The sequence below is a fragment of the Syngnathus typhle genome, linkage group LG2, assembly GCF_033458585.1.
Source record: "Syngnathus typhle isolate RoL2023-S1 ecotype Sweden linkage group LG2, RoL_Styp_1.0, whole genome shotgun sequence".
Lineage (NCBI taxonomy): Eukaryota > Metazoa > Chordata > Actinopteri > Syngnathiformes > Syngnathidae > Syngnathus > Syngnathus typhle.
In genome coordinates, this window is record NC_083739.1 from 7,687,346 (window position 1) to 8,211,438 (window position 524,093).

The 524,093-nt window shown below is 41.5% G+C and overlaps 35 protein-coding genes and 4 long non-coding RNA genes across 86 annotated transcripts in view; 18 read left to right on the forward strand and 21 right to left on the reverse strand.

Moving 5' to 3' along the window:
* Positions 1-5,606: 5,606 nt before the first annotated feature.
* Positions 5,607-21,519, reverse strand: LOC133150233 (bile salt export pump-like). The gene is made up of 29 exons (XM_061272623.1): positions 21,294-21,519; positions 21,123-21,211; positions 21,029-21,047; positions 20,489-20,518; positions 20,358-20,409; positions 19,964-20,262; positions 19,799-19,886; positions 18,313-18,446; positions 18,057-18,228; positions 17,611-17,735; positions 16,728-16,902; positions 15,680-15,793; positions 15,494-15,604; positions 15,287-15,412; positions 14,909-15,112; positions 14,671-14,841; positions 13,773-13,974; positions 13,635-13,704; positions 12,669-12,789; positions 12,416-12,586; positions 11,979-12,083; positions 11,721-11,882; positions 10,919-11,122; positions 10,578-10,819; positions 10,079-10,235; positions 8,741-8,938; positions 7,732-7,938; positions 6,455-6,601; positions 5,607-6,180 (listed from the first exon to the last, which is right to left on the reverse strand). The coding sequence occupies exons 2-29, from the start codon at positions 21,199-21,201 to the stop codon at positions 5,980-5,982; spliced, it is 4,086 nt and encodes a 1,361-aa protein (XP_061128607.1). The 5' UTR covers positions 21,202-21,211; positions 21,294-21,519; the 3' UTR covers positions 5,607-5,979.
* A 5,296-nt stretch (positions 21,520-26,815) lies between these two features.
* LOC133168803 (retinol dehydrogenase 7-like) lies at positions 26,816-29,418 on the forward strand. The gene is made up of 5 exons (XM_061300439.1): positions 26,816-26,958; positions 27,451-27,768; positions 28,360-28,618; positions 28,695-28,858; positions 28,930-29,418. The coding sequence occupies exons 2-5, from the start codon at positions 27,453-27,455 to the stop codon at positions 29,151-29,153; spliced, it is 963 nt and encodes a 320-aa protein (XP_061156423.1). The 5' UTR covers positions 26,816-26,958; positions 27,451-27,452; the 3' UTR covers positions 29,154-29,418.
* A 389-nt stretch (positions 29,419-29,807) lies between these two features.
* atp5f1b (ATP synthase F1 subunit beta) lies at positions 29,808-33,028 on the reverse strand. Its single transcript, XM_061300426.1, has 10 exons — positions 32,869-33,028; positions 31,994-32,167; positions 31,740-31,914; positions 31,538-31,659; positions 31,271-31,455; positions 31,034-31,192; positions 30,839-30,961; positions 30,552-30,764; positions 30,264-30,465; positions 29,808-30,176 (listed from the first exon to the last, which is right to left on the reverse strand). The coding sequence occupies exons 1-10, from the start codon at positions 32,969-32,971 to the stop codon at positions 30,079-30,081; spliced, it is 1,554 nt and encodes a 517-aa protein (XP_061156410.1). The 5' UTR covers positions 32,972-33,028; the 3' UTR covers positions 29,808-30,078.
* Positions 33,029-36,919: 3,891 nt separating this feature from the next.
* Positions 36,920-51,754, forward strand: LOC133168784 (collagen alpha-1(XXVIII) chain-like). The gene is made up of 36 exons (XM_061300399.1): positions 36,920-37,127; positions 37,206-37,320; positions 37,687-38,261; positions 39,390-39,410; positions 39,502-39,558; positions 40,256-40,309; positions 40,399-40,443; positions 40,560-40,586; positions 40,793-40,837; positions 41,064-41,108; positions 41,742-41,795; positions 43,077-43,145; positions 43,479-43,547; positions 43,920-43,988; positions 44,637-44,705; positions 45,075-45,143; positions 45,241-45,309; positions 45,453-45,521; positions 45,589-45,660; positions 45,726-45,794; positions 45,876-45,947; positions 46,077-46,145; positions 46,237-46,305; positions 46,445-46,513; positions 46,825-46,893; positions 47,007-47,075; positions 47,510-47,578; positions 47,654-47,722; positions 47,804-47,884; positions 47,964-47,999; positions 48,087-48,123; positions 48,347-48,904; positions 49,564-49,766; positions 49,852-50,011; positions 50,999-51,193; positions 51,274-51,754. The coding sequence occupies exons 1-36, from the start codon at positions 37,125-37,127 to the stop codon at positions 51,279-51,281; spliced, it is 3,498 nt and encodes a 1,165-aa protein (XP_061156383.1). The 5' UTR covers positions 36,920-37,124; the 3' UTR covers positions 51,282-51,754.
* Positions 51,755-53,702: 1,948 nt separating this feature from the next.
* On the forward strand, positions 53,703-57,035 carry LOC133168789 (kelch-like protein 41b). The gene is made up of 6 exons (XM_061300413.1): positions 53,703-54,936; positions 55,414-55,571; positions 55,688-55,795; positions 56,216-56,401; positions 56,480-56,626; positions 56,705-57,035. The coding sequence occupies exons 1-6, from the start codon at positions 53,830-53,832 to the stop codon at positions 56,814-56,816; spliced, it is 1,818 nt and encodes a 605-aa protein (XP_061156397.1). The 5' UTR covers positions 53,703-53,829; the 3' UTR covers positions 56,817-57,035.
* Positions 57,036-57,952: 917 nt separating this feature from the next.
* Positions 57,953-66,363, reverse strand: LOC133168810 (heparan-sulfate 6-O-sulfotransferase 3-B-like). The gene is made up of 2 exons (XM_061300453.1): positions 65,819-66,363; positions 57,953-59,071 (listed from the first exon to the last, which is right to left on the reverse strand). Exons 1-2 carry the CDS (start codon positions 66,346-66,348, stop codon positions 58,345-58,347), a joined length of 1,257 nt encoding a protein of 418 aa, XP_061156437.1. The 5' UTR covers positions 66,349-66,363; the 3' UTR covers positions 57,953-58,344.
* A 6,302-nt stretch (positions 66,364-72,665) lies between these two features.
* dzip1 (DAZ interacting zinc finger protein 1) lies at positions 72,666-81,555 on the forward strand. Of its 2 annotated transcripts, none has more exons than XM_061271123.1 (18): positions 72,666-72,863; positions 72,990-73,583; positions 75,011-75,095; positions 75,182-75,297; positions 75,395-75,434; positions 75,536-75,645; positions 75,718-75,834; positions 75,918-75,980; positions 76,058-76,186; positions 76,872-76,920; positions 76,999-77,049; positions 77,811-77,974; positions 78,228-78,426; positions 78,612-78,786; positions 78,875-79,248; positions 79,386-79,507; positions 79,582-79,759; positions 79,919-81,555. In XM_061271123.1, the coding sequence occupies exons 1-18, from the start codon at positions 72,666-72,668 to the stop codon at positions 80,005-80,007; spliced, it is 2,853 nt and encodes a 950-aa protein (XP_061127107.1). In that variant the 3' UTR covers positions 80,008-81,555. The 2 variants fall into 2 exon arrangements, with proteins under 2 accessions (XP_061127107.1, XP_061127113.1); XM_061271129.1 differs by having other exon boundaries at positions 72,666-72,839.
* On the reverse strand, positions 80,923-84,587 carry LOC133147031 (claudin-10-like). Of its 4 annotated transcripts, none has more exons than XM_061271147.1 (5): positions 84,105-84,587; positions 82,315-82,476; positions 82,142-82,247; positions 81,962-82,069; positions 80,923-81,885 (listed from the first exon to the last, which is right to left on the reverse strand). In XM_061271147.1, exons 1-5 carry the CDS (start codon positions 84,364-84,366, stop codon positions 81,699-81,701), a joined length of 825 nt encoding a protein of 274 aa, XP_061127131.1. In that variant the 5' UTR covers positions 84,367-84,587; the 3' UTR covers positions 80,923-81,698. The 4 variants fall into 4 exon arrangements, with proteins under 4 accessions (XP_061127131.1, XP_061127149.1, XP_061127142.1 ...); XM_061271165.1 differs by having other exon boundaries at positions 84,135-84,577; XM_061271158.1 differs by having other exon boundaries at positions 82,142-82,223; positions 84,105-84,575.
* Positions 84,588-85,167: 580 nt separating this feature from the next.
* On the reverse strand, positions 85,168-87,508 carry cldn10e (claudin 10e). Its single transcript, XM_061271138.1, has 5 exons — positions 87,135-87,508; positions 86,895-87,056; positions 86,548-86,629; positions 86,369-86,482; positions 85,168-86,239 (listed from the first exon to the last, which is right to left on the reverse strand). Exons 1-5 carry the CDS (start codon positions 87,364-87,366, stop codon positions 85,864-85,866), a joined length of 966 nt encoding a protein of 321 aa, XP_061127122.1. The 5' UTR covers positions 87,367-87,508; the 3' UTR covers positions 85,168-85,863.
* Positions 87,509-88,227: 719 nt separating this feature from the next.
* On the reverse strand, positions 88,228-90,483 carry cldn10a (claudin 10a). 4 transcript variants are annotated; one of them, XM_061271801.1, is made up of 8 exons: positions 90,050-90,483; positions 89,939-89,983; positions 89,704-89,829; positions 89,537-89,618; positions 89,359-89,463; positions 88,851-89,053; positions 88,669-88,701; positions 88,228-88,593 (listed from the first exon to the last, which is right to left on the reverse strand). In XM_061271801.1, the coding sequence occupies exons 1-6, from the start codon at positions 90,156-90,158 to the stop codon at positions 88,924-88,926; spliced, it is 597 nt and encodes a 198-aa protein (XP_061127785.1). In that variant the 5' UTR covers positions 90,159-90,483; the 3' UTR covers positions 88,228-88,593; positions 88,669-88,701; positions 88,851-88,923. The 4 variants fall into 4 exon arrangements, with proteins under 4 accessions (XP_061127785.1, XP_061127784.1, XP_061127783.1 ...); XM_061271800.1 differs by having other exon boundaries at positions 89,704-89,865; XM_061271799.1 differs by having other exon boundaries at positions 89,939-90,483.
* A 2,818-nt stretch (positions 90,484-93,301) lies between these two features.
* On the forward strand, positions 93,302-116,373 carry abcc4 (ATP binding cassette subfamily C member 4 (PEL blood group)). Of its 7 annotated transcripts, XR_009712784.1 has the most exons (35): positions 93,302-93,544; positions 93,881-93,991; positions 97,561-97,681; positions 97,843-98,067; positions 98,451-98,540; positions 98,748-98,911; positions 99,685-99,810; positions 100,320-100,569; positions 100,804-100,911; positions 101,490-101,579; positions 101,656-101,847; positions 102,241-102,335; positions 102,408-102,494; positions 103,165-103,261; positions 103,359-103,568; positions 103,668-103,805; positions 105,481-105,518; positions 105,744-105,847; positions 105,923-106,069; positions 106,340-106,419; positions 106,508-106,658; positions 106,731-106,850; positions 106,917-107,027; positions 107,107-107,207; positions 107,302-107,493; positions 107,573-107,728; positions 108,369-108,458; positions 108,595-108,767; positions 108,847-108,952; positions 109,032-109,166; positions 109,285-109,618; positions 109,697-109,758; positions 112,637-112,844; positions 113,563-113,614; positions 115,984-116,373. XR_009712784.1 is itself a non-coding variant. In XM_061271655.1 (31 exons), the coding sequence occupies exons 1-31, from the start codon at positions 93,471-93,473 to the stop codon at positions 109,372-109,374; spliced, it is 3,972 nt and encodes a 1,323-aa protein (XP_061127639.1). In that variant the 5' UTR covers positions 93,302-93,470; the 3' UTR covers positions 109,375-109,945. The 7 variants fall into 7 exon arrangements, 1 of the variants encoding a protein (XP_061127639.1); XR_009712763.1 differs by having other exon boundaries at positions 109,285-109,758; XR_009712769.1 differs by having other exon boundaries at positions 109,285-109,758; positions 115,990-116,373.
* LOC133148830 (uncharacterized) lies at positions 106,527-108,599 on the reverse strand. The gene is made up of 3 exons (XR_009712875.1): positions 108,351-108,599; positions 107,858-107,996; positions 106,527-107,744 (listed from the first exon to the last, which is right to left on the reverse strand). It is a non-coding gene; the product is annotated as an uncharacterized LOC133148830 (long non-coding RNA).
* On the reverse strand, positions 110,107-113,056 carry LOC133148754 (nuclear factor 7, ovary-like). Its single transcript, XM_061271672.1, has 2 exons — positions 112,596-113,056; positions 110,107-112,102 (listed from the first exon to the last, which is right to left on the reverse strand). Exons 1-2 carry the CDS (start codon positions 112,854-112,856, stop codon positions 110,849-110,851), a joined length of 1,515 nt encoding a protein of 504 aa, XP_061127656.1. The 5' UTR covers positions 112,857-113,056; the 3' UTR covers positions 110,107-110,848.
* On the reverse strand, positions 113,633-117,594 carry uba3 (ubiquitin-like modifier activating enzyme 3). Of its 2 annotated transcripts, none has more exons than XM_061271695.1 (18): positions 117,511-117,594; positions 117,369-117,407; positions 116,748-116,859; positions 116,597-116,677; positions 116,447-116,529; positions 116,289-116,369; positions 116,147-116,190; positions 116,001-116,065; positions 115,762-115,917; positions 115,550-115,652; positions 115,375-115,485; positions 115,252-115,305; positions 114,970-115,006; positions 114,805-114,886; positions 114,606-114,706; positions 114,436-114,499; positions 114,285-114,339; positions 113,633-114,192 (listed from the first exon to the last, which is right to left on the reverse strand). In XM_061271695.1, the coding sequence occupies exons 1-18, from the start codon at positions 117,528-117,530 to the stop codon at positions 114,104-114,106; spliced, it is 1,377 nt and encodes a 458-aa protein (XP_061127679.1). In that variant the 5' UTR covers positions 117,531-117,594; the 3' UTR covers positions 113,633-114,103. The 2 variants fall into 2 exon arrangements, with proteins under 2 accessions (XP_061127679.1, XP_061127670.1); XM_061271686.1 differs by having other exon boundaries at positions 117,345-117,407; positions 117,511-117,586.
* A 280-nt stretch (positions 117,595-117,874) lies between these two features.
* LOC133148790 (PRA1 family protein 3-like) lies at positions 117,875-120,985 on the forward strand. Its single transcript, XM_061271714.1, has 3 exons — positions 117,875-118,114; positions 118,934-119,151; positions 119,988-120,985. Exons 1-3 carry the CDS (start codon positions 117,933-117,935, stop codon positions 120,161-120,163), a joined length of 576 nt encoding a protein of 191 aa, XP_061127698.1. The 5' UTR covers positions 117,875-117,932; the 3' UTR covers positions 120,164-120,985.
* A 247-nt stretch (positions 120,986-121,232) lies between these two features.
* Positions 121,233-124,983, reverse strand: lmod3 (leiomodin 3 (fetal)). Its single transcript, XM_061271663.1, has 3 exons — positions 124,564-124,983; positions 122,908-124,449; positions 121,233-122,248 (listed from the first exon to the last, which is right to left on the reverse strand). The coding sequence occupies exons 1-3, from the start codon at positions 124,846-124,848 to the stop codon at positions 122,201-122,203; spliced, it is 1,875 nt and encodes a 624-aa protein (XP_061127647.1). The 5' UTR covers positions 124,849-124,983; the 3' UTR covers positions 121,233-122,200.
* A 336-nt stretch (positions 124,984-125,319) lies between these two features.
* LOC133148719 (FERM domain-containing protein 4B-like) lies at positions 125,320-139,200 on the reverse strand. 2 transcript variants are annotated; one of them, XM_061271659.1, is made up of 23 exons: positions 139,041-139,198; positions 135,558-135,623; positions 135,123-135,217; positions 134,946-135,038; positions 133,796-133,880; positions 133,501-133,557; positions 133,383-133,405; positions 132,734-132,817; positions 132,563-132,628; positions 132,259-132,316; positions 132,106-132,192; positions 130,896-130,972; positions 130,632-130,770; positions 130,411-130,552; positions 130,170-130,303; positions 129,602-129,718; positions 128,941-129,169; positions 128,818-128,871; positions 128,605-128,743; positions 128,288-128,455; positions 127,403-128,178; positions 126,995-127,133; positions 125,320-125,976 (listed from the first exon to the last, which is right to left on the reverse strand). In XM_061271659.1, the coding sequence occupies exons 2-23, from the start codon at positions 135,621-135,623 to the stop codon at positions 125,940-125,942; spliced, it is 2,865 nt and encodes a 954-aa protein (XP_061127643.1). In that variant the 5' UTR covers positions 139,041-139,198; the 3' UTR covers positions 125,320-125,939. The 2 variants fall into 2 exon arrangements, with proteins under 2 accessions (XP_061127643.1, XP_061127642.1); XM_061271658.1 differs by lacking the exon at positions 125,320-125,976 and adding an exon at positions 125,983-126,760 and having other exon boundaries at positions 139,041-139,200.
* Positions 131,977-197,728, forward strand: oard1 (O-acyl-ADP-ribose deacylase 1). Of its 3 annotated transcripts, none has more exons than XM_061271715.1 (6): positions 131,977-132,009; positions 195,586-195,665; positions 195,766-195,931; positions 196,065-196,123; positions 196,200-196,312; positions 196,499-197,728. In XM_061271715.1, exons 1-6 carry the CDS (start codon positions 132,003-132,005, stop codon positions 196,644-196,646), a joined length of 573 nt encoding a protein of 190 aa, XP_061127699.1. In that variant the 5' UTR covers positions 131,977-132,002; the 3' UTR covers positions 196,647-197,728. The 3 variants fall into 3 exon arrangements, with proteins under 3 accessions (XP_061127699.1, XP_061127702.1, XP_061127706.1); XM_061271718.1 differs by having other exon boundaries at positions 196,200-196,275; XM_061271722.1 differs by lacking the exon at positions 131,977-132,009 and having other exon boundaries at positions 195,372-195,665; positions 195,728-195,931.
* Positions 142,843-170,544, forward strand: LOC133146509 (microphthalmia-associated transcription factor-like). 3 transcript variants are annotated; one of them, XM_061270325.1, is made up of 10 exons: positions 142,843-143,079; positions 155,254-155,485; positions 164,038-164,253; positions 164,341-164,436; positions 164,973-165,090; positions 165,287-165,379; positions 165,453-165,506; positions 165,587-165,662; positions 166,528-166,675; positions 166,935-170,544. In XM_061270325.1, exons 1-10 carry the CDS (start codon positions 142,976-142,978, stop codon positions 167,334-167,336), a joined length of 1,539 nt encoding a protein of 512 aa, XP_061126309.1. In that variant the 5' UTR covers positions 142,843-142,975; the 3' UTR covers positions 167,337-170,544. The 3 variants fall into 3 exon arrangements, with proteins under 3 accessions (XP_061126309.1, XP_061126318.1, XP_061126325.1); XM_061270334.1 differs by having other exon boundaries at positions 142,845-143,079; positions 165,456-165,506; XM_061270341.1 differs by lacking the exons at positions 142,843-143,079; positions 155,254-155,485 and adding an exon at positions 155,518-162,486.
* Positions 170,555-172,095, reverse strand: mdfic2 (MyoD family inhibitor domain containing 2). Its single transcript, XM_061270352.1, has 4 exons — positions 171,896-172,095; positions 171,313-171,391; positions 171,085-171,228; positions 170,555-171,005 (listed from the first exon to the last, which is right to left on the reverse strand). The coding sequence occupies exons 2-4, from the start codon at positions 171,386-171,388 to the stop codon at positions 170,743-170,745; spliced, it is 483 nt and encodes a 160-aa protein (XP_061126336.1). The 5' UTR covers positions 171,389-171,391; positions 171,896-172,095; the 3' UTR covers positions 170,555-170,742.
* On the reverse strand, positions 172,697-183,937 carry LOC133169281 (forkhead box protein P1-B-like). Of its 2 annotated transcripts, none has more exons than XM_061301357.1 (16): positions 183,794-183,937; positions 181,031-181,171; positions 176,975-177,130; positions 176,824-176,913; positions 176,242-176,353; positions 176,065-176,167; positions 175,847-175,954; positions 175,103-175,190; positions 174,781-174,858; positions 174,490-174,649; positions 174,304-174,380; positions 174,106-174,207; positions 173,913-174,040; positions 173,724-173,769; positions 173,486-173,649; positions 172,697-173,408 (listed from the first exon to the last, which is right to left on the reverse strand). In XM_061301357.1, exons 2-16 carry the CDS (start codon positions 181,154-181,156, stop codon positions 173,252-173,254), a joined length of 1,695 nt encoding a protein of 564 aa, XP_061157341.1. In that variant the 5' UTR covers positions 181,157-181,171; positions 183,794-183,937; the 3' UTR covers positions 172,697-173,251. The 2 variants fall into 2 exon arrangements, with proteins under 2 accessions (XP_061157341.1, XP_061157334.1); XM_061301350.1 differs by having other exon boundaries at positions 174,490-174,682.
* Positions 184,404-187,979, reverse strand: LOC133169309 (eukaryotic translation initiation factor 4E type 3-like). The gene is made up of 7 exons (XM_061301413.1): positions 187,813-187,979; positions 187,090-187,162; positions 186,744-186,838; positions 186,607-186,667; positions 186,461-186,527; positions 185,845-186,000; positions 184,404-185,750 (listed from the first exon to the last, which is right to left on the reverse strand). Exons 1-7 carry the CDS (start codon positions 187,977-187,979, stop codon positions 185,710-185,712), a joined length of 660 nt encoding a protein of 219 aa, XP_061157397.1. The 3' UTR covers positions 184,404-185,709.
* LOC133169294 (serine/threonine-protein phosphatase 4 regulatory subunit 2-B-like) lies at positions 188,060-192,897 on the forward strand. Of its 4 annotated transcripts, none has more exons than XM_061301399.1 (9): positions 188,060-188,190; positions 188,995-189,076; positions 189,182-189,352; positions 189,950-190,043; positions 190,123-190,160; positions 190,232-190,306; positions 190,399-190,536; positions 190,979-191,268; positions 191,871-192,897. In XM_061301399.1, coding segments are annotated over exons 2-9 (1,059 nt in total). In that variant the 5' UTR covers positions 188,060-188,190; positions 188,995-189,074; the 3' UTR covers positions 192,122-192,897. The 4 variants fall into 4 exon arrangements, with proteins under 4 accessions (XP_061157383.1, XP_061157373.1, XP_061157363.1 ...); XM_061301389.1 differs by having other exon boundaries at positions 188,126-188,251; XM_061301379.1 differs by lacking the exon at positions 188,060-188,190 and adding an exon at positions 188,290-188,475.
* Positions 193,043-195,118, forward strand: guca1b (guanylate cyclase activator 1B). Its single transcript, XM_061301423.1, has 4 exons — positions 193,043-194,190; positions 194,268-194,417; positions 194,509-194,623; positions 194,788-195,118. The coding sequence occupies exons 1-4, from the start codon at positions 193,987-193,989 to the stop codon at positions 194,910-194,912; spliced, it is 594 nt and encodes a 197-aa protein (XP_061157407.1). The 5' UTR covers positions 193,043-193,986; the 3' UTR covers positions 194,913-195,118.
* Positions 197,729-197,924: 196 nt separating the features above from the next.
* Positions 197,925-201,065, reverse strand: LOC133148770 (E3 ubiquitin-protein ligase NEURL3-like). 2 transcript variants are annotated; one of them, XM_061271711.1, is made up of 4 exons: positions 200,911-201,065; positions 199,162-199,662; positions 198,803-198,928; positions 197,925-198,729 (listed from the first exon to the last, which is right to left on the reverse strand). In XM_061271711.1, exons 1-4 carry the CDS (start codon positions 200,984-200,986, stop codon positions 198,521-198,523), a joined length of 912 nt encoding a protein of 303 aa, XP_061127695.1. In that variant the 5' UTR covers positions 200,987-201,065; the 3' UTR covers positions 197,925-198,520. The 2 variants fall into 2 exon arrangements, with proteins under 2 accessions (XP_061127695.1, XP_061127691.1); XM_061271707.1 differs by having other exon boundaries at positions 197,925-198,732.
* A 2,749-nt stretch (positions 201,066-203,814) lies between these two features.
* Positions 203,815-246,292, forward strand: LOC133150391 (synaptotagmin-2-like). Its single transcript, XM_061272888.1, has 9 exons — positions 203,815-204,055; positions 234,412-234,625; positions 234,950-235,110; positions 238,812-238,949; positions 239,267-239,434; positions 239,886-240,053; positions 240,238-240,355; positions 241,007-241,140; positions 241,601-246,292. The coding sequence occupies exons 2-9, from the start codon at positions 234,430-234,432 to the stop codon at positions 241,814-241,816; spliced, it is 1,299 nt and encodes a 432-aa protein (XP_061128872.1). The 5' UTR covers positions 203,815-204,055; positions 234,412-234,429; the 3' UTR covers positions 241,817-246,292.
* Positions 246,293-247,787: 1,495 nt separating this feature from the next.
* On the reverse strand, positions 247,788-265,100 carry LOC133150389 (protein phosphatase 1 regulatory subunit 12B-like). 8 transcript variants are annotated; one of them, XM_061272877.1, is made up of 12 exons: positions 264,940-265,100; positions 263,646-263,742; positions 263,442-263,564; positions 263,229-263,325; positions 263,026-263,147; positions 256,754-256,770; positions 256,321-256,447; positions 256,075-256,179; positions 251,686-251,736; positions 251,526-251,576; positions 248,785-249,017; positions 247,788-247,893 (listed from the first exon to the last, which is right to left on the reverse strand). In XM_061272877.1, the coding sequence occupies exons 1-11, from the start codon at positions 264,957-264,959 to the stop codon at positions 248,883-248,885; spliced, it is 945 nt and encodes a 314-aa protein (XP_061128861.1). In that variant the 5' UTR covers positions 264,960-265,100; the 3' UTR covers positions 247,788-247,893; positions 248,785-248,882. The 8 variants fall into 8 exon arrangements, with proteins under 8 accessions (XP_061128861.1, XP_061128862.1, XP_061128865.1 ...); XM_061272878.1 differs by having other exon boundaries at positions 248,781-249,017; XM_061272881.1 differs by lacking the exon at positions 248,785-249,017 and adding an exon at positions 250,555-250,611.
* On the forward strand, positions 257,416-260,268 carry LOC133150392 (uncharacterized). Its single transcript, XR_009713761.1, has 3 exons — positions 257,416-257,763; positions 257,971-258,071; positions 259,555-260,268. It is a non-coding gene; the product is annotated as an uncharacterized LOC133150392 (long non-coding RNA).
* A 37-nt stretch (positions 265,101-265,137) lies between the features above and the next one.
* zgc:66479 (uncharacterized protein LOC327541 homolog) lies at positions 265,138-270,865 on the reverse strand. The gene is made up of 4 exons (XM_061272876.1): positions 270,408-270,865; positions 269,170-269,621; positions 268,777-268,930; positions 265,138-266,624 (listed from the first exon to the last, which is right to left on the reverse strand). The coding sequence occupies exons 1-4, from the start codon at positions 270,684-270,686 to the stop codon at positions 266,250-266,252; spliced, it is 1,260 nt and encodes a 419-aa protein (XP_061128860.1). The 5' UTR covers positions 270,687-270,865; the 3' UTR covers positions 265,138-266,249.
* An 806-nt stretch (positions 270,866-271,671) lies between these two features.
* Positions 271,672-278,424, reverse strand: LOC133150390 (tumor protein p53-inducible nuclear protein 2). Of its 2 annotated transcripts, none has more exons than XM_061272886.1 (4): positions 278,143-278,424; positions 275,944-276,295; positions 274,834-275,383; positions 271,672-274,742 (listed from the first exon to the last, which is right to left on the reverse strand). In XM_061272886.1, exons 2-4 carry the CDS (start codon positions 276,065-276,067, stop codon positions 274,487-274,489), a joined length of 930 nt encoding a protein of 309 aa, XP_061128870.1. In that variant the 5' UTR covers positions 276,068-276,295; positions 278,143-278,424; the 3' UTR covers positions 271,672-274,486. The 2 variants fall into 2 exon arrangements, with proteins under 2 accessions (XP_061128870.1, XP_061128871.1); XM_061272887.1 differs by having other exon boundaries at positions 274,834-274,990; positions 278,143-278,421.
* A 4,760-nt stretch (positions 278,425-283,184) lies between these two features.
* Positions 283,185-291,313, forward strand: LOC133142991 (glutathione hydrolase 7). The gene is made up of 16 exons (XM_061264703.1): positions 283,185-283,719; positions 284,365-284,627; positions 284,757-284,983; positions 285,441-285,592; positions 285,663-285,780; positions 285,864-285,931; positions 286,126-286,199; positions 286,284-286,477; positions 287,321-287,408; positions 287,496-287,623; positions 288,010-288,098; positions 288,185-288,337; positions 288,415-288,529; positions 288,770-288,907; positions 289,065-289,164; positions 290,024-291,313. Exons 2-16 carry the CDS (start codon positions 284,411-284,413, stop codon positions 290,191-290,193), a joined length of 2,031 nt encoding a protein of 676 aa, XP_061120687.1. The 5' UTR covers positions 283,185-283,719; positions 284,365-284,410; the 3' UTR covers positions 290,194-291,313.
* Positions 291,314-291,429: 116 nt separating this feature from the next.
* ncoa6 (nuclear receptor coactivator 6) lies at positions 291,430-304,193 on the forward strand. 12 transcript variants are annotated; one of them, XM_061264631.1, is made up of 19 exons: positions 291,430-291,561; positions 292,726-293,048; positions 293,591-293,746; positions 293,843-293,965; positions 294,373-294,495; positions 294,561-295,370; positions 295,477-295,608; positions 295,790-296,760; positions 296,866-297,098; positions 297,197-297,315; positions 297,427-297,444; positions 297,944-298,473; positions 298,563-298,796; positions 298,962-301,887; positions 302,713-302,763; positions 302,856-302,886; positions 303,335-303,376; positions 303,601-303,740; positions 303,831-304,193. In XM_061264631.1, exons 2-19 carry the CDS (start codon positions 292,766-292,768, stop codon positions 303,875-303,877), a joined length of 6,969 nt encoding a protein of 2,322 aa, XP_061120615.1. In that variant the 5' UTR covers positions 291,430-291,561; positions 292,726-292,765; the 3' UTR covers positions 303,878-304,193. The 12 variants fall into 12 exon arrangements, 11 of the variants coding, with proteins under 11 accessions (XP_061120615.1, XP_061120541.1, XP_061120575.1 ...); XM_061264557.1 differs by having other exon boundaries at positions 295,790-297,098; XM_061264591.1 differs by having other exon boundaries at positions 295,790-297,098; positions 297,962-298,473.
* On the reverse strand, positions 303,896-307,311 carry LOC133143006 (uncharacterized). Its single transcript, XR_009710340.1, has 2 exons — positions 307,192-307,311; positions 303,896-305,428 (listed from the first exon to the last, which is right to left on the reverse strand). It is a non-coding gene; the product is annotated as an uncharacterized LOC133143006 (long non-coding RNA).
* plcg1 (phospholipase C, gamma 1) lies at positions 307,236-327,077 on the forward strand. 3 transcript variants are annotated; one of them, XM_061264649.1, is made up of 33 exons: positions 307,236-307,504; positions 308,331-308,645; positions 312,552-312,704; positions 312,780-312,873; positions 312,956-313,003; positions 313,470-313,554; positions 313,677-313,760; positions 314,124-314,146; positions 314,228-314,297; positions 314,383-314,484; positions 315,322-315,440; positions 315,860-315,945; positions 316,264-316,384; positions 316,601-316,769; positions 316,969-317,091; positions 317,351-317,452; positions 317,605-317,792; positions 318,416-318,616; positions 319,085-319,204; positions 319,321-319,501; positions 319,875-319,952; positions 320,031-320,134; positions 320,259-320,352; positions 320,430-320,502; positions 320,978-321,141; positions 321,305-321,401; positions 321,910-322,134; positions 322,207-322,355; positions 322,568-322,682; positions 324,222-324,383; positions 324,467-324,555; positions 324,724-324,989; positions 325,066-327,077. In XM_061264649.1, exons 2-33 carry the CDS (start codon positions 308,429-308,431, stop codon positions 325,106-325,108), a joined length of 3,945 nt encoding a protein of 1,314 aa, XP_061120633.1. In that variant the 5' UTR covers positions 307,236-307,504; positions 308,331-308,428; the 3' UTR covers positions 325,109-327,077. The 3 variants fall into 3 exon arrangements, with proteins under 3 accessions (XP_061120633.1, XP_061120641.1, XP_061120653.1); XM_061264657.1 differs by having other exon boundaries at positions 308,355-308,645; XM_061264669.1 differs by having other exon boundaries at positions 307,237-307,504; positions 320,433-320,502.
* Positions 327,078-327,258: 181 nt separating this feature from the next.
* On the reverse strand, positions 327,259-339,064 carry zhx3b (zinc fingers and homeoboxes 3b). Of its 3 annotated transcripts, XM_061264690.1 has the most exons (8): positions 338,472-339,063; positions 334,133-334,180; positions 332,139-333,020; positions 331,901-331,987; positions 330,384-331,811; positions 328,607-329,278; positions 327,661-327,907; positions 327,259-327,589 (listed from the first exon to the last, which is right to left on the reverse strand). In XM_061264690.1, exons 3-8 carry the CDS (start codon positions 332,874-332,876, stop codon positions 327,579-327,581), a joined length of 3,183 nt encoding a protein of 1,060 aa, XP_061120674.1. In that variant the 5' UTR covers positions 332,877-333,020; positions 334,133-334,180; positions 338,472-339,063; the 3' UTR covers positions 327,259-327,578. The 3 variants fall into 3 exon arrangements, with proteins under 3 accessions (XP_061120674.1, XP_061120679.1, XP_061120668.1); XM_061264695.1 differs by lacking the exon at positions 334,133-334,180 and having other exon boundaries at positions 331,901-331,972; positions 338,472-339,064; XM_061264684.1 differs by lacking the exon at positions 334,133-334,180.
* A 1,574-nt stretch (positions 339,065-340,638) lies between these two features.
* On the forward strand, positions 340,639-343,764 carry rab5if (RAB5 interacting factor). The gene is made up of 4 exons (XM_061264712.1): positions 340,639-340,939; positions 341,990-342,093; positions 342,182-342,311; positions 342,599-343,764. The coding sequence occupies exons 1-4, from the start codon at positions 340,832-340,834 to the stop codon at positions 342,638-342,640; spliced, it is 384 nt and encodes a 127-aa protein (XP_061120696.1). The 5' UTR covers positions 340,639-340,831; the 3' UTR covers positions 342,641-343,764.
* Positions 343,765-344,457: 693 nt separating this feature from the next.
* On the forward strand, positions 344,458-351,816 carry dhx35 (DEAH-box helicase 35). The gene is made up of 21 exons (XM_061272477.1): positions 344,458-344,555; positions 344,838-344,965; positions 345,042-345,134; positions 345,699-345,776; positions 345,906-346,010; positions 346,503-346,564; positions 346,645-346,714; positions 347,015-347,074; positions 347,323-347,435; positions 347,504-347,600; positions 347,802-347,960; positions 348,067-348,277; positions 348,364-348,488; positions 348,902-348,956; positions 349,060-349,250; positions 349,334-349,411; positions 349,493-349,622; positions 349,705-349,786; positions 350,010-350,081; positions 350,211-350,322; positions 350,660-351,816. Exons 1-21 carry the CDS (start codon positions 344,516-344,518, stop codon positions 350,696-350,698), a joined length of 2,100 nt encoding a protein of 699 aa, XP_061128461.1. The 5' UTR covers positions 344,458-344,515; the 3' UTR covers positions 350,699-351,816.
* Positions 351,817-516,828: 165,012 nt separating this feature from the next.
* mafba (MAF bZIP transcription factor Ba) lies at positions 516,829-520,429 on the reverse strand. Its single transcript, XM_061271557.1, has 2 exons — positions 520,195-520,429; positions 516,829-519,976 (listed from the first exon to the last, which is right to left on the reverse strand). Exon 2 carries the CDS (start codon positions 519,967-519,969, stop codon positions 518,689-518,691), a length of 1,281 nt encoding a protein of 426 aa, XP_061127541.1. The 5' UTR covers positions 519,970-519,976; positions 520,195-520,429; the 3' UTR covers positions 516,829-518,688.
* Positions 520,430-520,450: 21 nt separating this feature from the next.
* LOC133148520 (uncharacterized) overlaps positions 520,451-524,093 on the forward strand; it is a 7,661-nt gene continuing 4,018 nt past the window's right edge. The window contains exons 1-3 of the long non-coding RNA XR_009712653.1: positions 520,451-520,573; positions 523,773-523,856; positions 523,975-524,015. This is a non-coding gene — a long non-coding RNA (uncharacterized LOC133148520). The remainder of the gene's footprint in view (positions 520,574-523,772; positions 523,857-523,974; positions 524,016-524,093) is intronic.

A 524,093-nucleotide genomic window follows, 5' to 3' on the forward strand; every position in this document is an offset into this window, starting at 1 on the left:
GTCGGCGTTTGAGAAAATTTTAGGTTTCTAAGTGCGCCTTATAGTCCGGAAAATACGGTATGTCATTAATTATTTATGATTATTATTAATAATTGTTATTTGTAGGACCAACATACCACCGGTATCTTTCGCACATCACACGTAATTTTACCCACAGCAGCAGTGTTAATAAAGCTGTTGTGTCTTTGACCTTCTATAGTAAATTTTCTGTAAGTTTTTATGACATGCAAAAGCGTTCACATGTTCCTTACACTGGATGATAAATCCACCACAAATCGCAGTTTCCTGTGGAAGCTCTTTGGTGCAACATTACAACAGTCCTTCATCAAAGCACAGTTCTGATCCACTTAGTTTATGTGGAGAGCCGTTAAAATCCAGATTCTATTTGCAATGACTAACAATAATTCTATTCAGTATATGGTCTATTTGTTATTCGGGGAACTTGCTGGGAGGATTCTCAGAATGGCATCAATGAACTATGTCTTCCAGGGTTTATTTTTGCATTCCTCTGATCGATCACTCCTTTGTCTGATAAGCTGTTAGTGTATGCTGAGCAACAGAAAGACGGTGCTCAAAATACAGATTATTTAGAGATTTATTAGTCTCATAAAATAAAAAACAAGTAAATATTCATTGGCTTCTGTGGAAAAAAAATATAACAAGCAAAGCAGAGTGATAGACAACTGGGGCACTCCCTTTCTCAAACAAGGCCTTGGTTTTGAAGCATAGGAATGCTTACGGCACGGGTAGACCTTGTTTCGCATTGTACCCTAATTAGACTCTGCAAAGACTGCAGGGCATTTTTAATCCTGCATAATCTTCCTTCATCTCCTAAAAAGCACAATGTTCGAGCGCAGATTTTGATATTCTTTTATTCACATTCTTTCACCAGGTCTTTACGACCTTTTGTTTTTTGGGCACAAAAGGATTATACTTCTACAGTTTCAGGAACATTTGGAAGTGCTCGGAATTGCCAGATAATGCTGTCACACTATCTTCAGCCTTGAACAGCAGTCTCATGTTATATCCAAGAGTGATCACTGCTAGGTGAGAGAACTCCTCTGTTTTTTTTCTTTCCATCATGTGCGATCATATTCATGATTATCTCCAGGCCAAGAAGGAAGCCTTTCATCCATGCATAAGTGGTGAAGACACATATAAAACACACAGATTTGAGGCCACCTTTTTGGCATCCATTATTTTGTGCAAGTATGTGTAATGCCAGCACGGTTTTGCATGTGACTAGTGTGTCTGTCCCACAATCTGAGGTTCCAGGATCGAATCCTGTGCTTGTGAGGATAGTCTCCAGGTATTCACCTCGTCTCCCATTTCAAAAACATGCAGTTTAGGTTCACTGGAAATAATGACTTGTCCATGGACCTACATCTGAGAGTGAATCTCAATGATCGGAATCAGTTCCAGCTCACCAATGACTCTGAACAGGATAAATTGTATCGAAAATACTGGATAAGTTTTAAAATGTGCCAAATTTGAATCTTATACTATAAAGTCGTTTGAGAATATTATGAGTGATAGAAATGCACCAAAATCTGGACCCCAAAGAAGTCAGAACAAGGAAATGAGCCATCATTAAATCACGAACATATGGACACACAAAGAATAACACCGACCAATAACCAAAAGGGCAATGGCAGCAAAAACTCAACGACGTGACAACAAAAGACAGCAAAACAAAATGCAGCCTATTCAACATTGGAAACAACTGAAACAGAAAGGAAAGTAGCACCTAATACAGCGGAACTAATCTATATATACTAGCAACAAACAGCTAAAGGAGAAGAAACATTGACGGTAAGCAGGTCCAGAAGAATGGATTCAGCACCTTCCTCCGACTTCATCTGATGTTAGCTACTCAACCACACTAATGGTGAAGAAACGCACCAATGTACATCAACCCGATTAAAAACACAAGGTACAAACACAGAAACACAAAAGATCCTCATTTGTTTTGTGTATTAAGCAAGTGAGGTGTAGCAAGCAGTTCATTTTACTCTCATCTCTTTCATAAATGTATTTATGAGCCAATTTTAACTCTCTGTATTTCCTCCCCTCCGCTTTTATTCATACCACGGGGTCTAAGAAACCTTCAACCAGCGCGTCTGCAAAATCCTCAGCCGATGCTTCTGAGAGGCCGTCGGGCGCCACGCTGTCAACATAGAAAACTTTGATTGCAGAAACTATTTCAGGAAGAACTTCCTGTAATGTGAGATTTGACAGAGAGTGCCTATTTTGTTGTGTTTCTTTGACATTATTCTTTGCAAACGTGAACAAGAGCTGCTTTGTGAGAAGATCATGCGGGGAAGTTCAGTCGCTTGTGTCTCGCACAGTACGGGTTGAATCTTCTGAAAAAGGCACACTATCTGAACACTGTAACAAAATATACATGGAATACATAGTACGTAAATAGTGTGTTGGCTGTAGCACTCCGTTCTAGTCAAGTGTGTTGCTCAACCAGAGCCACATAAATTCCAGCCATGCACAGATTGACTGAATGTATTGGATCTCAGATGGTGTATTTAGAGAGGGGAAAATCTGAACCTTGCTTGGCCAAGAAGGAGTGCCTAAGTGAGAGGAGGGGTGTATTGGTCCCACCTGATATACGTATGCTTGGAACCCCCAGGTAATGATGGGCAAATGAAGCTTCAAGATGTTTCATGAACCCGTTGATGTGTTTACTTACATCTCTAGATGGCACTCTCTGTTCACCGAAGAGCTGAAAGTCCATTGACTTGCCATTTCTTAAAACCCTCACTTTAAACCAACATTGCAATCTAGAGAAGCCAAAGAATATAACAACTGGTTCATGAAGCTTCATTCTCCCATCACTACCCCCAGGTGCCAGGCCAGATAACGGATTTTGGGGTACTTGCAGCTTTTTCAAGGATTTTTTCCCCCACGTTTCTCCCCAATCTGTAGAGAACATATATTGGATGTTTATCAGCATTCTCCAAATTTTGGGAGGTATGTAAAAAACGTTTTCGTTTGTCTTGGAAGACCCCCTGAGATAGCTATTGCCTACTATTGCGAGGATGTTAAATGTTTCCAATTTAATGATAAATACTGAGAGAGTTCTTTGTCTTTATTTTTTTTAATAATGCCATCGTTAAGAAAAATCAGGAAGAATCACACCCTAAAGCTTCCTTCAGTCCCTTTTCCGCGGTGATGTGTACGATAAATGACAATCTTATTTAATGGAGGATGTGACAGTACTGAGCTGATGGAAGATAATCACAGGATGCCGTAAATGATGTCAGGGGACTCGTTTTAGGCTTCTTTATGGTCATAATAACCCTTATCTTGTCAGTTGCTACAACGTAAGTCAAAAATATCAGCACAAATATTTTGTCTGGACAAGGTGACTCACATGTACATTTGGAAATAGCGCAAGGCAAGTTTATTTGTATGAACAAGACAATTCAATGTGTGTTACATAAAACATGTCAAGCATTACAGAAAATGAAACAAAATATGAAGATAATTCAATCATTTAAAATAATAAGACTAACATGATTAATAACAAGCGTCAATCTATATAAGATATAAAATAGGGAAATAAAACATGGGGATTAAAATAAGGAGGATTAAAATGAAAATAAAGGATAGATTCATAAGAACGATGCAGTAAACAAGAGAATTTTCAAATGATCTGACGGTTTGAGGACAGCTCAGGTACAGCTACATAGATGTTTGTTTCCAAACAAGGTTTTATGGACTATTATCAGTCTTTGTGGCCCAAAAGCTGATCTCAGTTGATGAGAAGGTCCACTTTCATACCAGCTGAAAAGAATGCGAGCAAAGCCGGAGCTGAGCAGCTGGCATCTACACACAGCGCAGGAGATCTCACGTTCATCAGGTTGCACAAAGGTTGAATGATATAAGAGTCCAGTCCAAGTCTTCCTCGTGGATTAATACAGACACACGCACACTCAAGCATAATCGCGATAGAACATATTCTCTCGATCGATGATCTCACCTTGGGGATTTCTAACAGAAGAGTCAGCTGAGATGAGGAAAGAGTCTAGTGTTCCGCTTTTACTTTCCCCATGTGAAGCTTGCCTCATCTTATTATGCACTTTGAGCTTCATAGTGTGAAGACTGCAACTCAGCAAAATTCTCCAAGAAATGACTTTAATCTGGCTGGCTTTCAATTCACGTTATGGGTAGTGTGATAGATGTTATACCTAGGTGATAATTTGCTGGAGTCTCATTTCAAATTCATTTTGACTTTAGAACCTTAAACTTTACGCTATTTTTAAGACGTGTTAATTCCAATCTAAAATCACAGATTACATCTTCCTAATATTTAGTTGTCTGTCTAAATATTCAACTGGCACAAAAACTATTTTGTGTCATTACATTAGAAGACAGACTGTTTGACAATCATGCATAATATAATTGTGCACAAAGTGAATATATTGTGATTTCTTTCTTAGTTTTAGTGCACTTAATTTACTCTTGGTTCATCTCATGCGTAGATGAAAATATTTTCATTGAGTTTTTGGTAACAAAACACTAGTCTGCGTCCTCACTTCATTTCTGTGTTGGGCATTTGAGCAGGCACAGTGACAGTGGACAGTACTCACATGTGGTTTCTGACTCAATTGAAAATAGTGGTTTTCTTTATTTCTGTAAAATATGCTGAACCACCTCTCACTCTCACAACCATGAGCGATGTGTCACCCAGCCTCCGGCGTCACACGGCACAAAGTCAGAGTGTCCTATCGCTGAATCAATTTTGGAGGAGAAGTGGCAAGATGAGATTGCATCTGAAGAATGCTAATCCACCCCAGAGTCCACGGCTGCAGATGTCGACATTAAAGACTCAATTTCCCAGAGGTCAGTGTGGCTTGATCACATATTACCACTAACTGATAGAGTGTTTCTGACATCTGCACTCTGGAAAGCATCAACAAGCTAAGCGTGCAGTCGAGAATCGGGAGGTCACGTGTTCTCGACGGGGTTAAATATCTGACTTCTGAAGTGGGCCTGTTACTGCTCCAACTACGTATTCATGCTTTGGTTTAAATTTGTAAAGAGAATGTTTGAATCGTCTTTCATTTGAAATTCCTGCAATGTTACCTTGGACAGTTGCCATGGCTCACTGTATAACGTTAACACTTTATTTTGACTATTTATATATTTATTTGGATATAAAAAGTGATTCATTTAGTGATGCGTGTGCTATGAAAAGTAATACAACAGAAAACAACAGTTCTCACTTATAAATTTGTGTTTTTCAGAGAGATTTTCTCATTCACAATCACCATATATGATCTCACTGCAATGGACTCTATCTTCCCTGTGACCCTGAATGTGATCCCGTATTTTCCGCACTATAAGGTGCACCTAAAAACCTCCAATTTTCTCAAAAGCCGACAGTGCGCCTTATAATCAGGTGCGCCTTATATATGGACCAATATTGAGCCACTACAGCAGGTGTGTCCAAAATCTGGCCCATGGGCCAAATGTGTATATCTTATATATGGACAAAGTTTTAAAATGGCCCATTCATTGAAGGTGCGCCTTACAATCCGGTGCACATTATCTATGGACAAAGTTATAAAATAGACCATTCATTGAAGGTGCGCCTTATAGTGCGGAAAATACGGTACTTGCTTTAAGAAAGAAAAAAAAGAAAGAAAAGGTACGTTTTTCTGTCTTTCATTCACATTATAATCTAATCCTTTTGATTGCAGTGTGCTTGGATATTTCCCAAGTGACTAACTCACTTGTTACATTCCGATAATACCAAACAAAAACAAACATAAGATGACAGTAGTCTCAAAAGAGCTCAGCGAATCCTCAGTACAACAGGGTATTTCCACACAAATAAATACACTTTAATAGTGAACAGATTCAAGTTACTTTTTGATGTTCCATCAGCTTGTACGTGACCTCATCACCTCAGACAAACACTCTGCTCATCTCTGTTTCCAATTGTTTACACTCTTGGAGCCATTAGCTGATTGGTGCTCCAGTGGTGACCAGCTTGTAATAAGCACTCTTAAGGGCCATAAGATGGTCATGTGTTCCCTTCTCAATCACGTAGCCTCGGGACATGACAGCGATGATGTCGGAGTTCTGAATGGTGGATAGGCGATGGGCGATAACGATGCAGGTCCGCCCCTCTCGAGCTTTGTCCAGAGCGGCTTGCACCGTCTGTGGCGGTCAAGGCGAGTACACAAAATTACACGGGGAAGAGAAATCATTGACATGCAAGCGGCGTAATAATAGCGATTTGACAATCACGCCTTGATTACTGAGAGCCCGCAGTGGCAGATCCACAACATGTATAAATGTATACAAGATCGCTATCAGCCGAGAGGAAGAATAATGACATTAATGATGTCAATAATGAACAGCTCTTCTTGTTGCTTGCCACCAGAGAATATCAAGCAGCTGTGCAGAATGCAAATTCATTTGCGGGACTTGCCTTCTCACTCTCTGTGTCTAGAGCAGAGGTGGCTTCATCCAGAAGCAGGATCTTAGGATCACGTATGATTGCCCTAGCGATAGCAATTCGCTGCTTCTGGCCACGAGACAACTGAGAACCCTGGGCGCCCACGTTGGTGTCGTATTTCTGAGGAGGAAAATGAGATGTTGAGATCAATATCAATACCAAGCATGGTTTTTATTCTTCAGTTATAGATGTTCCATCAAGCAAGAGCAATTTTAGCTTCGCCAAGGGTTTGACCTCTATCACCTCTAAAGTCAGCAAGTCACCAAAATGAGGAGCAGTTTAAAAAGTACAGTATCTACAAAATGGAATCTGCTCTAATAAGATCATCATAAATTATAATGTCTGCACTATGAATCATTTGATCATTACTTAATCCTTAATATAAACATAATACAGACGTGATGAAACCAAGATGACTCAGTCTGCGAGCTCAGATTTCTCACTCTCCAGTCCCATGCGGTGAGTCTTTTATTCATTTTCCGTACCGCTTAGCCTCAGGTGGGTTGCGGGCAGACCAAAGTAAAATGTAACGGCTACATCCCACCGGGCTGGTGAACCGTCACATGCATCATGATCGATTACGATGAATCGGCTTCTGAAGAATGTGACCAAACCCGCGCCAAATGTGGCAGTTTGGGATCAAATTTGAAATGGCAATGTGATGTCTCACTTCAGACGACATTTTAGTTTTGTTACAAATTCTTATTGTTCCGCCCCCACCCTTTTTTTTTTTTCTTTTTTTAAATCTAAGAATCCTATGTTTTTCTATTTCACCTCTACTACTTACATTATTTCTTGTGAGAAAAGGATTTCCGGAATCAAAACAAATCAGGCGCCTGAATGTATTTTGTTAGATTTGAAAGACAATTTTGGGTCGATTTTCATTCATTACAAAACCTTGGAAAAATGTGTTACACTCAGACCCATTTCCTCAACAATGGTTCAGTGGTGATCCATTTTTAAACATTTTAATAATGTGTGAATGTTGTGAGAGAAAATAAAATGAAGGCAAAAACACTGATGGAATGAAAACAGAAATCTCTTTGTGTAGGTACGCAACTTACCGCGTAGGTCTTAGCGTTCCCTTTCTGTCATCGATTAATCGACCTTATTATGTCTGCCTGTTTTTCTGCCTTCTAGTTTGTCTTCCCTCACTAATTGACGCACTTTAACATTCAGACAAACTAATCCCTGTGTTTAGCCTCCATGTCGTTTTCTCCACATCTCTCCTTCTGCAAACATGAACCCACCTCAGGTAGAGACATGACAAAGTCATGGAGCTGTGATTTTTTGGCAGCTGAGATGACCTCGTCCATGCTGATGTTCCGTGAGTTGTCGCCGTATTTGATGTTTTCCAAGATGCTGGAGTCAAACAAGATTGGCTCCTGGGACACAATGCCAATCCTGGATCGCAGAAAAGGCACGTTGACGCGAGTCGAATCGCGACCATCAATCAGCTGCAAGAGGCAATTGATTTAACCATTAGTAGGAGGCAGTGTTATAATCAAAGAGTAGACACACAATTTACTTAATGAGCTTTAACGTAATGTCCCTTCTAACTGTGTGATTTCTCTTCTAAATCTCCCAGAATCAGGTTCAAGAGTTCCCAAGGCACTTCCAGCTCCATTAAGACCTTTAACATCCAGGCAGTGATTTTTCTCTGACAGTAGTCAACGTGCAATCAAGATAAGTGCTCACATGACAATCACAGCAAAACTGTCTACGCCAAATTCGGACATTTAAAAATACTAACGTCCGAGATGTTAAATGTCCAGCTGTCAGGTTTCGCAATGACGCTTTAAAATTTATTCCATTGCGACATGTTTGACATTTTCTAAAAGGTCATCATCATCTTCTTCGACTATTTCATGCTGACTGCCATAAATTCCAACCTCGGTTTTGTCGGGTTAACTACAGAGACATTAGCAGGCGCTTGTGCACACGAAAAAATGTTGACTGACAAAAAGTGAAAAAAAATACACAACAGATTTTTGATTGTTAAAATGTTTGCAGAACTTTGACATAGCTAGGTGTTGCTTGTCCAACAATATCGATTGGCATTTTGGTATAAGGTATTTTGTGTGTAAATACTGTATTGTATGTCTGACCTGTGAGCTAACTGTATCCATAAGTGGTAACACTTGGTATATATTGGATGATGCGTTTGTAGTTTTTGATGTCTCATTGTGAAAATTGAAAAAAAGTATTTCTTCGGTTTTGTTGAAAAGGATGAAGAAAAGCCGCGTCCACCTCACTCACCACTTTGCCTTTATCGGGGTCATAAAACCTTTCCAGAAGCTGCACACTTGTGCTCTTCCCACAGCCGCTGCTACCCACAAAGGCCAACGTCTGCCCGGGCTTCACTGCCACATTCAACCCATTGAGGACCTGGATGTCTGGTCGGGTCGGGTAAGTGAACTTGCAGTCAATGAACTCAATGTTGCCTTGGAAGTTATCCTGGTAGAGAAGGATAGGGGTGGTGCAAAGGTTTAGTTTTGTTTTGGGAACACAATCTTTGCTATACTTTTTGATTGACATTGTCTGCAAGAGGATCATTTCAGACTATTTTGAGTTTCACCTCTGCCTTGCGGTCAAATATGAAGTTGCGGGATTACTTTGGTCACAGTTTATTCGCAGCACTGCTTTAATAGTATAAACTTGGATGTATTTTGGCCTGCCACTGTGAATAAGAATTGTGCTGTAAATGATAATGACGGATTTGATCGTGCTCCTGGGAATCCTCAAACATTACTTTTTTTTTCTAGCCCAACTCTGACGTACTTCTTAACTTTGTCCCTGACTTGTTTGGAATGTTTGTTGGTTCTCAGTGGCTGTATTTGGTTGCTGCAACCTCTGGGGGAGATTTAAAAAAGGTGTGTATCTATGGAGAGAGTATATCACATTTAGTTTATTTCAATAATAATGTAACTTTTGAAATGGTGACATCACAATGTGAGGTATATGTACAGACCAATTTTCTTTTTCTTTTTTTATTTTGTATTTTACTGTATGTATTTCTGATTTCTCTTCAAAACTTTGTGTTTGGAGCTGTTTTTTTATATTAAAATCGTCCTAATCCTCTAATGTCAGCCTCTCAACGTGAATTATTTAATAATTTTCATAGTCATTAATAAAAACAAATTATTTTATCTCTATTTTTACTTCGGAAAACAAAAAAGAGTCATTGAATCACTTTGGTGGGAGCAAAAAGTAATTTCTCTTGTGAGATATTGTTTTATGGTTTCATGTTTTAATTACTAAACAATACATAATGAACAACGGTAAATGGGTAAAACTGCTGTGTGATATACTTTCATGCAAAATGAAAGGAAAATATGATTATTCGATAATCAATGGAACAATCGATAGAATAATTGATTCTAAAAAATATAAACAGTGATAGCCCTAGTGTCAATCAAAACTGAGAATTATGTTGGTCTGCTACACTCACTGTAGCTAACTAACTAACTTAATAAGCTTATTTTTTTGCAATTATCTTTCATAAAGATACAACTATAAATAAGGATCCCCCCCCCCACACACACACACACACAAGTAGCGTGCCGTCATAGCACATCATAATATGTGGCAACATACCCATTTATCTCCTTTGTCACTGTACACGCTAATCTTGGGCACTCGGTCCAGCAGCTGGAAAAAGCGTGCTGCTGAAATCTTGGCCTTGGCATAGTCAGGGGTGTAGGATGAGGCTCTACCCAGGGCTGTGCCGCTCGTCACGATGGCAGAAATGACCCTACACACATGATGAAACAATTGCTCATTTTCCGCAAAGGAAAGAAGGCTTTTCAGAGTGTGTAACCTTGAGCCCCTTGTCAGAGAACATAAAACAGCTGAGGCCTCCCTTGTCTCCTCTTATCGTGAGAAGTAAAAATCGATCAATTCAATGGGGCTGAAGTTAGCTTTGCAGGTTTAAAGAGATGAATGTGTTTCTGTATTTTTTTTCTTTTTTATCAAGCTGATGCACTTGCTCTGAAATTCTCTGCTGCTCCCCAATTGCGATGCAGCTCACACTTTGGAAACAACTGGGATGGTTTATCTGTCATTTTGTCAAAGGTGGCTGGTTTATGTCACGTACCTGAACACCAAGCTGAAATGGAGTCCCTCTTGGCGTACCAAGTATCCCCCAAACCGATAAGAGGCAGAGTTGGTTAGGAAGACAACACACTGGGCGAAACCATAACAAGCCCCGTAGACGTTAGCCTTCTTCAGGGCTGCCTGGTAAGGAGCATCCAGTTGCGCAATATACGTGTCCACAAAATTCCTCTCCTTTCCAAGACCAGCTATGGTGCGAATGTTATTGAGGGCTTCACCTGAAATCTGCAAAGTGCAGAAAAGGGAAGATAGGTTACAGCCAATTTATGACTTTTCAATTTGAGATCATTGACCATTTGTTATGTAATGTAACTGGATGGTGACCTGTCCAGCAGCCTCCATAGCTTCTTTGTCTTGCTTGGCAAATCCAGTGAGCATCTTGGCCTGGAAACCACCTGACAAAGCGATGAAGGGCAGGAAGCACAGGATGAGCAGCGTGAGCTTCCAGCTGAAGTAGAAGGACATGAGGATGGCCACACCAATGTTGGTCAGAGAGTTGACGATCATGCCGATCTGGGAGCCGGTGGCCTTTAAAAAGAAGTACGTATGTGCAGCTTCGTGAGTCATTTCTTATTGTATTGACTTTTTCTCTCCACATAACTTTGACTTGACTCCACTCCAAATATACTGCAACAGAGAACCTAATTCTAATTATTTGAATTTGATTTTTGAGGGTTGGCACCAACAGATTAATATGTCTTTACATCTGTATCTGACATCAGGTCATTCAAATGAGGGGAAGCTCAGCTCCTCCTCAAAAACTATCCAATTATCATGCAATTCTGACCAAACCATGAAGGTGTTCAAGTGCATATTTAGTCAATAAAATGTACACACAGCAGTACATATCTTCTATTAACTTATTTTTACACTCCTGAGTATTGATAATGAAGCTTTAAGATGTCAGTTTGACCACTTAATTTGCTTCAGTGAAAATTGTTTTGAAAGCTGTACAAACAGGAGGTCAACCAGTATTGGATTGTGCTCAACCTTAGTGGTTGAACACAAAACATTCAGCTTTTTGTAGCAGTAACATTGTATCCTTGACTCTTATCTCGAAATAATAATGGTAATTCATTAGGCTGAGATGTCTCTGTTTGCCGTTGTTATTTTGTTCATGCCTCACCCCTTGAACTTGCGAGGCATCTGTCGCCAGGCGTGTGGTCAGAGCTCCCGGGCTATTTTTGTGATCATCAAACCAGCCAATCTCCTGGCCAAGCATGGCATGAAAGCCCAAACGACGTAACCGTCGGGTGAGCAGTTCCCCAGACTTGGAGAAGGCATAGCCCTGGAATGTCAATCAATCAATCATGAGTGTTAGTTTTGGTCTTTTGTGACTTTTTCCAGTCTTGAAGTAGAATTGACCCCTAAAACGTTTCTTTACCTGCAGCATTTGAGTGAAGAAAGAGACAACGCCCACCATGACAAAGAACAGGCAGATACCATCAATCTCCTTCCTTTGAGCTATGGGATCGGTAAGTGAGAAAGTCTGCACACACACAAAAGACAAACAACTGACCACTTGCCCTTTTCTCCCCAAGAAATATTTCCATCATTCTAACAGTGCTGGAGAGCAGTGGTCCCCAACCCCAACCCACGGCACACCTCCTGTGTCTTCCTTTCCTTCCGCACCACAGTACCATTGTTTTTATACCGGTTCTTTCATTTTATTTTGTTTTTATTTATCCACCACAACTTAAAAGCCGGTTTGTGAAAATATTGTCTGGCAATAATCCGGTTTGTGTTGCTAAAACGGTTGAGGACCACTGCTGGAGAGGACCATTTTTATCTGAACCTATTTGAACCTAACTGTAACCTCACCGCCAATATTTGACTGAATAGAAGTGAGTAGACGGGGTTGACTCCTCCATTCACAGCTGCCCCCAAAGATCCAAAAAGCATGTAAGGCCACTCGGGCAAGTTGTACTTCAAGATTCTGGCAACTGGTGCTGGCTCCACTGGCTCCTCCTCTTCCTCCTCTTGAATTGCATTCTGAATAGTCAGCATCACCATGTGAGGAAAACGATGGTAGTTGTGAAGAAAAGCAAATGCATTAAATGGCCTTCACACCCACCTTGGATTTGTCTGCTTGAGATATAGCGAAGGCTGTTGTGCCCAGCTCTCCAGCAATGGAAACAGAGGAATCTGGAATTAAGTTGGAAAGCTGGGATCGGGATCTCTGGCGGATGGAAGCTCTGTCAAACAAGCGTGTAAAGGCAAAAAAGAATAAAACAGTAATGGGTACATTTTATTCAACCTCCTGTTTCATTTTGTGGTTTTTGCTTAAGATCTAAAAGGCTTTCTGTGACCTCAGCTGAACTTGAATTGTTAATATAAAGTTCAGATGTAAAGAGGTCCATTTGTCTTTGTGTGTGCCGTGCAGCAGTTCGTACAATCAGCAGCGTGCACTCCGATAGCAATGAGGTATAGTCGCCTCTTTATTTCGAATACACATAATTTTTTTCGTGTTGACAACCGCTTAACTCAAAAGTCAACAGCAAACCAAGTCAATAAAATGATCCTGAAAGAGCAGAGAAGGGAGGGACCTTAATTACCCAAATATTATCATGCCGCACCATATTTTGCTAATTATCAAGTTACTTTCTGTTTCGAGAATGATCCAAAATTCATGGAGGGTTGTTTTATCATTCTAGATCAGAAGCAAACAGTTCTCCTGGAATTGAATGGCTTCACGCATACACATGTGCCACCCTTCCACTGAGCTTCCTAGAACTCAGTCACAAAGTTTTTGCGTAATCCTACCACAATGACTTTCACACTGAGCGATAATGATCCAATTTAGATGTACCGTCAGAACTGTGCAGTTGGATACGATACGGCAGTTAATTAGGACTACTGCCCCGTAGAAGAATGGCTTTGAATGTGTGTTCAAATCGCTCATCTCGGGCGTGAATTGTGGCCTCTGTGTCTGTTGAGTGACCAAGGGCTGACCCCATGTTGCATCCAAAGTTGGTTCGGATCTAGTTCTTCTTTCCTGTGTACCTGAACAAGCTAGAAATTGGACAGGTGGTTGTGTTACCTCATACTGGCCCGGTAGCTTCCCGCTCTGGACAGGCTGAGCTTCTCTTGTGCGTCTTCATTTTCAGCCACTGAGAGCAATAAGTGTTGTAAGTGGACGTAAAACATCTTTGTGGGAATCAGTAAGTCTAGAACCCACTTTGGCGAGCTTTCTCGTTGAGAGCTTTGTCTCCTTGGCTCTGTAAGGTGACAAGAGTGAAGTAGACGCCTTTCCTGTCCAGCAGCTCGCTGTGCTTGCCCCTCTCAACAGCTTGGCCGTGCTCGAAACCCACAATCACGTCGGCGTTCTTTATAGTGGACAGCCGGTGGGCAATGGAGATGGTGGTCCGTCCCATCCGCACCTTCAGCAGCAACAATCAAGTGGTCAAGAAAGCAGCCTCAATTTTCAGAAGCACAAATTGCAATTATTACACTTTGGATTATTTGGATGATTTATCAATATTTGAATGACTGTGTGGCAGTTAGTAATGAGTTTCAATGTGTTGTATTTTTCCCCTTTTAATTATGTCTCCCAATCACACTCTACAGATTAAAAATGTAGAAGAGTCTACGTTTGCATATTTATTTTCTGAGCTAAACTGAACCATATCCCAACAACCAACAACCCTGTAATTTCTCAGTAGAGTGAGATTACAAATGAGTACCTTTGTTTTATTTTAATCACTATTGCTTTTACCCAAAAATTTCCGAGACATGTTGGGAAAAATTGGCGATCCATAAACTGATTCATTGACGAATGTTCTGGACTCCTGTTTTGATGCCAATTCTGTCATCTTGAGCAAAATAATGCTCTCAGAAGGAGTTGGGAGGAGATGTTTGCGTGGATGTAATTGCAATTCTTACAGCATGTTGTTGTTTTTTAGACCACAAACTAGTTGAGGTAGAATCTATGGTGCCACTAGTGGTTGAAGCCAAGTCGCCCGCTCCTTTTTGAACCAACTATTTACTTCCATACATCGTTGGTTCTTTTTGGTGTAAAACTATTGTTGTGAAGTGGCGCTACGTAAAGGCAAACGGTGAATTGAGTAGAGACGTACTTTATCTAAGGCCTCTTGTACCACAGCCTCACTCTCGTTGTCCAAGGCAGAGGTGGCCATGTCAAGCAGCAGGATGCGAGGGTTCCTGACCAGTGCCCGGGCGATTGCGATACGTTGCTTCTGACCGCCACTCATCTGACCACCACCCTCTCCTACTAGCGTGTCAAATTTCTGTCACATCATAAGAAGTAAGTTTTTAACATCATGCACGCTCTCCAAATGTTTATCAGCTCTCCACCTGTGGCAGGTCCATTATAAAGTTGTACGCGTTGGCTTCTTTGGCGGCAGCGATGATGTCCTCCATTGAGACGGCAGGTCGACCGTAGCGAATATTCTCAGCAATGGTGGTGGCGAACAGCACAGGCTCCTGCTCCACGATGCCAATGAGCGAACGCAGCCATTGGATGTTCAGCCCACGGATGTCATGACCGTCCAGGGTAACCTAGGATGCAGACAGCAGTTAGTCAAACTAAAATTGATTATGGTGCTAAAGTCCATTGCTGCTGTTATCTGCCCCAACCCCAGAGTTATTTTTCAAATGACAAGAACAAAGGTGAAGAGAAAAGCAATCTTCAGTCCCTGCATGCATCAATAGCAGAAGCAGAATTTATCCTACCATGCCCTCTTTGGGGTCATAGAAGCGCTGAATAAGTTGGACAGCTGTGCTTTTCCCGGCGCCGCTCGCTCCGACAAAAGCTGTGGTCTCGCCTGACTTCACTATGACACTGAGCCGGTCCAAGATCTGAACAAAAGATTGCACAGCAGCACAGTCAGCAGTATAAACTTCGCATTGTAATTACAAAAAAAAAAAAGAGTTAAATACCTTAACTTCTGGTCGGGAAGGGTAATGGAAGGTCACATTATGAAATTCAATGTCACCTTTGACTCTGTCAAGTTTATATCCTGCCTCAGATAAACAGTCGATCTCAGGCTTCTGAAGAAGTACAAAAATAAAAGACTTGTTAAAAGCAGAATAGATCAACTTTGATAGACCACAAAAATTTCTTACTCTTTCGATGGTTTCAAAGATGATGGTGGCAGCTCCACGGCCTGCGGCAAATGCTTCCAGACATGGCGATGCCTGTCCCAAATTCATAGCTGCTATCAGAACACCAAAGAATACCTGGCAAGGAAAAAAAGGCCGGACAAGACATTATAATACTCATTCTATCTATGCAAAGTGAAAATAATGATGAATTTCATTTTCTAAAGTGTGTGTCCTACACCGATTGCCTAAAACATTTGAGGAAGATAAAGACTCAGCTACAGTTTTGCCGAGAAAAGAGCAAACCTCATCATAGTAGTGTAGCAGATATTAAAATTTAATAAGACCTTAGGGGAAATGTAATGACCCATTACAGGAATGGGCAACTTTTCTGGCGTAATGTTTTATCCATTTCCCTCGAGGGCCAATAATGGGAAAGTGCCTTTTTTTTTTAATGAGCCACACAGGAGAAATATAGGTTGTACACTATTAATAATTATTACTTGAAATTAATTACAAGCATTCATGCATTACATGAATTTCATTTCCAAATGCAAATATGCATATTGCTTCGATTCATGAATTCACTTGAGTGACCACACTAAATGTTGTCTAATGAATTATTAATTCATTTTAAATTACTCATCATGTGCTTCAAATAAGGTTTAAACAGCTCTAGTCAATATAGGCAAGAGGATAGCTCATTATGTTTAGATTTTCTTGTTCCATCATTAATGTCTTTGCAAGCTGTTTCCTATTACAGTAGATCAATTTATCTTCCCGAGTGTTTGGTATTGTGGTGCGACTCATCTAAAAACATTACGGGTTAATTGCGACACAAGGCAACTTGACAGCAAGCAATCGTTTAATGCAGTCGTAAGGGATCGGTGCTATAGTGCAATTTTCCTTCGAACCTCACTGGAGCTGAATTCGTTACAGCAAAGAGTGACCAACTATCAGCAGTTATTAACATTTCTTTCTGTATGTTGGTGACGGCCAAGAACTTTAATGTATTTCAACTCGTAAAAATGTCCGTGAATATTTTCATATGTTGGCATGGGGGAGGTGTTACCTGCAAAAGGGTTCCTGCTGAGTATTCTTTTTTGTCCACGACAAGACTGGAACCATACCAAAAAGCCAGGCCGTAGCAAAGAAAGATAATCAGCCACATGTATCCAGTGAAAAAGCCCATGATCAAACCCTTTCTGATCCCCCAGCGTTGTGCTGACACAAGATTCTTGTCATACCTGGAGGAAACAAGAGCAATATACTAACAACTGAAAATAAAACATCCATCCATAAAGTTTGGATTGAGCTTGTCCTCCTTAGGGACCTGGATGAGATGGAAAACCTTCGTACAGCACCCTCTCGTTCCATTTGCGTATCAGTCACATTACTGCCATTTGCATAGCATCAACGGACTCCACTCCTCTCTCAACTCCACTGCATGTATGATCACAAAAAGTCATTTTCTCATCACTCCTACAGCAACTTCACTCACTCCAGGTCCAATTTTAAATTCAATTCAAGTGGGTTTTTTAACAGGCCATTCATAACCTTGCCCCTCCGTACCTGTCTGCCCTCCCCCGCATCACCACTCCATTGCGCACCCTCAGAACCTCCTACGTGCAATTCACTCTCTCTCACCACGACCAAATCCAAACTCAAAACCCTCCTCTTCAAAAGTTTCTAATCAATTAACCTGCCCCATATTTTTATTTGTTGTATTCATTCTGTATAATTCTTTTTCTACTGTTGTTTTATTGATCGACAGTTTCCTTGAGTTTCTCCAAGGGTGCTTACAAATAAAATGTATGATGATGATGATGATTATTGTTATTATTATAGATAGGATAGAAAGAAATTGAGATTGTATGCAAATGGTTCAGCTCATAAAAGATATGACCCCAGAAATGGTTGGGTTTACATTTTGGTTCATAATATATATTGCATACCGTTGCACTTCTTTATTCTCTCCGCCAAAAGCAGCCACCGTTCTGATTGAGGAGAGGACTTCGTCTGCGATGGCTCCAGCTTTAGCATAGGCCTGCAGCTCCATGCCTGTCAGTTTAGCCACAAACTGGACCCAATGTACAAGCAAAGAAGTCAGGTGATGTTGAGCCAAGCATTTCCACAAATCTCTGTGATACATTTCAGTTCAATACAGCACGGTTTGGAAAGGTGAACTTAGAGCTTTGTGATCCCATTGCAGAGTGTGCATGATGGTAACAGTCATCTATGATTCTCTGCCAAAGAATCTGTCTATTTCCAAATTCAAACATAAGAATGCCAAAAAGGGCTATGTTACTGTAACAAAATGTTACAGCTTTATATAATGAACATGCGAAACATCAATAACATTCATTTGAAACTGAAGTTAACGCAAGGCGGGGAATCTCACCAGTGCCATGAGACCAGCTCCAACGCCAATGAGTGGACTTGCTGCCACAATCACAAGCGTTAACTTCCATCCTTTCACAAAGCCGATGCAGAAGCCGCACACGAATGTGGTGAAACGCTGCATAAAAATGGCGACTTGGTCTGCAATGGCGTCATTGATCTTGTTGATGTCACTGGGTTGTCACAGTCATGATATGATACAGTCAGCCTTTTACTCCAGTAGTGAGATCACAACCCTGCAACTACGACCAACTTACTCAGACATGCGTGTATTCAGCTCCCCCACCGAGGTGCAGTCAAACCAGCCAATCTCCATCCTCATCACTTTGCTGAAGTAGATTTTCCGTATGAGCTGGATCTGCTTGGCAGCAGCAGTGACCCATAGAGAGATCTGTCCCACAAGGTTGTTGAAAATAAGACAGGAGAGAGTGCAAGGACAGAGTGCAAAAAAATACTACATCCATGACCAATGTTATTCAAGAAAGATGTCGCATTTATCGTTCACTGTTTTCTTTTGGGTTTGCAAAGCAATTTCTTGGTATTTCTGTTTTTTTCCCACACACAAAAATCAAAGTGTAGTTGTCACGACTCGTCCCCGGGTGCATTATTATGTCTATGTTGCCATGGTTTCTGTTTGCGTCGCCCCTCCCCTCCTGCGTCGCCTCAATATCAATGTAATCACAGTCACCTGCCTCTTGTTACCTGACATGTATATAAGTCCTGCCTGGGTGTCACTTCCTGTCGGGTCGTTGGTGTCTTCACGTTTGATGTTGGTCTTGTTTCTTGTGGTTCCTGTCTTTGCCAGTTCTGTTTTGGTTAGCCAGTCTGTTGGTCGGTCCGCTAAGTTATGTCAACTTGCCGGTTGTATTTAAGTCCTGTCTGGGTATCACTCCCTGTCGGATCTCATGTCTTCTTGTTTCTAGTCTCCAGTCTGTTCTGTTCTAGTCTTGTCCCTAGTCGAGCCTCTAGTATCTTTTGAGTTCTTCAATTAACCCTGGTCCAAGCTGCTTTTGGTCGCCCAGCTCCAATCTGTTCTAGTCTTGTACCTAGTCGAGCCTCTAGTATCTTTTGAGTTCTTCAATTAACCCTGGTCCAAGCTGCTTTTGGTCGCCCAGCTCCAATCACTTCATGACAGTAATATGTCCACCTAAACTTACTCAGACCATGTCTAAATACTGACGCAGCTGGTCTAATGCCATGTTGGTAAATTTGATCGGGTTACAAGCAGATACATTCTAATTATTTCAGTTTTTAAACTACGCTGCTGGCTGCCACAGCTATTCTGGGAGCTCAAGAGGGGCGGGGGGGTGTTCTCCAGCTGCCCTCATCATGGCACAGACATATTTGCTATCTCTTCCCAAGGCAGTTTTATATCTGCCCATTTAAGTCTGCTTACGGTTACATCTAAACTTTATGCACTTTGACCTCTCAGATGAAAAAATCAGTTTCTTGGGAACGATGCAGTTGCTCTGCTATTTTGAAACTGAGTGTATGACTGGTGCGCTGCATTTAAAAGGAATGAGAGGAGCTGTTTTGATTGCACATAATTAGTCTCCTGTGTACACGCCCACAACGGCGTAACCCTCCTTTTTTATGAAATTACAAATACCCTCTGTAACCCAACTCCGCACACATTTTCGCCACCCACCACATAAAATTTATGACAATGAAGTTTGCGTTTATTAAAATAGACCAAATTGTGCAAGTGTGAAAGCGCTACTGACATAAGGTTAAGTTACCAACCTGAAAGTATCCCAAAATGAAGACAGCTGCTCCAATTCCAACATAGTAGAAGGCAAATTTGGTCATTTCATACTCGATGTCAAGAATCCTGAAAAGTCATCAGCATGCAGGCAAGAGATGTATTGTGCGCAAGCATTTGACCAAAAGCTAACCTTGTCAACGTACCCGCATGACCTGCCCGTCGACGATGAGAAGTTTCCCCACTCTGAATAGTTGATAGCGCTCCAGTTTGACAAGAACACGCCTACTAATGTATCAGTGTAGTTCTTTGTAAATTGGATGGTATTGTTCACGCACTCCTTCCGGTCGTCTCTTAGCTCATTCAGCTCAATGTCGTACTCAATGAAGGTGTCAGTGAGCAGGCCGAACACAAGCAGCATAAGGGGCTGGGCCGAACCGTGCAGCACGGCGCATATGCTCCCTATCACCATCATCAGCACTTCCTTGCAAGTGGCAAAACGAAACTGGATAAATACAGCAAAGAGTTTGTTTGGATTAGCCACTGCTGCATGGACCAACTCTGATTATCTAAACTATGAATAACAACGTGTCTTTTTACCAGCTGAAAGAAGCCGACTCGAATTGCAGGTTGCTCCTTGCTCTCCTGCCCTCTGTTTGAAAGAAAATTCTACTATATCATTTGTAATTATCACTGTGATGAAATATCAGGGCCTCTACTAAACTACTCACTTCTCCTTCTCCTTAGAAGTTGACATGGTCCTGTGTGGAAGAAAAGACATGTAAAGCAAATAATCTGATCAAAAACAACTAATGTTCAATCCTTTGCATGAACCTTTATGAATCAATTAAAATGTACTGCTGCACTTTACTTTGTCATTGCCACACAGACACATCCATATCATATCATACATTCCTATTATGTCCTACCGAGTCATTAGGTACGCTTGCAGAACCAAGACAATCGCTGTATGTCCCAAAATGGGAGATTTACAAAGCGTGACACTATCCAAGAGATGTTCAATTAAAAATATGCTCAGTATTGTTTTTGTGTAATTGGAAGTACATCAGTAGTACATCATATTGAGTGGTCTATTAGTAGGTACGCGCAGCGAAATAATAGAAACTTGACACACCATCGGCTCACATTATTTGGTCCATAATAGTGTGGCTCGTAATTATTGTTCAAATAAAACAAAATTTAAAGCAGCAGAAAAACAAACACAATTACTAAGAAAAAAGGCACACTATAAAATCGATTATAATACGTACATGTAGGAGCCAGCTGGTTCTGTAAAACAGAAAATATGTTACGGTTTGATTGAGATTTGAGTGAAATCCTCTTTGATGACTGGATTTGATTTACCTTCGCCCGTAATGTCATAGCTGTGATTCTCCTGTCCAAGTTTTTTAATACTTTGCAATTTCACTGATCCGGATGGCATATTGGCTCATCTCAAGAAAGCAAAGCAAAAGAAAAAATTCCAACGATGAGACAATCATGACTCAAGAGTGCAAAAGAAGAAGAGACATTTACCAATATGTTTCCTTTCTCGTCCTTTTGAGAACTTGTCATGGGTCCGTAGAACTGGAGTCAGGTCAAAGGATCCTTCAGAAACTCTTTTGCGCTTAAGTCCTTCACCGTGTCATCCAACCTTAAAGTCCCACCAATACTATAGTGTCAGTCGTGGCCACATGCCACTTGTATATAGGAGGAGGACAACCTGCGTAGCTTGGAAAGGATTCACGTGCGGTTATTGAGGAGGGTTGGGCTTAGTTAGTACTCGGAGGGTCACGATGTTTTCTTTGAGGGTAAGTGTCCGATCGGTTTGTGTCCGCTGCTGTCGAGGTCAATGACCGCTCGTGTCACCATTCCACCTGGGGAGGCCGTTGCGCTTATCGTTATTGAATTCGCTTGTTTGTCTGTAGGCACATAAGTGAATATTTTTCGTACAATATAACATTTTTGCAAATGTTCATTCTTGTAGGCAGCACTTGAAAATGTGCCAACACATAGTCAAATCCTTTGTTTACTGAGGCCAAATAAATCAATACAAAAACTTGTAAGCTTTATGGAGGTAAGCTTTATCGAGGATTATGACTTTCCTTCCGAGAGGATAATGCCAGTACTCTTTGTAAGCGCCCGGAAGCACGAGTGTGGGGAGAGCTCCATAACATTTGGACAAAATATCATAACCAGGAAGTCAAATTTCTTCCTTCAGATACATTGCCAGACTTTCACTTAATGCTTGTTTGCTGACCTTCACTGTTGTGTTCAGTGAGTGAGAAGAAATGGGTAAGGCCAGTCCACTACTCTGTTGAAAAGTAATATAGCAGTGCCTTAAATTATTAGCTGAATTCTTGTCCATGCTACTAACTTAAAACATTCATGCTTTATTTCAAATTATTATTCCCCTCTGAAATTAATGGGAAAACTATTAATCTGTTCTCGTCTCCATAAAACATACACATCAAAAATTGCAATGATTTTAGTATTAAAAAAAAGTATTGTACAGTATGGTAATTTGTAAAAAGCATTATGTGATAACACACTTTATTGTAAAGAATTAAACGATTTGTGCATCGTGAATTCATGTAAATGAACATAGTGTGTCTCATGTGTGTTACTTAGCCACCAAGAAGCAATGTAATGTTACACATATGCAAATACTACACATATACAGTATACATATACAGTAATGATAAAACACAGAAGACAGTAAAATGCTGCAATAATATTTCTTGTTATTAGCTGAGAATAACAAACATGTTTTTGTTCCAATATAAGTTGTATATAAGATTATAACAATTACGATATCAATGCTAGTATACTAGTTAGGCTGTCAACGATGTTTCCCATTATGTGTTATACGCTAGCAGACGATTCATAACGCATAGTTTAGTTTAGTTTAGTTTAGTTGTTTAGTTTAGTTTAGTTTAGTTTAGTTTAGTTTAGTTTAGTTTAGTTTAGTTTAGTTTAGTTTAGTTTAGTTTAGTTTAGTTTAGTTTAGTTTAGTTTGACAGTAAAGTGTCAACAAACAGAGTGAAGCAAACTTTTTTTTTTGGAAGAATTGTCAAAATTGACAACATCTTAGCCAAGGGTGTCAAAGTCATTTTTGTTGTGGGCCACATCATAGTTATGGTTTCCTTGGGAACGCCGTTATGACTGTGAGCCCAAATAGATGCAGGTACCTTGATGTAATATCTCAACAATTTCCAGTTTTGGTATTTTAGCAAGAAACATGAAGGTGATGCCCAAAGTTTGCTTTTGTGGTTGACATGAAATGATGTGGCAAGTCAGATGTGGCCCCCAGGCCTTGAATTTGACATTGGCGATCTAATAGTTTGCATCTCAGTTTTGCTCGCAAATCAAAGCAAATAATTAGCAGAGCGACAACAAAAATGACATCGCTCGTTCGTTCGTTAATTGGTTTATGATTGAACATGTAAACAGAGATATGAGACAGAATTTGAAATGAAGAAAAACAGCCTGGTTTACATATTCACAGCAAATCTATTGATGTTAATTCAACATCAAGTGTGTTAATGTTAACACCCGCAAAATGTCTGTATGTGTTCAAACTTACCAGTGTTAAAAAAAACATTTACTCAAGTGTTACATGTTCATTGCCCATTAGTGTGTTACACCAAAAAAAAAGTGTTGACACGGCAGTAATATCGACACTAAGGAGTGTTTACATTAACACCAAGGCTATGCACAGTCGGGGGGGGAATAACAATACCTCAGTGCCTTAAATAAAACATAATTTCATTGCAAAATCATTTCTTTTTATTAAATCAATTTCATGTGACCCTTGCAAGCATAAGCGGTCCGGAATATAAATGAATGAATAAATCAATTTCTGAGTGTTTTTTTTTTTTAATGTATAGAATATGCAACATCTATAGAATGACGTGCAGGGGAAAAAGGTGAGGTTAAAAATCAGTGTAAAAATTTCATGAATACAAAAATACACATGAAGCCATCTCTGATTAAAATTGACAATTGAGTGGATTTGTTCCATGACCTTTAACAGAGACACATAATTGTGTTATGTTTATTCTTAGCCTTTATTATTTTTCTGTAACGAAACAACTCTCTGATTTTGAACAGCTTCTGCTGAGTACTGTTGAAAAGTTGCCTTTTCTATTCTTTGTACATTATTTCTGCAGTTTTGAATTTGAGGATGCCTAATTTGATAAATAATGGATTGGTTTGTTCAATATCATTTGATTTAATTTCCGACATGATAACCAACAATTTTGCATCAATTACAACACCAAGAATTTTAGTTATATTTATAATGATTTTGACGTCGTGTTTAATTTGTCTGTTGACAAAGGCGAGTTGATGTTGTTTTAATTCAAATGAAATTTCTTCGTGTCAAACTCTTTTTGTTCCCTGTGTAACATAGGTTGGAATATCGGTGTTAGTCAGTCAGTTTCCTGTAACTGAATGTTACCAATGGTTTGTTGATTTCCTTGGTCTTCACTAAAACAGTTGGCAGATGTCAAATCAATACCTATATGAACTCCAGACTTTTATCTGCTTCACCCTTCTGCTTGAAGTGGATCTATGCATCTAGCCAATTAGCCTCTTGTGCAGCAATTATTCACAGACTTTGGAGCCTCTTAAATCTTTAAGTTACTTCCTATAATATGGCTGAATCCCAATGATCTGCTAGAAATAATATTTAAAATTCACAGAAGGGAAGTGGTCAGCTCCCCCGCAGCACCCGTGAGCTTCATCACTGCAAAAACCATAACATTGTTTTGTTTTTTTTGTCACTACCAGGTAACACATTCATCCAAATAACCTAATCAGCAACATATTTAATCTATTCCAGTCCATATTTCTAGCAATGGCCTTTTCACTGAAGAGCTTTTTCCTCTGCTGGAGACAATGTTCTGGAGGTCAGTCACTTCATGTAGTCCGGCCGCCTTCACTAAAATACACGTGAGCTCCAAAAAGCCCTAAAACCAGAATCCGGAATTTACTTGCATGTTTATTAAATCTTAAATGTAACAATCGTGGTGAAAACTTATAATAAAAAGATAATTAGAAATAAATATACAAATAAATAAGATGACAGCATTTTGTGTGAATATAAAGATGCTCGTGGGGGGGGGGGGGTAATTTCCAGCAGAACAATAAGCACATTAGATCATATAAAATATTCCAGTTTTCGTAAATCCTATTGAAGTCTAATATTAGTTAAAGTCAAGGATATGTGAAGGCACCACAGGTCGAACTACATCCAGTGAAAGACAAATATTTAAAGTACACTGCTGCTATCTCGTGGGGGAAAATAGAATCGTGCGTGCGTGCGTGTCTTAAGTCCACCTCCTTAACTCAAGTATTTTTTCCAGCCATGTGAGGAAATGAAAAAGAGGCAACAGGCATGTCACGACTGAAGTATTCCTGACCAAAAGGTTCAGATATATTTTAGTTTACCACATGCCTGATATAGTATGTGCTGTGTTTTGTAAACAAACAAAATAATATCCCAGGAGTTCAGTCTTTCAATCAGGCCCACTGACCATTCACATTATCAATATTCCTGTTTTTTTTGTTTTTTTTGCATGACTGTAACTGTATATTCTTTTACAAATGGTAATATTCTTTTTGTATTCATTCATGTTCAATTATTTTATTATTATTATTACTTCATTAAATTATTTAGTTGATTATAAACAATTTAAGCATACAGAATAACACCAAACATGAAAATGGATTATGTTATCATTAATATTATGACTGACGTTGATTATGAATATATCAAGCATTCAAAATAACACCAAAGATGAAAATGATTCATATTTTGCCTGACATTATTTCACATATTTTACATGTATTTGAGTTTTTTAAGTACAAATGTTTTTGCACTAGGTTGCTAAGTATTGGACGTGGAGCAAGGAGATCAAGAAAGATGACAATCATTGACAACTGAAACATTTTGAGAGCCATTTTAGGAAACAGTTGACAAGTGACATCAGAAACTATTTCCAGGAGTTCAAAAGTTCGGGTCATGAAGATGAACAAGATGTACAGGTGCTACAAGAGATGAAAACACTACCAAGTAAAATGGGTGGGCCAGGTTAGAATTTGATGATAATTTACAGAGAAAAACCTGAAAAGTTCAGAGATGAAATAAAGATTAACCATTAATTGATGGAAACGAGAAAGCTTTGTGCAAGAATCAGTTCTGTTAAAGGATGGATTTTTTTTTTGGAGGGTGTAAGACATGATGACAGCAGCAAAATGGTCGCAAAAATCAACAGAATCATTTTTTTAAAGAAAGCTACAATGACGCTGAATTGGAGATTCTTTGTCAAGATAATAACCCCAAAATTGTCAAAACAGCAAGTGAGTTCAACTGGGGCAAGATGACAAACGAGTCAGGTCAATCGCTAAACTTCCTAGTGTAGACCGCAGATTAATTCGACCTGGTGATGGGAAGGGAATATCATCCCAAAGAAAACACAAATTTAAAGAGGCTGTGATGAAAGCTTTGCAAAGCATTACAAAAATGGAGGAGGGGGATAATGTCAGTAGACTTCAGGCTTCCTGCAGTTATTGCAAGCAGGTATTTGCAATAAATACAAAAAAATGACTCACTTCAGTCTATTTCAAATCCATCTGTGCCAGTATTTTTTGCTCGTCTTTAAAATTTAGTGAATCCTGCTTATAAATAGCAACAAATTAGATCTGATTTTTTTTTCTCTCGGTCTTCTATTCCTGTTTACAGTCCACGTGAAAAAAAAAAAAGAATTGGCTTTGCTGTTCCAATACTTTTGGAGAAGAGTGTCCACTGTGTGCTCGACTCAGGATGTAACAGCTGGACAGAGGAAATCCAAAAGTAAACACCTCCAAGCCAATTATTGAGGAAACTGCGTGCAACAATAGTTGATTGTCGAGCGCTTGTGGTCACACTTATGACTTTTAAATCAAATAATTTGTGTTACATTGTTGTATTGTTCATGCACAACGTGTCGATATATCTATAGAGATATATTTATGGTCCTTCTAACCAATTGCAGTGTGGCTATTTCGACAGGCTGGGGCGCCATTCTGCATGTGTGTTTGAAAAAAAAAAAAAGGGAGGTGTTTCAACTGTCATAAAGGATTATACATTAATAGGCCAGAGGACAACTCCACACTGAGGCTCATCGCACTGTTCTTCACCACCTTGCGTCGACAGGTAAGATATTGAACTTGTCTCTCTGCTTCTTGTCTACTTGCAAAGAAAGGAATCTTTCTAGGTCATAAAATGACGTTGTAAGTCACATATATCATATAGTCGATGGAAATTGGTTTGTTGCGCAATAGGAAATGACATATTATTGTGTTTATCTTGTGTAACCTCAAACCTAAATCCATGCAACGTTGTGCAAGCTGAATAACGGTTGATTTTTTTTATTTTTTAGTCAGATGCTGTTTAAGATTATGTGCACGCATTTGCGGGGGTTGAAGGTTACATTCTGCCACATGTTGGTCCTAATACATTCATTGCACAATGTGATGTTACCTAATAACACTGCTCACCTACTAAATCTCATGGACCATGTTTAGGGTCAAACCAAAAAATGAATGATGGAAACTTTGGAATGCACATGTGCAACTGTTCAAAGTTGAGTGCTTTTAGCATAACTTGTTGCCGTCTAGTAAGAAGCTGCACGCCTGCTTCCTGCAGATATGTATTTGTACTTCCTCGTGGGACTGGTAGTGTTCTACTACGTGCACCGCTGGTTCAGGGAGCAGCCCAGGATCCCTGACAAGAAGGACAAGTATGTGTACATCACCGGCTGCGACACAGGTTTTGGAAACCTCCTGGCCCGGCACTTGGACAAGCTGGGCTTCCAAGTCATTGCTGCCTGCTACACGGAGAAGGGCGAAGAGCAGCTGAGGAAGTGGTGCTCCGAAAACTTGACCACAATGCACCTAGACGTTCGATCAAATGAAAGTGTCGCCAAAGTTGCAGCTATGATCAAGGAAAAAGTGGGGCAGCGTGGTGAGTGTCTGTGCAGCACTGGTGGGAACAAAGCCAAGTCCAAATGTTTTTAATTTGTCACTCAGTGCATTTGTACTTGGAGTTTGTACTTTTACCCTAACTGCACTTTTGCCTCCATACTTACGTGTCATTTTTGACTGGGGTGCTCAAACTGGGTCCGCAAAATAATAATATAAAAATAAATTATTGTCGGATTGTCGTATCGCACGCACGCACACACAGACACACACACCACATAATGTTAAACCAATTATGCTTCCCTACCTCAGCTTTGGGCCATAATAAGAAATGTGATAATGACCTCCCTAAATGAATTATTTTCCTTTTAGTAGGACATTTTATTACAGAAATAGTCTCATTTTTTTCTGGGCCCAAAAGGAATATATCTAGTAGTAAAAGGCTACCAGCCATATATTTTTGCAGACTAAATCTGATGTCCCGCTTCTCAGTCCTTCCATTTTTAATAGTAATCGTCCTCATTAACGCCTCATGCAGCTAGCATCAGTCAAAGCTAACCATTATCACTTTTTAAAGGCAGCTAAAAGGTCAGCACATTCAATCTACAGTGACTTCTTCATGTGGTTCTCCCAGGGTTGTGGGCCGTAGTGAACAATGCAGGTGTGTCCGTCCCCACGGCCCCATGCGACTGGCTGACCATCGATGACTACAAATCCATGCTGGACGTCAACCTAAACGGGGTGATCGCTGTGACTCTAAGCGTCCTGCCACTCATCAAGCAGGCCAAAGGCAGGGTGGTCAATGTGGCCAGTGTGTTCGGGAGGATTAGTCCCACTGGAGGCCCGTACACAGTTTCCAAGTACGGCGTGGAAGCTTTCAACGACAGCCTCAGGTGATACTGCCTTCATCGTTGCACCACATTTTTGAGAGTTTCCAAACAAACACTGATAATGGCTTTCGCCATTTAGGCTTAATATGGCACCCTTTGGTGTCAAAGTCCTATGCATTGAACCGGGCTTCTTTAAAACAAATGTGACTGATGCTGCAATCCTGAGTAAGAATATCAAGTGGTTGTGGGAGAGGTTGCCTCAGGAGGTCAGGGACGACTACGGGGAGGAGTACCTTCAGAAATGTAAGTATGGCTTTTTTTTTTTTAATTGTTACAATTCAGCTACTTCACCTCTCTTCTTCCACCCTTCACAGCACTAGCGGTCTTAACAGATAAAGTGGCTAAGATAGCAGACTCTGATCTGATGAAGGTGGTCAACTGTATGGAGCACGCGGTGTCGGCCGTCCAACCTCGTACCCGCTACTCACCGGGATGGGATGCCAAGTTGTTCTGGCTGCCTCTGTCTTACATGCCAACCTGCATTTCCAGCTATATTCTGAGCAAAGAAGCCATTCCAATTGCTAAGTCGATGAAATAAGTGCACTTGATTGTAGTGAGCGTTTTTACACACCTATTCTTTCACTACTCGATTTAGCAGTTGGTATCAAAAAGAATTATTTTTCTCGTCAGATTACAAAACTTTTTTTCTTCTCTTTTTCTGTCTCTCCATTACTTATGCAGTGCCATATTGAAGACCTTATCTGTTCAGGCCAATGTGCATGTCCTCAGTGATAAACCTGTGTGAAAGGTTGTGTGTGAGTGTTCTGAGTTGGGGCCAATAAAACGCATTCCATGCAGCATGATCACTAGTTACAAAGTAAAGTTTTAACCTGCAAACTACTCTTACAAAAAATAATGAAAATCACCAGTTCGCCCGCGGCGATCACATCAGTCACCCGCAGCGACCACATCAGTCGGCCATAGGCCAGTTCTAAAAATAGTTTAGAGTACACTAGTGAAGAGCATGCAATGCCAGGCTTCCCACTAACATTGTCTTCACATAGAATATCATTAGTAAAAATATAAAATTAAAGGTATATTGTGTAACTTTGCTATTTCAAAAGTGTATTATCAAAGTGGTCGCCCTTTGCATTATTCGGTGCCCTTGAAGTAGCTCCCACCTTCAAAAAGGTTGGTGACCCCTGATCTAGCTGTTTAGCACTATTCTTAGACAAATACACAAAAGACACTATTTGTTTGTCATTTTATTTCTGCCACATTCCAAACGACTGCTTGACAATGCTCATGAGCACCATCTGGTGGTCACCATAGGTACAAGATTCGCTACCAGGAAATACAGTTGACAAATTGAGTGAAGTGTTTTAATTCCATCTTTTTTTGGGAAAATGGAGACATTAAATACAATTCTTAAAGATGACAAGACAGATACATTTGGATTTGGACATGTTTTACAAACCAAGAGCTATTTGTTTATCTTCTTGCTTCCACAATAGTTCAGGTGTTTAGGAGTGCTCCTCAGCCAGTTTCTCAGCCTTCTGGACCACTTCCTCGATAGGGCCGACCATGTAGAAGGCCTGCTCGGGCAGGGCATCGTACTCTCCTAAGAGGACAGTCAATTTAAAAATTACCTAAAGTAGGACTTCTACACATTATAAGGAACTCTGAATGCATATTCCTTCATCCTCACCTCCAAGAATGCTCTTAAAGCCTTTAATGGTCTCCTTTAGCGGCACCAGCTTGCCCATGTGGCCGGTGAAGACTTCAGCCACCTGGAAGGGCTGGGACAGGAATCGCTGGATTTTTCGCGCACGGGACACAGTTAGCTTGTCCTCTTCAGACAACTCATCCATACCCAAGATGGCGATGATATCCTGAAGGGATTTGTAGTCCTGTAGTACAAAATGAATTCCAAGAATTCAAATTCAGGGATTAATTAAACAATACATTTAGATAGTTCCAAATTAAAATGGCAGACCTGAAGGATTTTCTGCACACCACGGGCAACATCGTAGTGCTCAGCGCCGACAATGTTGGGGTCCATGATACGGGAGGTAGAGTCCAGGGGGTCTACAGCGGGGTAGATGCCCAGCTCAGCGATGGCACGAGACAACACAGTGGTGGCATCCAAGTGAGCAAAGGTGGTGGCGGGGGCGGGGTCAGTCAAATCATCGGCAGGCACATAGATGGCCTGAAGAAAGAGGAAGGATTTTTTTTATTAGCATGGATGAAATTTAATTTAAAAAAACTTGCTTGTTGACTTACCTGCACTGACGTGATAGAACCTTTCTTGGTGGTGGTGATCCTCTCCTGCATAGTACCCATGTCTGTGGCCAGAGTTGGCTGGTAACCCACAGCAGAAGGGATACGACCAAGCAGGGCAGACACCTGTCAAATCCAACAAAAGGTTAAACCAAATCCAACTTTACTACATGTCGCACTAGTTCAGGAAAAGCTGACCTCAGAGCCAGCCTGTGTGAAGCGGAAAATGTTGTCAATGAAGAGCAGCACATCCTGACCCTCCTGGTCACGGAAGTACTCGGCCACGGTCAGCCCGGTCAGAGCCACTCTGGCACGAGCGCCGGGGGGTTCGTTCATCTGTCCGTACACCAGTGCCACCTAACGGGGAAAGATGTGAATGGAAGGTTGTCAAAAAGAAGAAAAATGGCAAAGATGTGAAGGGTCACATCTGCTCACCTTGGAGGTGGTGTCCTTCAGGTTGATGACACCGGACTCAATCATTTCATGGTACAAGTCGTTCCCTTCACGGGTACGCTCGCCCACACCGGCAAACACAGAGTAACCACCATGGGCCTTGGCCACATTGTTGATCAACTCCATGATCAGCACGGTCTTGCCTACACCAGCTCCGCCAAACAACCCTGAAACAAACAAAACAAAGAAACTCAAGTTTGACAATCTGATTTCATTAAGCTAATTAAAATGTTTTTATCTTGTACATACCAATCTTTCCTCCCTTGGCATAGGGGGCAAGAAGGTCAACCACTTTAATGCCAGTAACAAGAATCTCCTGTTCCACACTCATGTCAGTGAATTCAGGTGCTTCAGCATGGATGGGGGCAGTCCTGCGAGGAGAATCAAAATAGCCAGATCGCAAACATTGAACATATGCATGTTAATTAAAGATCATCGAGGATGAACTTACTGCTTGGTGGAGATGGGGCCCCTTTCATCAATCGGCTCACCAATAACATTCATAATTCTACCCAGAGTCTCAGGGCCCACTGGGATCCTAATTGGGGCTCCGGTGTCCAGAACTTTCTGTCCACGGACCAGACCTTCAGTACCATCCATAGCAATGGTTCGCACAGTGTTCTCACCTACACAAAACATGGTACGAGTTAAATTCCAACCCTCGCACAACACATGGAAGAAGCGAGGCTCAGTCCAGCCACTCACCGAGATGCTGTGCCACCTCGAGAACGAGCCTGGACTCTCTGCCAGCGACCTCCAGGGCGTTGAGAATGGGTGGAAGGTCCTCTTCGAACTGGACGTCCACCACGGCACCAATGACGGCCACAATTTGTCCAGCGGCAACACCCGCGGCGGCGGCAGGGGCAACATAGTCTCTGCCTGTGAGAAACACACCAAAGACAATGAATTTACAGTTATAATCACATAGGCCACTTTGTACATTGTTAAAATAATATAAAAATCACGCAGCAAGATTAAAACCTTGAAGCTCAATGTCAAAATTAAGTTGCTGGCCTCGTATACAAACAGAAACGCCCGCATTAACATTCAAATCTTGAAATGCATTACACGACAAAATACCTTATTGAAAATGTCAGCTGAATGAAATCCAGTAGATGCTAACGTCGCTAGCATTTCAGCAACATAGTGAGTCAGCTGACAGCTGACTTTTTATCGAATCTTATCAAACACGTTTTGCTCGTTCTACCCAACATGTTAAATGATTTAGGAAATAAATGTTTGGGATGAAACTCCGGCAGAGATATTATGCTAGTTTAGCAGCCACCTCATGACATTAGGGAAAGGTCATTGGTGCTATCAAAGCCAAACTACAGTCGAAACAATGTCTGACGCGTGCAACCTGACAATAATAATAATAACAATACATATTTGCTTCTTTTATAACCATACCTCATCTTCAATTTTACAACTGAATGACTGGGCCTACCGAGGCATTCGAAAGGACAGGCATCGTGTAGCTAGCATAAGCTAAGGTTAGCATAGCTTCAGTAGTCCATTTGAAAGCTGCGTCTTCTGCTCGTGCGATTTCATTCAAAATCGCCAAACCTGAAAGGACTTACGTGAAAGGACAGCCGGTGATCCAACAAGGGCCTTCAGGGGACGGACCCCAGGCTTGAGAGCCTGCAGGGCTCCGGTGCAGCAGCGTCCCACAGCTCCCAACATGGTCAAAATGGCTGAAGGTGGAAAGAGTCGAGCGGAACTCGCGGCTTTATAAGTATGCACTAAAACAGACTGCGCCTGCGTGACACGTTAAGCGTGGCGTACGCAGAAATCGACCTTTGAGATAATGCGCATGCGCTTTGTTAAAAGGTATATAATATATACACAAATAAGATGAACACAAAAAGAATACATTTTTAAACTAAAAATGATAAATACATTTTTAAAATGCCAGGTATAAACAACAACAAAAAGAAACTTTAAACAAAAAATCTTATTTTTCTTTTGGCTTTATCCCTCAGGGGTCGCCACAGCGAACCATTTGTTTCCATCCCACCCTATCTTGTGCATCCTCTTCTCTCACCCCAACTAATTTCATATCCTCTTTCACCCCGTCCATAAAGTAAAACCATTAAATAAATTTAAAAAAATGTCAAGGGTCCTAAATAAAAAAATAATAAACATAAAAACATCAAATGGGGACATCCTGTCCTTCTTAAACTTCATGTCATGCGTTATTTCTTATTTACATTAAGTGTACATTATTACTTTTTGTCCATTTTTTCTGAAAGAAGTGTTTTGTGTTTTTCATTTTCCATTCCAAGTCTAGCACCCAAATGATTATCTGAAAAAGAATATAGGATCAGTTTAATTTCCCCATTTCAAAATCCAATCATAAGGATGCCGAAAACTGCTATGTTACTATAAAAAAGTAACATCTGTACCATTTTTTAAAGTTATATATACGTACTAATATATACTACATTTACACCAGGGGCGTGCAGAAGATGGACATGAATCAAGTTGTTCATGAAGTGAAGAGTATATGTTCGCCACTAGAGTGCGCCAATGTTCTAAAATGATGCAGAATAGTTATGACAGTACTGTCTGCATGCGCATTGTTGAAGTTTTTCGACCAAGTTTCATTTGAGAAGACCTAAATCATCAAGTATTTTTTCACGTGTTACACACTAACCACTACAAATATTTTATGCAGTTTGGAAGGATTCATTTATTTTGAAACTATCAGGAATATGGGTGGTTCCCAGGATGTATGGTCCAACTCTGACTCACTTCAAGAAAAGATATTTTCTTCCATCAACCTCAATCACTTCCTTTGATTGTAACTGTGAATGGTTGTTTGACTATTATGCGCCACAATTGTTCAGGGTGTAAGAAAATAAATTAAGTAATGAATATCTCTCACTAGTTACATTTCGTGCCTCTTAGATGCTGCATAAATAACGGCCATTGTTCACCATTCAGAATCAATTCCCAACATACAATTCAACAATTTAACCCGAATAGCATTGTATGAAGGTAGTGAAGCTGTTCAAAGGTAAAAATAATTGAAATTTGTATTTTAATTGGGTAACCATGCGGTACTTGTTGCTCAGGAACCAACAAGACAATGGAGCATACGACGACTGATACGTTAACTCACACTGAGTCATTTGGGACATGCTCCAGGCAGTTTTTCTCTCACAATGAACTGCTTAAATGGTGTTAAATTTGTTTGTATATAGATCAATACTGAAATGAAAAACTGAAGAAAATAAAGGAAAGTGAGGTGCAGGGATTATTTTTTCAAAAAGCCAGTTACTGGAGTCCCTCTGTAAGAAGATCAAAAACAGTTTGAGGTTACAGACTGAAAAAATGTTACAACGATGTAATTCTATCTCCAACATTATTCATTTTGCGGAATATTTGCATGCTGTATGGTGGTTTTCTATTATATGTTGTGATGTAATAATCAGCATTTAAGTCATATGTTGGCTCTGTAATAAGATCTCTCAGCAATTACACATAATCTGAAGGGGAATGGCAACATCAAGGTCCAACCACATTGTTCTATTTAAATGTAAACACTTGATCTAACCAGTGGAGTTCATTAGAGCCCAATTTGACTTCAAATGGGACAATTTGCGGTGGTTTTCATGGAAATATAACATGCAGACAGCATGCAGATGTTTTGGCTCTTATCCTAAAAGACTTGCAGAAGGCTCAGTAGACATAACAATTTCTTTCCATTTGTATTAAAACAGCTCTACTAGTGTGTATATTTGCCTGACAAAACACAAGACATACTTCATCTCTGAGTCTGAGTTGTGCAGACTGAAAAGTTGTGCTTTCAAGGTTACTGAGAGGACATATGGAACATCAAATACCTTCAACTGTGGATTCTGTGCACATCTGGGCTTTTAACTAGGGAGTGTTTGGCAAAGCTGGTGCTTTCTTTAATTTTGTGTTACCATAGTTACATCAACGGTGGAGGGGAATCGGTTCACTACAGGCCAGCTAATGCAAGACTCAACATGCTCCGTTCACCTAGTTGGATGCATGTCAATCCCAGTATCATTACAAAATCAAACAGATCACACTGACAGTATGATACAATATGTGTTAATTTGTGCTGGCAAAGCAGGGCAGGTCAGAGACTCTTCATTACTCTTTAGTATTGCGCTGATGTGCATCCCAGGTGAAGATGTCCAACAACATAAATGGTTCTGCCATTTAAATACTGCAGTATTTTTTTGTTCAAGAACTACACATTATCCTCCAAAATACTTGTTCAGCCAAATAATTATATCGTAAATATCCATAGGCCCACAGAACTATTCCTAACTACTCCCTTTGATGCAAGCAAAATTATGCACAAAAATCGTATTAGTTTCATGCTACACGTCATAGCACACACGTGCACACACGTACACACGCACACGCACTTAATGTTGCCATTGCAAAGGTATTAACATCGTAAATCCGACCTAGTACTTATTATACATGTACCCATAACATAACATCCCTCTTCTGACAGCATCATTGTGGTATAGTATTTAAAAAAAAAACTAATAACATTTTCCGTCCTTGTATTGCAATAGGAAATAAGGCAATTATTTCTTAGATTGCCATTCCACACATATCTGTATCATGTAATCATGTAATCACGTAATCATGTAATCATGCAATCATCCCTCACACAGAAGGCAAATTTAAGGACACGCATACTTGAGTGACAGCTCACCATTATGTGCTCTGAGTAAATTATAATACTTGGCACAGAGACAAAGCTATGTGATGCTTGCTGCAGTTTCGGAGGCCATCGTTTTGTTTTAGTTAACTGAGTCATGAAAACATTTGTATTACAATAAGAATTATGAAGTTTTAATTAACTCCCGGATGTCAAGGTTGTTATCAGTTAGGATGAAGCAAAGTTGTTTTGAAAAAATACAAATTTCTACATATACGTTATACATTATGCAGATACAACATACAGTATAATAAGTATTTGGGTCAGTTTTTGTGAGTTTTCTAAATAGATTAAAAAAAAAAACCTCATGATGACTTAAGCCATTATTTTAGGAAGATTCTATATCAAAAAAGGTTTTCAGTCTTGAATTGCCCTTGCCGCCTGGTAATAAGGACCTATTGGCCTGTGTCTTTCGGCTACTTTAGCTTTCTTCTGCATTCCAAAAACATTCATGTAAAACCCAAATGGTCCGTGGGAATGGTTGCTTGTCTTACGTAAACCGGATGTGCCCTGTGATCAATTGGCAAACAATTCAGGGTGTGTCCCGCTTCTCATTCAAATATCAGCTGCGATAGGCTCCAGCTCACCCATAACTCTAAAGAGGACAATTAAGTGGCATAGATATAGGTTACACTATTCCACATTTACAATTTCCTACTGTTTAGTTATGCACAGTCACAGTGTCATATCATTTTTGCTGTATGTGGCCAGTGACAATTCATTATTAAGATCCCCGGCAGTTTCCACTTTTGAGTGACGATATGAACGTACAAATAAAACAACGGCCAATGAATGTCATGTAAAAGGACCTATGCACTCCCTGCCTTTTTTTTAAAAGTGGTCCCCTCCCAGAAATGGGCGTGAGTAAGCTCAGAAACAGGGCTGGTCTTTTATTCAGTTTTTAGAAATGCTCAAAGGTGAGAACCACAACACATGCTTGGTTTGGTCAGCTGCTGAACACCAGCATTCATCTCTGGAATACCGTCAGTCTGTGGAAATGGGATCTAACAAACTGCGAATGTAGAACATCTCCTCTAACCTATTGGCACATTTTTCCCTCCCAAATGTCTTTTCTTTCAAGGGAGCATTAAATTGTTGATCACCTTGGAGACATAAAGTATCCACATGGTGAGTTGTGCTTGTTAAAGCTTGTTTTAGGACTCTTCAGTATAATTATACTGTCAATGTCATCACTTCACTTTCAAGGACACCATGCCGCTGATGCCCTCAGTGCACTGGCTTCTGCTCCTCTGGGGGCTGCAGGGTGTTTGGGCACAGGACTACAGAAGATATGAAAGGAAGGAGACCACCAAGAGGAAATGTAAGTCTGTCTCAATGAACTCTCTTTTAATTTGCATCATGTCATTGTTATTTTGTCAAATCAAGTTAGTGCCTTTTACACTGCAGGAATGTGTAAAATGACAGATTAATGAAGAGTGAAGTTTGATCATTTTAATAAAAAAATGGACTTTAGCGCTTTCTAAGAACAAAAGATACATTCATTCATTTAAATATAAATTGATGCCAAGTGGCAAATTAGAAAGCAGTACAACCATGTGATTAAAATTTCAATTTTATACAACATTGAAAAACTTTTTGGGATCACTATAAATATAATATCATTCTTTATTATGATACACCGTTCCCAATGTTCTAAAGTAAAAATTGTATCTTTGTATCTTCTCAGCACGTCCGGATGACGCCTGCAGTCTAGAATTAGCCTTTCTGATTGACAGCTCAGAGAGTGCCAAAGACAATCATGCCCAGGAGAAGCAATTTGTAACAGAAGTGACGGAGCGACTGCAGGACCTCCGCATGCAGAGCGGCCGCAGCCTCATCACCCGCTCCGCCCTCTTGCAGTACAGTAGCCATGTCATCATTGAGCAGACGTTTAACCAGTGGCAGGGTCCTGACAGTTTCAAGGCCCGCATAGCTCCCATGACATACATCGGCCATGGCACCTACACCACCTACGCCATCACAAACCTCACGCGCATCTACCTGGAAGAATCAGCTCCCGGCAGCATCAAGGTGGCCATTCTGCTCTTTGACGGTATCTCCCACCCGAGGAACCCAGACATATCGTCAGCCGTGGCTAACGCCCAGAACCAAGGCGTTCGCTTCTTCACCATCGGAATTACGCCTGAAGCCAAGGAATCTGCCAATATTGCCCAACTGAGGCTAATTGCAAGCTCACCAGCCTCACGGTACCTTCATAACCTGCAGGACAGGGGCATTGTGGAAAAAGTTGTCAGAGAGATTGTGAGTAAAAATACACTGAAATGTATGCATGCAGGAGATCAAATGATAGAACTATAAAATCATCAATGTTATGACTTCAGTGTTTCTGAAAGCATCTAGCAGGGGTGTCAAACTCATTTTCATCACGGGCTGCATCATAGTAATTGTTTCCTTTGGAGGGCCATTATGACTGTCAGCATCTTCTATACAGTTTCGGCTACACAACAAACTGATGAATAGCTAGTTTTGGAATCAGAGAGGAGTAAAAACTTTTCAAATATCTTAAAAAGATGAATGGCAATACAATTGGAGAAAAGACCATTTTTAATTTTAGTGAGCTGACATGTGCTCAATCTCCACTCACTCAATCCCCATTTCGAACTGCAATGTGACTGTCCAGCTACACTTCGAAGTGTGTTGTAGAAAATTGTGTTGATTGAATGATCACTGATGTTGTAATCGTTCGTTTTGCTGACTCCGATGGATTCAGCCGACCTATAGAAGGTGGAGTCTGGCAAAGTCAGGATTAGCTTCCCCTGACTGTGAATAGAAGAAGCGGTTCTAACGGATGGATGATGAATGAATAGACAGACGGACGGATGGATGATGGATAGATGAACATACGGATGGATGACGGAACTGCCGACGGAAAAAGGAATACATTTTGTCAAATGCCTCCAGCAGCATGTATATCACTCCCTCACTGTTAAGTGCATTTCTATTAGATCAAGCGCATTTTTGGCCAGGTGGGATCGTCCATCCATCCATCCATTTTCAATCACGCTTGTCTCCAAGGGGGTTGCGGGCGTGCAATGCAACATCTGGTAGATGCCAACACATGTGCCCTATTAAATATCTGTGCGAAAAATAGGTGCAACCGAGCAAGAATGAACATGCACACTAGATCCTTCAGATAACTCAGGAAAATAGTTGACAGTACACTAAAGGTTCCAGGTGATATGTAGGCGGCATCCTCGTAGACCCATCACGCTTTCATTTTTGCACTCAGCATTGTTGAAAAGCTTTCTCTGTTGCCCGGTAACAAATGACAGTATTGAAAGATAGTCTTTGTACTTAGCTACTTTCCTTTCATGATTAATCATGATGTGTTAGCGCCAATGTTAAAGTCTTTTTTTTTTCCCTCTGCAGACAACACTGGCAGAGGAAGGGGTAAGTGCTAACACTCATGACTTGATTTATGCTCTTAAATGCCCCCCCCCCCCACCCCCACTAACCGCCTCTGTTCTCACTTTCCTCTAAGTGTCTGGAGAGCCAGTGTCCATGTGAAAAGGGCGAGCAGGGGTCCAGCGGAGCCGCTGTAAGTATTGGCTTTACACATTGCAATATAAAACATCAACCAGTCTCCCTTTTGCCTCTTTTCTTTATCAAGGCATCACAAAGACACACGCTGATGCCAACAAGCAATATAATTACAAGATTTGGGTGTAAAATAGTTTTGAGAGAATTCCTGCAGCAGTGATGAAATACATTTTTGATTGACCTTATTGAGAACATGCCGAAACAGATATTTACATGGGAAGATCAGTAAAATCTTGTATTGGCCATTCAAACAGATGTTTGCTTGATGTATTCCTCAAGGCGTTGTTATTCTGTTTAAAAGAAATACTCATGGCGGCGGGCCTGCTCTGAGGAAATCCGAACATGTATGCAAGGATGGAGACTCGATCTCATTACAAGACTTAATCAGCACAAAAACACAATGTTCACATTGACTTCTGACCTTCTTGGACTTCAAAGCTTCAAGTTGTTAAATCATCAATTACACTATTTCCGCTTTGTGTCCAAACAACAAGGTCAGAAATCAGTTTGGTAATAAAAATGTTATCATCTTGAAGCTCTCAATAAGCCCTTGCCAAATCATTTGTCAATAACCTCTCATACACACTCCCCAAATAATTTGAGGTTTGGAAATATTACAACTCTCCTCCTCCTGTTTTTTTATAAATTTCCAAATCAACATTTGTTTACTAGTCTGTTGCTGACTTTCTGTTCAGGGCAAGAGAGGTCGTCCTGGAGAGGATGGCATCCCAGGACTAAAGGGTCACAAGGTGCTGCCAATCCTGTAACTTTGTAGTATGCAGATGATATGATCAGCCCTGATTCTTGACGATACTAATTCCAAATCTCTCTTTTTAAGGGAGACGCTGGGATCGCCGGCTTGCCGGGTCGAGATGGAACTGAAGTGAGCCTCCACCCCCCCCCCCCCCCACCCCCATTAAATTCAAATCAAGGTTGCAATGGAAGAAAAATCGAAGAAAACAAAGTGTTGTTTTGAACAAGTCTTTTTGATTTTCACAGGGCAGACAAGGATACAAAGGAGAGCAGGTATTGTACAAACAACTATGATGACATCTTTTCATTTTCTTATCAATTCAACTGCAGGTGTCTTTAGTTACTTTCCCTTTCTTGGATTTCAACCAACATGCTCATTGATTGCATTAACTTCTGGCTCTATTGTCCAAATAAATGGCTTATTTTGTTCGAATGCAATTTTATTTCATGTCGACACTTTTTTTTCTATTTTGTTTCAGGGAGAGAGAGGAGAATGTGGTACGCCTGGAATTAAGGGCGACAGGGTATGTTTTTTCCTCAATACATCCACCATGTCATTGCTTACTATTTATATAGTATTAAATAAATGATGTTTTAGTATGTTTAAAATTACACACCTTTATACCTTTACACATACCTTTATTTCCCTTCCTGCCACTTATTCTTCATGTTTTCAATCCCCTTCTAATGCTAAATGAACAATTATTGATCGGTCGGTATTAATAATAGACACCTTCCTCTGTTCAACAGGGTCCTGAAGGGTCCATTGGGCCAAGAGGAAATCGTGGACTTCAGGTAAACTCAATGTTGGACAAAACAAAAGCAGATTTTTATTTTATTGATTTACTGATTCATCCATCCATTCATTCATTCATTCATTCATCCATCCATTCATTCATTCATTCACTCAATAAATCTGTTTCCAGTTGGTACTCAAGAAAGTGTCACGCCCGTGACAGAGCACGCTCGGCCGTCAACCTCCCTCAGCCACACCCCTTCGTTATCGTCATGTCTGTCACATGTTCCCCTTGTTACCTGATGTATTTAAACCCTGTCCGTGTGTTCTTCCTTGTTGGTGTCTACTGTTCTGTTCCGTCCCTGTGCGTGCCCAGTGTTCCTGTCGTCTGGTTTTCCCCTGGTCTGTCCGGAGGCTCACGGTCAGAATTTTAACCTTGTCCAAGTGGACTTCTGTCTGTCGGTCTGTCTGTTTGCTGGCCGTGAGTCTCTATCTCGTCTGTGTCTGCGGTTCCCCACCTACCTCCCTTCCAACTCCCTTCAATAAATCCTGGTTCAAGCTGCGTTTGGTCACCCTGGCTCAACACATTCCTGACAGAAAGTCATAATTTTAGTCAAGTCCAAGCAATAAACTAACAAAAAAACATGTTTTTGTTTTGTTAATTTTTGACCACCAATTCCTTTTACATCCAGGGTTTGCCTGGTCCTCCTGGAGATATCGGACCTGAAGGTGTCACTGGTAAAAAAGTAAGTCATTTAATGATTTCCAGGCAAAGAACTAGGAATATGCAATACTGGAAACAGGCTGAAGATCAAAATGTGAGCACAGGGGTTGTTTACTCCTGAACCTCAACTCAACAACCAAAGTTTTCACGCGTCAGATAATTTTATTGGAGCTTGGTGGGTACTGTGAGTGGTAGAGAGCTACAAGAATCCAAGTCACCATCTGAGACTTCCATTGGTTGTATTTACCCATAAAAAATCACCTCGCGTCAAACTTAAAATTTCCCTTCTCAACTCCAAAAGGTCATAGGTGACCTTCAGTTGTATGCACAATGTTGTCACTGAGTCCGTTTTTGTGAACTCATTAGCTTAGACAAGCTTGAGTTTTTGACACTTTACCTAAAGGATTTCCCCAAACTTGTGGATAAGACTGATGCGATAAAAGTGAATTAGCTCATAAAGACTGCTAAAATGTCAAACTGGCATCAGAAAGTTTGGGATAAGCATCAACCCCGCCCGATTTTCCCCTTGCATGGCTGCAAATGTGTGCGAACTCTCCCAACGTTTTTCACAACATTGCCTTGGTAAAAAATTTTATCAAGTCAAGTCAAGTTTATTTGTATAGCCCTAAATCACAAGCAGTCTCAAAGGGCTTCACATAGACAGAAATTGACAATTATTCTCAAAGCATCCCCTGATCTTAAGCTCCCAAGTTATGCATATTCATCGTCATTATTACTAACAGGACAAAAACCAAAGTGTTGCAAATGGTTGCTATGCTACTTAATGAAAGTAAAGATGGAAGGAATTTTCCATGTAGCTCTCCAAAAACAAAACCCTCTGATTGATCATGTGATTACTATATTTTCCATAGCCATTAAACTCCTTTGAAGAATCACCTCAGTTTTTACATCTGCTATTTGTCCAGTGTCTACAGTCTGAGCCCCCAGCTGTGTTTTGAAGCTGCCAATTGTGCTACAAGCCGCTACTCCCAAGCCCTCCACTTTTCCTTAAATTATTTTTGAAAGAAGTTGATTGTCTGCCTGTCGTCCCATATCACCTGAGCAGCAGACTAATGTCAAGGTTTTCACCTTGTTCCAACTTGTCTGGAAGGACTGGGGAAAGAAAAAATGGTTGCAGTCAGAATTCATTTGCAAACATCATGTACCCTCTTGCTGAGAGACATGAAAATATGCTAAATATATGGTGCGTAAATAATGTCAATGTAGCATTCCAATCGTTTTTTTTTTTTGGTGTTCTTTCACAAATCCAATACACTTTCTTTTATTGGCTCGCTTTTCACAGGGGGAGCGGGGACTTCCCGGTCCACCTGGAATCCAAGGGGAAACAGGAATCGGTTTCCCAGGACAAAAGGTTCAACTTCCTATCGATAATATTTTAGATGTATCCCTCGTCTAACATACCTGATTCAAACGATCAGCTCATCAGCAAGCCTTATACAAGCATGATAACCATCGGGATCATTTCATTTATATTACCTATATCTACAATATAATATATCTATTTATATCACCATGCATTGTATTTCAAGACCAGCAGGGGGCAATCAATGCCAATTTAGACATGCATTTCTGAATTTTGAAAGTGTCCATAACTATCCTACGCAAACCCTGAAAAAACGTGTGGTACAAGGTTCATTAAAAATGAAATGTCTACTCTTTATTTGTTTGTATTCTCTCTCAACAGGGTAATGTTGGGCTCCAGGGGCAACCGGGACCAATAGGTCCAGTAGGAATCGGTGAACCTGGACCACCGGTGAGTGATCCAAACCACGCCGGACAATGATTGCAAATGCTGATGCCTCACAATTTTTGCCAGTCTTGGCAAAACTTGAAATCTCTAAAGTATTTTTTATTTTTTTTTAATGCCAGGCATGTTTTCGTGCGTGATTAAAGCCTCAAAATCAGTGTTGTTTACCTAAACAGAGAATCACTACACTAACAAAGTTTGTGCATTAACATCGTGCAGGTCTAAAAACTCTTTCAAGCAAATATGACTTCTATTTTGTTAACCTGCTAGGAGATAATCATCAATTTTTTTCTAAAATTTTCCTCTAAGTAGTAAGTGGTAGAGAAGAAAACTTTACCTCCTATATTTGTTTATATTGATTTTTCTTTTTGTGGTCAGGGGCCTCAAGGGCCACAGGGGACCCAAGGAGAAAGGGGACCTTTAGGAGAAGGTCTCCCTGGCCCAAAGGTATGCAATGATCTTGATTGTATCAACTTTTTTCCCTCGTTAATCCAACCAGAATCCAGCTCATGCATTCATTTCATCCACTATCTTGAGCCAAGACCCAGATTCCAAGGTGCTATGGTTGATGAGAAATAAGTAGTTCAATAAGTGTTAATTAATTATACAAAGACCTTCTGCTGATTTACGTAAAAAAAAAAAAAAAACATTCAGTCAATAAATGATCAGGGGCTGTGATCACTGGAGGGTGTGAGCGAGCCTGAACCACTTTTATTCCTACTTAAAAAAAATAAAGTTGCAGAAAGTCAAACTGTTTATAATCTCAGGCTTAGAAATTCAACCGAGATGTTCAGAACATCTTGACAGTTGTAAATTTTGTTGGGATTTATCCTTCACTGCAGACTCGCAGATGGTGTTTTCACTCTTAAGTGATCGTTACATGACGGAACAAGCTGCTCATTCACCGCATTACCTTTCTTCCCACACATTAGTGCCTCGGGTGGCAGGAAAATATAAGGGGGTCATCACAGCCGATGAAATCGACTTTAATATTACCTCCTTTACGAAGAGGAGACTTAGACTGTTATTTTTTTTACTCACATGTTCTTTGCATATATTCACTGTATCTAGTAACTTCTTTATCACTGCTCATAGGGAGAACGAGGCTTGGAGGGGCCACGGGGGCCCAGAGGACTATCGGGTGTAGGATTTAAAGGAGACAAGGTACATTAAAGAAGACAAGAAGCCATAAATAAGAAGTCTGGTTGTGTAGGTTTCCCAAAGGCATGAAGATAAAGTTGTAAAGACATTCAAGAGTTGGCATCCACCACTGAATGCATTTTCTAGGGGGGTTACATAATGTGGAACTATAGGACAGGACAGGGCAGGTGATGAATGGAACGTTCACTGTTTCAAACTGACGGGTGTGGGAATGTTGGATTCCTTAAGCATCTTCAACACTTTAAATTGACAGATTGCGTGTGTGTGCACGCGTGTGTGTGTGTTTTCATACGTATGTTTATATCGTCAGGCCCTAGACTCTTGGCGACCAGCAACCAACATGTCGGTGTAATCACTAACGTGTTCTTATAGGGGGAGTTTGGCCCTCCTGGTCCTGCAGGCCTCATCGGTCTACCAGGTCAGGGTATCCAGGGTGAAAAGGTAAGTACACAATAAGTCCTGTTTGAACGACGACACACTGACACATTTGCGAGTCTCAGATAATGTTAATAAATGATTGATGATTCATAAATGACAGGGAATTGAAGGTCCGAGAGGGCCACCGGGGCTACGAGGTCCTCAGGGGGAAGGTCTACCGGGACCCAAGGTTTGTACAACCAATCAGGAAATCATTTTTATTTCCAATCCTGTTGAAAAAGTATTTATCAATATTTTCATTGGATTCTGTAATCTGATTTATTTGCAGCTATAACTCAATTTGTACTTTATATGCTTTGCTGTCTGAATCAGGGAGACCAGGGGTTGCCGGGTGAGGTTGGTGCCCCAGGAGAGAGAGGAATTGGAGAACATGGAGATAAGGTGTGTATGATGGTCAAATTGCAGCTTTGAATACATTTCTAATGAGTAAAATGACATTTGTCCTCAGGGTGAGCAAGGATCACCAGGAACATCTGGTTTTCCGGGTTTGCCAGGGGAGGACGGAGCTCCAGGGCAAAAGGTAGCTTTTAGCACGTGATTGCTTTTGTGTCTAAGAAATCATGCACATGTGCTCTGTGACTTTAGGGCGAGCCAGGAGCTTCAGGCCTTAGGGGTGCAGAAGGGCCACCTGGGACTGGAACACAAGGTGAAAAGGTAAAAACATTTTCTTGCTTTGTTGTTGGACCTTGTTGTGCTACACATGACTAATGACTGTATTTTCCATTTCACCATTAGGGTGACCAAGGTCAAAGGGGAATAAGAGGCTTGACCGGGCCACCTGGCATTAGTGGTCCAATAGGCCCCAAGGTAAGGATTTCTTTAGCCGTCATCGGAATGCCCTTCCAGATGGACATCCTGAATGCTAATCACAGGAAAAGTGTTCATAATTGAAAAAGCGGATTGACACGCAACACACTGTCTTTGTTCATTTATTAGGGTGAACCAGGGTCACAAGGCAGATTGGGTTTACCCGGTCCACCAGGGCGTTTTGTAACGGGACCCAAGGTAAGTTCCATTTCAAAATGCAGAATGCTTGTTTAACTATTAAGACAGGCGAAGATGTTTCTGATGTCAAGTAAATCTCCCACTACTCTAGGGTGATGTTGGACCAAGCGGCCCTCCTGGTCTGATTGGGGAGACCGGCTATGGGCTTCCCGGTCCAAAGGTGTACCCCTACTTGCTTGCACTGTGAACTATGTCCTTTCTGAATGCCAAAAATCGCAGGACCATAAATCCTGTTGTGCTTTCTGTTTTCCCACCATCCATCTACCATACCTTTTTTGTACTTTATCCACGTGACATAGGGTGACCATGGAGATCCAGGCCCAGCAGGTCCATTTGGCCCAAAAGGCGAAGCCTATCCCGGTCCCATGGTGATTTACACACAAACCTCTCTGCGTGACCATAAACTTGTTCACTTCAACCATTCGTCTTTTTCCTAAATACTTAAAACTGCTGGATTAAAAACAACCCAATTTAGACTAAACCGAGCTTCAGCTAATCATGCCTAACATTTGGACTTTGAACTATGAAGCAAACCTAACTGATCAAGATCAAAGCTAAGTTACAAACGTCACTGGAGTTCAAATGCAGCAGTAACAGCAGGCGTTACAGGATGTGAGTTCAGTATTTATGTAGTATATATGTACTGCGTATATATACCTACATATTATATATTATTTAGGGCCCCCCTGGTCTACCTGGGCTTCCAGGAGAAATCGGACTTGACGGAATAGGCTTTCCCGGTCCAAAGGTGAGTGCTTCTATTTCATAAAATATAAAAGAAAAATACAACGAGAAAGTAAATCGATGCTTTATAAAAATCACAGGCTCTTTCTGCCAATCTGCTAAACTTTGCTGCTTTAGGGGGATATTGGTTTCCGAGGGCTGCCTGGTTTAACGGGACCTCCAGGTGAAGGACTACCAGGACCTCAGGTACGTTTCTGTCTTGAAACAACCATTTGGAAAGAATATGCACAGCCTGTTCTCAGTGTATTTAACCCCCATTAGCGAAAGGTTCAATTTACATATGTATTTAGGTTAATTAGTCAGGTTATTGAGGTTACCCATGTGATGCTTGGCTTAGGGAGCCTGACAAACACATACAGTTCATCCTTGAAATACCTCATCCAGAATTCTTCCTGGCTGTGGGCTTGCATTTTTGCAGATTGTATCAGCAACAGTACAATGTTATATAGAGTCGATAAATGGATTGATGAATATCCAAACAATATGTAGAAAAATGCATAATTGTACAATGAAGACATTGGTGTCTTTAGTGATTGAAAGATAATCAGTCAAAGTGAATAATGTACAGTACCAAATAAAAAGAATCAACATGTCATTACTCTGTATATTTTGTGCTGCAGGGTCATCCTGGGCGACCGGGGCCCCTGGGGCCAGGGGGACCACCAGGAATAGGAGTCCAAGGACCAAAGGTAGATTATTATGGCTTGTTAATGTCATATTCATTCAAGTTCCTGTAAAATAATAATAAAATCTCAATTTCCTAGGGTGAACAGGGGGTCCAGGGTGTGACAGGACCAAGGGGGCCCACTGGCGAAGGCTTTGCTGGGGCTAAGGTGCTTGCAATTTGGGACTTTTAGAAATTGATGTGTGTGAACGTGTTCCGTTGCTGAGGTTGTGGACTATGTGGCATGCAGGGTGATCGTGGTTCTATAGGGGAGAGGGGCCTGAAGGGCTTCAAAGGAGATATGGGTGACCCAGGGAATACGGGGCAACCTGTGAGTGTCATTTACTTGCAAATAGCTCATTATAAATGGGCCCGTCGATGTGTCAGTAATTATGTTTTCCCCCTGTAAGGGTCGGAATGGTATCAAAGGTGAAGCAGGACTCACAGTGAGTATCCTTTTTTCATCTTGTTTTTCTTTTCATGCGAATGCTAATCTCATTTCGGGTGCTGACTGAATTATGTATTCATTACAGAGGGAGGACGTCATTAGATTGATCAAAGAAATTTGTGGTAAAGTGTCTAAGTTGTTATTCTTTGATTTATGTAACTTTTGAACGCATGCCCAATTGTGTTTTAGTACTTTTTGCACGACTATCTGTTCTTTAACAAGAACTAAACCGCAAAATTCACAACAGAGGTTTGATCCATGCAAATTTACTCTTCTGCTATGTCAGTATGGATTTCCAAGGTTTACTGTAGTTAAACCTCCCAATAATCTCCTTTCTCATTCCAGGATGTGGAATCAAGTGTAAAGAGAGGCCTATGGAGTTGGTGTTTGTCATCGACAGCTCAGAGAGTGTGGGGCCAGAGAACTTTGAGATCATTAAAGATTTTGTCAACGCACTGGTTGACCGAGTTACGGTGGGCCGTAACTCCACCAGGATCGGCCTAGTGCTCTACAGCCTTGAGGTCAAGCTGGTGTTCAACTTGGCCCGCTACGTAACCAAACAGGATATCAAACAGGCCATTAGGAACATTCAATACATGGGAGAGGGCACTTACACTGGTACGGCCATCCGCAAAGCTACCCAGGAAGCCTTCTTTAGTTCCCGACTGGGAGTCAGCAAAGTTTCCATTGTTATCACTGATGGACAAGCAGACAAACGAGAGCCTGTGAAGCTCGATATTGCCGTACGAGAAGCTCACGCTGCCAATATCGAAATGTTTGCCCTCGGTATTGTCAACACCTCGGACCCAACACAAGCGGAGTTTATTCGGGAGCTCAATTTGATTGCATCTGACCCTGACACTGAGCATATGTTCCTTATTGATGACTTCAACACCTTGCCAGGTAAAAATGTAGCTTATGTAGCTTTTGTGGGTGTTCTCAGCTTTTTGGCAACATTTTTGTTGCATTCAATCTTAAGCAGTGGCTTGGTAGGAATGTTAGATTCTGATTTACGATAACCGGGCACATACGTATTCAATGCTGACCAGAGGTTCTCATTACCCATCCTCTTAATTTTAGGTCCCTGAAGCAGTTTTTCCATTTTTCTCATCCCTTAATCCTTCAACACACACACTCCCGATTGTTCTTAACTAATTGACAAATTGTCTCTAAGAGTGAAAATACAATCCAAACATTCACTTTATGAGACTTGGGGCTCAGCAAAGAGCCATTCCTTGGCACTGCTCTGAGTCAGCATGGTAACAAAAGCCAATAGTAAACTATGTCAGTGAGGGCCAGAGAAGTTTGAAACTATATTCTGATGGTGGTATTTTTAAAGTATGTTATTAGCGGCATCTGGATCTACAAAACGTTTCCTTTCCTTTGTGTTAGCATTACAAAGTGCCAGTGTATCATCTTAAATCTGAAATAATTGGATGGTTGCGGCCTGTCACAGTATCGTGCACGGTTGTAAATCCGTGTGATTGATTCGTCTTTGGAATGTGTGGCTGTTCAATCTGGGAGACAAAGCTCATAGAGTTTTTGTTGTGGCTCTGTTGCAGCTCTGGAATCCAAGTTGGTCAGCCAGTTCTGTGAGGACGAGAATGGAGACCTGATATATAACAAACTAACTAATGGAAACAATGGCCATAGCAACAGCAGGAATGGTAACAACGGCAAAAATGCTAAAGACATCAATGGGTTCCCGTTGTACGACTGGGCGTACAACAATCGGTATGGCCATAAAGGATCCAGCAAAGGACAAGTATGGACAACCATTGCAATGTAAATGTACATGGACAATTGCAGAAAAGACAAACTGCTGTGACTTTTTGTCATTTTGTGATTAGCAAGTGCACGCAGAGACGACTGAGCGCGGGGACACGTTTAACCGTGGCAACACAGCATTCCAACCTATTCCTTCTCCCGGAAAAGACTCCTCTTCTGTGAATGTATCATCAGGCGCATCTGTGAAATATGTCCCTATACCAAGACCAGTTCCTCCCAAAGGTAGACTCTACTAGTAAAGGTTCTGAGCAATACGTATCTCCATTTTTTTAAAAGTGAAAACAATATGCAATTTTAGTATTGACACTTGAACTTTGCACAATTTGTCTTCGTGAGCCACGTAAAATGATTTGGCGAGCCATATCTCGCCCCCGGGCCTTGAGTTTGACACCTATGCTGTCATGTAATCAGTTACTACTGTCATACACAAGAACTATGCAATATAATATAAATAATGATGAGTTGCTGTGGAACAACTTGTCAGTCCTGACTGCCATTCATTAAATAAAAGACCATCGGGAGGATTCAATGAAGTATAACAGAAACTGGGCTGTTAGCCTTAAAATATTCTTCTGGTTAAAAAAAAAGAATATAAAGATACAAACCGATACTTCTGGTACAACGTATCAATATGCTTGACCTTGATTTTCAGCGTTCAAATATGTGAAGCTGTCAATTGTCATGCAGTTGGCCATGCATGAACGTCTGTAGTCTAACTGTCCATTCATTCAGGCAGTAAGTAGTTTAAGGTCGTAGGGCCTGATTAAATTGCACCCTCTGCTGGTTGCTGCATAATGGTAAAATCGTATTGGACATTCGAATTTGATAATAAAACGACTTGTAATTTTGTTGTTGATACACACCTTTATCAACTTAATTCCATAAAAGGTTTTATGGTGCTGTTGTTGACTTAAATTCTCGAACAAACCTCTTGTCACCAAACAGCTGTCAGCCAATAGAAAAATACAAGTTGACGCCAATTGATTTGGGGCGTTTTGAGTTTTTCCTTGCCATCCTGGGGGGTTAAGATCAGGGCATTTCGTTAACATTTGTCAGCGGTGGTCATTGAAAGCCCTTTGAGATGTTTCCGGATTAAGGGCTTTATAAATACATTTGACTTGACCTCAGTTCAGATCTCTCTCAGGTGCACTTTGCTGGACAGGTCAATAACAGATAACTTTTTCCTGACTTCTCCAATCATGTTTTTAGAGACTGCACCCTCAGACCCTCGCTGTGCCTTGGCCCTGGATCCAGGCTCGTGCCGCGACTACATCATTCGCTGGTACTATGACAAGCAGGCCAACGCATGTGCTCAGTTTTGGTTCGGAGGCTGCAGCGGTAACAAGAACCGTTTTGACACAGAAGAGGAATGCAAGAGGACTTGCGTGCTAACCACACCTATTGGTACAGTCGAATAACAAAAGTAGTCCAGAAATTTTTGTGGGGGTCTATTGATTTTGCTTTTTGCTTATGTTTTCTTTTAGGAGGCTGAGTCACACTGGATAAATTTGGATTTTTCTTCAGATTCTACCATTCATTGCTCATACTCAGGAACAAGGGCCATGTATATTTCTTCTCCCCATGGGACCAGTTTTTTCATACAGTCTTTGCGTGAAGCTGCAAACGACAGTATTTGATGAAAACTTGAGCAAGCAATGCACTGTGGGGAAAAAAACCCTCATCGCTGTAATTTTAGCAAAATAGAAATTCATCATCTTGCTTATTAACTAGTTTCTGCATACAAATGCCTTAAACGGGGTGACCTAATGTTGACATTGTCCACTATCTTTGTAAAGGCAGGTTTTATTTTTACATCATTACAAACACACGCACATGCACACGCACGTTCACTCAGTCACAAACGTGCATTCACTGCCTCCTACTGGGCAATTTCCAACTGGGCATTGGGGCAACTTGTGTATGGTGGGGGAGAAATGTAATAAAACCTAGTTTAAGAAATTTTAAGTCTTGAGTTTGTCCTCGCTATGTCTGTGCGGACTGGTTTTCGGTGCAATATGTGCAACGTCTGGAGGAAAACACATGCTTGATCTGAAATCAACAAATATATATGCAAAACATGTTCAAGGACTGCATGACACAACAGTTTGTGTTGAATTGCAGTCTCTGAAAATCAGTCAACTTTTTGGAGAGAAAAATATTGGTCCTCTGCATATATCCTTTTTAACCCAAGCTTTGTTTTCCCCAATTTATTGCATAGCATCTGGCTGCACTAATTATCTGATTGAAATGGCATTTACTGCATTTTGCTTGCTACAATAAATGGATTGTTAATTGGTCATTAAGTAAAGAGGTTTTACGTCAAATGTTTTCTGGAAACCAATTAAAACACACTTAGTACTAGAGTGTTGGCTCCAGCTGACAAATCCATTTTTAAACATACAAATTCTATTCTGCCAAAATTATTTGATACATAGGCTTCTTAAAATCACTGCAGCTATGTCTGTGCGGCACAGCTTTCTTCAACGGACTCCACTCATTCTGTCTTCTTAAATTACATGTTGGACACACCCCAACAAGTGGCATCGTCTGATCTATCTTTAGGACTGACCACTGGAGAAATATTACCTAAGTCCACACACGTCTCACTTTCAGGCTAAAGGAAGTATGCAATTGGTTCGGTCAAATCAGCAGTCAGTTTCACTCAAAAGATATGTATTGCCTTAGTTAACCAACTGAACATTTTGTCAGATGTTGAATTTGTACCATAGTGAAAAGCGAAAAGATGGGAGTTGGGGTGTTTGAGGAAGGCAATGCTTCTTACATGAGTAGTGTTCACCTGTTAGTTCTCACAGCTGCCACACCCCAGTTGCACTGCTCCATTTTTGGAAAACATTTTGTCTCACCCAAATAACAGTTTAAATTTTTGCATGGACTTTGGTGGTCACATTGATGCATTGTGATGATCACTTAGAAGTGACAGAAAATGTAACTTGAAAAAAAAAACAGTAAGCATATTCTTTTGGCAGTTTCTTCTCACCAAATTTCAAATGAATTCAAATTAATAGCTAGCAATAAAAGCATTGACAGTGGTGTGGAGTGACACATTGGTTGCAGTGCATGTTGTTGATCAAAAAACGTGAACTACTTATAAATAGATCAATAGGTGGTGTCAAACCCAAGGCCCAGGTGCCAGATCTGGCCCGGCATGTCATTCTATATGGCCCACGAGATATAATCATGTCAACTTCCACAATTGTACGACTTTTTTTTTACCCTTTTTACAATAAATTGAACAATAATTGAAGAAAATATTAGTTCTGATTTCAAAACTAATATAAAATGATTTTGACGTCCCTGCAATAGATAATGGCCAAAATCTATTGATACTGTACCATCAGCTACAATTGAGTTTTGAAACAGCACCATGAAATATTAACTGTAAATTCATGCTATCTGATGAAGAATATGAAACCAAAAATAGTTGTTAACAGTGCATATCAAAGCAATGTCTCTTCTTGCAACTGAAATATAGTCAGTGGACATGTCACAGAGGGAGAAAAGCATGTTTTTTTGTCACCTTTTTTTCTGGTTACTTCTTAATCTCAATGCTGTCACCGTCAGAAAAATCGTGGAGTGACTTAACCTTTGCTTGCCGTCCCTATTTTGTACGTGACACTGTCAGCTGTAAATATAGCCTCAGTAATGCTGGAGTCAAGCTATTTCGGGGCTCTGACACTATTGTCTTCACTCTAATCTGGTTTTGCGACAGAGCTGAATCATGATGGCATACCCTCAGCAACCAGTTGCTTCTTTCCGTCCAGAACAGCAGCTGCCGGCCGGTACAAGGCTGGTACTGCGCAGTGATTTGGCGCAGGCAGATTCCTGGGGAGATGAGGTAGGCAGAGGCAGCTATATTTAGAGGGGGTGGCTGGATTCAATTGCAGGGGCTTCACACTGCGACCCTTTTCTCACTACTGCCCTTTCCAGCCAGGACTGACTGCCTAAAAGACCTGTGCTTGACGTCTCCTTCCTTCCTTCCTTCCTTCCTCGACAGACCCATCCAACGTTTCCCCACTGTCATGGACCCCAACGCCATCAAGGAGGAGCTGCGCCTGTTTCAGAGTACCCTACTCCAGGATGGTCTGAAAGAGCTGCTAAATGAGAATAAGTTTGTGGATTGCACCTTGAAGGTTGGCGAGCGCAGCCTGCCCTGCCATCGACTGATCATGGCCGCCTGCAGCCCTTACTTCAGGGAGATCTTCTTTACAGAAGATGGGAAGGAGGTGGAGAACACCAAAGAAGTGATCCTGGAGGATGTCAATGCCTCAGTCCTGGACATGATCATTCAGTACCTGTACTCTGCTGAGATTGACCTCACAGATGACAACGTTCAGGATATAATCGCCGTTGCAAACAAATTCCAGATCCCTTCCGTTTTCACTGTTTGCGTCAACTTCCTACAGAAGAAGATCTCGGCTGCCAACTGCATGGCAATCTTCAGGATGGGCCTTGTGCTCAGCTGTCCCCGGCTCGCCGTGGCCGCTCGCAACTTTATCGCCGACCACTTTGAGTTGCTACATAAAGATGAGGAGTTCCTCAGACTTGCAGCCCACGAGCTGTTTGCCATCATCGGTGGAGATTCACTGAATGTGGAGAAGGAAGAAGTGGTGTTTGAATCGGTCATGGCGTGGGTTCGCCACGATAAGGATAAGCGTGTCAAAGTCCTAAAAGATGCTTTCAACTGCATCCGCTTCCGCCTGCTACCTGAGAAGTACTTCAAAGAGAAAGTGGAGACCGATGACATCATCAAGGCAGACCCAGAACTCCAGAAGATAATTCAGGTTATCAGAGATGCCTTCAAGGGGAAGCTTCCAGAGAAGTCCAAGAAAAAGGAAGGGGCCACAAAGGAAGGAAGCGAGGAGGAGCAGGATAGCCCTTTCCCTGGCTTTTTGAACGACAATCGTAGACACGGAATGTACGCGCGGGACTTTATCCTGATGGTGAACGACTCGGCGGCGGTGGCTTACGACGTGAACGAGAACGAGTGCTTTCTGGCGGCCATGTCAGAGCAGGTCCCACGCAACCACGTCAGCATGACGTCACAGAAGAACCAGCTCTTTATCATCGGGGGTCTGTTTGTGGATGAAGAAAACAAGGATGTCCCTCTGCAATGTTATTTCTACTCGGTAGGCAGCTTTTTGAGTCAATATGATTTATTTTTATAGTTTAAATGCACATATTCCTTATAGATTATCCGATGTGTGTGGAATTAGCCAATGAAATGCAATTGTTTAAATGCAGAGAGATTCGCAGTAATTCAGTCATTTTATTTTTCTCAGTAGTCTGACAGAAATGTTTCGTACTGCATCTATATTCAGAACAGGTTAGATACAGGTTCCAAAATATGCTATCGACTCAGCATGAAATCATCTTGCTGTGACGTCAACACTTCATTGCCTTAAGGGACATAAAATATTTGTAAGGTGTCCTGTGATGACGATTAATGGCTGATTTTATCAGGAAGATGTCGAAAACGTGGTTTACAGAGTGGTCCTCGCACCATACACCAAGTCAAGGTTTACCTTTCACAACTTAATGGAGCACAAAGAGACTGTTTTAGAAAGTGTATGATTCACCGCAGGTACATATTACTTTCCTTCTAGTTGGATCCAGTTGCTTCTGACTGGGTCGCCCTGCCGCCCATGCCCTCTCCCAGATGCCTTTTCAGCATTGGCGAGAGCGAAAACTTGCTGTTTGCCGTGGCCGGAAAAGACCTGCAGACTAATGAGTCTCTCGATACTGTCATGTGCTATGACACTGAGTAAGTAGAATTGTTGTTTGCGCTCTTTTTGTCTCCACCATAGTCCTATTAAGGTATAGTGCGGATTTGATGGGAATAGACCGAGATCATTCAAATCAAAACTATTCCTCTTTCAGGAAGATGAAGTGGAATGAGACGAAGAAGCTTCCTCTCAAGATCCATGGACATGCTGTTGTGTCCCACAAGGGGATGGTCTACTGCATTGGGGGCAAGACAGATGACAAGTGAGTCAAGTTAGGGTGTGGGGGGGGGGGGGGGGGGGGGGTATAGAGCGAGCGAGAGAGAGAGAGAGAGAGACAGAGAGAGAGGCACTCACTGTCATGAGGTGCAGTTGTTCTGTATCATCCCAACAGACTGCTCATCATACCCAAATGTCTTTCTAAAGGACTAAATTCAGTTATAGTGCATCAGAGAAGAAGAGTCTTACAAAGTGTTTTTTTCCAGAAAAACTCTAGCCTTGAATGTTTTCTCTATCTGTAAATTCAAAGCAGCCACTTGAGCACAGCAAGTGATAAGCAGGGGTCCGTTCCCTTAGAAACCACTTCACACACACAGTGATATAAACATATATACATATATTACCCCAAAATAACCCAATTACCCCCAAAATATAATTACAACAATATTTCTTGTCTTCTCTGTAGCAAAGCTCTCAGCAAGATGTTTGTGTACAACCACAAGCAATCAGAGTGGAGGGAGTTGGCGTCAATGAAAACACCCAGAGCAATGTTTGGGACCGTCATCCATGATGGCAAGATTGTAGTGGCAGGTGGAGTCAATGAGGGAGGCCTCACCTCCTCCTGTGAGACCTACAACTTTGCAACAAACAAGTAAGTGCTAGATTTTATTGTGTGTGTGTGTGTAATTTATTTTCCGTTGAACCTAATCCTCTGGTTTCTTCTCACCAGATGGGAGCCTTTTGCAGAATTCCCTCAAGAGAGGAGTTCTGTCAACTTGGTGAGTACCGCTGGCTGCCTGTACGCTGTGGGCGGTTTCGCCATGATTGAAACGGAGAACAAGGAGGTGGTTCCCACGGAGGTCACCGACGTTTGGCAGTAAGTCTTCATTTCAGGCGGCGCATTACGCAAGTTGTGATCATATCAAGCCGTGATATCCTCTCGCTCCCGCTTTAGGTATGAGAACGACAAGAAGCAGTGGAGCGGGATGTTGAGGGAGATGCGCTACGCGGCTGGTGCTTCCTGCGTGTCTGTGCGCCTTAATGCAGCCAGGATGCCCAAATTGTAGGGAGGAGCTTTCTCCTTTCAGCATTCTTCTCATATTCACTTGACTCCTGCCACAGTTGGCTGACCCGAGATGCCAAATTCATTGTATGAAAATTTGAATGCGTACCATAAAAGTCCAGTCAACTCTTAAAAGACTCATCATCATCCACAGAGTTCCAAGGAAATAACTATTTCTAAAGCTCTATTTACAGCATTTTGTAAAATAAAGATTTTTACAGTTTGGGATTGTGCGAACTCGCAGATGACATTCTGACAATTCCAAAAAGGATCTTGAGAACCTTCACAAGCAAGGGGACAGGATGCATTTTGTACAAGGATGGAATTTTATTCCCCATCACTGACATCAACTGGAGATGCATTCTCTTGTCGTTTTGAAATGACTCACTTGAGGTAGTTCTAGAAAAAAAGCGTTGGGACATTTGTAAAATGGAAGGAAAATTTGGTGCCACTAATCTCAAGGCATATATCTGCCCCCCAACACACACCCACACACACATAAAAATGCATACAAAGAAACTTGTACAAATTGGAGTATAAACTATATAAAAACTAAAATGTGAATTTATTTTAAAAAGGATTTTGAGAAAAGAAACCTGTATACGTAGGAGATGATAATGCTTTACTTGGGTTACTCATCAACCAGAAATTTACTCCAGTGTCTTCAATGACCCTATTTTGCGAGATGAAGCCCGGAATGTGTGGATCTGAACCCACCAATTCTTTACTGTGAGGAAGATCTGCTAACCACCTCATCTCATGGGTCAATTTGCAGTAATGGGTACAGGTAGAGAGGTAAATATCCAATAAGGACAAAAAACGAGAACATCGGATGATGGGGGGTTCACAGCAACCTTGTTCAAGTATCATGATGATGACAGGGAATGAGTCTGCACCACAGCATAATTTGATTTGTATTGCCAATGTAGTGCGTTAGAGAGATCAATTGCAATGTTCTTGGAGCTATTTCCCCTGAATTTAGTGTTTCTATACGTGGAGAGCAGATAGCACATTGGAACAGTAGAAAGCTGATCAAGAACAAATTGACACCACAGAATGCTGAACATTTTTATTGACACAATTTCCGCTGCAGAAGAGCCTTGGTTGTGTCTCACTAGTGGAGCTCAATGAATAGGACAAAAGAAAAACAACAGCTAAGTTTGTGCTTGGATTTTTCGGACCGAGCCACAATAATTTAATGGCCAACACAGCGCTAGAACATCACATAGAAGATCCTTAAAGCCCATTTATTGTTCTACGAATTTTCCAAAATGGCCGCATTGTTTTTTTTTGCAGACATCAAATTTTCGCTTGATGTATAAAACATTCTTCTTCGCTCATGAAAGTTAAATAAAAAGCATTTCACAACTGCAGAGCCATAAGAAACACCACGTACAAAAGGTTACAAATACATCCATCGTAAATATTAAGACACCTTTCGGCCAGCCAACAAAAGATGGAGAGGATGACAGAATTTGGCAGACTGACAGCAAAAGCAGGAGGGTAGAAGTTTGGTCTTTGTTGTTTCCTCCTCACCATCGCACCACTTGACTGTTGTAGTCTTCCGTAGTGCCGAGCACCTTCATGTCCTCCTCTTCTTCGTCTCTTCCTAATCTCAGCAACTCCGCCAGGTAGGTCCTGTGCAGACGTTGCCTCTCCTGCCGTCGGCGGAGACGTTCCTCTCTGTGCTGCTTTTGCCGCTTGTACTGGTAGCGCTGCAGGAATAGCTCCTTGGCGTACTCGTAGAGCTCCACGTCGAGGGCGTTAAGTCCTTCGATGCGCCACTGGACCTTCTTGTTGATTCCCACGCTGGCAGCACGGGTGCTATTGATTTGCGTGAAGGGCCGGATGAAACGCAGGTCGAACGTCCGCTCGAATAAGTATTGCGTCTTTTGCTGATACTCGGTCAGACCGAAGAAGGCCATGTTACGGAGGTTAGCCTTGGCGCTGGCGAGGAGCAGGTGGCCTCGTTCCAGCTCGTTCATGGATGACATGTTGTAGCAGCCTACAAGGCTGAGGTCAGCCAGCATGCGCACCTGCCGGTTGTTGGCGAGGTTGGACGGACAGTTCATGAAGTCTGCCAGGGTCACACCGGTCCAGTCCTCGCCGCTGTAGCAGGCTGGAAGTTCATCCTGAGAAGGTGGGCGGCCATCACACAGGTGGAGGGCGGTTTTCCAGGTGGCGCCACGCTGTACGTGTTTCCACTCACTGAGGTAGCGCGACACGGGGTCTCGGAGCATGGTGATGTAGTGGAAATTCCTACAGGGGACACAAAGTAGACGAGATGAGATGCGTGGCTTTCAAGCGACCGTTCACCGTTTTTATTTGATGTCATTTCACCAATCACCACTAGATGGCGAAGGTGCATAAGCGTTACTGGTACTATTTGTGCTCTATTACTTCCTTGGGTGATTTTATTTTCAGTGCAGGTTTGAAAAAGTCTGTATGCCTGTCTCTCAGTGATGGCAGTGATATTCGAGAATATTTTGAAGTGAAGTGAAATTTATTTTTGAACATAAGATCGACCAAACACAGAATCATTTTTTCACATTTTCACAGAATTTCACGTTATGCGAATAAGGCACATAAATCAGCATGTTCAAAAAAGAAGGAAGAAGCTATTGCTTGTTTTTTCCTACCCCTTTTATACATCATAATTCTCAACATGGTTGCTAATTAGTTTTTTCAAAGTACAGAAACCTGATTTATCGGAGGAAGATAATTTAAGAAATGAAAAGCAGTTTATACAATGTATACTGCATTGAAGTTTTCAATAAAAAAAAATCATGCATCAAAACTTAAGAGGGATTCACACAAAACAGTTAGGACTGCTGACGCCATTCGGTTTCTGGAAAGGGAGGAAGAGGTGAGTGAGTGCTTTTGAGCTTACCCTTTTACACCGTAGCATAACTCCAGTGTTGCCGCTTTCAGGTTTTCCTGCAACATATTTTTCTCTGAAGATCTAAGTGGCCCTTGTATTCGATTTCTTTCTATTGAGCCAAGCTGAACAAGAGATATGACTTGTTTTCTGTGAAAATGTTATTTTACTTTTGGAGAGGCAAACACGAGCATGTCAAGCACTCTGGTCAAAGTATGCAAACGATGAGCAGAACAACATCTAGGTCAGCTGTGTTTTTCAGGTGGGCATTCATTTGGAGTTGATACAAAAAAATAGGTTTGACTTGTCACTGTCATACTTCATTGCAAACTAGGTTGAGTCATTTTCCATGTGTCCTATTCTATAAATTGATATTATTTAATGATATTGTTTAATAGCTAGCCCAGGGAGCAGCCTGCCCCTCCAACATGTCAAAACATTACTGAAGATGGAAACCATGCTTCAAATGTCCACAGTTACATAATGAGAGATGTTGAAGACGAATGCAATTTTCAGAAATTGTGTTTCTACAATGAAGTTGGATGGATAGCCGCTGCAGGTTGTCATTTCCTTCAGCTAATCACGCAACCTACCTCCTCCAGAGTTCATCTCTGTAAAAGATGAACTCTACAAGGCTATATTGTTTTTGGCGACATCATCACCAACTCCTCCATTTTTAGTGAATACAAGCCTATTGATTGGTAAGGCGGATGGATGGATAGTGTTTTTAGTTACTCTTCTACGGTTTGCACGGCCTGACACAATGAAGCAGGCGCTTTACTCGTTTGTGAAGGTTAGGTTCACAATGACACTGTCAAAGTGAAGCCTTGGACAGAAAATCGGATTCTTTGTCCCCATTTAAACTCACTTATGTGTACTATGATGAAGCCTGGGTGATTCATTGCAACGAAGCACTAGATTTTCTACTCGGGCTCCTCAAGCTTCTATGCAGAGAAGATTTGGGATCTTTGCAACTCAAGGATGTGGATTATATCTTTTATGGGGGAGACATGGATCAATCATTGTGTGCGCACAAATTGCCTCCATCCAGAGGAGCACTTTGCATATGGTTTACCTCTAATGTTCTCGGGCTTGGTTGCTCTTGGAATGTTGTAGTGTGAAAAAGTTGCATGTCATTGCTCCCTCTTTCCGTGCATTGGACCCAGTCTACCAGGAAGCAACGCTACAAGCATGAGTACTTCAAGTCTAAACTTATTGAAACATATAAGAATTGGAAATTTGATGGGAGCAGGAAAGACGAACTTGATTTGACGGCCAAAAGCTTTGAGTCTGACTGCCGAGAATCTTTTCGCAGTACCAACTCAACTAGTGGAGTGTTCATTTTTAAAATGTTGAAAAGCATTCCCATATACTTCCATCCCATTGAGATGCGGCTGAGCGAGCCTGTGCCACACCACAGCCGACAAGCCTAAACAACCTTGCAAACTAATTCTCTGCCATTCCAAATTCGGTTGCTTGCACATTTTGAAACATCTCTATCCCAAATCAGGAGATTTACATTTCAAAACTCTCAGCCTCCATCATTCAGCTGAGTTGAGTGATTACTAAAGCAGAGCTGAGGTGAAGCAATGACTTTACATTACTTGGATAACATTAAAGTAATTCCAATTTGAAAAATAATTTAGAGTACTTGAAAACTTTTTGGGATTCCTTATTGCATTTTTTGTTATACTTCATGAGCAGTTGGTGAAAGGGATACACGATGCATCGGCATTTCCCCCTGCCACAACGACTTCCTACTCACCATTTGGATTGCCTTTTAAAAAAGAAACAAAGGCAACAGACAGCAAGAGATCAATATTTGCCTTGTTAATTTAACTCACACTAAAAGCTTTGACCTGAACTCATTTAGCTTATCTCTACAAACGCCGATACGATGCTTCACGTGATTTGTGGCTGTACTCCGACTTGTAGTCCGGAGCAACTTGTAGACCGCAAAATATGGTACTTCAACAGAGAACTTAATAAGCCATTTTCTTTCTTTCTTTCTTTCTTTCTTTCTTTCTTTCTTTCTTTCTTTCTTTCTTTCTTTCTTTCTTTCTTTCTTTCTTTCTTTCTTTCTTTCTTTCTTTCTTTCTTTCTTTCTTTCTTTCTTTCTTTCTTTCTTTCTTTCTTTCTTTCTTTCTTTCTTTCTTTCTTTTCTGTTTTAGGTCGGGAAGGGAAGATGGCACCTAACCGAAGAAAACCGTGAGAAGAAAACTATTAGCAACAAAGGGAATTTGGTAAAGGATGCATTTGCATTCATTATATGCATCATCACTTGTTGACCATATAAGGGCAGCGTGTGTTGTACTATTTTTATTTTTTTTTACATTATCAGAGTTTAACTGAAGATGTGACATGCCACTGCGACGCAAATCACCATTGTGTTTTGTGTTATTCTACAAAAATATGGTCTTCAATGAAGCGATAGACAGTCTTTATTCTTGTCATACATTTTGGTGCTATTTTGGACCAGATGGAATACAAAAAGGAAAGGCTTCGAAAGAACAGCGGGGCTGTCTGGGCATGCTCATATAAGAGTGTGATGATTTTGCTGTGGTGAAAACTAGGTGACTCCATGAGGGACTGCAGTCAAGACAAATAAAACTGCTTCATTGGAAAGGTGGCAGAGAGTGTGTTTGGAAGAAAAAGGGAGACTCCCACATTGTCTGTTTTTAACACAGGAGATGCAAGGCATTCAGGAAAGCTATACTCGCATCACCCTGGCTTATGAAGCTTTAGAGTTTTTGCCTTAACCTTTGCTTCACATCTTAATCTTGCATCGCTTTGAGGTGTCTGCCTCGTTGTCCTCCACGTCCGTACAGTGTACACATAGAAAGCAGAAATGGGAGGCTGTAGTGAATAAAGGTTTGCCCTGCCTACGCAAATAGAGACATTTCTGAAAGCCTGCTGGAATGAGCTTCATTTTGTGCTGCATCTCTGAAGAAGTATTTTACTGTAGCGCGTAGATGTCTAAAATGTTCCTTCCTGAAGTTAGTAAAAATCATATTTGAAAAATGTACCGTAAACTTCAATCTATTCGACTGGATTTGTGGATTAATCTGCCCCTTCTTCCTCCCTCGTATAATAAAATCTGACTTTGAGTGCCCCTAATCCTTCTAAGGAGTGTGGAGATTACCAAGATCCTCTGAATATTTTACATTTCTCACAATAACATGGATCTGTGTTACAAGGTCTTTGTGTGAGCTTTAACTATAACAGTATTATTGCGAGAGTTACGTTCCCAAAAATACCAAAAAATAAAATCTCCAATGTAGAAGTAGATTTCTTTTTTTTATTTAAATGTGTTTTTTTGTTTATTGTACATGTTTTTTCAATGACTGTTTGTTCATCATAAATGCTACTCTGCACCTTTACAGCGCCCAGCATGCAGCACAGTTGCTTTGTATAGAGTTTGTAGCTACCTTGTGGCTACTTGCTCGGTCATGCGATACCCAGTTATAAAACAGGAGATTTGAATAATGTCCCAAATTTTAGAATGCAATAAAAAAATGCAGGCTGTGAGGCTACCATTTCAGGGTATCCTCCGCCTACTGCCACATGACTGCTGGGATATGCTCCAGCACACAGAAAATGGATGGATGGATGGATGGATGGATGGATGGATGGATGGATGGATGGATGGATGGATGGATGGATGGATGGATGGATGGATGGATGGATGGATGGATGGATGGATGGATGGATGGATGGATGGATGATAATAATAATGATAATAATAATAACAATAACAATAACAATGATAATGATGATAATAATAATAATAATAATAATAATAATAATAATAATAATAATAATAATAATAATAATAATAATAATAATAATAATAATAATATATTTCTACAGGTAAACTGCAAGGTCTTGCGGATGATGAAGTCAGCCATAGATGACATAGGTGCTATTATGGTGTGTCCGTTTTCACACCAAGTGCAGTCTACTTTGTGCGACCAAATTATCAGGTCTGTCGACAGTGAGGCATAGAATTGTCCGTAGAACGCCCATAGAAGCCCGACACGGCTCCAAACACAATACGCACAAAACTTGCAGTGACAACAAAATGTATCCATTGCACCAAGGTAATTGACGCAGGGCAGTAAAAATAGGGCCCATGATTCTGCTCAGTTTCTTTTTTTGTTACAGAACAACACAATAACCTTACACAAATCCTAGCAGAGCCCCAAGAAGTGCTTTTCATTCTGTGGTTTTTCATTTGCTCTTGCGTTTAATTTTGTTGTTGTGTGGCTTAGCTATTTTCTTTTGTGTTTTCTCATTTGCTATTGAGTCATTTGTTTTCATGGGGTTTTTTTCCATTTGATGTTGTGGGTTTTTGTTTGCTGTGTTTTGCACTTTTAGGCTACTGTGCGAAGCTAAAACACCATCACAAGTCCAGATGTGTCGAAAAAGATGAGTTGTTATTAATTTGAAGAGTCTGGTGCTCTAGCATTACAGCTCCAGGACTTTTCTAAAGTGCCTAAAATAAAACTGTAGCGTCAGGTCCTATACACCTATCTCCCCACAGAAGGTGACTAATCACAAGATATGCTGTAAACTCTCTCCGGAGCAGCGGTAACTAAGAATTGAACTCAAATGTCTGTTTGAAAAGGCAGAGCTACACGCTGTGCACATTTGTCTCATGACTCACTAAATAGGTCACTTGTATTGAAACAGACATAATGACGGAGCATTAGTTAGAAATTCGGCACAACATTTAAAAATTGTGTTCCTACCAAGAAAAATCTACCAAAGGGTGGTACGAAACCTTCGAATCATGTTATCTTTCAGGGGCAATTTTATGCTGGCCGTTTTTACAGATTCAGTGTGACTGTGCTCCTTTCTAGTGCACAAAAGCTTAATCTCTGTAAGTGTGGAAGCACTTAAGATACTTGACCTTAAGCTCATCAAAATCCTTTAGGATGAACTACAATAGAGGTTGTGAGATTGAGATGGATCAAATTAGTGTATATTAAGTACAGTACAACGTCAAATATACCCAATGTACAGTACATTTAATTTAATGAGATGACCAGTTGTTCCTCAAACACACATGTGCAGCAAAATATATTCGAGATGCAATGAGTGAATTGCAACACTGCAGGCAGTGTCATTGAAGTGAGGTAATAGTGATTTTTCCTTAACCAATTCCCAGCCCGGCCACTTAGTGAGGCAACTGCTATTTTAGAGAATACGCAGTGCCAGCGTCAACGAGTGCAGATTTTCTCCAGTCCATTATGTCAAATTGACATTATCGACTGATGGAGTGTTGATTCAAAGAGCATCAAATTCAATCTGATGGGTGTCTAAAGGTTGGTTAATGGCCACTGGAAAGGAAGTATTCTTGAAAGCACTGACCTCCTTTGGCGCCTCTCTTTAACACTCTTGAGAACATATGGAGATTTGCTTTCGGAACCTTTAACACGCAGACGGCACACCTCGAAGCACCCGGCCCTGCTTAAGTGATTTACTTTGCGGAGCTTAACTCTCCGGCTTCTGTAATTACAGTAAATTGAAACAGACCTGCTGGAGCTGGCTTTTCAAATCATTTACTTGAGGGCCAGTGGGTCATTGGGACAACAATATAAAATGTGGCAAGAATGTTAGCAGTGCTTCTTAAACTGCTCGGGATCGTGTTAGACGTGCCAGCATCGAGCATTTCCAGGTCATGTTAATTACACATATGCGTATATTTGAACAGTAAGCATAAACAGTATTGTGTCTGTTTTAGCTGCTCAGTTGTTCCTTTGAAAGTTAATTATTATAAATAATTTTAAATTTACTTGGATTATCACCTTTGAATTTCTTACACTCCTTAGAGATCACTGATATCGGCAACAAGATCTCCCCTTCCATTAGGATCACACAGTGACCCTTTGGGCTACAGGTTGACAGATAATAATAATAATAATAATAATAATAATAATAATAATAATAATAATAATAATAATAATAATAATAATAATAATAATAATAATAATAATAATAATTCAAGAGGAATTCACTCAATTAATAAAATTCGAAGTGTTTTTGAATAAAAATCATTGCTGATCTATAGATTCCGTTTGAAATGACGTGAAGGTAACAAAATGAGCGCGGCAGGTTCGTCTCACCATTTTCTCTTTTGGGAATTATTTTTGTTCCGCCTGTTCATCACCACTGGAACGCAGCTCGTTAACTCGGTCCAGTCGGCGTGTACACCGCAACTCCAGCCGGTGGAGAAGCGAGAAAAGAGCCACGACTCGCTTTTGCCGGGCCGGTAACACGTGCATTTCCTCTGTCCGGGCGTGCATTCGCAGGGCTGCTCCAGTTGCATATTTTTAACCAGGTGGAGCCCGAACGTGGTTCCTCCGGTCTTTTGAATGTGCAGGAACACCATCACGTCATCTCCTCGGATGTCAAAGTTCACGTGTTTGTCCAGTTCCAGCTCCGTGAAATTCAATGTGAACGCGGTCACGTCAGCGAGGTCCTCGTCCAGTTGCTGTTCCGTGCGCAGGGATGAATATTGCTCAAAAAGGCCGAACTCTTCTCGTCGGGAGTTGCAGGTGTTGCTCTCTGCTGGACACACGTACTGGTACCCGATCATGAAGCATAGCACGGCCGCGATGGGGATGAAGATGAGTCGCCGAAACCTTTCCTCCATGGTGGAACGCTCACAACGGACACAAGCGAGAAGTAATCCTCCTCCTGCGCGCCTTGCATGCTGTGGCTCCTCTCGGCGGGTTTGGGCAGGGCGCTCCCGGTAGCTGAAGTGACCGACAGCAGGTGAGCGATGCCGCCACGTCCTGTACGGGGACAGCTTCGGTAATTGCCAAACTTGACGCGCTGTGAGCAAAAGGCACGCAGCTCATACACATCGCGCTCTCTCTCTTGCACTCTCTTCTTAAGGCAATTTAAGTGCTCACCTGCGTGAGGGGCGTTACTGCGTGCGTTACTGCGTGTGTTACTGCGTGCGTGTGCGCTCGACAGACTTAAAGCGCGAGCCGGCAAAGCAAAAGTGGATCAGCACATGTTTCCGCTTAGAGAGAGAGATGCAAGCAGCATACATTTTGGACTCTTCTTTCCGCCCTCCCTCATCGAAATTTCAAATAATCAAAACCCCAAAACATCAATTTTAAGACTCAACAGTGCGCATGTGTGAAGAGTTGTTTGTCTGTATGTGCACTGTTACTGACTGAGGACAAATACTAAAATGGACAGACGGATTGCTTGGCAACACGCATCTCTTGGCATTCACATGCTATTGCTGATATACTTAACAATAGGGCTTTTCAAGATCAGGTCAATTCAGGGCTTTAAATCAGGATTAGCATTGAATGAAAATCAAATCTTCAAATCAGACTCAACAAGTGTACCAGAGAATGTGTGATTATGTCGTTAAAGTTTTTCTTCATGTAGTTTCTGCTTTTACTTCGAAGCTCAGCTACATTTAGATACCATTTTGTTCAAGCTGACTTGACTCTACATCTGTGGTGTCATCTGTCCTGACTGCCAAGCTGGTGATGCAATCCTATCTCTAATCACATGCACACACACGCACATTCAATTTGATTGGCCTGGACTGGCTCGAGACACATGATATTTTGTATAATGTGATATAATGTGAAATCACAAAATTAAACCAAAAGTCATAATGGCTTCAACTCCAAACTAAAGGATGTTATTATTTTGTTTTAGGCGGGTGTGAGAAAGTATTGCATTGCGAGTATTGCGCACGACGCAAATAGTGGTGTTGGCTGGATCAAAACTCTTTTGAGTTTTTTCCTCTACAATTCTATTATCGACTCAATGCATCACTCAGACCATAAGAAACATTTTCTCCGATAGGCTCAGCAGTTCAGCACCATGGACAGTTTCCATCTAATCGAGTCAATACTTTGAGCACGTGGGTTCTGAACAACAATGGATCGTGAACATGCGACTGACAAGCACTTATCTATGACATCAGTAATGGACCAATTTAAGCTTTTACTGATCAAAAGCTTTTGCTTTTCTCCCCAAGATCCCCCGGCGTTCTGTTATGCATCTTTTGAGTACTGAGAAGTACTCGATAATACACACATCAAATGTATTACCAGGGGGTTTAACCAGGGTGCACTTTGTATTCTGCTTTCAGCACTCATGCTCCCTGACATTGACTTAATCTGGATTGTGATGTCCACCATTCTTTGTGCCCGAGTAGAGCCCAAAATCTCATATAAGAGCAAGACTCAAGGTAAGGAACATGCCAAAAAAAAAAAACGTGTTATGAAATGTGACAAGATCAAACATTTGAGAAGGTCATACTCTAATGACGTGTTAGACATGAATTTATTTTGTCCTCAAAATCCCGACTCTGCATGTACTTTAAGTGCGGGTATCTGCCTTTCTGTTTTGCAGAAAAATAATTTTCCACAAATAGCCCATTCCCCAATGGGACATAATCTGCATTGTTTTGTGCTGCAAAATAGAAGTGGTAATGAGGCGCCTGTGACGTTTGTATATTTACAAGTTCTCTCATTGAGGTAGAAGTTGGTGTTGTCCCATATACAGATATTATTTATAAATTTGCACTGATTAGAATTAGCCAGCATCAAAGCATTTATTTTGCATCAGCCTTTTTGCTACCCTGATTCCAAAAGATGCTCAAGACTAACTAACATGTCCCAAATGTGCCGTACTCAAGTATTTTGGTGACATTCCACACATATATATATTTAGAAAAAGTAAGCCATGAATTAGATCTTGATTGTCACCTTGTACATGTCAATGATGACATGGCAATACCGGTTCCCTGTTATTCATCGTCCAGTACCTGTGAAGCAATCTTACTGTTGCCGTTGCAGATGTCTCAACTTGTAAGGTGACAATTCTAATTTCCCATCAGTCAATTTTCAATACTTCTTGTCACCATTGGGGGCTCGTGAGCTAGGAACGATCCTGACTGCAGCAATTGGCTACGTCAATATGCACGTGAGAATTTTAATTTTTTTCTCACTCTGGTCCCACAACACACACATGCACACACACGCGCACACCAGCTGCTGCAATGACGTTTTGCTTGCTTATGATAAACGCACTTGGGCAGGCTGTCAGATCAGAGGCAAGATAAAACAGGACAGAGCCAAAAAGTCCTAAAACATAGATGTGTGAATAAATGAAACGTCCAGACAAGTAAAAAAAAATGTTTGTGTAGGCATGCTATGTTTGTACTGTATTAAGGATTGTGTGTAAAAACAGATTACATATGTACATGTAGGGATTTTTTCCCCTTGCATGTCACTAAGCAATTTTGACTGTCATTTCCTCATGTTCAGTATTTATTAAGAAGCATATTCTCCCATTTGTGATTAAGTCAATTTGTTTCATGCAAAGTCCAATCAGCAAGTCAAAATGCTCCTTATAGGTGAAGAAAAGAAAAGTCCCTTGGCGCTGATACCTTTTTTCACCGTTTAATTAGATATGTGGCCTTTCGGCCATCATGTAGGTACACAGCCGTCGGGAAGTTGGTGAATAATTTGTGGAGTATGACTGGAGCAACAAAATCCATCTCAGTGACATCACAGTTGCTTGGAGCTGAGGTAAGAGTGAGTGGTACACGGGGGAAATTTGTGCACAAAAGACAAAAGTCAAAAGTATGCTAAACCTGATTGCATATTTAGTGTGCTCTCTGGTTATTAAGGTTTTTTTTTTTTCATTGACTGTGAGCTCCAATTAAGACCCTATTCAAAATACACGCTGTAAATGGGCTCCTGCCAAGCATAAGTGAAGCCCTAATGTACAATGTAAGAAGATTGCTCCTCTAAGCCTTCAAAGATCATTTCTGATCGAAAAGAGAGGAATCCATTTCAGATAGAGATTTAGCTTGAGCTCCAGTACTAGAGATGTGTAAGCCCAAATGCCAGGTTTTTATCTTTGTGGTTAAAGCTCACTGACAACAAGCAGCTCTCCTGGCATTTAGAACATGTCTGCCATTCCTCACTTTGCCTCTTTGGCCTGCAGAGATAACTAACATCTAAGTATCACTAAATGTCACGTTAAGTGCTTCTCTTGCCCCACACTAAAACGAGATGCTTTGTGAATATAAAAGCCCAGCTCAGAGAAAGCAATGCTTCCCTTTGAGCTCTGCTTTTCCTTCTGCCCTCCTACATGTCGGCAAGGCGGATGCACAGAAGATGGCAGACTCACATTAGGGACTCATATTAGAACATGATCTTCAGCCAAGAAGAGTGTAATAAAGTGTTGGATCAGCATCAACGTATTGTTGCGACTTTTGGCTCAACCCATCGTGGCTCATTTGAATTCATATTCATTAATTATCACCCATCGGATTGTTCCTCTAGACGAGCGGTGTCAGACTATGGTCCGCGGGCCAAATTTGGCCGGCAGTGTAATTACTATATTTGGGCCGCAAAGACAAATAATAGATCCACTTCTATATTTGCAATCTTCACTTTTAAAAAATAGAGCCATCGCTAGCATTTTTTATTACCATTTATCTTTTTAAAAATGTGAACAGTTTTTACTCATCTCTGATTTCAAAACAGTTTGTTGGGTAACCTATATTGTATATAATATGAGACGGTCAGACATTTATTTGGGTTGACAGCCGTAATGGCCCTCCAAAGGAAACTATGACTACGTTGCGGCCCACAACAAAAATGACACCCCTGCTCTAGACGTTCTCGACCAAGACGCTACATAGACCAAGACTGAACAGATCTAGCTGGCCTAACAGAATATCGACCACCTCACTAAGTGGGAGGATGCTTGAAAACCTCATCTTTTGCTTGACATATTTAATTTATTGGCCATTATTCATAGCAGAGAGTGAGAGTAAACTGTGGGATGGCACATTTCCTCTCCCTTCCTACCGCCACACTTTGCCATCGTTCCTGCCCACAAGTGTGATTCACCACTTGTGACCCCCATGACTGCCTTGTTGAAAATAGACAACAGAGATTCCGATGAAACCCTGCAGGTAAAGTTTGTGGAGGTGTGGGACAATCTGATACACAGCTTGTCTGGCATTAACAACATGACAGCCTGTTTGACCGATATTGATTTTAATTTTAGTCATTTGCCTGGTTACTGTATTGTTGTGGCTGTTAATGTGTTTTCCAGGTCTCTGTGATTATGCGTAGATACAGAGCAGAAGTCAGCTGTCTTCTTTTTCTGAGTGACTTACTCAGACTAAACATCAGCACTGGACCTAGAGGCTTCACAACCTCTAGCAGACAGGTGACTTTGAGACCTGTCACTGTGCATCGCCATCTTGTCCGGCAATTGAACTTCATGACCTTGTTTGGATGTCTCTGGGGATCGCGTTCATCCTTGGACTTGTCGACAAGAACGAATATGCTTCGTAATCAGCTCTCAGATGAAGCTGTCTGGGGACTTGGCTGGGAATATCATGGTAGTTCCAGCAGGGTACTCTGATGACGGGTTCAGCACAGTTAGGTGCAGATGTCATCTTGACATTATGATTTTTTTAAATAACTTCCGCAATGCTTTATACAATATGTTTTGTGCCTGTGAACCCAAATGTAATTCAAAGGAAATTGGAGCAATCTATGGTCAGCACCACTGCAGCGTTGAACAGAAGAAAAGCCTTAGTAAGTGCTGCCCTCTGCTGGTCATATCTAATTTGACATTCGAGGCCTAGAGATGTAATAACATGTAGTGACTACGCTCACACTCATTCGCACTTGCAAGTTGTAAATGAAAATGTTTGTTTGTCATGTATAAAGACGGGTACTCTTTACCAACGCAGGATATTACAAACGGCAAAAAGCCTGCACCATGAGATTTGAAACCAGCACCTCTCAATTCGGAGGCAGATCAGTATCTAAACTCTAAAGCAACCCTATGCATCTATTGATAACTCTAATAGTGTATTCCAAGAGTAAACTATTGTAAAAGCAATTAAAGCGAAATTTGGACACGTGGCGGAATGTAAAAAAAGCAAGGTTGACGATAAGGAGATGAACGTCATATAAACAACATGAGACGGAACAGTCTGAAAAACGTTTGAACTTCTCATCATCTTGTTTTATTTTGAAGGTACCGGAAATGCTTGGACAATTTAACCCCCCCCCCCCCCCAAAAAAATAATAATAATTAATAATAATTACCCTTGATTACTTTCTTGATATAAATGAGTCACCACGCACAGATTTACGACACTGGTTTTATTTATTATTATTTTTAACCTTTATTTACCCAGGCAAACAATTAAGAACAATTTCTTATTTACAATTGCGGCCTGACTTACTGTTCTTGAATTAATAAACCTTACACGATCTGTTTTAACCAGTCATACTTGTTATTAGTGTAATGATGTAACTATTAGTCATCTGTAAAACTCCAACTATACACACCGTCAATTATAAATGTAATTCTCAATTCATCTGATTTACTTTGAAGGTACCGGATGTTAGTCTGGGAGTCACCCCGAAATTCTTTGGGTCAACGTCGGGAGAAAACTTTCCCAAATATTTATAAACGTCGACTATCACGACTGTAAGTTTATTTGCCTTTTGCAGTGGCTCTGCGGTACATATTTAACCAAAGCTTTTCACGGTCGCTGCGGCAAAAGACATCTTTTAAAGTTTTTTACGGTGTATTTTTGTGGGCGCCAACCGATCAGATCTCCGTTAGAGAAAAAAAAATACATTCCCGTTGGAAGTTTGTGAGGGGGACAAAACTACACGCTTTGTGCTTCATAGACAATACTGGCGCTCCTCGGACAAGTTTAAACAAGCATGCTGTTGTTCATCTACAAGTCAAGCGAGCCCCAAATACATTATAGGATGTATTGTTCGTGGGATTAGTGGTTCGAGTTGAAGAAACCCGACGACCGTTTTCGATAACTGCAGGTAAGCTAGCTGTTGCTAATGGTGGAATTCATATTTTTGCTAAGCATTAATTATTTCCCACGGGACGTAATTCAACCACCGCTGCTGCTGGGGAAACATTAAGATGATTGCCTGCAGTGTTTTGGTAACACTTCTCTCCCCAAGGGAAGCTCGTTTCTGTTTCCACGGCAACGCGGCTTCGGCGTTTGTCCTCGTGTCTGTTCGAAGGCGGAACCACAGAGAAACCACGGCTCCTCGATTCGCGATCCCTGAGGGAGTCCTTCATGATTCGGAGATGGTAAGGAGAGCTCGACTGGATCAGGTAGATTCGGATTTCCTAGAGAACGCTACAATCGAAAATGAAGGTTACTTGGTGTTGTGTGATGATAATTGTTTCGCTTTGCATGTCGAGCCAGATGTAAATGGCGTGCTTTATTGTCTGTTTCAGCCATTTCAGGACGGCATATACTACCCTTATAGCAGTGACACCCAGGGGAATCATTCATCAGCAGGGATCCCATCTCTCCTGAATTCCCCACTCAGCCAGCCCTCCGTGAAGGTCCATTCTGCACTAGGCATGGCTCCCTCCAGTGCGCCACCCACCATTCTGCCTTTCAGGTTCCGCCAGCGTAGGGAGAGTGTAGACTGGCGGCGAATCCACGCTGTAGATATTGATCAGGTGATTAGCCAACTAGATGTGGATATCCTACAGGAGCACATAAGCACCGTGACCTTCTGCAGCTTGGATGGAGAGCGGTGTCAGCGCTGTCAGAGCCCTGTGGACCGAGCGCTCATCAAGATTCTCCAGTTGGCCCAACTCACTGTCGAATGGCTCCTCCACTGTCAGGAATGTCTCACGCTCAATCTGCAAGCAGCGGAGGAGAAGCTGGCGAGTGCCAACATGCAACAGGAGCAGCTACTGGCCCACTTGAAGAAGCAGGAGGAAAGCATGATGGAGATGACGGCCGAGCTCAAGAAACGGAATAAGATTATACGCAAACAGCAAACCCTGTTCGCTCCGCATATCACCAACAGTCAAAAGGTACAATTTCTGCTAACATACGAAATTATCTTTAATTTGGTGTTTTGGTGTGTTTGTATTACTAGTTGCATCATTCTCACCCAGTTTCTTATGGTCCCATCTTAGCTAGTGTCTCATAGGACAATAGAATGGAATTTAATTGGGCTGCACAATAAATATAAAAATATCAATATTGTGATTGCCCACATAATATGCATATTGCCAAGCCATGTAATAAATTTCTTATTGGATTGTATGTTTTGATCTGAATTTGACCATTATTACATAATTATAATTATGAAGCATTATTACATTAATAAGAATACATTGATTTTGCTTATTTTATGTCAGGAAAAAAATAATTATTTCATCAGATAATCCATACATCCATTTTCTGTACCACTTATAATAAACATTTTATTTCATTAGCCCGAAGATTAATAGAAATGAGAGCTGACACAATTTCTGTGATTGAATTGTAAAATGCTCCAGCGCCATCATGTTTAGGAACGTTTAATGGAAGCTTTGTTTTTGGACAGGAAGGGGTATCTTCCTGCTGGCAGGCAGATGGTGGGTTCAGTTGAGTTTTAATCCACTTAAAGGGGTGCTAAATGGCTCCCTGGCTTTATTTGTCCCTTGACATTTTGGTGTAATGTATTGAAGCTAATGCATGCTGTGGTGTGTAATCCATAGCAGAGTGCATTCATATTCCACCAGGACATTTATATCGTAAATGAAAAATGATCCTGTTTCTTAAGTACAGGGCTGCCTCTGACGGGGCCAAGCAGTTGCTAAGGCGACAGATAGTGTGTGTCCATGTGGCTGCCAGGTGTGCACAAGCAGCTCACTAACAGTCGCTGATGAATAATTAATAGAGTAGTGTTGCGCAACCTTTATTGACACATGGCATCCATTAAAAAAAAATCTACACACGCACTGCGCACCACCAAACAAAAATGTCACAGTTTATGAATAATGATCTCATCTCAAATAAATGTGCGCTTCATTGAGCACAGAGCTGATATATTTGCAGAATGCCATCATTCATTCTGTTGAATGAATTTCCACAGATTGATGCAAAGGGTAACTATATCATCCTGCCTGTCACTTTGTCTGATGTATTTGTAATAAAGAATTTTCAGATAAATTACATGAAATTGGAAGTTTGATGCCCAGCACTATGATATTATTTAAGTTGTATTGTTGTGACTGCAGATTCTTCATATCCTTGATGTTGTTGGTTGCTGTTGTACATTATTTGGTCACACAGGGTTGGACGCAGCCTTTTTCTTTATATAAATAAGCTCTCTGTTTGTGTTTTGAATTTTTGTATATAAAGACTTTTACTATGTCACTCCCTTCTCCTGTCTGCTTCTCGGTCCAAATCCTGCACCAATTGTGACCTCTGTTTTTGCTTTATTAACACATGTCCTTTTGTTGTGTTTTAGTGCGCGTTTTGTAAAAAGAAGTTCCTCTCTGCTTCATTTCTTCAAAGTCACATGCAGCGGCGCCATCCCGATGAGAGCGACATGCGTAAGTCACATCTAAATTACACAAGTACCTTTTTGCTTGTGAAATGACACTTAATTTGCGCTGTCTGTCATTACCGTTTTCATCAGAGTTACAATCGAGCAGTGAGGAGAAATCTCAAATCCAAGCCCTGAAATTGGAGATGAACAGTCTGAGGGAGCAAATTGGTCAACAGCAACAAATATTGGAAGCCAAAGCGGCCGAGGCAAGAGTGCACAAATTATTTCACTGAGCTTTATCTAAAAAAAAAAAATGTCAGGACTACATGATGACAAATTTCCCACAATAATTGTTCTCCACAGAATCAAAAGCTGCAGCGACACGTGGAGGAGAGCGAGCTACGTAAGTCACCTCGCAATCTAGTAGGCAATGGGTGATGATTGTATTTTGTGAAAAAATATTAATAATAGATATATTATCATTGAATACAAAATCTTTTTCAGAAATGCGAGAAAGCGAGAAGAAATCTCAGATCGAAAGCCTCAAACTGGAGATTACAAATCTGAAGGATCTTATTCAACACCAACACATCATACAAGCAAGACCAACAGAGGCAAGAAAAAAAGCAATTTGAATCTTCTCACCGTTCAGCCACATTTTTATTCCAGTTTTTGTGCAATTCTAGGATGAAAAGCAACAGTCCAAGGACAAAGACATGCTAAAGGAACTAGATCATTTTAAAGCGGTAGAGATGGTCCAGATACAAGCCATTCAAAAGCTGGAACATCAACAGAAACAGCAGGTAAATATGTGCAAAACATTTATTTTATATTCTGCAAGTTTATTTTCACTGCAAAGTAATATTTAAAAAATATCATCCTCCAGGACAAAAAATGGGAGGCCAGGCTGGTGAAAATCACAACACATTATGAGTCAGAAAAGAACGACGTACAGTATTTCTTTTTTTTAAGAGTTTAGTTCCACAACATTTTTAACAAGTCCTGAGAGAAACATTCTCCTTTCAGTTGCAGAAAGAGTTGAAAAGATTGCAGTCGGCCATATCGGAGAACCAGGAGCAGAGCAAGAGGCAGCTGCAGGAGATGCGGAGGAAGATGCAAGAGAAGGAGCAAACCATCCGGGATCAGAGGGAGCAGGTTAGTAATGCTTCACATTCATCAATGTTGTCCACTGTGAGTGTGTGCCAACGCGGAAGCAGAGTGGAAGCACAGCCCTTGTTGAGGATTTCCTGTATTTGCTGCATGAGCTGAGTGATACGATGATAACGTATGCTGGATAGGGTGCTTAATCTACGGGAAGCTGATACTTTTCCTGGAAGATTTCTGCTCAGAATAACGTGCACTTCACCGACTACAACATTCGGTGCACAAAACCGATGCGATCCAATTTAAATCATGTTTTCACAATGACTGTTTAGCAGTCATTTCGATGCACATTGTCAGAGAGGTGTTTATTGTTTATCGCTGCCAAGGCACATTTCTTCATACAGGTGAGCCCAAAAAGAAAAATAGGAAATCAAAGTGTATCATGAATGATGTGTGAGGCAAACTAAATTTGAAACCATGGAGGGACTCGACAAGCCGGTCCGCTTCATCCCGTTTTCCATTTCAAAATCGTGTGTTTGCAGTGCATGTAACGTAATTGCGATGAAGTATCACAATATATAAGCCGAAATAAACAAGCAAACAGCAATTGTATTTTTGGATCTGCGTGTGTACTTAGTGCTGTTATGTTGCACGGGATTGCTACTCAGTGTAATAATAGATCCAATCAGATGAAAAATGACAAGTCATATGATGTTTTGTTCTATTCGTCTTGCAGATACAAAATACATCTTCAAACTTACCCGCTAAGGCGCATAAAGTATCAGGTAGAGAATCTAACCCATTATTCCTCATCAGAAACCCACCCGTGTGATCCTAATGCATTCTCAATGTCTTTTTTCCAGTGGTAGGAAGTGCACCAGCTCCAGAGCCTAAACCAAAGAAAGTTGTACTTGGTGAGTTCTGAACCCGAACTGTGAAATAAACATCAATTCCCAGAGTGTCTGAGCATGGGATTTGTTTGCATGGGGAATTATTGAAGGAATACACCTACTCCCCTCCTGTCCCACCTCTCTTATAACCCCTATTTTATCTCCCTGACTTCTAATGACCCACAAACTTACTGTGCTATTAGAGGAGCTCATCTCTGTTCCTCAGCTGGATCCAATACAAGAGCTGTCAGAAGAGGAGGAAGGTAAAATAGAACCTGAAACTCGAGCAGAATTGGCCAACTGCATGTCGTTTGCATGGATCAGCATCAGCATCAGTCTGTTGAGCAGCCGTTTTCTCAGCTTTGTTGTGACTGAGACCATCGTTTTGTTTTGTTTTTCATTTATTATGTTTTCCCTGACCAATCAGAGACCTTGAAAGTTGTAACTTAAAAGCCACTGAGGGTTACATAAACAGGTCGAGTGTTTTTTTCCGCGCTTGGTCGGCCTTCCTCGTGTTACCACCGTTACTGCTCCTCTGAATGTAACGTGGCATTCCACACAGTCCAAATGTGTTCAATACGTGCAAATCACACAACATGGCGAAGTCACACGCCAAAAAATAATAAGCGCTTCTTCGGTCTGTGAATTAATGAGCACCTCCTACTTAAATTGGCATGTGACCAGGGACAAAGAGGACACCTATCTTTCACCTTGGTGACCTACATGCGAGTACACCAAATGACCTTTAAAACTGATAGTAAGCGGGCAATTCAATCTTTTGACAGACTTGACCACCATCCCTGAGAAGAGGCCAGTGGAGAAAAAGCCTGAACCCTTTCCGGAGAAGAAAGCCAGGGTTCCCGTCAGAAGGAACCCCAATAAGACGGAAATCAAGCAACATCTCGAGCAAGTTGTTTTGACGAAACTGGAGACGGTGGGAGTGAAGCCGGTGAGCTACTGCCCGCTTCGCACAATTGTGTACAACCTATTTGTGGTGTCCTTTGATGGTTGGACCCTTTAAATATCTATAATTTCTCAAGCTGCAGTGAACGCACCATAACAGCTACAAAAAGAATAAATGAATAGTAAGAGTCTATGATTTAAGGGGAAAATGTAAATGTATCTATAAATGTATAAATTTGCATGAGGTCAAATTAATTCGATTTTTCACCCTTTCACATTCTCCGTGCCCCTTTTGTCAGGATCAGAAAAAACTGAAGACCAAAGAGCTCAGGTCAATTCTTGCTAATATACACACAAAGCAACAGAGCCTTGCAAAGAAATTTCCCGACTATTGGCACCATCGTGCGGACATACTTAACACTTTGGAGCAGCAGCTGGCCTTAAAGAAGAAGGACAGCAATCTCCAGTCTTTGGACAAATCCAGACACTCTGCTCAGGGTATGATCAAGTCTTTGAGAAAGCTTCTTAGCAAATGACATCATCTGACTTAATTCAACAGTCACACTATTAGTCAGTCTGTGAAAGATTGTTTCTGCCACCCGGACAAAATTAATGCCCTGAGTTAGTGTCAGCGGCTAAGCTGCTTTTAGGGCGGACGTCATCTGTGTTCCTCTTCCGTGTAGTGTTGCAGACGCGCCCTCGATCCAGTAGTCTACCATCTAAAGCATCGCAGGGCATCTCTGAAGCCGTAGCCCAACAAGCCAAGACCCCACAACCCGCACCAAGAGCCAAGACCACCATCCAACCAAAGACGTCTACACCTAGCCATAAAACTGCTCAGAAAGAACACACTCCCAAGTAAATCAAATTCTTTGAAAAAGTTAGAATGGAAATCTAGAAATTATTATCATTGTGTAAGAAATTAACAATCTTGCTTATGCCTTAGAACACCGCCTTTCAGCTCCTTTGTGGATTCAGAAGACGAGGATACAGACATGGAGGACACCGAGTCTCCTCAACAACAATGGGGCAAACCTTCACACGTCACAACAAATAAGCAGGAAGCAGTTCAAATCACTGCAAGAAAATCCAATTTGATCCAGGCGATGCCAGCTCCAGCTGGTCTTTCATCCTTTAATAGCCAACGTTCTGGTGGTGTGAACAAGACAGCAGCTGTCATGAAGATAGGGAAGGACAACCATGATGAGATCTATGAGGATGACTTTTCAGATGTCAGTGAGCTGCAGGAGATTGACTCCAGGCAACTCCAGAGTTTCAAAGACCAGAATGGCAACGTAGAAAAGACATCCTTCGGTAAAGGTAAGATGGCCAAGTATTGTAGCTATTTAAATAAATAAATAAATAAACTCTTGTTACACTAAATAAATGCAACTGTAAAAATGTTAAATAAATACCGAGCTACTGTCTAATATCCATGTAAAAATTCTTTTTTTTAGAAAACAAAGTGAGTGAGTTGGCAAGGAAAATTGAGAGTAAGGTTGCAAATAAAGTGTCAAAGAGACCCGTAGGGGGCGTGAGCATCTTGCCAGAGCCCAATGATGAGGTTCACGAGTTCTTGGTGAGACTAACAATGAACATCAATAATGGAGATTTCACATTTGGCATGAGTTAATGTTGGCATATGTTGGACAGTCTTCAGATCTGGAGGAGAGCAGCGATGACGCCCATTCCTCTTTTGAAGACAGACAAGGAAAATCGAAACCCGCCCACAACTCCGGAACAACGGTGAGGAGCAATGACTCACCTAGCACCAGCGTGTGGGACTCCTCCACAGGAAAAGACACTTCCAGAGGAAAGGCTCCAAGATCAGGTCAGTGCTAAATCGTCTGTAGGCGAAATGTCACGTGACCAAACCCAGGAAACAGCTTTGCAGGCTTTTTGTGTGTGCCGCGATAACCAGTAAAACAACAAGCTGATGTCAAGATGGTTTAAAGCCAAAATTGCTAGTCTTTTGTTTTGTGCTCATTAGGTTTGACTGAAGCTGGAACGGGGAGCACCTTGAAGAGCAGTCTGTGTTACCTCAGTGACATCTGTGACTCGGAAGATTTTAATAATTAACACAAATGGCACTCCTGATCATCAGACAGTGGCGAAGCTTCTGGTAAATTGCAGAAGGAACCACAAACAAGACACGCTACGTTGTGTTGTCTACAATCACATCCACACCACCGGGCAAACAAAACCGAGAACCTCGATTCCATATATGGAAAACGGACTCAGCATAACAATATGTTAACATAGCTAAGCAATATGTTAGTATAGCTTAGCGTTTTCAATATTACCTCATCCCTGTGCCAATGTTTTTGCACTTGGTTTCCAATGTGCTTTTTTTTTTTCAGATTTCCTTATATTTAGTACACATTACAGTGCTGAACATAATTATTAGACCTGTCGAAAAAAAATACAGAAAACATTCAAAAACATGTTTATAGTAAAAACTAGTACGTATTTGTTTTACTGTTTTAAACAGGGCCGAGTGTGTGACGTTTAATTGATATAATTTGAGTTACAGAGCTGATTTATAGTTCTTAAACTATTACATAAATGTATTTAGGGCAGCCATCATATAAACCTCACATTGGGTGTTGGTCTAGTAAATTTGTTTAGCACTTTGTGTAATGACACTTGTTTATAATTCTTTGTTAAATTAAGTCTTTGAGAATTTTTCTATAGAGAAGTATTTTTACAAGCAATACAACATTTATTGATTAATTGAGGAATACATGTCTGTTAAGAAACCTAAAAAAGTTCTTCGAGAAAAAACATCACAAGGGTTTGCTGTTGTTTGTACGTGTATCTTCTACATGCCACGTTTTAGTGGTGGAAAGGCAGAGCGTGTTTGTTCCTCCTGTCTGTGCATCCGGCCATCCAATAGCTGACCAAACTGTAAACCTAAACATTGATAACAGAGTTCAATGTTGCTAAATAGATTGTTTTAGCAGATACTAATTCTTTCAGAAGTGATAGTCACAGTTTGAGAAAGAAATGTATCTTTATAGCACACTCATAAAACCAACCACAGCTGAAACAAAGTACTGTACAACGTCAACAATATAAACATTTAAACAAAAACAAAAAAACACAAGCAATAATGATTTTCATAACAATATTGTAATTTTTAAAGCATAATATTCTGCTGTCCTACGGAGCAGAAGGTCAGTAATTGCATGGCAGGATATAAATGGGGAAAAGCTGCGGGCTGCTGATTGTAACGTGCATTTACAGGTCGCGGCAAGAATCCACTAGCTTGTGCCGAAAAGAAACTGGGTATGTTACATAAAAATCTGAAAAGGGAATTTTCACAATTGAATGTGACAAACCGCAGGGTTTGACATCAGGGGACAGGAGAGACAAACCAGTCACAGCTCAGCTTCAGAAAACTGGTTGGTCGTGATTAGTTGTGCCGACGACCTGACAACTGTGATGTCATTTTTAGTCAACAGCAAGTGAGATGGATAAAAACAGGTGGATTTTGCAAGTTGAATTTCTATTCCACAAATGAAACATTAATCACAACACTGTTTAGACTATTTGGGTTACACAGTACATATTATTACAACAAACATTTTAATATGGTGTATTACAATAAAGCGCTGACTCATGTTAGAGGGAAATCTTTTTTGTCTTTCTATTTGGACACGGTGACTGAAATGAAATTTAGCTCGATATTTCTTTTGTTTATTAAAATGGCCAATCCTTCTGGTCTTTCCTCAATACAAGACCGCCATACGTATAGTAATACATTTTGCTCAGACAAAGTCATCCCTGCTGAAGGTGGCAGTTGTCTTTGTTACCGCTCTGCCTTGTCCACTCTTCCTACCCTCATAAAACAGCGGTGGCCCCAGAGTGACCCTGGAAGATGTAGGTGGGAGCATATATGTCTTTCGGGTGCGGGCGGTGGCATACGTGGCTGGTCTCCGTGGTCGGTTTGAGGAACTTAACATCGGAAACAAAACATGATTGCATCAAAAAGCCTTTTCAAATTGGAAATTTTATTGTGTGTTTGTTTTACCTTGATGGAAGACCTTCTTTTCCAGAGAAGTAAGTCAACACTGTACCACCGGAGAGCAAAAGGACGGAGCCCCCCCAGCCTATGAAAACTGCAGCTCCAAGCTCAAATCTGAATATTGATTTGATTACGTTAATGGTGATCTTTTGCATTTGTCTTTCTCGTCAGACATCCAGTACTTACTTCTGTGCCCTGAAATTTGGGTCGAGGAATTCTGTGATCACCCTGTTGGCCCACCAGGAGTAAGTGATCATACCACAGAAGCCTAGCACAAAAATAGCCCATTTCTCTGAAATCCAGTTTGTCAACGAGAAAAGTCAGTAATATTTTTACAGTTGTCTAATAATCAAATTTACCTGAGGCAAGATAGGTGATTCCACCTGCAAAGGTCACTCTTGAATTTGCAAGCTCTGATCCCCCTATTTTAGTGCACTTCATGCCAATGAGAGTGAGGACGCCACCAAAGAAGCCAGTGATGACCGCGGAGACTGCCAATGCCCTACATGCATGCAGGAACGCTGCAAAGACACATATGATGACTGCCAAGAACATGTCCTGTATGTATAAGACATTTATATTTCCCAGTTAACAGTGCAAGGAAATATTCTGAGATTTTCTTGTGATGATTACAAATTGAATTTATGCAACTTGGAGGTAGTAAAATGCTTAATTTGCATTTTTTTTTAAAGTAACGATATTCTTAAATCAGCATAAAAAGTAGGTTGAAGGACACATAATTTTGTCTCTAATTCAAATTTGTGTTGGTCAGTCTAGTGCAGGGGTGGGCAAACTACGGCCCGCGGGCCACATCCGGCCCACGGGACCGTTTAATCCGGCCCGCCAACCCTGAACAAATTGTATTATTAAACTTTTTTTTTTTGTCATTTTGCCTGCAATGACTGCGTTTTCCCAGTAGATGGCGAAGCGCTCGCCTGCGCATTTACTACCGGAAGCCGTGTCAGAAAGCTCGGTGCACACTCACAAGTGCGTGTACGTACTCAGTAGTACGGACTTGGCGCACTCTCGCTCTATTCGTATCAGTCCCGAATTTAGAGCGTGGTCTTTGACGACAGCATTCTTATAATTCGCGCGCTGAGCTTTCAGATGCAGTTTTGCGCTAAAGCCACCCACAAACCTTCCCCTGGAATCCTTCCATTAAAATGAGTGGCCCGAAAAAAAGGAGTGCCGAGTGTTTAAAAAAGAGTGGCCAATTTGGCTCGACGTACGCGACGTGACGTTCAGCCACATCAACATCAACCCGTCACAGATCAAGGTAAACGGACCAACACCTCGGATCTCGCCTAAGAATTGCCACAACAAATTTTACTCCAGACTATGACGCACTAGCAAAAAAGGGACACCAACAACACTGTTCCCACTGAAAATGAACGGGAGGCTCTCAAGTTTATTGTAAAAAAATGCATTTTGAATATGATTTGTACACATAGCAGGGATTGAAACTAGCGACCATTCTCATTTTCAAACAATGCAGGATGCTCAAGGACATTGATGCACCACCTATTTGCGACTAATCTTAACCTGTAAAGTTCTTAAGGCTTACTTTAAGCAAGTGTTTCCCGTTTCCTCACCTCTGTTACCAGGTGTTTGCGAGTTAAAACTCTGCTCTGATTTTCAGATACCTTCACCGTGTTGCTGTTTTGATTAGTTTATTTGGATGTATGCTTTCACCGATTCTTCAAGATGATATATTTGGTCAGAATGTTTGCCGTTTGATGTGATCTCATGAGATAAACATCTTTCATTAATCTGACCTGCAGGCATTGAAGTGATGGAGATTGTTATTCATAATAACAGTGTCGTATTTTATGAGAATCACTGATAGCAGTTTTTTAGTGAATTTTTTTTTTTTAATGCTGTTAATAAATGCATTTGTTTTCAAAAAACTTGTTTGGAATATCCATGCTTTACTACCTACTAAAGGCCAAGATCTTTTATGCAATGACCTTTACAGGTCGCTTATATGACTTCACACAACGCCTACGTCCATCTGCTCCTGGTCCGGCCCTCCGGTCCAAATTTAGAACCCAGTTCGGCCCGCGAGTCAAAAAGTTTGCCCACCCCTGGTCTAGTGTGTAAGCGTTATTTGAGTTGCAATTGGAGTGAAGCATTTGTTTAAGGTTCTCACCCGATATGTGATTTGTTGCCAGTATCTTACCAGGCAGGGCCAGCATGGAAGGGTAATCTTTGCAGTCGGACACCCCTGTGGTGTCTGAGATGCAGTCCCTCCACAGGTTGGAGTAGTAGTTGGAGGTGGTCAGGACAATGCTGCCCACCTCAGAGAAGGTCCAGTACTCTGTGGGAAGGGTAGAGCACACCAGGATCCAGCCGCAAAGGCAGGACACAAAGCAGCCAATTTCTGTGTACATCACCACTGTCCTGTACTTCATGGTGAGCGCCAACCATCAAAAAGAGGAGAAAAAAAAAGGAAGTTTTTCCTCTGTAGCTTCTGTGACACTGCAGAGTTAGAGCTTTGACTGCATTTTGTTTTCCATCTTATCTGTTTGGACAGTTTTGCCCAGTCAGCATCATTTGCTTTCCCAGAGCTCGGGTCCCTGAATGATGGCTACTTAAGTCATCTTTTGTTTGCCTGCATGTGGGACTTGTGAGACAAACTGGACTAACCAGACTAAAGTTGCTGCTGTCATGGTTTGTAAAGTTAAACACCCACTTCTGAGTTGCACATCCATTTTCTCAGGTGAGCTGTGGCCTACCCTAACTAACTAAATAATTTAAAAAGCAAGCCAAGTCATTTTTGTTTGTAATCATTTCTTGTATTCATCTCCACTACATGGTATTCAATCTAATATTGTGTTTTTCTACTGGGAGCAAAATAAAGTTTAGTGTCTTGCTCAACGACACTTTGGCATGATCACCGGGCTTGTGGATCGAACCCACAACCTTCAAGATTGGAGACTGATTTATTTAATTTATTTAATTTTTATTCGCCTAGTAACAAGAAACATTTACCATGGGCAGTTTGTTGAATTTATGTCGTCATTAAAGCATGACCTTTGATTTTTTTCTAAACTCACAAAAAAAAAAAAAAATTGCACATCTATTATAATTTGCTGCTTAAATTCAAAGCTATGAATTGTTATCAAGCTGTAAATTGTTAGAACTACATTTGGTTAAAAACACAATGTTTACATCAGTTGCCATACAACAACTTATCAAACTACTACAAAATATCGACATGTATTCAAACATATTTTATTTTAATCACAGGATATTCTCGCATCTCGGGTGAAGGAAAAATCCACTGCCAGTTCAGCAACTTTACCGGTAGGGGGCACTGCCGCAATTCATCACCGCAAATCTGCTCCGTTTTCTGGGCAACAAATAAAATGCTCGCTGGGTTAGAGCAGGTGTTGTCAACCGGTCCATGAATGCCTTGTATGATTTGTTTGTTGAAATAATGCATGCAGTGTACACAAGTAGGAGTCAAATTTTGTGAAACAGCCCGATAAGTACTTGGATATTATACGTGCTAACACTGACAATTGTTTTTTTTTTACTCCAGGCCACGAACCAAGAGAGATTCCTGCACTGAAGGCGCCGCCTAATATAATGTTTTTAGGTGGGGGGAGAAAAATCAAATGTTCTTTGACAAGTGGTGGATTTTCATCTCCTAAAATTGGTCTAATTTAGTTTGCTTGCATTCTATAAACTTTGTCATCCAAGTCTTAACCTGGTTTTAATTGCCTAGTCTTTGTCTTGACTGGGGGACTCAACTTGTCTTGGCGTCTTGGTCAAAGGGTCTTGACTGCAACATAGCTGGGTACATTTGCTCCATTAAAAAATAGAAACATGTCGTAAACAGCGTTCCAGCCTTAAGAACAGCGCCACACTGGTCTTCTGAAGTCATTAATGCAAGTCTGTGTCACTCAAATGTAGGAGTTCTTTAGGAAAGCCGCTGTCTGCCTCCTCGAGCCGCCGGACAATGATGTCATACGACTGCTGCGGATGCTACGTGACCCGGACAGTGCTGATGCACTGGATCTGGACAAGAGGCCAGACTCTGAAGCTGACACTGAGCCGGCAGAAGTGTTTGTTCGCATCGTGCTTGACCCTCGATCTGATTGGACTGAACTTCCAGATGTCAATCCCGAAGAGATGGCGGACACGTTGGAAGGCACGGATGACAGCTCGGATACAGAGGATGCTTTGGACTTGGAGGTGATTCCAGATACCGAGGACAGCTCTGTGGTGGACTTGGTTTTGGGGTCTTTTTCCACATCTGGTAATTTTCGGACAATCACCCTGCATAGAAAGAGAGGCACAGTTTCTCTGTCACTCTCAGTCTCTCCCTTTCTCTCTGGTAATAACTTCTTGACACGCAAATGAAAATGATGTGTTGTATTGGTATAGTGTTGTTGATTCTTGACTCACGTTTGTACTTGTCCAAATAGTGGCCTGCACACGGACCACAAATAGAAAACACCTCCAGCCATTTGAAAGGCGGAGCCAACCCAACCGAGGAACAGCGGGGTGCCGAGGTCAAACCTAAGCTCATTTAGGAATGGGATCAGTGTAAAGTCAGTCTGCTCAGTATTTAAGATTTGACTTACCTAAGTCCAATAAAGTTTGGGTTGAAATATTCTACTGAGACATATTGTGCATAAACAGCATATCCACTTGTGGACAGTGAACCTACAAAAAGACAAGAAAAATATTTATTCATGTTAAAATATTAGACATACCTATCACTTTTATCCCACAGTAAGCCACAATCATGATGTTAAACATTTTGTTTAATTAATACTTCTCACAACATGAATAAAAGCTCAATATGAAATATTTTGAAGCAAATTTCGAGAGTTATATTACTGGATCTTGATAGATATGCAGATATGTTTATTGTACTCCATTCGCAATCATCCAATCTAATCATGATAGTATTAAAATGAGACTATACCACTGATTATGTGGCACCAACCGCCAGTGTAGATCTTCTTGTATTTTGACTTGTCTTCCCCCCCTATGAAGGTACACTCCATGCCCAACAAGCTGAGCACAAAGCCCAACATGCCCAGGGACAGAGCAGCCATCAGCAGGCCTCGCACAATCTGAATGTGGCCTGGAATCACACAAATCACATTACTTAGTAGTCAGGTTCAGAGCGACTTTGAAGTTTCTGGGAAGGCCCGGTTCCCACCTTCCACGGACCAGAGCACGGGGAAGTCGTAGCAGTTACTAACAGCTGTTGAATCTGTAAAGCAAGATCTCCACAGACTGGACCAGTACCAGGCCACCTTCAAGATGGAGGAGCCTCCCATGCCCCCGACAGAGCTGATCTTCCAACCCTCCATGGCCATGGTGCAAGCCACAAAGATCCAACCCAGTACTGTCATCAGGAAGCCCCAGATCTGAACCACTCGAATCCGCATCCCTGGTTATTTCCTTTTCGCACTCACCTTTTTGGTCAGCGTTTATTTCCTACTGCAGATGATGAATGTTGAGCTTACATCCAAATACCAACAACTGCTCATTTTAGGAAATGGGCTAACTTGACTGGCTTGCAAATACAAGGCAGGGCTATGTTGTTGTTGTTCTGCAAGTTTTAACATGCGGGTGGGAGATAAGGGTACCTCGAGTTCCCATTGGTACGAATGACACTTGCCAGATTAGTACCTGGGCTCTGGGTGCTAGTCTAAGCATACATCTCTAATTACCAAAAACTGAAGAGCCAAGTCAGCAGATTTGGTAGATTGTAGATACCTTTTTTTATTATTGCTTATGGTTGATTATCCATATTCGGTCTGGTTTTACCAACAACTGCGCAAATGTCTGCCACAATGACCTTACCGTGTTCCAGCCGAGGCTGCTTATGGCATCAGTCACTGCAACCTCACCGTGCCTCCGCTTCCATAATTAAAACACATTCCCATAACGGCTTAATGCTGAGGTGATGTGGGCAGTAATTCATACTCTGTCATCAACAATGAATTGGCCAGAGTCACTATAATGGGCTTTAGAATAACAAAGTGAAGCTTTCCAAATTTTGGCTTCATTAAAGTCAATGGAAAAAGAAGTGTGTATAAAATGTTTTGATTTTTTTAGTGTTTAAATATTTTTAAAACCCGCTGCTAATCTCAATCATATGAAAGAAATACAAATACATAAATGTTTCTACTTTTGGGGGGAAGAAGGTGAAGTACTGTACCAAGCATGAGCCCACGTAAAAGCACAGGAAGAACAGTTGCGTTTAAATTGGTGCACTTTGTACATTTGGGTACTTTAAAAGAATATCAATCAATCAATTAAACTTTATTCATAGGGCACTTTTACAGCTCAAAGTCCTTTACAAGTTCAAATCAAAGAAATAATACAGACAAAATATGAAACACTTGAAAGTAAGAAGTCCAAAGTGTAGAAATCCCCACAATTTTCCCCTAAAATCATGTTTTCTTTTGTAAAATGCACACTGGTATTTAAAAACACAATGTCACCATTCTGCAATGCCACGGACACCCGATACTTGTTTATGAATTCAGTGGATCGTGTCGGGCACTGGCTAAGCTTCGTCTTGATGATTATTTAGAAGTGTAGATTGATGGTTAATTGGTGGGGAAACCTCCTGTCAAGTGCAGGTTGTCTGCGGCTTCAGATGTGACCTGGTGATTCGTGGAGGTCATATCAGTGAAGATGGAGACCATGAGAGGCCTTTGATAATATTATTAGAAGCTCACCTATCAAAATGAAGTCTTTTGTATTTGAAGCTGCTGTCGTTGGGATAGTGCAGATGAATGAGGAATAATAAGGAAGAATAAGTGAGGCAGGTAGTAAAGGTCAGAGGAGAGTTGGAGTTTGAATGCTGATTCGTACCAAATGAAATTAAAAAGTCATAAATCTATCACATTTAAAGAATTACCTGTATATGTCCTGCTACAATATTTCTCTTTCAAAGTTCACCCACATGCATAATCTCATGCTGACCAGCAATTTCACACATAGGCGTTTCTTCCAAATTTCCTGGATGGCTTCAGAAACTCTCTTTGCAGGCTGCTAGTGGCCTTGCCGCGCTCGCCGTGTGTGTGTGGAGACACAGCAGCACCCCTTGAGGAGTGATGAAGTCTGCAAACACCCAAAGAAATGAAGTGACATGAATTGCGATAGAGACAACAAACACCAAAATGTTTTGAACACTAACTAAAGATTGCTAATTAATCCCTCATTCACATCTTTGATGCTCTTTTGGTTCCATTCAGGGTTAACTGTAATTCCGATAATTACCTAACGTCCTGCTCAACCTCTAAAAGTCTAAGTATGTCCATTGGATTTCAAACAAAACAAAACATTGGCCACTCATCAGGTTAATGGGGTTAATGTGTTCCTGAGAACTGTTGCTGAATGAGGCCCATTGTTACCAGTCAACTTACCTGACGCTCGAGCCTGATGACAGGGAGAGACAGAAAATCAAACCTCCCAAAATGCATAACACAGATCCCGCCCAGCCGATAAAGAGCGCCGCTCCCAGTTCAAATCTGCCAATGACATCAATTAGATATTTAGAACAGGACTGGAATACAAGTCACCCCGGTTCTTGTATTTACCTACTTCTGGGCAACAAAGAGGGGGTCGAAAAAGTCGGTCGTGATCCTGTGAGCATATATGGAGCAGGCGGTCATGCAGCACAAGCCTGTAGAGGCAAATAAAATTGTAATTCTGTGACTTCAAATTAGGATTAGAGGTAAAGAGTAATTTTTTGGGGAAGTAAGTTTTACCGCTGAGGATGTACTGGAAACCTGCAAAGACTGCCAGGCGAGTTTTGATATTCTCGGAGCCTCCTACTTTTGTGCACTTCATTCCAAGCAGGGCAAGTACGGCACCAAAGAAACCCAGACACACCGCTGCAATCATCAGGCCCCGGCATACTTGGATGTAAACTTGAAAACATGGACAGAGGAGCAGGAAGAGGTATGACATCCATCACAAGTCAGGACCAGAATAGGAACTCACCATCCAGAGCCAGCATGGAGGGAAAGTCCTTGCAGTTGGACACACCTGTAGAGTCGGTCACACATGTTTTCCACAGGTTGGACCAGAAGGTCGCCGTAGTAATGACCGTACCGTCCACCGAGGAGACCTTCCAGTAGTCCGTAGGAAGTGTGGATGACACCAGGATCCATCCGGAGACACTCAGGAGAAATGCAACAATTTCTGTTGCCATGGTGCTCATTGTTCCTTGGCCTTTAGATCCACGGATCAAATCAGGCTCTGAACTTTTTTAAGGCTCCAGCTGGTGAGACGCCCTCCGCCCATCATTGACTGAGCAGTTCTGGGCGGGTAGGTCCACTACCTGTTCATCAAGGCAGATACTTGATTACTTGAGGTTCTCGTGTCGGTGGCTGATATTCAAAAAGTAGTCTTATGTCATTGGACTTCAGGCATGCCTAGAGCTCATCACTCCACACGGTGTTCATGGGGTCTACAGCAGGGTCGAAGGAAGTCATTAATTGACAGGATGTGAGGCGGTCCCTGACAGAGAAGAGACACATGATGGGGAAAATTATCATAGTGGCAGACTCGCTGCACTCAGTTTACAACACTAGAGCACCATCAAGTGGTAATCCACAGACATTTAATGGAGGCTACTAGACTGTGACTTTACCTTTGAGCCATCCATCCATTATCCGAACAACTTTATTGTCACGCAGGTGTGCTGGTGTCTATCTCAGTTGACTTTGTGCAGCAGGCAGAGTACACCCTCAAATGGTTGTAAGCCAATCGCAGTAGACAATCATCCAGACTCATAATTATACTACAGAACAATTTAGAGACAGTTAACCTATCATGTATGTTTCTAGAATATTGAAGAAAAGGCACAGGGAGAATTTGCAAATTTCACACAGGAAGGCCCAAGACATGGAATCGAACCAGGGACCACTGTTAGACGGACGTGCCAACCAGTCAATCACAGGGCCTACCTTTAATCCAAAACGCTAAATTTCAGTTGTAAATATATGCTAGTGGGAGTTTTTGTCATTTTTGTAATTTCTGATTCATGTAGGAAGACAGGAAGAAGTAGTGAAGAGAGGCTCTCAAGCTTCAAGACTGCCAACTCTCCTCTTAAAGTTCAAACTGATAAACATAGCACATTGTGCACCAAATTCAAAATGAGATAAAAAAAACAACTGTGTATCCAATTGAATATGGGTTGAAAAAGATGTGCAAATCATTGTATTCTGTTTTTATTTATTTACACAATGTTTGGGATTTGTACATACTATTAAAAATACTATGATCAAATCTGCTTTAAATAAAAGCATGAATGCATTTTTAAACCCCAAAAGTTCATCAGTCACTTAAATGTTGAGCTATCTCATGAGGTTTATGACGTGAGATGCCCTTGGCATCTGTTGTCTGGAAATTGCGTGCTGTGTTTTGTTTCAATTTCTAAACCTGTTACTGAGCCACTCTGACCTTATTTAACGAGGCCATAAAACTTTTCTAATCAGCATTCCAGGAAAGGAAATTCCAAGTGGGTTGCCGAAGGAATCTTCTGCAGAAAGGTTGGCTCATTTGGTGAAGCCGTGGTGCCAAAAATAAAGCAAGATGAAAGTCCCAGTCCAAACTTTTTATTCATTTATCCTCTTCGAGGTCGTGAGAGTGCGCCAGGTGACTTTTTGTTGAAAGGCAGACTACACCCTATACTGGATGTCTGCCAACCACAAGCCAGACATAGACCGCGACATTCACACTGCAATTAGGCAACTGAACTAAAAGTGAAAAAGAATGTGACAATTATTTATTGATAGATGCTCGATGTTGATTATCTTTGTCCATTGTATTTTACCCACACATAGATTTTACTAAGGGGCACAATACACGTCTGGTGGATTGACTTTCCGCTCAGCACTCGTTCATGCTGATCACTGAAATGTAATCCAGCACAAGCAAGGCTCCCCAAGACGTTTATTACACAGAGCATGTGAGCATTGTTGGCATTGCAATCAAAGATACACCTCCCCTTGAAGTCTCTCACGTGCTTTGTAATCTTTGAGCAAAACAGAAAAGGATTACTGGACTTTTTCTTCCTCCTTCTGCACGTCATATCTTATCATCTGTATCCTTTTGTACTGTGCAATTTAACCATGTTTGGAAAGAATGTAACAAACTACTTATGCTGTGTCCTTTGTTAAATAAAAACAGGATTGTGATCATAACAAGGAACGAAAAGAGAATCGACCCTACAGGGTTGTGGAGCGATGATTTTGACCTTTTTGTGTTAAACAAGTTTGAATAATCCCCACCTGACTTTTCCTCCCCGGTGCTTTTCTCAGAGTAACTTGCCTCAAGGTTGACGTGAGTTTTTTATTATGAGATTTGACACTGTTGGGATAATGGTTTACCACGGCTAAACGTCACATGACAGGAAATAAAAGTCAACGACATAAGGATAGGCATATGTCTAACTGTCAGCAAACTCACACAGTGTATTAGAATATACAGAGAATTGGTTTCAGACATTTTACTCTTTGTCAAAAATAATAACGGAAAAAAGCTTTTAGATGCTGCTAGGATTTCTCCTTCTGACTGACACATTTTTTGCTGAGTAATTCTGACACACATGCTGTAAAGTCAGTGGGAGTAGTTGTGAAAGTTCCTTGACTTATTTCTCCGGTCCCGCCTATCCAGACTGCCAGACTGTCAATCCTACAGTATACCACACAACATCAATTATTGTATAAGATACAAATTAGAATAAATAAGATGGAATAAAGAAAAGAATAGGTTTGCATTTTTTAATGTGTGTTTTAAATGCAGATTAGCAAGTCTAAAGTTCAGACTGGTGGAATTAAGCTGCTTTTTTTCCACTTTGAGGTCAAAGACTTGATGGCAGAAAGTACAGTCAGGATTGAGGGCTGTTCCAAAAGTGTGTTCGTCTCATTGGCAGTTTTGCACGTATCACTAGCGTTACAATCTTTTTGGGTCTCTCCGTAGGAAAATGAAACCTGTTGTGTCGTGACGGGAATTTGAATGTGTCTGAGTTTCGGATTGAGTGAATTCTTCATGTAAAAATGAAAGACATGACCTTGTTCGTGAGATAACATTTACACTAAAGTTGTTGACTGTATTTCTGTTATCAACAACAAACAACTTAAGCTACAAATGAGTTTGCAGAACATGTATTCATCGAAGGAATTTTGTAGCTAACACAGTTCTTTGCCAATGCAATTTGTAGCTCATCAGTTGATCTCTAATTCGAATTTAATTGTCTCATAAATGTATTTTGAAAAGGCAAGAAGAGGTTCAGACTGGGCCAATAGTTGGCCGTCACTTTCCACCAATCAGGTGGCGTGTAGGAGGAGCCAAGACGATTTTTTTCTTTTCTTTACGGTAATGATGCGGGAAAGTGCCCTGCAGCTGTGTTCTTTTCGTAACACGCGTTGCGATCCGTTAACCTAGCGTAATATGCGTCGACGTCGCCTTTTGCTGTATTTCTAAGGGCGAGGAAGTAGTCTTGGCAACTGTTTTGGGGCCCAGTACGATGGAAAATGTCAATAAAGCTGCCAAGACGAACCCAGCAGCGTCGGCGAATCTCCTCTCCAAGTTAATTTTCTGGTGAGACACCCCGGAACATAAATCGCAGCAGTCAGGATACACTTCATAGCAGTGTATTTTTTCTCCCATTTTTTTTCTACATTTACGTGTTAATTTACGTGAGCCTTTTGTGTAATCGACACTCGCACAGGTTGGTTACCCAAAACGTGACGTCACGTTGAATTGGCATCGGTTTGGTGCCCGATCAAATATGAAGTACAGTACTGGATTTATTGAAAGTAGTTCTGGTGTGTGATTTGACATGTTTTCTTACTTGGTACCTCTAACATTTATGAAATTGGCGTTTCATGCTGTAGTTACCGTGTCATGACTATTTCTGATATGTCTTGTTTTCAGGTGGCTCAATCCTCTCTTCCGCGCTGGATACAAACGCAAGCTTGAGGAAGATGACTTATACCCGGTGCTGGCGGAGGACAGCTCAGAGATCCTGGGGCAGCAGTTGCAAAGGTACAATCCCAAATTTCTCCGTCGTGGGATCAATAAAGTTCGGTCTTATTTTATCTTCCACCCAGTTGTGCTCACAGAACACTTATTCTGACTTAATACCTCTTGGAATATTATTTAGGTAATATTTAAATGGAAAATTTATCCCAAGTTGGGCAGTGCATTTGAAGTGTGATAACGTTGTCATTTCTTAATATTTTCTTTACTTTCAACCAGTCAAAATCTTCAGTGGCATTAGACAAACCATACATGTAAAGTTTTTCCAATTATTTATTTATTTTCAACAATAAAAATAACAATCGCATTATTATGACAATAACCAAACTATGCTATATTGAAACCAAAATCAAATTGGAAAAGAATATATGACATGATTAGGGGCAATTTGGGCGGCGCCTCCGAGGTGTGATAACTGAGTAAAAGGTTATACAAGGTAAATAGAACCTTTAGATCCAAAAGTCACAACAACTTAACTTTTTGTTCTTAACAATTCTTACAAGTTTGGGTTGCATGTTTCCAGCAGTGGAATTTTAGCACCATAGTTGCTTTTTAAAATGCTTCGATGGAATAGAGAAAAGTATCAAAAAAGCCATAAATGGCACCATGTCTTCTATGAGGGTCCTTTGATTTCATTTTCACATCACGTGGTTTTGATTTTATTGTCACATCATGTGGTGGGCCAGTTCCCCATACTACTGTGCTTGAATGATTGTTGTCATAAGATCTTGACCAGTGTTGAGCAACTTCTTGAATGAAATGCTTTCAATATTACAACTAGTCACTTGCATCTGAAAGCACTGTAATACATTTCTTTACGATATTCAATAAGTTACTTAAGTGCACTTCACTGGGTATATTCAGCTGTAAAAAGTCCAACATGTCATCTTTCCTTATTTTTCTTGACATTATTCACAAACAAAATGACTTTAACAAACAACTTTAACAGCTTGTCGTGACAGAATAATATGTATCTGGTAGACTGACAGCATGACCGTCGCGAACGACAAAAAAATTGTGTAGTTCGAGAAGACCGTGAAGCTACTCTGTTATTTCTCATCCCGAGTATGTAAACAAGTCTCAGTGTGTAGCTTCTTGTTCTGACAATCTGGCTGACTGTTGTCTGGTGGATTCCATAGCTCGACAAGGTCTCAGTGCTTTCAACCATGGGCTAGGTAATTCACAAACATGAACTCATCAAGGGACTCAAAACTTCTCTCGGTTAGACTAGCAAAGACTTGCCCTAGGTAGGTCGGTAGCGTTTACTGTCAATCAGCAAAATATGTAAAACAATTTAAAGGATTAAAATGTTGCTATCAAGTCCAAAATAATAACAGGATTGCAGCCATTAGGCCGCTCGGTGCCGCACTGGTTAGCAGGTCCGCCTCACAGTTAGGAGGATGCGGGTTCGATTCCACCTCCGGCCCTCCCGGTGTGGAGTTTGCATGTTCTCCCCGAGCCCCCGTGAGTTTTCTCCCGGCACTCCGGTTTCCTCCCACATCCCCAAAACATGCTTGGTAGGCAGATTGAGTACTCCAAATTGTCCTTGGGTGTGAGTGCGAATGGTTGTTCGTCTCTGTGTGCCCTGCAATTGGTTGGCAAGCAGTTCAGGGTGTCCCCCGCCTACTGCCCGATGACGGCTGGGATAGGCTCCAGCACGCCCGCGACCCCCGTGGGGGGCAAGCAGTATAGAAGATGGCTATTGCAGCCATTTCTAATTCCACATTGTTTTTTTCATTCATCTTCCAGTCTTTCACCAGTGAATAATATATATTGTCATGACGGTCAGCATGACAAACAGTATGAGCAGATGATGTAATGAAAAGTTTTACACAGTGCAATTCCATCTCATTTGTGATTACAATGTATTCCATGAAATGTGGCCACGGTGCAAATTAGAGAATAATGCTAACCAACAAAGGGGTTTAAAGATTCATGCATTTGTTCGTTTGTTCATTCATTTTCCAAAAAGCTTATCCTGACAAGGTTCGCAGGCGTGCTGGAACCTATCTCAGCGCTCGGTACAACTGGTCACCAGCTAGTCGCGTTGTGCATAATATTTCTCTGTTATGTCACGGTTGAAGCCAATGTTGCGTCACGTCTCTTGTGAAGTTGGTCAAAGATTTATAGATTGTGCAAGTACATAGTTCAAAATGTGATGTATAACGACAAGAGCAGTTCACAATTTAACGTGTGGTTAATTCTTTACGTATCGTAAGCACTGAAAAGCATTTTCAAAATGGTTTTTGAGCCATTAACATTGTATATTCTGGATACGAATTTAATGAAAATTCAAAGTAATTCTAACACCTTATATTGGTCAATAATTTGAAAGAAAAAAAAATACCAACGTGGTTACGGGCCTATAGTATAAATTTTGACATAGGAGGTTTCGGGCCAATGCAAGCAAAATGCATTCTAATGAATTACTGAAAGGATTTAGATGTTTTTTTCTTGTTTCATCCAAGTTGGTTTTTCAGTTACAGTGCAACCGTGGAATTCAATTTAAACTGGAACAATAAACCATGAAATGTGTTGGTGATAACTTCTCATTGCAGTCCTGTACCATAATAATTTTGATCCCAATTCCCCACCATGTGAGTAAAGACAGGGAGCTGCATCTGTTTTGGGGGCTGTGCAAAATGAGATTTCCCAGTCATTTCAAGGCAGTCAACTGCATTACCAATGTAGAATTAAGTGTGGCGTCTTGCCTGTGTAGCAGCTGATAGTGTGAATGATACACGCTTTTGCGCTCACTGTCTACAACTTGAGACATACTTGTATGAGGTGCCGTGCTGCAACAGTATGAAGGGAATTGACAACTATTCATTTAACTGAACGGGATGTAGAAAGCCATCAGAGGTGTAGAACAGAATGTGTGTGTTGTGTAAACTAATGATGGGCAAATGAAGCTTCAAGATGATTCATGAACCCATTGTTGTGTTTACTTAGACTAGAGGTCTAGAGGATGGCACTCTGTTCACCGAAGAGCTGAAAGCCCACGACTTGCCATTTCTGAAAACCCTCACTTTAAACCAACATTGCCATCTAGAGGAGCCAAAGAATACAACAACTGGTTCATGAAGCTTCATTTTCCCATCAAAACGTTACATAACGCATACACCTAAATGAAATATACCTCACCTCTACCATAACTATAAAGCTAATACTGTGTCTTTGTTTGTTTGCAAGTGACAAGCATATGGCAGCTAACCAATTAGCACAAGAAATTAAACTGCAACAATCACCGAGTAATGTGCTCTGTTTTATTATAGAACAGCAATGAAAGTAAATGGGGGCCAGTCGCATTACAGTAATCCTCCTTCCCATTGCGGGTGTTATGTTCCAGACCACCCCCACGGCAAATGAAATCTGCGAGAAATACTGCAGTTAAATACACCCCAGCCATGTTTTTATAGATTCACGGCGTTTATTTTTTTTTAAATTTCTATCTATTTTAATCCCATTCCTTGTGTTTGCTCTAGTAATAATCAGAGCTGTATGAGAACATGTGACTACTTTACCCTTGGCAAGCAGTTAAATCACCTGACAGACTGCTTCTATTTTCTTTACAGATACTGGGAACATGAAGTCCAGGAGGCCACAAAAGAATTGCGGAAGCCAAAACTCTCAAGAGTCATCATTAGGTGTTTTTGGAAGATATATTCAGTGCTGGGATTGTTTACCCTTGTTGAGGTTAGTTTGGGAATTTGTATTAAGCAACTAACACATTCCCAGGTCTAAACGTGTAGAAAGGTTATAACCACAGATTCAAATCAGAGGTTCATGTTACACATTAAAGGAAATGAGTCACTATTTCTTCAAGAAGGTTATCTTTATTTTATTTTCTATGTCAGGAGGTGATAAAGGTGATCCAGCCAGTCCTTCTAGGGTACATGATTCGCTACTTTGAGGATTATGACCCACTCAATAAAGCGGCCCTGTATGAGACCATTGGTTATGCAGCTGGGCTGACTATCTGCACCATGGGCCTGAATCTGCTGCACCACCTCTACTTCTTCCACGTCCAGCGAGTTGGCATGAAAATCAGAGTGGCCATGTGTGGCATGATCTACAAAAAGGTGGGTGTGTTAGTAAATTTTTACTGAGAGAAGAAAACCGAAGATTGGTCAGCCATCCATCCATGATGGTCATTGAAGTGGCAAATGAACTGTTGCCAAATTCTGTCGCAGATGTAAATATTATTGAAAGTTGTGACATTTTGCCACACTTTTGATGACATTCCACCACAATGTTGCAGTTCTAAAGGGTGGCCAACGAGAGAGAACAAACTATTTTGAATGGCCTCCTATTTTGTCCTTTGTTACAGAAAATATGCTGAAACGTTTGACTCTTAGTGTAGTTGACATCGATATTGCAAATAAAAGCTAAACTGAACTGTCCTACTTTGCTTACATTTGCGATATTACTTTCTTGCTGAACGGAATTTGTTTTGCAAAACTAGGCTTTGTGTCTCAGCTGTTCTGCAATGGGAAAGACCACCACAGGTCAGATTGTGAACCTGCTTTCCAATGATGTCAACAAGTTTGATGAAGTAAGTTACCCAGTAAACCAGCAACTAAGTGGAAGTCCAATGCTGCGTGATAGGAGTTATTGTACTCAAAAGTATTTGAAGTCATAATGTGATACTGTATATGTATACAATGTTTGTACGTTATAGTTAATTGAGTTGACTGAATGTTTTCAGCTAGTTTAAAATTGTGATGAGATCAGGATCTTAATCTGCCTTTCTCTGCACCAGGTAACAATCTTTCTGCACTTCCTGTGGGTGGGACCCCTCCAGGCAGCAGTTGTGGTGGGACTCTTGTGGCAGGAGATTGGGCCATCTTGCCTGGCAGGCATGGTGGTCCTCATGTTCCTAATGCCCACGCAGACCCTATTCGGGAGGCTGTTTTCGAAGTTCAGGTACCGTCGCAACAATTCGTGACTTTTGATTCCTGCAACCAAACCAAGGAAAATGTATTGGCCAACAACACAGTCAAGGGTAGTTTGAGTAAATCCTTTGGATGGGTGCAGAATCTGGATTCGTCCAGCAAAGAAACATAACAAAACAATAATCACAGCGTAACCTTATAAACTCTAAAGTATATTGCCTGTGAATCTATACAATTTATGACTCCACTCAACATCGGTGTCGAACTATGCCTGCTTTTTTTTAAGGATGATGTTAATAACTTGTTCAACTTTGTAACTTTTAACATTACCATAAAGCGCTTTTATGGTGGCATGCTTAAATCATACCTTAATTTTCATTATTTTAATCCAATTTTATGTTCTGCATTCCAAAATACGTAACGTGCAATAACCTTTTTAAAGCCTCACCGGGTTGTCGCAAGGCATTTCCATGGCGCGTCAACGAGTTGCACTCGAGTAAAAAAAAATATATATATACTGTCTGCATTCTTTCATGTGCTACGCTTATGCCATCACAAGAGACTCCAGACTGTAATTACTGCCAAATTTGCATAAACAAAGTATTGAACAAAGGCTGGGAATACTTATGTACATGTGATGTTTAAGTTATTTTGTATGTGTTTTTTACTGACATTTTTTCTCTCATATTGTCCTTGCACTGTCTTCAAACATAAGTCATTTAGATCTCACAAAATCTCTGGATTGACTTTTTATGGTCTTTAACTGGACCTCTTTTGAGTAACTTTAATTCCCCTCATCTGCAGGAGTAAGACGGCAATTCTTACTGACAGCAGGATCCGCATAATGAATGAAGTGGTGTCTGGAATGAGGATCATCAAGATGTATGCCTGGGAAAAACCATTTGCTGCTTTGGTGTCGGACGTCAGAAGGTGAAATTTATTTTTCGGTCACAACCAAGGTTGTTGAATAATTCAGAAATCATTCAGAAATGACTTTGTAAGATGTGTGCAAAATGCTTCATTGTAGAACTATGACGTCATCTTCATCTCAACAAAAGTTACATTGTTTTTTGTACACATCCATTTGTGTACTCAGCGACATCATTAGAAACACCTTGACATTGTGCCTTCAGGGTGTCTGGCTTTTTCGTTTTTTAAATCAGCTTAGCCTCGATCCTCATTAGGATAGATGGTAGAAAAGATGTGGATCAGATGGTTGGAATTTAATACCCCAAAAGCTTTAGACAGGCCATTCCACAGAGGTTGCTTGGACAAAAAAAATTGATTGTGCAGGTACACTTAATCAAATGCTCATCGTTAGTCTCATTTCTGTGTCTCCCCTATCGGTCATTTGGCTTTTAATTTCTGTGTTCCTCCTTCTGTGTTCGTCATCATCATCATCATCATCACCAGTATCATCTTCCTTCCATTCTCTGTAGGAAGGAGATCCATCAGATCATGATGAGTTCGTATTTGCGTGGCCTCAACATGGCCTCCTTCTTCTGTGCCAGCAAGATCATCGTCTTCATCACCTTCACCCTCTATGTCCTGTTGGGGAACAAAATCTCAGCCAGCCGAGTATTTGTGACTGTGTCACTGTACACAGCAGTACGCCTCACTGTCACGCTCTTCTTTCCCAGCGCCATAGAGAAACTCTATGAGAGCAGTGTCAGCATTCAGAGGATCCAGGTCCGTTGCTGTATAATCCTATGGCCGTTTGAATTATGGACCCACATTTATGGCATTTTATAGTATTTTTGTGACAGGACATGCTTTTATCCTTGAATTTCAGTTGATCATATGAGAACGTCTGAATTTTCTGTCACAGAACCGTAGACAACCATTTGGAAGCAGTTTTGTATTCTTAATGCATTAGGATTTATCATCGTAACTTTGCCCATGTTCTTGTCTATTTTGTTCAAGGAGTTCTTGTTGCTGGATGAGATGACAAAGACGAGTACATCTCTGCCGCTTGCCGAGAAGCAAGATTCTGCTGTTGAGATCCAGGACCTTATGTGCTACTGGGATAAGGTTTGTAAAGACCCACTACTTTACTGCCACTACACAACGTCCACCATCCAAAACAATCTAACGTGGTCAAAAATAAGAGCAGCATCAGCAATAAAGTTTGCCTTTTTGCATACATTTGAAGTACTATCGAAAACTTACAACATATCCATTGTTTTCTAGTACATACTAAATATGTAAAAAAAAAAAAGCTTCAGCCATAACAATAATGAAACAAAACATTTGAATCACTGCCTGAAATTTTGACAACTGCACCAAAAGAAATATGTATTTTATTTTCATTTCATTTCTACTCCCTCTACTATCATGAAAACATAATAGATGAATGGTTGTGGGTCGCAGGCGTGCGCAAGCCTATCTCAGCAGTCCTTGGGGACCTCAGAAGTGTGAGGCATGTTAACATGTTAACGAGTCACCCCGGCCCCCCATGCTGATCTTGACCAAATTTAACTTGTATGTTTGTTACTGCAGTTGTAGTTTGCATGTCCAATTGTTAACTTGGAAATCAGATCAAATAATGCTGACAAAATCTTATAATGTTTAAATGACTTAAGATCTTCAAATGTGTGCCACCTCCATAGAGTCTGGATGCACCATGTCTGCAGAATGTCACACTCAGTCTGACTGGAAAACAGCTGTTGGCTGTTATTGGACCAGTGGGTGCAGGGAAGGTAAAAAAAAAAATCCAGATTAGAAGAACATGTGACTTTACATGTGCGCTCATTTTTCTCCTCTTTCTCGATCCAGTCCTCGTTATTGAGCTCAATCTTGGGCGAGCTTCCTGCTGAAAAGGGGGCATTGAAGGTCAAAGGTCAGCTAACCTATGCATCACAACAGCCATGGGTGTATCCTGGCACTATCCGCAGCAACATCTTGTTTGGGAAGGACATGGATCTGCGCCTGTACGAAAAAGTACTCAAGGCTTGTGCTTTAAAGCGGGTGAGCAAGTCAGGTTATAGTCGTACTTGTTCTTAACATGCTAAGATAGGTGCACATGATCTTCGTAACTCTGACAACTATATAATTTTTGATCGTCCCCTTGAAAGGAGCCCTTTCATTCTAGAGAGGGTCCAACATACAAGGTCACACAACACCAAGACCACACATAAAACGTGTCTACCCAGTTACCCACCCTTCCTGAGACACCATCCATGTCTGTCTAAACAGAGCGCTGTGTGCTTACTTAAAAAATATGAATGAGTAAAGACATTGTGTACCCAAATTGTAATAACCCAGGCAAAATAGAACATTAGTAACTAATTACATCTCCGTGTACATATGCATAGGTAACATTCATAAGCAACAGTAAATGCCACTCTGACTGTTGTGCAGGACCTGGAGCTGCTCCCGGATGGAGACCTGACACTGATTGGGGACCGTGGCGCCACACTCAGTGGGGGGCAGAAGGCTCGTGTCAACCTGGCGAGGTAATGCACAGGCAATAAAAGTAATGCCACACCTCAGTGTTTAACTAGTCAGTGGATGTTTTGTGTCTCCAGAGCTGTTTATCAGGATGCTGATATTTACCTTTTGGATGATCCTCTCAGTGCTGTGGACGCTGAAGTTGGAAGGCACCTCTTTGAACAGTGAGAAAGAAAATAGCATTTCTTGATACTGCAAAAGAGAACCCAAGAAATTTTTAGCCACTTTGGAGTGGGCTATTTTTTTTGGTTTAACTTTTTTTTTTCACCCAAACAGGACTTTTAAAAATGTATTTTTCCAAGTCGGCACAGTGGGGAACTGGTTAGCACGGCCGCCTCACAGTTGGGAGGGTGCGGGTTCTATTCCACCTCCGGCCCTCCCTGTGTGGAGTTTGCATGTTCTCCCCGTGCCTGCCTCAAGCTAAAACGGTGTTAAGAGTACAGCCCCATTGGTTGCTTAGACAGCTTGTGAGTGGTTGCTTGGACAGTATTTTTTGTTGTTATTTTGTTCAGTGTGGACAAATTTGATTGACCCAATGTGGTGAAAAATGGTTTTCCAAGAAGTCTACAGGCACTGTATATCCTGTCAGCCTTTTGAGAAACAAGTTATTGTGTAGAACTGGACACAAATCTAAATGAAACCTTTTGGTATAGATGGAATAGGAATGTGTTTGAAGTAAGACAGGAAGAGGTGCGGTGCTGGTCCTGCCGTGCTGACAATGGCTCTTCCTGATGCACTCTTCCCCTTAAATAACCACTGTTGCATGACACAAGAATTCAGACTCAGGTCCAGTAAATATCTACACTATTTTATTATCGTTTATTTTCAACCCAGATGCATCTGTGGCCTGCTGAAGAACAAACCCCGCATCCTGGTCACTCACCAACTACAGTACCTGAAGGGAGCAGACCAGATTGTGGTTCTCAAAGAGGTTTGCTAAGTCATGTCACCATGCATGTGATGATGCTTCCAGGACTGGCATACATGTACAGCTACAAATGAATTGCATTGATTTATACTTCTCGTAGGGCCACATGGTGACCAAGGGGACATACACTGAGCTACAGCAATCCGGGCTGGATTTCACCTCACTGTTGAAGAAGAAGGAGGAGGAGGAGGAGGAGGAACTCCATCAGTCATCGTCAGACCTCACCTCCCGAAACCGGACTTTGTCACAGAACTCAGTGCGGTCTCAAACCTCCTCCGTGCACTCGGTCCAGGATGGAGAACATTTGGAAGTTTGTATAATGATTGTGCAAAAAACATCTCAAATGTTGAAAGCCCTCAGTTAAGCTAGGAGTTCCTTTAACATATAGTAACTCTTCTTCCATACCCAGGCTGAGGCAGTGCATACGGTGGCAGAAGAGAGTCGCGCACAGGGATCCATCGGATTCAGTATCTACATGAAGTACCTGCGGGCCGGTGCCAGCATTTTGTTTGTGGTCATTGTGATGCTCCTGAACATTTTGGCTCAGGTAAGCAAACCCACCACAGCTCACACTTGCAGGTCCAGGATTGGAAATATATTTTTTAGAAATATCGTGGAATTCATTTCTATCTCGGTACAGTGCTGCGAGTCACTTATGACTTCGACAATGTAGGTAAATATACAAAATATAAGCTACAATTATAGAAATAAAACTTCTCCAGAACGCCCTCCTACCTTATGCACGCGATGAAGCGTGCATGATTCAGTCCAGTGCCTCAGAGGATTTGTTAATGAGAATGGTTCCACGCTAACGGGCGTGGCTTGTCTTCCTTAAAGACAAACAACAGTTCATCCCTTGAGAACTCTACCTCATCTCCCACTTCTTGAACTCGTTAGAAATGCTCACCACACTATTTTCATGTCACCTGTGTGGTATTATTCCTCTCCAACTGTAAAGCACTCCTTGTCCCTAACACATTTTGTAAAAGTTGTGGAATAGTGTGGCAGTGTGCACCTTGGTTGCTGTTTCTTGTTGACCCCTTACTAAGTTTCACAATGCAGTATGACAAGCTAATCTAATTGATTATTACCAATCAAGTCACACGTAAAAGTAAAAGAAGCCTTTTTTTTTTTCTTTTTTTTAAAGTTGCAGCACTTGAGCATTAAACTAAGGTTTAAAGCAGCAACAATACACTGGGAAGGTTGGCTTCAATCAGCTAAAGCAGCAGAAGTGGAACGGGAAGTTAAAGCTGCAGCACTTGAACATGAAACTGGGCTGAAAGCAGCAACAGAAGGCTTCAAACAGCTAAAGCAGCAACAATAGAACAGGAACCTAAAGCAGCATCGTTGGAAAATAAAGCAGCAGCACTGTTTCAGGAAGCCAAAATCAACATTGAAGCGCTGGAACAGAAATGAAAGTTCAAAGTAGCTGCAATCAAAAGGCAAAAGCAATGGCACAGCACATTCAAGTAGCAACAAAGGACTAGAAAGCCAAGTTAAAACAGTTTTAAAAGTTAGGAGGCTAAGACTGGCACAGCAACAGCACCTCAGGAATCTACCAGACCAAAGATAATGTGAAGAACTGAGGCTCTTGGAGTAACTGTTTGCAAATATTTACTCTAAACTTGCTCTGTTTTTCAACACTACACCGTGACTATCCTAACTTGTCTTGTAAGTCGTAAAATGTTGCACTGTTGCAAACGTGACAGAAGTAACAATGAGAGCGCCACTGCCCCATGCTGTAGTAGATGCGCAATTACACTTTATTCTAGTACTGCCAAAAAAAAGCCTGTTCCCCAGGGTCACACGCGCCCCCCCAGGTATAGCACCACTATTTGAGAAGCACTGCACTACACTGATGCAGACGCATTTCGTTATGGCGTTAGTTTGTTGAGATCAATGACATTGTCAAGGAGAAATCCAAGCTGTCATGGCAAAACCAAAAAAATATATATATACTAAATTATATAATTCAATAACAATGTTGGAGCTGGTGCTAATGCTGAGCGACTGACTGTTAATTAAGAAACCACTTCCCACAGTGCCCGGTGAGCAAACAAGTTCATGTCAAGCCCTGTTTGTGACACTGAAAAGGTTAAGGAGTGCAGAAAATTATTATATAAACAGATCCTGGGATTTTGACGCTCAAAAAAAATAGTTCACTATGATCAGATATGTGACAGGTGTGACAAGCAGTGAAATACTAAGACTGGATTTTGCAGGTGGCGTACATTGTGCAGGACTGGTGGCTGGCTTACTGGTAAGTAGAAGGACCACACACTTCTAAGAAGTATTTTTTTATGTCAACATTGTGAAAGGTCAACTTTCAGCAATTAATAACACTAACTTTTTGTCATTCGCGTTCACATGTTCATTAGGTCAATGCATACTTGTATCTTGACCATCTTAGTCGATGTCAAGGCGAGAGTGAGCAAGTTCGCAAAGCAGCAGCCCTGGTTTGTTTACATGTGACTGATGTTATCAGGGCTGAGGAGCAAAGAAAACTGGACACCAACAGCACCATGGAGCACAATGTCACCAAAGTTAACAAAGAGCTGGACCTTGGATTCTACTTGGGCATTTATGGAGGTCACATTTACACTGAATCAGCTTTTTGCACATGTTCCAAAAGTGAAACTGCGCGCCTCTGCTGCTATTTCATAGGTTTAACAGCAGCTACCATCATTTTTGGCTTTGTGAGGACTTTGCTGATGTTCAACGTGCTGGTGAGATCTACACAGGCCCTGCATGACAAAATGTTTTCCGCCATCCTTCGCACTCCCGTGCGCTTCTTTGACATCAACCCCATTGGTAAGCAACTGCCTAGGAATAAAACAACATCTTGTTTGTGGGTGTATGAGACCTTTTGACTGAAGCACTCTTTGCTCCCAAACCTGATTTCTGAGGGATTTTATTTAAACATATCTCACATAAATGTTTTGCATCATTGAGCACATTTATATAACCCACAAAGAAAGTAGATTTAAATTTCCATGTATGTTTTTTGGGGGGTTAGGGAAATGCTGTGCAGTATTATGTATATATTGAACTCTACTGCCTTTTGTGTGTGTTTGACCTCAGGCCGAGTTTTAAACCGGTTTTCGAAAGATGTTGGCCAGCTGGATTCCACCATGCCATGGACCTTTGTTGACTTCATTCAGGTATGAAATCAGTCTGAATCTAAACTATGTGATGTCAACATCAACAGCATCATTTGCATTGATTCCAGCGCTATTTTTTCGTACTCAGGTTTTTTTGCAAATAGTCGGGGTGGTTGCAGTGGCGGTGGGTGTGATCCCTTGGATTCTTCTTCCTGTGGTCCCCCTACTCATTGTCTTCCTCTTCCTCCGGCGTTACTTCCTGGAGACCTCCAGAGACATCAAACGTCTCGAGTCCACAAGTGAGTGGTTTAAAACAGCGCACGCTCGTGTGTCTGAATAATTCTTATGAGCCCTCCCTTCCGGTCCCACAGCTCGGAGCCCAGTTTTCTCGCACCTGTCTTCCTCCCTGCATGGCCTGTGGACTATTCGGGCCTTCAGAGCAGAGGGCCGCTTCCAAAAGGCTTTTGATGCCCATCAGGACATGCACACAGGTTGTATCGAGGAAAGAGACAGTATTTGTTGATGAAACTAACAATGTTCATTCTAACCTGAAACAGCGGCGTGGTTCCTTTTCCTGACCACATCTCGCTGGTTTGCCATACGCCTCGATGCCATGTGCTCCATTTTTGTGACAGTCACCACATTTGGCTGCCTGCTGCTCCGAGACCGTAAGGAAGTCCTCTACCCTAATACTGAATAAGTATTGTATGAGACGAAAGGGTTTGTGAAATGTGTTTCTCCTGTCAGAACTGGACGCCGGCTCTGTGGGTTTGGCTTTGAGCTACTCGATCACCCTGATGGGTATGTTCCAGTGGGGGGTTCGTCAGAGCGCTGAGGTGGAGAACATGGTATGAGGCAAAATAAGACTTTTTCCAAGTGTTTGAGTAAATTATGGTTCAGTGAGCTGGTATAGAAATAAATATGTGGTGAACCAATTAACAGATGACATCAGTGGAGAGGGTGGTGGAATACACTGAACTGGAGAGCGAAGCTCCCTGGGAAACCAAAAAGCGACCTCCGCCTAATTGGCCCAGCAAGGGTCGGGTGACCTTTGACGGGGTCAACTTTTCCTACAGTGCTGATGGGCCCAAAGTTTTAGACAACTTGAAAGTGACGTTCCAACCCAAAGAGAAGGTCAGAAATGTTATTGTCAGAAGGGTTACAATATAATGTCATTGATGGCTGGAAAAGCTGATGTGATTGTCATGGTCAGGTGGGCATCGTGGGTCGGACAGGTGCTGGGAAAAGCTCTCTTGTGTCAGCCCTGTTTCGCCTGGCTGAACCCCAAGGAAACATCTTCGTCGACGGCATTTTGACTTCTGAGCTGGGCCTCCATGACTTGCGTCAGAGGATGTCCATCATTCCTCAGGTAGATGGCTGCTGACCTAAACACATCACATCTATTTCATTTTGAGTACTTTTGTTCAAATTTACTTTTGATGTCAGAGCTGGTTTGGTAGCTTTGTTTCAGTTTAGTTTTTATTAAATTTAGTATTACCATTTACCCCATTGCATAATCCGCATTTGTTTCCATCATTTCTTTCTGCTTTTGTCCCACATTCCAAAGACACGCATGGTTGGCCGATTGACTGCTCCAAATTTTCTGTAGGTGTGGGTGCGAATGGTTGTTTGTGCTCCTGCAATTGGCAATTGAAAACATGCACTTGCACACATGCAAACAAATGATGATAATGAATACCAGCAACTCTGGGTTCCGTATACGCAACTAGCTAAAGAGAAAAAAAAAAAAAAGACGACTTTTTAAGATTTGATCAGTTGGGATATTATTCACTTGTGCGGATTTTACTATAGTTTTCGTTTCCTTTTAAAATTTGTTGTAGTTCTTGTGTGCAAGATTAAAAAAATGTCCGAGTTTGAACCTTTGTGGTATCTCTCAGTGAAGTAACATGCCCATTTTGTATATTTTGTATTGCGTCAAGAACTTGTAGATTTTCAAAATGTAACATTTTTGTCTGTTTTCTTTTTCTTACTCTCGATTCCTCTTCCAGGACCCGGTGCTGTTCACGGGTACCATGAGAAAGAACCTGGACCCTTTCAACCAGCATTCAGATGAGGAACTGTGGAATGCACTGCAAGAGGTGGCATGCATTCAAGCAAACACAATCATGCAGCTAATCGTGTCCCATGAGCACATTTTGATAATAATCCCATTGGCATAAAACATATGGGCTCGTACATGTTAGGAATTCCACGTTGCCTCTGTGTGCTCTTCAGGTCCAGCTGAAGGGTGTGGTGGAAGAGCTTCCTGGGAAACTGGAAACTGTTCTGGCTGAGTCTGGCTCCAACTTCAGCGTGGGCCAGAGGCAGCTGGTGTGTCTAGCCAGAGCCATTCTGAGGAAGAACCGCATCCTCATTATTGATGAGGCCACTGCCAACGTGGACCCCAGGTAGTCCATTTTTAACAGTGATAAGACAGAGTGAAAATGTATTTCGCCTGCATCACGGCCTTTGCACACGTGTTTTCAGGACAGATGGACTGATCCAGAGAACTATCAGAGAGAAGTTCCAGGAATGCACCGTGCTCACCATCGCTCACCGCCTCAACACCATCATAGACAGCGATCGCATTCTGGTGCTTGCCTCTTTCAGTCAATGCATATTTCTCACATGAAGCCCCATTCGGCAAAACTTACTAATGTAGACGGCTCCAGGTTCTGGATGCAGGGAGAATCCACGCGTACGACGAGCCTTACACTCTTCTTCTAGACCCCTCTTCTATATTTGGTAAAATGGTGCAGCAGACCGGCAAGCAGGAGGCTGCGGCCCTGCTACAGGCAGCTAAAGAGGCAAGTCTGCGTAGAGTGTTGGCACATTTTTGGAAGCCCCACCAGCTTGGCTTCACTGGCTCCGAGCCACATGAAACAGAAGGAAAACTGCAACTAATGCGGCGTGCATATGTTTCAGGCTTATGATGGCAGAAGCCGACCCAACCTCAGCGACGGGGAGGTGCACATAGCAGATAAGAGTTTGGTCATCTTTGAGACAGCTCTGTGAGCCGCACCCTACGACATTGGAGAGTGTCCAGGACGAATGCCAAATGAACGCACATGATGCGAACCACTGCTGTACAAACTGTAGAGATTAATGTATTTATTTTGCATACTTGTTGGTTTTTTCACACGTAAAATCGCTGCCTTGTTTTCAATCTGCAGCAGTCACTTTATTTTAACGTTTGCTCTTATAAGCCAAGGAAAACACTTTGAACCAAACAACTGCCAAGTGTCTTCTTGTGAGCAAGGTGAGAGTGTTTCAAATTTTTGAAAAACAAATGAAAGCGATGTTTACTTGTTTTACTGTTATTGTGAGCCTGCCATAGACTGAGCAAGCCAAGGAAACACTTTGAACCAAACAAGTGCCAAGTGTCTTCTTGTGAGCAAGGTGAGAGTGTTTCAAGTTGTTGAAAGTGATTTTTACTTGTTTTATTGGCATTTTAAGCCTGCCACAGACTAAAACTATCAATCTGGCAACATGTTTGTGGTAGATCCAAGTTGCGGGATCATCATAGCAGGACGTTCAGGGTTTTTGTTGAGAAATTAAAAACATAAGTCAATTATATCGATTTAAATGTGTTATGTTTTTATTTGATTGTGAACTATGATCTGGGAAAAAATTATTTCATCTATTACCCCTCGATTTGTATAGTAATTACAGTCAATTGAGGTTACAGTTATTTTAACAAGTCCCAATTGGTTTGTAGCACTTAAAGGGAGGGTAAAACAAGGATGGTTCATTTTTCATTAACATTTATTAACAATCAATGGATAGAAAAGAAAATGAGGAAAACCTGATGAAAAAATACAAACTTTACAATTGAAGTTCTTATCTGTGTGAGTGACATTACATATACGCCGTGTCATGTCTCGACCGTGTGATTTATAATGGTGGAATTAGAGATTGTTTTCAAGCCGGAAATACAATCAGTTTAGTTTTTGTGTTCACTAAAATTATTAAAGGTACTTTGCGGTTGATAACATGTTATCTAGCTACAAATTTGTCAAATTAAAATAAAAACCATGGATTGATGCACATTCAAGGTCCCCAAATTAATAATTATAAGTAACATACATTATAAACGTTAAAAATATATAAAATATACAAAGCCAAAACAGACTGGCTTAAAAAAACAAAAACAAATGTTTGTTTACCAAAAGCAATCAAGTTTTTTTTTTATTAAATTAACATGTAATCCAACTTTTAAAGTTAAGTAATCAATCAGTGAAGTAAATTGAGTTACATTACCATGTAATCCAACTTTAACTTCATCCAAATTACTTTTAAAGTAATCAATCGGTTAAGTAAATTGAGTGAGTAACATAACAAACATGCACATGGCCAGGGCAGCCAACAGTACCACACCTGTCCAAAACATGAGATCATGCAGGTAGGTATGAGCACCTGTCTTGTGGTAACAGCCAGAATACCTTTTTAATTCTTCTGTTTCCTGGTGTTGTTTTTACCCAGGCGTGCTTCAATACCGGCACACAGTAAAAGGGATGATATTTGGCATGTCGTATTTTATTTTCAGGACTGCTGACACTGAGGTTGCTTGAGACTTTTTCATGCTGACTGTGCCAATGTGTGTCATGTTGGCTGCATTGTAGAAAGAGAGCTTCTGGGATGAGAGGTCGAGATAGATCCCAATCCTTTTTGGTATGCATTGGAGAGTTAGTGGAGTTACTCCCTCTGGACAATTGATGGAAAGCTTCCCACCATGATGTTTGATCATGTGATCTTGTATCCCCACTTCCCAAAAGGAAGTTTCACCAATATGGCCAACCTCTATTTCCCAGTAATGCTGCCCTGAAGTGAATATGTTCACACTTGTGGCCAATCCATGATACGAAGAAGTAGGGAAGACTCTGGAGGCAAGACTGGCATTTTCTGCCACGGATTTAATAGCCTTTGGACGCTTAACCCTATAAGAACGATCACCTAAGATGCCTTTTCGGATAGTTGGATGTTGAATTTGAATGTGGCTTTTTGGGACAACTGGATCTTGAGTTTCAATGGGGGAACTATGGAGCAGACTGCGTCTGTCAACAGACAGATTGGACTGGACCCCCTCCTCCCCTTTGAGGGTGACTTGTTCTTCTCGAGGCTTGATCACTTGAAGCATCTCTTTCCAAATAAAGAACTTCAGGTGACTCTCATAAGGTCCCAGGGATAGAGAGGTTTCCTCCACTGAGAAATCCTTTGCGCTCACTTGGTATGCATTTTGAAGCATAACGTTAACTTCGGCCCAGCCCTTTAAAAATTTACTATGGTCGGCCATTTCCAGAACTGAACCCACCTTAGCCTGCAACGTTTTACTCTGGGACAGCGCTGCGTTGATAGTGTTCAGCGCCTTGACGATTTGCTCCTTACCAGTGTTCTCTTGTCGTTTCACTTCTTTGCTCAGCTCATTTTCTCTCTTCCACAAAAACTGGTGCATCTCCTCAAACTGTGCACTGATTTGGCTCAGCAGTTGACAAGACCTGTTTTTGATTGCAACTAGTTTCTCTCCCTGAGTGTGGAACGCGCTCTCCAAAGTTTTGTCGGGTCCAGAAATCCTGTCCAATCCCTTCACCAGGTCGTTCTTCAGCAACGCCGCTGCTTCTTCGATGGGTTTGAATGTGTGTCCTTTATGCCATTCTCCATCTCGACATATGACGCAAATCAGCTGCCCGTCGGTCACACAGTACAGTTTCAGCTTCTCATCATGCTTCGGGCACATTTCAGCAACCTGTCAAAAAAATATGTTTGGGTTATTTGATTATTACAGCGATGAGAAACGTAGAACAATTCTATCCACGATGTGGCTGATGTTTTTTTGTTAGAATACATCCACTTGTCTGTTTAATATGTCAACGCTGTCACTGCTGTGTTTGTCTTCATTCCTTAAAAGGAAATGTTCATGGATGGAGAAAGAATAGATTGAAGGGACTAGTGATGGCAATCTATCGCATTTTCAGATACTAGATGACAACAGAACGTAACAAAATAAGACAACAAAACAAAACAATTCCAATGCTTGCCTCCCTCCCTCCCTCCTGTGACGTAGCCACGCGGAGATGGGGAAAAAAAGAAGCAAGCTCCGAAAGTGGCTAGGCCTGTTTGGCATAAATCTTATCACACAATAGTCCTCAATTAATTACAGATTAAAAAAAATTGTGGCGTATATTTGAGCTCTGACATATATTTTTATGACCACTAATAAGAGCCATGACGTAACTTACCTCATCTTTGGTGATATTGCATTTTTGTTTTGCCTTTTCAGCAAGGCTGAGCAAGACGAAGTTGCTACACAAGCCTGTCACCTCCTCCACAGATGAGACAGACCTCCGACATTGCGGACACAAGTGCTCCTCTTCGTTGTCCAAAACACCCGTGAGACATGTTCTGCAGAAAGAGTGGCCGCAGAGAAGCGTGACCGGATCGGTAAAAATGTCCAGACAAATTGAACAAGTCAACTCGCTTGCAAAAGGGTAAGAATTCATATCGCTGGCTTGCTGACGCCTAACCGGTAAATGACATTTAATCTATGTGGATTGCTGTACCAGTCTGTACAGATCCTCTTCCTTGTCTGTTTTGCCACAGTAACGCAGTGTGCAGTCCCCAATAAGTTGCTTAGCCAGTTTAATCACGTCATGGCGTCTCTTTTTTTTCTTCATTTGTTTAGGTTATTGGCTTTGTGCCTTGACATTACATAGTGGGGAAAATTTGTGGGGAGGCTATGTTGCACCACTCGAATTGCCCATCAGGTGTCGCTACACCGAACGGTGGGGAAAAAAGTGAAGCGATGGAATTAATTTCAGGGTGTACTTTACAGATTTTGAAGAAGTGGGCTGCGTCCTCGGTCTACTGGGTCTATTTAACATGTTTAGGAGTTATGGATTTTGCGGATCGAGCTAGTTGACGCAGCAGCCCGAGGCACGCAGTTGTCACGACTGCTTTTATAAGATTATTTTAAAAGATAAGAAAATAGTTTAGCCTAAAATTGCTTTCATACATATTGTTACTGTAATCAAGACTAATATTTCTTAGCGTAGCTTCGTCATAGTTTTGACCTATGTGCATAGTCGGGTTAATGAATAATAGAAATTGGAGGTTGTAGTTACTCAACATGAACACAAGATGGCAGCAAAAGCAATGATTTGAACATCTCCCAAGAGCTTTAACTATCCAGTTTTTATGTCACTGCAGGTCAAGCGTTATTCCAAAACAAAAGGTGAAATCTTCATATGACCTACTACTGGTAAGACAAAGTGCAACATTGTTTCCATTATTTCATGTTTAATTTAAGTCGATATCTCTGACAATACAGTGGTGTGGTATTGGAATTTTAAATTATAGTTGCTATGGAGTGTACAAATTGTAAACTATTGAGGGAAGCATGCGTCAAAAGTACTCTTTTTTTTTTTAAATGATTTTCAGCATCAATTCTACATAATTTTAGAAGGTAAAATATGAAGCTGACCTGATGCAATTTGAATAAATTGAATGAAACCTAAACCACAGATTATCAATTGAGTCAGAAATAAATCTGCATTACAATACATGGTCATTCTCATTAGATAGACAGGAGGAACTCTACAATGGGCACCCACGCACAAGTAAACAATATTATTAATGTTATCTGACTAATGAGAATTGACTTTTCCTATTTACACTTATAATCAGATGCGCTACAGTAACATTGTGATTGAAAAAGCCAAAGGTCAGTGCTTTGTGTTCCAAGCGGTTTTCAGGCAGTGAAATTGAGTTTGAAGAGGACCGTCTGAGGTGTGGTGACGTCCGCCACGGCTAATTCCTGTCCGTCCGACAAGCCCAGCTCTGCGTGACGAGACAAATTTAAAAATCAATACATAAACACATATTAAGGCACCCTGTGTATAGATGTCAACGGCATAAGGACGAAAGATTACCTTTCAAGGTTTTGCAGAGGTTTGGCCTTGTTCGTTCTTCAATTGATTTAACAGACTGCAATGAAAAGTAAATTAGTTCATTTTTTTTCAAGTTTTAAATGAAATACAAGTAGATGGGCAAGTAGCATGCTAAACTATGTGCTTCTATTACCTGCAGGTACAGAGTCTTATTTTTGCCTTCCAGAGTTGTAGTGATAGCTGGAGATTTCATTTGTCTGGAAAGTAACATTTTGTCATTTTCATTTGCCGTCCTTGCGGCGGGTATAAAATATACAAACTGCTATTTCTCATTTGATGGAAATGTGGTTGAATGTCACTCACAGGGAAGCATTCTCTGTCAGGTACTCCAAGACCTCCTGTAGTTTTGCAGAAGGCGGGAACTGGAGGTCTTGTGGCACCTGGCTGCAAGCTGAACAGTTGTCCTGTCCATCAAAAACAAACACACACACAGTACAAGACAGAGTTATAATTCGCCTGGGAAAAATTATTGGGGGGGGGGGTGAAGATCTGAGCAACAAACCTTTCGCTCAGCTTCAAAACTGTAAGTGTAGAGTCCGTCCACGTCGTTAAAGACCAGGTAATTACTTAAAGGAATATAAGCACTGCAACAAGGAAGGAATGTGATGTGCGTTTGACAAAGCCATACATTTAGCAGAATGATTATCGATGAGCTTGCGGTACCAACCTGGTGGCAATTTTGAAAACTTCACTTGCACAGGCGGCTGCAAAAACATAAGCACAAGAGGGACAGCATCATGAAGAATGACTTAATAACTCTTTGGACACTTGACAGTGTAACACCAACAATATTTGAAAGCTGTTATTTCAGTCAATTTATTGAAGCACAAGATAAATGTCAAATAAAATAGAGCAGGAACTGAATCGTATCTCTGCAAAACTGAGACCAACTGAGGAATAATAATATATTTTTCTCAAATCAAGGCAAAACGCCGAATACTTTCCATACCAGCGATAACGGCATTCGTCGACGCCACGGCAGGAATGATCCGCTTTACAACTCCTGCAAGACAGGATTCATTCATTATTAAAAACGCAAGTGCTGTCGTGCGAAAGCAAAACCGGATTTGACCTTGAGTGAGTCTGTACGTGACTCCGGTGATGTTGAACTGAGCGGCTCGCTCTAGCGCCCGCTCAAATATCCACTGGATGTGCTCGGGGTTATCGCCATCCAAACTTGTTTCTGGAAAACAAGAAGGTGACGCTGAATCTTCAACAACACGGAAAGGAACACATGACTTCCATACCTCCAAACGGCTTTTCTTTGGGCCACTGAAACATTCTGGGGTATTCAATGCAATGCTCGGGGAGCCTCGGCATGGACGCGATGGTGCACATGGGGAAGTGAACCTGAGCATTGTCAAGGTTGACAAGGTTAGAGTCAACTGGGATGCCATTGAACAAGTCTTGCTTGCGTGCATTTAAAAATGTAGAGACGAAAAAAAGAGCAACAGGTGACCTGGGGTGGGTAGAGCTCAAGAGTGCATTCGATGCAAGCCGTCATGCCGGGTAAAATGACACGAGCGTTTCCTTTGAAGCCTTCCGTGCCTCCGTCAATGAGGGGGATGATGGAGCTGGGATCCAGTATTCCATCTTCATAGCTCAGGAGGGATATCTAAATTTAGCAAAAGTGCCATTGAGAGCTCAATCTCCCTTTAGTCAACTTGAGCATCTGTTGAAGGGACAGCGGCTTCCCACCAGCATGCCGTTCATCCATCGCCTGGCGATGATGGAGTCCAGCCCACACACGATGATGTGGAACTCTGCAGGGAGACAAGTTCAAGTTTGGGAGAGGTGACTCACTCTGCTGAAGTTGACATCTGAAAGAGGAAAAACACACTTACGCCTGTAGAAGGAGTCGTCAAAGTCCTGGATTTTTTTGAAGTGTCTGAACGTGAATCTGATAAGGAATTAAAAGCATGTTCTTGCAAGTGTGATGAGGTCAAGGTTCATTGGAGACTCTTGAGACTGTTCCAGATAGGATACGGTACAACTTTACACCCAGGGATGCGACTGTTAATGAAGTCAGCGGCCACTTCTGCTTTTGGTCGGCCGACATCTTTAGGCCTGATGAAACAAGTTCGAACAAAATCGGCCGAGATTAACAGTGAGGGAGAAAAAAAAAAACAACAAAAGAAATTTACCTGAAAAGAAACTGCCGATTGAGGTTGGACAAGTCAATCGTGTCCATGTCAACCACATGAATGAGACGGAACCCAGATAGGGCCTGCAACAACACAAGCTTCTTAGAACAACGATAAGGCCGCTCTCATTGCTTTGACTCAATTTCCTACCAAATCTTTCAGCAGTTCGCAGCCAAGCCCACCGGCACCGATCACCAAAATCTTGCATGTCTCCAATAGAAACTGTAGAGACTGAGGTGACACGCACATCAAGGCAGGAACATTATGAGGTCATCGTGGTCATTCAAATGTCCTCGCTCACCTCTGTGCTTGGCTCAAAATCAGGATGTGTGAACGGACCGGGTCTCTCCAGGAACTTCCTAACGTGATTCCACCGGCCGTCCCAGTCGCAGGCACCACCATCTACAGCCATTCTAAAAAACACAGCAAACACTCAGTCGCACGAGTAGACAAAAACTCCATGACAACAGCCAGCGGCAATACAAAAGGCAACACTCTATTCATTTGAAAACCAACAGTCTTCATCTACATCATATCACAAAGATCTATCCACCAGTTTATTTAGCTTTGCTTTTAAAGCAACTGCCACAGTTTTTCCAGGAAGCCACAATCGTACCAAAACAAATTTGTCAATATTAGTGCGAGGTTTATGAATGAAAACATTAGTAAATTTGCTAATACCAAGCACATGATGCAAAGAAATGTGGGCAGAAGGTACAACACAGGTTTTGTTGCTGAATCGTTCATCAAAACAAAGACACGTTAAGAACACATTTCCATTTAGAGGAGTTCAACATTTACGGCCAGGCAGGTTTATTGAGTCAAGGTCTGACTAAAATATCTGAATTTTCACGTCTTCTGGCCTCGCAACCCTTTTGCCGGGCAGAAAGAGAGAGACCTTTCATTAGCATTCGTCACTAACTTGTCTGTCAGGTCTTCTATTCGCCTTCTTTTCTTCTCCCTGGAAGAAAAAAATGGGAATAGATGTGAATCATGCCGCGTTAGGGTCAAACTACTAGATGCTTAACGCCGATTAAATAGCTTTTTCATCCAATGAGACTTACGACTCCTCGGCATCCGCCATACTTTCACGGTCCCATGTCCTCGAATATGACGGGGGGCTTGGCGAGCGTCAAAGCTGCGCAACACTGCTCCGGATAAACGCAGGAAGAGAAACGCAGAATGATATTTTCTTTGTTTTTCTTTTTTTTTTTTTAAAAACGCCCTTATTCACTCTGAGCAAGAAACGGAGAACAATATGTAATTTGTGTTTAGTGTGGATTTTCGTATAGTTAGAAAAAAGAAAAAAAACATACATTTGTAGTTATTGCTTCCGGTAAACGTCTAACTATCGCGAGAGTTCGGCGTTACGGTTAAATATCGCGAGAATTCTACGTCACATCTGCTCGCTCTCGGCAGTGATCAGCTGACCTGTCACACACTAGCGACGTCGCAGGTTCCGTGATGTTTGTTGAGCGTTGACGTCATGGCAGCCAAAATGGAGCTTGCGCCTCTCAGACAGTGGGATGATTTCTATCCCGGAACGGAGCGCTTCGCCAAGCCGGATTTCACAAATCTGGCAAAATGGAACAACAGAGTTATCAGCAATTTAATATACTACCAGACGAACTACTTCGCCGCGGCCGTGGTCATTTTCCTCATTGTTGGGTTAGTACCAGCTAACACAGACAAGCTTGGGTGGCTGTTTTAATTACCATGCGTACTTTTTTCCATCATGACTTCGTTGGCTATTCTAAGTGTCATGCGCCAACAGACAACTCTTCGTACCTCATTTTATGCAACCGCTCGCATGTAGATGCTGAGTGTCGGACTGTCGCACGATTATTATAGCGAGTCAAAAATATGTAGTGTTGTATGCCAAGTACCAACCCTTAAAAGACTTGGTTCTCATTGTCCTGTAGGACCACTATGACATTTGCCTAGTTGACTAAAGTGTTCATCAAGAAAGTGGCTGAGATTTTATTCCAAAAAGTATATTTAATATTATTGAGTATATGCCCCGCATTTCTGCCTGTCATCTTTCCTCATAGCAAAATGACTCCTTTTGTCACTTCAAGACATCCAGAAAATGTGGGTGAACTACAGGAATTTCTATTTCCAAAAAAGTGACACGCATGTTGTGTGTAATTGGCTACAGTCAAAATCCATCTTTGGTGGCGGCCATTTTGCCTCTTGCTGCGACTGAAAATGACATCAGAGTTGCCGTCTCTGGTCACAACCAATCAGAGCTCACCTATTTTCTAAAGCTGAGCTGTGATTGGTTGTGAGCTGAGACGTGGGAACTGTGATGTCATTTAAAGTCGACAACAAATAGCAAAATGGCCGCCCCCTCAGATTGATAAAAACGGGTGGATTCCTGTTCTACAAACGCGATATTCAGAACGCTGTATTTTCAGAAATGTTTCTCCTGCACATTGTTTAAAAATACTAACCTAAATGGCTAAAATACCGTTGTTCATTTCACAGGTTCCTGAACCCACTCGGCATGTTTCTTGGAGGAACCGTCGTGACTTTGGTATTCATGGGTTGCGTGTGGGCCGGCGAGAATCAAGGCATCATCAAGAACTTCAAGAAAAAGAACCCCACCTTGTTTGTCATCTGCGTCATGGTCACCAGTTACTTCCTGCTGTCGCTGTGCGGTGGTGTCATGGTCTTCATCTTTGGCATCACCTTCCCTCTGCTGTGTAAGTCTTGATGTCGACATCATTTCATTTTCATTGTGAAGTTATTCAAGACACATGTAACATAGCGAACAATACTTTAGCGATGTGACGTAAACAAAAGATGGACAAACAAAGTATACTATGGTAAATAGGCAGTTGTCTATCTTACCTCGAAGGTTTAAGGGTTAAATGAAGTCACAACTCCACTTAGTGTAAGGACACAATTCCGTACCACTTGGACGCAACGCAGCATGTATGTACTGATTTTGGATGAAAAGAGACGAAAAAAAGAATCGGCCAAATTTGGGCCGATATTGATTATTTTGAAAAGAATTCTAATCAGCTGATTTAATCGGTAGAACGACTGGCCAGGCCTTAGTGTTTTTCAAATAATGGCTCTATGACTCACACAGCGACGCATAACTGAGGTTTTGCAGCGGCTGATCAAGATTCCAACCGCTTATTCTAACTCGCAGCTCAATTAAAAGACAACTGGCAAGTACAATCTTATGAAAGATGACAGAATTGAACCAGTTTTACTTTTTTTCTTCTCTCTGTTCTTTCACTACGTATAATCGTTCACCCGAACATTAGAGCTTTAACATGCCGGTAGAGGCAGTGTGGTCACGACCAAGGCAGGCAGCCTGCCCACCGCCCCATGTTTACAAATCACTATGGTTTCTTGATGTGGACACAACCGCTTTTACCAGCTGATCTCATGCCTTTGCGATCTGCCTCATAGACTAACACCTGCATCAGTTTGTCTCTTTCTCTCCGTCACTCTTCATCTAAAGCCAAGAATATCTAAGTATAGTTCTCTTTCTAAGTTTTGAAAATGTCCCATTGTTGCCGTTCAGTAATACTCATCCATGCCTCCTTGAGACTGCGGAACATGAAGAACAGGCTGGAGAATAAAGTGGAAGGTGTCGGGATGAAGAAGACTCCCATGGGCATCATCATGGATCTTTTGGATCAGCAGGAGGAGAAAGTTAACAAAATTCAGGATTATATCGAAAGCAAAATGAAACAGTGAGATTGTAGCAAAGGAAACTCTGCGCCATCACCCAACGTACCATAAGTAGAATGACATTTGTACTTTAGGCCCTCCGAGCTTCCCTTTGGCTTTTTCGTACAGTTACATGAGCACACTCCTCGCAATGTGTACAGAATCACAGTTGAAAGACAAATGGCAGCATTCCCATGTCTAAAGATTTAAAAATACACGCATCCCCCTGCTGATATTGGCCTTCTTCGGCACGCACCCCGGGTGGTTTTATGTTTGGCTTGATTGCGCTAACTTGCATTGCTAGTTTAGATTTCCTACTTTTAATAAGAAACCCAGTACAAGACGTGGATTTACTCATTAGATCTATCACTTGGGGATTCGTATGAATACCGACCCGAGGCCAATGCGTTTCTGGTGTACATGTGTTCTCACTCCTAATCTCGAGTATAAATAGAACAATGTTTTTTTCCGGCTGTGTGACCATGTGCTGAAAGCAAAGACCGGCCTGAACGTATCTCCTCTGATCTTTGCTGTGCAAGTGAAAAAAGGAATGGCTCTTCCAGCTTTATTCTACTACAGTGTGTATATTTTTGCTGTTAGCGTGTATTATTTCTGGTGTATTAGGAATGGTGGCGGCTGTAGGACGCGCACAATTATTAATTCAACTGAGAGGAAACACAATTTATCTTCCTTTTATACCGCAGGCAAATATTCCCTGAAGCTAACCTCTTGTGCACATTGACTGCACACTGCATGAACGCCACAGGATGGATATACATATGTTACATGTGATGACATGTGATGGTGTGATCCACATTACCAAATATTAAACATGGCTATATAAAACAATGGTGCTTTCTTTTATATTATTTTATGACTGCCGTGCAGTAGTCATGTTTGTGGGATTGTTTATAGATTGGCAAATTCAAACCACAACATGCCCTAGTAAGTAAAGCATAAAACACTTGAGCTCCCCTCTGAAACAACTTTGATGCATTTTGTTCTGAAACATACACTTTAAAGAAAGTAATGAAACATTTGCCTTTAAAAGAAACTCATTTAGGTCTTTAGCAAATAGAAATCATTTTGGTAATCATTGATCTTGATTAGATTTTATTTTACTAATGTCATACAGTGAGAAGATAAAGTTAGTGTCTTTTTACGCTGGTCAGAAATTATGGAATCATTGCTCCTGAACGATGATTCAAAAAAAGGAAAATTGCGTTCTACAGGTTCCACGAAACAATTTCTATAGATAATGGCCACCCTGCTGGCTTTAAAGGAGGAAAAAATAAAACAAGAATCGTTTTACTTAGACACATTTTTTCTAAAATTTAAAATTCAAAATTTTAAAATAATAATCACAAAAAAACTAACTGGCATGAACTTAATCAGTGGCACGGTATCATTCATCAATCTTGCTTTCTTTGCTTGTCCCAGGTCAACTTTGTTGGAGCCTTGTCATGCCAAATGTCTTTTTTTTAGAAATGATGTCATCGCCAAACAACCTTTTAATAGATGGAATTAGAAAGTGACCAATTGACCATCTCCGCTGTGGCTTCCTCTTTGTATAGACACATTCTAGGATGTTTTACCTTCTTCAGGTTTTATAATCTGCTCCTCTCGCAAATTTAATCCACTTTCATTCAACTGTTGACAAAACACCATATTCAATCTGAAGCAGTTTTAAAAATTGCAATCTATTTTCTCCCCATCGGAATTACATCCAAATTGTTCCTCTTGCTCTAAAAATTGTGATTAACTACAATTATCATTCTTGTTTTGTTTTCGATTTGTATTTTTGTAAAACCAGAAGGTTGACATTTCAAATCAAAGTTCTTTTGTGAAACAACAGTGATTTGTCCTAAATAATCATTAATCATCATCAAATGACTCCATAATTTTAATGTACTTCTAATTTCAACTGTACAGTCCCACATCTTTGCTTTTGTGACTCATGGTGAAACAGCAACCAGTCACTGTGAACAAATTGTTCTTTGTCACCGCACAGTTCATTTCCAAAATACAATCGGTGTCAAACACAGATTACGGTAAGGCACTGCCTCAGATGAGACTTGTTTCACTTGATTCCAAGGCTTTGGGGAGCGGCACCTGCAAGCAAAGGAAGTCATGAGTATTCAAGTTTGTGTGGGATTCAATGAATAAGCAATCATATACTTTACACAATGTACTAACATGAACTGAAAGAAGTGATGTCATAATAAGACTTGATCATTCCTCTAAATCAGATTTTTTGGGCGGGCTGCATCGTAGTCATAGCTTCTTTCGGAGGGCCATTATGACCCAAATAAATGTATGAGCACCTCATATTATATACAGTAAAAGCTACAAAACAAACTGACAAATAGTAACTTGTTTTCAAATCAGATGAGTAAAAACTGGTCAAATATTAAAATATATATATATATATTACAAGTGAAGACAATTTGCAATTCTAGTAATGACACAGGAAATTTGTCTTTGCGGGCCAAATAAAATGATGTGGCGAGCCGTATCTGACCCCTGGGCCTTGACTTTGACACCTGTACTCTAAATCAAAATGCTTGTCTCTGTTTGTGTCAGTCTCGTGAGTGGCAAGTGGCCAGTCCCACATGTGCCCCTCCCTCTCATCCTAAATAAGCTCCACTTTTTTTACGAGCCTGAACCGAATACGACGGCGGCTGTATTTACATCCTGAGAGGGGTCAGTGGGTGTAACCTTGCTAATTCCTAAATGTCTGAGGTGGCTTGTCAGCTAGCAGCAATACTCACAGCTTTAAGGTAGGCCACGTTACTCTTCTTGATCTCATTTAGGAGCTCGTCGCGGGGTGTGGGATCAACCTTGGGTGGCATTCGCCTGCGAGGGATCGGCTTCAAAGTCTTAATGACGTCCTTCAGGTTTGCTTTTTCTTCCACCGGCCCTTCTGTGACTGACTCCTTCACTTTGGGAGTCTTCCTCAGTTGGAAATTTGCTCTCTCTTGTCGACTGGCCTCTCTGCGATCCAACTCCTGAAAATGGTCACGTTTCTTTGGCGTTTTCTTCAGCCGGACTTCTCTCAATGAATTTTGGGTCTCAGCGCTTGGTTGCTTGGGAATTTTCTTGTGTTTTATCTGCTTTGGTGGCTCTGGTTCCTCTTTGATTTCCTTTGCTTCTGCTTTTGGCGGCACGTTATTCAGTTCTTTTGGAGCCGCAACAAGCCCGTGTTTCTGCAGGAGTTCGAGGGGCGGTATGTAGCCCAGCATCTCAAGTAAACCCGGAGGCAGGTTGAGACTGCTCTCGTACATCTGCATGACCTCCTTCTGCTCCTTCAGCTGCTGCTGCTTCTGCTCTTCCTTTCTCAGCTGCCTCTGGCGGTCCAGGTTCCGGGTTAAGAGATTAGTCACCACCATCCTCGGCCCCGGCTGTTCAAAATGGTAGCCCATCTTCAGCAAGGTGCTGTTGGCCTTGAGCAGCCGTGAAATCTCCATCTCGGCATGATGACCCAGCATGTGTCTTTGATTGTGAAAGCGCAGCTCGGTGAGGGTCTCGTTGAATTGCAGGCATCGAATGATGGCGACGATTCCCTTTCCGGTGATGAAGTTGGACTCGATGTTGAGCGTGGTGATGCTGCGATTCTCGCGTAACATGTTGGCCAGGTTGAAGGCGATGTTTTCATCCACGCCGGTGTTTGCGATGCTGAAGGTTTTCACGTGTTTGTTCTTCTTCAAGACGTTGACGTAGTCCAGGAGCATCTCTTTGGGAATGTTTTCGATGTTGTTGAGATTCACCTCGGTGACAGAAGAATTGTTGTTTCGGATCTTGTCCAGCGTCGACTCTAAGTTTGTCTCATTTCCCGATGGTCGAGATGTCATTTTGATGTTGTTCAGTGCCAGCTTGGGGATTTTTAATTTATTGATCTTTGGCTCCTCTTTTTGCTGGACTTTGTCGTTGGGCTCACTTGTCTTTGCATCCCCCAGTGAGTCCGGAGGAGGCAAAGCGTCTGTCGTTTTACTTTCCTCTTTAAATTGTGTCGTTCCGTTCTCATGGCTTACCGTTTCCTTTTCTGTGCCGTCAGATTTTGTCTCACTTTCTTCACACTGATTTGTATTCATCTCTTTCTCAGGGAGCGCTTTGTCCACTTCATTGCTCTCGTTCACGTTGTTGACAACTTCCTTAACGGTCTCCTCTATCTTTTCTTCAGATATTTTCCCGTCTCCAGTATCATCTTTAGCCTTTTTCTCAATGACTTCTTGTTTTCTTTCACAAATTTCATCGTGCCCATCTTCCACCGTGTCGACTTTTTCTTTCTCTTCAGCCTCCTTGCTCAGTGTTTTCTGATGAAGACAAGCAAGTGGACCGACATATTTACTAGTGTGTCTCCCCAGGTTCTATTATTATGTGTGTTGACAGCTTATTTTTAAATTTTTGGCAGTCTGTTGGCCTCTTACCTCACTGGGTAGCAGAGTAGCAGGCACTCTTTCTTCCTCAAGCATGCGTTTGGATTCCTTTTCCCAGTAGAGGTAGCCGACCAAGGATCTGTGGTCAAAGCTTCCAGTCGGTGACTTCTCTGTCTGGTCCTTCTGCCTCTGTCCAACTGGAACGCTATCATCTGGAGCAATTATAATATCCATTTCACTCTGGAGCTCCTTAAGCTCCTCAGGCGAAAGCGTAGCGAGGAGCTCATCCTCATCAATGTCCTCCTCATTCAGGTCTTCGGTATCTCTGTTCGACATCTCCGACGCTAAATGTTTGTCAGAATACTGACACAGAGCAAACTGGCAAGCTTCTGACTTCGGCTGGAGTTGCTCTGCTTATGCCTCATGTGGACTCTAAAATTAAACCTTGCGAAGTGCACGGGAGATATTTACGGCAAGACAAGTAGGGGGTGAAAGGCATGCTATCGGTCTTTTTTCAGCCGCTCCTCGCAGGGCTTTTGGGATGACAGTTGCTTCGGGCAAATGAAAAGGGCAAGACTGACAGCAGCAGGTGGACAATTTTCTCAAGCCTGATGGCGCTACAACAGTAGCATGGTGTTTATGATGTGACAAAACGATTCACTCCATCTTCCATCAGACCATAATTCAAAGTTGATTAATTTTCAGAAATACCAACATTTCCTTCTTTCATTGTGAATATCAATTTACGTAAGAAGCTCTCGTAAAAAAGGTGTTAAGCAACAGCGGTTCATAAAGTGACAGCAGCCATTTATGAGTCACACAAGTATTTATTAATCCTTCGCAGTGGAAAACATTTTATCATGACACCTCACAAGATACTTAGAACTACACACAGACTGTACAAATGTGTGAGAAAACAAAAGTGTTTTTTTTTATGGCAGTGGTCTGGTTCTTATCAAAGTTGTTATCAAAACGGATTTCTTCCACACGAATGTTAAATCACATCACGGCACTAACTGACAAATGACAAACTGTTAACACTGTTAACATACGTACATTCAGATTCCAGGTTCGAAGAACAGAAGGAAAGGAAATTCCTAATGAACGATCACATTAGGTATCACATTCACAATTTGGATCGTCCATTTAAGACTTTTTATGAAACGTCTTTTTTTTTTTCTCTCTTCCGCCATAAGACAGCAGCTAGTTTATGTTAGTTGTTTATACCTCAAGTACAAGTCGTTGGGGATGTGCAAGACTTTTGAAGATTTGAGACAGACTATTTTGCCCCTCTCTCTCTACAATTCACCCAATCAAAGGCACCCTGGGCTCAGAGGTTAGTCGTAGTTGGGAAAGCCTGTTCCAACTTCATCCCCTTCATGCAATGTTTTTTGTATATTACGTACAAAAATGTGGCTTTATTGTCCTCAGTGGATGCTTCTGTAGTTGCTGCCCAGGTAAAATCTGAAAGAACACACTGAAATCAATTCACAGATTCACCTAATAGAGACTGATCTTGACGTATGACCAAATGAATGAAAATAAAGAAGCTGATGATAAAAGCAGGGTACAATACTAGAGTGGTCATGTGACAACTCTGAATACAAAGCAACTCCGTGGTGACCCAAATAAAAATCCACTAAAAACGTTCCTGGCGGTAGCTGGAGAGCAATGAACAGAATCAATGGTGCAAGTCATGTGTATCATTGAAATTTTATGTTATATGAATGTGTTGTGTTATATGTCCTTATATTGCTCACAGTTTATTATTTAAATATCCTGTGGGCATTTCTGACATGGATTTTATTTCATTTGTTCATAAGCCTGGCAACAAATGGCACCTGATGAGGAAACCTGTTCTGTTCCATTACTTCAACTTGAATTGCTACTGGGAAGTTTAAATATTGACAATAAATATTTACACTTAAAAAAACAACAACACAGAATGGAAGCTTGAATGCAAAGATTGCGAAATACAAAAAAAAAAAAACACTGCTCTAAGGGTGTTAAAATCCAACCACAACACAAAAAGGAAGATGGTTTCCTAACATGAGCACGCTGATGAAGATGGGAAAATGGAGACGTGTGGCAACATGACATACAGCCACCTGCTTGGTCTCACCCTTAAGTGCTAGAGTGGTTGTCTGAAGCTTCATCCTTTTTAACGGCCTCAGTGTCAACCACCTCAACTGAATCACATTTATTAGGCTTTGTGTCAGAGCCCGATACTTTGTTTTCTGGAGAACATCTGCGCAAATGAGCATTAATAGTAAGTCAAAAACTGAAGGGGGGGGGCAACAGTGATTTCATTGTACTGTATATCAACTTTTCAATCGTTCAATTTTTCCTATAAGAGGTCGCCGGGATCGCCATTCACATACGCACAATTATTCACTTTGGATGAAACTTTTTGACTTCAATTCTTTTCTCTGATGTAGTTTCACTTCCTCAATGAAGTCAAAAGTGTAAGAAGAACACTCACCTGTTGCGTGAGGGGCTGCGATTATATGGTGACGCTGGAACTGCATGTTGAGAGTATTGAGGCGTGTTGGGTGTGTCGTAGTCACTCAGGCCGACTGCCAGCTGGTTGCGCCAGTTCCCTGCACTTTCCACTGATGACACTGCAAATGAGCCCAAATCAAGTTATGTAACTTGCTTTCATTTCTTTGCACAGATTTTTTTAACGACTATGATGGATGAAACAGTACTTGACATTAATCTTAAGAGCTTTCTTAAAACTGACATGTCTTAATTTTCGTGCCAGTACAAGCCCAGTTATAGAATTTAGCAAACAGTATTACGCCATGCTGGACGTTCAGGCAGATTGACTCTCCATGGCCGTGACACAGTTTTGGGAAAGGGGTTCACTCATGGAAACCAAAGATCTCACCAGATGAGAAAGACGTCGTTCTGCTGGAGTGGCTGAAGGCCGCCGGCATGGTCTGGTAGCCCAGGCTGAGCTGAGAGCCACAGTCAAAGTCGTATCCCGCCCTCTCTCCTTCCCTGGAGTTACGGTTCCGATGGTACCACCCTCTCAGATGTTCTGCTACCATCGCCTTCTGCATGTTCTTGGCCAAAAGTTCATTTCTGGGTCCCTCCCTGTTCCGCGGCGGCCTCACTGTCGCGTAGGGATTCTGGGATAGGGCGTCACTTCGGTCAGAGCCATAATGCCTAAATCTGTCATGTCCGTGATAGCCGTTCATTTGATACGAGGGGTTGACGTTGTAGTGGCCTTCGACGTCATCCTCGTACACGTAGGCACCGTTAGCGTAAGGCTCCATGTCTGGACACGGGCAGCCGGAGACGTAGTAGGCACTGGGTGGATAATGTGCTGAGGTCTCACCGGTGTAACTACAACCGGAATGGTGCTGCACCAGGTTGGGCATGCTCCCTGTATTGCCATACACTTCCACGTTGCGATGCAGACGATGCATGGTGGAGGTCCTGGAATCTAATGTACTGTAGTGGCAAGTGGCAGGCCCGCAGAAATCCAGACTGGACTGACTGGTGTAGGAAGAGCAATCCTCCAACACCTCTGTACTGTTGCTGCGATGAGCTGGTGACAAGGTGAAAACTGGCTTCTCTGCGTCTGCGTCTTTTCTTAGCTGGGGCTGTGATTCCAGACTTCCACTGCGAGCCCTGAAACCATGAGGGAAGCCCTCGCACCTGGAAAGAGGACACAGCTTGACGCGTTACACTCACGACTCACGTACATGCACCAAGGTTTTGGATGACAACTTAAAGCGATCACAGTGTTGGGAAGCTATGAGCACACCTGAGCTGACTGCTGCTGTAGGCATTGCGGGTCATTGCGGGTGTGGGGGGCATGCTGCGGGGGTCTCTGGGAGGTCTGGGGAGGGTTTTATAAGGGCTACTGTGGGTGGAGGAAGCCTCTCGTGGATTGTGGTAGTGGAGGGAAGCCTCTTGGCCTTCATAAGCTAATCTAAAGGGTTGTGACATTGAGGGTGATGGTTAAAAAAGAAAGGCAGGAATGATATGTGTGCAACAGAAGAAGGCCTCAAACACAACAAAGCAATACGTGTCAAAAGTGTGTGTTGCAAAAACGGCTCAGCAGGTGAGATTAAGCCTCACCTTTTGTTATGGTTAATTTCCCTTGGAGATGTTTGCTTCTCTACATCGTATTCTGCCCCCAGGGAGCGTAACGGACTGAACGGAGGTGAGCCTTGCACAGACTGCGATCGTGGTCGCTGATTGGCGCTATCCGAGTCTTCTGAATACAAAAATAGGACGGCTTGGAAATCATGATCTGCAGTATACTTCGTAAAGATGCCTTGCCAAGCTTACCATCCTCCAACGGGAGACTGGATAAGGAGCTACAGTCTGATCGCATGAGTTCATCTGGATGAGGAGAAGGCTTATTGTGATTATTGGGCGAAGTCGCGACAGTTCCTTCTGCTTAATACAAACCTGCAATGATTACTGAGGCTCGCTGGGTGGGTCTTTTCCCCTTCTTGATTCGATAATGGTTCATCTCATTCTCAATCTGCTGAAGTTTGTGCATGGCATCCAAACAGTTTCTCCTTCTTTTCTTCTTGACCGTCTTGCACAATTCCGCTTCATTGGCCAGCTTTTTAGCTGCCTCTACGATCTTCTGCTGGAGGGCAAATCTGCTCTCCAGATTTCTCAGGAAAGGATCCTGAAGCACAAGCAGCAAAACGTGTTAAAGGTTTTCCCCAGTCATTCCTGTCTTTTTCTGCTTTTCCAGGCTCTTTTCAACACATTGTGTGTTTTTGCTGAACTTCTGTTTAATTTTTATTGGGGTAAGCTACACACATTATTATACTTTGATTGGTCGACAGAGAATTGGGACATCTTCAGCATGTGACCGTGTTAGTGAGACCGAATAAGAAGAAAACAACTTTATAAATGCTTGCTGACCCTGTATTGTTTGTCGCAGACTTTGCTTTTATATTTAATCTCTTCAGTTACAAATGTAACTTTTTTTTTTTTTAAGAAAACTTTACAGTCTGCGATTGTCGTTTACACAAAATTACCACAGTAAAAATCAGATCAATTAGAAGACAAACATTAAAGATGTATAATTAAAGTGTACAAGTGAAACACAGACCTCATTGTATGGAAAAAGGTCATCCAACTTGAAAGCAGTGCCGACTCGCCGTCTAACCTGTGGTGGTCGTTCGTCTGATAACAAGGGGTACTCCTTTGGCAGCTTTCCAGTAAGCTCCTGAGAACAACAAATACTTCAAATGGAAACTGTAGCAGAAACAATCTATCACACAGCAGTTGAATTAAATACGGTGGGTGGCCTCCGGAGACAAAAAACACCCAGCAAAGGCCGTTCATTAAAAATTTGTGCATTCAATGGGATTTTCATGTGACAATAATGTTTTAGACACCTAAGCCATACATAGGGGGCATGTGAATGGAACCACAAAATCAACGAGTGAACAATAGGATCACTGCTGAAGCGTATTTTGACCTTCATTTTTTTTCCTTCAAAAGAATGATACACTAATTCATAATAGATAATAAAGTAGGGTTGCCATTGCTACAACATAACCCAACTTGCCTGGTGGTGGTAAATATTCTCTAATATAATAAGCATAATGCTGCTCATTGATACAAGAACAGAAGTTAAAATGAAAAAGTTGAGAAATAAGGCCAGAATAGCTCACCGCTTCCCGAAGACAAATTTTCTTGAGTTCCTTTGTTTTTTTGGTCAAGATATCTTGTATGTCCTGCTCTTTCTTTCTCAACTCAGAGAGTTTCTCTTTCTTCTGCTCCTCACTCATTTCGGAGTCTGCTGAACCTGTTCGAAATGACAATGAATTAAAATAGTTGCACCGTTTTATTACTCACGCTATCTGTTCATCTTTTAAAAGCACGACATTTGCTTGATCTGGAAGTGCAACCAACCTGTCGATACCAGGCTGCCATTGCTGGCGGTAATTAAGTTATTTTTCAGGACTGACTCTCCGAGTTTGTTCATCTTTGCCCCCGCATGCTCGGTGAGATCCATGGCGATTTCCTCCAAACTTTTGGAGGCTCCCACTTTTGCCTGACGGAATGAGGGTGTATCAAAAGTTATTGCGTGGGTCTCTTTTAATTTTGACACTGTGGACCGCGTTGCAACTCACTTTGCTCTGCTTTCTGTCCAAGTAGAATTGATGTTGGCTAATAGCCATGACCCAAATAGTTTTGATCAATGAGTGGCTCGCATACCAAGTGTGGATGAGGAGTCCAGTTTGTCCAAAGGTGCGCTTGGTTACTGCTCTCCTGAAACATTAAGTGGTGAACTGTGTGGCTTATTTCAGATCATTGATAGAGTTGGATAATCTCTTGAAAAAGAAATGATGCCTCCTCCCCCAAAACAAATTAAATAAATCACGACAGAGGCTCACCTGTGAGGATCATTAACCTCCACTGCAAATTTTTTCTCCCTGAAGTACAAATTTTCCAGTTGTTTCCACTGATAAAGCTGGCAGTCACAATGAAAAAAAAAAAAAATAGCAGAGAGAAAATAATCATCACTGACGCTGTGACCATTGGAGTCTGGTGTATCAGGACGGCAGCAATGCAGGTGTTCAGAAGGAACGAGACTCTCTCACATTACACAATCATACTCATCGCTACATGTTCCGTGTCTCATCAACCAGGTGCTCCGTGACACCGGCGTGATTTCAAGTCAATTGTGACTCTGCCCGTCTAGTCCACTGGTGAATGAGACACTAAAATGTTGACAGCAGGAGGTGTCGACAAATAATCGAATATAATATCTACTCATAGCTTCGTATTATATGAATACAAAAAGAATGGAAAGTTGACTTCTTACCACCACAAATGTTCTTTGACTTCAGATCCTATTTTGCAGTTATGAAATCCTCTCTGGCTTCAGTGTCAACACAAACGTGCCATGTCCGTGCCTGACTTGCCTCCTCAGGTATTCTCATGGATGTTACCGCCCAAAGCCATCCCTCTTTCTTTTCTGACATTGGCAACGCTCCCCGCCCTCCCCCCCCCCCCCCCCCCCCCACTAGACAGCCAGCAGACGCTTGCACAATACAGCTGTCAAAGTAGAACAACATCATCGTGTGCAATCCGGCTTGTCTTCATGTGACACATTTCACATCATATTCCCACTTCTTATTGGCCCTGGCTGCACATGCCAAACGTCTTATTCAGTCACAAGGATGTCTCTATCGCTTGGCAAGTTAAAATGGCTCACATCCGTGAGTTCCAATAAAGAAGCACTTTACATAAATGAATTTTCGCAATAAAATCGTCTTCCCCTCTAATTAATTGGAATAAAAAATGATAACTCAGCCTACTGCGTCTTGGGATGTCATGCCTGCAGGCGAGCCGATTTAAAGCCACGACGGTAAAATGATATTTACCTTTACTTCTCTGGTTCTTCTATATCAAACAAATTTGTTTTAGGTTCATTTACCTGACATGTTTCGGCGGAATCTTCCGCCTACTCTGATGAAGGCGGAAGATTCCGCCGAAACATGTCAGGTAAATGAACCTAAAACAAATTTGTTTGATATAGAAGAACCAGAGAAGTAATTGAAAAAGAAAAAACAAGATGAACCTAGTACAACTGATATTTACCTTTCTAGGTTTCAGCTTATCTTGTAGATCATACTGGCCAATGCCTTTATAGCTGATCCCAAGCCACCATGGCATCCCTTGTTTATCCTATAAGGATGAAAAATATGTGTTCAGTTCCCAAGGCGAAGACGGCAAACACAACTGAAAGCCTACCTTCACTTCGTAATAGTGGACACCATATGTGGGCAAGGATTCCACAAGCGTCAGATACCTACAATTAAAAGCGTTATTAAAACCAGAAGGTGCTTTAAAAATGCAAAAGAGGAATTCTAGGGCATTTGATGTGATGAGTCTGCACATATTGATTGATTTCCTCCAGCTGATGGGAGGGAAAGGGATTCCGGCAAGACAAAGTGAAAAGGAAGCATCGGCGGAGGAGAGCGATTAATGACCTGACATTAATTATCGTCGAAAGTGTCTCAACAAATCAATATTCTATTTTGACTTCAACACTTACTGTACAATGGCTTGCCCTCTGGAGATTCCTTTTAGCTGTTTATAATAGTCGATGACTCGTTCCTCACTGCATTTGCAAAAATTAAAGTGAGAGAAAATGTATCTCAGCTGGATTTGGAATACATAAAAAGGTGTGCTGTTAATCATAATCCAGACTGGCCTAGAAACATACCAGTATGCAAGCGATGGGTGCTCTTTGAGGACTTTAGTGGGAAGAGCGGGAAGTTTCTTTAAGTCGGCTCGAGTGGCTTCATCACTGGGGAAGAAAAGAGGTGGGAAATGAATCAGAATTCTCAAAACGACAGACAAGCAACAACATTTTTTTTTCAAAACTCCAACTTGCAGTACATGTATATAAAACAGTCAAAAGGACTTTTGGGTATTATTTTAAGTATGGTTTATTTGTAATATTTTTCATCACGCCTTTCAGTATGACATGCATTTCTACACAGCTATTGATTCACTCAACACATAATTATTATCCTTTTTTGTTGAGCCAGAATTTTTTGATACGCTTGGTTTGGATCTCGTCATATTGTGCAACTGTATCTAATTTCACACGCATTTAGTTGGTGGACTTTTGCTGTTCACTCCTCTCTCCTGGCATGTCAAGCTCTGTCAGCACCATGAGATTCATTAGTAGACGAGTGCTAGCTTCTCCGTGCACCACGGTAAGCCTCACATTACGTTGCTATTGACTGTTATTGTCCTCACTCTTGGGAAACAAGTGACCTATTGAATATTTTCTCCGAAAGATCACCAATAACTTATCCTACTGTCAATTAATACTTATCACCCATCTGACAATAACAAGCTCTCACCTTGTGTAGTCTCCTTTTGATTCCTGGGAAATAAATACCAAAAAAAAGAATATCCTATTAGGCTTTGGCTTTACTTTAAATAATTGCATTTTGGCTTAAGAGTAATAAAGTTACCAACCTGCAAAGCATTGGCTGCCAACTTAAAGACATTCTCACTCTCAACTTCTATAATCCCCTGTGAGACAAAGAAGGATTTTAGATCAACACATTGCACACAGTGTTCTACACATTTTTAGCATCGACACGAAGATCAGAATGTTCTCAGAATAAACCTCACATTCCTTCTAACTGAGTGCAAAGTGCGAAAAGGTGTGATCAGGGTTTACTGGCAAATGACTCATCAGGAGGCTTCAGCCAAGTCTTTATTTTTATTGCCTCCAACAAGAAAAAGAAAAGAATCCCAAAACACTTACGTTGTAGACAGCAGATTTTGCATTAAGGAAGAATAACTCCACTGTTATGATGTCCTTGAGCTGTGTTATGTTTTCCACATAGAATCTATCAAAGATAAACGCACAAGTACAGATTTTTTGACAGAACTTTCTTTCAAGTTAAAGGTATTTATTTATTTTAGGATATAAGATGGAGTTGTATGCATGTGATGTAGTCTGTCATGAGACTACAGTCACAATTAATGAGTAAACAACTGTTATTTAGGCACCAACTATTTGAAAACCTAACTATTTATTTTATAGTTTTTTCTTTTAACAAATACTGGTAATGAAAAATTTCAATTTGTCCATTAAACTAACAAATTAAATTATATTTCTTCTAGCATATATTTTGTTGTGTTTAGCACATATTTTTAGACATGAAAAACTCCTTCATACATATTTTAGAATAAATCCATAATAATAAAGTAATTTATTATAATTTTAATGTCACACAAACATTAATGGGGTCACGAGTCACTGGGTTGCAAATAATGGTAATGTTTTTTTGCTCCGTTATTATTCTAGTTCTTGTTAGCTGCTTACTGGTTAAGAGCATTGCTAAAAAGGTAACTGTACAATAAAGAAATTGTTATATTGGTATGTTCCCATTCATTAGGACGGAAAAAGTTTTTTTTTTTTTTCCCCCGTGGTCAGGGCAATTATCTTGATAATGCCTTTTTGCTGAGTTTATACAGCTCTTTTTGTTTATCTTTTTTATCCAATTGGCTAAAAAGGTTTCAGTAACTGTTGAGAGACACACAACCCGCAACAACAAAAACCTGACCAATCCTATTTGTTAAAATTGACCTGTATTGGTCAACAAGAGGAAGGGAAAATAGTAAAAGGGCATTTAACGAGCTATTTGGTATTTTTAATAATTTAGGACTCACTCTAGCTAAAATTGCATTTTGTCTCAGGACAACTATATTTTGCACGAAAAAATCCATCTTCCATTTTGTGTATGAAATAGTAGCATGATAAATTGTGCTGCGTCGCAAGAAGTTCTTAAAACACAAACCGGTTCATAAACTGAGACTAGCCTAAGGCAGGTGTATCTTTATTTTGTTCAGCATACAGGACTGCACCCTGCTGGAGAACTTGAGCCCTACACGTGAAAGGTTCTTATTACCTGACCAGAAAGTTGAGGGCAATGGAGCCGTGCCTCTTGGAAAAGTCATGATCAAGAACTCTGCGGTCCATCTGTAGCCACTTACACTGACCACTGGAAAAAGCAAGTGAGCGTGCCGCAGTCAACACATCTGCTGTCTCTTAAGAATCACCAGCAATAGATATTCAGTTTACATACTTGTCAGTGAGAAACGCGAGTCCGAAGAATTCCTTCTCTTTGAGATTGAAATGGGAGGAAACCAGGTCGACAAGTTCATAGGACAGCAGCTTTGGCTGTGGAAGGAGATTTTTCACATTCAGTGTCAGCTTCCAAAAGTGAAATCTGCTCGCCTCATTCCCTCATAAAGAAGACTGACTACCATAAACTGTCGCAGCAGCCGATGTGAATTATTCACTAACTCCTGCTGTGTTGTCCACTAAACATTTTCGACCGAGGCAGTTAAAATGATTTTAACTCAGTGAAATACAGCCCATGTGAGGTGCGCTGAGGGTTTGCGCACAGTCGGGTGTGAATTTCTCCACTCATGGTTGACCTGGAGCGGCTCCTCTCAGGTTGCACAGTGAGGCTTCTCAGTTATTATTCAAATATTGACCATCTCCACGTCATTGGTACCTGAACCAGCAGCTCCAGCTTCCTGTCATCCAGCAGCTGCACTTGACACAATCTGCCCTCGGTCATCTACAGGGACACAAACGAGGAAATTGTAGCAAGCTTTTCCACATCACAACCCCACGGGCATCATTTTTAATATAAGACGAGACGGAAATGCTCTATGTTGAAATCACAAAACAGACACGGGTGTGACTCAAGTATTTCACATCCGAGTTGCCATAGCAAACTAATACCCAGGCGGTAAATGCAGCGATCCTTCTTAAAGAAACACTAAGGTCATGAACGACAATGAAACCATTGTCCGAAAGATTTGTTGCCATAATAACCTGGAGTAGGATTTGGTTTACTTCACATTCGGGCATTTCACATCAGTCTTCTTAGCCGTTGATTGAATAAATATATTTAAACTAGTTTCTGCAAACTTTTCCAACCTCCACAGCCAACAATTTGTTTAATTGTGACTAAACTGCACATGTTCTAAATTCAAATAAATGGCATTTGCTATATTGGGATTATTTTCCTTGCAATGCCGTGTTACAATAAACAACACTGTGCTGTCAGTGCTGATTCACAGTTCAAATGATACTTTCACTAGGCCAACGTCCCAAATAGCTTTCGTAGATCTGATAGTCCCTTTATCTGACAGAATGAGGCTGATCACCTGATCATAGAAAAGCGAGCGACTCTCATACCTGGTAAAGGTCTCCAGGGAGAGCACAGGAGCGGATGCATTCCTGACTCATCACTTCATTGCGCTCTTCTAGTGGAACTCAGAATAAACGCCGCAAGCTCTGCGTGCAAGCTTCTGGCTTTGCAACGGCTTAGTGGCCACTTCACTTGAGTTCGGCAGCCGACTTAATGAGGCCTAGACAGGTCGGATCCTGACCACAGTTTCAATGTAGCTTCAGAATAATATAATCTGCAAAATTCTCTCTTTCCATTTCAATTAAAAGCCATGTGATGAATCAATAAATCAAACTAATTTGGACTATATCTGCAGGTTAATCACATTGAATTATTAAGTTGTGACAGTGGTGGGATTTAACATTTATCTCTGAATTTAACATGTAATACTACAGTCTGGACGCTAAATATTGCAGTCAATTGTTTTGTGCACGCACTGCTTATCTTGAGCAGTTGGAGAATCAAAAGCCATGTGTATAAAAAGAGAAGGAGTAGTACTTGAAAAGATTTGCACAGTTGGTTCATGAACATTTGCAGCGATGCTATTTATATCTGATGGCACGACCCAGACTCACCCTCAGTGTCAGCATCAAGGCAAGATTTCATATCAATCTGGTTCAGACACAAGTCTGGTGTCGGTTGGGATTTAAATCAATCATCAATACATAATGGTACCAACTGGGATTCGTAATTATCTTCATTTAGGACTTTTCCCCAATATCGATGGACGCACTGCAGACGACAACCTATTCAGCTTAAATAAAAGCCTTCAACCGATGGTCCGTGGCCTTCTAGCGGTCCGTGGCGGTATTGCAGGTGGTCCGCGAGATTGGAAATGGAAAATAATTGTAATTTTTTTTTCAATAAAATGGATTCATTATTTGGAATTGATTTATTTTCCAGCTAATGTTGTGAATCATTTACCCATCCAAATGATGTCAAATGTAGCTGAGATTCCCAAAATAGGCATACAGATGTGAATAAATAACCTGTATAGCTCTATCCTCCTTCGGCGCAAAATAAAATAATATCCCGCCAAAGCAGAGGTCCCTGAGTTGCTTCTTGGTTATAATGGTGGTCCCTTGGACAAAACCTGTTGAAAACTCTTGTCCAAGAGGATATGTTACCTGTAAAATTCACAGCTCAAAAAGATAACACTACATGAGGGCTAAAGATGAATAAAGTTTGAAAGTTAAATAAAGCAAACAGGGAAATTTAACCTGGCCTGTCCAGACAGCAGCCTGTCTCATCTCTGTTCCACTTTTCATACAATATTGATGAAGGCTGGGGTTGCACAAAAGAGTGTTTGTTTTCTTGACGACACTCAATCGGAGAACACGTGCTCCCAAAGTAATATGCTTGTTTTAAAATTACAGAGAAAATAAATCGAGGATTGACAGGCGAACAGTTCAGGGTGCACCCCGCCTCTTGTCCAAAGTCGCCTCGGATAGGCTCACGAGCACAATTGCTACAGAAAATGGACGCATGGAAGTTACTTGAGGCAGCTACGATGGCTCATGTAACGGACCTTTGACACCTGAAACGGACACACTCCTCTGCACAGTTAATTATGAATAAATCTGAACTATTTGTGTCATCTTTCCACGGGTCATATTGTCAGCAACATCAGCCATCACCTCAAGTTGCAAACCTGTGAGTTCCAGGAAAGTGATGTGACGCTCAAAATGATGTCATTGGAGAAAATGTGGGTCCATGATGCAATAATTGGGGGCGGAGTCACGGTTTCCATGAGGTCACCATGCTGTCTAACTTCTTCCTACCCTTAAAAGTACGTCCTCAGAGACAGAAGACGGCTGTATCTTCATTGTATCTGTATGCAGTATAGTGACTGTAACGGTCCAATCTGCTCCCGTTAGCAAAACTGTCACAATGAAGCGTGCCGATTTTACCCTGCGGCCAAATGAGTCAGTATTTCAAACAAGCCTAATAAAAACTGATGTCATATCCACCCTCAAGGTAATGTTGTACCTCTTGTTAACTTCGCATGGAGTCTAAATATTTGAAGACAAAGAGCCAGAGGCTTCATCTTTGCTCTGCTTCTTGCCCAACATGGATGATTCCAGCAAGGCGTGGGTCTAGGAGGGATGAATGGAATCTTGACATGTTGGACATGTCTGTCCAAGGGACAGAACCACCAAAGCAAGGCGTTCTGCTTCAGGTCCCTTTATATCCACGCAGACCGAGGTTTTCCACACCAGTGGGTCAATGCCTAACTTGCACGTGTCTACTTTTTAAACGTGCAAATAAAAATGCATGCGTCACATTAATACAGGACTTGTAAGTCATTATCATAAATAGCTGCGCAATTCTCTAAACTGCATCAGGCATAAAGTGTTCGGTATTTAAATAAGCGCTGCAAAGTATCTAAAATGATGATACAGCATCATCCACCATTTTTATTATTCGCCAAGTCACACTGTCGGTGTGACTGCATTAAATAACACTCAGTTGAGCTTTTTTTTTTTTCTTTACCATCCTAGAACGTGCTTTATCCACCTCCATCAGGATGCCAGTGTGGGGACTGGCCCACCTCAGGGCCATTGAGAGAACAATGCATGTGTGCGAAAGTCTATGGGTGGATTCCACTTGTGCTCCTTTCTCAAAAGATATCAAATAATCGCTTTCTTCCTTTTTTCGCCCCTGTCCGAGATACACGCATGTCTCAAGTGCGGTCTCGGTTCACGCACGTCCCTGGATCTACTTTTTTGTCTCCTCGAAGCCCGGTATAGAAGCCGCGTCTATCAGTTCCATGATCTCAACATGTAGCTTCTTTCTTACCTTTGCGTTTAAATATCCTTAAGATTTACGGTAGAACCTCCTCCGCATGCCGGTCGCTCCCGATTAGCGGTCTCGCCGGTTGCGCTCGCCGTGAAAGGGAGTCGCCCCACTGCCGCTGTCCATGCTCATCCACCGGTGTGTTGCTGTTGCTGCTGCCGCCGCCTGGTATCGAGACACACTCACCACGCCTTCAACCGCCGGCTATTATGTGAACAAGCACAGCATCCAGCACCCTCTATCTATCTCCCTCCCTCCCTCCTTCCCTCCCTCCCTCCATCCCTCGCCCCCTCCTCATCCAGCAGCAGCTGCCGGCCGGCCTGCTTCCCACTGAATGGCGAGGCGGCCAAGAGGATGCATGTGCCGCAGCATCCCTCATTATGAGCATTGACATCATTCAGGATTATACTGAAACAATCACACAGTACACTCTTTTCTTTTCTGAACAACCACGCCCCTATACATCATGCTTTTTTCCCCCCAGCCATCTTTTACACCTACTGGACACTTCATTATGTACTCACCGGAAACGGTGTCACCTTGTGTGAGATTGATTTTACCATTGGTAACTGTCCGTTGTGGTTTGGTGTATAGCCGCATAGAACTCTACTGCATCATAACCTACTGACAAATGTTTCTCATAGATAACCAAAGTATTGTAACTACGAACCAAATACATCTCTGACAATGTCTGCTCATTCCTGTATTATATATATTAAATTGCCAATTTTAATTGTACAGATTGTTTATCAACTATAGTGTACCTCATCTGACTATAATCGGCAGAGTGCAAACAATCAAGATGATAAATCGATAGTATTATCATTAGGTTTGTTTGATTGATTGATTGAATATTTATTGATCCCCAGGGGTGGGGAAATTAAGGGCCCAGCTAGTATCCATACCACAGAGTAGGTATACAAAAGACACACAGATAGCATGAGCGCAACTCAATAGGCTCTCATAAGGCTGCCACACAACGGCGCCACAAAGAAAGTCAGAAAGTACTCAAGATAAAAGCCATCAAAGCAAATCAAAGCTAAAAGACAAAGGAAAAAAAGGAACAGCGGCCAATCAACACCCCTCAATACAAGAGAACACCCCAAAACACGCAAAATAGCCACCACACAAAATAGCTTTAATTATTTGCTTTAATTATTTTAAAGCACACTTGGTATATTATCACTACAGCTCTCATGGCCACGCCAAAGCGTTTTCTGACATCAATTGATATTGTTGCCATGGCAATTTCTTGAGCAGCGATCCTGTGTCTTTATTCCATTGACGCAACTCGAACAGGTTGTCCTCAGTATGTTGTGCAGATGAACAAAGAGGACTAATGTGCTTGTGGCTCTGGCAAAATAGCAGTAAACATCCACCAAACAACAAAATAGTGCCGCTCAAGCTTGTTGGTGTACGTTTCACATTTGTTGCTCTCACAACAGGGTGCTGAGGCTGCTGAAATATTAATGACTCTCAATTACAACTACTCCACTAGTCACTTTTGTGGTAATGTCGCCTCAAGGAAAATCACAAAAATACAATTTGAGCTACTGTACCAGATAACTTCCATCTCATGCTAATGTACTGTATAATAACCTTTATGCTGACTGGGGCTTCTCCACGGGCCCAACCCCTCCTTACTGTTGGCATTGTGATTAAAACATGAATAATTATCTCGTTGAGATCCCCTCAGAACCATCTGTGCAGTCAGTCTCCTCCTAGAACACGTTCATAAACAAAAGACCCTCATTGCCCTCGTTACCCTCATTAGGAATGGAAGCTTTTGCCACAATCTGAAAAGACAACTGTCAGAACGCCATTTTGATAAATACATACTTCGAACTAGAAAGCAATTTCATTCTACTTTCATTCACATGCGTTTGACATGTCATCGTCATGAGGTAGAACTCCACAGTTGGGATTCCAGCAAGGAATTTGTGGGAGTCAGTAGACTCTGGACTGCCAGTACTTTTTTTTTTAAATGTGCTGGTTTTGTCCTTGTGTGCTAGCGCCAAAATGAAGCGTTGACTCACACACAGATCCCAGATGTTTGCTGCTATGACAGTCGACAAAATAGTCATGCTCTCCATTTGTCATTTCATAAACAAATGTGTCGAACAATGATAACGGTACTAAAGACCTTGATCCGGTCTTCTTTTGATTTTCAAATTAACACATGTTTAATACCAAGGAATTACTCCATGTAATTAGCGCTGGCTTTACTGCATGCATTTTAAGGATATTTTTTCCCTTTTCACACCTAAATACAAGCATCAGCCTGCGCTCCTGCACCACCAGACTCACCAGCAGCTTCATACTCCAGGCTGTTAGGATCCTGAACTCTCTCCCACTTTCTGCGTAGCGTCCTGTACTTTGCGCGATGCTTACTGTCTGCTGTATGCACACTGGCTCAGTTTTGCTCCTCCTATTTATTGTGTTATTTGTTTATTATTTATTCATCGCTCATATTATTTATTTACTATTTATTATTCATTGTTTGTGCCTTCGTGTTTTTATTTTGTGTCGTCTACTTGTATGTCTATCGTGTACTATGTCTCGTCACAGTGGGATAGAGGAAACGGAATTTCGGTTTCTTTGTGTGTCTTGACATATGAAGGGATTGACAATAAAGCAGACTTTGACTTTGATCTAACTTGTGTTGTTTAAGATTACAGCTCATTCATCAGTCATGTTTGCGCATTTTCCACTGCTCGTCAATATTGTGCAAATCGTGTTTCAATTTCATCACTGGGAACAGAAAAGCAAGACGTGAAATACGCAATTATGGGGTACAATAAGAGCAATGTGATCAATATGGCTGCCGAGATATTTTGATTTCAAGAATATTCTTGATAGATTTATTTCGAGACAGCCAGTAAACTATGAATGATTTATAATGTGTTTACACCCTTGAGCACATGATTATGGGCTTTGTCATCTAAAGGTCTGGGGGCCTCCCTCAACCGGGGGCTTTGGGTAATGAGCGCCTCTAGTCAACAACAATCAGAATGTGTCTTGTTTAATGCTGCCCGTCAGCTGGAAAACAACCTTAGCTACATTTCGTTTATGAGTAGTGGTTTTCTGTGGAGTTTATTTGAATCATATTTGCATGCATAATAAGCAGAGGTAAACCAGTTCTGCAGGATGAGTAAATGCAAATATTGATTTTCCATCCAGCAGAAGCAAACGTGGCCCTCAACATGGTTGTGTAATTGCTTTATACTGTCATCAAGTGTTCGGTAGATGTATAGGCACAAACCAAACTTTAGGAAAGGAAGATCGACGTCATACGTTCGTTTCTGTGTAGCACTTGGCTAATGTACTCAATAGTTGTACACTCACGCATTTGTTTAAATAGTAAAAGTTTAAAACGATGTCAAAAATGAAAAATGTGTACGTGAATTAGTGGTTATTGCACAAGAATATGTTGGGGATTTTTTTTTTTATTTCTTTAAATAGCAAAAGTTTAAGACGATGTCAAAAATGGAAGATGTGCACTAGTGGTTAGTCCCATTGCACAAGAATATGTTGGGGATTATTTTTGGGCTCTCGATTAGATTATTCCTTTTATTATAATTACCAGGCTAGCATTGTTGAACTCCAAACAAACATGCTAATAAACGTTTTTCACATGTAACACAAATAATGTAAAACAAATCGGCGGAGTTAAGTTTTTGTAATGGCAAAATGTTTGACATGGAAGTGCAGCCAATCGGGTGCACGATGACATTGACAGCCGCAGTGCATGATGGTCGCCGTAGTTCATGGACCCGCGACAGTGCCGGCAGTTGGTCGGTGGCTCCGTGTTGAGGACTACACAGCTCCGGGTGCCGGACAGATGCAGTTCGCAGTGTGTCATAGGGTCGAGGTACGGCGCCGCACAAAGCTGTTTTTATAAGTTCTCCGCCGCTAAAAGTTGACATCTTCAAGCAAGCATGCAGGCAGAATCGGGAATAGTTCCCGACTACGATGATGGAGAGGACTTGCAAGAAGAGCCCAAAACGTATTACGAGCTGAAGAGTCAGCCCTTAAAAAGCAGGTCAGTAGTTATTTGGCATGCTGAGGTGGTTTTGGTGTTTAGGTGATAATGATGCCGCAGATCTCTCGTAAAGTGCTGTTCGGGGCAAGTTGTGGGCTTTCTGCTGACCCAGTGCGCCGCTCATTGTTGATGTTTTTTCTTCTTCTTCTCCTGACCGCACGCTCTTATGCAACGTTTGGGTGTTGTCTTGTTAACATCCACTTCAAATATTACCTCGGGGAGGGCAGACAGGTCAGGGTGCATCGAGATGCTCCTCAGCCAAAATGGCATATGACATGTGTATTTGATCTAAGCTAATGTAATCTTAATATAATATAATTAATATAATATAACAATATATTCATTCATTTGCCCAACTGCTTAGCCTCATCCAGGGTTCAATAAAAGCAAGGTTACCTAAAACAATTAAATACTAGCCTTATAACCCAAACGGTTGAATGTTTTCATAAAAAAAAATTCAAAATATTTTGGAATTATGACAAAAAAATTGTGCACACAGTTCTGTTTCCTGTTCTGTGGATTGCGTTTTTTCTAGTCGTTTATACTATTATGATAATAATAATAACAATTATTATTATTAACATGAACTACATTCCTTTGGCAGTGTTTCTATTTATAAATGGACCAATTATGTCTCACAATTGTAGCTAATTACAAAAGCTACTGTTGTGACTCAACATGAAAAACATTTTCTATGCTGAGTGACTAGAAAGTATTTACCAACTCTTGCACGTTGAGGCTCTCTAATCATAAAGTGGTTTAGTAATATATGGCGTGATTGGATTGCACTAAACTAAGCACCTGCTGCAAGTAATAAGAATCTGTAAGTAATTCATAGCTACCTGAAAAGTGTGTGTGTGTGTGTCTGTGCATGTGTGTGTGGGTGTGCATGTGTGTGTGACAAAAAAAAGTTTCAATGCATTTTTTTCCTGTTAGAATAGGTGGAAGAGGTATTAAAAAGAAGTGGAAATAGAATATTTGGGGGGAATGAATTGAGGCTTTTTGATTGCATTTCATGGAGACATCACTGAAGATGACATCATGTCATTGCTGCGTGGAATAAGCAAACCATCTATCACTACAAATTTATAATTTTCAACTTTATTATTTATGTTTCAAGCAAGATTAAAGTAAAGTCAAAGTCAATACTGTAACTCAAAACTTTGCTGATTCATGGCCAATTAAAGCAGCCAATCCCTCTCTCAAATAGTCTTGTCTGCTACCTGCGCAACAACCCCCCGCAATTGAGCGTTTCAGACTGATTAAAAATCAGATACATCTTGCATATAGGTAAAAAAAATCTGAATTGAGCTGCAGTGTAAGCGTCGCCTTAATGAAGCGCCCCATCATACTTCAACAAAGATCCTTCTCCACTAGAGGGCACCAAAGTAAAAGATCTGTATTAGACATGGCTTTGTCTTTGATAAAAAACGGCAAACACTTGAGTTCAAGCAGAGGTTGGGAACACTCGGGAGAACATTTTATCCAGCCCATTAAACAAAACAAATAAAACCTCAGAAAAACATAAAATTGCCAGAAACCTAATGTGTGTAGTGTACATTACATGTTTCAATTTGTTCACTAAATTCAGTCTGAGAAATATTGGAAATAATATCTCCAAATTAAGTAATGAGTTTCTAAATAGTGATGTCTATGTTTTTGTCGACAACATGGCTTCCCTCAGTGGGTCCCAAAAGCTCTGTAAATGTGATGTAAGTGTAATTTTTTGCAAAACCTCCCGGCATGGCCATGTAACGTTGGCGATTATGTCGTGGAAGAACAGTGACGTCTTGCAGCAGAATGTTTTCTGCTTCCCCTATCCATGACCCCATTGTCACAGCCAGACGCAGTGAGGACAGAACCCCACTGTGTCCACACTGAGATCTTATTTTTTTACATTCATGCTCGCCTTACACACCTTAACATCACATTTTCCTGCAGATTTGAAATATTTCTCCCCTTTACATTTGTGCTCTCTTTGCATGTGGAAAAAAAAAAAAATCCACTTTCAATAAAAAGTCTGCTCAATCAGGGCAATTGTAAGCTCTTACCCGCATCGGCATTTTTACCTTGACCTTGTTTTATTCACATGAAAGTGAGTAGTGTTGGAAAACATGGCGGCATTGACTAGACCTAAAGCACAAGAGAATACGGGGCATTGACAAAAATGTTGTCTAATGTCATTTTATTTGCCTCATGTGAGCCTACTTCCTCCTCGGATCACATGACACTGACCCAGCATGTGAACAGTCTGATGACTGTTGGTTGGGTTGATACAATAAGTTAGAGTGTTTACCAACAATGTCAGCCCCAAATAAATAAATAAATAAATGAATGAATAAATAAATTACAAAAAATAAATTATATATATATACTGTAAATGTGTGTATATATATAGTTGAATTGAAAGTAGTTCCCAAGTATCCCAGGGATCAGAATTATAGAACACTTTCCACAGTGTTTTTCTTGTCTCGCTGAAATTAGCCTGTATTTAGGGTTTTATATCCTACTCTATAAACTGTTGGGCCTGTGGCAGTGATGACTTTTGTTACCATGACAACAAGGGAGGGAGTTTTGGCATTGCAACTCAAGTGGCACTTGGCTAGAGAAAAGCACAGATTGTGTAGCAAAAAAAAAAAAAGTGCATGAAGTCAAAAAAAAAAAGTGCATGAAGTCAAAAAAAAATATTTTAGTCATTGATGTATGTGCTTATCACTGTGCTGGATATATGTGACAGAGTGGACATCCTGCCGAACACAAATACACAATCTCCTCTCCGCCCTTTGGTAACATGTTATTCAGTATGTCCTAAGCAAACGTAATCAATTGTTATATGCCAGGTTAAACCTTTATTTTGAAATACGACTTGAATGGCCTTTGCATTATTTGCTTTTAGTCAGCGTAAGAAAATATTGTTTCTGTAACTTAGTAGGTTTTTTTCACTTGGAAAATAATCTACAATAATAAGAAATGCTGCTCATCATCCTCATTTCTGTAAAAAGGAAGGGCAAATGCAGATAACGTGCAATTTTCTTTGTCAATGCGTTACATCCTCATTCTAACTTGAAGCGTGTCCGTCCTTGGACGCTCCTCCAGTAAAAACGTAGAAAGAATTTGCAGGAAGCTGTGCTGTCCAACTCAAACAACTGATGGAAATTATGATGTGCACTCCGGGAACAAAATTCAAAGATTAGGATGTGGCAAGTTGGAACAGTGGAAATAGCCAAAGGTTCTTTGTCTCTGTGTGCCCTGCGATTGGCTGGCAACCAGTTCAGGGTGTTCCCCGCCTACTGCCCGAGACTGCTGGGATAGGCTCCAGCACGCCCGCGACCCCCGTGGGGACAAGCCGTACAGATAATGGATGGATGGACCTTGTTGTCTCTTTAAAATGATTTTAACATTTTAGCCTGTATGATCAATTTCTACAAAGAACTAGTGATCAATAATATTGCCATATTACTTAGCTTGGCAATTATTTATTGAATTTGCCGTGATAGTTCACTCAAGTCCTATGGCAAACACATACGTAGCTTTTCTCTACAGCTGTTTGTAAAATCCCGGCGAGGGTACGCGTTGATCTGACCCGTCCATGTTAACTGGGGAAGGGGCTAATGTTACCATTGCCTGATGGGAGCTCAGCATCAGCTGTCATGCGATGTTTGGATGCATTAAGGTAAGCAAGTTCTAACAGAGAAGAGTGCGCATGGGGAGTTTTTTTATTTATTTTTTTAAACACACATATAAGTGCTTATAAAAAGAAAGAAAGTGGCTCCAGACCATTTTAGCCAATTTGGTTTGCACTTTCAATCTCAAACTACTTATAGTATTCAGTAATAAATAATGACCTCAAATGTAATGTGCATGTTAACAAAAATGTCAAAACTGCATAAAAGATATATACATTTACAACGTCGCCCTACAGCGTCATTACCGACTTTTAATGCTTTGTGCCTACAGACATTAAAGATGATAATGAAACATAACGACCCCCATACTATAGCGCACATGCAGACGTGAGGAGCGTAGAATTCAAATAACCTCTCGATTTGATTCTATCAGTATGGTGAACAATTGAACTGCAAACGCATCCAAGATGAAAAACAATGTCACGAGTTTAGCAGAGTTAATGCTGATGTCTTTGAGTTCAACAAGTCTCTGGTCTATTCGCTTGAGCTGCTCCATTAAAACATATAGTGTACGTCTTTTCCTGTATCCCTAACGAGGGTTCCGTAGTGTAGTGGTTAGCGCGCATTATGCTCACCCCAGCACCCTGAGTTAAAAAAAAATATTTTATCATGGAAAGGTTTGCAACACAGGGTTGGGTCTAGGTTTAGCGCTAGGGTTGATGTTGGGGTTAGGGCTGGAGTTAAGTTTAGGGTGAGGGTTAGAGCCAAGGTTAGGCTTAGTGTCTGGGTTACGGTTAGAGCTAGCGTTAGGTTTGGGTTAGGGTTAGAGCTAGGGTTGGGGTTAGGGCTAGGGTGGGGTTAGGGCTAGGGTTAGGGCTGGAGTTAAGGTTAGGGTTAGAGCTAGGGTTAGAGCCAAGGTTAGGGTTAGGGTTGGGGTTGGGGTTAGGGTTAGAGCTAGGGTTAGGGTTGGGTTAGGGTTGGGGGTTGGGGTTGGGGTTAGGGTTAGAGCTAGGGTTGGGTTAGAGCTAGGGTTAGGGCTAGGGTTGGGTTTAGGGCTAGGGTTGGGGACTAATGGACTAATAAAAGTAACAGAAGTGTATATGATTTTAGTAAATTATTCTGGTGAGTATCACCTGTGCAGTGCAATACACTCAAGTAAAAGTTGAAGTGCAGGCCATATTCTATTCTATTTATAAAATTTCTTCCAGGCCAATTGAAAATGTTTGGCCATCCCTGGTCTACATCAAGAAGGCATGACAGGCAGACCTGTTTTTTTCTTTTTTTTAAGGTGGAACTTGCAACTCAATACCAAATGTCCCACAGACTTAGAGCAGTGTTTAATTTGCCTTATGTCCAAGCAAGAACCCTATTGTTTTACGGTTGTTTGAAACCAAGATGTTTGAGATAACTCCAGGTCAAATGCTGCACCAGGGTGGCTCTACTTGTCTCAATTTTTACTCAATTTTATTTATGTATTTATTTATTTTTTACTTGGGGTTGTATCATAAACAATGTTTTCACATTCATATTTCCTTCAGCGCCATTGTTGTAACAAGCAAAACTCTCATGAGATATTGTAATAATGAATCAACCTTAAACATTTGTTTCGATTTCAAGGATGACCCCCTGACAAAATCTCACGCAACAATCTCTCACCAGCAGGGGCTTATATCAGCAAGTGAAACCGAATCTGTATGTGTTTGGAATCCGTGCGGTGGTGGGCAGAGTGTCGGGTCAGCGCTCTTCCTCTCAGCTCGGGTGTGCTCAGACGGGGGCTGGTCCTCCGCCTCGGACTCTGCACGGCGATTGGAGCGTGCAGGCAGAGCCCAGGAGCCTCCCCCTTCTGACACACGTTCAGCGGCATGACTTTCACTAGACTCCAAGGGCGGGCGGTACACCTTCAGGAGTAAACAAACAAATATGGAGACCGTTGGAGTGCAGGTGTACAGACCCTGCTCATTTGACAGTTTGTGAGTATGGCGGCACAGAGGCTCGGATATTACAGGCATGTGTTAAAGCGAGGCATTTTGGAGTCATGTTGGAATATACGTACGTCAGTTGATCATGTGATGTCTGTGTTGACCCAGATCTGACCCTACAACCTCAAATCAGGATCAAGTTTTTAATGATGATAAATAGTCTCCATATACCCACTTTTAAGCACAGGAAAACCAATGAGACATCTTACAAGTACTTGGACGTTGCTTTTTTCATGAGGCTGTGGTACTATCAATGACCAGTAGGCAGCACCATTTATTGCTTTTAGGGGGACTTAAAGACTCAATTTTTCAATGTTGATTTATTTTAAAATTCCACTATTAATTTCATTGATGTATAAAAAGTATGTTACATCACATCAACATATGTTAAAAAAATGTAATCGTGGGTCTTGTAATTTAATCTAGTAACCTAATTAAATTAGCAACTCAATTTACAGGAGGATGCCATGTTTTGACACCATCTATCTCCACCCAAAGGAGACAAACTTGTGTTCCTCGACCCACATTGACTATAACATGTTTATTAGTGTTTATTCTTTTATTTTATATGTGCTTACTTAATCACTTTAGTAGTCAAAATTAATTAATTAATCATTTAATTAAGTGATTAATTAATAGTATATTTTTGTGCCTTTAACCAGCTAAACAATATCCTCTCAAAAATAAGAACTCACTTCAACTCAAAATTTGGTTCAATTAGAATCATTTGGGACCTTCTTGTACAAACTTAGAAATTGGAGAAAGCCTTCACTCCTTCCCTATCTGCGCCCAAAACTGGATTTAAACTTTGAGTGACTCATAATGCATCCTTTAAACTATGCATTTCATCCAATCCATTATTTGTCAGATCTCATTTCATCAATGCAACTGATTCAGCACATTTCACATTAGAGGTTCACAGATAAATTTCATCACTATGCTCGTAGAATGATAAAGAAGTGAGCGGGAATTTATATTTTATATAAAAAAATGCCTTTTGTAACCACTCGATGGCAGCAAAGGTGATCTTTAAACTCACTCCAGTTTGCTGCATGTAGTTCAGATTTCAGACTTAGTTTGTGAGTTGGGAGAGCAGCAATTCAAGGTGGTAAAATGTTCAATGGCTACTCTTGTCTTCCCCATGTTGAACCAACAATGAGACGTTTTTAAGAAAGTAATATTATTATTTTTGTTTATTTGTACCTCATGCAAGCCATCAGCTAGTGCTGCACTCTTTACACTCACTTGGCCACTGGTAGCACTGGTGCAACCATCTTCCTCTTGTGCAACATGTCTAATGTCGTATAATTGAGTCCCTTTTATAATGTAATAATGCGGCGCCAGAAAAAAATAATTTAGGCTTGTTTCCCTGTGTTCCCTAGTTCCCACAGCGTATCACTGACGGTCACCTAGTGTGATGTAGTGTACTGTATACTTCCATCCGAACGACTTGAGTAGGTTGAAGTAGAAGCTCACCGGATGCCCTGCAAAATAGGATATTATCATTTAAAAAAATAAAAATAAAAATTCCACAACTGACTAAGCTAAGCGTCAAACGTGGGATCCAGGTTTATGGGTAATGGCCCTGCATGTTAATTAACAAATTGATCATTAATAAATTGACTTGATTATTAAATAGATGAATGAATAAATAAATAATTCACAGTAATTGCATGCAGTATTTATTTAGTGTACCCTTGCGCAAGTCAGCAGGATTTGAAAGGTGCTCAGTTCAGCTGCAAGCATTACGTAGTATTCTGAAATGTCTACAACTCGTTCCGCAACAAATTCACCCCTTTTTTCAATTCCATCTCCGATGTGGCCATTTTGCCACTTAATGACAAATGAAAATGTCATTACAGTTGCCAGGACCATGTGACCATTCCTCGAGTGTTTCTTTCCCCTCATCAAACCATTCTCCTTGCGAGGATGCTTTGTTCTCTTCTATCACCAATCTTGTGAGTTGGTGACAAATGCTGTTGAATGCTCTTCTTGTTTGTCTCGCTTTTTGTTGTGGCAGAGGTGATAAAGTGTATTGAAGACACACACTAGAATGTCCAGACTTTACCTTTACAACTAGTTAAGGTTTCCTTTGTCGGCAGTAGGACTCAGCAATGATGCTGTACGTAGCTATCGGAGTTACACTGAAATGTCTCTTTAAAGGTCTACTGATGTTCAATTGTAGTGGCACAGTGGCTGACTGGTTACAACTGCAAGTTAGATTCAACAAAAAGAGAAATCTTTTGGCAGTGGGAGCAGAACGACTAAAATTAACAATATCCAGTGACTTGGATTTAAAATTCTGGGATGAAAGAAACACAACCACCCTTGCAGACAATGGAATTATGCGTTATGAGCTTTAAAGCAGCTTCTAGGTTTTGGATCTAGAACAAAGAAAAGAAAAAAGAAAAAAGAACTAAGCTAAAAACTAAAAGGCTCATTATGTTTTTTGTTTAGCTGCAGTTCAGTTAGCTGTTTTTAATCTACTAGACAATTAACCAATACAGTATATTCAATATTTGAATATCTTACTGCCTGTCTTACGATAATGTAATTGTGCTATGGTGTATACTGGGAAATGTAGATTGTCATTGAAAATGTCAGATTTTGAGAAAGAAAATTGAATCAGATGTGTCTGTAGAGAATTGCAGTGTTTAATATTCATTAGTATTCAGTATCTCACTGAGTCGCGAGTGTAGCAATTGTTGGAATTTCATCAGAGTTCTGAAAAGGTTGCAAACAGTTGCAGAGTTGTTCTTGTCGCAAAAAACAATTTCAGCCTGTGTTTCATGCGCAAAACTGTTGAAGACTATTGAAACTGTTGGCGAATGTCTGGCGTCCGTCTTTGCGACTGTTTGCGACATTGAACGAACCCTGACGGAAAATCAACATTCAGGCCGTGCACAAACTTGTGTGAACCTCTGCTGCTCAGTGAGATACAGGCTTAAGCATTAATTAAATATTGTTGACATTTTGCATCCAAGCGACGCATTTATTTCAAAAGAAGATGTTTATTTTTCTGACATCACATCCGCTCTTTGCTGATTAGTTCTTTTTGCTGTTCATTTGGTCAGGTGCCTACCGCTCTTCACCAAACATCTAAAACACTCTCTGACTCTGAGATTAGGAGATGATCAGTCTTATGCTTCCATTCTTTTGGCCAGTTTACTTTCAGACGTATTTTAGAAGATCAACCAGCAAGGAGTTTAATTTCACACTTCATGGGTGGGCAGGCACTAATTCGATAACTTAAGCGAGAGAAAGAATAAGCAACTGAGATAATGTGGTTGCACAAGCGTGCACGCCCTTTTTTTTTCAACTATGCTGTCTTCATAATTACTGGTAACAAATCCCATTTAAACTCATGTGAGGTCAGTATTCACCTGCCACCATTTAAATTAACCCCACATAAAGTTGAGACACTCTAGTAGGCTATTTTGGAGTCAGATCTTAGCAAGCCACGGTCGGCACAGAGTTGTCACAGGATCAGAAAGAGCTCATTGTCGCAGGGGAAGGGCCTTCCTGTGTCAAGTTTGGATGTTCTCCCTGTCCCTGAGTTTCCTCCGGGCCCTCCGGTTTCCTCTCACATTCTAAAAACCTGCGTGGTAGGCCGATTGAGCACTCCAAATTACCCAGATGTGTGAGTGCAGATAGTTGGCTGGCAACCAGTTCAGGTTCAGTCCAATGACTGCTGCGGTCATTGCTATCAGTCTCGTTTTTGTAAAATATCGCCACGTGCTTGCCACTTGTTTGTTGCACGAACCCACCACCTATTGACGTCAGTGACGCATCCATGTTGGTTGTCAATTGATGGACCCCAGGCTGTCACCGTCATCATGACGGTGCTTAGTACGAAAACAACGGTGTCCTTCATCAAAAGAACAACATAGCCACAGGGAAGCATGGGGGTGGCAGCATCATGCTTAACGTTTGGTTTTTCTTCAGCTGAATCTGGGATTTTATTCAAGTCGAAAGAAATTATGATAAATGGCAGCGTATCCAACTTTGAACAGAAAAGTAGCAGTCAATTTAATAAATTGAGAGGAAATTGTACACATCATAATGAATAACAGCTAAACAGGACTGTAAACCTATTATTATTATTATTATTATTAAACTGGAAATGAATTCGATTGTGTTGCGGCTTATGTCAACACGCAGTGGATAAACGATTCAAAATCTATCTAAGTAAGATTTTTAGGATCACTGCCTTTTCTTCTGAACGCTGCTCTAATCCCTGTCATAAAAAGATATACTGTAATTTTTGGACTATAAATCGCGTTTTTTTTCATAGTTTGGGTGGGGGGGGCGACTTATACTCAGGAGCGACTTATATACATATATATGTTTTTTTCACTTTTTTGGGCATTTTATGGCTGGTGCGACTTATACTCCGGTGCGATTTATAGTCCGAAAATTACGGTACACACTTGCACAAAATCACAGCTGAGAAGGTGTTTACTTTTAGGTTCCCTCCTCTCGCTCGAAAAAAAATGGATTTGTTCAATTTGTTCTAGGTCACATTTAAGTTTCGAAATGATATCGCTTTTTCCTATTTTTTCCATTTAAAAAATGCATTTTAACAGAAGCATATAGACTTTTAATTCCAATTATATTTGAATTAATAACCAGACGTGATCATTGACGACAGTGGCAGCAAGACTGATAAAAACGAAACTAAGTCTGGTCTAAAAAGATGGAGTATTTCCCAGTAAATAATTTATGCTTCATTTTCACCATTCACAACAAAGAAAATGTGGTTACTTTGCTCTCTAGTATTTTTTTCTCTTGTCCAAGCTTCACTGGGTGTGTCTTCAGACAATGAGATTATATTCATTGCTGGGAGAGAAGGAGGGGAATTATGCTAGGCTGAAGGCCCAACCAATGCACGGCAGACCGAAGCTGTGTTTGACTCTGCCGGCTAATTAGTCCGATTACTGCACAGCTGGATTGGCCAGACGTTTTGCCGAGTTGTATCAAAAGGATCACTCACTCCATGAAGGCTTCATCCCGACAACTTCTGCTTCAGCAGAGTCCCTCTATTTTAGGAGCGCCCGACCGACTCTGTCTGGGGAGTAACCGTCTCGGTTTGAAGAGAGTGGGAAAACTGAAACAGCCCCCCTTGTTCCTCTTTCTGTTATGTGAAACATTTTGAGCGTGCCGCTGAATTTAGCAACGTTTGGGCATTTCTACTTTTTTATTTGAGTCGTCCCTAACTATAAATATTGAGGTTTTTTTTTTTTTCCTTGATCCATATCATACCGCTCCACGAAAGTCAGTCGTTCTTAGGTAATCATACACACAAACAAATGGATTAAGACGAGACCATGAACGGTGCCCTAACCCTAACCCTAACCCTAACCCTAAAAGGGCGGGCGTGTTTGATGTTTATTTTCATCCTCTATTAAAAAACATCTCCAAAGCAAATGTATACATTTTTACTGCATGTGTGGATCTTAAAATGTTCAAAATAAAACCATATACACAACCATATTCAGTCACTTAAATGGAAAGAAAATTCTAGAATCGATTTCTCTTAGACAATGAAAATGATGTAAAAGTGGTCATGAGTTCAAATCAAAGTTGTTATATTTAGGTATGATCATGAATGTAATTATTATTAGTAGTAACTATTGTAAATTCTGTATACAATAATACAATTACGGGTGTTTCATTTATTTCAGTCAATAGGGTCAGATAATGGTCAAGTTGAGTTCTAAGTTTGTCAACATTTTAGAGGAAACATACTATGCAAATTATTCTCAGGGGTTGAAATAACATGTCTGTGACTTGCTTTCGTCAAAGGATTAAGACTTACGACACGGTCTCCGATCCGTTTCTTCAGCCTCACTGAAATCAACCTGTTTTGAGAGGTGATCAGGTTTCTATGATCCATCCATATAAACATCTAATTGTACAGCAGAGACAAATCAATGGCGCCACTGATTTAAGAAAAACAATTGAACAGAAAATGCCACGTTGTCATTGCTGCAAAAACGGACTGAGTAATGGTATTGTGGGCTTCTGTTTTCTGTGATGGCAATTTACTCCTATGAATCGGCCCACACGATCCACTCGTGATGACGTTCAACTTGACTTAGTCAGTGGCCGCCACTGCTGCTCAGTCTTTGCCTTTGCAAAGGCAAGCGTGGCGAGCGAATAGGACACGGCTTCACCGTGCAAGACAGGAGCAGTGAGCCGGAAAGCGCGACTGATATTTGGTGGGGAGTGGTTCTGTGCTGTCAATCCCCTACAGAATTGAAGCGTAAATGAGAGAACAGTCCAGGAAGACAAAGTAATCACAAGTGCTGCGCAATTGGAGAGTGGCCCCACACCGAGCAACTCAATCCCGCAGGCGTGTGTCGAGGGAGACGTGCTCGTGAATCAACACAGCTAATCTCTCACCATCATCTTGCGTGACCTCTCTCTCTCTCCACCTGACCTCTGTCTGCCCTCTCATTTTCACTTATGTTTATGCTCTTCATCTCACCTTCTCAACCCGCCCCACGCTCTCTTTTGCTCCGTCCATTCGCTTCAGTCACCTAGCATGGTTTTCCCCTTCACCGCAGCTCGTCGGAGCAGCGCGGCGCATCCAAGCCTCCTCTCAGCTCCTCGGCCACAACCTCGCGCATCCTGCTGCGTCAACAGCTGATGCGCGAGCAGCTTCAGGAGCAGGAGCGGCGGGAGCAGCGCAGGCAGCAAGACGCCCAGTACCCACAAACCACAGCTGCACAGACCCCTGCCATCAATGTCAGCGTCCCTGCACCGGCCACCACACAGGTGCCCATGGAAGTGCTGAAGGTAAGATTCGCTCCGATTCTGGTGCTTAATGCTGGAGCAGAAACAGAAGAATATGACGGCAAGTGTGATTATTCGGCTATTTTCATCTCTGGAATCAGCGTGTGTCATTGCTGCAGTCTGAGCAGTGTATTTATAGACTCTATTGACTGTGGTGTGTGGACAGTCAGGCAATCACGGAATTACTCGGAGGGTGTGTGTAAAAAAAAAAGAAAAAAAGGGGGGTGAGTGAAGTGTGTTAGAATGTGTGTATATGGGGATTATCTTTCCTGAGAGAATTCCTCTTTAATGCATGCTGTGCTTCCAGCCATTTGGATTTAGCCATCTTTAATCCTATTTGCTCAGCTACATTCACATCTTTTCATAGCTTTGATTCCCTGGCAGTGCGAGGGCCGGGAAACTCTTAAGGTTTTTGTCCGAGTTGAAGCCGTAGCGTTTGAGGGTGCATTCTTACGCCGCTCTTTGGTAAGTTTTCGTTTTGGCCAATTGTCCGGTAAATATAGCAATAGCTACTGTATGTGTGCTTTTCTCAACATTCTGTTGGTTTTATTTTCCAATATTGAAACTTTGCAGTTTATTTTCCTCACAAATGCTCTTAGAGTCGTTTTTTCATTTGTTTTTTCAAAAATAATTTTAAAATAGTTATGTCGGTTCTAAAATGTAATCTGGAATTTGTGAGGGTGGGAATGCATATTACGAGGGTTTACATGGATTCAGAATTTTGGAGCCGATCACCGATCAGCAAGCTAAAAATAAATTAACAATAATAATAATAACAATAATAATAATCAATACCATCACATCAATCTAGTCAATGTACAGTAGTCAACAACTTTTTCATTTACCATCCTGCCGACCCTAAAATATTCACAAAGTATTGGGACTGTCCTGGCCCACGAGAAGCAAACCTTTGCATATATATGATTGACGTTCATTGAAATACATTAGGGAAAAAAAAAAAAATTGTAAAAATTCTCTCGAAACGCTGGTGACTATTTCATACACGAAAAAAGGTCAACCCCCCCATAAAAATCTAATATTGGGAAAAATACATCAAAACAAAAATCTTTACTGTACATGCTAAGAAATCTTGGATTATTAAAATATAACAAAAATAAAATATCTACCTAATGGTGCATTTTCTGAACTTCTCATTTGAAAAGATTAATTAAAATTTTGTTGCCATTGTTGAGTATAATAGCTACAAATTTTAAAGAATAGAATTGCTACTAATTTCAAATGCCATCTCGATATATTGTGGCTGCATGAAGACTTCATAAGATGAAAACAGCATACGGGGAAAACCAGTTGAGAACCAGAGATCGATCTACAGAATATAAAGTTGTCGTGATTATAAAACAACACAAAGTTGTATAGTCTCACATGGAGTGTGTTGCAAAGGGCCCATGCTCTGGCAGCTATTGAGTAATCTTTGTTGAACTAAATCCATCCACAGCACATTGAGAGATTTCATGGTTGCTTGCTCAGCCACACTTTCATCACCCTTGGATGTGTGTGGCATGGGCCAGCCATGGCACTCCAGTACAGTATAAGGGCCACAAACAGTGGTCCTCTCACGCAGCATCAACCTAATCTGCAGCGCTTTGAGAGCTTTAGGGCGCCCCCTCCTCAAACCTTGTGTACAATATGCCGCGTTGGAGTTATTTTTCTAGTTTGGCAAGAGCTTACAGACATTCTTCTCTGACTGAAGTTGTCAAATGAAAAGGCCGTTGCAGCTTGGCGCTGTTGAGCTGGGTTAACCTACTCCCCCTGTCTGTGGTTAGATTAGTCGAGTGCGCGCAAAGATCAGGGGTACCAGGCAGAGCTGCTGGCCCTCAAAAAGTGCAAACATTAAGCTCAGATGAGTTTATCTAAAGACTGATTGGACCCTTAATTAAACAAGTGACCTATGACCTCATGGGGTATAAGCAAGGGATCAGTTTAGGGATCAAGACAAAGGAGAGCATAGCCTTGCCACACACCGAACACTAATTCAGTGAAGAATGCTCGTAATTAGCCCACGCCGCTTTCATTCCACTGCATATTTAAGAGAGGAAAAAAAAATACTTCTTTGAAATGTTTGTAGGATAACTTCCTAAAAGGGTTAAATATGATTCCTAGATTTTTTTTTTCCTAGGGATTTATGGTACCTCAAAAGTCGTGTACATTTTCTCTTGGATTATACAATCAGTAACTCGTGACCCATGTAGTATGCAAAAATTGCACATCAACACTGGCAATGGAACTGTACAGAGGTGTAAAGCAACAATAATAATTGAGGAGCCCGTGGCTTATTTTACCTCCAACCACTAGGGGGCGGTGATTTCATTGTTTACTTAACTGAGCTGTATGGGCGTAGTTGGGTTTCCTTGAGTGCACGTGTCACTGACTAGGAAGAAAACCATTTTTGACAAGCGTGTTTTGTACCTTGTATGTTTTTCATTGTTGATTTAGTTTATGGATAAATGTTGTGACTTTAAAAGAGATTAAATGTCGAACATTGTTTTTTGTTATTGTTTTTACGGAGTACAAAAACTCAAAATCGATAAAAATGATTTGCGTCAATTACTCCCCGAATAAGCGTGACTAATCTTTTTTCATGATCGAACAACCCTACAGCAACTAGTGACACAGTTAGGCTACGTCATGGCTAGTCATATTGCTTTTTGCGGTACGTCAAAGAAAGCTGGCATGGTGTAAGCAAACCTTCCAGCAGTATTTAAACAGGTTCCCCAAGAGCTCAAACAAATGCCATTGTTGTTTTAGTACATAATCATTATGACTGTTATGATTTGCTTTTGTTCATTTCCAAAGAAGGCAAAATATCGATGTTGGACTTTCGAAGAAAGAAAAGATCAGTGCTGTGGTATAACATTTTTCAAAGAGTTTTTTACCACGTGGTTAGTGTGTTTGTTCATCGCGTAAGGTCAAGAACCAGATGATAAACTGTGCTCGAAAAAGAAAGATTGTTGGCTCAATTTTTTTTTTCTACAACCCTGATTAGCTATTAGCAGCTATAGCGCAGGTGTCCAACTCAAGGCCGAGGTGCCAGATACCCGCCACATCATTTTATGTACCCTACGATACACATTTTTTGTTACCAACCCCCTTTTTAAAAAATATGTCGTAATATTTGGCCTCTGATTTCAAATCTAGTTATCCATGAATTGGCGGTGTTATTTCATGACGTGATTGTCATAACGACCCTCTGAAGGAAACTACAATATAGCCAGTGACAGACAGCAACATTGTTTCACTTAATGACCCAGAATAATTGACAGCCTTGCTTGTATTTTCTGAAACGGCAGCGACTTTGCCTAATATTAGCATCAGAGCGAGATGGCATGGTGCGAGTTAGTTGCCATCCTGGGAATCAAAGACAGAGTTGTCAACACTCAGGCACAGAGCGTGAGACTCACACATTTCTCTCCAATGTCACACTCACACAAAAAGAAGTCCCACTACTGGATGAAAAAGGTTTTGTCATTATTAAAAACCTCTTGTTTTGGCGCTCTGATTGGATGTTGCTACTGTCAATTCCGAGGTTAATAAATTCCCGATTGATTGCGTGCCAAAACCTACTTCCCTTTTGCACGCCGCCCGCCTCAGATACAAACAGGTGAATTTTGCTGCTTAACTCTTATTTCACAAATGGAATAGTAATCACAATGCCATGTTAGACACAATATTGTCAAGAAAATATTTGGGTTAACATTGGGTTTTATGTCCTAGAGAATTACCAAGTGCATGCACTGAAGAAAATTGAAAACCTCACTATGGTTTGTCTCCTAAAGATCACAATTTTTGGAGTGAGTCCCACAGAGCATGCAAGCATTTTTAGCGTCTCACAAAGCGGTCCATTCTTTTACTAACAGTTCCTTCTTGTTAAGCATTCTTCAGGAACACCACATAATGCCCAAAATCATCCAAGAGAAAAAAGATTTCCCTTCGGAAGTAGTACAACAACATGCCTTGTCCACGTCTCTGGCTCTAAATATCTTGTGTTGCTGATGCCTGCGGGGACTGCTTAAGGCTTCAGAATTATCTGGAAAAACAACTAGCTGTTTTGTTTGCTGTGGCGGCAGATGCAGTCTGTTAGTGGTGTGTGATTCACAGAATACACGAAACGACATTCAAACCTGCTCCTCCTTCAAGCTTTAACATCCTTTCATAGCGCTCAAGGCACGTGACATTTGTAAATTCTTTACAGCGGCTAAGCCAATTCAAAGTTACCTGAAAATAGCCTTTGCTCTTTCCTGAATGTTGACATTTAATTCTTATGTTTTTGCGTCAACCGACATAATTTCAACAAAAGCAACATTATATGTATTGACAAGACTGGAAGAGTGCACTCTCTGTCTGTCCCCAACAGGGGGCTCAAATAAATTCTGTGTATTGAGATAGCTTGAGGATGAACATAATCTTGGAAACCCCACTTTCTGATATTTCCACGTTATCCTCAATAGGGCAAAATGTTCTCCATATTATGTGATGAAGACTATTTGCTGAGTGTAGCAGTACAGCTAAGGGCTTACGTGAAAAATTAATTTGACTGGGAAACAAAGTATTACAAAACACCTATTACACAGTTTATTTCATTTCCTAATCTATGACTAATCTGAAAATCGACAAACTGACAACACCAGTTTGTAATTCAGTGGTGAGAATGATAATAACTGAAACTCTTGGTCATTTGTTGTGGACCTACAGCTAAGCATGTAGTCAACATCCACTGTTTGTATTTAAAAAAAAAAAAGATCTTCAAGGTTAGGATTGATTGAATCCATGTAAATGTGGTCCAATGTTCAAATAGTAGATTGACTAGAAAGCGGCGACATATATACCGTGTCTGAAGTACTTGACAGTTGATCTATCCCCCATCTCCTTAAAACCACAGAATGTACTATTCAGCATGACAGCATCAACTATTTTTAATGGTCCACAATTTTCCTCTTTTTTTTGTGGACCGTAGACATCAAAACAACAAAAAGAAAGATTGTTGTGAAGATGATATGTGAGGAGCACTTGGCTAGGAGAATTTCTGAATTTGCCTGTCAGTCAACAAGCGTATTGATTGGCACTGTGTATTTCCAATTATGAGTTTGGTGAATGCATATTTCAAAATGTTGTTACCTCTAATCTTGTACAGTACGCATACCGATTGTCTTCACGAGGATGTAACTGGAGCCTTTTGATGCTGATGTAAAATGAAAGACAGGGCACACCCGAGACTGGTCACCAATCAATTGTTTGGAGCAGAACCAACAAATTGTCCCTAGGTATGAGTGCGGATGGTTGTTTGTCTCTGTGTGCCCTGCGATTGGCTGGCAACCGGTTCAGGGTGTCCCCCGCCTACTGCCCGATGACGGCTGGGATAGGCTCCAGCGCGCCCGCGACCCCCGTGGGGACTAAGCGGTTCAGAAAATGGATGGATTTTTAAAGTATTTAATGAGGCTTTGTTATTCCTGCACTCTTGTTGACTTTTCTTTGTGGCCTAAATCCTGGCACATTGATAACTGATTTGTTGAGTTTGAACCAGAATGTAAAGGAAACAACATGCTGAGAATTGCAAGACAGCATTACTTGGCCCGCTGGATGGAAATTTGCTGGGTTTTTTGTTTTTTTTTTAAACTGCCTAAAAGAAGCGTGGCAAAGAGGATGGTTGGATGCAAATTATTTAACAAAGACTTATCACTGAAGCACATCAAGCCCAAGGCATCACTTTAATGCAAAACATGTTGCAGTGCGCATGGACATCAGAGCGTCAGCAGTTCTTGTACAAGCAAAGCTAGTTTCTTATTGTGTCAAATATTTTGATTGTGGGAAATTAAAATGCAATTGGACAGAAAAAGGAAGTCACGTGTAGCTTCCTCACATCGATCCCAAGCGTTTGGCTTTTCTTTAGTTTGACACTATTACTGATTATTACAGACGTACCAGTGAAGTGAATGAAGTCCTTATCAGTCGCTAGACAGCAAAATTCCATCTTGTTTGATTCACTGGCTAGTACATCCCTTTCTTTGCCTCGGGGTTATTGAAGTTCCTCTGATGAGCTGTAAATATCTCAAGCCCTCTCAGTGTTGTCCTTTTTACAACCCTGTAATGGCAAATTGCTGCCCAAGGTGAGACCAACCTGGAGGACGTGTTTTAATGCACCTCACATGGCCACCGGGACAATGATATTGTATCCCAGCATGAACAGCAGAGTGTTTGTGCTCTTGTGACATTTGTAGGAACACAAGAGTTGATTGTCTCACAGGTGGAAGGAAAGATAATAATAGAACAATATTTTTATTTTTTTGATCATCTTTCTGGGGTAACTGTCACAGCATTCTTGACTTTCCAAAATATCAAATTCATTTCTCTTGGGTCTGTCTGTTGGCTGAAAAGCGGCAGATGACTCAAAGACTTCAACCCCCTTATAGCAAGTATAGCCATGCCGAAAAGAAGAGGCAAAGTGTTATTGGTTGCTGACACTTTCTGACGTTACAGGCAAAAAGTTGGAAACAGGGGATTTGAGGATATGGAGAACAAAGTTGTAAGAGGCTTCATTATGTACACTGTGTTGACATGGCCTCATTTGCAGAGGATCCACAGGGTTAAACAACTGGATGGGGCCAAGTTAAAGCCCGAGGCAGGTTGGAGCTGAAGAGGTGGACCTTGGCAAACAAAGGCACTTACTGTTAGTGCAGCATCCTCGCATCAAGTGATACGCCATAAAGGCATAACTTCAGTTTTTACATGAAACAACCCAAATTTGAAAAGGCTCATTGTGTCTGCCGGCAACCTCTAACACCCGTAACTAATGAAGTATTTTTTTTCCCTTGCCATTTAAAGAAGAGCCGGCCGGCGTTGGCTTCTCTTGTAGCTATCTCAGTCTTGAGAAAAGAAGCAGTAATCTATCACAGTTTAGATCTTAGTTGAAGCAAGAGTCTGCTTTTTAGAGTGGACATTTTTAATCAGTGCGCATAATGCTTGAGATGCTTGGATATCACCCTTATGAGGTATGTTTCTTTATATTTTTCTTGACAGTATAACTTGGCATTCAACAATTTTGACATGGGCTTGACTTTTTTTTTGCCACATAAGGTTGATTAGAAATACCATTCTACACTGGCTTGTCAAAATGAGACTTGGGACCCTGGATCACAGACTATCGTGGTTTATGCCTCTTTTGTTGTGTCCATTAGCATTTGTGGTAACATTAGTGTCCTAATATGTGTGCAGTGCTTGTACAAACATTGCTTAACATTAAACTGATCAGAAACACAGTTATGTGCATGCTGTACAGTACTTGACGTCTTTAACTTTTGTCCTTGAATTCATCACATTCATTTCACTCAGGTTGAAATTACATATGGGATATTTAGCACAGGCTACTAAAAAAATTATGAATGACTAAAATCACAGTATGAGCAACTGGATCCTCAGTGGGGACTTACCCACTATCATCTCGCATTTATAGAAACAACTAATACTACACAAAAATGTAAGATAACAGTATGCGACGAATATCATCTGCAAAACTTTAATAACATTACAAAGTTATGACAAACGAATCAGAGGATGGAAAAGTACAGCTCGCCGGTTCTGACCGTGTAAGAACAAATTGGAAATCTGATTGCTAATATAGTTTAACTAACATTGGCCAGCACTACTGATTTCCATGATCCTTGGTGGATAACATTGATGTGGCAGAACGTAGAGGCTAAAATTTGATTGGCCCAAAAAAAAGCTCTAATATCCGCACACTGGAAGAGGTGCAGCCAAGAGGTGCAGCCAAGAGATACGCTACGGTATAACGAGTTGGGAATAATTGAATACAATTTGAAGAAACAAATATTAGGATGTAGGTTGTAACTATAGGTCACTGCGTTTGCGAGGGTATAGGAAAGGATCTTGCAGGCCCCGATGTCCCACAACTGATAACTATGCTATAAAGGTTTGTGTCATCTTATGTAAGTGAACTACAACCAAACAATCAGAATTCGTCCTCCCGACCTCTGTCACAGTGAAATTACATAAAATACATTTACATATGATTTCCTAAAAAAAGAAAAGAAAATCCCTAAATGTTCTGTCAAATGTGATGAACTAAAGGACTGCCTGTACTTAAACAAAAAATAGTGCTCTTTTTTTATGTTATTTGTCGACAGTCAAATGATCAAATCACCTTAATCACATTGAAAAATAGTCACAGGCTAATTATAGTTGTCAGACATGTTTTGTGTTTGTATTAGACTGGAACATGTTCACTCCTGACTGTGCAATCTTAATATTTCTTCGCTCCCAGCTGTGTTAAAACAAAACAAAACAAAACAAAACAAAACAAAACAAAACAAAACAAAACAAAACAAAACAAAACAAAACAAAACAAAACAAAACAAAACAAAACAAAACAAAACAAAACAAAACAAAACAAAACAAAACAAAACAAAACAAAACAAAACAAAACAAAACATTGAAACAGTGAGTGTGTCGACTTTGTTTTTTCTACTGTACTGTATTTCAGTTGCGTTTGGCGATGTTTTGAATGTTCTCTTGGGCCACAACAGGTGCAGACTCATCTGGAGAACCCGACCAAGTACCACATCCAGCGCTCCCAGCAGCAGCAGGTCAAGCAGTACCTGGGAAAGCTTGGCTCACAGGTACTGAGCTTGCCCTGTCCCAACCAGTCCTCTGACCACGGGGGCATGCCGCCAGGGCCGGGCAACAGCGCCCCCAACAGCCCTATGGCCTTACTGACCCTGAACTCGAACTGCGAGAAAGAGGTTACCTACCGCACTTGTTCTGGTTCATTGCAAACCAACGCTTATTTTTTATGAGCTTTCAAGTTGAATGACATCCTTTTGCTTTAGATGGATGATGTCATTGATGACATTATTAGTCTGGAGTCCAGTTACAGCGAGGATATCCTCGGCCTGATGGACCCAGGACTTCAAATGGCCAACACGGTACATCCTTAAAGTCACCCCGAACATTTTCTTTACAATAATATGTTGTATGTGTCCCCACTAGTCTAAACACAGCGTTCTGGTTAGTATTGCATCTGTGGAATATAAGTTATGCAGCAATGCAGATGTTTTGATTCATCTTATGGGGGTGGCCATTTTACTACTTGCTGTCGACTAATGACATCACAGTTGCCTGGTCACAACCAATCACGGCTCAGCTTCAGAAAATTGGTGGCAACTGTGATGTCATTTTAAGTCGACAGTAAGTGGCAAAATGGCCGCCACCTGAAATCAATACAAGCATGTGGATTTTGCCTATTCAATTCATATTTCCCAAACTAAACAAGAATCATGAAACAACACTGCGTTTCGACTAGTTGGACCGCACAGAACAGATTATTACATGTAAAGAAAATTTGGGTGTTGACTTTCCCTGTGATGAGACCATCACCACATTTGGGGATTTCATCTGAAACCAATCACCATCTTTCTCATCATCTGTGCAAGCAACCCCCTAACCGCTTTGTGTTCCACAGATCCCAGTGCCCACCACCATCATGGACATGTATGGAAATCAGGGCATGTCCCAGCAAGGATTGGCCGTCAGCAACTCTTGCCCTGCCAATCTGCCCAACATCAAAAGGGAATACGCGGGTAAGTGCTTCGAGAATACGGTTGATAATGAAAATTATGCATTGTTTCATCTTCAATGCAAAGTTCTACTCCTTTGTGCATCCAATAATATACCATCGTATTTACTGGGTTCAATGAGAAGACTCGTTTCTAATGGTTCTTTCTGTTTGTGTCTCTCGTGTACGTCACGGCGCTGAAAACAACATCTGCCACGCAGCGTCACAATCTCCGGCCGTAATGCACATGCTGGATAAGTCCGGATCATGTGGAAAATTTGACAACTATCAGAGGCCTGAAGGCTTTCCCGTTGGTATGTGTGACATTTGACTTTAAAATGTCGGCGCTATCTCGGTTTAGACGTGCACTGATGTGTTTCCCATCAGCAGAAGTAAGAGCTCTAGCAAAGGAAAGACAGAAGAAGGACAACCACAACTTGAGTGAGTGTTGCATTCGTTTGCACATTTTCTCAGCTATCACTTGAATGTTATGTTCAATAGCATCTACTTTTGTTCTGCAGTTGAGAGAAGACGACGGTTCAACATTAATGATCGGATCAAGGAACTGGGAACTTTAATTCCAAAGTCAAATGACCCGTAAGTTACTCCTTTTATCCATTTCGGTTACAAAATCCCTTGTTCTGTCAAATGATGGGAGCTCTAAACAATGATTGGTTTGATTTAATATAATAATTTTTTTTTTTTAATTACGATGACAATTACACTCCAGCCAGGACATTTGATGTGACTTATTTAATTAATTTTTTAATGTAATTTTAATTTTATTCTTTATGTAATTTTTAATTAATTTATTTTTCAATTCAAAACTTTGACTGCAAAATTCGATTTTTACTGTAGTCGTTTTTGCAATTGTAAAATGAATTTAACTTTTCAAAAATTCAAAAATGTGACCGCAAATATTCGACTTTCCCTGTCGTTTTTGCAGTCGTGAGTTAACTTGTTAAAATGTTGTGTCCGCCCTTATAATCATCCCTCTTCTGCAAGTTTCAAAGAAGCTTTCACTTTTGTAAAACAAAATTGTTTAAATAGCCTGTTGTTTTTAATTTTTTCAAACTGACCCGAAATGTTCTTTTTTCCACAAGGCTGGACTGTTTTTGTTTTTCGTCAGCACATAAAAGGAAAACCAGAATGTTAGATTGATACGCGACTAGCTGAGGTAGCAACAGTGTCAAATCGATGTCCGGGGGAAATGAAAGCGGGCGTCTCCTTTTAGACATTGAGCCTGTAATATTGTACGTCACAGCGGTTTAAAAAATGGCAGAAACATGGAAGCCTGGGGGGGTGGTTCCTCCTGACTCCTCAGCGTCAAACACGTGTGAGTTATGGTGACCTCAATTTATGACGTGCCACATAAGCAATATGGTCTCAGTAGCATTAGCTGTGTCTGATTTTTAAGAGTCTGACGAACATGGCTAACTTAAGACTGCTGCACGCTTCTCAGAGACATGCGCTGGAACAAAGGCACCATCCTCAAGGCTTCCGTGGACTACATCAGGAAGCTGCAGCGGGAGCAACAAAGGGCCAAAGAGCTGGAGAACTGTCAGAGGAAGCTTGAAAATGCCAATCGGCACCTTATGCTTAGGATACAGGTAGGGGAAGACGTCATCTTTTTCTTTTTTCATTCCAATTAGTTTTATGTTACAATTGGGTAGCCTCCAAAAGTGAGGCTTGGTTTTGTGGTTCTGACATGACATCAAACTGATTTAATGTATGTCATCTCCTCAAACATATTTACAGAAACAAAAACTAGCACAAAACTAAGTTTAACAGTGATCTCAGTACATTTGGAGATTGTTTGAGCGAGAACTATGTTATGGACCACTTTCCCACCACGCCTGCTGTGTGCAGGAGTTAGAGATGCAGGCTCGAGCTCACGGCCTGGCCATCACGTCCTCGGCATTGTGCTCCGCTGACCTCATGGGCCGGAGGATCAAGCAGGAGCCCGCCCTGGAGGACTGTCACCAGGAGCTGTACACACTGCACCCCCACACGCATCACCAGCACCACCCAGCCTGCACCCCCGAGGCCCCCGGCACCCTAGAGCGGAACGAGGGTCACACCGATTTTTCCGACGGGCAGTACGCCATTCACGGCAGGCCGGCCTCCAAACTCAACGACATCCTCATGGAAGACAACGTATCGCCCGTGCAAGGCGGGGACCCTTTGCTCTCTTCCGTCTCCCCGGATGCCTCCAAGGACAGCAGTCGCAAGAGCAGCGTGAGCATGGATGAGAATGAGCAGGTCTGTTAGCGCCCCCTTCTGGAAGAGCCCCCCCCATAAGGCTAGACTCTGGGCTGCTGGTGTTTTTTTTGATTTTTTTTTGTCTGTCTGCGTTTACATGTTTTTCAGTCTTTGGCTTTCTCTTTTTTATGATATTTGTGTCTTTGAAAGCCCTCAACCTTGATTTCAAGGATTGATTTTTAAAGTTGGTTTGCTTTAATCAAAACTTTGATGACAATGAGTTGAGAGATTTATATGTAAAATAGACCTATTTATCTTAGGGTACATGCTAAATGATGTCTATTTGTGGTGATTCCAAAGAATCTGCGGAAATTCTAATTGAAGGTAACATATAGTTTATGTTGTGGTGAGGAATAGCAATAATAGAAGAAATCTATTTATTACTGTAGTGCTTTACACTTCTCGTGTCTTAGAACTTGAACATGCCTTAATATGACATCAGAATCGCTATGCACATGCTATGCACATGCTATGCAAATGCTATGCACATGCTATGCACATGCTATGCACATGCTCTGCACATGCTATGGTTGTTAGCCTTCAGCCAATGAAAACCTTGACGGTTTAATTAGATGTAGATTGAAGCCAATTCATGTATCTAAATCATTTGTTCATACAACCACCCTCCGACGTAATTTATGGTCAGCCTAATTGCATTTTTTTTCCCCCGTGTCTGAATATTTTTGGGAAAATATGGAAAAGCACAACAAATTGAACAAACAAGAGGAGGTCAGCTGGCTTGATTAAATATTAGCACGACTTGAATGACACAAAATTTACAGACATAAAGAAAACACATTTTTAAACAAACTTATTGGTATTTTTAATTAATATTGTGACGGGATGTAAAAAATACTTATGTTATTTACAAATGTTATACAAAACAAAAAGAATTTGTGAGCATTTTTTTGTGAAGGACAACAAGGTGACTGCATATGGATTCTGAATGAAGCGCATGGAAAAAAAATCAAAACACTGGAATGACCTCCTTAAATCAACATTTTTTTTATTGTCTGTATTGAGTCATTGAGTCATATGATTGTTGTTTGCTTTTCCTACTTTTAAACAATATTGTGTAAGACTGATGATTTTTTTTTGCCACGTATGAACATTGTGTATTTTCCAGCAATTGTAGCATAATGCGCAATTTTGTCATCCACCCTGTTACAATTCAGTCTCCAGCTAGGCAACGATTGACCTTGTGCCTGTCCATTCACATAGTGACAATGTGATGATGTCATCTTTATAAATGATGTAAGTGCCTTGTGTAAGAGGAGCTACAGATACTGGCACTATCATTGGGTTTTAGATGTTTACTGGTGTTTAGGGAGAATGTCAAGCTGCTTTACAAACTTTTTGCAGTTTAAAAAAAATCCAAGAGCTTGTCAGATGACAAGTATCTCATGATAAAATAAATACAGCATTGAGCATAGTTGGAATGATTAATAATGGAATTAATTGATGTAGAAGAATGTTTTAGGACAGCGGTCCCCAACCTTTTTTGCGCCACAGAAATGTCAGAAAACAGTTTCACCGACCAGCCTTTATATAAATAAATAATACATTTATAATAAATATATAAACACGATGAAATTAAATGATATGACTGGCATAAAAAGAAATACAAAGCGCATAAAAATTAAACTCACCATAAAGTATCTGATCCGTAGCTTTGTTTTGGTCGCTGTAACCGCAGAAAATCCCGTTGGAAAGGGAAGCTGGGTTTTCAGTGCTTTTGTGGCGATCTGGGGATATTCTGCTTTTCTTTTTCTTGAAAGTTGTAGCCTCTTCTTCTGTCTCCACATTGGGCCTTTTCCTCTTTCCAATAATCTCTTTTTTGGTAGCTTCGGGACGGGAACGGGCCGAGCGTCTTGACCTGAATTCACCTGTGTCAAGAGGCACAGGTGAACTGACGGATGTCATTGGGAGAGAATCCCCCAAAATCTTTTATATTTTTCAAAATAAAAATCATTTTTGCTAACTTTGCGGGCTCGACTGGGGAAACGTCATGTGACCGGGACGAGCGCCTTGAGGTAAATTAATTGATCGTCGATAATATAATATATATATATGTATATATATATATTTTTTTTTCTGTGCGGCCCGGTACCATATGACCCACGGACCGGTCCGCGGCCCAGTGGTTGGGGACCACTGTTTTAGGAGAACGACCTTTAATTTTACTGTGATTAAACCTATCCCTATTAAATGTATATTTTTACACATTTTCTTTTTATTTTGGTAAATAATCTTTTTTAAAAAAGAAACTTTGTTCTAGTCTCACTTTTCCTGACAACAAACGTCATGTTAATCAAATGAATAAGCTTCTCTAACAAACACAGCCACATGTCATGAATATTGGGTAATATTCTTGTGCCAATTTATTATTCTGTTGTGGAAGAAGTGGCTTGTTTTGATATAGATTTTATATTCTTGGCAGTGATACTTTATTATATTTCCGACATATGTGTTATTTATTATGTGTTGAACACATTAAGGATTATAATCCCCCCAACTTGAATAGCACATTTCCCACTGTTATTTCTGTTTTCCTGAATGTAATTTAAATTGATGACAGACACAAATGTGCTGCCAGTGTGCCAAAGTTACTCAATGTACAGTTGCTATCCCACCTTATTCGGTCAGCTCCCCACCGTACAGTAGTTATAGTGCTAGTAATAATCATGTGTGGCTTTAAAATGAACGAGTTAAGGCTCGTTAACCTTTCTAGAAGTTTGACCGTCTTTATTACGTGGTGCGAGTAACACTTTGGTTGGATTCCACTTCAAGTCCAGGCAAAGCACAGACCTCCTGTTGGACAAATGACTACCTACCAGTAGGATTCCTCTTTTGATGCCAAACTTGAGATCCAGAAGAAATCTCTTAGGTGAACTCTTAAAACTTTGGAACACAATGTTGCCGACCTGCAACCAGGTCACAACCTTTACATACGAGCTGAACCTACAAATGTGAGTTTGTTTTCAGTGATGCTCCATTGAAGGCGCCTGCTGTGATTTGAGGTCACATTTTCATTTGAAACATCAAATTAGACAGATGTACTTGTTGTCATGACTGTGGTTCATCCTAATGTATTCTCTGCTTCTTGTTGCTCCGTTTTGTTGATGTGTAACTATACGTAGTTAATGTACCCACTCGACGACTCTGTGAACTCCAATTACATGCAGAAAAAACATTAAAAGGTTTATTTAAAAATGTGGAGGGTTTCTACTTAGTCTTCGTGCAAAAAATGAAAAGAATGTTGAATCGCAATGGATGTGAATGACCACATTGAAAAATATCACCCACCTCTTAATTTCCTGCACCGATTGATCACTCACAATACATTGGTTGAGCACCACTGCATTTTTCACTGCTACTTTTCTATTTAAGCTTCCAAAGCTGCCATGAGCTTTTCTCAGCGAAAGCATACTTCTGATATCTCCATGGCTAGCTCGAGAAGTTCTGCTGAGTCCTGGCAGGAGTTGCAGATATCCCAGTCCAGTCCCAGGTTGCAGGTCCAGCACTCCCATCCCTGATGGTCCCTCTCACTGGACTCTGTGACATGATTCCCTGAAGGAAAGTAATGGCTGACGGCCCTGCTGAATGTGTCCAGCAGCAGGTTTGTGAACTCATTGAAGCGACAATACAGACAAGCCAGCAAAAGTCCTGCACAGTCCTCTGAGGGTGGAAAAGAGAAACATCAGACTTTGGTTTCAACTGTGAATAGTGTTGCTGGTTATTGCAACATGTACACTACCGTTAGTGACAGGCCGATGTGAGTCATCATAGGAAAACACACTACTGCTGCTGCTCTTCAAACTGTCCGACCCTGTTTCCAAGATTCCAGATTCATTCCATCCGATGTGTGCTTCCCGCTCAGAGGAACTGGGGGGATTCTCAACTACACAATAAGTATTCATGGTTCTCGGTTAAATTATAAACACATTTAGTCTGTTAAATTATAAACAAGATGATGTAAACCTACCATCACTCTCAGTAGTTGCTTTTTCCCCAAGCTCCGTAAAATTCGGCTCAGAAGCAGTTGAGGGAGAAGTTGCCATCTCCTGCAGAGCAAAATAAATGTTACTTTGTAACGATTAAAGTTTGGCAAAATTTCTTTGCATGAAGCAACAATAACACTGTTCTACAGTTAATGTTATTCACAGATGATTTTATGTGAATGTAGTTTTGGCATATTTAGAAAAATGTCTTCACTTTTTCCCATTTCCCTATAATAATCTTGAGCAATACAGGTTTTACCATGCATTGTAATTTATAACTTTGACGTTTCAGAATTTTTATTAATCAAAAATATTATTATTAACTATTATTATTATTATTATTATTATTATTATTATTATTATTATTATTATTATTATTATTAAAACATGCTAAAGAAAAAACGAGGGCAGATTTGGAATCAGCTTTGCCCCCCAAATTTATTTTAATTAATTTCAAAATGTAAAACTGAAAACATCAATACCAGTGTAATGCTCATGTTTACTTATCATTTCAATGATTTCAAGAATAAATTTCATATATCGAAGAGAATTAAAATATCACATTACCTGTCTTTGTCGCTAATTACTCCAGTAGAGTGTGGATTCGGACCTCTGTGTGGTTGATCTGAGCATCCATCCATTGTGTCCCACTTCCACTGGTCTTTAACCATTGTTATTCGCCAATCGGGAGCCACCTAACCGTGTGATGTCATAGAATAATCGGTTCTTCAAATATTCAACAGCGCTCTCTGGCCCCATGTTGCACATCAAATTTGATGTTTCAAAACCCACCACGCCCGGGGAAAGACAACCAATCAGAGACACAAAGAATGTGTCAATCATTAGGCATGCATTCAAAGCCACACTCACAGCCTGCACATCACGCAGCCTTGTTGACCTGTTTTCTTTGCTGAAACTATGACAGAGAGGGGATCATCCAGAAGTAGTAATATTTCTTCTATAGTATTTAATAACTCTATAGGGAATAATCCATTGTGGCATTTGGAATGCTAATGCTATTCACTGAATAGTATTCAGCTTGTGCTGCAATTCTGATGAAGTTGAATATTCATTCTGTGACGATTTATAATAATAACAATTCATTAAATTTGTATAGCGCTTTTCAAAACCCCAAAGACGCTTACAGGGAACAAGGCAAAGACATACATGAGGGGAGGGGGACGGGGAAGAGACAATTTATCACGACTTTTGTAATCTCAAGACTCTTACAGCTATGTTTTGTCCAGAGATTTGGGGGGTAGAGAGTCGACATTCAAATCTTGTTCGCAATTGGAATAAACTCCCCCATTTAATTGGATACAAGAGAAACGCCCAATGGGAGCAATTTCACAAAACAAACTACACAGCTTTGACAGTTATCATGATGAATTTATTCTTCATAGAGTTGGTCTACAGTAAAAGGTAAATCTATAGCATCTACTCATACATGCTCAATTTGAGAAAATTCAGCAATGTTTGTGGTGGGGGTGAAAAATACCAACACGTATAAAGACATTCTGTTTTTTTAATCACCTGATGATATTGTTACAAATATATGCGATCACGGAGGCAGTGAACATATCAAGAATCATCTCTACAAATGCATATATAATATGACTAAAATAAAAATCAACTATTGTTTTTTCTGTTTATTTTTTTAATTGTGAAGTGCTCCCTATCCGTGTTCCCTTTCCTTTGGCTTCTCTGCTCCTCATGCTCGTGTTTAAAAAATATCAACCATGAAAAGACCGTTTTCACATGTGTGATCTCACTTGACTGTACAGAATTAAAAACTGGATTAAAAGAACCCCCCAAAATACTGATAAATAATAAAAGAACAACAAGAGTGTTTGGTTATGTCGATGAAGCAGTTGCTTTGGGACTCTTTTGGAATACGTGGTTTTGAAATCTTGGACCGCGTGGTCAGAGAGAGGGCACGCGGTCCAGACGAAGCCGCTCCGGGCTGCCGTTGTTGTCGTCGCGGTTCGTCTCCGGGCTGTGGCCGTGCTCATCTGTGCTCTCGGGAGATTCGTAAGGGTAATTTTCACAGATTTCCCCATCTTCTTGCTCCTCTTTGATACTGGTTCAATGAACAAAAGTGGCGTATTAAACGCATTTCATCAGCAATCATTCAGTACTGAGCGTGGGGGGGCATACAAAGCTTGCGGTGGCGATTGCGTGGCGCTGCCGTCGCTTTGGTAGCCGGACCCGTTGGCAAGGGCGCCGTTCATCTGCTCCTGGAGGACGTGGGGCAGGGAATGCAATGGGATGCTGCCCATCACACCCGAGTTGTAGAAGGCGTTGCAGTCTAAACTTCCAACCTGAGAAAGTCACAATTATCGTTTCGTGTGACGTCATCCACAAGGTACGACTTTTTCGCACACCACAGGCCTACCTGGGAAGCAGACCCAGCTAAGCTCTGTCGGTTTTTTAAGAGGGAGCTGTAATTGCAAAGAAAAGAAATAAAGCAAGTCAGGGCTCGGCGGGAAATGACTAAGTCTCAGACGCCAAACCTCCCAAAAACATTTGTGCGGAACGTTGGGTCTGAGATGGTGTGGCGTCAACAAGGCATTAGCCAACTCACCCATTACCGGCTGCCTTCTGGGGCCTTCGTCTGTGGAACTCGATCTCGTCCACCGTCCACACGGCTCCCTTCACGTTCTCCAGGCGTACAAAGCACTTATGGAGGCTCAGGTTGTGTCTGACAGCATTCTGGACATTTCCAGAAAATAATACATTACGATACGCAGACGATTGACACCGACTGGCGGCCGTACCTTCCACGTGGCCGCGTTGCGTCGGAAATAGGCAAAGTTTCTTGTGAACCAGTTGTAGATTTCATTTAAAGTCAACTGATTGCGCGGTGACTCGTATATTGCCTGAGGAAGATGAAGGAAATATTCCAAAAGTAAAGAGAACAATTGCAAATTCTTGCAAACACACCATTTTGCGTTTTCATCAAACATAGCCTTCACCTGTCGTATGAGCGACGCGTATGTAAATGGCGGTCTAACTTCTGTGCTCAGGTAGAACTCCTTATTATCAACGATATCTGTTCAAAAACAACAATCTTACTCTCAAATTGCAAATGAATATGCAAATTCAAAATGCTCTTTTTTTTCCCCGTCGTGGTCAGGTGCCTGTGGATGTTTGGCATTCACCTTGGCTGACAGAGCGGCTGTACCGTCTGCGTACAGGGGTTCCGTTGAAGCCACCGCTGGGAGTGAGGACCGAGGGGGATTCGGACAGGGGCGTCAGTGGCGTGGAAGGCGCCGTGGCGCTCTGGGACAAGCTCATATGGGGACCTTTGGGCGGCGTTGCCTGGGAGAAGGACACGTTAGGCACAAGGTTTGCCTGCAAAGGAAAAACAAATTAAGAGAAAAAACAAAACATTGGAATGATATCCCTTGAACCATGCAATCTACCATCAAAGCGTTAATCGGCAAACTTACGGGCTGAGCGGCAACTTTGGGCTCCGACGACTTCAGGTGAGCCATCATTGCTTGAAGTCGCTCTTTGTCTTTCTTTAGCTATGTTCAAAGCACATGAAATAGAGAGGTGCTAAGTTCACTGTCTGTGATGTGACAAGAACACACTGGCTTATTATCTGGCACGGATGGAGGTGTAAGCTTGTCAAAAAAGGCCATTTCTAGTTCCAGACGTGGTGTGAAACCAACATGGCACCATAGCTGGCAGACATTTTATATAAAGTCAGTGTGTAGATAACGCTACAAAGTTGACTTTCTTTGATGAAACAAACTACTTGAAACAAACCTGTAGTTCCAGCTGCTGAACCACTTGCATCTGCACGCGGCACTGTGCGGTGCTTTTGTCGTCAAGCGTGTGCTCACTGTTCAAATGCCTGCGGGGGGAAAAACACATTCAAGAGCAGATTTAAGAACAGCAAACATCGCGGCTGGAAATGAATGTGTTAAATGTGCCAGCGGTAGAAAATGCATAAATTATTCTTTTTTTTTTTTTTAAGATCCTGTTTTTTTTGTCTGGACTTGTCATGCACGCACTGGTTGTATAACTGTGATACACTAGCCAAAGTGTTTCAAAACTAAATTTGAGACTGAATAAAACATTTCAGGAAGTTTTGCTGATAGTCTAAACTAACTTGCCTATAAATACACACGGGTAGGATTTCTCTTTTTCTCAATTTGCCAGTATTGTTTTTGAGCCTTGTCCGCCCGGGCACGACTATCTCCAGGCGTCTGATTTGAGGCACAGGTTTGCAGTGCCACTTGGGTACCATTTTGTGGCTACTGTTCAATGTGTTCTAAGTGTAGCAAAACACGCAAATAATCCTTTTAATCAATATAGGATTCCTTCAAACACCTTCGGGGATCAGTCTCGGATCAATATCGGAAAGAGCACGCCTTAAAAAAAAATCAGATGGGATGGAAAGCCAAAAAAAGTCACTCATCAAAACATCTCACAAACAGTACCTGGACAGAAATAAATAGGCACCACCAAAGGGTCCAATCAGTGTTGCAGCAACAAGCCACTACTCACTTGAGAAATGCCAGAAAGTCTCCAAAGACTGTCTCACAGCCGGGCCATTTACACATGCCGTTCCCGTAGAGAGCGTGGCTACTGGGCACGTTTTCATCGAGCGAGGCGCTGGAACAAGTCAGAAAATACCACCGGTGTCTCTGGATGCGCAAGTAAACGAAAGTACTGGCCCACAATACTGCAGAACAGGATGTATGAAAGTTTTCACAGGAAAGCACCTTTCCTTCCTTTTCAGGAGAGCGGGGTGTCCGTTGGTCGCAGACTGGTGATTGGACGACTCTCTGGAGTCTCCGCCTGTGGATAACGTGCCATTTTCACAGCCTAGAAAACCCAACGGCGTGTTAGAGTCCGTCCATCTGCCTGTCCGAGCTTCACCTCTTGGATTGCCGACGTACCGGTAAGACTGGTGGGGAGCACGGAGAGCAGGCCTTGCCTCTGCAGGTTGAGCAGATGCTGCTGCTGCGCCTGAAGAAGTTGCTGCTGGATGGCAATCTGCTGTGCCGTAAGCTAGGACACAAAGGGAGTGATTTACGAATGGGCACAAACAACAACAAAACGGTTCAAATCTCTACAAATACTGCAAGCCCAAAGACAACAAAAAGTCAGTTAGCGGTTGACGAGCGGTGACAGCATTAATGGGAAGGGATGTTGGACTTACTGTTACAAGCTAATGCGATTATTTCACTTTAGTTCTACAGTACTCCCAAAGGATCGACTAATGTGGTCAGAAAGACTCCCTTTATTGTCTGCATACCTCTTGTGGAAGACAAGCACATTTAGAAAGAAAAAAAACATTTCCTGCATGCACACACCCACACCTGCTCTCAGCCAAGTGCCTCTTCATTCTGCTAATTTCATGTTGACGGATTTATGAGAAGATTCTTTTTCCCAAGTATGTTTATCACACTGGGCATCGGAATTTATATTCACAGATGTGCATCTGTGTGGAGGTAAGAGGTGCAAATATGTCCACTTACCTCCTGGCTAACAATCCCTGCATTCTTCTGTTGGAGCAGCTGCATATTTAGCTGCTCTTGCTGATTCTTGAAGACCTCTTGAATTTGTTGCTGCACATAAAACAAGAATCAGACCAAACTGACGGGTTGTACCCCTTTCCAGACGCAGTACCTGGTGCAGCATGAGGGCCGTCTGCTGCTGGAAGAGGGCTTGGATCTGCTGAGGGCTGAGAACCTGCTGCTGCGCCGCTTGCTGTTGTTGCTGCTGCGGCTGCTGCTGCGGCGGAGCCTCAGCTGGTGGGGTCATCATGGATGACGATGTTGGAACCTGTGACAACCAGGACATTGAGGATGAATCAACAGCCCAGCCAAGGCTTAATTCCTGACATCATCAAAGATCTAATTATAAGGGTTGCGTGTGAAACAATGGGCAAAATTTCAAGCAAGAGCATGCAAACAGATGTGGGAGCTTATCAACTAACAGAGGCTCAACCAAAAATCGTATCTGCCGAACAAGCCAACTTTGCTGCACAGTTGTGCAGTCCTAGAGCATGCAAAAAAATGCACGTCCAATGTGATTGATCAAAACCTGAGGAAAAAACTGAGATGATGTATTTTGTGTCTGCAAATAGGCAAGGGCTGATAAAACGACAGGTCCACTGTTTTTGGAGAAGTGGTAATTAATTGTTGTGTAATATCCACTAACTTGTCACAAATACAAGGCTGAGAATCAACAGAATTTGGTTGTCCAAAATTTTGAATGCCATATCACACAGAATAGGCATATGCAGTACATCCAGGGGCCACTGTATGCATCGAGTGCTCCATCCATCCTTTCATACATTACGACCGGCAACACAAGAGAGGAAATGGACCTTTTCACTACTGGCCAGTGGGTGTTTTTGTGAACTTTTAAACAGACTCACACACAAAGCACAAAGGGAAAAACTGGGTGTGGTGTCACTGACAGTGATGAAAACACTGGCAGAGAGAAAAACAAGATGAAACGCTCGAGTAAACATATTACGAATGCACTTGATAAGAATGCCCTTGTTGGTTGGGTGGTGACGCGTCACACGTGTTTGAACACGCTTTACAAACATGAAACAGAACCACAAATCAAACGCATACTAGGACACATTATTAAAGTTATTATTAAGAAGTCAATTGACCTTAAAACGGAGCTTCAAAAAGAAATGTTGGCTGTCGTATCTACTAAAAATCTCATTTTAGTGGTTCAACCTGCAATATCTTATTACAACGAATGTCAGCGCTAAGAATGCTATTGTTACAATCGTTGTCGACTAATTACAAAATGCTTCTTTTCTACAGAGAACCTTTTCAATGAAAGAGCAACTGATAAACAACGAAAACAATGAACAATGAGAGGGAAAATAGAAAACTCAAAAGTGCGCTGTGTCACTGGCGTTGGCAGTCTTTCCTGTAAATCAGTATGCAAACACATTGTGACTCACCTTCAGTAAATCACAAATGAGAACCGTTTGTTCTAAATTGTCTATGTGACATGAATTAAGCAACAAATTGTGACTTATGTTTTAAAAGGCCTGCTGTTGTCCCCTTTTCCATTGTCACAATGGTAAAAACAAATGAGCTGTCTGAAGACATTAGAAGGTCGTACTGTAATTTGCAAGCACAAGACCTCCAATTTGTATGTGAAGCCATCTCCAAAGACCTATGTATTCCTGTGTTTCAAAACGAAGGCTATGAAAGCCAAACTGGAAGCATTTGTGGAGGCAAGCATATAAAAAGGAAAAGCTACATTTTGTCAAGGAGTACCTGGACAAAACACAATCCTTCTGGAAAAATATTTTCTGGGCGGACGAAACAAAAATAGAGCTGTTTGGCAATGGACACCAACGGTTTGTTTACAACCGGTGCAATGAAGCTTTAAAAGAATGTATGCAAACGTGGATGCGCCAATACAGATGAGCAGGGACTGCATGTTCATCCATCCTGAACTCGCTCCCCCTTTCAGCGTAGCGTCCTGTACTTTGCGCCATGCTTACTGTCTGCTGTATGCACACTGGCTCAGTTTTGCTCCTCTTATTTATTGGGTTATTTGTTTATTATTTATTCATCACTCATATTATTTATTTATTATTTATTATTCATTGTTTGTGCCTTCTTGTTTTTATTATATGTCGTCTACTTGTATGTCTATCGTGTACTATGTCTTGTCACCGTGGGATAGAGGAAACGGAATTTCGGTTTCTTTGTGTGTCTTGACATATGAAGGGATTGACAATAAAGCAGACTTTGACTTCGACTTGACTTCAGCATCCCACATGGTCTTTCTCTGACAACAAATGCACATTAACAGCAGGCATTTCTTGCTTCTGCATTTGTTTGTACAAACGCCAATTGTATAAATTAAACATCGGCCGTGTTCAATAGCAGAGTTTTCATACCATTTCGTGTCCTTGACAGACCAGGGACTTTCACATCCGTCAATAGTTCATTTTGACATTTTAGGACTATCCTTATTTTCTCTCACTCTCGGTACTCAAAATTTTATATACCCCTAGGACTTTGTGTAAAATTACAAAATGTTGAAGGATATGTTTACGATCACTTGGGTTGGTAAAGTGGAATGTATTGTTTTCAAAGTTGCAGGCCACTTAAAAATGGGCCGGGGGTCTGACACACATGTATAAGTGTGACGCATGCCATACCATCAAAGAAACTTGTAACGTGAAACACCGTAACGTAACGTTTGTGCGTGATCATTTTCCCAACTCACCTTCGAGTGCAGAAAGTTCCGTCAATCCGTTTCAGATCAAAACGTACCAAACAACAGCAGATGACCGCGGGGGAATTAGACTGCCATCAAAACAACAACAACAACAACAACCAGTGCCACATAAACAACATCCTCTACGGTGCTTGCAGCAATCTACCAACCCCCACTCCGCTCCCTGTCGAGCGCCTCACTGCTCTGGCAATGTTTGTAGTAAACATAAACAAAGTCATCAAAATTGCAAAGAGACTAAATAATGAATAAAAAGCAGGCAGAGCCTGTTTACGAAAAACAGAATGCAGGATTCATATTTTAATTAAGGTCTGAACCACAAACAAACATCTCTCAGAGGCAGAGTCTGTTTAGAGTCGGGTAAACAAACTGACGGAGAATTTCACTGGGGCTGTGGGCTAACAATAACAGTCGACGGCCTCCTTGTTTGGCCTTTCTTATGGGATTCAATGCAGTCAAGGTGGCCACAAAAGCCATGAAAAAAAAAAAAACAGGTCTACCCCACAGACAGACAGGCAGAGCTGGTTGGCCCCTCTGTTTTTCTGTGGACACCATCAACACAACAACAGCCTTTGCCTAATCCCTGTTACCATGGCAGCCAGCAAGTCCAAACATCTTGTGTTGTTGTTATTGTTGAGAGTCATACCAGTGAGCAGTCCAGTGTAAACACAGATCTGTTCCTGCAAGACTGGTCTTGCGAACTCCGAGATGACTGACAGCCAAACGCACACATGGATGCGAAAAAAAAGCACTAAAATCTAATACTAACACGTATCCTGCAAAGCACAAGCAACTGCAAAAACACCCACAATATTATATTGCACGATCACAGACACGTGACTTTCCCTAGCAGACGCACAACCGGGCACAAAAAGTAGTTGATTGAAACCGTTTAACAGGCAAAAACTGTGTGTGGGGGGCTCAGGACAAGAGCTAAAAGAAAATCCCCCTCTCAACTCCCTCCCTTTCAAAATCCCTGCACCCCTCTCAGTGCTAACTTTCAACAATAATATAAAGACACAGTGAGGGGTTCAAGGCTACATTGCACTCACAAAACAAAAACCTCACATCTATCTATCTATCTATCTATCTATCTATCTATCTATCTATCTATCTATCTATCTATCTATCTATCTATCTATCTATCTATCTATCTATCTATCTATCTATCTATCTATCTATCTATCTATCTATCTATCTATCTATCTATCTATCTACAGAGTATCTATCCATCCATCCGTCCGTCCACCAGCCCGCCCGCCCATCAATCCATCCCTCTATCAATCTATCTGCCGTAATTCACACACTAATGTCACACGGTGCTCTTCAATGTGTGCATTGAGCAAAAGTGCTCCCAAAATGCGAGCAATGCTCCAATACTGGGGTGATATAACCAAAATGAGAGACTGAACAATCAGGTTTTGTGTAAGAAAGGGAAACCAACAGGAATAAACTGACCCTGGGTGACTCTGGGGGAGGAGTATGGCCGCTCCTTAGTCGACTGTCATTCTCAGCATTTTTCCCGTTCTGTGTTCTAACAGCTGGAATGGCGTGGCTAGTTGGTTCTGACCCAGACTCGTGCATCTGGACTTCACTGACCTGAGAAAAACAAACAAATGGTGTCAATGGGAACAGCTGGATGAAAACTGTGGCACAATGGTAGACAGAAAATACAAATCTCAATGGTGAGGTTATTTAAAAGTCAAGTCAAGGAGCATGATAAATTCCAACTACCGTTTATACCCACAGTAGGAACATCTTGGTGGCATAATGAACATGAGGGGATTGGCTCCATGGTTTTTAAATGATGTATTTTAAGTAAGCTACCAGTTACAAAGTAGCCATAGCAAAAATTAAGATCACTTAAAGGGGAAGTCAAACCCCAAATTTCGATTGTAATAATGTGTTCTGTACAGCTCAACTGGTCGAAACACCGTCTTCTGATTGGTGTTTTGTTTGTGGAATGTCAGTTAAGCGTTTTTCCGTTTTTATACATCTCAGGGGATGGCCATTTTGTCATTTGTTGTCGATTGAAAATGACATCACAGGTATCAAGTCACAACCAATCAAAGCTCAGCTCCAGAAAACTGGTGAGCCTGAGGATATAAATGGGAGAATTTTGCTGTTTAACTCATATTCCACAAACGCAATATTAATCAGAATGCCGTGTTGAGACTAGTTGGGGCAGTTACAACAGATTGTTAGTTGACTTGTTATAGAGCGTTTGGTTCTTCATGACCCCAAGCCACGGACAATGCTTCATATTGGCACTTGGCCTTTCAAACTATATTAGCATCTCAGCAAAGCATTGACAGATTCTGGAGCAAGCAAGCTAGGCAAAAAAGCGCATACAGAGGCGACAAGTGTAATAAGGATATGTTGTCTAAAGGCGTTACACGGCACTTAAAGATGGGCTTAGCGTAAATAAAAATTGTTTTCCATTTCAGAAATAAACATACGCTTGGAGATTTGTCCGAACGTGGTTTCCCCAACTATTTACGCCATTATGTGTCGGAAACTGAACAACACCGTTAAAAGCCTTGAGAGACACCCAAACACATCCAGCAAGGCAACAACTACTCTCCAAAAAGTTACCAAAGCAAACTCAATGGTAAAACACTATGCTTTTATTCACTATTATCTGAAATTCGGTTAGCAATCAACCCGGCTGCAACGTAAACGAAACAAACAAGCTACGTACGGTACACATTGCAAACAGTCTCCTCTGAAACTGTGAGAGGAACATGCTTGGTCTATTTGTTGAATAACTGAGTGCTGCCATGACTACTGTAAACACAGGGGCCCTGGGTCTGTGTTTATGTGCAAACATATCTTCCTTCTGGAACAATTTACCATTAACCAGGTGGTGCGATAAACGGCCGTGTCAGGTAGTACAATGCACAAGAAGGCTTTTATGTGTACAGCTTGGGAGTGCTTGAGTCAAAAGCTAAGCGGCATAAACAAAAGTAAATAAAGTAAGCAAACAGATAATGTGAACAGATGGAAAAGCTAAGATGAAACGGGCGGCATTGCCTCAAGGAGAACGTCATTAGGTTCAAAGCTCGCAAACTTGTAAGTCAACGGTTAAATATACAACAGTCATTTAGGCTCACGATTAAATTAACATCAAATTATTCGGATTGTTGGGACTGATGTCCATGTTTCAGATGAAATTTTATTTGGTCACTTGAGAACACACACACACACACACACACACAAAAAAAGAGTACTTCCTGCATGAAAAGTGTCAGCGAAGTATTATGTAATGAATGAGAGGGACATTGTAAAGATGGCAAAAAAAAGTGAAGTGATTCTGCAAACGAAAGTCAATCCAAACCATATCTACCATTTGCAGGCAAAGTTTCTCTTGTGTTTACTCAAGATCACGGTTACTACAAAAGACAAAAAGCTGAGTTTCGAAAACGTGAGTCCACTTTCTTGGAAGAACCGAGAATGACTATTTAACGATTGTGCATTCAAGAAAATAAGACATTATGAGCAAAACATTTGATTATAAAAACAGGAGTATGGCAAAAGTGTTTTTAAGAAGATACAACTAATAATAATGTGTGAGGTTTTGTGGTGTTACAGTTTGACTTCAACTTTCTCATGCAACCAAGGTGATCGTAATGCATTGTGTCAATGTGTTTGTCCCTTTCATTTTGGATGGGCGGTCGATACAATCGTTCTAATCAGTCTTGTTGTTTGTGAGTTCTCCAATCTGTTTTAGAGGAGAGTACCGGTAGTAGCATATTTACAAAGATGGGTTTACTTCACTTTAAGGATGGGTCGTGTCACCCAATATTCGACATTCAAACACTATCAATCTGAATAAGATTGAGCAGATGTCAAATAGGTGTTGCACAATATTAAGAAATGTGCTATATGCTCGGCACAAAAAAATGAATGAACTCGACATCCGCCGAAAGCAGCCATTGCTGTATGATATACCCCGACATTAAGCTAGTGGAACGAGGAACTGCGAGTAAGCATATTCGATGGGCGCATGTTATTCATAGGCTAAATTTCCTCTTCTCTCCTCCGGAGAATATGAACGTGTTTTCAAACCCAACCTAGGGCTTCGTAGCGATGCACAACAAAAGCTAGCCGCTAACCGAAATGAATCATCTCTCTCGTTTTGCCAACGTCGATATGGCAATACATATGGCATCCAGATTAATATTCGTTTATCTACGTGCGACTCCGTCCACTTTTACTCACCAGCTTGCGTACGCGTAGATAAAGTTGGACTCGGTGCGGTGTCGGGAGAATGAACCTCGGAGTGGCTTCGTTGGCGGCGGGGCTAGCCACAAGTTGCTAACAGAGGGCGTGGCTTCGATAAAAGTAAACAATGGTGACGTCATGTCCACACGCGGGACCGTCCGTTTCGGAACGAAAAGATCGCACGGATCACTGTGTAGATTTGTATACATTTGAATCGTCGTAAAGTTATACTTAGATAAACAACTGGTTCACAAAAGTTAAGCGACGAATGCATTCTCCGAGTTTCAAACAGTAATGAATTGGTTAATCAACTTTGTTTGAACCTGTCAGCAAGGGATTCATTCAGCAATGTGTTCTCAGTTTATTAAAAAAACAAAATAGGACCCTAGTGAGGATATTCAGTCCAGAAAATGGATGGATATCTAATTGCAAAATTATTTAACGTGCCTCAAAAATAATTGGCAATACTCAGACTTTCAGAATGCCTTTGAACGACTCCTAAATAGCCACAAGATGGCGACATTTTCCCTCTCTCCACGTTCAATGTAGTGTGTCAGCAGTCATCAATTTCTGTTGGCGAACCCACAAACGAATTTACGTAAATTCATTGACAATTTTTAGCAGGTTTATTTTAAACAAAGTCAAACAAACACACGCAAAACATATTGTTTGCTGGCAAACACAAGGCACTGTCCAAGATCAACAGTTACAAAGGTCAGAAGTCTTGAAGTGAAAGGTCGACTGCAGACGTGCAGGCGGGTTTTCCATGAACACGCTCTTTTAATTGAATTACTTCAGTGAAAACATAAGGGTAAGAAAATTTTAACCTAGCCTGGCAAAGTCTGTCATTAGTTTGGGGCTTAAAGAAAATTAAATAAACATATATCAACTGCCTTTAGTCTAGGGCTGTTATTCTAAACCAGGTCACCATGCGCGCAGTAAAATAGTGAAAGGCAGAACAATGAGATGTCTTTTACATCAGCTGGGAGAAGCTACAAAGCTACAATAAACTTGACCTGGATACAGTGTCTTAATGTGCTGCTGCTTGGGTCACATGACATAAATGGCAAATGCATTACTATCTTACCAATAGTAAGATGGAGAGTGGATGTCGGTAAGTCATTTGTTTGACTGCTTAGCAGTGGTACGCTACACTATACTATGATAGTCTCCATGTACCATACAGTGTAAATATGAATCCATTCAGTGTGTGTGTGTAACAGCGCAAGCCACTGTTTCTAGTCAGTCATTGAACCGCATTCAGTGTGCTTCAATTTCTCAATTATGACAAGCAGCTCTTCTGAGAGGTAAAGGACCCAACGTATTGGTCTCAAACGCAAAAAGGCTATTTGGAGTTGCTACAAACACAATTAAGTCATGGCTTCCGACATCAGTTTTGTGTTCAATTAACCAGCAACATTTCACACACAGTAAGATAAATTGAGACAAGAGCATCATTATTTCAATATTTTTGTTTGGTGGTGTGCCGTGAAATGTTTATGTAAAATAGGTGCATTGGCTCATTAAAGTTTGCAAAAGTGTGCTTTAGGGAACTTAATTTTGGCCGTTATGTACAAAGAGTAAAAAGACGTGTCATTCTAAAGATGAACTCAGTTAAAGACCATGTGTTTGTGTTCCGGGAACTGAAAAGAATACTATAATAGATCAAAATGACACATCTGTACATAACCTGTTATATTTTGTGTGCACAAGTTAGTAAGAATAAAAAACAAGCAAAACTGTTTCAAATACAGTAGAAGAATGACTAGTTCCGAAAAACAAAAGGAATTTCCTTGCCATAATATAACGGCTACATTTTGAGTCGAGTATGTTGAGATTAAACGTGAGCTCTTTCAAAATGTGCCTACATATTATGGTGCGAGCTGTGCTTTAAAGTGCAAAACGTGCTAACATCATGCTCGACCTCCTTCAAAAGCATGATGATCCTTATGAGCTGTAACAAAGCAAACATGAGTATTACTTAACATTTATGAGCTTCACAATCAATGAAACAATTGCAGAAACGCACAATGTGATGAAATACTCACGTTTGTAAAACACTGCTTTAAATGGCGTTTCCGGAAGGAGCTCATGGATCCTCCCGACAATTTTAGAATCATCAGCGCAGGATGCGTTTCCATTCCACACCTGAACAACATCTTCTCTGTCTCTTACACTGACGCTGACACCGACCACTTCATCTTCTGTGGGCAAAATGAGCCGCGGGTTAAATATTGACGATAGATCAGTGGTTCTTAACCTTGTTGGAGGTACCGAACCCCACCAGTTTCATATGCGCATTCACCGAACCCCTCTTAAGTGAAAAATAAAATACGATTTTCTTCAAATTCAACCCATAAATATGTTTTTTTACTGGTCACCTTGTTCAAAGGACAAACACAATGCATGAACTCACAACAAATTACATACATACCTGCAAATCAGTGTGACTTCTGCTGTTGTTTTTGCGAGACCGGTTCCGATATGCGTCATCACGAATTTACAAGATAAGTCATGTGTGTCTGGACCTCCGTGGCGGAGGCTCTGCCGAACCCCTGAGACCGACTCATCGAACCCCTAGGGTTCGATCGAACCCAGGTTAAGAACCACTACTATAGATCATATGTCGTTCAAGCGAGTTATTGAAACGATATCTTACTGTACCTGCGGCACAATAATCACTGAACTGCTCCCCGATGGTGGCCAGTAGCAATTCCTTCCACACAGCAGACTGTGAAGATAAAGACTTTATTAAATAGCTCATAAAGATTGTGAAAATCAGAGCTATTTCATTTCATCACATCACTCACTGTGCACTCTTTTGGTATTTTCAACCTCCAAACACCTCCTTTCGCATTACTTTCTTCCTCCCTGGTTGAAAACAATAACAAAATAGATAAGATTTTGTCGATGAGTAGATAGAGTATTTATCTTTCAAATAACTCACCAGAGTGGTTTTCTTTCACCTCTCATCAGATGATAGCTGCACCTCAGTGGCAAGATGGCCACATTGGGTATGTTGTTATAAACTCTCCAAAAGTTCTACAGGAGGCAAATGTTTTATTTGCATTTTTCTGGGAGATTGGGTAGATAGTTCCAGATTTTAATAGTTCCTTTAACTATATGGAAATTCCAGCCAGAGGGTTTTATTGTCATTTAACTACCACTGCTATTGTTAGGAATTCACAAATGGAGTAAGTTCTAAAATACTAAGTTCTAGTCTTGTTCTGGCAGAATTATGTTACAGACACTGTGTATGATGGGGCAAGATTATAAAAGACTGGAAATCTTGCCTGGACTGTCTCAACGGTGTAGATTTTCTTCAGGTTGGACTCACATTCAGCTGCTGTAGCACCTGGAAGAGATCTGACAAAGGAGATACTTATTTAGAAAAAAACACACATTAATTCGGCATGTTCCAAATAAAATTTCTGCCCAGTATGTGTCACGTTCCTGTGTCCTGCCAATCAAACAGAAAGCATGGAGGTGGGAATCACATGACGAATCAGCAAGTAAACAACTCTGACCTCATTAGAACACAGCAACCTTGGATGACGCTTGTGTAATTCATTCAACATGAAATTTGATCTGAAATGACACGTGGATGTCTAAGTGGGGCCTAGTCGGAGGACTAGCTACATGAGTGTTTATTGGCAACCCAGCCCTTGCTGAGTTTTGTACCATTAAAACTTGCAAAACTAACAAGTGAGAAGTTAATTTGAGTTTGTGTGAAATTACTTTCAGTATGAGTGATCATTTTTTTTTAAATTATGGGATACTCACAAGGTGTCATATAAATGAAGGTTAAAAAGGAAAATAGGTCAGAAAAGCTAGAAACTTTTGATCGACGTGACTTTTATTTGAATAGAATTTAGTCGAACGTGCCCAGCAACGACTGTTAGTGTTGATATCAATTTTTCAATACTTGCTACATACTGCATCCAATTTCTTTGTTCTCTTGAGATATAACAGCTGAATAATAACGTTATTGTTTCAAATGGAAAGCTGTGACGTACCTATCAAGCCAGAAGGTCCAGGCAGAATGTAAAGGCAGAATGTCACTTTCTCCATCGTAGCTTCCCAAATCGGTGTCTTGTTCTCGGATGTGAATACTGGGCTCCAGGAGAGCCAGCGGGCTGGATGGAGAATTCAAATGTAACGCGGCAGCCACCGGTAGTGCCATTGTTGTTGTTATTTTCCGCAGAACTCCGATGACACTGTCAAAAAACTGGCAGTCGTCTTTTGGCGCTGTTTCCACCGCAGCTTCTGAGTTACATATGCAGTGTTTCCTCGGTGAAAGTAAACCTGATGATCAGCTGATGACTCAGCCGCACCGCACAACAACAACTAAAAAAAGACGCTTCCTCTTTGGACATGCAAGTGGGGACAAAGCGGTACAGAAAATGGATGGGTGAATGGGTGCTTTCGACGTCTGACGTCCACAGAAAATCATACGTAGGATTCGATGTTGTCACAGTTCAGTTTGATAGTAATTGAACGTCCGTTTCATAATACAGACATTTTCCGTAAAGATATGACGTCACCACAGTCATGCGCAGTCTTCACCCGGACCAGCTTTGTTATGTTGTTGCTTGCTATTGCTAACTAGCAAATACAGTATTTCCTTCGGTTACCGGAGGCAGCGATGGACACCGAGGCGTTGTTGGAAGCGTTTCAAGGCAAAAATTACACTGAATAAAAAATAATAATAATTGCGCATTCGTGAGAGTTTTTGATATGTATATCGGTTCCACTCGAGGCAACCATCGAGCGGAACCGCTAATCGTTGGTAACTACGTGATCAACTTAGCTTACAACCTAGCAAGTTTAGTTTGCAAGCTGTGCAATTTCCATAACTCATTCATTGATTGGACAATCGTTATCAATTAGTTATGCAAATGCTAGCTAATAAACGGTGCTACTAAATTGCAACTTTCAAGAGAACCGCAATATAATGCAATTGTCATAATATATGATTTTACGCTGTGGTGTTAACACTACTTGTACGTACGTACTTGTGTTCTTTTTGCTCAGTCTGCGAGTCATCTTGACTTGTAACACCGAAACACTTCAAGTGGCTTAAAAAACAACAACAATATAATTAATTGTCTCATGTTATGTTTATGTAATTATTATGTAATTATGTGTTTTACTTTTGGTCAGAAACATTAAAAAGTTATCAATGTCATCATTTACAGATTTTGAGAATAAAGTGAAAAGGGATACAAGTCCAGTATTGGAGCAATTCCTGTGTCATGTTGCCAAGACAGGGGAAGCAATGTGAGTTCCACAAATTTGCACTCAATTACACAACCTACATTTTTTTGTCATTTTTTTGTGATAATTGTTTTGACTTCTTCTGACCAAATTTCTGATTTCTCCTAGGATTCCGTGGTCACAATTCAAATCCTACTTCATGTTTAAATTGGAGAACATCATAGATGATTTTCACTCATCGACACCTGAACAGAGAGGCACGCACAATCCCAATGTAGAACATGTTCCTTTCGAGGAGATGAAGAAGAGGATATTAAAAATAGTTGACAGCTATAATGGGTTAGTGTATAAAATGCTATCATATTCTCCCTCTTCCACAGTTTCCCATGATTTAACAGATATAAAACTTTTTTTTCTGTCAAACAGTAGGCACTACATTTCTATCTTTACCGCTTAACTGAAAAAACATTCCATTTCTTTATTAATCGCTTTGCATTAAAATTAACCACAGCGATTGCCGGAAGTCTGTTTTGGTGAAACAAGACAGTCAAAACACATAATTTATCATTATTTCAGAGATTTGTTTACAGTATTATTTTTTATGTCAAATAATTGTTATGATAAAAGTTATGTTTCGCTCTCACCTTATCAAAGTGATTGTTGAATTGATGTACAATGTCCTAACTGTGGCTAAGGGATGTATTGTTACAACAGGGCACCGACATTAGTGATTACTGTAGAACTGGAAGCAATTAAGCTGACAAGAAAAGAATCCATTTTTAATAAGATCATTAAAACCCGCGGCAGGCTGAGACACAAGTCCAGTGTGTTTAAGTTGGTATGTCTTTGTCAGCTTTGGCAACATTTCAAGTTCAGTGTTGATGCTGGCGGTTTCCCGTGAGTCCTTCTAAACATATCTCTTGGTAACTTTCCCAGAATCCCATTCACCATTCAGCGTCTGTGTGAGCTGCTCACTGACCCAAAGCGACATTATACAGGAACAGATAAGTTTCTCAGGGGTATAGAAAAGGTTGTCAGTTTTCAATATTAATAATGAGTGATGTTAGAAATGTATTAAATATTCATATTCCTCCTGTCTGTACTTACAGAATGTAATGGTGGTCAGCTGTGTGCACCCTACATCGGAGTAAGTCCCAAAAGTGTCATGCTTCACATTTTTGCTACACATTAATTTAGTTCCTTTCTGTTTTTCAACAGGAAAAATGGGACGTTGAGTTCAAACAGAATGAATGGAGTGATGTTTTCTGGCACCTCTTTGCTACACTCTGACAGGTGGGAGCCACTCTTGCCACACTGGGTTACTTTTAGGGGTGAATCCTTTTGGTTCTCCATGTGTAAGAAATCGGCATGGCATTATTTTGCAGTCGAAATGTTAACGGACCAGGCATGCCAAAAGGGCTGAATAGGCCGAAGCTGTCATCGTCGACTTCACTTTCCACCAATGGCCTCTCTGAGTGTGCAATCAGCAAGGAGCGAGAGCCCAATGCGGAGCCTTGCGTCAGGTAGAAGCCTTTTTTGGATGGTGGCCCAATGAGCCAAGTTGGGGCCCGATACATATTTCTTAATACCTTCAAGCTCAACTTGATCAACCATATTTTAACAACTAAACTATTTTAAATGACTTTTTTTGCAGAATTTACAAAGTCTCGATTAACATTTCATACTTTTTTTATTTTTTTTTATTGTATTTTGTTTATTTACTTTGCTTGTCACATACCTAGATTGCATTCGGTATTTTCTGAAATTACTTGACATCCGGTCTTGTAGTTTTAGTGGTTACGGCATATTTAACATTGTCTGATACTGTTAAATTTCATTCATGGCTATGATTCTACTCACCTCACTAAGATCAAGGGATTTCGATCGCACAGCTTACTGTTGATATGAACGCTTCAATGAAGAAATGAATCATACATTAATTAACGTACATTTTTGTTTATACAGCACTGACCTTTCACTCGTGGGAGGCAAAATCACACTGAGCCGGACAAAAAGTAAACACACTGATGAGGAGGAAGTGGAAGAAGGGGGTTCTGATGCTGACAAGCACAACAACAAGAGGCTAAGGGTCAGCGAGAATCTGGAAGACGACGACATAACAAGAGAAAACAAGGAATCCTCATGTAGAGAAATGGAGAGATCCTCAGCAAAGGGTGACTTCTTAGAAGACTCTAGCGATCGACAATTCCAAAGCGAACCATCTTGTCGAACACAATCCAATATAGATGATCCAGGTAGGTGTGCATGAACTCTGCCCACACTGAGTCATTCAAAGGTTTTCTGATGGACTTGTACTGTCCAAGGAAATGTTCAAATTTTGATGTCAGCTAGAAAAACTGTTTGCGACTATTCATACTTTGCGAATGTCTGGCGAACGTCTTTTTTACAACCTTGATCGAACCCGGACAAAAAAACAACAACATTCACTTTGCTGTTCAGTGAGATTCGGGCATAACACTTAACTCGTCGCACGCGAACAGTTTTGGTAAAATATTTCATCATCCAAACCTCCCACTGACTTACGCTAATGATGAATATGATGACTCAGGATGACTGATTGGTCCACTGTGATGTGTTTGATCATTTCGTTGGTCAGATGTGACGAGACTACTGCAAAGCTATTGGCGGCATGAAACGTATTAGTAAAAATCCATGAATCAACCGTACCGAAGGATCCAAAGCGTGGGAGAAAAATTAGCCGGCGTCTTAGAAATAACGGTAGTTATTTGTTGTGAGCATAGATTGCAAAGTAATTTACCTCAACTAAAAAGTAGTGGAGATCAATTTTACCGTCAAAATGTTTTACAACAGTTTTTCACCTCGTTTTTCTCCTCAGAGCCCAGAAGCCCACCGACACAAGCATGTGAAAAGAGGGAACTTGAGGAGAAGGCCCACTCTGACATCACTAGTCATCAATCGAAGGGACAACTGAAGGAGAATACGCTGATTGAGCACAACACTGGGGACAGCAGCGGCAGTGACGGAGGAGACTGCCTGCCCAGTGTCAAAGCGGTCCTCGCCTCTCCTGGTAATTCACCCAACCTGACAACAGGGGGCGGTGCAGACAACTCAAACTGCGCAAATTGAAATCAAGCCTGGGGATAGGAAAGGCAAGTGAATAAACGAGCCAGTTGACCTAACTGACTCTTGACACTCTGACAACACAGCAAGGGTATGCTGCATCACTGTGGAATTGTAGGCTGCAGGGTCAGGAGTGATAAGGATCTGGATGGTTCCTTTTGCAAGGAACTTATGTTTACTTCAATATGAGCTGGTTGGTCAAATATCAACTAGTCTGAAGGACTAAAAAGGACATCATGGAGATTTTCCCACTGTTGACTCGCTTTTTTCTACACCCCTATCCCCCATGCCATGTTAGACCATTTCATGTCCACAACATATGAGCTGAGTTCAATACCTTCATCATTGGCATGTATGTATTTCCAAAAGGTACTTTGGTAGCTTGAGTTGTTTTAGCCTAAGAATAGTTTTGATACAAAGAATGTCCCTCTCCAGATGAATCTGGCTCCCCTTAACATCCTTTTCTATGAGAAAATGTTAGAGAAAATAGAGAGAATATTTCATCTTATTTTATTTTATTTTTTTAACATTAACATTGCACTTACTAGCTCCTTGATGGTTAGTGACAATTAAGTTAAGACATTTATGCATAACATTGTCTTAAGAGTCCTTAACAATTCTTCCCTCTAATACCATAGTCGTAGCCATGCCTCGTTTTTTTTAATAACTTGAGATTTTTACAGTACTGTACATGCCTGTAAATCAGTTTTATGCACTTGTCATGTGTGCTCATGGGCACAAAGGAAAATAAATGCTTCTTTCATTGTATTTATACAAAGCAATAGATCTTGTCTTGGAAATAATGTGGTGGGTTTGGTTCCTATGCTGTGTATGCGGAACAATTTTACTTTTCAGCAAGGAAGGTAAATACGTCTATATAGATGTGATAATAACATTTGGGTCATATAACAGAAAATATTGGAATTAAAGTCACAATATATTTGTAGGCTGAATCTGCAGTTTATTGCTAAGACATGCAGTAGATACATAAATATGAAAATTAAGTAATAAAATGTCCTTAAAATCCAAAACTGGCCTTGTACAAAGGGATCACACGTGTAGATTGTGACCTGACCTCTCACTTGCATTGCAGTTTTCACATACAGTTCTACAAAGATGTTTGTCTGCAAAACACACAGGCAAAGGCCACTATGTTACAGGAACATGTCTCTCTAAAAACCTATTTGTAATCCCCACTATTTTGTTTTTAGTTTGTTTATATACCTGAGGGTATGCATAACACTGTCAAGTGAAATCCATGATGGCCTTGACATTTCTCAACTAAGATTAACACAATCGCTGTTGTCAGCAGGTAAGGAGGGATGGGATGGTATTGACCATGGCAAGCTTTCAACTCCATGTGATGGTTTATACATATTGCGTAAAACTCTGATATTTTAGTCACCCAAGCCCTTTGTAAGAATTATTTGCACGTTTACAAAAGGATTCCATTACTTTGCCCCGGCCGGGCCCAAGCTCTGTAAACTGACTGACTTCTCCCTCTGGTATAAAAGTTAAGTCTTCAATTAACATAATGAAAACGCATGGGAAGGAGCTAATATTGTATTTAGTATTGATAATGTGTGGCTATGTGGGCGGTGCTAAATGACAATCCTCTCATGATGTGTCTGTGGACCGATTGATTTGGACAAGTGAACCTTTGTAATCCCCTCATGAGAGCCATAACAACCTTTGTCTCATCCAGATAGGATTCTACCACAGGACAAAGTTTCAGCGACACAGCTGGCATGCCATTTCTTCACATTTTAATTGACTGCCTTACAAACATTTATGTATTAATAATCGGCTCAAAGCGTTTTATGTAATGTAATTCTTGCAGTTTTCTGGGTACTGCGATAAATCTTTCCGTAATGGGTCAGCGCCTAAGTGAGGACAGCGACCCAGACAAAGAAATAGATGTTGCTGAGTTGCAGGAATGGTACAAAAAGTTTGTGGTGGAATGCCCAAGTGGGACACTCTTTATGCACGAGTTCAAGAGTTTTTTTGGGGTCACCGATAACAAAGCCGCTTCCGATTACATTGAAAACATGTTTCGGGCTTTCGACAAGAACGGAGTAAGTACCGAGCTCTCTTGCATGTGTAAATTAGCGAGTTGGAAGTGTTTTTAACGCTTGGTTTCTCATGTACACAGGACAACACCATTGACTTTCTCGAGTACGTTGCAGCTTTGAACTTGGTGCTTCGGGGTAAATTGGAGCATAAATTGAAATGGACGTTCAAAATGTACGACAAAGATGGAAGTGGGTGCATTGATAAAACAGAGCTTCTTGAAATTGTGGAGGTAATCCAGCATTTCACATGAATTATCCACGTTTGTAGAGAATTTATTTAATTTGACACTTATCCAAACATTCTTTCTTACTCTTCCCAAGTCTATCTATCGACTGAAGAAAGCCTGTCATGGAGAGCTGGATAAAGAGTGCAATCTTCTGACCCCAGACCAAGTCGTGGATCGGATATTTGAGCTGGTTGATGAAAATGGAGATGGTGAGTGTTTGTAACATTTTTTTTGACAACTTAAAATGCTGTGTGGGCAATTTAAGAGCTTAGTGTTAGCTTTAATAGCTTTAAAGAGTATTAATAGAAAATCTCACTGCTCATCGTGTCCTGTGTGTACACTGGATGCTAATGTGGTTGTTGCACACACTTAGGTGAACTCTCCCTGGACGAGTTTATTGATGGCGCACGGAGGGACAAGTGGGTGATGAAGATGCTGCAGATGGATGTCAACCCTGGGGATTGGATCAATGAGCAAAGACGCAGTGTGGACTTGTAAAGTCTTATCATGTGCACAAAGCTTTTGTGTGACATGAACATCAATACTGCTTTTTCTCACAGATCCTGCATGAATGTAAATACGGTACAACATGCCATCTAGCATAAGTGTGCATAAAAATGTGTATTTGATGTGCTCATGTTATAAAGAAATATATACAAATGCATCATAAATTTGTAGTTGTTGATAGGTGCGAAAGGATGTTATTATACCTAATGTGTTTGAAAAAATGTTTGAAAAAAAAAATCTGTCTTGGTCTATTTGTGTTTGGGTCATTGCGACGCTGCAACGGACGTGCTGCAAACAGCGGAAGTGCATGCTTTTCAAAGTAAAGCACATTGAAAACAGAATAAATGTCGTCCATGATTTAGTTATTGATTACATCCTTTCTTGCTATTTCTTTTCTTTGCCTACTAATGGACCCTCAGTCCATTGCTGGTTCTAAGTCCGGTTTTCCTTAGCTGAGCCGCTATATAAAAAAATATCGATCTCGCGAGACAGAACGACATAAAACGAGACCTCGGTCAACGAATCAAAGCGTTGTTTATGTATTGTATTTTGAGGTGGCAAACTGCTAATTTGCAAGTTACAAATCCCTCGTAGTATAGCGAGTGTCACTCGGCTGAAGGACGACATTATTGTGCTTTTTTTGAGTGACTGAATCACAATTCAGTCACAGTTGGTCACACGGCGCCTCCGTGTCCTTCAACGTTTCACATGGCATCTCAACCAGGCATGTCCGACACATTGGAGGTAATACCTTACTCGTTTTTCCAAGTCACGCAGATAAGGACCTTTGTGTGTTTTTTTTTTAGACACGATTCTAAGTGAAATGTCACCCCCTTCTGGTTAGCTGGCGAGCGACAAATGGAGACTAAATCACGTCACGGGAGATCTGTTCTCGTGTCCCGTGGACGAGGCTGTAGCTCACTGCATTAGCGAGGACTGCCGCATGGGGGCAGGCATCGCAGTCATATTCAAGCGCAAGTTCGGAGGGGTCGAGGAGCTCAAGGCACAGAGTGAGTCAAGCCTGTATTTTTATGACAAATGATCTTACTCTTGAGGGGGATTCGGGAAGGATTTGACTCATAGCTTTTGTCCTATGTACTTAGATTTCCGCCCTGTAACAGTATCTTTATTTTATCCAATCAGAGAAGCTAATGGGACAGTGTGCTGTACTGAAGAGAGGGAAACGTTTTGTGTACTATCTGGTAATAGTTGAACGTGACCATGAACGTGTGTGCATTAGGAGATAAAAAAGACATTTTCCCCCCTGTGACCTCTTAGATCACCAAGAAGAAGGCGAGCCAAAAGCCAACCTATGACAATTTGAGACAGAGCTTGGAGGACATGAGAGCACACTGTATCCAACATGAAGTCACCAGAATTTCCATGCCTCGGTTTGAATTTATCTGTCACTACACCCCCCCCCCCCCCCCCCACACACACACAAACAAACAGACAGCCAGATAAGATAACCCCAATTCGTCCCACATTGGGGTTATTTGAAATATGTCTCACAATTTTCATCAAAGATGTTTTCTGAAATGTCTTTTGATCAACGATCATTTGTGGCTCCCTCGCAGTATTGGCTGTGGCCTGGATCGACTCAATTGGGAAAGAGTTTCAGCGATGCTGGAAGAGATCTTTGAACCTGCACATATTTCTCTTACAGTCTACAGCCTCCCTGTGAAAGAAGAGACCTTGGTGATGAAGGAGAACACAAATAGATAATGTTTTGCAGTTCCTGTGTTTAAGTTTTTATAATAGTTGACCCTGATATTAAAGGATAAATGGTGTTTTTTTTCTCTCTCTAAAATCAATTGAACATCTGTTTGTGAGGGATCTTACAGTGGATGAAAAAATGAATATGAACATGGAATCTCTTAAATGTTGGCATAAAATTGTCGTACTAAGTATACTCTGGTCATCTAAATCATAAGACTAAACAAACAGTCTGTTTTTAAACTGATACAGAATAATCAACAATCAAAACAGCTTATTTTCACTTTCTTACTTAGCGTAGTGTTTTCATGACTTGCTTATATGCTGATAAAGGTTTATGGCACCATGATAAATTTAGGTCGTGTGTTTTACACATCCACTTCAAACAAAACAAAGTGCAGACTTCCGACAAGACCAAACAGTTGTAATTTAAGCAATACAAAGTTCACACACTGATAACTGATTCTGTGCCTATATGTGTCATAAATGTGGAAAGCGGTGAATAGAACCCACATGTTCTATTTAAAACTATTGATTCAGCATTTAAACCCCTGCACTGACCCTTCCCCAAGGTTGCTTTGAGTCCCACTCTGCCCTTCTGTTCTATGGTGTTCCACAGGGATCTATATTGGGGCCCCTGCTGGTTTCATTGTATTTGCCACATACAAACACATGGCATTTCCTTCCACTGTTATGTGGGTGACCATCAGATCTATGTGTCGCTGAGTACTCCTTATAAGACCATTCATATCCTTCCTGGAAGCCTCACAGGGAATCAATCCTTTCCTGTTACCAGTCCTTCCCTCTGAAATAACATCCCCTTAATTGTTAGGCAAGTTCCCTCACTGTTCATTTTTAAATCAATTTTTATTATTTGGCTATTGACTGCTACTGTATATTCATTTCTTTCAATTGACTGTTTTAACTGTCTTTGTGGTTGTCCCATTGCTATACCCTTTGAATCCCTTTGTTATAGTTGTACAGTAAAATAATAAAGCTGTATTCAGGGCCACCGAAGGTCAGGACGGTAAGGACACCATCAGAATGAAACTGAAATGTCAACATTTAGTAATAAATGTGAAAACTTTGAACTGAAATAGAACTTGGTGTGACAGTAAGTCACAAGACAGTAAGTGATAGGCACCATCAAAATGAAACTAAAGAGTCCACTTTTAACTGGTTCTGTGACAGGATATTTGTAATATAGGTATGTGCGAACCAAAACAACATATGGTATGACAGTAAAGAATGTTGAGAAAATGTTGTGGAAATCTTACACCAACGTCATTCTGCATTTAGTGAGCGAATTTATTAACATAATAGTTTAACATTGTATGTCTATAAGAATGGTGAAGTCTTCCTTAAAACATCACCTATAAGTTTTTACAATGGGAGCACTAAAGTGCTATCAAAGATTTATCCAATGTTATTTCTATTTTTGTCAGTGGGACCATCTCTTTTTGAAATATGAATAAACTGCCCAATTTCGTTGTATCTCACCATACAATGCCGATAAATCTTATCTTAACTTGACATCCAGCAGTGTCACTGAATGGATTCTTTTGAACCATGAAGGTTATCTGGTGATATCAGCAGTGGCTTTCTATTGTGTTTCATGTTTGCATTTGTATAAATACATATATTTTTATTACATCATCAATACAAAAACTATTGAATAACAGTACAAACAAAGCTTCGCCTTTCCGAAGAACTTAAAGAACATGAAACAGATCATGCACAGTTTGTATTATTCATCCAAATAAAAGTTCATTTTGTCCACCTTCAAGAAACACAACATCAAATTATAAGTGCTGCAAGATGGAGAGTTACAGCACATGAAGGTACATTGATAAATTCTCATTGTCTTTCAGCAGCAAGCTCTCTTAGGATTCAGAAGGTAACTCCATCCTGCTAGTGGCAAGCTTTCTAAACATTGGCGGTGAGTCCATGCTCTGCCTGCACAGGGGGCACGTCCCAAAACTCTCAAAGACCCTGATTGCGCACGCGCGACACAAACAACAGTGGCCACAAGGGAGAGAGATGATGGGTTTCTCACCCAGGCATACCACACAGGTCGCTTCTTCTCCTCCCTCTTCTTCAAAGAGAAAGTACCATGAGTTTCATCACAATCATGTCAATTGTTTCCCTGAAGACAGACTTCCTACCTGTTGTCAAGAGCAACTGGTTGCGATGGGAGAAGTCATCAGATGTCATGGAGTTTGTATCAGAAACAGACGAGGGCAGACTCAGACGTGACCTCATGGTGAAACACATCAAGCGTTTCTCAGAGCCTGTCGCAAAACATACAAAAAGGTGTTCTTATCAATGAGGTGGCTATTCAAAGAACTACATAATTGGTGTTCATACTAAGGCCTGGGGACTATTTGTGGTTCAACAGAGTATCGTAAATTGAACAAATGTCATGGCACATGTCATTTGCCTGCATTGTAATGGCCTTTATTCTTAATTATGTGACCCTTAGAAGAAAAAATGTTTCAGGCTACATGGCCAACATGAGACTTACCCAAGAGAGTAATGGCGCATGTCTGTCCATATAGGTCAAACACGGCCCACACAGGCTGACTGAGCGTCACTTCATCTAATAGCTTGTGCTTCCGGACGCTCTGGTTGGAAACATACAAGCGGCCCGATCTTGACACCCAGAACTCAAACTCTGATCCTGCCTTGCAGAACTCTTCATGCATGGGAGCCACCCAGTGCCCGTGGGTGTCATTGAGGTCAGGGATGGCCATACTGGGCAGGGGCAGAGATCGGGAGTCTGGAGGAACGCTGGTTAAGCCCACTCTCATGGTTCCGTCCCATGAGGCAGAATTGGCCTCGATTCGCAGCCGAATCCGCTCCTGGACGCTCACGGGACGATTGCTGAACAAAAGGCCGTTTTTGAAGCTGTCGTTTGATCTCTTTGCATGGCGACACCCTTGACTCAGGTGGACCTTGTCTCCTACGGCCCGGTAATGGAACGTCAGAAGACTGAGTCTTGGGAGACGACTCTTAGACTTAACATCTGCAAAGGAAAAATATGATGCATTATGCAACAAATGATTGGATACAACTCCAAATGTCACTTTCAAAAAGAACCATTATAAAATCTACAAATCCAATATGAAAATTAAGAAAGTGGAGAAAAAAATGGTTCTTCAAAAACAGCATAGTGTACTGCTAGGTACTAAACCATAAAGTAGGGAAAATCCAACAACAGTCAAGGTCTCTGGCTAGAAGTCATTACGGAAGTCTTTTTTCCAGTTGGTGGACTTTGGACTTTCACTATCGACAAATAGTGCAGAATGTCAGAATAGGATTATCCCAACCCATAACTACCGAAAGAAAAATTATGACAATAATGATGAGAATATCATTCGTGGAAGTTCATACTGTCTTCATTTTTCGTTTACTTTTTTTTTCTTGTTTATTATTTTTAAGAATTCTTTCAGCCAGACAGAGAAATGTTTCATGTAAATGGTAAAATTTTTAGGAATCCTTAAAAATAGTAAATGATGGGAATAATTTGCACTAATTCCAGCAACTCAAATGACAAAAGTCTGTCATGGCTACTGATGATTTCAGGACCTCTTTTGTAGTGTCAAAAGACCTCATAGCTCTCTACTGCAAATTTTGAAAGCAGGAGGGTCAGTCTGGGGGGAATAATGGGAAAAGTTTCTGGGGACCCCAAACACATAGGGGGCCCCCGCAAAGCCCCCCACCCCACAATTTAAAAATTAAAGCAGCATCATATGATTTTCTTTTGACCCCCATAATGACTGTGTATAAAAGCTTCCTTTATTCAGTAATGTCCGTCTTGATCACGTTCTGTCTTTTCTTTGTGTTAATTGTACGGCACTATTTCTCCCCAGTGACCGTTTCACATATCCTCCGCCCAGCAAAGTGGTGCTGCACAACAGCGGTCCACAGCCTTTTTGCGATCAAGTCGTCACAAAAATCACGAAAAAATGCATAGATACGCCGCACTGGATTACAAGCCGCAGGGTTCAAAATTTGAGCAAAAAGTGGCGGCTCATAGTCCGGAAATTACGGTATTCATATTCAGAATATGCGTATTAATTCAACGGTCATGCATCATACTGGAAGTGTTTGTTTTGTTTACAATACTTGTCGCATGAGAGGAGCAAAAAACTAATGTGGAATGAATTGATTAAAGGTTTTATTTTGAAGATGATGAAGAAAGACAAAACAATAACATTAAAACAGTTAAAAAAATTACAACACAGTTTAGAGATGTAAATTCCAAACTCACCAGCTTTCTCAATCTCTGTCATGATGTAGTTGTAGTTTGTAGACGAGTTCATCTGCTTTGATGAAAGTGAAAGCATGCAAGTGCATTTATACCATGAGTACACGTGATTTCAAACAGTGACCCAAACATCTGAAAGGTTGAGAAATGGGAAGAGAGGGAGATGATCGTGTGTGTTTGCGTGTGTGTGCATGCCTGTGTGTGTGTGTTTACGTGCGTGTGTGCGTGCGCGTGGACTTATGAAGTTTATAAACAGTTTCACAGCTCCTGCTTGTCACGTGCTGAGGATGTGAGTCACATCACGTGAAGCATTTTCGAAAATGAAAGTGGGTTGAAATGTTGAAACGGTATCATCGGATTCAAAAAGTTACTCATTTACTATGTGTTATCAACATTAACTGTTTCTGGGAAGTACAGGGTGATTCCTCCAAGACAATGTATGCTACCTTATTTCTGCCCTCCACAGCTGCCGTTTGACAAAAACACACACACACACTCGAATACACTTTCAAATCATGCAAAAACTTCAGCACTGACTATAATACCATTACCTGGCCAAAAATATCTCTAAGGGAAAAATGAGAAACTGGGGGGGGATGATAAAGTTTTATAAATACAACTGTCCTATCATGTGTCAAAAATCTGGTTTAAAAAAAAAAAAATTCAAACTCCAGTACAACTTTACAGTAGACCTCAACATATTTCTACAAAGAAATCACTAAATAATGTATTTGTCCATAAAATCTTGCGGGTTTGAAGACTAAGCCCGGTTTTATCAAAATATTACTCAAGCCAATATTTTGCTGAACTACGTGAGTTATTCACAAATTTCACACAATTTCATCTTTAATGAAGACTGATCGACTCATACATAGCTTAGCTCATCATAGTTGATGATCATGCTTGCGCTTTGCTAAGAGTAACATACTAAACCTGCCCACAATGTCGGTACTCACCCAGAAAAGCAACATTTTTCTCCAACATAGTTCATATGGGCTCAAATTCCAAGATGACCCCTAATTTGTCTAACCGTGAACTGCTGAATGTCAAGACTTTTTAAAGACTTCTGTAACCATTTTTCCAGCTTCATGCAACTTCATGCAATGTTTGGCAGCAGAAGATGTAGCCAACCAGTTTCTTCACATTATATTTATAAAAAATAAAGAAAATATAAGACAATATATGTGGTGTTACTTTAAGCAGACACAGTTTGTTTATTGTTGTGATTAAGATTTTAAGACAATATTTTATGACCAATTTATGCATCCATTTAAAAAACTCCAAAGGGTTCCCCTACATGTTCCTCCCGATCTCGCCCTTTTCAGCTACAGTGCAAGTGCCACAAATAATACACATTATACCAAAGATATTGCCAAAACAAAACTGACAATTTTCTCTGCTGTAGGTGCTTTGTGTTTTGCCATCACATTGTTTTTTTCCCCCCAGAATCGCACTCTAGGCCCAAATATCAGGTTTCTCTTTATTTGCACATTGACTGACCAGGTTGTTCTCTTTGTTCATTGAACAAACATCACATTCACATGACTGTGTGGGCATCATTTAAGTGTTCATTGTCACTGCTGCAGATGGTTTGAGTATGCTTCATTATTGAGCTACCTGAGCATTGTACTTAAATGCATCTGGGACACAATGGCGGTACCGACAGATGTGAGTTAAGAAAAAGAGGCGAGGACTCGGGATTAGTGCGCCTAACCGCAAATTTCTATAGAAAAGGCTAGATGGTTTAAGGATCCACTAGTCAGCCATCTTACAACAGGGGACTGTTTTGTTGCGCTGAGCTGTGCTGAATTTTTGAAGCCGATAGTTGTTTGTGTCAATAACTACATCTCTGATGTTTACTTGACAACACAAACCGTTCGAACATCAGTTGTGTTGAGTATTCTACAGTTTAATTAAATATATATTGACTATAATATGTTTAATCGACCAGCTTTGTGTCAAAATGGCCACCCTGTAGCGACGCCACTTCAGATTGTCTCACAGCGTGCATAAACCATCTAGTCTTTATAGTATATATCTATCCTCGTAACATTTATTTTGCCCTGTTGTGCAAATGGGGGCAAACTGTGCATTTGGTATGATTACGAACATTTCTAGTAGGTCAAGTCAAGACTGTCCAATGAATAATTTGATATTTCTGTACATCTTAGATGGTATTTTGAAACCAGAGTGTGATTGTGAGGAACAATCTGGGTAATTTGCTGGCTGCGGCACGCCCACTCCGCTGTGGGGCACCTTCAATAATTCATTGGGAGAAGGCATTAACTGCTCTACACACTGGCTCCACTTCTCAACCCATCGTACACAGCCAGGCTCACTGGATGACTAGTTTGGCATTACTGCAACCGACCCCACACCCCCCTCCCTCTTTGCCTGGCAATCAGGCTGCACACTGCAGCAGAGTTTATAGCTGCAGTGAGCGCTGGGGAAATCTCCCTCTACATGCTGCAGCTGGTGCTGCTCGACATCCAACTCTGCCCTCGCTTTGTCCCCGCGCTGCATTTAGCCTGTCCCGCTGTAGCCCACTCGGTCAGTCTCCATCCCGCGCCACCCCGCCACTCCTGAAAGTCCCACCACTATGCCTCTCCCAGCCATCCAGCCCCCACCTCGCTTGTCCTCCATTGCTTTTTTCCTTTCCTTTATGCGCATAAAATTGCAGAGCTCAGCATTCTTCCCCACATGCTCTAAGGCAAAAAAAAAAAAAAAAGGGAGGGGGGGGTGATCTGGGCGGGAGGTGCCCCATTCCAACTAATGAACAGAGCTTATGTTATTGAAGAGCAGCTTGGCCAATCAGGAGGCAGTGCAGGCAAAGACAGCAGGGGAAAAAAGCAGCAGAGCGAGTGGGCAAGAGAAAGGGAAAAAAAACTGCAGTGTGTGAGTGTGTGTGTAGTTTGTATCCCTCCCCTGAGCAGATCTTTATCAATTTGGGTGCTCCGGTCTCGGGGTGCACTCTATGTGTGTGTGTAGTTAACAGCAGGGCAGAGCAAAGGTGTGTTTGTGAGGCTGTGTTAAGACTCTGTCAAAGTGGAAATAAGAGAAAGTAAGCGGACTGATTGTTTTTCTCTCTATCTCAAAGTGTCTGTGGAGAAGAGCTCTGTGTCAACTGGAAAGCAAGCAGCACTAAAAGGTAAGCGGCTCTTTTTCTTTTTCTTTATGACAGCATCATCGTTTACTTTTTCAACTTCTTTACTGTTTCAGTTTGTTGCTGTATGGATGGGTGTTTTAAAAACAACACTTGACATTTTCAGAATAAAGTCATTGTAGAGAAGCAGAGGGAAAGGCGGGCGAGAGGTTGGATAGATGGTGGTGGGGGTGGGGGGTTAGTGTGGGACTCCCTGATGCTGCGAGGCAAGTTTCTGTGCACACGGTTCTCTGTTGCTGCAGTATCTATCCACCTTACATCCTGATTCGAGCTGCCTCATCAGTGCCAGTTCGAGGCATAGGGGTTGAAACTAGCAATTGCTTTCGAAAATTATTATTTTTTCTCTGTTTGGGACTGCAGTTAAGTTCAACATGGTATTGGAGATAAAAGACAGGTTGCATGTTCTACTGATGAATAAGTGTGATGCTGTGCTGTGTGTGGCAGATATTTAATGATTTGGTTGGTGTATATGTGCCACCAAAACATCTGAACTGTCAACACAAGAGAGCACTGTTTTCTGCATACAGGGGATTACTTTTATAATTGTCTGGGGCCATTCTGGGTATTGTTATACCATCTTTGTGGGTTTCTGATTTCTGACCTTGATGGCTTGTCACGAACATGTCATCTTGAAGACTGGACACTGTCCAGCAGTGGGTACTGTGTGGTTTCTCCGACACAATCTCTACAGATGTCCTGCTGCAGAACTCGGGGGTGGGGGTGGATCGACTTTTTATATTTTATAGATTTAGGAATAAAGTGTACTGTGTTTACGTGATGATATTAGGATAACACATAGCAGAGTTGGATGTATCATAAAAACAGGATCTGAAGGCTGTTTGAATTGAATCATTTATCTGCGGGGAGGAGAGCGTATCCAGTTTCAGCACCATGGACAGGTCATAATGAGCACTATTGAAATCACAAGAGCTCATTTCCCTTTGCATTTTCTTACTGGTTTGAAATTGCAGTTGGTTTAGCACATCCATCTTTCACGCGGACAAAACATTTAATTATTCATGCACCTTTTTTTTTTTTCTCAAGCTCACACAGCATGAACCCGCATGCTCCAAGCTTGAGACCCCTGGACTGTTTTTGCTTGCCTTATTCATCACAGAATGTTCCAACACCTTTTCACACTCATCCTGTAATCATCTGAAATGTTCTGCCGCAGCAGAATTTAACTTCCACCTAGCAACTTGTGTATTGCGTGAGCTGTGTGTTTGAGCGCTAGCACGTGTGCGCAAACGTTTGAGAAAATATGCGAGACACTCGCTCACTGAATTGACACCGGCGGTGCCATCGTTCTTTTTTAATTCTAATGGTTGAGAAAATGCAGAGGCATTGCAATGATCATATTGGGATAGGGAGATGAGACCCCTCACTGATCTCTTGAATTAGCATGCTTTGTAAAAATCGGCGTGCCTCCAACAAGATGCTTTAAAAATTCGTGATTTACTGCAATTCAAGGCGGCTAAAGCATTTGGTTTTACAAAATTTTAGGCAAAAGTGAAGAGTAAGAACAGACCAAATATATGCTGAAACAACAGTAGCATGTAGCATTATATTGTTAGAGCAAAATGAAGAGTTATGCACATTAAAAAAAAAAAAAGAGTGTGTTTGAAATGTTCTGACAAAACTAGTTCATCCTGGAAAATGGTGGTGAGGTCAGCATGAAGTCAGCGAGATGCTCTCCAGTTGGAAACGTAAAAGCTTTTAAATGGGGGGAAAACATTGAAGGCAATGCCTACTCTGGTTGTGCACATTATTTTAAAAGACCTTGACGTGGAGGCAGGGATATGCTATTCATACACCCATAAACATAGTATTGTTAGGGTATTTGTGCACAGTAGTTGGGGATGCTTAAAAGCATTCAGGGTGTTGAGAAAATATGACCAAAAACAGCAAATAACGTCAGAGGGGTTAAAGCAGAAGCGAACGCAAATGTATGCGAGAGAGATGGAAGACATGTTCAAAGGCAGAGTAGAGAGTGGGTGTGCATAGCGGAGCTCGGAGCACTGCAGCACATTGCGGTGCCCAGCCCCCGCTGCCTTCTCTGCTCGCCATCCGGTTCCATGCGCTGAAGAGACCCCTGCAGCGGCAGAGATGCACAGCGTAGCAGGCTTCCCGCTGCAGGAATCTCACGAAGAGTCCATTTTACAATAGCCACCACTGTTCTTTTTTGCTTGTTTTAATTTTATTTTAAGAAAAGCCCGTTAGCGCTTTCTCATGTAGTAAACGGGAGTAGCGCCCCCCCCCCTCCACGATTATGTAAGCGTGTAACACTTTCACCCAATACCAGCTGAATGATCCCCACTTCCCCTGGACATGTTCTTCTCATTAGCAACATCTGCCTCACAGTTTGCTTTTGTTCCAGAGGTGACATCTTTGCAAACACGGACAGGCAATTTATTGAACGCGTTCCAAAATCCCTGCAAACAACAATAACCCTTTCAAAGTAGGCTACTAATTTGACATTTTGATAGGAAAACCCCGTGTAGCAAATTAGAAATAATGATCCACGGCGACCCTCATCACAGGAGGGCTTGTATGAAAAATAGCGGTTTATTTTATTTCAAGTCAGGCACTATTCCTGGATGGTTTACGCACAAATGCTTGAAGTCGTGTAGGATTAATTGTACGGTTTTTGGCATTGCAAGAACGCACCAATGGAGGCGCACAAAACACATGCATGACGTGAAATGAATCATAATCATGTCAAAGCTCGAGGAAACGGCTAAGATCTTGTTTCCGCTTCCTTAATCAGCTGCCACGTTTGCATCCAACTGGCTGCCCGGGGGCGGAACGACGGCCGTGCGCTGCGTGAGAGCTTCCCTCGTTATATCTCCTCTCTGCTTTTCCTTTATTTGCGCATGTGACTGGCTCACATCACGTCGTGTGGACTTTATCTGCTAAAAGTCCAGTCGCGTTTGCCGCTCTTAGAAGTTGCCAATTGACTTAAGTCGAATGCGCATCGCCGGAGAGATGTTGTTAAGGGACATTGAGTAGAATACATCACACTTTATTTGCTAATGATTTGCACTAAACAGCACCTGAAAGGGGGGGGGGGGGGGAGCAAAAATAGATGGAGCTAGTTAATCACAGCAGAAGGAGGATATGGTTTAATTTCCAGAAGGATTATCTAGGAAGAGGATGGAGTGAGAAGGGGCGGAGCATGGATTACCTAAAAGGCGAATTTGAAAAAAATATATACATATATAGATATATTATTATTATTTAAATACATAACTGTTTACATAATAAAATATTCGAATATTTAAATATTTGAATATTTAAATAAAAACAACAATAATAATATTTAAATATTTAGATATTTAAATCTTTAAATATTTAATTTGAATAATTAAATATTTACTTTAAATATTTAATCGTCACTTTCTGTGACAAAACATGGCTTATTTTACTCTGTATACGAATGTATAAATTGCACAAATGAAAGTTTCAATCAGGCATTGCGGCAATTCCAAAAGTATCAAATTTAATGTGTTCATAATGTATGGAGAGAGAGGGAGGAATCAGTTGAGGATAGTGTGCAGAAGAGCTGCAGGGTTTGGGAGTGCTGCATTGAGCTGCATAATTAATGTTTGGGGGCGGAGCTACAGGCAGTGATAACTTCCCATGAAGAGCAAGCAGCTGCAATACTGCTCGAGCAGAACCAGTTTGTTGTTTCCTATCGTAGCGGTGTGAGCACACACAGAGAAATATCGCTGCCAGACCGGGGCTGCACCAGCTTTCCTTTCTATCTCGTGTCTCCGTCCCATCTGGTCCCTTGGCCCTCCTAGCTAGTCACCCCAATGAGCCCGGTATCGGGGCCAAATTCTTCAATGCTCCTGCAACTCAGTTAATCATCTGATTTGTATCCAAACACCTTATAGCCTGACGCATCTGGTACAACTCACCCAAATGAGGTGGACCATCAGTGAGGAGAAGGTGTGGCTTGCCTCTGCAGCATAGTGTTATATTTAGTCGTTTTCTTTACAGAATCTAGGTTGTTCTGTGCTGTTTACAAGAGTGGCTGGTTATAAGAATACACGCAAGGAGCTCTTCAAACAATGTGCTCAGGTGCATGCATGTGGGAAGGAGAGGCCCTCACTCTTAAATCTGAATAAATAGATCTTATTGTGGCTGTATGAAATGTTTTCAGACTTTGATATGTATGAGTGTGTTACCTGTCAGTGCTGTCAGAGCTCAGAGATGGCTTCTTCCCCTCAGCTATATTACTTAGCAGGCACCCTTTACATTGTGATGCATTGCTTTCATCTCTGTCACCTAACCTCATCAGATCGAGGCACGACCTGTTCAGACATCTAGTCACCGAAGCCTTGCATAAATTGAAAGGGGCTGTTTCAATGTTTCGACCTAAGAATGTGCCGATTTTTATGTGAAAGAACGACACATTTTTATTGTCAAGCGTGCGGGTTTGGCCTAGTCCTGAGGAAGCTTCGCAAAGGCCTTTTACACACAGCAAGAAAAGCTTTCATTGGTATCTTTTCAATTTTGTCCACGATTAATGCTGGCTGAATAAATTCAATTCAAAAGCAGAATTCATGGAAGTTCCTTTGGCCTACCACTAGTGCACTGACAAGTTACCTGCCTGTTTTAAATTTCCCTTTATTCAATTGGAACTTAGTGATTGGTAAACGTCTCATTGAAACTATTCTACAAAAAAGATTATTTGTTTGCTGGGAACCCACGCGCATCTGTGAGCTACGACGCTTTTATTTGATCTGAAACCAAATGGCTGAATGGTCTCCTTTTTTCCATTAGCGAACCGCTGTGAATGGCGGTATAGGATTGGAAAAAGAAGAGATATTGAGAAAGTGCTCAGCATGAATGCCGCTTCTTTTCTTTTTGAATACGTAAAGGCCACAGTGCTGGTGAAGGACACATCGTACGCAAGGAAAAAAATTATAGGGGCTCTTACAGTCATTCACCTACATCTTTTGCGGTTGTGCTAAAAGATATGAAAGAACAGGAAAAAAGTGCAAATAAAAGAGAGATTTCTCTAGAGATTGAGATTCACACTGTTCCTTCCATCGATCATTATGAGGAACGAGAGGTCGCTGGCCAACAAAATAGACAAAGTCAATTTTATAAACCGGTATGCGCCAGACAATTATTACACTGCTCTGATCCCCAGAAGCAAGCAAAATACAAGACTGAACTGAGTTTTGTAAATATGACAAAAATCCTTCTTGCTGAATAAACACTATTTGCTGTGATAACGTTTGTGATTTTTTTTTATTTGAATATTTTACCCCAGTTCCAAAACACACAAAAAAGCAGTGTGGCAAATGTTCATGTTTGGCAGACTCAATATGTACTTTGAGCTAAGTCCCAGAAGGCTTTCCAGTCATAACATTGATTTGTTACATTTGTCAACTCAGGGTTCAAATCACCTACGTTTAATCACACATTGTGCTTTTGAAGATGTTTCTCTTCACTCATTATATCAGCAGCCTTGCAGTCTTTATTGTCCAATTGTCCTCTGCACGATCAAACAAAAAGAAAACAAACCCGGCACGTAATAAGCTTGCTTAATGATCACTGAGTGAAGGAGACAAGACGACTTAACTGAAGAATAAGAAGGTAACCACAAGTTCTTGTTTGTCTCAGTAGTACTTCTGTGCAACAGCAAACATCCAGATAGCTAATAATGACGGGATAGAAGCTATTATGTCTTTGTCAGACACAGATCATTAGTCAGGTTAGATCAAATCTTCTCTAAGGTACCATGGAGAGCGGACTTAACTGATGTTCTATTAAACAAGTGAAACACTGTGAAAGCTGAATCCTTGGCTCTGTCAACGATTAGTAGAACGTCAGCCAGCTCTTAGCCAAAGAAAGAAACTCTTGCATTATTAAATACAGAACATTTTTTCTCAAGAGAAGGTTCAGCTTTGAACACCAAATGAATACTAAGGACCAAAATACAGGAAATGGATAATCATGAGCACATGCGTGTGCTTCAATAATTACATTTTTTAATGCAAAACTGCAGCTCCCAATTAAATATTCCATTTCCTTTGGGGAAGGATGGATATAGGAACATCACACTGGCTACTACATTCTGGGAAATTACTTTGTCAAATATGACGCGTAATTATAATACCGTAAAGCCAGAGACCTCAAACGTTTAGCGTTTTTGTTCTGGCATGGCTTGGCCAGCTTCTGGAGGCACGTACGACAACGGCATCATTTTTTTTCACCAACATTTTATCTGCACTAGAGTTCTGATTCACATCGCGACTCAATTTAAGCTTAAAGATCAATGTTCCAATGTTCTGACAAGCAGCAGATGGTGCTCTGTTTGGTGATTTACCTCTGCATTGCTAGGGGTGATCTTCTCTCTGGCAACCCTTCTCCTCCTCAATATCTGCGAAATCTTCACTTGATTATTCAGGATTTCACATCATGTCGCCGCATGGTGCAAAAAGATTGATTTTTTTTGTCAAGGTTGTGTGCTTTTTGATTGTCAAGGCATTAGCTTTCATCCGCTTCGGCTTACTAAAGAAGTGATGATGAGTTGATGAAAGAAAAAGCTTACGGTGGCCGATAACCACCAGTGGTGCTATAAATGATGAGGAACATTTCTTTTTGACATGTTTCTTGGTTTGCTTTCGCAAAATAAAAAATGAAAGCTCTGTTGGATGAGCTACACAGTTGGGTAGCATAGTTGTTTTAGTCACTGTGATAGCAAGCCAATATTCTGCAAGAGAATGGCGCCGACAGTGTAAATTTGGAAACGAAATGGAGGTGCTGCGAGTGAGGCACACCTTAATGTTGTTTACTGCTTACGCACGCACGCACACACTAATTCATGTTGGACTCTGAGTTTGTGATGGCTTTTACAAAAATTCTTTCCTATTTCTCTATGGGTAGGACTTGTTTGGATGGATTGTTGGTACCTCTGGTTTGGTCTCACCCGTGATATCAAGAGTAATTACTATATATTAACATTTGTTAGTTGTATTGTGTCATGACTAAGCTTTGGGAATGGATGACAAATTCTCTAATTGCCTGTCAATTAAGGAGCCAGTATTTAATGGTTGAATACTCATTTGGGAGGGAAAACACTCATTTGGAAACTACTGACACTAATGAATGATTCTGAATAAAATAATACTAATTGTTATAATTAAAATGCCTCTTAAAGGAGACAGTTTTAGTTTGAATGGGTTTGGTGATGGATTGATGGTATTTTTTTGTATCCATGTAGTAAAACAATTCAGGACAACCTTAATACATTTTTGAATAGGTGGCTTTCATTGAAATGAGTTGTGTCAACCAACTAATTATAAAATACATAATGAACTTTCACAACACAGCAATTCAGAGCTCCTCTCCTATTTGATTTTAGTTGCAGGTTTTTTTTTTTTTTTTTATGACAAACAGGTCAACTAACTACTGTAAAGGATCTAGGTTGGTGTTGATTAAGCTGTCGCACGCAATAATCATCGTTTAACTTTCTTCTTAAATTGTTTGCTATACACTGAATGTAGCTTTTTATCACAAGGATAAGAGATCATATCATTCTAGGCCAGAAGATCATGATAACCAATTCTCACTTTTCAGCCTGGGACTAAGCAAGATTTAGTGCTTGTCATTAATAAAAGACAGCAGTATTTTTTTTGCGTAGTATTTTGTGCAGAAACACAGTTACGTTCCCAAAATCATTGATTGCTCTTGTCTTCTCTTCGCTTCGCTTCATTGATCCGTGATGCCGCGCTCAGATTCCGAGGCTACACGAGGGCAGGTGATAACGCACTCGGATGTGGGACCGGGGGTTGTGGCAGCATCCTTAAAGCGTAACCTCCCATTTATCACCAAAACATTGCCTCATTCCTTTTGCACTGCATTGATTCTGCAGCACTGGACATAAAGCACCCCAGAAAAATATATACTACAAAGTGTCATGTTTCAGCTGAGACAGTAAATGAAAGGAATGTGCTTAATGTGTTTGAATTTAAATCAGGGAGGCATGTGTGCATTAAATTGCAATACGTTAGCTTTCTACCCTCTTCCCTATGCTCGTATGCTTCAGAGGACATTGCCTACTTTAGGACTTAATGAGTGCTTAATTGAAAACGCATCTTTGTCTACTGTACAGCAGATACGAATTAAATATTGCAACGGTGTAGGTCAGCTCACGTAGAAGAACGCTCTTAATTCGTAAGGTTCAAAAGTAACCAGTCCTTTACAGAGTAACTACAGTTGTCATCTACAAAGCATGTGAGCAATCATGGTGGAAATTAAACAACCTATTAAAGCCACAAGTATTTGTAATTAAATCCAGCATGTTGTGGCTCATGCAGTGTGAGACACAGAAAGCCGTTAATGCACTGAGACCGACATAATTATGCAACAAGAGTCACTTTTTATGTGGCACAAGTGTAGCTCATCATGAGGAGTGAGCTGTCACCCTCAATTTGCGTTGGACCGGTGGCGCTGTGCTTTCCCATATTTGGGCCTCGTGATGGATTTCTCGGACAACGTGAAGGTTGAACGACCCCCACGAGGAGACGCTTGGCTCGTCACTTGCGGCTTGTCATTTGTCCTACAATATCTTTGACCAAATTATGCAGAGCCAAAAGAAAGTCCCTCTTGTGTCCCTTTCTGGCCTCATACTTAGGTGGAAGGCTGTTTGGAGGCTTGCTGATGTGTCACTTGCATGCTTGTTTGTCTCTATATGTGCTCAGAATATGATTGACCAGCAACCAGTCAAGGGTGTCATCTGACATTTGCCCAAAGTCAGCTGGAATAGACTCCAGTACTCCCCGTGACCCCAAACAGGATAAGTGGTGTTGGAAATGGATGGCTGGACAATCACAAAACAGTGGCAGGGATGATTATGCTATCCCAATACCTCTTTGTATTTTATTATACGAACATATATCATAATGTGCACCATTTAGTTTGTCTCATATGATACATAGATTCTGTTTTGAAATATTTTGGAGAAAAATCTTGGAGAAAAATGGTAGGGTCTTTTCTAACCACCACATGTACATGGTAGCCTATGCGATTGATTATGTCGCGTCAGACACTCTGAAGAAAAAGGGCATTACTGCAATCAATTTGACATTAGATTGTGTGTAATGTTAGACTCCTGGGTTGTTTATTGATTCCCTCCAACTCGTTTGCATTACAGGCAAGGAGATCTCTTATATGGGTTTTTGGGTTCTGGCTCATTTGTATTGGTCTTTGCCTAAATTTCAAAAACATGCTTCTTTTAGGATTATAAACTCTATGCAACTAGTTATCATACAAAGGATATATATGTATATATATACATACAACTCTGTATTGCTCCATGCATGTTATTTGAAGGTTTATAACTTACCATAACTTTGGTGCTAATTTTTATTAGCTTTCTACGGCATTTAACTAACGAATGTTTGTTGTTTAATGGATTGTTTTGCCAGTTTTGCATGGAACAACAGCTTGAAGGAACGGAGGGATGAATGAACATCTTTTAATGACTACATTATTTGTCTTACATGTGGTTGTCAAGTGCCCTAACAGATAGTCTTGAGTGTAACAATGAGAACATGTGAACAATTGTTTTTATGTCTTCAAAACGTTTTGATTTAGCTTCAATTTTATTTATTTCCTAAATATTTGTTTCCCCAATTTTAGTTTTAGTTAATCAATTAGCTTTTGTTAACTGCAATAACCTCGGTAGGCATGGGAATTGTTAAAAGGAAAAATTGAGTTTTAGATTCATTGAGCGGGGAATAAATATAAGCACTATATCTTGGAAATGATATTCATAATAATAGAATAAGAATACGCAGAAAAGCCTTCACTTCACAACTAACAACTAACTAGGCCAAAGTATACAGGTCTCAAGATAAGTCTGATAAAGACAATGACGTGTATCTCAAATACAACCAGCAAAGCCTTCTGGATCAATCATGCAGGCGTTATTCTCTTTTACTCATTCTCGGTTGTTTGGATGTTTTGGGGCTAAAACGGGGTCCAGTGATGAACTTGAGCCCCTGGCATGGGTGGCCCACCCCCACTTTTTGAGTTCTGAGTGCCGTCAATTCCAGTCCACAGCAGATGGCAGTACTGGACAAAATGGCAGCCATCTGAGATGGAGTTCTCTGCTTAATTCCTAATCCACAAACAAAATATGAATCCGAATACCGTGTTTAAACTAGTGGGATTAGGCAACATATAGAACATATGCAGTAAATGAAAATGTATTATTATTATCATCATTATTATTATTATCATCATCATCGTTATTGTCATTATCATTATAACCTCATCAGTAGTAAAAATATGTTGACCAGTGTAATTTTGGGGAGTGGTTCTACTGAATGAGTGAATACTACTAATACTAATACTACTAACTACTGAGGGATTGGTTGAAAACAAGGAAGCAAAATATGAGAACAAATTTCTTGTTCTCTTCTCCTTTGTTGCCGGCCAGTATAGAAAGTAATTACTTCATTACAATGCAGGCCCTTGTCAAATATTCATTTTAGTCAATGCTATGAGGCCGCTAAAAATTGGATTGCCATAGTTCGGACACCATTGCTTTAAAGTGCATAACCCTACCCCCTGAAATAATCAGACTTGAAAATTGTTTAGAACCAGAATCGAAATGAAGAAGTGGAACTAAGGTAGCTTGTCTAATGTGCGCCACAAAAACCAAATAGGTCTTGCGCACGGCATGGAGCTGCGTGTATTAACCTGACTTGGCAGCTGTGCTTTGGGGCTACAAATAAATTCTTATTCAGGGCCATCAAAATGCTTACATCGAGGGGTGTTGACATTGTGGTTCACATTTCTATACTTTATAAACTCTAATTATGCACCATGGCGAAAGAGAAAATGGACTTGGTAATGATGGAACATCAAGCATACAGGTGGAAGTAGGAGTGCTCAAGCAACATTCTGCATCCTTTTAGCTGCTTTGGAATGATTCTATGATAGGATTGCATTAAACACCATCATAAAAATGTATACAGAAGAAGTCACGTATGGGTTACTGCTCTTCCCGTAACCATAGCCACTATCATGATTGCAAAAGTCGGACAAGTGCTCTTTAAGACTTTATCTCTTGTGTCAGTACTGTGTGTATCAGCGTGTAAAAGAAGTGTCATCAATTGTTGGTTTGTGCTGACTGTAAAAGACTCCCACAGTCAACAATCTGTCATGTTGGCAACTACCATTATGCTCTTTAGCTCACGCACGACACTCTAGAAGGCTCTTCAGGCTAACAGTACAATTAGTTGTTTGTTTAACATTTCTAATATTTATGTATAGTATCTTGAATTGGCTCAATTAAGCTACACATCCCCAGCTTACCTTTAATACGCAGAACAAATGAGCTATTATTAGCCCACATACGTGTCCATATTTATCCGTGTGTAAAATTATGACAGGGCGTGCTTCTTAAATGTGTTCGGCTGGCTGCCTCCTGGCTCCATGTTAAACCCCTGCATTGCAGCACTGCCAGTGGGATTTCAGCAAGCACGCCACCCCCAACCCCCCCACACCCCCACCCCAACTCATCGTCGTCACAATAGACGGATTAAATTTGGGCCACATCCCTCCCATTTGGAAAACACCCACTCTCACACGTGCACATTTCCTCATGCTCATATTAACACTGCAGAGGATCCGTACGAGTCTCTTGTGGTCTACCCATTCTCCCAACACACACACACATGAATCCTTTTCCCTGCCAGAGCGGGGGAAACTGTCACGGAAAGCCACGTGTCGTGGAGTCAGATGCAGACAGAGCCAGAGAAACAGAAAAAGACAACACGGGGGTCCTGAGGGGCGAAAGAAATTCAAGTGCTGTCTGAGAAGCTGAACAGTAATCTTGGTTAAGAATTGAGAGGCCCTGTCATTTGAAGCATGGCACTTTAAGGTTTCATTTAAAAAGCAACACACATTCGCAGCATAAAAGTTAATGCAGGCAATCCAAATGTTTATTGTGTGGATAAAAGCACTGCCCAGAAAAACGCCTTTTGTATGCGCCTTCAAAAGGTCATGAATGATATACGTGCAAGGCATTCTGCAAAACTAAAATAGTCAAGTCTGCATATGATTCAATATTTAAATACGTACAAATATTTGACTAGATATGTTTTCAGCTGCCACCAGGATATGGCATGGGCAGTAATTGACCTGTAATGACTGGAGAAGAGTAAGACAAACATCTTTAGTACTAATAATACACATAGGGATCTTTGTACTACCTCAGAATGAACCAAGAAGTAAAATAATCAAATTCAATAGGAGTCATTCCCATGTGTCTGACTTATTGTTTTTGCTAGGGGAATATATACTTAACAATGGCAAGTGCATCAGGGAAATAGTGGGTAGAATAATTTTAAGCACTCTCCACTAACGTTAACTGTGACATTTGTGCTAACCCAACATGAAACAAGTTACAGCTGATCCATCAGTATTAAATATCAGGACAACAAATCCAACTCACCATTAGGCTGAACGTAGTGAGTCGTAATTAGAGCAGTGTGTTTATTTCTTTTCAACAAGCCAGTCTCATCTTGGGCTAATGAGAGACAATGACATCCAAAGTGTGTCACTCACTCTATGTCCAGTCGACTCTGTAATTTTGTTTAGGTTGCCGTCATTGGAGCAAATCCAGCTTCAGAAAACGGAAGTATGATATTAGTTTTGAAGGCTTCATTGTCTCATGTGTACATGAGACTGTCACCACATATTACACAGCATGCGCTTACTGCATGAGAAACATCTGTAGTGATAAACCTAGATTGTAAATTGGACTGCTGGTATTGTCTTTTAAAGGCAGACTTTAGTAATTACTTGGAAGCAGTAGGTTCTTCTTCTTCATTTGGTCTTTTCTGTCATATTTTTTTTGTATCATATCATTTTTCAAAATAGAATTGCCTTCAGACTGATGCGCACTCAAACATTTTTATTCAGACTCTTTGTGAGGCCCGTGACCAAATGGCCCGGTGGTTGTGGGCAGTTGATCTGGGATTGCACATAGGTGATAGAATTTCATTTATCATCATCTGACCTACAAACCACATAAATTTAAGAATCTGATGTTGTGGCGGATTATTAGAAAACGACATGATATCTCCTCGACCAGAGACACTTTAATTATTAATCCACAAGGGTTTGACACGTGAATGAATTGTTCTATGCATACTTTTCATGACCTTGTGCTTGAGTTCTGCAGTGTTCATTTTGAGTCGTTCACACAAGGGCTAGTAATGGATATGAAGCGCTTTCATTACATTTCATTCGGCTTCTCTAGTAAATTGATCAGTGTCTTTTAGCATCACAAATAGGAAGGGGAATGATCCAATTATGGTAACCAAGCAATTCCATTTTACCTGATTGTATCTGGGAATCAGCGAATCAGAGCCAGTCGCCCCTGTCATGAAGCCAATTTACAATTTTCCAAGCCGTGTTTTGGACTTTATATTTTTCCTCATCAGGTGAGACGAGATTTTTGAAGTAGCTTTAATAGCATACTCTACATGGCAAATATTATACCCTCTGTCGTGACTCTGATTTTTCTTCATGGCAGGCATTTATTTAAAAACAACATTGGTTGGAAATGTTTTCTGTTTGACCTTTTGATATAAAAAATAAATAAATGCAGCAGTCATTCTCATGAGAGTATTCCATTGTAAAGGAGCGTTAAAACTGCTGTCACAGCCGACGCTCAGCTGAATGCAGACGAATCCCGTTGACATTTTCCCAGCATTTCTCTGGAGGACTGCAGGTATGTCACGTGTCAGAGCCACACCTATCTTATGTCTATTTGGTAATATTATTCACCCAAAATCCACAGGAACCGTTTTGTATTTTTAACAATGCTGCTTTCAGTCTCAGCAAGATCCTCCGAGGATCATTACCTTTTGTTTCCACTGTCATTTTATGTAGTCGCAGACTATTACGAGTAATGTCCACTATCAGAGAAGATGCTGCAAAATCAAACAACAATGCCCCCGAGTGTTTCTCTCTGTCTCACTAATGCTCTATAAATAGACTGTAGTGTAGTTTTTCTTCCATAACCTCTGGTGATCACAGTGACGTTATCAATTCTTACAGAAGCTCATTTGCCTCCATCTTATGCTGTTCTATCTCGCTTACACAATACTTGTAATCCCATTTTGGACTGCTTGGTTGGCTATGTATTTAGTGTGAAATAATGCAATTTACCTGGTTTGTGAACCCTACCTTCTTTTGCTCTGGACAGTATATGCCCGAATCCTACTGTACTTGGTTTAAATACTTTACTAGGGTTGGTTAGCTTCTTCATTCTTTTTTAGACCACTGCATTTAAGGATGTCTGTGATGCTCGTAGGGATCCGTCAAGAAAAAAAAGAACACAACAGACCTAACAGATAAACCATCAAGCAATTGATACTTTTCAATAGTGCTAGCTGATTTTTTGTCTTGGCATGCACAAATTGAACTTACTTATCTACGCCCTTGGATGTATTTTAAGTGACAATCACAATGAAGCAATTAAGCCCAGCGAGTCATGAAATTAATGGTTTACCAACGTGGAGAGCCAAGATTCTGCACAGGAATAGTTGAATTGGGCTCATTATAAAATATGTCCTCTCGTGGCAGAAAACAGTTACAAGCAGTAGATAGCTTCTGGACACTTGTTGTTGGTGTCTTTAAACATGTGACCTAAAATATAGTGAACTATAGTTGAAGGAATACGAAAAAAACTCAGAAGACGTAGCAATGTAATGTTTTAAACTTATGGTATATGCTCCTCTGGTGTTGAAGTATCATTATGGTTCATACTTTCTTTGCAACATTTTGGGAATATTCTTCTTGGTAATCTTGACTGTTGAGAAGATATGATGATGATGATTATTATTATTATCGTTATTATTATCATCATTATTATCAAATTTCTGAAACTCAGGAGGTTCACAGGCATGCTGGAGCTTATCCCAGGTGATTTTGGGCAGTAAGTTGAACTGCTATATTATATTATATTATATTATATTATATTATATTATATTATATTATATTATATTATATTATATTATATTATATTATATTATATTATATTATATTATATTATATTATATTATATTATATTATATTATATTATATTATATTATATTATATTATATTATATTATATTATATTATATTATATCATATCATATCATATCATATCATATCATATCATATCATATCATATCATATCATATCATATCATATTATATTATATTATATTATATTATATTATATTATATTATATTATATTATATTATATTATATTATATTATATTATATTATATTATATTATATTATATTATATTATATTATATTATATTATATTATATTATATTATATTATGCTTAGGCGGCGCACTGGGTAGCACGTCCGCCTCACAGTTAGGGTTCAATTCCACCTCCGGCCCTCCCTGTGTGGAGTTTGCATGTTCTCCCCGGGCCCGCGTGGGTTTTCTCCGGGCACTCCGGTTTCCTCCCACATCCCAAAAACATGCTTGGTAGGCCGATTGGAGACTCCAAATTGTCCCTAGGTGTGAGTGCGAGTGCGGATGGTTGTTTGTCTCTGTGTACCCTGCGATCGGCTGGCAACCGGTTCAGGGTGTCCTCCGCCTACTGCCCGATGACAGCTGGGATAGGCTCCAGCACGCCCGCGACCCCCGTGGGGACTAAGCGGTTCAGAAAATGGATGGATGGATGGTTTATATTAGGCTTGATGTTTGTAACAAACCAATCCACAGTTTTAATGAGAGAAGCCACACAATTACTAGCTCTATAATCTTCTTCTTCGCCTTCTTCTTTTTTGCCATCTTGTATTTTGCAACACAAATGTTTGCAATAACCGACTCCGATTCTACCAGTGGCCACACGTAAGGAAAGGCATGTGGAAAAAAAAATAAACAAAAAAACAATAACCCTTAGGTAAGAAATAGCAGCAGCAATTTGACTGCTGATTAAATAAAGCTGCTCCTTTTAGTCCAACATGAACACTGTATTTCTTTTGCAGGATGTTGGACTGGCATCTTTTTCATTGTAAATACCTCCAGCCATTTCTCAATATTTAACATTTGGCCGTAAGTGTTCCACTAGCACAGATCTTGTGTGTGTGTGTGTGTGTGTGTGTGTGACCGTGTGGAACCTCTGTGTGGCACAACACTGTGCAGCATGCAAACTTAAAGGTCGTGAGAGAAGTAGGGTGGGGGGAGGAAGGGGATATTCTTCAGTTCATCATTTTAGTCCAGTGTCATTGTTGTGACCGTCCTCTTTATGAGGGCACACATCACTGCAGTGTCCATCCTCTGTGGAAGGAATAACATCCATCTTGCTCGCCTTTCTGGCCTTCCTGCGTGCTGACTAAAAGCCCCGGTCCCAATGGCCAATTCACCATCAGTATGTGCGTTTGTTTTTTGTTTTTGTTTTTGACAATCACGTGTCATTGAAACGCACTGAATGTGCCTTAATAAATAAAGATTCTGTGAATCTCCAAACATCCTGTTCTTGTGAAGTATCTATTTATACATTCAACAAATTCATTCGTGATGCCCTTGAGTGTACAGAGCTGACTCACAGACAGAAGTGAGCAGTGGTCTCCCATGATAGGATTTGACCCTCTTCCCAGATCCCTCGTTCTTATGCACGGATGCAATCTAGTTTCCTAATTTGCTGTGGTCATAAACGCCACAGGGAAACCGTACCCCCAACACAATTAGAATACTGTCTTACCACGTTAATTTACAATAGTTTTTTCTCATGAGTCATGACAATCCATTTTTACCCAATACACACTTAAATAGGGATAATTGGAAAATACATTTCATCATGCACCTAACATACATTACTCACAGTAGGCAGTTGGTAGTGACCATGGGAGACAAAGGTGTGTCTGCACCGGATAAGTGTACTACATAGTTTACTGTAAGATTGGGTTTTGTGTGTGTGTGTGTGTGTTACTTCATCACCAGCACACTCGAGCACTCAAATGATTTATCAAAGTCATTTCCATGAGTGATGGAACTGGGCAACGTCAAGCCAATAAACTCCTGTAGACAGCCACCGTGCAAAGAAGGATGGCCTCTGCTTTTATATTAGCAGAACTTCTATAATCATTCACCATGTTTCAGCCCATTGCGCCTTTTTCTTATTATGAACATTGATCATTCGTGGCTACTGTGTTCACATGCCTTAGGGTACTCTTGGTTACAATAATAAGCGCCATTAGAGATTTTGGACCTGTTTCTGTATGTGACCCTGTGAGTTCAAACACGATTCCTTTGAGAAGGCTATTTAACCTTTGGGTTACTGGGATTTCAAATGAATTTTCCTCTCGTTGTGTATATATATATTTTTTGTTGTTGTTGTTGTTGTTGTTGTTGTTGTTTTTAATTGTGTAGAGCCATCACAACTAAAGTAAGCATTGCATTGTTGCACTTTCTTACATTTCAACAACAGCCAGTCACATGCAGCGAACCACATCTAATCCACTATTGATATCTGGCTCACATACTGAAGTGTAGCATTCACAGATTTCCAGCTGCAACAATGCTCCACTGCTTCATATTTAGAGAATCAATCTTGAGGGTTGAGTCGATAACAGTAGATTCTCTCGTCTGCCTGGGCATGTCTGCTCTGTATATTTTATCACATCTTGAATTATCTATTTTTCCTGCCGTTCCTCCTCTTTTATTCCATTTTCTGTTTTGAGGGTTTATGTGACATAAGCACTCTATCAGGCTGTTAAAATACATCACACCAGAAGCATATGATATAGCATTTAATGTTTGGTACAACAACAAATCACAGCATTACAGTGGCTTTCATTTGATGTGTTCTACACTCCACAATTAGTTTTTACAACTCACATGCCTGACTATATAAAATGTATTCTCACTTGTTCTGAACCCACTTGCTATGGCCGGCTTAGTTCAACGCTTACACAATACAATTATGATTATAAGATTATTTGCTTCCCGTAACAGACAGTGGTGAAGATCTACTATAGTGGAAACCTTCATACTGGTCATGACATACAGTATCGCTATCAGTCTGGGAGTTAGGGTTATATCTCCTGGGAAATGTGTCACTGCTGAGCCGCTTGGGTTTACCCAGCATGCCCAGGATGTTGCATGGATCAATATAATCTTTCCTGGACAGACCGATCTGCTTGTCTTCACGCTACAAGAGAATAAGATATTTTTCTATGTACAGGGATGTGCACAATCTCATACAACTGATCAATTATTACTGTTAAAACATTGAACAAAACATTTTTGGTTTATGCTCACATTTTTCACAAGTTGAATTCAATCGTTTTTCGATGCACACAAAAAGTGTATGTCTCAAAAAATAAAATGACACTCTAAAATGTGTCCATCCATCCATTTTCTGAACCGCTTAGTCCCCACGGGGGTCGCGGGCGTGCTGGAGCCTATCCCAGCCGTCATCGGGCAGTAGGCGGGGGACACCCTGAACCGGTTGCCAGCCAGTCGCAAACTCTAAAATGTGTTTTTCGTATAAGAAATGTCTGGGAAGGTCAGAAAATAGTCAGCGTAAATTTATATACTGTAGGAAAATGTAATCTTCTCCCATATACACCAATCCAGAGCATGCCCGGTGCGTTTACTTGCCATGCAAGAACTGGGATGTTTTAAGCTTCCAGGAATTGTGTACATCTCATTGCAACATGGAGGTGTGCATGTCACAAACGATTGGCATAACTGTCAGGTATCTCTGTGCATTCAAAATGTCCTCCATAAAATGCAATGTTTGTTGGCCATAACATTACGCTGGGCCATAACCCCACCCACTGCCACCATGGGCCACTGGATCCAAAACTTTGACAGTAATTAGCAAACCGCTCACCCACACAACATCTTTCAGGCTGTCTGCCATCTGCCTGGTGCAGTGATAACCCAGATCCATTCGCGAAGAGAACACCACTCTCTCAAAGTGTCAGACGCCATCAAATATGAGCGTTTGCTGTTTTGATGATGAACTGCAGTGAGGTCAAGGGTTAGGATTAGGGTTAGGCAGTTAGTTGTAAAAGATGCTTAAGGGACAATGATTAAGTAAGATGAAAATCTGGAGGAAACGTGGAGGCTAAAGGCAACAGGGCACTGGGAGCAGTTACCCTCGAGATAGCTGGATGGCACCAGCAGATACCAGAGTAGAGTAATACTAGGAACACCTAATGTAGTGACTAACCCTGGATAGTTGCTTCCCGAGATTGATGAATGATTGTTATGACGTACGCCTTTGCACTTAGAATCCGAGTTCTGTTTGCTAATGGTACAAAAAAGATACTTGCAGGTTTATTTTTTTTTTCCTTGACATAGCAGGAAAAAGAAAGCTAATACAAAAATGAAATGTAACGTGGACTTCTCGTGGATGCACACACATGATAATCATTATTATTGTTGACATTATATCCTACTACAACGGCAATCAGAATGATCTCATTTGGGGTGAAGGCAGAGTTGAAAACCTTTATCAATCCTAAATATCTCATTCATACAACTCTGAGAAATGCAATATAGCCTTTGGTCATGATAGAAAGTAGATTCTTCTGTATGCAGTTAGATGTTAGGAAATGTTGCCTCACTATGTCTTACTGCTTTTTCATTGTTAGAGATTGCGATTTTATTGATTTTTTTTTGGTCCAAGTGCCCATTTCTAGCTAATAAGAAAGGTGATTCACTTAAGGGACAATGATCATTCTTGGTGACACACTGTTCCACCCGCAGGGTTCCAAAGTGTCTGGCTCAGCGTTGGTGTTAAGTTAATGAGTGTGTCACGTCTTGTCATTAAGCCAGCAGATTTATACATGCCCTGTCCACTGTAATAGGAAAAATAGGCAGTTGAAGGTGTTTGAGTGGCCTTTGGAGATTGTTCAGACTGAGCCTTAAGATTTTAGAGTTTTCAAGCTTTAAAGCTAGATTTATGTATTTTTCTTATGGCGCAAAAAGAAATATTGTAATGCGAGCTTGTCATTTGAATAACTCCATATAAAACTGTTTTTTTTTATGCATCATTTCCTCTGTTTATATTTGTGCCGTGCTTATGAATCCAAACTCTGAAACTCTGTTGACAGTGGGAGTGGTGCGTGCTCAATCACATAGCACTGATAAATGTATAAAGACAGCTTGCAGCCTACGGATACTGTGATAAGCAGCCAGCAAATGTCTTCTTCTCATCTTCATCCTATTATGCCCAGGTCTCATCTTTTTTTTTTGGTTTGAACTCCTTTGCAACCCCGCCCGTTTGTTTATGCTAATGCAACTCCATCACCTTTCAGAACAGCGATGTCGTTAAAAGCTAGAAACACTCATGTCCGTAGTGCATGAGGATGCATTTGGGTTGTCCGCGTGCACCGGGACGCAGAGTGCTGCATACAGCACCTTGTGAGCAGCATCGCAAATCAGCTGAGTACCGAGCACTAGAGTGGAGGGAGGGATGGAAAGAGAGTGTGGGGAAGGGATGGGAGAGGAGCGGTGAGGGTGAGGGATCCATGAAAGAGATAGAAAGAGGAGGAGGGGACTGAAAGAAACAAAGGTGGGGGTAGTCAGAAGACTGTGTGGGTGGGTGGGGGTGCTGGGGGGGGGTTAAGTAGTGGTGCAGTGGAAACGGTGTGGAGAGGACTGCAGTTGCTGGTACTGATGGGAGTGCGGTCTAGGGACATTCAAAAAACATTTCTTCATTAATCCTAAGTGCCTCTTTGGTGAATGGGATAGCCTGTTGTGGGGGACAGGATTACGGAATCACAGTATTGCTGGTAAGGGTGTGTTTTAACTCTCTTCTCAGCATATGCTTGGATACTTTCTTTCTGAAGAGTCAGGAATCGAGTGATGGGATTTGAATGGTTCTGCTTGCCGAGGGATGATGGTTGCATGTGCTACTTTATTCTGTACGTTTGTTGCCCATGCATGCGATGCAAACTTTACTCAAGAAAAGCGAAAGGGTCTCAATCTGGTTTACTTGACAGATGACACGCCTCTTTACCAAAGAGGGTCCACGAGCGTGTCTTGCTGAGAGATGCTTCGCTTGACACCGAGAATTACAGCAGCTCAAAAAATTGCCTTGATCAGTGAGAAATAACACCAAGTGGAGCTAAAAGAACTGACACTAAAATAATCCCTCCCCCACTGTATTTTGCCATTATGGAGCAAAACACACGGCAGGAAATGTGCTCTTATTTTTGTAAGCAGTCAGGAGGGTGACAGTTGTGCTGAAGAGGGGAGAACAAGAGGTGGGATTTTATAAAGTGCTGCAGGATGCTCTTTTTTTTTTTCTTCTTCTTCTTCTTTCCCCAACATCTCTCATGGGACATATAACACTGGCAGCACTGAGGTGACAGTACCAAGGACAAAGCCTATCTTGGGCTGCTTGTAATTCCACATTAGGCCTGTCATTAGAAGAGATTTTAGTGAATTAAATTCATTTCTACATTAATCTCGATTCCTATAAATAACTATGTAGTGTTACTGAGAGCCTGGAGGGTTGGAATATATGTGCTTGTGAAGCAAATATGGTTTCGTTTGCACAGTTTCTTCAAAGAGAATAGTGGCCGATATTTGGAGTGGTCACATGATCACTCAACTTTCTGAAGCAATGTAAACAATTGCACAGAAGATCCTATATTTGGTAGCTACAACATATGTTTACCTCTGCAGTAGCAAGAAGCAGAGGGTCGTTTGATGCTGAGCTCTCTGGCTGTAAAACATTCAGGCAGGCTCATTAAGTGTGAACCGCAGGCTGCCGCATCCTGTGGCTATCACACTGACAAATACTCTCAGAGTCTCTCATGCAAACCCAGAAAAATGAGGATGCTTTGAGGTTCACCAATCTTATTTCTGTCTTCAATTGACTCCCGCTGAGAAGACAGCAGGAGCCCAAAAGCTTGGTCTGCTCAATGAGTAAGAAAGAATAGAAGCACATTCCAAATTATTCTTTTGTAGTCTCTATTGTATCGTTGTTGGAGTCCTCGTGGAACCACTTATCCTGATGTCACATGCTGTTTTTCCCCAACCTGGTTTGTTGGTGACAATGGCAAAGTCAGATGTGTCACCAAATTGCTTCGTGAACCAGTTGTTTAATATTGGGCTGAATCTACACCGACTTTAAATTTCTTAAACAAATAAAATATCTTATTTAAACTAACAATGTCATCTAGAGGAGTAAAATAATACAACTGGTTCATGAAGCAGATTTGAACCTTCATTTTCCCATCACTAGCCACCAGGCTGATGGTGCAATGTCAGCAGTTTCATCTTCAAAACAAAAAAAACCCCTCAGAAATTAAAGCTTGTCTCTGATGTGACAATTCCTGAGATATTTTTCCATATTCATAACGAGGAGATAGTCAAGCAGAGCATTACACTAACCAGACAAGCCTGACAGCTTGTCTCATGAAAGACTTAGTTTGGGGGGGGGGGGGGGCAATTTGGCAAAGCGATGATAGAACCTACATGGGTTAAGGCAAACATTTCCAAATAATAATATACAGCGAATGAACATGAACGTGTAAAGCAGTATCAGGGCCACACTGCTGATTAAAGTGTGTTAATTTCTTGTGAATAACAATTTTTTTTTTTTAGTTTGCTTAAATAGTTTCATCACGTTGGTGTAGACTGGTTCCGTTCAATATGATAACTAATGGTGCAAAAATGGGTTAAAGTATTTCCAAAGCAAGTCTTTTTCTCTACATAGCCATTTTTACTATACAACACTTGCTCGACTTCAGAAACATTTGGTGTGTACTTATTGATATACGTACTATAAAATATTTGTGAACTCAAGCAAAGAGGGAACGACTTGAACGTAGTCATAAAGACTAGAGAGATTAGTTCGGAAATACGCTCCGAAGGCGCACCGCTTTACTCCAAACATTCGAAAACCCAGACTGTTATTCAAATCTGCCATTCAGTTAGTCAGAGAGCACCAAAAAAAAAAGGAGTGCCAGGGAGCGCGCTGTAGCCCCTGCAACTGGGGGCACGGAGCTGTGTTAGGAAATTAATGGGAGGGGAGCATGCTCTGCCTCTCCGAACACACACTCTGAATGGTGTTAAGATGTCAGAGTAAAATTCCGAATGCACCGTAACAGCTATTTGTCGGCCATGTTGAACAGGTTGATATTCCCAATGCATTTTAGTGGTAATTAATTCATTCCTCTAATCAGCACCTGCAAAATATAAATTTAGATATAATTCAACATTTGTTAAAAAGACTTCTTGGAATTCCGAGCAGCGTGGCAGAATATCACTCAATTGTATTGCAGTGTGCGGATTCTGCGATTAATTTTGTCTCAGTTCTTGAACTGCAGGTGAACATAAACATCATAGATTAAAAATGTCATCTTGTATCACATTTCAAACAAAAACTACGTTTCCAGGTAGAGATTTTGACTGCACACATAGGTGTGTAAACTTGTTTCACATTTTTATTCAATAAAAACTAAATAACAATAACAAAAGAACCTGGCTTACATTAAGTAGTGCCTCTTTCATCACGCTCTTTGGATTGTCTGTGCAAAAACTTTAAAAAACAATTTTTCTGTATCTCCTTTTCATCTCCACTGGTTGCCTAGCAACTGCTAAAGACCAAAAATAGTACCTCCCTGAAACTTTATACAGAATTAAGAAAAAATGAAATCATTTGTTAAATCCTGAGCTTGAGAAGTAGAATGTTTGAAGCCTGACACGGTTGTTGATGTTTTTATATTCATGTCTTAGTCACCAATTGCTTCAGTCTCTTTTTCATTTCGCTCCTCAACTCTCTCCATGTTATGGTTCTTCGTATCTGCAGTGCTCCTGCCCTTGCTTATATTTTCCCCACGCAGTTTTACATACAGATTGATTCACTCAATCAGTGACAGAATAATGAATCGACCTATCAGAGGATGGAAAAGAGGGGTTGCGCTGAGGGCCACGGGGGAGGATGTATGGCAACTAGCTGTAAATGTTCCCAACATCTCCTCATTCAGCATTCAAGCCCAGTTCAGGCACATCTCCTAGCCATTTTCAAGACCCCCTCCTGACAATAGCTGAGTCACGTCGAGCTGCAGGTGAGAGTAAGCGTTGTTTTATCTGCACTAGCACGTTTGTAAATAAGCCTCTCCGGACCACCCTTCGGGTCAGCACACAGCAAGATATACGAGACGAGGCCTTCCTCTAGCGCTCTCCAGTGAGGTGATATGCAAGACACCTTTGTGACATCCTTATCTCGGCTACTGCCCTCAGATCAGTGCTGGCACTGGCAGGATTTCCTGAACTAATTGCATTATGTTGACAGGCGCTGCCACACTGAATCATGCTCACGATCTTTTCTTGTGGATTGTTGCTCTTTTTTTGTTCTCTGTGCCTGCATCTTGAACGAGTATATTTGCAAGCCGGAGGGAATTATGGGGGCGTGATGCCCAAGTAGATTTCTGACCCCGAATGGTTGCATAAGCAAACACTGTGTTGCAGTGAACTGGAAACACATCCTATGTTGGAGTACAGAATCATTTTGTAGCTCTTCTTGGTTTCCAACATTTGTCTTGACAAACTCTTCTAATAACATTGGTCAAATTATATGTATTTATTCCAAAGAGCACAATCAAATATCAATCCTTGCATTTTCTGAACCGCTTCTTCCTCGCGAGGGCCACCAGAAAAAAAAGAGAAATTAGATTGCATTAGGTTCTTGAAAGGTTTCGATTCGTAAAAGCAACACACATAGCAAATTATTTTGACTTGAATACTTCCATGTTCTAACACAAGACGCTGCATTGTAGATATTAAATTAGTACTTTTACAGAATAACAAATTGCCGAGAGGATGAAGTGAGATGTAGATACAATACATCAAATAGAATAAGTTGTGTTGCAGACGCAGCTATACAGTGTGCCTTCGTTGAAAATGCAGTAATCAATTCTGCGATGCTTGTGGTCTTCCAAGTTAGTGTATTCTTTTTTTAAAATAAGTTTGCAGAATAAATAACTAAAGTTATTTTAGTTAATCCTTTACATGCAGTCCTTGAAATCATAACATTTGGTGACATCACACCGTTATGCATTTTGATTGATTTCATGGCTTAAATTGTTGCTTTGCAGTAATTAGCATAGTGTGACAGCATAAATTGTTTTGTTCTTCATGTTGTTCAGCTGGAGAACTTGAATCTGGCACGGGATTTGCATCATGTGCTTTTCAGAATTTGCAAGTTTTTGTGTGTACTTGTTTTACTTTAGTGAATCAGCAAAAGTGGGGCATAATAATAAAGGTTGATGATGAAAGTAGAAGAGTATTTTATCTTGAGAGATTGGACTATCTATCTTCCATTTGAATGCACTCTGCTTAGACCATGAGCCCCACATTATCTCAAACTTCGGTGTTAAATAACAGGCGATGCAGCCATCAGTTTCTCCCAGTAATCCTATTAGAAGTTACCAAAATGAAACCATTGCGACTTTGGGAGTTCCGAGTCCATTTCAGCAAGAGTGCATTACTGGAGAGTGAGTAGCAAGAGTCAGGAACATAGGTGCGAATTATCTGTAACTGAAACAAATTAACTCATCTCTGTGTTCTTGATTTGATCAACGCTCTCTGTGCTAGATATAAAGCAAAGTGTACACATCCCAATAATCAGACCGAATTTGAGCATTTCCTCCACGTCTGATCGTCAGCAAAGTAGTGTGATTCCCCACCTCCCTTTCCAATTTCTTAAATGTTTCTAATAATCCTTATATATGTGGTCAAGACAGAGTTGAGACAAGCAACGGACTTTGAGGTCCTTCATTTTGTCGACAGGAAAATTATTTCATTAACTAGAGTCGGTATGAACCGATTTGGGACGGCGCTACCATATATCAAAAGTTGCAGCTTTGTACCCAAAAGAGCCCAATAAGATTTGGATGAAAAAAAGTTCCTCAACATGAAAAGTCCTAGCACAAAATTAGAGCATCCACATGGACCTTCTGTGATAATTTCCCTATCATTTTGATTTTGCGAATTCACTGATATACTGTAGTTTCCAAGAACCAATGTACCATCGCAATCAAATTAGTGAGAGTTGGACGAAACGTAGGCGGACGGGCAGTTGAGGTGAATGTCACACACTATGTCATAGATGGCAGTAGCGTCAGCGTGGGCTGGATGATTTGAGCAGATCACATTTCACAGATCTTTATCTTTGATGGACCTGCTCGTCCGGTGACCTGTGTGAGCCGAGCAGCCATTGCTGTTGTCTCCCTTTGAATACGGCAACCTTTTCACACTGCCTAATATTCAATAGTTAATTTGCCGCCTCACTGGCTCCTGAATGTAGCCCTCAGCTCAGTCCTATGGCCAGTTTTGTTCTTGTTGACAGAAGCCAGGAGGAAAGTGAGGATTAAAGTGATTTGGGGTTTTATATGGATGGAAATTTAAGATAGTATTTCACATATAGACATGCACACTAATCTGCAAACACACATTGGCCACTTGCAGACAACTGTGTACAGCAGTGTCGAGGGAAGTTGTCAGGGTCGGGGAAACAAAGGACAAATAGTTAATTAATTGCTGTGCAGGGTACTTGTTGTTGTGTAATAGAACAGCTGCATGACTTCAGATCACCCTCCTTGGGTTGTTTTCACTTTGCGGTCCCAACCTGAACGCTAATAGGCTGTCTATAAAGTCTCTCTGTGACAATTAGAGCCACATTATCCTAATGAAGGTCTTTTATATTGGATTTATTATAGATACTGTATGCAGATGCTGCAATTTATATGAAAGGTTGACCTGGCTGCATTTCCTATCTGACCTATTGAATGTTTTGTCTATGTGATTATCCGTAGCAAATCTTGCAATAGCATTTGGATAATATAAAGCGGAGCCTCAAAGGGCACACTTTTTTTTTCTCCACAGGACATAAGGCAAATAGCCAAAATTGTCCATCATAAAACCTTTATTAACCACCTCAAAGCTTGCTGAGTCTGCCAGGAATGATTGCTGTCTCCTGAGTTAAACCTCAAATGAATCATTCATAACACATCACAACACGGGAAAGGCTGTGTAATCAATAGGCCTCTTGACAAAGATTTATTGCGCAAATGCAGGTTTGTTATTTTTTTTCTTCCTTTTTACACCGATAGAACAAATACTTGTCCGTCCTTATTGCCGCAGGCTCGATGAGAAAGAAGTGAGCCGGGGGTGAGCTCATATTGTTATGGTAGTTTTAACAATATAATCGGTTCCACATAAATGAGTTCTGTAATAGCGATGAAGCAAAAAGGCTGGTCGATTACTGCGTTTCTGTTTATCGAATGTTACGGTACCCAAGGTTAAGGCTGTCAGCTGTGAGGAATAATTTGCAATCATGTACACATAATAAATAAAGTAGCTGTAGGGGTTAGGACATGTTAACAAGAGCGCTGTCTTAAAACTGTTGGAATGCAATTACTCTGTTCAAATTTTATTTTCTATCGTAAATTTTAATTATTATGATTGTAATTGGTAAAAGTTGTTTGCACTACAGACGTACGAGTGGCAAAGCAAGATAATATTAAAAATGCTGAAAGATCCCAGTTTCCATGTTTTCTATAATATGCTTTCATAATTGAGTTTTCATGATAACATCTGATCTGAGCTCTATCAGAAGAGACCTAAGTAACGATTGGATTTTCTGCTCCATGGTCAAAATTCAAATTTCCCATCTGTACAACACCTTTAAATCAAAAGTTTGTAAATCCTTCTCTGACCTTCCTTTTCTTTTACCTATTCATATATGATTTAGCTCCAAGCAATGTCTCTCATTATCCATCTGCCTCTTCAGCAGACTGCAGTGTCTTTGATGGATTGCCGAGATTTTATACAAATGTTCAAGGAACCCAGAGGATCCATCATAATCACTCTGGAGATCCTCTGACATTTCCTGCAGCACCATTATTTGGTTCCCATTTTTGGTTTTCATAAAATGTCATATCTAATGGATGGACTGTTAAAAACCTTGTTTTCTCTTCTACCAAATTGTCATGAACATCCACTGATGATGTGCTATTTTTGGCTTCATAATTGAAGCGGTGAAATATTGGACCAAACTATTTGGAGAACCTTGGCAGTACTTGATATTGAGGTTTAATTATCCAATATTAACATGCAAACATCAACGCTTGATCCCCAGAACTGCATCTCCTAGCGTTGGAATTGGCTCGTGAAATTTGACAACTATAAATTGTGAATTTTGCTCGGACGGTTGCTAAAAGCTGTCTCTCGTGGCACTCATAAAACGTAAGTCTGTGTCCTCTCTGTCCGTCCTTGCTGTCACCCTCAGAGCAGTGGAGACAAATGGTTGAGACCATATCAGTAAATGTTAATACAAGTGGTCTGGTTTGACTACATTCTGAACCACCAGAAATACTTTGATGTGAACGGAATATAAATAGAATTTAATAAATAAATGTGTACTATATATATATCTCATTTCCCCCTCAGGTAGAATGTCAGCATGAGTAGTTTTAAAGTCATGTTGGGGTGACCGTGAGTGACATGAGCTCATCCTCATTTTTGGACTCAATCTGAATAATTCATATGTGGCAATAAATGGCGGCTGAAACTGCAGCAGTAACTTGAGGATTGGCACCTAAGAAATGGAAAAATTCAGCTTTTTCTCCCATATCCCCATGACGTTAATAACGTCAAGAGTCAACTCTTGTTATTCTTGTCATCTTTCTGGGCCCAATCAGTCATCAGTGTGTCGGCAGGTCGTTTCCAGCTGCATTTGTCGCTCTGTGATCTCTGGAACCGATAAGAGCTCTGATTGAACATTTGCTTGGCGCGGGGAAAACACGACGGCAGAATGGTGTGTGCATGTTTCTGTTGTTTCTCCTAAGACCTTTCATGGTCAGGCACAATTGGCTGAAGCATTAGGTGACAAGCAAACAAAGCAAAAGTGATGTCTGTTGATGGTTATTTCTCCTAAATATTGTTAGCAAGTCAGCTCAAACCATTGCACACTGACCTCACTGCCTTGTGAAATGTGTTGGAACCAGTACGGTGTCAGACCGCAGCGCAGGCTGTCATAGTCAATCGCTGTCCGGAGTATGACGCTTCTCTTGGTAAAAATGGATGCAATGGTGTCGGGTCGAAGGGTTCTGGGAATAGAAATGGCTTCATCATGCATTTGTAAAGCACCTCGATTTATCATTCTACTCATTAATACGCCAGCAATGACCTCGACCCTTTTACGCATTAATTAAGGCAGCCTCCATCAGGAAGGGTTTTTATTACTCTTCGGGTTGGCCGACTTGTGTTTGAGCATTACCTGATGAAATAGTTATTTTTACAAAACAGTGAACAAAGCTGTGAACTATAAAATACTTTGTTTTAATAATGATTAATTCGCATATTCTAACACGTTCTAATGCTGTTAAATGCATCTTAAATATGTTATCCAATATCCAACAGCTCTTTGACCTGTGACTAAATCTTTAAAACACTCCCAAAAATGTTGAGGGCAGAAAAGGAATATTTCTGTCCAATTGTTGTAATTGGTACATTCAATAAAATTGGTTGACAGTCCCAATGATTGATGATTGTAGATTAAAGTTGATTGATTGTTCTTTATTTTGAACGTGAGCAAAATTAATCCAAATGAAATTATAATAATAAATAAATATATTATGTACATATAAATGATCATTTTATAATCACATTTTAGATATACCCACACACAAAGACTTTTCAGCGATGACACACCTTGGTTGTTGATTGGTTACTTCATTTTTTTAACATCTCCCAGGCTTTAAGAAACAGAAATTCCTGGCTGACTAGTGGGTGGGAGTGTATGAGATGACACATCTCTAATCCATACTGTACGTACTCATGCTTCGAGAGATCAGCTTTTGAATAACTGTCCACTGTGGCTATGCATGAATGCTTTAAATTACACTCTCACGCTCACTTCTGCCTTGATGTGTGACATTGAGACTGACATTCCATTTTGAAACGTAACACAAGATTAAGGGGTAAAACAAGTGCCTATAGAACCGAGCACCCTTACAATTCATAGGGCTTCTGCATTGTATTCATTTGTGTGAAACCTTTCTTAGTACCAAACCCAGAATGTTTTTGATGGAGTCTCAGAGTTTCCACAAAGCTCAAATTACACAACCAATCAGGAATAATTGTTTTGGTTTTTTTTGGTCTCAGTAATCTCCCATTCAGCCATTTTGCTAATAATAAATGAACAGAACTACAAACATTTGTTTTGCCAGTAAGTGCAATGAAGTACCTGCGCATGGTTAACAGTAACAAAGCACCCGAGACAACAGGGGTAATGGCTACTTTCCTGATTAATTTTTTTCCAGGGACTGTGTGCAGCCTAAATGACTAAGTGGAATTTGTTCAAGCACCAGACAACGCCCATGGTCGCTGCCAAGCCAACAGGGGCCAGTGCCTTGACTGTGACTCCTGCCCCTGTCGCGCTGGTCTCTGCAGACAACTCCACCGAGCCGGTCAGCAAGAACGATGCCTTTGACGAGATCAAAAACAAGTTTCTGAATGAAATCGATAAGATCCCACGTGAGTACTGAACCAACTTCTAATCGACTTGTGATGACGAAGCAGTCGTTTTGGAATTGGATTTTCTGCTTTGGCTTCAGGCATTGGCGGTCTCATAACGACTTTATTCACTATTGATCAGTGGCTGCCCCCCCCTAATGGCGCAGAAATCTAATTTTCCCTCAATCTAATCACAAGCGTGGCACCTCTTACTAAATCTATTTGGCCCAGAGCATGACACGGACCTGACTAAACGAGCGGTCGATCAAATGTCAAAGTATTTGTTTCTTTCCTTTCGGACTAGGAATGTTTCATCTATAACGTGGACTTGTTTACCACCCACAGTGCCATCCTGGGCCATCATTGCCATTGCTGTGGTCGCTGCTTTACTTATCCTAACGTGCTGCTTCTGCATCGTCAAGAAATGTTGCTGCAAGAAGAAGAAGAACAAGAAGGGCAAGAAGGGAAAGGGTGACATGGGGATGAAGAACCTCAAAGGAGGAGAGGTATAAGACACTGTGGGAGAGTTTGGGGAATGTTTAAGTGGTTAATAAGTCTTTGACCCCAGCCAAGTTGATATAATATGGCCTTGTAATTGATAAATAATGCATACCGGGACACGGATAGTTTTTAGGCCAAACGGTTTTGATTTTCCAAATCATCAGGTGAGTTGCTAGTTCTCCAAGAGGACAGAATTTTGCCAGCTTTTTCTACCTTGGTTGACTAAGAGTAACATTTAGGTTTCAAGGCCTTTTGAATGATTTTTCCTTAAACTTGGATCCTGACTAATAGCATTTTCTTTTCATTGAATTCATTCTTCTCACCAAAGACTTGATTCTCTGAACCCTTATTGTTAAAGATATGTCCGAACTCAGCGGCATATCTTTAACAATATCCAGGAGAGTGCCAAGCATGGTTGATGATGTCATAATTGGGATTGTAATGTCCCTGAGTGCAGCCAGCCATAGCTCTGACTCAGGAGAAAATAAAAAAATGCTGTGAATTGGCCTCGTTTCATACCGCTAAAAACGATGCAGTAAGCTCTAATGCCTTTTGGACTACTGGCCACACAATTCTTACGACTTTTTACTTACTGCAGCATACGGTAGATGAAGAGCAAAGACTCTATTCATTGGCTTTGTAACCAGGTCAGTGAAAATAACACTGAGCAACCATGATTCAACAGTGATTATCTGTTTTATTTTTTTCTCTCTTCTTTTGTTATGTGCTGTGTTTGTGATAAATGTTATTGTTGCTCTCTTTCTCTTCTTCTCTCTCTTTCTCTCTCTCACACTCTCTCACTTGTGCTTTGGGATTTGAGTGGAAAATGACATGTCCCATGTATTCAGCTCAGCCCCGAGAAAACGCTGTTTTCACAACCTTTCAAGAGTGATTCTAAAAATAGCAGTTGCAACAATTGTTCTTGTGCAGGTCTTATTTGGGTTGAGTTGGGGTTTTTTTTTTTTTTTGCACGCCTCAGTGACGATTTGACGACTCATTCAGTTGGCTAACAATACATCTAAAAGTCCAGTTATTTTAAGGCACAATGGATCTGCTGCACAAGATATGATTGTGCTAATGAGGAGGTTGGCGTGTCTGTCATTTTCCTCACTCCCTACAGTTTAGCTGACTGCATTTGCTGTGATTACCCTTCTTTGGTGTCTGCTGTGAGTTCAATCTCTTCCTTTGTCTCTGCTCTCCTCCTTCCTGCTTTGTGTCTTATATGTGCTCCGTGTATCTTGACTGTGGTGGACTTCTCTGCCTACGGTAGGTCTAATAGCACGCGGCGCCCCTCTCTGGCCGCTCTGAGTAAGCGCAGACCAGTGCAGAGGGGGGAGCTGTGGGGGCGGGCTGGGCTTGAAGGGGATGGATTGCAGTGATGATGTCAATGAGTGCGATGGCTTTCCTAGCTCTTTGCAAGCTTAGGCGCTGCTGGTGCTTGAGGAATCTTTGGGAGCAATTAAGCTGCTTCGCACAATCCACTGAACTGACTGACTTGCCGCACCAATTGCTATGTCTTGATACAACGACGGTTCTCTTCGGATATGTGAAATCCAACAAAGACATGTTTTAATGCAAATGCTTTGAAATGAATATGAAACCCTTCCTTTGATTGAGCCTTTTGAATGACTAGTGCACTCGGCAATTCACTAGTGATCACTAACATGCATGTGCAAGGGCTAAGCTGGATAATGTCATACAAACGCAACCCACCAGTGAACTATGGGCTTGTTTGCACCATCATGGGTCGTTAAGGCGCGACGCAAATCAAAGAGGTTGTCAATGACTCACGACTAATTGCTCTTGAGGTCTGAAATTTACTCACTGGCTTCCCACTCGCGTGCAAACATGCTCAGAGTTCCACGACGGATCAGACTTGTTTGTTTTGTATTTCTTGACAAAGCCCAGCGTACGCCCTTGCAGTAGGTAACATTGAATGGCCACAACTTGACTTGAGAGTAACTTTCCTGGATGACCCATGCTGCTGACATATAAGGTGACAGATGCCAAAGAGATGGTGTGCCTGAATGTTTGCCCAAAATGTACCCTACTCACAATCTTGATTTCAAAGATGAGGCAAGACACCGCAGTGTTTCTCCAGGTGAAACCACTTCTTGATCCCATGGTGAGCAAAGGGCATGCATCCAGACATATCATGTCCCTATCTCAGAGCCCTCCCCAGGAGTTTGGGGAAAAGTGAATCTTCTCAAAGCACTATGATGAGTTCAGACATTTTTGGTCTTGACAAAAATGTGCCCTTTTCAAACTGCCCATGCTCAAGCTACAAGAAAATCCATTTACATCAGACCATCAGAAAGAAACATACCCTGCATTTTGCGGCCTGGCATGATTGAATGAAACGCATTGACCTCCACAGAAATAGAGAATGCCACAGATAAGTACAATCGTGTGAGTTTACAAGAGGGGGTGTGAGTTAACAAGTATGCACGATAGACTGCATGCAAGCAAGGCAAGTGTCTGCCTGCATTGGGACAAAAATGAGTGTAGTGAGAATGTGTGTTTTATATCTGTGTATGCGCCCTGTTCCAGCTCAACACTTTCAGCTGACCAGAGAGTAGCTGGACCGTCCGTTTTTTACGAAGACATCAGTGTTTACTCAAGATGACACCCATAGAAAAGTCAGCAATTCTCTACTTGAATCCAAACTGAAAGGACGAGTTAAGAGCAAACCAGCAAAACTCGAAGAATAGGAAGCATGACCAAAGGACTTTTAGCTTGGACAGTCGGACTATCAAACCGAAAGCAACAATTGATAAACTAGCTTGTCATTTTCTCAGCCGACCTGCTCCCAACCTGCAGGCGGAAGTAGTTTCGATTTCCCAAACCCACAAAACGTTTTTGCATCCTTGATCACTTCTGTCTCAGTACTCATGCTTGGACTCCTTTGAGCCAATCATATGGCGAATGCCATGTACCGTATTCATCATAATACCCAGGAAAGGTATTGACAATGGCAACGTAAACAAGAAAACGTGTGAGGATGTCTGAAGCTAAACTACAAGGAAAGATATATATTTCTTTAAGTCCAGATAGCCTTCCCTATCAGAAATCACTGCGTCCGTGATTTACTGTTACCCCATTGCTCTGTCCTTCAGTGCCTCTCAGCTTGGACCAAAAACTACATTTTATTTCAAATGGCATGAAACAGGAACATCGTCTTGATTTCCACGTCACATTTGACTTTCTATAATTTTTCTGGTAGACCATTTTCACGTGAATATTCAAAAAATCATTTTTATTATGGGATCTATTTTTTCAACATAATTGAAAGTTTGACTTTTATTGCATGCTTGGTTATTAGAGTGGATGCACACCTCAGAGCGTGTATAAACCCCAAAAGATTCTGATTTATAATCCCAACCCATGCATTAATTCAGTGTTTTCTCGGTCAGGACAACTTCATCGGCTCATTTTTAAATGCTAGACAGGGAATACCAATAAACAAAGTAACTAACTAAGAGCAAATGGTGTCACCCAAGAAATAGTGAAATCAAGTCAGGTTGCAACCGTGGTCATCGATGAACAGATCGCACTAGTAACACCTGTGTGTGCAGGGGTAAGTGACAGGTAGGTGCTGTGACTAACCCGACTGCTAATGGCCAAGGGTTGTTGATCAGCACGACCTGAGACTTTAAAGCATCTGCTCACTATTTCCTCTATTGCCTTCCGCCCCTCTGTTTCACAGAAACAACAGGACGATGACGACGAGGAAGACGATGTCGAACCAGGACTGACTGGAGATGAAAAAGAAGAGGAGGTGAAGGAGAAAGAGAAACTGGGAAAGCTGCAGTACTCCATTGATTATGACTTCCAGGAGAACAAGGCAAGAATATCAGTTTCCTTAACACTCACAAAAAGAGTGGAAGCAAGTAAGAATCGTGTGGATTGAAATGATTGGCGGTCATATCATTCCAGTTCTCCACCAATTTCCAATGTCAAAGCATAAAAACAATGTATTGGTTCGTGAAACTTTGCTTAAGGAGGCAACATTCAAAGTTCAGAACCACCCTCAGTTTTCAATATTTCGGACGATGTTTCAGCATCACATTCTTATCATAGTCTTTACGTAGCTCTTGACCTGATCAAATATCAGGATCCAGAGGATCATCTATGCTGACTCTTACTCAAATGTATTTCTAGCTGGCAGTGGGAATCCTGCAAGCTGCCGATCTCCTCTCCATGGACAGTGGTGGCACCTCTGACCCCTATGTCAAGGTCTTTGTCCTACCTGACAAGAAGAAGAAGTATGACACTAAGGTTCACAAGAAAACTCTCAACCCAGTCTTCAATGAGACTTTCGTCTTTAAGGTAAGCCTTGTAGTTCTCATTGTAGTCATTACTATTTAAAAGAATATGTCAGCTTGACCAGTCACGATCTGGCTTTGGATTGATTCATTTTCCTCTAAGAGTTTAATACCTGCTTAGCCCTCATTCTTTCATCCACTGGCAATAAAAGGTTGAAGACATTTTGAAGGTGGCCGACAAGGAGAATGTGGGTGAGAATTAAATTAAAGGAGAGGGCCGCCTTTGGCGCCTGCTGACACAGCTCAATGATTCAACACAAACAATTCAAAAAGCTTGTCAAAGTCAGACTAGCTTCATTGAACCTGTGTGTTAAGCCAACCGTTTGTAAGGTCCGAACTGAAGTCACAGCTAAGGTCATTCTGAACCGCAGTCAACAGTAATGATTTGTGGAAGAATGCGGTATATCCGGACGTTGCTATAAATGACTAAATTGTGACTGGTTTGTATTTTCCAGATTCCATTCCAAGAGATGGGAGGAAAGACTCTGGTCATGTCTGTCTATGACTTTGATCGCTTCTCGAAACATGACGTTATCGGCGAGATTAAAATACCCATGAACACCCTTGACTTGGCAAAGCCAATCGAGGAGTGGCGAGATTTAGACAGCGCGGACCAAGAAGAGGTAATAATCAAGATGGAACGAGCTTGATTCTTCTAAAAGTTCTAAAAATGGTTGTCTTGCTCAGTGGCCAAGCAGCCTGCACTTCTTTATGAAGTATTCCAAACACTACTTAAGGATGAATAATGATTTGTTTCTCATGCTCATGACAGCAGGATTTAACTTTCTCTTTTCATTCTTAAAACAGCCGGAGAAGCTGGGAGACATTTGCATCTCTCTTCGTTATGTACCCACTGCTGGTAAACTCACAATCTGCATTCTGGAAGCCAAGAACCTGAAGAAAATGGACGTGGGGGGGCTTTCAGGTTTGTAAAGCATGAGTCACTCCTTCTAAATTGTACAATATAAGTTCTTTGGCAACTTTATTGACATCAGAAGATTTTTTTTTTTGACACGCACACACACACACCGCCAAATGCGGGAATCGAACTCACGGTGTCGGTACACAAGACAGGCAAGTGTACCCATCAGTGACTCCCAACATCAGAAGATATCGGACTCAATTTTCACGTGTAGTAAGCTAGCTAGCAAAAATATCCTGAGAACACAGTGGGGAAAAAAACAGAAATTATGCACTGTAGTCATAATAAAACCATTAACTCACTAATGAACAATATTTACTTCCTTTTTTTCCCAAAAGCATTGCTTATACTGATGTAGGCCAAATGCTTAAAAGTCAACACCCTGTGGCATCATGGTAAAAATGCTGTTTGTAGCATTTAGCTTGCAACTACGTTTGCAAGTACATACGAACAAATACACGAGTTATTTTCTGTTAAGCATCGGTTCCAGGTACTTTATACAAGACTGCATCACGTGTAGACTCAGCAGTCCCGCCCATGCAGCACCTGGCACCTCCCCAAATTCATTTATGGCGCCATCTCTTGATCCATCACAACATTGCAGATCAAGCAGGCATTCCCTGTGTATGGCTCATTTCTTCATCCGTCTTTCAGATCCCTATGTGAAGATTAATCTGCTGCAAAATGGAAAGAGGCTGAAGAAGAAGAAGACAACAGTTAAGAAGAACACATTGAATCCTTACTACAACGAATCGTTCAGCTTTGAGATTCCTCTTGAGCAAATGCAGGTGAGAAAAGGAGACTATTGCTTAATAGCCTCTAAACTATAGACAATTGGCATGTTGTTTAATTAAAACTCACGTTTGCATTTTTATTGAGGTACACTGGTTAAGCAGTGAAGCTTGAAATTATTCATGCCCCTGAGGTTTGAATAATTTGGGGCCTAACTATCTACTCTATTTGCAACAGGTTTCACAAGGCAGTCCAGCCCAAAATTATTTACACCCCAGGGGTGTGAATATTTTGAGCAGAAGACTGCAAGTTCTGTGCTAACACTGACTGGTATTTTGAACGGCTTGTAATCACCGCTACCTTATCTCCAGTTCCAGCAAAAAAGAATCACCCCAAACCATAAAGCTGCCACTAAAATACTTTAAGATATTTATGGTGTTGTTTTAGTGTTGAGTCAGTCAGTGTTTTTTTCCCCCTTGATTGTGACATACTTTCTTGTATTCTTTTTGAAAACAGAAAATCCAAGCTGTGATCACAGTGCTGGATTACGACAAGATCGGTAAAAACGATGCCATCGGGAAGATATGGGTGGGTAGCAAGGGTACCGGGGCCGGGCTGAAACACTGGTCCGACATGTTGGCCAACCCCCGACGTCCCATCGCTCAGTGGCATCCACTGCAGCCAGAGGAGGAGGTGGATGCTGCCCTCGCAGCCCTGGCTGCCAAGAAGTAAACTCCCAACCCACTCCCACGGTGCCCCCGAACGACCCACATGTCCACAATGTATATTCTGGTCCCAAATGTACATCCTCCCCCGATTCCCTGCCTCGCCTACCTACCATCTTTCAAAAGATCCATAGATACAGTTCATCATGATGCCAAATAGCGCAACAAAAAAAAAGGGGAAAAAAAGTAATATGTATGAAATCATGTCATTGAAAAAAAAAAAGACGACAAGTTAGAGGATGGACAGATGCTGTGTTGATTTTCTTTAGATCTATTTTTGTATTGGGATTGTGGTTCCGTTACTTAAAGTACAGTGTCGACCATGAAGAACAGATAGAGCGCGAAATGGGAATCTGGCAAGCGGGGGGGATAAAACACCCATTCGTCATCTATAATCGTACCTTTCCCTTTAGTGACACAGTCGGCTTAGGATAGTGCTTAATAATAAAAATGCTTTATACTGCCATATGATAGAGGAATAACACAAGCAGGTCCATTCCTTGGGTGTATTATGCGCCACGCTCCACACCTGCCACTTATCTTACTCGACCATTCTGTTCAGTTAACGTACATTCCTAGAGTTGGGTAGCAAGTAGTGGAAGGCACATGAGCAGTTACCCACAGACACACTGCCTGTTTGATTAGTTCACCTTTCACCCATCGTCTCAGGAATACTGAGAGGAGACTCCACGCCTTTTTTTTTTACACGGTTTGTTAGAGGGGGAGAAACCACTTGAACGCTTTTCGGGAAGGCTGTTCTCCATGTGGATCAGGAGAAAGATCTTCAGTTTCCAAGATGAGAGAAAATGTGTGTTTTATGTGTCTTCGACTGTGCAAGATATCAATTCAAGGCACTGTCGGAGTGGTGACAACGACCGAGACTTGACCAATACCACCAATGACGACATTCACAAGGCGTGTGTTGTCACCGCCTCCTGTCCATCGCCCTCCCGTCCCAACGCTGTTGTATCTCACTCGTTCAGAGCTACTGCCATTAGTCATGGACTCCACGCAAGGGTTCCACCGCTGTACCGTCCGTCCTACAGTCATAAAGGAGACAAGCCTTCTAAGTATCAAAATAAGCAATTTTCAACTACCAGGGACGCCTTCCGCTTAGTGTTGTTGTTCTCTTTGTTTATCACTGTCTTTCTGTTTTTATTTATGCCCCACCTTAAGCACTTTAATGCAAAATGTTTCATCTAAACATTGTTCAAAACCAGAGCTTTAATTGTTAATTTTAGGAAGACTTATTCATGGGATAATTGGTCGAGTTGATTGTGTGTATTTTATGATTTGTGTCTCTTTCAATTATTTGGGTGTTACGTGTATCGGAATGTATGGAATGCGGCACTGATTCACGCGTGTTTTCGTACACTGCGTGCCAAACAGCGGAATTTAATTGCACTAACTGGGAATTTTTCTGTTAGGTACTACGCTGTTCTTTGGTATGATTCTATTTATTTTCTTCCTGGGGAATGAGATATTTTGGTTTCATTCATTCCCAGTTCTGTGTTTTGTTCACTGTATTTGGAAGTGAAAACACTTCAAATTATGACTAAAATATTGGATACCTGTGTAACTGCGCCAGTGCTAACAACAAAATCTACCAGTTGACTGTGCTTTGTCAATGTCAATCAAATGCATTTTGGTTTAGAAACGCTAATCGTTTTTCTTAATAACCACCAATGATTAAGACTTCATCTTTTTTTGTGTTAACAACACTAAAGAAAAGGCGACATGGAAGCAATCAAGCAACCCGTTGGTGTAATTCTGCCTATATAGTACATAGTTCATCCCACGTTGATACTGCATGTTTATACAAAATACTGTACATAAGAGCATGTTTTAGAGACGGAGCAAAAATATCTCGTGTACTTTAATGGGTGTCATTTGTCATTTTATTAACACAATGAAAGGGGTAAAAAAAAAAAGGATGCACTGTATATTTTCTAAATGAAACACATAGGTATTTATTTTCCATGAGGGTCATTGGAGAGAATGTCATCCAGATGTTAGAGTAAGACTACTACTAATTACTAGGACTCTTTCCACGCCTGAAATTCTTAAGCAAGTGTGTCGTCCAGTACTGTGCGTGCGTTCATGTAGGATGAAACTGTATAGCCGCATGCTTGCTATCTAACTATGTGGTCCAAGTATTATAATTTGCTTTTATTTAAGAAGACAACAAAAAGACATACTTACCATACATATTGTTTCAAAGTTGATCTGAAAGCTACTTTGGTCTTTATTTTGAAAATGATTAGGTTTTAGTTTTTATATATATGGAACATGGGTATCCAAGTCTCCAAGCCTATAAAATTTTCTAAATATAATTTCTGAACTGCTAAAAGCAAAAATAACAGCTGTATGAGAGTCTCTGTGCCAATATTGATTCAGAATAAAGGGTTATTTCTTCCAACAGGGCCAAAATAATGAACAATTCTATTCCACTGGATGCAATTGACTTGGAGTCCCCCGTCTTCTTATTTTTATTTATTTATTTTTTTATTTAAATGTCCTACATGGCTTTGTGTCTTTAACTGTGTATAATATACAATATATATGTATGTAGAGAAGTTAAATGATAAAACAAAAGCCATAATACTCAAGCACTAACTCTTTAGAGCTCAGCTGAGTAGATCGATTTATTCTATTTGAAAAAGAAAATGTCATTTTTCTTGGCCACAGTTTGTCCGGTCATTCTGTTCGTAGTCTTTGTTCATTCAGAGGGAGGGTGAGATATTACACAAATGCGAGCGTCCTCAACGCTTTCTTAGGGCAGATTTATGTGTTTTGATTTATTCATTTACAGAATCTTTAAACTACGGTGGGCGGACCACATTATTTATGTGTCAGGCCTCACTAGATTCTTAATCACTCTTCCAAAATGGTGTACAGAGATGGTTTTGCACTTGGGGTAAATATATCAACTAAACTGGCGTTGTCTGCTTTTTAGCTTAGTATAGTTTTGATGAATACTAAATACTACAAAATGGTTTCAACCCATTTTTACAAAACCAAGAACAAACTTGTTACAGCAGACATTATATTGCTGACTTGCTTATAAAAATGTAACGCTTTTAAAATCTAACAATGGGCTAAATGCTATTTCTAGCTGGACACAGTTAATTTAGCATAATTTCTATTTTAAAAACAAAAGGTGTTGTCATATTCACTTGCGAGAGAAGATAAAGCTTGACTAAGCATAGCTTTAATGACCATGGATCATGTCGAAAATACTAGTAAGAACCATAACCAGAGCCGTGGCTCCTTGTCTGAAGCATAGCTTAGCTACGGAATAATACACGAGCAGGAAAGCCTTCTCGCAGTTTTACCTCATGCTGCTATTATCCATACAAACACGAGCTTTTGCAAAAAAAAAAAAAGGTGTAAATGTTTCCATAATTACAAACACTAGCAAAAGATTTTTGCTTCCCTTGGCCTCGTATGCTGATGACCTGAGTAGAAGTATTTCATGTGTTTTGGAAAGACTGCCAGTCCCTTGCTATGACTGCCTGCATTCGTCACCTGGTTTTGCAGAGCCTTTGGGCAGCAAAATGTTAGATGACAAAACAAAAGTGACTGCAGAAACAAGCACATTGATGAGATTTTTACTGTCTGCTCTTTTAGGGTACAGAAAGAAGTGTGTGTTTGTTTGGACATAAAGTAACTAAAGTAACAACCTTCCTCAGCGGCTATGGTGCAACATCCGCGCCAAAACTTCAATATTCATTCCTAAATGTGCATTTTGATTCAAATGTTGCTCACTAGCTTTTGTTGTAACACACAACTGTTTTGCATATTTGAATTCTGGGATTTAAAAAGGGAAACCAATTTTAAACACACACATTCAACTCTCATCTCTCACTTTTTTTTTGTCGTACTATTCTAGAGCAAAATGTGAAATCATTCTCCTGATGTATTCTTCAGCTGTAGAATGTCTGTGTGCATTTGTCTGTCTGAATGTTGCCTTTATATTTGGGTCTTTGTCCTGTTCCTGTGTAAATCATCAGTCATTCTACTGAAAGTGGGCGCATGGAGTTCTTCCCCAAATTCTGCTTTTACTGTGCGTAAAGAATGCTGGCCTCCATGTTGACAACATGGACATAGTATATACTGCCAAATTCCTGTACCTGACCCCTTTTTTGAACGCTTTCACCTCTCATTCAAGATGTTTTCCTGTTTCTCTCTTTTCTTCATCCTCTTTGAAAGCAATGGATCAGAGGACGGTCAGGTTGTGTCCTCTAGCTGTGTTCCTTCGTGTCTTGTGTCGTGGTGCGTGTGTTCATGTCAGTACTTGTGCCTACTGTGGATCGCATGCTTTAGCCCTTGACTGGACACAAACGTTGCTCACAAACTCCTCTTGACCCTTATGTGGACAAATGTTGAGGATCCTTATAACATAATCAAGGGAGCCAAATAACTTATTACAAATTTATCATGTGTTACCAGTTCTGTAAAAAACAAAAACAAATAGGAAATAAAGAACTTTTAATTACAATGGTGCTTTGTGTCCATTATGTGGTGCGATTGTGTTAAACGAGAGACAATATCAGTCTTTTCAAAAAAAGAGCACACAGTTGAGGGGGAAACCATCGTGCCAATACTAACTTACTGTATTATACTCGGTGATCCTCACTGAAGACTACGCATAATGATAATCGTGAGCCCCTCTCCCTCAAACCAGATGTTTGTCACAGTACCAAGACTCACTTGTGAGAGTCAGCACAGATCACCAATACTGCCAGAAGAAGTGAGAAGCACAGGAAGAAATGCTTGCCTGCTACCAGTAACATTGCATATGCAACTTTTTTTATTTTGAATGACTTGGGGGGGCAAGATTTGCACACAAAACAACCAGTTGGAGCATCAAAAGAACTGTTCAACATTTTGGAATTGTTGGTTTTCTTAGTCCGATTGACGACTCAAATTGTCCATAGGTGAGAGCGTGAAATAGATTTTTGGATGGTTTTCTATCAAGATTTTGACTTATAAAAGGTGATACAATTTCTAATGATTTGAAGACTAATCAAATATCTAACAGTTGAAAGTTGATTTCAGCACACCGTATTGTGGTGCAATGCAAAACTTGCCGAGTTTATCGTAGCCCAGTATAAGAGAATTTTGCTCATGGTGGAAGGAAAAACAATCAGAACACTCATTAAGAGTTGTTTTTTGTTTTGTTTTTCTCAGAAAGTATAACAGGTGTATGCTTTTGAAGCAAAAGCTAAGGAATCAAAGGAAATACACAAATCCATATAAAACATCTTTCACCCCCGCTGTCTAGCAATTTGTCTCTGCTGAGGAAGGAATGAACTGACAAATGTGAAACACGACGATAGCTTTGAAAAGAGAATCCAGAAAACACGAGGCTAGTTTATCCCTCTAACTGTAGCTAAATCAATATGATGCATCATATTAAATGAAGGTGTTAGCACTCTCTCTGCAACAGCATGCCTTTTCTAAACGCATCAGTCTGGACAGGAAACACAAAGTAGATTATGCAAGTGGTTTTATAAAGCTTCTTGCGTCTCACTGGGTTTCAGTAGCAATTTCCTAGTGCAGCTTAACAATTTGAAAAAAATATATATATATAAAATAAACCTTTAGTCCGATTTCTTCGTAAGTCAGATAGGTTATTTCAATAACTTACTATTGTATTGGATTTATATTTCTAGGAATAAAGTGCTTTTTCCTGGGTGCCAATGTAATATGAGGTGCAATCTTAGAAATATATCTTCAAAAATGCCCTGGGTATTATATTCATCTTGCCATGGCCAGTATGTAAAAGCCTAGTAATTAGCACTACGGATTTTCATGTCATAAAGACATACACTATTTGTGTTGAGGTATCCATGCATTCATTCTTTTCAAATATCAACCTGCATGCATGGTCCTGAAAATGATATGATTGCTCATTATTATACAGTCAAACCTGAACTGTCCATAAATAGCTTGAACATCTGAAGACAAAGAGCTTTAAGTTGTGACATCCTTTTATTTTGAAAGTTTGCTGATAACCCGAATGAGAGCGCCGTTCTCATCCTTTAGCCTCTGGTTGTCCATCTTGAGTTCCGTCAAGACCTGAGGAAGTGGATGCAAGCAATGAGTTACATGGGGAACAAAAAACAGATCACACTGAAAGCGACTGACTGCAGTTACAGAGCTCGGCGACACCAAAACAACCTCATTCACCACACAAATAATTTTCAGTGACATGCTTCATGGGAAACGATCATGCACTGATGTGGAATTTGTAAGAAGGTCAAACAGAGAAACAAGACTTGAGAATCTAGGTCGTGTCCCTCACAAGGGGTAAGGACTAAAAATAAACTGCCTCTTTGTCAAAGTATTTCCTCTTTGCTGGAGATACACAATAACCTTCTGTTCTTCCGGAATACGTCACTGAACCTACAGTGTTCCCTTTCTATATTGAGATTCATCTTTTGTGGTCTTACTAGGTCATGGATTTTTTGGGGGGTGTCATTGTATCATATTTATTGATCTTTTTTTACATTTTAGTGCTTTACAAAGTCTCACATTCACCCATTTATGCCATCTTTAGCCAAAGGTACAATTCTAGAGGTTTGATGCGAGTCTTAATTGTTAAGTTTTTGTTATTTTTCAAAGTTGCCGCGACTACTTTGTCGATGCAACAGAAGAGAGAAGACGACAAGAGACTTTCACACAAGTTGTTATGAGGACATTGTAGACTGACCCAAAAACTTCCCAAGTTTGTCACAGAGACAGAAATCTGATTGATTCACAGTCACCCTACGCTGGACTCTCTTCACGATTGAGCAGGTCGATTCATGTCAACACCGTGTGATGCCTCAAGTGTAAATGTAACAAAATACTACCTGGAGATCAATTTATAAAACAGATTTGTGATATTAGAGTGGTGAAGAAAAGGGAAAATGAAAAGAGTGCACTGAAAGATGGGGGGGGGGGGTGCAAGGCATTGGCACAACCTGCCTGAGAGGAACACGGCAGAGGATGAGGGGGGGGTCTGCAGAGGCATCAGAAGGAGAGTTATGTTGTTCGGGAAGAGGGTGAGAAGAGAAGAGGTGAGTTCAGAGGTCCTCTGTCTCCGGTATGGAGGCCGTCTCAGAGAGGCGGGCGAGGGCTCGCAGCAAGGCTCTATTTTCAGCCAGGAGGCGCTCGTTGACGCTCCGCAAAGCCTGGGCCTGAGCAAGAGCAGGGAAAGCCTGCACAGAGGAGAAAGATACCCAGAAGGGAAGACAGAAAGCGTGCAAGGAAGAGGAAGGCTGTGCAATGAAATGCTCAAAGAACGACACAAAATTCAAACTTCAGAAGAAATAGGAAGAAAAAACAAACAAAATAAAGGGCGCTCAACAGAGTGGTGGGTTGCATGCTAAAGGTGATATTAAATGTTAATTTAAAATATTTCAAGCAATTTTATTCTAGAATTATTCATTTAACATTCAAATTGGTTCTTATTAAAGCCTCTCTTGGTATGATTAGTTCCAGATATGAGGCAATTGCTGACAGTATTTTACTCAGACAAGATTTTGCATGTACACAGTCACACTAAGCCATACACAAATGCGGTCGAGGATGAGGAACGAGGACAGCTGGCTGCTTTTTACAACGCTGAATTACAATTATATAAGCCAGTTGAGACAATGCTCTTGTTTCGCATTAAACAGGTCATGCATATACGTAAAGTTGACTATCTGAAGGAATGCGCTTAGACGAGTGGGGGAGGGGGGTAGTGACATTCTTGATGCTGTCATTATAACCTTAATATTGTGCAAACGTGATTTTGTGTCACAACAGTATGCGCCACTGAACGTTTTTCATGATTTTGATTTATAAACTTCACCATGATGGATTGAAATTATCAAAATGGGAGTCAAGTGTTGGCATTAAACTTTAATTCAAGATGTTTCATAATTTGAAGTCCAACCACATGGATCCTTTATTGCTGCCTTCTTCACTTGCTCCTAGTTGGTCGCTCTTCCTACCTTCAATTTTATTTTCACTTTGTAAAAAGCATACTCTACTGGTGTGAAATTTCACCACTGACTTGTTTAGCCACTGAAGAATATCTCTTTTCGCTTTTGAAAAAGGTTTGACTTGGTTTTCCGTAACTTGCAGTAACAACAAAAGTAAATGCTAGTAGGATTTCTTTTCCTTGGAGAACAAGAATGACTGCTACAAAACTCATAAGCTCAACAGTAAACGCAACTCAAGACTTTCTGAAGGCAACTATATTAAATATTTTTCATTGGCCCCAATTCAAGGCCAACGGCACATTCATGGTTTTCACTTACTGAGGACAAAAGCGGAGGGAGCAAAAAGCAGGGATTTATCAATATTAAAACTGATTGTTTTCGCCAAAAACTATTGAGCCCCTCAAAGTGGAGAACCTGTCCGTTATTGCTACAGTAAATAGAATGATCGTGCAACCCCTTCCATTTTAGCCAATACTTTAATCACACTGAATTATTTGACTACAAATCCATTGTGGTGGTGCATAAAAGAATCATCAAAACACGACCAGTGTCAAAATTCCGTGTTTCAAAATGGGATGCAAGCTTTTTGATGCTTCTGTTTTAAAAGGTCAACTGGGAGGGTTGAAGCTGTGAAAGAGTGCTGAGAATTGTGTTCATATTTTGAAACCGATTGAGTGTCAACACGTGAAAACATGCCCCAGTCTTTGACAATCAAAGTGACAGGCAGGTGTCGCTCTTCAACTCCAGCGTTATGGCGACCACTCACCATCCCCACCCCCTCCCCTCAGGGTTGGTACCCGCAACGGAACCGAGCTGGGGGGTCCTGCTGAGGGAACCGTGACAACATGGATGTCAAACATCTGACTCTAACCTTAATCTGTCAATATCAGATTCCCTTTCACCATTTTGTTTCCAAAATCAAGCACCGAGATTTTGCAATATAGCAGAATAGAGATTTGGATGTGACAGCTAAGACTAATTTTGTGTTTGACAACGCCGAACCAATGTTGCGCAATGTCCAAACGATTGAAGGCCCTGCCAATTGTTTTTGAGTTATGTTATGTTTGACCTTTGCATAGCATAAGAATGCAACAGTGTTATCTTGCAACATTTGCACCGGCTTTCCCAAGCGTACAATCTGCCGCACTGTCTCTCACTAAAGTAGAACACTCTGTGCAGAGCAGGAATGTCTCACAAAAGCAGGTCTTTCGCTATTGGACCGAGTTTGGTAATCAACTGGAACTAGGTCACAACACTCAACCCCATCAGTGGGATGAAGCATAGCCGAGCAGCCGCGGTGCAAACTCCTTCGCCTGACAGGAAGTGACCCAGCAGAGCAGTGTGGCTAATGAGCCTGAAGCTTTAACCTCCTCTCTCCTTGACTCCAAAGCCACCTGGCCTAATGTATGCATCTCATTTGACACTTAAAGTGTCTGACGTCGCTGGCACAAGATGGACTCGGCAAGCTGCACAATACGCTTGTGGGCTTTCCCCGTACTTTTATTTTTAAAAACATGCATGTTAGGTTAGTTCAAGACTCAAAATTTTCCATAAATGTGGCGGTTTGTCTGTTCGCAATTGATAGCTCTCAAGTCAGCTAAGCTCCAGCCACATGCTATCCTAAGGACAAGTGATAAGAAATCAAAAGGATGGAGAGTGTAAACCTTTAACATCTCTCAGTTGAGAAAACACCCCAACTTGTGATGCAAAATGCACGACAGATTTACATAAACTGACCTTAATTTCATCTTCCATGCCCGACACTCGTTTTTCAAGGGCCTGTTTTTCCTGCAAATAAAAAAGGCGATAAAATAGGTTGCATCAGTAGAGCACAAAGAAACACCTATCCTTCCTCATCCAAACATGGTGGGATTAAAATACACGTGACAAATTTTACCTTTTTCTCAGATTCAAGCAGAGTAGATTTCTCTGCTATTCTGTCTTGCCTCTGCAAATAAGATTGTTGCTTGATTATGACAAAACGGATGAAACACTTGCGCAATAACTGAAATAATCTGTGTGTATCACAGATCGGAATTGAGCAGGGTGACCAAATGCAGCTTGGACCAGGGTCTATTGAGGGATAAGGTAGTGGGAAGGGAGGATGAGGGGAACCAACCAACTTAACTTAACTCAACTCAACTCAACTCAACTCAACCTAACTTAACCTAACCTAACCTAACTTAACCTAACCTAACTTAACCTAACCTAACTTAACCTAACCTAACTTAACCTAACCTAACCTAACCTAACTTAACCTAACCTAACTTAACCTAACTTAACCTAACCTAACTTAACCTAACTGAAAACTTAACTTAACTTAACCAAACCTAACTTAACTTAACTTAACTTAACTTAACCTAACTTAACTTAACTTAACCTAACTTAACCTAACCTAACTTAACCTAACTTAACCAGATGGTGTTCCATTCCTTTCCACCCAGGGGCAATGTTAGCCCTGTAATATATTGTTCATAATGTTCTGGTTTACCTAACCTAACCTAACTTAACTTAACTTAACTTAACAACTTAACTTAACTTAACTTAACTTAACTTAACTTAACCTAACTTAACCTAACTTAACCTAACCTAACTTAACCTAACCTAACTTAACCTAACTTAACTTAACTTAACCTAACCTAACTTAACCTAACCTAACCTAACTTACCTTAACTTAACTTAACTTAACCTAACTTAACTTAACTTAATTTAACTTAATTTAACTTAACTTAACCTAATTTAATTTAACTTAACTTAACCTAACCAGATGGTGTTCCATTCCTTTCCACCCAGGGGCAATGTTAGCCCTGTAATATATTGTTCATAATGTTCTGGTTTACCTAACTTAACCTAACTTAACTTAACGTAACTTAACGTAACTTAATTTAACGTAACTTAATTTAACTTAACTTAACTTAACTTAACTTAGCTTAACTCAACTTAACTTAACCTAACTTAACCTAACCTAACTTAACCTAACTTAACCAGATGGTGTTCCATTCCTTTCCACCCAGGGGCAATGTTAGCCCTGTAATATATTGTTCATAATGTTCTGGTTTACCTAACTTAACCTAACTTAACGTAACTTAATTTAACTTAACTTAACTTAGCTTAACTTAACTTAACTCAACTTATCTTAACTTAACTTAACTTATCTTAACTTAACTTAGCTTAACTTAACTTAACTCAACTTATCTTAACTTAACTTAATTTAACCTAATTTAACTTAATTTAACTTAATTTAACTTAATCTAATTTAACTTAACTCAACTTATCTCAACTTAACCTAACCTAACCTAACTTAACCTAACCTAACTTAACCTAACCTAACTTAACCTAACCTAACCTAACCTAACCTAACTGAAAACTTAACTTAACTTAACTTAACTTAACTTAACTTAACCAAACCTAACTTAACTTAACTTAACTTAACTTAACTTAAACTAACCTAACTTAACTTAACTTAACTTAACTTAACCTAACTTAACCTAACCTAACTTAACTTAACTTAACTTAACTTAACAACTTAACAACTTAACCTAACTTAACCTAACTTAACTTAACTTAACTTAACCTAACTTAACCTAACTTAACCTAACCTAACTTAACCTAACCTAACTTAACCTAACTTAACTTAACTTAACCTAACCTAACCTAACTTACCTTAACTTAACCTAACTTAACTTAATTTAACTTAATTTAACTTAATTTAACTTAACTTAATTTAACCTAATTTAATTTAACTTAACTTAACCTAATTTAACCTAACTTAACCAGATGGTGTTCCATTCCTTTCCACCCAGGGGCAATGTTAGCCCTGTAATATATTGTTCATAATGTTCTGGTTTACCTAACTTAACCTAACTTAACGTAACTTAATTTAACTTAACTTAACTTAATTTAACTTAACTTAACTTAACTTAACTTAACTTAGCTTAGCTTAACTTAACTTAACTTAACCTAACTTAACCTAACCTAACTTAACCTAACTTAACCAGATGGTGTTCCATTCCTTTCCACCCAGGGGGCAATGTTAGCCCTGTAATATATTGTTCATAATGTTCTGGTTTACCTAACTTAACCTAACTTAACGTAACTTAATTTAACTTAACTTAACTTAACTTAGCTTAACTTAACTTAACTTAACTCAACTTAACTTAACTTAACTTATCTTAACTTATCTTAACTTAATTTAGCTTAGCTTAATTTAATTTAACTCAATCTATCTTAATTTAATTTAACTTAATTTAACCTAATTTAACTTAATTTAACTTAATTTAACTTAATCTAACTTAACTTAACTTAACTCAATTTATCTCAACTTAACTTAACTTAACTTATCTTAACTTAACTTAACTTAACTTAACCTAACCTAACTTAACCTAACTTAACCTGTAATATATTGTTCATAATGTTCTGGTTTACCTAACTTAACCTAACTTAACGTAACTTAATTTAACTTAACTTAACCTAGTTTAACTTAACTCAACTTATCTTAACTTAACTTAACTTAACTTAACTTAACTTAACTTATCTTAACTTAACTTAACTTAGCTTAACTTAACTTAACTCAACTTATCTTAACTTAACTTAACTTAACTTTACTTAACTTAACTTAACTTAACTTAACTTATCTTAACTTAACTTAACCTAACCTAACTTAACTTAACTTAACTTAACAAGGGGCAATGTTAGCCCTGTAATATATTGTTCATAATGTTCTGGTTTACCTAACTTAACCTAACTTAACTTAACGTAACTTAATTTAGCTTAGCTTAACTTAACTTAACTTAACTTAACTAACCTAACTTAACTTAACTTAGCTTAACTTAATTTAACTTAACTTAACAAAGTCATAACTGGACTGACCGGGATGTGAGACAAGACTACATCAAACGTCAAGACTTAACTTAACTTAACTTAACTTAACTTAACTTAACTTAACTTAACTTAACTTAACTTAACCTACCTAACCTAACTTAACTTAACTTAACTTAGCTTAACTTAATTTAACTTAACTTAACAAAGTCATAACTGGACTGACTGACCGGGATGTGAGACAAGACTACATCAAACGTCAAGACTTAACTTAACTTAACTTAACTTAACTCAATTTATCTTAACTTAACTTAACTTAACTTAGCTTAGCTTAACTTAACTTAACTTAACTTAACTTAACTTAACTTAACTTAACTTAACTTAACTTAACTTAACTTAACTTAACTTAACTTACCTAACCTAACCTAACCTAACTTAACTTAACTTAACTTAACTTAACAAAGTCATAACTGGACTGACTGACCGGGATGTGAGACAAGACTACATCAAACGTCAAGACATCAATGACCCGACCGGGACTGACATGCAAACAGGACTTATACAAGACAGATAACAAGAGGCAGGTGACTGTAGTTAGTACATGGATTGTGAGTTGACACAGGAAGGGAGGGACGAGTACACAGACACGGACAGAAACCATGACAATCTACACATTATAAAACAACCGGGGACGAGACGTGACAGTGTGTACATTAATGGCGAAAGCAGTGTGTCAAAACTATGGCTTGGGGGCCATTTGCAGTCCGCCATCTGATTTTTATTGGCCTGCGGCCTATTCTAAAATTAATAATTGACACAACTCTGTCATGTCTCGTCCCGAGTTTTGCTATGTGTCTGGTTTCTGTCCGTGTGCCTGTGTGCTTACCCCTCCCCTCCTGATTAGTGTGATCATTTTCGCCTGCCACTTATTACCTGTCGTGTATTTAAGTCCTAGGTGCCCCACCCTCACTCTCCGTGGGAGCATTGATGTTGTCACGGCTGTTGTTGGCATGGCTGTAGTCTTCTTGTCTCATGTCCCGGTCAGCCAAGTTATTGTTTGTTAAGTCATGTCAGTTTGCCTTTTGAGTTTGCTTCAATAAACCCTGAACCAAGCTGCATTTGGTCACCTTGCTCCATCCAATCTGTGACAAACTCATGTTGTTTACCTGCCTTGTCCTAATTATTTTCTGGCTGGCAAGGCAGGAGAAGGTTTGTTCTCATCCTGCACTTCTCATATTCCCAGAACGTGTGCATTCGTTTAAAAAGTGAGTATTGAAGAGTTTTATTGTGCGACAATTCTACTGCTACAATAGCAACTAATACTGATAATAATGATGATAATTTATTGTGCTTCTGCCTGCGGATTATCTAAGGTGAAGAGCGCCAAAGTAGCCGATTCATCTTTTTTCTGCATGTAACTTTTGAAACAAATTTGGATTATGACAAGACTATAAAGAAATTCACTTACTTGAGTCACTTTCTCCAGCTGGGAACGGATGCTAACAAGTTCTTGCTTGCTGTCCTGCAACCTGGACTTGAGACGGTCATTCTCATGTAGAGCGTCTGCGTACATCTAATAAAGTAACATCATAAAATATAAAACTGACTATGAGCAATTCCTTCTGGACCAGATGTTTAAATTAAAATTGTTCTGTTGTTTTCCTCGCACTGCAGTTAAAGATCTTTGAGAGAATGAAATATTCACAAGTTTCACCTTCTTATAGTCTTTGCTTGTGATGTCTTGCTCCGGCTTGTTCAGAGAAGCTAGCCTGGTCTCCCTGCGAATGTAGGAGCTGGTCCGTCCCAATCTATCAGGGATATTCTCCCCACTCGAGTCCAATCTGCAGCAGATCACATTCACGCTACTTCTGGTAGGCTTACTTTTTTTTGTCATGCAAGCAACTTTCTTCGTTAATTAAAAATATAGTATCTAAATCTATAAGGCAGTAGAACCAAGTGATTTCATGCCATCATTCAGCAGAAGTACAATTATTAAATATGCATCAGACTTAGTGTTAAATTTATATTTTATAAAATCACAAAGTTTGGACTACTAAAATAAATTTCAGGGGCTCAAAGTATTTTGATGCTATTAAGGGTTAACCGTCAGCCGTGGAATCGTAGGGTGGAAAAAGAGAAACACTTACCTTGACAATCTGTCATGCTGAAAAACAAAGAAACCATTCAATCGGGGATCATTCAAAACACTGGAAACAATTAAGTGTGCTTAGAGCCAGATGTATTATTCAGTCTGTGTTAGATAAAGCGGAACTATTTTCCATTCTCAGAATAACTTCCAGGTAGATAACATTGTGCAGCATCCTTGAGGGATTTCAACGTTGACTAAAATCAAACCTTGCTGGTGTAATCTCCCACTACTAATTGCATAAAGATAACGTCATCACATCAAAAGTAATTGCAAACTTGACCAAGAGCTTGAAGAATTATCCAGGAAGACCTTGTGCTGCAAAACATTCAGCCTAACGTGTTGAATTAATTCCCTTTTCAAAAGAATTTAAGGGCTGTCAACCCCTGTAGTTTTTTTCAGTAGTTTTCCATGACTGTTTTATGAAAGTTAACGTTTTCAAAAATGTGTCAAGAATAGTGATGTTATGACTGTCCACTGCCCAACAAAAAAAGGGCTTGTAAACCTGACACATATGTGGATGTTTACGACCATTTAATGGTTGGAGCGAGGCCCTATTGGTCTCTGATCCGTTTGCAAGGTCTGCCGCAGACTCACAAATTCTACACTGCCAATTCAAACATTTCTGTTCACAAGAAAAGCTAAGAACCACATGTAGCCCAATCAATATTTAATGCAAAATAGTCAATATTTATTCTCATGTTTAAAGAGTGCATTAAAGGAGCTATTCGTTAGTGTTTACACGACCAAGCCAGTGCTTCGTATCCTTATGTGGTCATGGGTTTGAAGAGAGCTGACCAAACACAGGCCTCCAACCCTCCAGAGAGAGCCCACACATAAAGCGAAATCTTGAAAAATATTGACTTGCCACAACATCCCCTTGACACACCAGTTTCAGCCGCATTGCGTTTTGTTTCTACAAGATAGAAGAGTGAAGGCTTCTTCAAACTATCCCAACGACCTTCTGGCACTTGTGTTTGCACTTAGCGGCAGTAGGAACTCCCGAAAAATGTATGTAGTCGCTTGGAATGATAATAAAAATGATCCATGTCTTATTTATGATATGTCCATATAAGGGACATGCTATAACAGTTAATGTAATGAGCAGTACATGGATCCATGAATAATAATTTGAATACAATAGTCATTTTGTATATTTGAGCCTGAATGCTTGTTAAATTATTGATATCGACTCTGCGGTTGGCCTTTTGCCCACAGTCAGCTAGGAGAAGACTCCAGCTCAGCCGTTACCCTGGGAAGGATAGAGAGATGATGGATGGTTGGCATTTCACTATGGAGTTACAGTTGTACACGAGAAGGTATGTGTTTAGCATACAAACAACACACACAATCTGTTTGAAGAGCAAAATTGCACATTTAAAAACATAATAATGATCAACTTTGATGACAATGTCAAGTATGTTTTTGACTGCAATAATCTCTATGCCTCTCTCACCTGATTTTTTTTTTTGTCTGAATTAACCAGAACTTTTTCCCAAGCCCATGATAATATGCACAGAATCTTGTCCACGAGTATGACAGTGTCGGCAGAAAATGACATCATTATTGAGGAATTCTACACATCCCCCCCCCCTATTTATCGCAAGATTGAGCCTTTGGAGTTCACAGTCGAATATGTTTGTGTTTGTTGCGCACAAACAATCCCCTACCTTTCTGGTTCAAATGGGCATCAATGTGAAAATGCCAATGAGACCCCATAGAAATATTGTTTTTTGAAGGCGCAAAAAATACTATGGTGCTTAATGCGCTTGAACAGCCCAGCAGATGAACTGACAGTAAACACACTAGTCCACTGAGAATAGCCCACTTGCAGCGAGAGAAAACATAACAGGAAATTGCAGAAGGCAAGTTCTCTTTTCCACAAACTGAGTTCAGCAGAGATGACTCTAATAGTAAACTAATTTGGTGCTTCATGAGGGGGCCATTGCTCATATAATAGCGCAATGTGAGAAAATCTGAAAATAAATGTACTGTGACAGCTCGATTTATATATATATAAAAAAAGAAAGAAAGTAACACTTGTAGCACTCCAGCTTTTACTTCTCTAAAGACACAAATCCTTGACAGATAATTTTGACTTTCAGGTGTTATGTAGATTTATCCTGAATCGTTTCTTCGAAATCCTCAGTCAAGTGTTTTAATCTATCGTTAACACTCGGAGGATAAACGACGCTTTGTTTGGCTTTATCAAGCGGACAGACAATGCGGTGTGACTGGATTTGAAGAGACAAATTGCAAACACCTCATGCAGGTTGATGAAGGTGATGGTGGGGATAGCATGGTCGGGGAAAGAAAATTCTCAGGAAGGAAAATTCTTACTCGGAAGCTTTTTTCTGTAGGGGATGGAGACGATGGCGGTGAGTCGGTGACTGACCTCCTGGTACGAGTCAGGTCTTTGGTGCGGGGGAAGTAGGAAGACATCCTCCCCCCTACAGCCTCCCTCGCCTCCAGATAACAGATGCAAAGATTGCCTCAAGCACCTGAGCCCATGCTGGTGCGTCGGGGAATCCTTCGGGAAGTCTGTAAAGCTGTGGCCCAGTTTGGAGAAACTTTGGTCTTCTTCCAAGCTTCAGTAGTCAGTTTAGATCAAAATTTAATTTTTAGCAAAGATTTAATTAATATAATCTCATTTTCTTCAACTTGTAAACAGAAGCCTGTGACCTAAAAAAAGGCCTGAAAGGAGCCAAAAGTTCTTCCTGTGCTGCCTCTTCCTGTGATCCCTCAAAGTTATACTCTCTCTTCATCAGCTGCTCTCTCTCTCTCTCCCCCCTCCTTTCACAGCTCACTCGCCCTCCCAGCCTTCCTCTCTGCTTTGCTTCTCCCCCAAGCTTTCGGTGGCATCTTGCCAGAGGCTCTGAACGAGGACGGGACGAGCCACTGAGGCCTAAAATTGTCCATTTATGCGCGGGACTGCACAGAGGAGGCGGAGCACCATCTGAGAGTCTGGTGTTTTCATCTTGGAAGACCATAAGGTAATCCGAGGAGATATTGGCGGCCGCCAGGTGGCAAGCCTCACCACTCTACCTGGCAGGTGACGTGAAGGACGGACAGAGTCCAGCTGTACTTTACTTACTTTGAATTTGTCACTTCTTGCGCAATCGGTTATCCAAGAAATAGTTTTTCCAAATATGGAAATCCAATGTCTGTATAAAAAAACTTTTGCAAAAATATGCGGCACATGTTTTGTTTACTGTAACTGTTAAAGGCCAGATGGTTTCATCAACTATGTCCTCGCACACTGCAACAATCTTTTTCGTGTTGCATAAATTATACAAAGTGGCGTAAAAATTTGCGAAACAAAATAATTTGTTTCCTCTTGGCAAAGACAAACCTTGCACAATAGATACATTTGCTAAGGAGAACCTGTGAAAGCGGCACAGAAATGACAAAATGACCTTCGCAATGATATTACTGTGTTTTGATTGACACTAACAGATTTATCAAGTGGTCGAGGAATAAGTTTTATTATTATTGTGGTGAATAACTTTACTGAATCACACTGATAGGTGTTTGGTCACCAGACTTAATAGTAAAACCAATTTTTTGTAATACAAAATGTTGACATCGACAGTATATATAAATGAAACGAGCCATTATTGGCTTTAAACTCGTTTTTGCTCGTATTGTAAAGTATATATTGTATAGTACGTGGCTGTAAAGAATGTCACATCATCAATTGAATCTATTCTATCACAAGGTAAAACGAGGTTAAGATAGACATTTAAGGTTTGTAAAACATAATGCTACTCTGTGTGAGACTGCAGTAACTGACCTTTTTTTTTTAGGTATGATGTTTATCCATCTTTGCAGTTTAGTAACAAACGCCAGAAGGGGCAAAGCCCTAAATGTCAAAGTATTCCATTTAACGCACGCACACAAGCACGGACGCGCACGCACACACAAGCTCGCCCCACACTTTGCAATAGCATGGACCATTGCTGTCTTCCATATATAGTGAGGTTTGCTTGCTGACGTCCTTTTTCACCAGTTAGGGCAAAAAGATTAGTTGGAAAGATAAGCAGGCTTGAGGAGTAATGGAATACATATTCAGGGTGCAGACAAATAAATTTAACTGTAATTTACAGAAAAGTATCAATTATAAAATGTGAATTATTTTGCAGGATTACATTTTTAATGCGGAGAAGAGAGCTGCCATAGTCGAGACCTGGCCCACTCTCAAACTGGTTCTCAAATTTAACATTAAAAGTTTTTTACTTACAACACAGATCACTTTATGTGGCATACAAAAGCAAGCCAAATGCATTAGTTTCCATGATTCTTGATAAAATATATATTTTAGCTAACATTTCAAAATGTCATATGCAATAAACAATTGCAATACTGCAAGCATTTTTTGTTGTTTGTAACAAATAAAAGCTTTTACGAACCTTTAACAAACACAACGAAGGCCAAAATTTACTATGTCTACTGAGGCACAAATGCTTGTAAGTGCGTGCGAACATCGCAAATTTGGGGGTTTTGTTTGGATTCAAAAAAGATTGTATAGATAAATGTCTTCCTCATAGTTCCATCCATTCCTCCATCCATCCATCCATCCATCTATCTATCCATCCTATCCCAGTAGCCTTTGGGCGCTAGACAAGCAACACCCTGAACTAGTCACCAGCCAATCGCAGTAGAGTAATCCAAAGTAATGAAGTTACATTACTTTAATATCATAGTACTCAGATTGTGTTACTAAGTACGTTTTTAAACAGCTAACAAGTATCTGAATCTATATGGTGAGAAGAATGCAGTGTTGTGATGGCCCAAGAAAAGGTCCTTTCACAACCATTCACAGCATTGCATAAAGTGTGTCCCTATATACTAAATTACATCTGAATTTCCAAATCTGAATAATAGCAATGGTATTTGTTGTGTTTACAGAGTGAGAAGTAGACAAGCAGTGGTGCATACTATTAAAGGTTGCAGCTGTATCATCCCTGGGCGGTCTCCATTCACAGCACGCGCACACAGAATCGCTCTCCCCGTTCTACATAGTTTGAAATTGCATTCGCATGTATTCCAAGATGTGGAGCCGCAGATGAGAGGATTTACAAGATCTCATAAGACCATCTGCAGTCTGATATACATGAGCTGGCCGAACGTTCGTCCAGCTCCAAGGTGACAAGATCACAGAGCTGAATCCATCTGCACCTGTCTTCCTCTTTGTTACTGACAAGCTATGTGGAAAATCTGTTGGGATCAGTCAAACAGCAGCGGGCACTAGTGACAGGCATCCGTCTATTCTACTGCTGAAGCCAGGCTGTGATTATCACAGCCAGATATAGTTCTCTTCGTAACGCTGAGAGACTCTCATGTTACCACCGCCTGATTTGTGTTTCTGATGCCACCGCCAAGAGCAGCTGATTCCCTGACCTGAGGTCAGCTCCTGAGGAGAAATTGCTTTCACTCTGTACTGCGAAGGGCATTGGTAATATGCTCTTTGACGCAGTGCCGCTCGATCCATCCCTCGCTGCAGCAAGTGGGCGGAATCAGCAGCGGCGTTCAAGGTCAAAGTTCACCCACATAGCGCAGTATCAGCTAAGAAGGTAAAAGCCAGCAGGCAATCCTTCTGATTCAAAGGCTCAGAGAGGGCCTGCGTTTTGCCCAATATGGTATGGAATGCTGAGACACTTCAGCCATGTGATGTGAAGAAGCAACGCCACTTGGAGGGAGGGGAGCTGGGTCCTTTGTGAGATGTTAAGCGGCACAACAAGTTGAAAGCACACTACCATTGCAGCGCAGTTTCATATGTTGCGTCAGAGATGGGAGCTTAGCCGCTTTGAAGCGCGGATGCCTTTCGGCTGACGGAGGAACCGGGATGAACATTTGGAACGATGGCCATAATGAAAACGGAGCCATCCCGAGGTGTGATAACGTATTTGGTGGAATCATATTGTTTCTGACTGACAAGTGGATATAGGTTTTACATCATCCATTAGAATTTAAGTATGCCATAAAACAATTTTTCTTGCCGAGGGGCCTTCAAACTGTCAGTTCGTACTTGATGAAATGTGTTTTTCCTTTTCAATTGGACCTGGTGGAAAAACACTCCTGTATCGCCCTCTAGTGCTAGCAGTATGAACAACACAAAAAGAGAACAAAACTCTTTCAGGGTTCTTTGTGAATTCAAATGGTAATCAATCATATGTCTTGCAATATTAAGTCTGTTTTTGGTGCTGATCAATGAGGGTTAGTTATTTTAATCGGCATTGCTTCTTTTTACCGATTTGCGAATGATCGTCATACCTCTGAAACGGTGACGTCCGATCCATCGCATCCATCCAATCGTCTGCTCCTGTGTTTTGCGAACTTAAGCTGCTCTTCTTCAAGGGGGTTCTGATTTTCATCTCTCCACCTTCTTCCATTCACTGCACAAATGAAGTTTCGTCTCCTGTAAATAAACTTCACCTCTTTTTGATCTTTTTGACCAATCAAATAAGAAACGTGACCTCTGATGGAGTTTAGGCCGGTAATAGTGGACGTAGGCTGGCAGCAAGCTTCTGTACACTCAGCAACACTTTGTAACTTGGGTTTTATGTTCCCCTGCTGTGCATTCACCAAATATTCATTTTGAATACATGTTGGTCATTGAAAACAAAGCTTGAATTTAGAAATGAATCTCGTGAAGCTAGCGGAACGACATCTTTTATTTTCTCACCAACCTCATCTGTGCTGCTCCATCTTGGAGTGATTTTTGCTCTGTCCTCCACTTTCCCATCAAGTACAAACTCTTCTGAGCCACTGTAGATCTTCTGAGCCGCTTTCAAGTCTGTTAGTGTTACACCCTGCGTAGCATTCAATTAGTTTCACAAACCAATGAATCAAATTGATGATCTTTTGGCTTCTGTTCCTCATTCAGAAATTACCTGCGTTGACCTGCGGGTCTGTCTGGCATGACGAGATTTTGCCCTCCTCTGAGACTCTGCCTCTTCATCCCTGACGGGGGTCAGATAAAGTCTGGAACTAAAACGGCCAGACAGATCGTTTTAAAACAACGTGAAAGTTCCCTGTTGTACAACAAAAACTTAGAATATAAAGACACAGTCAAGCCCGAATTTATTCATATCACTGGGATATGAATAGTTTGAAGAAGATATGGGATATGAATAGTAGATTAAGTTACACCCAAAATGATTCGTGGCCTATCCCTGATGCAAATAGACTAGATAGCGTTACACCCAAAATTATCCATACCCCTTGGGTACGGAAAATTGTGTGCTGCTTGACTGTTTATATTTATGTATTTACACACACACATATACATGGTATACTGAAATAATGATGGTTTTGTGTCACTCTCAATCTGAAACCTCTGTAAAATCTGGGTCTGTTTTCTCAACACATAGCTATTATTCTGTCAAAATAATTGTACTTGCTGCTATCAGTAGAAGATAATTTCTCCAGCCTCTCACAATATGTCATTGGTACAGATAAACAAATCATTTTTGGCTTAATCAAATGACCCTGGATAACTCCCTATAACACACTTGATGACTTCAATGACACATTGGATAGAATCAGTGATTGTGGCGCCACAAAGGAAAAGAGCTGAGTAATCAGCATCATTGGAGATGGTTTGTTTTCTCCATCCTCTTCTATCCTTGGCTTTAAGTGCCTGTCGTGGAGTCGCTTTGAATCCTGAGTATTGACAAGCTGGTCAGCAGCGCACTCTGCTGAATCAACAGTGCAAAGCTAGAGTGGATATGGACTGACATGACTGTGCACATTCATAGGAAGCAAGAAGCCTAAAATGTTGTCACGCAAGCGGCTTTCAGATCCATTAGCAGATGCAGTAAAGTCTTCACATTCACATCCGCATCACTGGAATTAAAACCCAAACTGGCACTTTATAGTAAAAGCCTCACTTGTGCTACAAGTCCAAATGTAGCCTTCGCCTATGGAAGCCGCTGGCATTAAGTAGCTCCCAATGGAGTGAAAAAAAAAAAGAGATAAGCTCTGACAGGTAATGTCATTTCACTTCCTGCAGTGATAGCCTCACATGGCATCTGTTTCAGCAGCTGCACATGCATACAAGAGGATTTGCAACATTGTTATTGAAAAACACACATAGAGAAAACACAACTTTTTATATTTAAAAAAAAATAAACAGATAAAATCAAATAAAAAAAATAAAGAAATAATCTCCCCCATGAAACGTACCTGGGCACCAAAGCATGCATGGTCCGAGTAGAAGGTCAGAAAGTGAAGCACTGCAGCAGCATTGAAAGGGAGAGGCAGAGAGAGAGAGAGAGAGAGAGACGGAAACAAGATACAAGAGTACGGAGGGGAAAGGAAGGGCATGGGGAGTGGCAACATACAGTAGAATCAATTAAATCAGATTTTCTTTTTACCCAAATCTGAGTCGGATTGAGTTTATTTTAAAGACCATTTGAAATTGAAGTTCATTTTAGTTCAATTGAATCCTTGGTAAAATGTACAGCAATGTTTAAAATGAATTATAACACACCCGTCTATGAAACATGAATACACAACATTGTCTCAGAATATTTAACCCCCCCCCCCCCCCCCCAAAAAAAATCACAGCTTGTCCTGCATTGCATAGTTTTTGTCAAATTGTTTGAGCTCCAATTGTTGCCTTCAGCAATTTTCTTTGTGTGTGTTCTAGGACTGCTCATCCCAAAGCTGAATATTGCTAAATCTCACATCAATTAATTGCGCTTCCAATGTTTTTTTTCAATTTCCTCAATACAATTATTGCAATTTGTTTGCGAATTTCTTGATCACAGAAGCTCAAAATTACAGTAGCTAAATACGACCGTAGCCGTGCCGTAACAACGTGCAGTGTCTTTCAGTTTGTTTGCAGATCAATATAAATCACATTTGCATATTAATTCCAGTACATTAAGCCACACACAGAGAACACGTTCCCTGAGAAGCCCATTGTTGCCAGCTTAATTTGTTAGGTCAGTGCACAAAAATATACTTTTTTTTGTTTGTTTTCATAAAAAAAAAAAAAAAAAGGTAATTAATCACAACCGTGCTGTAAATTGGTGGCAGTTTTGTCATTCTGCAAATATTGCAAACATCCTCCTAACAATTTTAAATACTTCCTACATAAATCGAATCATTGAAGACATTATTTCATTTAATTTCCAACCTCTACGGCTGGCTATTCTTCTTCCTTTGTTATTTTTCCCCTCACATACTCATAAAGCCTACATGGAAACAAGGAAACTCTACGGCTTAGAGTTAACAATTATTTACAGTAATTTTAAGGAAATCTATTTTGTTGTGTAGTGCACAACCTAGATTTTGAAGGAGATGAAACATACTCGGCTAAAAGACCAAGTGTTTAGACAATAAGGCTTTGGAGGCTTGTGAGGTTATTGACAGGTAAACGTGAAATCTTGTAATACGCCTTCTGGTCTGAATTCATCAACTGGAGAGGTCACTTGGTGTATGCCGCTTCTCCTTTTGCCTCACAAACCTTGCCTTCTGATGCATTCATCCTACACTTCAACTCCATTGCCGAATTCCTCTTCGTCCGATTCATCTTCTTCAGGATTGACGACGCTATCATCATTCTGATCAGAATCATCAATTTCCAGTTTGGCATCACCGTCGTCAAGCAGTAACTCATCTTCATCATTCAGAGTCCCCTCCAAACTTGGGTCCTCCTTTTCTGTCAGAGTTTCCGGGGAGGTAAGGGATTGTTCCATCTGCTCAGTATCAGCCTCGTCATCTGAAACTTCCTTTACCGGCTCATCAGAGTCGGACTCTGCTGCTTCCGCCTCTGAAACTGCATCTTCTTCCTCAATAATAGGAGCTGGAGTTCCCTCAGCTTGTTCCACATGCTGTGGCACAGTTTCAGCATGTCCTACCATCTTAAAGGAGACAACAAAGTGCTATCACATCCATATTCTCCAATGCATGCAACAGGGAAAACTACTTTGAAACACTAGTTGGAAACCCTAATCCTAGTTTTAAAACCTAGTTTGAAACCCTACCCTCAGTTTAAAACTCTAGTTGGAAACCCTAACCCTAGTTTGAGACCCTAGGTAGAAACCCTAATCTTATTTAGAAACCCTAAAACTAGTGGGAAACCTTAGTTGGAAACCCTAACCCTAGTTTTAAAACCTAGTTTGAAACCCTACCCCTAGTTTAAAACCCTAGTTGGAAACCCTAACCCTAGTTTGAAACCCTAGGTAGAAACCCTAACCCTAGTTTGAAACGCTTAGTAGAAACCCTAACCCTAGTTCAAAACCCTAGTTGGAAACCCTAACCGTAGTTTGAAACCCTAGTTGGAAACCCTAAAACTAGTTTGAAACCCTAGGTAGAAACCCTAACCCTAGTTTTAAAACCTAGTTTGAAACCCTACCCCTAGTTTAAAACCCTAGTTGGAAACCCTAACCCTAGTTTGAAACCCTAGGTAGAAACCCTAACCCTAGTTTGAAACGCTTAGTAGAAACCCTAACCCTAGTTCAAAACCCTAGTTGGAAACCCTAACCGTAGTTTGAAACCCTAGTTGGAAACCCTAAAACTAGTTTGAAACCCTAGGTAGAAACCCTAACCCTAGTTTTAAAACCTAGTTTGAAACCCTACCCCTAGTTTAAAACCCTAGTTGGAAACCCTAACCCTAGTTTGAAACCCTAGGTAGAAACCCTAACCCTAGTTTGAAACGCTTAGTAGAAACCCTAACCCTAGTTCAAAACCCTAGTTGGAAACCCTAACCGTAGTTTGAAACCCTAGTTGGAAACCCTAAAACTAGTTTGAAACCCTAGGTAGAAACCCTAACCCTAGTTTGCAACACTTGGTAGAAACCCTAACCCTAGTTCAAAAACCTAGTTGGAAACCCTAACCACCACTTAGGTGAGGCGTGTTAACCAGGCTGCTGCAATGGTGTACAATTGAGCTAAGCTAATGTGACACAAGAAGAGTTATATAAGGATGAATACTGCTTACATTCATACTTTATTTAATATCTGAAGCATTAGTTTCAGCATAAATATAGCAGTCGGGTTGGGGAAGCGTAAGAGTGTGCGTGTCTGAGAGGAAGGGGACATAATTGCGTAGTGGTCCATAACTTTTTTCCCTTCGCGGACAATTGGTTTAATTGTATGGCAACCATCCGTTACAATCCTGCCCTGATAACATATAATTGGGGTACGGAATTTGTGTGTGGGTTTTTTTGTTTTTTTTAATAATCTCTGCGACTCGGTACTAAGTGGTCCGTCCGTACACTGGCTGCAGAACACTGAAGAACACTGTTCCCCAGTCGAGCTTTATGCCTTGCAATGATGCATTAAGTCTGTAAATGCAAAAAATAAAAATGTACAACCACCTTTTAAGACAACACTAAAAATACAAGATGCTTAGACTCAAGCAGAACTGTGAATCCATTACCGAATCTATGTCAGGCAATTAGTTGCTTCATTTACAGAGCTAAAAAGTTAATGAGGATTCCCTCTGGGCATGTAAGGAACAGAGAAGCAAAAACGATGACATGAAAGGACATTCGGTCGCTCGATGGTGCGCCTAATTTGGGCAGGCCAAATTTTGTGACTGAAAAATATTACAGGTTGTACACACGCAACCAGCCAAAGTCTCTTTGTTTATTATAAATATTGAAACTTGAACTCCGGCAGCATTGCATTTGTTTGTTTCCTTTTCAAATAAGATTTTACTTTACTACCTAAACTAGAATCCCGCATTGCATTGTGGCCAAATATAGAATCTGGTCAGTTATTTCACCCTATACTGTTGAAATTAGAAAACGCTTATTGTGGCGGATGCTGCATGCTAGGACTGGAAGCAATTACGTCACACATTAGTTACCATGACGACAGTTCTTCATATTCTACTGCTTCCACTTACTTTTCTGTTTTCTTCTGGTAGTTGGTAAATACATTTGAAGCATTACTGATGGTGGCAATAATGCACATTATGAAAAAAAAAAAGCGGGACTTTATAGCCCGAAAAATACGGTACATCCAATGGTGTTGTTATAACCACCATTAATCATTTCTTTACCATTACCTGATTAACCTGCCATTGTAGGTTGTCCAGCTGAGCCTTGAGTTCTGCGTGACGGCTGTGGCTGGCTGAGTTCTGCTTCTGAATACTCATTCGAAGTGCACTGATCAGTTCCTCCACGTCGAGCTGCTCGGCGTGCTCATTCAACAGCAGCTCTCTGAGGACGAAGCGTGACAATGCTTTTTGTTGGTTTTACTCATGCATACTAAATCATGCTTATCAAATATTCAGCCTCTGTGTGTTCTTGCAATGTTGCAGTGGTCATAAGACCTACCAAAAGCAACTTAGAGCAACACAAAGCCGTGGCCGGCGGGGCTTTGACAAAAGCAAACATAATGTTATGGGTCAGAGGACAGGAGTTATTCCCACCCGGGACAAAAAGCTGCTTTCTCTAACCTGATAGTCGCCATCTCCGTCTGGTAGGACTTCAGCTGCAGCTCCAGTCCCGACAGCCGTGCAGTCTCCTGCTTCAGGTTATCCGTCAGAGTGACAACATGATCCAAAATGGCTTCCGCTTCTTCCAGGCGCCCCATCACGGCTTGGACTTCCTTAGATAAGTCGGCGCTCGACGTAGCGAGGCCCTCTACCTGAAGCCCAATCTGCTCCAATTCCTCAGGTTTCTGAAGCCTCGCCTGCAGCTGGCTCATTTGCTCCACAGAGACAGTGGTCCGCTGGATCTCTGCCAGGCGGGATTTCATCTCCGTGTGGAGCGATAGCACCTGAGCAGGGAGATCCGACGTTTTCAGCTGCTCTGCGGTAGCCAAGGCCTCGTCCACTTGTTTCTGAGCCAACGCGTACGACTCTTCCAGAGCATTAATGCGACCTTCTACATCATCTGAAACACGCACCTGCAACGACAAGTGCAACAGGGATGTTGAGCCACGAGATCACAACCAACAGTCGGCTTGAGCTTGTTAGCGCCTTCTCATTCCAAAACATTACAGGATCCAAAGTGGCTGAGGGAGCTTTCAAGGACATTCCTGTACAGTAGAAGTGCCCACTCCATATGGCTTGAGTTGTATATAATGCGACTTTTTGAATATGATTAAACAAATTTGTCACAATTTACCCAAGGCTAAGGATTTAAATCATGATCAACTAACGACAAGTACCCCTTTGATTAGGTGCAAATGGTGACATTAATGCGCACAACACAATCAACATTTTATTAATTACTATATTATTTCGTTGTACACTGACAATAAAGACTCAAAATCTAATTCCATTTTCAAAGTGGCCTTAAGAGACATACATCAAATAGAGCATTTGCTGAAAGTCCCCAAATGTCAGTCCAATTCTAGTGGGTTAACCTTTCAAAGGGAGCTAGTAAACAGTCTGCCCTTGTGTTACGGTATCATCTAAACCACACACTATATTTAGCCTTGGGGACTTTACGGATCCAGTTTGTGTATTATTAATAATATTATTTATATCAACTGCAGACTGTGGAGCCACATGTAAGATCAGACACTTTGCATAAGTGGAAGGTTATAAATGAATAGTAGCTACTGCTGGATCGTGGAGTTATGAAGGAGATCAAGTCAGTAGGTCATGACAAAGCTTGCAAGCTGCAGCGCGCACTGCAGCCTCAACGTGCGGAGGAGCTAGTTGGTATGATACTATTAAGTTCTTACCTTATCACTAGTCTGTCGCATGGTCTCCTGGGACGCCTGGAGCTTCGCCACTTTCATTTGCATGCCCGTTATGGTGTCTGTCAAGTGCGTCAAAGTTTGGTGCTGCTGGTAATAGAACCATGCTCCCGTTGCAACGCCGACTACAACGACGAGACATGCAAACAAAACAAGTGTGTAGCTATCCCCTCCGGTTCGAATTTCGGATTCCGGAATTTCACTTTTTCCATGGTCCTCTTCGTGTTTGTGGTTGCTTTTTCCCTTGCGATGCTTGGCGGTCATTGTGCCTGCACAAAGGACACGATGTTCCAGGAGAGAGGCGTGGTGCGGACTGGGTGAGCGCACGTTGATGAGGCTGCTCCAATCTCAGCAGTGTAGGTCCATTCAAGAAGCGTCGCCGTCCCACTACCAGCTTCTGGGCGCTATTTTTTACTGCGGATGACATCGGAGCGGTGTGTGTGCGCGCGCGCGCGTGGTCTTACAGCACGCCAACAGACACGGCGTTCTTGTCATGTTCCTGATATGCCCCTTTAACCCCCTTTCTTTACACGACAGCAATTTTCGTGCCTCTCACGTGTCCAATCGGCTCGGTACACAGACGTTAAATGACCTAAAAATGTTGGGCCACCGACCACATAGCGCGCACATCCAGCATTTTTACATTACACTCTATTATAATAGAAAGTATTGGGAAAATATCAGTATATAATATTTAACATCATAATGATTGTAACGAGTTGAGGAAGGAAAAGTCTAATAACAGTTCTAATATCAAAATTTCAGTTTTCATATCTGAAACAAAAACAGAATGTACAAAACAAGGCGGAAAATTGCGGAGACGTATATTTATTTGGGATTCCCGGAAGTTTTCACCGTCAGCATTTCTCATATTGACCAGGAGATGACGACAGCGTGACCTCTGACGATGATAGAGCCACTTTCTAATATATATATATATTATATATATAAAAACACAAATGTTTTTATTGTTAACTCATAGTTGATCACACTTTTTACTGAGGAAAAAAATCCCTTGTTTTTTTCTGTGCCATTATTTTAGCAGATTTTTATATCCTTAACATGAAAAAGAGGATTGATTTTCCTATGCACACATTTTTTTTATTAAATCTAGTTATTTAGTGTACGTAAATATTTGTAGTCTATATAATGTTGAAGCGAATAATAGGGCCATTCATTTTATTCCGCCTTACAACACTCATTGATCTGGCCTCTTCTCACATAAAAATAATGACACAGGATTCAGGGGTTAACCTGAGCATTTATTTTGTTGTTTCGAGACTGACTAGGTGGGTTGGTACCTGTGTTTTCTGAATGGATGCTGGGATACCCATCAGATCAACTTTGCATAGGTTTTGCCTGTCCCAGGACAACTTTCCATTTAAGTCAAGACAGGGGAAAATCACAAAAACCATGCAGAAAAAAGTGAAAGGCACAATACCATATTAGATACACCACATGTTATGTGTCTAAATATTCATTTCATGGGGAGGTGTGTACTACTTGAGATGTAACATGAGCTAAAGCCCATGTGTTGGTAAGCTGCCATCATTTCAGGGCACAAAATAAACATCAAACTCCCCAGACATTCATTGTTTTTCATTTAAAACACTCAAGCTCTAATTACTATACAGAAAAATACAAGCATATTCTGTCTTATGATACATATACATGATTTGATTTCTTGAAATATAAACAAACTCCTGCCTCATTGTTGTTTACCTGTCTATTTCTTCTCATCAAAGATGTTCAACACAGTATGACCACTCGCTCTCCACATTGTTGGATGACTTTTACTCTGAACACACTTTTCAATGCTTACACACAACACACGGAGCACGTCTTCTTCTTACATGACAACAGAGGTGAGGAAAACCAAAAAATAAACTTTTGCAGACACGTAGCTTGATCTTTGCATGCACATACATCCACACACAATCTCGCACACTGTGATCGCTCAAGAATTCGGTTGTGTGTCATTTCATGTCAATACCCTGCACAACATGAATATAGTAAACGGGTTAGGGGGCTCATACATCATAAATTAATAGAAATCTAAATAAACAAAGATTTTTACTAGATTATTTACTTGAACAAAACAAATGTGGTATGTAATTAAAAAAATAATGACTTGAATTAATGTTTTAAAAACACTTATTCCGTTCCCAAAGATTGTGAAAGCATCGCCGTTTGGCAACTACGTCAATGTCCTCTCAAAAGTCATTGTGCTCCTTCGTGAGATACAACTCATCCATTTTTATTAGGAGCATCAAAGCGATGCAGAGGATTCGTCTCAGTCCCTTTGAACTTAAAAGTGTGGACTCAGGCCAGAGATGGGAAAACCAGGTCCAGAAAGTAAAAGCCCTGCCATAGATGATTCTACTTAAATCGGTAGGCCAACGAGCTTGTCGAAGGACCTGTGACTAAACCTCAAATATGGCAGGCAGGGGTTTTACTTTCTGTACGTGGATTTTCCATCTGTAACTCAGGTCTTGAGAGGTTTTGACATCTAACAGAGCACTAGAAATGTTCTTTATATATTTACAAGTGTAATAAAGGACTACCATAATAAACTTTTTTTTGGGGGGGGGGGTCAAGAGAAATGGTCACAAATTAAAAACACAAGCGCACAGCACACCACTAAAACTTTTGACTCACAAAAATTAATGACAGTGCAAATGTACATCCATGTCTCCAATAATATACAAACATTAGTTTACACTTCAGCACCATTGTTTAATATTGTTGAATACATATCATTAAGCTGAACCTCTAAGTGAACAATGTTAGCGTTTGGTGTGCATATGATAAACAGCGGGATGTTGATGTTGAAAGTTTAAGACGAAGAAAAAAAATGCTTAATTAGGAGTCATTTTAAAAATTAAAAAAAATGTGGATAATGAATGCAACCGTCACACTTGTCATTTTTTGTTTCGTGAAAAGTGGAGAATCACGGCACACACTGTGGCTGGTGTATGCTGGGCGCATTGCTTCGGCTGGCACAATTGACAAAATTGAAAGGTCATTATCATGCTGTGTGCCTTCTGCATACAACTTTTAATGCAGACCTTGTCGTCGTGAACAGATTGATATTGGTGGAACCATGCAATGACTGGAAAACCAACAAAACAAATTAAAGAGCTATACCATCAGAACCGCTCTACTCAGTATATATCATGTGACCGAAGCAGAAGGCCTGTTTCTTGAATTTTGCATTCATGGACCTTCCAATACTTTTCCATTAAAAGGCTAACTTACTTATTCTGAATGCTCTTTAATTGATGCTGGGCAACGCAGGCCGCTGCCATGGGTCACTTTGCATTAAGCTGTTTTTCTTAATCACATTCATTGCATCTAAGTCACGCATCATTTCCTTTACTCTTTAGTCTGTTTTGTTCTCACTTTCCCACAATCGCCTACTTGCTCTCATTCTTCTCAGTGAGATGTGAGAATCACACAACGTTTAGCTCTTGTGTTGAAATTGTTTGCTCCGATGCAAATTTTTATTGTGCTTATCAACCCGCAATCATCACACTGTATATCCATCCTCTTTTTCTTTCAGGACAAAGGTTTCATGTGAATATATTAACTTCACATAAAGCTGCAAGGAAATGATGAGCTGCATTCTCTGCAAATGTAGTTTAGCCGTGTGGCAGTCATGGAAAGTTCCCACAATTTCTTTTTCTGTTCAGTCAGAAAAGATCGTGTAATAATGTTAAATGAGTCATGAAGTTCATCTCAAAGTTGTTTCTCAAACACACCTTAGGAAAATGTCCAAGACATTTAGCTAAAAAGAGAAAATAAATAGAACTATACTTATTTGAACTTTTAGGAATATTTTGTTGCTTCTTTTTTGGACATTGCAGCAGAGTTCTATTCAAATCCACTCTGAGGGCTTAACTGCAAAACAGGGGGAATCCAATTAGTTTAACCTGTAATACCAACTCAATTAGCCAGAATGTGCCGAAAAGAAATCAGATGCTTGAATGCACTGACTGCGTAAAAAGTTGACTATGCTCTTTTACTGCCCTCAGAGTAAATGATGCCACCGGTTTGTCGGTAGTCTAGTGGGAGAAGTTACGCTTGCTAGGCTGGTGCAGGAAGGCGTTTCGAACATGACTGGCGTGGCGGGGAATCTGCTCCCTGGTGCGGTTTTGGCGTTGAATGCGGTTACGGCTCAGGTGGCGCCTCTCCATGCGAGCTTTGCTACGCTGCACTCTGGCCACGTGGGCGACGTTAGGTTGGACATAAGGTCCGAAACTTCCCCTGAATGGCCCGGCGGTGTGGGTAGCTGGAGCAGCAGTCGGCTCAGCCACTCTGCTGCAGGAGCGGAGACAAAACAAACTGATTGTTACGCCGCTCGTGATGATGCCAAAGGGGAAAAAAATCAAGTGTTTTGTGAATTTCTCACCTGACGCTACTCGCCGTGCTCACAATGCTTTCCTCGCCCACCACGGAGAGGTTAGCATTGGAGACCATGGAGATGTTGCTCGGCAAGACATACACAGACATGCTGGGATGCTCAATGAGCAGGTCCTCCATGGGGCTCGCCTCTGCCGTGGCTCCTTCTGCAGTAAAACAGGGGGGAGGGGTGACAAACCAGCTCTCATCCATGCAGCCTCTCTCTGAGCCTGCCCTGCTGCTAGCCTCACTGGCCCCACAATCGCTCCCAGCGGGAGAAGTCGACTGAGAAGCAGAGGGGGCTGCGGGTCGTCTGGCCCGTCTTGACAATGTAGTGACACCCGTGCTTGATTGGTTCGAGTCTGCCGTTAATATTGCCCCATGCGCCCTGCCAGTACGTGGCCTTCGTCGATGGATCGGTGGGCGGGGAATAGAAGTTAAGCGTTCAGTCCGCGTTTGAGTGTCGTCAAGGTTTGATTGGTTGCTGTCTGGGATTGGCTGTGAAAAAGTACGTTGGGCCTGTGTCTCAACGTCAGTTTGCACCATGCTGCCCGACTCATCTATGGTACGAATGATATCAAGGATGCCAATAAGTCGGAAGGGGGAGGATATGATCCAAATGTTGTGGACGTTCCAAATGTCATGCAGGTAGAAGGGATCATTTTGTGGCCATCACATACGCACGCGCACGCATACCAGTGTGGAGGACGTGAAGGTGTATACAAAAAAATCGAAGGGGGAAGGGGGGAAGAAGAGGGGGCAAGGAGACACAAAACATAAAAGAGTCACATCATTAATTGTGTTGACCCTCTTGAGTTTTAAATGTTTCTCCTATTTTTCATTTTTGGATTGGCTTGCGAGTACACACTTTTTTTTTTTTAACAATCCATTTGGTCATGATTGTCATCATGAACAAGCAAGGTGAGATTTATGTTGTCTGGCTGAAAACATCTCAGGTAAGTCTGGACCTGCACCTTATCAATCCCTGACTACACGCTCGCAAGTGGGGACAGCACTTACACTCACTCTATAAATTTCATTTCCATAGTTTTCAAAGTCAATCGACATGATATTTAACTTTGGAAAACTATTATCCATTCAAACAACAGATGAGACTCACCAGGCAGGTTGACAAGCATCCATCCATCTTCGTCGGCCTCTGTCACACAGGGATTAGGTCCCTTGAGCTCAGCTGCCACTTCTTCTACCTCACCAAAAAGTAAGTTGCTCAGACGTTGAAACATGGCTGCTTGGCCTTAAGGTTTTGAAGACTTGATGCGCACACACACACACACACACAAAAAAAGCTGGAGCTGCCTGTGAATGGTATTTGTTTTCAGGTAAGCTGTGTATTATTATAATTATTTGACTTTGCTTTGACTCAGAGCCCTTTGCTGGATCTTGGTTTGGACAAGCGGAGGGTGGGCTTCAGTAGTGCAAATATAAGGTTTCACTTGGTTTGGAGCAAAGGCCTGAAAGAGAGCAAACAGATAATGATGTTAGAAAATTGTCTTCTTCACTGGTTGCACCACTACATGTATACTATATGCCCTTTAAAAGTACATTTCTTGTTAAGTAGAGCGTGACACCCAAGTCCCCTCAGCAGAATTGTCATATATTGGAATTTGGTGTAGCTTTTGTTTGCATGATCATCCTGGTTTACTTGAATACAATATGTACAAATGATGACATATGCATTACACCGCAAACACACAGAAAGTACACATGTACAGAACATTCAAAGGAAAGGAGACAATCACTGGAGAAAGTACTGAGGCAAGGGATAAGGCCTGGCCTAATGTGTAACAATGATGTAATAATGTTTAAGGTTAAAAGTCTGCTGACATGAGTGCAGGTGCATAAGATATGATGTTCTGTCCTTATGTGGAGAACATAATGGTAGAAATGAACTTTAGAGGAGTGTATACAAATCACAGAGCTTTTAAACCAGTGTTTTTAAAGGTGTACAATTTGGTAAATGTCATATTTTACAAATCTATACCTGTAGTTAATCCAAACATGAGGATGTTATTTTTAAAAACTTTTTTATTTTTATTGAACAATCCGAAGTGTCTAACACAATGGATCATTAGAACACTGGCAGGATGATTGATGGAAATGGGCTTTTATACACCTATGCAGATATAGCATTAAAATCCAGACATTTGCAGCTAGCGTAGTCATTTAGCACAGTGATTTTGTTTTAAAAATACAATTTAAAAATAAAGTGTGTTTTGTAAACATCACATGGGAGTGGCAATGAAATGCTAAAAGCCTCTTTTTTCAAAGATCTAGTCACTGCCAAGCTGTTAGTTCAATTTAGTTCACTACCACCATACAAGTTTTGCAATTATATTAATATTATGAATCTCTATAATTTTATTTATTTTACATCTAAGAATTACATGTGGGGCTTGAGCACAAACATTTGCCCACTGCTACTCTAGTTCTTGAAATTCAGTCTTTTTGTACTTCTATTTTACGACTGAAACAACACAATTTGCACATTGATTTTTCCCAACAGGATCCTTGTATAACAGATGGTGTCCCTTTTCCTTGTAAGGGGCGGGGCTTCTATTGTGGGCGTGATCAGAGAATGAAAACAAGATACTCTGACGTCACTGTAACGTCACGGAGCCGCAGAAACAAGTCTGAACGCAAACCAAGCGAAATTGTTGGCTATGTTCACAGTGACACCGCTCGAAATTAGTCCTTCGGCATTCATGATCGTGGTTATGTTCAAAATGCCGTCTACCATTTAAGATTAAATGTCCGAGAGTGTTTCGTAAAGCCATCGCCTCGGTTGTTGCCTAAAAGCAGTAAAACCCGACGGCATAATGCAGAGCCAGTCGGCTAGCGGAAGACTTTGTGTCGGTTATGGTATCCAGGTTACAGATGAATTATCCGTGTAAACCCTCCAGCTGCAGGGTCAAAGCAATGACAGTCGCGGCATATCAGCGACGCGGCTTTCGCAAGACGACGTCGACCGACCCTGACGATAGCGCAGACAGGAAAATAACAGCAACGTTGATTGAGAACCCTAATGTCCGCTTCTCGAAAAACATTAACATCCCCCATCGAGCATTTGGTGCAGTTTGCACAACAGCGGCTGCACAATGCAGATCGGTGTCATCTTCCGAGTAAAGGGCGTCGCAAATCACCCCAAAAAAGCTTTGAGTCACACACGACATTGAACATTTTAGACTGTGCAAGTAGAAGATGACGATACGCAATGGGATTTTTCCCAAATGACGGTTGACATTTCATCTTAATGGCTGTCATTTAATTAAGCTTAGTGTATGCAAGAAAAGCTGCTTACCTGCCTTTGCAATATTATTCAAGTTGTAAACGAGCTCACACACAGTAGGAACGACAATTCTTAAAGCATAGCTTTAGGTAGCCTTTAAGCGAGGTAGTTAAAACATCATATAACATATAAAAATAAAAGGCTTTCTTCTCAGAAGAAGGGCTTCGTGTAAAATATTACACCGATGTTTCAGATCATAACATCTGCAGCTTTTCAAGCCTCTGCTATCGTTTCTCCTTCTGTTTATTGCTGCCTCCAGCTGATCCTCAGATCAGTATGTAGAACGTACAAAACAGCTGATTGTGAGATCACAATACACAGAGACACGCCTTTGCTCCGCCTACTTAAAACCTGCGGGCCAATCAGAATCGGACACAAGCACAAGCTCAAACTGTGGGAAACGGGAAGGGTGGGGGCTGGGCCACTGAGACCAACCTGAAACCAGAGAGAAACGAAGGACACCGTAATGGCTGATCTCTGATCAGCGGTTGACATCCTGCGGCCTGTTTAGAATACCAAACTGGGGGATGGTAAACTGACTCTGAGTCTGTAGTTACACGCCGTCTGCTATGAGGGCCCGTGAGTGACATAATTCACGATGACCTCGCATACACATTATAGAAACGTTGCTTATGACATACACAAGTGAAACGCTATAACACACTACTGAAAGAGTCTTACGCAACAAATAATGTATCATATTCATTATGAATTTTATTTCACCCACATGCACAAGCTCATACAGTGGTAAAACGCTTTCATATACAGTAATCCCTCGTTTATCGCGGATAATTGGTTCCAAAAACCACCCGCGATAAGTGAAATCCGCGAAGTACGGTCACCAACAAGAAGTACTGGGCAGGCTAACGAGTTAGCGGAAAGATGCTAATTCGCGATCGTGCTAACACGCGAAAACGGACTTCTAAAGGAATGTAAATGAACATTTGGAGCAATACTACATTATCCTAAAAGTTAGACACGTTTCCTCAATTTAGTTTTATTTTGACTTTTAAATTTTTTTTTTTAATTTGAAAACAAAATCTGCGTTGTAGTGAAGCCGTGATAAATGAAACGCGAAGGACACAACTATTATTCCTTAGCTAACATACGTGAGGCAATGCCAAATTACTGTCTGCATTCCCTGGATGCACCTTGTAGTTGACGATAAAGACAAAGTTGTGTTTTATATCTTTAGGTATTATATGTAAGCCACCCAAAATAGAATAAACAAGATTAGCCCATCTATGCTGTTGTCACTCAAAAATCTGTTCGTAAACAAACCTTTTTCCCTCCGCCTTGACCTCCCTCTTGGTGAGGTGGACCTCCACGCGCCACTCAACATTCAACAGCCAATCAAAAGAGCTCTGTTTGAAAGCAGCATTGGTTTCGCAAAAGCTTTTTGACATTTGGCAGTCTGCTGCCTTTACAAAGCAATTAACTCATGAAATAATGTGTGGCATGACAATGCCTCTACACGTTTGAGATGGTTGAAGTTAAGGTTGGTAGCATAGTTAACTCGTGGGTTTGTTGTCATGTCTCCCAGCTTGCTTGTGATGACGCATGTCGTGAGGCATGTGCAGCACGGTCATGCATGCACCTGTGTTCTCACAGAGATTACGTTAAAGTGTGTAATTCCTTCAGAAAAGGAAAACATACAGCATCCCAATTTTCTCTTTCAAATGACTTGTGTCCAAAAGATCATGTAATACACTTTAAAGGGGAAGCCAGTCCAAAATTCCCCTTTGTAAAATGTTCCTTGCAGCCCAACTAGTCAAAACATACTGTTCTAATTAATGCAGGTAGTATGTTTGCTAAGAGATGATAGCTAAGGGCCCTGCATTGCTTGAGCTTTGTTAAAGCAAGATGATAAGGTTTCGGCCTATACAGTTACCAGGTGCTAGGCAACTCATGCAGACACTCAAACAAACCTCATAGAGATGATTATGTGAGTTACACAACAGAACAGTCTGTGCATGCGATCATGTTTTGGTTGTCAAATGAGTGGTGGAATCAACCTCCCAAATAAAGCCAAATCTTCTTGTAATCTATGTACGATACGGGTCTGCTTTCTGACTTCTTTTTTATAGTTTGCACAACACAAATCCAGCGCTTTGCCAGGATTCCCATAGTTTCCCCCAGCTGGCTGAAGAAATAGGTGAAAGTTCAGAGCCAGGCCTTGCCTTCCCTGAGAATGTTGATGTTCACCAATGTGACACGCGCCATGCCTGTTCTTGCCCTGGCTGACACCTAATTGCTTAAAAAGAACTAGAAGGCTTGGGTTTACCAATAGGTTGACTCATACTTCACATCTGTTGCCTCTAAATAGCAGTTCTTTGTTTGGTTTTGGTGCTGTCTCATTGCGCCCTTTAACCCCTTCCTGAACTATGACATGGTGACTGACGAGAAGGGTTTGTTGTTGTGTATTTATACAAGAGACAATTTGGAAACATGCCAATACAAAAAAACGCACTGCCCCTTTGACCATGTGACGTAACAAAAAAAAAACATAAGCAGAACAGCCCTGTGACCTTGTCCGAGGGGTTGATACACTGACTTTTGGAGTTTTTACTTTTGGTCCTTTTTGCTCTCCTTTCCTCTCTGGCCTGGAGCATTAGTGGCTGTTTGCATATGATAAGCATGGGCCAAGGGTGTCATGCCAGATGAGATGTGAAGTGCCATGTCAGACTGCTTGCACGTGACACAATTTTGGACGGCCAGAGGAAAAGCATTTGAATTCTGACGTCATACATAAACATACAATGGATATAAATTGTCTACACACCCCATTCAAATGCCAGGTTTTTGTGATCTAAAAAAAAAACAACGGTAAATCATTTCAACATTTTTCTGCAATTAATTCAACCAATTACTTCTATAATTCGATTTCATTTATATAAAAAAAAAAGAAAGTTAAAACAAACAACTGAATAAATGTGGTTGCACAAGAGTGCACACCCTCTGACAACTAAGATGTAGAAATGTTCAGAACGCTCCGGTTACCATTTTAAAGAGACAGTGTGCAATTTAGTGCTATCTAGTGGTGACCTAATAGAATGCAACGATTAAAGTGCGTGCATTTTTAAGTGTGCACACTAGGGGTGCCACAGGGCGAGCACATCATCACAAATGACTTCTAGTCTTCCCATCAGTGTATTATATTTCTAACACATGCTGCAGGCATTGATCCAGCAAATCGGTGGGTCATTGTCTCTCAGGTGTTCGTAGCAGAAAAATAGAGGTGAGACATGTCAGCATCCTGTACGGGGAAGTGCGACCCATTTAATATCATTTGCGATTACTAGACTTTATAGTCATTAAACTGTGTTGATGTGATACAATTGATATTTTTTGCATATTATTGAAATTAATAGTGGTGTTCAAAATGACTGAACATTGAAACAAAAATCTGAACATTCTTCACGCTGTCACTTTAAATACTTATTAACTTCAAACTAATTTGATGTTCTTGTAAGATTTTCTGACTTTTTAAATTTATTTTTGGCATTAGCCTAAAGGTATTTTTCTAATGCTGTTTGAAACTGTTCATAATTCCTCCCTGCATTTTGATGATGCTACAACGGCTACAGTTCTATTTTAATGATTGTGGTGTTGTTCTGGTGATTATGTGTTGTGTTTTCACCAAACATACCTTTTGGAATTAGGCCTCATTGAACTACATTTACCACCACATTTGGGGGGATTTTGTTATCGACTTTTAAAACCAAGTATGTACAGTTAAGTGTCGTAGTGTCGTGTCAGCGTTGGGCTCACACAAACCGGAACATTTTCAAGCTGTATTGCTTTTATAACTGGATTTTGCTTTAAGGTTACATTTAGCAAATCAATGCTGTGTATAGCTCTGGGCATCATGTTACATCCAGTTTGTTTGCAAAGGTTGTCCTCAACTGCACTGTGTGGTCCTAAGATAACCCCCTAAATACACTTAGCCAGCACAGACGCCACATGATAGCTTCCTGACCTCCATCCAAATTACACAACTGAGCTGATGTAAGGCAAATACGCTCCTCCTATATTCCAAGCGATTCCCCCGTTCAATTCATTTAGCAGACAGAAGGGGAGCAAAGGGAATGTGTCAGCTTCTCCCACCTTCTCTCATTTCTTTCTTCATATTGCCTCTGTGTTCTCGCAAAGCCCACGTGAATCCATTGGATGTGTCCCTACAAGGCACGAGCGGACAGGGGCTGGAGGTGTCCTTGGAAAGGGGCAGCTGATATACGATGCAAAAAGCAAGGACAGGCTGTCCAGGCTGGGAACGTAGCCCCTAATACATGCTCCCCGGGAGGATACAATGAAACCACAAGGGATCTATGACAAATTCCCCTAAGGATAGCAGCTTTGAGAACATAATATTTCAGATACCTGGGTCTATATCTGAGAAATATTTGTGCTTTTGTTGTACAAGCTGCAGATACATTTCATTTTTTTCTTTCAGGATTAAAAAGTGGTTGAGGAGTGCCTGCCCTCTGCTCAGATTTGTCCCTCAGTGATATGCTGTACTTACCAAAGTATGATCTAATTGCTAAAAATAGCAACAGGCAAGGAGAAGGTTAAAGTTAAAGCAAACTGAGACACATGGAAAACCACGTTTTTTTTCATGGAATTTATTAGCTTATATTGTATTGCATTATATTGTTCATTTTATTAACATCCTAAATTCTGAACATTAGTGTCATTAGTAGCTTTGAATTGAGGTTTTGGTTTTTATAGCCTTTACTCTAGGCTTTATTGTAATTACCTGCCTGTATTTAATGTGAATTGAAAAATAAAACCTGTTGCAATTCAAATATAAAAAGAATTTCTATTTAGGCAGGGAATGCACGATCAGCATGGTTTGTTGTGCCAAAACAGCTGAGATTTGAACAGCCTTATCAGTAGTTACTGGACAACCTGCTCGTCTTGCTCAATAAACTGACCCGCAGCGTCCCTAGCTAGGCAAGGGTGTTCCTGGGACCCTGGCAGGACCTGATGATAGCTGATGACCTCGTCTTACTGGTATTACCAGCTCCCAGCAGTGGAAAAGGTGTTCGTAACAGTGGCAACGTAAAATGGCTGCCCTATAGCCTCATCCGCAAGGGTTCTATTGGTAGTCCATGCATCCATTCAAATGCATCTCTGAGATGCCGTTGCGCGCACTTAGGCGCTCCAACTGTGGACACGGAGTGATGGCTTCGGAGATTAATGGGAACGGAATGAACTGCCTCTTTGAATCCACACTCTCAGCGGGCGTTCGAGTTTCCAAACGCGCCCAATATACGTGACGTCCATGGAAGGAGGAGGCGGAGGAGATTACAAGGATGACAACAACAACAGTCACTGTGGCACTTCTGTTTGTGGACACGCACGGGTTGTTATTTCCAGAAAATATCTCAGCGTGTCTCCTATGGTGATATGTTTTCCCGAACAAGTTGTGCAGGTTGGACACCCTCCCTAAACAGTGAAACACATTCCAGCGGGGGAAACGATCGTTTTGTTTTAGTATTCAAGAACGACATGACCGCGACACCTAAACACGAGTGATAATCCGTCAAAAGGAATATTTCCGATTTCCTCACTCACCCGGCCGGCGCGGTAAGTAAGGAGCTTGCGTGTCTTATTTTCGGGCCCGTAATTGATTAGAATTTGCCGTAGCTTGTTAGCTGGCTCGTGCAAAGAGCGCACGAAAATTCCTGACAGGTAATGTTAGTTCCTTTTTGTTGTTTGTAATTGAATATTGTGTTGACGCGGTGCTGTTAAGCAAAAGCACAGTATCGACAAGTCATCAATGTAAAGCAAGTCAACCATGGAATTGAAGATAAGATGATGTGCACGTGTCATGTTCTGCAGGTTCCTGCTCGCACGCTTGTCAAAATGCACCGTCATCGGAGCAACACACCACATTCTTAGCAAGGAGTGATAAACAAAAGATGAGACTGTGACCCAATTTGGCATAGAATTGATTCTAACCAAGAAGTGGGCCTGATAAGAAACCCTGACACTAATTACAAAGGGTCTCCAAATATAGCCTCTCTACTATTACCGTAAATTTCGGACTATAAACCGCTACTTTTTTCTCAGATTTTGAACCCTGCGGCTTATAGTCTGATACAGTTTATATAGTTTTTTTTCCTGTGATTTTTCTCATGACTAATACACTTATACACTCATAAAAAGGCTGTGGACCGCAGTTGTGCTGTTATGTTAATAAAAGTTATGCGTCAAATGTTATATTCAAAGGGAGGACAGGTGCAGTGAGTGACCAGCACAATCCAGAAGAACAGCCATGCAAAATTCATCCCCTGAAGTCGTGGTAGATTACCCTCAAGGATTTGTGGTGGCTAAAGATGCCACTCCAGAGACAACACTGGGCAGTGCCTACTCTCCGGTGGACTACATGAGCATCACAAGCTTCCCGAGGTTGCCAGAGGATGAAGTTATCCAGGGGGACAATGCCTTAAAATCTCGTAAAGACGATGATGTCTTAGCCGAGCAAGAGACAGGTGGGACAAACTGTGTCACCTGGTGTTTCCTAAAACTATAAGTTGTCCTCAAAAGTCACTTAGGATAGGGCATGGATGAGGAATTCAGAAAAGTGTTGTTAAAAACATCTGATATATTTTCCATTGTAGACCCCGATGTGTTCTTGAGTTCTGCTCGTCTCCAGCGTCTCCCTTCCTCGGCATCTGACCTGGCTTATTACGATGACGTGTCCTTGAGGGAGACCACTAGCAATCCTTTTTCGGAAGATTGTGCTTGCCAGAGGGATGGTCTGAACGTCATCATCACAGCCTGTCTCACATTTGCCACAGGGGTCACCGTTGCTCTCATCATGCAGATCTACTTTGGAGACCCCCAGGTGGGAGTGAGCATCAGCATGCAAAAATAGGGTTGATTTGATGAATAATTCTAGCCTTGCAAGAGAAGTCATACTAGGGCTGTTACTGTTGAATAATCGATTATTCTATTGATTATTCTAACGACTAATCGAATAACTGGGTACATTTTTTAACAATTGGTATTATTTAGTAATTCAAAAGCAATGGATTGAAGTTTTTTTACACAAGTCGGACTGATGGTCACTGTTTTCCAAAATAAAAGCAGATGTTTGCAAATGTCTTATTTTGATTAACACAAAACAAAATCTGTCTGCTTTCATGAAGGACTAGAGAAATCCGAGAATTCCCCAAATAATTAGAGAAACTCTCTACTTTATTGAATAACAAGACGATTAATTTGATGATCGAGTTGTTGTCGATTAATCGCTAAATTTTTACACCTAAGTCACACACCAATCGCCTTATTTTTCTTGCCAGGTCTTTCACCAAGGAGCGGTGGTGACAGATGTGGCTCGGTGCACATCCCTCGGGTTTGAGGTTTTGGGGAAGCAGGGGTCCAGTGTTGATGCTGCCATCACCGCTGCCCTCTGTTTGGGCATTGTACACCCCCACACCTCTGGTTTAGGAGGGTGAGTTGCGGAAAGAAAAATCACGTATGGCACGGGGGAAGAGTTTTTATTGTCTGTATGATGTCCTCAGGGGGGGAGTTATGTTGGTGCATGACATCCGTAAAAATGAGACAAGAGTCATTGACTTCCGAGAAACAGCGCCGGCTGCCATTCGGGAAGAGTTACTCCAAACGAACCTTGATCTCAACGTGAGGCATATTTCCTCTCATGTAGTTGCTAAGCTAGCCATACTTTTATGATTTTGTAACTGTGCAATTCATGTTGATTTCAGCCCGGTCTACTTGTTGGAGTACCAGGCATGCTAAGTGGAATGCATCAGGCACACCAACTTTATGGCAAGTACGTATGTAATGATACATTTTACCTAGCTGAGGCACAACTGATATTTACCTTTCATTGTTTATCTTTCACTGAAGCTGCTGTCCTATCCTAGCAGAAGCAGTACAGATGACAAACCAGTTATTTGTTTTGTATTTTAAAAGTTTTCAAACCTTTGTCAACTAAGCCATTATTCCATGTCGCAAATTTGCCAGAATACCGTGGAAGGACGTGGTTTCTTTGGCAGCAGATGTGGCAAGAAACGGATTTAATGTCACTCATGAATTGGGTAAGTCATAATAGTATTGTGGTGTGTAAGTAAGTCACTTTTAGGAAATTAAATTTGATGTCTGCCATCTCTTTGTATCCTTAGCTGAAGCTCTTGCTAACGTTAAGGACCAGAACATATCGGATGCATTTCGGGATCTGTTCCTACCTAATGGCCAGGCTCCGCTTTCTGGATTGTTGAGCAGACGACTGGATTTGGCCAGCGTCTTGGATGCAATCGCAGTTAAAGGGATAGCAGAGTTCTACAGTGGAAACCTGACGCAGGAAATTGTTTCTGCGGTAAAGATTTCACAAAAATCAACATCATCTTGACTCTTCGCACACTCAGATGCCCTGACATGATTAATTTAAGAAATGATAATTATTTTATCATCAAAAGCACTCAAACAAAGTACAGTGGGATATACAGGCAACGCTTAAACTATTTGTACGATATGTCAGATGAATTTCCCCATTTAAAATCAATGGCAATTGATCCATGAGTTAAAGCCTTTGGTAAAAACAACAATGTAATGTTCTGTAATTTTTAAAAAAGAAAATATCACTCTATTAGGGGTGTGCACAGCCATTGGGTGACAGTATAATACAGTCACACAAACAAATGAAGAGTTTTGTGCAACTACTTTGAATTTAATCTGCAGTAATATAAGTTGTTTAATGAGAATTGTTACTTTTGGTGCACAATTTGTGTTAAAAAAAATCATTCCTTAAAGCATTCCTTAAACCGCCACATAGTAGATGATATTCATTAGCCTGTCTATCCAGGTAAACATAGTTAGCATTCACCTTGTGTACTTAAAGGTAATTCATGGAAGGTGTTTTAAATAGACAATGGAGCATGTGACTCTCTTCTAAAATGTATTTATTTTGTCGTTAAACTTGAGTGTGACGTTAAACAGCTTGAAGCCTCATGAATTAGTCAGCACAACAACTGCTACTTGTGAAGTGAGTTTGGTTGAGTTAAATTTTTTGCTCGCAAGTCAAAGCCAACGATCAGGCAAACAGTGGTTCGTTACGCAAAAAAACTTTATCAGGTCAAGTCAGGTCACTTGTATCTGATTTCAGTCATCTGACTCAGAAACTGTCTTGACTATTGTGTTTCTCTGTTGTGGTCATTTCAAGGTGCAAGCAAGTGGTGGTGTGCTCATAGAAGATGACTTTGGGAACTACAGCACAGTCCTACAGCAGCCAGAACACATTAGCTATCAAGGCGAGTACCAGTTTCATTCTCCATTTTCCTTTTGTTTTGCAGCAATAACTACAACTGACATATTGTTCTTTGTGAATGTTTATGAAGGACACGATGTGATGGTGGCTCCGGCACCTCATGCGGGTATTGGCCTGATCGCAGCTCTCAACATCCTGGAAGGTTACAACATTACCAACCAGGTGCCCAGGAACCACACCTATCACTGGACTGCAGAGGTAATATTAACCATTTGTTCATTAAAACTTATTTCAAATACAGTACAGTGGAACCTCAATTTACCTGACGAATAGACAATTTACGAATAGGGCATGTTTTTTGATCAATAAGTAATGTAATGTTGCCACTGTACAAAGCGCCCAGGCATCCTTACAATAAAGCATAACTTCTTAAATAAAACATATTGCTAGTCAATCCTGGAAATAATAATGAACAATATATAATATAATTTTGTATTTATATATATATAATATATAAATAAATGAATAAAAAAGGGGCATTTGAGTCAACTAGACATTATTCTTGATCCGTCACAATCTATTAGTTCCAGATCCGCTACGACGAGGTTCCACTGTAGAGTGATTTATCCACTGATGTCTTCCAGTCGGTGAAAATAGCTTTGGCCATGGCAAGTGGCCTAGGGGACCCCATGTTTGACACTTCAGTCTCAGATATAGTCACGAGGATGTTGAGGTAATAAAACGTGCATTGCTCTGCTGCATTCAAATCTGTTTTCTGTCAGGCTCATTCATAGAGTCCTTCCATGTCCAATCTCTAAGCAAAGAACAGGCGTCCTTTCTCCGCCAAATGATCAGTGACTTTCAGACCTTTCCAGCCAGCCATTACACGCCTTCGTTTAGTTTGGAAGATGGCGTTGCAGCTGCCCAGGTCATGATCATGGGCCCAGATGACCACATAGTCTCAGTTGTAAGGTAAAACATCACATTGGCTTGTTTTCATTGTTAATATTAAAGAGAGAATAGTTACACACCATATTTTGATCTTCTAGTTCCTTAAATAAACCATTTGGCAGTCGGATAGTGACTCCTTCAGGAATCCTTTTGAACAGCCAAATCATGGCCTTCTCTTGGCCTAATAAAACCCAAAGCTCGTCACCGAACCCTGTAAGTAAACCTTATTTGTCGTGCATTTTTTTCGTGGCCTCATTCATAACTCAAATCATTTCTCACTGAAATGATTGAAAATGTGTTTCTTCTCTTTGAGTTCTCAAGTCAAAGCAAAAACATTGGCCGTGTTTCAAAACCTCCTATGTGGGGGCCGCTTGTATATCAATGCACCACTGTAATTTCTAATATTGGATGTTGATTTCTTATCGCGTTCTGAAACATGGTTCATGTATTTAGCATAACAGCGTCCTGCCTGGAAAGCGACCATTGTCCTTCCTGATGCCCACTGTGGTGAGGCCGTCCAACAGGATGTGCGGTACATACATTGCAGTTGGATCCTCCAATGGAGCAAAAGCTCTTAGTGGCATCACACAGGTGATCACATCTTACATGACACGACTGAATTTTGACAATCAACTGTGGTATTTTGAAGCCGAGGGCTAGCAGGATGTGAATAATTTATATTTTTTTCCACATTATCTTGGTTTTTTTTTTTTCATTTAATGGTGTGACGTTTTCTTATCTGTCACAGGTGCTGCTGAATGTTTTGTCATCACGTAAAAATATGACTGACAGTTTATCTTATGGTAGACTCCACCCAGAGCTGGCTACAGACACTCTACTCGTGGACTGTAAGTTTTTTCCAACTCCCTTAATTAGCGGATATTCTAGGCTCTCTTCAAAAATTGTGCAATGCATTTTGTGAATTTTTTAAAGGTATTTTTCAATCGCAGCTGCAGAAATATTAAACATTTTATGACATTTGCTTCTTCAAGGGGGAGTCAGCCCCAAAAGGGCTTTGTCATAATATGTTCTGTTTAGCACAACTTGTTGAAACACAGTGTTCATATCAATGTTTTGTTTGTGGAATATGAACTAAAGAGGGATAATCCACCATGTCAGATGTCAGGCCACACCCATTATGCCACTTGCTGTCAACTGAAAATGACATCACAGTTTCCCAAGGTCTCAACCAATCACGGCTCACCAGTTTTCTGAAGCGGAGCCGTGATTGGCTGTGATCTGAGCTGCCAATTTTGATGTCATCTTCAGTCGACTGGCAAACTGAAAACAGCAAGTGGCAAAATGGCCGCCCTCTGAGATGCATAAAAATTTATACATTTTGCTGCTTGACTCGTATTCCACAAATGGTGTTTAAACTAGTGGGGGCACATACAAAATCAAAGTCAAAAGTCAAAGTCAGCTTTATTGTCAATCTCTCCACATGTCACAACACACAAAGAGACCGAAATTACGTTTTCTCTATCCCACGGTGACGAGACATAGTACACGATAGACATACAAGTACGCGACACAATATAAAAACAAGAAGGCAAAAATTCAAACAATAACAATGTCATTGTCAAGATATATATTTGTTTTGGTTGACTTTCTCTTTAAACTTGTGTTTATTAAAGTAATTCCAGAACTAAATAACAAGTTATTGAAACTATATTGATGATTGCAACAATGCCCCATCTTCTCTTACAGCTGAATTTCTGGATGAAGACATTGAGCTCCTGCAGGGTCAAGGACACAAGGTTGAGAGGATAGATGTTTTGTCATTAGTAGAGGGTACTTGGAGAACTAATGACCTTATCACTGGCGTGACAGACCCCCGTAGTGCTGATGCCTTAGCCCTTGAACACTCCTGGACTTAGCTGTTGTCCAAAAACACTCCTGAAGCTGCTTCTTAATTTTGGACACTGAATAAATTGAATCACAATGGGCTGTTCCCGGTAAAACCAAATTTAAACAAACTGCTTATTTATTTTGGACACTGAACAAATCGAAGAACAATGGACTGTTCTGGTAAAACCAAATTACATAAATGTGGTTTGAAAATACTTTACAGCTGTTGCTTGAACATATTTTATGGTCCAAGAGACTATTTTTGGCCTGCCTACCACAGTTGAATATTATCTGTTCTTCCATCCTAAATGACATTCCTGAGGTGTGCTAAGCATACATAGAAAAATGTGTATCTGTTCCGTTTCAAGTTAATCTACAATTAATCTATGAAAATAAATGTGAAATTTACAGATGTAATGTTTTCCAGGCAGGCTTCTTTGAAACCGCATGAGCATCTGCAAACAATACAATATTGCTGCTGTACGGACACGAACAAGTTCTGTAGGTGTTGAGAGTCGTTAATCAATGTAACTGCGGTAAATCTGATTCAGTAACAAGTCTGCCAATGATGCAGCATTTTAAATTGGGCAGTAGTACAGTAATTTTGATGCAGCAACAATTGTGCAAATGGTGCGAGAACTTCTCGAGCAATTGTCCGGCGGCGTGATACTACTAATCAACAAGCCAAGCTCTTCATCTGAATTGTTGCACCAGAGACTGACCACAATGAAAAAAAAGTACAGTGGTTGTTACTTTGCTGTGTAACTTTGATTAGAAGCTTAGTTAGACGTTTGACCAACGAGTTACTAGAAAAATGTTATTCACAATTGTTACTGTATTTTGATGTGTACAGGTGTTTTTTTGTTGTGTTTTTTCAATGCATGCAACCACAGATTGTTTATTTATATTTCAAATGACTTTAGGTTGCGTACATAAAGGTTAGAATTGATAGCAGTTGTCAAGTTCTTAAAGTGGTTTTATTTTAGTGTACGCTGGTGGTTTAATTTAATCCTAAATAGTGCAATATGGCTTTCATGCTTGTTTGTTGTCTGTAGAGTGCCATGCACACATTTGCACATGATGGGAACGATTTTATGTGATTGTTTTTCATACATCCATCCTCATAATAAAATGGAACTGAAGACTCTATTGCATCTGTTCATCATTTGCACTTGTTCCACTGATTAAATTATTCCTTACTTTTGTTTTTAGCTTTTTTTCGTGGACATTATCAAACTTATGTATGGTCTACATTTGTACTTGTTGATTTACTTTGAAAAGCCTAAACGGAAACGCTAACTGTGCTTAATGTGCTTTTCTTTGCTACCCTGTTTTGTTAGCTAATTTGGCTAGCAGATATCGACAGGTCGAATTTATTTTCAGAGAAACTATGTGTGGTAAGACTTTTTCCTCATCGTTGAGTATTCTGCAATGAACAAGGCGTGGCTGATCCGTTTACCTCCAAAAGAATTCAGAAGTTATTTTGTGCATTTTCGAAGCATCCGTGGTGTATTACCTGGACGTCGCTGGCTATTGCTAGTTGATTGCTTGCTTGGATGCTCGAAGGATCAGCCTGGTCATAGACTTGATCAGTTTCGAATGTATAATATATTACACGATAAGCTAACTTGATCGTGAAGCAATGCAAAATACATTCATGCAGAATTTCTGATCGAGCCCCCCGCCCCCCATGGTACCAAGGCTTTGTGCCATGGCCCGCTACAACTGCAGGGCCGATCATTTTATTATTTTGTAGCTACTGCTTAAATTAGATAATGTGAGCATTTCGTGCGTTGACACATCACTTTAACGCTAAACATACACTGCAACAACACGTGTTTTACTGCCAGCAAGATGTTTGAATGAATGTCACTCGTGCAAGAAGAGCAGTTTTTTATTTTGTAATGCTGCTTAATTGCGACTGCCCGAATATTTTATCCCGAAGTATTTGGTGCATGAATGTGAATTTGACAGAACTGAAATATTAAATAAGAAGGTAGAATGGCTCTCATTGGTCATTTGTCGGAGTGAATAATTCTTGGCCTGCCGTGTTATGGTTGTACTGGTTTATACATTAAATGGCTCCCGATTCCAACTCTGGCCGTGAGGGATATGACAGTCCAGTAAGTTTTTTTTTTTTTCTTTTTTTTTTTAAACACTGATTTTATAGATTAAACTCTTGAACCTTTTGACATTTAAATTATTGTCATCCTACTTTTCCTTATCCCAACCATATCTTTTTTTGTTGGGCTCTAATTCTTTTTGCCCCACCAGCTACATCGAAATTGTTCAGCTGCGAAACTGTTCAATTCTTCAATAAATGTGTCAAATATGTTTCCAATTCCCAACAAGCTGCAGTAAATCATTGTAAACAGTGAAGAAAATACAATTGAATTGACTTGTGTTCTGGGGCTGTTTTGCTAAATCCAGCTCTACTGAACCTGTGCAGGCCACAATGAAATCTCAAAACCACCAGTTGCTGACTCTTCTAATCATTTGACATTATCAGTGGTAATCAGGAATAAATTTTAATCGCTTGTTTTTCTCATGTGCAATTTTAGCATAAAACGGCTTCAACGCCACTCCCAGACAAAGAGGAGAATGGCTCATCGAGGCACTCCAGCTCAGCTGTCCCAACGGTCCGAGGAGGACCTGGAGCGTGAGAGTGACTCAGATCGGGACTCTGGTGTCGGCGATGAGGTTGACAGTTGCCACAGAAGCCCTGAGACTGAAGAGGACAACCACAATGATGCCACAGAAGGCACAAGTGGGCCAGGAGCGCATTCTACTGTTTTTGTTGCTTTTCAAGGGAATATGGAAGACGAAGACTTCAAAATGAAACTTGACACTGTGCTCAGTGGTATACCCAATATGCTTGACATGGGTCAGTATGCTTTAGTTAAACCCATCTTTTCTTTCTGATCAAATACTTGTCATTAGCAGGGCCCGACCGTAATGGATTTTTATGAGGATGATGTCGATATTTGGCAGGGAAAAAAAAAATCAGATCATGTCTAATTGGCCAATTAGAAAAAATCTATCATGAATAAACTAAAGATGTCAATTACAGGCAGAACATATGTCTGAACTTTAAAATTAATACCCATTAATGTTAATTTGTGGAAAATTAAAAATGTCTTCTACCTCATTAGTTCCTTTGCCATGCAGCGATAATTTCAGAATTAAAAGGAGATGCCTTTCTCTATAATACTAGTTGATCAATAAGCTAATACATTGTGCTTATACACAATTCTATTCACATTAGCTGACTTGCTACATGTCTGTAGTGACTTTTGGCTTCATGATGGATATTTCTTATAGAGGTGGTGGTTTGCACATTGTTTTTCTTCTTTATGTTCAAATAAAAATAGGTTAACTCCATTTCCGATACACTGCAATTGGAAGTTGTGTTCTGCCCTCTTCTAGACTCAAAGACGCTTCAGCCACAGCATGTCGAGCCGTGGAACAGCGTGCGTGTTACCTTCAACATTCCACGGGATGCTGCTGAACGACTGAGACTGCTGGCTCAGAACCACCAGCAGCAGCTCCGAGAACTGGGAATTCTTTCAGTGCAAATCGAAGGTCAGATACGCAGATCTTGCTTCACAACCATTGAACACACCATTAGAGCGTCAAACTAAGTAATAATAACAAGTGTCAGTTTCTTCTGTTGTTTAGGAGAGGGGGCCATCAACGTTGCAGGGGGACCAAATCGAGGACAAGAAGTACGAGTTAATGGACCAATTGGAGCATCTGGCCAAATGAGAATGGATGTGGGGTTTCCAAGTCAGCCTGGTCAAGGTATTGCTGCTGATTTGTTGCTAAAATCTAGAATTGCAACAATTGTAGTTTGTTTTACCAGTACTGTAGAACTTAGTTATGGAATTTTCCATCTCGAGACCCACGAGATATTATGGTCTATATTTAATATACACCAAGTATAGACTCTCCTTTAACCAGAAAAAGAAAATGTTTGAATTTGCTTTTTCCATTCTTTTTATAATCAGCAGTAGAAAATAAGTAGGTTACACAAAACGCAGCCGTTTCCCTCCAGTCGACTCAAACTGTGCCCATTTTGCACCGACTGTAAAATGGGACGTTGATGTTGTGCATCAGTCATGTTTTGGCCATATCGCCCAACCTGCTCTTGGTTTCTCATATCACAAAAACCCTTGCATTTGAAGTTTAATATGCTACTTATCCACAAGCAGGAGTGAGGATGTCAAATCCTTCCATGGTCCCCCCAGGCTCAGCCATGACAGGTCAAGCTCTGGTGCCAGGTAATAGTGGACAGATGCATCCACGTGTCGCAAGACCAGCTTCACAGACAGGTTGGAGATATTTTCTAATGCACATTTGATCAAAAGTTCTAAAACGATACATTATGCTGTCACAGATGTCATGGATCCAATGATGCCAGGCATGTCAGTTCAGCAGCAGCAGCAGCTTCAGCATCAACAGCCTGGTCCCCATGGCCCCATTCCTCCCCAGGCTGCCCATCACATGCAGGCTTTGCAGGCTGGCAGACCAATCAACCCTGCTGCTTTACAGCAACTTCAACATCACCAACAGCAACAGGCCCAACAGCAAGCGCAGCTCTCTCAGCTTGGAGCCAGAACCCCATTCAACCCACAAGGCCAAATGGCTTTACCTCCTGGCTGGAACCCTTCTGGAGTCCTCCAGACATCAGCCGCCCAAGGAGGTCCTGCTTGGAGGAAGCCTCCACCTCAAGCTCAGATGGTTCAACGCCCTCCCTCTCTTACTACAGTTCAGACGCCCAGTCACCCGCCACCACCTTATCCATTTGGTAGCCAACAGGCAGGTCAGGTATTCAATGCTATGGGACAAGGACAGTTGCAGCAGCAACAACAAATGGCAATGGGCCAATTTGCTGCTCCTCAGCCTAAAGTTCCACAGGTTGGCCCTGGTGGTGTCGTAGGACCACCGAGACCTCCTCCACCCATTCCACCTACAAGTGGCCCCCAAGGGAATCTAACTGCCAAATCGCCGGGGTCTTCATCATCTCCTTTTCAACAGGGTTCACCTGGAACTCCCCCAATGATGGCTCAGAGGCCTACAACTCCGCAGGGTTTTCCACAGGGTGTTGGCTCACCAGGAAGAGCAGCCCTCAACCAACAAGGTAACATGCAACAAGGATTCATCGGAATGCCCCAACACGGACAACCAGGAGCACAAGTTCATCCAGGTTGGTCACTTTTAATTGTGATTATAAAAAAATCAACCGTTATATATATATATATACTACTGCTTGTCACAAGAATTCCATTGGCATTGACAAATTTTGCCCACAGGTATACCGAAACGGCCAATGGCCTATCCAACCCAAAACTTTGCTCAAGGGCAGGTGGGCACCGGCATGCCAGGAGCCCCCGGTGGAGGATCTAATCAGCAGCTACAGAGCAGCCAAACATTGACCCATACAGGTAAAATACCCTCAGTGGATCACTGTCATTAAACCATAGTTTTGAGGCTAAAGTGCATATTCTGAAAAAATATATTTGCATACTGCTTGTGCTTTGGATGTATCTTTTGTTACATTAAATAATGTTTGCAATACCTGTTTACGATAATGCTGCCAATGTTTTCCTTCACTCTTTGCATCAGGAGTCCAGCAGCCGTCCTCCACACCAAATTCAATCCATGCCCAACCCAACGTTATGGGTGTACAAAGTGGCCATCCAGGTCAGTCCCCAGGTACAGCTACTGGGCCTAGCATGACCCAGCAACAGCAGCCAGGCCTTCAGACCCCGATCTTAGGCCTCCAGCATCAGGCCCAACCCGTGTCCTCCTCCCCCAGCCAGATGGTTCAAGGCCAGGGTGGAGGTCAGACTGTCCTCTCACGGCCCCTCAGTCAAGGGCAGAGAGGAGGGATGACCCCACCCAAGCAAATGATGCCTCAACAAGGCCAGGGGGTGATTCATGGGCAGGGTCAGATGGTTGGAGGCCAAGGGCATCAGGCAATGCTCCTGCAACAACAACAACAGCAGCAGCAGCAGCAACAACAGAATTCCATGATGGAACAAATGGTTGTAAACCAAATGCAAGGCAACAAACAACCATTTGTAGGAAAAATACCTTCTGGGGTCATGCCTGGCCAGATGATGCGTGGCCCCTCACCAAACGTTCCAGGCAACATGGCTCAGTTCCAGGGCCAGGTTGGCCCACAGCAGATGACACCGCAACAGCAAATGGCCCATCTCCAACAACAACAGTTACAACAGCAGCATCAACTGCAACAGCAGCAGCAACAGCTTCAGCAACACCACCACCAGCAGATGAATCAGCAGCAGCCTCAACAGGTTCCACTTAGTGTCAATCCTAATCAAATGATGGGTATGCATGGGCAACAGTTGAGGCTTCCTGCTGGTCATCCTCTTATCCAACAACAGTTGCAACAGCAGCAGTTACAGCAGCAGCAGAAACAGCAGCAGCAAGTACTGTTGCAGCAGCAACAGCAGCAGCAGCAGCAACAACAACAACAACAACAGACAGCTCAGGCACACCCACATCAATTGGGAGATCCCAGTAGTGGGACAGGCGATTTGGGGGTCCAACAGATGGTCCCTGATATGCAGGTACAGCAGGCACAAGGCATGATGGGGGGCCCTCAGCACATGCAAGTGGGAAATGGACACTTTGCTGGTCATGGCATGAACTTTAACTCCCAATTCCCGGCTCAGGTTCCAATGGGGGGACCTTGTGCACAGGCAGGTGGTTTCCCTGTCAGTAAAGATGTAACATTGACAAGCCCCCTGCTGGTAAATCTGCTGCAGAGTGATATCTCAGCCAGCCAATTTGGACCAGGAGGAAAGCAAGCAGGCGGGAGCAATCAGGTCAAACCCAAAAAAAAGAAACCTGCACGAAAGAAGAAGCCAAAAGATGGAGAAGGGCCTCAGCAAATTGAGGGACCTGGGTAACCAGTTTTATTGGCAACAAAAAGACAAGTTTTCAAAGCATATTGTACATTACCATTAGGATTCAAGTTGACACATGTTTTTCTTATATTTTTAGTAGTATGGATGTGACTGGTACTATGGAGGATTCTGACCTGCAAAATTTTGGTGGGGAACCGAGTTTAGGCCTGGACAACTCTGGTACAAAGCTCGCTGACTTTCCCAACAGGCCGGCAGGTATTTAGGAATTGTTTTTTTCATTAGAATATTTTAAATTCACTGTATTAAATAGATATCAATTAGCCTCATAAACATACTGTATTTTTTTGATTATGCTATATTTTTTAGAGGCAAATTTGAACCAAGGTATGACACACAAATCCACTTGCCTGGGTGTCATTTTATTTGTAATGTCCAATGAGTTTTAGTGGCATGTTGAAGCAGTAGAATAGTACAATGGCATGATTTCAGGTGACATTGCTAAAACCAATTTTTTGCAGTGAGTGCATGTTGTGCTCAGTTAAGTACAGTTGCTTTTAAATAGGGTCAATCGCAGGGTTGTTGGTCTTCATATAGCCCAGGGCTAGCGAGACCCAGTCCTCAAGGGCCGCTGTCCTGCCTGTTTTCCACATCTCCCTTATCCAATACATCAAATTGAAATGATCAGCTGACAAGCTGATATTATTTCAATTAGGTGTGTTTAGCAAGGGAGGCTTAAACAGGCAGTACAGCGGACCTGGAGGACCAGAGCTGGATATGTGTGAGGCAACCAGAGATGTGAAGTTTTTATGTCCAAGTTGTAGGCTGTAGCTAGTTCTTTGTACCTTTGTTGACATGTTTCCATTTGGTATCTGTTTGCCCCAAGTATTCCCTGGTCAAACAGGTGATCAAAGGATACTGCAGCAGGTACCGATGCAATTCATGCAGCAACAGCAGCAGCAGCAACAGCAACCGCAACAGCAGCAACAAATCCAACACATGCAACAGCAAATTCAACAGCAACAACAGCAGCAAATTCAACAGCACCAACAGCAAATTCAACAACAACAGCAGCAGCAGCAAATTCAGCAGCAGCAGCAAATTCAACAGCAGCAGCAAATTCAACAGCAGCAGCAAATTCAACAGCAGCAGCAAATTCAACAACAGCAACAAATTCAACAACAGCAGCAAATTCAACAACAGCAACACATTCAACAACAACAGCAAATGCAGCAACAATTACAACAGCAGCAGATGCAGCAGCAGCAGCAGATGCAACAGTTGCAAATGCAAGGTCTCCAAAATCCTCAAGGGCAGCAAGGCATGACAGGACCACAGACCCCGGCTCAAAGCCAATCCCAGGTACACCATCAGCTGCAACAGCAGCAGGGTCAGCAGCAGCATCTACAACAACAGGTAATTTTATTAAACTGCAAGATCATTTTGCTACATGCAATAGATAACCCACTGATCTAATCCTGCTGGATTTAAACCTTGAACCGCAGCAACAGCAGCAGATGTTGATGATGCTCAAGATGCAGCAAGAGCAGAAGAATCGCATGGCCATCGTTCCAGGAGGTCAACTTCCTCCTCGTGTCGTTGGCAATCAACCTGAGGCACAAAGACTGCCGGTATCACAGCAAGGGAACATGCCTGTTATGATCAGCCTTCAAGGACATGCAGGGTTAGCGCAGTCACCTGACAAAACAAGAGGAATGCCCCTGATCATAAATCCCCAGGTGAGCGCAACTGGTGATTTCATTGCAACTCTTCTTCAAGAAAAGACTTAATTGTTAAGGAAAGCTACGTTTTGTAAAGTCAGGTTTTCTACATACAGTGTTGACGCAAAGTGATTGTCAGCGTGCAGTGTATTTGAGTCAACTCTACTGTCTTCTCCATTATAGCTTGCAGGTACTGCTCGACGAATGTCCCTTCCTGATCCCGGCCAGGGTCCCCAAAGCACTGGGTCTGATGAGACAACTTCTGGGATCCACCCCAAGCAGGATAGGCCAAGTGGTGCAGAAATGGCCCTGCAGTCTGGAAACGGCACCCAACAGATGATGGCCAACCAGGGCTCCACAACCCACGTGATGAAGCAAGCCCCTGTTCCGTCATCAGTGGCCCAGCACACTGGAGCCAGTCCTCAACAACAATTGCCCACACAACCTCAACAAGGAGCACCCATGTCCGGTATTCATTTCCCTAACGTTCCAACAACTTCCCAGAGTTCCAGACCAAAAACCCCCAACAGGGCCAGTCCCAGGCCATACCACCACCCCCTCACCCCAACTAATCGTCCACCGAGCACTGAGCCCTCAGAAATCAACCTTTCGCCAGAAAGGCTCAATGCTTCAATTGCTGGGCTATTTCCCCCTAAAATCAACATTCCTCTGCCACCCAGACAGGCAAACCTAAACCGCGGATTTGACCAACAGGGCCTTAATCCCACAACATTGAAAGCCATTGGACAGGCGCCTCCAAACTTGACTTTACCAGGCAACAATAGCAACAGTGGAAGTGGTGGAAATAACGCTAGCAACAGTCAACCACCTTTTTCTACTGGTACGGGTGGGGGAGGCACTAAACCAGACAAGCAGTCTGGAGGACCGAGTAAAAGGGCCAGTCCTAGCAACAGTCGAAGGTCAAGCCCAGCTTCAAGTCGTAAATCAACCACACCAAGTCCTGGAAGACAGAAAGGTCCGAAAGTGGCCATCACATGCCCTCCCCAACCTCAACAGCTGGTTAATGCTCAGGGGCAAACCATGATGCTAAGCCCCACATCAGTAACACCAAATCCAGTATCGCAATTAAGTGGCAGCATGGAGACGCAACAGACTCCGAGTCCCTTCCATGGTTTGCAAGGTAACCCTCCTGAGGGCAGCAGAGAAGGTCAGATAATGATTGCGTCCGAGCAACGTCAGGTATCTCAGCCTCAGCCACATCCTCAGCCTGTGCGGGAGTTATCGGCTCCACGGATGACAAGTCCTCGTCCTCCCGCTTCTCAACAGCCGAAATCCGATTTGGAGTTACAAGCAGTGGATAGGCAGTCAACGCACAAAGCGCCACTGCCAGAGTCTGGAGGAACAGTGGCCGTCAGGCCCGCTCCCACTTCACTCAACCAGCTTCTAGACGTCGCAAACAAACCTCTTCGGCCTGTGCATGGGAATATGGTTAGGGACGTCATGACAAAAGACAGCCCCAAGTCAGCCATGGATCCAGAGAGACAACTTCAGTTAGGTGCAGAAATGCCAGCCCCTGTTGCTACATCTGTCACTCTTACTGAATCAGACACTAAAGCCAAGCCTTCTTTGTCAACTGCATCTAGCAGCCACAGCATGCATCCTAACCATGTGACTTTCAATCCCACCCCCAGCAGTAACGACAACCCATTATCCTCTCCTGGTATCACTTCCACTTTAAGTACAACGACTAGCCTTTGTTCGACCTTCACTAACACAAATGTTGTCCAGAGCGTAAGCCCTAAACCAGCTACTTCCACTCAGGGCAGTCATTCGTTAGCCGTTAGCAGCGGTTCAAACACCAGCTGTAGTCCAAGCCAAGCCAGCGTGATGCTCAAATCTGGCGCGGGCTCGAAACCTATTCCAAGTGTTCACTCCGTCATACAGATTCCTGCTTCGTCCAGTTCCATTTCTCCTAACCAGATCACCGTATTTGTCACACCTAACCCAATGACTTCTGCCCCGACATCTCAAGTTCCTGCATCTATTGTCTCCACAATGGTGGCTCTACCGAACAAAAATATTCGGCCACAGGATATTCGGAATCAGACACCTGTAACTCGACCAGCACAGTTTATCACCACCACCCCTGTGTTGTTCAACCCCATTTTTCAAGTCCCGAGTACATCTGTCTCGCCCAATACCACAGTCGTTTCTCAGTCAGTCACTATGGTGGGACCTATCCAAGTGTCGACGACAAACATCCAACTTTCTACTGCCCCGAGTTGCACACAGTCGTCAGGGGCAAACATAAGTGCATCTCAACTCGCGAGAAGCACTGTTGGACACCTTCCGACTGTCACCAATGTGTCCTCAGCTACCCCAATTGGTGCGCATTCAACTCCTCAGCAAATCAACCACGGGGCCCCCAAAATAGAAAATGTAGTTGAAGCTCAAAAATCAAGTCCACCAGTCAGCCAACCATCTCTTCCAAGCCCTTCAACGTCCTCCTCCTTTCAAGCTCCCATTGCATCTCCACCTTGCTCAAGTCCTATCAGTATGAACACAGTAGGAAAGGGCCTTGTGTCTGCCGCACCCACTGCCCAAATAAAAAGTAAACCTTTGCAAGTGACCATAGCTCTCTCTGGAACAGCTGATTCCCAAATACCTGCTCAGGTATCCATTGTGGCTGCCCCCCCACAAGTCTTCCATCCTTCTCCTAGTCCTGTTGTTCCAACTGAGCCATCAGTGGCCCAAACCACCGCTGCTACTCCAAACCTTACGACACCGTCAATCTCCTCTTTTGTTTCGGTTCCTGCTCAGGTTCCTACCCAGGCTCCATTGCCTCCTACAACTGTACTGTCAAACTTCACCCTGGCTGCAACGTCTCCAAATCCCATCACCAGTGTAGTTGGTACCACCACTGTGGCCTCCTCTACGACCTTGCTCTCTACAGGCAGTCCAGTTCAAAATCCAGTATCATCTTTGGTACCAATTGTTGCCACGCCTGGACTGATTCATGAGATCCCACCTCCAAATTCCTCAGCTGCTACCGCCAGCAGAGTTCTTCTTTCTCAGACTGGACCTGGGTCTTTTGAACCCACTGTTACACAAGCAGTGGCTCCTGCTGAAACTATTCAGACCACACCAGGTAAATAGAGGTTTTAAATAAATTCTGCTGGATCCTAGGTGTATGTGCTCAATGTGTAGTTCTGCGCACATTAATTCTAACTAGAGATGTCCAGATCACATGATTGGAAATCGAGCCTGATCATCTCGTTTTCAACTAGTCGGAATCGGGGGAATATGTATACGTTTTATACTATGCATTATTACAACACAGCTGGAAAAAGCGGAAGTAAACACAGTGGTTTTCACGTTTTTAGACCCACAAATTATTTAATTTTCACGTTTATGATATTCACGTTTTTTTGGATTCACAAATGTAGGCGAAATTTTTAGTTTTTCACATTCCCAAATATATACGTGATTTACAGGTGGTTTTTATTGTGCGCGCGCATTTGTCACGGCTTACTATTTATAAATATTCGATTCTGAATGTGGATTGTCTAATGTGTTTGTGCCTCAGTGGACACTCATTTTGGACACAAACATCACTGTTTCAAGAAATCCACACGAGTCTCAGATATTCATGCGTTGAAATGTCATCCCTTCTCTGTCCGCAGGGAGGCAGTGTTGCTGTCTCCATTAAGCAGAACACGCCATGAGCTCATTTAAAAATTAAAAAAAACGGAAAAACAGCCACTGTATGATCTATTATATTTACATATGATTTTGGTTAAAAAGAGACAATTGGGATGCACTTATTTCCCCTCCTTAATACATTGCCAAGGTATCAGATCGGTATTGGCACATCCTCTGGGACTCGGACTTGGCTGCAAAAAAAACGTGATCAGCACATCCCTAATTCAAACTTGTAAATATGTTGTAACTCTATCTTTTCGGCATTTCTTAGAATCTGTTCAGCAAGATGTTTCACAAGAGCCAGTTGCTGTTGCGAAGACAAGTGAGTGTGTCACTTTATGCAGATCAATGAAAATTGATGTGATCTTATTTGTAATTTGGTTACATAGATGTTCATTTTTTCTGTTCTTTCAGGTGACGAGGTCTTACCAAGTCCTGATCCAGGGTAAGACTCCTCATAGCAAGAGTGCTGTTGTTACTGTAGAATAGATGTCTAGCTGAATACTTGAAGACTTGGGATTTACTTCGACATTTCTCATTAATAATCACCTCAGAAATGTTTAGAAGTTTCTAACTCCACTGAAACTCAGGGAGGTCATATGGTTTGCCAACGGGGTATATGGTGAGAATCAGTGAGAATCAGTGAGCCTCGTGGCCTCGGCGGCACATGGTATGTATGATGAGCATGTAACGATCTACTAATCCTTCGGTAATGCATGTCTCAGGTGAAACCCAATGACATTGCTTATGACCAACAATGCATATATACAACTCGGCTGACCTTCATGGCCTCATCTCTTCTCTGGAGACTTCATTCATATGGTTTGGAAGTGAAGCCATGTTTATTCAAGCACAGTTGATAGTTTACCGCTGTTTTTCCACTTCTATCACAGATGGGCAAAGAAAAGAAAGACGCCCATCAACTTAGTTCCAAGGTATGTATTTGAGCATGTTTGCGCAGCAAAGACACAAGCGGTGGTCATGTTGACGTAGTGGAGCTGTCTGGATGAAGATGGACAGTATCTGTGGTAGATGAGGAAAAACAGCAGAGTCCTGCGCGGTATTCTATCTTCCTGAGTAGTGCAGAGTTCAACTCACCCCCTCTTTAATAATGCCGTGTTGTATTTTCTTCTGTTTGTCGGTCTTCTGTTGTTCCCAGGGCTGCTGTGGAGAAACCCAAGGGGCCAAGTAGACGTAGCTCACGAGCTGAGAAGGAGGTGGAGGAAGAGCCGGTAACAGAAAGTGCTGTCAGGAAGAGATCGGCACGGCCTGGAACGACTGCTGCGACTGTTGTTAAAGGTAGCACAAGTGAATAGATGCTGTCAACTAACTAATCTGAATGTCAATTGCCATATTTCATCTAAACTTCATGGCGGGTATTTTCAACAGAAACTGGAGCCAGTCCCACCCAGGCCAAACGAAGGAAGTCAAAATAGAAGCAAACGTCTGCTTTGTTATGTTTCTGTTCTCTGCTGTGAATCACTTGATTTGAATTTCTGTCCCACCTCGTAATTTTATTTAATTTTTTTTTTTTTAACTCGGTGAAGAAATCATGTACAGATCGTTTTAAAAACAATAATGATGTATTGTCCGTCCTGTAATGTGAGATTGTAGTTAAAACGTGTGCATATGTTGTGCGTGTTTTGTTTTGGGGAGGGGGGGTTACATGCTAGAGTAATCATTTAGACTGATAATGGAGATTGTCTTGTTTGCAAATGATGTTAAAAGTGAATTAAATTTTCTACTGCTTTAGCCAATGTGTCAAATATGTATGTTTAAGAATGGCAAAGAAAATTATATTTTAGGATTTCTAGAGAATTTATTTGTAAACAATGGTGGAAAATAGGTACTATTTAGCTGGGCTGATTTGGGTGCTCCATGCAAGGTAACATCCCTGTTGGATTAAAATGATCATGAGAATGGTGAGCAAAAAAATCCCCAAATGACATTAGTGAATGACCTGCAGTGAGGTGGGACCAATTTAACAAAAGTTACCATCACGAGCACACTACGCTGACATGGGAATCAAATCCTGCAGTGTCAGATGTGTCCCTCTGCTTAAGCCAGTTCACGTTCAGGCCCATGTGAAGTTTTCAAGCTATCACTGAGAACATTAAAAAGGAAACGAGTGGATCTTCCAGTGTGACTATGAATCCAAACACAACGCCCTCAATAAAGGAGTGGCTCCAGATGACGCATTGCAAAGACCTAGAGTGGCCTAGCCCCAAGGAAGTCTCTGGACCGCAACCAAAGAGAAAATCTGTGGCGAAAATTGAAAGCCTGCACTGCCCAACAACAGCACCAAAACATTACTGCTCGACAAGAGATCCATGGAGGAATGGGCCAAAACACTAAATATAATGTGTGCAAATCTGGTGAAGGACTAACAGGTAACAGTTGACCTCTATTATCGCCTCAAAAATTCAGATTACAAAGGAATGAATTCAATGTCTGTTATTGACCAAATATTTGTTTCCACCATAATTTACGATAAATGATTTCACCTTCTTAAGACCCAGAAATATGCATGAGGACATTTGTTTTATATTTCAATAGAATAAATGAAGTCACAGTTGAGTAATGATGATGTGCAAAACTCTTAATTTTGTGGTAGCAGCATTTTCCCTGGATGCAAAAACAAAATGATAAGCAGCAATTGTGCCTATGAATAAACATGGCTCATTTGAAATTCTGCTAAGAGTTGCAAGAAAACATACAGTGTGTATTTAAAAGACTACATTTTGCATTGTCACTCTTTTTTTCAACATCTGAACACGTCATGAAATAAAAAACATTGAACGTACTCACCCAAACTTGCATGAACACACTGCACTCCGGTTTTCCCCGAGTCGTCTTTTGCTCCGCAGCACCCTGCATTCTTCGACTTTTCCACCTCTGCAAGATGTGTATTAGTCCTCCCGTGGTCCATGGAGCACTTGCATCAGCCTTTAACCCTTGGACCCTAACATCTGGGTCATCTTCCTGCTCTGAAAAATCGGATTAGTCCGTCATGGTGACCCAAGAAGGTCATGGGCACAAATTTGAGGAACTGCATGATGTTCTTCTTTGAAGTGCTAAATACACGGAAGCCTTGATGACTTTATGATGTATGTGCACGTCTAGGTAGTAGAGATATACTCATATAAAAAATTTTTCAGGGCCGATACCCGTTACTGTTTATTCGTGGAGGCCAATGACCGACATTTTAAGTGGATATTAATTTACAGTAAAAAGGAATATTGGTGCATAATTTTTTTAACTAATACAAACCCAACACTTACATTCATTTAAATGCCAAAAGGGCATATGTTTATTCAACATCCGCTTTTCAGATTTACAACTTCTTTCTTCATCTTTTTTCTTAAATAAAAAAACATGTTCATTTTAAAATTGGACTGAAATGTTCAAAAAGAAAAATTGCAGGGAGTTCCAAGGCTCAGCAGCACCTCTTATAAAGTACAATGAACATTTCAACAAATACATAGCTCACTGGAGTTTTATGAAGTAGATATAATTTAAATGTTAATCATTTACACAACCTCGCTTAAAGCTCGAAGAGTGCAGCATATCTCTTAAAAAGTTAATTGAAATTAGAAAGTAATGCATGTAAATGTTATATTCTAACAAAACATGTGACCACGAATACTGTTATTTCGTCACTATATTTATGCTTCTCTGTTTACGTTCAATCCACCGATTGAAAGGTTAACTGGCAGCAACATAGATGCAGCCGTGGAGCATCTTGGCTCATGTGGGAAGTCAGTTTGGAGCTGTTAGCTGTTTGGAGGGTCAGGCCGCACTGAAGAGGTGGTCCGCCCTCCCTCACCGATGGCCCACTGCTATTTATATTTAGCCTCCTCCTCTTGCACAATGGATAAAGGAATGTTCTGTGTTTTGCCCGGTCGTAAGGCTTTCACCTTTCAGGGTGGTGCATGGGAAACCGGCGTACAATGTAGCTGAACATGTGCGAAATCCAAATAAAAGAGGTCAATAAGACACTGACCTGACAGTGGCCAGGCTTTTGTGTTGAGATTCTCATGCAGTGGTTGTGAAGACATTGTCGGCCTTTGTGGAAGGAACCTTGTTATGGACTTTAAAGCAGAGTGTAGTGGCTGAGATGATCTACCGCAAGACCTTACCTTTTGAGATTGAATTTGTTGTGTCTAGTGTCATGACGGACGGGTGGGTTCATTTGATTATTTTCTCTTTGACAGGTCCAAGGAATGGGACGTTCCTATTGAGTTGGGTAATTGACATACCTGACCAGGAGTGGGAATTCAGAAAGTAACACAACAGGGTTCTACATTCAGGGCAACTATCACAGCTGTCAAACTCAAGGCCCGGGGGCCAAATACGGCCCGCCACATCATTTTATGTGTCCCGCGAAGACAAATTGTGCATCAAATTTGTGTGTCATTACTAGAATTGCAAATTGTCTTCACTTTTAATATCTTTTTTTTTTTTTTAAACATTTGACCAGGTTTTAACTCATTTGACTTGAAGACGAGTTATTTCTCAGTTTGTTCGCAAAATAAAGGAGTTTGACACCCCTGGTATATATGCTGGCTTGGTCCGATTTCTAACCCAAATTTTGCGTTTTTTTTTTTTTTCTACCCAGCCTTTTCAAATGTGCGTATAAATGTTGGGTTAAAAACAACCCAATTTTGGTTCTAAAAATTGGACCGGCTCAGGAAGTTGTCTCAATAATTGATCAACAGGCGTGTATTGCTTTTATTGTGAAAGTCATCACCGGAAATACTAGGTTTTCTTGACGCTACTCGTAGTCGCAGGGAGGAGAATCGGCTGGAGTGCCAGTTGGCGACTTGAGCAAAAAGCAGACTCGGGTACCGTTGCCACTGCTCATGCGGATTGCCTGTCCCTCTCTATGGATTGCCTGAGGGGAGGCGAGAAAATTGTGCGTTTTGTCGTCGGGAGCTGGTGAGTCCCCCGGAGGACTCGGCGGTGCTCAAATCCCGGAAAAGCGGGCAAAAAGCAGAAGGCAACAAACGGCAAAGGGGCGCAGGCAGCCGTTAGAGATGTGCGGTCAGGCCGAGATTGTGGTGGTAAGTCCAGCACAACACAGCATCTACTGCGACGTGTCCCCCATGACCCCCCCCCCCCAAATTCACTTTTTTTCCGACCAAGATATGAAAGCAGACACGTCAAGACAGGAGAGAGTAGCTCTTCTTACCTGAGCCCTGTGAGGGTCTGAAACGAAGCACAGCAGCATGTCAGCGGCCCAAAAACATGCTAGCTCACTCTCACCGGCCACGATTTTAGGCTGAGGAAATGGCCAGACGACGACGCTTGTTTCCCCACTCGGTTGTTTGCATCCCATGGCCACAGACGAGTGACCCCCCCCACGCGCGCCTCTTAACAATGTTGCATAAACGGATTGCGAGATATGAACGCTTGGATGTGGAACGTGTACAGTCCAATGTTAGGAAGAAAGTTACTGTGTTGGGATATTAGCTTCAAGACACAGTAGCTCCCCTGCAAGATATTCTTTTCTTTTTATTTATTTTTTGTCGTAATGGCAATTGATATTTCTATGCGTTCCATATTTAAAACTATGAATACACAAAAGTCAAAACTAACTTGCATCTGTCGTCTAGCGTAGTTACATTATGACTACATATACAATGGATCCTTGTGTCTTTCCCCCCTCAATCTATAAAGATGAGCTGAACTTTGATTATTAGTAACTACTGTTGACCAAAATACTTTTTAATCATAACCTTGAACACTGACTACCTGTTCTCCCTTGTTTGGCCAAATATAAATCGGAATGGTAAATATTCAGCCAATGCTGCCAAGCGTTCTTCCAGGCTGCGTCAAATGCTTGAAAATATGTACGAAGCTGACGCACTTGTAATCGTTGTTCCACAGGCCCCACTTCTTCGTCTGTTGTAGGTATGCCTGTCTACTAAGCCTGGGCTGAGCATATTGTTCTGAAAGGAAACGGATAACAAACAGGGGAAGTGAACATGGCTGGGACCGCAGGCTTCTTTTCCAACGGGCCCGTTGCGTGGATGGACAACGACGCAGAGATGAACAACCTCTACCGAGACCTGGAACTGGGCACAGTGCTGACGCTGTTTTATTCCAAAAAGTCTCAGAGGCCAGAGAGGAGGACTTTCCAGGTCAAGCTGGAGACAAGGACCATTATCTGGACCCGGGGGACAGACAAAATCGAGGGAGAAAGTGAGTACCCATCTTATACACAATACCCAAATTTCAACTTTTATTCGTGCCCTGCATAAACTACCTTGATACGGATTCTATCTATATCAAAAAGCGCTTACTTCATAGCTGCATGCATGTCTTGTTTTCATCTGCAAAAATCTGTTGTGGCAATTTTAATGTCTAAAGTTTTGGATGGATGGATGGATGAATGGATGGATGGATGGATGGGTGTGGATGGATTGGTTGTGCATACATGCTTGGTTTAAAATCTTTTGAGAATGTAATGTGTGTTATGTTCGGTACTGCTATTTAAAACTTGATTTGGTCAACTTTTGAAACAATATTTCCTATAATAATAAGTTTTAATGTTCTCAGGCAGTGTCTGCCTGCCTGACGGCCGTCCGTCTAATCTTTCTGCGGTATCTGTCGAGCGAGCCCGTCTAATCTACCAATCTTTCTTGACACCAGTGACGAACTAGGCACATCAAAGTTCTTTGTTTGCGAAAAGATCACAATACCGATTAAGTCTAATGCTGGATGCATTCAAGTTGCAGAGCCTCTCGACTGTGCCCAGTTTAGGCATTTAGGCATCCTAATTTTACAATGTAGTGACTGATAAAAATCTAGGTCATAGCATACATCTAATCAGGCGATAGAGGGTGTAAAAAAATCTACTTGACTCTAAAAAACACATATTTACATTTTCATATGTACTAATGGATGACGTATTGAAGCTTAGGAATGGTGTTGCAGTACATGTACTAATAATATACTGTCAATTTCAGTTGGCAAAAATGACTCAATACCTTAATTTCTGAATATCATTACTTAAAAATAAAAAAAATCAGTCAATGCCCTCCAACAAAAAACGGGTCTGCCACCGCATGAATGCTGAAGCGCCTCAGTAATGTGCCTCAGCCGGTTAAATCCTTCTCATGTAAATGAATAAATATCCACATTTATTGTGCGTGTAAAGAGTAAGTGGATCACTCAGATCACTCTTGTCATGTAACAGCTAAATGCTTGTACTTGAACATTTGTCTTACCGTTTGTCATTATCTCACTTTTGTGGTGAACAGAGAGTGTCATAAGTGGTGTAGAGACAAATAACCGTCCGCACTCATACCTACAGGCAATTTGGAGCGCTCAATCGACCTACCACGCGTGTTTTTGGAATGTGGGAAGAAAACGGAGTTCCCAGGGAAAACCCGCACGGGGAGAACATGTACAGTGTATATCAGTACACTGTAAGAAATGTTAATTTCTTCGTGATAAATTATTCTAAACTGTTTGTATGTATTTTTTGTGCTACCAAATAGATACAAATTACCATACTATCTTTATAGTATTATTTTAATTAATACAAATACAAGTAATTTTAAGTTGTCAGCTATATAATTGCATGGCTTTTTTTTTTTTTTTTTTTTAAGTTTTTGCCATGGTATCATTTCATATCGTTTCGTGACAACACAACTTGGAGTGAAACTTTTCCCGAGCTCGCACACTGCTGGCGCAGTCCCATTCACTTGTGTGAGACATCCAGCTTGCATCCCTAAATGTTCAGTCTATGATACACTGTGCTCCTATAAACAACAATAAAAATGAGTCTGAATCCCTGAGTCATGTACTTGGGTGCAAGTGCTGCACATATCTACGAACATGCAGTCTTCCACTGAGATGTGTAGTTTTAAGTCTACCTCTGGCCTAAGCAGGATGACTTGTGCACAGCTGCTCTGGATGCATCACACTCACAAAAAAAAAGAAGAGAATATTTCACTTTATACTTTTTTAGCAGTAATATTCCGTACATGCAAATCTCTCATACACACCAGTTCATGGCTGTAATTTGATACTTCTTGAGAGGTGAATTGATGCCACATTTGTGTTCAGGAATAGGTTGTGAATTTTTTTTTTTTTACCGCTGGGGGGGTCCTTATTGTATTAGAAGAAATTATCCTTTTTTATTTTATTTCGGCAAGAACAACAAACTCATTACAACTTCATTTCACATTTAGTTTTACATGACTCGTCGAAAAGGGAAGTGGTTTGAAGCAATTCTGCTTATCTGGTCCCGTCCCGATTACAATCGAGGGTTTCACTGCCAGACTCACAATCTACATTTGCTGGTCCAATTTCAAATCACTGTCCAATTTAACACCTACAGTAAATTTGAGACAGTTGATTTTCGATAAAACACCAGTGGAAGCCAATCAACTTGGGCTGCACTTTTTGAATGTTTAAAAAAAAAAAAAAAAAAACACTCACAGCTTGACTGTGTTTTTCCTGTTACATTCAAAATGCACAAAACGTAACTGTCTGCCTATGGAGAGTTTTGAATCTGTTCTATATTCTATATATATTCATGAGATCAAATGTTGTTCCCACAATATCTGTAATCGAGACCACAAAATATTTTGTGACTTGTAACTCAAAACCTGAGTGTGCACTCATAAGAACAAGCGGTGTTGAAAATGGCTGCTTTGTTGGGTTGTTCATAAATGCACATTTTGTTTGTGGACATTAGAAGTGTTTGTAGGAGGCAAGATGCAGAGCTGAAGGAAGTGTGGCAGTGTGGTGCACAGGCGACATGCGCTCATCTCCTTTAATAAGGTTATACCTCTGCCTACCTCCTTATTTCCGGCTTCTGCTCAAGTAGGCCCCCACAAAGTTTGACACAAAGGACTGAAACAAATCAACCTGTCCTGGTTTCCGCACATATGGTGAACTCAGTGACGTGTAGCTTGGGGTGGGGAAACTTATTCATTACAAAAACACTTGTAAAAATAAATGAATAATACAAAGCTAAAATATCAGTTTGAACAAAAAGAAGGTAAACACCGCCACCCCCCAAAACAACAACAAAAACAATGCACTTAAAACCACTTCCAGCCATCCTCAGTCCATCTGTTTTTTTTTAAATTCTCTTCCCTTGTCATTCATCCACGAAAAGGGCAAAATGCCCACCTCTTAACATTTTTCAGGCTCTAAACCTATCAAACCAAAGTTAAACGTTTGGACACTATTCGATTCATCACCGCATGTAATCTTTCACACAGCCACTGCAAACAGCAGTGTAATTCTGTCCATTTAGTCCAGGATTTTACTGCATTGCACGCTGGCACTCGTAGGAAATGTCGTTGACTTGGGGCAAAACACTACCGTTTTTGTACATATGGCGCTGCCATAATCAACAAGAACTGGAAAGTTCCCCAGTGGGGCTTCAAAGATGCAATACAGGTGAAACCTGTTAACGGTTTTCCACATTTTAGCATGGAGAAATTCATCGTGAGAAGACTCAGCTGTTTTTTTTGGGGGTGTTGGGTTAGGGGTGTTCCAGAAAAGAGCATTTACACCTTAACGCAAACAGATGTGGTGTGTAGGCGACAAAATCACAGGAAGTCTGGTGCAGGAGCAGGAAGAGTGTCAAGAGCTGAGAAAAACAACATGTGATTGTGTGTGTGTGTGTGCGTGTTTGCGTGCTTGTGTGAGTCCCCTCACTGCCAAGGTCTTAAAAGCAGCCCACATGCATACTTCTGTGTTCACTCATTAACAAGAGGCAGGTTCCTAAAATCAGCCATATGTGTCATTGAGTATAAAAGCTTGATTGAATTTGAACTTGGTAAGCAGCCACCTTTCTCATTTCTTTCCTCAAACTCATACTGCTAGCTTTTTGGGGAGGGAGGAGGAGGTATTTATTTTTTGTTGCAGCTTCAACGAACAAAACATTTCAATCTCTCTTCCTACTAATGTAGCGGGGTCAGAGGCTTTCAACAAGTATTCTAGGACACAGTACAGCTTCATTGCAGTTCCTATCCATACATTGATTTTCCGAACAACTTAGATCCACATTTAACCAAGCCATAGCTCAGCTGAATCTTCCCAGCACTTATGTCGTGTCATGTCATATGTGTGCCTTATCACCAGTTGACATCCGAGAAATCAAAGAGATCCGACCCGGGCAGAAGTCTCGTGACTTTGAGCGCTATATGGAGGACTCTGCAGCCAGGCTGGATCAAGCTCACTGCTTTGTCATTCTGTACGGGACAGAGTTCCGCCTTAAATCTCTCAGCCTAGCAGGTATGTTTGAAAAGGTGTTTGTATGTCTGGAAAAACATGTAGCGACTTTTTCAAAAGGATTGTCATTGCTTATAGCAACATCCGATGAAGAGATGACCTTGTGGGTGAAGGGATTAAATTGGCTTGTTGCTGACACGTTGCAGTCCACAACACCACTTCAAATAGAGAGGTAAGGCAGTACAAGGTGGACCACGTCTTGGCATTTGCTGTCATGTTTTTAATGCATCATATCCATCATTGTTTACATTTAGGTGGCTGCGGAAGCAATTCTATGCCGTTGACCGCAACAGAGAAGATAGGTAAGTTGCTTTCATTCGAAGTTTCACGTTGGCATTTGCGTAGGAGTTTTTTTCTGTTGTTTTGATTTTTTTGGGTGGGGCTGGGTTCTGTGTTTGACCACCACCACAACTGGTATCATTTATATTTAGCGTGTTTTTTGAAGCGGCGGTCGATTGTAATTAGAGAAAAGGGAGTAAGTTTATGAGCTACACCAGGCTTGCGTAATGTTAGGTGTAGGCAAGAAACTACATAACCTCCCAGCTACGGACAATCAGTTTTTCATGCTGCAGGAAGCAGCCCATGTAAGACTTATAGTAATAGACAGAAATGTTTGACTGTCGCATCCTGGACAAGAGAGCGAGTCCGCTTGAGACCCCCAGCCCCCCCCCCCCCCCCCTTTTTTTTTTCTGTCCAAAGCTTTCTGTTAATGGGACGTGCATCTACGTGCGTCTTCATATTTGTGTTTGAAATTTTGCTCTTGTCTAGGATATCCTGTAAGGATCTGAAGAACATGCTGAGCCAGGTCAACTACAGGGTGCCCAACATGAGGTTCCTCCGAGAGAAACTTCCGGTAACCTCACTTTAATTAACAATCTGGCTTGCGCTTCTGATACTTTTCCTGGTTGCTTTTGTATTTATCGCAATGCTTGAGGTCAAAGACGGAACCTTGTATTGTCCTCGTCTTTTTTTCAGGACTCTGAGTGGAGAAATGGAGAAGTGTCCTTCAGCCAGTTTTCACAACTTTATCGCAACCTCATGTTTGATGCTCAGAAGAATGTAAGTTTATATAACACATCTTGAATCTGTTCATAGACAAGTCTGTCCGAGGTTGTGCATCCCCCCCGGCCTCGACAATCCACCCCCACAGTCCGATGCCATTCCCCGGGCACGCTTCCTCCCCCATCTGTCTGTTCTCAAATGACTGCAAGATCAATACAGTCCAGTTCAAAACTCACAAGCCCTTCTGATGAAGGCCATTAGGACACACATTAGCACACTCCTACAGATGAAGAGGAGGCAGGCTGGGGCATATTTAAAAGAAATGAATGCCTGCTATGACTAACCACGCTCATACAACACCAGTTTGTGCCCATCCTCAGGCCTCCAATTAAGTGACATTTTTTCCCTCTTTCCTTTCAGCTCGAGGTCCCATTTTTGCAGAGGTAGGCCAAAACTAAACAAATAAGACAGTGCTCAGCCGCATCCCATATGTGTGCTTACTGAGGCATTACTCTCTCCGCCAGGTTCATTGACAGACCAGAGCAGAGGATCTCCCTTGAGGACTTTAAGAGCTTCCTGCTGGATTCTCAGATGGTAATAATCCCTCTGCTTTATTGCACATGGCTTCCCCTAATTCTTGAATAGGTTGGTGTTTTTATACACTTTGTGTTAAATGCAGGATATGTGGGCCACCGATAGCATCAAAGTTCAGGAGTTTATGTTCAGCTACCTGAAAGACCCTCTTCGCGAAGTGGAACAACCTTATTTCCTTCAAGATGAGGTACGCATGCGCTTACATTTTCTTTTTTACTTTTTCTTTTTTTTTTTTACTTTCCCAATATTATTTTTAACTGCAGAGGCTTTTTGCTGGCTACTGATAAAATGTGAAATGGTATTGTTTGTGTAGGTAGGTGGTGTTTAGTAATTGACAAAGGAAAGCCCAAAGATGGCCTTAAACACCTCCCACACAATGAGAAAAGGTTATCTGTGGTATTGTGTTGGTTGTATACAGAAAGTGACAGATGCTCTCTGTGGTTGCCATAAAGCAGTGATGGACTAGACAGCAGAGAACAGAGAGCCCTTATGCAAACCAGCCTGTAGGAGTTGGTGCCGTCTCTGTTTTCGTGGGGTCATATTATGGCACATAAAAGCGCTTCATGCTGGGAATCAAACACTGAAACATCTTGCGACATTCTCCACCAAGTCTAAAATCTCTTCAACTCTTCTGTTTTTTTTTTATAAATATTAGGAAAAGCCTCCAGTATATCACTGCCATCGGGCGGAACATTTGTACCTCCAAAAAAGAGAGCAAGCCATTTTCAACACTTTATATTGGTCAATAATTTGTAAAAAATAATATTAACCAATAGGATAGGTGAAAATGACCAAATTGTAAAATAGGAAGTTCCAGCCTGGTGCCAGTGATATGTGACATATCAAACAATATACTTACATCTTGTTTAATTCATAACTTTGTTCCCTGTAATTTGATTACTCAAGTTTCTATGAAAGAGTAGTTATGTATATGGGAATATTATTTATTCTACTTTATCGTCCTTTAACAAATTCATACTCGCTGAGTAAAATATTATTTTGTGCTTTGGTCTGGCCTGTCTAGTTCCTGACATACTTATTCTCCAAAGAGAACACCATCTGGGATTCCTCCTTGGACCAAGTATGTCCAGAAAATATGAACAACCCTTTGTCCCATTACTGGATCTCCTCTTCACACAACACGTAAGGGTCCAGCTAGTTTCTGTCTATACTTACTGTTGTGTTACGGAACACTTGAGTTGGCGTCTTAGCATGAAACTTCCACACCTTTGGACTGACGTCATCAATCAGATATCAGTGGATAGTTCAATAGGCAAACTGTCTATATTTTGTCCGGAAACTAAGTACATGTTCTTCTTCAGTTGAAAAGTGTGTGAAACATTGTTTGAATGTGCACCTTTCTATGTTAGGGGCCAAACTCAAAAGGGACAATGACAACAACATTGTTGATTTGATAGAGTTTGAAATGGGTGTTTGCACAGGGCAATAAAAAAAAAATTGCACCATGACGTAACGTACGTGTGTGTGTGCGGGATGCGGGTGTTGATGCTACAGAGTGAAAGAGGTGTGCATACTTTGACTCGTCACATGTTTATTTTTAGGTACCTGACAGGAGACCAATTTTCCAGTGAATCATCTCTGGAAGCGTATGCGCGCTGTTTAAGAATGGGTTGCCGCTGTATTGAATGTGAGTAAACACCGGTCGCTCAGTTAACCTGCCACTGTAGCTACCACACCCTCACAGCCGCACGCATGCATACACAAAACCGCCACATGTGCACACACAAAGCAGGTTCATAACTACTGTAAATGATCACATACGTGAACTAGTAAAGCTGGATTCTTTGACTTGCGCGAAAGAGTTGGCATGTCACCGAAAATGAATTACGCCTCAGACACTTGACTTCCGATACCAAGTTGAGGTTCACATCCAGATTGTAGCTCTGTTATACTGGTTTCCCTTCCTTTTGACTGTATTTTGCAATCATGTGTTTTGTTTCTGCAGTGGACTGCTGGGATGGTCCAGATGGAATGCCAGTCATCTACCACGGGCACACCCTTACAACAAAGATCAAGTTCTGTGATGTGCTGACCACCATCAAAGAGCACGCATTTGTTACGTCAGAGTGAGTTCCCAGAGACTGTCAGGCCCTCTTCAGTGTCGTGTTCCAGGCGTCCCTAGTGATGTATGACAAAGATAATTATGGTGCACAAATAATGTGTGGGGAAACAATGTGACCTGAGGAAATTGTACTGCGTGAGAAAATAAGATAAGAAACGGCACCTAAGTGCAGTGAAAAGGGGAAGTTGCAGTTTTTTTTAAGTCTGATCTCTCCCTACAGCTTTCCCATAATCCTGTCCATTGAGGACCACTGCAGTATTGTCCAGCAGAGGAACATGGCCACTCACTTTAAGAAACTGTTTGGAGACATGTTGCTAACCAAAGCAGTGGATATCGCAGCGGATGGCTTGCCCTCACCCAACCAGCTGAAGAAGAAGATCCTCATCAAGGTCAGGCTTCCTGTGTCATCTTTTTAAATCAACAATATACACTTAGCTCTTTTGTGGCAAATTGATTTCACTGTCTGCCGTATTCTCTCTTTGGCACACGTCATGTAATCATGTTTTCACAGTCACATTGCATCGTTTCTCATGTTGTCATATAGTTGCAAATTCATCTTTCATCTCACTGCTCTTTTCCATGTGGCAGCATAAGAAGCTTGCTGAGGGCAGCGCCTATGAGGAAGTGTCCACCTCCACTCCCTACTCGGAGAACGACATCAGCAACTCCATCAAAAACGGAATCCTATATTTGGAAGACCCGATCAATCATGTAAGTGCCTTCGGAACAGACTTAAACTTAACATGTATCTTCCGGGACACGTTTGTAATTTACGTTCACCCTTTGTCTATGTACATATTATTGGCCTTATATTAATATTGTGTAACTGTATCCTTCTTTGAGCCAAATATCTTAGAACTGCACTTCCCGGTTAGATGGTGGTCATATTTCTGTGCAACACATGGATGCTCTAAATAATTAATGTAGATCACACATTCTGCCTCCTCATATCCTGTCCCTCTCACTGCAGGAGTGGTATCCCCATTTCTTTGTCCTGACCAGCAGCAAGATCTACTACTCAGAGGAGACCTCAAGTAGTCAGGGTAACGACGAGGAGGAGGAGCACAGAGAGGTTCGTTGGCCTCACTTTACGTGACGCCACCCTGGGACCTCACAGTCCCCAGCCTTTGTAGATCATTGCAACACTTCAATTATGTGGCGTCAAGTATTTCTTGTTTGTGGTGGGTTTGAGCTCTTTTATCAGTCCCTCCTGCTAATCGACAGGTTTCCAATGGGATGGATCAGCATGTCACAGAAAAGTGGTTCCATGGAAAGTTGGGCGCGGGGCGGGACGGGCGACAGATTGCCGAACGGTTGTTGTCGGAGTACTGCCTCGAGACCGGAGCCCCGGATGGCTCCTTCCTGGTTCGAGAGAGTGAGACCTTTGTGGGGGATTACACACTGTCTTTCTGGTATGGTTTTTTTTTTTATGTACTTTCTGAAAATTGTGATAAAGTAATATGTACGTTGTCATCTAAAGTAAGATGGCTGAATTGTTTGGTTTCACAAATTCTAAATGAATATTTTGGAGACATTTTAATTGAACTGAATACTTTAGATTTTCATTTTACACCTAATTTGCATTGGGGAATGAAGGATTGCAGTGAAACACTGATTCAGCCTAGTGTGGGTCTGCATTTTATGGATTTAATATTGTCGTGTTTGGATAATTGACTTTGTCATTTCATTTACCCTGAATAAATGGAGTCACAAACAGACTAATCAATGAAAGTGATGGATTGAATGTATATGCTCAAACCTTTCCAGGACAGCATAATATTGAACAAAATGATTTCTGAAGGTCTGTTATAGAGCCTCGCAAGCATCCTGGAAAACCCCAAAACACATGAAAAGTTCAATCAAATACACTACTTCATAAACGCTGTGACGCTCCTGATAATCCATACTAGCTAGCTACGTATTCATTATTATTATTATTTTTAATTTGTGAAAATGGCCATTCTAATAGATTAAGTCACTGAGTGAAAACGAAGCGCATTTGTCACTTTTTTTCTCTCTCACCCATCTCTTCTAGGCGCTCGGGACGAGTGCAGCATTGTCGCATTCACTCCCGCCAGGAGGCCGGCAGCCCAAAATTCTACTTGACTGACAACCTGGTGTTTGACACGCTCTTTGCCCTCATTAACCACTACCAGCAGGTGGCCTTGCGCTGCAATGAATTTGAGATGAAACTGACTGAGCCTGTGCCGCAGACCAATGCCCATGAGAGCAAAGAGTGAGACTCAAAAACATATTAAGATTGAAAAAATAGTTTAGAGGTTGTTTTTTACAAGTTTACCATGCAATCAGCTACATGTCCTCTTATTTGACAGAATTATAATAAATCTTTTTTGGACAAAGATTATAACACACACTAGGGATTTGTCTCAGGTAGATAGAGTCTCAAAGTTTCAATGTTGATTCCTGGGTGGATTGTTTTGGATGTAATTACCCTTTTCTATTTTGAATTGAATGAGTCTTTTGCATAGCACTGAAGACAGACATTATCGTTGCTTGTACCCCCACTGGTAATCGCTGATTCAGGACATCAACACAAAAATATAGAGAAACATGTTTTCTTTCAATTAAAAAGTGTGTGGAATGCTGTGATTTGGTTCAATGCATTGATTAGAGTGCTCGGGTGATGATAAAATCTGAAAATGTACCTGTTCTAATCTGGTCTTTCCTCGGTTGTTTGTTCCAGGTGGTACCATGCCAACCTATCCAGGAGTCATGCTGAGAACATGTTGATGCGAGTTCCAAGAGATGGTGCTTTCCTTGTCCGGAAGAGGGCTGAATCCAACTCATTTGCCATTTCCTTCAGGCAAGTATAGCTCTGACTTAAATGTCACGTTCAGAGAGATTGTAAGGATAGATAGGCATCAATCATGTGATAGGCTGATAATCATTTGTTGTCTGCCTATGATTGTTGCCATGCAGGGCCGAGGGCAAGATTAAGCACTGTTGTGTACAGCAGGAGGGTCAGACTGTGGTGCTGGGCACTTCAGAGTTTGACAGCCTTGTGGATCTCATCAGCTACTATGAGAAGCACCCTCTATATCGCAAAATGAAGCTGCGATATCCCATCAATGAAGACACACTGGAAAAGATTGGCACTGCTGTGAGTACCACATTGGACTGACTAGAAACTTGTATTGAGGGGTGCTGGTTGGCCGCTGGTACTTTTTTTTTCCCTTTGTTTTTTAGCTTTGATTTGCTTTGATGGCTTTTATCTTGTGCACTTTCTGACTTTCTTTGTGGCGCCGTTGTGTGGCAGCCTTATGAGAGCCTATTGAGTTGCGCTCATGCCATCTGTGTGTCTTTTGTATACCCACTCTGTGGTATGGATACTGGCTGGGCCCTGAATTTCCCCACCCCTGGGGATAGATAAATATTCAATCAATCAAACTAATCATAAATCAACTAGTTTGATCTTTATGTGGTTCTGTAATCTTGAATGCAACAGTGACAGTCCGATTTGTCTCGTCTGATAGGAGCCCGACTACGGGTCACTTTATGAGGGCCGAAATCCTGGATTTTATGTGGAAGCCAATCAAATGCCTATCTTTAAGGTGAGTGTCAGCTGTGGAGACATTTCAGTTGAATTGCTACCTCTGACAATTTTTGAACTTTCTGTCTGCCTTTTTCAGTGCACAGTAAGAGCTATGTATGAGTACAAAGCCCAAAGAGATGACGAGCTCTCCTTCACTAAAAACGCAACCATCTCCAATGTGGACAAACAGGAAGGAGGATGGTGAGTTTGACATGCATCGTAGAAGGAGCTCTCATGCTTTAAAACATATCGGTGGTGATGAGTGCTGGTGGGAAGATTCCCGGAGTGGCTGTGGCTTTAGTTGATTGAAAAATTACACTTCTAGGTGGAAGGGCGACTGTGGAGGGAAGAAGCAGCTGTGGTTTCCTGCAAACTATGTCGAGGAGATCAGTCCGTCAGCCGCAGAGCCGGACAGAAATGTGAGGAGCAAATCCGGGAACCGCTCTGTGCTTCCTCGGCTTCACTCGATTCACCTATGCTCTTCCTTCATGCCCAGCAGGAGATGACAGAAAACAGCCCTCTGGGAGATCTGCTGAGAGGAACTGTGGACGTCTCCTCCTGTCAGATTGGTGAGCACCACCCTCTGCTACCCCCACTCCTCTTCCTGTTCGGTTCGATGGCAGCAGTAGGTGCCGGCACTCATTGTGCTAGGGCAGCCTTCTTCCAGGATTGCAATCTCAATTTCCAGCTAATTGTGCTGCATTTGATTTGTCCAGCTCTAGTATTACAATAGGCCATTTTTGGTTTAATTGCAATTCTTTTGTGTCTTTATTATCGGCAATCTAGGCCCTGCAGCGAGGCAGGGCACACCCATCTTGCATTCATATGCTCACAGTAGCGAGGCTCTAATAGTTGCTTCTCTGTCCTTAGCTGTGCTTTTGTCTCCCTCTGGCAGCAGTAATGAGTTTGACAAGTTGTGCATTTACTGACGTATGGGGAGGTGATGTGTTGAAATGTTAGATCCCCAACAAATGGATTAAATTGTGTAAGTTGTGCTAAGACTCTAGACTGTATTTTCGATTTCTACATCTGTTTCCGAAACAGGTGTGCGGCCGGATGGGAAAGGAAGCAGGCCACATGTCTTCTCCCTTGTGCCAACCACCGCCATGCGGTCTGGACAAGTGCTGGAAGTTGCTGCTAGCAGTCAGGAAGAATTAAAGGAATGGGTTCACAAGATTCGTGAGGTGGCGATGACCTCCGAGGCAAAAGTGTGTGCCCCCCCCCCCCCCCCCCCACACACACACACACAGACACTTTTATATGCTCCTTTGTTTTGTACTTTCTGCGGTTCCAAAGTGACACATAACCATCGGAGCTTTTGCTCCTTCATTGGCTTTGGTTTCCTCACGTCAGTTGCGTGTCTTTCCATAGCTGGAGGAGGGGAAGATGATGGAGAGGAGAAAGAAGATTGCACTGGAGTTGTCCGACCTGGTTGTCTACTGCAGACCTGTGCCATTTGATGAAGACAGTAAGTTGTACGCAACTTTAATGGTGATATTGCAGTGAACCACCATTTCATTGTGGGTGCGCGTGAATGTGTGAATTTTCCTCAACATTTCACTGGAAACCAGTCGCCTGCTGGTTTCACGTCTCCATGTTTTGAGACTCTTTTGTGGATAAAGGCGTCAAAGCCTTGGCTGATAGGGAAGCAGTAATTTCTGTCACAGTTGTATATAGAAGTGATGCAGAGGCTAAAATACAAATAATTTGGGGGAAGGGCTAAGTTCGACCTGGGTTGTTAGCAGAAGTTACTGAGAGTTCATCCCACACAAGGTAATAGACATATTTCCTAAGGGTAATGATGTAAGTGACATAGACATATCATTGAATTGTATTGGGAGCTACTAAAATAAGCTGTTATTAAAAATGGGGCATTAATTGCTCAATTTTTTTTGCCAGTCAGGGCTCACTCCCTCCCCTGTACAAACACTAATCCAGGTGAGTCAACACTGTCCTTGTTTCTCGACATCCTCTAGAGATTGGCACGGAGCGCGCCTGTTTCCGGGACATGTCTTCCTTTCCCGAGACCAAGGCGGAGAAATACGTCAACAAGATTAAAGGGAAGAAGTTCCTGCAATACAATCGACTGCAGCTGTCCAGGATCTACCCTCGAGGCCAGAGACTGGACTCGTCTAACTACGACCCTCTGCCCATGTGGCTCTGCGGCTCACAGCTTGTAGCCCTCAACTTCCAGACGGCGGGTATGCCCCATTTTCCACACTTTCCGAGTTTGAACGTGTGATTGTTTTACACTCCTTCTGTCGCCTGCTCAGATAAGCCCATGCAGATGAACCAGGCCTTGTTCATGTTGAATGGAAGGAGCGGCTACGTCCTCCAGCCCCCCATCATGAGGGACGACAACTTTGATCCTTTTGACAGACACACGGTGCGGGGCCTCGCGGAAGTCACTCTTCAGATCGAGGTATTTCTGTTCTTGTCATCTGTCCAATTTTGTTGGTATCGGCTAAATGAATGTGAGGTTATGTTTTTTCCTCAACATTGATCCAATAGTCATGGTGCATCACTAGATATGTTCATGTTGTTATCTGTTTGAACTGTTTAAGCACTCTGTAAGTTTGTTCCATGAAATGTGTGATGTAAACAGAAAGTATTTACTTACATCTATTTTTAAAGGTGTTGGGTGCAAGGCACCTACCCAAACACGGGCGTGGCATTGTTTGTCCTCTAATTGAGATTGAGGTGTGTGGGGCCGAGTATGACAGCGCCAAGCAAAAAACAGACTCAGAAGGTGAGTATTGAATGTCAAACCAAAAGAATTGTCTTGTCAAATATCGATTCTTAAAGGAAAGAACAAGCTGCGTTGCTCTGCATGTGACCCTAACCCTAACCCTTAACTGTGCTGTAGTTTTGATTGTAACCAAACTAGAATTACCTAAGGTCCATTTTAAATAAGCACAGATAGCAAGTACTGGCACTTGATAATGCCTTTCAGCCTTGCAATTGTGATGATTTTTTGTTTTCATTCAAATTTTGTTAAACAAATGCAAACGGGAGTGTTTTTTACTCAGTCATGGGTATTCCGTCCCTTGGACAGAACGGTAAACTCCATCTGTCCTGCATGGACACCGATTTTTGCGACCGGAAGACGAGCAGTTTTTTTTAATGTTTTTAAGGGGGGGGGGCGTCAGTTTTGTCTCTCCATTTAAATGTCTCCAACTGGGTCAAGTGCCGACTGACAGAAACACACCCAGCCTGTCTTGCCTCGTATCATGCGCCAATACAAACAATACGAAGAATGAACGACGCGCCGCTTGTCTCGAGCGAGTTCACTGTGTTTGCGAATTCTGGAGGTAATGTCGTCACTTTGCTCCAAGCAGACAAGAGGAGGAGCACTTCTACATCCATCCAAAAAAAACAAAAGTTTACATAACACCATTCAATATGGTGACAGACGGATGTTGTGTTGGCAGCTAAATGCTGTCCTGGTTGTCACGTAAACAGAAACAATGCAAACCACTCACAAGCTGGCTGTATGACTCACAGTCCACGGAATACCGATACCAGTATCGTACCTCGGTATTTCAGCATCAGAAACTGATACTACTACCATTCATTTTAAGTACTGTATTTAAAAAGAGAAATTAAAGCAGCTCACCAAGTCTTTCTTTAAGACAAGTATTCATACACACAAAGCCACCTGTCTGACAAGCTTATATTAAGCTGCTGTGCATTGTCTGCTGTAAGACAATTACAGATTTCATCTACCTATTGTCACTATGATATATAAATTTCCCTTTGGGTTTCAAGTGGAGGACTCCATTCTTGGTTTTCTTTTAATTCCTCCTTTAAAAAAAAGATTGAAGTTTTTCTTCGTTAGACGTGACCATGGAAAAACGCCAGTATTTTTAGTGTCATGGCTCGCTAAAACAAGTCGTTTATATTTGGAATGGAATAAGTCGACTGAACTTTCAGCTACTTTGCATAGAAAATTGGTTCGTTTTCTAGTCCTAACACTGGAGACAAGCATATGCTACTGGCGGAATCAAGCGGGTAGCCTCCAGGGCATGAAGCTAGACAAGGACCCGGTGTGTCAGCGTGCCGGACTGACGTGCCGCAGCGCGTCGCAGGCTCATCTTCCTCCACCAAGCTTTCATGACTGGAGGAATGCTGGCTCGGCACAGAGCGGGAGAGAAAACTTTGGGCGGTTTAACTCTTAACTAACTGCTATGCCGTATTTGAATTTATAGATTAGGCTTGTATGTGTGTTTTTTTTTTTTTTAACGCCAAAACTTCATTGGTCTGACTGATGTACTCTTTCCTTTTGCAGCTGATAATGGTCTGAACCCCACGTGGCCCAGAAAGCCGTTTCAGTTTGCAGTAAGCAACTCAGCCTTTGCCTTCTTGCGCTTCGTGGTCTACGAGATCGACATGTTCAGTGACCAGAACTTTCTGGCTCAGGCCACGTTCCCTATTCATAGCCTAAAGACAGGTACGCCGCTGGTGCATTCCCGTCACTTGCTAGCAACGCGGCGCCACCCTTGTGGTGACCTCTTGCCTTCTGCATTGTGCCAGGTTATCGCTCAGTCCCTCTGAAGAACAGCTTTAACGAGGATCTGGAGTTGGCCTCCTTGTTGGTCCACATGGACATTGTCAGAGGAAGAGTAAGCATTCATCTTATGTTCCTGAGAACACTGCCATCATGTGAATTGTGATACATTCCTACGTTTGAACAGTTTAGTCTTCAGTGACTCTAATATATTATTATATAAATATAATATATAACACATTATATAAATATATATATATATATAACGCATGTCCCTCTCCAGGATGAAAACGGAGAGATCATATGCCCGTTCCTTGCGACCTCGTCAAACACCGCATCGGCCCACGCCGCACGGGAACGTTTCGGGGAGCACGGTTCAGCGTCATCCGTATCCTCCATTGTGTCGCCCGTGCCGCAGTCGGCCAGTCAGGCCGCGGCATCGTATAGGGGCCGGGAAGGCTCCTTCGACTCTCGCTACCAGTCAGCGCTTGACGACTTCAGGGTATCGCAGGAGCCACTGCTCGACCACATGGACACGCAGAACAGAAGGTGTGTGCGGACTGGCGCAAGGGTTGATTAGAAGGTTCCAGACGTGACTCTTCTGTGGTCTTCGCCTCCCCCTCAGGATGCTACGCCGAACCCGAGTGGGCGGAGAAAACCGTGTCTGAAGCCGCCCCCTCCCCCATGACCATACAACCCCCCCCCCCCAACAACCCTCCACATGCCTCTGCCCGTACTGATGATGTCACTGACTGCTGTGAATACTGTTTCCATGGAAACGCCCACCACCGCTTTGGCCTACATTTCAGGCAGCTCACACGATCCACTCCGCACCTCACACCCCGTTCGCCCAGCCCACTCACCATCGTAGAGGGAGGGACTGCCACGCCAGAGAGAAAGCTGGTTGCTGCACACGGGAAGAAGACAAAAAGACGTTCCAGCTGCTCAGTGAAAAGTTTGAAAGGGTTTCCTGTTGCGGGCTGTCGACTCATCTCTGTGTGTGAAAATGTATTTATTCCTGCTGTGCTGTCGGACAGACGACAGCAGCACCCGACCTGCTCTCAAAGAGCTCCCCCGTCTCCCCTCATTTTGAATTATTCCCATTATTTAAACATTCATAATGTGATCTCTCCATTTCCTTTCTATGTGTAAAACATGAGGGCTCTGTGACTGATTCAGCATTTTTCTCTCTCTCTCTTGCTCTTTTTGTTCTATGGGGCGATGTAATGCACCTCCTTTTTACATATTTCACTTTTTTTTTGTGAAAGGCATCAGGAAGAAGTCATAGCTGGTGAGACAGCACATGTAGCCATTTTCTTTTTGTTACATTCCAAAAATCACAAACTTGCACATTTGCGTTTTCAGCTGCTCATTCATTTGTCCGGTTGATCTCACGATACAATTCGGTTGATCTCGACAAAGTATTTTAATTCTGAATCGGTGGAAAAGGTTACGGCGTCATGATAAGAAAGCTGTCCATTATGGTCATTTTGTTGTAGGAGTGGAAAAATATGCCATATATTTAAATAAGTTCCAATACTGCCATCACACGTTTCATAGGTTTCAAGTTGCACTGCCGATGCGCTTTTGTTGAAATGTCAACCATCGTCTTTGTTTACGCCTTCTGGCTTCTGCATGTTTGTAAACTCAAAGCAGGTGGGATGCCGCTGCTCTGCGGACGGACGTCAAGGTGCCTTCAGTGGGTTCACTCGAAGCTCGTGTGTAACTTTGCCCTTTTCTTTTCTCTCTGTCGTGATGTTAGGTCAGTATTGTAGCTCAGTGTTCCAACACTGAGATTCCCAAGCCATAAGGGTTCATGAAGAGCTGGAGGTTCAAGCAGGTATGTTCACAAACGCTTGTTCTACAGAAGGTTTTTAGAATTGTGAGTGTGTGTGTGAGAGAGAGAGAGAGAGAGGAGTGTGTGTGAAAGAGAGACTGGGTACCCCTGTATGACTTTTCCCCACCAGCTGTCAATGTTGCAGTACTGCAAATGTCTGTCTACACACCCCCAATCATTCACTTGCTGACACACACACACACACACACACACGTCTCGACTGACTTGGTCTAAGCAACACGGAAAGACAAAGCGCTGCCTGTTGCCCTTGTAATCATTTTTTTTGTTTTTGATGGGTTCATGCAGTTTAGTGAAAGAGGTCAAATGGATGAGAAAGTCAACACCGCGGATGTGTAGTGCAAAGCCCCAAAGTGTCTTTTTGTTTCCTCACTGACAGTCTCGCCTGTCCGTAATGTGCCTAAACTATGGAGAGGCAGTGTATTCATTTTAATTTTGCCTTTCATAAGAAACATATTAAAGCTTAAGAATAAAATACTTACTACTTAACACAATGTTGTCCTTGTTCCGCTATGTAAAGATGCCATTCAGTCTTGAGTTCAAAAGTAATAATCGTGTTAACAAGCTTCAAGTGCACACAATTTTGCATTTTGAGTAGTGAAATATGACATTTTATTCTACAAATACACTTGTAAAAATGATACATTTAACCTAAGTAGAGAACCTTGGAAAAGTTATGTTTTACAGTCAAATGTACATAATGCAAATGCTCCATAAAAATAAACGTTCGTATGTCGAGAACGTCAAGGAGCACTTGATGCTACGATACAAACAAAAGTCCACCACCTGTCAGTTATTGTGTTGTTGTCTTCTGAGAAGGAAGCATCCCATCCTTTATACATGTATATACAATGTACCAATGAATGGACAAAAATCAGGAAAATAACTTTAGTGCTTCATTTCTCATTCAGACATTATGAAGTGTCCATCTTGCACTTTGTCAATAGCCAGTTGAGTCTGGAGTAAGCTAGCGCAAGATGGCTTTTTTTTTTTTTTAAGGCTTCAGGAAATCCATCCATCAGCAAAGCAAATTATGGTGAAAGTTCTTCAGTATCTGTAGAACCCCACCACACTTCTTCTTTTAATTCTACCATCACTTTTTCTTCCACTACTACTTAAACAGCCAATAAGAGACATGATGCACAGCAAATCTTAAGAAGAAAACAAAAGGGTCAGGGTGGGCTGCAGGGCTATAAGTTTGTGTGTCCATCTTGCGTAGCGGCTGAGGTCACATCCACGTCATTTTCAAGGCCCATTTCCGTTCTGTTATCTTGCCACGTTTGTCAATCTGCTCCTGTAGTGAGTCAAACAGTAAAAAAATTACCATTAGAGTGTTCATCTTACATTCCAAGACACACAAACTACCTTTAGTAGTCTTGTGAGTGTTGCCCTCCCCTGCTTGACCGCAGAGCGATTGCTCAATTTTCTCGTTACTTCCTCTCGGGTGCGGCTCCAAAGGGGAGGGGCCTAGTGGCGGCGGCTCAGCTGCTGCTATGCCTGCTGCGGGTTTTGAAGTAGACACTCGTTCTGCTCGAGCTGCGGATTCCTTGGTGGCCAACCAGTGTCTCACCAGATCTGTTGTCAAACCGGTCACCTTTGCCAGTTCCTGCAACTGCAGCCGGAGACACCGGTGTTCAATGCTGCACATTTCACTCAACATTTGCACAATCAAAACACATGCAAATGAATCAATTCAATGCAACTTGGCACAGAAACAGACACACTTTCTCTCCTGAAGTACAGAAGTGTTGGGAGAGATTTACAATTACCTTTACCCTAGAATCTGAATTCATAGATTTGTTTCTAACTACATTTTATCATGCTAAATCAACTTTATGGAGGTTGAAGTTAAAATGCTGATTGTTTTCCTCTATTCACTCATCTTGGAGCATTCCTGCTCACTCCTCCTGTTGAAGCAGCAGCCCCGCCCAATCCAAGAATACCCCCACTGTACCATGTCATCATAATGTGAAGAGCCACCAGCGTAAACACGCACCCAGTTTCTCAGAGCAGCTGTCCCTGCAACTTGAGTTGATATGTGGTTGTTTCACATTTGATCATTTTGACAAATCCCCCGTAGTGTGCTCAACTATTACTCATTGTGTTTTGCTCATTGATTTTCTACGTGTATATACAGTTTTGAGATCTCCTAATGTGTGGGCGGTCACTAAACACATCTACTGACCAACCTGTGTGCGTACAGCAGAGGCAGGGTTTAAACAAACCAGGCATCTTAGTTCTGGATTAGATAACTAACTACCAAAATGACTCCTATTTCAGAAGAAACTTTGACCCACTCGCTAACTCATACCTGCGACTCTTCCTGGCCGCCGCAGCTGTCGAGGTGGGCCTGAAGGAAACGCTCATTATCCTGGTGGAGGTCCTCGTCCAGGGCCGTGTTCTGGTACGCCTCCAACCACTTGAGCTGGCTGTTCTTCTGCATGTAGCGACAGTCCCCGAACCAGCGCACCACATCGGGCCGGGGCAGCCCCGTGCCTGAGATGAGCTCGTCGTACTGAGCGGCGCTGGGCCACTGGGTTCGCGCGTACACTCGCTTAAGCAGGTGCAACTGCTCGGCCGTCTTCTTCCCTCGCAGAACGGCCCCTTTGACGGCGGGCGTTGGTGCCGGGTTCATAGACACGCTGGATTGAGTGCTCGCCCCGTGGCCGTCCGCCAGCTCGTCCTCGGGTTTGCCGTTGGCTTCGGTCACCTTAAGCATCTTTAGATTGATCTTAATCGGGTTGACTTTGAGTTCGCCTGAAATGTCGTCGTTTAGTCCCTCATCCCCGTTGGCTTCCGCCCCAGCGCCCGACGCTCGCGCCGTCTCCTCTTTCCGTCTTTCAGACGCCGCTGCTTTCTTCCTCCTCTCGGTGAACCAATTGTGTATCTCCCTTCTGGTCATCTTTGTCTCACTTCGCAATCGGTCCACTTCTTCTCCTGACGGTTCGGCAGCCTGAGCGAAGCTGGCCTCCAGCGCCTTGATCTGAACAAAAAACATCAGGCAAGAACAGTGACAACTCATTCAATGCCATTGATTAGCAGTTTTACCTAACGATTTTCTCTCTCTCTCTCTTATAGTTTAACCAACTGGGTTTTGTGTTTTATGATTGAATGCCATAGAGCAGGGGTCGACGATCAATTAATTCAGGTCAAGGCGCTCGTCCCGGTCACATGACATGTTTCCCCAGTTAGCAAAAATGATTTTTATTTTGAAAAGTATAAAAACATTTTGGGGATTCTCTCCCAATGACATCTGTCGGTGCATCTGTGCCTCTTGACACAGGTGAATTCTGGTCAAGACGCTCATCCCGGTCCCGTCCCGAAGCAAGCAAATAAGAGGTGTTTGGAAAGAGGAAAAGGCCCAATGTGGAGACAGAAGAAGAGGCTACAACTACCAAGGAAAAGAAAGCTGGATTAAAATCAAGGCAGAATATTCCAAGATCGCCACGAAAGCGCTGAAAACCCTTGCTTCCCTTTCCAACGGGATTTTCGGCGGTTACAGCGACCAAAACAAAGCTACGGACCAGATACTTCGTGGTGAGTTTTATTTTTATGCGCTTTGTATTTCTTTTTATGCCAGTCGTTTCATCTTATTTCATCGTATTTATATATTTATTATAAATGTATCATTTATTTATTTATTTATACAAAGGCCGGTCCGCAAAAATATTTCTGACATGTAACCGTGGCGCAAAAAAGGTTGGGGACCACTGCCGTAGAGGGCTTGTGGCAAATATGTCATGTCCCGTGAGTCTGAGTGTTCCTATTTAGTTTGTGAAGGCAGGTTTGCGAGTTGAGGAATGGAGAGAGACTGTGAGAGAGCATATGGAGGTGCTCTTCCTGTTTCAATGTAGTAATTGTCAACTGTTTTATGATTGTTAATACACTTGAGTTCACCAATATGTTTGTGTACGTTGGCCAACCCAACTAATTATTTCACTATACACTATTACTCAGATTTAGTCATGCTATTCTAACTGTCAGAATTTACAGATCCATAACGCTAAAACTGTACATCTAGAAATGTTCCTTTGTTGAGCAGTGTAATCTGTATCGGTACTTTCTTTGTTTTGAGGCCATGCGCTCACCTGGTGGGGTTCTCTCTCCTTGTAGCGGACAATGGTGAAATCAGGAGAGGGTGACCTGGGCAGTTTGCGCGAGGGCGTGGAAGGGGATGTGGGAGTGTGCGTTGACGTCGGGCTCAGAGGAGCAGAACTGTGCTGCGGCGTTTTAGCGCCGCCATTTTCAGACAGATCGATAGGCCCAGGGCTGCCCTCGTCACCGGCTGCTGCCCCGTTCCCTGACGACGACTTGTTTGGCCCACCCGGGCCGGAGCGCGGGCCCTTGAGGTTACGGAGATGGTAGCGTCTATCGCTGAACCACTTGCGGACTTCGCGCACCGTCAGTCCCGTCAGTGAGATGAGGCGGTCCACCTCCTCCTGGTCGGGATAGGCATTGTTCAGAAAACTGTCCTTAAGCGTGCCTAGCTGCTCCTGGGACTTCTTGCCCTTGCAAAAGCCAGGGTCCAGAAAGGTGTTGATACCGCGAGAGCCGCCTGCCACGGGAGACGGCGAAGAGGATTTGGAGGAGGGCGAGGAGGCGTCGTCCATTTTGAAGGAGTTGCTCGTGCTCGGATCCGCGTCATCCGCACCGGCGTCATTTTTGTTCCCGCCACTGCCTGTGTTTTTGCTCTTTTGCCCGTTGCTGTCGTTTGTGCTGCTGCTGCTGCCGTTCGCAGACTTGCCGTCCGCGCCGACTTTGGTGTGATATGCACTTTTACTGACATCGCTTTTGCTCTTGCCGTTGCTGTGGCATTTCACATTGCCACTGCTCACCTTTGCATTGCCATGATTATTACTACCTAGAGTGAGGTTAATGACACTAGCTTGAGTGGTGCTGCTAATGACGTTGCTCGCAGACGCTCCTCCACTCCTGCTGCTCTTACTGCTGCCAATGACGTTGGTTCCCGAACTACCGCTGGCCACCGAGCCCACCAAGATGCCGGCGCGCTTGTCGGCCACAGGGGCCGCAGCGGGCCGGGCTTGCATCGTAGGCCGGGCCGCTGCCTGAGGCTTGGGTGTGACAGCCAGCGCCACAGGGGTACCGTTGACCTGAATGCCGTTGGCCATCATGGGCTGCGTGACGATGACCCCGCCTTGGCTAATGAGAGACCCCTGCAGGATTTGAGGGATCCCAGTGGCCCCCAGGACCGTGATGGTGTGCGGAGCCTGACTCTGTGGCTGATTGTGTGCGCTAGTGGAAGCTGTTTGTATGACTGTGTTAAACATTTTCCTCCTGGCCTCCTCAATCTCCTCAGGAGACCAGCTGATGCCTTGTTTAAGTCGTTGCGCTGTGAACCAGATCTTGATCTGCTCCTCTGGGAACTTGGTGACCACAGTCAGGTAGCAGAGCTCCGCCTTTGTGGGATACGGGAATTTGCTGAAAGAGGTCTTCAAGAAGGAGGAGGAGTCCATGGAGGCATTGTAGGTGGGTATGCTGCTCAAAGGAATCATTACCTGGATGGGAACAGTCGAGAACGTGAACACAAGGCTTGCATGCAGACTGGCGTCCATGTTTAATGAACTAGAATTGAAACGGGCATTACTTTGGGGAGATTCTTAGACGATGAGGCATCAGTGGAAACTGCGGTTAAAGATGACTGGTGAAGGCCTTTGTTCTGAACAGAGAGCACCTATAAATACATTGGATTAGTGGTGCAACAAATAAACCACAGCAAGTCATCGTTTAGAACCCTTGTTTAACTTCACTTAAAAATTCACTTAAAAGTGTCCAAATCTTTGGAATTTCAGTGTTTAACCAGTAGCTATTCTGAGTGAACCAACCTGTGCGATGGGGGTCTTGAGCACCGGTAACGCTCCGGACCCATTGACGATCTGAATGGCTGAGGGGAGTGTGACCTTGGTTGCTCCATTGTTGTAGACAACTGTGGGCACGTGAGCGCCTTGGGCCACTGTGACAGTCTCCTTTTTCTCAGGCTCCTTGGAGCCAGATAAGGAGTGCGCATCCGACGAAGGCTGGGACATTACAATCCGTTTGAGCTCCGATTTGCCCTTCAGCATCTTCATGATTGGGGTTTTGGTAATGGAAATCTCATTATCTTTGCCTTCATCTGACTCGGTTGCTATTGTCTGCTCCACCACTGCCCTCCTATCCCTCCTTCTCAGCTGCAGAGGGCAGTTGAAGGTGCTGGGGTGAATCCTGGCATTATGAAGGGCAAGGCCTTCGAATTTAAGCGCCGAAAAACCGCAGTTCACGCAGAGGAAGCTCGGGTCTGAACGGAATTCCGGGTGCCCGGCGTACACGTGGTCTAAGAACAAATTAAGGTCATAGGTTTCAAAGTTGCAAGGCTTGCAGATGTATGTCCCCGCGTCGTCTACGACAGGGTCTGCTGTCTCTAGTTTGGGCGAGAGCGCCAGGTCCGGCGGGCTGCGCCTGCCGCTGCCTCCGGAAATCGTAGTTTGCCGCTGGAGAACCGGAATGTCCGCTTCGACGTCCTCAAAGTGCCGTATGATCTTGCTGGGGATCATACAAGGTATTGTGGACTTCCTTTTGCTGGCCATGGTGTGGCAACACGGCGGGGAGCGTCACTCAAATAACTGCCAGTGGGGGTGTGATTGGGAGGATGGGTCGGCCTATAGGCCGGGCGTGGAGGGAGGGACAGCGCGCAGCACGTCCGGACGTCTACTTGGAACTTTCATGGTAGCCTGGAGGGGAAATGTGGAGATCACAAAACATTCGGGTGGTTACATTGAACGAAAAACACAACTAGCATAGCAACTTGTTCAGGAGGGTTGCTCGCGTGCATTAAGTAGACAAGCTTAATCGTAGAAACAAGCGGAGGATACTAGCAATTAACGTGATGGCTTTCTTTACACTAAAAGCAATCAAACCTCCAAAGAGAAGCTCATTAAAGTGAATTTTTCCAACAACTCGACTTCTTCTTCACCAAAGCGGGATTGCTCCCGTTTGACCCACTCCTTCCCCTCCCCCGTGCCGCTATGTCTCACTTCCCCACGATCGTGACCCCACCATCCTTTCCACTCCCCCATTTAAAGAGAGAGAAAAAAAAACGAGCCCTTGCGCATCTTGACAAATATTGGGACAACCGCCACCTTACGGCTCTACTCGTCAACTGTCGTTTGGGAACATCCCTCAGCTTGCTGGTGGTTTTGTTGCTACAACTGAGTGAATATTTTCCTCCATATCCGAGGCTTCCTGGGAGGAGTTTCGCCATCCCTCCTTCGCTTGCTCCCCCCTTCCCTCCCCCAGGCGAGGCACTGGGCAGAGGTGACCCAAAATCCTTCTCAAGTAAGAATTATGTCACCTTAAAATAGTATGACTCCAATAAACGTAAAAAGTAGTCCCCGTAATTATTACTTGAGCAAGGGTTACTTTTACTAAACAAGAATTGTGTTAACTGGTGACTAACCTGATTAATTTTTAAATAGAGCACAAATGTCAAATAGGCAAGGTTATGCAAGAGTATACACAAATTGAAATATGTGCAGCGTTTTGACTCGGGGGTGACGTCCTGCGGCCGTGGGTTACGTTATGGCTCGAGATGGTGCAAATGCCCTCTGCCAAACCTCGAGTTTTTTTTTTAGGTCAGTTTGCTTTTTAACATGAGTGGTTTGTCATTTAAGTAAATGTAGCAGGTTACTACCCACCTCTGGCAAAGTACCAGAAGATGGTTCTGAGACAATGGCTCACCAATTTGAGTGGTAAATTCAAAAGCCTCTCCAAGTCCCGCCCCTTATTACACAAGGCACACTTGCCGATAGATATGACAAATCAAAACATTGGCCATGTCACAAACCTGTCCTTCTCCAAACACCGTCAAGGCCTTCCTTCTGTCGTTCTCTTGCTGCCACAAAGTAAACACGGCAAAAGTAATAGCAAGAGAAAGGTCATGGTAGGTTAATTTCAGACACGAATTAACGATCTCTCCGCAGGGACGCTACTCTTTAACACGCCAACATCAGTTCCCTTCATTGAAATGCTAAAACGTTGGTTCACACCACTTGAGAACAGAATTGGCTTCCATTTGATAAGAACCCGACAATTTCTTCCCCCATGACTTTAGCCATTAGCTGCCACATCGTGCGGAACTTGAGGGAGCCAACTGGCAACTGAGATTTGGTTGCGTCGAAGGAACGTGACCCCTTCGAGCATCCCCGGGGCAAAATCCCTACTCTTGTCTTGGACTGTTCCGCACCCCTCCTACTACCCTGCCATTCAATTCTGCATCAGGGGGCACCGCGCTGCCAAGGCGGACTGGTCACATGACCGTAACAAAGACTTCTGGGTGGACAGTCTCGGTCATCCATTACGCGACTGTGTTGGGTGGGACCAGCGCGAGCGAACCATGGGGGATGGGGAGCCGCTTTGGGGTGTTAACTGTCGTGGAGGAAGCGCCGAGGTGTTTCACAGAGGAATTTTGCCTACCCGATACCCCCCTCCAACCGCCGCACCCTGCCCACCCCCGCTCTTCGACGCCCCTTTCTTACTCCAAACTACAATCATGCAGGACTCCACCCAACTTCGCCACCTCACCCCTCCCCCCATTTCCCACCTCGCTGTTCTTGCTCAGACTGGTATATTCCAAGCCAAGAAGCTCCTCAGTCGGAGGACATAAACTAAAGTTTGTCTTCACACACATATTTTTAGATTAAGGAAATGTATTTGGGGGGGGGGGGTTTAACGTCGTATAAAATCCAGTGCAATAAGCAGAGCTACAAAATTGTGCCGCAAAGATTTGCTTTATTAGGGCTCGCGCTATAGGCCTCAGTCAGGTGAGGATACAAACAAAGCAATATGCAGGCTGCGCTATGAACAACCCCCCCCCCCCCCCCCCCCCCCCCCCTCAGCCGGCCTGTTGACTCATGGAGTATGAACCCAACGTCATCAAATTGGACGTCACAAGTGGCGATGGCGTCTTTGGGACTGAGTGGCAGCATTTGCATGTCTGGCTTTCCTGTGCGATTTTGAAAGAAGCCATAGGGAGGTGTGTGTGTGTTCGTCTGGGAGAGCAAGGCCGCATATGTGCTCACGTTCGTATGCGTGTAGGGTGCGGGGGTGGCTGCCTGCGTGCCAGTGAGTGCGTGTGAAGCTTGTTTACGAAGCTTGCGAGTCGGCTCGTTTTCCTGCGGGTGAGATTCGCAGTTCTGCCTGTGACACAAAGAAATCTTTTTCTCCTGCTGGTCATTCAACACCCATTTGGTGGTTCCGCACAACGTGACCTCTTTTCATCCCTCGGCCTGACTTTTGCGCAGGCTTCGGCCGGTCCGCAAAGTATAAGCCAATTATAGCACACGCTACTCGAAAGAAGGCGGCACGGAAGGGCCACGAAAATACCCGTCACTAAGCAGCGGACACACTCGTGCTGATGCCAACGCTGTGCTTACGAGATGTCCTATGTATGCTGTTTGCTTGTTTACTCGCTTTCAAGCTTCCTCGCTTGTCCTTTTACGTCACTCGGATACCCCCCACCCCATCCGCCTCCATTTCCCTTCTGGCCCTCCCTTCTTTCCCAGTGTTCCTCCCCCTCCTCCTTCTCGTAGCATGCTTGGCCGAAGGAGACAGGTCGGCAGCGCCACTGGTGTGTTACTGTCCCCATGGTAACCACCTCCTACCCCTTCACCCCAACCACTAGCACTACCCACTGGCAGTTCAGGCACACAAAATGGGTGTGTGTGAACCACGCACACAGGCAAATTCATTGTGGCTACCAAAGTTTGTTTTCTTTGAAGCCGCATTTAGAGCATCCTTGGATTGCTCTTATTTTAGTACTGTTTCCCAGATAGGTGTGGTCGCCAGGTTAAGTTTTTGCCCGGAGATGATACTGACTCTTCCTGATGACCACATGCCTTAGTGCCTTGCCTTGGTTACGTCTCACTCTCTTCCCGTGTGGAATGAATAAAGTTTTTATCTATCTTTGGCCTTGGTCTTCAGTGAACTAAGTTGCACTGAAGAAAAAAAAAAAAAAAAAAAAAGAGCAAAAGCCCACTTGATTTAATCTCCTTTGTTTATCAACTTAAGAGTTCTTTACAGTCTCTGAGAGATTTGCCTTATTCGCCCATGATTCCAGCTCAACATTGGCAACTGTGAAACACTCAGTTTCCTACTGGGCCAGTCTATCCTCTCTGAGCGACACTCAGGTCACAGAGCAGATGGCTGTGTGGGCTGCAAAGGGCTGCAGTGCTGTGGCCTCTGTCAGGGCGTGCAGAACTGGCCTGCTGAATAGAGAGTGACACAGAGTGAGCAAGGGAGAGAGAGGAAAAATGGCGTCGCATCGTGCTCTGCGCTGTCCAACCTAAAATGGCTGACATCGCACACGGGTTGCTAACCAGCCGAGCAGAACGCAGGCTGCCGCCACTGACCCAAACCTGCTTGCGTCGGATGTGGGAGTGAATCAGCACGGTCTTGGCAAGACTGTAAAAAAGCTCTTGACAAGCAGTTGATGCCGAGCTGGTTTTCAACTCGGTAGAGAAATATTCGAAAACATTGTCGGCATGACAGCGGGGAGGGAACGTGACGTCACTGAAAGAACGGCACCGTGAGCTCGACTTCCTCGTCGAAGCCTTGAGTGAAGACTGAGGGTACAATTCAAACAGACATATCTCTCATTCACTCATCCTCTGCAAGGTGAAATCCGAAGCCCACAAAGTGTGGAAAGAGTTGCAAGTATTTTATGGAGTTGCGGCAAAAGAAAACTCTGCAAGCTCGAGGTACATATGCTGGTTTGGGCCTTCACGGCACTACAATCTGATTGCAACATTGAGTCATAGGCACTAATGTCGCCGTGGGTGAACCTTTAAATTCCCCAGAGTCACACAGTCATGACAACATATGATTCATCAACGAGCCAGCATGCTAACTTATCGTTGACTACGGGGCATCACAATCACGCCGCTTGGACTTAAACATAAAACAAGAAGCAAAAGGTGATGATTGAAAAAAAAAAAAAAGGCAAAAGATAATAAGATTATTTGCAAAACATTTCAAAGGAGCCGCTGTTTGTTATTCTGATTAGAAGAATCGCAAAGGGTAATATTAATATTATAAACCATGTTAATAAAAAGTCAAGTTTGGAGATAAAAGGAGCACACGGTAAGACGGCAATTTACAAAACCTTTTAAAAAAGGCAATGGATGTCACTCCAATTGGAAAACTTAAATGATAGTGTGGTAGGAGTACTGTCGGCTTTCTCTAGCGGTGTGCAAAAGACTCATTTAAAACACAAAATATAATCAATGACAGTGGAACTTGAAGATATGAGATGTGTACAGAACATTTAAGCTTTTTTTTTAAAGTTAAGTTGTATTTAAAATAACTTTATGTGTAATACATTTTAACTGAATCGTTATGTCGTATTTGTTTCTTTTCCTGTTGATCGTATAACCAGCATTTGTTTGCTCGCCATTTTTGTGTTTGCGATCGGGAAGATTCTCTATTCAAACACTTATTAGGCAGCACAACAATGCAATTCAGTGAGTGATGTCACAAGAAAACTGGATCCATATTCAAGTGTTGGCTTATTTGTATACATCACAGTGGCTTACAGTAATAAATATACAAGTTCAATTTGTACAAATACAACTTCTGCCATTTTCACCGAGGAACACTGCGGTACTCAAGTATTTTTGGAGTTTTTTGGAACCTATTTACAAAAGTTTTAATGAGTGTCATTAAACTGGGGCAATTTTACTCATAGTATATTTTAGGTTAGAATAATTAAATCTGTTGGAAATTATACAGTGTTCCCAATTATCACCCTGCATAATAATAATAATAATAAATCTGAAATGGAATGGGAGCAGCCGAATGGGAACGTCATCGCCATCACACATTTCCCATTTCGATGCGTGTTCATCCTCCTTCCGCTCAACTTAGGCAGGCGGAGTGAGTCCCAACTTCGTGGACCCGACGATGATACGCGAACTGGAACCATCGTACTCGCAGCACAGAGTGGGGAGAAAAAATATAGAAAGACTAAAGTCCTCAGCTCTCGAACAACCCTCTCCACCCACCCCCCGTCGGCTGTCGCCATTTTAAGCAGGCGACGTACGGTGCAGCTGGCCGGAGAAGGTGGACGCGAAGTTGGGCGAAGGCTGAACCGGCAATAGAAGAAATGCAGATCGGGAAGCGGCACTCACCTCACGTTGTCGGCGCACGTCGTTGAGGCAAACAAAACACACACCCTAAAAAGTTTTCAATGGTAGCAGCTCAGCGGAACCAACACACCGACGGCAGGTCGGCGCCTCATTGATGGCAACTTGCAGGAGGAAGCTGCCCCGTCCATTGGCCGATCGTCAAGACGCGTGGAGCCCCGTCGCTCGCGCCCGCGACCCTGCTTCGTTCGGTTCGAGCTTGTTGTTTTATTTCGAGTGGTTCCAGTGTGTGAGCAGCCAATGGAGGGAAGGAAAATACGGCGGACGTCGAGAGGGAAGAGGCGAGCACGTGACACGCATACGTCACTGACGGTGGAGTTGGCGTGAGAGCGTGAAGAGGCGAAGAGCCCCAGTGAGAGGAAGCGGCGCCCCGCTGTCAATCGAACCCACCACATACATCGGACTCGTCGAGGCCCAACGTACCGGCACTGTTCAACTGCATGAAGTACGGCTAAAATTACCATGAACTCACCTGTCTCTCCAGGTGACCTCTCTTAAAGACACAGGCCCATACCAGTCGTACTTTCTTCATTCAGTTGGCAATCAAAAACGCAAAAGTCTATTTGCGTTTCAATCAAGCCAAAGAACCACTCATTAAACTTTCGCCTGCACCAGGGGTGTCAACATTTGCAGCCTGCCATCAAATTTGGCATGTCACACTTCAAGTTTTCCAATCTACCAAATTTGGGACAGTTGTTTTTTTATTTCGATTCTGCAGTGCTTCTGTAACATTTTCTGTCCCAATTATGTTTTTAAATATATTTGTATTGTTTAAAATTGTCTTCAAAGACCTTTACAAGTTATTGAAGTGCTTCGAATTCTATTTGGTGGAGTTTGAACGTTCTCCCTGAGACCGCATGGGTTTCCTCAGGGTTCTCCAGTTTCCTCCCACGTTCCAAAAACATGCATTGTAGGCCAATTGACCACTCCAATTTGTCCAATCCTACCAGACAAAGACTGCTGTAATAGGCAATGGAATACTCGCGGACGGATGGGTGGGTGGAGTGGATTAAGTAGGTAGGTTAGGGAAGTCATCATTGGGATGGACGAACGAATGGGATGAACGGATAATTGCACATCCACTACAGTAGGGGGCACTATTCATTGAGTCACATAATCTGTCTAAATTCAAAGGCTGAATTTGAAGTAACTTCTGCTGTGCCTTGGCTGCATGTTGGTGCTCAAATTCCCCCAGCCTATCAAATTGCTGCCATCTTGCAGCGGTATAAAAGACAGGCAAGAGAGAGTCGCTAGCCTTGTTCAAATTCACCACGGTTTAGGGTAAGGGTGCTCAAGTCTGGTCTTTGAGAGTCCCTATCCGCAAATCACACAGAGAGGAAAAATACTGGTCTGAGGAAAAATCACAAGAGTTTAGGCAAGAATGCAAAGTGGGAACAGGTTTTGGGTATTTGTCCGTGATGGTACGGTATTTAAATGGAGCGTAGAGAAAAAACGCTTGAGCACCAAATTAACTAGCCATTATGTTTCACAATGAGGCGTGTTTCCCTTCAAATTTGCTAGTTTACTTTGAATCTTGGTATGCTGAGGGATTATCATTTTTTTGTCGAGCTGTTATACTGGCGTTGGACAATAGTTCCGTGTTTGGCGTAACGGCGAAAAGGATCTTATGCAACTCATCGCCTATCCAAATAACCCATTTGCCAGTTTACCAGGTAAACACAGCCAAATGAAATTCTAATATTTACTTGAACTTCAGACTCACCAGCTACCTCTAAATTCAAAACATTGAAATGGGTAACGTGGTGAATAAAGTATCTGCAAGCAGTTGATGTGGCTCCAAATCCACCTGTCCAGAAAGTGCATGTCAGACTGACAAACTGATATCGGTGTTGTTGTATCGGAGTATTTGTTTGCACCAGGCTGAATACTAGGACAGAGGTACAGTACTTGCACTTGTTTTGTTTCATCCCTATATCTGCAAGGAGTTCTACCTGAGGATGCCAGTGTTTCTCTATAAATGAAACAGAATGCATTTCATTTATTTATGGGGATATATGAGTAACGTTTGTAGGGCCAGCATTGGTTTACATTTATTGACCACTTGGTGTCGCTGTATATTTTCTGAATCATTTTGGCAACAGAAACGTCCGGACGTCACACTAGCTGATTGGCCAACTCTGGCTGGGGTCAAAGTACATTGCGCATGCTCAGTCAGCCTTAGAAGGCTAGCGTCCGAAATCTGTCAGCTCAGCGTACTGTCTTAACTTAATAGCTTACTGACTTGCTTCCATTTACTCGGCGCCAGATACCTAAATCTACTATAAAGATCCTTTAGTTTGTAAGATTTGTTTTTCTACGCGTGTGGCGGAAAGAATCAGTAAAGAATGACGAGCAGCTCAAGGCGGAAAGAAGAAAATCATTTGCTGAATGGGGGTGTCAAACAGTCCACATGGAGCAAAGCGTTCAACAGTAATGCCATTTGGGAGGGGAAGGTCAGTCAGCAGCGCTTTTCAACTCTAACCTGTCGTGTGGTCGGATTTTGTTTTGCGCAAAACACCTGCATTATTGTCCATTGCATCAGGGGTGGATAACATTGTGTTACAGCTATGTTAAAACGATTCGTAATACGTATACTTAAATCAAGCTAGGATCACATTTTTAGTAACATGTTTTCATTTGCCAAATGCAGACTTGGTTTTGTATTCCCAAAGGAATCGCTTCAGATGTTCTTACTTTTTTACATCTTTATCAGCTTTTTTACTCAATGACAAAACGAAAGAAAGGGTCCACTAATCAGCAACTGTAAGTGAAGCCGTAAACATTGTAATGAAAATACAAAGTAAAAACTATTTCTGTGTGAGCTACTGGAACCGACCGTTATTTCCTGAGGGCGCAATCACAAGGGAGGAATAAAGTTAAGTCTAAGTATACTATTGTGTCGATACAATGTAACTCCATTCAGTTTTACTCATAGGAAGTGAAACGGGGAAAACAAATAAGGCATCCCAAAAAATTCTGTTTTACTCATAGAAAGTTAAACAGGAAAAACAAATAAGGCATCCCAAAAAATTCCGTTTTACTCATAGAAAGTTAAACAGGAAAAACAAATAAGGCACCCCCAAAAATGGCCCTGTGTCATGCTGTGTTGAAGGATAAGAATTAAAATATTTTTTAAGGTGTTTTCATTAATGTAGAGTGCATTGGTTGTGATTGTTCAACAGGTATACAGCAAAATTGGGAGTGCTGGTGTGAATTGCACAAGATTATATACATCTTTGAGGAGGTCTTTCTAAAGTTGGTTTCCTTCTGAGCTGAGGTAGACAATGGTGCCTCTATGATCAGCTGACCTGCAGCATTTCTCATCATGCAATACATGAATTTGATGCACGAGTATTAGAGAACTACCTCAATTTCAAGGAACAAAACATGTTACTTAACTGATTCAGCAAGAAAAAAGAAACCCTTGTGATGTGCTGTGGGGATTTAATTGAAAACGCACCATTACTGTTAATTAATTTTTTTTTTTTTATATATCTTTGCAGGATGAGTTTTTAGATGTGATTTACTGGCTCCGGCAAATCATTGCAGTGATCCTTGGTGTCATCTGGGGTGTCGCCCCGTTTAAAGGATTCCTTGGAATTGCCATGTAAGCATTCTTCAATCTGGAATTTCCTTCCTATTTTATCAGTTTGATGTGATGGGCTCATTTTCTTGTCACGCTTTTGCCTCGTTAGATTCTGCATCATCAACGCTGGCGTCCTCTATGTCTACTTCAGCAGCTTTCAGCAAATTGACGAGGAAGAGTACGGCGGAACGTGGGAGCTCACCAAAGAAGGCTTCATGACATCCTTTGCTCTTTTTCTGGTGGGAGAATATTTCATGATGGCGTGGAGAGACTTTCTGAAAAACATATTTTAGGCTAGTAATATATTGAGCTTGGTTTATGAAAGCAGGATTATTTATTCGGTTGAATAAAAAATGTATATTGGATAAGATGCGATTGAAGCCGTTGCAGTCCTACTGAAGATACGTTACATTCAGTATATTCTGGAACAAAATATATAATTATGGAGCAATGACAATTGTTCTTGTGTTAAGCTTGCCGTTGATGGACTCTGCTCTTAATGTCTCCCATTGTTTGTCCTTCTCAGGTGGTGTGGATAATCTTTTACACAGCCCTACACTTTGACTGAAAAGATTCCACTCAACACTTGATGCGAACAATAATGTGGACAAGCAGGGACTCTATGGCTGAAAGGGTGCCGGCGTACCCGCCAACAGTACGGCTCCTCAGTGTGCGATGCATAATGGAAATAGTTGGTTGAAGATCAACATGATAAAAATTAGTTTCTCTTGTTGCCGGGCTGCTTTTAACGAGTGACAACCATTCATTCTTACTCTCTTGTGTCGTTGTGACCATGTCCGACAGAACATGCAAAAAAAATAATAGTGGCTCTGGTTCTATTTCTGATGAATCAAAGTCTTGATAGAAAATGGAGTGTGGATGCTATCATGCCTGACCTATCTGCTGGAAAAACATTTGTATTGCCATTTGTTAGAATATTCATTTAATTGTACCCGTACGACTCAGTGCTGGTCCCTCAAGTTTTAAGATGCAGGTAACAAAGCTCATTTTCGTGACACTCATCCTGGAACCATACTGACACCCAATATTACTGCCTTTGCAATTTGATTGCTATTTTGTATTTGTTTTTCATCACTTGTCCTGTCCATTTGGAGCAACATTCTCAGTTGGACTGCAGCACGGTGACGTTTAGCATTTGTTCCAAGTGTGTTTGGTTTTTAAGAGTGGATGCATTTTAATATTGCTGTAGTTCATTTTACCAGCCTAGATCCAAACCTGTCATCACGATACAGTATTTGAATCATGATCTGTCCATCATGCAAGGAGGAAACTGTTTTCAAATGTAAGCTAAACTTGGCCTGAGCACACTAAGACAAACTGTTTGTGTATCGCATTGTCGGTTATTAATAAATAGAAAAGAGGGTAGAAATAATTTAACGTAGCTTCCAGATCAGTCTTACCTCTTGTTTTGATATTAATTTAAAGTGTTCTGTAAATTCTTCTCAACGAACCTGTTGTCAAATCCAAATCTCTGTACTTGCGTTACGTCTTGCGGGATGTAACGTTGCGAAGTATTTTCTAGTCGAGAACATTTGTTCTCGGTTCCTGCAAAGTTGTAATGAAACTGTTAGCCTAAATATGCAGATTGTGTGTTGAAACGATCGTGTTTTTCAGATCAAATCTTTTGGGAATCATTAAACATGGGCTTTATTTGGCCTCCATTTTCAATGAGATGGTCTGTTTTATTTTTAGCCTTTTTAAAACAAATAAATGACTGAAAACAAAGAGCTTCTATTTTTAAGAAAATGAAAACTGAAGTCACAATTTATGAGGTGAAATATAAGATTTAACAGCAGTTCAACAAGATTAGATAGACATACGGAGTATGTAAGAAGCACTGCTGATTCAACTTTTGAAGTAAAAACTCTGAAATGTACCAACTCATTCATTGCTGTGGAGGTTTATCTGCCAAATAGTATTAATCAACCGTTTACTGCCACTTCAATATTTGCCAAGTACGTTTTTCAAACTTGTAAGCGTGGTTTGCAAGATTCAGACTGGTAAATGCAATTGCTTACAGATCCCTGTAGATGGCAGTGTTGCATCGTGTCGAATCTGAATTGGAAACCCTAACCCTAGTTTACACCATGGTTTGAAACCCCCAACACTGGGGACTGGAAGCTGTGCGGAAAGAATGGTATTAAAAAAAGATGCCCCTCTCTATACACAATACGAGAGATAATATAACACAATTAACAACGAAAACAGAAACATTCCGGTTTAAGGCAACAATTATACTTCATGGCAAGAAATAAAAAAGAAAAGTAACAAAGACGGGCACATATTTGATTAATTTCCGTGAAATTTATTGTTAGAAAATTTATGAATGAATCTTCATCAATTGTAATGCAAATCCTCCAGGCAGTGCAAATTTTGGCAGCGCTGACGTCAACCACCAACACTTCGTGACGTCAAATCCAAGATGGCGGGCACCCGTTCCACGATGAAATTTTGGAAGCCGGGTAAGTTAGTCTACATGAGTGTTCGGCATCGTTTATTGTGTATACGACTCTATATTCACTCCCATATAAACATCTTTACAAGCCAGTCATCCTTGGCGAGACTTTAAGACCTCAATTCGGAATATGCGCGATATGTGCAGCCAGTCCTGCGGAAAGTCGCCTTTCAAATTAAAACATGGGGCGCAAAGTACAACGGGGAATTTATCCGTCGTTCTTCGGGTCATGTTTTGCATTGCATGCATTGAATATGGTCAATTCGTTGACCCGCGTCCGTGTGTTCAGGGTCCGAGGCGCCTGGGATCTCTGAAGAACGTGAACTGAACACTGAGACCAGCGGTTCCACCGTCGTCTACAATCCCTTCATTGCACTCTCCATCGAGAAGCAAAGACAGAAGCTTCCCGTTTTCAAGGTGTCCCTAACACTTTAGTCATGTCCCCCTCGGCCCCAAGCCACTGTGTCTCATCGTGGACCAAATGTATTTGCAGCACAGAAACAACATCCTGTACATGGTCGAGAGCTTCCAGACCGTCATCATAGTCGGGGAAACTGGATGCGGGAAGACGACACAGATCCCCCAGGTAAGTGCAGCATCTTGACAACTTTGCAGTGATGCAAAATAATGCCTTAGTTGACAGTACAACAATACTCACAGACATACTGTATATAATTTATCCTGCATGAAAATAATGACTAATACTACATCAACTTACTGAGTAGTAGGAGATGAAGTCTATTTTTGATTTGTGTCTGCATGATAGGTAACAGTATCACTATCAACTGTGCTGATGCACAAACTGTTTTAAGACCTTATCTTTTATTTAATGTTATCAATTTATGTTTATAAAATGGAATATTATCGTGTGCTGTTTTTCCTTATAACGACCCCCCCACATTTTTTTTGAGAAGGTGCTTGAACGGATTAATAGCATTTCACTTCATTTTAGTGGGGAAAGATAATTTGAGAAACAAATGTTTTGCATCACGTGCATTTTTTTCCTAATCAGCTGTGCTTAAGTGTGACTTATCGTCAACATGACCTCCGTGGTGTGGGCCGATTTGTCCTGTGTCAGCGCTCCTGCAACTTTGATGTCATTCTGCTCTGCTCATTCTGCAGCTATCTTTTTCAATTTGTCTCCCCTCAGTACCTGCTGGAGGCTGGCTGGGCGGCCGAGGGCAGGGTGATTGGTGTGACACAGCCTCGGCGTGTGGCTGCTATCTCTGTAAGAACTCTGCAGATTTCTTGTGATTTGCCCTTTCTTTGCCACAGTCTTTTCATTCAAGGAGGATTAGTTGAACGCTCAAGGACGCGGCAGCCGCTTTAAGCAGTTTTTGCATTTCCTTGATGCCAGGTGGCTGGCCGTGTTGCGGAAGAGAGAGCCGCCAGATTAGGACATGAGGTGGGCTACACCATTCGATTTGATGACCGCTCAGACCCTCAAGCAACAAGGATCAAGGTATTCCTGTTCATATGGTTAATTCATTTATACAGTAGCACCTCCAAACACGAGCGACTTTACTTTATGCTAACGCCAAATAGCATCTATGTTGCAATGGATTGAACACTAATGTAACAGCAGATGCTGACAGACAGTGCAATAGTAATCAGTCATATACTATTTAATGCCACTCTGATGAGCTGAAACATTAAACGTTCATTTCTTTTTGTCTTACACTGCCTCCAGGTAGCTAAGGCAGCCACACCAGAAGGAGCAGCACAATACCCAGCCAATAGATAGTGTGGCTTTAATGCTTTTGAATCTTATTTAATTATATCATTATATGCTGCTTGCCTCATTTTTTTTTCCGGGTTCTACAGGATGGAACAAATTAAGTGCATTATTGTTGACAATTTGCATTAGATTGTTTCGACAACTGCATGTCAAGCTACAACTGCATAATACAGACAGAAGCTCATATTTGTGTGTCACTGTGGCTGTGGGCTTCAGTTCCTTACAGATGGAATCTTAATCCGGGAGATGATGGCTGATCCTCTGCTTAAAAAATACAGGTAGTGTCATGAACTGCAAAGTTGACCTTGCTTAATAGCTCAGAGCAGCTGCAAAGTTTCTGCTTTGCTTTCTTTCTCAGTGTCCTGATGCTTGATGAAGCGCATGAGAGAACCTTGTACACAGACATAGCCATTGGCCTGCTAAAGAAGGTATTACACGTTAAAAAATGTAACCCAAGGAACTTAAACTTGTGTACATTTAATAAAAAAATGACAGAGCTGAGGCAGAGGTCCAAAAAAGTATATTCAATATATTGTAAATCATTGTTACATAATGCGCAGTGTGAAGCTGTTACTCTTCTTGTCTCTTATTATACATGTTTCATGTGACAACACTAATATTGGTCCAATCACGATTGCCCCTGCCTTTAATTATTATTTTATATCTAGTTTTGATACATTGTTGCAAGCCTTTCCAGCCCAGGGCTTCCAAATCTTTTTCTTTATCAGATCCAAAAGAAACGTCAAGACCTGCGTTTGATCGTGGCCTCCGCTACTCTGGATGCCAAGGTAATTAAGATGGACAGATTTGCTGCAGTGGTGAAAAAAGTGGAAGTCATTGCCAGGTCAGATTGTGGTACACTGATAAATGCCATACTGCGCAAATGTTAACGTCAACGGAAACGTCAGTCTCGTTATTCAAGTGCAAGTGACTCTGTTTAATTGGGACATAGGTTTCAGGTCATTATTTTCTTGCTCAGAGGTCGGACATGCATTTTGATTTGTCTTGCTAACCATACAATTGCTGCTTCCTGAAGAAATTCCACGAGTTCTTCAACCTGAACGAGTCTGGAGATCCCAGCAAGGACACGTGTGGCATCCTAACCGTGGAGGGCCGCACCTTCCCAGTGGATATTTTCTACACTATCAGGTAGTGACCACTATACAACCGTCAGACTTGAATCTTTCTACATGGAAGTCTCTCTGTTTGGTCCGCAGTCCTGTGCCAGACTATGTGAAAGCCACCGTGGAAACTGTGATGAAAATACACGAGGCAGAGGAGGCTGGAGATGTGCTGGCGTTCCTTACTGGGCAGGTTTGTGGCTTTGTTTCTTAATTCACATTACACATGTGCACCGACTCACTCTACTAGTACTGCAAAGAGTCACTGGCCAAGTCCAGTTCAGTTGTATTGAACTTTTAAATACAGTTTATATTTAGGCTTTCACGCCCTGTGCTCATTCTCTTTCTTTCCGTCACATTGTCATTGTCTTGCGCTTTGGCTATGTCCTCTCAGGAAGAAGTGGAGAAGGTGGTGTCCCTTCTCGTGGAGCAGGCCAGGTCTATGTCACGGCAAGGCATGAAGAAACACCTTCGAGTTTTGCCAATGTATTCCGGTTTACCTTACGCTGAGCAGATGAAGGTCTTTGAGCGGGTGCCTGCCACAGTTCGCAAAGTAAATCCACTGCCAATGGGCAGTTTTCTAGAATCGGTTTCATTTCATTTGATCCACTGTAGTTACGACTGCCTTTCACTTTTTCAAAATGTCTCGCTTCTTTCAGGTGGTGGTGGCCACTAACATAGCCGAGACATCCATCACCATCAACGGTATCGTTTTTGTCATCGACTGCGCTTTTGTAAAGCTACGTGCGTACAATCCCAACACTGCCATTGAGTCGCTGGTGGTGACGCCCATCTCCAAGGCTTCAGCCAGCCAGAGGGCAGGAAGAGCCGGCCGGAACCGACCTGGGAAATGCTTCAGACTCTACACGGGTGTGTTCTTTATAAGAAAACAAGAATAGCGGTTTTGTCTTCTGTGAGCGTACTCGTGCGCTGAAAACAATGATTCTTTTCATCAGAGGAGGACTTTGAGAAATTGCCTGCGTCGACTGTGCCAGAGATGCAGCGCACCAACTTGGCTCCCGTTATCTTGCAGCTCAAAGCTTTAGGCATTGACAATGTTCTGCGGTTCAGTTTCCTTTCGGTGAGTGGAAAGACAAAATAATCCAGTGATTTAAAGCATAAAGTATATAGTAACCTTTGAGGGGCATTTTTACAAATGATAGATTCCAAATACTGTTCAGAAGTTTCTCTCACTCTCTTTTAAATTCCATACAGATAAAGAACCCTTCATACTCAGATTGACACCTTTTTTGGCAACTTGGTATCAACCTTAACTGGGAGGAACCAAAAATTCACACAGAAACACCCAAGACAAGATTCAAATCCCTAAAGCTTTAACGTTGAATAACAATAATTATATTGGCAAGTAATCATGTAATGACAAATCAAGTTGTAAAATGCAAGAAAAGGTTACAAACTTTATCTTGAAAGTATGACATTTTTTCGCTCATACAATCTTTTCCTTTTTAATCCCCCCCCCCCCCCCCCCCACAGCCTCCGCCAGCTCAGAGTATGGTTCAGGCTTTAGAGCTTCTTTATGCTCTTGGAGGTATGAAACTCGCATGCACTGAGAAGCTGTATTCACCATATTCTGCATCTTTGGGGGGATTGTTGCAGTAATCATATAAAGATGGCTTCCTCTTTATTTGTAGGCCTGGACAATTACGGACGTCTGACCGATCCCATGGGCATGCGGATGGCGGAATTCCCTCTCAGCCCCATGTTTGCTAAGATGCTTCTGGATTCTGGAAATTTTGGCTGCTCCAAAGAAATTGTGACCATTGCAGCAATGATGCAGATTCAGAATATCTTTGTCGTACCGCCCAATCAGAAGAAAAACGCTGTGAGGAGACTAACAATAATAACAACAAATGTTGAAGCGGTTTCCGTATTTAACCATTTTCTGTCACCTCCCCCCCCCCGCAGGCCCGTCAGCACAGAAAATTTGCTGTTGCCGAAGGAGATCACCTCACCATGCTGAATGTGTATGAAGCTTATATGAAGGTACAGTGAGTGGATATTTCCCGTGCAGGTCAGGAAGTCTGCAAGGTCTGGCCTCTATTTCTCCCCATTTGAATTCTGCAGCACCAGAAGAACTCCAAGTGGTGTCAGGATCATTTTCTCAATTACAAAGGTCTGCAGCGTGCCGTGATGGTACGAGAGCAGCTGCGGCGCCTCATGACCAAGTTCAAGGTGGTGTGGACTTCTAGCGAAGGTACACTGGGTTTACTGTATCAAGTGTTTTGTAGGGCCCCGAGTCACTTCTAGTAACCGCTTGCCTGCTTGCTTCATTGCAGGTGATCCTGATGTGATCTTGAGGTGCATCGTGTCTGGGTTTTTTGCTAATGCAGCTCGCATACACCACTCTGGTTCCTATAGGTAAACACTCTTTTTTTCTAGAATGTATTTCTGACCATCCACCTTGGTGTTCTGCCTGAAGTGGTGTTTCGCAACACTCCCTTTTTTTATTTTTTTTTGACTAATGGCGTGAAATTGGACTATTGAAATCGAAACATTGAAAACTTGCTTGGCACATTAACACACAATGGTTGTGTTTCATGGACATTGTTTATGACCCCAATGATATTCGTTTCTCCCTCAGGACTTTACGAGACGATCGTGAGCTTCACATCCACCCCAACTCTGTACTCTATGGAGAGAAACCACCAAAATGGTTAGTACATTTTTGTCGATGTCACAAATGTGGTGTCAAATACCGTGTTTTTTTGTTTTCCTCAAATGTTCTTGAGAAAATACATACATGAAGTTATAATGTGTTTTTGGCAACACGGTTCTACCACAGGGTTGTCTTCAATGAAGTGTTGCAGACAAGCAAGTACTTCATGCGAGATGTGACAGCAGTGGAGTCGTCCTGGCTTGTTGAGTTGGCTCCCCACTTCTACAAGCAAGCTCAAGTAAGCTTAACTGGGCACATTTGCCTTGAATTATTTTTAAAAAATGCATAATTAAATTGTAATTTGTTGTTCAGTGTTTCCTCAAGATACATGTTCAATTTGTTCTGTGACAATGCTCATAACTCAAAGCATTTGTATCTCAAATTATTTTCAATACAACCTTGATGAATAGAATTTGACATATTTACATTCTGTCCATTCTCATCAGATCAGGTTGTAATTTGTTGTTCTTTTTGCAGATGAAACCGTGATGGCCGTGTGCTACTCAGTGTTGTTTTACCTGGTCTTGCATTTCTCACCTACTAACAGAATTACTTTTGTCTCCTTTCTCTTTCAGCATGGTTCCCTTGGCAGCAAGCGTTCCCGCATCCTCTAAAGTTGCTCATCTTCCATGTAAATAAAGATGTAACACTGTATTTATTGATCATGTCTACGCGCACAACTGTGACCATGCTTGATAGCTCTCGCTTTTTGATAGTTATCTCCTTTGTATTAGATCCGTGCGCACACTAATGAATGTGAGATGAGGTCATACTTTGTATATAGTCAGAGAAGGCTCAGGTCCGGGAATCCTTGCAGTCTTGGTCCTAGGCTTTGGTATTTTTCTTTTATTTTAGAAGTTGGATACTGGATGATAAATTATGGGGAACAAATGAAATGTTGTGACTGGTTCACATGTTGACACTGTTAATTCCGTTGCCCTCTCATAACCTAGGTGCCTTTAGGAATGTGACTGGTAACTTGACATTCAGTTTATTTTTAATTTCTCAAAATGGTCCCATGATGACACTGTGAGAAGACAGACTTAACCCTTTGTGTAAACATCCTACCTGAAGTCCAGACTGTGCAGCCTTTTCACCGTTGAGTGCCAATTTCCTTTCATTAATCTAGTTGTCATTTCATTCCTCTATGGATCGTGCAAAAACACATGAGCATCGTACGTGTAAAACTGTGAAAACCAAACAAAGTGCTATTTGTCAGTATGGCGAATTATAATGTAGTCAAATGCACTCAGATGTAGCCGAAAGCCTCAAAAGAACTATTAAGCATTTACAAAACCCTTTTATTGATGGTTAGCCACCAGAATGACCATTACCCTTAATTGTGTCATCTAGAAATGGCGTACTATATTTCAATAAACTGGCTTCTGTTTTGAATTAATAGTGCATGTACACTTAAAAAATGCTTTTGTTTTTAGGTTTTCCTCCATTTTCAGCTAAAACGACTCTAGTACAAGTTTGCTGTGATATTACTAGAGTTGCCTCTAATTCATGGCATTCAGAGACTTGCATGACTTGTACCACTGCTGTAGTTCCGTAAAAACAATCTCAGCCCAAAGAAGCACAACGTCCAGTAGCTAAGTGAACCAAACATTGCATGTTAAATGGCCTGATGCATATCCAAGTTGTCACCGGTATAAACTATTGTCACTTGCCGTTTCTTCTCTTAGATCCTAAAATAAAACCTGAGTAATGCATCATGCATGAAGTTTCAGTTCTGTTCTTTGACTTTTATTCACGTGTGCAGGTCAACCACTAGGTGTCACTGTTAGTCCACAAACGTGAAATATCCGCACAGAGCATACAGGCACCGGCATAAGTTTGTTTTAGCTGCTATTTATGACTCAAAATTGCATTGTTTTATTAAAAATGTTTTTATTTTCGCTCCCTCATATGACAGACGGTACTTGCATATATATAGTACTTGCGATACAGTACAGTACGTAAATACAAAATATGCCCCACTACATCTAATATACAATAAGTTACTTTGTTATTTCTTGTGTGTAGAATATTCTAGATGTAGAAATAATATCGTGTAGTCAGTGTAAATTGAAAATTAATTACAGAATATTTGCAATGTCAGTCTTTGAAATGTATAATATTAGTTTGCTTGTTACTATCGCACATTATTCCAATACGCTATGTGTAAAAAGTAGAAATTTCAATATAAATTAATGACTTTTGATAAGCATAATTTTAACCAAAGCACAAAACCAATACATTACATGGTTACTTAGATACCGCTGGTAATAATCTGGTTTGGTGACAAAATGCGAGTATAGAACACTTTTGGAACTCACAAATCCTATTCCATGGATAAATACTCAAAAGCGACAATTTCACACGCTCAATCAATACGGGAATTGTTATTATCTTTTTAATCGCCCATATTCACCAAGAAAGAAATACTCAATAGGTGCGTGAGAAGATGCGGTCCTATTTTCCGGTTCGTTCCAGGAATGGCCACTAGAGGGCAGGCAAAACATTTGATAATTTTACGTTTGCAACATTTAAGTAAGTGGTTCTTAACCTGGGTTCGATCGAACTCCTAGGGTTCGATCGAACTCCTAGGGTTCGATCGAACTCCTAGGGTTCGATCGAACTCCTAGGGTTCGATCGAACTCCTAGGGTTCGATCGAACCCCTAGGGTTCGATCGAACCCTAGGAGTTCGAAGAGTCGGTCTCAGGGGTTCGGCAGAGCCTCCACTGTGGAGGTCCGAAAACACCTGAGTTCGGTACCTCCAACAATGTTAAGAACCACTGATTTAAGCAACAAGAATTTAGAATCTGAGCAAACCTCCACTTGAGTTATCACTCAAGTGATTTGATTAACCCTCAGCTTGCTTGTAAAGTTAGCAAATATGGCAATGTGCAGTTGCTGTTTACGTTGAATCCGATTTTAACAAGGCTATAATTACAGCAAATTATAAAGTTAAGTTTTAGCAGTTTATTATATTTATTTATATTTTCTTAAGCAGTCCCATAGTTTCTTTCTTTACAGATACATTTGTGAGCATTGTGACAGTTTTCATTTCAGCTGGCTCACTATCCACCTAACTTAGCCAAACAAAGCACCAACAAATAATGGCACATTGTGTTTTTCTTAGGTTGACCTCTGGTGCCCATCCGTTTTGTGTAATCGCCAACATTTAATGACATCCGGAGGTATCAGCAGTGGCTTAATGTTGCCTGTCACATTTCACTTTTTCCCTACAAAACATAGTGACATGCTTCCGTCCACTTTAAAGAATGTTTAACTTGTTTTAAACTTGATGGGAAAACTAGTCATGTGTGTGCTGTACTTAGCCATGTTCAAAGTTTGTACATTTAAGAAAACAAAAAAAAAACAGCATGGTTAATATGTATTTCCTCATTCACTGAATTCAGTACTTTGAAGCACTCACATCTTTTGATGACTTGGTTGTGTCCAGGGGCTCTCATCGTTTTGCAGTTGATTATTGTAATATCAATAATAATGGACCATTCTATTAATATTATTTGTGATTATAATGTGTTTCTAGACATTGCATTAAATGTATGTTTTATATGCATTCAATTATAGTTTGTGTCGGCACTCCCAGTTCAGAGGTGGCCTTCCTGTGTGGAGTTTGCATGTTCTCCCTGTGCCTGTGTGGGTTTCCATGGGGTTCGGAAGATGAACGAAACCGCTTTATCCTCATGAGGGTCGTGGACGTGCCCAAGCAGTCTTTGGACGGTAAGTGGGGTACACCCTCTGGTCGCCCACCAATCACTTTTTCACTCTTCCCTGCCAAATATATCAGGTGATTAGAATGGAATGTCACATTATGGTCATATGTGGTGTTACTTTTCACACAGCTTTATTTTAATGTATTAAATATGTTAAAGTGGCCCTTGCAACCTTTGATTTTTCTGTATGACGAAAGATTTGGACATCCTCCTATATTTTGTAGAGTATGACTAAGGCAATTGATGATCATGCAAAGTGTTCAAGCCTGTTTTGGAAAACAGAATAATAATGCAGGAAATGTGCTGAAATTCTCCAAGTCTCTATGCATATTCTCAAACAATGGAATTCTTTTTATATTTGGAAGCAATGCAATCAGTAGCCCGGGACTCACACAGGCCTCCGCGGGTGACAAATTGGAAGTGTCTCGGTCTAGTTTATAGCCCTGATCAGGTCAAACGAAAAATATTGGAGGTCTGTGTGAGGAGACAGGCCCGCCTGGTGCAGATAAATGGACTGATCATTTCTTATTGAGAAACAATTCCTAAAAGGTAGTTTACTGTGTGACTGGGGAAGCGGCGAGCTGAGAGCAGAACCCGCACCCACTGCTCCCTCCCTGACCCTTCCTCCACTGCCGGAATTAAATGGATAGAGAGAACGCGTGTTTCTGATGGCACTCCTCTGCCGGAGAGACACTCCATTTGTTATGAAGTAGGGCTTCTGATGAAGTGTAGAGCGCTCCTCTTTCTTTTTTCTCCCCCCTTTCCCCCCCATCCTTCCTTTCTCAGGCACTACAAGGCCGGCCTTCAGTCTTCTTCGCGTGAAATGGATGGAAGGAGCCGATTGAATTTTACACTCCCCTGGTCATGATTAATGTGTTTGGTGTGGAGCGTCTTGGCAGTTAATCGCCACTACCGCTAGCTGGTGCTCAAAGCCCTCCGTTGTTTGCAGCAGAGGGACGAGTGGGTCGGGATGTTTGCTCCCGGCCCGCAACCCTTAGAACTTCTCTACTGGCGTAATAGAAAATATCTGCTCTTTCCCACTCACTACTTCATGGTCACTTTCTCTTCATGCGCTTTATCCAGTGTTACTTGTCAGGGTGGCCTAAATGTCAGATAATCACTTAAACCATTGTTAAAGAAAGAAGAAAGGGAATTTCATCACAAAAAAAGAAAAACAGGACACAGAGAAAACTCAGAATAATCAATTAAAAAAAGACAAAGATACATACAAGATACATACAAGACAAGATTGAAATAAAAACCCCAAAGTGTATCGTTGCCCTCAGTTCTTTACCCACAAACAATGTGCTCCCCCACTTCTGCACATTGTGTAACGGTGGCAAGGGCTTGCAGCTTTAAGAATGATGTTGTTATTACAATGTGTCCTCGAGGGAAATACTTCAAACAGGTGATAGTTGGCAAACAGGAGAACTAAGTCAGTATTACGATCCCGCCGCGCGACCAATCCAGACATCTTCAAAGTGTCTGGTGATAAGGTGACGCAAAATTAATGCCATTAATGGCCAGGAGGAAGAGACTGGATTTACACAAGTGCCTTAGATGAGAGATCAATAAAGAGGTAACTGAGTGGATGAGCCAGACTAAGCAGGAAAGGAGGAGGTTTAATTTTGCATAAATAATGTAGTTGAAGAAGAAGTGAGAGAAGATAAGGAGAATACTGTTTGGAACAAGTGTTTCTTTTTTTCTTTCTTTTTGTTTCGTGACTATTCAGTGGCACATTTTTTCCCCTTTTTTTTAAAAAAATATCTATTTTTGATAATGTACTGCCACTGAAACATTTGACAGCATATATACGTATATATGTTCCTTGAGTAAATTTCAATTTGATTCGATTTATTTCACTGTCATTGATTAGAATAGCAGGGACATCATCAAAGACCATATGCCCCCTGACAAGGGAAAAGGCTCATCATCCAAAGCGTCAGTCTTCCCAAATTCCGAAGGTCTGAGAACCACGATCATCTAATAGCAAAAACTAAGACTATTCTTGTGGTTCCCTGGATGTAAGTAACGCAAAAGATACAAATTGATGTTGAATAGCTCAGGCCTTGTGTGTCTGCGGTTGAACTACAGTAGATCAACTGTCTTAAACCTAACATGGGTGCATGGGGGTTGGCGTTTGGGGGCAAGATACTGAGAGAGGTAACCGGAGATAAAAACAATGGAAGAGTGACGGAGCAAGAGATGGTTGAATGAGAGAGAAATCGATATGAAATCAGTGTTTGGGGAGGAGCTGTCGTTTATCAGGTGACTCGGTTAAACAGTGTTAAAGCACTAAAATTGAGAAAAATATGGGCTCCACCCGCCCTGGTATTGATCAGAGAGAAATGGGGTGGCAGAAGGCCGAAGCCACTAATAAAATAAGACATATCTGAGTAGGAATCCGTCAGGGATCGATGAGCTCGTTGATCAAGGCAACATCTTCACTGGAATTTAAGTTTCTTCTGCTTCCTTGTAACCTCAAGAAAACTTGGTAAAAACAGGAGCTGATATGATACACACAGCTGGGATACTCAAACTTTAAACAGGGCTTACGTTTTTCATGTGGGTTTTAGTCAAACACTTTACAGCACAATCAATGGCGATGCTCATCCACAACCACATGAATCTACTCCGCTTCAAACGTGGAACTGGTGTTCTGTACGGACAAGTTTTCGTAGTAGAATTTACATATTGTTTGATAAATTATGAGCGATGTCTGACTACTACTGCGTACACCTTCGTGTCTGTCTGTCTGTCTGTCTCTGTCTCTGTCTCTGTCTCTGTCTCTCTCTCTCTCTCTCTCTCTCTCTCTCTCTCTGTCTCTCTCTCTCTCTCTCTCTCTCTCTCTCTCTCTCTCTCTCTCTCTCTCTCTCTCTCTCTCTCTCTCTCTCTCTCTCTCTCTCTCTCTCTCTCTCTCTCTCTCTCTCTCTCTCTCTCTCTCTCTCTCTATCTATCTATCTATCTATCTATCTATCTATCTATCTATCTATCTATCTATCTATCTATCTATCTATCTATCTATCTATCTATCTATCTATCTATCTATCTATCTATCTATCTATCTATCTATCTATCTATCTATCTATCTATCTATCTATCTATCTATCTATCTATCTATCTATCTATCTATCTATCTATCTATCTATCTATCTATCTATCTATCTATCTATCTATCTATCTATCTATCTATCTATCTATCTATCTATCTATCTATCTATCTATCTATCTATCTATCTATCTATCTATCTATCTATCTATCTATCTATCTATCTATCTATCTATCTATCTATCTATCTATCTATCTATCTATCTATCTATCTATCTATCTATCTATCTATCTATCTATCTATCTATCTATCTATCTATCTATCTATCTATCTATCTATCTATCTATCTATCTATCTATCTATCTATCTATCTACTTTTTGAAACTATATTTTCTCTCAGAATATGGCAAAAATTACATGTACAAGCAGTTTATTTTTCTTGGCTGTGGCAACATATGTTTTTTTGTCCTTTTTGTCAGCTTTCCCATTGAACCTTTTGGGAGAATAGAGCTTTCCTGTCCAGTACTATATACTAGATCAGTTTCCTAACTCTTTGCCAGGTCTTTCCTGTTCTCATTTGTTCATTTATCACATCATGTGGCACAACATAGATTCTCTAAAAACAATCTTTTTGCGGTATCAAAGCTCACATAAAAAAAATAAAAAAACTGCTGCTTTGTAATCAATATCTCTCTCACCATCTCCTGCATAATGCTACAAAAACAGGTAAATTGATCTTTTCCATTAGCCCGCTGCTGTAGTTCCTACATGGTTGTGGTCACTCCTGTGCTTTCAGTCTGTCAAAATTTTGATGTGTGAGCAGTTACATTATTCAGAGAGTTGAAAAGCACTTTCCTGTTTTAGGTTAAAATGCCCAAACTGGCAAGTGGTGTGCATGCACAGTGGTAGGAGGGAGAAAGACATTAAAAACATGGGCCAAGTAAAGCTTTTGGTCAGGACACGAATTGGACGACTTGCAAAAGGGAAAATCTAGAATCAAACACCAAACGACGGCAATCATCAGATACAGATGCATTTTTTCCCTCACCACCTTTTTATCTAACAAGTGAGAAGCGACTGAGGAGGGAGAAGTGTGAAAAGTACGCAGCGCGTCATGCAGAAAATGTGCAATGCTAAACATCACTTACTGCACATGGGAGAAAAACAGGATTGAGGATTACAAGTCACGGCTTCATTTTCACAGTTAAAAAAAAAAAAATGTTGAGCTGGCAGAAAATCTTGCCGGTTTTGAGTTTCTTTTTGATGTGTCCTGATGACCATTATGAAATCCAATAAAAACTAATTGGGAAATTAGCGGGCAGATCAATAAGATTTGCTCTGGTGGACATGCTATTTGAGCGTGTGTATATGTGTGTGGCGACTCATTTCTGCCCAGGGAGTGTTGCAGGTCTGACCTGGCCAAAGCAATTGTTATTGATACTCCTTTGTGGATTAAGTCTGCCCTACCCTCATATGGCTGTAATTTATATTTTGTTGACTGCAGATTTTATAGTTTGTGTGTAACATGACTCCGTTGGTTCACATTGTTTGCCAATTCCACCCTTCTACTGTTCCGACTAGTGTATCTCCTTACCGGTTTAATTTACTTATTTAGAGTTGGTGTGACCACCACAAAGTGACATAATGCTATTGCAATGGATGATTCACAATGAGCATTTAGATTCAATTCTGACATTTCACGATCACGGCAACTTTGGCAAATTAAAAAAAAGAAAGGCTTACAATAAATACCCGAATGTATCGAACAGATGTCTTTTCCAGAAAGTGGAAAACACTTCAAGACTTAAGGCTGTAATTTTGTGAAGAGAGTAAATCCTGCATTGTGCACGGCATAACTGTGCAAAGGCAATGTTGGTCAATTTGCAGACTGGCGGATCTGAGAGATGGAGGGCTGTGCCCCTGTAGGAGTGGTCACAGTTGACTTCTATCATAATCAAAAGCAGCTCCTCTCTAGAGTCTCCACATGGCCGCGCACACATCTGTGGGGATATCAACTCTCAAGCAAGCTTAATTTATATAGCATTTTTATAAAAGCAGCAGCTGTACCAAAGCGATATAATACAACCATCACCTTGCCAAAGTAAAATACGCCAAATCTCCTTTCAGATTGGCATTTTGCCTACAGGAAGGGACACAGGAGTTGGATTTAATCCCACTTGTGCTGTTGAAGATGCTATGGATAAGAAAAAAACAATGTTGAATCTCCCTTGAGCAGGAAGAGAGTGCAGGTATCAAAAATGTCCATGAGCTGCTTAGGTCCCTGGGTGTGGAGGTGAGGTGTTTCCTGGCCCTGGAGGAGGTACCTTTGAGAGCTTAAGCCTTCCGGCCTGCCTGGGAATGCTTTAGGATTCCGGAAGTCTGGGTTTTGCAATCCTGAGCAAACAGAAGAAATGTTAGATATGATTGAAAAATCTTCCATTTGTGCCATTTGTGCCATTTCCATGTAAAAGAGCCAAATAGAGATTCACTTAGAACAGGGTAGAAATCATTTTGAGCTTTTCTGCAAATAAAGCAGCAGAAATACAACAACCAGAACCAGCAAATAAAAAGAGAAAGTGCTCTAACTTGATGATAGAGAAAAGAAACAAAAACATCAGCCTAACATTCAACCAGTATGCAATGAAGTTGAGGGGTGCATGAGGTGGCATCAGAGCAATGGTTTAGGTCAGTATGATGGGTTGAGTGCTGGGCTCAAACCTTAGGTGTGATGGATAATAAATGAGTCACTGTTGCGGGGGGGCCAAGAGGATTGCAGGGCGTATTGGACAGTACCAATACACCTCACGCTACTCCGACCAACGCCTCCATCTTACGTGGCCCTTCTTACTGCCCAGTATGGAAACCGGGCCTTATTTAGCGTTTGGACCTGTCCTTGTTCATGGCTGGTGATTTGTCCTTGTCTAATTATGGCTGTTGGCCGCTGCCCGTGTACACATGACTAATGGAGGGGCTAGGGACAGGGAGGGGTGAGGTTGGGTGTTGGAAGGTGGGGGGTGAGGAGGAAGCAGTGGACGAGCAGGCTAGCCACTAGTGATTTGTAGAGCAGGCACTCTGTCATTGCTCTGGGCCCATTTGTCTTCAAGAGGAGATGGGTGGAAGAGGCGTGGAGATGGAGGGGACGGCGGTGGCGTTAGTGGTGGGGGCTCCGGGGCAGAAAATGGTTTACAATGACTCCTGTTTTCCAGCACTTTCATCTTTGACCACAGCACTGTGCATGGCGGCTGACATGATGTAGGACATGACAGTTTGCTGTGGCTATTTCTTTCTGGTTGTTGTCTTGCTTGAGAGCAAGCCTTATTTGTTTGCTCCTTGTCATGTGGCGACTGTCTGGACTCTCCAAATAATGCAACATAATCAGCTTTTGCCTCACTCAAATGAGGTATTACTAGTGGTGGGATGTACATTTGGCACCTGACTCAACTCACCACCATCATGTTGCAACTACAGATATAATGGAGAAACCGATAGCGGTGTCTATACTGTACGTCTGTACTCATACTTGTTGTAATAAAAATGCTCCGTGACAGTGATAACACTTCATCAGCCAGACTTGTAGCTTCTAGGGAGGTCGGGAAGGAGCCATGGCAGCCGTGGGGAGCTATGGCAGCTGTGGGGAGGTATTTTCAGGAAATAGTTTTGACCGTATCAGTCCTTGGTTCTCATATGTAAAGTACTCAGTCCTATGGATACTTTGTTCGAGGACGTCACAGGGAATCAGTTAAGAATTTGGGTTGAGACATTTCAGGAACTCGTCCCTTCCTCCTTTGCAACGGAAAATATCCGTGGACTAAAATCCATTTTCAAACCGAGAGTAGCGTATCTACTTTTTCCAGGTGCTGAACCTAAAACCACCTGAGTCTATTTACCAGTCGGGCTCCTTAGTGTTGTCAACCAGCGCTTAAAATTTGTCAGAAAAGGGCAACAGAAGTGCAAGAACTACAAAGTCTGTATTGATTTGCCATTTTCCAACCCCCCTGTGCAATTTCTACCGGTCTTTGTAAGTAAACAAACAGCAGATTTGTCATCTTTGTCCAGTGAGAGGAAGTGTTGACTGAAGTGATTGGAGGTGGGAAAAGGCCCAGCCTGAGTCTTGAGGTGGGTCAGCCATGATTCATTGTGCCATCTGATGGATAGAGGGATTTGGGTAGGATTGTTGAAAGGTGCCCGTGGAGCCTCTCCCTGACCTTCCTTGCTCCTGACCTTCCCTGTACGCTCTTTGGCAGCCATGCTCCTAAATCACTGCCTGTCATTGTGTTGGCAAAACAATGGTACAGGCTCTTCTGCGCCATCTCAGGCTCCAGCCGACCGGACACAGTTTCCTCCATCGTTAGTGTGCTCATTCCTCTCATGGTCTTTCCTGGCCCTCGAATCCCACAGGCCCCAAAGGATGCTCAGGGTTAGGATCAAGTCGATGGTCTGATGAGTTTCTCCAAAACTTCCATGCATGTGTTGCCATGCAGACATCTTATCCTATTAGATAGGCAAAATCATTTCATCAGAGTACAGTTGAACTGAAGTTTTTCCTTAATATGAAGTTGAGTTTGAACAATTATTTGATTAATTGATACCTATTGATTATCAAATTAATGGACAGCTATTCTTCATATCGATTACTACTAATTTTCAGAGACACTGTTCATTTTAAAATGATCAAAATTCAGCCTCTAATCAAAACAAGATATTTGCAAATATTTGCTTTTACTTTCCAAAACATTAATCTCCATTTTGGCGTATTTTCTAGTAACACATTACTGATCTAACCAGTAACTGAATTATCAGTCAATAAACAATCATTTGTTTCAGTCCTACTATGAAGAATCTGTAATGTTATTTCTCACATCTTTCAATTTGAAATACATTTCATATCAAATGACACGTGTTCATAAGTGTACATCCGTCACTGAAACCTTTGCCCTTTAGCTATTATTTTCTTTGACTCGCCAGTTTATTTTCCTCCTTTTCCTTCCTTTTAAAGTCAAGAGTCCGAGGTCAATCTATCAAATCACCTAACCGAGGGTCGATCAATATGTCAGCAGCCCAACACTCCCTCAGTAGTTATGATGATGTCCGGGGTGCCGGGCCACCCTCACTTGCAGTTACAGCCGCTACAGCGTGTTGAGCAGGGGATCGAACGCAGCCTGTCAGAAGGCCTGACGGACATCATGAATCACTTTTGCCCAAGTGCCGTTCTGCTCGTCAGACACGCGCTAACGCTGATGCGCCGTAAAGAGTATGCCAGACTCCATGCACACGGCCATAACAAATATAGTCTGGAGGGAATTTGCAAATACATGGGCCATACATACTGCGGCTATAAAAAGTCTACACACCCTCGTTCAAATGTCAGGGCTCTGTGATGGAAAAAACGAGACCAACATAAATTAGTTTTTCCTATCGCAGATATGACCTACAGTATAAACCATACGAGTAATTGCAATGACCACAATCTTTTGCAGTGGGGGTGATGGGGAAGGGTGGTGAAGTAAAAAATAAGCTTGTGAATATTTTCATTCAGCCAGATTATTTCATTCTCCAAGTAATGACTTAAGTGGATTGTTCCAATTGACTTAGGAGACATTTTACCTCTGAGCTAAGAAGACTTCATCAGTTCATGCAACAAGGCTTGGTTAGGACTTCATCAGCCGAATGTGTAAATTAGGTGGTTGCACAAGTGTGCACACCCTGTTATAATTCAGAGATGTCACACGCATGCACGCACGCACGCACACACACTTAAATGTGCACACTTCATCATGCAATGAAGTGAGAGGCGGTATTTGACCCATTAGCTCCTGGAATATGATCCAGACAGCACACATCCTTTGGACTTGTTAGCTATGCGTGAGCTCAGTTCAGTGAGCTGGCCAGGGCTCCAATTACCTCTAACCTGATTGGAGATCTTTAGTCACAGCTATCAGATGTCTGTCTGTCTGACAAACAATGTGCACACTAATAGCGCCGTAGCATGTGTCGTTGTTCTGTCAAGGTGTTGTAAACACAATGATGTGTTTAAAAAGCATGGTCTGAGTGTGTTTACCCGAATACCTTCTGTGTGCAGAAATAATTTTTGAGTTTACAGGATGCAATTTCTCCTTAATATGCCCATCCTAATGTAATTTGGCGTCTGTGTACTGGGCCTGACTGGTGTGTGTTTCTGCTGACTGGTCTTATTTTGTGTTGCCGTGCATGAGTGGCTCACTGGGAGAGCATTATGCATCCTTTTCAACATTTAAACGATTATGTGCATGGCGGCTGCGGAGGCATTAGACAAACGAGGAAATATGGCTTTGATTAAGATGTCTTTTATCTCTCGATTGATTAAAAGCCATAGTTTGCTAGTAGCGCCCCAGTCCCACCCCTTTGACAATTTTGGTTTCCTTGTGATTTCTTCTTTTTCCAGTTCTCACCATGAAAGAAAGCAGATCTCACATGATGTTTCAACCATGCAAGTAACTCCAAAGTACAATGGTGCCAGAATAGGAAAAATATTCTGTATAATAATACTAATAATAATAATAATAATAATAATAATAATAATAATAATAATAATAATAATAATAATAATAATAATAATAATAATAATAATAATAATAAAAAATTATGATACATTTACATGTTTTTCCAATTCAATGGTATCACCCATCCATCCATCCATTTTCTGAACAGCTTTAGTCCCCACGGGGGTCGCGGGCGTGCTGGAGCCTATCCCAGCCGTCATTGGTCAGTAGGCGGGGGACACCCTGAACCGGTTGCCAGCCGATCGCAGGGCACACAGAGACAAACAACCATTTGCACTTGCACTCACACCTAGGGACAATTTGGAGTCTTCAATCGGCCCCATTTATTTGATGGAAAAATAAAAACTGATTTACTAATGATGGCCACTAAATTGGAGTGTTCTGATGTTGCAAATATTTCTGAAGTTCAAATGTGACAACAAAGCCTGACCAATACTATTCTTGGACAGTGCTGAACTTGCATGGCAATGTCTTTATAGCCTCATCTGGTGACTTTTATGTCACGAGTCAGGTCGCAAAGGTAGACGGGTGAGAGAGAATCCAGATTATGGACCGGGCCTTGTTGTCTACATTAGTATGAACACCCTTGTGTGAAACTTTTCAGCCCTCTACTGCTGACAAAGAGCAACAAAGGAGGGAAGGGTAAGTGTGCTCCTGCGGGTTTGTGCGTCTTGTGTGCTTGATGGGGAGCGAGTGGGCTGAGACTGAATGAGAACAGATGGAGATGTGCTCTTTAATTAACCCTGAGAATCACAGGGCTGAAAACAGGCCTCAGTCCGTGAATAACATCCAGCACATTCAGGCTTTGTGCAAGGTGCTATGTCTGTGTGTGTGTGTGTGTGTGTGTGTGTGTGTGTGTGTGTATGCGTGGGTGTCTGTGTGTGTGTGTGTGTGTGCGTGCGCGTGCTGCGGACTAGCCGGAGCATCGACCCATTCCCCCACCCCTTCTTCCCCAGAGCGGAGCGTTTTATTTCTCATTAGCGGGCAGCAAACTGCTGGGGGATAAAATTTGCTAACAGGAATTAAAAGTGCATTAACACATCTGAGAGATTCATTTCTGATAATAGTTTTATTAGTGCTCTGACCTTTCAGTTCATTAGAGGAGTGCAGGAGTGGTGGAAAGGGTGCACAAGGGGGGCACGGGAGCTCACTGAACAAGACCTTTCGGAAGCAGCTCAACTTTCAAAACAACAAAGGTTGCAACTTTTTTTCTTAGGTTCTGTTTTTCTTGCCATGAGGCTAAAATAATCAACTTTGCCATTGTCCATAAAATACTTTTTCTAAGCCTTCATTCTGTGGACTGATGTGGATCTTTCTGTTTCTGTCTGTCCATCGGTCCGTCCGTCTTTCTAAGTCTCTCTCACTCTCTCTCTTACTCTCTTCCCCCCTTCCTCAATTACCAGGATTTATATCACAGTGTTTTTCAGGTCTGTTAGCGCTTGAGTGTATCACTTATCCAGGCGGTTAATTGTTTATGAACGCTGCCCTCCCCCTTCTCCAAAAACAAGGTGAAGGATCCAAGAAGAATCAAGTGTGACACATTTGGCACTTTCAAGGGGTGAGGGTTAGAAAAGTCAAAAGGTTTTTCATACAAGTGCAGCAGCTGCTCAGAGATAATGTTTGACTTTAGCCCGCAGTGAAAAAGGAATTAATGTTGTTTTCTTTGTGTTTTACTGGAAATCAAGTGAAGCAAGTTACAACACAATTTGCTCGCTCCTGTTCCCTATAATTAGCACCGTACAGAAATGAAATCACATTGACGAGAAGGTCGATAATCCTGATCTATAGTGAAATTAATCTCGCTATCGACACAACAAGCAAACAATACAATTAAGAGAGCAGAGGATGGAGATAGTAAAAGAGGAGGGGAAAAAAAGCAGACAGAATGAAAGGAGCAGAGGAAAAAGGATGTGTTTTATCTCTTGGGCTCAGTGTGCAGAAATCCTATGAAGGCTTCTAATGAATTCATCTATTGTTAATGAGGCCAAAGCGAGGAACCAGGGATTAAATGTGAGAGGAAGGAACACAATTAGTGATACCAGGCTAATGATTGTTTTTTTAACGTGCCATTGTTTCTGCCTTGTACTTGGCTTACTGGCGTATGTTTATTGGACATTTGAAACTTCTTAGTAGATTGCAGATCAACAACTATAGATAGTGTACAGTGGATATAGAAAGTCAACATATCCCTTTTCAAATGACAATAATGTGACTTATAACATGTACAATGGAAAGGCAGACTTTTCTTCATATAAATATTAAATATTGTCAAGTGCAAGTTGACATGGTTGCATGACTAACAATTTTATGTACTCGACGCTAAAAGGATCAAAGTTAAAGTTTGAAGCTTTACTTTTCATTATTTCTTCTCTGCTTAGTATATTACACATTTGTGAATTATTTTAATAAAAGTATTGCAGCGGTTAGGGTTTAAATTCAGGCTCCAGTTCTGTGGAGAATTTGGATGTTATGCCAGCTTCCGCCCAGATTCCCAAAACACACCTTTTAGGTTCATCTTCAAAATTGTGACTGAATTCATAAACACGTTACATTTGTACGATCATTTGGGCGTAGCTATTTGCAGGAATACCTTTTACGATCAAATCTTTCTGCTCTAAATTATCCACACGTGACTCCTAAGTCTTGTCGGCCCATTGCAGAGTATCTGATGCCAGTGAAGAAGGGTCCTGCTGCTGTTTCCAGTTGAGCGGCTTTAACTTGTGTTGGGACCGGCCTGGGGAGGCAGAGAGGAGCATAGGGCAAGCACGGTGGGCTGCATCCAAGCATCCCAGGGCAAAGAAGGATTGCCTTTCAAGAATTACGAGCCATTAAATCAGAGCTTGGAAATCTCAAGGTTCCCCAAGACTGCTGCACAAGGAATCTGTGCTGGAGAAATATTGTTTATGGTTTGAAAGGCTCGGCGATGGATTTATAAAAGAAACATTCATCATTGCAGGAAAACGGAACAAAACATTCTGGAAATAAATACTCACTCTATAGGTATACTTGTCACCCAGACAGCACAATAACAAGTGAATTGGGAGGGAGATCCTTCATCCGTTGGCAGCTGCAGCCCCAAACGTACTCCCACTACACGTGGGGGCCTCAAAATATTTTGATCTAAGACTTGAGGTAAACGTGGAGCACTGGTTAGCACGCCTCACGGTCAGGAGGGTGCGGGTTCGATTCCACCTCCAGCCCTTCCTGTGTGATGTTTGCATGTTCTCCCCGTGCCCGGGTGGGTTTTATCCAGGCACTCTGGTTTCCTCCCACAAGCGGTATAGAAAATAGATGGATGGACTTGAGGTAAACCTGCACATTTACAAACAACAACCCAGATTTGCATTTGTATAACTAGGATCTTGTGTTTATAACAATTAGTCAGAAAGTTTGCGTTGTATGAGACAAAAAAACAATCATTGGGATAGAGTCAGGGTCTCAGATTATTTTGGAGTGCTGCACTACCACGAGCCACAATATTCATGATATAATAGCCGTGTCATCTTTTTTTTTTTTGCATTTAAAAAATCAAAAATGTGCTGGTTTCATTATATTTACTGAAGCTCTTCCAGCCAAGTTGGGCCAACATATCGTGGCCCGACTGTTCTTCTGGCCCATGGGTATTGGGTCACCATTAATGTCGGACCCCTTTAAGTCCACCCAAAACCACCCTGGTAAAACACATATTATCCTTCTAATCTCTATTGAATCTTTTCCATGTGCAATGCTGGAGTCCTGAGCAAGCTTCACCCATTATTCTCCACTCACGCTTGTATTATGGGACAGCCCATCCAATAACATGTCTAACATCCAGTATGAGCTGAGTGCTTTCATTTTCACAAGTCATGATTGTGTTTCTACTAATAGGTTTCGACATTTCCAACTTTTCATTTCCCATCATTTCACATGTGAAGTATCTATGTGAGTGAGTTCTCCAGTAAACACAATTAAGAGTATTGATCATCCCGGGCTGTCCCATGAGTAGATGAATATGGCTTTAGTGATGTAGCTGTTTACAGGAAGGTGATTGCTTTCGGTCAGTGACCTTGAGACGGTGTGGAAAATCTATGCTGATGTCTCACCGCTGTCCACTCCAAGAACAAGTAAACCAACAAGGAACATACCGTTTTACCACATGAACTAATCAATGTTTTTTTGTTAGTTTGGTCCTCTCTTGCTATGAGATGTGATGTTTGTTTTAATCCAAACTTCTCACGCATGTATGTCTTGTTTGCTGGACTGTGCTTTATACAACATTAGTTATGAAATAATCTAAAATACATCGCCATGAAAGACATTCTCACTACTTGTGGAAGTTTTAAACTCACCAGGAAGGGACTCATTCACTCATTACCGTCAATCCAATAATTTTTGTATGTGAAGTATCACTCATAAGCCTTTAGAAAGAAGAGTCAAAGATGCTCATGAAGTCAACTTATTGATGCGCAAGCCCAAATTGCGAATTCGTTTTTCTCTTTTTGTTCTTCACAGTTCCCTCGAGGATTGTGAGCGGGAATTTGTAAGTATTGATGATTGAATCCATTAGATTGCACAGAATTGGCTGATATTGATGAGTCAGGGTTTTGTTCAGTGATGCGCTCTTATACGATTGGTCTCATGGGGAATGAGCGTGTTTGTATGTATGTTTGATCCACTCATACAATATGTGCTGCCAGTGTGAGACATCTCTGGTGGACATGAAAGCTGCTGCGTGTCTGCCAATGTCCAGTCGAGGCGCTGACTGTCAGCGAGCACAAGCCCGTCTGTATGTGAGCCCAAGTGCCTGTGTTTGCTTGATGGATGAGCTGGCAGGGCAAGGCCGTGGATAAAGTGCAAACAAACTGGGTAATAAATGAGTGTGACAGAGGAGCAGCGATGAAGCCCGCTCCCGAGCTCCTGATGCATGCCGACCAGCGCCCGACGGCCATTTGTACTCCAGAAATGAGGAGTCGGTTGTCGCCGGGATGGAGAGACAGTGTTGGTCCTTTTCCTCTTCCCATCTGTACTAGGATTTTAGAAGTTTGGGATTTTTCTTTTATAGTTAATTTTTACTTGACTTTAAGTTTGTTCAGTTTCTTTTCAATTTAGATTTGTAGTATTAGTTTTAACGTTCTTAAATATGCCGTATTTCTTGCGGGCACAGTGCAAAATAAGAAAAATAATCACGTTAAGTAATGTGAAGCAAAAACTCAACAAAAAATTAAATACAACAGGTTCTGTATAACTTTCTCCAGTTATAATTCTTTGAAGTAGGCTACAATACTCTTGGTATGTTTTTATATTTATTTGTGTGTAACATTTATTTCCAATGCATTTAGAATGAATGTCAATTATAAGCAGATTTATGGCCTAGTCCTTCTCCTCAATAATAGCGGGGGTCCATTGTAATGAGAAAATAAATAGCACTCTACAATATCATACTTTATCTAAACACAGTAATGACAGAATTAAATAGAATTTGTCACACTCCTTTGCTTTAACTAAACACACATTGTCCTGCTCCGTCTGGTGTGTGCCACCTTGGAGAAAGAGATGACATGACAACTCATATTAGTCACTCGTGGTAGAGGAAAAGGAACAGTTTGGTCACTCGTATCTCAAGGCATGTACCTCAAGGCATTATTTGGCACACCTTGTATATCCAAAGGAAAAAAAACCAGAGGTTGTGTTCAACTGCTCTAACATTTATCCAGTGCACTCTTAGAAGTGTCTAAAACGTGTACAACCGATTCAATTTACCTTAAACCTTGTGGTGCACATTAAAATAAATGAAAACATGTTGCACCGAGTTAACAAATTATCTTCATGGCCATGTTTTTCTACTCTCAATTCCAATTGTAGCAAGTGGAAAGCAGTCAGGCACAAAGAAAACTTTGCGAAGATTTGTCTATGCTTTTAGTAGTTTATTTGCATTTGTTCTAAATGAGGCAACGCAATCTTTCAGTGCTACGACGGCCGGCGTTCTCCGCGCCACCCAGTCACTCGCAGGTATCGGCTGGCGAGGCAACGGGGGCAGGCGCTATGTTCTTGTTTCATTTATTTATTTGCGTGTTTGCGTGTGGTGCGTATACAGGGGAGAAGCAATTTAGAGCTGCACCTGCGTGTGGATAATTAATGTGGACGGTGAGGTACCTAAATAAATCAGTGCCTCTTGCAGACTTTCCTGTTGAGGGTCAAAATCTCTCCTCAATGCACTGGATTAATCATGTCCCCAAGTAGAGGCAAGCTGTATTTCCGTATGTTTGGGAGTTCTGTGTACTTTTATACGCCCTCTCCCAGAGAAGCTGTGTTTTTTTTTCTTCTTCTTCGCACCCCATCCTTTGCATTCTAATCTCTTAGAGGACAAACAAAACAACATCATAATTTTCCTACTTGTATAATTATCTTCGCCTTCTTTGCTACAGTGATGAATAGGCGAACCTTTTGTTTGCATTTGTCATGCTGCGTTGGCATTGTCACACATGTGGGAAGGGGAGAAAACTCAGGTTAGGGGGGTCAGCGTAAACAGAGATGGGTGAGGCTGCAGGCTTGCGTTGACAATGATCAGCAGTCATTGTCATTCTTCTTCTCCTGTACTGTATGTTATACTTTTATTCAAATATCACGGGCAGAGATTATGTTGCATTTTGTTTTTCAGGGACAGTTAATCTTCCAGAATAATGACTATAGAATAATGACATCGTGGCTGTCAGGCTGAAAACCCCGTGCGTCTCAATCGGGCCAGTTTCACCTTTTCTCTACAAACTAATATTCACAGTCTGGGCCATGTGGTATGTTTATTGTTTTTTACTTGTTTGGTTTGATCGGTGACTATGCTCGGAACTCTTTTGAATTTGCAGACATCTGACTCAAATCATATTTCATGAGTGACATGCAATGATATTAAGATGATCCAGCAGCCCCAAAATGCCATTTTGTTTGTTTTTTAAATATGGACAATAGCCTTCTTTAGCATTGTACTAAAATCATGGGCGCATATATACATTTATTATTTAATGTTTTACCAGGTAAGACAATTGAGAACACTTTCTCATTTATAATGGCAATCTGGAGACAAGGTGTGTGAAGTGTCTTGCCCAAGGACACAACATGTGACTGAGCTGGGCTTGAACCACCAACCCTCCGGTTACTAAAGGACCCACTCTCCTGCCTGAGCCACAGCCGCCGTATGAAAAATGAATGCAAAGAATAAACAGTTTGTGCATTATGACTTATTGCTGTTAAATACACAACACCAGGTTGCGTCTAAAAAAAAACTCAGGCGCCATTGTATTAAACAATCCCAAGCATTGAGAATGAGAGCAGCATCGATTACATCTGTTAGACCAGTGGTGTCCAAACTACAGCCCGAGGGCCAATTGCAACCTGCGGACTATTTTTAATTGCCCCGCAAGAAATGTTAGGAATGGAATAGAATATGGCCCACTGTCACTCAACAGAAGCAGAGATCATTCAGTCAAAATATCCACGAGGCCTCCTCCAGACCCACAGGGGGCAGAGAAAAAACAGCCACAATTGACCAAACTTCCTGTCAGATGCAAGGGATGCCATATTGCCTACAGACCTGCATGTGAGCTGGGGGAATGAATAAATGAAAGCATGTCAATTAAAGAAAAAGACTCAACAGAGAAAGCAAAGGAAAAAAAACCCAAGGAGACTCCTCAGTTCCTGGTCACAAGCAACTGGTAGGAAATATCATTTGGTTAATGCTTAGTTTGTTTGAAATGTTTGGTTGGAGATACATGCTGTGTTTATCTGAACTTTGAGTGGCCCAATCAATTTGAAGTATTCACAAAGGCAAAGTGGATGTTTTAGTGGGTAAAACAAAAAATTTTTTTTTTCCGTCATTGTTTTTAGTAATTGTATCACTGGTGGCTTTACGACCGATGAAGAGTTAGGGACGATGATGTAAGCTGATGTTATGGCTTGAATAATTTTTTAATGAATCACAGACTTTCCATTAGAGCGCAACAGTATATAATGGCAAATTAAGGTACTCAAGAAAAATAACATTTTTTAATTTCCTGGAAATGCAAGGATTCTGCTTGAGTGATGTATTTTATAAGGCATGATTGTTTTTTTGATGACTTTTGATGCAAACAGGTATTCGAAAAAGGTATATTTTTGTGTTTCCAGCATGTTTATCCTGTCCATGAATTAGCTTTGAATCTGGTCAAAGTTCAAAAAGTCAAACATTTTCAAACCAATGAGTGGAAACGCATCCAACTTGAAAAAGCTGCACTCGTTTTTTTTGTTGTTTTTTTTAAATGGAATTTATATCCATGGCTTTGCTGGCTAATGTAAACCTTAGTGGCCAATTTATATAGCTGTGCTTATCTCCACAATTTGCTGCTATCTCTGACAGCAGGTCTGCACAGAACTCTTTCCTGCTCTTTCCACGCCTATCTGTCAAACCAATTGATCTCAACACCTCCTTCATCTATTATGAATGCTTTTTTTCATGTGCACGTTGCTGTACGCCGGCACCTCTGATTAGCTTGTAGGGACCAGGAGTTCTTTTTTTTTTTTCTTGCCATGATCAGGAAGTTCTCTGTTTTTTCTCTCTGCGAATAATAGACCCTTGAACGTGTTCTCTGATTGATCTCTTTAATGGAATGGAATGGCTTTGGAATTTCCGCCCCATGGGGCTATGCAGAAACGGGCACAGGGACGTAGAGATGTGTACTCACGGCTGTTTGGGGAGGAAATTAATGGTGCATTTTTGTTTTTATAATGTGATTTAATGATGCAATTCGTCTAATAATAAGAACATTTTTTAACATTTACACATTCATTGACACATTCCCTCCGTCACAGAAGGGAAACCCAGTGGGCCAACACAAACATCTCACTCCTCTCGTCTATTCCGAGCGCTGGAGGCCTTTTTATTGCGTTGTGATGGATGATTTCAGTTTGGCATTTTCCTCTGCTGCACATCTAAATACCCCCCCCCCCTCATTTGAGCAAATGTGAAGGCCATCCTATATTCACAAAGCTGACATGTAATGCATATTGAGTGTGTTTTGCAAAGGATCATTTGATGGTCTTGTAAATGAGTCTTTGCCCCTCAGCTGTTAATTTAGCCACATTCCATCTCATTAGTGAGAGGAACAAATGACAAAGGTTAGCTCTTGTGATTTTTTTTTTTTAATGTGATTTTCAAGAAGCCTTGCTTTGGTTTGATATGACATTGATGTTTAAAACAGGAGAATAAAAACCATAGGAAGCCCATGTAATGTACTTGCCTCAGAGTGGCTGTCTCGACCTTTACCTTTCTCTGTCTTTATTCCTCCCAACGGTCCCCCCCCCCCCACCTTCTCATCCTATCCCTCCATCTCTTTAGAGGATGTGCATGTGTATCTGGTTTCCTGAAGCATTTAGCACCTTGGCCACAAAACCCGGACAGGAAGCCCACTCTATTTGCAGTGTATCAATTGCTTCGAACAACACAGTGCTCACCTCCACCTCCTTGACTGTGCCGCTGGCTCAGCACACACTTTGTCACATGCCTTCACGCGTGCACACGCACGTACACACTCGCTCACAATCAAGTTTGCAAAGCAACATTAAGTAGCGCCGGCAGGCTCTATCAAAGCCTGCAGACCTCATCAGTATTAGCACCTCAACCCAAATGGACAAATGCATCCCCGTGTGATCACGTTTGCCTCTGGGGAGTCTGACCTTGGCACCGGTTTGCTGCAGGGTTCATCCATAGGCCAAGCTGGCACATCAAAAGGTGACCCTGTCAGAATAAAATAAATACAAGTTAGACATAGGTGAGGCCCGCCATACACAGATTGACGCAGCCCAGTTGGAGTGCGGGGTTTGGTAACCATTCAGCCAGACAAAGTATCCACATCATTTTTGTTCTCACTGGTTTCCTCTATTTGTGGCAACTTTGGGTTAAATTAATTCCCAGTTGTAAGATGTTGTTTTGTGATGGTCCACTTCAGTCACATTCGGCTGCTCCGTGTGCGGTGGGCCTTAGTCTTTGTATGTTTTTGCCAGTGTTCCGGCAGCTTCTTTTCAGATCGTCAGCACAAGAACATCCAAGTCTAACACATGTACATGCCGATGCGCTCTGCCGCATTGTACGCGTGTGCGAGAGCAGGAGTAAGGCGCCTGAGGTGATGCCTCTGAAAGGCACTTTAGAAATTAAGGCAGTGCCACTGTTCTGTAATGGGGCTTAAATGATCCAGAAAGCGCAAGATATATTGAGCATTTAATGAAATGTTGCGCAGTTAATTTTGCCCTCACCAAATTATCTGCCAAACCTCCTTGCCTGCATAACACAACAACCAGACACACACAGGTGATGGAGAGGAAAAAAAAAATCGGTATCTGAACAATTACAGGATTGTCCTGGAAATTCCAAGCAAGGCAATAAAAGCTGTGATTTTGAGCAATCTGTATTTTATTATTTACAACATCTGATTGGTATGTTCACGCGTGTCCTCGTGTGACCAGTCAGTCTGCACATGACATACTTGAATCCAAGCTTGCCAATGAGTTTCATTGTCGAGTCCCCGTCCTCCTCTTTGTCTGAGAGTGTCCTCTGTGGTTTGACAATCCATTAATAATGTAAAGGTAATGATCTCCAGACTAAAGGCCCTGTCTTGTCTTGCCCCTCCACCCACTCCATGTCTTTCACTTGTACCGACGAATGAATCATTGAAGGCTTGGTCAGAAATGAACGTGAAGTGATGTGTTTTTGAGTGCAAAAAAACAAAAAGACGCAAACAATGCTTTTTTTTTTTTTTTTTTTTTTGATGACTTGAGGAAATCAAATCAAACGCTCGCTCACCCTTCTCTGCCTTTCACCTCAGTCTTTCCTTTTGCCTTTCAAGTTTGGATGACAGAAGAGCAACTTGCGCTGTGGCCTTCGAGGTCCTGTCCTTTTCCTCTCTCCTCATCCTCTTCATCCCAGACCTGCTGGCTTTGTGTTCACCCGTGATGGATGGGGCGTTGGCAGTGTGTTGGGAGTAGCAGGCACCCACTAACATATCTTTATCTTTCTGCTTACACACAATCCAAATGTGAAAATGATCTCATCTTCCATTTTCTCACACAAATTTATTTTTTAAGCGCACAGCCAGTACTAAAGTTTTAAATTAGAATGAATAGAGAATTTGGGGAGAGATTTATGAAAATTCCAATTATTTACAATGGAGCAAACTTAAATTTTACAGCTGTAACTCACCCTTACTTTATAAATCAATTAATCTGGTAAAATACACTGAAATTCCCATCATTTTATTCAGAAACATGACATTGTTTCAAATCCTGAAAATGCACAAACATCAATAGATTATGATTAAGTTACTGATTTTGTCGCTAAAAGGGCCAAAATATTGTTTTTTGTTTTCTAAATTTCAAGCAAATGTCACATTTTGATTAAAGAACAAAATAGTTACTCTTTCACGGGGGACCACAAAAATCTTTTCTGTTGAGCGGAAAAAATTAATTCAATTTCAATCTAAATTCTAAATAAGTTAAAGTCTAAACTATTGATCACAACAGCTGACTAATTAAATTTGATAATCAATTAGCTGTTCATTATTGTTGCACCTCTCGTCAATTGAGCAAAATTCCCATTTTACCTCAATGACTGGCCAAAGAGCTCAAGCATACTGCAAGACAGCAGACAATGTTTATGTAAATTGCAACAATTTAAACATTGTTACTCACGTTTTCATTGTTTGAGAGGGTGGAAAGGAGAGGAACAAAAATGAGCGCTAGCCATCGGAAGATGAAGAAAGAGGGTGAATGTGTGTGTCTAGTGGGGGGGGGGGGGTTGCAGACGGGGGGAGGAGTATTCGAAAGCCACAAATAACTACCATCAATCATCAAGCAGTCAAGAATTTAACATGTTCGAATTGCTTGTTATTGGCGGAGGCCGGGGAGCCGCCCGTCTTGCCCAGCTTGGGCGTTTTCCCCCGCTTCTCGCCATCTTGTCGTGTTCTTAAAAAAGTGACGGCGCAAACAACAACAAGTCGAAAAATCCTCTTTGTCAGCACCAGCCTGGCAGGTGTGTTAACTCCCCCAGTGCCAAATTAGGATGTGCAAGATTGCAGAAATACCTCGGTTCTCGTGTCTTGCTTTTTAATCGGCAATATTAAAATGAGCCGAGACGCACACCGACGCAGAAGTTGGTCTCGGTTACCTCACGGGGACGGCCTCAGGTCACCTCGAAGCTACCAAAGAGAAAGGCCATTGGGCAGTCTCGGTCTGACATTTGCTACTTTTGTGTCGTTAGTTTCGGAACGCAGCAGCTCAGGTTCTGACCACAACAAAGCGATCCAAACATACAGTATTACTCTAGTCCAAAAGGCTTTATGCTTGCTCACAGTTAGCCATAGAACATTATTTTTCTGGTCTGTAAATCACTGGATTAGGCCTTGTATGGTAATGCTGATGAAATATAAACCCAGTACGGCTCTGACCTTTGTAGACTTGCGTCAATGGGTGGAGTTTAAAGCAGACATGGCTATTTATTAGCTGTTGTGATGCACGCAAATGGAATAGGATGCCAATTTCATAAAAGTCAGCCCAGTGCGAGCAATTTTAGATCTTGGTTAAAAATTATAACCCCTTCCCCATACCTATAATTAAGGCATTTTTAAAATAATATTTTTATAAGATCTTGTTCTTGCACTGTATGTAGTTTCATATGTTACTTTTTAGTTCTTTACTTTGCTTATAATATCTTTTGTTATTTTTTTGTACATGCTTTTAAATATTGTGGGTCTAATGTACAAAGAACATCCCAAACGTTACCATTGTACTTTATAGATCACACTTGGTTTAATTTATTTACATGATGAAATGGGCAAGTTATGCTGTATGGATTGATATTTTTTTCTGCAATTGGTATTCCTGTGTGTGAGTGTGTGTGTGTGTGTGTGTGTGTGTGTGTGTGTTAAAAAAGCTTTATGTAGATTTTGCTATTTAGTAGATTATTATTTAGAATTGACACTAGAGGGTGCTCTAGGTTTGTTCTTTTGACTCAATCATAGGCCTGTGTGCGTGTCTGTGTGTGCGCACGTGTGTACTTGTGTTGCCTGCATCCTGTGCACTTGCTGGACAATCAAATTTTAAAAGCCACAAGTCATCCTTCCTTTGGTCCCATAAAAATCTCCAAACATCCTGCCACAAGACTTCTTGATCATTAACTCTGTTTGTGTTTAAGGTCAGAGGTGATTTTAGTTCCAAAGTATTGGCTGATAAGAGAGTTAATAGATAAGGATTGTCAGGATTTGTCTCCTTGCACTGCAATGTTGCTGAATATGCACGAGTTCCTGACTAGACATAAGACAATTCACTAATTGGATGTTTGAGCGCTATGGTTTTTGCCTTGTTTTTGTTTGGTTCACATTTAGCTGGATGCTCTAATTCTGTCATCAGCGATGCAATTTTTTGCTCCTCACAAACAACACACAGCCCGTGTTTTTTTTAAAAGTCTTTTATTCTCCGGGTTGATTATCTTGTAGCAAGTTCCAGTCATTCAAAACACAAAACAACACATTTTGTCCTTTATTCAACAATAGAATGCTGTTGTTTGATCATGCAGAGAATACACACAAACAAAATGATTATGGCTCAGTTTCTTGTTTGGTCTGCAACATGTCAGAAAATTGGCAGAAATGTGGGCCACTGTTTTCCTAAGTAAAAGCAGATGTTTCCAAATGTCTTAGTTTGATTCAACACTAAGATGATCTTTCCACTTTCATGAAGAACAACAAGAATCTGCTGCCCAATGTATGGCAACAAAACTCTTTTGTGGATGTGTGTGTGTGTGTGTTCTGAAAGCAAGTCGGCCGTGTGTACTCTCACAATGGCGCAAATGCCAATTACAAACCATTTACAAAAATACCAAAAGAAAGAAAACTCCACCCTAGACTGCGCTTTACGCTTGACTTATGCTAGGAACGAAAATAGGGTTCTAAATCTTATTTGCATGAAGTTTTATTTTTTGCTGTGCTGTGCCGATCGTGCCTTCAAGTATATGACTGATTGACACTTCGTAAACCACAGTTCCTGTCTCTGATTGGTTGTTTTTTCTTCGGGCGCAGAGGTTACATCAAATTAGAGCAACAAGATTGGGCCGTCAGATTTTTTTTGCCATGTACTGCTGTCAGAATGACTAATTTAACAAAGGCGACATCTTTTTTAATTATAAATTCTCGCTTTAATATACAATTTTCTTTGATACTTAAAACTACGTGTTTGTGTATACTTTTTCAAATCCTTTTGCTGACCTTCCACGCTGGTTTTGTGGTCGTCACTTCCATGTCCCGGAGCGCAATTGGATAATTGTAAGATAGTGTTGAAATTGTCACGTGTCATATTGTGAAGTCATTTGGATGTTTTCATTGTTTGTGGTGCAGACAGTGTGACGAGAAGCAAAAACACAAACTGCATTACATCAGATGAGACAGTGGGACGCATTCCTCCCTACCAAATTATTTGTTTTCCACATTTGGTTTGGTTTTGTGGAGAAGCATTGGACACTGTCAAAAATCTAACATGCCAAATACTTTCCGCCTCTGTGTTTTATGATTCCAGAAATTATTTTGCATTTCATCTCTACAGATTAGAAAGACACATACAACTTCTATAACCATAACTGCTGCAGCTTGGGGACTCCCAAGGTCAGTTTAGGTACTGAATATGATGCCATCAGTGTCTTCTGGGCCAAATATTGAATCGTAACATGAAGGTCTGGCATTTTTGTAGCGCTTGATCATCTCCGCTCACCCTGAATTGAGAAGTTGTTAAATCATTGAGCTTGTTGCAGCCGTGAATGCCGCAGACGACAGATAGTAATCCCAGTCGTAGATGTGATGCAGAAGTGCACGCATCTGTTCCTTGTCAACCTGTGAGGAAGCTGACTGATGATGTGTGGATCTCCTCTCATCCCCGTCCGTCTCCGCCTCCTCCATTGTCACTTTCAGACCGCACACGCGCACACAACATATGACGGTGGCGGTGGGGGGAAATCATGGAAACACACGACCAGATTATTCACCACAAGCCGTTATTGAATATGTGACTAACACACTGAGAATTGCTCTGGGAAATCAGATTAAGAAATGAATTATTTATGAGGACATGGAATGCCGGTCCGACCGAGTTGAGAAGGTGGAAGAATACACCTCCAATATTCCCCAAACAACATTATAAGTTTGAACGTGACACTTCCCACAACAGTTATTCATTTCTGTAACACTGTTCCGCTTTCCTGATATTAAAATATGACTCATGGTAAATAACATGGTAAAGATGTTGATTATTTTTCTTCAATGATATTACTTATATTTTCTCACCTCACACGGTGTAAAACACAGTGAGATATATTATCGCGAAAGTCATAATACTTTGATATCAAATCACACTTATTGCTATTTCTGTTTCTGTCTCAAGCCCATTTGAGCAAAATGTGAGTGAGAAGCAATCTTTAAATCCCTTCGTGATACTCCACTGGTATTAAAATTGTATTCATCATTCAAATTTCTCCTTTATTAATGTAAGACAAAATGACATGCGCTCAGGTGAAAGCTATAAAAGTCGAGCACAGATGTTGTAAATAAAGACTTTTGTTAAAAATAAATGTTTTTTTGGGGGAATTCAATTACATAAGACTACAACACCCATTTTTTACTAATCAATCGGTTGATTTTTTTTTCCGATTATTTGATGAATCAGAAGAAAATATTTTATAGGACATTAGTTTCAATAGACAGGGCAGATAATGTACAAAGATAAACGGTTCAGTTATTAGTTTGGGGAGTGACGTCAGAAAAGAGGTAAAAATATTGATCCTTCTTTTCCAAAGTAAAACTAGATGCATATGCCTTATTTTTGATTCAACACAAAGAAGATCAGTCTGCTTTCCTGGAGGACTACACATATCAGAGAATTTCACAATACATTTCACGCAATACAAAAAATGACAATGCAGGATTTTGTCTCATCCAATTCACCAAACAGACTTGAATTCGTTTGCTGTTGATGGCATTCACCTTTCACGCCATCTGGGATACAAAGTGGAAAGGACAACATGAGCAAAGATTTTTCTTAACCTCTGCTGGCTGTTTTTACAGATGTAAATCCATCCGTGGGTTTGTCTGTTGCCGCCTTTGCTCGGCTCTCGCTTTCTCCTCTTTGACAGGCAGCCAGTATGCTGACTCGGAAAAGTGTGAGGGTGCACGGAAACGGGTCCCTACCTCACCATGCACTCTTATTCTAACTCATCTTATGCTCCAACATGTAGTCAGTATTTTTTTCTTTTGATTTTCCTCCTTCATTCTGTTTCTAGTCTACATTTTTTCAAGCCTCTGGAGGACAGGTGTACTGCTTAAGTCATGCAGGTCTTTGAAGGTGAAAGTGAGGAAAAAGAGGTTATGTCAATACCTTTCACCCCTCTCACCTCTCCCTCCTGAGCCAAACCGCACATTTGGCTGCAGCGAGGGGAATAACAGGGTGTTTCCACTAGGAAAATACCGAGGTGAAACCTAGAAAAAATAAAAAAACACTAACCCATGCTTCCTTGACACATTTTTCTCATTAGGTGCCCGCGTTCGCCTTATATGCTATATCAATGCAAATGCCCTTCCTTCATAGAATTTTCAAAGCTTTCGCACGCAGGTGCAAGTAGCTATACCTTTTGCACGCCTTTTGTCAAAGACCCTTCGGCATGATGATGGAGCCCACTCGCATCTAAGTTATGTCTATATCACAGCTCGCGGAGGGGGATGCATACCTACCAGCGAGTATGCGGGTGATGGGAGCGAAAGGCAAAGAAGAACGATATGGAGGAGTAGTCGCATCAGCAGAAAGTTGTTTTTCTACGGCCTGATGTTTCTATTTTAAGGAAGAGGGGGAGATGGAGAGGTGAAACCGGTGTGGTCCGTAGCCTGAAGAAACAGAGACAGAATATAGGAGGATGTGTGGCTGGTAGTGGTTTTGCCTGGTAAAGGTTAGCCAAATCAAACCAGGAGCACAGCCATGGTATATATCTGAGATTTGTTTACTTGAGCTATATTTGTATTACGGTGGTTAATTTCTGTTTCCATGTGTATGCACAGTAAAGTTAAGAAACAAGACAACCAATCAATTATCAAATGACTGATTAATTGTTTTAGATATGTTGATATGAGGTCTGTGGGTATATTTAAGCCTTTCCGGCACAGAGATCTGAGTGTGCCATTTTTAAAGGAAATGAGAGGAGATGATATGATTGGCACCGAATGGACTTGTTTGTGTTCACAGTCAGTATAGCGCAAACTACCCTTTTTTAAATGCACCAGCATGCACTCACCTGGAAATTAAACAACATCCAGTCCAACCTACCTCTCTGCAAATGTACGACACGCCTTTGCCAGAATTGCCCCACAAAAATCAAGCCCAATGGATTTTTCTAAATATGAGCCATCGTTGGGCTAATTTTTTTTTTTATCCTCTAAAATGATTAATAGTAGTGCTGTACTGATGAGCTAAGAGAACATCTGAAACGTCATTAGGAATCCCAATTACATTCGAGACAGTTCATGCCGATGCTACAAAAAGGCAAGAACCTTAGTTCTAGAACCCAAAAAGAATTCAACACAAAGAACAGTATAACGTTAAAAAAAATCTTGATTTTATTGAATGTTTTTATAAAGTAGCACATTGTTTCATCATTAAAATACACATAACTAAATCTTCCTTGCCAGAGGAACCCAGATACAGATCCAGGCCACAATCACATCCTCAGCAATCAGCAATAGGGTATTGGTAGTGTCTGTTGATGGAGAGGGAGGGAAGAAGGAGGGAGGGCGTCTCTTATGGAGGGCCAAGGGGGACAACACACAGCAAATTAGCTAATGATATTAGCTGGGAAGACACTGTGGTAAACCCAGTGGTCACAATTAGTACACTTTTGCAGAGGTTGCCCTGTGCTCCCAACACTCACTCACTCACTCACTCACTCACTCACTCACTCACTCACTCACTCACTCACTCACTCACTCACTCACTCACTCACTCACTCACTCACTCACTCACTCACTCACTCACTCACTCACTCACTCACTCACTCACTCACTCACTCACTCACTCACTCACTCACTCACTCACTCACTCTGGTTTTATTTACCACAAAACTTTTAGCTACCTGCGCCATGGTTTGACTCAACTGAAGACGATTTTAGGAGCAAGATAAGTGATAGTGATAAATTCCAGGTCGAGCGTAGTGATCAGTTGTAAGGAAATTTACTTCATTAGAGTTGACCTTTTCCTTCCCTACTTTCATTTCCAAGTTTAGAAAGTTAATTTAAACTTTAAAAATTACACATTTAGAGTAACATTCAATCAACAGTTTTTGTTTTAACATTTTTTCACATTCTTTTCATTATGTTTTAAAAAATGACTTAATGTGTTAACATGTTGACTGATGGCTCAACTCATTAAGGACAAACTCTCAACACATCTAATTAATTTACTCTTTAGTTTATTCAGTTTTCAGTACTAATACCTTATAGTGGAAAACTTGAACCAATTATAGAATCAAATAGTATTCTAGATCAGCTGAAATGGAAAAAAAAAAATGGATAATTATAACCCCCCCCCCATATCGCTCAGCCTCCTAAATCGCTTCCACAGTCACTCCTTCACCACGCCACCCATTAACACAGTTTCATGTACCTCCATTGCTGTTGGCCCACTGTGAGAACAGACGGGCCAGCATGTTTGCTCTGCTGGGGAACACCACCCAACACGCACACACACACACACACATACACACACATGCTCCATTCAGTAATATATACACATGCATAGGTACGCCTGAAATCTTTTCTTTCTGCAGGATGGCGTTGAGGCGGTAGCGGGTGTTATGAACGTCTGACCAAAGCTGAGTTGCTTTCAAGCATATTCACTAATGATGCAAAGCAGAGCACATGCTGACGCCGATGCCAGGGTCGCCCATCAATCATGTATCCATCTTTAAACCAACCGGCAAGAATGATTCATCTTAATCAGATTGAAATATGTAATTTTTCAGCCACTAATGAGGATAATTATTGCACATTAAAACCTTTTGTCGCTGCACATACATATCATGAAAAACTCCCTGGTCTGTTTTGACATTTAAAGAGTGCTTTCATTTCAGGTAGAAAGATTGATTGAACTTTTACAAAACCATATTACAACCTTCCCTCTCAGTTCTTAGAAGTGTAAAATGTTGACGCACACAGCCGTTATGAATTTGCGATCCCTGCTTAGGATTCTTCACAAACTGTCTGGCCTGTGACAAAGTGATAAATTATACAAGCTCCCCAAACATCCCTCAGACTCTTTTCTGTCTGTGGCTCCAACGAGTCTGTCTTTTTTTTTGTATTGAGGTCAATCATCTTCCTGTATCAACGTTATTCATGCTCGCCAAGTGTCCCACAATGAGGGGAAAAAAATCATTTCACATGAATCATAGCTTAATGGCCAATTTCTACAATATTTGTGTTTAAAAGTGGGAGCGAGAGGACGTCATTGCTTGAATAGGCAACTGGGGCGCTACTTATCCAAAAGGCCATCAAGGCTGGACTTTTAATTTAGGCGCTGCATCGGTGGAAACGATGGTTCCCTGTCCTCTTTCCGCTGTCCCTCCGTCTGTGGAAGATTAAACAGAGCCCGCCTCTAGTTTTTTTCCTTCTTCTGTCCATCAAAGTGAAAAATGACCGTTTAGTCTTCTTCCTTAATCACACTGGCCGTGGAGCAATCAGACAGGGAATAATGGCTCGGCATCTGGCTGTTCACGCCTAGAGACTGGATTGAGGTGAGAATAGAGGGAAAGCTCACAGAAAGAAAAACAGATTGTGTAGAAGTGTCGCGCTGTCAAATTGCTGCGGAGACACATTTGTAAATGTTCTGCTGCGTCTTGGGACACCCTCTCAAGTTGAGGTCTTCTACAGTAGTGCTTTTATTCTCGCTGATTTTGTTTCAGTTGAGAGAAAAAAAAAAACATCAGAAAAAAAAGTTACTGGCAAACTATTACATATTGACGCTGTCGGGCGGAAACCTCGAACTGTCACAATGACAACTTTACAGGAACTAAAAAAAAGAAAAAAACATGATCTTGTTTTGAGTTCCCAGCCACCACTTTGTTCAAGATGTATTCTAGCTCATATTGCTACTGTACATTCGCATCAACATTATACTGCCTAAAAAAATTAATACACTAAAAATAAGATGGCCATGGTGAAACACCATTCAAGCAGCCACTGTGCCAAACGCTTTTGAAAACGCCACAAAAGCAAACGACACAATCTTTAAGGTCTGGCAGTGTTTGGCAGTATTAATTTGTTTTCATGTCATTTAAATTGGCTAAAAATGTGTCAAAATTATAGATGAGGTGGAGATGAACCATTAGTATTGATTTGTGAAAAAAAAAAGAAAAGATTTGACCATATTTGGACCTAAGGCATCTCCGCCGGACAGTGACTACTATGTCCATGATGCCCTTTGACATTAAATCATATATGTTCTATATTCCAGTTTTGGTGAACACATTTTACAATAGCTACATACAAAGCAATGATCAAACAATATGAGAATACACCAAGCAGGTTTCATTTCATTACAGTTCATTCTCGACCCTCATCCATTTACATGTAGTCAGTATCCCTTATGTCAATGGACCCGAATACGATTACAAATAGTCAATATCCCTTTTTAAAACCCGAATATTGGCAATATAAACCCTTCAGACACTCAAATATGCCCTTTAAAATCCCGAAAGAGGCCCCCAGCTTTACCTCATATCTAACCCAATTATTTTGGTGTTGTTTACCTCCTAACACCGCATGCCCCTCCTCTATCCGCAAGGAATCTTGGTCTTTGTATTACAATACAGGAAGTACGTGTCATCCTCGCCGTAGCTAGCCTATTTAGAATACAATGATTTCGCCGCGGTGTTTCCGTATTATTTTCTGTCATTATTAAAATCATTCTATCATGACTGTACAGCAAAAATGATGCAGTGTTGTTTCCGAAACCCAAATTCTGACCTTCCTTAACCCGAATATTGACTACATGTAAACATAGTCATTGATGTCACGGGTGACAAATGATTAAACCCTAACGGCACTCTGACCCAGGTTTTGCTTCGTGCTTTTGAAATGAACGGGTCAAATGTTTGCAGAAAAACGTCTCGCATGCACTGCTCACTCTGCTCTTTGATTCAGTCTGAATGAATTGCTCCTCATATGGACCGAGGCATACGATTAGTCTCAATCGTGATAATGGCGTGAGGTTTGGCCACTGGGAATCCGCTGCCGCTTTGCTCATGGAGCAGCTGCCAAATGATTGGTGTTTACATACCACATCCCTCGAGGAAAGTTTTATTCCAACGGTATTTTGAACATCTTCATTACAAATCGGATCTGAAATGACGAAGAGATGTAGAACTATGTACATGCGCTGGCAAAAGTCAACTATAACTTTAAATGGACAATGACCTTCGAAGTAATATGGTAGGCAGTTGTACATTTATGCACCCCCACTCGTACCTGATCACTTTTTTGCCCATCCCAAACTATTTGCGTCCTCCCTTCATAATACCTCCCCCCCTCTCCCTCACACCATGGCTTCTTCTCTGCTACACCATTAATCACCTCTCGCTAATTAACAGGTCCACTGTTCCTACTCCTCCCTCAGCTCAAACACCACACCTGGTCCAGCAGCCAAGCAGTTCTGGCCAAAAGACATACGCACGCATACAATGTGCAGCTGGATCGCAGCTGCCAACTGACCAGTGCAAGAACACGCTTGTAGAAGCAAAATCAAACAAACAAGTTTTGTTTGTCTCATTGGATTGGAGAATGTTGGCGCATGAAGTTTCCTGCTTGGCCTGCCTGCTTCTTGCCGCACCTTTGCTGCAGGTCCTTTCATCATCAGCTCTTCCCTCTCCTTTACATTTTTCATTTTCAGAACTAACCTCACTAATCTTATTCTTCTACGTCCACGACTCCTCTCTCAGCTTTTCCCAATTCTCCTCCTGTTAGCCGGTCGGGGTGGCCCTACTACCGCAAGACCATCTGGCAGCGCAGCACGCTGAATGCCTCGTGACCACACACACTTGCCCGCAGACGCACACAAACACGCACAGCTTGGCAAGGACACTTTCCAGTGCAGGATATACGATATCCAAGCTTCCAAACGGTTGTGGTCCCAAGCGTCACACACCACTCATTCGCATACGAGCAGCCCTGTTGAGTCACCTGCTTCATTTGTCTCCCAGTAGGGGGAGCCGGGAGACAGTACCAGATCAAATGACTACAACTGTCCCATGCGGAACATTCGTAGACAAACTGGGAAGAGAGAGCCACATAGGGGGGTGTTCCATGCTGAATGCAAAGGAAATAAAATGTCTCTCCCCAAAAGAAGAACCAGCAATTACATGCAAATTCACATTTATGAGGGAACAATCGCAATGTTTTGGACACTCTTGAAACATTTCAATAGCATATGCTTTAAAATGTTTCTGACATGGTCATTCTTTTGGTTTGAAGAGAGATGAAGGGATGCATACATAGGAGAACAAAACTTTATATTTTATGTGAATAGAAGCAGACATGTCTTTTGCAAAAGATGGACTTACACAGTGAACTTCTTTTGATTGTGATCTGAATTCAGTGAGAACCATCTCATGCAAATTTATTTAAGGGCCTATCTCACTGGTTTTGACTCAAGTTGGGGACTTGGCTCAAGTCTCTAGTTGTGGACAAATCTTCTGATATCTCCTGAAGGCTAGATGTATTTCCAGAGAGTTTTTGAAAATTCAAACCTTTTCAGTTTTTCGGATAAATCTTGGAGACTCACTGGCTTTGACTCAAGTTGGGGACTTGGCTCAAGTCTCTAGTTGTGGACAAATCTTCTGATATCTCCTGAAGGCTAGATGTATTTCCAGAGAGTTTTTGAAAACTCAAACCTTTTCAGTTTTTCGGATAAATCTTGGAGACTTTTTCCAGTCTTCAACAGGTACCTATGAGATTCTGTCTGTGACCGGGAAGGTGTCTCTGAGGTCTTTGTGACATCTTTGAGACCTTCTGAAGAGCAATGAGACTGAGAATACATCACAGCAAAGTCTATGTGACAAGACTTGATCCGCATGATTTAAAAACCATTTGATTGAGAGACCGCGGGACTAAGCCCATGCTGGTTTGACTACAGCCGGTCTTTGAAACATCTTGGGCACGTTACAGTGACTTTGTCTGGATATTTGCAGGGAAATGGTCTCCACAAAATGTTGCACTAGTGAGCACAAGTAGAACTCGAGTCTCCTTAGTTACTGTGCCCGCTCCATCGGTAAGATAGGTCCTTTAAAAAGAAGTCCACCTTTGTAGTCATTGCAAAATAAAAAACAAAAAGAAAACATCTCAATCTGATTGTTACTGAAAAAGGCTGAAACAACTGCTGGCAAGTGCAGCAATTAGCAAATGAGCTTCGGAAAGTGATATTGTTGGAGGTCTGTTTGGGGGTGTGTCGGGTGCTTTAGGTGGTGATATGATGGTGTGGTGGGATTGTGTGTGTGCGTGTTTGTGTGTGTGTGAGAATGTGGTGTGCTGCCAGGTGCGAGTGGGGGTCTGTGGCAGTATATTTATTAGCGGCTGTCACGAAGGTGACAGTTTGATGAATGGTGCAGAGTAATCAGGGCTGGGCTGTGACAGGCTTGCACGCACAGCCTTCTACCTGCCAAACGGCCCAATCTCACGCACACGCATTTACGCACTTACGCATGCACTTACGCACACACGCACGACTGTACATGAAGTGTAGCGCACGTGAACAAACTTAGTCACCTGTAAATACCTCCCTTTTAGTAGATAAATTACATCATCAAAATGTCTTCATCCTCTCCTTTTATCTGCTTGTTAAATGACGCTATGCCTGGAGATGAATGAACATGATGCAGTCACCGGCGTTTGTCACAGTTTTTTAAACTTTTAACTCTTCACTAATTTATAATAATAATCATTTATATAAATAGCTATAATTCAGACAAAGAAAAGGGTCTTTCTGTCGGTACTGCCAGGCATTTGCATGAAAACAAACTGAAATCATGTAGTTGCAAAAGTGTGCATACCCACATAATATCTGGGATGCGACTCTTCAAAATTAACCAATCTCATTATATTGTACATCATTGAGCATGATTATTTTGTGAGTGGATGCCTTTGATCTGTTCATTTGGAACATAAGGGATTAACTGTAAACATGTGGATCAGTACACTGTTTGTATAATACCTTATACATTGCACTTGCTCTCTCTCAGTTTTGTTATAAAATATAATATGGTATATTTTAGTATAATTTAAATATATATCTAAAGACCGTCGAAGATAAGTGTCATGAATGTCTAGGGTGTATTTCAATAGGGTATTTCTATTGAGGTTTTCACATCTTGTGGCGGGTGGTCTGGTATATGCCCTCCGCAATAGAGGGGAGAATACTGTATATAATTTAAATTAATGGTGGAAAATGTTTCAAAATGATTTATCTTGGACTTCTTTTTATTCACATCACAAAAACTTGGCATTTCATCTAAGGTGTACAGATTTCTCACATCCACTGTATTACAATCTTACTATTCAAGTATGTCCTAACAACCAACCTGTTGTTCATAAAAGAAAATAGATCAACTCTTGCTCTTCTACTGAAACGTAAAATGGAAATCATTACTTCTCTGTGAGCTTCCAATGTCTCCAAACCAGAGTGTAATAGGAGAGTTGTAATAATTTGACTTGGTTTTCCAAAGTGCTTTCCACAGATTCTGATGACAGACCACAGTCTGGCCCTTGGGAGATGAGCCCAAGCGGAGACAAGAGCAGTGGGAAAATGTGAGCGAGAGAAAGGGAAAGAAAGTGATGGAAGACTGGAGAAGATTACCAATGTTTGTATACTGTTATTAGAGTATATTAACATGCTGCATGAGCCTTGGGACCTGCTTACACTCTAATAGATAGAGTAGATCTTGATAGCAAACTCCGTTCAAGATTACCATGAGATTAAAAAATATGACCAATTTCCTGATCAATTATCCTGATCAAATGCCCGAGGCACTTCAACTGATTGAAAGAAGTGTGGAATAAGGTCAGTCGGACTCAAAGTCCACCGTCTCCCCAGAGACGTGAGTGAAGTTCTGCCTGAGGTAGGGCTTGAACGTCCTTCTGAGCAAGGACCTGCATCTTCCCCTACAATCGGAGTCAACACACCAACAGGTTGTAATCAGTTGACAGCTCCTTCGCTCTCTTTGCCCGAGTGTCCAAGATATAGGTCCACAAGTTTGATGACAGGATCTCCAAAGTGGAGGGACTCGGGATCATTTCCCAATAGTTGTAATCAACTTTGGAGTCTTTTGAGCCGTGCTTTGTTTCTCACCTCATACCTGTTTGCAATAGATGGCCCTGCCAGGGTCATAAAGACCGAGACAACCTTGCTCCTACGATCAATGGGGCACACAAACACCTCTACCATGATAAGGGGACAACTCAGGGAGGGGAGGAATTAAATTAACATCCTTATTAATGATTGAATAAATGGACGATAAAATTTCATCTCTTTCTCCAGTGGACGATTCCCTGCGAGATTGAGTAAACCCTGACACAGTAACACTTATCATTCCTTCACACCAGCGGAAATCAATTGGGCCGTTACTGCAGTATTTGACCCATCTCCTGGCCCCACCACACCGTATCTTTCCTTCTTACTATAAATCCTCCACAGCCTGAACAAAAACGAATCACAACCAATCAAGTCATCTTTTACACACCCAAATCAAGAAGACAGGGCATTTAGCAGTGAGCTATCATCAAGACTTCCAACAGGATTGGTCAATGATTCCCAAGGTTTATAAACATCTGATCTTTGAAATCATCCCAGATCAGTGATCATCTGAAGGTAACATTCCGGTCACAAGTTACTGCTTCTTAACAAATTAATTAAAACGATTTACGGGCTCATTTCGTTCTTTAAGAGTTGACTATCAAGACCAGCAAGACAATAAAATTGTTTACTGAGGTAATAAATCAAGTGTTAAAGAATCGCACACCTTGCATTCAGACCATTTCTCGGTTGCTGGATGCCTCAAAGAATGCACGTTTAAAGTCCCTGTAAAAATATTTTCTAATCATTTATAAAATTATGTCTTCTAAATTTATATATTCGTATACATGACAAAGAAGAGTGTTTAGCAGATCTTTGAATGATTAAAAAATTGCCTAGTATTGTGAAATTCATGAAAACTCAAGTTATACAAAAAAATTTTTGAGCCACAAGAACGTCTCTATTTAAGATTCCGGTGACTGGATTATACCCCGACGGGTTGTAGTGGAAATTATCTAATCACATAATTCCCTTCGCAGGGACCATAACGATTCATGACTAAATTGTAAACGATTTACTTTTTCACTGTCATCTTTCTGTGATGGAAATCTAATCGGCATGTTAGGTCAACACGACATGACAGGGCTAAACATGTGGTGTGAGTGTACACGCTTGACCAACGTTAATCACTAACATGTTGTTTCTGGCGGTTTAACATTAGCCAGTAGATTGGGGTATGATTTGGTCGACTGAACATTTTAAAACCGGGGCAAAAAAATACTCGGTGACAACAGAAAACAATCAGTCAACTATTTTCGAATATTTTAAGCACGGGTTAATCTAATGAGGTCAGCCTTACACATATCTAAGAAATATGCTTTGAGACCATAGCTGATGTGCTCGATGTTAACCTAGCTTGGAGTTGATGAAGTTTGTCTTTGTTATACGGGGGTGGCTCCTCACTTTCTGATGTCACAAAGTGAGAACCCACTTGTTTGTTTGGACCGTTTAAGCAGCTTCAAGCGAGAACTCTGAAAAACTCACAAGTCGGGTCACTCCCAAGTGGATTTATTTATCTTGTCGGTGTTGGGTGTTGCTCTGCGAGCACCAGTTCATGTTAATCATAGCGGTATCCTGGCTGGTCAGATGGGTAATGAGAGACCCGTCCCCCTTGTCCCGCATGCACCATCCCACCAATATTACTCTCCCTACATCACTCCCACATGAAACTGACAGAAAGCCTCGTGGGGAATACGCAAACATACACGGCAATGTGCATGCACACATAGTTTCGCACAGAGGCGTTGATGCATGAGCAGGATGCCAATGATGAATGGAAGTATTCTTAAGATCGTTGTAATAAGTGTTCCGAACGTCCCCTGTGGAAGCAACGGGCAAAGGTCTGACTCACTGGGGCCTTAATTATCAGCACATTTGACCGCACTTATAGGGCAGAGACGAGAAAGCAGGGTTAAATACGGAGTAGCGGGTGAAAGAAATGGAAAAGTTTGTCAATCTTGTGTTAGATTTAGGCCTCTTGGGCTCATAATTAGATAGTTGACTTGAGCGAGGCTGTTATAGCATCTCTTGGCATGCATTGAACAGTTTAACTGGAAAAATAGTCTTCTGGTGGTTAATGTTAGTATAACGAGCAGCTTTTTTGGTTTTGAATTGCATTGAAGCACAGCAGCACGTCTGAGGGTAATAGTCATGCACAGTCCCATGTGACAGGTTCGATTGGACCTGTTGATTTTTAGCATGGGACTAGGCGACGTCAGAGGTGTGAACATTAGGATTCAACTTGACAATGTGTCAACACTATCAAGACAGAGGTGACATCTCCAACAACCTGCTAGTGTTGCCGTGCGCTGCCTTAACACATTCATGTCATTCAGTGTTACAGCCACTCACGTCATTTGCTACCACATCGATGGTGTTCCGTGTTCATTACAGATGCCAACTGGGATACAATCCATTTCGTCCGTCCCAGCCTGATAATAAAATGGAAGTTAAAATAACAGTGATCCATCCTTGGGATTGGACCACTGGATTGGAATGATACATTTTGCTGATGCATTTAATGCGGTTGTATTAACGGTCTGATATTACTCAGTTTTTCCTCACACAAGCAAATCGTGGAGTTTGGAGCTCCAGTCCAGACAGACAGTCATGAAATAAAATGTTACACGCTCCTTAAAGTACCGCTGTATGCAACTTACCTCATAAGCTCGTGTTGCTTTTCATAGCTCCAGTTAAGCCTGTTGCATAAAATGCCCAATCAAATAAGGTAACCCACAAAAAAAAACAGAATGTAGTGCAGCAGCTCACTTAGCTGACTTTTCTGTAGTAAGATAGGCCATCACCCCAAAAATGCGTCTTCCCTTCAGATCCGCTGAGGTGGCCACTTTAGAGTGCCTTGTTCCGTCCCTGCGATGACCCTGCGGGATATATTTCCATGGCCTCATTTTATACACCCTGTGATTTTTTTTAATCACTCAAATTTGGCAGAGGTTTTAACAGCAATCTTCTCTGTGCTGTGTTGAATTGGAAGACATTTTTATTTACAGGCCTGAGTACGATGGAGAGGTTTAGGTCAGGTTCAGCAATTGACAAATTCATATTTATCATGTAGTTGTTTTCCCAGGTCTTTGCTCATATCAAATGATTGAATTATGTTATGTCAGCATCACTTTCCTGTCAAGCAATTTGTATCTGACACTTGGATGCTTTCTCCTCCCCACTGGCTTCTCTTTTGAACATGCGTCCTCTTTTCTTAACCATCTATCATGCTGCCAGGCTCAGTGGGGCCTTTTAAACTGTGGGATTGACACTTTCTCAGTTGCTGAGCTGGAAAAAGGATGGCAAGCACACAAAGATAAGCAGTGGGCTGGCTGATTTCAGGCACGAGGAACAGTGTGCAAGCTCTGTTAGCATAAATTGATCATGTATTGGTCTCTTCCAAGGAGTATGTGTTTTTATCATTGGGCATTTTAGGAAGGGTGCTTCCTGAACCAACGAAGAACCTGTAAATCTGGATCTTCTGTTTCAAACAAGCAGTTCTTAGAGCGGAAATGTCAATGTGTTGATTTGACACTTCAAAGTAAAATTCAACTGAACTGTATTCACAGTGATTCTTTTGCCAAACTAAAAAGTTTCCTTGAGTTTAATTTTGATTAATTGGAGACGAGGCGTTTAATTGAGATGGGACCGTGAATTTGACTGTGTCGAATTTTAGGTTGTTTCTTGTTACGAGTTGACAAACTTTCTCTCACTTGCGAGTGATAGGTGCCTGTGAAGATTGGAACTGCTGACAACATCTGTGCGCACACACAAAAATGTGCATGGTGATATGTCACATTTGGCAAACATGAAGGAATAACAATGCATGCTGTCAGCAGGTCTTGTCCCTGCCAGTGGGTTGGAAGTGAACGTGAAGTGTGAATATCTCAGATGAGCAGAGAACCCGCGATGACACCCCATATCCACACATACGTGCACACACGTATCCAGAGCTTCGTATCGGATCTGTGCATTTGCCAATAACGTTCGGTATAAACCTGAACATGACAAAATTGAAGATAAGGGATTTAAATATCAAGCGATTCATCTGTTTTCTGTCTTTATCCTCACTTGGGGCCAATTCGATCGAACCTTTGGCGAAAGGCGGGGTACACCCTGAATTGGACAACAGCCAATCACAGGGCTCACGTCGGCAAACCTTTATCCACACTTGCATTCATATCTATGGAGAATCTGGAGTCTTCAATTAGCTCCATTTATGTGATTTTCTAGAGCTGTGCACGAACGGGTGGTAATTCCTTCATGAGTAATATTTATGTATATGTGTATTTCAGTATGGCGGAGACAACCTCATAAAGTATTAGTAGGTTTTAACAACTAAGAGCAGATTTCATGCAAGTACAGTTGAATTGCAGATGCTCAGTTTGAGAAGCTTAGGGAAAGAGTTTTTTTTTTATTAACAGTTTTTATCTATCTCAGATTTTGAATGTGGTGTTTTTGTAGGGAAAGGGACTTTTTTCATTTTTATTGAGATATGTTGGGAAATTTGTGTATGAGTGTGTGTGCATAATTTTTAAGATTTGGAGATGAGTCAAATTTAATTCGATATTCATATTTTGACCATCAATGAAACATTTAAAGACAAACATTTCACACTTGCAGAAGTTCAACTTCCAAAAAAATCTGTCAAAACGTCATGCTTTTTAATTGTATTATTTTGCATGGATGTCTGCATGATAACGATAAAGAAAATGTTTATGTTTATATTACTAATTAGTAACTTCCCATGGCACTACCAGAAACTTTGCAATCCTTTGGAAAAAAAAAACTATTCTCTGTGCGACACACACAAAAGAATTAAACAATGCATGCTCATTTGTAAGCCCACTCGCTATGAGGGCCTCCTCGTGCACCTGAGCGGCCATCCCTCCATCCTCACTGCTGGCCTGCTGCGGCCTTTGTCCTCCAATTACAATCAAAATAATGGCACTCAGTGAAACGTTACAGTGGCCTCATAAGTACTGTGCTATAATCATTTGTCTTTTGTCTATTAGCTAAACTCATCACACTTGACTATGTGTTTATATCATAATTAGAGCTAATAAACCTTCTGCCCTTATTCTTTTTCTCCAAGCAGCTTTATGGCTCTTTCCCCTCCAAATGATTTAATCAAATTAAATTAAGACCTTTCATGTGCGTTTTGTTCCAGTAAATAAACGTAGCTTTTTTTTGTCTGTCAGTAGAGGGCGCTCTACCCCAAGTGGTCCAATAAATCTGAGTGTGTGTGTTTTTAATTTCCCCAACACTACTGCTGTTTGTCAATGCACAAACTATCTGATATTCTGGCTTTGTAACACCTTTTATATAGGCCCAATGAGACACATGAAAAACAGCTTAGTTTTATTGAGAATAAATAATAGACAGAACCCCTAAGAAATCACTTTATTTAACATAAATTAACATTTTATTTATTAAATCCGGTAAAATGTTATTTTGTGAGCTTATCCTTCTTCTCATAAAGGGAGTGGCACTTCCACCGCCATCATCTGCTGTAGTTTTAGGCTAGACTAAACAGCTGTACAGGGATATGTAAGCAAAACATCTGGTAAAAAGAATGCTAACAGTTGTCAAATGGCACGCAATGTCTTTTTTACACAAAAGTTAAGTCTGGTTGTAATTGTTTCAATACATTTGCGTATGAATCCAATGCTTCCCCCTGCGTTTTGTTGTTTTTATTTGATACAATAATCAAGGTGTAAGATGGCTGGTGGAATTTTCTGAATTATTTTAAGTAAATTTAAGTGATGGAAACAACCTCATAAAGTACATTAATTTTAATATATATTTATAGCTGCAAAATAATATGTCTTCTTTAAAAATGTGAGAATTCATTTTTTGTACAAGTGCAATTTATGATTTTGGGTACTTTATTTGCTTCAAAGTAAAAGATTTGTGTCGCGTGCCACCCAGTATTCCATCACCAGTTGCATTTGTAGATTTGAACGAATATATGATCAAACGTAACGCTGTTAAGTCCTTGAACTTCAAGATTTGAAAAGCACTTTGCAATGCTTAAATATTTCAACATATATTCTTTTCAAGTGTTTTCATCAGACTGACTGTTATTGTCAAATTTTTGCTTTAAAAATATTCATGTTTGTGATTTTTAAAATAAATCAAAATGTTTTTTATGTCTTGTTCATCGGTAATTTTCCACAATCCTAATTTACTGGCACAGCGCCCGTTTGTGCCAAAGTGCTATTGTAGGTCGTGCCTTTTCAAAGAAGGGTTTAGGGAACTATGCGAGCATTGTCACGAGTTACTCTTTCCAAAACAGTTTTCTCGCTGCCCATAGTTTACTACAGTTTGCTTGCAGTAAGCATGACTCATGTATGGACAGCAAGTTTGTTCTACAGCTTGTCAGGTTGCAAAAACATTCACAGACAGAATTGTGAGCTCACCACACCCCTATTATGCCACTATGACAGTCTATTAACTAAGCCATGAGGGGTCCCATGCAGACACAGCTGTTTACAGTAAACTGCTTTATCTCCATAAGATGCAGGTCTCCAGCTGTAAAATAGCCTCCCGTTGCCATTATCTTTATTTGACAAACTAGAGCACTTTGTATTAATGTTAATGAAGAAAGAAATAGTAACAAACGATCAAGTGTGTGATTGTTTTTCATCGAGTACAGGGTTCTTGTGTGCGTGTTCATCCAGGTGTTGTGCTGTGTGCTCGGGATGAGGGCGAGCTGAGATAAGAGTGTCGAAGGCGTGTTAGGATTGCCTTCAATTAGCGTGCTCCCGGGGAGACAAGGGGAACAATGAGATATAGATTGGCACATAGAGATGGCACGAGATGGAGAATGTGCGCGAGGTTAATGGCAGCCTACTCGCAAGAACAGGTAGTCTTGCTCACCTTCTCTCTTTGGGTGTAATCAATTTCGTCTCTCATGTCCCACAAGCGTGGTAATGACTTGAACAATTAACTTGCTCTCTGCCACAGTCCTGCTGCTGCTTGGCTTGGCTTACACCATCTCCTGTTTCATTTCCAGCGAGGTGATTCTATCTACGTTGATTCTCCGGCAGTAAAAAGTCCAAAACTTTATTATAGTTTAAAAAGCAGAAGAATTTATCGTAATTCTCGGACTATAAGTCGCACCGGAGTATAAGTCGCACGAGCCATAAAATGCCCAAAAAAGTGAAAAAAAACCATATATATGTAAAAAAGTCGCTCCTGAGTATAAGTCAAACTATGAAAAAACCCGCGAAAATTACGGTACTCTTGATTAAAATTAAACATGAATTCTGTTGGCTGTCCAAAATTATTTTTAAAATCATAAAGGGGCATTTACTGTGCGATAATGATTTGGTCTGTTTCTGCGTCCACGGCTAAGCAGCCCTGTTAGGTTGAACCTCGATGCCGTCAATCACAGAAGGTGGTGGTGGGGGTCAGTATGCAGATACTACTAGCTGTCAACAGTCCCCGGGAAAATGGATGCCTGAGAAAGCCATAACTATGATAAATTTACTCAGAGTAGCCCCCTCCTCTCTCTTCCTTTGGCTCTTGCCCACACATTGGGATAGACATGCATACGGTTCACATACACACAATGTTACCCCCCCTCTCTCTCTCTTCATACCATTATACACTCTTACCCACCAGGAGCCTGCGAGTGTGTGACTAATGTATGCGGTAAAACATGCCGCTCACCAGCCCACCACCGTCCCATCCTTCCCTGCGTCCGCACCGGTAGACCGCATTAAAATAAATGTGCAGTGTACATTTCTGATATATGGTCGCTGAGTGAGTCAAAGGGTTGCTTAGGGACCGATCAAAAACAATCTGCTCAATTGCAAGAAGGACTGGATAAATATGAAAAAAAAAGGGGGGGGGGGGACTATGATGGGGGGTTATTTTCTGATGAAAACATGCGACTCTGCAGTAAAGACGATTACCAAGGTCCTGATACATTAAGAACAAGGAAAACAAATTTTCACTGACTTTTGTCTCTTATGAATCATTTCTCATCTGTTGAGTTGTTTCTATTCCAGCAGATGATAGATAACGTGTAGTGTGAACTGAAACTCATTGTTGAAATTCTTAACCCAATGACTCAAAACTGTTAGGAATTGCGAAGCTCATGGCATTTGTGTCTGCTTTCCCTCTGGTGAAAAGATATATTTTTAAATAAGATTTACAGTGCTCTACTGGTTTCAACTGTTATTAAACATCACTTCAGGGCATGTTCAACTGTTAACAGGACAAAAAAAGAACAGGAACTCGAGAGCAGAGAATATTGAAAAAAACAACAACGTTATCAGTGGGAACAGACAGTACCTTTTGAGTGAACCTTGAGCTTGTACAAATTAAAATTGTCGTCACTGGTGAGGTCCGACTCAAGACATCCTATTCTGAAGATGAATGTGACTCACACGAGCACTGGACAAGCAATATCTTGCGCAGCATGCTTATTTACTTCATCAAGTGAGTTGATATTTGTTTCTTTTCAGAAATAACTTAACGGTGCAATTTTCTCTGAGCAATATTATTGACAGTTCTTAGCGATTAGTGTGTTTCAGCATTGTGATAAGCTGTTCATTGTCAGCTGTTTTGTCATAATGACAAGAGGAGACAGAAGAGGCTGTCAACAATTGACTCATGGCTAAAGATGCATTCCTTCTTCCCCTGACCTTCCTTGTTTTTCCCCCCCCCCTCCTCTGTCCTGCCTCCATAATCTCCTGTATTTTCCCTCCCTCGAGCTCCTTGCTGTTTTCCATCCATCTGTCCCTCAGCCTATCAACGAGATGAGTCACAGGCCCGCCAACGTCACCCGATAATGTTTAGTCATTTGATTTTCTTAACCCCCCAAATCTATTGTGTATTTACAAAATAAAAAACAAAAAAATGGGCCAACTTGTTGGAAACTTTCCACCCTCATCCCAAGCGGTCCCCTCTTAGTCAGCGATAAAAACAGTGTGAACAAGAGGGGGGGAGATTCTTTTCTGCAGTTATCATGCCATCTTCTAGCCACAGAAATAAAAACAAACATTGCTTTTAAAAGAGAAAGTTTTGTGGCCCTTTGGATTAGCAACTCTAAATCCAAATGATTTATCTTTCTATTTTTCCCATTTCTGATCTTGGCATTTGTCAGTGGTGATAGCAGTAAACACTTTTCCCCAGCCATCACACATTTCAGCAGATACACACAAGATATTCCATGAAGCCATGTGACTCCAGAAAAAGGCTTGGCTCATTGCGCAAGGAGTTACTGTGACCTGCACATCACTATCTAGTCCAGCCCTGCCAGACGTTTGCATCTGCAGCATCCAGGCCATTTAACTTTGTGGAATATCGGAATGTATCCAAATGAAATCCCCTTCCAGATGAGACTTGGCTTAGTTATTGCAGCTCCATGAGTATATTTTGGATTCTTCGTGTCCGTAATTGTTATTCATGTCATTTTGATGTTTAAGGCTTGTAACTGTCAATATGATTCTTCTCACGTATTGATCATTTGCAGTATCTTTCGGCATTTGGGAATTTCGTTTCTTTAGCACGTAACGTGAAAATATAAAATACAATCAAAATAGACATTTGCCGGGAAAGAATACTATCAATACAATAACTAAACTAAAAGATTGACAGATCCACAGCATGAACAAAAACAGCAAAACAGAATAAAATCTACCCAACATTAGAAATTCGAAGAATTCACAAAAACAGTAAATGGAGTGGTGGGTTCATCTTAGCCAGTGTGGAAAAATGATCAAGGCAGAGATTTTGCCTTGAATGTTCAAATTCCCCAAATATTCGATTAAACGTTGAAATCCCGCTTGTGTACTTGATACTGTGACTTTTATTCGGCCGAGGTTATAAAGTTGCATTGTCAGCAAGATCCGATGAGAATCTTGGTTTATATTTGTCATCCATTTTAATCCTTTAGATCCTACAGAAAATGTGATTCTCATGGATCCAGATATAAATGTTTCCGGTCCACCTGAGAGACAGCGCATACACTCGCCGGTCATGGCCCGCCGTTATCTAGACAAGGACTCTGTCACAACCCGTCTCACTCTTTCTTTACACTCCTTTATTTATCCCCTCTTACCTTTTTATTTATCCATCTCTCTCTCGTCCCTCAGCTGACACATACGTAGGCATCCCAGAGTTTTCTCTAAATCACACAGTGACAGAGGGAAAGAAAGGGAGATGGAGAGAGATAAAGGGGTAGAGCTATGGAAAGGGGGGACGAGAGGGATGAGGGCTTGAGCATCCATGGAATGAACCTATCAATCCAGAGTGTCTATTATCCCGTGTGAAATGCCTCTCGCCAGAAGACGCCTAGTTAGTGCGCCTGTTCAAAATTAATAAAACGCCAGCTGAGTCTGGGCTGAGAGCGCGGCGGGCCCGGTTATTGATTAAGTCACGTCACAAGAATGGAAGGCTCTGCCATTAAAAGTACAAATTATGCAGCACGTTTAGACATGCCTCTTATTCATGTAATAGACGGAGTCAGTGGAAGAAGAATGGCCGCCTGCTCCATATTCTGGCTTTTAAATGGATCAACTGCAGGACTGCGAGTCTTTGTGGAAGGGTGGACTGTCGGCGTCTGAAAATGACTTGAGACAGGACGAGACAAAGACCAGCAAGACAAAGAGTGATGGGGACAAAGAAAATGCAGCGCCGGAGGGAAGCCTTGAACATAAACGATACACGTGGCCTGAAACTGCATTTGGAGAGGCAAAACCTCGCCAGTGAAAAGAAGCCATTTAATCACTTAACAATTTAAATGATATTATTTTGACACACGGCCAGATGGCGAGGGTCCTCTCCTCTCATCTTCGGTGTGGTGCTGTAAAAGTCTGGTCGAGATTCAACTTCAGCGAGCGATAAAATAAATTTGTCTTGAGTATGAATGTTGTGATTCCCAAAGCCAGAGTGGCCTCAAACGCGACTCTTAAAGGAAACACTTTTGAGTTTTCATTTGAAGTGATTGTACACTCTGAAGTGGGCGGATGAGGTGCATATAGAGGCAGAAGTAGTAGGTAACTGAGAAGATAGTCATTGAGTCTCAATAATTTATAGCTAGCGTGCGTCCCCGCGTCAAAAAGGTCTAAAAGCATCCCGCCATGGCATCCTCAGGCCACTGCTACGTTTGGAGCACAGGTTCTCGTTAGAGGAACAATACATGTGGCGTAGACACCCGTGCAGACAACCAAAAGCATTATGCAAACGAGCATTTCCCGCTTTCATTCGCTCACAATCAACAACTCGCATGCCACAAGACCAAAAAAACAGCTTGACTTCAGTCAACTGGCAGGTCATTAATTTCCGAAAGCGTTGGAGATGGAGACGGGGGAGAAGAAAAGGAATATCACGGTGCGCAACCGTGTGTGTCCTGATTCATCTAAGAGCGAGAACGCCACCATTGTGCATTCCGAAGTCTTTTTGTTGTTGCAGTTGTTATTGTTGTTGTTTTCTTGAAACCGTTGTGACGACCCTTCAGATAGCGGAGGAGAATTTCTTTTTGGGGGGAGTGGCAGCCATTTTGTTAAATTATTTATTACTCCAAAAGTACAGATCAAAACCCTGATCGCTTTTTATAGTGACTCAGATGGACGAATGCTCTAAATTCCCATCACTGGTTTGTCTGGTGATTTTGACAGACCTATATGTTGAGGCCTTTTACAGATGCTAAACGTCTCCAAGAATACTATTGATTCCTCCTGAGGGCAACAGGATCCAGATACATTTTCATACATAGTAAACTCAAGCTGACATTGAAATCGATGACTTAGAATCTTCAGAAGAAAGTGGATCAAGTTATTGGTGTGCTATACGAAGACCAAGCTCATCCTGGTCAAACTGTCATCATCATAAAACCTTTAACTTGACCTTCTTCACTCTGCCCGACCAGGAAATTGGGTCATCGGAGAGTTTTTTTGACATCACACACATTTAGATAATTACATAGTGGCAATGTTAGATCCAGATGTTAAACTTGACGTCACATCGCTGATACGACCTCGGAAGCTGAAAAATCATCAACCCCATTCCATCGTTTTTTTTTACACACAAGACAGCGAACATTTTTAGATCTGCCATATCAGGCAGCGTTTCATTCTGACTCCGGCCTTCCTGTGTGGAGTTTGCATGTTTCCCCCGTGCCTGCGTGTTTTTCCTCTGGGTACCCCGGTTTCCTCTCAATAAAGCGATAAAGCGGTTGAGAAAATGGATGGATGGATTTAATTGAGGCTGCTCCAAATAAGACCTACACTTGTCTGCCCTCTATAGAGAGCAGTTTCGCTTTATCCGCTCTGTGATTTTAGAGCGTGGCTTTTGTTGTCTTCTTGGCCAAATAGCCTGCCGTGGCTAATTGCTCCATCTATGGAAGGTTGACTATCCCCTGACATCGCCTGCTGGAGGCGCAAAGCACTAGAACTTGGTTGAACAGGCACTGCAGGGACCCATAGATGAAGTTTGAGCTTTGTGGATAACTCTGCGGTTAACTTACTGTGACTTAAGTGGCAAAAGTGTTGAGATAAAAATAGTAGAAAGCGCCAGCAATTTTGTTTCAAAATGCTGTCATACAGACAACTTTGCACATGCAAATAAACGTCAGGTGGTATGTCTTCATTGGAAGCAGGCGGCAATGGAGCAACAGAGGGGGAGAGGCGATGGGGTGGAGGGTGGCAGCGTGAGAGCTGAATCAGCGGGAAGCTTCGCTAATCGCCGTGGCTCATCTGTTAATGGAGTTAATGAAGAATGGGAGCAAACCAAATGCGCTGAGATGAGAGAAGTTCCGGCACACTGCTTAGGCCGCAGCTCGTTTTTCTGGCTGCTCCACTAAGTCACATGAGCCGGGTACGCACATTAGGACAATTGGGCTGTTTTTATCTTGGTTTTGCCACTTGCTGACCAAGTATGTCAAACATCTTATAGGATTTACTTCTACAATATTTCTTTTGACGAGGTATGTTAAGGGTGGATATTATATTAAATGTGTTCAGTATTTACGCCCCAAAATCTTGCGTGTCTGGAGAAGCTGACTATGTGGGTTCCCCAGATTGCAATTATGACTTACCAAAGCAAGTCTTTTCTTGACAACACCATTTTTCACAGCTTCTGGTCCTCTTCGGACGCACTCCGGTAACATCGTGGCATAGCTGTCTGTTCTTCATTTTTGTTAGACCACCGGTGATTACGCAAGATTTGTCTCTGCGGTGGGACAGAAGCATTCTGTGTTGAGATATTTTTTTCTGTCACAAACAAAAATACTTTTAAAAGAAATAGACATCATACGCACACTCTTTGTCTCTCAGATTTACCGTATATGCCACATCTTCACCACCGATTGACACAAAACACTTTTTTTGCACTCCCTCGCACCTTCATGTGCAGTCTGTTCATTTCACGCATGTCCCCTCCACACTAGCATTTTCACATTTTACACACACTCGCTCGTCGCCTGTCCTCTTCGCATATGTTTGTTTCTTTCACTTCATCAAGTGTGCAGCCCCCTCTTTAGCCCCTCTGCGTCCCCCACTGGGATTAGAAGCGCTGTGACTCGAGCATGTTTGCACAGGAGGTGAAGAGATATTCAGTGACGCCATGTAGACCTCTCACCCGCCTGATAAGCCTGATGGCTTGACAGGTCCCCGTGGAGTCACACTCACACGAGCTTCTGCTCACTTGTTACGGCCTCACATACGCTCATTAGCGAGCTTTCAAACGCGCCTCAATGACGAACCAGTTATCGCTCGATTGAAATAAAGCTTTGGAACCCACCAAACATTCAATGCTTAATGAAAATGTTTCTAAAGAGTCTTTAGAGCTGAATGTTTTATGCTGTAATGTGTTGGAAAATGAGTTTGAGGAAAAGGGGCTTTCTGTTGGGATTCTCTTTTGTGTTTCATTCTGTGCATTGTTTAATCATCTGTTCCGGTAAAATATACTTTCAGAGAGGCAAAAATGAGTAGGCTAGTCACAAATTGTACTCCGGCAAGAGTGCTTTTCCTGCAGAATTACTATTTGACTTGAGCAAAAGTAAAAAGTAGCCCGAATAAATCAGAACGCTTGCTTGGTTTGTTGAGTGAAACGGAATCACACATTATTTCACCAATCCAGTCTTATCAGTCTTTCTAATAAACCAAAACTAATAATTGGATACAAGCAATAATAGATAAGAATATAAATAGCAAGTTGAATGTAGCTCAATGTACCATACCATAGTTAAAATACAGATTGTTCTTGACAAAAATACTCATATAAATGTAAAAAGGTCAATTTAATCTACACCGACAAGTAGAATGTCTCAAAAAAATTTGTAATGTAATGTACGGGTAATGTAGCTTGTCACTACCCACCTCTGCTGAAGGCAATGATAAGTCAGGTCGATCCATTCCCCTGCTGGGTTGGGCTGTGTTCTTTGGCAAGCTGACCAATCACAATCCATTATAACAGTTGCTTTGTGAAAGTCTGCCAAATATAACTATTGCTAACATTCATTTCCTCGTGTAGTAATGTTTCCAGCCAGGTACTTAAGCAATTTATTGGTGGAGGGGAAAAAAAGTTCACTTCAGTAGACAGCGCCATCTTCGTCATTTACACTTTTTCTTATGTTAGCCAAGAAAAACAACATCAGGAATGTTAGACCATCACCACGCACGCACGCACGCACGCACGCACACCCAAACACACACAAACACACGCACACACACACGTGCTTACAGATGCTGGTTAATCAGCTGTGTAAAGTACCATGTCTATCTTTCAATTTCCTCCCATTAGGGCAGACGCTGGCTTGATTAGACCCTTAATCTCCTGCGATTGAGCCATTAAAGCATGAGAGAGATGTATTCACACGTGCATACACATGCGCACACCTAGCCAGCTAAATTGTATGAAGCACTGCATATTTTTATTATCCCGCGATGAGGAGTTTTAATTTGCATTATTGTCGTATCTTCCATCAAATTTGTTGCATCGTTGAGATTTTCTGTTAAACGCTGATAATGTTTACAATATGCTCCCATGCAAATTAAGGCCTAGTCCTGAGCCTCTCTTGTGTGATCTATTTATTCACTCATTCACCCAGCTGGCTGTTTGCCGGCTGCGCTTTTACCTGTTTTCCATTCAACCAGTGCACTCATCCACTGATTTGTTTTCTTGTATATCATTGTGAGATTTTCCTTTGACAAGTATTTTATTCCACTGTGGGCCATTTTTTTTTACCTAGAGGGATGACTATGAATGCATTACTGTTGGTTAATTAAAAAACAAAATGTTTGGACAGGGGAGCTTGGGGCAGGAAGTGCAGGTTAATCGAACAAAAGAAGGAAAAAAAAAAACGTCTTGAGTTCTGGCCCATTTCCTCCAAGGACAATAACCCCCATCTTGTTTAACAACTCACCCGTTAGGGACTATTACACTCATTTTAATTGGCTTCCACTTTAATTGCTCAGGTGGAAGGAGGGGGCCTCCTTATGCTCTTAAAGTTAGCCTTGCCAAAATCAGCTTTAGCCGCTTTATGTCTGTCTGCGTGTGTGCTATGATACGAAGCGGCGCTGTTTTGGAGTCGTTGTTGGAAAAACATAATTTTAGCAAGGCCGCATATAAAGTTCATTTAGTACTTTGTCAGACCGGTGCCTGTAAGCAGCGGGAGAAGCCGTGTTGTCCTGTTGGATGTTAAAGCAACTCACATTATGGCCTGAGACAATTAGCCTCCTGCTATTACTACATTGGTACCAATGGCCTACACACTGTCCTGAACATCTGGTGAAGACAAAGGAAGTGATATGGGGCAGTGACTTGGTTAATGGGAGGGAAGTGAGCGTTTGATGGCGACAACAAACCACTTAAAGAATCCTAGAGAGATTACTAACAGTGAGAAAAACAAATGCCAAAGGTGCTTGAATGTTTGACGCTGGGCTGTGGTGGGATGAGCTGACAGCGTTGTGGCCCATTGGATTCGGTCAAGAAAAAAGCTGACGTTGCGAAATCAGGTGTACATGCTGTAGTAATTTAGCCCATGAGAAGGAAGACTTTTCCAGGTCAGCAAATGTCACAAAAAAAGTCATTTTATAGTATCCAGTGTACACCTATTAGTTGTGGTTAGCGGGGCCTGACCCGCACTTGACCCGGATCGGAACGATTACAGGGATGGAAGAAATCCCGGACAGAACGTTCCGTACCTGAGACGAAATGCCCACCTCTACGCTGTTCTTGAACTCTACTCGTTGCTGATGTCGGTAGTTGAGTTGAGAAGAAGAAGAGTTTGCCGTAAAGGGAATATGCACATCACATAATAATCCACCATCTTAGTTATGTATATGCGATTACTAAAATAACATTTACTGTTTTATGAGAACGTAAGATTAAATCGGCCTTAAGTATTGGTGTTATTTTGAAAACATTTTAGAATCGGCAGATAAAATCCTCAGTTATGTTTAGCCATTTCCTTCACCAGACAGTATGATTTATTACTGTACATCTGTATATGTGGCACTGTTAGCTTTAAGGCAGTGCTTCTCAATTATTTTCTGTTACGCCCCCCCCCTAGCAAGAAGAAAACTATTCGCGCCCCCCCTCCCCACCGTGACTATCCTAACTTGTCTTGTAAGTCGTAAAATGTTGCACTGTCGCAAACGTGACAGAAGTAACAATGAGAGCGCCACTGCCCCCTGCTGTAGTAAACGCGCAATTACACTTTATTCTAGTACTGCCAAAAAAAAAGCCTGTTCCCCAGGGTCACACGCGCCCCCCCCAGGAATAGCACCGCGCCCCCCAAGGGGGGCGCGCCCCACTATTTGAGAAGCACTGCTTTAAGGCATGCCGGAGACAGGAAAGTGTGTCCTGTCCTTCACCTGCAGGCTCCTTTAGTTTTACAAATGTTGGCCGTGGTCAGAAAGGTTGACGACATCAGACATCATGGGAATACAGAGGGCCTTGTATTTGAATGTAGGGATTCCCCTAGCCTTTTACGGACAATAGGACAGGAAGGAAGGAGTGTGCCTGCCTCTTTATGCCTCGGGGCTTCTGCCAGCCCGTAAGGAGAGCGCGTACATAGGAAGCAAGCATGGCTTGATCCAGGAAGGTAGAGTATAAAAGGCATCTATAAGCGGTTTGTAAGATGAATGAATGAAATACAATGTGAGCACTGCACATAGCAGAAGAAGCCCTTACAGTTGTCCTTGATGGACATGAATGCACTGGAAATTAATCCCTTTTTATATTACCCCATGCCTAGAATATTGTTTTTTTAATTCAACACACATCCATTCAGGTTGTGACTAAACATATTTTTAAACAAGTACATTATTAAGAATTTTTCAAATCATAAACCTTTTAGTGAAATAAATGCTACAAAGATACATAGAAAATCAGGCTTTTATGTAACAGTCTGGATTATATTGTGTGGTGTCTGCTGTGATAATCTTAACACAGAGAACAGAGAATATCCACTTCCAGATATGCTTCGGAAAATACTTCGTTTAGGGAACCCATTTTTATTCAAACAATCATATGGCTTCAATATTTTAATACGATTTCAAATAATTGAATGTCTGGCTTTTAGATAAAGCGCTAAATTACTATTTGTGAAAATGGGACATAGGACGGACACATTTAGTTATTTTACTGCAGCTTCCTTGTCGGTCAGGGATCTTCTTGACTGGCTACATACGTACATTCTGATCATATCACAGCCCACAGAGATTTGCGAATAGTAATATTGAATGTTGATTTTGTCTGGTATGTGAGTTTACTTACATGATTACATGATGCCCTTCCCAAAAAAGTCAATTTCCAACTGTATAACTTGAGGTCTGTTCAAAGTTTTTGAGCTCCACTTCATGTGTGCATGCATACAGTTTTCTGTATTTACATTGCTTATAGATGGGGGCGTATGAAGAATGCACTTCTCAAATCTCCTCCGCTCGCTACTGTGTTGACCTCAAAAGAAGGTTAAGGTCATTCAAGTAGCACAAATAGTGTCTACTTTCTTGCAGTTAGTTTCTCTTTGTGTGCGAGGGTGTGATTGCCTGATATTCATCACTTTCTACATGACTCATAGGTGCGGTACAAGTGTTTTGACAGCCCTCTGTGGCCTTGAGGGATTTCTTGTCCTTAAAGGGAAAACAGCTGGGACTATTTTGAGATTTGCACCTGATGGAAAATATGCGGGACTATCATGTTTGTGGGATTTTCCCTAAATAGAAACAAAAGCTAATACCACTTTTCTCAGTGGATCGTGCCCATAAATCATGTAATAAATAATTTCAATTACCCAACCTCTTGAAAAAAAAAGCAAAGGGAGCCAAGAAAGGATGGAGAAGGCCACAGATAATGTTTCCCGTATCTAAATTGTCTTGGCCCTGACCCATAGCTTTCATGACTATAGGTAGTAAATCACTCCTGTGTCATGACCTATGACCTTGGTGGTATCTGAAAACGCTAGCTTCTGGCAGAAACTGCAAAGGGTAGAACGTGTATCACAGTCATTATCGTGATCATCTTCATTATTAGGCCTCTTTGGCACTTACTGAACACACTGACCTATATTGTACATTCTATCCAGCAGACAATCATCAACTCTCATGACAGCTGGTATGTTGCTGTGGTTTCAGACATGACGTTGTGCGTTTTTGTGCGTGTGTGTATGTGTGTGTGTGTATGCATGCGCGTGTGTTTATTCCAGAGCAAAAGCTCTTGAGAGGATGGGATGCAGCTGGATCCTGTCTACTTTGCCGAGGATTTCTCCCCTATTGACCTTTGACACATTCTGTTGTGCTGTCCAATGATTTCATAATGCATTTATCCTGGATTCTCCTTAGGCGATAAAAGCAAGCCATTGTTAAATTCTAAAGAAAAAAAAAAAACAGTTGGTTTTCAGACGAATTTCCTAGAATATAGATGTGATCTTTTTTTCATGTTTGATTCTCTTGTTTTATGCTTGGTGTGACAGTAATCATCCAATGGGAGGGCTATTAACAATTCTCCAATTCTCTGTGATGAGACGTTCCCTAGTTCCCAAACTGCTTCTTATTGTGAAATGAGGTGAACTGAGTTCACTGCCGTCATACATTAGTCCTATCTCAAGTACGCTTGCAAGTCAAAGCAAAAATATCAGTTGAATGACTGATGATATGAAAAAGTGACCTACACCAAGTCAAGACACAGAGATTTACCCTGATAACCCGGCCGTATCTCACAGTGAGGGAAGGCAAGCCTGGTGACAAAGATGTACAGTGCGCTGACACACAAACACACAAAAAAATTAAGGCAGACAATGTGACTTATGACCCGGTTCATTTCTTCTCCCCACGCTAGGAAGGCTTTTCTTTATGAAGACCTCAATTTCTTTTTCTTCTCTTTGCCATCTCTTATGGACTGCACAACTGCCCCCTAATTCACGTTGATGTCAACACCAACACAGGAAAAAAATAAAGCGCGCACACACACACGCACACACACACACTTCAAGCACCATCCCACTTCCTGTCACTTCCCCCAAAGTCTGGCGCCCCCACCCCACGTTGCCACCAATATTTCTCATGGTCTCTCGGCCACCAGCCCTTCATGAATTTTTATTAAACAAAACTCTAAACAGATTGATTTTGCACTGGCTGCTTTATTGCATTTTTATTTAATTCTTTCTCTTCCTCAGATGCGCACTTGCTCCTGTGTGCTCTTGCTTCCTTCTCAGCGCTTTCCCTTCCCTGTGTGCTCAGCCTACTTCCTTCTGTATTTGCCGCCCATTTTTCCCACTATATAATCTCTCCTTTTTTAAGGTGTCATTGCCACTTTGGCATTCCCGGTTACCTGTCTTTTATCCCCCACACTTCCTCGAGCTTTATTTGACTGCCAGGTCTGATTTATGTGTCTGGATTAGCATAGTGGTTGTTAACGGGCCGATGAGCTTTGTTTTGATTCTGTTTGGGTGTGTTAGCTTCTCCATGTGCTTGCGCTGTGTGTTCAAGGATGACCCTGGTAAAATACAAGATAACACTCATGGGACACTCATTACAATATGTAATACAATACAGAACATGAGCTGTGCATGGATAGTATTATTATTTTTCGCAGTTTGTGTCTACTCTGCATCATGTGAGGCAATGGCCTAAAATTCAGATAACGGTGCAAAGGGAATCCCTTCACAGTAACAGATAAAAACAAAACAAAATTGAGAAAAACATTGACAAAAAACTAAAATAATTTGTAATAAAAAATGTCTAAATTAGCATGCCCACCCCACCAAAAAAAAAAAAAATCCAGAATCACCACAAAATAATCTTCTCGATCGAGAGCAATAGAGAGCATCGCACATCCACGTGAATGCAACTGGTGGGTTAGTCTACGGTTGGGACATTGGGACTCTTCTGGGGGGTGTCCATGCCCATGTGAACATTTCACTTCAATCAAAGCAACAGAGAAAGCTGGTATGTGAGTAGCGTGTGTTTTTGAGTGTGTAGTAACCGGCAATTGCTCCCTTTGCAGGCTGAACTGATGAAGAAAAGTGCGCTTCCTGCTGGGCGTAATGAGCCCCCCTGTTGTTCCATACAGCCTGTGTGCAGTGCTGCACTTTAAGCTTCTCTTAATCTTTTTTTTTTTTTTTTTTTTTTCTTCTTCCTAATTTCTCTTTTTTATGAAAGTTAAAAAAAAAATCTCCCTTTCAATTTTCTCTGCGCCTTGTTTCCCTCCTCCGAATCACTCAAGTCTTAACCCTCACCCTCTCGATCCCCATCACTTCTCTCTCAGCTTGAGTTTTGTGTCATTAATTAGCCACTTAAGCCTCATGCACAGTGACTTCTGACTGATGCTGTTGACCTCTTCAACAAGAGTCAAATCAGGTCACGAGGAGCAAAGAGGACACGCAGATGCAGTTCTGTCATGTGTACGTTTCTATATGGATGACTTGAGCATAATAATTGCCATCATTAACGAGGGTGGTTTGAGTACACAAAAGCTCGATTAGTCAATCATAGAGTTGTCTAATCAGTCAGGATGTATTAATTCCCCACTGAATCTTCTTCAGTATCCCACATTGCACAAATCCATTAAGTCATACTAGCTGGGTAAAGGCAAAACCGATTGAACAGGTCAATTACAAAGAAAGTACAGTCGGCATTTCCTTGGTGCACGCCAAGCAATTGAGAACCACGCAAAGGCCATAATGGAAAAACTGTGACGCTGTATTGGGTTTTGAGCATCCATTCCAGATACGATATATTGTATTCTTTTTTTATTGAACCAAAAAACCATGGCATTCTTCTCAAGGAAAAAGTGGATCGGCATGAAAAAGAAAGCATTTGCGACATATTCACTGACTGCTCTTTCTGCGACAGACTCTTGCTCTCCCTCGCCCTCTATCAGTCGGTTTCTGCGTCCTCGCTTAAGTTTGGTGTGGAAAGAAAAAAGACTGGCTTGTGCAGAGTTGGGCGAATGGGGAAAAATTCCAATGAACGTACCTTCAAAAGTCTTCTGAGAAAAGTGGAAGAGATGCTTCAGTACCTTCGTGGTTGGGCTACAGGGTTTCATGTAGTTCCTTGTGCATGGCAGACTGACAGCTTTTCACTCCATACCCCACCCACCGACTCCACACTCCACGTGTGTGTTTGCTCTGTCCTGTCACTGCGCTCAGACGGCAAAGGTGTGTGCAGAAACGGCGCCAGTGTCAAGCGCGCTGTGAGCGAGTTGTTGAATGTCTAATGGATCAACGAGACAGCCCCGAGGTGACTGTGCGTCAAGCGACCTTATCTCTGTTGAGTCGGCAGCTTCTCTAAAAAATTGTTTCTCCTTAGACTCATGGCCTTCAACTTGTACAATGACGACAAAGCGGAGAACTGTGTTTTGGTTACTAGGGCCAAAGTTGAGGTCTATTGGCTTTGGGAATGGTAAAAACCCTTTTTTCTCATTGGAACTGTTCTCGCAAATGTCTCCAATCTGTCTCTTAAGACATTTTGCACAGCTCCAGTTGAAGCATCCTAGCTTGTTTCTACGACAGAGTCGATTTTATCGCTGCCCCAAGGCTGACAGAGCAAAGCTTAAGAAAACAGAATCCCTGTCTAGCATGAGATATGGAAATGAGCCCTCAACAATATCTAGTGCACACTAACTCGTGTATTTGGAGAGCAAGGAGAAGAGAGGAGACACTGGACCTCATTGTTCTCCCTGCCCAGTTTAGTGAGAAATTAATTAATTATGAATAAGTAAGTGAGTTAAGAAAAGGGGGTTTGGGGTTCTATTGGTGTTAACATAATTGCAATCCTCTCTTTTTCTTTAATGAATGGACTGGGGCCATTTCTCTCGCCTCTCAAATGGGTTTTTATCGTTTTCAATTTGGAAGGGAAAAGCTGATAAAAGCCTTTATAATGCTTTAATTTGGCATCGATTTGCATGAATCTCCCCCAGTAATTATCAGCGTACCCCCTCCCCTCATGGCCGACGGAAACGGTAGATTCTGATAAGAGAGACTGTGTGTCTGTCTGCGTATGTGAGCGTTTGTGTGTGCGTACGTGGGCTATCTTCTGGTCTCCATCTCCCATTTTTCTATTTCCATATCTCATCCCTCTGTCTTTCATTGGGAGAGGCGTAAAGCGAGTGATGGCGGTGGCAGAGGGAGAGGGAACAGCAAAATCCTAAATCAAAGCACTCAATTATAGAGCTGCAGTAATTATGGGAGCCCTTGAATTGAAGTGCTCTCGGAGGAGAGATGGATAGATATATGGATGATGCGGGGGAGGCGGGGCGGATAGGTAAATAAATGAATATGCCACACAGAAATACTATGTAGCCTCTGGGCCCAGGACCACATAAATACATGTATTAATCGATGGCTCGCAAACCATTCCAGTGCAATTAAAAGCGTATTGAGTGGAATGGGCCACTCTTGGGCTAGGGAGTGGGCTTTGGCTTGTTGTAATGGGTCAGTACACTGACCTTTAGTGGGAATGCCCCCCCTCCCGTGGAATATGCGTGTTGAAATGCAGCGGGTCAGTCTATAAAGGGACCGCGGTCTCTTTGGGGCTCTTTGCGGGTCAATAAGACAGAATGACGTCCATCAAGAAGCCCTGTCAGCCGCGTTGGGAACAGGACCACCACTTTGACTTCTCAGCTTTTTCTTGACGCGCAGAGCTGTGTATCAGGCAAAATTCTTCTCGTGTTCTTCATCTTTGTGTCTATGTTTTGCGAGAATAACTTGGGACATTTTCGCAAAAGGAATTGAACTCACCCCAATCAATTGAGTTTTTTCTTTGCTATTTAGTTTAAGCAACATTCTTGACTTTTCTATTAGGGTGTGCGCATGTGTATTGAGCTGCAAAAAATGCACCGGTGTGCCAACAATTTATTGGCTCTTAAGCCATCCTCATATTAGCACATACAGGAAGTTTGTCCAGGGCCCTCTGCTGTGCCAGAGCTCATTTATTTCAATGTGAAATGCAGCACAGATGTTCTTCTTCAATAACCAGGCTGAGCTGCCTTAGGCCACAAACAAAAGATGCAAACATGAAGGAACAAATGAATAAATAGCAGTTGTCGGTTTGCAAAAGAAGTTTTTTTAAGAAGACTCTGAGACTTTTTTTTGTGTAGGTACATTTCCCTGAACACATTCAAGCGTAGAAGTCAGTGCAAACAGATGGGAAACTGCAACACGTGCACCACAGTGTTGGGTCTCTGGCTTCGTGATGAATGTGTTCTTGTCCCAGCTGACTGTGTCAGAGCGGGGTGATGCCTTGGGACGAGTGCCGCTTCAGCCCGCTGATTTACTGGCTTCCATTTCCAACCGTGTAAAGTCAATCTCTGCGGAAGGTCAGCAGCCCCCGTGTTCACATTAGTGTCTTTTAATCCCCATTCGTCAGGGCAGACTAGCATCAACCATGAGGGCGTTGGAATACAGGTAGTTTTGTACTCTTCTGTTCTAATCAATCTTGTAAGATGATTTCGACGCATGTTGAAATACCGCTTTGCATATAATAGGTGCTAGATGCTGAAATTTAGTGATTGCCACTTTCCCATTATCTTTTTTTGGACGTTAACTAGGGCTTGAATTTTTTCCTGGACTTTTTCCGCTCCATTATTTGCCTTTTTTGATACGCTGAGGTTTTTTACCCGATCACTTGACTCCTGAGGTATGTTTGTATTGGATTCACTCTATGCAGTGGTGAATTATTTCACGTAGCATTTTGCACGTCACGTACAAACTATCTTTTGCATGGATTCTTATTTTCTTCAAGTGCAACTTAGCATCTAAAAGACCCTCGCTCCTTTCCTCACAGCCTGTTATTTTTTCCTCACCCTCCTCCCTTATTCCTCCCACCATTCTGCGCCTGGAGGTTAGCACTAAACGTGCATCATTCAGCAAAAAACAAAAGCAGTGAATTGATTGGGTTATCAGATGCTACTCTGCTGGACGCTTTGATCAGAGCTGAAAAGCAGCGCTACATGTCAGAATTCTGCATCAGCAGCTCTTTCTGAGTTTTACAATTACTACACACCATGGTCACGCCCCAAGTTTTCCTTCTATTCACCTGACAGTCTTACGGTGAGAGCCTGAGGCAATGAGCATTATTATGGCTCTCTTTGCTTCTCCCCACTGAGTATTATGATGGCAGCTGTGGCCATAAGTGCTACTTTTTGCTGTTACTGACTTACTTGGCTTTTGCTCGCATACTTGCATTGTTCTTTTCATAATTGGAGATATCTATTACCATTCGGAAAGCTCAGGCATGCCAAGATTGAGTAACCTTGAACCCGGATGAAGGAAGCGGTGAAACTTGCCAGTTCATTAATAACCAAAGACGAGGTCATCGTGTCAATGAGGAGGAACACGGTTTGTTTCGTTCTACTTTTCTCATGCTCTGACAACCTGCGAGGTCAACTGTAACAATAGAGAAGAAGAGTGAGAGCCTTTTGTCTTGATGATAGGCGGGAGTTCACAGCTCAGCCTGTGCTGCATCACTGTAAATCTACTTTTGAGGAAACTACTTTGCAAGAACAATGAAACAAAGCCAAACAAAAATTAGAGGAAGTTGACGCTTTCTCAAGATTACAAAAGATACACGGACACTCACAGAGAGGCACACGTGCGCTAAAACAATAGAGTGCTTGATTATTATTATTTTTTTGTTCCCGCTCTACAGAGTGCCTGAAGGTTTTCAGGCATCTAAACAGTCAGATCGCTTCCTCTGTAATTGGCAAGTTGGTACTTAAGGCCAGCAGCTTTTTATAAGCAATAGAGGCAGGTAGCCAAAGTGACAATAACTGCTGCCCTACATCAATTATTGGATACATATCCATCACTTGTTGACTTATATGTGACCCCGGGCACCTCCCAGCTGAGGTATTGACGGGGCCAGCTCTCCCCAGTGCAAGTGACAAGTTCCATTTGCAATCACATTTATTAAACGGCTGTTAGAATGAATGAAGGTCTGGGCCAGCCCTCATTGCTACACCACCTTCAACTCTTATTAATCTTAATGCCGCCGAAGAATGGATAAACGTGCGATGCGGCTAGATATGACTAACGATGTAATGGATGCCTGCCTCGGACTAAAACTTGAGGGCATTTTACCTAGTAGCAGAAAGTAGGCGATGGTGGTGGTGGGGGGATTAAATTGCTTTTGTTGTCATCACCTTCCTGTTCTGATAAGTTTGCTGTCAGAGCTTCTGTTTCCTCGCGTGAGCGCTAATGTATGAAAGAATAACTGACATCATTAGCAGTGCTGCGATTCCGAACAGAATTTGCCTTCACTGTCATTTAATTAAATGAAAGACCGATTGTGTTAATGCAAATAGACACAGGTTAAATAAAAAAAAAAAGGTATTTTTGAGTCAGTTTATTTATTATGTTGGACGTGCACGTACCATTATTATTATTATTATTATTATTATTATTATTATTATTATTATTATTATTATTATTATTATTATTATTATTATTATTATTATTATTATTATTATTATTATTATTACACAGACAAAAAGTATGAAATGAACGTGAGGAAAGAGTGTATAAGAGACAAAAGAAAACATAAACATAAAATATAAATAAATAACAAAACAAGGCAAATTGCACTCCAGGCTGCTATGCCTTGGATGGCAAAAGTGACCCGTTCTCTTTCAATTCATTGAAAAAAACATGAAAGGGTTATTTGGGTAGATGAATACATGAGAGGACTGAGCAGAAAAAGAAGGGTCTGCTAAAAAAAGCTGTGTTCTAACAGTTCCCTCCGTCTTCTCCCAGCACTCCTAGTCTCTTCAAGCTCTGCCCCATTGAATTATGCCTGCCCTAATTGGTTTCATTGGCACTTAAAGAAAACAGTTTAAATAAGTAAAAGGCACATGGATGAGGAAACAGGGCCTTGCAATTATTGGAACTACATCAGTCCGGGAGATTTGTTCTACCGCAGTTGATTTCCTCTCTTCTCTCACATTCCTCCCAGATGGGCTGGTGGAAGCATAACTAACAGAATATGTGTTCAAGTTGTACATGTGTTGCCAAAGTGGTGCAAAGCAGCCTTGTAGGTGAAGTGAAAGCAAGCCCACAGGTACAGGACCCATTATCTACTGTCGCTTAATCATGCCTTGCACTGACATGTTTATATGGCTGAACTTTGCAGCACTATTAGACGTGCAGACAAGAGGAGGGCCAGAGCTCCAGCCTCAAGGCCCCCAGGGCCCTTTCGCTTCTCTCCTGCATCTATTATATGCTAATTACAGCCATTCCTAAAGCATGCTTATAAGGAGTTAATTTAGTGGGCCATTACGTCAGTCTATATTTCAGGGCGCCGTGCAAGGGGGCTGTTGGAGGGCTTCTCAAAAGGTGAGGATGTGATGCTAGCAGAAGTGCAAGACGGACCTTTTATGGGGAGAGGGGCGACGGGGCTAAATTACCTTACAGGCACATTTTCAGCATCCATGATTCTTAACCATCGACTGCAAATTGCAATCGTGAGGAAGACATTGCAAACACGTATCTATGAAAATTATTTCTTACAAAGCCTGCAAGTAATCAAGACTTGGTTAACTGCTTGAAATTCTTGATGCAAAACACTGCCAAGCTCTGGCTGTACTCATTTAATTTCCTTTAGCTTTACCAGATTCTTCCTGCGGACAAAACAGTTACGAGTTAATTGCTGACGCTGGAGTAAATGATTGTCTCTGTTGGTCGATCTCCTTTTACGTGTCAGCCCTGCCATGTGCTCGTCACCCGTGTGGGATGTAACCGTCCTGTTGCTCAATATTGCTTGGGATTGGTTCAGAAGCAACCTTCACACAAGTGGCACAGTCGTGCAATGGTCAATGTGTATCCTGGATGATTGTATTAAAAAAAAAAAAATCATAAAACAAATTTTGGGCCATTTATTTTCTCTTTTGTGTTGGAGTGTTTTGATTTAGTGGTCAATCAAGACATTTGTTGACAGTTAATTAAAAACATATTTTCCCAGAGAAAAGACAATAAAATCAATCAAATACAGATGGCATATTTATTAATCATTTTATTTAGTGTCCAACATCACAGGAAGATGTTTAAGGTTAAAAAATGATAGTTGCAACCAAATTGAAGCAAAACTGCAGGTGCCAGTGGTGGTGAACTATATGGCAATTTTGCGTCACCCTGGCATCTGTCTAGAATACCCGAATCTCCCTAAAAACAACAGCTAATGTGAACGACTGCTCCCTGGCATGATATTTCTGACACAAAACTAATCCACTATTACAATATATTTTGATAGACAATAATATAATAAATAAAATAATTCGGCGGGAAAGAGGAAAAAAAAGTCTGTCACGATTCAGGGTATGCAGTTAAAAACTGGGGAGGTATGGAACACCAGGGACATAAAATCAAAAGAAGGAAGTGATAAGAAATCTAAGGGGACACAAGACCCTATGGAGTGATTGGGAGGGACAGCTGAAATGGAACAAGGTGGTGGTGGTGAGGGGGGGTGGTGTCGGGATGCCGAGGGAAGTCAGCTAAACGCGATAGCAGAGACAGAGTGGTGATGGAAAAGCAGGTTCATGCTCCGGGGGGTAATTAAAAGGTTTTCCTCTTATCTCAGCCAGTGGCACAGCATCCCATGTACAAAGGACACATGTTGACATCTTACACATTAAAAGCTTGTGGCGGTGTCTGTCTGTGGACATGAGAGGATTGCTCGCGTGTGTCTGCATGTGTGCGCTAGCTGTTTATCTGAGGCCATGGCTCTGCAATGACTCCACCTCCAGGAGGTTGTAACTCCATCACCTCCCTGCCTATCGACTCTTCTAAGGGGGGATCGATACTGGAATGATGGCCCGCCTATGTCTTGGCCATCCATCCGCTGGGCCATTGAGTGTATGTTAATGTTATGAATTATTGAGAGAACAGTTACTATTGATTGTCTGAGGATTATTGGTGGGTTTCATAGGGGAGGGGGTGAGGAAGGTTAGATCAGGCTGGGGAATGACGAGCTAGGAGGGAAGGACAGGACAAAATCCCGTTGGAAGGTTTAAATATCTACTAAGACTCCTGACCCCAGAAGAGCCTAAGGTCAAAGATGGCCAGGAGGGCATGCTGCTGGGTTTGATATTTCCAAACGCAACCAAAATTCAGCACTGAGCCTGCACTCATTAGTCTTTCCTCTTTTGCTCTCTCTGCTCAGCACTTGACTTTCATGGAGTCTACTGTGGCAGACTGTTTACAGTGGCATGCATTAGTTAGATAAGACAAACAGATGCCCGGGGCAGATTGTTTATGTTTAGGGCTGAGTTTGGAAACAGGTTGTCCTCTAATTTTCAGATGTTTATTTTTTCTGCTTTCTTTTTCTCCATGTCTGCTTCGATTCCATATGACTGATACATGAGTTGGAGAGAGAGCTGAGGAGAGGCAGATTAAAGCCTGTACACCTGATACTGTCCAAACATTGGCCTCCACCCCTTTGGAAGGCCTCAAAATATTCCTACATGCATTAATATATATATACGCACACACTCACATTACTGGGCGGTAACAGTCACACTCACAGTCTCCAGTTTGTATGGCTTGGAATGGCCCTGGGTTCACACAGAGCCCAGAGGAGGAGAAAACGTCTTTCGCAGGCAAATGCTAAACTTCAGCTCAGGGAATGCCAAAAGTGCCCGTCATACTGTATGTGAAGAGAGAAATGCCGTTTAATGACAATCACATGAGTTGTTAGCAGATGATGACATGTGGCAAGTAAGGGCTGACAATGTGGAATCAAAATTAAATAAATATAACCAGGCTCTAATTTCCTTTCTATGTATTGTGTTGACTTAGAACAAAACAAACAAACAAAAACAGGTGGCACATAGGCAAGTCACTTTACATATTGTCCTGTTAATGACATCGCACCAGATATGACATCAATTCCTGGGATTCCGATTCCCCACAACACCATTTACACCTTTATTTGTATTGTAATGGGTCTGAAACTAGTGAATCAATACTGTTCCTGTTATCACCATAATGAGACCATCTGGTGCAGTCTTCATTATTACAGTTGGCATCTGCTGTCATTACCTCATCTACATCAGTAATTACCATCACCACACCAAATACAGTTAGGATCAGGGATGGATTTAGCATTAGACAAGCACACTCGATTACCGGGGCCTACCAGATTAAACCCCTTAACTGATTGAGATAGTTTTCTTTGACTTAAAGCAACTTTTATTGGTTTATTCTTCATTCAAGTGCATAAAACAATAAAAAGAAAATCCATGATCATTTTGAGTGCACACCTCCTTGCAATCGATTCTGAATAACGTTCTTATCAATTACCGTAAAAAAGGTGTGAAGATGATTCACTTGTTAGAAAATCTTGTCAAGAATGATTTTACGGACCTTATCTAGTTCAGAAAATAGAACGTTCTTAAACAATACTCTTTGCATAAGACCGATGTGGAAGACTCCTGTCATTAGGTTTGCCTTCAATTGTCTAAGTACAGGTCTTCAATGGGCTGAAGATGATTCACCCGGTTGAAGGCCAGTCAAATTGGGGCGCATTGCATGGTTCTTCATACTTGATTTTCTTTCAACAGATTCCCTACGGTTCCATTTCGTCAGCAATGTGACATCCACATCAGTTTCGTGACCTCTAGAAGACAAAGGCAGTACACCTCCCCGGAAAAGATAAAGGTAACATTCATTTATTTATTCATATTGATAGTGGAAATTGTATATATTTTTTTTACAAGTAGAAACATGCTGAATCTTACGAATAAGCAATGAGATATGATGCAATATGAAAGGAAATTAAAATTTAAATGACCATTACACGGAAATGGGCAAGATGGAACTGGTTGGAGCGATTGAAAGTTACTTCAAGGCATTTATATTGAAAGCGTTTCCTACTTATATAGTGTCCTCCACTCTGAGCTTATGGACATTTTCCCGGCAATTGATCCTGTGTCTAAGTGTTAGTCATAAATTAACACTGCTCTGCTTTCCACCTACGCTTGACTGTATTCTCATCGAGTTCACCCAGTCGTGAGGCTACACCCTTATAAGACGGGTGCAGTTGTGTGTTGCTCGGGATCCAGAGTGGTCACCTTGTTTGAGGGTTATCAGTTTGACCCTCTGATATCCTTCCGTCAGTTGTGCTGTATGGCATCATGATTGTAAAGTATTTTCGCTTTACTTGATGGTAATCACAGGTGCAAAGGGCTTAGAAATAGCCGGTTGCTCGGTCCAAGATACTTCCAAAAAGGATGTAGTGAGGACATGCTGCCGGACCGTGATGAGTCACTTTCTCCTTCACCAGCAATTGCGTTCTGCATTACTTTGCAATACCTCCACGCAGTAGTGTTCGGATAGCACATTTTATCCATCTCTTCAAGGGTTGAAGAAATAGTATGTCTACTTTGTCTTGATCTTGTTTTTACTACCATTTTTTGTGGAAATGTATTTGAATGCGCATTCCACTTTCTACAATTGTTGCTGTTGAAATTTGCCATTCTTTCATTTTAATCACTTACTAAACTCTGATGAAATCCTTTAACTGTTGTAGATGTACACAAAATGAGTGGGCCAATCTAATTGCATATTTATACTGATAATGAATACAATTCTCACTGAAGCAAAAAAAAAAAAAAAGAGTGGCGCAGGGAACAGTGCATTTAACTGAGTGCTCCTAGATCCAAGTTGTGATACATAAGGGCTTATATCAGGATGAGGCTGTAAAGCTTGCCCTTTAGGGTAAAGCAGGGGTCCCCAAACTTTTTCCTGTGAGGGCCACATAACCTTTCCCTTCTCTGATGGGGGGCCGGTGTCAGTTTGTAACAGAAAAAGTGTGACGATCGTAGGGGAGCTTAAAAAATTTATTGTTTTCCAGAAAGCCACACATAACCAAATAACGGTTATTTAATAACCCTTTCCAGGTTCTTTACAGAAAAAAAGTCAGGAAACAAATAATAACACTATAAATGAAATAAATAATAACTAAATAACCCTCTCTGAGTTCTTCACAGAAAAAACAGGAAATAAATAATAACTAAATAACACTCTCTGGGTTCTTCATAGAAAAAAAAACATGGAACATTAATTTTCTGTTGTGCCATGCACAATCTTAACAGATAAAAGTTCAGCTCAGGTGTCAGAGCAGAATCTCTCTGACGTATATGAGCAGTCTCTTAAAGTTCTTGTGTTCCTTCCTTATAATCCTTTTGTAAATTCCAGTAGGCTTGTAGACACCGCTGTCTTTTTTGTTAAAGTTTGCTAGTGCGTCATAGTCTTGAGTAAAATTTGTTGTGGCAATTCTTAGGCGAGATCCGAGGTGTTGGTCCGTTTACCTCGATCTGTGACGGGTTGATGTTGACGTTCATGTGGCTGAACGTCACGTCGCGTACGTCGAGCCAAATTGGCCACTCTCTTTTAAACGCTCGCCACTGTGTCCACCTTGCTTTTCCTTGGGCGACTCATTTTAATGGAAGGATTCCAGGGGAAGGTTTGTGGGTGGCTTTAGCGCAAAACTGCATCTGAAAGCTCAGCGCGCGAATTACAAGAATGCTGTCGTCACAGCCCACGCTCTAAATTCGGGACTGATACAAATAGAGCGCGAGTGCGCCATGTCCATACACGCACTTGTGAGTGTGCACCGAGCTTTCTAACACGGCTTCCGGTAGTAAATGCGCAGGCGAGCGCTTCCCCATCTACTGGGGAAACGCAGTCATTGCAGGCAAAATGACCTAAAAAAAGTTTAATAATACAATTTGTTCAGGGTTGGCGGGCCGGATTAAACGGTCCCGTGGGCCGTATCCGGCCCGCGGGCCGTAGTTTGGTGACCCCTGGGGTAAAGAGTAGTGCGAGTAGTTGACTCCTGTCCTGCTGATGTGCAACCTTAAATCACTCAGTCCCCAGCCTTGCTACTCTCGCGCTCACACACGCACGCACACACATACACACATACATGTATACACACACACACACACACACACACACACACACACACACACACACACACACACACACACACACACACACACACACACACATGCACTCAGACCATCGTAAATGTCACCTGTTAATCTGGCCTCAAGTGCTGCTCAGTGCCATCGACAATTTGAGTTTCTACAGAGCAATGTTGCAAAGTATGATGTTTCGGCTCAGTTACTTGTGTAAGCATCGCTACCATGACAGACAGCGGATAAATAAGTTTATATATATATTAGTGCTTGACTCGCTCCTATAATCCCCAATCATGTCAGTCGTGGCAACATCAGAGAACGATTTCAGAGTGGATTTGTCATTTCCATGGCAGGGTGAGTGGGTGGGCTGGGGTACCAATTTTCCAGAGAAAATCCTGTATAGTAATCACAGAAGAAAATCCAGCCATTTGAAAACCTAATAAAGATGAAAAAGACAACGTGTTAGGCTTTCCTCTTTTACGACGAATGAAATTGTTTGCAGCCGGGCCAGTTGAGTCAAGCCAGTCAACAAAACAATGGCTGTTCATACGGGACTCTACACAAAACACCACAAGGCTCAACTTCAAAATGAGAGCAAACAATTTAGACTACCGTTTTTTTCCATGTATAGTGCGCCCCCATGTATAGTACGCACCCCTAACAATGGCATGCTGATGCTGGAAAAAAGCTTGTACCCATGTATAATACGCACCCAATTTTTATGAATTTTTTTTAATTTTTTTTTAATTTTTTATTTATTTTTTTTTTTTTTTTAAGTCCCAAAGATCGTCACACACGCAGGGAGGCAATGGGTCCCATTTTTAAAGTCTTTGGTATGGTCTTAACTAGGCTGGATGTCATTTTTTTTGTTGGCGTTGATTTCTCCGACTGCCCCTAAACGCACCACCGCGCTCCGTGCGCACACGGCGGCTCTGTATGGGAGAGACGTTGAAGAGGAATAAAAACACCCTTGGAAACCAAAACTTGCCCCTCGTCGTGACTCGGAGCCGCAACAAATGTTTCGGATTTGTGTAGGGTACATTGTGGCAGACGGCAAACTAGCAGGTGATCGAGCGAGCGTCTGATACAAGAGCATTGCGGTCGTATGGAGCGTGTTTGAAATGAACAGCAGAGACGAAAGGAACAAGGCAAAGTGTTGTGAAATAAAATATTACCTGTAATACGCATTTTGTTATTTGCTGATTGAAACTGCTAATTAAACTGTGAATTGAAACTAATAGGTGGAGAACTGAACTCTCGCTCTTTATATAGCTGACGTGTCTTGCGCAACCGTTCTGCGCATCTGTAATGGCGGCCTCCGTATGACGTCCGGTCCGCGATGGAGATTAAAAAACAAACAATATTTGACAATAACACACCATCGAGGATTGCACCATCGCATCAAACGATGTGTCGTCAATTATGAATTTTACTAAGTGTGTTGGGCAGGATGGCTGAATGCGATGCGCGATTGACAACAAACAAGAAGAAAGGTGAGTTTTATTTCGGGGGAGATTTGTCATGTCTCGTCCCCAGTTTTGCTATGTGTCTAGGTTGCCATAGTTTCTGTTCGTGTCACCCCGCTCTTCCTGTGTCACCTCAATCGATGTAACGTGTTTTGTATTTAAGTCCTGTCTGCCCCTCGCTCACCGTTGGATCATTGCATGTGTTACTGTCATTCTGTTCCTGTCTTTGGTAATGTCACCCTGTCTTTTTGTTCCACGACTTTGTCGGTCAGTCCTGTTGTTGGTTTTGTTGTACCATGACTTTATTTAAAAAAAAAAAAAAAAAAAAAAAATTAAAAAAAAAAAAATTTTTTTTTTTTTTCTTTGTACCCATGTATAATACGCACCCCAGATTTTAGGACAATAAATTAGTAAAATATTGCGCACTATACACGGAAAAAAACGGTATGTATATATTGATAGCAAAGTCTCAGTTAGCTTTAACTTTGAAGTAGGCCCTCGGAAACGATCGTTGTGGCGGCTGACTTGACTGTATTAAGGCTTCAGTGCATAGCCTGACCGCAGTAAAGCTGACTGGATGGGGGATTCCCCCATCTGCAGCCCCTTCACAAGGTTTCTCATTTTTTCCCCAAATGTTTTTTGTTTAGTTTTTCGCTTGCCCTCCTGGGGGTTAAGATCAGGGGATATCCAGAATATGTCAACCTTCGGTACGTGAAGCCCTTTGAGACTGTTATTGTGATTAAGGGCTATATAAATAAATTTGACCTGTCTTGTCTGATTGACTGAGATCCATTGTAGTGTGCAAAAGCACGGTGTCAGATTTGAACTGGGTCTTCAGTGGGTATCTAAGTGACCTAACCCACCTCTTAAGAACAAGCGCTTAAAAAACAATATTTAAAATAAACGTTGTATAATTTGTGACAAGATGAGACAGTGGAATTTCACTGATTTTATAATGAATATTAATATAACAAAAGCAAAAATCTAACTATTATAGCAGTTTAAAATAGAGAATAAACCAAAATCAACATTTATCAATATAAAAATGAAAACATTGAATAAAATAGAGTACAAATCAAAATCAATATTTATCAATATAAAAAAGATATGCCGCAAAAGCATTTGTCAATTGTTCTTTGTTAAATAACTCAGACTGAATAGTATGATACATAATAGTTTACAAGACACAAATTGCTGGAAATCATACATCAAGCATGCAAAATTAATTACAGCTTTTCCCTGTCAGGGGTCGCCGAGGCAAGTCACTCACATGACATATAGTAGTGAGGCGAATGTGCCTACAGACATCAAAGTCCTTGTACAGTATATGTATGTGTGTGCTTGTATTACCTGTGTGTAGCGAATTGGCTCCAGGACCTCTGAAGCAGCTCTTGTATCATTAGCATGTCAATTGTCCCGCTCTGCTTTGCACATGAAAGGACCGGGATGTGTAGGAGGACAGCAGAAAGAAAGAGACACGATGTACATGGCCCAACGTATTTACCTCTTGCGTATCATACAGTTCACTTATTAGGGATCACTGCTTTCTACAGACACACACATAAATATCCCACTGAGCAGCGAACAATTCCAAGTGTGTTGGAAGCTTGTCAAGATTCTTTCAAGGTTGCAAATGTTCGCAAATTGTTCGCCAACAGTTTTAGTGATTTTTCTTACTGTAAGAAAATGTTGGAAGATGTTCAAAATTCCCTTGCAACAAGAAAAGTACAAGCAAACATTTGCGACCTTGACCAAACCAGTCTATTGTCAGTCTATTCTTTCCCCTATATTGATTTTTGTTAATTACTTGTGTACCAATAATGACCACCATTATTGTATTATTGAGGTAATTTGATATTCTTTGGCTACATTTTTAAGGCAAATCCAGAGAATTTAGAAGAATTGTTCAGCACATCTCTGAAAGAAACTATGCTTTTACAATAAGCAATCTTTATTTTTCTGCCAAAAATCCCATTGTTCTCCTAGCAGCATTCAACCACAACACGAATTGCACATTGAACAATTGATAATGAAATATAAAACTATTATTCATACTTGAGTATATTTAGCAATATAATGAATCCAGGTCAGCAAGTATTGTCCCGGGGAGATTGTATCTTGAAGCCGTGGTAAATCGGACTTATGTGGTGCCACTCTCTGGAGAAACGACAAGATGTCTCATCTTGCCCATGTGGCTTGTGCAAATTCTACAGAGAGCTGCTACAATATGTGCTGAGGGGGACTGGGGCAAGCCAAAGGGAGAAACAAGTAATTAGACAAAAATACAGTGAGAAAGTTGTTGAATGTTGAAAAAAGAAAGAAAAGGGCAGGAGAGGTGCTTGTGACAAGATGCGCCTTAGAAATTGAGGTCAATGAAAAAGATTAAGATATTTTGCCCATAATTTGGCATGAGTTGACATTAGTGGTAGCCCTCTGTCGCTTGGTGTTCCGCAGGGTTCTATTTAAGGGCCCCTGTTGTTTCATTGAATTTGCAGCTCCTTGGTTTCATCCTACAAAAACATGATATTTCCTTAGACTTGACGCAACTGGAAGTGCCGAAGATTAATCGAAGCTTCAGAGGGGATAGAGCCTTTTCTGTTGCCGGTCCTTTCCTCTTAAATGTTAGGCAAACCCCCTGTCCGTTTTTAAAACGTTTTTGAAGACCTTTTTTTTTGGCTTTCAACCCAACATAAGACTGACATTTGTCTTCTTGGCATCTACTATATACTATGTGTTAGTGTCATTAAGTTGTGCTTACTTAGTGTTTTTGCTGCCTTCATAATTGTATCATTGTTATTATGTTACAGCTGCAGTTGTTGTGATATTTTTCTACATAAATAATATTGCTTCCTGTGCTCATTAGTCCATCCTCACAATGCAAAAGCTGTAATGAACATTTTGCCATGAAATTGATGTTGAGGCTCAGTTGGATTTGCAAAGTATTAGGTCAACATTCATTTTGTTACTGTGGTTGTGGTTGGTCGTGATTAAAATGCACTGCATTATAAGGCAGTAGTTTCTTATTAGTTTTGGTCATGTAGCTATACTAAATCAGGTAACAGGAATTTTAGAATTGCTTCACATTATGATGTAGCGCATTGCCTTTGTTTGTTATTGGTTGCTATGCATTCAGGTCTACTGGGATTAACTGTGAAGTCAAAATGATATTTGTTCGGAGATTTTTGACCATTTGAGATCAAATTATCCTAACTCAAGGCTGTCTAAGACTTTGTTTGAGTGTCAGGTAATTAATCAAGCATGTGTAGCCTTCAGAGTTGCTTGTGAGAGCCAACGTGATAATCATTGCTCACTGAATTGGATGTGTCATGAGGACATTCGCCAATTTATTATTTTTGTAAGTGCGTAGATTCTGGATTATTCTGACAGTCGTTATCCAAGTGTTACTGCACTGTTGACCCCAGTGTCTCGAGCCAATCTGCTTCCTGGACTGAGTTGTGTCAGTGCTTGGAATAGCGGTACGCCTCTGTTTCAACTGAAACTTTTGATTGGACAGCCGTTCTCATGCAAGCAGGCCTGAGTTGGCAGAAGGCACCACCTGGCGAGGCGTGTGTTGTTTTTCCTAATTTGTTTCAGTAAGGTGGATCTTATGACCACATCAGTCGTTCTTACTGGCCTTTTTGAGGAAATGAACACATAACTGACACAGCAGCTTCTAGTTCTGTGATCTCTACAAAAACATATGGATACTCACAGAGTAGTGTCCAGTCTTAGTCACACACAGATGGACACTTAACTCTGGCACGCTCAGTGTGTGCATGCTCTTGCTGAATACACACAACACACTGACACACTTAGCAATGTCATCATTTCCTGTTCTCTCTGTTACTTGTATTTCTCCATAACAATAAAAATCGGACATGTATTAATGCGAGAATGTTGCAGGTCAACCTATTGAAAAGTAATCACACACAGTTTATGCAGTAGCAAGTTCTGGTTGGATAAGGAAGCTCCATGTTATGCTCGGATTGGGTTTGGTGTGGAAGAAACATTGATTCTGACATAAGACCACGCAAAGATTGTTCTGGGAGAATAGACACCATAATGTTCTTCATTCTTTTCTTCCATTCGACTTCTTGTAGGCCATGGGTCCCAATACCTTTCGCCATATTGTGTAACTCTTAAACAGAATGACTAAGTCAGCAGTTGTTTGCACTTTTGCAGGTGTGGGTTCTGCTGACCCTACTGGTCCACCCGCTCCCATGGGAGCTGCATGACCTAATGGTCATTTGAGCTTTCTCATCATCAGCGCCACCGTCTTTCTTTTCTCACACGACTTCACTCACTTTTTATATTTGCATTTCACTGGCCGGCTGATTCACTCAGTTGCTCTTGAATTCTCATCATGAAAGTCATCAACGTGAGTCAACAAGTAGGTGCTACAGCGTCCAGCTGAGTCGGCGAACTCCTTTCATGGCAGGATGAGCTGCAGTGCCTTGTTGCCCTCGCCGATGCCATCATGTCGGCTTTCCAATGACTGTCGAGCTAAGTTATGATAACCGTTAGGAATAGTTTACGCATAGTACCAAGCATTTCAATTTTATGAGTGTACCCTGTGAGTAAGATATCTTTTTATTGGGTTAGCAAGAGTGACCGATAGGCCAGAAGTTCTGAAATGGGTTCAACTATACAGTAGTTTTTGGAATTTCCTTCATAGATCTGAGTTGAGCCTTGGGAGGGATTTAATAATACGTTTTGATGAGCTTTAGATTTTTCATTTAGAATTCAGACTTATTATAACATGTTTTAAGTCTTACCACGAAAACAAAGACTCTTTGCAGATCATCACTGCATTCTACCCCCACTCCAATACACATCAACGTACAACACGCACACACACACACACACACACACACACACACACACACACACACACACACACACACACACACACACACACACACACACGCACACAACCTTTCAACACAATAACCCCAGGGTACTGGTTATTAGAAAATCACCCAATCCTGTTGTCCCCTCAGTCTGGGAAGAAAAGGAAAGATTTTCCTGACTATATTACAGGAGAGAGGTAGCCTCTGTTGCCACTCGCCTTCATCTCTCTCCGTTTATTCTAATCACGGTGCAGCTGTCTCCTCTCCTGCCTTTATTTTGCACTATTTCTCCATCTCTTTGTTTTGTTTTTCGCTTGACAGTGACTGGGCCTTCAATGCCTCAGGGGAACAGAGTTATGAGCCTGATGTCCTTTCATAGTCAATGGTATAATATATGTGTGTATGTGCGTGTGGTTGTGCGTGTGAGTAAAACCGCAGCAACACCACATCGGACGTTTCCGTGCCAATGTGGGTACGTTTTGTTTACTGATCACGTCTCTCTCGGTGATGGTTTCGTCAGGTCTTTCCAGGATGATGCTATCATGCTGACCTCCTCTGTCCAGTCACACTTGACTGAAAGTGCCGGAACGATAGGAACCTCTCCGGTGTGACACCCGCAGCTCCGTGGACATGAACTTAATGTCCTACCAAAGGAACAGCGCATGTGTTTAGTTGGTGCGTACAAAATGCATTTATTAGGTGTTTGTCAGTTAGGGTTAGAGATAAGAGTGATGTGTCATTGATGCCTGGGGGCTGAATGTTCAGAATGTCTTCCTAAAACAAAGCCTCCCCTAGTTTGTATTGGGTTAGAAGCTGACTTGGTATCTTTCACCAGATTCTGGTCACTCTTTCTGAACGGGAAGTGTGTTGTTGTTGCCCCCTTCACCTGCTCCTGAGCGGGAACCCCATGGTCTGTGGGTTTTGTTTGGTCTTTGTGCTCTAAATTCGGACAACATAGATTTGCTTACATTATGGGGGCGGGACAATGAGATTTATTACCACCAGGATGAGGACAGCAAGTTAAAATGGGAAACGGTCAGGAATCGTTATGATGGTGTTTACATTGTGGCAACTTCAATTTAGTCACAGCTTCTTTTAGAAATAGGTACTTTCCCATGTAGCTGTTTTAGCAGCAGGTAATCTGGCTGACTGTAAACGTTCTGAAACATGTTTACTTGAGTAAATGTCAGTGTTCAAACTTATTAATACTTTGTCGTGACTGTTTTGAAAGAAATATTTGAAACAGAAGCAAGAAGCAATGACGTTTCAGGCATGTGGGTAATTTCAGGTCAAAGTGATAAAAGATCATCAAAATTGAGAACTACTGGTGCTGTATTTTACCGCTCATAACGATGATGTGATTTCCATCTGTCATTACTGCTGTAATTGATGACTTTTACACATTTTTTATTACTAAGACACCTCATGTTCTTTAATAAGGAAGTGTGGACTTATGATCTCACCTGTATTGCTGAGTCACATGAGCCACTTAAAGAGTTTTAATGCAGTTTCATTTCACAGAGCCAACGAGTACTTTTCGTCCACTTTTCCGCCGGACTTCATTTGATCACTTTTTTACTTTAAATAAACAACCTTTTACCTCTCGTTCTTTGAGTTAAACCATTTGATATTCTTCATTAACGTTCTCATATACAAACATGTTTCCATTCTGGCTGTGTGACTTCTACACCGGTTGCAGTAGCCTGATTGTGTCTTTCCCAACTGGGCAGAGCATTTCTGGAAAGTCCCTGGGCTGAGAACGGGGATTTAAATCCTGGAATGGCCTGTGTTTTCTCGAATCAGGAAGGAGGATGTGGTATATTGAAGACACTCCTCAGCTCACCTCTTAAAGAAAAAGAAGAAAAAATCTCCCCTAAACACCAAAGATACATTATCGCCCCCTCTTCTCCGAACCACTATTTAGGGAGGGAGAAATTGTCCTTCCAGTAAATGCTACTCTGTTTCAACAACAGATGAGCAAAAACAGGATTGGGAAGAGGAAAGAATATGGGAACTGGTTAAAAGGCACAGGGGGATATCTTTCCCTAAAATGATCTTCATTATTAACATTGAGCAGCCGTCTCAAACCTGCAGCCTGCGGGCCAATTGCGCCCCGCGGGACGATAGTTTGTGGCCCTTACCTTAATATGAAAGGTTAATGTTAGTGTGGTCCGTGATTTTGATACGGATGGTTGTGTGTAATGCTCATTCAGATTCTTTTTGGGGGCATATAGTACTTGTGCGAAAAGCTACCTAGAACTTCAATATGTTCAAGTACAGGACCAGACTTACTGATGAGCATCTTCAAGCTCAACTGCTTCCTATAGATAGATAGATGTTTATCTCAAGTTGGACCAATTACACAAAAGCCTATGAGCGGCTCACATCTCTTCTGCTTTGACTGCACAGCAGTCGTTTTGTATTGTTCTTCTTTTCCTCCCCGTTCATGCATTTCTTCTCTCTCTGCATGGCATCATATGAGCTCATTCCTTCTTCTACTGTATGGCCTGCTCATGTTTCACATTGGCACCAACGCTCTCACTCTTGCACCAGATTCCACAAACACTTCCTTGCCAACTTCTCCACTGCTGTCCACACCACCTGTAACATATGCTCTCTCCTAACGAGGCTGACTGTATTTTCCGAGACTACATGCTTCACAAACCATCACATATCTCCCTTCCTGCTGGTTCACAGATTTACAGACCATTCTATATCCATATTGTTTCAGAGTTTATGTGAGAGTCTAACCTTTTTCTGGAAAAGCGTGCAGTAAAAGTGTTTATTAACTATTATTGTGAAAGCAACAGTTGCTTGTAAATCATATTGAGATGCAGTAAAAACATAATTTTTAATGGTAATTATTCATTTACATTTGTCGCTGAAAACCCTGAAATAAATTTGTTTTTGTCTTCTCGGTGTTTGACCGGTCCAGCGAGTTGTTTGAAACCTAGAACACATCAAACATAGCAAAATAGAATTGTGCGTATCAAATTAACAGTGATTATTACGGGATATTTTCTGGTTTCATTGATATCTAATACAGCTCAATGTGGGAAGTGCATTTTTGATGTAAATAAAGAACAACAAAAAAGTAATTGAACACTTGGTTCTTCAAATACTATATTTAATATATATTTCAAACGGTTACATGCCTTATTGAAAATTATAATAATACTAAAACCTCCCCCAAATTTGATTGGGACCAACTTTACAGATCCCACTGTATAGGTTTCATATAATGTGGTTTTATACATTGTGGTCACATTATATGAGAGCAGTTAAGTAGAATGAAGAACGGCTGCAGGCAGATGGAGGCCCAGTGATGAAGGTGACGCTCCCTCCTCAAGAGTCTCCTCATGGGGCAACAACCTTGGCCCACTCTCCTGTCTGTCTCCCACTGATCTCGGCACACCCACAGGGAACTGTGGCTTCCAACAGGTCGGCAGCTGTTTTTGGGGAGCTGTCCCTTCTGTAACCCGGCTCCTCGTCACCTCACACTTGGGAGAGGGCCACAGGAGTGGAGTTCCTTCACTTGGCTCCAAGGATAACTCATTGTGAAAGACTTGGAGGATAAAAGATAGTTTGGCCTTTAGTTTGTGGGCACAATAATTTGTGTGTATATGTGCATACTAATCCAGTATCTGTCTGAGATGGGTCATTTAAATCATGACTTAAGTCAAACTTCCGTATCGTACTTGCGACATGCTGGACACTGGAAAGTTAATATTTGTCACTTGCATATACGTGACTTACTCAAATTCCTGGTATCTATGTGCCTGACAGAGAGCACAGGCATGCTAGGATCCATGTACTTGTTCCTGCCTGCCTCAGAATATGGTCAGTGGGAGGTCAGCCACTCTGGCCTCCCACCATGTAGCTCACAGCACACGGCACTCACAGAATAAATAACATTCACAACCAAGTGTAAGAAACCTGAGGCTTCACCCAAACTGTGGCCATGCATAAAAAGCTGGTGGAGGCCAAGGCATCATGGTGTGGGTTAGTGAGTGTTTACATGTGTGTGGTGGCAGCCTGTGTGTGCGTCTGTGGCTGGATCTTTGGACTGAGAACTGAAGAGGCTTCATGGCCCGGTGCTTTTTACTGTGTTTTATTATTGTGAAGTTGGCGGTGTGAAATCCCCTGACCCTAAGAGTTGTTTTTATTACTGTAGGTTGCCTCCTTGCCGGTACATTGACAACATTCCTCTGTTGCTCATGAACACACGATGAGCTTTTATTGACACCTTAATTTTGCTGTTTATTTCTCAAGTAAGGCAGATGGCTCACTCGGCCCGCTTCATCCTCTGGCCTGAATGTGATCTCCCCGGGGACAGCCTCAAAGGCTTATGGCTTCTTATTTATACCTTATATGATTATGCCACGGCAGATCTGCTGTTCGATGGTTTTGATATAATGAACGATGCTGTGTGATTATTCACGCTCGGCAGCTTATTGTGGACTTGGTTACAAGATAGAGTTTATTATGTCTCGCTACAAATCGATAGAAATTCATAAACACAGATTAACATACTGAATAACAATTAAGAGGGAGGCTAGATCGATGCCTTGCACGAAAATAAAATCTAATTCTATCAAAGCTTCCCAGGGAAGTGGCCTCTGTCTTATTCTTCATGACTGGGAGCACCAGACATGAGGTAAGGAGAGCAAGCAGAAGGCGAACTTTTGACACTTTTGACACCAAAAGTACATCAAAGAGAGGAAAAAGCGAGGACAATGAAATTAATTGAGTTGGAAGACATACAAATTCGAGAGTGAATAATTGAGAGAGAAAAAAAAGCTGGAATTAATAGATTTTGCAAGAGGAGATAGAATTAGGAAAAGATAAGGATGACAATATTTTAAAGAAAGGAGTACTACACAGGGCGGAGATGATGGAAAGGATTGGACAAGAGAAAGACAAGCAATCACACCGAGGGGGCTCATTGGGGTACTCATTCAGTCAATGGCAGCCAAGCCATTCTTATATTAACATAATTAACAGATGGCGTTAGTGATTAGGTTACAAGCGATTCGGGAAGCAGGGGGGCTGTTAGGCTGCGCATTCTGTCGGCCAGAAAAAATAGATGGCACAAGACGGATGTGAGGGGAGAGAATTAAATCAACAACACCAACGCATATCTAAACACAGTATGTTGTTCCCGCTGTGCTACCAACTAGGAGTGGGACGCATTATGGCTTTATTAATTTTGTCAGTGTTTTAAAAGAGATTCACATCAGATTAAAAAGCCATTCCTCATTTAGTGCTCAACTCCACCTAGCGGGTTGTTGGACATTGAAAATAGCAATACTTGATGTCAGTGCACAGTTAAAAATGCAACATGCTTAATATATTGCAGTATCAGTATTTTGTCCTCACACAAAACTGCTGACTTAATAGTTTGCGTAGTGTAGTATAATAAAGGGTCTAAATTGGGCACACAGTTTCAAAGCTTTGTCTGCTCGAAACAGCTTTGATTTGACAAAAGAACCACAATGATGAGAAGAGCCTTTGTGATTCAGTAAAATGTGGGACTCAAATCTACCAGTATTGTGTGGAAAAAATACTTGCTACCCATACTTACAGGTAATAATTGATTGGGCCACACTCGTCACCGAAATGAAGTGATTTGCTAGCATTTGCCATCAATAATAAGAATTTGGAAAAAAAGAGTGGACAAAATATTTTTACCTGTGAAAAGTTACTCGCAGTTCTCCTTGTAGTCATTTTACACAACCATATGCAGCACAATTTACAGGCATCCTTGTTCTTTTGGTTTTCTTGCCATTCCCACACATGAAAATGCACTGATGATTTTGACCATTGCTCTGTAAGCACACCTCAAAAGGAGAAATAAATTACTACAATTTTATCAATGTTTTAAATGTAGGTCATTGCTTCTAATAGTGTTTAGAAAAGACCTTGTTGGCTCCGACTGCACGCCACTTATCTTTTCTGGCACACTATCTGCACACGTGTGCGAGACGGTCAGATGTACCGTCTAGAGTTTTGGCGGCAAAAAAAGAACATTTAGACACAGTCAGACGCTGTCTGATTTATGTGTGTGTAGGACTTGGTTTGTATTTGTCTGCCCTTTTCAGACATAAATACTACATTGATCGACACAAGATTTTTCACCTGTTTAATATTACGTTGTATTAGTCACTTCATGATGAGAACGTGTGTCTGTGTTTGTGTCTGTCTGATACTTCCGCCAATGGGCTGTTTTTTTTTTTTTTATCATAACAGCCACGAGTTGTGTTGTCTGATAAGTCTGTGAGCCATGTGAATGAACAGTCAGACTATAACGCTGGAGACAAACAGTTTGCCTCCAAGCATTAGTTACGTGTCCACATGTGTGTGTCCGTGTGGAAGATCATGTGTGTGTCTTCAAAGAAGTCTGTTTCTAATAAGTGTGGGACAGTGTCCAGCATGTTTCAGACTGCCAGGAATGTGTTTGGGCCGTTTAGTGTGTTTGTGTTCATGTGTAGTTGCGATTTCTTTGTACGCGAGCATATGTGTGCGTTTGTGTGTGCGTGCGTTTGTGTGAGTGTGTGTTTGTAGGTGTCAGCTCGTCAGCTGATTGCCATCCAGCCAATTTGAGTGTGTCCTTGGTCCTGGTGTAATTGTAACAAGAGCTTTGATGGTTTGAAAATCAATCACAGGTTCTCAAGCACAGACCAAAAATGTTGACAGTGACTACCAGTTTCCTGGAACCATCTTCTGCCCTTAAAAAAAAAAAGAACTCACATGGTTCCAATGACTGCTGCTCTGTCATCAGGCGAGTTGGCGTGTGATGATATCGCCCACGGCTGCTTGGACAATATAAAATGGATTATTCAATCTTTGTGTCTATCCTTTTGGCTCTGAAGGTGTATTGATCATTCAATATTCACTGGTAGTTGAGAAGATTCATTTGTGGCTGATGTATAAATACTCAGTGTTCGGTTTGCTTAAACTAAAACTCAGCCTTGTTTTGCTCATTGTTCAACTGTCATTGTTCTTCTGTCAGAGAGAGTAACACTTTGGATTATTGCACAATACAATGGCCAAAATTTTTTGTTGTTGTTATTGTTGTCTTTTTAAGCAAAGTGACTTGTGTTGAGTATTGATGGAAATGTTAGGAAATTCTTTTAATTCGATGTCAATGAGCCTTTCACGAACTTTGTCAAGATCCCAAAGTGTTCGTAAAGTATATTAAGTGTATTTCACTATGTTTGAGGCACAAATGCGAGTTTTGATTCGCAAGCTGCGACGCAAAATGACTTACTTCGAGCCTGGCATTTTATTTTCAAGGGATGGAATTGGTATCAGGAGACAGCATTACTTTGGTGACATCAGCTCCAGTAGCCCAACTTAAATTCCCAGAAGTCCAGAGTGGAATCAATGCAGCTTTTAAGAGTGATGGCGACCGGTGTCGTGCTTGGGTCATTTTATGGCGTGGACATGGAAATAGAGAATCAATCAGAGCCATGATATCTCATTACTAACGTTAATTCACCCAGAGCGGTATGGATCCATGCATTAGGCCGGCCCAGACTTGATTTAGCGCAAAGTAGATCTGATTGCGGAGAGGACTATGTGTGAGGCTCTGATTACTTGCATTTTGTGTTTATGTGACGGTTGGTTTACTTCATTAGGCACATGCAAGTTATTACCAAACAAATACTTCCGTGTTTATTTCATCAAATGGATATTGTAGATTTGATGCTAAAATTAAACTCAAGGGATTCTTCAGAGTGCACCATATGTTGTCTGTCCATCTTCAACTGGGAACAGTTGAGACAAACCATTTCCAGACAATGTAACTACTTTCAAGTCTCCTGGATTTGGGCATGATTCATGAATGTCTATGGGGGAAAAAAAGAATAATATGGTGCAAGAGAGGAGCTCACTGGAATAGGGTTCTCCGAAAAGCATATTTTATTCATCTGGCCTGTCACTCAGGGTGACTTGTTTTGCCTTTGGTTTAATGTTTTCTTCGAAAGACTGCCGTGTGTGTGTGTATGTGTGTGTATCTGTGTGATGTGTTTGTGTGGAAGTTTAATTCCTGGAGCAGTGGCGACTTTCGCCATTACTTTTTGTGTGCCTTGTATTATTGCCAAAATAATCTCCCTCTCTACTGTTTGATGCACGGCGCCATGTTGGAACGGATGATGTCATGACATTGACAGGGCCGTTCCTTTCACCCACCACCTGCTATTGAGCATCCCTTGCCTTGTTTTCTTTTTTAATCACGAGGTGAACTTAAAAAGCCGCCATACGAGAAAAAAAGGCTCACTGTTAACCAGACAGGCTGTCGAGCAAGCTCATTGCTGCGGCTGCTGCTGACTTCTGCTTCCTAGTAAAACTTGAGATGTCCCCAAAATTCAGACGGCTTGGGCAGTAGACAACGTTATTCTCCCGATTGTGCGGCATCATTATTGACGAAATGTTTGTCAATTTGACATTACAAAGCCGCAAAAAAGAAAAGCCCACTGCCTGCATGATTCATAATAAATATCCAACAAATGAAGATCTTTATTATGACCTTTACAAATGGAATGTAGAGTTTACTGTTGAAGAAAAAAAAAAAAGAAGACAAGGTTGTGACCCATATACTTTGAAAACAGATTTAAAGTCCTGGAAACATTCCCTGGAATTTAAGCATAAAGAAAATAGTCCTCTTTGACTAGTTAATTTATTGCTAGTGTGTTTATAAAAAATAAGGCTAACAATATGACAAGAAACCCTTTGCCTTCATCGCACCACCCCGACTCCAAGCTTAAACGACTCAGACTTATAAAAAGTGATAGCTTTTGGATGTGAAACTAACAATTTAAAATCCATATCTGGAAATCATTTTGAATATATGAATCATAGCCTGTGTTCATAAACTCTGGAAAGCTTAGACAGACTGGTGCGTGAAAAGCCACTAATCCATACACTTTAGGGGCTCGCATTTCAACACCAACAGTGGCTACACAAAATATAAACTCACCCACTATTTTATGGTCACAAATAGTTATCAGATTATTGTTCATACCATAATTGGCACAACCAATTTAAGAGAGCTGTGGATTTCAGTGCAGGGCTTTTATATGATCAAAACCATCAGTGCAGTATCTTGCTTTGCCAGTGATGACACCAACGTGTGGTCCGTTCTGTACTGAAGAAGTACAAGCAAGTTTCTGTTGTGTTTGGTTTTGTCAAAATAGTGTGCACAACAAAAAAGGAAAGATATCGGGACACCAAAACAATTCCCATCTTAATTGGGTCCAAACACCACAGCAATAGATTTGAATTGAATTTGCAGTTAATTACAGCCTGAATTGTGGAACGACATCATCAGATGCCTGATGATGTCCGTTCTTTATTTTATATTTTTACCATATATACATTATTATTATCATTTTATTTATTCTGATGCTTTGCCAGGCTTCTGGTTGCTCTTTGGGCATTTTGTTTTTAACTAGTGAAATGCAGGCTTGTTGTGGATTTGGAGTCTCGTAAGTTGTCCAAACTTTGTGGATGACTCCTGGAAGATGACATTTGAGCAAGCCCGTCAGAGCAGCAAGACTCATGCAGACATGGCTGTATCCTCTTGTGTAATAAGAGAGGCCAATCAATACTGTCACGCAGAAACATTGGAGCAAAGAAAGTGACTAAAGTGAAATTGACAGACAGGTGGGAGAGTAACAGGTTTAAAGTTAATTTGCGCTCCCCCTTTCTCATATTGCTTTGAGAAGACTCATCTTGCTGAGCTCCGTACGTGCACACACACACACACACGCACGCACACACACTCCAGAGGTCATTTTAAAGGCATAGTTTGGGCCAATCAACCTGAAGTTGTATAGCCATAGTTGTGGCTGCTTGATTGAGAGTGACATTGATGCGATTACGACAGACAAACCAGATTAAGAACGACGTGCCACTCCCTCCCTTTCTGTCTGCCTATTTTGCTCTCCGAGTCTGTGACTGCGGAGCTACATGACACACACACACACACAACAGTGTGACACGCTTAACAGGTGGAAAAGCGCTATACAATTTTCTCATTCGCCGCCTTCTGCTTTGTCTTCTTCTTCGTCTTCTTTACAGCAGCCGCTAACATGTACAATAATAACCAATCTCGATTCTACCATCGGCCACACTGCAATGTGACATTCTACTTAAAATAAGCCGTCCGGAACATAAGACAACAGCAACCCTTAGTTGAAACATAACAGCAGCAATTTACCTGCTGATTATAACGATACGTTTTCAATATATTGACACATTTGTTTTAATACGTTTTGCCCAACGAATGGTATGGATAAAGTGCAACATAGGTCTTCTGTAATTACTATTTAGGGATTGATTTGACTTTATAATAAGCCTCTATACTATGCCAGGGTTGCCAAACGCCAACTGCTGGCTGGCAGGGTTTTGAAGAACCTAAATCAAAAACTCAATGAAGCTGAACTCAAGGCACCATTGTATCAAAAAATGATATCCAGTCCAAAGACTCCAGCAATAAAGAAAAACAATATTTTTATGACTTTACGTTCAAACCATCAAGTCATCAGCACATAGGAAGTTTGCCAACCTGTTTTCCTCCTTGGTCACGTGACAATTCACACAACCTTCATTCAATTTCCTCCTATTGCGCCCATAAGATGCTTTCTGGGAGTCTGACACAGGATGTGGCAACATTTGCGCTCCTCAAGTTATGCCGTTCTGGCACCAGTAGTGCAACTTCGCATCCTTCTGCTATAACTGCTATGAGTATGAAACATTTTTGGAATCAAACATTTTTGCTTCACACACGCTTGCTATGCCCTGTCTCCACAGGCCGTGTAGACAGATGGTGAAAGACTGCAAATACCACCTGTTGATGCCTCACCCGAGGGAAGGAACGCGAGTTAAGACGAGATTGTTTGTTTATAGAGTAGTTTGATTTCTCCGTGGTTGTTGGTGTCCTACAAAAATGTGTGGTTACAGTTAATTAGGGCAAATTGGCCTGTTGTTGTATCTTGTTGTTTTATTGCAGTTTAGCAGCGTTGGTAGTTTTCTTTTCTTATCATTCCAATTACACACACTGGATTTCTTCATAATAAGTGCATTTCAAAGCCTTAGATAAATATTATGTTCATAGTGGCTATAGTGACAGTGACTGTGCGATAGGTCTGATATGTGTGTGTGTGAGTTTTAAGGAAAGACTGGCTATGATCTAATAAGTGTTAATTTAATTTCAGAGCTTTCTCTTCACCACCTCCCCTAAATTCAGTTTGTATAGGTGGCTAGATTAGCTTAATGAAGTCCACACCTTTCCAGCCAGCCCTGCACAGTCCTTCACACGCATCCAATTGCACTGAAGAAGAGAGAAGGAGGTCAACATTCTCTTTTGGGCTTGCACAAGTTTTCATGTTCATGATCAGAAGTCAATATAAGCCAAACGATATGTATTTGGAAGGTAACACAGCCCTTTTCGAGTGACATTGATCCCATGGTGATTGACCTCTGATCCCTGACTCTTTTAGCTGGCCCTCAGGGATGAAACCACTATGCGCCATCAAGCCAGTCCAATCTAATTGCTGTTGCACAAAATACCACTAAGTGCTATTAACTTGCCATCAGCGTATAGACTAGTTTGCGTCAACACACATTCAAAATATTGTAGCTTACCGACATAACGTAACTGAGGTAAATACCAACATATTATCAAGGCTGCACTTGGCCAGATATTTGTTTTGATTTTGGTTAGCGAAAAGCACAGAGGGCAAAGTAGATAAATGTCGACACCCTACCAATTATACAGGTACACTTTCCTCGAGGTTAAACATCTCAGTCATACATCACAACCTCTCAGCACAACATAACTCCGAAAGAGCTTTCATTGATTTGTCATAAGGTAAGACCGAACCGGGTGTTGGCATCCGCCGGGGTGATTTCTGTACTCTCTCTAAACATCTAATGTGTGTTTTTATAGCCAAATTCCAAGACAGTAATCCCCCCCCCAATGTTCTCAAGTGTCTCTATTAGAGCTCGCGTCAATGGAGTGGTTTTAGTTCCCCTTGAGGGACGGACATTTTTGTATCTTTCTCAGTGATCCATCTGCAACTGGTCAATACGGAATGATTGACCATGAACGTATGCTGTGTTGTTCTGGGTTTATTTCGTGCAAAGCACACACAGAGACAAACACGCACACACATACACACATACAAACAGACGTGATACTGCTGCGGAGGGTGTTCAGAGAATTATAAATGTGTGTATGTACTGAAGGTCCGTGCATGTGAGCTCTCTTTCATCCTGGCCTATCCACAGGGACAGACGTCATAGTGGGCATGCACCCGGTCCAGACCTTCTTTGATAGTTTTTCCTAATTGGTCTGAGTCACTGTCTCATGAGAAAACTAATTAAAACAAGGTGTTGAAGGAGGAAATAACCAAATAATCTTGATGGTGTGTTTGTGTGGTCGGCTGTTTGAGGTTCCTTGTCGTATTCGCGTGAGAGCAGAATTCACAGAAGCTCTATTTGTTCTGCAAAACGTGACTCGGTCTTCCTATGGAATACATCCAATGTCCTCTATATGTGTTGTTTATTTTTGTTTGTTTTGATTTTGTACATAGCCGTAGCCGCTTCTTGCTCTGTTTCTCTTTAAAAATATAGTACTCTAACACCAGAACAGGAATATCTGAGGATTTTTTAATTGACGTAGTTTAAAAACAGAAACAATATTGGATGTGAGGGATTAGGATCACCCGGGTGAGGAGTGTTGGTGCTGCACCTTTTTGTCATGACATCCTGTTCAATTTGTTCTCTTCTTCTTCTACAACTTCCCCTTCCTCATTTCCCTTTTCCATCACTGGCCATCTCCATTTACTTATTGAGCATTGATCCGTCCATCGACTGGCCCTCTGATCCATCCTCCATCTGTCTACCTCTGACAGACTTTTAATTGATGAGGGAGCAGGTCAAATTAAGCAATTAGGCCAAGTGGCGGAAAAAGAGACAGAGCGGCATGTCTTTTTCCAGGTAGACGGGGCATGCAGCGGAGGAAGAGGAGGAGGGGGACGGAGAAAGAGGGAAGGAGCGAGGATGCTGTGAAGGATAATGAATGCGGGAGGCATAGGCAGATGCGGAGTGTTTACGCTTTTTCATTTTGGAATTTGAATGAATTTTTCATAGCTATTCATAAAAAAATCCATCAATATTTCACCTGGGGAGAGTGAAGAAGAAAGAGAGGGAGAGGTGGAACCTTACGGAATGAATTGTCATGAAAGTCCATTGAAGCAAACCAAGTCGCTGAAGAAGAAGAAGGAGAAAGAGGCAGGAGGGATGTTTATGCTGAGGAGACAAACCCCTAACAGTAAATCAGGGTATAGCAGTGCAGGAAAGAGAGTGGGGCGGAGGTGGCGTGAACAGCCTAAATGTATGGGTGAGAATAAGAGCGACGACTGGTGTGGTATCAGTCGGAAGGTGTGGGTTTGTGGATGTAACATCGTTTTCAGCCAGCGTCGTCTACCACCTCCCCCCGACACTAACAGGAGCGGGCTTGTGTTAATTTTCACTTTGTCAAACTCCCTTATGTGGAAAAAACAAAAATAACAGTCTGATCCTTGCCGTGAACAAAAATCACACCCTGATACTCATGATTCCATTTCTGGAGTTGGAAATGTTTCTTCCGCAAGAGCTGAACCGGTAGAAAACACGCAAAGGTCCTGATGGAAACATCCCACACAGTCACCAATTAAATATGATTAACCTTTGATATTAGCCTATTCCTGCTTTAAGATGAGAGCTCACCAGTGATCAGTGACTGGGCTTGACCTCTGTCCTTTCCAGACTGCACTAGTAAATCTACCTCAGGGAAGTAATGTGTGGTGTCATTTGCATGAATTTATGCTAGCAAGCGGGTCACTCATCTGTCTACAGGTAGTCAATTAAATATCTAATTAAGTGGGGAGGAGTTTGAATAATGTAAAAGTATTGACTGTTCGGGGCGACTGGGCGGGAGGGCTGCGTCTAAATCAGCGCTGCGGCACTTGGAGGGGCTGAGAGGAATATTTGCCCTACTGAGCAAACACAGAGCCTACAAGGTTACACAGTACATTAAATGACAGAGATCTGAACCAACTCTTCTAGATATTCCTTCCTGTGTGACAGCTGGCTTGCTCTGTGAGTATGGTGTAATTCCTTTAATGTTTTTGTCATGATATCAGATAAATATTGGTCCAGTGTCGTGTAGCGATTTGGGATTGTTTGAAAGGAGTGCAAAATGTGTTTTTCATCCTCAAATGCCTTAATTGTGTGGAATTGTGATTTGATAGTGGCGGTATTAAGAGGTGGATTAGGTCACTTACATTCACACTGAAGGTCCAGGTCCCAAATGCATCGGACACCACTGGTATAGATTATGTAAATCTCTCAGACATCCAATCCCAGCCTTTTCACCATTTCTTTCCCCAGAGAGAGCCCAAAGCATTCCCAGATCAATTGGTGAATAGTCGTAATCTCTCCAGAATGTCCAGGCCTCTTTTTGGTGGCTCATTTATAAATAAAGATATTTGTTTTGCAATCTTTCAGAAGGGGAAATGTACTACAAGGGGCTGGAAAGTTGTTAAAAGAACAATGTTATGATAATAATGTGTTGAGCTAATATGAAGGAAGCAAGGTGAGAGTTATTGTTAGCTGTCTTATGGTGCTAAAATGCGTGAGTTTATTTCTGCGTATGAAAACAAAAACAGCTGGGTTACAGCTGTACTGCTATTATGAAATTTCCATAAAACTTTCATAACTCTTCCGAGCCTTATTAATTCCAAACAATGCCAAAGCATTGTGACACTTTATGCAAACCTTTTCACCAAATCACCGACTTCCTGCGCTTAATTACAGTACGTGTAAAACAACAATAGCAGACACAACAATAAACTGTGAGCATTTTGTCGACAACAGGTGCTAGAAAACATGTTTGCTTTGTGTTTAGAAGCAAGTTGGCAACTGATTCGTTTTTAGTGCCAGTGCCAATTCGTAACTCGGTTTCAAAGTACCCGTAACCGCAGATTTGTTCCAGTTTATTTGGCCTCACGGTGGTTTGAGCATCGATATGCTGTTTTGACGGCAGTGAAACCGCAGATAGATGAGAAAAGATGAGAGCAGTTGATTGCCCACTTGTAACAACACAGAACATCAACAGAATTCCTTGTAGGTCTTAATTCGTCATGGGGTTTCTGTGAGTAGATGTTTTTTTTTGTGGCGCTATGGGAAAAGAGAGAAAAAAATCAACCGAGAACAGCACATACTGTTGGAAGCACTCATGAAAACCCGTAACACAAATCAGGAAACAACAAGGTCAAGATAATAGTTGAATTTTTTCTACACAGGCAGATGTAAATTAAACTATGAAAGCAATAGCTTCTGCAAGATGGGCCCTCAATGACATCAGTGTTCTTCTGTCCTCTTGTTGCTCAAAGCAAAACTTGAGAGGAACTTTACGAGGAAAATACATCTGCAGCGATCTATACAACATAATGCATTTCATAATCAGCATCTCATTTTTTTCCCATTTTTTCTTTGTCATGTTATGGGATAGATACAGATTCTGAACTTCCCCAGATACTGTTATAGTGTATTTGATGGTTTCTATAATTATGACATTGTATCAGTAATATTAGATGGTGGATTAAGTTGAGATCCAGGTACCAGATGCACTGCCTGCCACTGCTTATCACTGACATCAAGCCAGCATCCTCCTCAAAAATCAGACATGTCAGCACTCACTAGTGATTTGTGCTAGCTGTAAAAACAAATTATGTACAAAAGTGCAAGTTTAAAAAAAGAATCTTGTAAAAATTCTCATTAAAGGGAGGGTTGACAACATGAGTTTGCCAGCACATCATGTTGGTCTCCAAGATAATTTACTTCTTTTTTACAGTAAATGGAAGTATAAATATATGTACACAGTGCATATACAATGAATATTTATAATGACACATAACGTAAAATATATCATTAATTACTTAATCAGTAGATAAAGTTGACATACTTGTATCTCACATGAGATGACCAATGCACCCAATCCATGAAATCTGGTTCATTCACAGCTGCACACTATGTGGAAGGAAATAAGTGTTTGAAGTGTTTTGTTAATGTGCCTTGTGTTTTGAGGCAGAAAATGTGAATGATGGGCATATGGCAAACATGGTGCTGTGACACAACTGACTGCCTCTAACATGACACACAAGACTTGGCCTGGGGCACACAAGTGGAGAGTCCCTCATTCCTTCCAGTAAGCGTGCGTGTTTGTTGCTTTGTTTGTCTCGTTCCTTTTCTATAAATGCAGATTAGGCCGCATGAATCAGGATTAGTCGGACTTCCACACTCCTCTGCGTCCCCTCAAATATTCAATCCCTCCAAAGCCTTACCTCTCCCATCCCACCGGTTCTCTCCAGATGTGTTAATCAGTCCTCCCTGTTAACACATGATTCACCCCATATGTCTTCTGCGGCACACGGCCTCCGCTTGGGATCTCAGTTTGAGCGTGCACGTGGGTTTATTCACATGAGCAAGTGCAACTTAGATGTCGTTTCTTGTATTCCCTCTATTCTTATGGTGCACACGCACGTACGTGTGTACGAGTGTGTGTAGTATGTGCTTGAAAATCCACCAGGCCTCCTCGGGCTTTCTCCAAAGGCGGCTGCTGTCTGCTCAGATCAACCTCCTCTCCCCATGAGTGAGCACACTAATCCATTTGAGTATCTGAGCACACGAGTGTGTGTGTGTGGTGTGTGTGCATGTGAACGTAAGGATGCTAATCCGGGGGGGGACCCAGCCTAACACTGCATGAAAACACTCCATTCAACAGCAATTACAGGCAGGGGCCCTGGGCCCTGCACTACACTTCCACTGGGAGAGAGAAAGACAAAAGGGGGAGGGGGGGGGGGGGGGTAAGGAAGATATGAGGTTTCCAAAGGGATGAGGGGCGGGACTCTTCTGTAAGGGGGACAACTGTGCTCTTCAGACTGTGCAAAATGCCCATTCAAACTTTTGTGGGATGATTCATAGTGCATGGTTGTTTTATTTTGGTCCATTAATGCAGAATCCATCATTGAAACCAAATGGTGACTCTCTTCAAAGGGAGATATTATCGCAGAATCAGTGGGATATAGTCGTGGTTGGGACTTAGCAGCCTCGAGAGGGTCTCTCTGGAACTGAACATCTTTCTTCCATTAGCGTACGCAGACAGACGGGATTCGTTCCTGCCTCATTGCCTCTCACTTTTTTTTCTTCTGTATTTTGTACAAACATGGTGTATTATGTTTGCTTGTCCGTGTAATCCACAGTAAGCATCCTTGTAACACACTTCACATACAAGAAGAACAAACAGAAATGATTCTTTCACGGTCTTTTGGTTTGCCTCTTTTGTTTATGCTTTGTTTTTTTCCAAGTACAGATGAAAAGAAGTCAAATACATCGTGGAGGTTTATTGACCAATAACCACTTGGGTGTTTTGAATAGATATTACCTCGAACAAAAATATTTAACTTTCATAAATAAGATAAAGTGCGGGGGGGGGGAATTATTTCGTTCACCTATTCGCAGGATATTGGGCCGCGCCACTAATGTTAAAAATCTACTTTTATTTGATACCCAATGAAATACATTGTGGGAAAAAAACTCAAACACTGCCATATTCTTCCAAAAACAAAGTCAACACAAGTTTTCTTCACAATAAAGCAGGGGAGAAGTGGAGAAAAAAATGTTGACCCCACCCCCCAATATCTTACAAAATATTTTAAATAAATTTATTTGATTATGTGGAGGTCGAATGTATTTCCCCCCCGAAAACACGGCACATGGACCATAATACAAAAGTAGCAAAATCCGTAAAAATCCAGGTTCAAAGAAATTCATAGAATGAAATCAAAATTGACTGATTTACTGCGACTAACAACAACATGACAGCAACACCGACAACGAACTAACAAAGACTGACAGAAACAATGGAACTAAATACAAGCAAACTGATCGGACGGCAAAGCGCGCACGGACAAGCCACAAGTGGCTGGAGGGAAACGAAAGATTGGACACAGGGAAAACTTGACAACATCAAACAAACTAATCGAAACAAAGTCCGTAAGAAAACACTGATCGTGACATCATTTTAATGTCACAACTTGAGTTATTAATCATGGAATCTTAATCTCACCTCATTAATAAATTATGGTGACCCTCTTGGTGTCAGACTCAACGCTTATGTATGTATGCCGACAAACCGATTGTGGGAAATCATCTGTGTTGACAGCCGTTAACCAAAACCATATGGACACCGAGAACGGGGTCGAAAGATAATCATCAGACTCTTTTACTGTCTTCCAACGCTCAAGCATTTGGCTTCATCTTATATGTTCTTAATTGTCCATTATTTGGCAACAAGAGGATGTTTGAGCTATGCAAAGAAAGAGAGCTTGTCTGGATCTTGAAAACAAAGGAACACCTATTGAAGGTCACGTGCTATTAAAGAAGCTCAAACACAAAAAGCATGTGCTCTATATGAAGTGCTAATCCATGAAACAATGCTTTCTGCCAAAGACTCGAGTGGTGCTGCACGAATACACACAATCAACTGTTTTCATTAATGTGTGGCGGACAGACACGCAAGTCTCCATGCATAACCAATAGTGCAGCCAAGCAGTGGCGCCTTCAAATCATTGCCATGGGCCATAACCTTGAAAACTCCAGTTGAAAACATTTCCCCCACTTCTTTATTGCTATTTATGTTGACAGCACCTTGGCTGCTCAATGCACTCCATCTATCAAAGCCTTGCCGCCTGTTTCAAAACTGCCTCTGTGGCTCTTAGAGAAACCAAAAAGAGCCTTTAAACATGAATGAAACGCCTTCGTCGCTTTTGAACTCTTAGCTCCCTTGCACTACCTCCCTTCCCTGCACGCTGTCACTTCTCCTCCCTTTTCTTGCCACCTTTAATTTTTAATGTTGGATCCTGAATAGGTTTGTAATAAAGAAGAGGTACAGTAAGTAGCATAAAATATTGATTTTGTACATTTCCCTATGACCTTTTTTTTCTTTGGAATGATTAAATGTTTTATATTTTCCGCACATGGGGGAGATTATCAGATGTTTGCGTGTGAGCTCACAACTGGCGTTCCCAATTTGGGAGAATGAATAATGCAGCGGATGTCCCGGCCGCCAGTGCCAATGTGTGTATCCACCTTCCTCAGCTCGTTACAACACAAGTGTCTCTTTTAGCCGCCAGACAGCATCAAGATGAGGTTTGTTGACAGCCAAAGAGGATATGGAGAATGCGCATGAAGGGAGAGCGTATACATTGATGCTTTGCAAGTCTGCGCTCGGGGCAAGCTGTGATGCCATAATTAACACAATGCTACGATTAGCCATGCAGACCGGTGGCCACGGGCTCCCTTAAGACAAACAGGCAGTTTGATGAGACCATCATTTCAATGATAAAACACATTTTTCTCTCCTTTTATTGAGTGTGCTGTTTTGGTTAGAAGGAGTCTCAGTGCAGTCTTTAGTTCATTTTCAAGCACCATCTTACATCTGTCTCACATCCCTTTTAGCCCCGCCAGGAGACACATTGTTCCCCCACTGGCAGTTTTTGTCACACTGAGCCAAATTGTGCAGCACAGATTTGGGGTTTGTATTACCAGCTTAAACACACTGAGCTTTTTAGTGTGTCACGCTTGTGATGGACTGTCTGCCGCGGTGTGAACTGAACCACGCTTGCTTGGAAGTGGACAGTAGGAGCAATTTTAATAAATAATTACGGATAAATAATTCCGCATTGTTTTTGTGACGCTCTCGGCCGCAAATCTCGCTGCCTTAGATCATCGATGTCTGGAGATGCGTCGTGATGGAAAAAGTCAAATCCTGTCTAGATGGGGTCGATCTGTGAGCCAAACCGAGATGAAGTAGACAGCATCTTGGTTTGGAAAAACATAGTTGGTGTCATAACCGCAAATACAAACACAATTTGTGTGTCACTTAATATGCGACACACACATAATCACATGGAAATCAGGTTGTGGTAGAAAGTGAGGCAGATATGTTGAAGCAAAGCTGTTGAATAAAACATACATCTATGGAATACCACAAATAGAAATATATATAAATAGTGTCAAGCAAGCTTTTTCATTGGACATTTTTTTATAGAATAGCAACGTGAGAGGAATTCCCAAAAATGACAAGATTTTGAGTCTCCCTAGAATGTCTTCTTCAACCCGAGTACAGCCCACAAAGAATTCTGAAAATTGTTTGAAATTGAATTTGTTGTGTTTCATTTGCTACGCGTGGAACATCTTCTCCGATTATCTGACAAGTTTCTGTTAAAAATATAAAAATATATACAAAACGGCATCATCGGAACTACACAGTCTTTCAAAGCAATGGTTGAGGTATTTATTTTTTCTGGTTGCACTAATAATACAAGCACTAATAATAGAAGCTTGTGTTAAGCAAATAACCGATTCCATTTAAAAAAAATAAAATTGCGGTCGCTTCCTGTTACCATTAATTTCCGCTTTTGTATAAAAAAAATATCACTCTAGAATACATTATTTTGTACTGTATAGACATATAATGACTCGTCATAGGCACAAACCTGCATTTATTCTCAACAATAATTACTCCCTCTCCTGTGATATTGCAAAATTATAAGAATTAGTACCCAAAAAAGAAATTCAAGCCCCATTTTATGACTGCTAGCAGTTAAATATGTCAATATCAAAAACCTTAAATGTAGATGCCGTCTTGTATTGTTGCACAATGGTAAAAATCACATCTTGATGAAACTCGATGCTAGGGTGGAAGCGCATGGTGTGGTGAACGTGTAAAAATGAATCGGAAGTTTGAACGGGATTGATGCATGTTTGGGAAAGCCTGTGGTGATCAATGGGAATGGATTCAGAGTGAGTGCAGGAGCGTCACAACATTGTGGTGACTGGAGCTGCTGAAAAGGACTTCATGAATATTAAAGAGCAGGAGGTCGATAGTGGGACAAGGTTGCACACAAATGCATTCAATAGTGCTCATGTTCTTTTTTTTGTTTAATCTTAGCATAACCAAATTCTTAAAATTCCAACAACTCTGATGAGGAGTATATTTTTCTAAATAGTCATTTATTACTTTATCACTTTGAGTGCATCTAAACTGGGCAACGGACGGACTGCCAACACCCAGGCCACCAACGTCCCTTCAGCCTCTTATTGCTGACAAGCTGAGTAGTGTGACGAGAGTGTAGTAAATAAATGAATAAGCAGACAAAGCGTGTTTACGGTGCAATGTGACCTATCTCCTAATATCACCTGGGCAGTCTGCACCCCCTACAGATGAACTTGAGGCCTACTCAAGGGTATACTCGTATAATGACAAGTAAGGCGTTCACGTGTGGGTGCCAAAGTACACTATGGAATAACTGACTGAATGAATAATATCCCAGCTATTAAGGAAGAAGATGGCATTAATGTTCACCGTTTGAAAATAAAACAAACCTTTCAAACCTTACCTCTAATTATCTCGTGTCAGTATAGTCGTTTAGGTCAGTAATGATAGAAAATTACCACGCCATTCCTAAACTGTGCTCTCTTGTCCAAGGTGCTAATCAGAAATTAAGATTTACGAAGGACTGCAAACTACAACCACATCGGAAAAATATCATAATACAGTTTATTTTTTGTCACCAACAGAAAGTTGTGAAATTGCATTTTTTCGGGATAAATAAATGTATAAACGGCATATTGTATAATTGCTTGGTTAATTGATTTTACCCTAGTTATGAATTGAAGTCAATGGATTTCAAAGTGGCCCTAACATCCTTTAATTTTCTTTCGAGATAGAAAAAAGTTTAGATGGCCCTGTTGCAAGGCATCGAATTATTTATCCACTTGTCAGATTTAACAATTCCATTTTGGGGGGGATTTTACAAACAAAGATTTTGTCCAAGCTCCATCGTTAAAGTTCTCTGTATAGACCTTTGGACCTTTAGTCCCAAAGCTTGGCGTGTAGGGGGCTGACACCCAAGTGTCCTTCCTGTAATAGCCCCTGAAACTGTTACATAACATTCAACAGGGTTACCAGACAACTCATCTGATACAATGCTGTGCTTTCATTTGAAAAAAAAAAAAAAAAAAAGTATGCTGACTGATGCTTACAGATGCTTACCTCATACACCCCTTTGTTTGCAATTGGAGTGGTACAGCTGTTTTTCTTTAGCTGTGTTTTTGTGATTTTTCTCCATCGATGCTGTTTTCATGCACTGTGAGTTTTCCCATCATCATCACGGATGCTTTCTGTTGTCAGCAGTTGCACATGCAAGCCTCCCCAAAAAACCTTTCACCAAAAATGGCAAACACGGATAGCAATACAAACACATGGACATGACACTGATTACATGTAGCTGCACTTCAACCAGATCTTAGCACTCCCCCGGCAGCAGAAGGGAGGACTCAAGGAGTTAAGAAAAGTAAACAAGGGGGTGAGAGGAGTCCGGGAAGTGAATCATCGGAGTTTGGCAGCTGCATGAAGATAAATCTTCTGCATTTGTTTCATGTTTAAGATTAGAATCCTTCATATTGACCTGTACAGACACACATGAAATATGGCCTCTTCATTTAACCCATACTAAAAAACATTACAGAGTTACTCCATAGATAACGGTAGGGAAGTGTGTACGATAGATACTGCTCATATCTCAATGCATGTTTTGGGAATCAGTCAACAAAAATGAACCCTCCACCCCCAAAAAATAAGAATTAAACAAATGTACCAGGAAATTACAGGCAGATCAATAGGTTAGTCATCTTTTTGTGAATTATTAACTTATTATGTGAGTGTTTAACGGGCCTTGTACAAGACAAGCGTTTAACAATTAAAAAAAAAAAAATGTTGATTGAATAATTCCCCACGACCCTGAACAGGATAAGCGGTGTTGAAAATGGAAGGATAGATGAATTGACTAATTGATAGATTGATTGGATATACTAAATGGTATTTTTTGTCTTTCTTGCTATTGTACCTAAACATCCTAGTTAAGGAATCAAAACGTGTGCGGTTTATGTCATCTGTTGTTTGTGTGTATCTGAGAGGTTCAAGGGCGACTGTGTGTGAGATGGACAGTCCTGTCAGAGTCAAAAGAGATGTTAAATCTTTTGGAAAAAATGTATTTTGTTTGTGATTTATCATATTCTGTCATATTCTGCCTGTTTCCCAACTGCTGTTGTACAATGGACATTCTACACAACCTGCAAAAAAATGGAAATAATTTGTTGATATTCTCATTTATAGATGCACCGTATTTCACGGCCTATAAGTCGCGCACACGCACGCACACATGCGTACACACACATGCGTACACATAGACACACGCACACACTCTGGTTGGTGGCACAATGCAGGGCAAGCGCAGGTTTTCATTGGGTACAGTGGTCCCAGTGAGAAGTCGACCACAGCAATTAACAGAGAGATGAAAGACACCAGGATGCCTGCTGAATAATTAAGAGAGCTTTGACGAGCAGGGAGGGGCTCACGGGGAGGCTAGCTGGCTTTTACTCTTTAACACTCGAGTGTGTCCCGTCAGAAAACTGACGTGGAACTCCATTTTGTCGGTGTGTTATCATATAAAACAAAACCTTTTAATTTGGATGGAATGATGTTGGAGAAAAAAATATGGATTTGCTTATTGTCCCCAGGGATGATATTTGTAGATGACAGAGTGGACTATCATTAAGCATACAAGTTTCTGCTGAGGTGGAGCATACTGTAAAGCAGAGAACAAAGTGTTTGTGCAAGTTTGATGGGCGCTTTTGAAAGGGGGGGGGGGGGGGCTCAAACCGTGAGAATAAAGCAAGTGAGAGATTGAGGCAGACGCAACACTCCCAGGAGAGTTTCGTCTCCATGTATTTAAATATATTCTGCTAATTACAAAACTCTAAACACACACACACATTGGTGTAAACGATCCCTGGCACTTTGTATGAGGTAATTAGATGCACTTCTCTGCGTGTATGTGTGTGCGGAAGAGAGAGTTCTCCATAAGTGCATTTGTGGAGATGTTGCAAGGGAGAGAGGAGGAGATTAAAACCGACTTACATGTGGGGGAACAAGATAAGGGGGGCTTTTTGCACAAAGATGAAGTAGTATGGATGAAAGCGGCGCATGCAGACACTTGGCTGTGCCGGCACAGAGGTGAAGATGAATCTTTGTTATCTCAAACAAAAACATTTACTGTAGTCATTCACATCAAAACAACTCAAGTGTCTGCGGGAATGTGTTCGCTCATGACTAGCGTTAAAAAAAAAAAAAAAAAAACTAAACCAACACTTGAGAACATTCTCTGGTGGATTCCTGTTTAGTGTGAAGGACAAACTGTTGCTTTAGTGTTATGAGATGCATGTTCTGTCATTTGAAGCTCTCAATAGTTATCGTCTAACCACGTCCTCATTGATTTATTGACCACAGTCTGTCTGAGAATTGGCTGGGCAGCGATTGCCTTTCCTCTTTCTCCGCAGTTTTCCTTTATCCATGCACCGAGAAGTAAGATGCGAGGATATCTGCGTGAGCCGCATTCCCATTTGCACTCGTATTCACTATATGAAGAGAAGATGCCACTTTGTCCAATTAAATACTGATGAAATAAGCCGGAGAAGTGAATCTTATCTGTCTGGCAGCTTAATACGCTGGCCATTTCTTTCTTTTAGATGATCATCAATAACTGCTTTTCTATATTGATCTCTCACGACAGACTCTCTGATTCCCATTTATTTGCCTTATTGCATATTTACTGTCTTTGCTTTGGAGAACCTGCTTTCCTGACCTTGTTTGAACCAGCATGCAGCCAAAGTGCCTGTATAAATTTATGTACAAACTAACCACATTACAAGAGCATGTTTCAATGATTTTGTCCATTAGGAGGTGGTGTAATGTGAACCATGTGCAGGAGACGATTTTCCGTGTGAGAAGAGAGATGAGGCGAAGAGAAAGAAAGACATGTCTCTAGGGATGCATTTTAATTCACCCAATTTCCCTATATTCCCTTGCAGTTTTTGTTTTGATGATAGTGACGCTTTGCATATCTTCACCCTCCAACCATAAAGGATGTGCACAGGAGGGGAACCTGTGTGTGTGTGTGCGAGAGAGAGAGAGAGCCAGAGAGAGAGAGAGAGCGAGAGCATTGTAATGTGTGACAATGCATGGGCACTGTAACGTTGGGATTGGCATAATATTAATTAAAGCCTGAAAAACTGAACAGAGAGCAATTCCTTATTAATGATTTAGATTGAATGCATGATCTGGATTGCATTGAGAAACATTCCTTTTTGTTTTTTCAATGTCAGGTATTTCATCTGTAAGTGGTTGGTAGTCATTTTCATTGCAAGTTGTTTGTATTCATTTGGAGTAGAACTTCAAGTTCTTCTGTGTAAAATGTGTAATATTTTTTTCAGTGTGCATGAGGTGAGGGTGGAAGTCGTAATGATATCCGACACCTTTGCTGAGGAAATTAACACAGCAAGAACATCTTGATACATGCAATCTGTTGCATGCTCTGTTTTCTAGCTTTACTTTATTGAAAAAAAATCCATCCATCCATCCATCCATCCATCCATCCATCCATCCATCCATCCATCCATCCATCCATCCATCCATCCATCCATCCATCCATCCATCCATCCATCCATACCTGGGCTAAAGTCTACTTTCTGCTACCAAATAGTTTGCGGGGGCATGCAGTAGCAAGCAATCCAAACGGTTTGCTTTCTGTTCGTAGTATAAGCAGTGGAAAGAGGCTTCAAAAATAGTGAAAAACACTAAATGTGTGACTGTGCCAACAAGAGTCTATTTCATCCAAATCAAAACACACATTGTGGCTTAATATATTGGGTTTTTCACACTGACATTATCAATTACAGAAGCTGTCTCTGTGTGGTACATACGCAAAGACATCGGTTAGACAGTTGGAACAGAATCAACCCCACGAGTATCATATTGCTTATTTAGTGCCACGGTGTGGTTTTAACCACGTGTATCCATACTTGATGTGACTCATTTAGAACATTTAGCTGAGCAAGAGAATTACAATAACGTATCGATAATTTCATTTCGACACCAGTCAAGGGAAGAACCTTCTTTCGCTTCAAGACCATGTCACTTGGTTGAGAAAAAAAACACAGAAGTTGTAGGTGCCACTGTCAAACAAAAACTCTGAAATACGTCATTTTAGTTTTGGCTTTTCCTGTGTTTAGGCTACAACACAAGCGGAGCTCCTTACTGTTTGTAAGAGAGGTGAGAAACGGTTAACTTGGATTAAATTGCCTGAAATGTGTGTATATGTGTGTATTGTGTGGTGAGATTTATTTGAGTTAGTTTTATAGCCACAGTGAAACTCCAGGCCCTTTCTGGCTGCTTGCCCACCCACCTTTATTCCAGATGTTACCATGGTGAAAGTTATGGGTGGTATCCCAGCAACCAGACAGCGGTTTAGGGACTGGAGACAACTGTTGTGTGCAAGTGATAGATAGATTACAAGAGAGAGACTGAAGATTGAATAGTCTCTGTATTGTTCTTCCATCTCAAGAGGCTAGCGTCTGCTGTTGATTTAAGCTCGGTCTTAATGTGATTATCACCCGAACGATAAGGGCTCTGCTCATTCCCCCTGCTTCATTGATTTCCATTTAAAACTGTAATTGAGAGGAACAAACATTGGCATTAGCCATCCTCTCTCTCTCTCTCTCCCTCTCTCTCTGCTCACTTGTTAGTTTTCTCAAAGCTAAGGCAGTTAAGTGTGGAGGGAGTCTGGGACAAAACTGTTCCAGGTAGAGAAAGTGGGCCAAAACTCCCAACTCACCATCTGATGACACAACTATAATCGCAATGACTTGGCCTGTAAAAATCTACATTAAAAATAGGGAGCTGTGGGTTGGCCTGCATCCAACACGCATCCAATGAGACTTCTTTGGAGGTCTTGAGGCCCAATAAACTGTTTACATTAGGTGAAAAGTGATAATTGCAGCTCAGAAAAAAACATATGTTGTGAATTTTTTGAGCTAGAAAATAAAACAAATAAACGGATATTTGAAAATCACACTATCGTCACAGTCATTTGAGTGTGGTTTGTGATACGGAAAAGTGATAATTGCAGCTCGGAAAGAAAATACATGTTGTGACTTTTTGTAGCCAGAAAATAAAAAATAAATGTAAATAATGTAAATACTTGTAATACTTGATCCTTGTAAATCACACTATTGTCACAGTCGTTTGAGTGTGGTTTGTGATACGGAAATGTCAGACATTTTTTAAAAGGGGGAACTAAACGCCCACATTTTTAAAACAAGAACACACTGTACTATGTTTGAGCACTAGTACGGATGCGGAACTCTGATCAATATTGCGTAATCGGAGAGATCGTTGACAGTAATGGATTTGATCATTCATTCTGTCTATACCATGGCTGGCATGGAAAATATCCAGCCACCATTAGGGAATGCCTTGTCGTACATCAACTTCTCGATGTACAATGCAGAAGACTAGATCTGCTAACAACTTGCCAAGTACATGCAGATGATAACGTTATAATCATTGTTTATTCTGTAGCTTCTGTATATGTTTTGGAATAAAAAAAAAAATTCCTCGCAGTAGCTGAATATATACTGTATGGCTTTCATACTTCAACCTCTCTGGCCGGACCTTGTACCTTTAATTGTTTGTAGAACTCAATAATTGTTTGTAGAACTCACAGACAACATTGTATGATACAAGCATCCTTATCAACAGGTAAATACAAACTGACTATAAACAGAACTCTGAGTTCAGTATTTGTTGGAAAATGGACAATTATGCAAAAGGGTTGAAGAAGAGAATAAGTGGGGCCAAGTGTTGCTTGCAAATTGGTCGTCGTCATTACCTTGCAGCCGCCGTGGCACAAAAAGCATGCATTGACTTTCTTTAAGTCTTCTCACAGTGCACCTCAGTGTGTGCACTTATGGAGGAGGATTCAAGGGCAGAGCTAAGTGATATTCTATGAAGGAGTGAATGTGTGATGGCGCTTGGGTGGGAGGGGGCACAAAGGAAGAGGGTGAAGAGGAGGGCGAAGCGACAGCGGCGCTAGATTCAGTGACGATAGCTGCATTGTCGGGAACCTTTTTTGTTGTGGCGCTTTTGTTCCTCTCATCATTCCCCATCTACAGCGAGTACAAAAGAAGACGAGAGTTGACATTCAGCACTGGTGTGGGGAAGCCAGTAAAATGACACAACACAGCGTCCCCAACCAATGTTTTTTAAGTGCGCGTAGGCTTGGGTACCTGCTAGAAAGTCCACATATTTAATGCCCAAGGGCAAACTGACTGAAGATTTTTACACTGACTTTCAGGGGCCATTTTGAGAAACTCATCATTCATGTATACTATACATTGTTTTGTAGATTGATCAGCAGCCTGTTCCGATCACCAGTCAATCATGGGCCTAACGAAGAGACAGACGTTGGAACCCAGAATCAACAATTCGGCTCCTCTTCTTTTATCCAGAATGTACAAAATACTTCCAAATTTTTCAAGAAAACAATATGGCATCAGGGACGTTTTGCATTTAGTGCCAAAAGCCCCATTGAGAGGGCAGATGAGTGCAAAACGAGACAAACCAGGCTGATCAATCGGGAATCTCCTCATTCATTATTCACAGCGAGGCCGTCCAAACGCTCAGAGCCCAGGGCCACCGCACACCGTCATCAATGAGGCCATTGATTAGCAGCCCTCATCAGCGTTTGTTTGCCTTGTCAAATCAATGCCCCTTTTACCGGCGTGTCGTCCCTTCAGGAGTCGGATGAATATTTCATATCCTCTCTAATCCAATCATAATCCAAAGCATACAGCATATCCACTTCTTCTATTGTTGTGTAAACAACTTCAATTGTTTATTTTTATTTCATCCTCAATTTTCTCATTTTTGGAATGCCTCCTGGAGCCGGACAGCCATGTTTATTGAAGTGCATTGTTTGTTGAGAGAGAGAACTTGAGTGGAGTGAGTACGTATCCTTGGGGGGCTCCGCTGGACAATGTGGCTTTTATTACCAGTGAATTTATTTCCTGTATTTTATTGAACCTGATGAGAGAAGACAAATTATATTTACAGTGGAAGATAATTGTGTATGTTGTTGCACCCATGAGAAGTTGGTTTCAGTACATTGCTGAAAAAAAAAAAAACTGCCATCTCTCCAGTTCTTTATACACAGAGCTGTTACCAAACATTTGGGGCAAACATAAGCAATGTGACTTACATAGTTCCTGTCGAATTCCATGCATGTTTCATTTAATTTCACATCATGTACAGAACTGTCAGGGTATGAAGCGCAAGAGTCCTCTTGATTTAGATTTGTTTTTCACAGGATTGGAATAAGTGTTTCCTCTGCCTGCTTGGATTTATGGCGCATGATAACTTGTGCAAATTATGTGAAGGTCTGCGATTAATCAAGAAGTTGGCGACTGAGGTGAGGTCTTGGCCTTCCCTTGATGAGGAGCGGAATGAATGCCGGCTTTTGTTGCACCAGCATCCTCCCGGCTTCCTCGACACCGTGCCTATTTTGAGGTTAAATACTCCTTCATACTTCTTTTGACTTGCGCTTCACCCCAGAGGCACCTGTTTGTGCAGTGGTTAAGATGGGTCAGTGTCGAAAAAGTGGTGCTGACAGGCAGGGCTTTGCTGGGAAACGGGGAAAGGGCCACCCCCTCCGCACCGCATGTGTGTATTTGGTGGTGCATGAATCCTCATGACAGGAAGTCAGCAGGAAATGGAGGGACTTCCACACCACTATTTACTTTTGCATTTAAACTCCAAAATATGTGGCTTTATCATAAATAGATACACGACTCTCAAAGAAAGGAGCAAACTCATATGGTACTGAAAAGGGAATTACTGGCTCGCTATCCAAGGCCAATGTGATATTATAAAAATATGATGATAATGTACCGTATTTTACGCACTATAAGGCGCACCTAAAAACCTCCAATTTTCTCAAGAGCCGATATTGCGCCTTATAATCAGGTGCGTCTTATATATGGACTAATATTGAGCCACTACAGCAGGCGTGTCCAAAGTCCGGCCCGCGGGCCAAATGTATATATATATCTTATATATGGACAAAGTTTTAAAATGGGCCATTCATTGAAGGTGCACCTTATAATCGGGTGCGCCTTATATATGGACAAAGTTTTAAAATGGGCCATTCATTGAAGGTGCGCCTTATAATCCGGTGCGCCTTATAGTGCTGAAAATACGGTAAAGTTTTAGCAGTTTGGACACTTGGTGTGTGTGTTTGCGCATGTTTCTCATTGTTCAAAAGTCCTCCACAGTCCTCGCATCAATAAATTGTTCTTTGTTTACTTACCAAGTGACTGCAGCCTTGTTTTCGAAATAGAAATTAGCTCCATCAATGGAGAACACTTCAGAGAGGCTCTTTCTCACCCACCTGGATTATCTCACACTAACAATACTTCCAGATGAAGTTTGTTTGATGTTTAAAAGAAAGCCCCACAAATACACTCACGCTTGCGTCGAGATGTGAACGATCCCTGGCGAGCAGCTGCTGTAATCGTGAAAAACTGGAAAAACACCCATCATCGCTTTAACATCATTAACTGCCCCTTTCTGTCATTCACCTCTTTTCATCTCTCTATCTCTAAACATGCTCACTCTTCCTTGTTTGTTTGATGGGAGTTGAGGAGATAGGGGGGTTGCTAAGGACTCTTGTTTACTGTAAAGCATGTTCGTGACACATCTTCCCCATTTTTGGCTGTGTGAGAAACAGAAAAACACCCCTCCTACCCCTCCCGAGCTTAAATGTGCCTTTGCTGCCTTGTTACATTGCCATCCCTCATCCAAGGCTGCTTTCTCACAAGCCCCCATACCCCCATGGAGACTTTCCCTTGTTTCTCAAAGGCATCTGAGAATTACCTGGAGGCATATCTTTTGTTCCTTCACTCTGTGTGCCTCATGTTAACACCCTGAACACCGGCTGTGCCCTCAGGCCAGGAAACAGAGACTAGCCCAAAGTTCTGTTTGGGGCAAATGCAGCAGGTTGGGTGCAGGTACATTGGATAACAGAATGTAAACATGCCTTTAATAATCGGACTTTTTGTCTGTGTCTCAATTGGAGTGTATGCACTTGACTGGACCCCGAGGTCATGAATCAATGAGAGCTGTAAAGTGTTTGACCTCTGAGTTTGGCTCTTGTGTTGTCAGCAGGTATTGTCACTCAAATTATCGCCACGAGGGAATTGGCACGCATGCGAGAGCGCACACATTTATTTTACTGTCCTTAAAATCTTTTCAATCCAATCAGGAATGAGGCTGATTAGGTCATTATTGGCTGATTGGTACTGAATATTTTTTTCATTGCTCAGTTTTTAAAGGTCATAAAACCACAAAATAATTCTGACGTACAAAAATATTGCCAAATGAAACAGAAAAGCTTTTATTTATAAGTTTATCTAATTACCGTATATAAAAATTAAAACAGTTGAGACAAGTGTGTTCTCTTTTATTCTTATTAATGCATCGTCTTTGGACTCTGTATTAAAAAAAACATCACAAAAATCAAATCACTTCTTACATTTGGACTTTGGTAATAGTGACGGCCATCGTTAATAACCAAGACGTACAATTCTTCTTTATTTGACACACTTTTAACTGTAGAAGTTTATAAAAGCAGCAAATGAATGACTGAATGAATGGATGAATCGATTATTGCTTATTCCACTCCACAAGTCAAAAACAATAAGCATAACCTCTTTATGCATTATAAGGATGGAAGCTGTGTAAGGGTTTGCATTTGTGACATCATTGCCATACCGTATTTATGCTTTCCAGGATCTCTCAGTTGCAGAATAACAGATCGGTTTGGACTACCCACAATGATAATATACAAGGGCATCCTAAGATAGGAGCGACCCAATTTATGAGATTTTTCACTTTTGCAAGCAAAATTTTAAGATACGACATTGTATGGTGCCGGTAAACTCAACTCACATCGTATGGTGCCGGTAAACTCAACTCACATCAAGCGCCGATTTTGCAAATAGGGAACATTTTGTAAGAAAAAAAAGATGCATCATGCTGTTTAATACAACTGCCACTTGAAGTTTACTGTCAAACTAAACAAAGACACATGTTGTGTATAAAATCACTTAAGTTTGAGTCAAAGACTGCTTTGTTCTGTACGACTGACTTGCATCAGAAAAGGCAGATAGCCACAAGTGCCACTTTTTGCCCTTCGCATATCCCAGCTGACTTATTTCATGACCCCGTCTCAAATTAAATGAGCAGTTATCTGCAACTACGATGATGTCTGTTGCTGCAGTTTCAGTTGAGAATTCTCCAGTGGGAAAAGCTCCAGTCCTGTGTGACAGTTACAGTATATGCGTCTGTGAGGCCTAACACAAACATTGCCTCAGGCTGTTTGTGGCTACCCTGCTCATATCTTGTATTCTCCACTTGATGTCATCTCCCACAGCAAGGCAGAGACTTTAGTAACTAGAGTAATCAAAAGGCAACATTCAGATTATGTCCACCTAATTACCCTTAAAGCTCAGAAATTTATTACATTTGTATCTACGCCCCTGAGATACAGGATTAATTAGTGCTGTAACCACGCTTGTAATTGAGATGTTTCTAAAATCATTGTCATTGAAATGAAAGGAAATGCCATTAATTAATTGCAGATGAACCTCCCTCCCTCCCACACACAACAAAGAATTTTGTTGCATGTGTTGAAGGAAAAAAAGAAACTGTCCTTGACCTTTATGAACATTAAGTAATATCAATGGAATAGAAATTTAAAAAATAAATTGTGTATCCATATCTAAAAAAATAAATTTTGCATGTATATCTATACTTCTCTGAGTAAGATGCTGTAATTTATGAAGTAAATGAATGGAAGTACACTGAAAAAAAACTTGACATTTTCTAACTTTAATATGTACATCACTTGCACATGATTGAAATGTGTTAAAATTATATATATATCATTTTATTGTTATATAGTACAAAGAGGGGACATTTATATCGATTTAGCACATTCTAAAATATCCAAATGATGATCAAATTGAGTACTTTTTTTCAAACAGTATATTACCTGTCTATATGTGTTGCACCACCATTTGTGCTCAAATATCCGTTGCTTCTAAAACTCTGGCTGTTGAGTCTAATCATTAGCATGTCATTTGCATTTTGCATTGATTGTTAGCATTTAAAAAGCAGACAGTTCACTAGCAACTATACCACGCTTGTATCTTAAGTTTGTGCTTGCACGTCAAGGCACAAACTTGTCCGAATGCCGGCTCGTATCTCAAGGTACCGCTGTAGCTAAAAATAGAAAGACTGTAGACACATACATACAGTCTAGCATGTGGTGGCGGACCCTTGAAGAGGGCATCCCAGTACGCGGCACAATGACATTGAAGAGAACTGCACAGCATTGCTAATATACAATGAGAGAGGAGCAAAAAGGCTGCACCCTCATTCAATTAGTGGCGCTCGCCTGGAGTAATTACTTCTCCTCGCCCTAATTCGAATGTAAATTTGCGACGAGCACTGCACTATTTTTAATAGAATTTAGCACCACTTTGACGGCATGCCAGTGGTGTGTGTACGTAAGACGAGCTTTGTGCATCTGTGTGTGCGAGCATAATGAAGAGTTGTGTTAGGGGTGTAATTGTAGGTGAAAGACACATCCTTTGTGTGATTTGGCCACGAAAGCAGGCTGCGTGAATCAGGAGAATAACCGGCAAGGACACCAGTAATAGTTGACAAGATCTCCAGATAAGATCTGCAGTGGGACCCGACTGCCTCAGTGTGTCCTGTGGGAAACACGTTTTGATTCTTTCCGACGACATTCTCCCTGCGTTCTCTCTCTCGCTTGGGCTAATTTTCTTAAATTAATTCTCCATCCAGCATATTGCAACCACATTTCTGCCCTTGTCATCTTTGCAGGTGCCACAATCACCTTTTTGTACGGTTTGTAACTGTTCTTTTTTCAAGACAACAAAATACTATCAGAGAGGTCAAATTCAGTCCTACCAATAATTCAGGTTTGAAGACACCATTTTGTCACTCTTTTTCACCAAACAAAAATTACAATTCGGTTGCTTCCAAATAAAGAGAACATGCAATGATTCTAATAAATCAATTGTCCAAGTGGGTATACTCGTTAGCATTTATTTATTTGACTTTCCAGGCCAGATGATTGTTCCCTATTTATCCCGTTACCCAAATGTTTAATCCAGGCAAACAGGTAGATGTGATAAAAAAACAGTCCCAATCGCTGCTGCTATGTGCCAGCTCCCTTACATTGATTTCCTCATTCTAATAGATTGTCTACTTAGATAATTGTCTAATTAGTCTGCTAATTATCCCGTATAATTAGCCATTTTAGGATATTGTTCAGGATAAAGAATATCGGTCCCTGTCAAATACCCCCAATAGCCATTTCCGTGCTGTAGATCGCTCTGCTTGCTGTGGACACTTAAATCGATGCTTTGTCTTGGTGTAACTATTTGCCTACAGGGGACTGAATGGTCAGAAGGAATTTTAAAATGAGCATGCACGGATGGACAACAGTTTTACAAATAATCTTACTGACAGATAAAGGTGATATGTTCAAATAATACTTATAGTCATTGTGAACAGTCTGGGGCCATTTAGCCATGTAGGAGACACATACAATTTTTTCCATGATATGTTGACAGCTGGAACCCAACATTTGCATTGCTCTCTGTCTCTCTCGCTCTCACTGTGTGAATGTGTGTGTGTGTTGTATACACAGAATAATTAAAAAAGTGGCCCCCTTTCACCTGCCCTTCTAAAACTCTTTGCACACACTGACCTGTGTAAAAAAAAAAAAGCCAAATAAGTTCCTGAAAGGATTCTCTGAGTGCTCAAACCATCTCACTGTGCCGTCATGATGAGTCATTGCAAACAAAAACTGACCTCACCATAACACCTGAGTATTTGTGCAAAGGGACTTTCCCCATGTAAATCAACTGTCCTTGACATGATGGCTCTAAAAGCACCCACAAAGCTGCGCTTACATCTCGACATGTCCCTAGAAAGGAAGCATGTTTGGAACCTAAGCACGAACATGGAAAGAGTGGGCCAAATTGTGTTTGATGCTAAGCTCGGGTGGTGTTTATTGATTTGTGTATGGTTTCTGTGAACTTTATTTGCGGTGAAAACAGGCCATGCGTGGCACTCTCCTCTTTGTGTATGGGTAAGCAGTGCGAAGGCCGATCCCATCGGAGGGGGACTTCTGCATTGTGTGCTTGCACGCCCGTGTGTGTGTTAATCACATTTTCAGATGTGTGTCAGCTGTTGAGGTTGTGGTCTTTCATGACCTCTGACTTCTCACCTCCAAACTTTGTGTCCTATACATCAAGTATTTGAGGCTGTTCTACCTGTGCTGTAGTCTACTGAAAGTTTTACTGCAGCTAGTGCAGCTGTGCACTGCAAGTGGATGCCACCTGTTTTTGCCTGACTGGAAATCCCCAGCTCCTCAGGCCCTACTGGGCAACACAGTGACTAACTGATCATTTTAAATGAGGGATCTTGTGTGCATGCACGCACCTGTGGGTGTGAACACCGTGCAGTTTGGTAGAGTGTGGATCGGCTATTCAGAAAATTACAAGCAGTTCTGATTTGAACCCTCAATTTCTGAATTGTAAAGTCAATGTCCTAAACACTCATTCACCATACCACAAACATGCTTTCGAAGCCACAAAAAGTCAAAGCTGACTTTCAATTCTATTCATGTCCATTAAAGAAAGACAAAGCCACAGGTTACAGAAATAACTTCAAAGCAACCATACTGGAATTTCCCCATCTTGCTTACTGGCAAGCAATAAACATGTGCTCCAATGCCCTTGTCCAGTTGAGAGAATACTGGAACTTTTTTTGCAGGTCACCCAAAAATGAGCCAAACACAGATAAGAACACTGCACTGTGCCTACGATGAAACACGTGCAATCGTCAGTCTTGCTGTGGGGCTGCTCAAGTCATCAAAGTAATCAGGAGGAAAATATGCCGACCAGTGACAGAGCTTGGACTCAAAAGGCTGAAAACAAAGGTTTCAATTAAGCGTATATAATCATTTATTCTAGTCCAGTTTCATTATCTGGCTTTTTGAAATAATTCTCCTCGATCATCTCCTTAGTTATTTTTCAGTTATCTCGTATTTGTTGTTATTATTTTCGCTGTCTAATTTCAAGGAACGTTTTGTTTCCCTTTATTGGAAGGATACAAATATGTTTGCCTGCATTTGTCTGATGATCTATAATATTTACAAGATGTTCCCCTTTGACCTTCCTAACGTCATCTTGCTCTCCCAGGATGTAAAATACTTTTTCCCCCTCTGCTTTGCATTCACCACTGCAGCTTGTCCCTGGACGGATCGACATTTCCTTTGAGTTGTCAAAGCATTCAAATCAATTTCTGCTTTGGCATGAAACAACATTTTGTGTCCTTGCTCTGTAATTTAAAAACACCAACGTAGCCGTTGCTCCTCTGCCTTTGGGATCCTTCCATCATTGTCCCTCCGGCATTCGTGTTGCACCTTTTCTCTCTGCGTCACAGTCTTTTTTTTTTTTTTAAGCAGCACTTGGCCTGTCCACTATTTCTCTAAGTCTGAGTCATTTTTACCTTTTCAGCTGAATTGGCTCAGTCCGGTCGATTAATAACAGATGGAATCAAATTAAGGATAGGTGGAACACCCCTGGTGTTAGTGTGTTACTGCACAAAGATAGGTGATAAGGCCAAGGACACACACTCAGTATGTCTTTCACACCAGTTTTGACAAAACAGTAGTGCGTACCCTCCCAACACTTTTGTTAGGCTACGCTGGGTTTGGATTGTCAGTAAACAGTCAAACGTCTGGCTAGATTTACAGAAACATATGTTTAAGCTATTGACACTGGCATGCACAAGTTCACTTTCCTGTCACGCACGCACACACACGCTCACGCGCACCCACATGCATACACACACATGTACACACACACACACTACGGATGATATACACAAGTTACTGGCTCTTTGATATGTGCTGCTCGATTGATCCAAACTCTTTTATCTGCTAAATAACTTACCATCGATTGAGCGGGGTAAGGCAAAGAAATATGAGCAGGGTTGCGGGGGGCAATGTGTGTGTGTGTGTGGTTGGAGGGGGTGGAGTTATCCCTACAGTAGATGTGCAGAGAGTATTAACACTCACCGATATCCAGGAGCTGTCCTCGCTGCCTAAACAAGTCCGGTTGTCGTCTACAGCAGAGAAAGAAAACCTGCACGGGTCACCAAATTTCATATGTATTTCTCCAGCAAATTATCATCAGCATATAGATATTTTCTTTGACACTCCTTCCCAAAGTTGGTATGAACCCCCAGCTTGAACAGGTATTATCTTTTTTTCTGCAGGAAAAAAAAAAAAGCCTTATAGTGGCCTTCTCTTCAGCCTCAAGGGAGCGCACTTTAAACCCATAGAGGGTTCAGAGGCTAATTGGATATATCACTGTGAAAAACATTTAAAATCCCAAATCAATACCTGCCTCTTTAATGCTTTTTCCCGAAGAAGTGCTCCTCTCTATTCCTGATGACCCCCCCCCCCCTCTCTTCCCACTCAGCCATCGTGCTGTACAATCCTTTACTGCCTATGGGGGCTGAGGGATACGCATTGGGGTCAACGAGCTAAGGGCGTGTGCAGGCCAAAACACAGTGAGGCCCACGGGGGTCTTACAATTGAATGGTGCTAGGTGATGTACATGTGAAATAACATTTAAGTGAACATTTCTTGCAAGACAAGAGCGGGTCGGTGCAACAGGACATAAAGGACGTAGCGGCGGGAACTACGTAAATAGCTACATGCCAAAGTGTGTGTTTGTTAGCTAAAAATCTCACACAAATGCTTTGGTAAGCGTTGATGTGCTTGTATATGTTGATTGGTCAGGGCAGAAGTTGTGTTTGTGCAGAGTACAACGCTGTGGAACACATTGCATGGATCGTGAGTAATGTTTACGGTTAGGCTCAGCAGCATGGATCATGAGTAATATTTTCAGTTAGGCTCTGTAACGTTATAAGATTCATGGGAAGATGAATTTAGTTAGCCTTGTTGACAAACTTCAATGACCATTTTTTGTCTTATAAGATTGTCCTATAAAATTATTTTTTGATCTGACAATCATAAATATTATTTTTTTTCTGTGTTTACGACCAAAAAGCTTTGTGTGTGGAGTTACAAATCCATGAGCTGTGATGTGCAATGGATGACAGCCAATCAAAGAACTATAAGGAAGCAAGTACCGTAATTTTCGGACTATAAGTCGCACCGGAGTATAAGTCGCACCAGCCATAAAATGCCCCAAAAAAGTGAAAAAAAAACATATATATGAGTATAAGTCGCCCCCCCACCCAAACTATGAAAAAAACGCGACTTATAGTCCGAAAATTACGGTAAATACGTTTCTAAGGTTGGAAGTGTTTTTTTATTTATTTATTTTTTATTTGAATTGATTTGTTTCAAAATTGGTGCTGTAACAGAATCTGTAAGAGTGTTGTTGAGGTTATCAAAGCACACAACAAACAGTACAACCAAAATTGTTAAATGGCTTTTTTTTTTTTTTTTTTATCTTATCTTCATGCGTGAGGTCACAGGTAAACAATCTCTAAAAATGTGTGCTTTGTTGTAAAGAAGACAATAATTCTTCCGATTTTTCTTGTAATCTAATGTCATATGAAATACAGGACAACTGCATGTTGTGTGTAGGTCTTTGATTTGAATGTATTGTGAGCACGCGTTTCAGTCCTGCTTCCACTTTGTGTAGTGCCAGCCTTATAGCCTTTGACATAGTTTCATTTGCAGAAAAACAGGAAGCAGGGATGGTTGTCTTGCACTTCTGTCCCAGCAGCTGAAGTTAATGTGACCCTGGATGTGCATTGATGTACTGTACATGTGTGTTTGTCCATGTTTGTGCGTTGCTGCATGTCACAAGGTCAGTGTTCTTGGTGTGAGCTCTCCTTCTTGCTGATGTTGCTGCTCTTCGTCATGTTCCATACATCCCTTTTTCTTGCCTTTGTAAAATGGTTTTAGAGTGCATGAACCAGAAGATCGGGGTACTCTTGGTCAACGAGTGGAAGAAGATGATAGAAAGCGCTTCCCACTTTTCCGCAAACATGTCGCAACTGACGTTGTGTTTTTATTGGAGAGCGTCCGAACTCTTCTCGGCGTTTCACCTCCTCGTCGCTTCTCCCGTTACCTTTCCTCTCCTGTCAACTTCCCCCCCTCCACTTTCTCCCTCCCCCATCCCACGCTTTCCTTCCTCTGTTTGCTTTTGCTCCCTTGATTCACTTTCATTGCCAACTTTTGGACTTTTTTTTTTTTGTCAGTTACCGTGACTGCCGGTCAGCAGGAGAGGCTTAGAGTGAAAACTCATTTGGAATGATGAGCTAGCTGTAGTATTTTCCACTCACTCTACTTTGGTCAACTCCCCTCTACGCTACTACTTCCATTCCTCTGATCCATCTGTACGATCTGGAATTCAACTAAAATCTTCAGGAAATTATGAATACAAGTTTTAGTTGCAGCTCTGATTGTTATTGTGTGAAATCACAAGACGTCACAATATCTTACAAGACTCCTGATTCTTTGGAGGTGCTATAACCGGGGTCTTCAATCCTGGTCCTCGGGGTCCATTGTTTTCGATGTCTCCCTGCTGCAACACACCTGATTCAAGATAATCAGCAAAGTCTTCAGAAGCAGAACAACATTGACCGAAGCGACCATTTTTCTAGTCATGTTATTTTTGGTAGGTTTTTGATCAGATTATAGATACACGCATATATATAATTGAACACAAATATAATTAATTATCAGCCCTGTAGCTGTGTGAGTAAACAAGAGACAGAAGGTTTGGACAGAGTGCGGACCATATGTCTTTAATTTATCCAGCTTAGTGTCGACACAAAGGCAACAAAAGAGAGCAGAAAAGATTATACATTACAATATGAGTCCATTAAATACTAGTCACTAGAAAATGTACCAAAATTGATTTTCTTTGAGAGAAACCAATAAAATATAGTGTATGTCCCATTTTACTTCCTCAAGTCCTTTTGCTTGATCTATTTTTTTTTTTACTCTTGTGAAACAGAAAGTCACATGAAAATAAAGGTCAGAAAGTCAGCGTTCATCATGATATTAATAGCTGCTCCCGTTTCCTTAATGCATTTGGCTAAGATTGCATATTTGAAGTCAACCACCAATCCTCCATCATCAAATAAACAGGGTCCTACAGAACATCTCAGCGTTCCATGGCACTCACACACACACACATACTAAATAAACCCTGCCCGCATGACACACATGTCCGTATTTTGCCCAAGCCCTCCTGCATTTCAACTCCTGTGCCAGATGCCCCCACTCCAACTGCTGCTAATCACATTACGTGGAATCTGTTGCACTTAAATCCATAAATGCTGTGTGTATTAATGGCGGGGAATCTCATTATCATGTCTATATTAATTAAAGCCATCTGCCGGGGCGGAGTGAGAAGGAGGTTGGCGTGTCAAGCTGTTTGGGTTTGAAGGTATTTGAGCTGAAGTTTAGGGAACATGACAGTTCAACCAGTTCAGCTAATTTTCTTCTCATTTGAAAGGTAAAACTTTCTCGCTCACTGATGATGTCTGACAATGGAGCCGAGGCTGAAAGAGATCTACATTGGATTCAAGGCCGACAGTCGTAACGTAGTTTGACAAGCACTTCCTGGTTCGGTGTCACAGCAATCCTCTTTAGCTGGTGATCATATCTGTCTCTGCTGTCAGGATACATTATTCAGTCATGGCGGGAACACATGCACATGTAGGCTTTAACGTTCTGTCTGTAGTCCTGCGAAAGCGAGCGCAATGAGACGTTTAAAGACGAACCGCGGCAACCAAGGGAAGGAAGGCGAGCGAGCGGCAGTCTTGGGCTCAATCGCAAATTCCCGGTTCTCACCACACACGAGGCTGTTTGACTGCCCGTAAGTGATGGCGCTAAAGCTTTTCGTCTCTCATCATGAAGGAGTTGCCCCCCAGCAGAGAGGAGGCAAGCGCTGAGCTGAAGTTCAAAACAAAATAATATTGAACTCAGCATTATTCAGAAAAGGAAACGGCGCTCAGTTTTTTTGCCTTTTTCTGCACGAAGGTATGGCTCCCAGGCAGGCAGAGAGTCAAAGATGGAGGTGGAGTTACGGCAGCTTGATAAAAGATGCGCAAGGCGTGCTCACTGGAAGAATAAAGGAACCATGCGCGGCACTGTATATAGCCTCGCACATCCATCCATCGCATTGTGCCAGCCCGCACCTTCATCTCTCAAACTTCAAGGCGGCGAGGAGGGAAAACATGTCAGAGACTGGGGGTATCATCCTGGGCGGCCGGCGTTTCCGTCTCCGACATGCACAACAAATAGACGCAATCACGAGGCCGCGCCTGAATGACAGATGATCGGGATTGCCTGCCAGCGCCCACCACTTCGCCTACTCTGCGCCAGCTTCTCATCTCAGCGCTGATCTGATTTGAGCCATTAGCATTCTTTTCTCTGTGTTGTTCATACGACTGTCAGGCTCGGCGGCATAACCTCAGTCTGACGCGGTTGAACTGTCGCCTGGGGGGCGGGGGCCTCACCTGAGAAGGCTGACAGCTGCCTGCATAATCAGCCCCTCTGCTTGGATGCTGCTGATAGGGCCGAACCAGAGTGCAGGTGAGGGCATGAGAAGGGGTTAGATCGAGAACGGGTTTGTCAAGACCTTGTTCTCGTCACCAATTTCTAGAATAGCCAACAATACTTGTTAGTACTTCTATGAGACAATTTTACCTTTAGTTAAAAAAAAAATGCACGTTGAAAGTATCAAAACACTGAATTAGCAAAGTACTAAGCAAGCTGGGGAGCCATCGAGGCACACCTGGAAACGACATGAACGGATGGAGGGACCCGATTGGTTGACGCAAGCAACAGGAGGACGAGACAACAAGCAAATGTCCATACAAGGCATGAACGTAGATAGAATACAGGAAAAGAAGACATTACGCTGAGCACGGGGGCCCCCCAAGGCTGCGTGCTCAGTCCGCTGCTCTTCACCCTCCTAACGCATGACTGCACTGCAACCTACAGCGACAACCGTATCGTGAAGTTTGCTGACGACACGACTCTGGTGGGTCTCATCACCAAGGGAGACGAGACTCACTACAGGCTGGAGGTTGACCTTCTGACCACGTGGTGCAGGGTCAACAACCTCCTGCTGAACGTCGACAAGACCAAGGAGATTGTTGTGGACTTCCGGAAGGGTCACACCCAACACCTGCCGCTGACCATCGACGGTGCTGTGGTGGAGAGAGTGAGCAGCGCCAAGTTCCTGGGGGTGCACATCAGTGAGGATCTCTCCTGGTCCACCAACACCGCATCACTGGCAAAGAAAGCCCAGCGCCGCCTGTACTTCCTGCGGAAACTCAGGCGAGCGAGCGCTCCTCCGGCCGTCATGACTGCATTTTACCGCGGCACCATTGAGAGCGTCCTCTCCAGCTGTATTGCTGTTTGGGGTGGCGGCTGCACTGACTACAACTTGAAGGCCCTGCAGCGCATAGTGAACACGGCTGGTAAGATTGCTGGTGCTTCGCTCCCCTCCTTGAAGGACATTTACACCTCCCATCTTACCCGCAAGGCGACCACGATTGTGAGTGATGTGAGTCACCCCGCTCACTCTTTGTTCGAGCTTCTGCCCTCTGGGAAGAGGTACAGAAGCCTGCGCTCCCGCACCACCAGACTCTCAAACAGCTTCGTACTCCAGGCTGTTAGGATCCTGAACTCGCTCCCCCGTTCTGCGTAGCGTCTTGTACTTTTACTGTCTGTACTGTCTGTATGCACACTGGCTCTTATTTGTTGTGTTATCTGTTTATTTATTATTTATTTTTACTCTTATTATTTATTGTTTGTGCCTTTTTGTTTATGATGTTTTTTACTTTTGCGCTATGCTTGCTGGCTCCGTTTTGCTCCTCTTATTTATTGTGTTATCTGTTTATTTATTATTTATTCATCACTCTTACTATTGATTGTTTAAATTTTTGCCTTCTTGTTTTTATATGGTGTCGCGTACTTGTATGTCTATCGTGTTATGTGTCTCGTCACCGTGGGATAGAGAAAAACGTAATTTCGGTCTCTTTGTGTGTTGTGACGTGGAGAGATTGACAATAAAGCTGACTTTGACTTTGACTTTACGTCAAAGAAAATGAAATCTAATCAAAGCAATACAAAAGTCCACACAAACACGGCTTGAGGATGACATCTTGACAAAAGCACAGCTGTCATCATTGCAAAATTAAGTATTAGAAAATAAACACTCAGCTATGACTTCCCTCTTACTACTTTAAACAAAGGACGGAGGAGTGGAAGGGTGCGTGTGTTTATTTAAAAAGAATCAGAAGTGTGTACCTAAAAAAGACACGATCATTTTCAATCCACAAAGCTCTCCCTTTTACTTCTTTTTCCCTTTCATAGCTTCTTGGGGTTGGACCTGTAAAGAAAAAAACGGATTACTTCATTCCATTACAGTAAAATCAATCTCAAAATGTGCTTGGGATCCTCCAGCCCTGCCCTTGACCCTTTGACCCTGACACCACATTTTGAATGGGCGGCTCAACCCTAAAATAGATCTGTCACATTTCACATGTCGGTGTTGCTGTCCCCTTCGCCGACCCACCCTGACCCAGACAGCGGCCTCTTTGTTCGCTTCTGTTTGCTCTGGAGTCAACATTGCACGTCAGGCAGGGCCCAAGCAAAACCTCTCCAGTTTTTTGAAGCCGTGCCTCTGTCCACCCTCAAACCTCATCCCATGTTCCTTTTCCCTTCTCCCAGTTTTTTTCTCATTCCTCTTCATTTTCATTCCTTGCCTTCCATTTTTATTCCAAACGTACTCTCTCTCCCGTGAGATCAATTTACCTGAGTATGTGGTCGAACCTTTTCTGCCTGACGCGGGACTCATCTGGATGACACTTTTATGGAACGGTCTCTGCTGTCATTCACCAGTTCTTCATCTGTGGCGTCAAGCCTTGCAGAAACTTTCTGGCTCCTGACTTATTTTGAATTCAATTAAACCTCCAGAGATTCAACTAACTTTCAAAAAGATAGGGAGAATAACTCTCTGTCGCTTTCATTTGTCAGAACTGCATCTGTTCCACCTACTCATTTTCCTCTTTTCATCAATTCTTATATCCTCTATCTTTTTCTCTCGCTTCCTCACTGCCAACTTAATTTCATTTGGTCCAATTTTTTTTGTGCCTGAGCTGTCATTCCCAGTCCTCCTCCGAGGTTCTTCTCCACAGGCAATGTAACCTGTGCATGTTACCGTGGAGGGCTAAAGCAACGCTGTTGGAAATGGACTAAAAGCTTCACAAGCTATTGGGAATGGTTACTTGAAATCATCAAATCCTTCTCAAACCAGACATACTCCATCAATAACACGGATCATGTCAGAGAATATCCTAGGATACAAATCATAAGTCATCTCCGGGATCTGTCTGTGGATCCAGGACAAATACAGGTGATTGAATTTGAAGCCTGTGCGTGTTTTATGGTATCCAAACCATGACAGGTGGCTGGCTCTTCTTTTGTATTTATTTTTGCTTGACTGGGTGAAACTTGTGCAATGTAGCATTCTAGAACTTGAATGTCATGAACACGCGTTTCATTTTCTTTCAATACAAGCCTGCAGTAGTTTTGGTAAGTCTTTGGCCTTTTGTAAGTGCATGTTTGGCGATCTTTTTTGCAAAATGGATTGTTTTGTGGCTGCAGGCCATTCAACCTGCACAAAGAGTGCAGTGGACCTTTCTCGGGTTCACTGTCAATTGTACGGTATATTGATGAATTAGACGATGGAAGTCGCTACAGCTTCTTTGTCTTCTACTACTATTTCCTGTAAATTCCATCAATCTGCACATGTCAGAATGATTTGTTCTGCCTGAAAGCCCGAATCGGATCAATATTTTTATCCATTCATTTTCAACACCGCTTATCCCATGCGGGGGATGCTGGAGCCTATCTCTACTGACATTGGGCAAAAGGCAGACTACATCCTAAACTGGTCTCCAGCTATTTGCAGGGCAAAAGAATTAAGAAATATATGTGACAATAATCAATTTAAATAGTGTGTTTGTTAAATTCTGACTCAGTGGTTAGGATTGTGTGAGCACATCTGTCCATACATTATAGAATGACACGCGTGTCCGTGCCATGGTGAGACTGTTTAGGTCGTGCCCCAGCTTGCATCGCCGCACAGTAAATCACAGCTTGAGTTTTTAACGTCTTCTCCAGCGTACCTGGGAGAGTCATTAACACACACTAGAATTATAGAACACCCTTCAGCAACTGTACTTACAATGAGTGTGCACGTTGTCTCGTGTGAGTATATGCTGTTTTTTTTCCAAACCCATTGGTGCTGGGTTTCCTTTGTTTGCAACCTTTATAATTGAAATACCCCAAAGTCTTGCTTTCACTTCCTCTGTGTTAGTGCGTATACAACCCATGGATTTAGTGATTAACATACATTTGACTGCCATTTAATTTTGTGCTGCACTATCATTTCCATAGAATCACATTCATATCCTATTATTAGGACGGACCCTCTCGGGATGGTTTTAAAGGGTTATGCTCTGGTAAAGGTGGGAGGGCAATAGCCCTGCCTCCGAGTTGACATGGTTATTGAGGCAGCTATAGTGCCTTGGGGATCTATTTTGCAGGGAACAGAGAGCAGGTCCATCATCTTTCACAGTCAAATTCTGCAGATGATGCCGATAAGGTCAAAGCATCCGTCACGGTCCCCATCACACTTAACACACTTTACATCAGCTCTCGGTGGCCTTACATTCCTTAAACGTCCATGCTGTCTGCGAGGTGGTCCAAAGTGCTTTCTGGTCATTATCTGCTGCTGCCTGGTGTGCTTTGCAATATGTCAGGCTACGTCAGACTGTCTGATGTCAGATTTCAAGCATGTCTGCAGACAGTAGGTTCACATTGTATATCGTCGCTGTATTTTTCAAGTACTTTCTTTTCCCCCACATATTAGTTTTTTAGGCAGTATAATGTTGATGCGAGTTTGCAATAGCAAAATAAGGTGATACAACTTGAATAAAGTGGTGCCTGGGAACTCAAAAGAAGCTGGGATTTTTTTTTAGTTCTTGTAATGTTGACATTTTGACAGTTTGAGGTTTGCGAGAGTGTATATATGTACATAGTATATATATATATATATACACACACACATATATATACAGACCATATATATATTATAGATTATTTTACTTTATATATGTAATTCAATCAAATATATCAAATACATATATAAATATTTCAATTTCAAATTCAATTTCAAAGATCATAAACATTATAGAATATTTCTCTATTGTTGATCAGCTCTCTTAGTGCTCCGAAACAGTTAACTGCTAGAGTTGGGCAGAGCGTTAAAGGAAAAGCTCAGTTTTAAACTTTGGCTGTTGAGGCTTTCATGGAAAGAATGTTTGTTGGTGTGGACTTGTTGATATTAGGTGAAAAGACTCTTTTTGGCGTTTGGCCACAAAGGCCTAGTTTTCATATATTTAGCCGATGCTCCTGTTTGGCATTCATATGGCGCTCTGCGAGCTCCTGAAGGGTTAAGTGACTCTGTGCTGGGGCCGTGCAGCCCCAAGGCTCTGGGATTTAAGCCAGATCTACTCATAAACATGGAGCGCTTTAAGTGTGTGTGCGTGTGCGTTTTTGTGTGTGTGCGTGCGTGTGTGAGTGAGTCTGTGCCAGGGACAGCCCAGTGACTTACTGAGTATAACCCTGCCCCCATGGTGAAAGGAGAGCAACATTTTAAAGAGACACAAGCTATTGAAGTTGTGAATAAGTACGTGTGCACGTGTGTGTGTGTGTGTGTGTGTGTAGAATACGTGCATTTGCGAGCAATGCTGACTGAAGTACGAAAGGAGGCGCTGTAGAGTTTCACTCACTCGCGCAAGCAGTGATGGATGATCACACAGGTCTCACATCCTGTGGAAAGATGTCAGTCCTCTGCCATAAGGACTGCTGGGAAACTAAGGGGCCAGTGTGTGTGTGTGTGTGTGTGTGTGTGTGTCGCATTAACACTCATGCACACATACACACACTTGAATATCCTCATTTTCGAGCAGATTAACCTGAGCAACCATGCGAATGTAATCAGTGAGTACGTCATTTTAAATATGACACCCAAAAAAGGCTGACTTAAGGCTCACTGTGACCTACCCAGCATGAAAATAAAATCAAACAGCATTTGGTGTTTTTCGTCAACTCTACCCCTTTGTCTTCTTCATCACACGTGTACACACACACACACACACACACACACACGCACTCACTTACGGCAAGAGGCAGTGGGCCAGCTGAGTCACGTCTAAGTGGAGTGGATTGTGACTGCAACTCACACTTACATAACCTCTGTCTCCACATCACTGTCATTAGGGAGGTGTGTGTGCAACAATCGCTTCGAGTACTCAGAAGGTAAAGGAGGCCAAGGAACCTTCTCAATTCTCAAAGTTTGTTTGAGGTTCAAAACACACGCACGTGACTTATTTTTTCATCTGTGTGCTGATTTCTTGTAACTGTGTTCTTTTTATCAGCATATTATGAGCTCTGCTTATCTCAGGAGGTGATGAGGGAGTTAAGTTTCTCAGCTCCTCTGACTGGGGGAGTCGACATTCTGGCAACCTTTGTGTGTGTGTGTGTGTGTGTGTGCGCGCATGGATCCTACAATTTGGCAGTCTCCAGTTTATACAGATGGAGCTGCTCTCGTTGGATAAACCACAGAAATTCCTCCCACTGTCCAAGTTAGCACTTCTTAGGGAAAGAGCCCGTGTATGCCCTCCACCCGCATGCCATGTCGTTCCCGCATTACTCACCTTGCCTCTCCTCCCTCGTGCTCCCCGTACGGCCTCATGTCTATCTCTCTTCCTAGAATAAATTCTTTGCAAGTGCTCGAAGAACCTCGCGTTGTCTTCAGCCATGTTTCTGTCACTCGGTGCTGTTGGGTTCCGCTCCTCGTGTTATGGCTCTCAGATTTACATAGAGTGACATCATCACAGTGTAACACCGAAAATGATTTCAGCATAGTATTTGGTTGGAGGCGCCCCAGTGTGTTTTTGCGTGTGTATGAAATGGACTTGACCAAAATGAAAATAGAATATGCTTTCAGCGCTTAACATTAAATACATTTTAAAGGCTTGACTTGGGTTTTTTGCTTTTTGTGTACGTAATACCCTGTGTGAGTTTCCTCCCACAATCCAAAAATGTGCATGCTTGGTGAACTGAGTTGGCCCACTTTTGTATTTGAGAGTGAGTGGCTGCCTGTGGCCTGCAATTGCCTGGCAATCAATTTGGGGTGTCCTGCCCAAAATCAGCTGGAGAACGCTCCAGCTTCCTCATGACCCTGAAGGGGATAAGTGAAAGAAAACAAATGGATGAATAGACATCCAAAAACAAGAAACAAAATTGGCTTCGAACCTTTCTCCGCAAACCACAATAACTATTCGTAATAATACATTGTGTATTATCTCTTTATATCAGTCCCATCGACACACAAAAGTTGTAATGCTTTCTCGATCCATCTTTTAGTTACTGGACCGCTATTTATTTATGTCACTGCTGTATGTTTTTTTTATCAAGAATGACTCAGAGGGCTATTTTTTCCTCATCGAAACACACAGTGAAGCAATGCAGAACACAGCATGAGTGTCCTCTGCCCTCCCGCCTTGACCTGGCTCTCATCCGCCAAACCCTCGCTGCAAATCTGCACAAATGATCACGCCAGTACTTGATCTTCACGACAGAGTGAGCGAAATAGTGACAAATGTTTTTCTTTCTTTCTGAATAATGACACAGCCACTGCTTTTGTCATCAACCTCGCTACCGCCAAACCCGGCCAACTTATTAGCTCATGCAACTGTTTTCAAGGCTCATTCGCTGCGTATGAATGTTGCTGTGAAATGTAATATGATGATTTCATTGATAGCTTTATATTGGATTGGGCTCCACACCTGCAGCATGAGTCACAAGGGATCTCGGTGTTAAAAGTATTTCTTTTTTGCTCTTCTATTAGGTTATGTGCTATGAGTTACTTGTAAAACGGATGTTTCCCTGCAATAAACCAAAGCAGAGTTTGATTTAGATGTCTAAGCTAACAATGCTATTGAGGTAAACGAAACATCAAGCTGAACAAATGTCTCTCCGGGGACTCTTTCGTCTTAGCACGGGCCAAAATGATTGTGAGCTTTTCCAGCTTTCATGCTTATCACAAATGACCTAATTCCTTCCCAGCAGTGTTTTCGATGTACTTCAGCATGTGTTTACCAGTGGCACATTGCCTCCCCATTAAAGCCGCCCCCCCTCCAGCGCCTAAGGCTGCAGCTCGCTTTAAGACACAGGATATGGACTCTGAACATGGCGTCCAATCTCTGCTTGTAGCCACATGGTTCCTACCTGTAAACGCTGCGGTATCCGCCCCTTTTTATCCGTTTAAGTGCTTGCATGCCGCCGCTTCCTCTCTTTTCCTGTGCATGCATGGCTGTCAATTTTGGTGAGCACAAAAGTTGCAATGCTGGACCATTTCACTTTTTTTAGAATAAGGTTTAATTGCTGTTCTTCACAAGGTTTGTGAAGAGGGTCATGGGCAAAGTGGCATGTCTTTTTTGGAGATCCAGTTTCTGAAAGGTAAATGGTCTCGCTTTTCCATGAGTGATGGCCCTCAAAGTGCTTCACACTGACTTTCTCATTTACCTACTATATAATGACGGAGCAACCGGGGGGGTCAGTATCTTACTCAAGGATACTTGGGAGTGGGGATTGAACCCAAACCTTTGCGTTGGGAGATTATTTATTAATTTGTATTCATTCATTTATTTATTTATTTGAATTACATACTGTGTCTGCTCACGTGTTTGTGTCCGCTGTATATTTACAGGTTGTGTGTTTCTCTCTGGGTACTCTGGCAACCTCCCACTTTTGAAAAACATACATGTCGGTTGGTTTGGTTACAGACAAAATGGTCTGCCACTGTCAAAAGTTGTGAAGGGTAGCAAAACAAGATGAATTGCACTGTTTGGCTTTTCAGCGCCCTTTTTTGGGGTATGTGTATGCATGTTAGCACCGGATGGAGTTAAAACATACTGCTCTGTAATGATTGGTCGACAGGGAAGTCTTACGTCAATGTTAAGTTTAATTATACAGTCCCTATGAAAGATAAAATACAAGTATGTCTTCTAAATATGACACGCCACACAGAGTTGGTCACAGCACTGCAAAATATGAATGATTTTTTTTAAAAAAGCTGGGTGCTGTATAAAAAAAAAAAAAATGAGGCTTGAAAATATAAAATCAAGCAATTCTTTGCTCTCCCAGACACTTTGGGTGTGTCTGCCTACTGTGCTGCAACTACACCCTGCTCAACTGTTAAGTGTCAGTCAAATATCACTACTTGTCCTGGAAAAAATGGACACTACTTTGTCTAGCATTTTCTTCTTACCTACACATAAGAACATGCATCCACTTGATGGCTGGAATGTATCTCACCATGTTGACCAAATGCACAGTCGGTAGTGGAAGGCGATCACCAAGTTCCCACTTTGCATTGGTCATCAAATGAAGTCATATAGACAAAGAACTGCAACCTTAAAACTTAATTTCCACAATAAAGTACTACACAGGGTAGATCTGTATTTAGAACCAAATCTCAGAATACACTTTGCAGGATCTTTATTAGAAAGAACACATATTGATGACTGTATTCGCTTATTAATAAATGTTGCTCTGATGCTACACAATATTCAGAGTTTGATGTAGCGGTCGTCATTCGGCTTACACAGTGGAAACGCACGCTGGGCTAAATATTTCCGAACCATTTCATGGCCAAGCAAACTTGATGGAATTGCGGCTTAAGTGTTTTGCCCTTAATTTGCAACACGTTTCCTTTATTGAGTCTCGGTGGAGGTCTTTGCTCCACTGAGTTCCATTCCAGTTACCAGGGCCACAAGGAAGTGGAAAATTGCGTTTTCTGATAAAGGACCAAGGGGACAAAGCATTCAACACGCTGCTAGCCAGAAAGTGTATTATGTGGCCAATACGACTCTGAAGAAGTGTAATGCACCATTAATGAATGCAGTTAAAGAAATCCCCCACCCTTCCGGGATGCTTTTTCTAGCTCCCCCACCCGTCACCCTCCTACCCCGAGGCCAGCGCTTCGCAGCTCCCCAGAATGGGGTCATTAGCTGGGTGCTAATGGTTTCAGATTTTCTAATTGAATGGGAGCCCATTGATCTGTCGGTAGAGAGAAATGGTTCTTTTCATTGCCTTCAGTACGGGCCAGAACAGCATTTGTCTCCATTCAGCATGAAAGGCCGACGGAGAGGTAAAGTAGATGCAGGTGAGGTGGGCACACACACACGTGGTGACCGCCAAAAGAAAGTGAGAACGCCTGTGTTTTCTACAAACACACTCATGCACGGTTGTCTGCCCTGCGAAGCCCCCGGGCTTCCATTCTGACACAAACGCACTTTAATCTGTGTTCTCCCTCCGAGTTATCCCAGCGAGCGGATTTGCTCCTCATGTCTTTTTAAACATTACAAAAACAAGGGGGCGCCTCAGGCATCAAGGGTCAGCGTGGCTTAGTAAAGATGTCAGCTGTCAAGCAGCCTGTCAGTTGAGGTGTGCATGGCAGAAACCTAACGTCTGTGACGGTAAATTCGAGATCGGCGACGGTGAAGTCACACTTGTGACTTTTATCTAGCTGCTGTTGATTTCTGTTGGCTAACTTGGCTCCTTTGTGTGACTCAGATAAATGTAATGGAGGGAGGAAACGGTCAGAAGGACAATGTGCAGAAATAAACACTTAATCATCGCTTTCAAAAGAATTTATCTGCTTTTTATGTACATGCACTAAACGGAAATGTCAGTTTAAGCACTTCTAATTTATCAATGCCTGAATTCAATTTCCCCCCCAAAAAACGAATTGTCAAGCAGATGATTACAAACAGTCACGCAAAATGGATATTCAGCATATAGTCAGTTTGTGTCTGAGAGAAAAGGCCACCTGCTTCGGTTTATCAAGTTGGAATTCACTGTAAAAAATGACAACTTTTTTCCTTGCCTCACTCCTCAACGCCAAATACACACACACACACACAGACACACACACACACACTCACACAAAACCCATAATTATCCAGAGCGCCAGCTTGAGGAGGCTTACTATAGCTACTTGTTGAGTGTATTTTACAGCAGTGTGAGTCTTTGTTCTAAATGAGGCTCACTGTTCCCTGGCGTCAGTTGATGCTCGAACCAAAGTCTAGCATGTACATTTATCGAGGAAAGCACACTCTAGATTAGGGATGGGCAACTTGATGATGGCGGGAGCCGCAATGTTTTTATCAGTGCGATTCGAGGCTACATAAGATCACATACTTTTTTGTATGACGAAAATGACATTTTAAATATGGATAAAATACAAAAAATGTCTGGGGGGGTGTCAATTAAGAAGAGTATGGTTGACCAGTTGCCCATCCCAGCTCAATGTACATCCCGTTTAAAACCATCCTTTGTGTGCTTGGTGACATCATGTCTAGGAGGGATTCTTTAATAACATATCTGGCTCTGCAGATGATCTTTAGATAAGTAGTGTGTGAGAGCACATGTGCAGGCAATTGTGTGTGTATAATATCCCTTCCGTCACTGCACGCATTTGTGTGCGTAAGTCTTTGCATGCCTCACTGACTTTACTGTATATTTATACGTTTGAAGGACGACTGGTCAGGAGAACCACTAAAGGTCTTGACTAGACTCTTAATGAAACTGCTTTGAGATACAGGGAGGCACATTGTAAGTGTTAATTGGATTGTTCCCACAAATTCCAACAACCATTCAGATTTAATGGGCCAACATTTGCCAGAAAATTTTAATCTTGTTTTAAATGTAGTTTTTTGCCATCTGCAGTGCCGAAGGCTCCAGAAAAGTGGATCACAAGCAGAGAAATCACTCAGCTTTTTTTTTTTTTTTCCCAGTATATGTGCGTGTGAATTCATTCCTACCGCTAATGTTCACTCTGTGTAGCCACCCTCGATCTTTGTCAATACACCACCATGATATTCATGATTGAATACATCGGTAGATTTGGAAAACATGTATGCACCCCTAGCAAATAAATAACAGATGTATTGGTGTCTCTTCCAGCATCCTAATGTGAACATGTTCTCTATTATACCTTGAAAGCAGTAGCATCAAACCAACATGGTGAGTGAACACGAGCCAAGCTGTTCACAGGCCGATTCATTCAAGGGACTAACGACAAACATTAAAGTACGTTAGAGTCTTACAGCAAAGATGATTTGTTGCATAATGACATTAAGAAGAAACAAAACTGAGGTTATGCCTCCAGGATGGTTTAAACATCATTTGATTATATGGAGTGGCACAAAATAGACTCTTTCAAAGAATAACCACAGTATCGGCTTGGCCGGTACAGGGCATTCTTTTGAGTGCAGCAACTCTCCAAGATGAGAACACGGAGGTGAAAAAAGTAGCAGGAAGAATGGAAAAGGATAAAAACGTGAGTCTGAGAAGGGATTAAGCGTGAGAGAACAGAATTAGAACACACCAAATAAAGAAAATGTAGATAAAGAGCGGGTGAAGGTGAACTTCCGCACTCGGTTGGCATCGGGTCTCGCTTCTTCTCTGGAGTCTCTCTCCTATCCGCAGTGACATGTGGTTTCACGGCCATTACCACATCACATTATAGTGAGATGTGCCATAATGTGAAATGTCCATATGCACTCTTCTGTCTGCTGGCTCCATAAACCACGCAAGCCCAACTGTTTTTGCTGGTGTCAGTGTACACAATTGAATCAAATGAATCTCACCACCCCCCACCTCATTTTACTGAGTGTATATCGAAAGAAACATCAAGTTCGAAAAGGCATAAAACCTGCAGATGTTAACACTTGCGCATTGTGACAAACTACTTTAATCTAGTTTTTATTTTTTTGGAATCATTCATGATATTTCATGTGATTTCAAAGTGGCTGTACTGAATTTACCATCTGCACAATATGAACTCAACCAAATTGGAATATGTATTAAACTTAAAAGAAGCGGCAAACTGCTTTTGATTGCCTTTCCATAGTGTGTGTTGTGTGCGCGTTCACGTGTGTGTCCTGGGTTGCGGAACAGAAGGTCTCCACAGGTCTAGCCTGTGTGGGTGGATTCTGGGATTCTCTGTGAAATAAATAGATAAACAAAAAATCCATTTACTTACTAGGCATACAGAGCAAGTCTCTGGTCATGTGATCACAATTATTCTTTATTTGAAACTGTATAATATGTAAAAGGTGTGCAGACACCTCTGCGTAGACCTGTTAAGTTTGACTCATCTGGCCTAGGTTCAGATGATTATTTTGTCTGTGTGGAGTGGTTGACAACACAAAGAGCAAGATTGTGTCCTTCGGTTCCAAAAGTTGGATAGTCTTTGCTGAAATCAAATTCCGCAAGCTGAGCTGCAGCCAGATAAGTGGAAGACAAAGCCAGCATTATATTGTAAGACACGGTGGCCCTGAGACATTACAAGTGGACGCAATGTCATTCTGCTGCAACAGTTAATGAAAGCAATTTATGAGTGATACAATTGTATGCTTGGTTGGCATGTTTTTAAGACGCAGTTTGAGGTGAAAGATTATTGCTCTGCAGTGAATTATCCAATTACATTTGGCTGAAAATTATTATATATAAATAACAAATACGTCTTTGTTCATCTATTATACCACCAACATGCAGTTTCTTTTTGTAAATCCGAGAGAAAGCTTTTTTTTTCTGAAACGTCATAGTTATAAATTTAAAATAATCCATAGTGCTCTCAACATTCTATAGAGCAAAAACAAAAACCGATACTCATACATGTTATTTATGATTTTTTTTTTTATTATAATAAAGAACAATAATAAAACTTTACAATATTTGTTAACTAGCATTAAACCTATAACAAAAAATGCTCTACTGTGACTTTGGTATCAAATATACGCGCAAGGATCTTAAGTGTCAAATGCATGATAACCTCCGAGGTTTGGTGTAGTTTGGAAGCGTATTGTTCAGGAATATTTGCTCAACTCCGTATTGAACTGAAGAGTTGATACTTTTCAGATCCATCCAGGCTGGTCTGTGACTGGTTTGGACATCACTCTAATTTGAGCAAGTTGAACTGTCATCTTTTAGATAGCAACATTGGCTTTTTTAGAGAGTGCTTATGTCCACCAGATTGCTGGTGAAAGCTATTTGAGTGTTTCCGTGACAACCCCTCAAACAATGGCCACTTTTCTGCTAGATCTACATGAGGTGAGGGATTTCATAATACAATAATGCAAAGGTGTCATGCTGAGAATTGCCTTCCAAAGCAGATAAACATTAAACTGCAAGTGCTTATAGAGATGTGTAATTTTTTAAATGTTGGAACAAAGAGATGAAAGTTTAAATGCGGCTGTCTAAGAATAGACTGTATCTCCGTTCTTCAAATGTGCACCTCCTTCCCTCCCTCTGGACATGAGCTGATGAAGGGAAATAGAGGGATAATGCCGGTCGTGATCAGGAGTTGGTAGAGTGGCCCGTGATGGGGAGCTATAAATAGAACTCTCATCTTGGCTCGTGCCGCATCTCCTTGCACCTCCCGCTGCTCTGCCGTCCCGCACTTCCATGCCCCCCTACCTCCACCCTCAGCCTGTCCTTCCCCGATTCCACCCTCTGCCCGTATGTCTCGGTCCAGCCCTCGTTCCCATACAGCACCTGCTCTGACACCTCCTCTGCCAACTGGCTGATGTCATGCTTTGGTAACCGGACAATCCTCCTCACGCTGTCCCGCTAAATGGCAGCCAATGCGGGGACATCCGTGCCTACCCCCGCAAGCAGCTCCACTCCCACCGCCTCCCTTCTCAGGATGTGAACATATCACAACACTCAAGTTCTCTCTCTGTTTTAGAAATATACTCGGATGTTCCTACGCTCCAATTGTCTAAAATTATGTTTAATGCCCAGCCCTGAATAATTTTTAACTTTTGGTCGGACCGAATATGTTTACCCAATCGCTCAAGATGCGTGTTAATGAGCATCAGCCCTCTGCTTCTTTATCTCAGACTTCCTGCTTGACCTCTCATTGGCTGTGTCACTGACCTGTGACTTTGTTATTGCCACACAGGGGTCTGGCTCCTCTAAACACACTTTGCGTGCCCCCCTGTCTGTCTGTGTGTGTTTCCTGTCTGCATCATCTCTGCTTCCTGTGCTCTTATTCGCTTTCATTGGGGAACTCAGCACGTGAAAGTCCTCCACTCCACATCCACTTCAACCACTCAGGGATTAGCGTGGAGACGGCAAGGCTGGATTCCCATCGGTACACAAAGACCCACACAGTCACATTCTGCCTCGATGTGGCTCTTGTTTTACATATTACATACTATTTATTGCATGAAATAATGTAGGGCAGAGATATGTCTCTATCTCACTTAGTATCTCAGCATTCCTCATCTTGTCCCATCGTCCTTTCACTCTCTTGTCTTATGCTCTCACCTCAATGACATTTCATGTACCTGTGTGACTCTCACCTTGTGTCAATGTTTGCTTATGCTCAGCTCCACGCAAACTAGGCTCAGGTCCAGCGAAGATGATCTAACACGTGATAGAATGATGGCCTATATTTTTAGTATTATTCAAATTAATCTGCCATATTTATGAGAAAACAAGGACCATTGTAGTGTCTTTATTTTATGCACAAAAAAAACCTGTTTTATATTAAATTATTTTATTGGCTGAACAATAAATATTTTATTGTTTCTCCCGTGTCTTTTACAAACAGCGGTCCCAGGCCACCGCTGCTGGTCCTGGGACATTTTGTGCCGAGCCACACAGAGCGACTGAAATAAATATGATTGATAATTGAGTGTGGAAGTAAGCCCACAAATTCTAAAAATGAGAAGAAAAAACAAGAGGAACAAGCCCTTTCTTCGTAAAGGGGAAAGGCCAAATGTCAAGAGAAGAGTCTACGTCCAAGAAACAGAAACCTGCATTTAAAAGCAGCCCTCTTTCTAGAGGATGTAAAGTTAAAATGTACTTTACAAGAATATGTTCTAGCCATTCTCAGTGGTCTAAACGCGAGATTATTATTATTGTGTGCGTGGAATATGAATTAAGGAACAAAATTCCCTCATTTTTATCCATCTCAAGGGGGCAGCCATTTTGCCACTTGCTGTCGACGGAAAATGACATCACGCTACTTAATGGTTCAGGTTACGCTTTGGGTTTCATTGTCTCTCACTAACCCAAGATTGGATTGTCTCGTTCAGGTGAACCAGTCCGTGTCTGCTTTACTACAGTGAAGGGCAATGAAGTGTTGTGATTACTGCATCTCCTAGTTACGCCAACATATGCAAGCTCCCATCCAGTACAAACACACCCTCATCTACAGCCACATCTGTGCAAGTAGTTTAGTTTTATCGATATGTGAACTGGAGTCAGTCGGGTTGAAGGCAAAATATATTTCTCTAAAATGTCAGTTCGCATGGCGTCATCACAGAGGTGGAAATCATCTTGGCCCTATACTGGGACATGGCTGATGGACCTTTTGCAAATAGCTGTCCAAATACTACGCTTTAATTTCACAGTTGTTGTAAATGGTCTAAAACCCCGGCCTACTGATTGTATTCCCACGGGAATCTAGTGGAAAATAGCATGGAAATTTAGCACTATATTCATTACAAACAAAAGTATTTGCCAACAACGGATGCCGTACAGTGCAGCCAAAAGATGAGGTCACAAACATGGCATCATTTCAAAGTGAAAGTTACAGCATACTGGATCATCTCAAAGATGTATTTTTAGGTAAACCTAAAATACACTAGTGAGTAACCAACAGTACACGAGAAACTGTCACTCAGCTGATGTTTTGCATTGACCTGTGAGCACAGACTTGAGATTTGAGGCCTGCAAGCAGACACGCACGGTATCGTTGCCTTGATAAAATCTGATTAGCTTAATACTAACAAAAAAAAAATGATGGTTGTGGTTTTTAGAAGAAACTGATATTTGAATACAAAATGGTGGAGGAACATAAGACATCATATAATAATACTCACAGTGAAATCTTTCTGAATAGTAGTAGCAGTAGTAGTAGTAGTAGTAGCAGTAGTGGTTTTGGTGTAGTTTTTTAGTATGGAACGAATTAATGGGATTTCCATTCATTTCTATGGGGAAGATGATTTGATGTAAGAATGTTTACAGTTACGTAAACGGGCACAGAATGTATTCAACCTTATCTCGAGGCACCACTGTATATATTTCCAATGTATGATATTCAATTCTGTAAACTCTGAATATGTAACGCCGTCCAACGCTTCATCATTGTAGCATCTTGATTTTTTTTTCTTCTCTGTGTTCTCTAGGCCTCGCCTGAGAAGATGACACCAGCTCTGCTTACAGGTTTGTTTTATGATATTGTTGGGGGAGTCTCTTTGTTATTAGTAATTTTCCAGCTGCATCGCCTCGTAGGCCAGATTATTTTGACATCCAAATGAAACGAGTGTTTTCACAAGTCAGGAGTAGAGGAGCCAAATGAATGTGGAGCCACTGAAGCGTTTGTGCCTGGAGCCTCGGAGTCATTATGGCCCATTTAGAGGATCAGAGCTCTCTAAAACAACTTGTCTACATTTCTTGACTTTACCGTGGAGTCATGAGGTCACTGGCCTGAGTCAACTAGGTCTGTCTGGTTGAATCTGGAGTTAGTTCCGTTCCCTGTCATCCTCATACGGCTGTGACGGGCAAGAGCTTGCAACATCATCTGCGGCCGACTGCATTGGCTATAAGAGGAGGAACCGTGAATCACAAACCATCATACTGTGGCCGTCTCACGCGTTGCCTGCTGGAGATGTTCAAATATGTGCATGAAAACTTCGACAGGCACAAACTGAAATTCCTTTGAAAACCGCAGTCCTCACCATTTACTCGCCCCACCCTGATAGACCCTTGCAAACTGCCTTATCCTCACGAACACATTGTTAAGACGGTATTTATTTGAAGGAACTGAAATAAGGCCTTCCTCTTCTGCCTTTTTGTGCATTAGAAGTACGGCAATCAAACTGAAATGCAAGTGAGCTTGTATGCGTGGCGTATTCATGCATTTCTTGATAGTGTTGATTTCGCAGTGTTGATTTTTTTTTTTTTTTGACTGCAACTGTCTTCAGTTTCTGCTTATTCTATGGATATTTTTTACAGAAATTGTTTTTAGCAAGTGAAATGCATTCTCAATTGAATTCAGGTCTAGGAAATAACTTGGCTATTGCAAAACATTCCACTTCTTTATTTTCAAAAACTGTTGGGCTGCTTTCACAGTAGCTAGAGGTATTGTCCTTGATCAGCACAGTCTGTCCAATGAATTCTGACGCATGATGATCTCATTGCTCAAATCAGAATTTCTCCTGCTGATTTTGTCAGTAGGCAGTAGTGTGATTGATTCATGCCCAGCTGAGCAGAAAGTGTCCCATTACTTTTGTACCCTTAAAATGGGAGGAACACACAAACTATTGCAAGTCCCATTCTGTTCACCTGAATTAGTTGTAAATCCTCTCAAATAAAAGCAGAAATTCTGCAGTTAAAGCACATCTTCCTTTCATTTAAAATCCAATTCCCAGTGTACAGACCACCACTGTAGCAGTGCATGGCGCAGGAGGGGCCGATAATATAATATGTGTGGGAGTATAATATTGGCTCATTTGTTGGCGCTGTTTTAGCTTTTCTAGATTATTTCATCTGCACATATTCCCATTGCTTTATTTTTGAACATTGCATCAGCAGATTGTATTGGTAATGATTTGCTGCAAGGTGTATACATTGTCTGCAAGTGGGCACATTCATGCAAAAATCAAAGTATCTTAAGGATCTCTCCAACTTGTTGTAGCCATATTGCTCCAAGATCCCCTGTTGTGTATTTTTAATTGTTTTTAACCTTTCCCTGAGCTTGCCTCTCCTTTGCTCATCATAACCTTTGTCATTGTTTCCATTAGTTCACACACTTCTTTTCCTGTTCTGGTTCCGACAATGTGACTCCTCTTAGAGTCCGTCTGGTGAGAGCCGGTTGCAACAAAAGTGCTGAGTGAAATGTTCCACTGAAAGTGTGATGTGACAGCCATCAGTATATAGTTTCGATGGCGTAAGATTCGTAAACCGACCGTCTCTAAGTGACTCAGGCTTGGAATGAGGAAGAGGTCAGTTGGAGGCATGAAAAGGAAGATGAAGAGAGGCAGATGACTGAGTGTGTCTTTTCTCAGTTCCGATAAAAAGCGTTGAATGGGTGTCTTTATAGAGTCACGGCACATTTGGTTTCAAGTCACTTTTGCAGACCATAATTCAGAAAGTAATGATTGTAAATCTTTCACATGTTTGAAATGCGCTTCCTGTAATGAAGAAAAATAACATACATGTTGACAATGTATGCCGTTCAGGTCAGACTTTGTGTCTCTAGTCACATCTGTTTTCAGAAGCGGTTCCATCTTTTCCTATCTGCGTGACTAGGAATGTCTTTAAATGCCTTTAATCTTATCATCTGAAGTTATACACTGCCAAAACTCCACACCATTTACAACAACAAAAGCTGAGCAAATGTTGGATCATAATTTGGTATAAATGTTTAGAAACAAAAGGAGAGAATCAATTGAAAGTAAAAATGAGCCTTTTCAACACACCTTTTAAAAAGTTAACATTCACTTTTTTTAAATGTGATGAATCAAGTCAAATTTAATTGGTACGCAGCAAAATTCTCACTAATATCGTAATTAGTCAGCTAGCGAGCTACGACTACACCATGAAATAACACTTTCCTTGAAGGCCACACCATTCAAGATAGCTCAGTGCCAAATTCACTAAAGGATTGTCTGACTTTTGCGTGCTGCTAACTGGTAAAAACCAGATAGCAACTTATTCACAAAGCATGCACAGATGGTGAAAAGTGTCACAAAGTAGGATGCCAAGCAGAATACGTCTCGGTGTGTCAGTGGTATTTGCGTGTATTTAACTGAAGTAGTTGGGACTAGTACGTGGAAGCCCCTTTTAGCAAGGGGATGCAATGTCAGAGCATGTTGCCCGGAAGACGCCCCCCACCCCTGTCGACCTAATAATGTTATGCCATGAAAGATGCACTTGAGATGGATCAGATGAAAGTTAGACCCCAAATTTTGAGTCTGATCATTTCATCTTTCAAACTTTGGGTGTAAATGATCTTCAGGCTTTCAGTGTTATTTAAAATGAGGAGTTGATGTGAAAAAAGAACCCTTGAAACTTGAAACCCTGAATCTTGAAGTGAGTTTGAGAGCTATCTGGTTGCATGTCAACATATAATCAGGGATATAAAAGCATGAGAAATTAGCATGCATTTTCCAGTGAGGCGTGCTTTCCTGCCCACAGCATTTGAGAGGTGCTTAATTTTGCATGATTTTTGAAGCCCGATTTTATATACGTGGCAATTTCTTTCATTACTAAATTTGGCAGGGTTGCCAACCACTTGTCCATGGACATATATTTTCACTTTATAGGACTTTTAGATAAATGAATAAAATTGTAGCGAAATAAAATGAACAATAATGCAAAAATTAATATTTTTAGAAACAAATAAATGTGGCACTGTTAAACAGCAACACAACACGTCTCATTTGTTACAAGTGTATTTTATTTTGCTCAACCTGACAAAGAATCACCGTGACCAGAGAGTTAAATAAATAAAACATTTGAACCATTGACCATTATTGGCCCTCACTGAAAGAACTGTTCCATTTGTTCATTACAATATTGTGTAATGGTGCATAGAATGCATTAGTATTCTCATACTATTGTTTTTCTTCACTGGTTCTGTTGCTAAATTAAGTTCTTTGCCCAAACACCTTTTCAAAAGTTCTGCATGAGGAGGTCAGCGAACACAAGCACTGCATTGTGCCGATCCCCGGCACAGCAGCCTCCTGGATTTTAGCTTAGTCACGATCCGAGAAAGCGCACGTGTACAGTAGCCTTTCAACTCTGCAACAATTCAGATGTGCTGAATCCATCCCATGTCAAGAGTTGCACTTCCAGCCTTTCCCTTTTTTTTTTTTTTACAGGTTAACTCAGCTCAAGTCAAAGTCACGTTGTTTGAGTTGACTCGTCAACAGGATGCAGCCGATGCAGAAGTCAAAAAGGATCAGTGTTTCGCAACTCTCCAGATTGCTGGAGCGCTGGGCAACTTCCCATTTGAGTGGAAGACAAATGTTCAGATAGTCTTTCAAATCCAGTGCTGTGGTGGCTTGGCAAACGCTGAATGCAGATTTGTTCAGTACATTCTCCTCCCATTGCTCTCTCTGAGCATAGGAGAGGGCGGGTCTTGTTCACACATGACGCAAACGCTCGTTGATTTTAATCATTATCGTCCCAGCAACCGCCTCGACTTGCATTTTATCTGTCTGTCAAAGCCAACTTGTCAGTGAAATGGCTGCTGCTTTGGCTGCATCAGTGTCCACACACTAATGCAAATTGGCTGCATAACAGGCAGATAACTGTTTGCACAATCTTGTCATAAAAGTAACTAAATGCAGAACAATGATGGCAACAAACAGACGGTGCTACTCTCAATTTTTTTCTATTGCCCGCCATGTGTGGGTGTTTAGCTCCGTGGTGGAATGACAGCACCACAAATTGCCTGGTGATGATGATTTGTTCTTCAACCAAAGCCTTGAAATTTATTTCAAAATTTCTGCTCCTTTGTCCGTCCAGTGCTTTGGAGCCCGAAAATGCATTGTGCTATAGATACCAGGGACTTGTGTGGGAGTTGTGAATAAGGATGACTGAGACTTTGTTAAAACTAAATAAAACTATTACCGTGTTGGCCCGAATATAAGACAAGGTTTTTTTCATTGAAATAAAACTGAAATAGGGGGGGTCGTCTGACATTTGGGGTCTAGACAAAGGCTTTTTTCAAACTTGAGTCTTGAAAAAGAGGGGGTCGTCTTATAATCGGGGTCGTCTTATATTCGGGCCAATACGATATTTCAATACAGTATAAACACATTAGGAGGCGGCTCGGTGGCGCACTTGGGTAGCACGTCCGCCTCACAGTTCGGAGGGTGCGGGTTCAATTCCACCTCCGGCCCTCCCTGTGTGGAGTTTGCATGTTCTCCCCGGGCCCGCGTGGGTTTTCTCCGGGCACTCCGGTTTCCTCCCACATCCCAAAAACATGCTTGGTAGGCCGATTGAACACTCCAGATTGTCCCTAGGTGTGAGTGCGAGTGCAAATGGTTGTTTGTCTCTGTGTGCCCTGCAATTGGCTGGCAACCGGTTCAGAGTGTCCCCCGCCTACTGCCCGATGATGGCTGGGATAGGCTCCAGCACGCCCGCGACCCCCGTGGGGACTAAGCGGTACAGAAAATGGATGGATGGATGGATGGATAAACACATTAGGGGTGCGACCAGAGGCGTAGCCAGGAATTTTTCCAGTAGGGGCGCACGCCCACAGGAAAAAAAATCGAACATTACCCACGCCGTTCGCTGATTGCTAAAACAACATCCGGGTCCGGGAGGCAAACGGTGAATGGATAACATCGTGCACATAGAATAGCGCAAGCACATTCGCGCAAGACCGAAAGAAAAAAACGGCATGAAAATGAAGAATCAAAAAAGCTCGATTTTTTTCAACCGGGGCGCAGGGAGTCCTAACGGGTGCGACGGCAAAAATCGCCACATACATTACTTGGTTTTAAGGTCACTGTTGAGTCCATGTTTGATACATTGAATACACTATCCAGACGTTGAGCTGCACTACTTTTATTTTTACAGCAGCCTCTGCTTATAGCAGGAGGCAGTTCTACTATCACGTCCTTATCTCACTGAAGTGCACAGGTGGCAAATGTTTTTACGTCAGAGATCGTTCAAGGTCGCACCGATCACATTCAGAGGAGCCAAATGAGGTGGCCTGGGCATCTGATTAGGATGTCTTCTGGAAGTCTTCCGAATGAGGCATTCATTCCACCAGAAGAGCTGGAAGAAGTGAAAGTCAGGTTCTCTGCATAAACTGGTGCCCCCGCCACCCGACCTTGGAAAAAGCAAGTAAATAGATGGATGGTCTCTGACTCGTCTTGAGTAATTATTTTAGTGGAAGCATGTTTGTTGTTGGGTCCCAAGTAGATGCACAGCACGCTCTGAGTCGGGTACAGCCTCAGTAATTACTTTGTGCTTGAGACCTAAAATAACGCAGCTGGCCCAATTACAGTCTGAGCTTCATTATATAGCCTCGCAAGACTGAAATAAAACGGCAGAGAGAAGTAAGGACATCGGCTTTCTTGCACATTTTTAGGAGGGTACTCAAGAACACCTTGTAAATCCAATCTCAGCTCCATCTTGAATTTGTATTGGAACACAGAGAGAGAAGATTTTACATGTAGTCGGATTTGATGTTTTTTCTCCATAGCCTTCTTGACGCCATGCCTGTCTTTCATAATCGGACCACTGCGGTTCCATAAATACTTAGAAAATAGTGAAATTGATCTTCTCCAGGCGGGAATTCAGCGCCTTTAAAACTTTGAGGAGTTCTTCAGTTCGCGGAAGTTGACTTAACTCTTTTAGCAAAGGAAGCATCCATATATTCCCTTCCATTTCCCTCTCTTTCTTTCTCTGCCACCCAATATTTATCCTACAGACGAGCACAAACGTCACCATCCTCTTTCCCTCTCAATTCAAGGCCTCTGGTGTGGTCAGGCCCGGGTCAAGTTGGGTCTATGCCACAGAGGCTTGTTTAGGTAAGCCTCTTCAAAGTGAGTTAGTGAAAGAGCGTACTGTACAAGGGAAGGGATGTGTAAATACCAGACGGGTGTTAGCATAACACATGCTCAAACCACACATCAGTTACATGCGGCTTGCATAAAACCTTACAAATATACATGTAGCTCTCACACATCTTAACATAGAGGCCGACAAAACAAAGATCTATGTCGTTTGTTGTTCCACGGCCGCTCTCAAAGACGCAGTCATGAACGCTGAAATTCTTGGAGTGTTTCGCCGTCGATGTGATGCTGTTTGACTTGCATCCCAAATTAGATTGACCCTCCTTTTTCTTGCATACTGACCACACAGCTTCACAGGAAAAAACTTGCCAGTGCATTCTGTGCATATTTATTTTAACATGGATGCAATGGCATCCATGCTGGTTTAATTGTGTGTATGGGTCTTTACAGACAGTACAAGCTTGAATTGTATTACTGGATACAACTTGAATCTTACCAAAACAAGACTGGGTTTAACTGGAGTACAAATGACTCAAACGAGCTAAAGGAAAGGTATTGTGAAAAGTGTTGTAGAGGGAAAGGCTTGATGGCAGAGGGGTATTTGAAATGAAAAAGGGAAACAGGGGAGCGCTGTGGGCCTGGCACAGCTCAGCCTGCTTGGCCTGCAGGCTTCTCCCTGAGAGCTAAGTCTTCTCCCCCGAGCGCCTGCCAAGTCCCTGCGGTGGTGCAGCTACATGTTCAATTATGCTCTGGAGCCTGCCTGTCGTTCCCTTTGCCTCCTAGCTTGTATTTGTGTCAGTGTGCTGAAAGTGGCAGCAGGGACCATTTGATCAGGTTTAGCACTCAATTCAAATTACAATGGAAACACTATGAATGGTTTGTGTGGCTTAGTTTTGATTCAACAGTTGTTTTCTATAACCAGCACCATTGCTTTCTTTGGGGGAGGTGGTGGCAGTGCCGAATTCTGGAGAGGTACTTATTTTAAATGAAGTAAAAAACATGCAGTAAAACAAAGTAGTGGTGTTGCAAGCAGATTTAACTTTTTAAAGCAAAATTTTACTTTCCCAAATTAGCGTTGTAGATAACATCTTTCTAACTACCGCTACTAAAGAGCTTTATGCAGCTATTGAAATGCTCATCAGTCAGGACATGTAAAGCAAAGAATTTGCAGCAAATGTAAAAGTGGCATTCCAGTTCAGTGGGTTGCGATCGAAAATATACTCTGACGTGACCTTGTGAGCGTGTGGTTCAGAAGGCAGACCATACTCCCCTCCCATTATGTTATTAAACGAACAGCAGTTTCTAGTGTGTCTAGTCAGAGTGCCCGGGAGTGCACTACAGCAGAGTCGCAGTGAAGCAGAGCATGCTCACAAGTTCGCAGCATCTTTACAAATGTACCTTTGGATCACGAAAAGTGACAAATTGTTCACGAAAAGTGACAAATTGTTCACCAAAACTGGCCACATATAAAGAGTGACACAGCAAAAACTCATTGGGAAATTTGTCTTGTGTTGGAAGTAACTCAAACAGCAACAACCAGAGAGGCTGAGAACGTTTATGTTGAAGGAGTTGTGCGACTGTTCCTTTCTAACACTGAAGAAAAGGGCTTTGGTGAATATAGTGCACAAGAGCAGGCAGATAAAGACAACAATCAATGACTAGCCAGTGTTTTTTTTTTAACTTGTTTTACATCTTTCTTTGCAAATATGCAATGTTGTGCAACCCACGTCGCAAAAGTGAAGCAGCAGATATTTATTATTTTACATTTACATTTTACATTGTCTAAATGTAGCTGTTGTGGCTTTAATTCAGGTGTGCTTATATTATCATTTGTGTTCAAATATCTTTTACACCAATTAAAATTCAGTGCATGCCATTGGCATTTTGCATAGTTTGCTGACTTCCCTAAGGCAAAGCTGAGGTTGCTTTCAATACACAAGGTTTTCTCCTTGTTTTATGGTTTGATAGTGTACGGTTTGAAACATCTTTTTCCTGATTCAAAATGTTAGTCAATGTAAAACATGTCTCACAGTTTAACACATCTCCAAAAGTGCACATGTAGACATGTTCTTTTAATTGGGATCTGTGTTAGAGTGTGTGTGTGTGTGTGTGTGTGTGTGTGTGTGTGTGTGTGTGTGTGTGTGTGTGTGTGCGCGCTTTCTTGTGGGTCTTGTAAGTACGTGCATGTGTATGCACCTCTATGCGTTCCTGGAGCTTTCTTAACAGGAGGTAGCGTATTAACACTGCCAATAAAACAACAAGAACGGTTGTTCATGGCCTCACCTTATTGTGCCACACCCGTCAATAAATCGCATTTTCACCAACATCACTAACACAAAATGTGCTGTTTTGTGTTGTGCTATGCTGTATAAGCAGTCTCTGCAAGAAGCAACGTGTAAAGGATGGCCTGCTGCATCAACAAATACCTGGCAATCTGCAATTGTCAATTTTTAACAGTGCAGGAAAAAAAAAATCATAAATATTAGCAAAGAATTGCCACACTGCTAGATATATTATGGATGTTAAATTATTACGACAATTATGAAAACCTGATTTACTACAGAAAAAAATAGCGCTTGTCGTCAATAGGATCATGATTAAACTGGAGCCTTTCCTAGCTAAATTTGGATGAGAGAAGGTCAGGTCGCCAGCCATTCACAGTGCACATATGAGGTGTGTCAGTAAAGTTCCAGGATTAGCGTCACAAAAAGATATAAAGTGGTGCCTTGAGAGTCGATCTTGCCTTGCTTCAGGTGGGATAGTGTCCAGCTCACAGTCCTGCTTGAAATCTTACATGCAAACGTAGAAAGAACATACACTTAAGGGAAATTAATATTCACACACTCCAATTGAGTTGCATAAAGTTCTGGTGAGGCAAATTGAAGCTCATTTGTTTTCTATCTTTTTTTTTTCCACCGTTCTCTTACTACCACACAGGCATTTTAAAATGGATCTGCAGATTTATTTGTAGAATATCCCCACGGACGACTGTTTATTAGGCCAGCTAGCCGTGCCACTGGGGAGCAACATTTGTAAACATCATGCCCGGAGAGGCGTGCGTCGTGTGTGCGTGTGTATTTTTCTTTACACATTTGAACACGAAATCTCAAGAGGAGTCTTTCCCTCGGTTTGTTTTTCTGTGTAACAACATCATGTACAAGTAATGCATGTGCATGTTGTGTGTATTGTCACTTCCCTCAAGCAAAATCTTAAGAAATACAGAAACTTTGGTGAAATGTATCAAATAGTAACAAGAAAACATTATTAATCCTCCCAATTAATAAGACTTAAAGGGTTCATTCATAAATATTACGTTCCCACTGCCCCCGTTTTTGGGTTTTATGACTTTGGGTGCTCAAAGTGTGGAACGGCATTTCCGTCGGTTTGTTTGGAGCCGCCCAATCAGGCGGATGTGATATGGACCCAAATGGACATCAAACACATGACACTACCACCATTCAGTCATGGCCTACTTAACCCTCTTGTCCCGTCCCCCACTTTCTCTTTCACACTCAGTCTCAAGCACATCATTCAATCTCAGGCAAGAAAAGCTTCCTGAAATATTTGCGATTCCTGATCCTGTATGTTGCAGAAAGAGATATTGTCCTATAGAGACAATATTTTCTTTTACTAAAATTCATTGTACCAGTGGGGTGGTGTATCACAATCGTGTTATTTGAGCAACATTATTTTAATGATTAGCTACAGACAAAAGTGCGAAAATTCAATGTATTTTGGAATTCGTTGTATTAATTGGATTACAGTCAATGAAATCATGTCAGTACAATAGCAGGGAAATTCACTGATCCATGTTTGCAGTATCTATAAAACTCTTGGCAAACCGCACCAAAACTTTGCTCCCTGCTCACCGTGCATACCACCACTCCCAGTTTCTGTTCCTGCAGTATTATTAACCGTTTCATTCCCAAAGTCGTCACTATTTTTAGTTAGGTTTCTGCCCAATGACTGGAAAACTCACCAACAAATATAAAACAAATCCTTATCTCAGTCATTTCAATATCATATGTCATTAAAAGGTTTATGAGGGAAACTGTAGACAACTGGTGCACAATGGATGGGCTGGTGAATACAGCGTCCTGATTGGTGGAGAAACAGGAATGCAAATTGGGATTGGTTACCAGCAGCCACTTGTATTAGATTATATGAGGATGACAACCAAACCAAAAATATCGAACATATTCTCAAGAACAAATCAAAATAGCAAAGGCAGGCCTTGTTAACGTCTTGAATACGGTTTTTTTGTCTTTGCTTTTCTTTAGCATTTTTTTACCCAGCAGTCTGCAGCGATGTCAGTATTGCAAATGAGAATTTGTTCTCCATTGCCTAAAAATATTGACAAGGAAAGGAACATATGACAGAAGACCTTTGATTTGCATTCATCCATGCTTCTATTTGACACAGAACCTGGGCAAGAAACAGTTAACGACTTCCCTGGACTGTCTGACCCTCTCCACTGCTGCCTGTCTCTCTGTCAGACTGCGTCCATCACACAACTTGCGGGCCATGACACCGTGACCAATATTTGTGCAGAGGTGTGCCGAGCAACACAGACGCAGTCCCATACCCCTCTGACTGTTCCCACAGCATGCTTGACATCTGGCTGTTTATTTAAACGTTAGCCCCAGGGAGAGCCACAAGCTGGGGACCTATAGATTTGAGTAACACGCACATACACACACACACACACACACACTGAATAGGAGAAATTAAAAAATAATCATAGATTACTTGTGTCCCTAAATGTACTTTTGATATTTATTTAAAGAAATAGCATGACTATTTTTAGCTTTAAGCTTTGAGTGATATCGTAATTTGTTTTGTTTTACATTTGACCTATAAAAGCTTGCTTGACACAGATTTTACCATGTGCTCTAATTTATAGCTTTGACTTTTTTTAATAAAAAAAATCTACCTGTTGCTGAAACAAAATCTTCATTCAGAAATATTACTAAATACAACATATTACATATATTTGTAAGTACATAAGACCCCAATGCAGCCTTCACTATTTCTTCAGTTATTTTGAGGGTTACATCAATTTCTATTTCTTCCACACTGGACAAAGGCTGGATTTCTACAAAATAATAAACCAGAGATTTCCTAGGGATGCCTTAAAACCGAGCTGTTGAAAAAGTATATCTTTTTTTTAATTGAAAACAAGTGTTAGGGTTAGGGTATTGAACAATAAGATTTAGTATCAGATCCCCTTTTTTCAAAAGTGCATATCAAACTGGTAGTCCTTGACATGACCCCACATCAGTTTCAAAAAGTCAGTGAGTCCTGCTGTAGCGCCAGTATATGTTGGTGCAGAAATCGATGTTTGGGAAGCATTGGGGCTGATTCAGGTGGGCTGGGTAATACAGTAGGATCATTATGCTATTCCATCATTTCAGCTCATCATGCACAGATAAATTTAGTATCCAGTGTGGATTCAATGTAATGCTCGCTCTCCCATTATCCACAGCCCCAAAACCACAAAAGAATTCCAAACTTAGTGAGTTCCTCCGCCCTGTCAGCCAAACCAAGTTTGAGTACAAATAAAGTATTCTCGCCGAGCATGTTCTCAGAATTCTGTAGGATACCAAAAGTATGAAAATGCTATGTTGAAATTGGACACATGGCTCATTATTTTCATGAATGTTATAATACAGGATACATTTTTCTATAAAGAAAGTTCGACTCTACTCTTTGCAGCAGTTACTTTTTGAACAGATTCCAGCAAAAATTTGTTTTCAGACAAACAGACGCTTCTTATATACCCCAGGGCTCCTCGCTCTCCTCTAGTGGCGTTTTTTTTCTTTTATCTCAGTCAGATAAATTGTGGTTAATATATTAGATCGGTTAACCAACATTCCAAAACATTTGAGTTGGGTAGTTAAGGTTTAGTATAACCATCTGAAAATACTGTAAAGAATACACGGAGTATTCCTCCAGGTGGATTGTTTCTAACAAGACAAGACTGACTTTGCTCTGCCTTTTTTTTTTACGTGAGAGGAAAATGAGAATATGAGAGGAGTGTACGGTAGTGTGTGTACTCTTACGTGTGACTGACAAGTCAAAGCCTTGGGCCAATGCGTACAAACACAGCTGCTTTCCTGCAGCTAATCTACCCGACGAGTCGCTCTCTGCCCTTCTCATCATACCACGCGTACAAGCACACACACAAATGAAACTCAATGCCAATGGGCTGTCTCAGGTTTGATAATAACACTTGGCCTGTTAAAGCAGAGAAGAAGCTCTCCAAAAAGCTGTCAGCATCCCACTTACACGACTGCACTTACGGGATCTTTGCCGGCAGTTTTCTGGATACGCTGACGATGTTTTTCGTCCATTGATATTATTTCAACTGGCCGTAACTGCAATTGGTGTTGTGTCAAGGCATTTTTAATTTAAATCAGTGGTAAAGAGGAAAGTAAATGGATAGATGGTTTTCCCATGGAGCTAATTTAGATTTACCAATTCTCATGAGATGAGTTTCATTTGAGAGTACAGTAAAGCAAAAACTAAACTTGCACGGTGAAGGGTGCACTTGAAGGAAATTGTTACTATGAACGTTGACACTTTTTGATCAGATTTTTAATTTTGGGGCTCACTTTTGATCATGTTAAAGGACTTTAGATTGCTGAGGAGAAAAAGCTACTTCGGACCCTGGGGACGGATATTTACAAGAATCTAGCTATTCTGATACCAGTATCGATAATGCTCATACATGTATCCACGAAGGAATTAAATTATAAAAATAATACATGATAGCATTGATGTTATTATCAATCATTCCAAATATGTTTCTGCATACTGGAAGCATGGTCCGGGGTCCATGAGTGTTGTACTTTTTATCAGAGAAGTATCAGAGAAGTATTTGTTATTATTATTATTATTTATTTATTTATTTATTTATTTATTTATTTATTTATTTATTTATTTATTTATTTATTTATTTATTTATTTATTTATTTATTTATTTATTTATTTATTATTTAATCTGTCACTGTATGAAATATTCAATTACGGTCCAACTTGATACCACGTTTTGTCACTTTTGTTTTATAGAATCGTTTAAGAGTGATTAATGCGTCCTTCAACTGAGTTGTTGCTGAAGTAAGTAACCGGTGCTTGTGTTTGGTTAAACAATGTTGTTTTTGGCAGCCATTTAGTTTTGCCATTTAGATTGGGTTGAACTTGTCCAAATTTTATTGTTTTGGACAAAAATGCTTATTCAGTCACAGTTCAATCATTTCTTTATGTGATAGTTTTAGTTGAGGGAAACTCCAAAACGTTTTAGTCTAGCTTTGGTCACATATTTTTTGACAAAATACTGCCTTGAATGCCCTTTACTATCAAAGAAGCAAAACCAATACAGATAGCTCACTAACCACATGACGGGTAACCACTCTGCACTCAAGCTGTCTATCTTTCTTTCTGAGAAATGCCCAAAATCCTGGGTTTATTTGTATGCTAACGTTCAAAGCCAAGTGCGTTCTTCTTTTAGACACATTCGGAACAGCAAAAGCACACAACATCTGCTCCTCACTGCCTCATCACAGACTAGCGCGGCGTGTGAACTTGCAACTGCTCGATAACTTGGTCGCTCATGCGACTCTTCCCACTTTTTTATATTGTGTGCATATGATTTATTATCCCAACATTATATCTTCCCCTAGCCTCCCCCTCCTTCTTGTCCTGACTTTTCTTTCTCCGCCAGCCTCCGTCTGACCACAGGCAGTCCCAAATGAAAATATGAACTCAGAGAAAGAAGTTAATCTCCCGTTCAAAGGCGGAGCAGAGGCAGTAACTCAATCCAGCCCACTTTGTGGGACGCCACCTTTTCTTCATCTCCCCAAATTAAAGTAAGTGATGAGCATTGGGATTAAAAACTCTTTTGCTCTCAGTGTAAGCAACTGAATTAACACAAAGGCGCGGGTTTTTTTTCAAGAGAAAGTGCAACTGTGTTTGTTTGAGCGTGCGGGGTGGTGGGCTCACCGCTTGAGATTCCCGAGCGGCCCTTATTGGAGATGATTGCTCTCATAAAGCCTCGACTCTCCAAATTACCACCCCCTCCTTTTGCCTCCTCTGCTACCTTCCATTTGCAGTCTAAACACATTTAATCAAGGAAAGGTGTTCCTTGATGAATTTACAGATCGACACCCTTGGAGCATTTAGCAAAACGCAAGGAGGCGAGATGGAAGGAAGGAGCCTTTTGCCCTTTGCCTTTCACTTTTTTTTTTGACTTGACTGACGTTGGTTTCATTTCTCTTTCTGCGCCCGAGTACCGTGTTTGAAATTCACATATGGTGACATGATGTTGAAATAGTGGTTGTGTGTTTGTTTTTCAATCTAGACAACTGTATTATATCACTGGATTTTACATTTCTCATCTTGTTTTCTATGTTTGTGAAGAATCAGTTGATAGAAGACAGCCCTCTGTTTGCTCCATTTCGAAGGCTGAAGATGAATTCAGTCGTATGACTCAATCATTGCGTGTTTCTCGTTGAACAAAGCAGTGAATCAGTTTTCATCTGATTGATTCTTCATTGACAAAGAAGTTGTTTCAGAAAAGCCAAGGTCTCCTCTCCTTTTTCCGTTTCTCTCATCTGTGTGTTTTCGAGCTCACCTCTGGATTGCCCATCGTTGGTCATCTCTGAGTTAATCTTGTAACTGGGATAATAATCTTCTCCTGCTTTGCTCGGTGATAGATGGGCAAGTGCGTGGCAGAATAAGCGGCAGCCGTGCGAGCCGGTGTGTGCGGTCCGCAAGTGAGAATGCGGAGGGGCCCGTGGTATCTGTCAGAGGAGAACAATGGCTTTTAAATGAACCTAGGAGCTCGTAAATCACACATAGAGAGCGCCCAAACATGACGCTGATTGCCCGGACGTCAGAGTCGGCGGACGACAGGAAGGCGAGAATGAACGAGAGCCCCGGCGAGACACCTTGTTAGCGTCAGAACAAAACGTCTCCATTAGGGACCAATGGCCTACTTATGCAAATGAGTCCACTTGAGCACACGTTCTCTTGAAAACGTTATGTCCTTGAGAGGGCTGCACAATAGTGAGACAGTGGGTACAAATGTAAATAAATTGAAGCGATAAAAACTTGCCGTGTAGATCTTATAGTTGTTGGTTGACTACAGATTTTTTATACTTGTCCATAATGTGATGATGGCTGAATATCTACTTGTACTGCGCCTTTGTGTGACCTAGTACCGCTAAGTACATTCTCAACACCAAGTGGCTGTCGCCAACGACTCCGACGGACTGGGCCGACCTTAAATAATGACAAAATGACAGACAGACTGATGGACTGGGTATGAATTAATACTAACTTGACCCAAACGAGGCTCTTTTGAATGTATTTGTAAATAAAGCTGCTTAATAAGCTGGAATTGACAAATAGTCCACATTTTGACAAGTTTTTACTCTCACAAGAGTGAAAAGCTATTAAAAATGGTGGCCCTCATAAACCAGCAGATGTGATGTTTGAAACAATTTAATACAACTTTGAATAGATACAGTGCAGATTTGCATAATTGGCAGCTGATTAAGGCTGTTTCTGTGATTAAGCTCTGTATAATTAAAGGTGACTTGACTTTAAAGAAGAAATGGGCATTTATACTACAACAAAGTCGGGACATTTCGATCTTCAATCCCCTTGAAAGTACTGAAAACTTCCTCTTTCTTCCATCTATCCATTTTCTATCGTGCATGTCCTCATTAGGGTCACAGGTGGACAAGGCCCCTGACTTTGAATGAGCGACAACTATTCGTTTGGATCGGCTCGATTATACTTTACTATCAAAATAATAGTGTCATTGTGGCCATTGCAGTTTCTGCTAATGCTGAGCAGTTGTAAGTCATTAAACTTCATTATGGTTAGCATGACTGTTGCCACAGAGGGCAAATCATGTGGTAGGCATTGTGTAATTGCAGGTATGTGCAGCAAAAACATACAATTATAAATTTACAGGGGATATCTTTCCGCTTCGAATTAACAGAAAGGCCCTCTCAGCTTTTCTCTTTTCATGGGCCTGTCATGTGGCTAAACAGCAGCAACTGGCAGTGACCCCAGGGTCACTGTGAGGGTTGAGGTCAGGTCAACCCAGTTGGCCACCCAGAGCAACCCTGAGAATGATGCAAGGTCAAGGGTCATGACGACATCTCTCACCTGTCTATACTACTGAACAGCACAAATGCAGAAAAAAGGGAGGATGTGTGAGAAAGTGAAGACACAAAAGTAAACACATATGTTGAGTCTGTCCCATCTTGAACTTTCTCTTATGGGTCGGAACCACAAAAGTTGTATAATGCTTTAGTTGATTAGGCGGCGAGGTTCAGAGCTGCCACCCAGACACTGAGGTTAGCTGGTTTGGTTTTTGTGGCCAGATTCTTTGGCTAGAAGTCCCACTCTGTTAGTTAAATGCAGACCTCAAGTCACATTCCCACACATGCTCACTGTTTGGACACACACCTGCTTTAAATATGAAGCAGCACAGTCACACCAAAACACGCACCTCTGTTGTCTGAAGTCCCCTTTCCAGACAAACCAGCTCAATATTTGGGTGGGAGGGTTCAAAGGAAAAGGGCACAACAGAAAGTAATTAAGGGGGTCTGTTCTAAAGACAAATAACACAGAGGCACATGGCAGCTGGTGCTTTCTCTCTACGAGTGGAGAAAAAGAAGAGAACCCGGTTGTAAATCAGAGTGATTGGGACCACCAAGAAGCCTAAAAAGACAAGCGAGCATTTGCAGTTAGTCTTCATCATTAGCCACTTACACAGATTCTAAAAAAGTAGTCAAACAAAAAAAATATTTTAAACAAAAGTGTCCTATTAATTATGTACAATTTAATCTCATCCTGGGTTTGCATGTAATGTTGCGCCAGAAGATGCAGGATTGAAATTCAGGGAAGCGGATGTGTATATGAATCTTAAAACAACAAAAACAAATATTAAAACAATGTTCAGTTAAAAAATAAAACAGCAGGCAAGGCACCAGGAAGATCCGAAATAAAGAATGAACAAAATCCAAAATGAATACAGGGAATAGGCTCACCACAACACGGAGAGAGAGAAAAAACATGACAGGACTAAGCTCCACAGCAACAATGACATGACCAAGAGTGAAAGAAAGCATTGAACAAAATACAATCAAAATGATGAGAAAACAAGGCAGACCAAGACAACTAAACACGTGTAGCTGGAGGGAAACTAGAAAGCATGACATAATATGTAAGAAAAACTAAACAACAAAAACATATATGATGATGGCCCCTTCAATCCCCCCCAAAAATAATTAATCATAAAGCCTTTAAATTACTATACGCTGCTCTTGAGGAAATAGTGGAAGACCAAAAAAGTCTAAAACGAGTGGATGACAGCAAGATATTACGAAACCATCTGAGAACCTGCTTTTTCACTCTTCACCCGAGGATGTAAGGAGTAATTAGCAGTTTTAAATCAATATTTAATGATTCAACCTTGCTCATTTTGAGCACAAAGGCCAGACAGTTGTAATCCTGTCCATGGCCAAGGGGCACAATGTTGACCACAGCCTCACCTTACATTCCCACAACGCAGCAAAACTCTTTCAGAACACACACAAAGTAAACTATTTCCCCGTGATATCCAACAAACGGCAGTTGAGAGCGCCAAATCTACACGTAGCTTTTACTGGAGTCACATTAGGATGTTTTTACCCAATTTTCGTCCCAAATTGTGAGGACCCTTTGGACATATGTCTTTACCGTCAGTTTTATCATTTATGACTGAGGTTTTGGTTACTTATTTTCATCTGTCTTTCCCTTTTTTTGGAGTGGGGGGGTCCATTTCCTGTGATTCCCAGGAAAGACCCTCAGACAGACGGCCCTGGTCCATGCCTCCAATACTTTTACTTCATCTCGGTTCAGCAGGCTATGTAAACACGCTAGGTAGACTACAGCTGGTAAAGAGGGAGAATGGTGGGACATAACGTGTGTGTAGGTGTGTGTGCATATTTATGTGAGCGTGCAGGCACATGCAGGAGTGATGAGACGTACGTATATCAAGTGAGGGGACAGAGGGATTATGTACTTGCAGCGGGGGTCGGGGGACATCGGAGCTCGTGGCGTATTGAATGGCTCATTAAGTTTGGCCGCGCTGGTGCGTGCACGCGCGCAGCTGTGCACGGCGACCGCAGTCTCACGACTGCACGGGGATGAGGGAGTCAACCTGAGACCTATCCAATCAAAGTATGCGTTAAATCAAAGTTGCAGCTGTTGTGTGTTGGGGGCTCTGCATGTGTGAGTGTTGGCACGCCACTCTCCAAAGTGCCGCAAATTTTGTGTTTGCAGAAGGAAATACCTTGACAGGTTTTTGGAACACCCGCCTGGGTACCCCCCTCTCCATCTCCCGCTTTCTTCCCACTCTTTTTCTCCATCTCCCCTCTTCCTTTGGTGTAGTTTTTTGGTATTATTTTACACTCACACGCCCTTCCTTTAGCTTGAAGCAACAGCGGTCTTCCCAGTATGAGTCTTGTATAACTGCCGTTTTGGACATCCCAAAGTCTTTTGGCTTCAATTAACGACCAGGGTTATCATTTTTACGACAGCAATGATCATTTTACGTCCGAAAATAAATGGCGACTAAACGATGATACAATTTGCTTCGCTATGACAATAAACATGTGCTCACTAGTTATTCTTTCTACCCGCAAGCTTTATGGTCATATCTAATCTCTGGCCTCTTTTTCCAACACCGTGTAGACAGACGAGGGACAATGCTGCCTGCTTTCGAGTGTGTTTGTGTCCCACACAACTTATAGGCCTGTTTTTATGAACAGTCTGTTGCAGGGGGGCGGTTTTGGGGCGTCCACCTCATGGAACATATGTGTTTAATCCATGTCAAGACTCTAGAGTGGGAATATCACACTGCATTTGAATGGAATTAAATGAGATACTCTGATTGGCTATGATTGAATTAGATTGTGACCACTCCCACAGTGACGCAACCGTCCCTTTTAAAGATATGCCGATCTATGCTTGTCATGCAAAATTACCAACTCTCCTCATTCAGCGTGTATGGCAATCAAACACAAAGCTAAAAATTCATTGTAAGTACCTTGTGGCTGTATGTTTACATTGCTACTTATTTGTCCTGAAAAATAAATTTTAGATTTTTTTAATCCATATCTTTTTGCTAGCTGAACTGATGAGGTGACTACTTTAGATATCAGTGTTTTGGGGGGGAAAACTTCACCAGATGAGGTCCCTTAACCAAATGCTCGCATACAAGAATACAATACTAACAAATAATAAAACAATGATTATTGTGGCTAGGGAGACAGTAATATAGGAGGGGTTACAACTACTTGTCTGTAGTTATTAAAATGTGATCACAGCTTCCATGGAGATAGATTTGACTTTAACATTGGAAGTACATGGTAATGCAAACTGGGTGTGTTGACAAGCAGCAGAACAGACGAAGAGGGAAAGTGACGCCTTAACTAGTTTAGTGTTGAAAGGTCAATGTCGGGCCTTGGATTTGAAATTGAAATGAAGTGTTGGTTTGGCACAGTTCCCATTTAATAGCTCCAGAGAGCATCGGTATGTTTTTGGTGTGTTTAATATGCTGCACTGTACAGTGCACATTTGAGTAGTCTGGACTACATACAAACTCTAAACACAACTGTTCAAATGGCAGATTTTTGGGATGTAAAAAAAAAAGGAATAAATACCTTTTCCCCCACCTTTAATGCGTTAATCCTGTGCAACTTAATTGAAACAAAAAATTAATCTTTCATTAAGTGATTGCAGTCACATCTTCTGTTTGGTTTGTTGGTATTTCCATTCATTTCTACTACATGGTCACGGAATTATTCAATTTATTCAATCTTTAATTTAACTGCACCACTGTAGTTATCTACACAACTACCTTGGCTCACCTCAGTTTAACCATTACAGCTCACTAGCTGTCATCAAATGTAGTCCTGTAATTTTGGGGCGTGTGGTGGTCACCAAAAGTGGGCCGGTGTTGTTTTGAAGGACGGCACACACTGAAACAGGATGGAGTGGCTTTCTGCCCATGGCTAGCTGCAGGTGCAAGATATCAAGTCGAAAGGTGTCCTTCCTCAGCTTCCCCATAGAGGTCACAACCCTAACAACATCTACAGTTCCTCCAAACAGCCCACAGCATACTTTTCTAACTCTTTCACCCCAGTTGCTTCTCTCAAGCACCTTTGTAATTCATCTCATCATGTCAAATAAACAGTATATACACTGTTCAACATATCGTACACATACTGTACATTCTCCTTGAAAAAAATCGCTCGGTCGCTGTGTAAGTTGGATGAAGCCAGAGTTTCATAGCCAGAGTGTGTTGTGACAGTGTGAAAGGCACAGGAAGGAAAGGCTACGCTTCCTCTGATGCTCCTGCTGCTGCTGTGGACCCGGGGAGATAAGAACACACACATGCATGCATGGATGCACATACAACCACAAAATGTACAATCACAGCACAGAGACACACTGTAGGCACTAAAACTCCCACATCCCTTAACACCCCCCCACCCTCCACTACCACAGATCAGATTCCTGTGGCTTTAATAATCCCCCGCCTCACACAATTTGGATTCCTTCATCTCTCAACAATTGACACTAGCGAGTCCAATGCAAAGTATCTGAACTGGCAGTTTGAGACAAATACTAGAGGCTGTTAGGGCTAAGTAGGCAAATAATCACTGCCCAAATTAACACCTAACTGTTCGGGTTAGCGATACAAAGCAATCACCCAGACTGCTCTGGAAAAAAAATACATTTCAACTGTAATGAAAAACACATGGACCAAAGTACGCGGACAACTTCCTAGAGAGCGTCTAATCTATGCTTACCCGGACAACAACGTTACTGGGCATCTCGGAGACTCTTAATTTAGTGTGTGTGCATGCGTGTGTGCGTGTGTGCGTGTGTGTGTGTGCGTGTGTGCGTGTGTGCGTGTGTGTGTGTGTGTGTGACGCTGCTGTAAACCCCTCTATCTGATGATGCCCTTCTAATCCTCAAAGTGATGTGTCATGAATATGGAGTTTAGGACACAAATCCCCAGGGCTACACAGGCTATAGATAGCTTGAACGCTCATCTTCGCAGTAGTGACCGTTGTGACGTTGCAGGACTGGAACACAGGAGGTGATTAAGATGAAGGTTCCAGTGGAAGAAAGATACATTGTTGATAAAGTAAATTGTGTTGATGTGCAAGAGAGATCGCAGATGATTGGAATTTGAATGTGATAATATTGATGTAGCCACCACTCTCATGTAGTCATCTAAAAGTTCAGCGGTGTCTGGAGAAACGAGTGACTTGACCCTGAAATGATCAAAATATGATCAGAAACAGAATTGTGAAACAGTTATTCTTTACTACTACATTAGATATAGATAGTTGTATTTTTATAACGTACATGGAGTACTTTTATAGAGGGCTACGTAGTACTCAAAAGCAACAAGAATAAACAGATATTCCCATTAATAATAATACTAATAATATTCTCAAAGTTAAAAGAATTGTTGAAAATTTTGAGTAGACGATCTGCATTATCCTAGGGCCAAGTTCATTATAGAAATACAAACACAGAGCTTCCTTGAGTTATGAAAGATGCTGAAGTTTTTGGTGATATGAGGTACAAGCACTTAATGGTGGTAGTGAACTCAACCTAACACATTATACAGTAGGCAGCTCTTAGGATAATTGTGACCAATGATCCCAAAGGAGGCCTTTATGCTGTTAAATGCCATTTCTACAGATTAAACTGATATCTCATGGCAGCAATTTATAGAATATTGTGACTCTCTTAGAGTTTCTTGTTTAGATGTTTTTGTTAACCTGACCAAAATATAAAATACGTCAATAAACCTGAATTTCCCTTCAGCACCAAAACCATTTTTGCCTCATACATCATGTGATTGCAATTAAGTTGTGCTGTGTCACATAAGATAAATTACCATCTTGTGTAAATTTGCTTGTGTGTAAACGTGCGGCAGGTTTTGGCAAGAAGACCCGGTGGTTCTGGAAGCTCTTTAGTTTTAATTGAAAGCAGTAAGCTGGAAGTGTGTGTTCCTCTGGTTATTATGGTTGGGAACACACACGTACAGTAGAGGTGATAAAAGTCGTAATATAAGTGAGATTGCAAAGTCTGCCTTAGTTTAACATAAGCCTGTATGCACACACACACATACACATGCGGGCATGCGCAAAGGGGTGCCAGCCCCATGTGGCCCGAGGAGAGTAAAGCGAACAGCCAGCAACACGTCTCCTGTGCTCGAGAGCCAGGCGAGCCAAAGGAATGCACATCCCTCTGGATCACTTCTCTCTTTATCTGCCTTTTTCTCTTTTTTGTCTCTTCTGTGTCTGTTTGTCATTCGCTGTCTTCTGCTGCTGAGGCCCTGCAAGTGAAAGGCCCTCTGTTGAATAAAGCGGTTGTGCTGGCATCCCAGTGTCTACGTATTTGTGTGTTCCCGGTGTGCCAAAGGAACCAGTTTGATGAGTTTGCCCTTGGGACCGAGACGGGAAGTGTAGGCAAGGCAGAGGGGAAGTGGCCTGCAATGAGGGAGGAGGTATAAGGGATGAAAAAAAAAAGGCTTATGAAAAGCAAAGGGATGAAGGCAGAGACAATGCTTTGCATTTAATCACCGTACTGTACATGGCCGTGCGTGCGTTTCCCTTTGTCCTCCGCCTTTGCGGGCCACCTGCGTTCTCCCCGGGGTACAACGGGGCGCTCTGCGACGGTGTTTCACCCGGGCCTGGATTTGCAGCATGGCTGCTCTCAGGTTGAACGGGATCCAGCACCCCGAGGGCTGATGCGCAGGGAGTGGAGGTGGCAGAGGGGAACAATCGAACAGGCAGAGCGACACAATTCTGGATCACCTTCAAAGGGCTCTGGTCCCAATGGAGAGACTGGATTCCTCTGTGGAGGGAGTGAGAGAAAAGGGGGAGGGTGTGACAGAGAGACTCGGAAGACGAGAGACGAGGGGAGAATCTGTGGAAAAAGATTCAGGTTGTAACTTCTCGCCCACTCCTTTCCACCCTCCCTCGGATTCCCTCTCTGTGGCATGCATGCACTTGCCCTCCATGCAGCAGACTGCACAGAGATGATCTACCCGCGAGGAGACACGAGGAAATGTGGCCTGCACAAAGGCATCGTTGTGCTACGTCTTATGAGCCAGTCTGTGACTGCGTGTGCGTGCGTGCGTGTGAAAGAGAGAGAGAGATGAGTAGGACTTCACCTTCTCGGGCCCTCCCTCACCTTCCACTGTCTCCTCACGCATGCATGGGCGCTCTCCAAAATGCCTCTCAGCGTTCCAAGGGACAATTGCAAAGTATACACTCCCGGCCCGTCACATCTTAACGTGAGCTTGAAAGCTAAAACCCAAAAATAAATGACATCTCATAAGCTTGCAGCGAATGAAGTTTCCAGTGAGTTTGAGGGCAGATAGTAAACTTTTGTAGCTTGTGTCACTGCGTGTGCATCAGGGACAGACTTTCATCCTGAGTGTAGGTCAGCAGTTTGTTTAGCATCAATTAGAGGCTCTGTGTTCCTCAACGCAAGCGTGAAGGGAGAATTAACGTGCAGTGGCACATTCCCACCAGCATAGGACACGCTGCACTTGAGCTAGGACCTTCCTGCCTATGTGCCTGTTCAAATGTGGATAAAATATGGATATAAGCTCATCATTTAAATTCAAGAAGGTTTTCTTTTTCAGCCCTCCTCTGTCTACTCTTTGCTTTCCTCCCTCCTCTGTCAAGGACTACGGTCTGACCACAACCATTTCCCTTTGCCGCGCAACACACAGCGCATAGTTTCCATAAAGCATGCATTTAAAGGGAGAGACGATACATAGTAGATTCTGGACAAAGTAAAGACAACACAGACTCAAGGTTTCCTGTTCTGCTCTCAAAGTCTGAAAAGCACATGTTCACTGGCTCTCGAAACGGTCTCCTTGAAGACTGTTTGAATACTGGGCTTTATTTATAAGCACGTCTTGGTAACACTTTTGACATATTGTAGGCAACGTCACATAAGAGAGACTGATTTATATTGTGTGGTGTCCTGGATGCTTCATGACAAAAGTTGTATTTGTAGCTTGGTGGCTTTTATTCAAATAGCTTTCAATCAATTAAAAATCAACTAAGGATAAAGCTAATCAAGATGACGTCGGGTGAAGCCGCAGCTTCTTATGTATGCCTGCACCCTTCTTCTTTTCATACTTCAGAAGTGTAAATCGTTCCATTAAACAATCATATGACATGAGGAAATAACTTCATGATTAGACTGTATGAATATTACTATGATTGAGAACATGTCAAATGTCTCAAACCAAAGGAAGAACCAGCTTCTAATTGTTTGAAGGCGTCATCCGGGCTTGTCAGTACAGCACTTTTTTTTTTTCTTATACGTTTGAATAAAAATCCAAGAAAGTTGTATCTTGTTCATGCTCAACATTATTGAGTTACAAGTGATTAGAACATGCCTAACCCTCTTAAGGATTACTGGATTGAATCCATAGTCAGGAAATGCACCACATACAGGTACCACTTGACCATAATCCCACTGTTTGGCACTTTTATATATCTTTTTGCTTTTCTTCTCTCGCTGCAAATCTGTCAAAGTTCTTTTGCTTCTTGCGCACTTTCTGACTTTTGATGGGAGAGCGCTTAGTTGGCTTTGCCAAGGTAGGCCCCACTTCCCCACTCTCATTTGGAGCCAGGCTCTGCGTTCTCTTGTAAATGGTGAGATAAGTGTGGTTTACCCGTGGCTGGGGTGTAAGGTGCACTCAGCATTGCCCTGACATGTCTGTGCCAAAGCCCAACAGGGGTGTAATTACCTGAGACTGGGTCAGCACTTTATACCGGGTAAAAATACCTTCCTTCTTATAGAAGACAGGGCCGTGCCTGGCAAAGGGAATCCTGTGGCACATTTAGTCCTCAAGTGCTGATCTTTGTGGGTAAACGCGGTGTCATTTATCTAAGATGAAGCATCACGCCGCAATCGGTCACCTTCTTGAGTCGCAGACAAAACACTTCCATCTTCAACTTGTTCTCCACGCAAGGGCCTGACCTAGAAAAGTCGAGACGGCCAGCGTTCCGCTCTCTACCTTGAAGAGCGTTCCCCTCTGGGTCCAGTACCTTTCCACGCTCCCTTTCCACCCTTTCACACCACATCTGTCTTTCTGCCCTCGGAGCTAAGGACAGCGAGGACCGAGCAGACACGCAGAGGACAGCTCTGCACCAATCAGGACACGGAGACAGCTTGTCTCAATTAAATGGTATGTGCTTATGCCGCAAATCACAGACACATGTTTCTCCTCTCCCCTCCCGCCCTGTGGCTGTTGCCTCGCTTCTCCACTACCTAATGCAGCGTAATCACCCTCATTACCTAATGAGACCCTACTGTGCACACACATCCCCTGACTCTCCCCTTCGCCATTTCACTGACTTTACTAACACAGTAAATGGCAGCCACATGCCCTCAAATAAATGGTCAAGTTAGATGAAACTTTGCACGTCGCAAACTATCAGCAGTGGAGCTCGCTGCAAAAAAAAAAAAAAAAAAAACACTGTAAAGGCCACAATAATAGCATTGTGGTGTGTATTATCAACAGGACAGTGAGCAATGCATTAAGCCGGCATGCAGCTGGGGAGGGGTGAACCCCCTCATTAGCTCCCTTCAATGTATCTACTTCCTCTAATCTCTTACAATAACATAATCTCTTTAAAAGTGCTGCAGCTCAAGTCCAATCTGCCTAAAACCTGACACGTGATTAAGGTCAATCCCCAGTAAACCTTAAACTGCGCGGTCCCAACATGCCCCCCCCCCCATCCCCCCGACGGTGTGAAGTTTAGTCTACTGTGGCTTGTACATTTTTGTTACAAACTACACAGATTAGCCCGCCTCAAGAGTAAATGATAACAGTTTTTTTTTTTTCTTCTTGATACTGACATGTATCTCCTTGCAAATAACAAGGATAATTGCCAACTTTTTAAATTTGAGCCTGGCCTGGCTCCTGAGCGGGCCTCTGATCCCAGAGCAGTTTGTAGCCCTTTCACAGCCGCCATTCCTTTAGCAGCGCAGTAGTAGAGCACAGTGCTGGTCTTTTTTTTTTTTTTGATGTTTTTCCATCGTGTCTCTTGCCTCCAAACCACTTACAGATGTTGGCTGCAGGGAGCGTTGTGGCAACTCCAAACGAGGAAATCTAAATAGAGATCAGGCTGTAAAATATAGAAGAAGGCCCACAGAAAGAAAAAACAAGAGGAGCAGATTTGAAAGAGAGAAGAAGAAAGCTGAGCATTAATAGAGAATCGATAGAGAAAACGGATGGGCGTGCAGGCCAACATGTTTTCTTTCATGTAGCTATTGAACAAATCCCAAATCGAAAATGAGCCTCTTTACAAAACTTCTGAAGCCTTAAAAATGCTCAAAATTAATAATCTTAAAATTCAACATTCTTTACAACCACATTCCTTTTCTCTTTTCCGCTCAGTGGACCCTTGGTAAATTTTTCAATGAAAATAACAGGCAATGTGACGTAAAAAAAATAATCACCAACAGGACTTTACTAATGCCTACACTGTAAAACTGCCCGATACCTCCCTCCACTACCCTAACAGGAAGTCGCCTTGTCCTGATGGATGAGGGTTGTGTTGAAGTGGCACGTCCTGCCCAAGATCCGCTGCAGCACATGCCTGAGTGAGAGTGAGCAAAGAGAGAGTGGAAGCGTGTTTGCCACCGTGCCACTCATCGCTTGGTGATTGTAAAGACGACTCACCCCTCTACCGCCATCCCCCCCCCCCCCCCCCCTGCACTTTATTTATTAATGGATCCATTCAATTATTTACCTCCCATCCGAGGGACAGACGACAAGCCAGAAGTTGGCACACATGCAGGCAGAACACACCTTGTTCACGTGAGCCGTGTATTTTGTGTTTGGAACACATAAGGAATCTATCAGAAAGGTGTTATAAAAGAAATTGTCTTGTTCAGATTATTTTTTATTTTAAATACCTCTTGTGCAAGGCACGCAAATCCTAAACACTGCAATTTAACATTAACACAAAAGATATTCAAATAGACGTTTTATCGTCATTTTCAATTTCGACAGGCAATTGCTGGCAAGAGGATAACGTTAAACTGTAGCATGGAATTAGCTTGCGTCATGAATTGATGCACTAACCATGTCTTCCATTTAAAGCAAAGTGTCTTTTCTGTCCAAGCATATCATTGACCACTCAGAGTCTTCTCTTATCTTCCACTGCTGGCCTCAGCCAAGCGGCGGCCAGATGAGGATCAATCCCACCCGGAATTGAGTTTCACATCCCGGAAGCAGAGGTGTACGCACGGGTCACTTTCATCGACTTGCTGTGGCCATTTGTGTGTGTCGTAGCTACCATGGTGTAGTTTTGACCAAGAAGGCACAAATGCATCACAAGAGATTTGCTAGAGTAGGTCGAATGGGGAGACAAAGAAATATTTTGACAGCATGTATCAAGTCAAATATGAGCATAAAACGTTTGTGTTGTTATGGGAAGACTATGTTTAATATGACATTTTTGGAGTGCATCTGTGAGACGATGTGGTTTAGTGTCAACTCGACCACGCGTGTTGCACTAGAACATCTGTCTTCTCCGCGCTGGTGTTTAGATGTGGTCGAAGCAGGCGGAAGCTTTAGATTGACTTTCTTCCGCCATATTGTTACTCCTCTAGGTGCATTTCCATGACTCTCACTTCTACTGCGCCGGTCCACCGAGCGTGACAGAGCCCGGTCTGCCAAATAAGCAAACGCATGCAGCAAGCACTGCACTGATACAATAATTTGGATGTGCCAGCATATGCACAACGCAGGTGCCACTGCCTACGCCAAGAGAGCCCCTAAGCACATCTTCAATAAATACACATGATCTTGGAATGTGGGCGGGAAAGGCAATGATGCAAACGCCCCACAGAAGCAGGGGGAAGAACCTGGATACACCAAACCTACTCAAGCACAATTTTTGACTACCCAATTCTGTTCATTTCCAAGAACATCATGTGGAGCTGCAAGTAGAAAAAAATAGGTCCTTTGTTCAGTGGACCCCCCCTTTTTGTTTTCAGAAAGAATTAGAACCAATAATTAAACTAACCACACATGGACTCTTGGAATGCATATTGTACATTGAGCATATTGCTAATTATGCAAGAGCCAAAAACTCGTGATGTTTGGAGACAGGGGTCAAACAGGGTGAAAGAAGCAAACAGCCCTGGTAGCACATACAGCCAAGACTTGGGAAATACGTAGATGACCTCACGTTTTGACAACTGGTCTGGAGAGTCTTAGCTGCTGTTAGTGGTGCTGTTGCTGCTGCTGAGAAGAGAATAAGGACGCTGAATGCAGATAGGATCTCTGCAGGGGGGGGCGTGAATGTGTGATCGGAGACTAAAATCATTACAGAACGCCTGGTCACTGTGTCCTTGGCTCTTCCGCTGAGCTGAGCCTTGTGCTCTCGTCTACTCTCCCGTGTCGCCTTCATTCCTATTTGCTCTTCTGCAGTTTCTCAATGTGGAGTTACACTGTACTGCCGAGGGCCATGCACAAATGTTGTTCTTATGACGTACATTGAAAAACCAGGTCCTGCGTCTAGGATATTGTTACCAACTTGTGTTTTTGCTGTCATTGTGGTGCACATTCTGTGTACTGTAATTTAACGAGTCTGTGGTGATGTCATCAGTGATAATGCAATAATTAAGGTGTGTGTGCGCGTGTGCACGCGCGTGTGTGTGTGCGTGTGTGTGTGCATGTGTGTGTTTGTGTGCGTGTGTGTGTGTATGTGTGTGTGTGTCTGTTATAATTCTACGGTCATAGCATACTCTTTCTCCATTTGTCTTTATAGGCCTATATATTTTAGGGTATAGGCCAGTGGTTCTTAACCTGGGTTCGATCGAACCCTAGGGGTTCGGTGAGTCGGTCTCGGGGGTTCGACAGAGACTCCACCGAGGAGGTCCAAACAAACCTGATTTATTGTGTAAATTCTGATTTGCCAGTATGTAATTTGTTGTGAGTTCATGCATTGTGTTGGTTCTGTTCGTTGAACAAGGTGATATTCATGCACGGGTCATTTTGTACACTGGTAAAAAACATCTATGTCTTGAATTAAAAAATGAATAATAATTCACTAACGAGGGGTTTGGTGAATGTGCATATAAAACTGGTGGGGTTCGGTACCTCCAACAAGGTTAAGAACCACTGGTATAGGCAATGTGTGTGTGCGTGTGCGCGCGCGTGCGTGCGTGCGTGTGTGCGTGTGTGTGTGCGTATAAACCTCAAATAGTCACAATTTGGTAATATTTTTCAATTTTTTCCCAAAAATTTTTTTTTTCAAATATCTGTACTATTTTTCAGTCAACACGTGTGGGTAAAAATTGTTTTACACATTATCGACCATTCAAAAGTATTAAAGAAGGCTACCTTTGATAATGCAATGTAATGCAAATTGACTAATTTGCAGGTACTGTAAAATTTATTGTCCCGACGCCAGCGACTTTCAGAAATCATCCCGATGCAAAAAAAACAAACCTTCCACTTTTTTGTTCAGTCTTGATGACTCAACCATACGTGTAAGTGGAGACCCGCTTGTCCCCGTTCAGCCCGCGCAACTGCAATCCCCCCAGACTGCAGAAGCAGAGCCGGGCGGGAGAGTTCAAACTCAATCTGCTCTATTCCACTTCTCGTTTTTTTGTCCTTGAGAATGTGCAGACACGGGCCAGATAATGGTGTGACACCAGAAACGCAAGTAAAAACGTGCTCCGATATTCTTTGCTGCTTCTACTGACGCTCTATTAACAATACGTGTGCTGGATCGTGATCATTTCATTCAGCTGAATCACACATTCGCCACTTTGAAAAAAAAATATGCACATATGCGTGAACAGTCATAGATTAGAATTAACTAATAAATATATGAAATACACGTAATCGCGTTCGTATCATCTCAGCAGACAATCGGACAGGACCTTTTTTTTTTTTTTTTTTTTTTTCTTCTCCAACTCGCCAGGATGAGCCTCTAAGTGTATTCAAAGCCATGTACGACCCCCAAAATGATTCTTCAATGTTAATCCAAGGGTTTGATTTAAAAAAAAATCTGTCTTGCAAGGTCAAGATCTCACTTTACCCAGCGCGCAAGTTTGTGCACAAGTCAGCAGAGGCCAGCAACATGCGCCAATAATGCCCCCCCCCCCACACACACACACACACATCATTCAGACACATCAAGTGCACGAATGTTGAGAATATTTGTTGTGCGTCCTCGTGAATCGTCTTCGCCCTAACTGCAGTTTATTGAAATACGAATGCCTGATATTAAAATGCCTCACTGATGTCTATGTCAAATGAGATAAAATAAAACAAATGAGGTGCAATAGTAAAAATTGTGAGATTGAATTGTTGCCATTTCAATGACTTTAATAAGCAAAATAGGAAACAATTTCTTCCGAACACAATCCCCAAAATAAGACAAAACAGAAACCAGTCTGAATGGAACAGTTCAATTTTAAGTGTTATTCATATAAACAGGATTGAAAACTGATCCCCAACATGACAACGTACATGGAAATGCTGAAAACAAAACAACAACCCGCTGCTGCAGTTTCAGTTCGATTTCAACACAGTTGAATCAAGAAAACCAAAGATTGATAAATGCATGACTTTTCAACAACACTTTCAAATGCAAGCACCATGCTTATTCGATATGATCTGACAGTCTGTTAATTTAAATCATTAAAATAAAAACTTTATGTAACTATGCATCTGGCCAGCAGAACCAGAATCATCAAATAATAAGACAACAAAATCAGCACATATAAAATATTTTCATTTTGAGCATTTGCACCACCTGTTTCCCCTTTTTTCACTGTCCTGCAGAAAAAAAAAATCAGGAAAACACTGCACTAAATGCCAAACTCCATCACAACAAATTGCTTATATGTAAAATATAAATCTTTAGTGCACTAATGATGCTACAGGTGGCTGTCAATCAGAAATGATTGTTTTGTTTCATTCCGTTTTGTAATTTAAAAACAGTTTTTATTTTGGGGAAAGGGGTTAAAATATTACCTGGAATTTTAAATCAAGCCTGTTCAAATTTTTCACCCAGAGTGTTTGTTATTGAGTGAATAGATAATTGCGTAATCTCCGTCAGCCCCATCCCCCGCCCCCATAAAAACTCATCTTAACCTCCCGTTAATATTTATTTTTGCACTTCACTCCTGAAGCATCATAATGTTTTCCTGGAAGGGGGTATGTGCAAATGTCAAAATGAAAACTTGCAACATGAACAACATCAACAAAAAAAGATAATCATCCAAAAGCGCACTTGCCATAAAGTTTGCTGTTGTTTTGTTTTTTTCAATTCAACAGACAAACATGGAACAAAAGTGCACTCCTCTCTCAGTCAGTCCCGCAAATGAGAAACGATAACAAAATATATAAATGAGAAACGTAACACAAAGAAAGAAAGAAGTTCAAACCAGCCTCCTCGATCTTGTGCAGTTTTGCGGTTGCGTAATATTTACAAGCCCAAATAACGTCCCACCCCCACCCCGCCGCCCCAGCCGCGAGCATATGACGCTATATGATACTGCACAGGCAGTCCTGCTGTTCTGTCCCCGCTCCATTTCTCGAACCGTCCCCAAAACCCATATGGAGAAGCGCAGATCAACAACATGCTCTTATTAATATACACGAGATGATGAAAGTACAAAATAGAAATTATTACCATACATGTCCAGCATGCAGGATTAATATTTAATGTATGTTTTTGTTTGTTTCTCTATATATTGGAATATAATAACCAAGCAGGCAAGAAATCAATGAGATGTTGCATAAAATGTCCTCCCGGGTGACGGGTTAGTCGACAGATTTGCATAAAGGAGTCTTGCTTGTGTTTGATTTTTTTTTTCCCCTTCCATTTTGGAGAAGATTCTAGACGCCAGGCCTCTTTGCAGAGTCTGCTCCGCTATTTAGTAGCAAGATTATGTGGTAAAAGCCCCAAGGTGGGCTAAAGTTCATCAGGCGACGTTTTTCTCAGAGGAGGGAATTGAAAAGTGTTTTCAACGCGCAAGTCATCTAGTGTACAAATAGACCCCGCCGCGACACTTAATTGGACGCTTGGATGGCCACGTGATTACATGTGGATCTTCTATCGTGGAAATAATTGTCGCCCAGAGTCCTAAACAGTTTCTTGTGGGTTGCCATCAGTCAATTTGTGTTCAAGGTGGATGCTGTCTCTAAAAAAAAAAAAACTCACATGAAGAACTCTGGCGAGGAGGGGTTGTCGCTTGTCGAGCCCGCCTCGCGGAATCCGCCGCTGGGTCCCGAGCCCGACCCGGCGAGTTTTTCGCACTTTAGTTTGTAGGCGTCCCTCTCCCTGGCCAAGCGGCTGATTTCCGCCTTGAGCTGCTCCACTTGGTTCATCAGCTGCGTCTTCTCGTTCTCCAGCACGTGCTTCTGCTGCACCCGCTTGAACCTGCACGACTGCGCGTAGCCGCGATTCTTCAGGGTCCTGCGCTTCTGCTTGAGACGGATGACTTCGTCCTTGGTGAAGCCACGCAGGTGTCTGTTGAGCTCCCGCACCGACATGGACACCAGCTGGTCGTCCGAGAAGCGCTCCTCCACGCTCAGCCCGCCGCCCCCACCCGCGGAGCCGTGGTGCGCCGCCGACTGGCCCAAGTGGCCGTGCGGGTGGTGGTGATGGTGGTGATGGTGGCGGTGGTGGTGGAGCGTCGGGTGGGCCTCTGGGGACACCGGGGACGGGCTGTCGGGATCCTGGATGTTGTTGCTGTGATGGTGATGCTGGCCGTGCGGGTGGCCGTGCGCTCCCGGGTGAGCGGAGAGCTCATCGGCGTGGTGGCCCATGCCCCCCGCGTACGGGTGGTGGTGTTGTTGGCCGTGCCCATGCCCGTGGCCGTGGTGGCTGTGGTGGTGATGTGGACCCCTGTAGCCTTCGAAAGCGCCTTGCTGCTGCTGCTGTTGCTGCTGCAGCTGCTGCTGGACGTGCGGAGGCGGAGGGTGGCCGTGGTTCGTGGCTCCGATCAGGGCCTCCACTGCGTCCTCGGGGGTCAGGCTGAGGGTCTGCGGGTCCATCTGCTGGTGGTAGCCCCCGCTGGGCAGCCAGTACAACTCCTCCAGGTGGTTCTTTTGCTCCGTGGGGCTGAAGCTGGGCGACGACGGCACCGAGCTGCAGGGCGTGCTGATTGGCGTGGACGACACAGAGCCTTGCGGTTGGAGGCGGTTGCACTGACGCACTCCCCCGCGTTCCAGCCCAGCCAAACCCTCCTTCTTGACGTCAAACTTCATCAGGTCAAAATCGTTGACATATTCCAGAGCCAGAGGGCTGCTGGGTAGCTCCGGGCCAATGCTCAGCTCTGCGCTCATGCTGCCGTCGCGACTCTTTTGCAGGTACGCAAAGGAGCTTGCGAGCGTCGCCAAAACGGACTTGTGAATCAGCGTCTCTTCTCTCCTTTCTTGTTTCATGCAATAGTTCTTTTGGTTCATCCAGCGCTGCGCACTGACTTGCTGTAGCATGAAACACCTTGAGGAAAAAAAGTGCAGGAGGGGAAGGGGAAGAAAAAAAAAACTTTCAGACTAAGCTTTGCTCACTGTTTGCATCATGTAGTTTTCTGATCAGTCACTGACAGCCAGGCAGGAGGTAGAACGACAGCAAGGTGGCCTCAGTGCACAAGCAGTCCTTTCAGTAGATGTGCATTCACAACAACTTTCAAAACATCAATAAGAACAGGAAAGAAATACCAAGTTTGCTCGCAGAGATGGGCACCAGTCCTTGTTGCAACTTCTTGATAAGTCCTCTTTTTCTCCAGGAAAAAATGAAAACAGCAAGTGAGCAGATTAAATAGGGAGTCTGATTTTCGCTTAGAAGCAGATTTTCCAGCTCTGCACCGCAGAGATTCACGCGCCTCTTTCGCTCTTTCCCTCTCTTCTATTCTAGTATCCAGCAGACTGCGCTCGCAGCCCAGCCAGCGCTTTATGCTTATAGCGCTCGGTGACGCACAACCAGAGGCGGGATCCGTGGCACGCCACCCTCCAATGGGAGGCGAACCCTCACTTGAAATAAAGGGAAAGAGGAGGCGGAGGTGCGCAAGAAACAGTGAGCTGACGGAGAAGCCACAAGGTGGGACCACGCCACCAGCGCTCCTTCGTTTGCCTCATTTTCTCCACCTTTAACAATCCGTAATGAGGTCCAGTTAGTGTTGTAGCCTACGATAACACGTCTTTTTGAACATTCAATGTGACAATGACAGACAGCTCAAATTTGCACCTGCATGCCACCTGCATTTAGATTTAGGGAACTCCTTTGCAAATGTCTTACTTTTATCTGCCAATATATATATATATATATATATATATATATATATATATATATAGATATAGATATAGATAGATAGATAGATAGATAGATAGATAGATAGATAGATAGATAGATAGATAGATAGATAGATAGATAGATAGATAGATAGATAGATAGATAGATAGATAGATAGATAGATAGATAGATAGATAGATAGATAGATAGATAGATAGACACACACACACGTATCTCTCTCTATCTCTCTCTCTCTCTCTCTCTCTATCTCTCTATCTCTCTATCTCTCTATCTCTCTATCTCTCTATCTCTCTATCTCTCTATCTCTCTATCTCTCTATCTCTCTATCTCTCTATCTCTCTATCTATCTATCTATCTATCTATCTATCTATCTATCTATCTATCTATCTATCTATCTATCTATCTATCTATCTATCTATCTATCTATCTATCTATCTATCTATCTATCTATCTATCTATCTATCTATCTATCTATCTATCTATCTATCTATCTATCTATCTATCTATCTATCTATCTATCTATCTATCTATCTATCTATCTATCTATCTATCTATCTATCTATCTATCTATCTATCTATCTATCTATCTATCTATCTATCTATCTATCTATCTATCTATCTATCTATCTATCTATCTATCTATCTATCTATCTATCTATCTATCTATCTATCTATCTATCTATCTATCTATCTATCTATCTATCTATCTATCTATCTATCTATCTATCTATCTATCTATCTATCTATCTATCTATCTATCTATCTATCTATCTATCTATCTATCTATCTATCTATCTATCTATCTATCTATCTATCTATCCATCCATCCATCTATCACGTTGTCTGCAGTTAATTTACAAGTTAATCAGCAATGATTCATGTGACGCGTATTCAAGTTTAATTTGTGCGGGTGGTTTTGTCCCGACCATGTTGTGTCTTCCACGTGACCCCCACGCCAGCCCCCTTTTTGGCTCGGCCACGCTGAGTCCAAGTCAGGCTCAAGGCTGCCCCTGCGTGGGCAACTTGAGCACCTGTTTTGCAAACGGTGTGGACATACTAATCGTGCACTTTATTTCGTTCTCTCCGTCGTTTATCTCTTATTGAAATTCTATTAGTTCATAGGTGTCACGTCAGATGCGTGACACCTATGTGTCATGTGCCATGGTGTTACGCCAATTGTGGCATCATTTATTAGGTGTGCACTAAAGCCGTTCCTGCAAAATAACACACATGTAAATAAGTCCATTATATTTGTTAATTTTATCTTTATATCCATTAGCATTCCCACACGTATAGCAATTGAGATTTGAGACCATATACTTCAGGCATTCGTGCAGCTGACATTAACAATAGAAAGTTGAGCTTCTTTGTTTATTAAACGTAGGCTGTAAAATAATTCGAGTATTGCACATTTTAATATTGTAATATTTTCTTAACAAAAGCAGGATTTTTATTTGATTGGCTGTAAGTCAAATTAAAGATTGGATTGTTATTTTTTTGCCACAGTTTAAATTGTGTGCGTGGCAGACTAAACCAGGTTTTTCATTCAATATGACGTCGGATACTATAAGAATAATTCATGAAAATGTATTGAGTAATTATTAATGTAGTCATTATTTTGACCACGAATAAAACATTTGTAAAATGCATGTAATATATATAAAAACTAAAAATATAATCTTTTCAAAGTAATGATTTCTTGTAATTATTGGGATGTATTAGCAGAAAATAATCACTATTAAAATTATGAACAAATAAATCCAATAGATTTAGTCTTTTTACACTTATAACAAATACACACTGATGCAAAGAACAATTCAAGGTAATTGAATTTATTTCAGGCACCTGCAGGCGAGCGTCGTAATTCACAAAATGACCGAAGATCACCAAAACGAACTAAGCAGCCCTCAAACGTCCTCCCCGGCCAGGCCAAGGCGCCGGCAGCGGCTCCGTGAGGTGGTCCTGCTCTCTCCCTCGCGGCACCGCGGTCCGGCGTGCAGGCGCGGCTGACGGCGGCTGTTCCCGCTCCGCTAATAACAGGGGCCGTAATGGAGGGACCAGATGTAAAAGGGGGAGAAAAAAAGCGTTAGTGTCAGCATCATATCGGTGGTTAATGATCTATTAAGTGATGTGTGTGCTTATGGGCAGCGGGGGAAAAGTGTCGATGCTTGCTTATTCGCCTCCTAATGAGACTCCCGTCCTACGGATTTTAGGACTGAATAACACGAAATAAAATCCGCCTTAAAATGATGCGTTGAGCAGTTGAGGCTGCGGAGGCGCATGAAGCTCACAACATTCGACATCTCGCGACTGAGCGGCTCACATCGCGCGTGTGCCGTGTCACACCTGTAACGCGAGGCCCGGGCATCCACGATGGACCCCTGACCGGGTTGGCGCACTATGTGCTCACCTGCGCTGCCAAACTTTTTGGATCCTTCTGGATGTTATCCTTGCAAGGAATAGCGACCTGCTCTTTTCTCCACTTCTGCACACAATGTGTTGATGTGATCGCTTCACGGTCGTTCTCCGCGAGCCGACACCCGGAGGAAAGCCAAATTTCAAGGCCGAGGGGCGGGCAGATGAGCGCTGCTTGCGGAGCATGTTTTTTTTTTACGCGTGGAAGTAATTAAGAAGTCGACATTATACGGGTAAAACTTTGGAATTTATTTTTATTAGTTTACTACCATAAAAACATCACTATCCTGTAATGATTAATTATTAACATTCTTGAAATTATGAACGACGCATTGGAATGTAATTCATGACTGTTAATTGCATTCCCCATTATTTTGCAAAGATGAACCACTCAAGTTCATCACGCATGCTGAACCTCTAAAAGTTTACTGATACGCACGCGGCGATCCTTTTGCATCACCCTTTTAATTGGCCATTAACAGCGTGTACTTACTCAGGCATTCTTGTTTACTCCAGACGGATCGACTATCTCTGTGAAAACATGCATTATTAAGTCGCTGTCTGTAAACAGGGCGAGTCCAGTCGGTGAAGGAAGACAACTCAAGCCGCATCAGACCCATTTGACACACATCAACCACTCTTACAGAAACAAGAGGTGAGATAAGTGCAAATTCTGTCAAACTCATTAATATAGAACAAGTTTCGATTAAACAATGAAGATAATTTGTCTTTTTTTTTTCTTTCCCTTTTTAACCCACGTTTGCTTCCTCAAGTTGATGCCACCAACTCAGCGATTGTCCGTCAGTATTCGCAGGTGCACTTTTTGGTTTATTTCTTGTGCCAGGGCGCCCCTGGTGGCATGTTTGTGTATTGCAAGTATTTTAATGACGCA

Bases quoted from the DNA above. Each gene is read 5' to 3' on its own strand.
- LOC133169309 (XM_061301413.1), bottom strand. From the start codon at position 187,979: ATGGCACTACCGGTGGCTGCCGCGTTACATTTGAATTCTCCATCCAGC. The intron at 186,528-186,606 runs GTGAGTGATGTG...TTATCTTCACAG, and splicing joins AAATACCAAAAGAGTGCACA to TCTGCTGTGTGGAAGGAATT. The intron at 186,001-186,460 runs GTACAGTAAGAT...TTTTGCCCACAG, and splicing joins CAGTGATTATTGTGCCGCAG to AAGATGAAGTGGTCGGTGTC.
- oard1 (XM_061271715.1), top strand. The intron at 195,666-195,765 runs GTAATACCTTAC...CCTTCTGGTTAG, and splicing joins GCATGTCCGACACATTGGAG to CTGGCGAGCGACAAATGGAG. The intron at 196,313-196,498 runs GTTTGAATTTAT...GCTCCCTCGCAG, and splicing joins ACCAGAATTTCCATGCCTCG to TATTGGCTGTGGCCTGGATC.
- LOC133148790 (XM_061271714.1), top strand. From the start codon at position 117,933: ATGGCAGCCAAAATGGAGCTTGCGCCTCTCAGACAGTGGGATGATTTC. The intron at 118,115-118,933 runs GTTAGTACCAGC...TTCATTTCACAG, and splicing joins GTCATTTTCCTCATTGTTGG to GTTCCTGAACCCACTCGGCA. The intron at 119,152-119,987 runs GTAAGTCTTGAT...GTTGCCGTTCAG, and splicing joins CATCACCTTCCCTCTGCTGT to TAATACTCATCCATGCCTCC.
- uba3 (XM_061271686.1), bottom strand. From the start codon at position 117,530: ATGGCGGATGCCGAGGAGTC. The intron at 116,860-117,344 runs GTCTCTCTCTTT...TGTGTTTTTTAG, and splicing joins GTGACGAATGCTAATGAAAG to AATGGCTGTAGATGGTGGTG. The intron at 114,500-114,605 runs GTGAGTGACATT...GTTACTTTCCAG, and splicing joins CTGACAGAGAATGCTTCCCT to ACAAATGAAATCTCCAGCTA.
- LOC133150391 (XM_061272888.1), top strand. From the start codon at position 234,430: ATGACTAAGTGGAATTTGTTCAAGCACCAGACAACGCCCATGGTCGCT. The intron at 234,626-234,949 runs GTGAGTACTGAA...TACCACCCACAG, and splicing joins TGAAATCGATAAGATCCCAC to TGCCATCCTGGGCCATCATT. The intron at 239,435-239,885 runs GTAAGCCTTGTA...TGTATTTTCCAG, and splicing joins ATGAGACTTTCGTCTTTAAG to ATTCCATTCCAAGAGATGGG.
- LOC133148770 (XM_061271707.1), bottom strand. From the start codon at position 200,986: ATGCTTTCACTTTCATCAAAGCAGATGAACTCGTCTACAAACTACAAC. The intron at 198,929-199,161 runs GTAAGTCTCATG...GTTTTGCGACAG, and splicing joins ATGCGCCATTACTCTCTTGG to GCTCTGAGAAACGCTTGATG. The intron at 198,733-198,802 runs GTAGGAAGTCTG...TTCTCTTTGAAG, and splicing joins CCAGTTGCTCTTGACAACAG to AAGAGGGAGGAGAAGAAGCG.
- LOC133148719 (XM_061271658.1), bottom strand. From the start codon at position 135,623: ATGACCGAGGGCAGATTGTGTCAAGTGCAGCTGCTGGATGACAGGAAG. The intron at 132,629-132,733 runs GTATGTTTCTAG...TTGCAAATGCAG, and splicing joins CACCCATCGCTTGCATACTG to TGAGGAACGAGTCATCGACT. The intron at 130,771-130,895 runs GTGAGCCTCTGT...TTAATGTTTCAG, and splicing joins GAGGTTAATGATCCTCACAG to GAGAGCAGTAACCAAGCGCA.
- LOC133147031 (XM_061271147.1), bottom strand. From the start codon at position 84,366: ATGAAGTACAGGACAGTGGTGATGTACACAGAAATTGGCTGCTTTGTG. The intron at 82,477-84,104 runs GTGAGAACCTTA...GTGTCTTTGCAG, and splicing joins GGCAACAAATCACATATCGG to CGTTCCTGCATGCATGTAGG. The intron at 81,886-81,961 runs GTAAAACAAACA...TCCGATGTTAAG, and splicing joins AAAGAAGGTCTTCCATCAAG to TTCCTCAAACCGACCACGGA.
- plcg1 (XM_061264649.1), top strand. From the start codon at position 308,429: ATGGCTGGGACCGCAGGCTTCTTTTCCAACGGGCCCGTTGCGTGGATG. The intron at 308,646-312,551 runs GTGAGTACCCAT...CCTTATCACCAG, and splicing joins AGACAAAATCGAGGGAGAAA to TTGACATCCGAGAAATCAAA. The intron at 318,617-319,084 runs GTGAGACTCAAA...TGTTTGTTCCAG, and splicing joins AATGCCCATGAGAGCAAAGA to GTGGTACCATGCCAACCTAT.
- LOC133150389 (XM_061272877.1), bottom strand. From the start codon at position 264,959: ATGCATGCTTTGGTGCCCAG. The intron at 251,577-251,685 runs GTAAAATTTGTC...TTTTATTTGCAG, and splicing joins TGCTTGAATCTGAGAAAAAG to GAAAAACAGGCCCTTGAAAA. The intron at 249,018-251,525 runs GTCAGTTTATGT...TCCTCTGTGCAG, and splicing joins GCATGGAAGATGAAATTAAG to GCTTTCCCTGCTCTTGCTCA.
- LOC133168803 (XM_061300439.1), top strand. From the start codon at position 27,453: ATGTATTTGTACTTCCTCGTGGGACTGGTAGTGTTCTACTACGTGCAC. The intron at 27,769-28,359 runs GTGAGTGTCTGT...TGGTTCTCCCAG, and splicing joins GGAAAAAGTGGGGCAGCGTG to GGTTGTGGGCCGTAGTGAAC. The intron at 28,859-28,929 runs GTAAGTATGGCT...CACCCTTCACAG, and splicing joins GGAGGAGTACCTTCAGAAAT to CACTAGCGGTCTTAACAGAT.
- abcc4 (XM_061271655.1), top strand. From the start codon at position 93,471: ATGGAAAATGTCAATAAAGCTGCCAAGACGAACCCAGCAGCGTCGGCG. The intron at 99,811-100,319 runs GTGAAATTTATT...CATTCTCTGTAG, and splicing joins TTGGTGTCGGACGTCAGAAG to GAAGGAGATCCATCAGATCA. The intron at 107,494-107,572 runs GTCAGAAATGTT...TGTCATGGTCAG, and splicing joins CGTTCCAACCCAAAGAGAAG to GTGGGCATCGTGGGTCGGAC.
- lmod3 (XM_061271663.1), bottom strand. From the start codon at position 124,848: ATGTCGAACAGAGATACCGAAGACCTGAATGAGGAGGACATTGATGAG. The intron at 124,450-124,563 runs GTAAGAGGCCAA...TGTCTTCATCAG, and splicing joins CTACTCTGCTACCCAGTGAG to AAAACACTGAGCAAGGAGGC. The intron at 122,249-122,907 runs GTGAGTATTGCT...CTTTGCTTGCAG, and splicing joins ACGTGGCCTACCTTAAAGCT to GTGCCGCTCCCCAAAGCCTT.
- LOC133168784 (XM_061300399.1), top strand. The intron at 41,796-43,076 runs GTAAGTCATTTA...CGCTTTTCACAG, and splicing joins AAGGTGTCACTGGTAAAAAA to GGGGAGCGGGGACTTCCCGG. The intron at 50,012-50,998 runs GTAGACTCTACT...TCATGTTTTTAG, and splicing joins AAGACCAGTTCCTCCCAAAG to AGACTGCACCCTCAGACCCT.
- LOC133168789 (XM_061300413.1), top strand. From the start codon at position 53,830: ATGGACCCCAACGCCATCAAGGAGGAGCTGCGCCTGTTTCAGAGTACC. The intron at 56,402-56,479 runs GTAAGTGCTAGA...TCTTCTCACCAG, and splicing joins TACAACTTTGCAACAAACAA to ATGGGAGCCTTTTGCAGAAT. The intron at 56,627-56,704 runs GTAAGTCTTCAT...CTCCCGCTTTAG, and splicing joins GAGGTCACCGACGTTTGGCA to GTATGAGAACGACAAGAAGC.
- guca1b (XM_061301423.1), top strand. From the start codon at position 193,987: ATGGGTCAGCGCCTAAGTGAGGACAGCGACCCAGACAAAGAAATAGAT. The intron at 194,191-194,267 runs GTAAGTACCGAG...TCATGTACACAG, and splicing joins GGGCTTTCGACAAGAACGGA to GACAACACCATTGACTTTCT. The intron at 194,418-194,508 runs GTAATCCAGCAT...ACTCTTCCCAAG, and splicing joins AGCTTCTTGAAATTGTGGAG to TCTATCTATCGACTGAAGAA.
- LOC133146509 (XM_061270325.1), top strand. From the start codon at position 142,976: ATGCAGGCAGAATCGGGAATAGTTCCCGACTACGATGATGGAGAGGAC. The intron at 165,091-165,286 runs GTAAGTGCTTCG...TCTGCCACGCAG, and splicing joins CATCAAAAGGGAATACGCGG to CGTCACAATCTCCGGCCGTA. The intron at 165,663-166,527 runs GTAAGTTACTCC...CACGCTTCTCAG, and splicing joins ATTCCAAAGTCAAATGACCC to AGACATGCGCTGGAACAAAG.
- LOC133168810 (XM_061300453.1), bottom strand. From the start codon at position 66,348: ATGGAGGAAAGGTTTCGGCGACTCATCTTCATCCCCATCGCGGCCGTG. The intron at 59,072-65,818 runs GTGAGACGAACC...TGTCCCCTGTAG, and splicing joins AATTCCCAAAAGAGAAAATG to GAATTTCCACTACATCACCA.
- LOC133142991 (XM_061264703.1), top strand. From the start codon at position 284,411: ATGCAAAATTCATCCCCTGAAGTCGTGGTAGATTACCCTCAAGGATTT. The intron at 287,624-288,009 runs GTAATATTAACC...GATGTCTTCCAG, and splicing joins CCTATCACTGGACTGCAGAG to TCGGTGAAAATAGCTTTGGC. The intron at 288,338-288,414 runs GTAAAACATCAC...TTGATCTTCTAG, and splicing joins CACATAGTCTCAGTTGTAAG to TTCCTTAAATAAACCATTTG.
- mdfic2 (XM_061270352.1), bottom strand. From the start codon at position 171,388: ATGGCAACTTCTCCCTCAACTGCTTCTGAGCCGAATTTTACGGAGCTT. The intron at 171,229-171,312 runs GTAGGTTTACAT...CTTATTGTGTAG, and splicing joins AGCAACTACTGAGAGTGATG to TTGAGAATCCCCCCAGTTCC. The intron at 171,006-171,084 runs GTAGTGTACATG...TTCCACCCTCAG, and splicing joins ACATCGGCCTGTCACTAACG to AGGACTGTGCAGGACTTTTG.
- mafba (XM_061271557.1), bottom strand. From the start codon at position 519,969: ATGCTACAGCAAGTCAGTGCGCAGCGCTGGATGAACCAAAAGAACTAT.
- zhx3b (XM_061264684.1), bottom strand. From the start codon at position 332,876: ATGGCCAGCAAAAGGAAGTCCACAATACCTTGTATGATCCCCAGCAAG. The intron at 331,988-332,138 runs GTTGGTTCACTC...ATGTATTTATAG, and splicing joins TCAAGACCCCCATCGCACAG to GTGCTCTCTGTTCAGAACAA. The intron at 327,908-328,606 runs GTATGAGTTAGC...CTCCGGCTGCAG, and splicing joins GCGGCCAGGAAGAGTCGCAG to TTGCAGGAACTGGCAAAGGT.
- cldn10e (XM_061271138.1), bottom strand. From the start codon at position 87,366: ATGCGGATTCGAGTGGTTCAGATCTGGGGCTTCCTGATGACAGTACTG. The intron at 86,483-86,547 runs GTAAGTCAAATC...AAATGAGCTTAG, and splicing joins CCAAACTTTATTGGACTTAG to GTTTGACCTCGGCACCCCGC. The intron at 86,240-86,368 runs GTGAGTCAAGAA...CTTTCTATGCAG, and splicing joins CTATTTGGACAAGTACAAAC to GGTGATTGTCCGAAAATTAC.
- LOC133150233 (XM_061272623.1), bottom strand. From the start codon at position 21,201: ATGCCATCCGGATCAGTGAAATTGCAAAGTATTAAAAAACTTGGACAG. The intron at 11,123-11,720 runs GTGAGGCATGAA...TTCTTTTTAAAG, and splicing joins ATGCCTCGCAAGTTCAAGGG to GCCACCGGCTCCCAGATCGG. The intron at 6,181-6,454 runs GCAAGTCCCGCA...TGACCGCCACAG, and splicing joins TAGACACAGAGAGTGAGAAG to ACGGTGCAAGCCGCTCTGGA.
- dzip1 (XM_061271123.1), top strand. From the start codon at position 72,666: ATGATTGCCTGCAGTGTTTTGGTAACACTTCTCTCCCCAAGGGAAGCT. The intron at 73,584-75,010 runs GTACAATTTCTG...GTTGTGTTTTAG, and splicing joins ATATCACCAACAGTCAAAAG to TGCGCGTTTTGTAAAAAGAA. The intron at 75,981-76,057 runs GTACAGTATTTC...TTCTCCTTTCAG, and splicing joins ATGAGTCAGAAAAGAACGAC to TTGCAGAAAGAGTTGAAAAG.
- LOC133150390 (XM_061272886.1), bottom strand. From the start codon at position 276,067: ATGTTTCAACGTCTGAGCAACTTACTTTTTGGTGAGGTAGAAGAAGTG. The intron at 275,384-275,943 runs GTGAGTCTCATC...TTCGTACCATAG, and splicing joins GATGCTTGTCAACCTGCCTG to ATGAGTCGGGCAGCATGGTG. The intron at 274,743-274,833 runs GTGAGAAATTCA...CCGCTCCTGCAG, and splicing joins AGCACGGCGAGTAGCGTCAG to CAGAGTGGCTGAGCCGACTG.
- LOC133148754 (XM_061271672.1), bottom strand. From the start codon at position 112,856: ATGAATTCTTACCCTTTTGCAAGCGAGTTGACTTGTTCAATTTGTCTG. The intron at 112,103-112,595 runs GTAAGTTACGTC...TTTTTTTGACAG, and splicing joins GCAATATCACCAAAGATGAG to GTTGCTGAAATGTGCCCGAA.
- rab5if (XM_061264712.1), top strand. From the start codon at position 340,832: ATGACGAGCAGCTCAAGGCGGAAAGAAGAAAATCATTTGCTGAATGGG. The intron at 340,940-341,989 runs GTCAGTCAGCAG...ATATCTTTGCAG, and splicing joins ATGCCATTTGGGAGGGGAAG to GATGAGTTTTTAGATGTGAT. The intron at 342,312-342,598 runs GTGGGAGAATAT...TGTCCTTCTCAG, and splicing joins CATCCTTTGCTCTTTTTCTG to GTGGTGTGGATAATCTTTTA.
- atp5f1b (XM_061300426.1), bottom strand. From the start codon at position 32,971: ATGTTGGGAGCTGTGGGACGCTGCTGCACCGGAGCCCTGCAGGCTCTC. The intron at 31,456-31,537 runs GTATGTACAAGA...TGTTTGTTTCAG, and splicing joins TGCCAAGGGAGGAAAGATTG to GGTTGTTTGGCGGAGCTGGT. The intron at 30,466-30,551 runs GTCTGCCATTTT...TTTGTACTACAG, and splicing joins GTGTGCAGAAAATCCTTCAG to GACTACAAATCCCTTCAGGA.
- ncoa6 (XM_061264557.1), top strand. From the start codon at position 292,766: ATGGCTCATCGAGGCACTCCAGCTCAGCTGTCCCAACGGTCCGAGGAG. The intron at 293,966-294,372 runs GTATTGCTGCTG...CTTATCCACAAG, and splicing joins TCCAAGTCAGCCTGGTCAAG to CAGGAGTGAGGATGTCAAAT. The intron at 301,888-302,712 runs GTAAATAGAGGT...GGCATTTCTTAG, and splicing joins AACTATTCAGACCACACCAG to AATCTGTTCAGCAAGATGTT.
- cldn10a (XM_061271798.1), bottom strand. From the start codon at position 90,158: ATGAGCACCATGGCAACAGAAATTGTTGCATTTCTCCTGAGTGTCTCC. The intron at 89,619-89,703 runs GTAAAACTTACT...TTGCCTCTACAG, and splicing joins TTTCCAGTACATCCTCAGCG to GCTTGTGCTGCATGACCGCC. The intron at 89,054-89,358 runs GTAAGTTGACTG...GGGTGTTTGCAG, and splicing joins TCATCAGGCTCGAGCGTCAG to ACTTCATCACTCCTCAAGGG.
- dhx35 (XM_061272477.1), top strand. From the start codon at position 344,516: ATGGCGGGCACCCGTTCCACGATGAAATTTTGGAAGCCGG. The intron at 346,715-347,014 runs GTATTACACGTT...TTTCTTTATCAG, and splicing joins CCATTGGCCTGCTAAAGAAG to ATCCAAAAGAAACGTCAAGA. The intron at 347,436-347,503 runs GTAGTGACCACT...TTTGGTCCGCAG, and splicing joins GATATTTTCTACACTATCAG to TCCTGTGCCAGACTATGTGA.
- LOC133169281 (XM_061301350.1), bottom strand. From the start codon at position 181,156: ATGCACGAGTCTGGGTCAGAACCAACTAGCCACGCCATTCCAGCTGTT. The intron at 176,354-176,823 runs GTAAGTGGACAT...TTTGTGTCCTAG, and splicing joins CAGGGATTGTTAGCCAGGAG to CTTACGGCACAGCAGATTGC. The intron at 176,168-176,241 runs GTACGTCGGCAA...TGGGTTTTCTAG, and splicing joins GCTCCCCACCAGTCTTACCG to GCTGTGAAAATGGCACGTTA.
- LOC133169294 (XM_061301370.1), top strand. From the start codon at position 188,534: ATGTATATCGGTTCCACTCGAGGCAACCATCGAGCGGAACCGCTAATC. The intron at 190,161-190,231 runs GTAAGTCCCAAA...GTTTTTCAACAG, and splicing joins TGTGTGCACCCTACATCGGA to GAAAAATGGGACGTTGAGTT. The intron at 191,269-191,870 runs GTAGGTGTGCAT...TTTTCTCCTCAG, and splicing joins ATCCAATATAGATGATCCAG to AGCCCAGAAGCCCACCGACA.
- zgc:66479 (XM_061272876.1), bottom strand. From the start codon at position 270,686: ATGACCGCCAAGCATCGCAAGGGAAAAAGCAACCACAAACACGAAGAG. The intron at 269,622-270,407 runs GTAAGAACTTAA...TTGTCGTTGCAG, and splicing joins TGCGACAGACTAGTGATAAG to GTGCGTGTTTCAGATGATGT. The intron at 268,931-269,169 runs GTTAGAGAAAGC...CTTCGTCCTCAG, and splicing joins ACGGAGATGGCGACTATCAG to AGAGCTGCTGTTGAATGAGC.